The sequence below is a fragment of the Psittacula echo genome, assembly GCF_963264785.1.
Source record: "Psittacula echo genome assembly, chromosome: 7".
NCBI lineage: Eukaryota > Metazoa > Chordata > Aves > Psittaciformes > Psittacidae > Psittacula > Psittacula echo.
Genome location: NC_137740.1, coordinates 27,460,515 through 28,034,798, shown reverse-complemented (window position 1 = coordinate 28,034,798; position 574,284 = coordinate 27,460,515). Strand labels below are relative to the sequence as shown.

The following is a 574,284-nucleotide window of genomic DNA, read 5'->3' as shown; positions in this document are numbered from 1 at the left end:
AAAAAAAAATGCGGGTTGGATTTAAAAATGTCTGGTTTTATAAAACTTCCTTTGCAAAGCTTCTGGAGCATACGAAATTCGGACTACCCTAATGGTGTTCCTTTGGGCCATTTCAGAAAATAGGAACCATTTACAAAGCTGCTCTGTTTCAACATGTTCTGAAAAATTCATGAAAGCTGTTAGGGGTTTCTCCAAACCTTGCTGCCACTAAAGAGTTAATAGGCATGTCTGTAAAACAGACTTTGAGGTCATTTGGATGAAAAAACATTTCCTCTCAACTTACCTCTGAGAAAAATGTTGCTCCTAACCTTGGCTGGCTAATTGTATTAACCACTGTCATTTTCACTGGGATCTCAGAAAGACAGGGCTGGCCAAGGTCCACCCAGGCTGGGCTCTGTGACTGCTTGCCCTTGCGTCCTGGGAGGGTCAACCCTGGGTGCTGAGGCAGGGAAGTGGTTGCCATGTCTCTCATCAGGAGATGAATTTTATCAGGCAGCAAAGCCCAGAAGGGTGGGGTGGGGTTTTTTTTGCAGCTATACAGTCAAGGTGGGGACATCATTTTGGGTTTTTGGGAGTGATAGTTTGTCTCTGGATCCGTGATCTGGTTGAGACAAGCTGTTTCAGTGTGGTGTCAAGACTTGAGCTGGGTTTCTTTGCCTTCAGACTGGACATTTGCCTCATTTCCTCTGGCATTGTGGGGAGGAGAGTGGCCCACATAAACTCAGCTAGGAGTTCATGCGGGTCACTCTCTGTGATCACTCTCTGTGTGACACCACATCACAGGGACACCTTGCCAACTGTTAAAAAGGACAGAGCTGCCCACATACCGTATGCAAAACCTGGTCTGGGATGTATCCTCAGCAGTGAGATGTTGCATGTGTAAGTCCAGTTGAGTTAATTCACACAGTGGCTTGGAGATATCCTCAATTCCCAGGCTCAGAGCTGGGGATGGGTGAAATTCTTTCCCCTGAAACTTCCCCTGTGTGAAAAATGCAAATTTGGTGACAAATAGTTTTGAGCATTAGTGCTGGCTTTACTAAATTGTTTGTCCTGAGAAAAAAATTCCAAGAAAGTGCATTTGCAATGTTTATTTCAGTTTGAAATTCCCCTCCATTTTACTTGTAAATTGCTCCAAATCAAAGTGCAGCATTTTCTCCTCACCCTTCACGTTTGCTATAATTTAAATAAATAGTCTTAGTTGCATTCTGAACTAATTCTCTCCTTCCTGACTTTTCAGAACTACTCATGAAACAAAACAACTCCAAACTAATTTTTTCAGACAGCTCTCCTTAGAACCATTAGACTCATTAGCATCCACCACATAAATGAAACCACAGGCTATCAATGTTTTGAGACAGCTGTATTTCCCACCAGAAATTTGCATGGCATCACCTTTGTAGCACCCTGAACTACTCTACCAATATTTTTTTTGGGAAAATGCAAGTTACTGGTACCAGATCTAGACTTAAGAGTCTAAAATTCCCCAAGCAAAACCCCAGCCATGCTCTTTCTTATCCACCAGTCAGTCCCAGCTCACTTCTCCTGCCTGTGTGCTAACACCGCATGACCTTCATTCCTTATCCCATCTCTCCTCACTGTGTCTGTTCCTGTGAAAGTGGTGTCATCCTGTATCCCTAACCATGTCTTTCTTCTGTGGCAAAGCCAACCTGCTGAAAGACCTGGTCCAGATAAAGGTTTAAAAGCCTTTTCAGAAGCAAAGCATGACCTTTTAGAGGGTTCCAGCAGCTATCTCTGCAAAATTTCCATTTTTGCCACCACTTAAGGCTTTCATCAAACTCACATATAACTAAGTGTACTTCTCAGCAACTGTAAGTAGAAGCAATTCAGCCTCTGGGCAGTGATATTTGTCTGCATCAGGACAGTTCTCTTGATTAGACAGAAAATGGTTATTTTTTTCCCCTGTAATGTAAACTTCTAGTGGAATCCCCCTGCTCAATTCCCCTCCACCCTCTGAAAAATAATAAGAGCAGAAAGAGAAAATAATGAAAAATATATGCTTTTCCTGCAAAAAGCACCATTTCCTGGTGAGCTTTGCCACCAGCATGTTCCTGCTCTGTCTCTTATGAGGTGTGAGCTGAAGAGGTGCAGGAAGGCAGCACCTTGTCCTGGTAGTTGCATGTGGCTCTGGCATGCTCTCTGCCTCCCTTACCACCAGGTGATCAGCCTCGTGGAAACACAGGTTTTGTTTTCCCCATAGTGGGGAACATGAGAAGATGAGACTTATTTTAAGCGATTGGTTTTGCACAGTTAACTGTAGATGAGGACCATTGTAGGGCTGCTCTCCAGAAGAGCTCATTGTTCTCCGGTGAGCCGAGTCATCTCATCAGGGATGCTGATGGAAGTGGCTCAGGTCCCTCCATCTAATGTCATTCTGGGATGTGCAATGGAGGATTATGTCCCTGGGTGGAGGGGCTTGGATTGGACCCTGCAGGCGCTGTACCTCCAGTGGGATGGAGGAGGTTGGCTTTGCATGGCCCAGTGCCACCTGCACCTGAGTGGAAATTAGGCAATCTTTAAGGAGAAAATACGGGGGCGGGAAAAGGGAAATGAGAAAGAAAAAGAAACATGAAGGCGGTGATGATTGAAAGTCTGCCCTGCCTGGAAAACTGCCCTAGCAGGGCAGTGGCAATGCGAACAGCACTGACAAAACACTCTTTGACATTGCCCCAGAAACAGCCTGTGGAAAGATTAGTCAGTTAAGATGGGCTTATTCAGGAGGCCCATGCCCAGAGATGCCAGCTTTAGGAGCCCTGCTAGGAAAATGACAGGGCACTGTCATTATGCAGCTCTTGTGGAGAGGTGCTGCCAGGGCTGGAGGGGAGAAGGAGGAAGAGGGAAGGAAGGTTTGGGGAGTTTCTGTCACACCAATGCATTGGGTCCTGGAAGCCCAGTTCAACTCCCCTTGCCATGGGAAGTTTGAGTCTTGTCTTGCCGGGTTGTGCTGGAGTAACTTGACTGAGTGAAGAAGGTCCTGAGCAAGATTGCCCAGGCTGGACATCCTGCCCTGTTCCATCTCTTCCTCTTGCCTGTGAGTTTGGGGGCTATGGCTGTTCAGCATTTCAACAGTTAACCTCTGACCTACCTCCCTGGGCTTCCCTGCAGGGAATTTGTGCCTTTTTCAGCCTATACACTCTGAAGTGTTGCCCAGGAGAGCTTGGTCCTTGTGGAGCTCATTTACAAACCCTCATGACAGGTTACTTTGCAGAGTAATCCTCTGTAGTGCTCTTTCTTCTGGGAACAAAACTCTTCCTGAGGACAGGTCTCCTGAGAGGGCCCTTGGGCTGGTAACTGCTTGTCGTACTCAAGTAGGGACAATATTTTGCATGGAAAAACTTTGTCTGAGAGGACTCAGACTTTCTCTGTGACTGGAAGCATCTTCCAAAGATGTGCAAGCTCTGGTTTACTATATCTTCTGTGTCAGATGTTTGTAGAGTAGAAGGCTCAATCGAGTCCCCACGCAACACCATAGCAAATCCAGCAGAAATAGCTAGAGAGCGTGTTGGGAAATGTGTCTGTCTCTCTTACAGCAGGAGAGCCGGGAGCTGGAGATGGTTTGGCTGGCCCTGCCAGGCACTGCTTGCTCCCTTCACAGCTGGCAAGTGCTTTGGCACCTGTAGCTCCTCCCCAAGAGAAGCCCAGGAATGGAGGAGCTGTTGCAAAGCCTGGCACAGCAGATTTGTGAAACAAATCAGGTTGAAAGTGCTGCATATGAGTAACTGGGGGTTAGAGATGTCTACCCACCATTGGGTACTGCCTGTTATTGCTTTCCCCAGGCAGTTTGTTTGGCCCCAACATAGATGTGCTGGATACACAGAAACTCTCAAGTTTGGAAACTTTGTACTCATAAAAACCCAGCCCTAGTCATCAGGTTCTCAAATTTAATCACTCTTAAACATGTCAGCTTTAATCCCAGCCCCTGTAAATACTTTATGATATCATCTATGTGTTGACACTCGGAAGTTAGATATTTTTTTTAAGGAATTGTTCAGATCTTTTATAATTAAAAAGATTTAAAAATATAGAAATGCATTATTTTTTTTCTCCTTCTAGTTTTTGAGATAGAACAAGCCAATGAAGTCATAAAAATCAGGTGTAATGGAAAACAAATGCAGAAGTCTCCCTGCTGAGAAGTGCTGTCTAGCAATAGATTCTTTTTTTATTTCAGCAGGAGGAAATGGTGACATCAAAATGATATTGTAACATACTTGGCACTAAACAAGTATAAAGTGCCCTAGATGACAGCCCATCATCTCACTTGCCTTCTATGCTCTAGGTGTTGAAAATAAACCACTTGTCACATAGACCATAAATGTATTTCAGAGACTGAATGAGATCCAGGAACGTCAGATATTGCAGCTATCCTGGATGACTGGTTACACCAAACTTACTTCCCTCTCAGTGTGAGGCATTTCAGAAGCATCCTGGTGGCCCCAGTGGTCAAGAGCCACATCCCATCAAGCATAGTGCACAGCTCAAGATGGGGCAGCAGTCTTGTGTACAGTGTTCTTGGCTTTGTGTTGTCATCTAACCAGAGTTTTGCCTTGGCAATCATAATGCAGCTAGTCCCATGGCCATCTTCACCAGGAAGCAAAGGGTGAGCCTGTGGGCTTGGTGGGCATCCATCTCACTTGTTTGACATCCAGAAGTATCCCATCCATTTCTTAGTGCATCTCCACCTCCCTTTCAGCTACAGCCATGTGCCAGGGTCCCACTCCTGAGCTGTATCTTAAGTTCTGTTACTTGCCTTGGAAGAGATTTTATGAGGCTGTACCATCTCCATAGGACATGGGGAACAAGAGGGAAAATAGAAGCAAGACTTGGAATCTCCTTTGGAAAAGTTTTGGCCAAATGTCTTTGCACTTCTCAGAGCCTTCGTGTGGTACCAGCAGCCTAGTTCCCAGGACACAAAACAGCTGCCTCTGGCCACTGCCCCATGTCAACAGCTCACAGTGGCCACACCAACATCAACAGCACCATCCCACTACTCAGGTGCTGTATTTTGCTCCACCATATTCACTTTACCCAGCCATTCTCTGAGCCTTGCTGTAGTTATAAACTCTCCCTGTCAGAAAGTCTATTCAGCATGGCCAAATATTTGTCTGACTCCTCCAGAGCTTCCAGTGAGACTAGCAAAAGCCATTTCAGCCAGAGGTGGGCATACAGAGATGACAGCAGCATGGGGAGAAGATTCAATAGTAGGGGAGGCCAACTGAGGAATTCACCTTGCATCATGACTGGAACCTGCTTGAAATACCCAGGTCACCTGACATTACATCTGTCCATTCTTCCAACCCTGACCCTCACCTCATTCCTTCCTAGGTCAGAGTTACATTCCTCTTTTCAGCACTTGGCCCCCACTCCCACTTGCTGTTCTGCAGGTCTTCCTCACTGGGTCACCACTTGATTCCTCTGCTTTGCATGGCAAGGACATGGGCTAACCATACTTTCCTCTCCTCCTTCACTCTTGCCCTTAGCAGGTTGGAGGTAACCAGCTGAAAAGGAACAGGGCGAATCCTTCAGCTTAGCAGAGCTAGCTGATCTCCTGCAACGTCCCTCTTTTAGGAAGGGACAGAAGAATCACTTTGCTATGTTTTGCCATTTCCTAGGACAATGTACAGTGTGACAAAGATGTGACAGAGCGTGTTTCACCCATGACCATTTTGTCTGATCTCGAAAGTTAAGCAGAGTCGAGTTTGGGTCTTGTCTAGGGTTAGACGACGATATAGGAGGACCAAGAGATTTTCCCTGAGGCTGGACAGTCATGAGTGGCAGGGTGTGTGGGCTAGTATGGGCAAGTACCTAGGTCAGTGGGCCCCTCCAGTGCTTTGGAACTTCACCACTGAACAAGTGCAAAATCCAGAAAAATTAGTAAAACACTTAAATGAGGTCTGTTGTCATCCTGGTCATACCAGAGAGGGACAAATCATGGCCATGTGCTGGGGCTTGGCTTATGCTTACAGAGCCCTGTTCAACACTATCCAGCACCTTCAAAGGGAAAAAGATGTCTCTGGATCTGATGGCAAAGCAACTGACAATGCAGATACTCCAACTCTAGTGACAAGTACAGCAGCTACTCAAACTTTGACTACAACAGATAGAGGTTGGGAAACCCCAACCACTTATTTGAAGACTCCAGGACCTTCAGGGCTGACTCAATTTGGTCTCCATGTTCAAGTGGGGAATGATTGAGCAAGAATTTGATTTTATCAGAAGGAGGTTGTCCATTCTGTATTCCAGCAGAGATTTCTTTGGTTATTATCTATTCACGCATTTAATTTCTTTAGAAGCAGCATCTGCCCAAAAGCTCTGGGCAGTCTGCCATTCCTCCAATGTACAAAGTGTACTTGTTATTGAACCTGGGAATGCATTAGCTACTGATAAGGCCTTGGTCTTGCAAAGCCTTTTCCATATGCTTAATGCTATATGTACAGGAGATATACAAAGGAACAAAGCTAAGTTTGCCATTTCTCTTTGTGTTGCTGGAGTTATAGTGAGTCACATTCTGACCACTTTTAGATGCTGTATCATTTTTCCCCTTCCCTCAAAGACATAAGATCCCATCCCACTTGGACATGTGAAATGCAATGATCCTTTCCTACTTGTGAAATTATGTCAAGTAACCGGTGTTTTCAGCGTATGTTATTTGCTATTTCATCCTTGAGAAAGATCTCAAGTTGAGCAGTTTTTAGTTGTAGTCGTATGGTCTTCTTGTTGCTTTCAGGATGACTGGATGAGTCCACCAAGTGTCCCAGGCTTGCATCTGGGGACTGATTTCAAACCAGCAACTGCCTCTAACTGTCTATAGACTGCAGGCGAGGATAGGAACTCAAGTACTTTAGGCAGCTCCATTGAAGTGACATACAACCTCATCCTACCATTTCCCACACTAAAGCAAACATTACCCTTTGCACAAGGATTTCTGACAGCAAACGTATCCAGAGGAAAGATGAAACCAGAAGACTCCAAATCTAGAAAAGGACAAGTTCCCTAGAAAATAAGCACGAATTCCTCTCGAAAAATTTTCAGTTGTGGTAATTTACCAATAAAGCCTATTTTATGCCTTTGTGACCAACTGAACTTATGCAATCACTCTGCTTCTTACATAACGCTGGCAACATGCCACCCCCTCCCTGTTCTGGAAGAACCAAACTGACGTGTTAGAAGAACATGATTGGAAAGGCTGGCCTTGGCCATTACTTTGCTGGAGCACTTTAGGACATGTGGAATATACTCAAGATGCCATGAAATAATAGCCCATGTCAAACAAGTTCTAGGTCTCCTAATGCACCTTGATCTGGCCACTGAACACACCTGTTCCCAAACTGGGGTGACATGTTGCTCCTTCCTTGGGAGCTCATGGGTGGACCCAGAAGTGGCCTCTTCTGCCCCACCCAGCTCAAAGGGGTGGGAGAATCCAAAAAGCACCATGGCAGGAATTAAACATGTGGGGAAACTTGCGCTGTTCCCGTCCTCCGCTGCCCTCTCCAGTAGCTCATTTGCAATCAGTCCCTGCTGAGGAGGTAAGTGCAGGCCAATTCCCTGGGTAGTGCCAATTCCTCCTTCGAAGTAGAAAGGAGTTTCCCACTCCTAGTTAGTGATGGGCCAGATTTGTCTGCTTAATCCCACTGCTGCAAGGACACTGCTTGAAGTCACTGCTGCTGAGGATGTTCTTGCTCAGCCCGTATGATTGAACGGAAATCTGGTGGGAAGGGATAGCAGAACTTCTGGTAAAGCCTGAGTTTGACAGGTGTGAGGACTTGCTTTCCTGTGAGTAATGTTCCTTCTAGCTCTGTTGTGGAAGCATAAAGGAATCGTGGAAGTTGATAGGTAAATGAGAAAGTGCAAATGCTACTAAGCATTTTCAATGAATTTTGTAGACATTAAAAAACCCCCACCAACCCTAATCCAGCTTCTTTGGGCCCCAGAAGCAAAACGGAGGCACGAGGACATGCAACTGAAGACCTCCATTCTCTCCATCTGCACTGCAGCTCTTTGCCTTGTGATCACTTGGGTCCAGTGCTGAAGTGAGAAGGACTTTGCAATGTCCAGGGAGGAGTGGGAAGCACTGAGGGGTGCCAGGCCCTGCTGCTGCCCACACCACCAGGGAGCAGAGCATGACAGGGCCCCACTTGGTGCAGGAGCCAGGGGCACAGATTCGGCCTGCACCGAAGCAAGTGCTTCAGCGTAAACAGTGGGGTGGGGAAGGCGTCTGGGCCGGGGCAGGCTCAGACCTGCACAGCGCTGGCAGCCCAGCTCTTTTCGTGGGGTTTCAGATTTCAGGAGCAAAGGCATTCCAAGAAAGCGCCCGCACTGGGACATGGAGACATCACCAGATGCTGCTCAGAGTGTGGTCTTCTTCAGCCCCTTTCTATGCCTCTCTGCAGCAGCTCTTCCCTTGTACAGATGGAGTTATGGGCATGGGCTTTTAATAGAATAAATAGTTTGTGTAAAAAAAGAAAATTATTGTGTGGTTATTGCCCTCTTAAATCTGCTCATAAAAGGACTACAACAGGCGAGAGAGGAAATTACTGCCGACCTACAGCTGATCAGCTTCTGTGAGGGCTCCATCCAAGCTTGGCGTTTCACACTTAGCTTTTCAAGATGTCATCTCATGAAAGTTTACAAGCTTAGTGGGAGCAGGTCAGTGCCTTAATGGGAGAGGAGTGAGGTGACGCTGGGAGCACGTGCACTAGTTCAGCAGGCGGTGCTCTTGCCCATGCCCGCCATGCTGTGCCATGCCGTGCCCTGCTGGGGAAGCCACACTCTGGAGCAGGACTCTGATAATCTCAGTAGTTGCAGATCTTGTGGCATTGGTTTTCAGGAGCACTCAGGTGACAGTCTCAGCAGCCAGGCCACCAAACAGGTTTGAAGGGATGAGGAAACATTTAGGTCATTTTTATCCAGAGCTCGTCTGCTATCTCTAAATCTTGCCAAGTGGGCACGATACCAGGAACAGGAGGTAAAGTGCAGGAAAAAACAATGCCAAGTTTTTATGTTGGTTTTTTTTTTTTTTTTTACTTCTTCACCTCCTTCTCCTCTCCCATCAGTTTCAGTGAGATTACACCAAATGCAACACTTCTGAATGTACGTGGCATGACGGAGATGCAGGTGGTTTTAAGGGAAGAGAGCCAAACTGGTGACCTAGCTAGTCTGGTGGAAACTAAATGCCACTGCTTGGAGATCAGATTGTCTGCACAGAGTAAATGGGTCGTCTGCACTAGCTCCCCATGGGGGTCTGCCCAAGCTGCACTAACAGGGAAGACCACAGGGATGCAGGAAAGGTCTGAACTGGTCTTCACAGGGTAGATCAAGGGCTGCACACAGGTTTTGAAGCGAAAGAGATCCAATTAAACTCCTAGATTCTGTAGAACACTGTGTTTTCGAGGGCAAAGTAGGGCTATTTATTTTTACCCCTCTTCCTTTCTTCTTCTGGCTGTGGAGCAATGTGGGCTGTACACACAGTGTAGGATGTGAGCACATACTGTACGTCTGAGGTGAGATGAAACACAAATATGCCTTTTCATAATAGCATTTACACCTGGAAGAGAAGACTGGTTTATTACCTTGGTAAACAAAAGTTAGAATTCAAGCAAAGTACAAACTTTGCCCCAGGCTATTCTGACAGCACACCTTGTGTTTGTGAAGTGAGCTCGGCTGCTAACATGCAGCATGAAGCAACGGGGCCATTTCCAACCCTCCCCCATCCCCTCATCCATGGCCTAAAGTTTAAAAGTTAATGTTTTTTCTTTGAGGGGGTGCTTTGAGGTGCTGAGATGCACCCGGCCATGCCAGCTGAGGTGGCCGATGTTGGCAGGGGGGGCTGTGCGTGGCATATCTCTTCCGTGCATCATTTTTCTCTGCAGAGAGGGTGAGGATTACAAGGTGTGTAGATTTAGCAATACGTGCTGTGTCGAACTGAGACTTGTGCTGCAGGCATATGCTAATGGGGAAGAAATACCTAGAGTGCTTCTCTGCACATGGCAGCAAGGATAAGTTCCTGCCTAGTACCCAGAAGGACCGTGGACCTGGCTACACACCCCAGAGGGTGACATAGCAGTGACTCTCAGACCTCCAACAGTCCAGCGATGTAAGATCTGAGCTTGGCTCTGGACCACTTGGAAACTGTCTTCTTATGTGGAGATCACATGGCCCTAAACTCAAAAGCCTCCTGGGAACCAAATTGCACTCTGCAGCAATGTGATTAGCTCCCATATTGCACAAAAGAGCAAGCTCTGTCCTGCGCAGAGCAAGCTTCCCAGCTTGCTTTGTTGCAGTCCACACAATCTGCCAGCTGGGCAGGGAGGAGAGGGATCCAGATAGATTCGAAAGGAGCTGGAGCAGCAGGATGTGTCTGGCACCATGCTTCTAACCCATCAATCCTCAGCCATTTTCCTCTATGCCAGAAGATGGTTCCCGGGCCAAGCATAAGGCTGGCTCTGGGCTGGCCTGCTCTGTATCCTCATTAGGCAGTGACGTGCTAAGCACAGAAAACTGCCAGCTTTGCCTGAATAAAAGGATGAACTTGTTGGGGTAAAATTTATAACTGTCCCTAAACTTCTATTTCAAATATTTGACTGGCAAAATCCCCAATATTTTTGCAAGTTTGAGGAGTCCATATAATTTCATTCTGTTTTCACTGACGCTTTTATTTAATTCTCGTAACAACAGGGTAAATAATAGGAGCCAAACAGTGTCAGAAAGGCTTCCAGCTTCAGGATCTGCAGCTCACAGGGAAGACTGGATTTCTGGTGAGACTGTTCTCTTGCAAAGTGTCTGAAGAATTCTTACTCCTGGGTGTTATTTCCACAAATCTAAATTGCCCTCTCTCGATCTCCATGGAGCCGGTGTGCCCAGGGTTGTAGTGAGGATGAATGCATGCCGAGACAGCGAAGCTCTGCCTGCTGCCTGGCAGATGATGGCGTCCCCCTGCACTGGCATCTGCTGACCCAGCTCTGGAGGTCATTAGAAAGATGCTCATTTCTCACCAGGCCATGTATTTTACTGCAGGTCACTGCTTGCTTTTTCTGATGACTTCAACGCTTTCATCACTCTGTGCAGGAGCCGTACCACCAAGGGGACCTGAGCCTTTGAAAAATCTTGCACTTTCCTAGACTGCAGTGTTTTTGCTGGTTGTTTTATTTAGCTCTGTTGACCCCAGAAACCTCCAGGGTTACTTTAAGGAAACAAAACATGTTTGTTGGCTAGATCCAACCAAGCTATGAAACACACCGGGTGTTTGTTCTCAGAGCCCAATGTCTTCAGCAGTACGAACTGACTTCTTGTGACTTGCTTGAGCCCAGCTACTAGAGCATGGCATGCACATTGCAACTTATCTTTGCCGCCATCTCTTTGGGCTGCTCAGTGGGGACCTTGTTGCATTATGCTTTCAAGGGAAGAAAACCAGGACCCTGGATGTTGAAAAAATGATTTCTACAACCACATTTTTTCTGAGTCATTGACTGCTCTCTGTTTGCATGAGATGGAACATCACCCTTTTGAACGCAGTTACTGCTACAAAGGGGCAGGCCCATAAGTAGACCTTAGAAAACAACAGTGAATTAATTTATTAAACCCAGGAGAGACACACAGGAAAGCATCTGCAGGGATATCTTAGCAAGTGCTGTCTGCCAAGGTGAGGGGTTCCTGGATCAAGTGCCCTAAATCAAGGAAGTGGTGGAGATGACAGAGAAGAAATGATCACTCAGCTCTCTGATCATAACTTCTGTTGACCTGCTCCCTTTGCTGGATTCCAAGATAAAGTTACGAAGGTTAAATTTAATCTGAATATAGCAACCCCATTAATACAAGTGTGATTTCAATCTGTTGAATGATAGCTTTGGCTATGTTTATTGCAAAGTCTTAAAAATTCTTGGAAGATGAGTACTTACAGAAATTAAATGCATTTCTGCATAGGATTTGTTTAGCCACATCTAACATGCTGAAGTGCACATTGTACAACTGTGGGACTCATTTCTGATCAGAGATACAACATTCCCTAGTGCTGCTTCTGCAGCAGTATGACATAACTTTGTTGGCTGTTCTAGTCCCTTTGGTTGAGTGATTAAAACAAGACAAGGCAAAGCAATATAGCCCAGGGAAAAATTCTGCCTGGTCATGGGAGACTGCAAATGGACCTAATAGATCACTTCCATCTCTACCTTCTTTACATTCTGTCATGATTCTCTCAGGCATTTTGCAAAATGTGCGTGACTGAACACATGGATTTGCAATGGGTCCAGAGATGGAGAGAGCTGTATCTAAACTCATTTCAGAAAGGTTGTGTGAACAGTGGGATCTGGTCAGTGTTATATGGGGAAGGCTTGCTGCATCTCCAATTTATACATCTTTAAGCTAGACTAAAACAAGTCTTGTCAGTTATGAATGTCTGCTCCATCTCTTTGCATGTGATACCCACCATGCCCATGTGCTTTACAACTGTTTCCCAGGGGTCTGGGTCTGTTCTGGAAAAGTGCACATTTTCTCAGCGCTTGTGTTTGACCTAAAGTTTGTTCCCACAGCGTCCCTTCAGAAAATCTCCATCTGGAGACCGCACAGTGACTGGAAGACAACCTTGTCTTTGTACGCTGTGGGATATCACTGAATGGTGCAGTTACACCTAGGCTCCAGGCAGGATGGGGCATATTCTACTGGTTGTATTGGCCTATGCAACACTTGCACCAGCACTTCGCTTCAGCTGCAGCTACCTGCACATGGCAACGAGAGCAGCTCCATTCACTTGAATAAACACACCACACCTGTGAAACACTACCAAACAGCTGCCTTGTGCATGGCAGGAGTGTGACATAAATCATGGTGCAAAGCCGCTCTGTCCAGTGTTCCCTGTGATGGATCTCTTCTGACGTTACTCCTCCCTGATACTGATCAAAAAAGAAAAGCTATCCAGGCAGCTCAGAGATTGAACAGTGAGACCCATGGGGGATGTGTCCATGTTATGAGCAAGTCTGGGAACAGCTGCCTGTGCACCAGGCTTCCTCTACATGGGGCTGTCACAAGTTTAACTCTAGCAGCTCAAAACTGCAGCTTAGCCACATGAGAGGCGTCCTCTGCTTAGGAAAAGCTGGCTATGGGTTGCCCACCTGTGGATGGAGTCGTATCATGCTCCAGTATGCGTGGCCCTCCATGAACAAGAGCTTGGCTAACATTATGAACCCAAATAGGTTCAAGCTGTTAAAGAAATAGAGCTCCCAGACTCAAGTGGAGCCAGTATCCTGCTTGAGTCCTGCAACGATTTATGATACGAACTGTACAGGGAGCAGAGTCTGAGATTGTGTAATGGACAAGGCATACACATCTGGAGAGGCTATCTGGGGCAGCGCTCAATAAGAGACAGGGATCTTTGGTTTGCACCTGTAATTGCACCTGCGAACCCTCCGACACAGAGGTGTGAACTTGTAGAGTTGGACTATGGACATGGACTGAAATGGGGTTTATTTACCTGTACATGGATGTCACTCTCAGGTGTGTCTGCTGTGTGCTCCTATGAATGACTGAAACTCAAGGGGCAACCTCATGTGGACACATCCCCTCTGTGCACCGGAGGAAGGCAGGACAACTTTTGGCAATGGGAGGCGAAAGACCTTACTTAGTTCAAAGGCTTGAAATGCTCAGTTCAAAGACATCTTAATGATTCATAGTTACTTTTTCCATGCTGTGCTCTCTGCTCCTTAGCTTTCATACAATTGTCCCACTGCATCCATACTAAACCTATTGTATAGAATATAACTTTCTATTTGTTATGTACTGAATGTGTCAATAGTCAGCTTTGTCCTAAAGTGTAAGACATTCCCAGCAAATGCTTGCTTGCCTAAGCTAATACAGAATGTTGAGTAACTGTTCAGTTTGCAATTCACTAAGCATTCCTGAAATACTGAGGCAACAATAATAGTAAACTTTGTGCTTTCATTTCTTCTCTTATTGAAGATCTCAAAGTGTGTTACAGAAGGTAATCAATAAGGTTTCACAGCAAGAGGGCATTGGTTTGATAAAAGCATTATTTGTTTGAAAATAATTGGAAAACAGCTTTGGAAAAGCTTTGAAAACTTCCCTAGATATCTTAGCAGGCTCTGCTTCTTTACAGGGGCTGTCTCTCCACAAAACATTACTGTCCCCTTTCCCCAAAGTCCCATTAGGATTCTGAGAGATGTCCAGGGGCCTGGCTGCCGCTGTGCTGAACCAGCAGGCCTGGCTGTAACTGTTCCTGTGAGACACAGATAAGCCCTGTCCCACTCTACCCTGAGGTTTTGTTGGGCTTATCAGCCCTGCAGAATGCCCCTCTTTGCTTGCACTCAGCATTGAGGTCCATACCAGGAGAGAGAACAGATGATCTTCAGACAGACAGAAGGATGCTGCAGGGGAAAATGTGGGAGGCCTGTTCTCCACATTTGCTAAGACTCAGCTGCAAGCTATGAGCTTTCACTCTAGCAGGGCAGGAGCTAATTCAGAGACAAAGAAGCAGCAAGGTGAGAGGTGTCCTGGAAGTTGTTGCCTGGGAGAGGTAGCAAATCTGGGTCAGGAGGTACCCAAGGAAAAGTTAGACAGTGCCTTCTTCAGTGGGCTCAGGTAAGGTTCTTCTCAAGCTGGCCATGGGATGCTCTGATTTGGCAACCCCGGCCACTTGGCTGCCCAGCTTTGCATGCAGGAGCACTGCTCATCCAGCGTTATTTATGGTGAATGGCTGAGGGCCCAACCATCTGGAGCACAGCCCCAATAATCATGTCCTCTGCCAAAATAAATTGAAAGTAATTGGTTGGAAAAGGAGGAGGGGGAGAAGCAACAACAGCAGAATCAACAATAACAACAAATACCCAACTCACCCCAACCCAATATTGAAAACAAATCATTAAGTATCATTTAAAGTCAAAGTGTACCAACTGTCTGACTGACGCTTGTCCAAGTTTGGCCTTATCAGCATTCAGCACTGCTGCCCTGGGATGCACAAGAAAACACAGAACACCACTGAACGGTGAGCCAGCGAGAGAGGGCACATGTTCTTGTTCACTCGAAGGCCCTTTATGGCTATGGCACTTATCTTCTGAAAGATAGAAAAATATACATGTAACTGAGAAACAGGTCTATTGATTATCTTTGCTTATCTGGCTAGAATACATCTCTCTCATTTCTGCTTTTCGCAGGCAGTGCTGGAGCTAACACCTCCTGGCATTGGGATGGGTGTAGTGCTCAAGGCTGCCTGGCTGCAGGTTGGCTCTGGTGTTTGCTGCAGCTCTCTGTGAAAAAGCCACCCTGCAGCCCTCCTTCTGGCCATCCCCTTCCTCCATGGAGAAGGTCAGGGCTATCACTTAGAGTCCATCTTGATACCAGGAGATCCACAGGCACTTCCTGTGTGACATGGGTGGTGTCCCTCAGGGATTGGTGTTGGGACCGGTCTTGTTCAACATCTTTGTTGGTGACATGGACAGTGGGATTGAGTGCGCCCTCAGCAAGTCTGCCGATGACACCAAGCTGTGTGGTTCAGTTGATACGCTGCAGAGAACAAATGCCATCCAGAGGGACCTTGACACGCTTGTGAGGTGGGCTGATGCCAACCTTATGAAGTTTAACCATGGCAAGTGCAAGGTCCTACGCCTGGGTTGGAGCAATCCCAGGCACAGCTACAGGTTGGGCAGAGAAGAGATTCAGAGCAAAGAAGAGATTCAGCAGCCCTGTGGAGAAGGATTTGGGGGTGTTGGTCAATGAGAAAATGAACATGAGCCGGCTTCAGTGTGCGCTTGCAGCCCAGAAAGCCAACCGTATCCTGGGCTGCATCAAGGAGCGTGACCAGCAGGTCGAGGGAGGTGATCCTGCCCCTCTACTCTGCTCTCGTGAGACCTCACTTGGAGTATTGTGTGCAGTTCTGGTGTCCTCAACATAAAAAGGACATGGAACTGTTGGAACAAGTCCAGAGGAGGGCCACGAGGATGATCAGGGGACTGGAGCACCTCCCGTATGAAGATAGGCTGAGAAAGTTGGGTCTGTTCAGCCTGGAGAAGAGAAGGCTGCGTGGAGACCTCATAGCAGCCTTCCAGTATCTGAAGGGGGGCTATAGGAGTGCTGGGGAGGGACTCTTTATTAGGGACTGTAGTGATAGGACAAGTGGTAACGGTTTCAAACTTAAACAGGGGCAGTTTAGATTGGATACAAGGAAGAATTTCTTTACTGTAAGGGCGGTGAGCCACTGGAATGGGTTGCCCAGGGAGGCTGCAAATGCTCCATCCCTGGCAGTGTTCAAGGCCAGGCTGGACAAAGCCTTGGGTGGCATGGTTTAGTGTCAGGTGTCCCTGCCCGTGGCAGGGGTGTTGGAACTAGATGATCTTAAGGTCCTTTCCAACCCTAACTATTCTATTCTATGATTCCCCCACCTTGGGGTGATGCCAAGGTGAGATGTGCCTGCACTGTGGGGACCTCTCTGCCTTGGTGGTCTTCTTCTGTCTCAGAGATCTCCAGCTGCCTCTTGCTCTGGTGGGTTCTCACATAACCTTATCACCATAGGATCTGATCTTCCTCCAGCACTAGGCGTGGTGACATGGTTCGCATCTGCTGTTGTTTTTTCTTTCAGCCTTTCCCCAGGGGAGGATGGCGTGCAATGCACTGTTCTGTTTTGTTTTCTCTCTCTGTGTGTATACATATTTTTATATACGCATATGTGGAAACACAGATATAGTTAGAGGCATGGATATCCTGGCTTTTTCCTTCCCTCCCACCCATAGATTAATACCTCTAGTCAAGCTGCTCTCTCCCCAGAAATAAGAGGGAGGATGTTTAGCTGCATAGTCTCCCATCCCCAGTGTATCCTGGTCTATTTTTTAAAGAATGCAAGCATGGAAAAATATGTCAATGTGTCTTACACCTACTAGGTGGGTGACTCGGTCTGGGATAGCACACTGGAACTCTTTCCCTTCCTAGACAGAATATGGTTTCCAAAATGTTATGGTTTACCCTAGAAAATTTTTCCACCAGAGGACCTCTTCTAAGCCATGAAGGAGATGGTACCATTAGGCTAAAGAAGATATGCTGCCACCTATGACCGCTCTCCTTTATGTGGTGCATTTCCTGAAGCAAAACTTTTTATTTCCCATTTCTGAGCTTTGGCTCAGTTGTGATAATAAGGTTGGGTACTGAGAGGTGTGTGCCCACACTTGTCTGTCCCCCGCTGGAAAGCCTCTCTGTTCCCCCCTCTACAAGACTCTCCCTGATCCATGGGTTTATTCTCTGCTGAGAGTTTTATGCTTGTAACTGCGTGGGTACAGAGGGGAAATTCCCAGCTGAAAGCCATCAGACATTATTTTCCCCTAATCTTCCAGCAGTGTCTCAGAGGTATTAGAAATCCTCTAGACTCACCTAGGTGGAACATCTCTTGGGATCTATCTAGATGTTTCAAACAGCATAATGGGAAAACAGAAACATTTTGGATGTTGTGATTTTACTTTTTTCCTACCTACAAGCCAGCACTGCCTTCCTGGCAGGTGGTGCATGGGTAAAGACAGGCCACTTAACCAAACGAACAATTCCCCAGACATGGTTGACAAGGTGAGAGATGTTTCACACATGCTTTCAAACACTTTTGTCCTCTTTTCTCCCTTTTTATTGGGACTTTTCCATTTCCCACCTGGAAATGCTTTCTCCTCTGCTCTCTGTGAGCCTCCTCCACAGAGCTTAGTTCCAGTTTTGCTTTTCTATTTCCTCTGCCATTTCCCTTGTCCTTATTCCAACTATAAAGGACTTCCCTGTCCCCTGCTCATCCAATATTTTATACTCCTCCCCAAAAATGACTCAAGCTTCATCCTCAAACTGGTGCTGTCCCTTGGAGCCCTGGCTCCTTGCAGGTAGCTGATGCCATACTCCATACTCGTTATGAGCCTCCTTCTAATTTTTATCCCTAAGGTTTTCATAAGTAACTGATCCCATATTTGTTCTCATGCCAACAGGGTCTTTTAGCTTGGATAGCTCTTCTCCCACCCCAATGTTCATGCCTCTGGTGTATTTACAGATAACAAAGCTATGCCCTCTCCTCCTTAGTTTTGCTAGACTAAACAAGCCAAACTCTCTTGAATGTGGGTGAGAAAAACATTCCAGAGACCTGCTGAACCTGGGACACTGACAGGAACGGCTGCTGGGGGGGCCTTTTGGGGCCCTGCGGTGCTATTACTCTAAGTCGCTGGGAGCAGGGTGCCTGTCTGACTGCCAGAACAGTTTAAATTCCTCCATCCCCATCCCTGGACAATTTCTCTGCTGTCTCCTGCTGGACAGTTCCCCCACTCCTGCCATCCTCGTCCTCCTCCAGCCCCTAGCTTGCTCTCAGACCTCTCATCTGCTTAACCTCCTGCACTGAATTTTTGTACGGCAAAGCTGTTCATAGGCATAGAAGCTGCATTTCTGTCTAGTTCAATACCACATGGGCATGCAGGCTACAGAGCTGCCTCACCTTCTTTCCTCCTTTCCTTCCTTATTCTTCCCTCCTTCCGGTTGCTGTGGCCATGGTAAAGCCTGGCACAGTTTGTGTTTCATCCTTTCTGCTCTCTGAAGGAAAAGAGCTCTGTCATCAGTGGTGCTGGCCATTCCCTTGCACTTAGGAATTTATTTAACCAGCAGGCAGCAAATGCTTGTTGTCTGGGGAATGGTTGTGCTGCTCTCATGTTTGATAAGGGTATATTGAGCTGTGCCTAAGTTTATCTCAATGCAATCCCTTCCAGAGTGAAAGAGTTTTTATTTAACCATTTTGAAAGGATAAAGTCAAGGGCCAGGGAAGAAAACAGATGTACACTATAGGTGTCTTTCCCTGGTCTCAGAATAGCAGTGCAGATGAAAGGTCTAATTTTCTTTTTGCCCAGCCTGGTCAAGTCACTTGCCTAGCAGGTTTTGCTTTTCAAAAGGCACTTTCCAGCTCTCACAAAGGAGCATGGATCTGGCTGTCTGGGTTTGCAGCAGGGTGGGCGTATGGTAAACATTTCAGTGCATTGGGATTTTAACCAGTGAAAGGATTGCCATCAGATTTTGAGCTGAAATACACCTCACTTGGGGGACCACTGGACTCTGTGTAAAGACGAGGTTTTGGTCAGTTGCAGCTGCAATGGTGCGGGCTGGGGTGCAGGGACCTGCCCAGGTGATGGCTGTCAGGACCACAGAGGAGCGGCTGTGGTCAGCTTTCTCTTTTTGTGATTTCCCCTTTCTCGTTATGACTTCTTGGCCAGGCTGCATCCCAGACCTGCAAGGCTCCTGCAGCAGCCTGCAGGCAGCAGCACACAGAGCAACACATTCATATCATGAAACCATACGGAGTGCTGCAATGTAACAGCCTTCCTGAGGGCTCTGAGTGTATGTGTGTGTCTCTGTGCATATACTTATGCTGGTGTTTCAAAGAGTGATTTAAGAGCAGAATGAGAAGGGTTCAGTGACAAATAAAGAATGGGAAGATAACAGTACAAATATAATGAGTTTCAAATCTAGGACCACCTTACGTCATTTAAAGAAAGCCTTGTGATCAGTGTATTTCAGCTGCAGCTTAATATATATTTTCTGAAGAGTTATACTTCATTTCATACACCACATTGTTCCTACAGAGCACCAAAAGCACTTTACGGAAAGACAGCAGGCTACTGAATCAGATTTGAAGTCTGCAGCCGTATTCTTGAGACACTCTTTTTGGAGACAATCTTGGCCTAGGCTATTTCAAAGTGGCATGAAACTGGGATTGGTGATTTCTCTTCCCTAGCACAAAAGAGCACTCTATAATAAAAGTTGAGCTGTATCTGAGAGAGACAGAGCTCTGCCAGGCAGCTGATCAACAGCTGTAGAATCCCTCAGACTGTGATCCTTCCCCTGAAATCAAGAACTGGACAATGAGCCTAAGACCTCAAGAACCAACTAGAACCAAGCTAGTTCTTTCTCTCCCACAGCCCAGGAGTAATGAAGACAAAGCCATAAATGACTGATATTTGTTGCTCGAGTGAAAAGCACAGAAATAACATGATGAACAGGCTGGTGTGAAAGCCCAGGAGAGAATTAGACACCGTACACTGTTACACATGCTGGGGACTGGCATCCCTGTTGGTCATCCAGCAGCTGGAATCCAGGTTTCATTTGTGAATCAGGCAGCTTTTAGCAGTTTATGAAGAAGACTGTTTTGCTCACAAGGTCTCCAGAGCTGGAAGCCAGAGTCCTTTGCTGCAATGGATTCTTCAATGTAAACTCAATGGGTTTCTGACACTTGCATCTTGCAAAACATGGCAGTTTCAGTTCACAGTGGCTTGGGCAATCACTTTCCATTGCCTTGCCTTTATGCTTCTTTGAGTTTTACTTTCAGTTTAGGGTTAAGGCTCACCCAAATCTTTGAGGTGAAATGAGCTCAATAGAAAGTAGCATGAAAGAGGACACTACCCGGATTTCCTCCAGCCTGGGCCTAGGTTCTCTAGAAATGCACTTGAAACTTTGAAATTGGAGGTTGGTTCATGTTTTTAATAACATTGTTAACAAAAATATGAATCAAAATATTGGCTACCTTCCAACCCATGATACAGGAACTGATTGAATGACTCCCTGCAAATCTTTAAAGCATTTTTTCTCCTTCACTCTAAAGCTCCCTCTGAATACTCTGCATGGGCAGTATTACTGCTGTAACTTTTCTTCTTGAGCTGGAGTTGTTTCCCAATTTCTGCTTTCAGTTTTCAGTGTATCAGCAAATCATCTCTTCCAGTTGGAACCAGATATCACTCTGATAGCCTGAGGGGTGAAGTCTGAATTGAAGTCATAATTCAGCGTCTGTGTGATTTCCTTTTCTTCAGTATTAGTTTTGAGTGGTCCAGCAAACCTCAGGTTTTCTTGCAGGCTTTCCACCTCTTATCTGCTGCAGAAAACTGAAGATCTAGCTTGGTAAGTTTATATCCTTGCCCTTCACATTTTCTCCGCAGCTTCCCAGCTGCCTCTGACCTGCTGTTGCCTGTATGCTTCTTCATGGAGTCCAGGCTGGAGTTCCAAGCAGGAACTCATGTGATCCAACAATGTTGTGTACCCAGCTTTAGCAATACTGCTTCTTGACACGTTCTGCTTTCTAGAAGCATGTTCATACCCTGTGATTGTTACATATATCCTGTATCACAACAATGCGTGCCTAGAGTGATACAGTGGATGGGTGACCTGCTGTGCTGACTCTACAGTTTTAAATGGTCTTTAGTAACTTTCAAGATAATTAAAATCCCTTCTGTGCAACCTTTCCATGTTCTGGGTCATAGAGATTAAAACAGAAGCCCACACACACCCGGGGCAGATTTCTTGTTTTAATACCCTTTCAGCCCAGTGAGACAGTTCTTCTGTACTGACTCAGAAGGAAAAGCACACTCTATTGAATCAGCACCACCACTTCCTTCCTTTGCACTTCTACCATTCACACACTTACCCTGCTCTTCGTGAGAGAGGAAGAAAGGCTAAAGAAGAGGTGCAGCGAAAACGTAACAAGAGAGATAAAGGGTAAAACACACTGGAGGGGAAAGGCAACCTTAATCCTCTGCAGCTGGTATCTGATTACCATGCTCTTTATCAAACAATGTAGCTTGGCTGGAATGGGTGTTGCTGAGCTTAGCATCCTACCAGGAGCTGATGAAATGCACCATGTTACATTGCCAGGGCACGAACAGCGGCTGTGGGGGCTGCTGTGGAGAAAGGGTCTTTGACCCAAGCGAAGGGGAGCAGCTGCTCTTACTAGGCTATGCCATCTGATGACTCTTGCACCAAACACAGCCACTTCAGGATGTTTGTCATGGCCGGTCACAACACCACTATCATGAATAACTGATTTCCCTTCCCTATTGCAAAATCCCTGGGCAGCAAGACCCATCCATCAGATTAGGTCTGCTGGCAGGATAATTGAAAAGTTTCTTTTTTTTTTAAGGCCCACCGTATAGTGACAGTCATAGAATCATTCATGTTTGGCTTTGCTGGCTGAGGGAGAGGTACAATCCCACATGCCAAGGTAGCATACAGGGGTGACAGCAGGGCTGATCTCCCCACCACAGAATGATTGCGCATTTTGGTGATCGAGGGTCCAACTCTGTTGCCTCCCACTGCTTGCAGCTGGGACAAGTGCATGGCCTCAGCTGTGCTGGGAAATCGGGATCTGTAGTTCCAGATGTTCTTAGCCACAGTTGGTACAGGTCATGCCTCCATGTCCCTGGTGCAGTCATTCAATGCTGGATTTCATGCAGCCCAATGGAGAATGGACAAGAAATCATCAGACGTGTGCAAAGTTTCACAAGCCCTTGTTGGGATGTTGCACCTTTCCAGGAACTGTTACGGAAGAAGACGGATTTACAACTGTAGGAATGACTCGAGCAAATATCACCTGACTGTCTTCACTCAGACACAAACTGATGGTGCAGGCACACATGCAGAGTGTCTGCTATTAACATCACTGGCCAGGAAATATGTCAAAGGAGACATGGAAAGAAATCATCTACCCATTTCCCAGGCTAATAGCAGTGGCTGGGATTTACAATGGTGGGCACAGCTGGATTTCAAGCAGTCACTGTGGGCCAGTCCTCAAGCAAGGCAGCTCTCTGCTCACTGAAGAGTCATGCTGTTTTGAGTCCATGCATGACACGAATGCAAACGTAGACATGAGGAGGAATGTTTCCTTTCAAGCTAGAGACATGGTAACAGGATTTGATTTTTAGTTTTCCTAATTCTTTACTATTTTGGCACCATTATGATTTTGTTTTTACTTTATTTTCCCCTCTTTTTGACAAGACTTCACAGAATCGTGTGAACCAGGGAGCTCAAAAGCTGAGTGAAATTTTTGCCACGGGCTCTCAACATGTAAGATGTGTTCTTGTGTGTGAGTATACATGTCTTCATATGCACAAATGAGTCATTCTTACACTTGCTCGTGCTATTTCCGGGAGGGGGAAGTGAGGTGGTTTAATCCAAGGTAGGGGAATGCAACACACAGACCTCCTGGCATAGAGGAGTGGCATTCATGGAGAGGTTTCTGTCTCAGGGGAGGTGGCTGGAGGGGGAACCTGATGCTGTTTTCCTAGTGGAAGGGTGGGCAAAGCAGGCCTGTGCCCCCAGTGCCTCAGCTGGTCAGAAAGTGGCAGGCATGTCTCATCTCCGTTCCTTCACTTTCTGTGTGTCACTGTGGGCAGAGGCAAGACGCAGAGAGGAAACCACAAGTAGTCTGGGCTCCTGGGTCTTAGCAACAGCAGAATGGGCTCCAGGTGCAGCCTGTTTTCTTTCCAAAGAACCTGCTGCATTGCTGTCTGTCCCTCTCCTGGGAAAACATCTCCTCTTGCATGTTTGCTGGGACATGCTGCCTTCCTCCGCCCCATCTCCCCTTCTCCTTCCACCACATAATTGAGTAGAGACTGACCTTTTTATGTCTCCTTGTTGTCCCTTTGTATTAAACTTATTTGATGGCTGGCAGATTTAGGGCTGACAAAAAGGTGCATGCCCAATAAAAACTGACCCAGATTGTCACCCATGATTTGTACTGAACTCAAATGGGACCATTCCTGAGGCTCTCAGTTGTTTAATTCAGTGTAAGATGAATTATTTTTAATCATCTCACTCCTGGATCCTGGCTAGAGAGAGTACTGTCTATATTATCATTTATTAAAATGGGACTGGGGTTGAAAATACACATCAGCAAAGCAAACTGTTTGCAGGATAATTATGGCTTATCCTATAGCATAGAACTGTGAAAATCCTCCAGGAAGGTGTATCCTGCAGAGAAGGTGAGCCTGAGTCTGAAGGATCAGAGTGCAGATAGGATTTGGATAAACTTTTTCGGACAAGATCCATTGGTGCAAGCACTGTGGGAATCAGAGGAGGGAAATCAGACAAGGATCTGGCTCAGATCTTTAGTTGTCACCCATCTTCCATGGCTGGGAGGGAGAAGAGTGGTCCTGGTAGCAGAGCTGGAGGTGGTGTGCCCCACTTCCAGGCACCCACGTTGCACCCCTGGTTTTGTCATGCAAGCTCTCTCTGTGTGATGGGTGCCTCTGTGCCTTCTGCCTGCACTTAGGTTTTATGTCCCCATGTTACATGTTGCTGGTGGAGGCTGCCCTGGCTCCCCGGCTGCACTCCTCTTGCCCCAGAGCATCACCATCGTTACGACACAAGTTACATTTGGAAATGTTTGCTCAGTGTTCAGGGTAGATGTATGCCTTCTGTGGGATCTTTTGGGACTTCTGTCTTTTGTGATGCCTTCCCCAAGAAGACAACACACAGGTCCCCTTGTCTCTTCACTCTGCCCTCCTTGGTCCTATGGTTCAGGATTTTGCAAAAGCCACTGGCAGTTGAATTTTCCTGCATGTTGCTGGGTGTCTATTCAGAAATATCAGAAGCAGAGACATTTCCAAATAGCTTTCAGGCATCAGGAAGAAAGCAAAGTCAGTAAACAGCTCTACTGGACTCTGACTGATATTTAGTGCAACCCTCCTTCTTTCCTCTCCAGGAAGATGAGATTTTCTTTGTAGGCAGCTAGTGGTTGTTTCTGCCTGCTGGGAAGAGGGAGCAGGCTGAAGCTTCCTCTGGGCATCATTATAAGAAGCGTCAATCAGGTGAGTAGTACAAAACTCATTTGTTGAGGTTGCAGCAGGCACCTCAGTCTGAGGACAGACACCCCTGTTGCATCCCCCACTGCAGTAGGGGGGAGCCCTGGGAACCTAATGGTGACACCTAGGACTGCCCAGGGCTGCTCCAGTCAGTCAGGGACTCTGCAGGCCTATGACTAAGAGACCAAACCCTGTCTGGGACATCCCTCCTACATCCTTTCCCAGAGCCCATGTATCTCTGGAGCACTGTCTGGATGCCTTACTAGCAGCACTGGGAGCTGCAGCCTGGGGTAACTAGCTGTGGCGGGACTTGTAGAGATGTACCCAAAATGTAGGAAAGCCATTCGTGTGCCAGATTTGCTGCATGCTATAGGGTGCTTGCCAGAGAGAGTGATGTTTAACCTGAGTTGTAGAGGCTTGGCAGATCACAGTGGGAGGTGCAAAAGCTTTGGTGCAGGATGACCTGGGAAGGCACATAAGGTCAGAACTTCTAAGAAGTTCTGGATTTTTATTTTTTTTCCAGTGACACACTGAAGATTTTCTTTAGTGTGCATGTGGACATTAATGGTGTTGCAGTTTTTTCTGTCATTCTGGAAAGTGCAGTTTACTTTCCCTTAACTAGTGGAGCCTTTTCCAGGCACACAGCACTGATAGGACAAAGGAATTATTTTCACTGAGTTATTTCCACACAGCATTGGAATGTGCCTTCAGAAGATTAAGAGAGGAGATGAAGGACCTTGACGTGGTTGTCTGATGGTGATCGGAGATGTCTTGCTGATGTAGTAAGCCATGGCTGTGACTTTTCTGGTCTTTGTGAGGGTTAAAGGGAGGTTAATGCACGTGAATGTGATAAGGACACTTGTGGTAGATGTTCTGAACAGCCTGAGAGCTTGGGCTGATGCAACTGCACAAAAGCAGGTAGTTGTGGATGCATAGTGTTTCTGCTCTGAGCCTAGGGCCATGGTAAGAAATGCATATGCCTGTGTACAAGGCCTTTATTAAAATGACCCCACCCATATGTATACATTTTAATCATGTTAGTGAATGCCTACTGTGTTTATTTTTAATACAGCTCTCGTTTTAATGTTACAATTGTGATGATGTGGATCTAATAGTGATGACTCTTCATCTCAGGCCTCAAATCCAGAGCTGAAAGTGAAAAGACACTTTACATTACTTTAAAATACAAAAGAGAATGTCCCTGGGCAAATTGGTCCTTCATTTCCATTCTAGACTGTAGTCAGCTGTCTGCTGCCTGGAGTCCACAGTGCACAAGTTGCTCTGGAGGTCACCCGGGGTCCCTTCTCCTGCTGCCTCCTGCAGCCGACCAATAGGTGACGGAAAGGCAAACAGACCTTTAGGGGAAGGTTCACTTATACCCTGAACTTCAGTTTCACCTCGAGGTAAAACACAGTCTTTGCCAGCTCTGACTTTCATCTGAGGTACTATTAATTCTCCCTTTCTTGCATTAAATAGCTCCAAAAAATTCCCCAAGTGGAAGGCATATACCCTAATATCCTGGTACAGCAGGGTTTTCTATCAGAAGTTGGTGTTCTCTATTATGGTATCAGTACCCACCAGCTTTTCACGGAGGAAAGGTGTAAAGAAAAAAGGTGTAAAGTGAAACAAGATTAGCAGAGTTGTTGGCAGGCAGTCTGCGTGATGGAGTCTTAGGAAGACCAGGGATGTCCGACTTCAGCCTTGCCTTCTCTCCTTAAATTGCAGCGTTGTCGCTGGGGCTGCAGAGATCTCGCAGTTTTGTAATGCATGACATGTGCTGGTGGTAGACAGGCAAGCCAATGAGCAGAAGGCAAACTGCCAGCCTTCGCTTCACTTTGAACGCCCTTGGCCGTCCCCAGACTCGTTCCAAAACATTTAAATTGCTTAAGTGTGCAGTGATGTGTTTTAATTAATGCAGAAGAAGGGGCAGTAAAATACAGGTCCCTTCAGTGCTAATTTGGCCTTGTGGTTGAGGCACAGGTGCTAGAAAGCCAGGAGTGCCTGGATCTGCCTCTGCCTCATTGGAGCACGAGCAATGCCACAGTTTCCCCAGCCTCAGTGGAGCTGACAGTGCTGAGCTACCATCACCAGGTGCCTGGGACACAGGGTACCACAGGAAAGGTGAGTGTAGCACACAGGTATTCATGATATCTTGGTGCTCTGTCTAGGAAATGAGCTCCACAAAATAAACAGCAGGTTTATCATTAAACGGCAGGACCTGGAGACTGAAGCCCTCCTGTGGCATGCTTCGTAGAAAGTTTAATAAATGGCAGAGTTTCCTCCAAAGTTCTCTCTCCAATTCAGGGCAAGCGATAGCATCATACAAAGAGGCTGCTGCTCCCATTGTGCAGGTGGGGAGCACAACTGTCACACAGCTCTGTGACTTCCCCAGGAAATGTGGCATAGCATTAAGACTTCACACACACTGCCTGGAGGCTCACACTTGTGATTTACCCCAAGACCATCTTTCATCAAAAAACCTCCCCACAAAACAAACCTTGCTCCTATACCTAGTCCTGGAGAAGGGATATTTCTGGGTCATTTTTTTTCCCTATGAGCACAATTTGGAAAAGCAAAGTGAAAAACTTTATGGTTCATAATTAATATAAAAAGGATCAGATTTTTTTTTTTTTTTTAATTTTCAATGACACCTGGATTATTTGGGATTACACGTTCATTTAAGTGTTCCAGCTTCAAGATCTACATCCTAACCATGACTCTTTAACAGAGGGGGGATATCTTGTCTTGACCATGTGAATATATTGCCAACTGCAATGCCAGTGACTCTTCCTTCTGAGAGACACTGATATTTGAAACAATGGATGAGCCTGCAAACTGATCAGAAGATCTGGTATTAAGTGATCTGGCCAGATTGTGGTTGGAAATAGAAGGTCAAATTCTCAGACAGGCTCCAGTGGACTAGGACGTTTTTGTGAGAGATTTTCCTTTAGAAAGCCACTCTTAAGTTGATTTTCTAAGCTCCTCAGATACCCAGAATTTTAATTGCAGCTTATGAATGGCTTTGATTTTGTAGAAGTCTTCTTGGGGAAATTTAACCAGCACCTGCAATTAGTCAGCGTGAGTCTTACCAGAATGGTCAGTTCCTTAATTTAATGAGCATTAGAAAAGTGATTCATTTCAAAGTGGAACTTCGTTATATTGCTGTAGAAAGAAGAAATGACAGAGAGGAACAAAGAGAATGAGGAAATAGTTGTTTTAGGCTGAAAACAGAGCAATATGTTCCTGGAAGTACACTTTCAGCCCCTATGCAGGCTTCCGTCAGGCCGAGGGAGGAATCTCTGTAAACAGTTGGCTGGTCTTTTTTTAATGAAGTTGGCCTGGCCTCATCATTCCAGGCCAAAGCTCTGCAAGGCTGCAGGTACTGCCTAACACCCCATGCCAGGCTGCTCTGTACTCGAGAGCCATGTAAGGAGCACTTTCTATGCATTTCCTTGTTCCGTGAAAGCACTAACAGGTTAAATGCTTGCATAGAAATGTAATAATAATGATTAATGCATTCCTGCCTAGGTTCTGGACATTCTTCTGGCCTAATCTGTCTTTCTTCAAGACTATATGCACTTTGCTCATACTTATGGGTGTTCAGTCCTGCAATATGAATGAAGCCAGCAGGAGATTAAAGTATTGCACCTCTTGCAAGATGAAATTGCATTCTTGATCAAGAATATGCCTTCCAGAGTAATAAAAGCAATGTAACAACTAGGCCTGTACAAGGAGATGAAGCACAGAAATGAGAAAGCATTCATTGCCTGGGAAAAAGACCTGGCAAAGCTTATGGTGGTGAAACCAAATGGAAATGTTGCAAACTTTCACCTAGAATAAACAATCCGAATCAGCTGGAAGCGCTTTCCATTGCACTAGTTCCCAGGAAAGGCGTTGCATCATTTTCTTAACATAAGGCTGCCAAAATCTGTAGTGACATATTAGAATCCTGCTGATTAGCCAAGCTCTTGGCACACTTTTAGGGCCAGAGATTTTTATTTATTGTTGTTTTCTGGTAAGAACTGCTGGTAGATTAAAAATGGGAGGCAGGCAACACAAATACATATTTATTTGGGTGGAGGAGACTTTGGCTTTAGGGTAGAATAATGTGTTGTGTTACGTGGCAGCTTTCTGTCGGAGGACCTCAGACATGAAATACCATTATTAACCTCCCAGCATTGTCTGTGGCAAATGAGACATGCTCCATTTCTCAGATGGTCAAAAGCTGGCCAGAGATATTAGGCACCGAATGGTTTCAGATCCCCTTGAGTCAAGCATGACTTTCTTCTCCATGGTTCTGAGGACCCCACTCCATGTTTCAATATTAGCTTTTGAAAGCTACCTGTGGCATGTGAGATTAGTAGCGCTCTGGTCGAGGAATTAGTGCCACACTAGGGTCAGAGCTCAGGAGCTCTGGCTTCCTTGCTTTGCTACTTGTCAGGTTACGTTTGGAAGCAGGCACACCATCCTTTGGTGTTTGCACTTCAGAATTATCCTACTGTAAGAAAATCCTCTTTTTCTTTTCTTCACAAATGTCATCTTTCATTTCACGTCTGTTCTTCAAGCACTGCCTAACCCATCTGTTTTGATGTCTGTCTAGTTCTTGCTGCTTGCTGCTCTTAGTGCACACAAACCAGGAGCTGGTGCACCTCTTTCGCCCACCTCATCTTTACTGGTTCTCCCACAGTGCCTACTTCTTCTTTTCACCCTTCACAGCCTGAGCCAGCATCCTCCTCTTTTTCAAGGCAGCCTTTGTACACACTTCCTTTTTCTCTGAAACTCTAGCAACAAAAGAAGAATGAGCTTAGAAAAAAATTAAATAGCAATGGCAAGGTTTTTCTCTCTCTCAGCCCTTTCTTCAGTGCGGCTTCCTTTGGGAATCCTGTTCGTGATTTCTTGCCTTTGCAACAGTATCCCAGGAACCAAGCTGCAACATAGTACATCTGGGACTATGTTTGAACAGGAAGCCAGATGCAGAGAGACATACCGGAGTGGAGGGGAAGGAAACTGGGAAAGTTCAGACATAACTGGACATCCAGCAAGGCCTTGCAAGGCCAACTGGCAGCCCCATCTTCCAGTGGGCTGTCTGAAAGCAGAGATTTGTCTGAATCAGAAACTTCCATCCAAACACACATGAACTTTGAGAAGGGTCAGGTCCAGATTGGTTCCAGCTGGACTCCAGACCCTGATAAGAGACCCTCCCCTGGGCCTCGAGAGCATCTGTATACCCAGGCGGCCCATAGACTGACCTCTCCTTTCCAGGGTCTCCACGATTTTTTACCCAGTTACTAGGTCATGAGCTTGCAGAAGGAGACCAACCCACTTGGGACTGTTTGTTTCACTGTCCAGGGACATTTTTCTTTCTTCAGAGAGCTCTGCAAAACAATTTTTCAGGAGGGGAGGAGGTTCAGCATGACTCAATGGTGTTTAAGGAACAAGGGAGACAAATGAGGAGATCCTAGAGGTACTTCCCTTCTAAATAGCTCAGAGATTAGTAATGCTTTGCCATACCTGTAAATAGTTCATGCACAGACATGAATGCCAGCAAGTGCTCTGGAAAGCTGCACCTCACTACCCCGTGTTTTCAAAGTGCATTTGTGATTTTTCAGCAACCACCTACTGAAGCCAAGAGAAAATAAAAAGATCCCTGACCTTTCACTGCTCTGATTTCCTAATAATTTGAGCACCTTTAATCCTTGCCTCAATCTGCAGGGCATGGTTGTGTAACACAGCCACAGTCCAGGAAGGGCCTGGCATCAGAGAAATGCTGGACCTGGAACATCCTCCATGTGCAAAAAAAGCACGAGGGGTGCAAAGAGGAAAGTATGTTCTGGTGCTCACAACAGCATTCACTGTACTTCTATGGTGTTTGGGGAATCAGAATGCGTGGAGGGTTTTTGCTTGTCGCCAAAACGGCCATGCAGAGTGGTCAGACAAGTTGCACAGTGAACACATGCACATTAATATTTGCTGTCACTGAGGTTGCAAAACAAAAGCAGACAGATCATTTCAGGACTTGGCCTCCTTATCTCCACCTACCACAACCTATAAAGTTGCATAAAAAAACAGGACTTAATAGGAAGAAATCTGAGGTGGAAATCTGAAGAGAAATGAAGCAGATGCAACAACACTGAATGGCAAAGCTCCCCCAGAATGGGATTTTGTGGTAACAGCAAAATAGTTCTGAACTTGTCTCAAACCCTGACTGCAGTTTGAGACCCAACTTAGGCCAAAAGAAGTTAAAATTAAGGAAGCTTCTTTTGTGGTCTGTTGTATACTCTGTGATTATGAACATTCAAAAAGCTCATTCTACCAAAAGACTCGAGGATGTGCACCCTCCTGGAAAACTTCCTTGTTTAACACATGTAATTCAAATATGCAAAAACTTAATGACTGAGAAAAAGAGGAAGATGTTCCTGTTGTGGTTTAGTGGTGACAAAAGGGTTAATCATCTCCCAGTGCTCCTGACAGAGTCACACTAAAGGCCATTTAAGCCCCATCCTTCTTCTAGGGCTGCAAGAGCAGTGGGACAACCCCTGCAGAAACAGGATTGCTGCAGAAACCCAGTGTGCAGCAGAAGGGCCTAAGTGGCTCCAAAGTGGTTTTGACCTGTTTGAAACCCCGATATTATTAAAAAAAAAAAAAAAAAAAAAAAAAAAAAAAAGAGAGAGAGAAGAAAAAGAAAGGTTATTTTTTTTTGTTTGGGACACATGAACATCTGTTTAAGTGACTTCTTGGTGCAGGGGACAAGCAACTCACTGGTGTCTTGCCAGGTAAGCAGCAAACAACATTATGTCATGGCAAACAGTTCTCCTTGGGCTCCATCTGTCAGATAAGGACTGGATCATTGGCAAGATATTTGTAGTGACAAACTCTCGTTTAGTTAAGAAAAGCCAAATGTGAAGCTCGTTAAGGAGAAAACCTGAAATACCCTCCGTAGACCAGCAGCAGCTGATTTGCTGCCATCGGTTAATCTCTCATTAGCTCAGGTCAAAATGAGCTGCGTAAAGAAGTGATGTCTCTGTCACGACATGTCAGACCCATGGAGCCAACTGCGCCCCAAGTGCAGAATCTCCTAGGGGTCACAGGGGTGGTTCTGGCTCCGAATTAGCCACAGCTGATTATGTGTGAGTGACTGCATGCTGTCCAGGCGTGCTCTGCAGCCTTCTCTGGGCTCAGCCTTCAGGGGACAAGCATGTGTTACAGTCTCACCTTCACCGGCTTTGGAGCAGGCCTTACTTAGTGGCCATTCAAATACGGTGCTGTCAAGGAAGAAGTGCTGCACCTAATGGTGGTGTAGATTAAGATGAGATTAAAAGAAAAGCTGTGGTTCAGAGGAATGACGCCATGGAAAACGTCAAGGAAGATGAGATGGAATGCGCAGCCATTAGCAAATTGCTTTATGGCTATTGAACACTGTTGTTTTGCCAAATCTTGAATGTATTGGGTGCTGTGGATTTCTTCATTAAAATAATATTATTGAATTGTTATTTGTTGCACTTTTCAGTGCCTGTCCCCTTAGCTACTTTTACTTTAGCTCTGTGTATGATCCTGCAAAAACCAACCAGTCTGTGGGGAAAAAGCATGTTTTTACTCATGCTTTTCAAATAGCACAGCTGATTTTCTCTGAGTTCATTCCTCTTCTCCATTTTGCTTTCGTGCCTCACCTCGCAGGCTGCACAGCAGTGGCTATAAACCCTTTCCATCCCAGTTATTAATGTTAAGCTGACAAGCTTTAAGCAAGGATTTTCAGGTATCTTTACAAAGCTTGTGTTGGCTGCTAGGTGTTCCCAGGAGGCTGCAGATCCTGGAATCTTCCATCCTGGCAATGTGCCCAGCCCATTGCAACTGCGACCTTACCAAGATCTCAGTACTGGGATTTTGCAGCTGTTCAGAGGTCTCCAGACACCATAGCGAATGGTTTCTGCTCTTCAAGTCAGCCAGTTGCTGCTCTAGATGACATACACCCTAACTCATTCAAGCTTTCTCCACTGTTGCTTACCAGAACCACCTTCAGAGTTGGTATCCTTGAGATGGAGATGGAGCAATGAGTGGAAGTTGGCAACTGCGTTACTTTATAGTTTGCTAAATCTAAGGGTTTTGGCAGCTTGTCTTCAAGGAAGGCACATGGAGATGGCAGGATGGGGGAGAACTGAGATCTCCAGAGCTGGTGATCAGATCAGCAACAAGGTCTGCACATTGGCTGTATCACATCTGCCCTCTTCTCTCACAGTAATGTAACCAGTTATGGGATGCTGTGTGGATCCGAATCGTATTCAAGTAGTTTTATGCTTTACAGACTGCTGGATCACTGTGACAGCTGTGCAAAGCTGACAGCGGCTACCGAAGGACAGAAGCAGCTCACCCCTGAGCCCTGTTCCCTCAAACACTGCTCTCTGATGCATGTTTGTGTGCTGGAGCACTCTAGAACAATGTCTAGAACTCAAGCTCTGGCTTCTCCAGATGTATCAGGTCATCAAGATTTACAGGCTTTCTCTCTTTTCTCACCCGATATGGTCATAGTAAGTGCACCAGTCCTCCCTAAAGAAAGGTAGACATTGCCTTTCAGTGACATGTCCATCATCAATCCCTATAGGAAGATTTTTCAGCTTTGAAGCTTGAAAGTACATCACATAAGGTACAAGTCTGTGTTGCTGTTTTGCATAACACTTGCCAGCCTTTTTAAATGTAGCCCTGGGCTCTTTCAATTCTCCTTCAGGTCTCTTTGGCCTGGGGACAAATCTCTTCTGAGAACTGCAGTATCAGCCTCCTGTGTTGCTCAGTTAAAACAAGCAACAGCAGGCTGGTTACAGTGAGGTTCATTAGTGTGTTTCACATGTTGCATAAAGCAAGACCAAGAGGTTTTCATTTGCTTGCTTTTCTTTCCCCCCTGCACTGTCCTCCCCTGTGATTTAGAGCACTCAGGGAGTAATGTGGCTGCCAAAGCAAGCTGGAACAGGTAGCACTTGGGACAATCAGGGCAGGGGGGAGTGCTGCTAAACCTCAGCAGTTATGACACTGCCCTGACACCATCCCACACCCAACATTTGTAGTCCTTTCTTTTGCTCCAGGACCTCATGAAATGAAAAGCACAAGGGTAGAGAAGGCTTTGTGGTGAAACCTCCCTTGTGCTCACCTCTCCTGCAGGGTTTAGTGGCTGTGTGGGGCAGCAGACTGTGCGGAGGCACTGGATGAGCACTCACCGTGAGTGGCAACTCACAGCTGCTGGAGTCCAGGGTGGAGGATGTTGAAAGGCCTGTCCTTCGTATTTTGGTGCTCCCTTCCTTCATCTTTCTCTGAGCAAAGGACTCTTACCAGGAGCTGCTCCCCACAGTAGTGGAATCTAAATAATCCCTCTAATTATCTTTCTGACTAAATCAGGTTAGTGGCTTCCCTCCCAACACACACACACACCCTGAAGGGTTGGGTGCAGAGGTTTCAGGGGAAGATAAGATGCTGCTCTGTCAATCAGAAACACTGTGAATAGCTTTCACTCTGCTTTTGTGAGGCTGTTTTGTATTTTATGTCCCTTCCCGTGACTCTTCACCAGACCTTTCTGCGGATGGAAGGCACCTGGCTGGTGGCTCTCTAGACTGCCATCCACAGACCAGGAGAAGCACATGCACACACCTGCCTTCAGCCGGATGAAAATTAGATGCATCCTCTACTGCCAAGAAGGTTTCTTCAGTACCACAATAACTAATATTTCCTTAAGATATGCAGGAGTGCTTCCAGATTGCAAAATGAAAATTACTGCCTGGAATCACTGCATTCAAATTAGGGAAATATCCCTTTAAAAAAACCCACTGGCAATATAACTAAAGGCCCTAAGGCCAAGCTGATCTTCGACATAACTTTACTGAGTCAAGAGAAATACACCATGGATTAAGTTGGGCCTGACAGCAAAAACTACAGGCAAGTGAGAAAGATTCCCAGGATCAAGCTGACCTGAAAAATGTAGTAGGATTTTGCCCATAAAAGAATAATTTTCTTTATAATAACAGATACAATGAAATGCTTGTCCAAATTATTACAAGCATATGGATGAGATGATCAACATTGTATGAATTATTTCCTTCCGCAGCTGTATTTTTGTCTCCTCCTTTAGCTGTTCTTCTTTAATTCCAAAGCTCGTAACCTTCCCGTTAGCTTTTCTAGATTTATTACCCGTCCTTGGCTTGCTAGAGCCATGTTTTTGTGCTAATCATAGGCTTGCTACTGAGTTCCTTTGGGATTTTGGTGAGGCTTTTCAGCCCAGTATCCTCCAACTCCATCTCTGCCATCAATACATGAACTGGCCACCAGGCAATGTTAAGGGTAAAATACCTGTTGTTGTCTTCCTGGATTGGACCCTTGGTCTTCAGCTTAATGGCTTGCAAGCATTACCAAGCAAGGATGACAGTTAGCATGAAGAAAAATCTTCCTCAGAAGCAGTGCCTGCATATGGGACTTGCTTCCCGAGAGAGGAGAATGAATGACCACAGAATTAATCTCTTTAAAAAGCTCTGTCTAAAACTCATTTGTTGTGTTTAACTTGTTCTCAGCAAGTCCTAAACACGCTTGGAAACAAAGAGTGGAAAACTCAATTGTAGTTGTTCACAAAAAAAACCAAAGAAACCCAAAATAATATCAACTTGCCAGTGTGCTAAAAAGATCACTACCAACAAACGTCCATAAAATAATCAAGTAATTTCACTCAGAGTATTGAAAAGACAAAGAAGAGAAAGAATGGAAGCTTTTCTTTTTGGTTATTTATCAGTTTGGGAGTGGTTACCAAGAACTACCAGGGTTTTTCATTTGCTTTCTCACCCTCTTGCACCTTCCAAGAGACAACAGGCCTTTTAAATTATGTTTTTATTCCTCAGCTTTGCAGTTTGAGAATTCATGGCTGCAAGGGAGGGTTGGAGAATCCCTCCTGAACCCCAGCACTTCAGGGATCCCCGATTATCACTCCCTCACCTCTGTATTTAACTTGTGTTTGGCAAAGCACAACTTGATCTCAATCAGACCTCTTAGGAGCCAGGTTGGATTTGACAGCATCAGGAAACGTGGATCCAATCCTGTCCCTGGATTTCATCCCAAAGGCTAAGCATCTGCACTGATAAAATACATACTACTTTCTTACTTGAAATTGCCAGGCTGTAGTGTGCTTACTGTGGGCCTTTCCTGGGGTTAAAGACTTTTTTCCTACCACCATTTCTTCCTGAAGGTGCTTACACATTATAATGACACCATCCCTTGGTTAATTTCTGGACAAATTTAGCAGGTTAAATTCTTCAGGTCTCTCAACTCCTTTCTTAAAATGCGGAGACCAGCAAAGGGGAAAATATTTGTCTGGTTGAGACCATCTGTGGAATGAGAACTGGTCCATAATTCATTCTACAGCTTATCTCTTCATCCATCCAGAGCCCCTATGAGGCCCTTTAGCTGCAATATTACACTGCAATATTACACTGCTCGACACACTCAGGTCAGGCTGCTTGTCTGTTCTGACCTCAGCACCCATTCCTGACTCCCTGCTTTGCTTTCTAGGACAGGGTTTCTCCCTTCGTACCAGTATACTGCATCCCTGGCTCCTGAGCCTGCATGAGCCCAATGACCTGGATCTCTCCACACCGTTGCCCTCACCTCTTCATAGCCACTTTCCACCTGCCTGGTGTCATCTGCAGGTTTTGGCAGCAGTTGTGTGCATCACCTTCCAGCTGGTTGATAAAAGCATTGAAAAATAGTGGATGTCCTGTCTGTCCCTAAGGCTCTCCTCTGGCAACATGCCCTGAATGACACCTCAGAGACTGCTCATGAGGAAGAGCTTTAATCTCACTGTTCCCTAAGACACGTACAAAGCCTGCTATTGATATCATATATTCTTATTTATTTTTATTTGATAAGATAATGTGTTAGGTCAACCACCTCAGCAAAATCTATACCATCCACAGAGCCTTTCCAAACTTTCAACCTCTCCAAAGAACATAATAATTCATCTGAAAGGTCTGGTTTTCATTTGAAAAGACTGAGCTGATTGCTGCAAATAATAGTTGCAGCTTTTAACTCCACATAGTTCCCCAAGAGCCTTTCCATTATGTTGTCCACAACTGATTTCACCCTACTGTGTAGCACAGTTTTGCATTAAAACCTTGTCATACCTTTGTGATTTTGAACATGCTGTACCGTGCTGGGATGTCTAGCATGGGGTGCCCAGTGCCTTCAGGAGACAAGAGCCTCTTCAGAAGGTCTCATGGTAGAGTCTGCTCTCCCATCATCTGTAAGTGGGCCATGCATTGGTCTGAAGCTGGTAGAAGTGCTTTAGCGTAATGCAGCTACTGTTTACATACAGAGGTGGGGGAGTCTGTGCTAGGAATAGCATGGGAATTTTTCTTACCCTTCCTCAAGTGCTTTCAGACCTAGCCTCAAGCTTGATTTATTTTTTAAAGTCCATTTTTAGCCACTGTCCCTTAAAGGAACAAAAAACAAAAAAACAAAAAAAACCAACAAAACAAAAAACAACAAAACAAACGTCTATCGAGCTTATTTTTAAAGAAGAAACCACACACTTCAGCGCTCTGTCACAGTTTTTTGCTTCTTGATATTCCACAGGATCCTCCCCACATTGATACCTCTCACCTACAGTTGTATAACAGCACAAGGGTGATGGCTCTTCTGCTTTCTAGGCTGGAACACGAAGAGTAAAAATCTTACAAAATGACCAGAGTCAGGAGCAGACCACTCTGGAGTAACCCACCTGAACCTGCAAGTTGTTGCACTGTTTGGTTGGCTGGGTTTTGTGTTCACAGTGAGTGTGATGAAAGCTAGAGAAATGTATCTTAAGCAGGTATCTGCCAGTGTTCAAACAGCCAGAATTTCTCCCTGGCTCTGAATTGATTCTTGCTGCTAATTTTCTTTTCCAGCTGTCCTAATAATGAGATACTTGGAACTACCAGCCCCTCTTGAATTTCTAAGCATTTACTGAGCAGGGTTTAGTTAAGGGGCCATATAGATAGAAACATACATCAAAGAGGTTGGGATATGGTGAGTTTGTGGCTCTGAATCAGGAAATGATCAGAATCAGCTTTGTGAGATGGGTCCAACCCACAAAGCTTGATTCTGCATCTGGTCCTGCACTGAGCTCTAACTGCCCTGAAGTTAGGCTGAAGTCTGTAACTGCTGTGTGGTGATCACCTCGTCTTTCCTTGGATTTTCACAAAACAAGTGCATATCAGAAGCATTACCAAGTGTGCCAGATTGCAAAGTGGGTTCAACGTAAAATTAACCAACCAATAGCTTCCTGGCAATGAAGGAGTTTGGACCCCGCAGACATCACCTGGCTTGAAGGTGTGATGAGAACTTTCTCAGCTTGTCTCCTGAGAGGTGCTGTGCACACCCAGCCTTAGCTTTTCCGTGAGCTGGAGGGCAGTGGCCGCAGAGCCAATGGTATCCCTCTTCCCTGAACTACCCACGTGCATCAAGCCAGAACGATCTGTGAGGAACAATAACAAATTCCCTCCCCACTGAACAGCACCACAAAAGATGTGCAGTATCTGATTCCCAAGTGGCAATGTTAGAAACAGAAGGCAACACATCTGGGAAAGTACCTGAGGCATACCTGAACAATAGAAATAATAGAGATGTAAGAAGAAGATAGATCATTTCTTTTTATTTCTGACATATGCATGCCTTGTGATCACTCAAAAAACAAACAAACACCTTTTTTTTTGTCAAGCAGGAAACTGACTGAATAGAAACACAGTCAGAGTGCTAGAGTGAAGTAGCTGAAATAGGTGAAAGGTTGGTAGCACAAGCAATGTGCCAGGCTTGTCTGCTCCTGATGTCTGTGCTGTGCGTCACGTGAGCATGTAAATCCTTGGAATCCCTCAACGTTTATTCTGATGCTAGCAGACTGAGTGCATATCTACTTTGCCAGTTACTTGGAGGATTATACTTCAGGGCCAGGGTCCCTTACCTATTTTGCTTGCAGGTTCAGGAACACGAGGCTTGGGATAGGTTTTTATGCATACATTTTATTTTAGGCCCTCTTAGGACAAGGTTTAAAAGGCCAACATGAGGAAGAAGTAGTTGCTTTGTCTCACATGTTCCAGGAGCTAAACATCCTACAGAAACCACAGGCGGGGAATGTTTTCTGAGATACCTGTCTGAACATCAGTGAGATGGAGATACCACCCTGATGAGCAGCAGGCAGCTTCTTGCAAGCATACTGGCTTCTGTCTCTTTAGCCTTGCCCCACCTGCATTTGTTCCTTCTTTGCCTGATGGCACATCTCCCCCACACAATGGCACGTAAAATCTAATCTCTACTGAAAGCTCTGCAGGGCAGGAACTCACACATTCAGATCCAAATAGGCTACTCATGCCTTTTTAATTTCACTGGATCAGAATAACAACAGCAAGGAAATAAAGTAACTGCCAAAGAATCAAAACAGCACAGTGAAACAGGTCCCTTCCCTGTTTTACAAGTTATATCTACACCACCCTAATGGTAGGGAGAAGTCTTCTAGTCACAATTGGCAAATCTTTTCTAGTTAGTGCCTGGTGATGTCTGCTATTCCTACAGCCATGTGGACTAGACCATTCCTGTAAAGCATCCCAGGGCTCAGAGGTGGCCGGAGAGCCCCTCTGTGCCAGCTGAGGGTCTGGGAAGAGCAAGCACTTCCACATGCATCTGCAACCCAGGCTGGCACTGTGCTGATCTCTGCAGCCATCAATCTTGCTGCCATCTGGATGACAGCTCTTGCACAAGACCCATGCCATTACGTAAGGCTGAGGCTGTTTACAACTTCTCGACCAGCTCACACCCGCCGTGTGTTGATCAGGATGGTTCACAGTCAGTTCTGGAGTAAACAAATGCAACTTCACCAGAAAATATGGGAGCCACACCTCTTTACTCCAGGTGTGAATTTCGGCCCACTATCTGTTTCTCCATAGTGATTAGTGACAGGTATCTAAGACAATTTCTTAACAGGAGATGGGATCTGTGGTTTATCTCCTCATTAGCTTGGTAATATCATTAATTAAGGTTATGTCAACGGACATGATGCTACCGAAGATGGGTGTTATCAGTGGCAACAACCTTCCAGGGTCTGGGCTTACAGTCTACCTGCTGCGATGCACCAATTAGTGTCCTGCCCAAGGTGGGGACCTGCCTTTTCCCTGCTCTGCTGATGAGAGCCTGCCCCACAGCAAATGCATTTTGAGGCAGGCTCCAGAAATCCTCTCAAAAGTCCCTGTTCTCTCACAGATCCCTGTATCCCACCTGATGAACCAGTTCAGAGTGGGGAACGAGGAACAAACGTGAAGTTCTGTCAGGACAAAGCAGGAGCATGGGGGCTGTACCCTCTGTTATGCCCACCCTAAGAGCAGTGGTCACTATGGCGTATGTTAGCTCCCTACCTAACATGGCTCTCATTCAGCTGACTCTGTATTTTTATCTGAGAAGATAATCACGTTACAGAGAGATGTGGTGGATGCTGTGCCATGGCATTAACAGCAGGCCAGATAGTTGAGATCAAACAGGCTGGCAGGGTTAGAAGGAATTGAATGATCATGATGTTTTCTCTGAATTTAAACCATGCACATCACTGAGATCCGTGAGCCTGTGAATTTTGAGGCTTCAGAAGAGAAGAGTCCGTACGTTTAGCCTGTCTCGCTCACATGATGCGCTTTGATGTAGTAGGAAAGTGTGAAGACCTTTTAAAAACTTTCTTCTTTCTCCCCTTCTCCTCCAGGAGATGTATAGTTAAGTCAAACACACCCCTGAGTCAAGTCCTTCCCTGGTTCTCTGCAGAAGTCCCAATATATCCCAAAGACCCAGTACACTTGAAATATACATCAACAGTAGCATGTGTTGGCCAGAAAAGATTTTAAAAGCAGTCCTTGAAATGAATACAGTTTTAGTTGTTTTCCTCGGTTGTTTAAGGTCACTGTTCCCCCACCCTTGTTAATAAAGATGGGATTAATGACTTTTGGCAAAGCTGCTGCCTGAAAGAGCCAATGCTTTAGGAAAAGAAAAACCAGTTTTCAGGTATTTTCTTTAAGGTTCATCTCAGAAACACACAAATACATTTCAAAGCATTTACAAAACATACCGACACCCTCTTCGCCAGTCTCCACCCCTCTGCAGACACATCACCATTCATAGACTGCATAATTATATTCCATCTACCTGGAAGAAAGTTCTTGCTGTGCTTTCAGCTGGAAAGGTACCCCTTCTGCACCATATATGGCATGTGAAGCATGGGTGCAGTGAAAAGCACTTAGCACGGAGCTTCCCAGCATGGCTGTGTTGCAGTAATGGCTTCATGATTACCCTCCACAGACTGAGCAGTACCCAAAAGTGAGGCTCCTGAGACCCTCTTTAAATAAATTACAATGATAGGGGAAAAAATAAAAATGAAATATATTCATAAAAAACCATAAATTGTTTTCTCTGACAGTGCTGGGGTCATGTTCTGAAGCCTATTTCTGCAAGCAGGAAACTTGGAAATCCTGGTGGTTAAAAGCAAGGTGGCAGAAGCTGAGATTCTCACAGCCAGGCCCAGGGTGACACAGCAGGGCTTTGGGGGGAAGCATCAAAAATCAGGGTGTTTATGAGAGTGTAGAAGCAAATATATACTTAAGCAGCGCTGCCTCTGCTGAGAGCCCGCTTCTCCCAGACAGGCCCTGTTTTTCACTACAGCTTGATGTGGCTTAGCTTTCCAAATTAGATGGTTTAAGTCTTCATATTGTTGGGCTTAGCTCATATCATGGGGCTTGCACTCCTTTTGAGTGCACCAGGAATTATGTCTGACAGAGGCTAAATCTTGCCTGCTGATGGGGTAGGGATAGGAATAGACACGGAGATAGGGATGCTAATGCCTATACAGATGCTGATACTGAAGCAGATGCAGATGCAAGTGCACTGGGCCAGCAATACTGCATGAGGGCTCATATATGGGGTATCAAATCCACACTGAATTAGGACCAAAGCAGAGGTGTCCATGTCTCAGCCCAGTAGTCATTCATGCTGACTCTTGTCATGCTGGTGCTGAGCTCTTAGGGGTCAGGTCTTGCTCTCATCCTCCATGGCAGCTGGATGGAGAGCGGGGAATGGCTTTTAGGTGCCTCAGTCCGGGGACAGACACATTATGTGCCTCACACAGTGCTCCATGGGGCTGCTTTTGCAAGGGTACAGTTGTGAAGCCTTGCATGGTGGCTGCATTGTGAAATGTGCTGCTCCCCCGGCACACAGCACTTGGCAGATCTGGTGTTTTTCCAGCTGCAGGAAACTGTACTGGGGAGATCCAGCTTGGATGAACCTCTGACATTTTATAATCCAGTGGAAAGAAAGGAGTGAGGGCTCCAGTGTAAGCTTGTCTCCAAAGCTGAAACAAATCCCTTATATTAGGAAGGCTAAGAGCTCATAACAAAATTCCCACGACTGTGTGCTTTCCCTGCAGGCATCAAGGTGGCTTAAAGCACCACTAAAACTCCAGGCAAGCAAGACATGTTTTCTGTGTGTGCCTGCCACTGGGTTTCTAGGCTGGCCCACTCCAAGCAAACAGTGAATTAGCAGCACGTAAAATAAGATCCCAATCCAAGTCCTGAAGTTTCCCCAAAATTGCTGTGGGTGTCTAATTATAACCTGTGTCCTGCCTCCTCCCTGTTCTGCGAGTAAGAAGGAGCTGAGCTTTCTTGTTACTCTAGCTGCCTGCCCCGTTACCAGGTCAAGATTGCTGGTGGGATAAAGCCTTTCCATTTGTTTGTAGTACTGATGTCCTAGTTGGCAACACGTGCCTCATTCCTTTAACCCTACAAATGTAAGAGCCCCAAGCAAAGCAGGTTTGCAGCTGGCTTACCAACACGGCTGCTCTGCATTCCTGTAAATTTCCAGGTTCAAGTGCAGTTTGCTTTTCTTTGTTGCCAAGCCAAGTGGACATCTTGGCTCCCCCCATCCCACTGCTGAGCCTCTGGGAAGGCTGATGGGACCTGAGAGAAGCAGTAGCTCTGGAGGCAGGCATGAGATGGTTCAGTGATGCAGATGAAGGCAACCAAGAGCTGCACCATCCACCCACCTTCAGGTTTCCAAAGCAAAAGGAAAGCTTGTTCTTGAGGTCTGAGGTGAAGAGGTAAGTACAGGTATAGATCCAAGTCCCCAGGGCTAGTCTGATTTATTTGGCAGTCCAGCAGTCAATACTTTCAACCTTGGATGTGACAACTCCTTTCTTTTCAGCATGTGGCTCATTCTTGGGTTCCCTTTATTCCATGTGGGGTTGGTGTTTCTTCATTGTTTTCTCCTGTGCATGATTGACATGAGCAGGAAGGAAATGTCGAAACTATAGAAACTGTTCTCCGTGCTGAGGAAAGGTGCCTCATATTCTTCTGAACCTGACCCCATTGTTTGCTGCTGCGCCTGCAGGCACGTTCTCTGCTGCGTGCTGGAAGGACTAGGGCATCCTCACTCAGATTCAATAACAGTCACCAAGCTATAGTAAAGGGCTGGCCCCATTCCCACTTGAGTCTATAACAGTTTCACCTGTGATTTAGTTGGGGAAGGAATCAGGCCCCAAGTTATGTTATATAAGTAGAAGGATTTGATTTCAAGCAGGTGGATATCAAGTTGCTCTGAATTTTTTCCCAGATTTCATTAGTGAGGTGATTTGTGTTACAAGGAAAACTCGTTCTGAAGCTGTCATTATTTACCTGAAATGCATCTGCACTTTGAAGTAGGCTCTGGAAACACAAGCAGAATGAAATTGCCTGTAAAGCAGAGGTGGAGTGGCTTTTTCTGAGGTTTAAAACTGTTGGGTTCCCTCTACACTAGAATGCAAAATTAATGCCCTAAATTTAAACACTCACTAGGCTTTTTTTTTGCATTCATGACTTGAGAATGAATTCAGTCGTAAAAAGAAATGCAACTGACACATTTGGCATGCAAAACAACCATTGTTTTTGCCAGGGGGTTTCATGTGCACGTGTGTATGTGTTTATCTGTAAAACAGCTTAAGAGCCTTTATCAAAGACTCACATGGCGGAAATATTGGCTTTGGCTGCCCAGGAGAAGTTATCATCTACTTGTGGTCCTCAGTCCTGTTATGGATTATCATGCCCTAAAGATCCACCTGACTGTATCTGGTTACAAAGACTTAACAACATACAAGAAAATCGCAGTCCCAAAACACTAGAAGAAGTAAGTTAACAACTAAATAATTTTCAGTCTGGTAACGTGTGAGCTCAGACAGTGTGCAGCTTTGTGCACTCACCTTGTTTTGCTGCACTGCTTTCTTCCCAAATGAATGGTGTGATAAAAGTAGCAGCAGCAGCAGCTTAGTGCAGAGCGGCTGAAAAAAGGTGTTTGTTTCCATCACAGCTCTTAGCTCATTGTTCCTGCTACTCGTCCTGTTGACTGCCTGCTCAGGAAGGCCATGTTCCTGCCAGCCAGGAGCTCCTGCCTGCTCCCCGCTGCTCTGTCGCCAGGTTCCAAAATTCACACTTTTTATCTCCAGTTCACCCTTCTCCCGCTTTGTTAAAAGAGGTGGTATTTTACTTCTTTCACTGGGATGTCGTGGGGACTCTTAAAACCTTTGAAAGCTGCTGATAGTTCCTCAAATGGCAACAGAGAAATACACACTGGTATAACTGGCAGGAGAAACGGGGATGCTGACTTGTCAGCTCTCACAAATAGGCTTTCCTAAGCTATGCAACAAACCACACCACCCTAAATCTTCTGGCCACTGGAGGGTTAACTGAAATTCCCTTGTATGCTGTACTTGAATGAAAATGCCAGCAAGCTCTGGTATGATAATATTTATATCAGAATGGTTTGGGACAGTCTTGGGATGAATGGGATGTCGCAGAGATGGACATTTTCTTACCACTTCGCTATTTTTCCTTTGTGCTGCTCTTTTCCCCAGAGAAGCAACATATCGGAGGAAACCCCTCTGAGCCCTGGGTGCTGCAGGCTCTCCTGGCAGGGTCCCTCTATACCTCTTATGTCTGCTGTGGTCGAAGGGCAGGGGCTCATATCAAAGGGCAAGAGATGAGTCAGTCTTCATGCTTGGCTTCTGTTCTATGTGGCTTCCTGCAAGCAAGCATTGAATCGCACAGCCTAATTAATTTATTTTTTCATTTTTAGATTGCCCACCAGATCTGCAACTGAAACCATCAATTCCTTTCACTGAAGACCTCGTTCTCAACTCAAATCAGTAATAACTACCTTAGCACCAGGTTTCTACCCACTTAATCAGCTGTCCTGGCTCCTGTGGGAATGAAGGTACTTGTTTTGTGTTGTGGGAGAGCTTTTTTTTAATTCAGAAAACAAGGTGAGAAGCTTCCCTAGCCACTCACTACACGTCTTTATGACCCTTCTTGGAGACACATTAATTGCGCAATCATGTACTGAGGTGGAAAAGGGGAGGGCCAACAGTGGGAAACATGGGGAAATCCACTTGAACTTGAGACTTCCCATGCTGAGCCAGAACATCTGATCAGCAAATGACTCCCATAGTCTCCAACCATGTCAATTTGAGATCTGCTTCCCAGATCATGGTCCCATGTTACTCTCCATTTTTATAACCCCATGTCATGTTGATTGCATTAAGTGCATCAGAAAAAGATGGGGACCACAGGACAATGGCCATGGAAAGGAGCTCTGCTGCATGGCGGTCTTGCTGTGGTGTGTCAGACAGGGACGGTGCTTTCCCAAGCTCCAGAAACTCAAATTCTCAATATCTGTTCTCATATTTTTCAGGGCTGACCCAAAGTCCACTGAGATCAATGGAGTTTTCACACTGGTGACCATGAGTTTCACATTCAGTTTCTTGAGATGAAAGTGTTAGGAGCAAGTAGGAAATTATCCACTAGGAAATCTGTTTCAATCATCTCCTTTTATGGCAGATGCTTTGGAAATGATTATGTGCCGTGTAAAGAAATATGGCCTTCTGAATTTTTTCAAGCTAATTCTGAGTGAACCCAAAGCTCTTTTATACTGTTCAGGCTGTGCAAGGAGTCTTAATGCACACAGAAATTAATTTACAACCAATTTAATTTGCCTTTGTTCTGACTGAACCATAGAAAGCAGAAAAGCCTGGGTCTACATTGCTTTTCGTATTTGTGTGTTAGTTAAAAGTGTGTTTGTCTCTAACTACTGCAGTTAGAGTGATAGAGTGAGCATTAGAGTGATAGACAGACAGAGCAAATCTGTAGGGTGGGTGTAAGCAATGGCTTTATTCAAGTATAATCTATCGCCCTTCTCATAAAGGAATAATCCCCACACATATAAATACCTCTGTAGCATTACAATTCCAAGCACAGTCGTGAAGTTTCCTGCTTTCCCAGACACAGGCTTACAATAAATGTTGAGGCCCAAATCAGGAAGTATCTCCTTGCTCCATGCTGTGGGATGAGTTCAGAAGAAAGTAGTGGGGCAAATGATTCAACTTTGACAAAATTCTCATTCGTGATGGCCTTGTCAAGCTTTTCTGACCTCCTATTTGCTGCAATTTCATGTTATTTGCCACACACCTTGAAAGGTTTTCAACTGACATAGGTGGGCTTGAGGCTATGTTCAACTGCTTCAGAGGGTCATTTTACACAGTCTTCTCATCCCCACCACCAACTCAATCTCTGGAAGTGCCAAGAAAATCCTTAGGCAAAAATAAGTTGTTAAATATAGATTGATCCCAGCCACAGTAATTGCTCACTTGCTCACATACCTGCAAACCTCTTAAAAAGAGCAGTTTTGATGGATATTCCTTTTCTATCCACAAGGATGTTCCCTCTGATATTTTTTCGATTTTGGGCTGATTTTTTCTCTCCCTGATTTAAATTGCAACCCACTTGGAACAAGGAATCTTGACTCTTTTCCCTAAATGCACTAAATCTACCTGGGCTCTGTAAAAATCGTAGTATCAGACAGCCATGAATTTGCTTATTTTTCCTTGCAGGGGAGGTCTGAATGGTAGCTGTTGAAGTTTTCTTTGGTCACTCCATGCTGGACATCACCAAGGTTTTATTAAAAAGCCAGGGTTTCAGTCTGTCTGTACAGGAGGACAATCCAAAGTCCATCCACAAGTTCTCCATGCCAGCTGTAAGCAGCTACACGCTTGGTGCTGATCTCAGGCAATTTCCCATGCTTTTATGAGAAGTCCAAACTCTCCCTGCTGATGGAGCAGTGGAGGGTGACGGCTCACCCCTTTGCAGCCCAGTTTACCAGGAGGTCCAGGAGCTTTTCCAGGTGCTTTTAGCCACATTTAACTCCCAGTGGTGCGGATAGGATGTGGAGGCATGGAAGGAACCATAGGCTCCAGCCTCATCTCTGCCTGGCTTCGCAGGGGTACCTTGAGGGGCTGTGCTCAGGGGGAGGTTGTAAAAAGCCAAATACATCAGCTGGAACCAAGCAAAGCTAGATGCAAACGGAGACCACAGTTCGCTTTCTCCTAGCAGAAGGAGGGCTCTGTTTCACTTTCCCACAGGCCTCACAGTTTCACTGCCTACATGGCTGTTTCACAACAGCCTCCCAAACCTATCCGAGTCTCAGGAAAGGCAATTAAAATGAAGCTCTTGTTTCCCACTGCAGCAGCTCCAGGCTTAGGACAACACTGAGCTCATTACTGCCAAAAGGCTTCTCTATTACTAGATTCTCTATTAGCACGTAGACCGGTAAAATCAACCTCCCTGTGTTTCCTTAGCCTGAGCATGCAGTTATGGCTGGCTTCAGATACGAGGTATCTGGCACATGGTTAAAGTTAGGTGCATGCTCCAGTTCCCAATCAAGAAACAGATATTCACCATGTGAACCGTGGTGCTAATCAGCCGAAACAGCTCAAAATAAAACTGCTGTCTACTAACAGTGAGAGGGATTAGAATGGCATAAATTACTTGGCAAATAATCCCACACCTCAGGTACATTTTAGAAAATTGTGACCTATTTCTGGATGACTTATCACTCCCACATGTGGCAGGATTCCTCCAATAAATCAGTTGTGATGAATTATTTCAATGTTGCTATTATTATTATTATTATTATTATAACCTGCTTTTGCCACCTTAAGTGTTCTGAGACAAGATGAAAGTACTGAAACTTCTAATGCCTCTCTGCAGAGTTGCTATTGTAGGAATGAAAAAGAGAAGAATGGATCAGTTTTTAGTAAAACCCATGGTTTATGTAAAGTGTCTGATTCAAAACCTATTTTCTATGTAGCGTTTTCTTGTGGACTGAAATAGTAGGCTGCATTCAAACTAGACTTTGAGCTCAGTGCAAAAGAAACACTGATGAAAATCATGACTCAAACACCCTTGCATCATTTAATTCTATTTGTTTTATTGGTGAGATACAACCCCGGCCCCATTCCACCACTGTAGAGAGAAATTCGGTGGAGGGCAGAAGGCCAGCCTTAGGCTGAAACAGCCACCGGACCACAGTCCAACTCAATGGGTGGAATTTGGACCAGACCAAAGTCCATGAGGACTTTCCATTAGCATACACAGGGCCAGATTTTACCTTAATGTCCACTTCAAGTGCAGCCCTGCAGAAGGAAATTAATTTACGTTCCTAAAACAGGCATCTGTTGCAGAGTTCAAGTTGTCCCAGGGAGATCCCCTCTTTCCTCATTGCATCTACCCCAAGTGATGGAAAGCAGACATGCACTAGGTTTTGGGCAAAATCCATGCCCCACTTCTCTACACGTGAATGGTGGGGTTCCCCTCTCTTCGAACCACCCATGCAGAATTCATGACACCTTTCTTGGCTGCTCCAGGGGCTTGTGTTTCACTAACCTGATTTTTGGGTCTTGGTATCTCTGCAGCAACTGCACCTTCTGGAAAACATTTCAAACATTCCTGCCCAGGAGGCTTTTGTTTAACAGGCCATCATCCTTTGGGAGAAATGAGGCTACGAGGCAAACTTTATGTGCAGCAACTGTGTGCGTGTGCTTGTACTCACAGAGCTACAGTGGCACAAGCAGACATTACTTCAGAAATCACTGTCCTGCTCTCATTTCTACGATCTCTAAGTAGCTTCCCATTTTCTATATATGAAAAATTATTTATAGGTATTGGAGAAGTGGTGACACAAACTCAAACTAAAATACCTTGCAAAAGGAAAGAGACAAAGTTCCTTGTTGCAGCTGCTGGACAAACCCCATTATTTGATCTGGCTCTGTTCCTCACATGAGCAGTGTCGTGGTACTGGAGTCACCCAGTTCAAGGGAAGTCTGTCACCATGCTACACCATGGAGCAGTGACGTTGAGATGTTGCATCTTAGGAGAAAGGAGCCTGACACTAAGCAGTCACAGCAAAAAGTCTCTCTGAAAAAAACCTGAAGCCAACACATGAGAAGCTACACAGTAGTCATAAAAGATGCTCAGCCTGCAATGCCTGATGAAATATGGATCAGTGTAATTGTTTCTTTGCTGCTGAAGTATATAAAAAAAGCAACACAGAGACTCTAAGCATTGTATTACCACTGCACACTTCAGTGGCTACAGCTAACAGATTATCTTTATTTCCATTTTGACAGCACCAAGCAAGCTGATTTATTTTCTGTGCTGTCTTAAATATCAGAGAAGATATGCATAACCTACAGCCTGTGGCATGGGACACAGCAGATGAGATAAATGCACGCTTAACCAAAGCCTTCTATTGATTCACTTTGACTTACCTGAGTGTTTGCTAAGTGAAGCTCTTCAGAGCATTTGTGAGCCAGCATCCACCAAGGGTCTTTGCATGTGGTAGCAGTGATTTGTTGACGTGGCTCATATAAGCCACAATTGCACCGATCATTTCCTACTCCGCTTTCTTGAACTCTTTTGTCATACACTTAACAAATATTGCTCCCAATCAAGAAATGTGTGTGATTAGCAGATTTAGACAGAAGATTGGTTTCATATTATTTGCCTTTTGGTTCTGAAGCTCTGTGGAGGACATGTTTTCAAGCTTTCTCCTTAAACGCAAGATTTAAAAAACTCTTTTTTTTTTTTTTCAATTAAAGAAAAATAATAATGCAATCACCTGCTTCCAGCAGCTGGGGCTTAAAATACAGGGCCAAATATGGTGTGAAGTGGAAATAATGAATGATCAGCTTTTCTCACATGAGTAGTCCCTTTGAAGGCTAAATGCCTATACTCATGAGCAAAGCTACATGTATATTTGAGATTTTCAGAACCAGAACATGAAAAAAATATATAAAACTTGACTTACTCTTGAACTACAAACCCTGTATAAACTTCTTATTTCATAGTTGGGGGAAATACCCCTTTTTCCTAAACTAAACATATTTTGAAACCTTTTTTTACTTTCCTTTGTAAAAATGCCTACTTGGATACAGATGTCTTGTAAGCCCTACTATTTTAAGTCTTTCCTTAAATATTTCTGTAAATATTAAGAAAGCTTAAGGCAATAACAGAAGTTTATGACTTTTTAAAAGAGCTTGTTCCTTTTCCTCCCACATTATGTTGTTTTTTCTTCTTAAAAAAAATCACATAACCTACATCTTTATCTGCTCCAGTCTGAAGGTTTCTATTTATAGTTTTTGGTTATGAATGTTTTTTCCTATGAAAAGGTCAGACCTCGCACATATACAATGGCGGAAAGCCCTGCTTATTAAAAAGCAGGCAGATGGATTTGTTAAAGAGAAGTCATTTCATAGTGCAGCTGCTGTGAAAGGTGGCCGCTTTAGCAGAAACATCCTCATGCTGCTTTATGAGAAAAACAGGTAAAGGAGTTCTGTTTTGTGGCTAAGTAATTTTTCCTTTCCCAGCCTTCCTCCCCATATACAAGGCACGTTCTTTACCTCTATTTGTGTGCTTTGTCATACACCCACACAGACACACGCATATGCACCACCATACACATACACACTCGCACTCATTTACCCCAATTTTCCCACCCTGTTGCCCTGAAAGTGGCTGAAGGAGCTGATAGTACAATTTCAGCATCTCGTGCATGGACCAGACACCTCAAGACTGCTACCCAGGGCTCACCAGCCACCAGCCACTCTCAGCTTCTCTTGACCAAAGTGGATTGTGAGTGCCTTAGGTCACTGGAGATTTGGGGTAGCTTGGGATGTGGATCCTGGCCTTGGGGCTGGGATCTTCAGGCCAGGACCCCACTTGGCTGAGGCAGCTTCTGCTTAGGGTGACCTGGGAAGGAGTGGGTGTTGACTGACAGATGTCTTTCACAAGCACCCAGAGGAGCTCCATTGCCCAGCACAGGGTGCTGTTTTGAAGGATGGGATCAACCAGGGTTTCAGACCTTGACAACAGAATAACAGCCACCTGCAATCTCCTGCATGACAAATAACCAACAGAGACTTCTTTTATTTGATGATGGTAAAAGGATATCTTAGCTGCTTTCTTCTAGCCCTGAGTGAGGAGCTTTGATTAGCTGAACAAAAACCACTTCATCCCAAAAGCTTTTTTCTCCCTCCTTCCTTTCTGAAGCATCCTAAGCACTCTCCACACCTGCAGCACCCTGGGGTTCTGGAAACAGTGCACATAGACTCACATTTCCTAAACACCTGTGTTATGGAAGCCCTCTCCCGTGTTTTATGAAATCATATGCAAACTCCCCAACTCTTTAAAATTAAATTTTGAAAGTAGCCACTTATCTCTAATTTCTGGCTACTTTGTACAGAATAGACCGCATGCTCTGACCAGTCTCTTCTGCACTGAAGGAGCAGCCTGTGCAGGAGAGGATGGGGTCGCTTCTGAATGCATAGCGTGTTCTCGCCCAGCCGCCAAGGGCACATCCCACTCAGGCTTTAATTTCCAGGGGACCATTGCGGCATGTTCACTCTGAAGGGCTTTGTCTGCACCAGCACCTGCTCAGCAGCATCCCTAGGTAAGTTGTCCCTGGGGTTTTAAACTCAGGGGTCCACCTGTGCAAGAAATAATTTGCCCTGTTAGCATTTCCACCACTGCTACTGTCATGTCACTCCTGTGAGGAAAAAAGAAGATGGATTCACTGAAAAAGTTCTCTTTCTCTACAGTGGACTTGGTGCAGCACCTCTGGGTTTATTCATCAGTTGCTTCTGCTACCATGAAGTAACGCTCTGAGTGCCTCCTCCACAGTGCCCTCCCATGGGATGCCAGCCCTGCTCTCAGTCTTACTAGTTGCATGTGAACTGACAGTGTCAGGGTGTCCAGGACTTTCCTGAAAGGACCAGCCAGGTAGGCAATTGGTCTCATCAGCCCTGGTCAGCACCACTGACCTCCCTGGGGATGATCACAAGTGAAGGCAGCTCCATCCACCCTTCTCTTCACATCTGTTCCTGAATTAATCTCTGAGAGTGGCTCCATACTCAAGGTTTAGATGTTCCTCCATCCACTCATCCCAGATACCTTGGTGGGGGAAATGGGCCACAGCAGAGCTGAGCTCCAGGGGTCGCATACTAAGTGCAGCAAAGCTCTAATTGTTATATGCAAGCAGAACTAAGCAAACCTCCTGGTTGAATGCCATCTCACCTAAGCTTTCAGAAGCAGAACCCAGCAATCTTATCCAATGACAGTCAAGTTCTTGATGGAGAGATATGGCAGCTTCCACTTACCTGCAGCACAGTATTAATATCAGCAGATTATCACCTGTCAGTTTGCCACCTGCTTGCACCAACAGGGAGAAAACACATCTTCTGTAGCAACAAAACTCAAGGGATTCAGAGCTTAGGTGGTGTGTGGATGTTTTGCCCGAGGTTAATCTCACCCATTTTGAAATCTTATCCAACATCAGATGGGATCCGGTAACAATCATCAGTATAGCTGTAAGAATGTCACTGGAGATTGGCAGAATATGCACAAGGAAAGTTGATCTAGTCCAAGAGTCAAAGTGATCCTGGAATTTGGAAATATGGAATGAAACATGGGCCTCCATGACAGACCATGTAGGTGTTGCGTTCATTTCTTTATCTGCAGTGAAAGCAATAAAAAGGTTTAGTAAGACACAAGTGGAAAAACAAGAAGAAACAGTCTTTCCAGCTGACCTGCTGTGCCACTCTCTTGACAGTTGTTTCAGAGATGAGGTTCTGATAGCAAATTCAACCCACTGCAACTTGGCTTTATCTTACCTCACATGCCCTGTCCCACTCCCAACTCCCAGGCTACTGCGGAAGTATTAATTACTGTCTTTGCAAAAGAGAGCACCTAATTGCACCACAGGGCTTGATGCATATGAAAAAGGATACATTAAATTACAAGCCACTGTTCCGCTAAGCTGCAATGTCTGTATGTGCACTAGGCTGCAAGTTACTCTGGCAAGAAAAGGCGTGTTACAGATTTGTAAAGTACTGGGCACAGTAGTCAACACGGCGATTAAAACCAGTATTACAGTTGTGGAGGCAGACATTAAAATGTTCATATCTTTTACGGTAACCATATTAATCTGTGAGGAAATCAATTTATGATGAACCTGATGGTGGCCAGGACTGAGATTGTCAAACTCTCCCTCTCTGCAACACCAAATAAAGCAGTTTTGCAGCCCAGCTCTGCTGTGCCTGGCAAGAAGGGTTCCAAATCTTCCCTTGCTCTGAGCATCCCTGGGGACCTGATCCTCACCTGATGTCCTTCACCATCATTCACATTACCCTGGTGTGGTGTTCCTAGATCTCTCTGAGAATTAAGATGCTGTGACCCACTGAGATGCTGGGGAAAAGTGCCCAGGTCTGTTGGAGAAAGGGCGATGCACCAGGGAGGCTGGGAGATGCCAGAAGGTGTGCAGTCCGGCAGTGCCATACACCTGCCTGCCCAGCTGTGAGTGTGCGAGACAGGGGAAAGTGAAATAGCTGTGCCTACACTGCTGTGTTGCAGGGGGCTGGGGAGCGAGGAGGGCTTAGTAATACTGAGAACAAAGAAGTCTGCCTTAGTCAGATATTTTTAATGATCACTCCCCACACAGCGCAGGAAGTGAAACCAAGGTCCCAGTCAAGCTTCCCCCCCCACTTCACTTTGGCAGGTCCTACTGTGTCAGTGAGTGGCAGCAGGCAAGATGTGCTTTCAGTCAGCATGGTTGGGATGCTGCGAGCTGGGTTCTCACCCTGGCACCAGCCATCCTCCTTAGCCCCACATGGCCCCTTCTGCTCCCATCCACTTGCGCTGCCCACGATGGGGCTGTCTGGGTAAGGCCAGGTTATGGGGCAAGGACCAAGATTGTATTTTTTACCTGCCATCATATAATCCAAGATGATCCATTCCTAACCCTGTTTCCAGCCCAAATGAGTGAACCCCCCAGTGACCAAATGCCCAGATCCTTAGGGGACTGTGTGGCCAAGCTGGGCCTTGGCGATTGCAGTTCCTTGAGAATCTATGGTAGCACTGATTTTATTGTTGCCATACTGAGGTCTGTCCCTCCTTTGGTGTTCTAATCCTGAATAGCATGTGTAAGGCAGATTAGACGGGCATCATCCAATCCCTGTGTGAATACAACCCTTTCTGAAGCAGAGTACAGGTGCGGTGTGATGTTGCACTGCAAGGACACCAAGCAGCTCAGAGCAGATACTGAAAGCAAAGGAGGGTGGAAAGCAGGGAACATTTGCTGCCTGCCAAGGCTCTCAGGTGGCAAAGCAGTCCCAGTGCTCAAGCTTTTACCAGCAGAGTTGCAGATTTGCAGTTTCTTTGGGAAACAACTGTTGTTCTGCCCACTGGGACAGAGCACAGGCTTCATCCAGCCCTGTTCTGTGATTCAGCTTGCAGTTGCTCAGGGTCGGTATCCCAGAAGTTCCATAAAGAGGTTGTGGCTTTGTCACCGTGGGTGCTCTGGAGGGGAGGTTACTGCAAGAAACCTGTGAGTAGTGACATCCCCGTGTGGGAAAGCCCAACTTACATGACTGAGATGAGCCAAAAAGAAAGAATGTGAAAATACTGATGTTTTGAGTATCTGTGAGTGAAGACTATGGAACAGATCCTGACCTCGGATTCCCAGGAAGCCCCTGGAAAAGTGAAATCACTTGAGTGTGACTAGGGTAAGGAGGATGTTACATTGCAAGGGCTTCTTCAGCTGCTTCTTGTTCCTAAGGCAATTGTAGGCAGGAAATGTCTTCACCTCCCATCCCTGTGCTGGGCCCTCAAACAGATGTCCCTAGCCTCCCAGGTGAGGCTGTGCAAGATGCCACTGCCACATTGTTTTCAGGGAACCCTTGGCAAATGGTTCAGTGTTACTGGGTGGTTTTGGGTGGTCAGAGTACACTTCTACTGTGTACAAAGTGGCTGAGCAGAAGAGAGAGCTGGCAAGCAGATTGGGACCTTGGATACATTCCCTCTAACAAGGACAACTCCAGGGAAGTGACTGAACAGCAGCGCAGTCCTTCCTCCTGTTAGCCTGATCTGCATGGCTTGGTCAAAGGTATTTTCATTATTGTTCTCTACTCCAAAACATCCTACTGATTGTGCTTGGCAGACTCCCAACAGCATCCAGAACTAAAACCTGTTAACAGGATACAATTGGCTAGGTTTAGGGCTTGAAGTAAGCCAGAAAGGTAGGGAGCATTTGCCAGCTGCAGTGTGTTAAGTCAAGTCCTATGGTCTGCCCTTTTTAATTTTGGCTGTTAATTGTCTGCAGAAGCACCCACAGGTCCCAGATAAGAACCAGAAGCCAGTGGTCAAAAATGCACATGCCTGGAGCAATGGGAAGTCAAGCTTCAGAGAGCTGCATGGCCCACTTGCACTCGGAGTGTCCCAAGGACCAAGGAAGAGTGGCAGCAGCAGGGTGGTGGCCTGTGCCAGTGGACTTTTGTCAAGCCAGCACAGTGGGCTAAAGGACATAGTGCCCTCCTACCAGACAAACCTTGCTCAGTGTTAGCTAAAGCCCACTGGGCATTTCACACACTCTGGCAGGGTTGCTTGGGCTGACTGGGAATTCAGTCCTTGCAGGAGCTGTTTGTGATACGTCAGCTATTTTCCAAAGATCACCCCATCCCTTACCTGCCTCAGGGAGCAGTGCTTTGCAGAAGGAGTTTCACCAGCAGCAAAGCAACTGAGCAACGTTTCTCTGGAGTGCAAAGGAGGAATTAGAAATAAACAAAGGATACAGTTGCCTCATACACTAAGGAACAGCATCTGAAGTGATGGAAAGAGAGCTGTGCTCATGAATCCCTGAGTGACAATTCAAGCTCAATAATATTCAGAAAAGAGACGTTTCAGAGCCTCTATGGAAGGGGAGAGGGAAAGGGGTCACAGTCCAATTCCCACATTAATTCATTCATGGAGAAAGCATTAACCATAGGGTCCAAGGACCCTTTTGTCAGGTCTTGGGCAGGACCATGGTCCCTTTGCTAAGTGAAGTCTTGGCTGAGGAGATGGAGGTGAGCTGCAACATATTGCTGGAAATGTGAGCACTGTCGTGGGAGAGTAAGAGATAGGGTGAGCAAGGGGTGCTCTGCAAAACTCTGCTCCTGGTGGATCAGCACTGGCTTGCAGCAATGCAAGGGATGGAAAGCAAAAGAAACAAGCAGAATGAAATGACCAGTCTGATTTCCTCATGCAAGCTGAAAGAAATACAAAGAGTGAACCAGCCCATGACGAAAATGAAGAATGATTCACATCAGTCTGGAGGCTGTAGGATCCAGCAATTTTTATTTCCAGCTCAGCTGTAATAACAAGTGAGTTTGACTTTTACAACTCATTCACTTTTAATGACCTATGGCTGTCATTAACGATTGAGCTAAGGACACATCTTTTAGGTAGAAAATTTTTATGTTGACAGGGGGTCTTTGTAATTGCTTCCTGGTATGGTTTTTTTTTTTTTGGTTTAGTTTATTTCATTTCCAAACATACACTTTTTCCTTACTGTTTCTGACACCTGTCAGCAAAAAGCACAGCCTTTTGTGTCTCCTGCCATCCCTGACCAGCGCACAGGGAAACGGCCCTGCATGCCATGTGGGAACTGTGCCAGCAATTCCAAAGATCAAGCAGGGAAAACAGATAATGCAAATAAATCATAGGCACAATGGAGGACTCTCCCTGTAGAAACTGGTGGCCTTAACCTCATCCAGACCAACAAGAGTCAAAGGTTAACACAGGTGTCACTTGAAAGGTAATTTTCTATTGATCTGCAAGTAGGTCCCTGACCTACTGACCTTTGTACTACAGGAAATAGGAGTTCCCCTGGAGCAACATGTATGCAGGCAAATGTATTATTTACTTTGGTAGTCCCTCTAGAATTTATAGGCCCATGCAGGACCAATATAGATAACCTAAAGAATGTGGTAACCCTTGTAAAGATTTGCCTCACACTTAAATACTTGGGCAGCGAAATAGCAACCTTGATCATAATTCGACAGAAGAAAGCCACGAGGGCGCTGTCCAATTTCTACATCCTCTTACAGACAATAAAAACCACCTATAAATAATTTTCACACAGTGCCTCAGGAGCTCCTTGCAAAGGTCAGCTCAAGACTCACTGGACATGATTCATGTTGTGCAGGGGTGTAAATCCAGTCACTTTTGCAGAAGTGTTTTTGGTGTGCACAGTGGGAGTGGCTGGGTGAACTGGATTCAGGAGCATGAAGCAGCATGGTGCTGCTGGTGGGGGCCACATTTTAGGATAGCCTCATGAAGCACCTCCAGAAGCTCAGTTGTGAGGACCAGTCCCTGGCTAGACAAGTTCTTGAGTCTTGTGCCAGGAAGCAACAGCAAATCTTCTGTGGCTTGGCCATGGATAGGGAACTGTGTGTTTGGAAATTTTCCTCCTGTTTCTTCGGTAGGAAATTAGGGATTTTTTTGACGAACAACTGAAAACCTCGAAAGGCTGAGCACAGAGAGGTGGATGCAGTGCTCCCTGGGGACTGAAATAACATCTCACTCTCCCTCTGCTCGTGCATCATGTAGATGTCCATGGTTCGCAGCTGATCAGAGAGGAGATAGCATGCACATGGAACCCCACTCCCAGGAAGCATGAAAGGGTGTAGGGCTTTCAACCTATACAAAAAAAGAGCTGGCAGCAGATTTCTCAACTCAGACAGGTTTACAATTATAAAGTGAGCATTTTCAGTGGCTGGAAGGACAAGAAGGAAAGTGATGGAGAAACAAGGAATACACCATTCTTTTGGCCACATGCAGTGTCATCTGCACATCCTGAGCTCACCTCTCTTACCTTCAGCCAGGCAAGGCAATTAAGCATGTTAGGATCTACCACACTTCTCAGAGCTATGCTCAGCACCCCTTCCACTCTAATCTTTGCTGTACCCACACTGCCCTGGGTACTCCATGTGCTTATCTAGGCTGTTCCTTCCCCTAGTGCCCCATGCAGTGGAAGGGGCCACCATACAGGAACTAGATTTAGGGTTGTACATGGTGAATGGTAATAGAGGTGGGGCTTCTCCTCCACAGGGTTTCATAGCAGCCAAGAGGTGTCGAAGCTTGCAGAGCTATTGCTGTCATTCCCCAGCTCCTCTGGGTACTGCTGAGAACAAGGCTCAGGGGTGGGGATGCTGCAGAAGCCTCCACGGCCTGCCGGGATGCATCTGGATCAGGGCTCAATGGGTCTGCCAGCTCCAGAAGAATCCAAATCTCATCCTCCCACAGAAAGACTCTCAGACGTTTCGTTTCGGCTCTGCTTCCCACACCCCACCCCAGCCCAATTCTCATTCCTGGTTCTTCTCCTTTTCCTTCCCACTCCCAGGGCCTTGATCTCCCTGCCAACCAGGTCTTCTCCAGCAGGCTGCTAGTTGTCATCTTCTACCCAACACAGCCTCCTGCCAGTGATGCATCCAGGCCTGCCTGCCTCAAAATTTGGGGCACAGAACCTGGCAATTGCACCTTGACCCACCCAAGATGGGAGTCTATTGCAGCCTGGGGACACCTTGCCCAGGTATGACTCAAGCTATTCCTTACCTGCCAGGGCTGCCAGGCAGGCAGGGCATTATATACCTTGTGTTATGGGCTGGCTTCCCAGGAGACCCAATTTCACACAAGGATTTTGGGGACGGTCTTGGCACATCCTGGTGGTGGTTGCAGCTTCAATCCAGCCAGGCCTTTCCCTACCCACTGGGAAAGCCAAACATAGCAGCCTGGTGTTCCCATCTCCCTTTTGCAATGCACCGCTTTCCTCCCACCACCATGCACACCTCTGCTCTGCAGAGCAAGTCTTCTTGTGATCTTGCTTTTGATAGAAAGCAGGCCACAGCTGAAGGCACCTTCGTGCTCACTTGCATCGCAATGGTGTCATCCCAAGGATGTCAAACCATGTCGATGGTGCTAGAAGATGGATCTCCAGTGGAGCAGGAGAGACAGGCTTTCAGTGGCTGTGTGACCCAGCAAAACTGGTTTTGATGGGTTCACCCCTTTTGCCATCCATCCAGGGATGTGGGTTATGCGGCAGCCCACCTGCCAGCCGCTGCTGCTCACCTGGCACAAAACCCAGCTTTAAACGGCCTGTGAACCACAGGCAGCCCACAAGCCACAAATTGCGCAGCCTTGGAGGTGTTATCCCATCTGCAAGCCTGAAATCCTACAGCACTAGATTTGGGGAGCCAGGGAACCTGCAAGAAAGCTGTTGAGGGAATGCTGTGCTCCCTGACACCTTCCCCATTCCCATTCCAGCTGTTGCTGCCAGGATCTTTTCTCCCCTTGCTCAGCAGCTCCTATGACTTGCCTATTTCGCTAACCAGTAGGTCAGGAGGGAAACTGCTCACTATTCAGTCCTTGGTCATCCTGGTGTCCACAAGAATAGCAGAGCCAGTTGTTGGATTAAAAAAGGGACAATGAAACTCCTGTGTGGAGCTGAGACAGCCAGGACCAAGGACCAAGTCAAGGACCACAGCCAGGCTGCAATGTTGTCTGCAACCTTGTGGTAGGATTCCCCAACCTTCTGCCAAGAAGTACAGTATAGCACAAACCTGATTTTGCAGAGCAAGAGATGGGGGATTTAACCATACTCTGCTTTTCCAGAGCTGCCCAGCCCCTGCAGACAACCAAAGTGAATCCAGGTGTGAGCAGCTTTGGCCTCTGTTGAGCTTTTCTCCCCTAGATGTACAGCACCTGATCCATATGCTGCTGCTGTTCCTTGGTTGGAAATGCTATTTGCTTCCTGAAAGAAATCTCTGGTTAAAGCTATTTTTGGATTACAAGACAGGAAAAGAAAGCCTATAGAATAAGCAAGTTAAAACAAAGCTGTCGCCAAAGGTGACTCTTCTTTGACTCTGTCAGTCACAGTTGGTCAGTGCCACTGCAGAGAGAGCGGCACAGCTAAAGCCAATGATTGAAAGAAGTGCAAAAATGCATTGGGAAGGGAGTGATCATTACCATCAGCAGTCTTGCTGTTCTGCTACAGCTGGACCCTGCCTGACTCTGCAGCAGGGGAAGGTATTGACTGGTTTCAAAATGTGGTCTCCAGTTGTATTCATAGGGCCAGTCTTCCCAGACTTCCTTTTGCAATGCTGTCACCTTTCCACTGATACAGTGGGCACTTGTGTCTGCTTCTCTGCAAAGGGCAAATGAGGTTTCAAATGCGAAACCAGGGCATCTTTTAATAGGCTAGGTAAGCGGCAGCTGGGTAAGGTAGGAGAAAATTCACAGCATAGCACTGCCTGAGAGAAACCCTTTTAAAAATATTAGCTAGCAGCCTTTGACCCCTTTTCTATGCACAAACCCAGGATACGAAGGAGAGGGATGTTGCTGGGTGGTGTTTGAGGCTGGTGTCTACTCCTCCCTACGCAAACTCCCCAAGATGCTGCCGAGGAATGGAGAAGCAGTTGGTTATTATTTTTAGCCCCCCATTCACGTGGTCTCAGGATCAGATACACATTCCCAGATGCTCATTCCACAAATGCTGAGATCCCTCCAGCCCTCACTGCGTGGATGCGCAGAGCTGGCACAGCGCATTGTAGTGCTGGGGGTAACAGCAGGGGCTGGTGATGCAGCCCATCCTGCAGACCCACACGTAGACGTGCATGTACATGCCACTTGCTTCATTCAGGAAGCCTCCAGTGAAAAATGCTTTCTAGGAAACTCGAATAAATAGGCAGGAAGAAGTCAAACTGAATCAATCCATCAGGGCACATGGGCTGCTGAGCAGCCTGCATCCCCTGAGGACAGCAAGGCAAAGGGCTGTGTTTCCAGGGGAGAAGCCAGACAGAGACAGGGAGAGCAGGAGGCAGGGTCTGCCTGCAAGAGGAGCAGGGTGTTAGGATGGTGATGCAGGACAGAAGGAGCTCACCCTCACTGCCTGGCATCCAAAATGTCAAACGAAAGTCTGAAGCCCTCACCTTTCACTCAGGCAACATTTCTGGGTAGAGAAAAGAGATGACCAGGGTAACCCAGGCCTGGGGAAGTCCTGCTGGGAGGAGATGTTGTATGGGAGTTGAATAGCACAAGTCCTCCCAAGCTATGGGAGGTAAAACAAGATCCAGCGGCCACAGTCTGAAGCCAGAGAAATGCAGATCAGGCATAAGGTGTGTGAGGTGTATCAGAAGGCTTAATTAACCACTGGCACAGCCTTGGAGGGCTGTGGTGGATTCTCTGTTACTGGCAAGGCTCCTGTTTGCATTTGGATGTCTCTCTAAGCACACTGTTCTTGTTCAAGCGCAGATACCATTCTAGTGGCAAAACTCTTCAGGGAAGGGCCCAAGGCCTGGGCTCCCCAGGAAATCACCAGCAGTGGAGCATTTACCAAGACCAGGGTCAGTTTTGGCAGCGGTAAAGATTTGAGCTGGCACCAAAACCAAGAAGAGACACAGCCTTGTAGATAAGACCCAGGATACCAAAACACCTCTGGCCTCAGTGGTGGACGTCAAGTGAAAGTTGCGCTGAGGTGCAAGGCCCGTGGGGGTGTGATGAAGGAAGGTCGTTGTTCTGCTGCAGTGCTGTTCCTGTGAAGTCTCTGCTCATTTGCTCATGGTGGCACTGCAGACAGCAAGGGATGTCTTGGGTGCCCAAGGCCAGATGCAAGCATGCCTTCCCCTGCCCGAGAGCTGCAAGTAGTCTCCAGATCATCCCATTCACTTCTTCCTTTTTGCAGGAAGATTGCACAGCCATGCTCTCTGGGAGAGGCTTGGGGTGGATGTGGGCTCAGGAGGACTGAGCAAGCTACTGGGGTTGCCCCTGGCTTGGGTGCCAGAAGAAAGCTGGTTACCTTGCTTAGGGAAAACTGTTTTATTTCAAGGACTTTTTTTCCTGGCTTCTGTCCCTCAGACATGTTCCTGCCTGCTAGAGAGCTATGGAATGAGTCACTTTTCTTCATGCCTCAGTTTCCCTGACTGCAAACTAGCTGATAGGCTGAGTCTGTTCACATTCATTCAGTCATAGTGCCCCGAGGGAGGAGGAGAGGAGCTCTCAGAAGTAAACCCAGAGCTTTAATGCCCACAACTTCTGAGTGTCGAAGCCTCACCTTTCTTGATACCACACTTATTACCAGCACAGTCACCTTGAGAGAGTTGTGATATCCAGAGAGGCTTCTAGCCCATGGACATCCAGCAACTGTGACCACAGCATGCTACTTCACGCTGTGCATCCACCTCAAGCTCCGTTTCTTTCCAGGGTGCTCCGTGCATCCGATCCCCAGCACTCGCTGGAGCAATCACCCTTGGGGCAGAGTCCCAGGAGTGCTGAGCATACTTCAGCAGCTCTGCATATCCACGCTTGAAGGGAAAGGGGAAGAAAGGAAAAAGAGCTGACCTTCAAGTTTCTGGCATACCAGATCATCTCTGGGAAGCAGGCAAACCTCTCCAGATGCAGCGGGATCTCTGCATGTATAGGTGATCCTGTAATAACCCTCTTCAGGCATGGCAGTCTTCCAATATCAAAAATCGGACATACTCAGATCAGTAAGCAGAGGAAATGTTTGCTGCTTTTATTAATAATCTTAAGAGATTTGTGCCTTCTGTTCTTTAGCAGTAAACTGTCAGCCCCACATGGAGAAGGTTTGCTAATGATCCCTCCACTTTCCACAAGGCACGTTTAAAATATACAGAATCATTTGTATTCCCTTTTCCTTTCTGCTTAAGATCAGTGATTTGTGAATTACTGCAGCAATCCAGCCATGGGCTCTCCCCATCTGCAGGTCTGGAGCACTATCCTCTGCTAAAAAGGATGAAGAGGGGATCAGGCCTTTCTGACTAATCCTGCACAGTAAACAAATCCTACAAATATTGTGAAATAATCTCAGGAAAAAAATCTGGTTACTATTCCAGCCCTTACAAATCATTTTCCTGTGTTCACTGCTGCCCTTTAAACTCCAACCAGCTAAAGCAGGACCTGCTTTCATAGCTGACGATACAATTGATTTCTTCTTTGTTTGTTATTGTGTCTGGTATCCCTCTGTCTGTAAAACCTGTGTAATCACAGACAAATGCACAAACACACACTCATACATAGAGATCTGTCCATGGCAGATCCCTTCTTTCTCTTTAAGGGGAAGCGTGGTCAGGGACTGTTATGTTAGCCTGCGGACGGGACAGCCAGCTTTGAGCCTGGACTCTGTCCTAGAACTGTGGATTGCATCTCTTCAATGCTCTATGCGTCAGTTTCTCTGACTTGAACTGAGAAGGAGTGATTTGGATCTCCTTCACAAGGTGCTTTCAGATCTAGAGACAAGAGCTGCGTTGTGGCCGTGGTATCAGGGCCTCCCAGTCCCATCGTTATTTTGCATTACTTTGATGACCTTGAAATCAAAATATCACACAGTGATTTCATTAGTTTTCGGTGAGGATATCAGCAATCTTTCTCAAGTGTGTGCATGCGTCAGGTGAGGGGCTGAGGGTGGTGGAGGTTACCTGAGATGAGTATTAATGACTAACAGCTTCAAGCTCCAACACCAGAAGTGAGAACATCTAAATCTAGATTGGGGCGCTTAATGAAACCTTTGTTAAACTTCCTTCAACACATGGACAAAATTCTCCCTTGCTTTGTGAAGTCACGAATACAAAAGAAAAAAAGAAAAAGTTGCCCTTTCACACTTAGGAGCATGTTACTTCTACTTTACTTCAGCATTGGTTAATATTAAAGGAGCAAGAGTAGGCAGCGTCCAGCTCTCTCTGGCCCCATTTCGTTGCTCAGGGCAGCAAAATTTAAGCACACAAACAGTGGTGTTTTGGTGTATGAAAGGTCTGATACAATCAGTGTCTTTGCAGGACTAGTGTAGACTGGCCATTTTCAGCTAATTGTTTGAAGATCAGTTGGCTATGCATTAGTATCAGAACTCTTTCCAGCTCAGATCAAGAATGGCTGGACCTTGCTGCCAGCCAAGGTTGAACCCAGCCCAGCCAGGACTTATGTTCCCCAGCATTTTGTCTCTGTTACTTTCGTAATAGATATATAAACCTTCATTTGGCATGGCCCAGGCAGCTGGTCCCCTTGTCTTCCTGTTGCCGTGGCCCTGTTGCAGATAACTCACAGAAATAACGTTAAAAATCCCTAGCATCATTAAGCAGCTATAATGATTAATCCTTAGTACTTAGCCGTACCTTTTACACTTCCAAGTTACAAGATGACATTCCCTGACTGTGTTCACTCACCCTGCTTCTCCTTGGAGAAAACTGTACATCATATGTTCTGTTATAGAGGGAATGAAGGATAACACGTCCATGGGCATCCGTGCATTTCAGTGCACCAGATGGGAATATGGTATTATGGTTTAAACGGTTTGCTGTCCTTGAGTGACAGTCACAGCACTCCCTGTTTCACAGGGCTCTGGAAAGCCACTAGAACAGCAGCAAGACTGCAACCAGGTCTTGCAAGTTTGGGCAGATCAGCCCAAAGGACTCGGGAGATCTAACCACGCTTGGTGTGATTTCTCTGTTTATTTTTGTTTTTAATTGTGCTACGAGTGGAAGACTGGAAGATTCTGGACCTGTAGTAGGACAGTGCCCAAACTGTGATGTCTAGACGGTGCTTGGTGCTTCAGGACAGACCAGACCTCTTCAGAGGCAGGCAGCAAGGCTTGTTGCAATGCCATCAGTCTCACTGCTGGGCAGAAACAGCTGGGATAAACCCGCAGGACCTAGTCCTGCACCCTGGTGCTATGTTCACAGCAGTATGAAATACATGCCTAAACCAGCACAAGTAAGTCTTTAAGTGTGTGCTCAGCTCTAAGCACAGGAGCAACCTCCTGCAAAACAGTGGTGACTTCAAGACTCTTATCTTTGCTTAAAGGTCAGAACATGCTTAAATGCCTCAGTAGCTCAAGACTTAGCACTCTCACAGAGGCAAATTGAGAGCGGTTGTCCTTTTTAGCTAAGCAAACCCTGGAAAACTGGATTCTCCTTTCAGTTCTGGCCAGTCTCTTTTCTGATTTAAACTGGACGTGCTCTGAATTTACGCTGGGGCAAGTGGAACAGGACCCAAGTGCTTTTCTTCACACCAGAGGAATAGTTGGGCAAATGAGGCTGGGCCCAACTTGAATACTGCCTGCACCCTCAGCGGGGTCGCTATACCACCTTTGGCCAAGAGATGCTGGCAGCATCTAATGTGCTCTGATGTTGCGGGGAAGGCACAAAACAATTCTCATCTCCTAAGAGACCACAGCCCCTAGAGACCTGTAGCTCAGAAGCTGGGGAGCCAGGCGGCATGCAGAGGCAACCAGGGGATGGCCAACACTTGCCCACCACCGCCACCCGCAGTATGTCCCTTGGCTGCATCATGGTGTCCACCTCAGACACCCTGTCCTCCTCCCTCCCTGCCCCCAAGAGGTATTTTGAGAGCCTGTTTTGATCTCCTTTGCATGTCAGTTATGCTATTTCTGAGCATATTTATTTTTATTGTTTTCCGGTGGTGAGCTTGTCGCCTTGTACTCTCGCCTTGATCTTTTCCACTTCCTCTCACTTTCATGCCTCTTTCTTTCCCTGATGGGCTGACGGGTCGGGTGTTTTTGTCATAGCTGATGGATGGGCTGCTTCCCACCACGTTGGAAGATCAGGCCACCCCCAGCTGAGACTCCTCAGGGCAATGGGAATGCAGAGTCAGCCCATGGAACTGGAGGCGTCTGTGTGGGTGCCCTCCTCCCTAGCTGGACGCCTTACCTGTTTCCAACCACAGCCAGCCAGTCGCTGTCACATAGAGAAAGAAGTGTTGACTCATTAATTATCACGATGTAGGTTATGGTTAGGCAGATGAGTAAAACATCTTCCAAATTGTGTGACACCATGGAAACAAAGGGTTTGCCCTTTAATTACCCAGTTCCAGAAATGGTAAAACAATCTGGGCACTGCTGGAAGAGGCCTTTGGGTAACAATGTCTGCTCCCTGCTGAGGAAACCTAACTCCCACCTGGGAAGCTTAATTCTGTTTAGTTTTGGCTACTCAAAGCAGACATTCTTCATGCAAAAATGGGTGGGATATGGGGGAAACAACAATATTGGCAGCCGAGAGGAGAGAAAGAGAAGGATGTCTCTTGAACTTTTTTCAGAAAAACCTTCCGCTCTGCAGCATCATTTTTGTTTAATTCGAAGTATAATTTCTCTCCACAAATCATAGAATCACAGAATGGTTTGGTTTGGAAGGGACTTTAAAGATCATCCAGTTCCAACCCCCCTGCCATAGGCAGGGACACCTTCCACTAGATTGGGTTGCTTAAAGCCCTGTCCAACCTGGCCTTGAACTTTTCCAGGGATGGGACGTCCACAGCTTCTCTGGGCAACCTGTGCCAGTGACTTTCTGGGCTGTAAGTACACACTGCCAGGTCATTTTGAGCTTTTTATCAACACCTCCAAATCCTTCTTTTCAGGGCTGCTCCCTCAGTCCATTCTCCACCCATTTGTGTTTGCATTCCTCAGCCCCTCACCTGACCCAGACGCAGGACCTTGCACTTGGCCTTGTTGAACTTCATAAGGTTTACATGGGCCCACCTCTCCAGCCTGTCGAGGTCCCTCTGGATCGCATCCCTTCCCTCCAGCGTGTCAGCTGCACCACACAGCTCAGTGTTGTCACCAAACTTGCTGAGGGCGCACTCAATCCCACTGTCCATGTCACAGACAAATATACTAAACAGTGCCTGTCCCAGTAATTTCGTCAGGGACCTAGAGGAAACCACTCCTCCATTTGGACATTGAGCTGTTGACTGCAACTCTCTACGTGCAGCCATCCAGCCAATTCTTTATCCACCGAGTGGTCCATCCATCATATCTGTGCCTCTCCAGTTTAGAGACAAGGATATCATGCAGGACAGCATCGAATACTTTGCACAAGTCCCTGTGGATGATGTCAGTCACTTTTCACTTTTCTACCAATGTTGAGGCTCTGTCATAGACGGTCACCAAATCTGTCAGGCACGATTTGCCCTTAGTGAAGCCATGCTGGCTGTCACCAATGACTTCTTTATTTTTCATGTGCTTTAGCATAGTTTTCAGGAGGATCTGCTCCATAATCTTGTTGGACACCAAAGTGAGACTGATCTGCCTGTATTTTCCCAGGTCTTCCTTTTTCCCCTTATTAAAAGAGGGTTATGTTTCCCCTTTTCCAGTCAGTGGAAACTTCACTGGCCTTCCATGACTTTTCAAATCTGTTGGACAGTAGCTTAGCCACTTCATTCACCAGTTCCCTTGGGACCTGCAGAGGCACCTCATCAGGTCCCAAGGACTTGTGCACCTTCAGGTTCCTTAGATGTCTCAAACCTGATCTTCTCTTACAGCTTGCCTTCAACAAGACTTTTTTTTTTTTTTTTAATCTGATTTTTAAATACCAAAGACCCTGAATCTAAGCAGGTACTGATGCCAGATCTGTTGTAATCTGAGTCTATGTTCAACATTTGTAGAAGAAATAGACAGCTGTAAACCATCACAGCAAGTGGAGCTCTGCTGTAACAGGGTTTTATTGAAGCAATTCCTGTGGTGAGATATAGGAGAGAATCTGACACATGGACAGGATCAGCATTTGTATTTCTACAGAGATGGGGTAAAAAAACAAGTGAAAAAACCCAAGTGGCATGATTTCAGGGCAAAAAGCCTTGGCCAGCTGAAATTCAGCAAGCAAGCTGTGACCCAGGTGAATGCTGCACAACTCTGGCAGAGCCAGCTTAGATGTATGATAATAAAAGCCCTTGGATTCAGTGCAGCAGAGAGAGTTGCAGTAACAATGATTCATTTATCATTAATATTGTACTATCAGGTGGTTGGTGAGGATTTTCTCTCCAGATAGGCTCTTGCCTTCCCATGGAGCAGCTGGGATCAGCCATCTGGGGAGATGAACAAGTAGCATGCGTGCCTTGAGTATCTGAGTCAGCCTGTCCAGCCTTGGGCTCCTCTGAATAGCCGGCAGCTCCCCACAGAAGGACAGCATTAACAGCACCCTTGAATGCTCTTCCTTGCACTCTTGTTAGCTCAATGCTCTATCTTTCTTCTCTCCTTTTCCATCCTTCCTTCCCTCCCTTCCTCCTGTCCTGTATGCTCTTAGGGGGCTTGATCCCCAGCTGATCTAAGTCAGTGTATAACCAGCAAAATCCCCCTGGGCACATGCTGGGCTGGCAACTAGCCTTTGGCTCTAGCCCAAAGACAGGGCAGCTGGTCAGTGAATAGTCAGGTGGCAAGTCCCCAGTCACTTCAGTTAGGGCCAGTAGTCTAAAAGGTCAATTAGGGATCAGCTGTTTATCCTTCCCAAGGCTCAGTTTCTCATTTATAGATGCATGGAAAAGCAAAGACACCTGCAGCAGGGAAAAGCAATGATAAAAACACAAACGCATCCCATGGTGCTCAGACACAATGATAGTGGTAGTCTTTTGAATGCTGATGCTAGACAGCAGTAGGTAAGGGAGGTTTGGATTTACTCAGGAGTAGTTTGAACTGTCTGACCAGCAAAACTTTTACCTTCTTTAAAAAGAGTATCAGAGTATCAAGCTTTCTGGGGACCACTTTTCTCATGGTCTCCTGGGGCAGCCTTCTCCCCTACTATCCATGTGCTAATCACCCCCATTCCCTTACTCAGCCTGTGCTAGCTCTGCAGAGTTCATCAGGCTTGAAGCCATATGCCAGGAAGAGCCCATAAGAGGGTTTTTAAAAAAAGAAGATGACAATATCTGTTGCAAAGGCAAATCTTGCTGTTTCCCAGAGAGCCCGCTCCCCAGGGCTGGGTTTGGCTGTCAGTTTGCAAGTGTGATAAAACAGACAGGAAATTCAGGGTCTGGCTTCAGTGCACAGGCACTGCCCTTCAGAGATACCTAAGCTTGCTTCAGCACTGCTGACACACAGCCTGGGAGCAGGACAGCCCCACTCATCTCCTGCATGGCCTGAGTTAATAATGCTGTGGGGAAACAAAGTCTGTCGCCTAGCAGGGATTGTGCTGTTACAGATGCTCCACTGCAGGTACCTGAAAGCGTGTGCACAAGGTAGCTCTGGAGAGCATGGTGCAGACGTGCCCAGTGGTGGCAAAACAAAGCAATTCGCTTCTCCTCCTCTCGCCTGCCTGTGTCACCTTTGTTTTGCAGCTTGTTCTAGCTTTTCATGTCCAGTTTATGTCTGAAGTTTAGCGATTCATGCCTGGTACAGCCTTTCCGTGATTGCCTCAGACCTCACTACTGTATCAGATAGAAATATCTCCTGTCCCAGGCCCCTTGCTGCTTTTGCCTCCACTTCCCTGGCAGCCACTGGCCCAAGAAGAAAGTCCCAGGCCAGGTTTGTGCTCCCTTGCCCAAACCCATGCACTACCCAGCCCTGTGGTTTTGGTGCTGTGATTTCCGCTAAATGCAGAAATCCTTCCCACTCACAGCCTCTGTTTGTCCCTTGACCACCTCGTTCTTGATTTTGGTGCTAACATCCCCCATAATTTCGATAGTTTTACTCCTCTTCTGCTGATACAACTGCACAACCACAAATTCACTTTCCAGCCCTGACAGCCCTATTCTCACTATTTTTCCCTCTATGTGCACTGTCCAGTGTTGCCTCTTCTCCTGGACAGAGCCAGGTACAAATCCTAAACCATGTTCCACTCAGTGTGGTTCCCTGTAGCTTATCCCAACCATGGGCAGTGAAAGTGTAGAGAGCCCAGGAGTGGTGGGGAAGTGGGGACACACTCCAGAGGGGCTGAGCAGGGGAGCTCATCCAGTTCCCTCCACCCCACGCAAGCTAATCAGCCTCTTTCTTTTTCCAAGTGTGATATTCCCACACGGAGTGAGAGAGGTTTCAGGAAATTTCTGCTCCTCTCAAAATCACTTCTGATTTTTCTAGTAAAAGCGTCTGCCAGCCTCCTGCAGCCAAGTTCCTTTTTCTTTTTTTTAATACATATACGATTCAAGCTGCGTTGGCTCCACTCCTGAAGTCTGGCAGGTGCTCAGTGACATATGTTCTGTGATAAATGTTTATTACATAAGTTCATTCAAGCTAACAAGGATTTTGAGATATAGTCAGCTCTCATTATACAGCTTGTCTTCAAAGCTCAGTGTCCAGATTATGCTTTTTCTTGTAGGGATGTCTCCCAGGGTTTGTTTGCTCCTTCCTTGATTCAGCCAACTCTTGATTGGTTCATCAAGGTAGTTAACGAAGCGCTCAGACCAACTCAGGGGAGAGGAGGAAAAGGAGCAATTATAACTTCGTCTTGTTCCAGCTCATTATTTTAATCACTGTGTATCGTATTTTGTGAAAACATCTCTCTACAAACATTAAAACTTTGGAGCTGTCATTGCTCAGAAACAAAGGGTTTGATTCCACCAATCCCCAGGCATTGGTTTTGCCTTAGAGGTGAATTGCATCAGGTTGTTATCACTGTGTCTCACTGAGGAGTTGCTCCTGATGCCTGCAGTTTCAGGAGTACGCGTACAACTCACGCTGTCCAACATTTCCAAGTGTGCTCTTTTTCATCCAGGCTGCTCTAAAAACCTCTTATTAATGTTTAATCTTATTTTAATAAATTCCAGTCACTTTCTGGGCTTTTCTTTGATGGATGAAATACAAGTGCTGCAACATGAAATCCTGAGGGTCCTGTGCAAGTCCAGCAGAACACCACTATCAAATTTCACCTTTTAATGTCCATCAGATAGAAAAGCATCAGGATAAATGCTTCATTGTTTTGGACCAGGGGTTTGGGCATGACAGAAGCCACGGCTGCCTTTGGGCTGCCTCCCATGTTCCCAAGCCTGAGCCTCTCTCTGGGCTTCACAGAGTCCCAAGCTCATTTTGCTCACCAGGTTTTGGCAAGGTTCACAGGATACATGCATACACATGTCCAGGAGCAGTATGATGTGCCATTTTGGGGGGAAAACCTTAGCCCTGGCTGTAAAATATTTGTGTGGGGCACAGATCTCCATGTTTGCTCTTAGGGATTGAGCTGATCCTGCATGTTATCACTTTCGATGTGACAAATGCTTGTGCAAACTGAATGATTCGCATACATACATTTTGCAAAGGTCTCGTGACTCAGGGCTTTCTGGTGGGTCCAACCTTGCTGAGGCAGGGCTGGGTTTTGGAGGCTACAGCAGCAGTGAACATGACATTTTCTCATAGGATTCCCTTACTCCCATGAGTTGGGGTGCAAAAATTTTGAGACTGTCTATAGGTGGGTAAAAGAGCAGTGCAGTGCAGGATGGACCCTCTCCAGTGGGGCTTTCAGAGCTCAGAGAAAGGCAAAGCAGACTATGTGTTTTACACTTGATCAGTTAGGGCCAGCAGTAACAATAATCATTTCCTAGTCAACACATGTGTCTTTTCTGGCAAATTCTGAAGCAAACGCAGGGCAATCTGGCTGTTGCTAGTGCCGTCACCTCTTTGGGAATGCAATTCGTGTGTTAGCCTCCTATCTTACATTTGCTGTTTGAGCAATCTTAATCAGAAACAAACCAAACTCTGAAGATGCTGCAGATGGGAGGGTTTACAGTTAAGGGACAGCACTGTGTGTAAGATGTGGTTAGAGTTATAGTGTATGCCTGGGTTATTATGGTTGAAGTGACAGAGGTCTTTTAATACAGCTGCATAGATAGCACGTCAAGCCTTCACTGAATGCACCGGTTTTAGCAAGACGTGTGCACATTATTCAAAGAATCTAAGGTTAAACTTGTTGAGCTGTAAATCTCAGTGACTGGCGGTACTGCAATTCCAGGGTGCCCTGAAGCATGCCTGGTAAAAGGAAAAATGTGGAGGATGTCATCCTTAGAGTGCTTGGGATCAGAAATACAGACTGGCAGAAATCAGCTGTGTCTGCTCAAGCTTTGCCTTGGACTGGACTGATTGTAATCAGTCTCATGTTTTGGAGGTGTGGAAAGGGTAAAATCTGGTGGACAGAAGAAAGAGGATGCAAGAAAGAAAAAAAGGAGCACTTACGGGGAAAGCACTGTCACCAAAGACCCCACACTGGTCTTAGGTTTCTCTTATATCTTTGGGAATGAATTGGGTGTCCTTGCTGCTAAATAATGCATAGTGGAGAGCCCACAGGAAACATCTCCTGCACAAAGCGGAGGAACACAACCAGAACAGCAATCAACATGCTTTTTTAATAGGCATAGGTCAAAACCTCCTCTCCCTGTCTCTTGGAGAGAGCACGGTTGCAATGGCCAGTCATCTCAAATAGACATGGTCAAAGCAAGGGGACAAGAGCTGTGCCCTGCACCATCACTTTTAGAGAATTCCCTCTGGAAAGGTTGTGGAAAACAGAAGATTTATCTGGGTTAAGTCCTAGCTGGAGGAGACTGGCTGAGCTGGAGGGGCAACTTGGCACAGTCAGTCCCAGGGGCCCTGTGGGGCCAGGGTTTCTCTGCTTGGTCTGAGATATTCTGGAAGCAGGGATGGAAGCAGCAGGCAGTGGTGAAGTGAGAGAGGACCCTCTTTGGAGACTGGATGGCTTTGCATAATCTGGGATTGAATAAGAGCACTGAAAGTAATAAATCATCACCCCAGAAATGGCTGGGTGATTAACCTGTCTCTTCTATAAACTTCTTCTGTCAGGCTGCAGCCCTCTTTGTTGTAACTTGTGTCCAGCCCGTAGAGAAGTCAGGAAGCACCTGCAGTGGCATTTGCATGCACTACAAGGTTTCTGAGGCAGGGACCATCCTTTGGTTGCTTGTGCTGGCAATCTTCAGAGCCAGGGGTCCTGGCTGGGGCACACCTGCAAGGCAAACCTTAACAAATGGGTGCCCGTCTCAGCCACTCGGAGATGAAGCATCTTGTCTCTAGCTGCGCAGATGACTCAGACCCAGAGTAAATTAGACTTAGCTTGGGTGGATGTGTGATGTGAGTGTCTAGCCATCACTTGTGGGGTGGGTAAATCACATTGTTGTAACTCCATTAAGAATGACGCAGCCATTCTCCACTGCAGAGAATTTGGCCCAGACCTTTTTAGTCAGCTACTTTTAGTAATTTGATTTCCCTCTGCACTAAAGACATACATATTACAAGTACCTTAGATGCCCATATGACCCATATACAGGTGGAAGTTGTTGGTTTGCATGCTCTGATATCCAGTCCCTCTGAGCAACATCCCAATCACCAAGCTGCTTTTGCAGCATCCTTACCTCAGAAAGAGATGCCACTGTGCTTAAGTTAGAGCTAAGATCATTCTTTCAAGAATCAATTTGCCTGACAACCCTAATCCTCAGGGGAATGACATTAGCGTGGTGACTATCATCAGTCAGTCTGTTGCTGAGAACTTCCTGATCTGCAGGTGTTTGAGTACTCTCCACCCTGGGATGGGCCACTTAAATCATCTGGGATTCTGGGAAACCTAGTCTAAACTGTTTAGGAGGGACAGCGAAGAATAAGACTCAGAAAGATACCACTGGAGATGGATGTGTCTTCAGGGCTTGCAGAACCACTCACCTACAGAGTGCTTCAGTGCTTCGTGATCCTAGGTTAAGTCACAAACCTTCATGTACTGTAAATGAAAAGCATGAGGCTGATTTGATTGGTTTGGTTTTCCAGAGGAGCCAGGATTCAGGCTGTCTTGTTGAATGGACAGCTGTGTTCTCTTTCAGGCATGAAGCAACCCCTTCAACCTTTTTGTTGTCTGTCCCATAAACAAGTTTGGTAAATACCTGGTTGAGCTGCACAGCCTCAGGGTTAAGATTTCCAAAGGAGCCAATTCTTCATTGTACAGCCTCCATTTCTGGGATGCTTGGACAGACCTCACAGGAGCAGCCTCTGCTTTAAGGAGCACTGAGCACCAGATCTCTGACTGCTATATCCTTCAAAGATCCTTCCGGAAAGATGCCCCAGACACAGAGACTTTTAAAAGGCCTGGTCACTCCTGAAAACCATGGATCCCACCACTGCACTGCTGCTGCCTATAAAAACTGCTTGAGGCTTGACCAAAATAAAAACACCCGCCTTGGGAAGAGTTGATATGCAGGGAAGTGATTTTGTCAAGAGCTGTTGCTTAAGCACGTGGAGACAACTGCTCAGGGTCAGCCACGGATAATGAGCCTTGAGATGACAAACGGCAGTCCTTGGATGTACTATAAGGGGTGTATGTTCCCAGCATCCTCTCTGTGAATTATTGCAATGGCAGAACTCACTTCCCTTCTCTGGGAAAGAAACAAGAGCAAAGCAAGCAAGAACTAGCAGCAGATGGTCCCTCCTGTGCCCAGATTGTTCCAGCCAAAACAAATCTACATCCCCAGCTGAAGGGAAGGGTACAGGAATAGAACAGGAGTGTGACTCAGATCCAGTGACTCAGACAGCAAGGCGAGGGGAGAGAGGGAGGGGGAGAGGCAGAACCTGGCGCAAGAGCCCCTTATGGATGACAGTGATTATTGCTATTATTCCAGTGAGTGCTTGCAGGCACTGACAACTCTCACTCATGCTACTGTTCTCTTTTTTTGGATTGTTTTTTTCTTTTTTTGCCATGTCTCTCTTTCTCCCTCTTTCCTCTCTTGGGGAAGCTATGAGCAACCCCCTCTGCATCTTTATCTGTTCATGAGCTGGTAAATAGCAGGCCAAACACTTGTGTGCCAGATATCAGATAGGCTCAGCTGTTTGCATGCCAGCAGAAAATGCCACATGCCCGTCCTCCCTCTGTCAGGGCAGCAGTGTGTGAGATTTCAGACATGGCTCTCAGCTTGCCTCTCCCTTCCCATCCCCATCCCACAGGCCCGTGGCCCTTTTGCCTTGTGCTTCCCCACAGCACTTGTTATGTTGAATGAGGATGATGCTTACCCAACCTTAACAAGCCAGATTTTGACTAATGAGCTCAAGTGCTGAGCTGTTGGTGTTATTCTGTCAGAACTGCCAGGCAGGTCAGATTAGCTACTGCCACTTACTCATGCCTAAGATGTTTTTGTGGCCCTTTGGTTTGCCACAGGAGGATGGATTCACATCTTGATACCCCTTGGTTGCTATGAAAGGCTTTACAAAGCTCCTGAAAAGCACTATCACCAGAAAAACTAGGCCATTGGGTGAGATCATGCATTAAGCACTAGGGGCTGGCTGAACAATCTGTCCCAGAAACCAGATTAGTGCTGTGCTGTGCTCTGGCCCTTGGCACAAGCACAGGTGAGATGAAGGGCCCAAATCCTGCCTGACCATGTCAGAGGAAAATTCCCCTGTGGAGAAGAACATCCTGCCTTGCTGGGTGCCCTGGTCTTGGGCACGGGGTGTCTGGGCAGCAAGCAGAAGGTTGTATGAAAACCCAGGCTCTGTTGTGCACCAGCAGCATTTCTGTTTCTCAATCTCCATCCCAGGTCATATTCTTAATGTCTTCCCCATTCACCACCACCACCAGGCAGAACTTGGAGGCTTTTGATTTGTGTCAGATCCAAGACTGCTCCACACTAACCCCACCAAATGGCATCTATCCCATGGCAGTATGCTTCATAAGCACTGGCACTGTATGTTGATGACCCTTCAGCAAGGACACTAGTGAGGAAGTATGGTTCGTACATGCAGCTCATGTGGTGCAATCATATCAACTGGAACCTTTGGAAAAACCTGAGTGGCTGGGAAGCATTGGTCTCATTGAATTAGCCAAAGAGGTGTCCTAAACTGCATAGACTGTGACTGTAGCAAGTATCACATACACAGTTTGTGTTTCATGGGTGACAAACACCAGAATACCTCTATTTTTAGGATGCAGAAGTGTTTGAATATCCCAGTTGCTCTCCTGAAGTGGGTCCAATGACTAGCATAGTGCCTGTGGACCCACGAGAGCTAGCTGGGGACTTACAGCTTACTCATCATGAATGCAGACACTGGCACCAGAGAGCTAAAACTAAGGCTCCTAAGGGACAGAGCCAAAGAACAGACATGAGCATGTGGCGGTCCACGCACCGCTTACCAGTCAGTGAGAAGTTCAAGAAAGGCCAGTGGTCTCTGGCCCAACCAACACATCTGGGCTGGGGGGGACAAGACTCAAACTTGGAGGGCCCAGTGGGCTTGAAGGATTTTCCTTTTAGGGTAGCAGTGATGGAGGGCAAAGACTGTTAGAGCTTGGATTGTTTGCTGAGGGGCTTCAGACCAAGATATTTGAAGGGAAGAGATAGGTTGAATTTATTTATAAAAATATATAGATGTTTTTGTATAAATTATATAGATATTTTTAACTTTGATACCCACTTTGTGTTCCATTTAACTGAACAGGATACAGGAGGTAAAACATTCTTCATGGCTACATGAACAACTTCCCCCTCTTTTGCATATGTCAGTGCAGCCTTGACCATTATAGACTATAGCAGGGCTATATTTTCACATGTATAATATGTTGGTTTAAAAAAAAAAATTATGAAAAAGTGATTCAGCAGTAATGCAAACTGCACGCACGTGTGAGTAACTCAAGGGGAACTTTAACGTAAAGCCCCTTCTCCCTAGTTACTCCCCCAGCCCTTCTATGAGTATGAAAATATGGCATGTTTTCTTCCCTTTTCGTTCTTGACCACCCTGTGTAGTGCTGTGCAGAACAAACTACCTAAATGATGCAGGAGGAGGGACAGATCACAATTCTCAGGGTCAGCCTATCTAGCTGCTGCTGTCCATGTTGGGAGAGGAGTGAACCTTCCTTTCCCAGCCCAAGCCGATGCCTCGGAGGCATAACATTTACAAGTACATATACTAATGCATGATCTGATGCTGTATCTGCCACACTGTTGTTATACCTAGAGGCTGTTTCTGGGGGAAAGTCTGCATGACTTAGATACAATCTTGTGGTTCTAGCAGGGAAGATAGTGTCTGAAGTCAAGACATTCAGGTGGGAATCAGGAGTTACTCCTGATTAATCAGGAGTTACTGGCCATGCTTCCTGTATGCACTCACTAAACAGGGGTGCTAACTAGGGTAACATAGGACGCTGAGCAGATCAACAAGGCATTTCTACATGCAGAGTGGATTGGTACCAGAGACTGAGAGGATTTAGGTTAAGGGGAACCATGAGACAGTGTAATCTGACTCAGAGAGTGCAGATCGATTGCTTTTACCTTACTACCTCTTACCAGTGCTAGTGACTTGCACTCACCTAAAGCATCTCTTCCAGAAAGAGATGCTTTTTACCTTCCAGAAAGGTGTCTAGTCAGGATCTGAAGATATCAAGAGAAGGAGAAACTGCCCTTCCCTTTGGTCACTTGTTCCAGTGGTTAATCACCTCTTTGTTAACCACGTGTGCCTTGCAGCTTATTTGAATTTGTCTGGTTTCAGCTTCTAGCCAGCGGCGGTTTGTGTTTATGCTATTCTCTACTATATTAAAAAGCCTTGTCTCACTCACTGTTTTCCTCTGATGAAATTACTTACATGCTGAACTCAGGACATGCTTTAATTTTCCCCTCTTTCCTTCTTTGGGTGCATGAAACAGATCGAGCAATTTCAGTATCTTGCTGTAAGGCGTTTTCTCTACTCCTTAACTCATTTCTGGGGCTCTTCCTTGCCCTCACTTTAAGCACCTTTTGAATATTAAAATGTGAGCCCCAGGCCTGGTTGTGTTATCATAATCCACTTCAGTCTCAATGTTTTATATGGAGGAAAATCAACCTCCCTGATCCTTCTTATTACCTTTGCTGTGTGCTCATTCCCAGGCAGCCTTTGCCCCTTTTGTCAGCATGCCAGAGAGGTGTTCACACTGAGACACTCACACACAATAACCTCCAGCCCTTGTTCAGAGCAGTGCTATATGAGGCCATTCCTGCTCGTAAGGAACAACCCACACCCCCTCCTCCTTCCAAGTACCTCTGAGCATTGGCTTCAGGAATAGTCATCAGGTGAGCCCTGCTTACCCAGTGGTCACCATCCCTGGTGTGGCTGCCTCATTAACCACCTTGCCATCAAAGCTGAGTCATCCATGCCCTTCATCAGTGGCCATTTTACTTTATTTTCCAGATCACTGATGAAAAGCATAAGATAAAGCAGGGCTGAGTCCCAATCCTGCTTGGAATGTGTTATTCTGTGATGAATCCTCACTGACAACAACATTTTGAGATCTGTCAGTTATCCAGCTCTCAATCTGTCTCACGTATCCTATGGTTCATACTATTCTGTGCTATTTTTTAAGCAGGATGTCATGATTTTAGCTCAATCCCCTTGTAGAAAATCTATGTATAGTATATCTGCGTAGTTACCTTTATCAGGCAACGTTGTAATCTCCACAAAGAACTAAATCAGGTTTGTTAAGTGCTATTTTCTCTACAACAACACTGAATCACATTCTCAGAAGAGGTGAATGCTAAGATACTATTAAATACATTAGTTTATTTTTATTGCTATTTTTATGGCTGTTTTTGTGGTGGCTGTTACTATATATGTAGTCATCTTCTGTCCTCTCCTAATTGGGAAGATTGATCCTATATTGCTGTTCTCTTAGATGTACCTTACCTTCCAGTAGAGTAACCTAACAAGATCACAAAGTCCCCTAGCTTACCTGAAATGCATGGGATGGCAATGGTTTGGTGAATGCTGTGCACAGCAGTTCGTTATTGCATTGGAGAGAGTGGTTCAAAGAGTTAGGTTGTTATGTAGTACAGGCTAGACTGTGGCTGCTCTTGCAGGGCATCCTTTGGCCATGTACCACTAACCAGGCTTTCCTGAAATACCAGCTCCAACACAGAGGGGCAGGAAAGGGCTCTGTCCCTCTCTTCTCCTTTCAGCCTCCTCCAGTCTTACAGTACCTGATCAGGGGGATAACATGAGTCTGTTGTGACAAAGGTCTGGAGAAGCAAAGAAGGCATGTTCTCAGGTGTTGGACACTGTCTGTCCCGCAGACCTGCCTGAAGATAGCTACGCTCAGGTCCCTCGAGTCAGCTCAGTTTTGTCATGAAACTTTTGGGTCTATAGTCTCACTGATGAACCCAAGCATCCTGCAGGTTTCTAACGTTGCTCCAAGCTGACCTGCTTGGCCGGTTTTCCCCGGTAAGTGTTGCAAAAGTTTGTCTCTTTTCTGGCTAAAAGGGTACACTGCAGGGAGGCACTGGAAGATTGTGCAGCACCTGCATGGAGCTAGTCCACTTCTGTGTGGGATGTGGCCGTGTTAGCAGCTGAAGAGCTGAGCTCCTGCTTTCCTTTATGTGCTCTCCTGACTCAGCCAATCCACGTTAGAAGTGCAGCTGCACTCAAGAGAAGAATATTTTATAGAAGGAGTTCAAACTGGCTTTTCTGCTGTGTTAATGTTTCAGCTACCATCTCTGAAGCACATGGATCCTTCCTGATGGCTATGTCAAATGGTTTTTCAAAAGACTTTCGCAAAGTCTTTTAGACACGCTGTGGACAGGAGGCCCAAGTACACAGTGTTTGATAGCCACTTCTTCAGAAATACAGTCCTCATCACTTCCTCTATCTTTGCATGATTATTAACAATAAAACATGTCTGAGAAATAGACAGAATTAATCAATTAGAGGAGAAACACCCCAGCCCATGCTTTCTGAACACCCCAGTATGTTACTGGCCTTGGGGTCATGGGGGACTGGGAAGTCAGGTTCTGTTTTGCTTGACCTTTGAGTCTTGCCTCAGAAAGATGGGAGCTCTCATGATTTATGTCACAGTAATCAAGCTCTAAAAAATATGCCATGTTTCCACTGCAATTTTCTTTCTCAGATGTGCCAGCTGCTCTTTTTCACACTTTTTGCTGCACATTTACAAGAGTGAGAAGGAATGCACAGACATACATGCACATACACACAGCTGCAGCCATAAGACCAGCCTGGCCTTAGCCCACACAGTACTTTCAAGCCCAGGGATGTATTTAGTTAGAGCAGGAGAAAGGAAAAACAAAATTAAAAAAGAAAAATTGTTGCTGTAACTATGCCTGGGTTCCAAAACACCTGCACGAGGGCTTCCCAATGTTTCTGCAGACATTTTCATCAGAGATAAAACTGCCACAGCACTCACATAATACCTTAGCCTTCATTTGATCATGATTCTATTCTAATTTCATTTTCTCTAACTTAAAACAGAGTTAAAGTCTCATGTGCACCCAGAGCTGCAATGGTTGATGTCCATGCTTGTGAAAAGTATCCAAGGCTACTTATACCAGTTTAACATAATTTAGACAAAGGGCTGCAAAAGGCTGCATGTGTTCTGTCAGTTTAGTTTCATTAGAATATATGAAGAACAGGCTTAAACCACACTAGCTCTAATGGATTTTAAATTAGACTGAAAATTTGTGTGCAAAGAAAGCCTAATTTGATGATGTTGTAGTTTTTGGAAAGGCAGACCTTTCTTGCTATTTTAAGGGACGAGACAAGTTAATTTGTGATAGTTTTTATTCCCTCTGCAATATTTTTGTCTTGATGAGTACATTAATTTATCAGACGCTGGGTACTTAAGTAAGATAACCAGGGCCAAATTCCCACCTGATGAAAACAACAAAACAGGATTTTCTCTGGTGGGTATTCTGAAGCGTTCAATCTTCTTCTGCTGGCTTTCCTGGCGCATGATAATACACACTACTGTGAGTATTTCCCTTACTGAAAACTGCCCAGCTATATCACAGATGCCTTAGACAAGTAGTGACGGGAGTGAGAAATGCAAGTCAGGCAGCTAGCTCATTCATCTTTCTCAACTTAGAAAAAAGAGAATGGGGACTACCACTCAGTGTTTCTATGCAGTTTCACTCTCTGGTCCTCATGAGGTGGCAAATAGCTTCAGATTCTTTAGAGGAAGTCAAGCAAACAATTTCAAGCAGATTTCTTAAAAAAAAAAAAACAAAGAAAAAAATCCCACAACAAAACAAAACAGCAACATTGAAAGGTTTCTCTTTATCTTAGAGATTTTGTAAAAGTCCTTTGCTTAACTAAACCTCGATTTGGGACCTACACCAACCTGACCGTTTCCTTTAATTAAAACCTCATCCACAGCTCAACTTAGAAAAAAACCCACGATGACAACAAAATCAAACCTCAGAAAACAAATGAGATGACATCTGTTCTTCAGGCAAGGCTCCTTTGTCCTGAATTCTAGAGAGCTGGTTATTTAAGGAGAGACTCATGTGAACAAATAAGATTAAACAGAAGCAGCAAAACACCCTGATGTAAGCATGAGGGTGTTGAAATTGCTCTGCTCTTCTCCCCAAAGACATTTCAGATCCTATTTCTTGAACACTGTTTATGTCGAAAGCGCTCACATTCTGATTTCCTCTACAGCCAGTTCGCTGCTCTCTGCAGTCTCTAAAAGCATCATCAAGCATTTCCTCATTAGATAATATCATCACACACCCTAATGATTAGGCTCAATGAGTCACCTTCCTTTTTGGAGCACTGTATTCAATCCAAAATTGTGTATCCTCTCTCCCTTGAAGAGAACTCCCTCCACATACAGATGTCTCAGGAGACCAGCCCAGCTGCAGCAGCAAGTTAATTAGTCAGCCTATTGTGGCAGATACTAAAGCCCCTTTGTGTGATACAGGAGACAATAAGATTGGTGTTAGGGTTAGGGGTGTTGTATGCTGGGAGCAGTGAAGATACTTTAGAAAGGGGAGCCCTTGCCTCAGAGTTCTCTGCCCTCTAAAAAGCAAGAAGCCAGCTAAGCAGTTAGAGAAAGGCTTCGGGGATCAAAAAGATGATAAGCAATCAGTGTAACTGTGGGGGCTTGGGATGGGTAGGGAGGAGGGACCAAATGCAACAAGCATATGGGGAAGGAGAAGAAAGAAGAAACACTGAATGGAGACAATGAAAATTTTACAGGCAATAAAGCAGAGGCTACTAGAAGAGGAAAAGGGATGGGCCCCTCCTGTTTGATTAAAAAGGCCTTTTCCTGTCATCTTGCCTGCAGAACAGGTTTTTTTATTTATCTCCTTTTTTTCATTCAGGTGGTATTAGCAGTAATTATAACGATAATGTCATTTCTATTGCCATATGTGTTATTTGCATTCCCAGGGCCCTTCCCTGGAGGCTGTGGCTAGCAGAGGGGACCAACAGGGCAGGGCAGCATCCCGTGAACCTCTGCACAAGCAGCCAGCTTGGCCAGGACTATAGCCAGGCAGGGAAAGCCTGTTGCTCTCACAAAAGTTTTCATCAAAGGGCTTTCCTGCCCGTCCCCTCCAGCAGTGGTGCATGGTGGACTCTTCAAGACTTCTGCTGGTTTTGTTTATTTTTATAAACATTGCAAAAAGCAAATACTTCCCCTGGGAGATGGCTGTTTGCATCCCCTCGCTCATGGATATTTATAGGGCTTCCCTCCCTGCAACATCTGAATGCCTTGTGTTTTTAACTGGATTTATCTTCATATTTATCACTCCCATGCAGGGAGCTATGTACAGGCTTGCAAGGCTGAAAATGAGGCAACCAAGTCTAAAACTTAAATCTAGTAAGGTTAAATGGCCTATTCAGGTGCCATTTAACCTTAGCCATGCCTCAGTCCAAAGTTTTTTGATAACTTCCAACTCTCAAGGCACCCACATTTCTGCTTATGCCCCTGCACCAAACACAGCAACTCACACTTGGTAGCACAGCCTACACCTCCAACATCCAGAAACTAGGAGGAGAAATGCCTTAATGCCCAGCGGGACACTTTCTAGAAGATGTTTTCTGAGCACATGTAAGACTCACACCTAACAAGCTGCTCTACATTTAGGGATAAGGTTTCCATGTTCCTTCTCACTCCCCTAACCCACTTACAGGATGTGCCACCACATGGGAACACACCCCTACTGCCAAGCTATAGGTTGTCTGGGCTGACTCCCTGGCTCTCCTACTGAAATGATGACTCACTTCAGCCTCCTGGTTAACAAACTCATGTGCATCACCTTCCAGTATCAACTGGGGTATTTCTTGAATGCATAGATAAGGATGTAGAAGCATTTCCTAGCAGTGACAATAAACTGTGTCCACTCCTGCTTTCTCCTTCTGTTCAACCACCATTTGTTTATTCTTCAGGATGACACCTGTTTGGATCCCTTTTCTGAGGCTCCCACATGTTTCCTAGAAAGTCCCAGCTCCATCCCTGAGCTCCAGGGCCCACTGAACTAGGTATCTCCTCTCGGTTCTACACCTGGTACCCAGAAACCCTCCACCAACAGGGAGTTTTACAGCAAAGGATGGAGATGCTGGACCAGCGGCCCTGTATCACAACTACCTGTTCACAAACCAGCCCTCCTCTCTAGAAGGCTGGAGAACAAAGTGGGGTTGGAAAGGCCTCTAAATTGGAAGTCTGAGTGCTGGTCACAGAGAGAAGGACTCTATACCCTCAATATCTGCTTTACCAGCCATTCAAAGTGTGCTTTGAATGAAGGGTTACTACAACCATTTACTGCAAGCTTTTTCTGAGAACAGCAGTTTGCTTATACTCCTCCTCTGTCTTTCTGCCCCTGGGGAAAGGGGACCTTCTTGAGCTGCCTTCCTCATGCTGCTGAGGACTTGTAGTCCACCTGGCTCTTTGGACCCAAGATATTTCTCCCTAAGAAGGTGATTTCTCTTCCACTCCTCCCTTTCTTAAGCACGGCTTAGGTTTCACTGCTCTCATCATCAAAGAAGGACCTCTTCAATACTGTCCCAGTAAGTCCTGCTCAATAGAGGTGGTTTGGTGCCTCGCAAACTGGGGAGAAAGCACAGGTTCTCTGTTTTCCGTCTGTTCTGCCTTGATAATTTGTTGCTCCCAGTCATCCACCTCCTCCTTGGTCTTCTCTGGAGGAGGTACTCTTGTTTCCCTGTCATTGTTTCATAGACACACGCTTAGTGATTTCCCAATGGTAGTATGTGGCAACAATGAATCCCTAGTGCACGGAAATGCACATGAAATTGTATTAGTCACACACAATTAGGCAACACATAGTCACCATGCAATCAGGGGAAACCTAGCACAGATTATTGAGGCACAGAGGTTTTTGATGAACCATGTTGTCACCCCAAAATGCTAATAAATGAGAAATGAAGCATTTTCCCTGAATGGGGTTGTACTGGGCAAATTTTTCAATTTGAATTGTATTTTAAAGGTTGGAAATTGTCCTTTTATTATTTCTGAAATGAAAAATTAATTTGAAATTACCTTGTATTTCACAATTTAAGCTAATGAGGTTTCTTTTTTACATGGCTGAACACAAAACACTTGGAAGTTATCAAAATGAAGCTGTGTTGATTGCCCCCATGGAGCTTTTTTCCACACTTTGTAAAAATGCTCATCATCACCTATATTCGCATTTAAGGAAAACATTTAAACATCGAAAACATTTGCAGGACAGAACAATGATGAGTTTCTCAGCTTTAACGCAACAGCAATTTCACCACCCCCTAGTTACAGAGTTGTGATGCGCAGTCTTGTCTTCTTGACATCTTCCAGAGCACTATTTCTTTCCATAGGAGAGGTACCTGGTTATGCAAGTATTTATAAGCTGAAAATCCACACCTTACCTTTCAGAGCACTTGCTAGACCATGAAGGTCTGATGAGATGGAGGGAATTAATGTGGTTTGATTTGCCTGATTTAGATGTTGTCTCAGTGGGGCTCAAATGGTATTGACTATGGAAAGGGAGATCTTTGCACGGTTTACAGTCTCCAGCTGAGATTTCCAGCGTTGATCTGAGGTTGCCATCAGTATACTACCCATCGTTATAATTCCATTGTAATAACTGGAGACATGTTCAGTAGCGTAACATGTTTCCCATATGTGGAATGTTTGCACACACTGTAGATGCTGCTGGCCAGGATGCTCCCTGAGACATGGGACCTGCAGCCATACATGCCTGGGGGGAGCACCCAGATGAATGGCATCTTGCTAATCTCCATCAAGCCCTCTCTTTGGACAAATTATGGTCAAGGTGCACTCAAACAACTGATAATCACACAAACCAATGTCACCTCTGCGTTCTCTGGACTAGCCCCTTTATCTGCACACCTTGCCATTTGGACTATGGCTACAGTAAGCTCTGGGGCATGCAGTCTTTCTGTCCTGTGTTACAGCATCTCACATAGCAAAGACCCTGGCCCAGAAGAGGCATCCTCAGTACTACAGTAATATAAACACTTTAGTACAAGACATTTCTCTCAAAATACCTACAGCACTGAGAGTTCTACTGATCAAGAAACATCTGAAATTCTGACTGGTGCCTTATGAAGTGGACTTACAGCGTTCAGCAGCCAAGGAACCTCCTGCTGCTTGTGTGAAGCCTACAAGATTGAACAGGCTGTGTGTTACCCAACATGTCTGGCTACCGTAGCAAGGCCACCCTGCAGCAGAGCCTGTGACATCTCCCTGGGCACTGCTAGGGTGTCCAACACCATTGCTCTTTGCAGTCCATGGATGTGCTGTGCACTTTCAGGAGCTGTTTTAGTTAGAATCAGCAGCATTAATCAGAGAGCAGCAAAGGGTAGTAGCTGGGATCACCCTTGTAGGTCTTGCTTGCTTTTGAGCTTCAGCCAGTGAAGAGTACTTTAGCAGTCTCAAGGGCTTTGCTGATGGGATGTGCTGGAAACACTGCTGGGTAAACTTTGATAGAATGTGCCTTTCAGTTACCACAAGACAATGGGCTGTCGAGGGGTGTCTGACCTTCATGCAAGTGGTCAGTGTAAGGCATCAACACAGAGACTAACTTCCTCAGTCTGGGAACAGATGCCACAGATTCTGGATCCTGGCCTTTGTCCTATTTAAGCTGTCAGGTTTTCTCCTTCATTGTACAGAACAATTTATAATCTACCAAGAGACATTGCATATGATGCTAACCAGGAGTGTCTATTAAAAAAATCTTGCATACTACAGATGAAACCAAACCTACTGTGTTTACAAACCAAGGTAATCCCAAGTGCAGTGAAGGACTGAAAGACTGTGATTTCCTTAGTACAAATCTTATGTACCCAGGCTTCACAGGATGGGGGTGATGACCAGAAAAGGAGTCTGCAATGTCATAACAGCTATTGAGAATATGACAATTAAAAACTTGGTTTTAATTATCTCACATTCAGTATTTTACAGTAGGAACAACAGAGATCATGAAACAGGAAATGCAGAGTAAAAGCCCGCTAACCACAAGCTTTCCCCATCAAGAATAAAAAAAAATTAAAAACCCAACATCATCGAGCTCCAAAATATCCAGTACATGTTCTCTTTCAATATACTCTTGTTCTAAACTCGAGAGGCAGGGCTGCTCATATGCCCAGCTGGCAGCAGCTCTCCTCTGCTGAAGCAAGAGTAGTATCAGTCATCTGATTCCTACCTTAGATGATAAACAGCTTTGTGTGGCCATGCCATGACCAGACAGGAAAAAACTTTACCGGAGCTTTGCTGAACGCACTTGTCACAGTAATGCTTTAATGTTGGTTCACTGCCATGTTTCCAAAAGGTAAACTTAGGGAAGATACATACACACATGCAGAGATACTTGAGCATAGGTGCGTGTTTTGGAGAGACCACTCCCTGTACCTTGGCTCAGAGAGATCTCCAGAGGGGGCCCAGCCACTACTGGCATGAAGAACAACCCCCCTAGACAGTCTGGGCAGCTGTCATGCCCCAATATCCTTGATCCTCAGAGGCTGAAGGGCAGAGTCAAGATCCATTCTTGGTATAAATGGAAAGCACAAGAAATGTTTGTGGTTTTGGTGTTCCCCAGAGACCTGTACCCTTGCTCAGACAGTCTCCCACACCACTGCCAAGCCCACAGATTGGTTGGATTACAGTCTGGTTAACCATAATTCTCCAAGCATTATGGTTAACAAAGCTGACCTTATCAAGATGAAATGAAGGATGAAATGAATCTGGTCTTCTTTCTTCTCTTTTCTCTTTCCTTTCCTTTTCTTTTTCCTTTCCTTTCCTTTTTCCTTTCCTTTCTTCTCTCTTCTCTTCTCTTCTCTTCTCTTCTCTTCTCTTCTCTTCTCTTCTCTCTCTTTTCTCTTCTTTTCTTTTTTCTCTTTTCTTTTCTTTTCTTTTCTTGTCTTGTCTTGTCTTGTCTTTTCTTTGTTTTCTTTTCTTTTTTCTTTTTTTTTCTTTTCTTTTCTTTTTTCTCTTCTCTTCTCTTTTCTTCTCTTTTCCTTTCTTTTCCTTTCTTTTCTTTTCTTTGTTTTTTTTTTTTCTTTCTTTTTCTTTTGTGTAATCATGCATCTGTCTGTCTTGTTCTGCCATCACAGAGAAGATGTGGTTGCTGGGTCCTGTGGTTGCCTCCCACCATCCTCTGAAGCAGCTGTAGAGAAACGTGCTTAGATAGCATGGAGGAACATCAGGAATTAAAGCCCAGCCAACATGTGGTCTCACAGGCTTCAGATGCTGGTTCCTCAGCGGTCCTTAAGAACCCTTAAAGTAGGTGGAAGTTTGTGAACGCGCTCTGTTTCCATGTTTGTAAGAGTCCTTGTTTGTCTCTCTTTCGGTGGTTTGCAGTGCACAGCATGAGTGCTAAAGGGAAGAACCATAAGCACTTTCTAGTGATTTGAAGTTAACTTGTGAAAAAGAAGCAGCCTGCTATTTTGTAGACTCTGCATAGGAATATCCCACCTCACTCTAGAGATGGTTATTAAATAGGAAAACGTTCCTCAAGAGTAAAGAGAAACACCATTTTTCTCACTCCCATTAGCATCAAGAGTTCAAGAAAATCTTTCTCCCAAGAAAGGAGTAAGAGCTGGGTTTTTTTCCTAAAGCTACCTGTGATGTGCCATTTTTCTCTCACATATAGACATAAATGGCAGCATCTGTACCTGTTGATGTAACCTCAACAAACATATGAGACTCAGGCCAGCATACTTCCCTTTCTACCCTAATTCTCAGATACCTGTCCATATGACAGGAACTAAGCCCTTCCCAGGTCCATTAGCCCTGCACAGGCAGATGCTGCTTAACTTCTGGAGGTCTTCTCCTCTCCTTTTTCAAGTGGAGGAGTTTTTACTTAGGAAGGGTTTGTATATTGAAGGTTAGCAGACTGAAGGGTTTACATTTCAAGGTTTTTTCTCTCCCTGTGACCTCTCTTTAAATATGACAAGGAAGCTCTGTAAATTGTCATAATATGGATAAACCCACTCTCCTGAAAAACTTGTTTCTCCATTGACCTTTTCAATTCATTGAGCTTTTATGTGACTTGGATGCTTTCTTTAGCTAAATATTTATATAGTAAACATTCAGTGGATGGATTGTTGTTAAGACTGCAAGCTCTGCGGGACAGAGGGTGGTTCCCTAATGTGCGCCTTGCACAGCCATAGTTAACACAATGCACAGCTATAGCAGCAACATTCCTATGAGTTTTGAAGGCACAGACTGAGACTGATTTTCTCAGGCACAATGGAGCTGTTATCATCAGTTGCTCTGGAAAAGAAGTTTCTAAATTCACCTTTTCTGCAAAGTCTGAGGAGAATAGAGGGGGTGTTGAATTCTATCACGACAATATTAGAAAGAAGATGAGTCAAATGTGCCACAGGGGTGTCCATCAAAGAGCAGAGATAAAAATAATGAATTCCAGCAGCAAATTGTGCCTGGCAGACACGATGAAATAATGCCGCTTGAAAGGAGTGAGGGGACGTGTCACTGCACTCAGGGTGGTACAAGTGCTCCTGTGAGCACCACAAGAGTGAAGTTGTTTTCACCGCCACGCTGCAGACTTGCTGTCTGACGCTGGGTGAGTCACTGGCGTGTGGCTCATTGCAGAAGTGCGAGTGCCTGACTTCTGTAGAAATCAATGCAGGTCCAGTGCTCAGAAACATTTAAGGATCTGAGCATCTTCGTCCCTGTGACGTACAGATGATATTTCCTCTGTTCCTTTTTACAGTAAGGTCTTTGAGGAATGAAGTGGCTTGTGCTCGAGGCTGCAGCTCCAAGTACTGAGCTCTGGGGATATTTTTCACTGTTATTTTGTCACTACAATAACTGGGGAAGGCCAAAATTTATAACTGGGGAATTGCCAAATAACTGGGGAATTGCCAAAGTTTATAGGCAACGGACAGCCTTTTGACATTGCAGCCACAGCACAAACTCCTCTTGCTTGAGCAGAGCAGCAGGTAAAAGCCCTCACGGGTGTGGATGATGCACAGCAGAACACAACTTGGCACGCTGATGTAGCCCTACCTCTGCATTAGCACTGAGGGAAAGGGTCTGTGCTACACTTCACTGTGTTCAAACAGCATTGCCAGACTCTCAGTGGGGCAGCATTTGGGTTCCCCTGTTGCAAACTAACAGGCAGAACCACACCATCTGGGAGATCCTACCACTGGTGCATCGTCAGTGTCTGCCAGCATGCTATGTGGCCAAGGTCTCACACCTGCCACCCTGGAAGAAGCTGTCTATGCTGTGAAATGATTTCTTTAACTAAGACACAAAGCTTCCTTTCCTGTGGTCCCAGATTTACAAGTCAGCACTTCACACGTCAATGAGCTACAGTAAAATACAAGAAGATTTTGTGGGATGGAGGAAAAGCAAAGAGGAGACATTGCCCACAACACTAAGTTAAATGTGTTCCCTTTCTCTGCTTTCCAGGGCTCCAAGAATTTTTCTTTGTTTTGGTACAGTCTTTTGTGTGTAGCAACTCCAGGCCTAGAAATATATGTTTAGCCTCAAGGTCAATGCAAAGAAAACATATTTTAAAGCTAGGGATACTAGGCACAAATAGCTGAAATAACTTGGCTGTGTCTTTAATTCCCCATATCGGCTATATCATGATCCTACCCAAAAGCAGCGTGTATGCAGTCTCTCCTTAGGAGATGCAAGAATTCAAGTAAGGGTACAAATCCCATTTGTACAATAAGCTTAAAGGCTTTCATTTACGCACCCTTTGGTAATGCATGCTCAGCTCTAGACTGTAAATGAAAATTGCTTTGAGTCACAAGGAAAATCCATGCAACCCACAACCTCAGTGCCTAACAGTGCTAGTGAATACTGGCTGAAGTCATGGAGGCTAATGTGGCTTTTTCTAAGTGACAAAGTGATTGCTAGCTGCCTAATGTCTTTTCCAGCCTCATGGGCCATTTGGCTTCTGCAATGATGTTGTGAGGTGGTGACAAATGATGCAGGAAGTTCTTATAAGGAGGATACTGTGACGAGGAAGCAGACAAAACGAGCTGTTAATGAAAGACAAAAAAAAACCCACCGAAATCACTCAGAATACACGGGGAGTTTTCTGGTGAGTAATACCAACATTTTAGGAGCAGAAAAATGAGTCATTCCTACTCCACATAAACTCCTCTCATCCTGCTGTGATTTACAAACTAGCAAAGTCCTGTGGAGTCACTTACTGAGTGTTGGACTAAATGTCACTTTTCCTGTAGGGAAGACAAAGTTTCAGCATTTTCCCCAGGCACCTGTGTCCTAAGACCTCCCAAGGAAGGCTGTGCTGATGGGAAAAGTCATTAGGGTCCTAAGGGAGAATGTGGAATGCCTGCAGGTGATGCCCAGTGAGAAGACCAGCTATCCTGTGCTTTCACCACCCAGCTGGCATCAATCTGCATGCAAATACACTAGCAGCTAAAAACTATATGAGGGATTAGGTTGCAAGCCTCTTCTCTTTCCCTCCTCCAGCCATTAGTTGTATTGGCAGCATTGGGTGCTGTGGGGTAGACGGGAAACCTGCCTGCCTCATGTTGCTTGGAGTGATGTGGCCAGTTAAAGTAAGTAGGGCGGGTGAAAGTCTTTGTTATGATGAGCTGGCCAGTGGCTCTTGCACACGATACCTCACTGGAGGGATGTGAGTGATATCTGTAAACACATTTCATGCAAACATCGTTATCCTTGGCAGCCGCAGTAAAAAAGCTGCAGCTTAAGTGAGCGTCTGGTTCCTCAGTCTTTCCTGTACTATGATCTAATGTTACAATGTGAGCAAACTTCCTATCTGTGAAGAAGGGAAGCAGAGAAGTCTCTGGGAAGCTGAGGTGGATTTTCCCTTCTTCCCATCAGGTGCTACTTTTAGCGCAGGACTGTGATATATTGAGGAGCCTGAATTGAGGCTGACTGTGTGCTCCCTGCAGCCCTGCTGGTGAGATGCTTCACAGCTCTTGCTGCATTACCATTGTCTCTCTGGGGTCCTGCTGCCCAATGTGGGACCCTATCCTGCTCCAGCACGGCTGGATCCCCTTGGAGAGCAAGGCATGGGAAGATCCATGGAGCTCCAACCTGGTTTCCAAGAAGCAGGTGGTCATAAATAGCAGGGAGCTGGTGCTGCTATGGAGGGGTCATGTCAGGCAAACTGTTCTGGCAAGCTGCTTTGTTCTTGTTTTCTGCTCCAAGATCTGGGACTTCTATTGTGCTTAGCGACACCCTTACAGCAGTCCGGTTATTCAGGGAGAATAGGGGGATCTTGTGTACTTCCATACAGCAAGGATCCTGGGGTACCCATGGTTTGCCCAATTGGGCATGACAAATGTGTAAGTTTAATACCATCCCGGGTCCAGTGCCAGCCATCTATAACAAGAGCCACAGGAACTTGTGCAGATACCTTTGAGATCCAGGTGCTTGTTTTGATAGTGTGGCTATGTTTGGATTTGTGCTTGGATTTTAATTTTTTTAGAGGTATATTGGATTAGTCCTGGCTTGTGCAGTTGTTGCACCGTGTTCTGGTTTTCTTGTGTATGCTCGGCAATGGTGTCAGGAGATGTACTCTTATTAATCTTCATTGTACAAGTTGCACCAATGAAGTACCAGGCATTTCTAGAAATTACTATTGATTGGGCAACTGTGTTTACAAAGCTAATCAATAATATCCCCCCACTGTATATTTATTTGTGATACAACTGCTCTCTTTTTGTGCCTCCTGTGCTTTTCAGAGCTTGTAATTTGTCCAGTGTAAATAGCTGATTTCATTCTTTTCCTGGGGAAAAAATAGCCCTGCTATTATAACACCATGCCTTTTCTGGTTAGGGAGGTGTGTGTCTTCCTGCCTTTAGGGTGGGTAATCTCACCCTTCACAGGAAGAAGATGAAGGGATGGGAAAGAGCCTTGTTGTTTCCTGAACACCAGAGTTACTGAAGTCTCCTGTGGATTTTTGTCCTTTGGCCTTTTCATCCTACTTCTGTTTCTACCATAATAACCTCAGCTCTTTTCACACTGCTCTTCCTGTGACATTACAGCACAGAAGATAACATAATGCTGTAGCTGGGACAGAGCTGTGCAAGCACTAGTTGGCCAGCCAGGACACACGTGCTGTTTGGCTAGGCAGCTGTTTCCTAAGGGCGGTGTACGATGTGCCTTTCCACAGTGGGGAACTCGTCTGGGTCTCTATCTCCACTCCTCCATAGGTTCTCCTGAACCCTGTGGGTATTTCTTGCTGCTGAAATTTCTACTACTCTTTCAAATATGACCAAATTGAGCCAAAAGGTTCAAAAGTTCTTTGAGAAGGATGGCTGGCTGGAGGATCACCTGAGTGTCAGTCCAAAAATAATCATATCTGTGGATGGCTGAATTGCCAAAATATTTAGAGTTCTACTTAGGTTTCAAATTAAGATGACTTGGGATAGCTTCTTTTGTCCTCAAATGAACTTTTTTTTGTTTCTTTTTTTTTTTTTTTTTTTTTTAATTATTTATACGACCCCTGCAGTCCTGGTTTGCTAATGATGAGAATGAGAAAGTGCACAAAGCTCTTTTTCCAAAGGATTTCCCCACAGACTGGAAGCACCAGAATTTTGCAAGAGCTTCTTCTGTAGCATGGGACTATGACTAAAGAAATGTTGTCTTTTCTTGCTCCACTACAGCTGAGAGTGTCCTGTGTGAACTTCGATGTGTGAATGCCCCTACCTCTCTTCTCCTTTAAGGAGAAACAGACCCTCACTTGAGTTTCTAAACCAAATGGATCTGATGTTTCTCTCTGGAATTTCCCACTTCGGTCTGTACAGTCACCACAATTGGCCCTGTTTTGGGTATGTTTAACTTCTTCCTCACATTCAGATTGTCTACTAGATCCAAGATGGGTTTAAATCAACAAGGTTACATGTTGGCAATATTTTTCTGAGATTTTGAGAGACTTTCTTAGGAACTACTTCTCTGACCACAGTTTTAAACAAGGCCAAAAATGCAGTGGTGCAGAATGTGGTGTGTAAAAATGTTGATTGTTGCCAAAAGAGTAATACTGATATCTGTATTGTATTCCTTCAGAAATTTTAGAACCTGTTGACTACCTTCAGCCAATCTAAGCAGAAACCTGAATACTTTTGTTACCAAAAGCTTCTTGAAAAACAATGGTCAGGTAAGTGGGTAAAGTATACAAGACTCTGAATTTTCAAAATTTATAGGTACTATTTGACCAGCTGGATGACTGTCCAGTTGGAGCCTGAAACAAGCCACAGCAAATGCTGCTTTCTTCCCAGTCGATAGTTACTGGACATGGGAAGAAGCTGAGAGTATTGGAAATGGGGGTAGTTTTTTGGATGCCATTAGTATTGCACTGGGAAAGGTGTAGGTCATGGTGACTGTAGAGGGGACCTCAGAGCCTTATATGAAGGGAAATGTGGGGGGCACCAAGGCAGATGTGCTGGAGGAGTCAAAGGATAAAGGGTACAAATTCTGAGATCATGAAAAGAGGATTGGTGAGGACAGGAACAGCTTGGGGAACAGCTTGCATGATAAAATATAGATGTGTGATGGTTTCTCATTCTAAAAGAACTCCTATTGCCCATTTTCATCAAGTTTTTAAACAACATAAAGTGGCTTTCTGTGACATTAGGTTCAGTATAATGGTATGTCCTGAAAATGTCAAATTGACCTGCATATAATTAATGCTTCTGCTTAACATACATGAAGACTAAAGCCAGTGGACCTGAGCTCCTAAAACCTGAACCTCTGTCTTCTGACTTTGCTTGAGATTACTTTAATTCAAGGCTCTAAACAATTGCAATTAGCTCCTGTTCCTTCCTTCTGCTCCTCTGTACGCTCAGTTGCTTGCCCACACCCTCAAATTCTTGGATCATTGACTCAGATGTTTAATGGAAAAGTGCTCAGCACAAGTTTACTGCAGTGACCAGAAGCAAAGAGGGTCTCTGTAAATATCTTGGTTCTTTGTATGCAGCTAGGTTCCCCTTTGTTTACTTGACTTCCCCAGTTACTTTCAATCCACTAAGGTCATTGCTAGTTAATAGTTGGCTAGAAATCAATAGACAGAGAGATGGTTAAAGATAAGCTTTAATAATGGGTGCAATCAAATTCTAGCAACATTTATCTCTGCTGCTGCCAGTGGTGGGTGGGTTTTGTGCAGTGACTCCATTCATCTTCCAGCTGTGCAAACTCCAGGGAGGTTTTTTATCTTTGTAAAATAAAAAGTAAAAGCTATCATAGCTCACCCTGGTTCCTAATGGCTAGTGTCCTGCTGTTGAAGAGCTGAACCTGAATGTGCTCAATGCCTTCCATCAGTTTCAACAGGACTTTCATCCCATGTTCACCAGTGCCCTGAGAAAACAAAGCTCCAAGACATGGAGTCAGCCAGAGACGGAACACTGTCATTTCTTGACTGCTCTCTGAACAGGTGGAACATCTCAAAATCTCAAGGAGCATTGTTAGCAAGTTCAGTTAAGTGTCTTCTGCACCTTTAACTGAGTATTATGTTGAAGTATTATGTTGATCTAAGCTACATCATCTTAGAAAAGAAAACACTGTGTTATGATTTATGCCTTTAAGCTTTGGGTTTGCTTGATTTGAAGTGTATGCAGGGCACTCAAAAGCCTAATAGTTATCTCTTGCCAGCTGGACATTACCACATGCAAAAGAAGATCTCTTGCAAATACATCTTGTGTTGAGTGATCACTTGAACAAGTGTGTTCAAGATGTGCTGGAGACAACGGCTGCTGTTGGGCTTTGAACCAGGTGCTGCATGATACTGCTTGTGCTAGATGTTCCTTGGCTGCCCACAGTTTGCCTGGTGATCCCATGCCTGGCATCAGGTTCTCTTCCTGAGGGTTTTGCAGAATGTTATTGGGAGGTGATGCAATGGCATCCCGTCCTGCTGCAGGAGACTCACTCGAATAAGTATGGCTGGTGCTTCCACGTGTCCTCAAGCAAGTGAAAGTCTTAGACACTCTACCTAAAGCCCTACAATATGCTTTCACAAAGATAACTGGCTATTGGGATGGTCTGAGCTTGGAATTCCTGCCAGGAATTTGATGGATTCATGCTCAATTCTCTGTTCTGCCCCAGACTTCATCTTCTGCTTCAGGCAAGTTACATCAGTGCTGTGACTCAGTTTGCTAGCAGTACAATGGAAATAGAAGCACTTCCCTAACTTGTGGGATTATTGTGATGGTAAACACCTCTAAGACTGCAGGGTACTGTGCTCCTATAATCAGGACAGTCACATCAGCCACTACTGTATAAAAACTGACTTAAGGTCTTGTATCTGCTGAATGCTTCCAGGAATGGTTTGACTTGAGAAAAAGTCTTAAAGAGTGCTGAACCTGCCCCAAGGTGTGGGAAGGGACTATGCAACCATCTGAGTCCTCAGGACCTCCTCCTGTGAAAACATTGGCAAATCCTAAGGTCTTGCTGAACTGGCATGTCACTTGAAAACTTGGACCATAAGCACCAGATGCCTGAGTCTCCCCTGTTGTAAGAGCTCTGTCCAGGATATGAATCAGGGCTACGAATTCATTCTGTGAGTGAGTAAGAGCTGCAGGGCATAATTAACCGGCCAAAACTACCTTCTTAGGAATTACCTAGAGACTGCAAATGTTTGCAATTTCTTCAGGACACAGACACCTAAATAAAATTAGTGCAAGGGTTACTAGAACTTGAATAAGCTACCACTGGCCACACTGCCCTCTGAAAGCTTGCAATGCTTTTCTTAAATGCACCACATCTCTGGAGGAGCTTCCTCTTCTTCCTAATATCTTCAGCCTAGCCACCTTTCTGCAAGAGTTGGTCTGCTAGAAGTAAGAGCTGGCCCCTTGGCCAATGGCACCACTTTTCAATCCGCTACAGGCAAAGAATGGTTAGGCTACTTTAACCAACTGAAGGAACACCTGTTTGGGCAATTGAAGAACAGTAGGACATGTTTTCTAATGATTCAATGGTGGAAGACATGGGAACTCTTCATTAGAAATCCTGCCTGAGATGCATGTTCTGAATGATCCTAGTAGTAACCTCATGAGTTATTAGGTGAAAATGACACAGGAAAGAATGGTAGAAGGTCTTGGGAGTGGGGGGCAGGGAGGGTTGTTGAACATCCAGACAGCATATGGAGTCCATTTTCATTATGAGACATAAATGAAAGCAGTTCGGATGTAGAGTATTTTACATTTCTATGTAAATACAGTATATGGTTTCCAAATTAATAGGTGAAAGCTGAGCTACCAGGTTGCTTTAATACAGGTGTGCAGTAACAGAACACCTCAATGGATTCAAGGTGGCCATGTTTTTATGGGTAGCCTAGGATGCAGCTTGTCTCTGCAGTGGCATTATCTAGCACACCAGCCCATCATCCTGTCTAGGAACTATTTCCTTGTTGGTCCTTCCCTTGTAAATAATTTCCAACCCACTTCAGGAGGTAAAATCTCTGCATTAATGCTCTTGATAATGCAACAGAAGAAGCAAACATCTTGCCCCAGTTCTATCTACACCTTTTCTCTATGGATTTTGTCTATAGAGCAGTGAAATCAAAATACAGCTGATATTCTATTCCTACTTCAGTTGGAAAATCACATATCTTTCAATCAACCTGTTAAATATAAATTAATTCCTCCTGAGCCATCTTCTGGGGTTAGGGGCTGTTTGCTTGCCTGTGAGGATCAGCAGGTGAGAACATCGTTTCCTGGTGCTTGCGATAAAGAAAAGTCTGTAAGCCTATATGGGCTTTGTACCTCTGCCTCTGTGCTGTGTGAATGGTGAGTAGCCTGTCATATCTGGCACAGAGCCACACCTGAAACACAAACCTTTGCTGAGCTGATAAACCAAGCCATGTAATTAGAAAGGAACACTACTTTGCTTTTGAATTCGCTCAAGGACACACACAGTATCAGCTTGTCAAAAGACAGGAAGGATTTGTTTGAGAAAGGGGGTGGGAGTGGGGAATAAAAAAGAAAAACCCTTATTTTTTTAATACTGAGCAAACAAAATGAGGTTTTTGGATGTTTGGGGATTAGGACTTGGAACCTGTAAGCATTAGGTGCCCATTTGTTTTGAATAAGGCCAAGGTCACAAATGACCTGAAGTTGTAGTTGTGTTGCTTTGCGTGAAGACCTGGTTAGAGTTTGTGAATGAACAGCAAATTAGCCCTGTAACTGCTTCTGTAAGGCCCAGTCTATTTGCTCCTTAATGTCAAATGTGATTTGAGTTTTTGTCAAGGGATTAATAGTGATGTTGACATCAAATATTCTCATACAGCTTGCATACAGCATTTTGACTTCTGTTTCAAAAGGGTATTTTCTATGTGCAGAACTTCTGTTTGAAAGTGTGAACAGGAGGAGGGCAAAGTTAAATAACTCTGTCATCAGAATTTTGCTTGTTAAATTAAATGTTTTGGACAGACCCTAAAGTGTATTTCTCGATTATCTTTGTTTTTCTAAAATTGCATGTTTTCTGCCTGGTTGTCAAGGAGTGGAAGAAAGGAAAATCTTCCTTGTAGTCTCAGCTTAAATCAGAGTATCAGATAGGAGATCACATAAAGGTTCTGGGCTCATTACTTTGGGTGCAGCACAGGCAAGTAGCAAAAACAACCTTCTTGATGAATGCCTGAACAGGAATTAGACAGGATGCAACAAGTGGACAAAACGCAAATGGGAGTGTTTGAAGGAGGATAAAATGAGGAGGAAGCTGTGTCTTGCCATGGGAGAGTCTGCTGCAAGCTGGGTGTGAGGGGTAGGCTTGTGGCACAGAGGTGTTTTAAGGAGCTATGTGAAAGATGCTGCTCTGCTTGTTGATGTGAATTTTGAAGCCCACATAGGAAAAAAAAAAAAAAGTAAATCTGCTGGTTTTGGCATTAATGACTAGCAGTTTCATCAACAAGACCTGAATGTGAATGCTGTCATGGGAGTTTCTGCTTTCTTCACTGTCTCAGATAGGGCTGTAAGTCATGCTCAAAGCTTGTTGACATTGTCTGGGCCCACTGCCAAGGCCCATGCAGGAGCTGTCTGAGGGGCAGGGGGCTTTCTCTCCTGGGCAGTCAACCCAAAGGCTTTTCATCTTCAGGAAATGTCAGCTAACAGATCAAAGATGCTCAAAAATGATGTCAAAAAATGTCGACTGCTCCTGGTTCCTGTTGTCTGCAAATTGGAGCTGTGGGTGCTCAGGTCATGACTTAAATAAACATCAGAGTAGGATTCTTAGTAGCAGCCAAACGCTCAAGCACTTTGCAACTCGGCGACTCTCAGACACTCACAAAGATGTTCTTGTTGATCCTTCAGCAGGTCCTGAACTGGAGACATAGATCTGAAATTCTAACTGGAATTCTCAAAGCAGCTCCAGGGAGCTACATGCAAAGTTGACTCCTTTAGAAATGTTTACTCGTGTCTAGCTGAGGCAGAGAACAAGAATGAGACAGAAGGCAGTGCAGCTGCCCCTCTGGGACAACTCAGCTTGTGGTTGCTGGAGCAGTTAGCCCATGAGACCTGTGAAGCCCACTCTGTCTTGGCACTAAATCCTGTTCCTGTTCTGAACAGTAGTGGGACCCCTGTAACAAGTGATAGCCCCCCACCCATAGTCTACTATACGTAGGTTTTCCAGGTCACTGGGGCAAACTACAGCAGAAAGTGCTGCTCTGGGCAGCTGAAGATCAAGTAATGGTTCAGCACCTTTTAGGGTAGCCAACAGCTGATTGATAGGCGTCAACTAAAACAGTGTAGTCATGATGCAGCAGTTTTACATCTGCCTCTCAAGACTAGAACAAATATAATTTGCTTCTTGTTGCCACACAGATCTGGAACCTCTTGGAGGGTTACTCTTAAAGAGATGAGAACAGCTACTGCAGCTAGAAATGAATGCTATTTGCTAACCACAGAGTCTTGGACAGCTAATTAGGAGAAAGTTTCTGACCCTCAGATTTTGAAATTGATTCCCAGTGGGAGCAATGAACGCAAGAAACTCCTGCCTAAGGATGTGGCTTGACAAGCTTCAAAATTGTCACAAGAAGAGAAGGTTTGCAATAGCATGAGTTTAAATGTAATAATCTGTGTGTCTTTCCAAGCTCCTGTTCCAGTTGTGATCTTGCTGGGATACTAGGTTTTGTTTCAAAGCAAACTGGACTAAAACTTCAACTCCTTGGTATCATCTGTAGTCTATTCCCATCCCTAACTGAGCTATTAACTTGCAGAATCAGTTATTAGAGGCACCTGTGACCCCCTACAAACCTCTAGAGACAAATGACTTCCTACTTCTCCTTTCTGATCTGATTTGAGGTCAAGATCTGAATATGCTTCCTCACTCCAGTCCAATTAAAAAAATAATTTTGCGTTAAAAATTTGTTTGGGGGGTCTTCAATTCCCTGGTAGTAGATTCCTCCCCTCTTTGTGAAGTTGTAGGGAAAATCACGTTCAGTGTTATTGAATGACTTGCCAAAGTAGCCTGGTGGCTTAGGGGGCTTATGTGAAGCTTACTGTACGCAATAGAGCATGGTGGGACACCCAGCACTGTCTGCCAGGTCAGGAGTTGAACCAGTGTTGTCTGAGTGATATTATCCAGGATGCCTGGGGACAGAGGAAATTAAAAGTCACTAGCACTTACTGCCCTGAGCCAAGACTCAATTGCAGAAGCACCTGCAGGGTTGGCCTGCACACCTACTCCTTTTCTTTTTCTTCCCTTGGTTGACACTTTAAGTGCTTTTATCTTAAAGCCAGTGGACGGCATAAAGCTGGCTCTGGATGACCAGGGATGAGGTGGAACAGGATTCTACTGATTTGCAAAAAGGTCTTGGAGACACTGTTGGGAGTGAAGGAGAAAAGAGATAGAAAATTAATAGTTCTTTCCCTTTTGACTTGTGATCTCTAGGGCTATGAAATATAGATGTGGGTGATGGCCTTAACAGCATGACTGGAGGGGGGGAAGGAAGGGAGAAGGCAGGCTGAGGCTTTTCCAAAATTTTCATAAAAGGGCTTTGTCCAAGGAAAATCTGGGGTTTCAGCTGACCACAGTTTCCTCTTTATGGTGAGAAATATCTGCTACTGAATCACAGTAGCTGGAAGCTAAACTAATAGAAGTAATTCTGGATCAACTGAAGCATTCCTTTTTCTTGCAGTTTTTTAAAGAGAATGAAAAGTTTCTTTTAAAGAGATTGGAGCAGAAATGTGAAATATCAAGGTGAGCTGAAAGGTCTGAAAGAATTCTTCAGCTTGACTCAAAATAAAACCTTCAGATTATTCTGAACTGCCAGTGAACCGAAAAATCAGTCATTTGCACTGATGATAAGTAACTGGCAGGTTGTTTTGCCTGTCAAATTCTGTGTCTTGTGGAGTGAGCACATTGTTGTCTGCTGACATGATCTACTGAGCTGTTAAAAAATACAGCTCCTCTCTGCTGGTAATAAGGCTCGTTGACAGGTGCAAGGGACTTCTTTTCTCCTCCTGTCTGGACCATGTGGATGAGGAACCCCAAACCTGCTTTTTATTCTCAGAAACTACCATGGCTTAATAAATACTCACACTTTCCTCTGGGTAGTGATGTTCAGAGACAGTCACAGCTGAGTTTCTGAACATCCCTAAACTGATAATCACTGATTATGGCAGTGGCAACTTCAGGCAGCTACCCATGCCAGGGCAGGGCATTATACCATAGTATCACCCTTTCTAACAGGGTGGAAGATAAGATGTTGGGGGGGTAAGGTAGCAACTGTGCTTTCCTCAACCCTCTACTAAGGGTTGGTGTTACCCAACACCACAAAGAAGTGTCAATGACAGAAATCAGCTGGGCCCTTCGTTAAGGTAAAGAAAAATGAGGCAGAAAAAGAGTTACACCTGGGTGTCTCCCAACTGCTCCTCCTATTGGGAGATGGATGTGTGCATTTGGGAAGCAAACTATGTTCTTCTACAAAGGATATGTTATGTACCCCATATGTCTTGGCACTTGCTTCTTGATGCTTGCACTTACTTAGCCTTTGGTGCTTTTCTGAGAACACTGCCAAAACAGAGGGGAATGGGCTACCCAGCAGGTGGGGACCTCTCTTTACTGAGAGATGGGTTAAGAATGGTAAGAGAATAAGGACTGTTAGAGAATAAAATCCTACAAAGCCACAGTCACATTGTGGTAAAAGGGAGGACGGGGCTGAAGCAAATACTTGCAAATCCTTTGTTTAGAAGCTGTGTTGCACACAGCAGTCTTATTTTCTTTTTTTACCCTGAATTAAAAAAATGCCAAGTAACAAATGCCTCAGGCCCTTACTGCCTGTTTGCCCAGACCAGTGAGGTACAAAATCACAGTGCAAATAACACTACCAGTTAATGTCTGATTTTCTTTTTTACCATCCTGGAAAGAGGAATGAAGGCTGCAGGAGTGGTCCTGCTTCCTGCAAAACCCATATGAGGGGTCAGGAGCTAAATTCAACAGCAGTGCTGACTGCCAACTCCTGCCTTTGTGTGCTGGTTGCAAACAGCATTTCCTTATTGGGTGGTGGCTCTTGGTGCCAAGTCCTGCCTGCCTTCTCACACTCTTTCTGCTCTCCTGTAATTCTCAGCAGCCTTTGCCATGAATGTGACCCATGTCATGTGTTTCTTCTCAGTTCTGACCCTCATCATGGGGAGATAAGACAACAAAGAGTTAGCTCTTCATCTTCAGATGTGCTTGGTATTCAAACCCTGGGCGCTACGCCGTGCATGGTAGTTCCCCCCTGCCCTTTTTCCTCCTGTCCCAAGAGAGGCTGGTTGCTCTTTCTTCTGCTGTGCTTCTATTCCACTTGTCCCCATTCCATTTTCTGTTAGAAGGAGTAGTTTCTGGTTTCCGGGTCACACAGGTCATCACAGAACAAAAAAATGCATGTTCTATGCCTCTTTTCTGTTAGTCTCCTAACAGGATCTCATCTCCAAATAACTTTCTAGGCCTGAAGGATCTTACTTGTCTCTCCTGCCCCCTACCCTTGCCAAACACAGTCTTCCCTGCCAAAACTGGGACTGATGGGACTCTACTTTCTTGTTGGAGGATTAGAGCTACAGCCAAAGAGTTACAGTAGAAAGTGCCTGCTGTGCATTGTGGGTCTCTCGGAAATGAAGCTGGGGTAAATTTGTTTTATTTGTGGAAGGGCAATTTCTCTATTGTATTTCTATCTAAAATCAATGCAAAGATTCAGTGTTTAGATGAGGAGTGTATATTAGGTTGTGTAAATCCCTATCCCAAGTTGAGGTCAAAGCTGTCAAAGGTTTCAGTGAGTTTCCTTAGTTACATTGGACAGGATAAACACCCATAGAAAATGGGTGCTCCAGGACTGAAATCAGCTACCCCTGACCAGTGTCAGCTGTGGGTACTGTGTGCATCTGAGTGCTTAACACAGGCAGCTTGCACTATCTTAAGAAGCAGCATCTACTGACCATGCAGGACTTGGGCAGCAATATCCAGGAGGGAAAGGAATAAACTATCTGCAGCAGCTAATCAATTAATGACACCCAGGGCAATGTATGCGTTGGGTCAGAAAAACTTGTAACATCTGTTCTGTGTCCAGACTCTTCAAATAACAGGCTCTGCCTTGGAAGACAGATTATAGGATGTAATTCAGCATCACCAGGCGGAGGATAAAGCAGGATTACTGGGTCTTTTTCACTTCTCGTAACCTGTGCTCTATATCTCCAGAAAGAAGGTGAAGAGGTCAGTCTAGATGGGGTGATAGCTTTTTCCATAAACCTTACTGAACTTGGAAGAAATTGCCTACACAGCAATGGGAAGGAGTTAAACCCTAGCAGAAAGAGGCGCAACATCTCTACTGGACCAAAAAAGAACTCATACACTTTCATTTTTAGCTTTCCTTTATGGAAAGTCACAGGACTTTGTTTACACTGAAAAATACAAAGCCAAACCAGGATCAACATCTTGATTTTGCTTTGCGTGTTAAGCACTGCATATTTACGCCTTGCCACCTAATTTGTGAATTTGCCAGGAATAAAACCATCCATTTAAACTATCTAAGAAGACAGCAAAATATGAGTACAGCAAGATCATTATCTAATGCATGGTTATCGACGGGTGGCTTTGTGAAGTCTGATGAAGTATAAAAATGCAGCTAGACAGAGTAGGTTGAAAAAAAAAATCTACTCCAAACGCTGATTGTTGATAGCATTTAAACTGGAACATTTCAGATGAAAAATATTTTCCCTGTGGAAAAGCAGTAGAGGTTTTCAGGGGATCCAAGGCTGGGTGCTGCAGCCTCCTTTGAGGCAGGATCATGGGTGAATTCCAGTCTTTCTGAAACCCTCTGGCCTCTTCCTAAGGGAAGCAGGGTGCTGCAATGCAACCCTGGGCTGACTGCATTGTATAGTGGGAAACACAGTCCAGCTGGAAACTGGAGGAAAAAACACCCAAATTCTTCAAGGTCCATGCAAGCCAAAGGTTTTTCAGGGACAGAGGAGTGAGTGGTCAGCAGGAGTGAATCACAGTTGCAATGATTCATGAGCTATTGTGTGCGGGCTTCAAGGGCCACCAAAAAGGTGGATGTGGTTGGTCTGATTTGCTGGAGTTGTGTCAGAGGTAGCACAGCCATACATGAAAGAGGATAGTCTTTCTTGCTCAAGTTGTTCTTTGTTTCATTGTTTCACCCCTAGAAACAATTTAGTAACCCATAACAGTTTTTGAAGTTAAATGCAAGTCCTTACGAGAAATGCTGCAGAAAGTGGTTTTTATACAACTTTCAGTTTTAATGATCTATAGCAGGAAATCCATCATTCTCTCCATACTTGCACCTTACTGTTGCTAAAAGCATTATGTTCAACATGGGAAAAAAATGTAGAAGGTAGTCTCTTCACAGATCTCAGACTGTCAGAATTTTGTTCCATTTTTCCCATGTGTCAAGCAATGTGCCTACTGGTACATTAGAACACTAAACTCAGAAAAAAATTAGGATGCCCCTGGTGATTTGTGTGAGTACTGGGATGTCTCATGGACGTTTGATGCCTTGGTTTCCTCATTTGTAGAACAGAAATTGTTGTGGTTTTCTTGTCTTCCAAACATCTTTGAAAGCTGGAGAGTGATGCCCATATGATGTTTTAATAAGCAACCAATGAAAATGCGTATAAATGTAATAATACAAAAATGAAGTAAAGGATACTTTTACTTTCTACCTGGTTTTGCAACCTGTCCTCTGAAGGAAGAGGAAATCTTGCTACAGCTAAGGTTGCAAACTGAGCTTAGCTGCATTATTAGACATCAGAAAATCCAGCCTAGCAGGAGCAAGTGGAAGCCAGCCTTCCTACACATCACTGTCAGGGAGCTATTGTATTCACTCATGTGTAGTGTTAATGAATTAACTCTCGTGCTGTTGGGATTTTTATTTCTGTAGGTTCTCAGAAAAGGGAAGTGCACAGGATTTTCAGGGTTGTTAAGAAAGCAGTGAGTGATGTCAATCTGATTCTTGTATTGTTGTTTACTTAATGAAGAATGGAAGTCAATGAGGTTAACTAGAAATATTAATTGTCCTACACTGCTTGAAGTCTACGTTTGCTCTGGCTCTGGAAAATTCATGCATAGCAGCAGCTGAAATGAAAACTCAGCAAAAAGTGCTTTAACATAGGGAACAGATAACATTTGGCTGAGTAATATCATAATGCAGGTGGCTGAGAAATCACTCAATTATATGCATGAGGGGGACTCCATCTAACAGCAACATTTGGAGCTTTATGGGCAACATAAAAGGAGAGAGAATGAGGTTTTTATAACATTGCACTCAGTTGTAGAAGAAGAGGGATGTTATTTCCCACCCCTTTGCATATGCTTGGACTGCGCAGGGAAAATGTAAATGTCTGCTCAGATTTGGCATGACACCTAGGAAGAATGGGCTTGGACCTATTCCAGAGACCCCCCCTGCACACCCTCTGCTACATCCCCTATTATAGAGGTGATTTCACGTGTTCAGGACTGGGCAATGTCAAAAAAAAAAGCCATACTCTAAAAATAAACACTGTCTCCTTTAATAACAATGAACTCTCAAAGTAAAAAATAGTTTTCAAAAATATGATTATAATTAATTGTTGCTTTTCTTGTCCCTTGGCAGTTGCTAGAGCAAGCAAAGTAAGATTATCTCCTTGTACACACGGCTCCTGCCATTTTTATAATCTCTCTTCTGTCTCCTGTAGGGACCTTGCCCCTGAAATACAGGGAGTAAATCCTTTATTAAGGCTTCTTTCTAGTGCTTATGGTGGTTGAGGGAAACAACACAGTGAGATTACAACACCCTTGATGGGGCAAAGTGTTTGTCTTTTATTTTGAATTTTTGTAGTACCGTAACCCATTATTTTTGTGAGGCTAGTTCTGGCAGTGCTCTGTTTCTTTCACTGAAGTAGATATGTCTGTCCTTCCCTCCAGATGTGCCAGCACCTGAGCTCTCTTCATTCCTCCTTTCTACTACCAATTAGAAGAACCAAAACATTTCTTTTCAGCTGGTATGGATAGTCTTTTTAATCTGTTTAGAGAGGATCCATCTCTGCTCTCTTTGCATTTCTAACAGAAATGCCTATTTTTATTTTGGTATCAAACAAAATACAAACCTAGTACAAATACCTTAATTCTTTTTTTTTTTTTTTTTTTTTTTTTTTTCCTTGCTGTAAAGCTTGACATCTGGGCCTGTAACAGCTCATCAGTGGATCTGTGAGATGAAGCGAATGACATTTCTATGTAGAGCACTGGCTGCTGTAGAAATCAGATGGTGAAATGGGACTGCAAAGAATTTGGTATTGAGTGATGATCTCCATTCAAGGATCTTGGAGTACATCAGTCCCCACTTTGCTGACACAGATGACGAGTGACTTACTTCAGCCTGCACTGCAAAACTGGCCTCACAGCAGATTGCTTCTGGAGACCTGTATATAGAGCACAAACACTCTGGAGCAGGCATCACAGCTCTGAATTTTATAAAGCTCTTTGTTATAATAAGTCTTTGATCCTGGTATGAACAAAAGTGCTTCATGAACTAGCTATACACGAAATGTTCATCCCATCCTTGCTATGCACGCAACCCGCTCAGATGTTTTCTTGCTCCATTCCCTTGGCAGAAGACCTGTTGCTGATTTTCACCTTGCCTGCCTTCACACATGCAGTTGGAGCTGCGTTCTGTATAAACATTGTTTGTGTGTGTTGAAATACAGTGTGGGATCAAGTCAGAATTCCTGTTCTGTTCTGACCTCAGCAGCACTGCTCACAAAAAAGGGCTGGAGAGCGGTTCCTGGCAGAACTAGAGACTACAAAGTCAAACCAAACCCCAATAACTAGAGTAGTCCAAGAAGAACCTACTAAACTCCTAGCATGTGTTCACTTTCTGCAGCAAAAGACTGGCCTCAGGAGCCTGAGTTTCCAGTCCTCTATTTGTTCTGCTGAGAGATGATGGCTGGGTCTCTGCCCCTAGACATGCCTGGTGGAAATCAGGCTGCTTCCTTGCAGCCGCTTCCAGGCTGTGCTTTCCTCTTCCCACTGGTGCTGAATACCTGTCTCTCGCATGGCTTGACTGTTTTCCCAGGATAGCTCCTTGGCTGGATCAGACAGAATCATCCCTGTGTTAAAAGGGAGTTTTATCACTGATTGCAACGCCTTTTTCTGCAGGGGGACGGGAAGAAGCTAGGGACCACAGTTCACCTCCTTGTGCTTGTAAGCAAGCTAAGGTCTCAAAGTGTAGTGGCATGTTGCTGTGTTTTCAGCATTCCTCTGTTTAAATTGTTTAGTTCCTCCTCAAGTGCCCAGCAGTGACATTATGCTCTTGCTATTGCCTTTTCCAAAGGATTCACAATGGTAATTTATGGTGTGCCCTTAAGAGTCTGCACAAGCTGTTTTCCAGTGTACTACTGTGTGGATGTCAGGAAGGTTGGAGGGATGGGACACATAATAAAGCATACCTCTTTGTAATGCTAGTGATCATCATATTAAGACATGTGAAGATGTTCTGATTATCACCATTTCCAGCACCTGTGTGGTTCTATTGCTCCTGAATGATGCCTGAATCTCACCATTCTCCTTACAGTCTTTGGAGTAGCTGGGCACTGTCAGGCAAATTCTGTCCATGATGATGTGGCAGGTAATTACTGTGTTTCAGTGAAGGCTGGCAATCTAGTTGTGTGTTCCAGCTAGCATATTCAATAGCAAAGAAATTCAAACCCAGCTGCACCATCTCAAGCCACATCTGATCAAATTTCCCAAGTCAGCAGCAACAACTTGCTGATTCCTAGAAATCCCATGTCTTATAGAAAGGGGGAGTGGTGGTTGTCTGTTAGCCATCAGCACTGTGCTGTACACCCTAGCAGGACATGAGCATGACAAACTAGTGGCCTAATGGGAGCCCCAGATTCTTATGGCTGTCATGAGCTCTGTGATATACTCTTTGTTGGAGAAGAAGCATTTGTATCTTGTCTCCTGCTGCATTATGTTCTGGGGAGTTATACTGGCTTTTTGCACTTCCAGCTGAGCCTTTTGTTGGAAAGAACTGAAAAGCTATAAAAATCATATTGTTACTCCTTGAGATCTCAGTTTTGCTATTATAGAGGAAAAGGTTCTCCCAACATTCAGCTATCGTTATTTTTAATGAAACTTTTCAACTTTGATCGCAACAGCCTGACCTAAAAGCATATGTGTAAATACACATATGTACATATATATATGTTATATATACATATATATGCGAGTTATGTTTAGTAATTAAACATAGATGGTTGGAATTTTCTTTCTGGAGGATACCTAGATGTTATTCCTTTCTGATTGGTAATGATGTCAATCTGTAGCACTTAAAAAGTCTCCCATGGAAGTGAATGCCCCTCTTATACCTACCATAAAGCTCACCTGCGTGTTAAAGAGCTGGATGTGGCTGAAACAGGTTTCTGACTTGAAAAATTACTTTGGAAACTGTTAGTAGCTACGTGTTAATGGAAGCTACCTCAAAAGCTGTGAAGGTGTTTGCTCACTGTTGGACCCTACTCTGTTCTGTTGAACTGAAAGTATCTCAAGCAGAACACCTGGTGCAAACACAAAGTAGAGTCTGCTTCAGCACAGGCACTTGGAAGCAGAAAAATATCTCCGTTCCTGTTCTTGTTGTGTACTTTCCAGTGACTATTGCTTGCTATGTTCTTTCGTAAGAGAATCTGCAGGTAAAGACATGTCCCAAGTTTGGTGCTACAGGATCTTTGCAGCAATGAGAGTAAAACCATGATGAACCCAGAAGAAACTATTGAACATCCACAGGGAAGAGTACAATGAAGCTGCTCTGAAGTAAGACCTTGCGAAGAATAGGGAAAAGCATGTCAACTTTAGTCTATCTGGAGTGGAGCAGAATGATCTGTCAGTAAAAATCTATCTTTATAGAGCTTTCTGTTGAGAGATGTTGTGAGGTGCCCCTGCAATCTAACATCCAGGCACTCTGTGCCTGACAATGCTTCATCACTTCCCCAAGAACAAGGGAGATAAAGGAATAAAAGAATGCCAGAAATAGTTTTATCAATTGGCAACTCTATGCAGGTTTTCGTTAAAACAGTGGAGAGTGGGGCCAGCAGTCTGTAGCTTTGCTTGATAAAGAGATTTCTACACGTACCGAAAGAATTCTTACAAACCCATTACCTTTTATCTCTGTTGTACAATAGCACTAAGTGGATGGTGTTAGTCACTTCTGAAAGAGGGAAAGGAATTTTACAACATAGAACCACATCTTGTTTCTCTTTTTCTTTTTCCAAGATTTTGTCCATCTGTTCCCTTTTCCAAAAACAAACAAACAATTAATGCAGTGCTTTGATGGAGCCTTCTGTTCAAGGCTCTTCAAATGCTGTACAGATATTCATGATTTTATTTGCCAAGAGTCTTTAAGAGCTAAATATTAAATTCCTTGCTTCCTGCAGGGCAGATGCCAGAGGGGCTGTGTGTATTTGTGTGAGTGCATGTGTGTAGGGCTGATACCACAACTGGGGCCTGACTTTGGACGCTGGAGAACTTGCTTGATTCCTCATTCTATCTCAGCATTTCCATCAGATTGGCCACTAACTGCCTATTTTAGGTCTTAGTTCCCTTATTTGTAAACCACAGGTATTTGTTTTCTTTTGCTCTGCCTAGTCCATCTGTGTTCTGTGACCTGACTTCAGCTGATGCACAGGCACACCATGATCAGCCCTTGACTGGGGATTTCTGCCATGCACAGCATGGCATAACCAGAGCTTTTAGCAACAAAGTGCTTGATGCTGGGCGGTCTGGGTTGGGTATCAATATCAGTATAGCCCTGTAAGCAGGACTTAATTCCAGCTACCCTAATGCTTGCTTAGATTCCTAGGAAGGTTTTCCACCTGCACCAAGGCCTTTGCTGTTGCTATGGCAGTGCTGTTGGTCCTAAAGGTAGCTCATAATGGCCTACTAGAGCTGCTGTTGCTCCTCCATCTGCATCACCAGTGAAATCACATAATTCTAAATCCCCTTGGATGTGAGGTGGTGCAACAACATGGAGCAGCTTGTTGGTATAGCTTGTGAAATTAGGGCCTCTGATCCCAAATCTTACAAATTCTACAAAGGCGCTAGTGGCACCTGTAAAGCACTGGAGGAAGTGTGCATGTAGTGAGGACTATAGATTGAGGATCTCCCCTTGAAATTGCTTCCTGAAAATCATCTTATTGCCTGAAACATCAAAGCTAGGGACTGCCAGGCTGGGATAGCAACCCAGTCATGATGTTCTTTCAGTCTTTAGTTTTGGTTTTTTTTTTTGGTCCTTTTGTTGGTGGCTGAGACAAAAGGATAAATTGGATAAAATGCCCCACATGGAAAGCTTTTGTTATCAGGGAAGAAGCAAAGGTATCCAAGAAAGGAAGGAACTAAACGTATCCAGCACTGAAATCTATTCAGAAACATCCCAGTTGCCTCTTAGCAGAAGTCAGAACCTCAGAGCCACAAAAAACCATCTTAAATCCCTTAATAAGAGATCAGCTAATGTAAAATTTGGGCTTTTTAAAATGGAAGCCCTTCTCATTCTGTTTTGAAATAGAGCTCATGATGGTTTTCAAAACATACTCTGAAAGTTTGAGTTGTCTTGAGAGACGTTTCTCCTAAAAACCAGACTCATAAATTTGACTTGACCTGAATAAAAATGGCTTTCCGGCTTTTTCAGCCTGGAGAAGAGAAGGCTCCAGGGAGATCTTAGAGTAGCCTACTGGTACCTAAAGGGTGCCTACAAGAGATCTGGAAAGGGAGTTTTTACAAGGGCATTTAGCGACAGTACAAGGCTTTAAACTGGAAGAGGGGAGATTTAGATTAGATATTAGGAAGAAATTCTTCATTACAAGGGTAGTGAAATATTGGCACAGGTTGCTCAGAGAAGCTGTGGCTGCCTCATCTCTGGCAGTGTTCAAGGCCAGGTTGGATGGAGTTTAGAGCAACCAGGTCTAGTGGAAGGTGACTCTGCCCATGGAATTAGATGATCTTTAAGGTCCCTTCCAACCCAAACCATTCTATGATGCAGCAATGCCAGACAGTCTCTGGGTTCTTCCGCATTGCAATTATGTTACACCTGGGCATAGGTGACAGCTTTTGCTCAGGAGCTCAAAGTGAGATTAGTAACATGGGTAGGGTTTAGGAGCATGGTGGGATTGTAGGATGTGGTAAGTGCAACAGACAGGGCTTGGGTCATAAAGAAGAAATAGGCAGGCATTGCATGTAGGCATAAGTAAGAGGCTGCCTGGATGAGCTGAGGGAGAAAAGCTGGATAATCTAATAGAGGACTGATATCAAGATTTCCCCATCAAGGAGCACTACAAACAGTGGTGGAAGTACTCTACTGTGTGTTTAAATCAGGAGGTGCTCACAGGCAAAACCTCCTGGACAAAAGGACACTTGTCTGATAGGATCAACTCGCCCTTTCACTGTCACAGCAAGAAAATCCTTTGGTTAGTCTTGGGGGAAAGTGTGTTTTCATTGTGTGGTAAGTGAGGGCAGCCAAGGCTTCCTTCCTCCAGAGGAAATCTCAGCCTGCCACAGCTGAGTTGCCTGCATCAACATTCAGAAGGCTGGGATCTACCTTGGGCTTGGGGTTTTTGGCTCATGAATATGCCATGCATGTAGGCAAAGAGGACTGAGCTGCCTTAAAGAGGAATTATGGGTCTTTTTAAGAGTCCAATATAATTCCAGATCAAAAATATTCACTGTTGGAGAGTAATGTAAAGGAACTTCTTGGCAGTGTGTCCAAGCCTCTGGAAGGGTTGGAGGAAAGTGAGACCTCAGAGCTCAGCTGTGTTCTACCGATCTGTTCTCTTACCATCTCTCACCATAGAGCTGTGAAAGCCACTGAGCTTTTGGGTAGAGAAAGTCTCTAAGTTCTCAGGGCTACTTGGTGGCAAGTGACATGGCAAAACAAGATATTTCAGGAGCACAGGTGGGGAACAATAAGAGTTCAGCACAGTGTGTACTGGAGAAATTAGACTGGTTATTGTGCAATTTCTAGTCAGGACTTGGCGTGACCTCCATTATACCCACGAGATCACCTCCAGCGAGTATCAATAGCCTCTTCCCCTATGCCTTAATGTATTTTTAATACCATGTAACTGCCAGAAAATAATATTGTTTCTGGAAGCTGTCACTGCAACATTTAGTTATACATTTATTTTATTGTCTGTGAATTCAGGATCCTTAGTTACCCTGAGCCCAACACCTGCAAAAGGGAAAAGGAGGTTAGGAATATATATATACAATAGTTTTAAAATAACATTGAAAGCCATTGTTACCTCGCCCGATAGAGTCTGATACAAATTGTGAAAAGCAATTCCTAGCACCTGGAGTGGGATATTTTGAATTATTTGAACTTACTGATGAATTAGTCAATTAAAAAGCTATAAACTATGCATACAAACTTTCACACAGCTTTAGCTCCAGCTTTTTACTTTGTTTACCAAATATCACACCTTTTCACAGCACACAGATTCAGTAACATGTGAGTTATATGTTCTCCATCAGATGGAAGTTCTCTTAGTTAGCTTTGCTATCTTAGCTTAGAGAATAGCTTAGGACATAATGTTACCCATCTTGAATCAAAATTGGGTAGGATTTATGAGGCTGTATAAGGGTCTAAAATGTTCCAAGCAGTAAATATGGATTGGTGAGAAGAGTATACGTGAAATGAGTGATGATAAGGATTGTGTCATAAATATGACTAATCATACAACTATTGCCTCTACTTCAATCAACTATATGACAATAACACTTAATGGTCTTGATCAGAGGATCTCTGATCATTCCGTAAGGACTTCTTGTTCTCACTATCCTGGCAGTGAAAATTAGAATCTGGGAGATGCAGTGAACAGCTGAGACTCAAACAAGCCATTACATATGACAGAGGAGTACAAACCTCATTTTCGTATATTTCTAGTGTGATCTCCTACTCATTGGACCATGCTCCTTCCACATTTACATGGCTGGGTGTGGTTATACACACTTGTAAAGCTTCAAAGCAGCACAGAAAAAAAAAACCTCAAAGCTTCAAAGCAGCACAGAAGCACACCGGGTACCACGGCCAGTGCCAGACCTGCCTAGCTGTATGACATGTGAGAGGACTAATGGAGAGTAAAGTGGCCACTTTGAATGGCTTTTCTGGGAAGGGAATGATCTGGCAGATAAATTTGTTGACTCTCTCTGAGGCTAAAATCTCATGAACTTTGGTGTTCTGATCCTACCCTCTCTGCTGGGACAAGAGACAGCAATGTGATATTAGCAGTGGAGCTATGATCTGGGATCCACTTCTGCTTGGGCCTCCTGTGACCTTCCTCAGTCTTCCCCTGTCATAGCTCTCTGGGAAACGGCTGATTCCTGATCCCTCCATACAATTGCTGTGCAACCTGCACTTTGTAACTAGCTCAGCTCAGCAGTGAGCAGATGCTGAAGAGATGAAAAATTCACTGCACCAAGCCCTGAAGTGGTTGGCAAAAATAGGTCGATAGTCTGATTCAGCGGTAACAGCACTCCATCCTTCTTCTCTAGATGCCTCATATCTCCTCCTGCCAGTCATGACAGAAATACAGACATAGCTTTTCTTAGGAAGATCTAAATATTCTGGTTGCTATTTTGTAAGGGGGTTTTCTCCAATTAATTATTAAGTGGAACTCTGGCTGAAGGAAGGATCTGCAGAGACAGGGAGTGTTTTTACCTTTATGAAGGTCTCCCACCTTCAGCAGCAAGTTTGCATTGTGGGGTCCTGGCCAGTTATTGTTCTATAGTACATTGTCAAGTGTGGCCAGCAGAGAATGGCCTCACAGGGATTCTGTCAACTTCCATGGCTCATGGGCCTGTCTTTTCTCTCTCTTTGGCAGCAGAAATATGCTGTAAGAAAACTGGTGCCTATTACACATGGCTTTATCCTGCTCTTATTCTCTTGAGCTGGATGAAGGGTCCTGGCTTCATAGCTATAGGCACTGGGGAAAGCATACTTGGAAGAGCAGTTGCAGGGAAAGTAAGAAGATTAATCAGCTGAGAAGGATCAATGGTAGGAGTAGCATGGTCTACTGGATATAGCATTAGACTGGAACTCCAGAGACCTGGGCTTTCACTGTCCTAGATTACATGGGCAAAAGAGACTGTAGTGATCACCTCATCCCATGCGCTGCCCTCACTCCTTGGTGGCTCCATGACAAAGCTGTGGAGCCTCCAGCGAATCACTACATCAACTTATGCTTACTTCCTCCCATAACTCCTTGACCTGACAACACAGCTCTTCAACAACAACACACCTCCTGCAGAAGGGATAACTGTTAGCCCCAGCTTCGCAGAAAAGCGTCAGGCAGTCCCTGCAGCCTGGTACCTGTAGAGCTGCATCTACTGTCAGAAGGCCTGAAGTTCCTTTTCTGGGGCTGAAGTGGGAAAGGTTCATTGTGCTGTCTTTTCCAGGTAGAATCGCTGAGGGAGACCCTCCACTGATAATGAATCAGCACAGTCTGTAGAGTGCGAAATATTTACTATCAGGCTCAATGTACAGGAGAATCTTGCCTTGACCCTATGCTCTTCTCTTCAAGTGCCTTAATTGTTCTTGCAAAAAAATACAGAGCAAAATATGTGAAACATCTCATCTCCATTAATACCTAGATAACTTCTCAAGCTTGAGATGAGCTAACACTGTAGGTCACCACAGCGCTCACACAGCGCTGTCCACCACTGGGGACCCTCCTATAGTACAGGTGTGATAAACTTACAAGTTGTCTAATGTTGTGTGAAGCTGTGCTGTTCTACTCAATAACGCTGCAATCAATAGATATCTTGAAGCTTTTCTGATTTCTGTCTTACCAGCTGCAAAACAAGAATATACAATTACAGTGGTTTGGTTCTGATGTTCTCAGTGGCACTATGATGAAGATGGTGTGGGAGTTTTCTCACAAGCACAGGGCTAAACTCAACAATCACAAGTCTTAAGTAAAGGAACAAGTAAACCAGGAATAATCTCTAATGCTTCAGAAAAGAGCCTTTCCAAAGGTCCTCTTCAGCTTGCTTGACTGTTACTATTGCCAAGTAGAGCCTTTACAAGTGCTGCCAGCCCTAGCAGGTGCAGCACCTCTCCCTGCTGAGGTCAGTCATCTCACAGCTTAAGTGCATAGCCCAGGGGCCAACTTCATGTTACACTTTGGAAGAGCGCAGGACAAAAGGACAGTCCTTTCTCCACAAGACTTGCTTGGACTATAAGCGTGTGTCAGCCTCTGCTCCTGTTCTGCTCTCTCCCTCCTTTTTCATTTCCACATGCAATGCATGATTTCAGGTCCCAGACACTTTCTGCAGTCTGGATTCCTGGACTTTGTTCATGACCACAGTCATCCCACTGACCTGGCCTGCTCTGCTTTGGGAGATTACTCGAAACACATGAATCAAGCTGTGTCACCAGAGCACATTCATCAGCCTTCCTCTTGTCCTTAGGCATTTGCCTGCAGTCAGCTTAAAAGCCAGGGTCTTCAGGGCAAGACTAAGGCAGCACACTTCAGTGTTTGAGTGAGGAACAGGAGGCTCACGCCTAAATCAGGCCCTGCCACGCTGCCCATCCTGTCTAACTCATGTGACTCTGATTTATTTTTCCCTTTAGCCTGTCTCTCTGCTCTTTTCTCTGTGATTGCCACAAAAAGTCCTAGGACTGCTTCTGATCCTACACACCCTGGTTTCAGGGCTGCAGCCCCCTTTACATGGAAGGCTACCCCAGCACCATCAGGCTCAGTGTAGCTCTAAGTCCTATTCCTGGACTGTGTCACAGATTTTGGGGATGAGTCCTTTGTGTTTGTGTCCTTTGTTGCTCCATTCTGTGCAGGTTGATGACATCTCCAGTTTCTCAGCAGCATCAGCAGAGACATAGTTTGTTGGGGGTTTCAGAGGATGAAAATCAGCTTGGGGTAGGAAAACATCCAACCTGACTTTTACCTCTAAGCTGTCAGCAGGATGTGTTGAGGTGTTTAAATATTGATGCAAACATAGAAGAAATAGTTGCCTTCTTCCGGACCAGGCAAGGGATTTACAGTGTAAACCAACCCAGAGCTCTTTGCTAACACTGCAGAGGTCACAGCTGTTCCTCCCTGGTACTAGCACATGGGAACTGCGGTGGTGAAAAACCCCTCATCTTCTGCCCACCAAGACCCAGAAAGCTGAAAACAAAGTAAGGCAATACTTTGAGTAGCACAGAGAGATGGCTCACAGAGGAAAAGGCTTTCCTGTGCCTGAGGAGGAATCCTCAGCATGTAGGTAAAAATCCAGTGGAAATGTTGAGAGCTGGAAACAGAAACCCTCCTTTGGATCTGGATGTGAAGCGCTCTCCTGGGAGAGGGGACAGAAAGCTGCTGAGCCAGCACTTTGCTGTCCAGGAGATGAATTTTCGTTATTCTAGCATTCCCAACAAAATCAAATATTTGCAAAGGAAGGGAAACTTTACTCCTGGGGATGTTCGCAGTGGACTTCCTGCTGAGCTTTCTGACAGCAGCTTGTAAGTCTGAGCCAGAATCACATGGATGAATGTTTTGGTAATTTTGTACACCTAAATATTCAGTCTACCCCACCTGTGCCCAAGAGAGGTGCAGAGGAAGCTTTGACTTGCCTCTCACCATGTTTCCAGAGTTAAATCCAGGCATGGCTGAGCTCTTCCTCCTGCTGTTTCTCCTAAAACAGATGGGAAAGGGGAACACAGAGGCACTGAAGGGGCTTGAACATGGGGTGAAGGGTGGGTGTGAGCAGAGCCAGGAGGATTAAAACCCTTCACCATTTTCTGGGCACTTTGGACAAAACATCAAACTTCTTTGACAGGATGGAAATGGAAGTCAGGGATTTTTTGCAAACTCCTGATTAAACCTCTACAGCTCTTGGGGCCAGTGCCTGGTTTTGTTGCATGTGAGAATGAGTGCTAACAGCCCTGGCCTGTCTCAGGGACAGACCCCACAGAAGCCTCTCCCGCAGCCATCACCCACATCCAGCTCAAGGCTTTTCTTATACTCAGCTCCCAGCTGGCAGCACTGTGTCGCTCTCCAGCTGCAGCTGCTGCACCACATCTGCACAGATAGGGCTCACCACTGGCTTGTCTTTATTTTCCTAATGCCAATTTTTCTAATTATAGACCTGTGGCCATCAGCCAATCAGGTCCATTTCTGAGGCTCATTATTGGACTTCAGATGTCAGGCTGAATTTTTCCTAACTGTCCGTAATAACAGTAATAGCTTGACTTCCACCATGAGACAATTAACCTTCTTAAAGTTTAGTGCCTCGGGCTGTGCCTCAGAAAGATTCCCTCTACAAAACAGACAATTACCTTTACTTAATAACCTTTTCTTTTCTAATCTGGTAATAGTGCCAAAGTAAATGTAAAGGGCAGCGCTCTATGTCCCCTCTTAAGTACTTTAAATGCCTGTCCATGAGGGCTAATAAGCTGCCATTTTGCTTAATCTAGGTTTGCTGTGGATCTAATGATGCTCTGCAGCATCTTCCTTTTAAAAAAATCCTGAATCCAAGGATATAGCTCTCTTCTAATTTGTATCGATACTTTGTATGTGAAAAAATGAAAACTCATCATGCAAAAAGAAACAAAATGATATCCAAACTAAGAAAAAAGACAAATTGTATTCAGCATTGACCTGATGCTGGTTTACAGCTGGTTTCAGTGAGAAGCGGTGTCAGTATCTGTAGAGCAGGAATTTGTTGCTGGAGCTTTGTGGGTGTAGGGCCAGCCTCTCTTATTAACTCCTGAGCAGATATGGGATGGGGAGACAAGGCTGGGCAGTTTTATAGTTTCCTATGCATCTGTCTGTCCAGTGCATGCATGGTTTGTTGGTCCCTGCCAGCTGGGAGCCCTGACCGCTCCAGTAACGGCTGCAGCAGACCTACAGCATAAGCACAACTGCTCTGCAGATATACTTCCTTCATGGACTGCTGCTCACAGTAATTAATATGTACAACATTAGTAACTGTTGAGACATGAAATGCTTTCTCAGCAAAGAAGTTATTGCTCCGCTGACCCTGTAGTTTGTACTGAGAGTTCTCTAATAATATTGAATTTAACCTTTGGTAAAACCACACCAAAAATTCAGAGATAAATGTAAACCTGTAGGCACTTCTCTATCATGTGAGCAAACTGTGTTTCCAATAATGCCAGTTAAAAACAGCAACAAAAGCAGGCTTAAAACCCAGCAAAAGCAGGGCTATGGCTGCTCTTAGCAAATATGCCCAAGTTCTTTGTGATTCTCAAATCTACATCTTTGGATGCACAGTATTTCTGCACACTGCAGAATATCGGTTTCATTTGTTTTATTATAGTGCCTCTTCTAAGTCCATTGCCTGCTATTGAGCCAACATTTAGTCTCTTCTTGTAAGAGTGCTCTGGTTTCATCATCTCAATATAATGAAGTTCATATCATTTTTTTATTATAATAGAAGCAGCCTCAGGTCCCAATCAAGATATTGGGCTAATTGCTATGGAAACCTAATTAGGCAGACCATGTCTCAAACTCTGTAAATATTTATACATGTACTTAACCATCTGCACGCAAACCAACCCACCCCAACCATGGGAACGAAGCTAAGCACATGCTTAACTGTTGATAGGAATGAGAGTCACCTTTAAGGCAAAGTTTAGCTGTGCCACAAGAAGTAGAGAGGCGCATGTAGTGATAATCAGATTGGGATTGTATATGTTCTGATGAGGATCAGATCAGACAGGGGCTGGTTATGGGTCTGAGTTAAGAGCTGAACAGAACTTTTGATGCATTTTTTTAATTATCTTATAGAATAATAATTAAAAATATGTGAGTCACTGCGCTAGATGCTAACATGAATATAGAAATACAAGGACGTATGAAGTCTACCTGACCAGAATAAACTAACGGGTGTCCTGTGCCATTTCTTAGCATAGCATTTTAAACATTATTTAAAAAAAGTTTTGTAACTCAATTTTAGATCTTGCTTTGCATGCATGAATCAGTTCAGATTTACATGTTTATTGCAGCTGAGAGTAAATTCAGTGTTAGCTTTGGTATAAACACTTTAGACTGAAAAAGGTATTAACTTTAGACTTTAAATGTATTAACTTTAGAAGCTGAATATATGGAACTAGTCACAAGCCTTTCATAAACAGATTAATGAGGAGACAAAAATGCACAAGTCCAAGCTGCTAGGCTTTGAACAGTTGCATCTACAGCACCTTTATTTATTTATTTACTTTAACAAGTATTTTAATTGGTTTTGTTACATGTCAGTTGTGGGTACAGTGAGGTGGGGTGAATTTGTCACGAGCAAAATGCTGCTGGCAGATAGAAATATAAAAATGTAGCTGGAGCTCTCTGCATGAAACCCCCAGGTTCTGTTACTGATCTTTTATTTCTGTTTTTCTCTCTGTCCTCTGTTTGCTGCACCCTCTTGTCTGACCCCTGCTCCCTCATATGCAGCCCTACAATTTTCCATGCAATATTTAGCCTCCAAGTTGGGAACAGAGCTATAAAACAAGGACATTTAGTTTAGCATAACCAGTATGGCAGCATCCAGCCTAGAATAGTACATTCTGTGCCACAAAGGCTGAAGATTTTCTGCTTTCTGCCCAAGTCCATTTAATACCTTTGATTGCTAGTATATAACCTTGTACACAGAAAGCAGTGAAACACTCCAAGAAAAAGAATAAAAAAATAAAAATAAAAATAGGCAAAATTGAAATAAAATAAAATCCCATTACTTGTTTTTAAACCCCGTGCTTGAAGCAGAGGAGGACAGACAGGAGATGGGGCTGCTCAGAACAAACGTTTCCTGTGCTGTCTGAGTCACTGCAAAGTTCAGCAGCGCAGCCCTGACGGGGACGCCTGGCAGACCTTGCTCACCATTCAAAACTGTAAATTTCCTTCCTGAGTTTGTTAGCAGCAAACAATGTGTGTAAAAAAAAACAAAAAAAAAAAACCACCACCACCACCAAACCCCCCCCCCCCCAAAAAAAAAAAAAAAAAAACAACCAAAAAAACCCAACTCAAAATCCAAAACAAACCCAACAAGCCCACTATAGCTGCCAGTATAAGCATAAGCAATCTGCTACCTTTGGAGGAGCCACCACAGAAAGTGGAGCAGCAGCTTTTCCAAACCTGGAGATAAAGAGGGGATCTCAGTGGGCTAGTTGAAAATTTTCCATTAAACACTTTTAACCTGGCTCTTGAGTAACCTTTTTTTTTCCCCCACCAAAGTTACATCATTTCTGTACAAAACATCAACTTCTTACTAAACCAACCAAACGAGAATCTCCTCTCTCTTTGCTAATCTGAATAATTTTGACCCTGGGAAAATGTCACAGGATGTGCCTCAGCAAAATTTTAGCTCAAAGACGTCAAGTCCTCATCAGCCTCCAAGGAGCAGGTTTTCCACCCGCTGTCCTGACCCCAGGAAGTGCTCTCAAAAAAATGGGAATAACGGGCAGAAGTACCAGTGCTGCATGAGCAACCAAGCCTGAGCAGGGCTCTGGGAGAAAATGGGATCAAGCTCCCTGGTGCTCCCACTCCACAGACAGCAACCCTCAATTTCCATTTCCCATCTTTCAGTTTTTCACTGAGATGCCAGGTTTTTTCTTATAGGAAAATTACATTCTTATAGGAAAATTACATTCAGTCACTGCTGAAGTTAAGCCTTAACCTAAGAAAGTTCCAAGTTTTTTTCTAGCTGAAATGTCTCTCCTAAATTTTGCCCAATGCTTCAAGGAGGAAGAAAGAAGCCATGTGATTTAGAGAAACTTGATATTTCTGATGTTTAAAAGGTGAGTTTGTCTTTATAAAATGAGCTTCTTTTTATACGTCAGAAAGGAGAGTAGCAGACGTGACAACAAAGCATGCAGCTATTTTTTGATTTGCGGTTCACTGTGAAGAGTTGTTTTCACCCTCTCCCCCCTCTCCCCTTAGCAAGAAGTGTTAAATTAGCAATGAAAACAGAACATTAGCTGACAGGTTCTGCAAATAATCTAATCATGAGACAGCATTAAAAAAACCCAATTCAGCATGTTGTAGATGTTGGGTTTATTTTCTTAAGCAATTAGATCTTAAGAAAACTCTCCTTAGATACTTAATGGGTTGCATATAAAGAATTTTTAAAGCACATTTCAAAAGTTGCTGGTAATTGAAAAAGATCAAGTACTTCATACTCACCGTTAAGTTTTACAATTGATTATGGCACATCCCAAGTTAAGGTACTTCAGTAGGGAGCAGGCAGCGCCTAATACCAAATGCTGCAAAGGAGAGGTTGTCTAGGCATAAAAGGAGAAGAGATGTTGGAACTAGATGATCTCAAGGTCCTTTCCAACCCTAACTATTCTATGATTCTATGATGGAATGCAATGATGGGCATCTTGAGAGAAAAGCCTTATTCAACCAGGGTCCAAAAGTGACTTTTTTTAATGCTTATTTTTAACTAACTGTGAACTTCTGCAATAAGTACAGAGTGCTACTTGGCTCCTTAAATAGCTGCGATGACGAGCTGGTGCTCACTTCTGTTACTATGTGAATTTATGGAGCTGTTGTCATACGCTTTGTTAAAGGAAATATATGGTGGTTCTGTCATAGGGACTGGACACCTATAATTCTCATTTTCTTTGCCTGCTCATAAATCCCTGCTGCTCAGCTGCACCATTATTACACTTGAGTTGCTGCTATAATCCCATTGCTGGAGCAAGTCTATCACAGCGCCTTGTAAGGGAAATGCTGAGTCACCAGTATCGATCCAGTGGAGATGAAATGCTGCACAGGGCTGGTGACTGCCTGCGTTGCAAAGGAGATTCATGTGCCTACATCTGCTTCAGGGGCACGCTGACAACTAGCTCACTGGTGGATGCTGAGAGGCACTGGGTGCCTTGGAAAGGCTACTTGTTTGTGTGGGTTTTGTCATGATAGAAAATGTTTCATGGGTTTTGGTGCCTGACTGGCACTAAAGCAAAGGGACAAGCTTTGCCTTTTGAGTTCTCATCTGAGGCCCCGCTCTTTCTTCCCATCTCCCTGTTTTTTGCTCAGGTCAATGCACCAGCTAAACAGGACTTGGTTGTACTTCATTTGTGTGCATAAAGTCTTGCCTTACCCTGCAGGCCTCCAAAGGCCAGCACTTGAGAAGCATGAAGTCTTCTGTTGCCCAGATGTCTTCAGTGTAGCTGGGCTCAGGACTGGTTTGATTAAGTTGGCCGCTCTCCTGGACCCTGTGCTTTGCAGTAGTTCTGCTGTGTTTAGTGCTGAAGCTGCTTTGTGCACGGTGGCTGCTGCTGCTCTTGTTCACCAGCTTTGCTTTCATAGTCTGTCCCTTTTCTCCTCTCCTCCAGCCTCCAAACCCTTTTCATCTCACCCTGCCACATGCTGCAATTGGCCGCCTTCTCCTCTCCACTTGTGGAAATGCTCTTTGGAAACTTGCAGTCAGCCTCATCCCAGTCATGCTTTGAGGACTCCCTTTGCAGCAGGGCATGTTGTTGCTGCATCTCATGTGGCAGCGAGCACCTTCTCTCACCCCTTGCTGACCACTGCTCTGCTGCCTGACCTCCAGGAAATTACTGTTCTCCTTTCCTGTGCCACTGTTTCTCTTTCTGGCTTTAATCTGTCTTTTTTGCTCAGGCTGGAGGCTGCTGTGTGTGACAAGCTTGATGGTACAGTGACAGCCTGGTCTCAGCTGGGAACGCTGCTGTAATGCAGGTAATAACCACAGTGTTGTAAGCCATGTCCCTGCTCTGCTACTTGTCTGCACAAGCCACAGTCCGGCCTGTCTCTCATGTCCACTGTTTGGAGATAAACGAGCTCCCCTAGGGAGAAGGTTTGGTTGGTGTGGCCTCTCCCACACCTTTGCAAGAGCTAAAACGTGACTAAAATGTGGCTGTGTTTATTCTGACATTGGGTTGACTGCACTGGGGGCCTTGGCCCCACACTGGTGACAAGAGAGTAAGCTGTGGCTAGATCCACCCGTGACCCTGCTGGAGTAGCAACTGGGTGTTGGGACAGGACTGGGATGCTCCTGGGTGTCCTCCTGTTTCTCCAGGCACCCTCCAGGTACCCAAGGAACTACCCAGCATCTATGACAAACCCCAACACCTTGCGTGTGGCCTGCCTCAAGGGAAGGCGTAGCCAAGAGGAAGGGAAAGCCCTCAAGACAGAGGACCACCACAGTGATGGTCTCATGAAGCTCACAGCTTTCAGGAATGATGCTATATTCCCTTGAGTGGCTCCTGCAGGGACTTTATCCATGGCCTGCTCACCACTACAGTCTTCTAGGACCAAACCCCTGCAGCAGCTGTGTGCTGAGACACCACGCCACTTTGTCAGGCGTTGAGTAACCCCTCACCCCACTAAGGGACTCAGGGATGTCTCCCATCTGTGCTATAAGCAGACTGTTGTGAGAGGCGATGGAGACATGGAGTCTCTCTCCTCTTCCCCCACCGCTGTGTGTGAGCCAGCCTCGCTGGAAAGCAGTCTTTTGATCAGGATCCATTGTCAGCTATTTCCCAGAGAAGCAAAGGGTTGAAGCAAAGCTTGTGCCTCAGACACATACTTTCCTCCCTGGGGTGGTGCACTTATCAGCTGCTCCACCATCAGAACAAGAGGAAAGGGCATAAGCCAGCTCAAGGCAATCATTGTTTTCTAAAAGACAGAGTGACAGAGATGGCCAATGATGGGCACTGACTGGAGGATCTTAATCCCTGCTTGTCCCATTTTGACAATAAAATTTCATGTTTTGATAATGAAAGCTTTCACCTGAAGATCTCAATGAAAAGAACGCGGATGTATTGGTTCCGGGCAGGAATTTGTTATACAATTCTGCTCCTCTGGAGCTTTCCTAAGTAGGTTTCTTTGCTACCACAACAGAAAGAGCACCTCTTTCATAATGAATTGCCTTCAACTACCATGAGCCAAGATTAGGGGATTTTTTTGGTTTTGTTTTTTAAATGTGGGAACATAGAAAATTAAATCTGTTGGATTTTTTCAAGCAAGTATTTTAAGCACTGTGAATAAACAAGGAGTGCCTGACAAACACCTGTTATTTTTCCCATCATGAGTTTGGCTACTGCTGAACAGTCAGAAATGTTGCTCTTTATAGGCTCAAGTGTGTTTATCTGGCAGAGAAGAATAGGGTTTGTTTTCACTGTGGAATAATGCATTGGCTGCTGTATGAAGTGCAGCACCAACTCTTATTGAGTAAGAGGTATGTGTTCTCTGGCTTCCTCCTGTTTGCTGACAGATTGGTGAGACTCAGTTGCTTCCATACCAGAACAGGCACCTTAGACCTGGGCAGAAGGAACTGGGACCATTTCACAAGCCACTTCTCAAAACTTCTGGGTTTGCTGGGAATATGGACCTGCAGCACAAGAACTGATTCAGATCTGGCTCTGTGCCTTCTTTTGAAGAAATGAGGGGGTGCCAAGTCTGGGCTTCTGAACTTCAGTAGGAGTAACATCTATCCCAAAGTCCATATTCCCAACAAGCACTGAAAAGGGGAGGGTTAAAAACCGTTCTGCAAGGTTCTCATGATCAACTGCTTCCTCCTTGCCCCTTTTCTCCATTTCCTGGCTTGAATACTGCAGGCTGACAGGGTGCTCATACAGTAGCATCCAGTGCACAAGTAGAACAGTGCAAGGACCTGGGCCAGAGGGATTATGGAAGCAGTTGGCTAGCTGAACTGACCCGATTGAGCTGACACTTCCTTCTTTTCCAGCCTTAACCTTTGCTGAAGGTTGTCACCTGCCCTTGTCTGTCCTTTCTCTGGGTGTGGGGAGTACTACAGAGCAGCTGAGCAGGAGACCCATGAGCAGGGTACAACCTCAGAGAAGGGAAAGAAGAGGTCAGAGGTGGCTGGGTCTCAGTGGCAGATGAGACAAGGCACAGGGGCTGACAGCAATGGATTTGCAGCATGTACTTGGTATTCCAGGTCAGGCTTGAGGTGACCTGACCAGTGACTTTTCCACAGAGACAGCTTAGATCCTTTGTCCTCCTTCCCTCAGGTAGCAAGCAAACACCAGTGCTATTTTTCAAATGCATGTCTCAAGAGAGCAAGACTCACTCACGAGCTAAGACAAGCATCACATAACCCCTAGCAAGGATGATTTTAGCAGGGACACTTGCAAAGCTAGATTACAGCCAGCCAGCAAGTGCTCTGCCTCCTGGATTTTTCTAGTTGTTGGTATGGGAGGAAGTTTTTTTCTCTATTTGCTTGCTTCTCAAGAATTTCTGATAAACCAGAGCACATTTTGAAGTTCAGTTAAAGCCCAGGAAGAGTGCAGGAGAGAGGTGAATGGGCACTGGGATTAACTCACTTATGTTGGTGCTTGTGCTTTTGAGCAGTTCAGATATCCATGTGGCTGGCTTTTTCCCTTCTACTGTTCTGTTACTGGTTCTGCATGGGACCTGTCCTCTGCCAGTTGAGGTGCCCTGAGCAGGATGTGGTGTGGGGACAGGGGTGGAGGAGAAGGCCAAGTGCAAGGCAGAACAGAGGTTTGCACACCAGACTCGATGGTTTAGCAAAGCACTGCAAGTCAAGCAAAGTTGCCTGGGATCTGAAGAGCTGCGAAGGGAGTAATGAAACTGCACCAGTTTTACTCCTGCTGTTGCTCTTTAAAAGTCTCTAGCTGTTAGCACGTAGGCAGCCAGTCTGTATTGCTTCTTCCGAGCTCCTGCATGGTGAATGGGGATACACAAGAACCTTTGCCAACTGTTGCCTAGTGGCAGAAAGGATGTTTTTAGAGGTTAAGGCGTAAGACAGGTAGCAGAGACCGGGCTTCCATCCTGGGCGTTGTTACCAGTAAACTGTGTATGAACAAATCCCTCAGGCCAAAATTTTCATTGCCCTGCCCTTCTGAAAAACAGGCCATGAGTTGCGTAAAAATGGGTGTAGGTAGCTAGCAGTAGGCAGTCAGGTTGGAACATTTTGGCTTTAATCCCTGTGCCTAAGTTACCTCATTTATAAAATGGGGATAATTCTCTGCTACCTCGAGGGATGCTCTGAAGCACAACTCTATTGATGCTGGTAAGGCATGTCCCAGCTTGCTGGATAGCTATTATTCTACACGTGACAGAAATGGGATATGGCAGAACTGATTAAGAGCTCTTGGTGTAGTTTTCTCTGTTGCCACTGGGCAGCCTTTGAGCCACAATTCCCACCCCCCTTGCAGTGAGGCAGAGAGGACTAGGTACACTTTTAACATTGCCACAGCTCCATGTTGCAGCTTAAAAAAATCCGAGTGCCCCAATAGCTCTGCCCCTGCCTGTCACTGCTCCAGAGTACTCAGGCTGGCCAAAGGACATGCATCTTTTACCCTGGGAAGGGAAGAGTTGCCAGGACACTCTGTAGGGTTACATTGGAAGCTCCTCCTGTCAGAAACAAATTGTATTTATATCTTCTTAAGTTTATGTAGTTTGCTTTCTTATATCATAAACTCAGCATCTTTGCTGTGGGGCCAGCTGCACGTAGAAGCCAATTAAAAGAGCAAATTGATTCAGATTAGCTCTGGATTTGAACACTCCTCTTCCAGGATAAAAGGGTCTCTTCCTCTACTCAGCATGAGCTGTTGATAACAGAAAGCATTCCCATCTATTTCCCATGTAGACAAATCCTGAATTTATCCCATGATTTCCACATCATTTCTGTAGTCAGCAGCAAGACACTCTTTCCAACAGAACTGTGCTCCATCTTCCTTTACCCCAGCAACCTGCCTCAGATGCTCCTAGGAGAAACATGCATCATTTTATCCTAAGAAACATATGCTTATATTAAAAAAAAACCCCAAAACTTTAATGAAACAAGATTCTTATTTGCACAGTGCTGGCAGAACAAATACCTCAAAGTCTTGCGCTTAGAGTCACTTCCAATTTAAACCATCTGATGCAGACAATAAGACTTTTTAATTGAAAATGAACTGTCTGCTTGGTTTTTATCTTCTGTCCTGTTGGGAAACGAAAGCTTAGAGAAAATCTTGAGAGAATTAGGTTATCCCAGGATTCCTTCTTTGGCCTCATCCTCAGGGTGAGGTGATTTTAGTTTGGGTGCCTATCTTCAATTACAGCTGCTCTATCATCTTCTGAGTTTCAGCCCTCACCATAATGACAAATGAACCTCCATGCCCACCTTTGCACTCAACTGGTTTCATATCAGGTAGTTTCACTGCCCACACATCGGTTAGATAAAAGAGGAGTCTCCAGCTCTTTTGCAATCCTCTTACCTCCTCAGAAACCTTCTGCAATCTGCATTGTCTTGAACAAAGGGTGAGCTAAAAGATGAGTGGGATACTTCATTATAACCTCTGGCTGTGCAATGAGTCACACCTGTGATTTCGAAATGCAAAATAATAAATTAAGAGGGCAGTAGTGAGATTGAGCTGACAACCTGATAATAAAAATACTGGGCAACTTGTCAACTTCAGCTGAGTAACTAAAGAACGACACTTTCTGCCAAGCACAGGCAAATGAAAGGATCTCTTTGCTTCACTGTTGTCATGTTGTGGCCAGCAGCAATGTCTAGTGGTTCAATAAAATGTAAACACTGACTATAATTTCTAGAGCCAACTTCTCTTTTTGTCCTCACAGAGAAGGAAGGTTGGCATCTAGGAGTCTGAAGTAAGGAATGAGGGTTGGGACTCTTGCCTTTATCTTATGTTTATGCCAACAGAAATATCTTTTTCACTTACTTTGCCTAAAAGTAGATGACTTTACAAATGGGGTTTAGAAAAGTTAAATTACTGTTAGCCTGATTCTCAGAGGGAAGACACTTATAAATATTCTTGAAGTTTATTTATGTATCATCATATACAATCATTTCACTACAGCTGCCAAACTGTCAAACTCTTTTCTTAATTTACTTCATCCACCCAGTGGTGCAAGACTGTGCGGTATGGGGCAGGCTGGCTATACTGAGCCAACACAGTGTACTCAACGTCACAAAGCCAAGCACGATGTATTGCCAACAACTTAGGATGCAACTTCATGAACTATCTTTGCAGAAGAAGGAAAAGCAAATGCCATCCTCCCACCGTCGTCTGGGTTCAGTAGCAGTTTAATGCCTTTACATGGTGATGCCTTTTTCATAAAAGAAAAAACTAAAAAAAAAACACCCCACCCTAGAATCAGAATTCAGGTAGGAAACAATGCCCTTCCCAATGGAAAGAACAAAAAAACGGAAAAGTCTTGTCACCAACATGTCTTCTCCTTTGGGTGATTATATGAACAGGTATTTGCTACCAGCAAAGCCAAGCTCCTCTGTTGTTCTGGGCAAAGAGCTTGCTTTCTTTGTCTGTTAGGGGGAGGAATGCTTTCGGTGTTTCCTCAGAGAAAGGTGGGGCTGCAGCTGGGTAACTGAGATGTTCACATGGAGGTTTGGCATGACCCAAAATCATCATGAGGACAAAAACATCCCCAAACAAAACAGGAAACTTCTCAAGAAAAATCCCTACTGAAAGCATGTACAGAAAGCTACTCTAGGTAGTAAGGTGGGAAAGTTCCTACCACAATCACAAAATTTCTGGTGTTAAGAGTCAAAGATGAAGTTAAACAAGCAAACAAAAAAACAAACTAAATCCCAACCTCCAGATTTTTTTCTCTTTTCCTATCATTCCAATAAATATGGTGTTGGGGAACGGACATTCTGGCATGAGGCAGAGCCACTGTTGCTTTAACTGGACAAAATACAGGGTATTTACTTGTTGGATGCCCTATGCAGGAACTCTTGGCTTTTGAGCATTGCTGATACAAAACAAAGCACTGGAGTTTACGCCTATCATGACAATTGCACGTTTAGTTTCATGATGTGACGTTTTGGCTGAGCCTGTGTATACTATAATGCCTGAAATAATCACATCTCCAGCCGATGGGACAACAGTGATTGAACTGCCAAGGATATACCCATTCAGACCAGCTGTGAGCTGGAGGATGGCTCATGGGAGTGGATGGGTGATTTTCTTGCATGTAAAAGCACCTCTGACCCAATCAGCTCTATTCCACTGGTCATTTTCCTGCCTTCATTTTCAGAGTTTGTTAGTATTTGGCTTGCTGGGCAACCAATACTGCAATGACAGAGCCAGGTCAAGGCTGCATCTTGGTGGAAAGTGGAACATGCCATTTTTAGGAGGAAGTCTATCCTTTTATAATTGATGTATTACATTAGATCAACACTGACTTGAGGGATTTAGGGTCATGGGACAGGTTGCACTCCAGTGTCATTCACAACCTCATGTTCATATTACATTCTGCAACAGTACATGCTTTTGTCTGTATTCCACAAAACCAACTCCAGGTCAGGATGCCAAATTGTTCTTGAAGTGAATATATTCGGCACTCAGCAAAGAAAGAGCCTGGGCCATCTTCTTGGCCATACAGATGGAAAGGTGAACAGGAGAGATAGCAGTTGCTATATCAGAGACATTAAACCTTGACTCTGCTTGTCATTTTACCAGTGAAAATCTTAATAGTAGCTTTGAACCCTGCCTGGGTGATCAGCCCTGCTTCCCCAAGCATATACACAGATTTAACCTAGTGGGACCTAGAAAAGCCTTTCAGACACATATGCCTAGTGAACCCCTCAGGAGGTGTCATGACCACTTTTGCAACCTGTTACCTTTACCTTCTTGAACTGAATGACCACATACTTGTTTACAACAGGGGCATCCACCAGCATGCGATCAAGTCAGAGAAAGACTTGAATGCATATTCTTACCTATGCAGTGAGACATGTCTGTTTCTCCACTGCTTCCTATGCTGCGGAAGGCATAGACAAAGCAAGATGCTACCTTCTGTCACCAAGGACAATGTGCTCTTATTAGTCAATAGCTGCTGGCAAGCCCTGAAGGCTGGACATGCTTCTCATTTCAGCAATCTGGAGTGAACATGGAAAGCACCTGGCTACTGTGGCAACAAGGGCTGCAAACAAATAGAGACTTGATTGGGAGTTGCCGCTGCAATCCTGCACATAGCACTTCAGTTTAAATGAGATACAAAGTAAGGCACCTCCTATTACTAAGGAAAACTCAAGCCACTATTTCTCCCTACACAGTTCTGTTTCCAGTGCCAACACACCCAGTCAAAAGATAGTTTGGGACAGAGGATTCGCTGGGCCTGGTGCAATGTTCTCATCCTGGGATCAGATTAGTCCTAACCCAGGATCTTATGCAAATCCAAGGCTGAAGGAAGCTAGAGAATGAAATAGAAAATCCCCATGATCAAGGTTGCTGATAAAAGAAACCGCCTCCAGCCAGTGAGCAGCACCGCCCACAGCCTGGCTTCTGGCATGCCAGGCTGGGCAGAGGCTCAGGTGGCTAATGACAGTCCAGCACAGTGAGTGTGCCCATCAGGTACGAGCATAACAGGATGTTGTCCCATCCCACACACAGAGTAGCTCTATCTGAGCAAGCAGGAGGCCATGCCAAAAACGTGGTCAGATGCAAACACATCTTAAACACCACAGGCGGGGAGTCCTGGCACAGCCATGATAACCTCAGCTGTAATGGCTGTGTGTAGGTACCATGTAAAGCTCTGTTTTCATGGGCTTGCTAGATATCCCCTCTTCAGTGGGATTTGGGAGTTAAGATTTGGGAGTTAATAGCCATGTCTCCTACCTCCTTACAGACAGTGCTCACAGGGTGTTTGTTGTGGTGTTCTTGTAGCGAGAAGGGATCTACTCTAGATATCCCTATTATTAGGAATGGAATAAGGTCCCACAATTTATTCCACCTGAGCTGATAAAAGCCATCCAAATGGCAGCATCTTCTCTCCCCTGCACAGGCTACACACTGCAGAGGGTGCACATAAAAGCACCACAATTGCAGAAACAACTCCTACTAGACATTGTGATCCCTGATAATTACTCTTCCTAACCTTTCCCTGTGCCCTACAGATGCTTGATGGCTGCTCAGCAAAGCTGAGTCCTAGCTGCGCAGAACTCTCGGTATCTGGTATCAACGTGACTAAGATCAGCTTGTAGGTTCTGTCGCTTACCATTCCCAAGAAACTTTCTCCTGAAGGGTGTCAAGATACAGGGTTGCAATTGCAGGTATTTTGCCTAATTAAGCAAGTGAACAGTGCTATGTTGCTGGTTGACATTTAGAGCAGAGCAGAGCAAGACAGATTGGAGGAAGATGGTGCAACCTTGTTTATGTTGGCAGTGGATCGGGTTGCGAAAAAGCCCTAAGAGAAAGTAACAAACAAAGGGTGTGTCTTGAAAGGAGGCTGAGTTCAGAAACCTTTGCACAATGTGTACCAAACACGTGCAAGAGCCGGGTGATTCAGAGCTGCCTTTCCTACGCTCTTGTGACCTAAATCCCCTACAAAGGGACTAGTATGTGCAAATATGACAAGAGCCTCCTGGCCTCTGGACCTGGTTTTCCAGGAAGAGCTCTTCCTCCTGGCCCTGTTGTATGGAATTACCCACTTACGTGCAGCATGGTACATTTTCAGTGTTCTGTTTCAAGCCCCAGAGACCGTTTAAAGATCAGACTCAGGGGTAGTGGCCCAATATTTTAATTTTTGTGTGGCTGTGTTTCTTCTAACATAAAGCTGATCTTTACATTGCCTCTTGTAAGTTGACCCCTGTATGAATACTTTAGATTCTTTCTATTTGTTTTTTGCCAAAATAGTTAACAGCTTTTGTTTGCTTGAGCAGACGGTTAGTACTCCATGCTAAGTGTGACGCTTTAAGAAGTCTTCTCTTGGCTTCAGGCTGCTACAAGAGAACAGCAAGCAGACTCAGCAGTACCTGTTGTTTACAGGGAAAAGGTACTTTGCAGCTTTTTTTGGAGCTCCAGGAATTAAGTGCAGGTGTTCCTCAGTCCTTCATTTCAACCCACAATATTAGTTACTCTTCTGTCTGCTGTGGGAGCTCCTCCATAGCACAGTGCTGTCACTTTACGGAAAAATTTTCTGAGCTCATGATATTTTCTGGAGCAAGTGTTCATGAAATGGCCATGAGTGTTTTAATCCCTTTGGGGACCTCTGCAGAGGTCGGTCACAGCTTTCTACCATTATGGACAGCCTTTCTCCCCATCTTGCATGGCCAAGACAAGATCACACAGTGATATTGACTCAGCGCTGTGAAGAGGAGCTGTATCATGAGGCACGGATGAGGTGAGATGATGCAGTGATATCATGAGGGTGGAATCTTCATATCCTGCTGGGATAAACAAATGTCAAGTTGAGCTCCTCCATTGTCTCCTGCATTCTTAGATCTTTTCACTGTCTTGTTTGTGATTCAGCCTTTTGAGGCACCTGGTATTTGTCTGTTTTTCCTCACTGCTGAATCATGTTCTCATTTGCACATTATTCCTTGCCTGAATTTCCCCAATCAGTGTCTAGACAGGTGTCACTGCTTTGCAAGGAAGACAGGCGACACATTTTTACTCAGGAGGATCTCAGAAGCTTTTCTAAGAGGCAGAAAGTACGCTGTCTTCTTTGAAAAACATACAGATTATCTAAAATCAGACCATGGCATGGGCAGAGATAGGAACACAGTGTGTAGGAAATACAATATTCAGGTAGGGCAGCCAACACAGTGCTTGACTGTGTCTTAGTCTCTATAAATCAACCATCTTGCAGGCAGAACAGTACAAATAAGATCTCGAGAAAGCACTCAAATACAGTGAAAGAATAAATTTTATGAATCAGCTAAGTGTGCACTGAGGACAGTGAGGAGGAAGACAGAAGGACAATAACATACGAAGAGTAATTTATTAAAATTCAGCAGTCCTGAGAAAGAAGAATAGGATCTGTTGATTTTGGAGATCATGTGCAACAACTGCTAGACAGGGGACTTTCCTTCTTCTCTCCTGGAGTAGGACCTCCACTCCTACTTTAGCTGTTCTGTTTTATATCTATATATTGTAGCTCCCAAACCCTCAGAGCTGTGTTCTTCTGCAATATTTTTAAGTAATGCATTTATTTTAACAGCTTCCCTACACGGACTGTGTGCAGTTCTTTGGGGACAAGACCATTTTTCAAAGTTAGTACTTCAGAGACAATAAAAAAGAGTTAAAACAGATTAGAGTTTTGACTCTTACTATATATCAGGGAAATCATACTGGAAACCTCAGACAGATGCACAGTAAAAAGGCTAAGCATGCTGCTTCTGTGATGTATTTGCCTGAAATTGCTAGAAGACTCAAATAACTTTTCCCTGTTTGCACTTCAGAAACAGATTGCTTCACTTCTTGATCCAAAGTTTGAGCTGTTCATGCTTGAAAAACTGCAAACCAAGGGGCATTGGCTGATAAAAATGTAATTGTGCTTTTTGTGTGTGTGCTTCTTTTTTTTTTTTTTAATGTATTTTGACAGCACATAAATCATCATAGCTTTCCAGATAGTTATAGGGGTAGAGCTCTGCTCCCAAGATTTTAAGGCAAAGTCTTGCAATATGAGTACTGAACATCAACTGAGCCATGGTAACTATCACTGTCAGCTTAGCTGACAATAAAAGAAGGAACTAGATGATCTTAAGGTCCTTTCCAACCCTAACTGTTCTATGATTCTATAAGGTTAAACTTAATTACATAGACTGCAGGCCTATGCACCTCAAAGTCACACTGGTTTTGTTTATTTTGGGCTACGAGGGAACACATGGAGAATTACCACAGCTCAGCTGATATATGGTAAATTATTAAGCTTGTAAGTCTTGAGTCCCTATTTTCTGATTTCGATCTGACAAAGGAAATGGAAGACAATAATTAATGAGTGGAAGAGGAGATATGGCTTTACAATAGAGACAGATAGTGAGATAACCTTATTACATATTTCATTGGATCTTTTACCAGACAGATGATAGACTCATTATAAAGGGTGCACAGAACAAAAAGAACATTGACATTTAAAGAGATTCTGCTCCGGAAAGCAGCCACAGGATTGGCATGATGGGTTTCCGTGACTTTTGTGTTTGGTTTTGGGGTGAAGGAATAGCTTTGTGCCTATTAGGCCTGCAAACTGTTGCAATGTGGGAGTTACATTTTGAGTCTGAGGAGATTTTGATCTTGAAGTACATTTCAGTTTCTTTCCTCCCTTTCTTCCCCTCTCCCCCTTTTTATTTTAAACTTTTTAACCATGAAGGCGAGGTAGCAGCCAGCTTTTCCTCCATTGTTTTCTTTGTTTTGTTTTTCTCATTTGTTCACAGGGTAGGGCTGCTTTTCGTGCTATATTGTTGCTGCTTCAGAGCTGCCTACACACAAGCTTATATCAGCTTAGTTCATCCAGTGTGAACTTTTGTATTTGATACTCTTTATTAGCTATAGAATGTCTTATTCTTGTTCATTTAAAACACTTCTAACCAACCAGAACTAAAAAGACAGCTCTATTGATACTTAAGTAAAAGAGTAAGTCTTTTACTTAAGTAAAAGTAATCTGCATAGCCTTGTGCCCTGATTTAGTTAAAACTTCTTAAAGTTGCACTGTTTTATATTACTGTCATTTGATATGCACTCAGTGTGTTGGAAATACCATGCCAGGCTTCTACAACCTGTTATCACTATCCTTAGTGAGATATAGTAAGAGCCTTTGCTTTCAGTGAGGCTGGAAAATAAGCATTTAAATGCTTGCAAGCTTGAAATATGTAAGTGCACTGGTGAAATCAAAGGAGCAACAATAATAGAGTAAGTACCTTGGGCAAGACGACCACATCTTGGTCAGCATCACATCTCCAAACACGTTTCCTCACATCTCTCTGGTGGAACAACAGTGGGTGCTGCCTGGGTGCATTTGGGATCACTTAGAACTTGATGAATTTAAAGCTAGCTTAATTCTCCTATAAAAAGCTGTAGGTAACACCCAAACAAAAGGCTGCTCTTCCTGAAATTACGTTTCTCAGAATTTGGGTTCAAAGGAAATTGCAACTTTCCGGTTTGATTCAGGAAAACATGAAATGTCAGATCTTTCTGTGGAACAGAGATTTCAGCGCTCATTCAGCTCAGCCAGCAGGTGAAGAGAAGCTTAACAGTAGCACATGGAGTTAGTGACCACCGCAGTAATCCCTTGAGCAAAGACTGCATGAGGCTGGAAAGCTCTGAAAGGGAAGTCAGAATGACCCTAGCAGAAAACTTTTCCTAAAGGAAACCACATCTGTTCAATCTGGCATGCAGGACTGTTCTCAGGAGGAGCGAGATGCAAAGTTCAAGGGAACTGCCTGCAAAGACACACCGTGGCTGCACTGGGGTTATATAACGCGCCTTAGCACGAGGAAGCTCTTTGTTCTATTTACAAATCCCTGTATTACTGACAAGGAAACTTCGGTGGCTGCCTTCCAAAGGCAACAATGAAGAAAGAAGGAAAGGAGGAAGGAGGGAAAGGAAGAAAGGAAGAAAGGAAGAAAGGAAGAAAGGAAGAAAGGAAGAAAGAAAGAAAGAAAGAAAGAGAAAGAAAGAAAGGTTTTCCTTTGTCTTGCAGCTCCCATAAATCCCCTCCTATTCTGAAACCTGATTTTTTAAAATTTCCCCCCCTCCATGTGTAATCCCATTGCAGGTTTTACAAGTATAATTACAAAGCAATCAAATGTGTGAGCAATTGCCAAGAGCGCGCCAAGGAAGGCTGAGCCTCTTCGAAAACTCCACAAGTGCTGGTTACAACTTTGAAACACCAACGTTACTGTGTTTGAAGAACATTGTTTGCAGCCACCAAGAGGTCAAATACCAGAGAACATTCTTGGATATTACGTGAGATTTAAGACTTGTTCCTCAAAGGCAATGTTATGAACCAGTTTTTTCCAATACAAAGGCCCCAAACCCTAAGAAAGCTCAGGGTGAGATTGGAACACCAAGGGAGAGGATAGAGCAGAGGTCATAAAATCATTAATAATGCAGAGAAAATGAACAGGGAATGATTAATCATTGTTTGCTATGGCATGAGAACACTGATTTTAATTAAAAAAAAAAATCTCAATCATTTTTCTGAGCAGAAACAAGCTCTTACTAAAGAGATCTGAGTAAGCCAGTTTCTTGGGACTCTACCACTCAGTTTTTTCTGCTCCTCAGTAAATATTTAGAGTGAATGGTGTAGAGCTGTAATGTCCTCTGGGAATTAACCCTTGGTACCTGTTACTAAATCCATTCTGTATATTTACCGGTGAATGATTTGAATGTAGACTAAAGTCAAGCTGCAGTTCTTATGCTGTTCTTCCTACTTAATGAAAAATTTATTCTGTGAGATCCGCTTCTTCATCTTTAGCTATTAACAATTCCAATTTAATTTCCTAGGTATCTTGGGGGGAAAGGCATTCATTTGGTAAAAGGACATCACAAAGAACTACAAGGTAGGGATAGTCCATCTGAGTCTTGTTCAAACTCCATTTCAGCCATGAGGAGTCCTTTATCTCGGCTCTCTATCTAGGAAAATATTTACCCATGATAATGATCTAATCACAGGAAGGGGTCAGGGCCCTATTTTTCTTGTTTGCCTGCCTGTCTCATCATGGGGCGAGGCTTGATGCAGGGTGTGTACCAGTCCCAGATCCTTGTGCAGAGCTTGCAGTTGGTGTTCAACACCAATAGTGTCAACTGGTGCAACACTCTGAGTGGCCACAGCAGAGTTTTGGTACTCTCAAATGCTTCCTTTTGATATTCATTTCCTCTGTCAGTGGCTTGCTACCACGTATGCTGAGTGGCCACCTCATCTAAACATCTCTGACGCAGTACCGACATGGCTAAAGCAAGGCTGAGTAGCTTGCTGCTCCTACTTGAAGGCAAAGAATGCATAAAAGGTCTTACTTGGAAGGCACTAGAACCAGTCTGTTTAGGATAGAGGCAAAGCAGGAGAGTGCCTAGATAAGTTTTGGACATTCAGAGAGTTGAGCTGGCTGGTTCTGCTGTGTTCCCACAAGTGAAGGTGCAAGCTGATCTCTCTGATTGTAATAAGATAGGGTGGGAATGGTTATATTCTTAGGTTGCTTGTTGCCTTAAACCCTCCTTCTCTGTAATGCTAAATAAAACAAATTCTTCAAGGATATAGGTCATTATCTCTGGTCAGCTGCCCAAAGGGAGGGAACAGAGGGTGGCAAACAGCTGACACATGGGTGTAGTCAGCTTTTGATTTAATAGTGGAGAAAAGTGACATTTTTTCAGCCTATGCTTGGGAAGGGTAAGATGTTGAAGCTGTGAGATGGGCCTCCAGAAGTTCTGCGAATGCTGAAACTGTGTGGCTGAAACATAGGCAATATAATGCAAATAACAACTGAAATTATTTTCTTTTTAACCCTGTGGTAGGTGTGGGCCTGGAAAATACAGGTGACACCAAACTGTCAGCTTTCCTGAAGTTTGGAAGCCAGTAGACCCTTTCTAAAAGCTCTGTACAGAACAGGTATTTCTAAGTGTATTGCTTCATGCTCACAAGCTCAGTCCAGAGTGCCAGCCCTTGTTTGTCACTCCTGCAGCTGCAGTGGCTGAGGTGGGTGTACAGCATCAAATTGAAGTAGACATGACCTGCAAGAGGGGAAAGGATACGTGTAGATGACTCTGACATCTTATGCATTGCCAAGGCACCAATGAAATCCTAAGGATTTTCCAGTGCATCCATCTCATAACAGCTGTGCACAAACTCAATGTTCTTGGGTTATTATGCTGAAGAGAGGGGAAATGGTACTCCCAGTGCACGTTTACTCTCAGGTTGTCCGCTAGATTAGAAGCAAGCAATTTGGAAGAGATCTATGAGCAATCTGGTTTAGCTCTCTGCAGACATTCCTCTCCAGCCGCAAGCAGCTCATGAGCAGTTTGAGCCTAGCTCCAGTGCCAGAGTTCTGTCACCTCACTGGCAGCGGGGCTGGGCTGGCTCCTTGGTGATCCAAATTCTTGATGGTGTGAGGAAATGTACATGTGGGGATAGCTGAGCCCAGGGCTGCTGGGATGCCCCGTGTTGCCTCTGCGTTCCTCAGAGGAATGGAACAGATGGAGCAGCCCATGGACAGAGATTGTTCAGCCTGAGAAGAGAAGGCTCCAGTGACACCTTAGAACAGCCTTCCAATACCTTAAGGGGGCCTACAAGAAATCTGGAGAAGTTGTTTTTACAAGGGCACGTAGTGATAGGATTAGGGGACCTTAAGCTTAAGGTCTTTCAGCCTTAAGCTTAAAGACAGTAGATTTAGATTAGATATTAGGAAAAAAATCTTTACTACAATGGGGGTGAGACACTGGCACAGGTTGCCCAGAGAAGTTGTGGCTGTCCCATCCCTGGCAGTGCTCAAGGCTAGGCTGGATGGGGCTTGAAGCAACCTGGTCTAGTGGAAGGTGTCCCTGCCCGTGGCAGAAACGAGATGATCTTTAAGGTCCCTTCCAACCCAAACCATTCTATGATTCTATGATTATATGAAACACATGGGTTATAATGGGCCTATAAAAATTCTTGACTCAGTCTATACTTACATGCTATAAGATATACAGAGCTGTTAGGGTAACCTAATGGAGGTAGCTAGTGATCACTTTATCCAAGTGTTTTCTTCCAGAGGCTGGGAAGGGCTGTTGTCTCTTTTTATAAATGGTGCATGGAGGCACAAAGTTCCAGAGTCAGTAGGGAGGAACATGTTGGATAAATGTTTCTCATTAGAAAATGTTTATTTGTCAGACATGATTCCTTTCATGTTGTGTGTGTGGGAGTGTATCCACTTCAGCAAGACACTCTAGGAAACATTTTCTTGGAAACAACATGGAATTTCTGGCACAAATGGTTTGCCATCATGGCATAGTCATTCCTGGAGTGGCTGGGAGACTGCAGGTCAGGTCTTGAAGCTGAGGCTAGCGAGATGGGGAATTAAAGCAGGCAGAATGGTGCCCTGATCCTCAGTCGGTTCTGGTACTGCAATTAGTTTTTCATTGCGTGCTTTCTGTCCTTTATTACAAGGCAGAAAAATGCTCCAAAAATGTTGAGAAGTCCTGTTTTTGTCACAATAGAGATGGGAAAGATTCCAGACTCTCCAATGTATTGGCAAATGGTGGAAGCTGTTTCCAGCTTAGCTCAATCTGCAACTTTCCCAAGGTCCCACATCTGCTCTGTCGCAGAGCAGCAGACTTAACACCAGTTTCCTACAAAGAAAATGATGATACACAGACAACCTAATCACATGGTACAGAGTGGGCAAAGCTGGCAGCCAAGAACTGGACACCCAGCTGCCATGTCCTCTCCTTTTGTCTGCATTGTCCTCTCTTTACATGCTGGCCTGTCAGATTGGTCATAACCATCAATTATTACTCCTGTACCATCTTAAACTCTTGCTTCTTTAAGGCTTTAAAATATTTAGGACCTCTGTAGGAGGTGGCTAGCGATTTTGAAGCACTCCATGGAAGACACCTCCTGAGCCAGCAAATCCAGACCTTTGCTCTTGCATAGGGCATTATACCATGGGATTTTGATCTACCTAGCTTTCCTAGAAAATCCACCTCAAGTTACTTGTCTTCGGCATTAGCCAAACTGCACAGTTTTTGATTTCTTCGGCTCTTCCCTAAAGTCTGTTCTGTAGTCCTGTAGCTCTTTCCTCATTTGCTCAGATGAAAGCTATCAAGAGAAAGAGTGTACTACCTCTGAGCAGGGAGGCCAGGTCACTGGCTCATTTCGCAGTCTTGTCAAACAACTCCTCTCTGGTCTTTTTTTTCAAAACAGCTCAGATTGTTTTTCATCCAGAACAGCTCTCCAAATTTTAATTTTAGCTTCTTTTGCCCCCTCCCCTCCCCCCACATCCCGCTTTTATGGTTTTGGGTTTTTTTGTGGGTTTTTTGTGGGGGTTTGTTTGTTTGGTTTGGTTTGGTTTGTTTGGTTTTTTTTCTCTGGTGTGTGAATTATTTCTCTCATATTTTGCCAGGGGGAATCTAATTTTCTCTTCTTCTCCCTTCCTAATATTTTGGATCTCTGTAGGTGTCTCTGTACTACTCCCATCTTCCCTGATTGAAGGAGTTACGTGTGAAATTCACGGTTGGCATTTCTATCTTGCAGAGACTATATTTATGTGGCTTTACACATTTTTACGTGCTGTAACTCTATTTACTTGAGAAGAAGAGCCCACAAGATTGATGAGTGAAGCAACATATTTAAAATATACATCTTGTAAATGTGTTAATGACTATATAGGCTGTAGGTCCCTGTGGAAATAAGAAAAGGCATTCTTTTAATAAACAATGGAGCACATCCAGTTTTTCTTCCTACTTCAGTTATTTCCAGCACATTCACTAAAATGCTACCAGATTCAATAATATTTGTCTCTTTCTTGGCTTCTTACATACATAGCTTTCTTCCTTGACAACAAGTCCAAGATTTTTTTGGAGCCAAAGCAGGAACGATGATGTGTTTTTGTTGTTGTTGTTCTTCTAACCAGCTGTCTCTGCTCATCTTGCTGTCACCAGAAGACATCTGCTTAGTACATTCAATATTTTTGCTTTGATTCTTAACAGGGAGGTCAGAGCCTACGCAAAAATATCCCCCAAAATATTTGTTACCACAAACATTTCTTTTAATACTGGGGTACTTCTTCATTTATTCAGTGTAGACTCTGTGAAGAATTTGACCAAATCCCTTCCTGTAAAACAAGGCACTCATGATTTCAGTGCTAAAGTCTGGACAGGAGACATTCACTATTAGAGAGATACTGTACAAGATACCAGGTGGTGTAAAATACAAAGTCTGGTGACTTCTGCTTTCATTATATCACATCATTTTGATGAGATACCATAAACCCTACTTTTTTTCCCTACTAAGCTAAGACACAGAGAGTGAGGATTCTTAATGAAATGGTCAACTTCTTTACCAATTCTATGTGCTAATTTCATCAAAATTGACTAGAAAAACATAACTGCTAGTTATGGCTTGCCTGTGGCCACAGAGCTCTAGGCACTTTCTTCTTCTAGGCACTAGCAACCCTTCTTCCTCATTAACCAAAGGTCCAGTCTAGCAAAACACTTCAATCCTTAAATCCACCCCTGTTCAACAGAACACTTAAACCTAAGCTAAAATCTCTCTGGGCTCAAACTGGATTTAAGTATGTCCTTAAATTAAGTATGCTACACTGGCACGTTGCTCAACTGCACTTCTTAGCATTGGGATTTAGTAGTTTTACAAAGCTTTGCCATTCCTTCTAAGTGTAGCACAGGCAGCTACAGCCTGGATGGTGGACCAAGCAGAACAGGGAGCAGAGCCTGAAATGGGTGCAAGGAGGTTTATACTTCCCTGAGCTACCCAAAATATACCATGTTGAACAGTGAAATGATACAGAATTAGATAGGACTGATCACCAGGTAAAACTGAGCATCTGGTGAACCACATGCAACTTAAAGATTACAGAGAAGCAGGGTTTGATGGTAGTCACTATCTCTGATATACTTGTAGAAAGTTGGGGAGTTGTTGGAAATTGTATTTCTCAACAGTGAATATTCTCATGGGATTCTGGCCCAGACTCGATCACTGTCAGTGATGTGGATTTAGTAATGCCTGGCTGGTACGTGCCTTGCTTTCCTGTCTGGATGCAAACATACCTGCAAAATGGGGAATGACAAAGCTTGGCCCACTGCAGTTCCTAGATTCATTCCACCAGGCAGCAAGCACTTGTTTATCTCTAAATCAGAAACATGCACTCAGATTGGAAATGAATTCAGACTTGCAGGTTGAGTCTTTTCTCTCCTGTCTGCCTAGTATCCATGCTGCTGTTTCCTCATTCCTTCCCCAGTGTTACAGGAATGCTATTGCTCTGGGCTCAGATTTTGCTTGTGCTTCCAAGAATACTCTCTGGAGATTTAAGGGTCAAATGTGCCACTGCAGCATGTGTCTTGATGGAAATGTGTGTCTTTATGGTGAGGTGGGTGAAAAGTGCTGTGTTTTTGGGCAGAGGAGACTCCAGACGATCTAAGGCTAATTCCAGCCGATCTTTGTCTGAAAATTAGGTGGCAACTGTCCTAAGAACACGTGCTTAGTGTGTTTTCCAGCTTGTCTGGCTTTTACCCACAGAACGATTAGTTCACCAGGTGGGCGACCTTCCTGTTGTTCTGGAATTGAGGGAATACGTCAGATCCCCACAACTTCATCTGATTAAGACTTGAATTGCAGCAAAAATGACTTAGGTTTAGAGATAAAGAAAGTTTTTCTAACTGTAAAGCTCTGGAATGGATTCTCTAGATATCCTTATGAGAAGGGTAGGTTAAACTCTGTCAGATAAGGTTTAGGCAATGCTGTTCCTGCTTTACAACCTGAGGGATGGATTTCCATAGTTTACCAAGGCCTTTTCCCATTCTGGTTTTATTTTTGTGACTTCTGCATCTGAAATCTCACTGAAAAGCAAGAGACCCAAACTCCGAAAAGCAAGGTTTCATATGCTGACTTCTGGAAACTTTGTAAGAACCAGGTTGCATACAGTCTGATGGGAGGTCATGATGTGTCGCTCCCCATTCCAGACGTTGCACTGTGGGTTTACAGGGACTCCTCTGGATGCAGGGAGGTGAGCTGACCGGTCTAAAGTCGTACAACAGAGGAAAAGTAGGAAGAGAAGCCAGGTTTCCAGGGTTCTAGTCATGCACCTTAACCCCTAAAAAACTTAATTTCCTTGAATTAATATTGGCCCAGGCTGACTCTTGTGTTACTGCCTCCTGAGTGGCCTATGCAATGTCAAGCATTCCAGTCTTCTGCTGTTTAATTCATTTTGCTGCTATGGTGCAGGGTGCGGTAGGTATTATTGAAGGAATGATTGCATGTTGCCAGTATTTTTGATTCTTTCCAGGCAAAGAGCAGATTTTCACAGCCAGCCTCAACACTTTGAGTTTTCTACTTCCATTTCCAAAGTGTATGATATTGGTAATGATACGAAACTGAAAAAAGCCCCTAGAAAATTTACACTGGGTTTGAAAAGGCAGTGACCATTCTGGGCAGCATGTTACAAGGGTAATGGGCTGCAAATCAAACTTCTTCTGCTGTGCTGCAGAGGATTAGTCACAGTTCATCTACCTGTAAAATGGAGGTAGCAGTAGTTACTATCTCACACTCTGAAGGCTCAAAGCTTGAAACTTTTGGGATCATCTGAAGGAGGCTATTTTGGATGTCAGAGCACTCTCTCTTCTGCTAACATGACTGGAAAATTGCACAAGCTCGATGGATAAAGAAGCAATAATTGTTGGCCATGGGACAAGGAAAATATTTGACCACTGGTTTTCTCTGAAATTCTAAATGGAGAACACTCGTCCCTCATCTTGGGCCAAGGAGTTTCTTTCAGTTTTAGATTCTTCCCCTAGATACCAGTCGACAAACACAGGGGCAGTTGCAGATTTGAAAGAAAGACTGAACAGAGAAGAAGAAATCCCAAGCAACAATCCCTCTGTAAATCTGCTTCTCCAGAGCATTACACACCTGGGCTCTTTGGAGAGCCCCCCACACTGAAGATGACAGACATGAGTACCAGGAAGTCCCTCATGATGACCGCCTGCCTCCTGTGGCAGAAAATGCCATCCTGAGCTGTCCTCTAAGCAGATGAAGAAGGAACCCGACCTTGCAGCCTGGTGGTTGAAGTGCTCAGCTCCTCAGAGAGGAAATACGCGAACTGTAGGTTCTCCAGGGAGGGAACTGAACCCAGGTTTACAGGGCCTCAGGCAAAGGCTTTGGCTGCTCAGCTGGTGCTACAGTTTCATCCACCAATGCTTTAGAAAGCAGTCATGCCCGTGTCTTTCACAACAGGCCATGTTCACAGAACATTATTGGCACTCTAGGTACACCTACGGTATGGGGCCCCGGTGAGTCATGCACTATTCTGCTTCGGTTTTGGATCTCAGCAGGGTTTAAACACAGGGTAGGCGGCTATGACAAGGCAAGGGTATTTCTAGTCATAGTCATAATGCTTAGAAAACGTCTGTGGCTGTGACTGACAGGCTCATGCAGATTCAGCTGCGGTGCTTCTAAGATAGCATCTGGCCCCAGCAGCCCTCTCCATCCCTCAGGAGGGGGGAATTTAGCACCCCTGGTTCAGAGGGCCAATGCAGGACACCAAATCAACCACAAACGGGGGACTTGCACCTGGGGACTGAATTTGGGATATGTCACGCTTCCCCTGCTTGTGGGGCTTGCTGGGGAAGGAGTGGTATCTCCTAGGGTCTCCAATTAGCCAGGGTTCCTGGGACAATGTGGGAGTGCACTTGCTTGTTTTAGACACTTTGGCAGTCAGGGTAGGGAGCCTGAATCACAACTCCATACTCCAGCTTCTAAAGTCTTTTAGGCACTTAATGTCCTTTTTTGGGTCTTTATGGGCAAACTTTCCCTCCTGGGGCTGTCATGCAGTGACCAGGGACATTAAAGCTGGTAATGGGATCAGACTGTAAATATCTCCTGACAGTACACAGCAAAGTCCTTTATTGTCAAAATGAAATAGATTTGAAGTGCCTAAAATCTCATCCAAAAATCTCTTTCCAAATGAGTAAGGCTTGGCAGCTCTCCCCAGCGCCTGAACGCAACATAACCCTCCTGTCTTCCCCTTCTCTTCAGGGCAAATGCAGATACCCAACAGCTACTTGAAGGGTAATATTCCATTAGAAAAACAATCACACTCAAACCCCAAATTATTTTCATAGCAGTCCTTACAAATGGCCACAAAGCAATCAAACAGAAAGGGATCAGAAAAGAGTTCCCTTCCCCCTCTCTTCAGTATGCTAGACAGGTTTTGCTTTGAATTTCTGAGTAGGCAACTGCTTTGTAACTCCGAGCACCTTTTACCTCTCCTCACCTTTTAAGGCACCTCGGTTGGGGAAGGACAGAGAACAAAGTTGCTTGGAAGGGCACCCAAAACGCCATAGGGAGCCCTGGACGAATCTTGGGTGAAAAGCCCAATACTGCAAGGCATGGTGCGCCATTTCTGGGCCCAACACCCCCCCGAAGTCCCCGTGTTTCAGCGCACGAGGGTGATGCTTAGAGGGTCAGGGCTGCCTCCAGCACCGTCGCGTCCCCCGAGGTACCGATAGCTGCCGTACCGCGCTGTGCGCACACAGCAGCCCCCTCCCGTCTCGCGGCCGCCCCGGCCACGGCCCCAACCCTTACATGGACAAATCTGCCTGCAGGGAAAGACAGGAATTTGGGCCCTTGACGTCAGCCCCGGGCAGAGCGCGGCAGCCCGGCGGAGCGGGAGGCAGCGGCCGCCGCTTTCGCTTTTTGTTTCGCGGCCGTCTAGCCAAGCTCGGGGCTGTCGGCCCCCTCTTCCTCCGCCCGACGGGAGGTAGGCGCCGACCGGGGCGCGGAAGGGCAGGAAGGAGGGACGAAGGAGGCGTGAGCATCGCAGCCGGGGGGATGCGGAGGGGTACGGGAGGGGCTTCCTGGGGACCTGAGGGAGGGATGCGAGAAGGCGGAGCGAGGGGGACCCGCCCGGGGGGATGTCGGGTGTGCGGAAGGCCGCAGGATCGGGGGACACGCGCATGGAGCGCAGGAGGGCCTACTGAGGGAGGCAGCTGGGCAGCGGCACACGGCGCGGAAGAGGCCGACGAGCGGAAGGGGCCGGCGGCGGGGCCGAGGGGCGGGCGCGGCGGGGCAGTCCCAGGCTCGGCCGTGGCACCGCCCCCGGCCCCACCTCCCCCCACCGCCTCCTCCCGCCGCCGCCGCCGCGCTCGCCTCCGCTGCCTCCTCCCCCCGAGGTATTGTTGCAGATAATAACTTGCCCCCTTCCTCTTTCTCCCCGGTTCCCCCCCTCCGCCCGCTGAGGCAGCTGTGCAACAGCTGGAGCCCCCGGCCGGGGCGGGAAGCTCTGTCGGCCGCCCGGGGGGAGCCGCGCCTGGCTCCTCCCTCTGCCTGGAGCGCCGCGGCTGTAGGGGCCCGGCCCGGTGAGGTGCGAGCCCGGCCGCGGGGCAGGAGCAGCTCCCGCGTGCGGGGCAGAGGGAAACTTGCCCCGTACTTTAGCGGCTGCACTGCACGCCTTCCCGCTCCGCGCCGGGTTGGGGCTGCCTGCGGGCCGGGGTTCCGTAGGGCTCGGAGGGGCGATGCGGTGCTGCCAGCCGCAGGTGCACCTGGCCCGGGCTGGGGTTGCTTTCAACCATCTATCCATTCATCCTTCCCTCTCGCGGCGGCTGCAGCGCTGCCCCGCCGCACCTGGCGACCTCCGGCCCCTCGCCCGCGGCTCCGTAGTAAATAACAAGTTGAGTAAAGCCCTGGCAGCTTTTTATACGCCAGGGGAGGTCCACCCTCCCCCAGCAGGTAAGGACGTAAAAGTTCTCCGCACCCTTACGTCACCCAGGGCTTTTTTTTGTTTGTTTGTTTTAAATATATATATATTTTTCCCTCCCCCTTCTCTTGCCCTCCCCTTTTGAACAGGCAAATCCTATTCCTGCCATTGTTCGGGAGCACTCTCCACGCCCTGGGGCTGCACTGGGGAGAAGGCAGTGCTCCGGAGTAGGAGGTGTTGATGGAGAAACTCCTGCCGCAATTGCTCTGGCTACTGTACCTCTAGGTACAGTTTGGCCCCGCAGGTGAAACAAACGAACGTGGGATTCTCCTTCTTCGTTTTGATTATTTTTCTTGTTTGTTTCTCTGTTTGTTTTCTGTGCCTCTACCATTTGGTTCTGTGGCCCAGTTGTTTGTTATTTTGTGGTTGGTTTCCTGTGTGGTGGTTTCTTGTTTTGCTAGGTGACTGATACTTGAAAGCTTTAAGAGCTTGGCGGGAGCTACCAGGTTGGCTAGCGTGTCTTCCTGCATGTCCACGACACCTTGGCCCCATGTGTACAAAGTGGTTTTGACCCATCTAAAATGCAGGGTCTCATATAGAAGTGTTCAGTTTTTTGAAACACTCTGGATTTGTGAATTTCTTTATTTCCTCATTTACCTCTTGAGTTTGTTCTTACACATTCCAGGAGTGATTTTTTTCAGGCCAAGATGTGAGAGTGAGTGGGGAGTCCCTGGATATATGGGAGCTGGGTGATACAGCAGGTGCTGGCTCACCAAGTAATTACAGATATGGGATATTAGGAAGGCTGGTAACTACATGGAGCTGGGGAACAGGATGCAGCATGTCAGCTTTATATTAACAGTGCAGCTGTGTTCATGCAGGAAAATGATGATCACTGTCCTGTCTGTAAGCCAGGCTGCTGTGCAGCAGCACAGCTTGGGGGTGTGAGGGACTTTCTGGTTATCCCCATCCTTGCTGCAGCAGGACTGGTGCAGCGAGACTTAATAATGTTCTGGAATATGTGATTTCCTTTGGGAAATATTTCGGTCTACAGATAAAGATTACTGTTGAAAACTTCTTTCTGCCCATTGGCCTGTTCCATTTCCCCCATGCCCACTCCACGACCTTTCATAGTATCGCTCCTCAATTTTTTAGCTATGTTATTCCCCTCTTTCAGTTGTTTAGACTTTGTTGGAGGCCTTTTCCCTTAAGGAAAGACTGGCAGCAGGTGACAGTGAGTGGTGGCCATAGAGGCACGTGGCAGTGATCCTCTACCCTCAGTGTCTAATCCTGCCTGCAGCTGTATTTGAGATGCTGGTGTTGCTAATAAGGGCTTCAGTCCTGCTACCTTCTCATTGAGTTTCATATATGGTTTTTCTTTAATTGTTTTCTTCAGATTTTCTTTTTCTGTCTGAATCAGCTTATGTTGGTTATTTTTGGGAAAGGTTGCCAGGTCAGGGACATCTGACCTGGTGTCCAGGATAGTGGCAGCACTATGTCCCCATTAGTAATGGTGGCGGGGGCTTTCTTGCTGTCGAATGTCCTCTGGACCCTATGGGCTCTTTTCCTAGCCCTGCAGTTGGAGCATATTATAGGTTACTGAATGTTATAGGCTTTTGGGGAGTCTCTTGGCTGAAGAAAGGTGTCTTGTAGTGGATGGGCCCTTTTCCTAGAAGTAAGTCCCACCATGTGCATGCTATGTGGAGGCCATGAACATGTTGGTTGTGCATGTGTCCCATGTTGCCAGCAGTCCCAGTCAGAGTTGTGCAGCCCTTGTATGCCTCTGGATGAACTCTTGGGTGGAAATGAAGGACACATCCAAGAGAATGAAGCTAAACCTGTGTCTCATTGAAGCTCTTGTAGGTACAGCTCCAAACTGCTATGAAATGCTGTTATGCAGTCTCCATGGTGCCTGGGTCAGTGGGCATTACTGCTTTTGTCATTGTGCAGATGTCTCCTTCATGCCTTGATTGCCCACTGTGGTTGGTGCTGGCTGGGCAGAGAGGCTGGTACCAAGCTGGGAGAGAAGCTCCGATTCCTGTTGCACCAAGGTGAGATTTTTCACCTTTGAGAGCATGTTTGAAGATCAGCCTGGATGTTGGGCAGGATGCTGGTGAGCGTGCCTGTCTTGGTGCAGGCTCTAGCTCTGTGAGTCCAGTCCCCTTCTGCAGACACTGCACAAGCAGTTGCTGAGCTTTACGGGGTAAAAGTATTGAATGACATTTGTGATGTGCTGTAGTGAAACCAAGGCAAATCAGCAAAACCTATCTCTAGACTGGTGGGCCAGGAGTGGTTTTCAGATCCTGTATCTGAACAGTCATGGTTAGGATACAGAAGATCCCAGGTTCCCATGCAGTTTAGCTGCCCTGTCTCATGGAAACTTACAGAGCACATCAAATCTCAGAGTTGCATTGCTCTGATATTTTCTTCAGCTGTGCTGTGTTAGTGAGAGGTAGTGGGCTTTGTTTTACCAGATAAGAGACTGGTGCAGTGTGATTCATAGAATCATAGAATAGTTAGGGTTGGGAAGGACCTTAAGATCATCTAGTTCCAACCCCCCCGCCGTGGGCAGGGACACCTAACACTAAACCATGTCACCCAAGGCTTTGTCCAACCTGGCCTTGAACAGTGCCAGGGATGGGGAATTCACAACTTCCTTGGGCAACCCATTCCAGTGCCTCACCACCCTTACAGTAAAGAATTTCTTCCTTATATCCAATCTAAACTTCCCCTGTTTAAGTTTTAACCCGTTACCCCTTGTTCTATCACTACAGTTCCTAATGAAGAGTCCCTCCCCAGCATCCTTATAGGCCCCCTTCAGATACTGGAAGGCTGCTCTGAGGTCTCCACGCAGCCTTCTCTTCTCCAGGCTGAACAGCCCCTAACGTTCTCAGCGTGTCTTCATACGGGAGGTGCTCCAGTCCCCTGATCATCCTTGTGGCCCTCCTCTGGACTTGTTCCAACAGTTCCATGTCCTTTTTATGTTGAGGACACCAGAACTGCACACAATACTCCAAGTGAGGTCTCACGAGAGCAGAGTAGAGAGGCAGGATCACCTCCCTCGACCTGCTGGTCACGCTCCTTTCGATGCAGCCCAGGATACGGTTGGCTTTTTGGGCTGCGAGTGCACACCAAAGCTGACTCATGTTCATTTTCTCCTCGACCAACACCCCCAAGTCCTTCTCTGCAGGGCAGCTCTGAATCTCTTCTCTGCCCAACCTGTAGCTGTGCCTGGGATTGCTCCGACCCAGGTGTAGGACCTTGCACTTGTCATGGTCAAACTTCATAAGGTTGGCATCAGCCCACCTCATTCAAATTTTTCAATAACTCATTCAAGCTTTTAAATAACATAAGGGCAGATTCAGATATGTATCCCTTGCTGAAGCAGTTGTTTCTCTAGAATGTTCAGGGCTGAAGCTCTAGAGCTGGACTAGTGAGTTTTGCAAGGCACCCAGTGGTGTCAGCTAGAGTATCAATGGATCTGGAGAGCTTTTAAATACATATTATGATCATCAGTATGTATTTTTAATTATGACTTGTATAAATTATGGTGTGGGGATTCATGGTCAGAGTGGAGACACCACTCACTTAATTTCAAAGCCAGAATGTTGTTAAAATCCCTGCTCGTGTTCATAGGTATGATGTCTAACTATAAAACTTGAGTGGACTCCATAATGATCAACGAAGCTGGTGTATGCAGTTTTGGAGAAGGATAGTAAAAATGGTGGGAAGCTGAAAAACCTGAGTGAGTTTGACCAGTGGAATAGTTCCTACACAAAGGACACATGTTAGAAGAGTGTCACAGAAACAGCGAGTACTATGGAAAAGAGTTCTCTGTTCCTTTGTACCAATGCAAGCCAAGATGAAAGAGGCTGATTCAAAATTAACTAAATTAAGTGCTTTTTCATGTAACTAAATGGTGGCATTTATCATGCAGAATGTTTCTGAGGACAAGAATTTAGCCAAGTCTGCAAAGGAGATGGGATGGTTGTGTGAATGTCAGGTACATTCAGAGTTATATCAGCTAATGGTGGTGCCTCTTGTATTGTAAACATCTAATTGGAAAGAAGAGACTCTTTTTGTGCAGGTTTCTCTGAAACATCTCTTGCTGACTGTAGCTAAAGGAAAGCACTACCTTGGGTGGATGACAAATTATTTGCAAGAAGACAGTTTCCATGTGTCTGTGGAAACATAGACCCTCAGAGTGCCCACACTGGTTTCTCTATTCGTTTGCCCATCATGGTTGTGTGAGCAATGCATCCTCAGTGGCATTTTGTTGCTTGGCAAACTTCTGAAAGCCTGGCCCACATATCTCTGCCTTTCTCTGAATAAACTCTTCCAGCCCTGATGTGGCTCTGGGCAGCAGGCAGCAGCCCCATGCTCTGCTCCAGCTGGCCCTGGACCGTGCTGGGTTTTGCCTCTGGCTGGTTGTCCTTGGTCTTCCTGGTGCAGTCTGTGGCAGCCCTGGTAATTCCTTCAGGTGTAGGGAAGTCCATGTGGATGCATGGAAAGGCTTTAAAGATGACATTTGGATGATGAAGAAATGTTTGTTTCCTTTATGTACATCTGTACTTTTTTAGGTATGTTACTGTTTTGATGGAGAGAAGCCTTTAGGGAAGCAAGATGAATACCAAGTCTGTGTGGCCAGCCAGAAGTCAGAGATTCAGCATCTGTTTGCTATGTGCTCATGTGAGCAATAGAGAGATGCTTTTGCTTGCTTTCTGTCCTTTGCAGCCTGCTTTCCTACCCTGTTAGCTTCATCATCTGCCCTTGCTCTTGCTCTCGTAGCAGGGTAATTCTGCTAAAAGCTAGAGAGCTTACTGGAACTGTAGCCATGCTTCAAAAGGAGGCAAAAGTGGAGGAGTCGAAAACCATAGTTTATCTGAGGATGTGGGTTATCTGAGGGACAGTTTTGCAAGGAACAATACCTTTAAAGAGTGTGGGTTATAAGCAAGAAAATACAGGATTTCAAATAACTTTATGAACAACAGTGCCGGTGGAGGGATTGGAGGGAAGTTGTAGAGATTGGCTTTCACGTGTGCATTGGGATGCTGGAGGGAGAGCATTAGTAAAGCCTGAAGAGCTCTATGTTTTTTTCTCTTTAATTTAGGGAGCTTTTTGTTTTGTAAAATAGAAACAAGCAGAGAAAAGAAAACAACAAATCAAACTGAAAACCACAGACCAGAAAAACCCCACAAAGTTTAAAAGCTTTTTGAGAGCTTGTGCCTGCCTGAAAATTGGGGGTTAGGAGAGTGTAGGGCTTGGTCCTTTCCGTTCCTCCTGCTTCTGGGCAGGCCAGATAGGGCTCATGATGTTTCCAGTCTAAATGTGAAAAAAACCTCAGACCTGCTACCCACACTTAATTGTTGTGATTAAGGTTACCGGTAGAGATACCTCAGTGGAGATTCTGCTTTCATCTCAAAGAGCTGGTTTTGATCACGTTCTGAACAAGTGTAAGAACTGGTGTAAAAAATATAATTTTTAAGTTGCTGTCAGCAAGTCTTTGTCATTTTAGACTGTCAATATCTGTTGTTGGGATCTGTGGGTGACAGTGACACAGGTGTGAGTCACTCAGAAGCACTCCCAAACTATCGCAATATCCTCAGGAAAGGACAACAAACACTAGTGGAGTTGTGGGTTGCTGATAACTTTTTGTTGGAAAAAAGTTACAGATGTTTGAGTGTTGCAGGCTGTTAGGGAGCATGTTTTCTGTTGCCCTTCATCCTGTAAGGGAACACTGTAACACAGTGATTCTTCAGTAACCCCATAAATTGTTTCATTTAGTTTGGGGGTAGGGACGCTGACAGAAAAGCTGACTTCTACCAGCTTTGTTTCTGTGTGATAGCCTATCAACCCTCTTTGGGGTTTCCAGACCTGGCTGGGAGGGATTCTCTTTTGTGCCTAAGTGGGTTATGCACTTGAGCATCCTCTAAGTAGGTGCCATTCAGAACTTGGCTGCTTTCCTCTTCTTGCTACCACTGCCCAGTGATGCTCCAAAGCAGGCAAACTTCTGCCAAGTCTTAGATGATTGTGCCACCAGTGGAATAGTTAGTTGAGATTTAATATGGCCATTATCTTTAGGTAATAAAGTATCAACTAATGTGCCATAACTGTCTTGTTTAAAGTCTGTTAAAAACCCCACATACTTCATGCACTGGGTGAAATTTAATAAAAGTTCATCTAAGCATTTATTGCTTATGTAGTCTAAAAATAAGTTGATCTCCACAGTTGGTAACAGACACTGAAGATTTAATTAACATTTAGTAAACTACCCTGTTAGCTCTGAGTTACACAGCCAGGTTTTATTTATGCATGAATTTGTAACTTGCCCTCTGCTCCCCTTTTAGGCCAGTGGATATATGGTAGGGAGCTGCAGTCATCTCCTCTTCCCCCTCTGCTCATGCTCCTGATCTCCCCTCGAGCTGGAGAGCCTTTGCCAAGGCTGTGCAACTGTGTGCTGTAATGCTGCTGAGGAACCAGGACCCAGCTGTTTTATTGTGGGACCAGCCTGCCCAGCTGGGTGAAAGCAGGCAGGATGGAGGAGTCTGACAGATCATAATGCAGACCTTGAAGAGGGGGCTGTGGAACACACTGGGATGGTTAGGGATGCGCTGCATGATGGGATAAGAGAGGTCCAGCTCCAAATCTTAAGTATAACACAGCAAATTTAAAATATCTCCTCTAGGGTTTTTTTTATCAATGTGGCTGGCTGTGAGAAGCTCAGGCTGGGGAGGGTTTTCTGTGTGTTTTTGTTCTGTTTTGTTCATTGTTTATTTTTGTTTGGTTTTTTGGTGGTTTTTTTGTTTGTTTGTTTGTTTTTGTTTTTGTTTTTGTTTTTTTTTTTCAAGAGAAACTTGTGGTGATTTACAGGTGACATGCAGGCAGTCCCACAGCAGCTGCTGTGTTCATCCTACCCCAACTGTAGTGGCTGATGTCTCGGTAACATGCACGTGTGTGCATCTTTGCTGTGCTCTATGCATGTACCCTAAGGAGCTCTGTCTCTTTCAGCAGTTTATTACCTCACCCTAACAGACTTGAATTACTCCATTTAATGAGGCAAGCCTGAATGAAAGCGAGGAGTCTCCCAGACAGTGTGTGGCTTGCAGTGTCTGGGTTGGGAGGGTGATTGGATTAGCAGCTGATAAGTGGTTGTAACTCCAGCTGCTGCATCTCCCCTGCCTTGCCTGTGTGGATCTCGGTGGTGTTCCTTTTTCAGCTCAGCCTGAAGGAGATTGGCTGGCTTGAATTTAGCACACCTCATCTCTTGAAGTAGAGACTTGATTTGCTTTTCATGGGTTTGGGCAAATCTTGAGAGATACTTCAAGCTATTACTGTGTCCAAGACAAGCCTTTAATCTGGATTTCCCAAGAGAACCAGATAGTGATTGCAACTGCACACAATACTCCAAGTGAGGTCTCATGAGAGCAGAGTAGAGGGTCAGGATCACCTCCCTCGACCTGCTGGTCACGCTCCTTTCGATGCATCCCAGGATACGGTTGGCTTTCTGGGCTGCGAGCGCACACTGAAGCCGGCTCATGTTCATTTTCTCATCGACCAACACCCCCAAGTCCTTCTCCGCAGGGCTGCTCTGAATCTCTTCTCTGCCCAACCTGTAGCTGTGCCTGGGATTGCTCCGACCCAGGTGGAGGACCTTGCACTTGGCATGGTTAAACTTCATAAGGTTGGCATCAGCCCACCTCACAAGCGTGTCGAGGTCCCTCTGGATGGCATCCCTTCCCTCCTGCATATCAACTGAACCACACAGCTTGGTGTCATCAGCAAGCTTGCTGAGGGCACACTCAATCCCACTGTCTATGTCACCAACAAAGATGTTGAACAAGACTGGTCCCAACACCGATCCCTGAGGGACATCACTCACTTATATAATGTGTGGCCCCAAGCCTTATTTACTGTCTACTATTCAGACTTGGGACTGAAGGCAGAATTATTAATTTCCTTCTGTGCTGTTTTGGAGTGCAATCTGGGAGGGACTGTGCCTTCCCAAGGTGAAGGAAAATTATTCTTGCCTACTTACTGATGGGATTGGAGAGGGTGAGGCTGGGAGTCTTTTTTCATCATTGGCAGTGAAATCTAGGAGAAAAAGACTAGTTATGCAAAGGTTATTCTCTTTAATTTGCAGTCATAATCAGAGAAATTGTAGAACCATAGGAAGGTTAGAGATGAAAGGCACCTTAATGATCATCCAGTTCTGTCCCCCAGCCGTGGGCAGGGACACTTTCCACTAGATCAGGTTGCTCCAAGCTCAGTCCAGCCTGGCCTTGAACACTGCCAGGGATGGGGCAGCCACAGCTTCTCTGGGCAACCTGTGCCAGTGTCTCACCACCCTCATAGTAAAGAATCCAGTACATCCAGTACTTGGACTCAAGTGTTTGTTATCTTCCACTTACATATCCAACTCCCCCTATTATGTGTATATATATATTCCTCTCTTTTAATGAAAAAATGGAATCTTGGGCTACAAATACTAAGACAAACAATTTCAGCAGGAGATAGTCCTATGTTACTCCCTTTGATCTACAAAGATGAGATTTTTCTCAATTTCTTATGAGTGGAACTTGCTTTTCGTATCTTTCATTTAATTATAAATAATAATGTTTTTGGTTATTTTAAAAAACTTTCCAAGTTTTTCAGATTATGTGCACGCTTCTGCAAAGAAAAACAACAAAAAACATTTCGAGCACCTAAATTCTTAGCTGATGCACACAGTAACAAAAGCAACGTGTCAAAACAAGTTGAAATAAAACAAGGAGGCCAACAGAACACTGAAGTCTTCCTGCAAACCCAGCAGAAATCACAAGTTCAGTCTTCGAGACCTTTAAAGCCTTTAGCCTCTTACACAACTTTTAGCCAGATTATGACTTGTTCAAATGGCAATAATGGCATTGATTTCAACCAGTTTATAGCTGTTTATATGTAGCTATATAAACTGAGGATTTGAAGTCTTTAGAGTCTTGTTGGCCTCATTGTTCTTCCACATGAAGCCTCCAGAGCTTCACAATGTGCTTGCTTAACACTATGGCACATGCATGCTCAGTTCATTAACCTGGGAGTGTGCTTTATACCAGCTTGGTTTATACCAGAGATGCTTGAGAAGAATTGTTTGTAATTAGGCTGAATTTAGCATGTTTTCCACCCAACTCTGGCGATTGCTCTGAACTGTTTATTGTAGTTATACCAATCTTTCAGTCCATCTCCCCCGTCTTTTCTGCTTTTACCTGCTTCTTCAGCATTATCATCGTCATCCTTGACTGCGGGGCAAGGCCTGTACTTACCTTGCATGGTTATTGAATTTCCTAGCTTAGTATGGAAGCTGGTCTTTACCTCTGGCATTTAGAAACCAGGGCAGCTTAATGCTGTTGAAACTGGAAAGTGGTAGTGGGGAGGTCCAGGAATGAGCCAGAAAAAATTGAGATTAAGGTCCATGTGGTATTCATGTATAAAAACATATTTCAGTGAGTAGAATAAAGGGTAATGGGTATTTCATATTGTCAGCTGCATAATTCCTAAGTGGCTTGTTTTCCAGTGTACAATAAGACTGCCATTTTTAGGGTAGTTTAAGCGTCCTTTAAAGTTGTGGTGGTTTTCTATCATTTCTGATCCTGCAGGCTATTTTTTGGGAGAATGAGAATTATGCCTTCCTTAGCACAGTTCCACTTCGATGCTTTTTCAGATAATCCATTTCCTTCTTGGGTTCCTTGAGATGCACAGAACCGAGCTTGGAAAACACAGCATTGCGTCTTTGCCATTTAAGGAGGGTTTGGTGAACCTTCTGCATAAGTGTATGAGTAATCCAGCTGAACTCTCTGCAGCTGCTTGTGCCCTAAAGATAAGCAAGTATTTAAGTGCTGTCCTGTACCTAAATCCTGATTTGCTCCCAAGGTAGACAGATGGGGAAAATATTATAGGCAAAAGCGTTAAAGTTACCTGGGAAGATGTCTGGCCTTTTTTGTTCTGAAACAGTGCTGTAGCATGCAGAGTGACTGTGGCCCTGCTGAAATGAAAAGTCAGCCTCATACAGTGCAGAAGATCATACTGTGGGTGAAACAGACAAGTTGCAAGCCTTTAACAGCTCCGTTAGTTGATGAACTGTGGGGCAGAAGCATATTTTGGACATTAAGAATAATGCCTTGGACCTCTATGTTGCTGTGGGATGAGTGCAGCGTTCTTGGCACGTAATGCCTCTTTAAGTGTCTCCCTCTGCATATGAGATGAGGCTAGAGCAGCAGGTGAACTTAAAACAATATAAATGAGCATGGCTTTCCAAGGCACTCCGCCCACCTAGGTACTCAAAGAGTCTGGGTGAAAGGATGGCAGTTTACAGAGTGCCTGTGCTTCTCTTTCCGTGTCTTGGCATAGTGTGTTTTGCTCTGCTGTGTGGGAGAGCTGTGAACTCGGGGTGTGCGGAGGCTGGGGAAGTCAGTGGAGAAGTTTTTAAGGATTGCATCGTAGAGTGGGAGGAGAAAGAGCTACAAGAGCAGAGCTTGTTGCCTTACTACGCACAAGGATCCCTGTAGGTTCATTTGTAAGTTATTTTGCATGAAGTTAGCTCCCATCCCCTCACTGCATACGTGACCTAAGGGCAGTGTTTTGTGGTTACTGTTTTTACAGGTGGGTATTGGATCTTTCTGAGGATGCGGGGCAGATGGGTTGGCACATTTGCACCTCCTGGTGTATTGCCTTGCTGTGATGTACCATGGAGTGAAAAAGAGAGGATTCATACTATGTGAATGAATGATTATCTGTGCTGGTAGAGCAGCACTTTGTCTAGGGTCAGGGCCCTTGCTGGGCTGTCATCCACGCTACCCTGGTTCCCTGGATGCCATAGTCCAGGCCTCCATTCTGCATGCATTTGTGTGCATGAGGTGATGTTTTAGGTCTTTGGTCACGCATTCATTTGCAAGAAGTCCTGGTGAAAGCTCCAGTTTTGTTGTGTTCAGGGCAGCTGTCTGCCTGTGAAGGTGCAGTGAGGCACAAGCAACCTTATGGGTTTTTGCAGTGGCTCTTGATAAATTTCTCATGTCTCACATGATTTGATTCATACCTGATTAAGGGTGTGCCCAATTTCACAGGTGGAGCTGGATGTACAAAGATAACTGTGTGTTACCAGAAAGTCCCACATTGGTTCATCTGCTTTAGTTCCAGGTGTCTTGGTAGATGCACCTGCTTGGATGGGAATATTTTCCATGTGTTTTAGTTATGCACATTCTGCCTGATGTGTAATGGAATTGGTTTTTGGATGCTCTCGATCTCTAGAACAAGACGAGGCCTATCTATCTAAGGAAGTCTGGGTATGGTATTGGTATGCTCCTGGGCTTCTGTTTGTCCTTCTCTTTTTTTTTTTGCTTCCATATCCCATGGGCATTTTCTTGTGTTGTCCATATCTCTATATTTGACCTGTAGCATCGTGGGCTGAGCCTGCCAGTTGTTCCGCTACCCAAAGGGAAGCAGTGAGTCTGCCAAACCATATATGTTGAAGTCCTGTGAACCTGAGCAGAGAGTGGAGGCTGCACCTGTGAAGCAGCATCTGAGTCTGAGTTGCTCCTGCCTCAGGAGATGAAGATAAAGCAGAGAATGGCAACAGAAGAGCAGAGCAATTGACTTGGGGACATAAAGGCTGATTATAAGGGAAGGTGAAAAGGATATAAAAAGTGTGTGTTAGCAGAATGTGACTAAGATGGAGACCTGATAAGTATTGAAATGTGTCTGTAGAGGAAAGGGGAGCAGTAGCGTCTGGCAGAGCAAAACTGTATGTCTAGGACTTGCAACTTGGTGCAAAGCAATTCTGAGTCACGAGAACATACGGTTCCTGTGGCCCTGCCATCGCAAGCCATTGCCACCTATAATCCCTTTAGCAAAGGTGCTTGGTTCCATCTGAAACCTACTTGGGCTCTTCCCTGTCTTTTCTGGGGAGTTCATCTCCCACATGGCTGGTTATCACTGTTGTTTCTGAGCTGTGCATGCTCGCGGTCTCATTCCTCAGCCCTCACTCACAGGAGGCCTGTGTGGGAGGGAGGGACACCAAAGAGAAATGTGAAACTTGATGCAAAGTCCCTTGCCACAAAGGATTTGGGTGGCTGATCTGCTGCAGATTGGAGTCTGGAAGCCTGCCTGAGATCTGTGGGTTGAGAGTTTGTGACCTGCAGCCCTGGTGGGGCTCCAGGAAGTGGTATGGAGGCTTGAGAGACGGTGGGTTTCTCCCACAAAGATCAACCCATATGGCATTTGGGGGCTCCCAGCAGAGTCGCAGTAGCATAGCTTGTTAACAAGGCTCAGTTGTGCAATTGGATGGGGTAAAGTGAAGGAGGGGAGAGGTATGACTCAAATTAGCAGTGACCAGAAGTGGGCTGTAAGTTATAGGTGACACCTTGTTCTTCCGTCCTAGCTTTACACAGTAAAATCTGGCGGGGGAGATACAGCCATATGTGCAAATACAGTATGTGGGTTTGGGTCTCAGTCCAGCATTCACATCCATAAATAGGTCAGCCCCTTCCTTATGATAGCATTTATGTGGACTTCACAAACATGAACCAACTAATCCCAACAGATGTTTGGCAGCCTCCTGTGCCCACAAGGAAGTTAAATATCATTGCCCTTTGCTAGGGAGATGCCCAGGATTTGGATAACACCTGCTGGAAGAGCCCATCTGTGCTGGCAGGTGTACATGGCTGTGTGGGCCCAGTTCTGAGGAGCACTCGCTGCCACTACACTGGGCTGGTCTGACAACAGTGGCTCATGCTGCCTTCAGCTATGCAAGGGCCAGGCTGTGTTTTTATTGAAATCAAAGATACAATTTCCTTTAGTTTTTGAGGGGGAATGGAATTTAGCTGTGTTTGCATGCTCACACTTTATTAAAATACAATTGAAAGGAGGGAGCTGTGGATTTTGCTTGCTGCTTGCCTTTGTCCACATGCTGACGTGCTCACCTCTTTGTTGATGGAAGGCATGATGCTCCTCCCTGGCCTGAATCCTTTGCTTGTCTCCTTGATTCTCTTTCTCCAAAGTGAACGTTTAGTTGCAAGCTCCATGATACATCTGAGGTCAAGCAAGTTACTTGGATGTGTGTTGCTGAAGTAGCACTTTATTTTGGAGTCGTCTTTAGACTGCATTTTGCAGTTCCTGTCCTGGCTGTTCCTGCTCCATCCCACCTTGGAGTGTAGCCCCAGCCAGCTGCCAGAAAAAACACTGAGGACCAAGGAAATGGCAATAACTTTGCCTGTACAGAGTATTCAGAGATCTTTAGTAATGAGTATATTGCAGCCTTTTTTACTGGGAGAAGTTTTCTCAGTGCTGCATGGATCAAAGCTTTGCTGTTTGGCTAACTTTCCAAAGCGAAATTGAAGCTGATGCACATCACAGGAGAGTGAAGAGGAAGGAAGGCCTTTCTATGTCACTGTAGCCTTTATGTGTCCATATTCATCCTTTCAATGAAATTCAGCTGCGCAAGGGGGTGAAAAACCTGGGGACCAGTTCTATTCGTATGGATCGTTAGTGTCCAGACACCTGGTTTGCAAAGAGCAGCTGTGACCAAAACCAAGCTCCTGCTGCATCTATATATATTTTTTTTTTTTATTTCCTTTGGTGCTGTGAAAGATGATTGAGATGCTTTAGACACTTGGCTTTCTTGTTCCAGAAGGGCTGAGAATTGTACTTTGTTTCTCCTGGCATTGATTTTGTGCTCTGGCTTGATGGTTGTTCTGATTTTTCAGGTAGAGTTTATAAGGCTCCTGAGTGGAAGGAGAGGCAGCAGTAGATTAGTTCTGGATTACTGATGAATCAAGGACTTCTCTAGGTGTTTCCTCACTCAGGTCTTTCTCAGTCTCCATTAAATATGGATGACAGTTACAGGTACCGGGGTGTGCTTCTGCCTTCTCAGTTAAAGCTTCATGAAGTCTCCACAGGGCACAGATCCCACCAGTTTTTTGCCATTCAGCATCTCAAGGAGAAGCCTTGGTGTCTTCTGCAGTGATGGAGGCTGTGGACCACTTCTCCTCTCCCTCATCACTCTGAACCTGCTGTGGTTGCTCTGTGTGCACCTAGTGTGTGCATCTGACTTTGTCTGTGCTGCTGGCTGCTGCTGGCTGGCCTTTTTGTCTGCATTAGTTTAATTGACTGAGGAGCTTGCAGGAGAAGCTATTCATTCCCCTGGTAACGGTGCTTGACAATCAGAAGTTATTCTGGGGGTGAAGGACTGGTACAGATTTGTTTTCCTTGGCTGCAGATCTGTTGCCTGTAATAGTTTCTCACTCATACGAGCTGAGGTTGACTTGGTTTGCCACTAATTAAAAGGCAAAAGGATATGCAGTCCTCTCCAAAATAATTACCATCTTCAGTGAATGGAAGAAAACTCTGCTTGTTTCCCATTTGTTTCCAAACCCTTCCGTTTTGTTGCACTACCCTTGACCTGGCTACAGTGTATGGGAGGGCCTCAGCAGTGCCAGCAGCTCCATCCTGGTGCATGGGGAGTTTGTGCTGGAATCCCTTCTCTGCTTTTGGACCAAAAGGTAAATAGAGGAAAAGCATGGAGTAATGAAAAATTTTATGAACCTAATAGTTGCATTTGGGGAGAGGATGTGTTTTCTCAGTGGGAAGCCACTAAAGGTGACTGAAGTGAGTGTGTGCACCCCACATGTGGGAGCATGTTTTTATCTTGACTTTCTATGGGGTAAAAACCACCACCAACAAAAAAAGGTTTTGGCTACATTTGTGCTCGCTACTGGGAACACTGAATGCAGCAGCTGGAGTTCCTAGATAGCTTGGTTTCTATCAGTAATTGGTTTCAGGTGCACATTTACTTTGATTTGTGTGCTGTTCTGACAGTGGAAGGTGTCTTCTCTCCTCCCTGTTTGCTTGACCTCTGCGTTTGGCACATTTCTGTCACTATTGGGGCTGGGCAGGGAGCTAGAGGAGAACAAAGGGTCTCCTCCTTTCTACTGGTCCTAAGTGGCTCCTGTCTTGCTCCTTATCTCTAGCATGATGTAGTATGGTGGAGTTTTGGCCTCTGAGTACCAGCTAGTGTAGTGGCAGTGCTTACAGGCTGAACAAGACTCCTCTCCAAGTGAGAAGGATAGACAGATAGACAGAAGATTCCCAGGACCAGGTTCAGAGGCTGGGGCAGGATCAATTCCATCCAGGGACGTGCCTAGCCTGCAGTTGGAGAGAGGTCATGGCAGCTGTGCCTGCTCGCCTGTAATCTCCTTTGCTTTGCTATCCTGGGTGTGAAAGCAGGTTGAGTTTGCTTTGCACAGGGAGCATTCCTAGAGTTGCTGTGCTTTGCTGCAGGTCTTGCAAGGAGCAGCAAAAGGGCTGTATTTTCTTAATCTGCCTGTTTCATGAGCCAGTATCTGGCTATGCCCTTAGTAACAGGTTTTTCTAATGCAGATCAAGTCCTGTGTTTTAATTGATTAATAAGAAAGAACTTGAAGAGGGTATGAACCCATGACCTTGAGATAAACGGTTCCTTATTGAGTCCCTGAGCCCCTAAGCCACCCCCTCTTCTGAGAGTAGCATGGTTTAATCAGAAGTCAAGGTTTTGTCATCTTTGAGAGCCCCAGAAGAAGAGGGCAGTGGGAAAGAGCTCTCCTCTGTCCTCCACGACTGCAGTCATTCTTGGCCTGTCAAGTTCCCATTGAGCTCACTGTGCTTGTCCTCAGTTCCTGGGTGATGGCTCTCTTGACCTTTTCTGGTCTCTGTGAATGTTGATAAAGGCCTGGTGATCAAGTCAGCTGTGTAGTAACTAGATACCTGCGTGGCTACAGGCAAATAGCTTATGTGAGGCTGCTGTGAGCCTCTGTGTGCAGTGTGCAGATTTGCAGGCTTGATAAGACATAGTCTTCACTTGCCAGCTCTTCCCACGCAGCCTCCCATGCGAGTCTCCTGTTTCTAGACTGGAGGCCAAATGCGGTATCTCACGCAGCACTGCCTGGTCAGTCTTGGCCAGTGCTGACTTTCACCTGGCCACTGCTGTCTGAGATGTTGCGGTTGCTCACAGAGGTCCCTTCTCATTTTATTGTCTGTTTCCTTCTTGGGTGGTAACCAGGCACGTGGCTGTACCTCTTGTGATAGGTGCAGTACTAGTCTGGCTTCTCTCTCCGCTCCCTTCCATCTTCCTGACTGCAGTCACTAACGCTCCTTGAGCCTGGCTGATGGCTGGCTTCGGAGCTGGTCTTGCTTGCTTGTATGTTGGATGCTGGCTTCCTTGTTACTGTGCCAAATCAGTCTTTGAAAATATCAGCTGGCAAGTCCTGGAGAGATCTTTGTCTCTTAAAGCTTTTGCAGTTCCTTTCTGTTTTCCCCGTCACCAAGTGAAAAAATAAAAACACTTGACTTGGTAACATAAATGCTGGCTTCAGCGCTGGTGGCAAAATTCCTGCTGACAAGTTTAGTATGGTGGGGTAGGAGTAGGTGAGGACAGGTATGATGATGGTGTTACGCTGTTAGGTACGCGTGTGAATCACACCAGCAAGGTGGAAGAAGGTTGAAGAGGCCTTTCTTGGCCTCATGTGTTTTGTAGCCTTCGTGTGGTGTTGCACAAACATATTGTAGCTAAAGTTTCAAATAAATAGGTATGTACGGTTCCAAAATGCAGCACTTGGGTGCAGCAGGTTGGAGGATATCATGTGGCAAACTCTTGGAAGAACAGCCAAGTAAACCTTGTGCTGAGAAACCATCAGGTACATGGGAAGAAGCGTGATCTCTCCCTGTGAGTACTGATGAGATCCAGTGAGGGTGCCGAGAGATGTGTCATTGACAACTTTGCCATTCTGCAAACCAAAAGCCTCTTTCTTTCCACTGAGAAATGGGAGCGCAGTCAAAGTGAACCAAATCATATAGGTCCAGGAGTGCAATTTTAGAGTCATTGTTGGTGCTGCAGGCAAATAATAAAGGAAATATAGTGCAAGCCTAGCATACATATTTCTCCAGGTCAAGATAGAATGGCATGGAGGGGCTAAAGCCTTTTTATCCTTAATTTTTAAGGAGAGGTTTGCCTTTTCTTCCCATTGTCATGTACACTGGGGACCCTTGCTGTCCCCTTTTCTCTAGTTATTAGTGCCCGGTTGGGGCTTACACACCCCAGGGGTGGTGGTGATGATGTTAAGGTGTCCTCTGGGGGAGAAGAAGGGCCGTGGCTTTGTCTGAAGTGAAGGTCTAGTGGCTTTGTGTAATGGTGCAGCATGCGTGTGTTATCTCACAGCAGAGCAAGGGCACCACAGAGCACCCTCACTGTCATTCCTGCCCAGGATCAGGGGTTCCGTGGTGGTGAGCCAGTTTTTCCAGCATAGGGAGGAGAAGTGTAAAGTGTGGCCTGAAACACTGCCTCTGCTGGTTTTTTTTGTGTGGTGTTTTTTTTTTTTTTTTGTGTGTGTGTTTTTTTGTTTTGTTTTGGGTTTTTTTTTGTGTGTTTATTTTTCGTGTGTTTTGTTTGGTTGGTTTTTAATTATTCCCTTGGTGATAAGAGCCAGATTCAATGAGGAGCCTGGCTTCCAGCTGAAGTTGGGTAATTTAGGAACTAAATCGGCTTTTTAATGTATTTTCTGTATGTTTTGGTATCCATCTATGATGGCAGTAATGGTACTTTCTTGTTCCAAAGACAGACACATCCACAGGCATCCGTGGTTCTCCTAGTTTTGAAATGTAGCAAGAGCAGTTATTAAGGCTTGTTGTAATTGCTCCAAATTTTTTTTCTATATTTGGTACAAATGTGTGTGTGGGGGGGGTTGTTTGTTTGTTTTTTGTGTTTGGTTTTTTTTTTTTTTAATGGATATGTTTCCTCAGCCTCTGGATCCAGCTGTTTGGAAAGAGGAGCACTGAGAAACTTTTCCTTTTTTAATAAATGCTCGTCCCACTGAAGGTATTTGTTCTAAGGCTGAAACTGGGGCAGTTTGCTATTAATGAATAAAAATGAAAGAAGATGATTAATGCTTGGTCATCCTTGGAGGTGATGGGGAGGTAGGGGATGGACATTTTTAAACCAGAGAGATATACTGGTCCTGACCAGTTGTGCTGTTTTAAACATTATGATGGACTATAATGCTTTCAAAAATACCAAACTTGACAGAGTAGGCAGAGGAATGGGGAATCTGGTTGACTACCAGTTATTTGTTGCTATTTTCAAATGATCTGGCCAAACCTGGATAAAACAGAAGCCTTGAACACAGAGACTGTCTGGTTATGTAGGCTCTAAGTTCTAAAGGTTTCATTTACATCTGGTTTTAAGAAGAGTGGTAAAAGAGCCTGCCAGGGTGCCAAGTATTTCATTGTGGTGACACCCAAGCAAGCCTGGGGGAAGGCGACCTTTGCATTCAAGTTTTGGCTATTTAAGACCAAAATGGTTAAAAGAGCATCATCCTTTTATAATAGAACTTTATAAAACAACAGAAGCACACGAAAAAAATGCTTTCTCTGCCCTAGCATATTTCATGTGCTCCATTGTGCTCTTGGTCACTGTTGGTCTGTTTCTCTTGTCCAAGCACCTGAAGACATGGGAGGTGTGTTCGGGCAGCATTCTGCTGGTGCTGCCTGATGAGGATGGTTATTCCTTGGGAGGTGACAAGGAGCTGGGGTGATGTAGTGATGGTTTTGGATTACAAAACATTATCCTTGTTTGAAACCCAGGCTCTGATTCTGGGTGAGAACTTGATAATGAAATCAGTTATCCTTCTTTGACCAAGAAGCTGGGGTGCATTCGAGTGAGAAAGTGAAACTACCCCCTTCTTGCTCAAGGTCTGTCTCCAACCAGGCTTAGTGAAACACAGAGAGCAAACGGCGGAGGGAAGTTAAAAAAGAAAATCAGTGAGGCTGTTGTGAAAATCTTCTGTTTCCAGTAGACTGAGGGAATGTGAACAGTGTGAGGCTGGTAATCTGTGCTTGAAAATACAGGTTCCAATCCTGGTGTCGGTTTCAAGCACGTAAATCACAGTCAGTGCTGCTGGCAGCAATGGGGAGCTGCTGAAAAGTTGCTCCAGCAGGTGACCTGCGGGCTTTCTAGATGTGCTGAGTCTTCTCATTCCGTTAGCCACCCTTCTTATCTAGCTGGTTTTGTGCATTTAAAGTAACAGGGGTGCGACATGACTGGTCCTGCTTATGGGTTGGTCTTCAGCCATTGCCCAGTGGCTCTAGCTGGCAGTCAGTGGGGTGGCTGCTGGGATGCTGTACCTACCTACGACTGTGTCACAGCTTTCTCTGCCACTGCTTAATTCTGTCCTGCCCCAAATGATTTTTTCATTTGTTATAATATAGCGGTCTCCATCTGGGAAAGCTGGATCCCATCCCTTTGGTGCTCCTGTGCCACTGGAGTGGTCTCTCCTCCTTTCTTCCCCCTGCTGTCCTGCTGTGTTACCTTCCATCTTATTTTAGTCTCATTTTATGAACCCCAGGACAAACCTGAAAATCAAGTGTGACGGCAAAGATAAAAATTAGAGCCCTGGCCCTCACACCAGGTGTGCCAGTGCTGCAGGACCCTGGGGCTCATGTACGGCAATACTTTAATGCCAGGCTCTGCGTCCTGCAGTGTGCAGGGGCTGCCAGTGAGTTTGCTCGTTTATGGGAGCTGATTTTCCCTATTGGAGTTGACAGTCCATGCCACAGCCAGCATCAGTCTTCCTCCAATGTGAGCGCTGGACCAGGAGTTCGGAAACGATAAGTCCCAGCTAATTTTGACACATGGGGTTGTGGCAGATTTGGAAGCAGCTCCATGCTGAGTATGATACAGGAGGGGTGTGTGCTTCCTTGCAGATCAAAACTTGCCATTCGCATAGTTGCTGCTTTACACCAAAAGGCAGCAGACGTGCGTATTAGCTGTTACTGTTTGTATTGATGGCTTTCTGAGCAGGTGCTGCTGCTGGCAGCAAAGTGGAGGAAATGCGTCTCCAGCTCCAGCTTTTGTTATGTAGTGTGATCTTCTTATTGAATAACTTCAGCGGCATACTTTTGAATTGAGTAGTTTAATTTCAGTAAATAAAACCTGAGAGGCACAGAAGCAAACACAGGAAGCTGTTAGTCAGGGCCAGATCCTGCATGCTCTGGGATAGAAAGATGCATCCATGTCTCTGGGTGGCTGTGTTTTAAAGTGTAAAGCTATCCATGCGTATAAGCTGAACTCTAAGTTAAAATTGGACTCTGAACTGAGGTTTGCATGTAAGGAATCTGATTTTTCCCATGTGTAAGGATGTGGAAATCTCAGAAGCTCCCTCAGTTCTGGTGGTAGCCAGAAAGGCTGAGGATCAGGGCTCTTGAAGCAGAGGAGATAATGTGAAATTTCTGAGTTGGGGACTTTGGCCAGCAAAAACCAGATTTATTCATAGAATTACAGAATCAGCTAGGTTGGAAAAGACCTTTAAGATCATCAAGTCTAACCATTATCCCAGCCCTGCCAAGGCCATCACTACACCATGTCGTGAAGGGCCTCATCTCCGTGGGTTTTGGACAATACCAGGGATGGTGATTCCATCACTTCTCTAGGCAGCCTGTTTCAGTGCCTGACTATCCTTTTGATGAAGAAGTTTTCCCTAATATCCAATCTAAACTTCCCCTGGCGCAGCTTGGGGCCGTTTCCTCTTGTCCCATCACTTGTTGCTTGGGAAAAGAGATCAGCCACCTTCTTGCTCATTGGCACAGTGTGGGAAATGCACAAAAATGCATGTCAGAGCAGGGCAGACTTTTAAGTGTTTTTCATTTAAAATGAAAAGGTCAGATTGAATGGGATTGTCATCTGGGGACCTGTATGTGCACCTGCCAATCATATGGGGGGGGGACCTGTGTCAGTTCATGCTGATGGCTGACTTGCTGGGAGCTTGTCTGCGCTTAAAAATTGATGACTGGAACAGTTAAAATGACAAGTTTCCTTGTGGCAGTCAGGCTGGGCCATCTGCTCCACAAAGGAAAGGGCATGAAGGATCCCGGTGTGAGGCTGCTTTATCCCAGTTTAACTGGTGTTCACGCTTGGGTTTCTACAAGTAAAGCCATACTAATTAAAAAAAAAAAATAATTAAAAAAGTTAAGCTCTGAATACTGGTAACACTTTCGAGTGTAAAGGAGATTTCAAAGTGAATGCAACTTTTGAGTAGTCAGAAAAGCAGATGCCTTTCAGCCAGGCTGTTATGTGAGAAGTGTAATTAGCACTTGACAATATTATTTTCATGGGTAAGATTTTCTTTTAAAGGGACTGGGGAGTCTGGCTATTTCAGTTTCTAAGTGACCGCTGTAAAGTTATGCTAGGGCTGCCTGTTTTAATAAAAGTGCTGACTATGCTTCTTTGAAACTTGTAGTTCTTGCAGAGGTTTTAAACTGTCCATTTCTGAAAAATCTGAACAATATAAGAAAGCTTAAACCATAACAGAGAACTGATGTTTAAATTCAGGTGTGTTAAACTACTGTGTTTAGATTTAAATCTGTAAGGAGGAAACTTTGTTTTCCATACTGTAGTTGTTTGTTAAATACTGTTGATAATACAGCATCAGTATTATCAGCCAATGAATAAACGGATTGTTTCTGATTGCCGTGTCTTTAGAGTTTGTAGCCCTCAGTCTCTCGTCTTATGTACCTGTCAGCTTGGGAAGGCATTTTTAACTTCTGATCACTTTCTCAGCTTTTTATGATCTGTGTATTAAACTAGTTGGAGGAAATAAATGAAGAAAACAATCTTCTGTAAAAGATGTACTCTTTCAGTAAATTCTGGTTCTGGTACTTTGTTCCGAGAATTTACTTAATGCTTTGACTGTGATAGCTGATTCCTGCTGTTTGGGCACTTGCTTTAAATTACTTGTAAATGATAAATTGCCTATTGAAATGGTGCATTAAAATAAGCGGTCTGTATTGTGCTAGGCATAAAAATGAACATGCAGATGTCTACACATAGGTGTATACAGGCTCTGAAGTCTCGGCTGCCGTAGCTGGTGATCGGAAGGCACAAGAGTCATACTGAGTTATGCCAGACAGGAGCTTGGCAGTGTAAAGCTGTGTTACCAAAGAGACTTTTCTGCAATTCTCCTGCACGACTGTGAAGAAAGCTGGGATTTCTTGTTGCAAGATGAAGATCAGAATTAGCTGTGCACAGACTACTGAGCATCTGTTGCGGTGGCTCTAAACTAGGAGGACCTCAGTTTTGTAGAGCTAAAAACATGCCTGCTGTTACTATTTCTGTTGTAAAAGCACCTGGATATTCCCCATAAGGGTTCTTGGGAAATGTATGAAACCCAGAGGTGACTCCTTAGGGACAGTCTTCGCATGTATTTCTCTGGGGACTTCAGTGGGGGAACGACTTATGCTGGAATTGATGGCAGTGATTTGGGTATACCTGTACTGTGCACTCATGTATCTTTCCCTACCTAAGCCAAAGCAGGAATGAACATGACTCTGAGGGACAGACCCTTTTTTGGGACTTGCTGTTGTCTCTCAAGATCTGTATCTTTTGCCTGCTTGCTCAGCAGAGCTGGTGAGGTTAAAGTATCACTTTTCTAATCCTCTGTGTAGCCCTCTCTGGTGTGAGGCTCTCGGGTGCTCCTTGCTGAGGGATGTGTACAGGCAACTCAGAAGAGCGACTTTTGAGAGAGGAGCTTTGCTGATCTTGAGGTTTGGGGGGGTCTAAATCTCAAGAAATGCTCTCCAACTGGAAATGCTTGTTGAGATTATGTCTTGAAGAGGGTGGCATCATGGCTTGACAGGTTATAATGAGCAGCAGCTCTTCTGGTACCTTGAGTCTGTCCTCTACATGTGTCTTCTGGGTATTTCTGCTCTCGAAGACCCAGACTGACTTTTGCAGCCTTATGAAAAAGAAATGGGGTTGTAAATAGAGTGGTTTGATAGACTAGTTCAGGTGGCTATTGCTGTGACCAGACAGGCTGTCCCTGTCCTGCCCAGCTGTGAATGTGTGGCCAGGAAGGAGTGCATTGCTTGGGCATCAGGGGGTTGCTGCCCATCTGGGAACATGCTGAGCACCACTTACTGCTTGGGAGGGTGGTTTCACAGCAGGCTTAAGCTGAGTGCCTCAAGGAGGATGTGTGGGGTCCTGCTTGACTTAATGCAGAAACCCCAGTCACAAGATGATGGGGACAGAGATGTGGAAAGTAAAGCCAGGAAGATGCGGTTCAACTAGCCAAGTCTGCCAGGTCCTGTAACTGATCTTGTAAACATTCTGTGAGTTGAACCTGGTGAAAGACAAGCCTAAGCCAAGATCTTGTAAACACAGGTTGGGTCCCAAGAAATGCTGTCTTACCTGGAGGTCCTGGAGTTGATGTTGTGAGTTGAATTGAAATGGTGTTGGAACCAGAGGGGAATGTTTTTGTCTTCTGCCTTTGCAGATAAGACTGAAGGGCATTTTGCCAGGAGCCTGAAGGATCTAAATTGTATATAACTCTACATCATTTTAAAATGAAAAGTAAACATGCACAACCATAATATTTGCTTGTACTTGTCTCCTCTTTGACGAGTGGAGAGAAATTGTTCTTTGGCTGAGTTTACCAGCAATAAACCCCTGCAGTTACTCATCTTTATCCCAAGCTTGCAGTGAACAGGAGAGGCCATTGTAATCTCTGGTTGAATTTGTCCTCATCACACCTGAGGGAAACATTGATATGTGGGAACTTCTATGCCTGCCCAGGCCTGTGAGAAATCAGGGCTAGATGCTATCACAGGAACCATGGGACTGAGCTGGGAAAGTGCTGCCTGGGTCAGGGTGGACCTCATTGTGCTCATGCAGTGTTGGTGCAAAGGAGATCTACCACTGCTTGGGAGAGGTGAGAGCCCTCCTTCTGTCCTGGCTACTGTAGCACCAAGCATGGTGTGGGGGGCAAGGGGTGCTGGCCGGGGCAGGAAGCCACCATCTCAGGGTGTGACAAAGAGGAGGGGTCTGGACTGTGAGCTGAGCCACCAGCACTCTTCTGCCTTTTGCTGCATGTTGGTTATAAACCTGTGGGCTCACATGCGTGTTCATGAGCAGCCTAGGTGCAGTAAACACAAGTCTGAACTGACTCATTTCCATCATTACAGCAGCAAACAGCAGTGACTTTCTCTGCTTAGTGGTGATGACAAGGCAAGCCTATGCTTGTCATAAGCAAAGACAGGGCCATCAGAGCCACCAGGATGTGGCTAGGATGGGATGCTAGCCGTGGGCTGGCAGGGGCAGGAAGGAGTGTGCGATTCAGATGCTGCCTATCTTGGTAGCATGCCATGTGCAAGACAGCAGTCACGTGGCATGGCTGTCCCCTCTGCTCTACCTTCATCTTCTGCAGAGGGGAAAAACGACACCAAGTCAGTCACTTCAGGAAAGGGTCATGCCTGCTTTGCAGCTACGGGAGAGTGTATCAGTACCCAATGGAAATAGGGCAGAGTTCCTCAGAGAAAAGGCTGTGCTGAAGTGTAGTGCTGGTGAACTGGATTGTGGTGTAGTGGTAGTGGTAAACCCACAAAATGAATTAAGTGATGCCTCCTAGCTCCCTCTCTGTGCCCAAGGTCAGAGATGAGCAATGGATTCACCATGTTCTCTTGTTTTAAGCCTCATTTTACATCTCTTTTTACTTCTCCATTCTCAGGGGCTTTCAGATCAGTAAAGGAGGTATGGACTTGAGGAGATGCAAGTTGTTGGCTGGGCTGTGATATCTGGTGCTGGTTGTTGGCCCAGTTTGAGGTGGTGATGCTTGCTTTTGGGGAGTGCAAGGACTGCAGGAGTATGGAGGCTTCTGTATAAGAAAGTTGGGGAGGAAAATGGTGCAATTCGCAGAAGTTGTGTGGGTTAAACTGCAAGTTCTGGAGACAAGCCGTCAGGAGGCCCCTCCAGTGTGCATCACATGGATATCTCTCTCTCTTTGCAGGGCTGGGAAAGAAACCCGTCGTTGTGACTCCTGTGGAACCCTCTGTGTCTCCAAAAGCCCTGCTCTGAGTTTATCCCACCAGCAAGGCTGTGCAGCGTGAGAACTGGTACGTAAACGTGTTTCATGGGTGTGAGGAGCAAGTTCCCAGAAGGATCTGTGGCTTTGCTGGTGGTGGCACCTTGTTCATGGTTCTCTGCCAAAATGAAAGTCCTCTCCTAATGGAGTGTGGAGAGGGCTGGGTGGATTGGGATCACTGGAAAATGCAAGACAAACTGGTAGTTCTTGGGTGATGCTTGCACCTACAGGCTTTGTTGGGGAATAGCTGAGCAGCGAGAAGCTGCAAGTGTTCAGAAGTCATCCCAGGCTATGGTGCTGAGGCTTTAGACATGCTCTGTCAAGCGATGTGTGGTAGCACACATGGATAGGTGATCTGGGGAGTAATGACATGCACACATGAGAAATGCACACACATACATTATATATATATATACACACACACACGCTGTACAAATCTAGGCACATGGAAACAAAGATGTGCATATACGGTATATACTATATGGTGGCATATGAGAGCTTGGGGGTGTATATACCAAATGTCTGTATGTACTATATATGGCAATAAAAGAATGCATATGCATTCATGTTCTCTTTTTATTTTTTTTTTTTCCTTTTTCTGTCTCTTCTGTATTTCTGAGGAGCTGTTGCAAAACTACCAGATTCAACCTCCTGGGGAGCCTTTCTGGCCAAGGTTTTACAAGACAGCACCTGCTTTGCCTGCCTGACTTCTTTCTATATTTATTTCTCTGCACCCGGTTTTTGCCTTTGCCTGCAAATTGGAACTGTCACAAACATTTGTGCTAACTTTTGGCTGCATAAGACTTCAGCTTGCAAGTCCCAAGTGTGCTCTTGTGTGCACTGGGGGAGGAGGCATATGTGTGTGTAGTTGTGCATGTGTGCATATGAGCATCCCTTGTCTTCACTGTCTGCATTACATGGTCTGCGTTCCTGTGATACTGCAGCAGTCTCTCTATTCTGTATGCCATGCAAATAGTGCTCTCTGCCCCTTCAAGACATTTTTATGAATCAAATATTCTGTCACCCTGCTTATATAATGTCATTTAAGTGGGATTAGGCAAGCTTGACCTGGTGCCTGATTGATAACAATCTGTAGTGCTCTGCAGGAGGCTTGACTAGGATTCCTAGGCCCCCAAGTTTTTACATTCCCAGGTGAGGACTGTGGCAATGACAGGGACTTGTCGTGCCATGTAGCAGGGAGCTCCTGATTAGGCTGCATGTGGCTGGACATGGATGTGTCCATCCCTCTGATTTCTTTCCTCTGTGTCATTTGGGGTAGAAGGTGCTCTAAAGGAGAGGTGTTGAATGCCAGGTCATGCTTAGCCAACATTAATGTGAGCAAAGTAGCAAGGGAGAGGGTATAATGGCATTTCAGCTTGGAAACTGAGGGGAGATCTTAATGCTGTCTCGGGGAACATGAAGCTGGGGACATAGCTGTGTTAAGAGTCTCCCATCAGCAAATGCTGCTCAGAGGAGACACGTGCTTCCCTATCTGATGGGTACGACTTGCACTTATTCAAAAGCAGGGCTGGGCTGTCTGCCAGGAGCTGAGAAATGGCTTGTCCTCATGTGCTCAGGCCCCTGAGCTCCCAGCCCCTCTAGGAACTACATTAGTTTCTGGCACAGGAGTCCCTCTAAGGTCACAAAGACATTATTCCCAGGTTTCAACCCCAAGAGCTGTAAAACATATCCTGCCTGACCCCTGTGCAAAGGCAGAAGCAGCGAGATCAGCACACATTCCCCTGGGTTTAGTTTTCATGTCGCCACTGCGTATGCCACTGCAGCCTGTGTTCCTCTCCTGTTTGGTAAGCCCTTTGCCTCTCAAGCTGACACAGCTAATATTTCCCATGCTGGCAGGGCAGGCAAGGTAGTGTCATTTAACTGTTAAGGAGAAGCTTGATCTGTTCATACTGCAGAACCTCAGAGTAGTAAGGGCTGGTGCATGCCTAGGATTGGGTTTCTGCTGCTCCAGGTGTTTGTCATCCATGTTTTAGTTCCCTCTCTTGACTTACGTTATTCCCTATTTCATCCTGCTGTTTGTCCTTGCAAATTATCAAGCAATACCTTGGTAATTTTTTTCTGGAAGGGGCTGGAAAGCTGAGTTTGTAAAACCTGCACCTACCTGACCCTTCTTACCTTGGTTTTGGAGCATCTTCTGCCATGGTGACTACAGTGCTTAGAATATCTCCCATTTCTGACCACAGAGAATGCTCCTGGTGGTCCTGTTGGCAGTTTGGGGTAGATGGCTCTGAGGGAGGTTTTAGTGGGTTTTTAGAGAAATAACTGATTAACTGCCCACTGAGAGCTGGTCCCAGCCTCCATTGCATTGATGTTGTCCTGGTGTACCACTTAGTGCCACCTGGGCTGTTTGCTCTTTAAAGCTTTTATAATTACCAGTGCAGTGGGCATGTGCTGGTGCTGCCTGGCAAGGTTTATTTTTGTCCTGGGTTCAGCAGTAGCAGTCGTTTTTTCTCCTTAGTAGCTGGTGCAGTGCTGTGGTTTTGACTTTTGGCCTGGGAACAGCGCTGATAACACTGATTTCAGTTACTGATCAAATGTTTAGTCTGACCAAGGACTTTGTGAGTCTCATGCTCTGCCAGGGAGGAGGGGAAGCCGGGAGGAAGCAGAGGCAGGACACCTGACCCAAACTAGCCAAAGAGGTATTCCATACCACAGCACGTCATGCCTGGGGATGTAACTGCGAGTTACCTGGAAGGGCTAGGTCACTGCTGGGTGGGCGGGTTGTGAGCTGTTGTATTCTCTTCTCTTGTTCTTTCCCTTATCATTATTATTATTGGTGGTAGCAGTAGTGATTTGTGTTATACCTTAGTTATTAAACTGTTCTTATCTCAACCCGTGGGAGTTACATTCTTTTGATTCTCCTCCCCATTCCTCCGGGAGTGGGGGGAGGAAGGGGGGGAGTGAGTTAATGAGCTGCATGGCTGGGTTTAAACCATGACAGTTCTTTACAGTGGTAATGATGGATCACAAAGCTAAATGTGGTTCTTACTCTAAAAAGCATAAAAGTGTGGAGGTTTTGTTTGTTTATATTTGGTGGGTTTTTTCTTCTTCTAAAGCAAGCATTTACATGTTTTTCTATCACCTGTGTTACTGGGTGCTCATGCTGCAATGAGCCCCTGACCTCTGCCTATCACTGGATGTAATTGTACAGCCTCTATCACTGCAGGATTTTGGCTCCTCCCAAAGCCTGCGCTTCAGTACCAGCAAAAGCCAGATGTACTATAATGTTGTTTTTTTACAGTTTGTTTTGGCCATACATGGGCAGAGTCAGCTCTGGAATTCCTTCCCTATAAATTCAATAGCATCTTGTGGGTGGTGCTGGGGAATCACTCTGGTCTGGTTGGATCGCCTCAGCAGCCTGTTCCCCTTGAAAATGTCCTGATTTGCACATTCCTGAGAGGCTGCCTGCTTCTGGAGCCATGGCTTCAGCTACCAGGAGGCAGTCATCTCATGCTGTCAGTCATAGCAGTCAGCTTCCTGCTGCCTGCAGGTCGGGAGCGGTGGCATGGATATATTGCTGCTGTGTGCAGGGACAGTTGTGCCCTCTAAGCTTAACTGTTCTGCCTCGTAAATTTGCCATATGGGCTTAAGCATTGATCATCAAGCCCCTCTCCTAGGGATGGGGAGGCTGAGTGCTCTCCTGTTCCTGCCTGCCACGGGATGCTGTGTTGTGTGTCCCAGCAGGGATCGAGGACCTCTCCAGTGGCACTGGCGGCTGAGCCTTGCCTTCTCTGGTGCCAAGCTGGTATCATGATAAACACAGCCTGAATTTGGCTGTGTGCCTTCAAAGAATACTCCAAAAAATAGTTCTAGGAGGTTTTCTGTGGATGAGTGAGGGATGAAAGGATGGTTTGTGGTGAGCAAGGGGTGATGTCTCCTGGAGCTGCCCCTGTTGCATGTCACCAGGCATCCCATGGATGAGACAGAGATGCAGTGTCACCCATAGATCCAGGAGCCTCCAAAGCACAGGTGAAGAAGGTGACATGTAGCCCCCATGTCCAGGCTGTGTGTAGGCCAGTAACAGCAATGTGCTCAGCACAGGCTCCAGAGGGGCATGTCCTCCCTGTGCCAAACCCAGGGAGAGGATGATTTTTTTTTTGACATCCTTTGGAGTTTTGATCTCCATATTTGGAAATGTTTACCCATTGCTCTGATCTATTGCAAGGGAGGGGAGGTGACTCAGGGTCTGGTGGAAGCAGGATTTGAATTCCTGTAGTAAGGTTCTCCCCCCATACCCCCCCGCCCTTTCTTGTTTTGGAAGCTTGTTGTGGTCAGTTCTCAGTTCTCTCCTGCTCCTGGACCTTGTTCCAAATTTGATCTGCTCAGGAGGGAAGCGTGTTAGCGAAGGAGCTTGCCTGGATGCTGGTAAGTGCATCATTGCTGCTTTAGCAAGCAGCTGGGGATTTTTTGTTTTGTTTAGTCAGATGGATTGCATTGAAGTGTGTGCATTGAGGGTGGAGGTAGGCATGTGAATCTCCAGTCAACATCAAGGGACCCTATGAAACCTTCTGTAGCAGGGAAAGTTGGCGTAGCGGATTGGTCTCAAAGGCAAAATGTTTCTTCAGGCCTAGGTGTAAAGATAATTTAAGCCAGCTCTCATTCAGTCATGCTCTTTCTTTTATTTTCAGTGGTTTATGCAGCAAGGCAGCAGAGCAGTGTAGAGTTAAATGAGTATATATGCATTTGGTCAGCAAGTGAAATATAGCTTAAATATCACTTCTGTCTCTTAAGCCAGAGTGTGTGTTTAAAAGGCTGCATAATGTATAGATATATTTCTCTCAAATGTTAATATTTAACTGTTTTGTTAAGGACCTGAAGCAGTTTAGCTGCTGTAACTGGATGAAGGTTCAGTGTCTGTTTTTTCCTGTTATTCGTTATTTTTCCTTAATATGAAGTTTTTAATCTGTCTTGTATTGCAGCTGGCTGCTTCTCTTATTTCCCCCCCACTCCTTTCCTTTCTTTTTCCTGAAAGGAAACTGCAGCTTATCCAGGCAGTCAGGGGTGGCGGGGGAACCTGGAAGATGCTCTGCTTCCTGTTTTATTCCTGGCATCTAAAACCAGGCTGGGGAATCTGGAGTGGAGATCCACCATCCCACATTCCTCTTGTCATTTGGAGCATGTAACATGTACAGAGTGCTTTTAATGGTGCTCAAGGGGGTGCATAGCAGCCAGTTCTGTGCCTCGGATGGAAAGCACTGCACTTTGTCCTTTTACTTGGGAAGGGGTGTTGGTGAAAAACCCGTTAAGTTCCTATTGCTGGTTAGTGATACTTGTATCTTCTCAACTAACTTGTATTTTTAGTCTGATTCAAACCTGTCGTTATCATACTCTCCTTGTTTTAAATTTAAGACCTTTGTTAGTTAAATCTCTTGTTGTTTTTCTTTTGCCCTTTTAAATAGGGATTAATACTTGGTGTGAGGTTTGGTTTTCCAGAGATGTGAATTTGCAGCAGGTCCTTGAGGAGCAAAGCTGGCTTAATTGTTGTGGGCAGGGATAGATACTTGGCTTAGTTTGCACACGGATGGGATGTGAGCTGAAAAGCACTTGGCATCAAAAGATGATGAAGAGACTGCTGGAGCCTATTCCTGCAGGTGGGACATGTTGGGAGCTTGTAGGCTTTAGCTGTGTTTTAATCCTTGTCTTTTCAACAAGCTACTTGTATTACTGCAGCTTTTGGGATCACAGCCCCACTGGAATGGGCTTGGTACTGGCGCAAAGGAAAGAAGTGCTGTCCGAAAGAGTATATGGCCTGAACAGACAGTGAAGGTGATGGGCTGGAAAACAGGATGCTGGGGAGACATATGGAGATGTTGCAACTCCTGAAGCCTCAGCCCAGCAACTCTCAAGGGAGCTGCCCATTCTGTGTCATGTGTGGTGGTGCCAAGCTGTGACAGGCAGTGAGCTGGCAGTCTGTGTCGCTCCTTGTGTGCTAAGCTTTGCTTTTGTGTGTGCACACATGGCCCCACAGGACGGCGATACCTGCTCCTTGCGCAGCACTTCCCCTGCTTGGTTGTGCCCTGGATCAGCCCCTGCTTCTGGTGGTGCATGGATGTGGTGCATCCAGGCTTTGCCAGCTGCTTGTGGCCGAGCTTGGTGTTTCAGAGGCAGCGTGGTGGGACTGGAAATGGTGATGTTCTGTTCCCCTTGCAGTTTTCCCCCTTTCCTGCTTGCCAGGACAGGCTGTTGGAAGACAAGGACAAGCAGTGCCTGACTGCCGTAACACAGGGCTCTGGGCAGTGCTCATCTGGCATGCCTGGGGAAGCACACGGGGGCCATTAATCTTCATGTGCCGATCTTTCTCTGTGCAACGTCTCATTGCTGCAAGGACGTGACTTGAGAGCTGAATGGACTGTGAAGGATGAGCTCCCAAGTGCTGCCTGTGTGTCCCCCCATTGGGTGCAGGCAGGGCTGGGGGAGCTCTTGGAGGATTGAGGATGTCCACAGCTGGGACTGCAGGCTGCCAAGGCTCTCCATCTGGTATTTCTCCAGGACCTGGGGAGATCCAATGATCACTGATGCTAACCAGGATTCACAGTGTATTTTCTTCTGCTCCAGGAACACAGCCATTAAGGGCTGACCTGTAAATTAATACAGCTATCTAAAGATTTTTCCCTCCTGCAGCCTGGCACCTCGTAAATACTCAAGTCTGAGAACCCTTCCGTGGCACTGGACCTCAAGTGTGCTCCATGCCTTCCTTTTTTAAGCTTCTCTCAATCACTTCAAATGATGTAATAAATACAGAGGATTTGCTTTAGCTCTCATGTAAGGAGGATTGGTTCTCAGCCCGTCCTTCATCCCAGCTGTTGTACCAATTGGTCCAAGGCTGGCACTGTATGGGATGTGGCAAATTGGTGACACTGTCACTGTGTGTCTCTGGTGCTTTCAGGAATTTACTTGAGGGCTGGGTGTACATGCCCTGCAGCATGTAAGAGAAGCTGCTGCGGATATGTGCAGCACACATAGGCATGGAAGGGATGAAGGTGAGACAAGGTTGTGAGCTTAGATGGCTCTACACATCTGATACTTCCTATTTCTGCAGGCAAAGCTTTCAGAGCCTTTAAACGCTAAATCGTGCCCACAGGCTGGGGAAAGCTTTATTATCCTGGTGTGCAGGTGTGGAAACTGAGGCACCATGTGGCAAACTTGGGAAGAGTGCAAATCTTTTGATTCCACATGACTGTTCATGCTCAGCTCCCACAGACAAGTGCACACTTCACAGCCTCAAGCCAAGTGGTGCTGTTAAACCCATCTCTCTTACTCTAATAAAGTCATACTTTTCTGAACACAAAATATTTCTGAGTCTGTTGCTTAAAGGAAAACAGGGTCGTATTGGGTATTTCATAAAGTTGATAGATGTTGCTAGTGTGTGACATGATCCCAACACGTATCACCATCATTTCCAGATGGCACCTCACCTAATTGTACTGCTGCTTCTTCCTCAGATCTGAATAGAGTATAGGCTTTTAAGACAGGTCTGTTGTTATTAGCTTTATAATACACATTCTCCTGTACCAGCTGTTGCAAGCAGCAGGAGGTCTCGCTTGCAGCCTAATTCTTCAGTCAACTTAAGGGGGGAATTTGCCCCTGAGAACTAGGTATTTGCATTTGGGATGAGATCTCTCAAATGAGAGAAACTTCTTTGTCTCCAGTGAGTGCGTCTCAGTTCAAGGGCTAGCACGCCCAGGAGGAGGAAAGAAGTTGCTCTTGTTTCTTTACTGCTGTCTTCTAATAGTTAACTGTGCTTATTGCTTGACTTCGTTTTAAAGAAACATCAGCTTTTGAAAGCTGTGCTGCCTGTGGTGGGGAGGAAAAGAGTCCTTGTGCTGTGCTGTCTCACACCCCTGCTGTGAAAATATCACAAGGACAAGTTCGACTGAAGCTGCCCGATTTTGGCAGTCACTTCCCTTCTACATCCTTGTTCTTCAGGTAAATCCCTCTCCAACTCCATTAGTTGTTCCCCTTTCCTCTCCAAAAAAGTCATTACCATCCCTTGAAATTAAGGAAAAGACAGGAGGAGGGAATAAATGGATGTTAAGAAGTAGAAAACAACCAATTAAATAGTACATAGCATGTAATTTTCCTTGGAAACTTACCATGAAATTGAGGAGCACTTTAACAACTAGTAATTTAAATTGCATTTGAACACTGCTAATGGGTTGTTTGCATGGGAATTTCGGTCATTTCACAGCAGGTCGTTGTCTTTAGTACCCCTTCATTCAGTTAAAAAAAAATAAAAAAATAAAAAGACCTCATAGTGAGGAAGATGCTGTAGACAATTGGTCCAACTTTTGCTGGCAAAAGGTGGTACTGTGGAAAATTTGCAAGGTCCTGTTACAATCTGAGCCATTTACGTCCTTAGCATTATCTCTTCCGGTGTTAAATTCTTGGAGTTGGGTGCTCTTTACCTAAAAAAGCTTGTTATTGCTAAAAGGTAGGAAAATAACATTATCCCTGTCATACTCATGAACACGATGGAGGCAGGGTGGCTGAAGAGGCTCTGCCAGGCTCATGTGGTTGGGGTTTGTAGCAGTGGGACTGACCTGGAGCATAGCCTGTGGCTTGTGTCTCTTATCACCTCGAATGATCCATAACAATATTTTGGGATCTCTGTCTCACTCCAGCTGAAGAGGAACAATGGGGAGATGCTGATCAGCTGAAGCTGCAGGGTATTTTTGCTTGTTTTTCCAGTGTTTAATGCTCTCCTCCACCACTGTTTTTCTCAGAAACTGCCAATGATTTTCGGCAAAAGGCAGTATCAGCCCAGTTGTGTGCTATTTTGCTGCGATTATGCTGGGAACAGACTCCATAGGAAGGCAGACGCAAGTTACTTGTTGCCTGTTGCTGAATGAACATCCCGTTTTCAGAGCAGGGTTTTTGCAAATCCGTGGGCATGCTTAGCATATGGAAGGGGGTTCCAGTATCAAAACAAATCTGGCCGTCTGTTTCTGGATGTGTAGGTTGTTTCTTAGAAGATGGAACCTTTAAAATCTGTCCCTGCAAACATGGCTGTTACATCCTGCTATTTCTAGAGACATGAGGCAGCTGTCAGCACTGAGATAAGCTATAAAAAGGCACTATTTTCCAAAAATGGCTTTTTTAGCTATACCTGCCAGACAGCTTGGCCAACGGGAGTTCACCAGGAGTGTCACTGCTGCTGCCCTTTTATGCACAGGGTGCTAAGCAATGTAAAAACTTCTGGGCAAGTCTCCAGGGACAACGTTAAGCACCAGCTCTTCAATCTCTATCTTGTGAAATGCTGCTATGCAGAAAAGTGCATTCAGTGTGTAGGAGGGGATACTTGTTGGTTTGATTGTTCTTACCCGATTTCCTGTTGTTTTCTAGGCGATTGCTTTATCCTCAACTTTTGTTGTGGATTTTCATTGTGCCTGACTTGTTTCTGACTGGGTGACTGTCTCTAGTCACAGGATGGTTGGAATGTTCCCCCCCACCCCCAATCATTTACTTGAAGGTATTCCTGTTTGCTGTGTAGTCTGAGGAGAGCTGGTGAGTTCAAATGAAACCAATAACAAAAACTAATTTTTCCTAAGGGTCTGGATAAGGTTTCTCATAGCGTAACGGTGTTACCGCTTACACTTCCTGATGTATGCGCTACCCACAGTGCTTTGTTAGTTATCAGCTAATTCTCCGCTGAGATATATAAGTGTAAGAAAGCTACATCAGATAATCTCGTAGAGGTTGTTAAGACTTTAGGGACGGGGAAGGACGAGGCTTTTGAGCATGCTCCCAGTGAAGAATTCCTGAAAGCTGAGAGAGCACTGGAAATGGGTGTTTCCAAGTGACGGAGGAAATGTCCTCGTGTAGGTGAGGGGCTGGTGTGTAGGGGGAGGTGGGGGGTGAAGTTCACGTGGTGGAGGAATGCAGGGGGCCAGAGAGCAGCAACTTGAGCTGTTGGGAAACCCCAGACAATTCAGGTTCCTGAGATAACGAACCAGCTGATAGGGTCAACTCTGTGAACTGTCTAACGGGGACTCTTGCCCTCTTTTTTTGTTTGAGTGAGCATTTTTAATCACGTTGATCCCCGAGAAATGCTACTCCTGCTATGCAAATCCCCCCTTGCATACAGGCAACCAGCAGGTTTGATGTATTGGCTCAGCTCTGACATGGATGGTGGGGGGGTGGATTCACAGTTGGTTTTTTTTTTTGTCTTTGGAGCATGGGCTGCCTCTTAGTCACCTCTTGATGCTCTGTGTGTTGTGGGTGACTTCTTCTTACCCCAGTTTTCTATTTCAACAGCCCACTTGCCTCTTTTCCAACCTCCTTCCAACGGCAGATGCACACTCAGCTGGTGGAAGTTGATGTAGATGCTCCCCCAGCAAACAGCTGTGTGTGTTTCCTTGCTCAGAAACCCACTAAAAACTGAATAGAAATGAGGCATGCAGCATTGGAAAGAATCCCATTGAGTAATGTCTGTCCGTGTTCTCCCCTTGTGGTGTTCTCACAAATTCCTCTACATCTTGGGGTTTGAGCTTATGGAAGAGCAGGGCTGGTAAATGCCCTTGGTTTCCCCACTTCCTTTAACTGTTTTTGAACCAATGCTGATGATAACCTTGTAACTGAGAGATAAGGAAGAAAAAGTTTTATGGGTAGATTAGTTTGCAGCAGAGGGAAGGCAAACACCAAGGGAGCTTGGTGGAGGGAGCCCATGCTGGTAACACAGAGACAGCTTATTTATCATTTACTTGCCCTGTAAATGTATGTTGTGCTTTTCAAGTGGGGAAGAAGACAATCCTTGTCCTAAAGAGTTTGCAGTTCAAGGCAGACAAATATGCTCTTGAGGGCTGGGGGAGGAAGGGCATGGGTGATGGCTGGAGATTAAAATACAGATAGAGCAGATTCCTAGAAGAAAAGGACTTCTGAGATGGGAGTTGCTGGTTATGAGAAGGGTGTTTAAGGAACAGATAGACAGAGGAAGGTAAATGGGTATGGAAGGAGGTGAGAAGACCTGAAAGGAAAGGAGGTTGAAGGGGAGAGTAGAAATTGAGAAACGAAGTAGGAGGGAAAAAAAGAGCAGGAAGTCATCTGTGGGAGGGGATACTGTGGGATGCTGTAGATGAGAGTAGAGATGACCTTAACACTATGCTGTAACTCAGCTACTATGATGAGTCATCTCCCAGTGTATGAAGTACCAGTTTCTCCTCTGAATGGAGAGTATTGATCCTGGCTGAAGTCCAGCACTGGAAGAGCTTTTGGAGGGGCTCAAATGTTCCATGTAGCTGGTGGGGTACTAGGTGGTTACGCTTTATGCAATCCTGTGTATGCGCTATTGCTAAACTTTAATAGACAACTGCATAACTTGCCACCTTCTATTTAATGCCATCAAAGTTGGTCTTCTAGAGACTTACACAGTAAATCAGGGATTGACTTGTGTGTGTATACATAGATATATATTTAATATTGATATACATCTCATGGGTAGGTTTTTGAGCGCAGCAGGTTGCACTTCAGTGACATCTGATGGGATATGGGTGGAATCAGTGGTTTATGTTTTGCCATACCCATTCTCCAGTCAAAACATCTTTACACTAACTTCCATGGAACTGAGTTGGAAAACTCACTGGTCATCTGGTTCCTATATATGCATCTTTCAGTTTCCTAAAGAGACACTTGGACTTCCACAGCTTCCTGAGAGGCTTTGTTTCATCCTCAAGGACTGAAGGAGTGAAGGGAGAATTTATTGTTGCCAGCTATATTTCCCTTTCTCTGTATTGCTTTGTTTTGTTTTGTTTTGTTTTTCCCCTCATCTTGCTTATCCTTGATGTTTGGCATTTATATGCTAGCAGGTGCCTGTAGAGTCCACATGAGTTCTCCTGAAGCGGCAGTAGTAGCTTCACCTAGACCTTTTCTCTCCCCACTCTGATCCCCCTCCAGTTTGCTTATTTTTTCTGGGGGCTCATGTCTGATCCCTATCTGTTTTTCTGGGTCTACTTTCACTGCTGGTACTTTCCAGATCTTCCTTCTGATTACTCATTTACTCCTCAGAGTAGTCCCCCATCCTTCTAGTCCTTTCCTAATTGTCTGTTAGTTAGACGCAATTCTTTTGTAGCCGGTAAAAGGCATGTGAAAATGAAGGGCATTTCCTGAGCTCAGTCCATCTACTGTCGTGGCATACTGTTCCAACAGGAGAAAAACCTGAGTTTAGAACATCTGAAATTGCCCATTATCTCAGCTCATTTCTTGCAGTCCGTAATTTGAGGGTGGGGAAACAAGGGGAAGAGGAGGCGAGTCACTCTAAAAATGACTCATTCCACAATAGATCGATACAGAATGTTCCATTACATTTTCATTGCCAAAAATGACTCTCCTCTCCCACTCCCCCCTCCTTTGAGGTGCTGCAGATGCTTACTAGCCGTAGTGGTGGTGTCTCTTGGTGTGTGCAGGTTGGTGGCATAGCCAGCCCAGCAAAAAGGTGTCTGAGTTTTGGTTCAGACCTTACATTCTGGGTGGACTGACACTGAACTTGGTGGAGATGAGCTGTTTTCAGAGAGGGAAAAAGATTCCTGGCTGCTGTCAAATAACTCCATGTCACTGAAGAAGCAGACCTGTTTGATGAGAGGAGTCACTCGCAGTCTTCCTCTTTGGGAGGAAGGCCAATGGATGTGCAAGGCATAAGGCAGTATAAACGGATGTAACAGAAAGTATCGTGGGATATTTGCCAGCAGCCCCTTTGGGCTAGTGCCATTGATTTCTCCCTTGGGCTGACAAGACATTTCAGTGGTTTGTCCTTGATGAAGTTTTTGCTGTTTACAGTTATGGGTGGACTTGGAGAAACTGGGCTTTTTCTTACCTGAGATGTTTACACAGTCCTTAGGTTTTAAACTGTGGTTAGGTCAGTGATACTACCCTTCATTTACCAATCAGTAAGGAAGGGAGGCTAAGGGACTTGTCCAAAGCTACACGGATGGGTGCAGATGTATATGAGCATGTATGTATGCATGTGTGTGTATGGAATTAATCCAAGTTTCCTGACTTCTTTTATCCTGTCCTTCCTGCAATCTTCAGGGGCATCGTTATAGCAGCCCTATTGTAGCAGCTAGCCATAATTGTATCAGTGCACAGGAGAGTGCTCTCCTGGGGCTCTTTCCATCAGGTGGTACCCATCTGCTGCTCTTGCATGGCATGGCAAGTGACACGTGCCTGGGAATGGGATGGGAGATACCACTGGGGTCATATCACTGAGCTGACCTCAGTGACCTCTTCAAAAGGCTGTGAAGTATTTGTGGTTATAGCACATCTTCTGCCTGCTGCAGTTGAGACCTTGATCTGCTGGTAAACTTGCTATGCTGCTTTAATAAATAAACCCCACTACTAACGGATAGGGCTTTGGTGGGAGAAATTCAGCCTGCAAGGGACGTGGCTGAGTTCATGGGCATGCACTCCTGGTAATGTCATCTGCTAGAACAGATGGCACCAACTACATCTTCCACTTCATTCTGCACTGGGAGAAGGTCTTGGAAGGAGGTGGGCAATGTGGGGTTCTGCACTGTGGTGTGCCTTGATGGCAGGGGCAGGATCCAGGATGGTTTGCCATCCCCAGGGAAGCTGTCTAAGTAGCTGCTGCTCTGCTTCAAAGCTGCTATCACAAAACCTGAACATTATGGGATCCAGGGTGTACACAAATGTGTTTACAGAGCAAATAAAGGAGGGAGAGAAAAAAGGAAAAGCCTCAAAGTGGCTTTGGGTGTTTTGTAAGTGGTAAAACTGAGAAATTCCTGAGCATGTGCAATTAATCTCTGTTTAAACAGAAACTTCTTTAATAGCTGAAATATCAGCTTCTACAGAAGAGCTTTCCTGGAGAGTCTCTTTCATCTCTAACTGCCTGCCCCATTGCGGTGTGAAGGGGGATGTCTCCAAAGGTGTGGGGCTTAGTGTTTTCGGTTAGGTTCATTAGGTGTTTGCAAAGGGCGATGCCTGCCTTTGTTCCTGGCTTGCTTCCACCTCCCTGATTGTGTAGGGGTAAAAGTGATAAATTCATAGGAACATTTACCCATTTGGGTCATGAGGGTCCGATGCCTGATGTAATTTGTTTTGGTTGAGTATAATTTGGCATCACTGTGTATGTATATGGCTACATATGTTTACAAATATAAAGCAGTTGAAAGGGACAGGTATAGACACTGCTATTTCTCAGATCTTTGGACAAGATATCAAGATGTTATTTACTCTAATCCCAGAATAATAAGGTGCAGCATGGGCTGAAGTACTGCTCTTCTATTTGTGCTGTACCTGCTATGTCTGCAAGCAGGCTGCTGTCTCTGAGCAGCTATTCAGCTGAAAGCCAGTGAAGTTGTCACAGTAAAAACTGCTGGGAAATGGGGTACAGAGGTGGAGGCAGAACAGGTGGTGATAAAACCTTTGCTGGTATGACTTGCCTGTTAAACCTCACAGGGTCTTACTGGTGGTAGTGATGTTATACCAGCAGCCTGCTGTGGGCACAATGCTTTTTGTGTATAATTAATTTGATTTAAAAAAGAGAGGCATAAGAGTGTTTCAGAGCACTATGCTGAGCAATGATAGCAGGCACCCGTTCAGAAACAGCATTGCTTTGTTTAGAAGGGCACAGCAAACACCTCCATTGCCCTCCTAGTTAGCTACAACAGTGACCTGTGGCTTTCTGCTTATGCCGGAACATGCAAATGTACACTTTCCCCCTTTTCCCTTTAATCTTTTTTTTTAAAAAAAACACAACTTAAGTGCCTCTGCGGTACTTCTGCAGCAGTTTTTTCACCCTGTACTGATTCCCACATGCTTGTCAGAGGCTTCTATGTTATTTTGACAGCACTTTCACAAGAGGACTAGCTATAAAGAATGGCCTGCAGGACCTGCTTCAGTAGGGCTATGCCATGTGTAGCTCAGTGGTGCATGGGGACAGATCCGTAGCAGGTGTGAATGGCAAAGTGTGGTACGTCCAGCCTGCTCTGTCAAGGCTCTCCTCTGAATATAAAGGAACCATGTTGAACTCCTTGCAGTTTATAAGGCTTTGAAAGCTGACATGAGCTGTAGCTGCTGGATCACTCTGCACAGCTCTTTTGTTGTTTCTGTATACTGGAATAAATGCGGAGCAAACTCTGAACTGTTTGAACAAGCTGCACTCTCCTTGTAATATTTCTTTGTCCCTAGAAAAACAGGTGGAGATGTTCAGCCCTCCCTTTCTTTCCTTCCTCCCTCCAGCCTTGAGACTATCCCACTATTGTGGATTGCTTGTGTCGTGCACAAGTGTGTTCCGTTTGTCCCTCGAGAGCACACCAGTCACTGCTGATTTGTCTCCAAATCGTTGTCCTTGCAGTCTTGAATAATGCCCACATTAAGCAGGTGGAGCTGATACAATCATTTCCATTGCAGCTGACAGCAACTAGGTCGGATCCTTTCTCACTGTTTCCTGTCAGAGGACAAAATAAAGCACATGTGAAAGCAAAATACATGAGTTTTCCCCTTTATCTCCCCTCCCTGGCCCCTGAATCATGGTTTTCTCAACGACAAAAAAGAAGTCTCAGCTAGTGCCAGTCTGTTTCACAGAAAAGGCTGAATTTCTTAGAGTCAACATTTCCATTTCCATGTCTGAGAAGGTTTAAAAAAGTAAAAGAAAAAGAAAAAAAGGCAGAGAGGCTGCATGTGGTCTGGCAGACAGCCAGGCAAGGAGTGCTCTTTGGGGTTATTATTAGGCAGATAACTCTATCAAGAACTTTAGCATCAACCTGGTTCTGAAGACTGTGGCACTGTTTGAAATGCTGATGCATGTTTGATGCTAGTGAGAAAATGTATTGGACTATCTGAAGCCACTTTTTTTGCAAAACAATTTTATTCCTTCTTCCCCTACAGTAATTTGGGTGCCAGTAGAGTTCCTGGTAAGGAGTTACAGGTGCTCCACAGGGAGGTATTGCTAGTTTTGAGCTTGCAAGTCCTTTTCTGTACTTACGAGCACCTCTTTGTTCCTGCCTCCAGTGGGAATCATACCTGGAGTTTGCATGTGTCAGATGGAAGTGTCCCTGAGTAAATTAGACTGCCTTGAAGATCATCTCATCCTTTCTTAGGACCTGTGTCAGCAAAGAGGGAGGAAGTTTTGAGGCCCATGGTTCTGGTTCAGAAAGTGGGTACTCAGGGTGGAAGGAAACCCTATCACTGGCACTGCAGTGCCTTGTAACGGAGAGGATGCATGGGGCAGTGGAGGGGCAGAATTCGATGATCCTTGTGAATTTAGATGCAGCACTTTAAACACTTGAGGAGCAAGAGCTGATGGAGAGATGCATGGGGCTGCTGACTGGGAAATTTCTTCTCTCGAGTTCTTTAAGGCCAGCAGCAGAATGTCTGTTGGTAATGCTGCTAGATGCCATGTATCTGTCTGCGTTCCCATCTATAGACAGTATGTGCAAGGCTATATATAAATGCTATGGTGGCTGGTATTTTGGCTGATACACTCACAGTTTTGTGCCACATTGGGAGATTTAAAAATATCTCCCTGTTCCAGGAAGATCTATACCATAGCAGATGTCATCTGGCATGGGGAGTGGCTTCCGAAAAGGGAGCACAATATTATTACTGTGAGCCTTAGTAGTCTATTAGATTATTTATTGCTTCACTGCCACCATAAGACATGTGAGGTGCATTATTTCTGCCTGTCAGAGTTTTTCACACATGCAGGCAGGCAGCATCTGTCACTCCTCCCTGCGAGTCACTAGCTTTCATTCTCAATGAACTTTCTTTCCAGCTGGAAGGAAGGCAAAATACGGGCTTCAGGACTACATGGAGCTGATGAGCAAAATGTTCATTAGCAATTATTGACCTTGGAGTTGTATCTTTGAGGGCTGTCTTGAATTTGGGTGATTCTTGGCCAAAACACAGTCATCTCATGTGCTGGTGTTTTATTTCAAGGCAAGTCAACCTGTTGTATCATGCCCTGCGGAAACTTGTTATGAGTCAGACCAGTCTTGGTTGCACGAGACAGAGTAGGATAGGAAACAAATGAGAAATGACTTGCTCAGGACTTTCTTCTGGGAGTAGCTCTCAGGTTTCCTGGCCCTCAGTTAATCAGCTGAGGACCTGGCAGTGCTGCCTCATCACCAGGGCCTGTCGAAGTGTGGGCAGGTCCCATTTTTGCGCGTCCTTGCAGAACTGTGGGGGTTTTGTTGTGGTTGTGGAGTGCTGCCTGTGCCAGCCACATTATGATGGAAGGCTGCTCAAAGGGTGAACGCTGGCATCACCAGCAAGCTCTGCTTGTACACACAGGGCTAATTCTCCGTTGCTCATGCTTTGAACTAGGTTTGGGTGGAGTCTTTCAGAAGGGCTGTAAAACATGTTGGAGGTTTTACCTCAGTTGCAGAATGTTCCTGGGCTTATAAAGAAAGTAAGGCAGTGAAAAACAAAAAAGCAACAGAGATGGGAAAAGTCACACTGGAACCTTGACCTGGGTCTCTTGTTTCAGGTTATCCTGTGAGGTTATCAGTGCTATGTTCAAAACCTCTTCTGTGTGCTGGGGTGGGATGCTGCTTGTCCTGTAACCGAAAGCAGGGTAGTCGAAACTGGGTGAGGATGTAGGCTTTGGATGTGAATCCATCTCTCATTTCACTGGTGAGAAGGGAAAAAGATGATCACTGGAGCAGCAAAGATGTGGAAAGTGGGATTAGAAGAAGTCACTTCTTAGGAAGATTGACCAGGTAGGAAGAGTGTCTTTGGGGCTTGTTACTTGTCTGAGCCTGGCAGGTGTGCCATGTTCCCTGCCAGGTTTGCCTGTGGCTTGGTAGGGTGTTGTCAACACTGCCTAGGTATCCTTGTCTGCCAGCTCTTTGCAGAATTGTGATGGTATTGGGGGAAGTTTTGCTGTAGGGACTGGAGGCAGCCTGTGGCATCACGGAATTGGCGCAATGAGTGTCCATTGACATGACATTGGTGCCTGGGGAGGTGTTGAATGGCCAGAGGGTTTTTGCTTCCTGTTCAGGGGCAGTCCAGGAGCAGAAGAGTGTTGTGGGTTTATGCTCACAGAAGGTACAAGAAACTGTTGGATCTGTACCAAGGTAAAACCTCGAGTTTTTCTATCACTTTCAGTCCATTGTTAATGTCAGAAGCAGAAGGATGTTTGCAGGGTTTTCGTGTAGGTCTCCCATTTCTTGCATCCTACAGTTCTGGCCTGGACCCACTTACTGTTGCCAGGCAAGGGTATGCAAGTGATAATTCAAATGAGATTAAGCCTGTACTTTCCTCTAACCTGTAGATGGACCTTCAGTGTTTTCCTGACGAGACAAGTGGCAGGGACATGTGTTGGGGCTGTCTCCTCCCTGCTGTAGCTGGAAGTTGGGCTTACAGCAGGGACACCAGATCAGTTCAGACCACCTCCATCCAGCCCAGTGTCCACCTCTGCCTGTGGCTGGGCAGTTGATGCCCAGGGAAGGCTATCAGCTTTCCTGCATTGCTAGCAGAGAAGACATGGCTGCAGTGAGCCCTGACCTTGCACGACGCCCTTACTGCTATGACCGTGCAAAATCCCCGAGCATCCACGGCACAGCCCTGCCAGCAGATGAAAACCAAAATACATAGAAAGCTTTGGCAGTGTGGGTGTGTGTTGGGAGAACAGAGAGGAGGGGGGTGGAAAAACAGCTTCGGTGTCATGTCACCGGGTGCCAGGAAGCAGCCCAGCATCAGTGTGAAAGATGAGCAGGGTCCAGCTGTGGTGGGGTCGGAGGAGCTGGCAGCCCGGCGTGGTGGCACATTCTGTACATTCTGCAGCTCTGTAGCACGTGGGGCCGACCAGCAGCCTTGGGTTGTGCTGCCAGGAATCCAGTTTAGCTAGTATTTCACTATCCTGATACCCGCAGTCTCTCCTCCTGCTTCCCCCACCCTCCACCTCTACTTTTAACTGAGGTGCACTTGTTTATCCATTGGGGCTCTACAGCCTGTAAACAGGATGTCTCTCTGTTTCCTTTCAGCCCAGTAACACTAAACCGCTTTGAGTGCAGATAACGCTTTAGTAACCCTTCTTCTGGCTGAATAAGCCTTGTGTCGGTCATAGTTACCTCCAGCTGAGACAGCATGCGCCTATATGTGTACATATATATGCATATTTATCTAATACATGGATATGGTATGAGATGGCCATGGTGAACAAATTCACATTGCTGAAAAGGAAGTGAGTGCATGTTTTAGGGTGGCTGTAACAAGAAGCCAATTTAAACTGGATCCTGAATATACATTTTTTTTAAAACAAGCTATTATATAAAGCCTGCAAAACCATTTTTTTTTTTTTTTTTAGGGGGAAGTTTCTGCAGTTTATTTTGTTTAAATGTTGCTTCCTAAGATTTTCCCACGGTGCTGGAGACCTGGATACTGAGAGCCTGACAGGGAAACAGAGCATGCAGAAAGGCATTGCATTAACTAGTGATTGTACTGCTGAGTGAAATTTTGAAGGAGAGGAGAAAAGTACTAACGCTATATTTCAACAAATAGTCTCCCTTCAGGAAGGCAGTGTTCAGCCTGTGTGAAGGCAGTGAGAGTGAAGGTCATTCTTCTGAAGTCCTTCTGGATCTGGGACCTTGCAATCACAAGTAATAGTAACAAGCAAACCGGAGTTTTAATTTGAGATGTTCAATGTCTTACCTTCAGTGTTCAAGATGTTCAGTGATTTCTGTTGATTTTGATCTTGTTGTAAGGTCTGCCCTTTATCAAGTCTTTTGTAGACCCTACTCCCTTAAGTCTGTAATTTCTTTTAATATCTTATTTTTCATTTAAAATAAACTAAAGGTTCTAGGTCTCATGGTTGCATAGAAAAGCTTTGGGAAAAGGGCTTTCTATACAGAGTGCTAATAGAGGGAAAACTTTAAACACACTAATTTTTATTGTGTTAGTTTTTAAGCCAGACTTACCAACTTTGAGGCTGGACTGATGGTTTTTGAAGTTGGGAAGCAGGTCTCTAGAAGAAAAGTGAATGATGTCTCATTTTTCCTGGGTCAGCATGCCCTTAGTTCAAGGGAGTTGTCAGCGAGACCTTATACTTTTGTGAAGGCTTTAAGCTTCTACTCACCACTTTAACTGGGTTGTCAGATCAACATAGCATCTCATTTATGGAGACGTACTCTGGATTTGTTACTGAGCTGTGGTTCAGAATAACTGTTGAAGAACAAGTTGTTCTGCCACAGCTCTTATGAGAGCTGTTCGTATGCATGCTGTTTCATTCCAAAATGAACATGCCTTTTTTGACTTAGTTCAGGCTATTTTGGAAGGTAGAGTAAGTTAAAACATGGAGGGAAAAAGCCCTGTTCTTCCTGAAATAAGGTGATCTGCACTGGGCATCTTTTCTGTAAGCTTTTTGTGTTTTGAAGTCACTATGTAACTGGGTGGTAGTACCATGTGGCTGGCCCTAAATTTTTTTGCAATTAATTTTATGGTAACAGGGAGTCTTTAGGAGATCAGCTGTTTTCTATAAAAAGCTGGACGATGCTGATTTTAATAGAGGGGTCAGCATGCTTGCCTTCCATGCCCCGACTTGGCACATTGTCCTTTTGTATGAGCAGGCTGGGTGAGTGACAGGGCATACTTGCACTCGGTTGCATAAGGGGTTGACACAAATGAATTGGGTGATAAAGCTGATGTTCCACCTGCCATACAGATGCCATTTAAATAAAGATGTCCTCCTGATCGCACAAGCATTTACCCATCACAAGGGCTGGCAGCGCTGTGTAATATTTAAGCTGTTTCGCTTAGCTCATGGAAAACAGGAGTAAATTTCAGTGTTGCCTTTCTGGGTGGGCAGTGTGACATTGCGAGCGGTCATGGGCCTCTTGAGCAGTGAGGAAACCCTTGTGGAGCTGGTGGCCAGGGGAGCAGGTGATGCTGGAGTCCTGGCTGATGCTTTTCAGCAGAGCCTGGGCTTTTGAAATGGCCCATCCCTACAGGCTGCTGGGTCAGTGGGGGATGCTGAGATTGAGTTTTGCTTTCCCACGGTGCTGTGTAACCCCTCCAGCTTCACATTTAGTGTGATGTTACCCAACTGCCGTTTCTTCTTTTGCAACATGCTGCATCCTCCCCATCTCACATTTCCTAGGAGAAAACAGAGCCGCATGGCGTGAGATCCCCAACTGACAAAGCTTCCTCTTCCCTTCACCACACCTGGGTGCTGCAGCAGGGCTTGTCTCTCATCTTGCATAAGTGCTGTGGCACCTTCAATCCTTTAGTGTGCTCCACTCCCCCCTGCTTCTTTTTTTTTTTTTTTTTTTTTTTTTTTTTTTTTTGAGGACGGAGCAGGGCTGAAGGGGAAAGGCAAGGATGATTTTCCATGGTGCCCAATGTCAACTGCTTGTCCCCGTTTCCTGTCCCTGCAAGCCCAGTGACCATAATAGGGTACACTGATGGAGATCTGATGGCTTTCCTTGCCATCTCTCTCCTCCTTGTTCCTTTCCTTATGAAAAAGCATTTGCTGGAACAGAAGTGACAGCAAATCCTTGCTTTTGGGGACTGGACCTTGCTCTAGTAGGCAAGGTGCTGGTTAAATAGTAACAGAAACATGGAGGCTGGGTTTCCACTTAGATTGACCATCATGGCAAATTGCCATGAGGCTATATAAAACAGATAAAGTTTTACTTCTCACCTGCAAGCATGAGTCCTCTTTATGTAACTGACCTTGAATATTGTTCCCAGTTTTGGGCCTGTCACTACAAGACAGACATTGAGTGTGTCCACACATGAAGCTGTTGAGGGCACAAGCCTCATAAGGAGTGGCTAAGGGAACAGGGGTTCTTTAGCCTGGAGGAGGCTCAGAGGAGACCTAATCACTCCTTATAACTACCTGAAAGGAGGTTGTAGTGAGGTGGGGGTTTGTCTCTTCTCTCAAGTAACAAGCAATAGGACAAGAGGGAACAGCCTTGAGTTGTACCAGGGGAGATTTATATTGGATATTAGACAAAATTTCATCGCCAAAAGGATTGTCAAGCATTGGAGCAGGCTGCACAGGGGCATGATACAGTCACCATCCATGCAGGTATTTAAATTATGTGCAGATGTGGCACTGAGGGACATGGCAGTACTGGCTGGACTCTGGTCTTAAAGGTCTTTTCCAACCTAAATGATTCTATGATTCTATAGTCACCACAGGTCAGTATTTTGTAGATTTTGGACAGATTATATAGGGAGAAAATTTAGGCTGAATCCCAGCTTGATTTTTTGAGAGGGGGTGGAAGGGAGAGGAGGCAGCAGGAGGGGAGAGAATGAATGGAAAATTGTGTTGGGGAAAGATTTAGAGAAAAAGAAAGTTGGAGTGGAAACTGGTCAGGCTCTTGGTGACTTCTTGTGTTCTAATCCTACCATGTTCTTTTCCTATTCTAAGTAAGTCTCACATTTTAGACTTGAGCTAAATGTAATCACAAAGAACAGCTTTGAGACTGGGAGTGTGAGAGGATCTACCCTTGTTCTCCTGAGGTTGCTCTGACAGCCTCAGCCAATAATCTCCAAGTGCTGCTACCTTTGTGGCTTTGTAGCTGACTTTTGTTGGCAACAAGTGGGACTTTAGAAGTTAAAAACTTTAGTCCTAAACCTTGCACTCCTGATTCCTGTGTATTAGCCTGGAGTGGATTTAGAGGGTTTGTGTGGTGTGTGTTCCTGATGCCTGAGCTGCTCTGCACCTTGTGGCATTTAAAAGCAGGAGGGACATCGTATATGAACTGAAGGAGCTTGGTGAAAGACACAACAAAACAGCTATTTCTAATGCATTCATCAATGCTGATTGAAAAGTGGTAGGAAAGAGAGAATGTATAGGCCAATCATCTTAGCAGATAATTTCTCTGAAGCATTTAAACATTCTGGTGAAAGAAATATATTTGAAAAGTGCTGCTACTGCATGAGAGAGTAAGGCCAGTGTTGCATCAAACTAAAGGAGAAAGATGAACTGATTAGTTTCTTACCATTTTCCCCCCCTACACTCTCTTGTTGACATTTGAAGTGGAAAAAGTTATCTGGGTTGAAAAATGTCACTTGGTTAAAGAAAAAAACAAAACAAAATCAACCAACCAAAAAGTCTAAGCAAACAGTTAATACGTTGTCTAGTGGGTGGGTTTGTAGGACCTTCACAAAAACAGTGCTTGGGAACTGGAGGATGTGGAGGGGAGCATCCTGCTGGGCTGGATATGGCAAAGTCGGTGGTTCTGGTGTGAAAGCAAGGTGGTTTAAATGGTTGCTCCTCCCAAAATTGAGATGTGTTGATTCAGACTGCTAGCTGTAATATATAAAGAGGAGAAGCAATGGTTAATTTGATGGAGAAAAAAAAATTATTCACATGAACAGGGGATTTAATTTGAAGTTTGGAAGGAGCGCATTGCAGATGCTGGGGTAGTGCAAGCCTGTCAGGGTGCTCCCTCTATCAGTGGTGGAATCACAGGATAGTTAGGGTTGGAAAGGACCTTAAACATCATCCAGTTCCAACCCGCTGCTGTGGGCAGGGATACCTCACACTACACCATGTCACCCAAGGCTCTGTCCAACCTGGACACCGGCAGGGATGGAGCATTCACAGCAGCCCATTCCAGTGCCTCACCACCCTTACAGTAAAGAACTTCTTCCTTATATCCAATCTAAACTTCCCCTGTTTAAGTTTGAACCCATTACCCCTTGTCCTATAGCTACAGTCCCTGATGAAGAGTCCCTCCTCAGCATCCTTATAGGCCCCCTTCAGATACTGGAAGACTGCTGGAACAGAGATTGCTGCTGTGGAGGGTTCAAAACTAACGCTTGGGTGGAAAATGGGAAGTGTGTTTGCATGTGTGTCTGTGAAATTAGAAAGAAACAGGAAAAAGCGTGTCCTGTTTTTGACAAAAAATAACTCTTAAACACCTTCCTCCGATAAAACTCACAGACCTCTCCCAAATCTCTTTTTCAAGCTTTGTAGTTCCTCTTTGGTTTGAGAAAAATAGTATGACACAAAGCTCCCTCTCCTCCGAAACACTAAAATTGAGTGAAAATCATGCACAAGTGTTTTTACGTGATGGTGGGAGACAAGCAGAGTTCTCCTGGTGAATAAATTGATGGGAGACCTTTAGGTGCTGCTCAGAGCTCTGCTGCAACACGGCACTGTGTGGATTTGCTGGGAAAAGGTAGATTAAGCTTCTGATGATTTTTTTTTTTTTAATGCTGGTGGATGCTCTAAGTTTTTAGACCTGTATTTTAATGTAATGCCCTTGGTCCATTGTTCCTGTTGTCTGTGCTCTCTGTATTTTGGGAACCTAAGAGTGTTTAGCCTTCCTTAGGATATTCACCCTCCTCCTCCTCTCAGCTATGTAACTGGGGAATTCTATCTAGTTGATAATCCCTGGCCTCAAATTCCTAATTCTTTCCTGCTGATTTGAGGTATCTCCTCCACTTCTCCCTCCCTGATTTCCTCATTGCCTGCACCCTGTGGATGTGCTCTTGAGATGCTGGGTGTGGATTACAAGTTCCTGAGAAAACCTGTGGGTAAATAATAAATGTGTCATAACGCTGAGCTCCCTTATCCTCCCCTCTGCTCTCCTCTCCCCTCCCTGGGACTCACTGGTGACAGTGAATGTTCCCCTTTTAAGCTTGTCCCAAAGAGCAGATCTTCTTCATTGGGTTTTCTCTCTTTCTTTTTATTTTCTTTTGCCTCTTCTTTGTGAGAGTAAATAAAGCACAAACTGCAAACGAGAGGTGGAATTGTAGATGAGGAGCTGATTTAGAAGTTGATCTGGTTACGTCCCTGCTCAGCAGAGAAAACAGCTTCTTGCTTAAAAACAAAGGTATATCATGGACTGGATAAACAGCTCTGCCAATGCTCTGGTTTTAGGCATTCTGTCCGTCTGTGAAGTGATGTGCACGGGTCAGACTCTGTGTGCAGGGGCCCTGGGGAAGTGAGGAGATGTGATGCTGCTGCAGCAGCAGCATTGCTGGGGTCCTGTGTGATCCCAGGATGGGAGCTGGACATGGAGCATGGTCTGTCTATCCTGCCCAGGAGCTCTCCTACCCAGAGGCCTGCTGTTTTCCTACAAAGCTGGGCCCCTTTCTTGCTATCTTTCCTGCTCTTTTTCAAGGTTGAAGGATAGGAGAAGAGATGAAAATTTGTAAGTTTTAATAGGACCGAACTTTGTACCCTGTGCTGTCTCTCCTGGGGCACCAAACCATTAGTACCTGTACTTGGCTCCAGCCAAGGGCTTTTGTTTGTTTGTTTGTTTGACCTGGGTTCCACTTTCTAAAATCCTAGGAATCCTACAAAACAGATGCCTTTGAGAGATGGAGAAATATTTTATAGGTTGGGTTGTGAACCCACGAAATCCAATATTGCTTTTTTCAGCTCTGTCACAGATTCCTTCTGTAATTTTGAGCCCCTTCACTGATTCCCAGAAGGCCTGTTGTGTTTTGGTGAGGTCCATGTGGAAATTTGTAAGTTAAACAGGCCAGGCTCAAGGTTACTATGAGAATCAGTAGTCTCAAGTGAATTGATTCTTGAATTTTGGAACAGCGCCTCTCCTGCTTCTCCGTGCATCAGTTTCCCCTTTTGGTAAGTGGTGCTGTGGAAACCTTCTCCTGGGTGTTGTACAACACTAGCTCAGCCTCAGGCTGACATGTACTGTGGCAAAGATGGCTGTGGAAAGACCAGCTGCCTATGAGACCAAGAGGAAGAAAACTGGAAATACCCCATGTGTCTGCAAAGAAAAGGAACACAACGAGCCCTTTGATCTCAGGCTTTTGTGGGTTTCCTCTTTATTTTGCTTGCTCATAGATTTCTGGAGGAGTTCCAGAATTCAACCTTGGGGAAAGCCACCTTCAGACCTATGGGCCGCTTCCCCAGTGGGGCTGAGTGTTTGTGGGGAAAGCTCTGGCCATGGGGTAGGCAGTGCTGTTTATCTGACTGCCTGGACCAGTTCCCGAAGTGAAGTACTCAAATCACAGCCAGGCAGATTAAGTGTTTCCCCTACCCAGTGGTATTTGTTGTGATGTAAAGCTGGAACGGTTCCTAGAAAGCATTAAAACACAAATAATATTAACCAGAACCAAGAGAGAGCAGCCAGTCACTCGGAAATGAGAAATATGTTATGGTGAGAATGGGTCAGTAGGAACAAGGCCACCTGGTTTCCACTAGTAAATCCCTCAAGATCCTCAGTGAAGTCTGGTCCAGAAGGACAGGGCATGAGCAGGGCACTTGTCTGCGCTGGGGTGGGATTGTGAGGCTTTGATTGTGAGTGATATGAACTGGAGCGTACTGGGCAAGGCTGGTCCTGTCTGAGGACCCTGAGATGATGGGCTGGGGAGTTGGCCTCTTTGACTCAATAAAAAGTCTGTCAGCTGGGACTGATCCAGCCCACCCACCCAAGATGTAAGGCATTCTGGCATCCTGGGAGCTGTCATGATAATCACATGCAAAATGGTATTAACTGTATGCACCATTTGTTTATTGTTATATTTACCTGGATGGTAACATCTCCTCCCCTTCTCTCCAATATAAAACGTGCTTGATAACTCACGAGCCCTCATAAGGCCAAAGGGACAGTCAGCCCTTTTAATGTGTGGTGTCATGGAATAAATAACCCACAGGGCTAATTCCCTGCAGGCTTGTCCTAATCTCACCTCATCCTCATCTCTGTTCACACACACAAATGAATGCTGTCAGCAGTATGTAATGTGCTTCCCTCTCTTGCAGCTTAAACAAGTAAATCCTACAAGACCAAAGCTTTAGAGATGGAAATTGCATCATGTTGGTGGTCTTGGGCATGTGATTCAGGCAACTGAAGCACAGCTTGAAAGGATGGTGCTGTCTTCAAAGAAAATACCTTTCCTTCTATTGAAATTTCACACTATAATTTGGAGAAAACCATGTTTTTTGGTTTTGCTTTGTGTTTGCATCTCAAAGTAGCTTCTACCATGGTTTGTGCAAGACTTTCCCACAGCAACCAGGAAAGAAACAAACTATGGAAAACCACTTCTTTTTTAATTTTGTTTTGTTTTTTTTTTTTTAAATACCAAAAGGTGGGCAAGGGACTCTGCAGAAGCGTAGGTCCTGAAACTACCTGCATTTTCCTGAAGTCCTACCCTTTATTGGTACTCAATTAAACTTGGTAGTAGAAAGAGTTTGTTGCTTTGAAATGCAAAGTTGCAGCACCCTGCTACTCTCCTTCTCCTGCCATTTTGTCACTCCTGATCTTATTTGTTCTGTTGGCACCTTCGAAGGAAGATATGTTTCTGTGCAGGGGAAGAGGGAGGTAGGCAGGCGTCTTGTGTGTTTCTGTAGGGAAATCCATATTTAAATGACACAGGTAGTAAACTTTTATATTTTCTTTTCACTTTTGGATGGTGCTTGGTTTTATTCTTGTGCGAGGCATGTTGGGATGCTGCACTTCCCTGGGGCAGGCTTGCAGTAATGGCTATCCTTCCTCCTGCAGTCACTATGTGATCTCTAATAGCTTCTGTAATTTGTCTTATCAACAGATATTTTGGCATCTGTGTGTTTTGAAGGGAAGTCAGGCATTTAGCCTTCAGTTGGATCAAGGCTTCACATCACTGTACATTTCGTATTCAACACAAGACTTGCACAGGGACCCTGCAGTTCAAATTCACTTGCCTGTCTGTGTGGGAGTGCTGGTTGAGACTTCGCTCAGGCTCTACAAGCCCCATTGCTACAGGAGATGCAGGATCCCATTGCAGCGGATGAAGGACATCCCAGGGTGGGGATTTTCTCCTTTTCGGCCCTGAAATTTGTGTTGCAGCAGGGAACAATGTTGCTTGGTGCCCTTCACGCAGCAGCCCTGGCAACCAACACCTTTGGTCTTGCATTTGGGCACAGAGCTGATGGATCAGGCAGCTGCGTTGCTCCTGGAGCCTGTTTTGCCATGTGGGGACAAGTAGTTTTAAACAGCCAGTGTGGGTTTAAATCTGACACCAATCCCAGGCACAGTGAAGTTGTAGGTTCACTGGGAGTGTGTGCTTTGCTGTCCTGATGCTTTCCTGCTGCCTGGCAAAAGACTCGGTCTTAAGATCTTGAGATCTTGAATCCACAGAGATTTCTTATAATATTTTCACTGGGTGGCATCCAAAAGAAAGAGAGGGATTTCAAGAGATAAAGCGAAGTCATCTTGCACTGCTGAACAGAGTGTTGAAGTAGAGTTGTTTTTTTTTTTTTCGTCTGGGGCTTCCCGAAATGGAGGGTTATGGGGAGCCTTTGAGTCAGTGGAATCCAAAACCTTGATGAATCATTTGATGTCTTACTGTGAAGCGTTTCTTCTCCCATGCCAACTTCAGCTCTGAAGGATTTATCACCCTTATCCATGTGCTTTGGGAGTGATGATTAATGCAGGGGAAGGGCCAGGGCTTGGAAAGGATAGTGTGCATCACTCTTCTGGGTGAGTAACCCAAGGGGTGGGTGGATGTGGGAGCAACTATACTGTAATGTGGGTCATTGAGGAGTGGGGAAGGGTGAGGCCCTCTAACCTAGAGGGGTTTGGACTCTGCCCCCAGCTAGCAAAATTATCGAATTATCATCAATGTCAACATCTGGCCCATCAATTTTTCCATTAGAAACTCATTTCTTTGTGGGATTTTAGTAACTTGGCTATTTCGGATCACACTGAGAGACAGCATGCCCCTGCGCAGGCACTCAGCATGGGTGCTTTAGTTGTCTGCAAAGCTGACATATATAATAATAATTTATTGCACTGCCTTGAGAATGGGCAAAATGGGAAAAACCAAGCTCCTACTTAGTAGGACTTCTTTTCTATCAGAGAAGCTGTAGGAACAATGTGCTTGCAATTAACTGTAATAGCAAGAGTTTATCTGGTGAGGGGAGGGGTTGGGCAAAGGGTTTTTTTTTAGCTGAGGTTATATTTTGAAACACAAGAGCTCCTTGATGATAAGGCTGGTTCAGATGCCTTTTGATTAGTGCTGTAATCCATCAGCTCACCTTGCTGGGCAAGAGTAAAGAGTGCTTTCTGTCATTGTTGCATCCTTCCTTGCTCTTGGCTCTGTGGTTGCCCATGTGAGACAGTGCTGCCCTAGCAGCACTAGCAGATATGTTGGGTTGCATGGTGATGGCTGCAAATGTAATGTGGGCCAGTAACCGTGGTCCTTTGTGAGCAGTTGGCTGCAGCACCACACCATAACCCTTCTACTCTGTGGCTCAGTGAATTGGGAACATCTGGCCTGGGAATCCTAGAGCTTGCTGGGTTTGGCATGGAGCATCCTGGGAGGAAAGGGATACCAGTGGGGTCCTTGTATAGTGTTTTTTTGTGGTGGAAGACTGGGAGGAAATGGTTTCCTTCATCATGGATAGCATGGAGAGGTGTTGAAATGTGGTGACCCTTTTGAAGCTGTGGGTTTGTACAAAACCCTGTGGTGTTGTGAGCTATAGCCCATACCCCTCCAGTCAAAATGGTGGCTCAGAAGGGACCAGTGGAGGGTCCTTCTGGTACCTGCTGTGTGCACAGCCCAGGGCTGGTCCACAGTGTGTTCCAGAGCAGATGCAACTGGGGGGGCTGTTCTCTTCTTGGACAGATCTGCAACTCAGTTGTGTTGTAGTGTCTCTCATCAGCCTTTGCATCACTTACCCAGCCTAAAACCTAGAGCTGACTCTTCATAAAGTCTCTTTCCCAGTTTAAGCAATTCCAAAACTCAGGGTGGTTATTTAAAGCTGTGGATGAAACACAGTGCCCACCTATGGACCAAAAAATTAAGGCAGTCTAGTTTACAGCTAGGCTGGGGAGCCAGGGCTTTCCTGAGGGCATGAGCTGCATATGTGTGTATGCAGCTTTCCTACAAAACAGGATCTGGTTTAAGAGGGTATTTCTGTACAGGAAAGCACGTAAGCATAGGCTTAAGTCCTGCGGAAGTCAAAGCAACTTAAGGGCATATTAAAGTTAATCAGGTACTTAAGTGATTTTCTGAGTTGGCCTGGATCTGGAATGGAATGTAAGGCTCCCTTGAGTTGGGATTCACAGCCCTGTTTTGTAGTTCCTTCCCAAGGCAGAGGATGATTTATTCATTTTGAATTCTTTCCTTAAAGATGGCCTGTTTTGGCCTTGCTGCTTTGCAAGTTATTGGAAAAGATGATATGAAAAGTTAAAGTGCTATGAGCAACACAGTCCTTTTGAAATGACTATGAGAATTTGTACCATTCATTTCAAAAGGGCTCAGTGTAGAAAGAATAATGCTGTAAAAAGGATGTTTCACTGAAGGATACTGTTGGAGTCAAAATGCCATCTGGTGTGATCAGAATGACAATCTGCTTGAAATTGGTGTGGTGTAATGTGCTACTACTATAGATTACTTTCCTTCCATGTTTTTTGTTGTTCAGTTGGGTTGTTTTTTTTTCTCCCCTTCCTGAAGTCTTTTTGCAATGAGTGGGATGCTTACAACATGGACTTAAATGTGATATTGTGTAATAAGAATAATAAGCAGGTGCATTGTATAGTATTTAAGTGGAAAGCCTTGAAGGTAAAAGTAATGTGGCTGCTGCTCCATCTTTTCCCCATGTGAACATTTTTCCTCAAGCACTTATGGGTTTCCCGGTGTGTGAGGTTTATTTAAGGTAAATTTCTATTCAGGTGGATGGTACAGTGCTTCTGAATTGATATTTCGGTAGAACTTTTTACATTTATAACAATAGACGGTGTTAATATATAGGTTCTTCATGAGAACACTAACGTTTTGCCTGGAAATAGCGGGATCATTTGATGAATGCTTGAGTGTTGCTAATGAAAAGGGGTGGGAGAGGAAATTACCCTTAATAATGAGTTTAAGTGACATTTTTCTTATAGAATGCCACTGTATTTGATTTTCACAGAAACAAGAAACCAAAGGTATTCACGAGGCAGGTGCAGTGCAGCTGGGTGCCTGAAGACTTGCCTTGGCTACTTTTCTCTGTGCCTCAGTACTTTTCCTGTTCTTGCTCTACTGCAGGTTGGTGCCTCCTGGAGCCTGGCAGCCCTGGCCAGCAGCATCCCTTGCTGTCTGAGGACAGCCCAGCGGATGCAGCCCTCCTGGTGCTTCAGCCCATGTTTGCAAAGTGTGTCTGTTCTTGTGTTTCATGTCCCTGCTCTGCCTGGCCAGGAGTGAACCCTTGTCTTGACTTGCCACATCCTCTGGTAGGAAGGCTGTCAAGCAACTTCTAGCTAAAAACACAGTTTGTTAGGAAAGGGAATTAGTTACTTTTTGGCTTGCCTTTTGGACCTCTGGCCTCCAGACTAGGCAGAGCCTCTTTCCTAGTCCTTGCTGTAGTAAATCCAACCTTGTAAGACCAGCAGAGGTGTTGGGTGCTTTTCTGATCAGGTACTCTCTTCAGTGTTGGAGACATGCTAGAATGGGAACAAAACCCAAAGATTGAGGTGTTACTCCAGAAGGGTGGTTGATTCCTCAGTTAGTGAGGAAAGACTTGGGTTCTTGGGAGCATCTGTCTGTGATAGGCTGTAAAATGGGGCAAACCAGAGTTGTTTTTATTTGATTGTAGTATGTTGGCTCTCTGATAACTTTCTGCTGCTATACGTGCCTTGATTTCCTTCTCTGAAAATGCAATAATAATTTATTTTATATGTGTTGTGACATTTGCAGCGAACATATTCTTGCACTGTATAGGTACAAAGTTTCAGTCCTTGGTGGGTTGGATATATTACCATGTCTAACCCTATAAATTCCAGTAACACTAAGGGAAATTCTAGTGCTATTGTAGTTCATGAGAGCTACTGGTCCCGGTGTTGATTTCTACCCTGAACTGCAGCTGGTTATTTCACTGAGACTTTGAAGCTCTGGAAGGAGATACGCTCTGAGAGGAAAACACCCTTCTGCACAGGGTGTCAACAACACCTCAGCTATTAATGGAGAAATATGGACTTACGTCAGAGGAGATCAGGGAGGAGCAGGTTTGAACCAAATACATTTTTGGAGGATTATATGCAGGTGGTCCATCGTGATTTCCCTAAGATGTGTGTTGGTGGAGTCTCTAAGGAAGGCAGCACTCAGCACTTGCCTGATTTTTGCCATTTGGGGTGTCTGGGCTCATGGAAATTCTTCTACTAAAGTTGGAAACAGTTTTATAAGAGAAAGGTCAGTCCAGCTTGATACCAGCCATAGCATTCATCCCCATCTGCCTGTGCAGGGATGGACATTACTTGCACCCAAAAAACTGTGACATAGAGAGTCACAAATTCTGGGGCAAGAGGGGCAGTCTTTCTTGGTGCAGTTGTCCTGTGTAGGATAAAGACTGTAGTATCTCTTTGTAAGAACAGAATCTGAATTGTCCAATTTTTTGCTCTTTTTTTGCCTTATGGCCCCAGCATCTTCCTTGCTGGCTGGCATTTACTAAGCTCCTCTTGGTTTCGTGTGCTTTCTCCAAGCCCTAGCCCGTTTACCTCCTGCCAGGTTGTACCTGGTGCTGCCATCATCTCTCATCCTTCAAACATCCCGTTTTTCTACCCAGGAGTGTGATGTGGCAGCACAGCTGTGAACTTCCTCTCTTTGGCTGGGTGGTTTTGGTTTTTTGTGTGTGTGTGGTTTCTTCTTGAGCTTCCATTTGTCCTGTCTGCAAAATGGGGATAATGCTTCACTTCATGGGCTGTGAGGCTGCAGAGAGGTGGTTTCTCATCACAGCTGAATGTTGACCAAGTTGTGGTGACCGTGTGTGCTTCTTGTCTGCTGCAAATGTGAGGCAAAGCCCTTTGGCTGAAACCACTGAGAAGTCACTTCACCCAAATTTCTTAAGCTATGGTCACAGTCACCTTGGTATTTAGAAAGTGCTCTGGTGTCTGAGAAAGAAAGTGTATTGTGGGGTTTATTAGTTTTAATTTAAATGTTTTTGAAATACCAGAGGCTTGTGCTGGGAAAAAATAAGGAGGTTTTGGTTTTCTTATGCTATCAAGCCAGCCCTGGACATGGTGCAGACAGCTGTGTGGTTGCTGCGGATTTGCCACCTTAGCTGTGATATTTTTGCAGACACGGCTTCAAGTACAATTCTGTTGAAGCCCTTCATAGCCCTACAGTGAAGGGAATTATAAAGGGCTTGCACAGCCTGGCTTGGAGTTTCTGAGCTTACGAAAACGAGCAGTGTGAAATGTTTTTGGCAGGCTTTCGAGAGCAGCTGTCTAGACACATGCATTGTCATATAACGACGGATCTTCTTCATTTGGGTTGTGCATTATCATCCTTCATTACAGCAGCAAGAATTTACCTGAATCCACTGTTCTGTCTCCAGAAATGGCAAAGACTTTTTCTATCAACTAACAGTTACATCCCTATTAAGGGCACTTTGATCCCTTATGGAAAATGATTCTGCATCCCTCCAGATTCTTAATCCAGAACAAGAATGGGGCTAAGATATGTTGGATGATCCCAGCGTTGCTTTTGCTGCTGAGGAGCTGCAGCCATGAAGACCAAATTTGTCCTGTGTGTCCTCATGGGAAACACTGGAGCAATCTGGGTCTCTTTTCTTGGGGGCAGATGACCACTGTTGTGTCGGGAGGTTGTCTCATGAGCATTGCAGCGCTGGGATAGCTGCAGGAATGTGTTGCTCAGCCCTATTATCTCTACTGATGTGCTCTGGTCCTTGTGTTTATGTCCATATAGTGCAAAGAAGGTGGCTTTGGTTGATGGCCCGGGTTTGGGTTGATTTTGAAGGTCAAACCTTCTGCAGTGGTTGAAATGCTGTAGGTGTGGCTGTTTGGCTGAGAGGAAACTCCTGCCTTATGACAGTGCTGTGGCTGCTCTTGCTTTCTTTTGTTGTTTGAAGACAAAAGCAACTGAAATAAAAGAAATCCCAAACTCTGAAGTTTCTGGGCTACAAATCTTTGAGGGCAGAGAAGAAAAACACTGTTGAGAAAAAGCAAGTGCTAGCCTCGTGTGTTATATTTTTGGCCCTTTGGGGACTTGTGGTCCTCCGTGGCTTTGCAGTGAACAGAGGAGATTTCCCTGGAAACATCACCTTTAGTTGTTTTTCCCATCTAGATGGAGATGAAAGGTGCCAGGCTTAAAACCATGGCAATTTTCATGGCAGTCATGGTAAACAGAGTGAAAGATCGTCACTTCCTTGCTGAATATGGACTTCCTGCCTCTGTGGTCCCAAAACCAGAGGGGAGCAGTGAGTCCTGCTGTGTGTGCTGAGATGGTGGGAGGTCCTGTATGGACATCAGGGTGGGCTGCTCCTCGTGGTCCCAGCTGGGAGCTGCTTCCTCTCAGGAATATTGAGCTTGAAGAATCATTCATCCTTGAAGGCCTCGAAAATGAGCTTCAAGTGTCTATTTTGCCTGCTTATTCCGTTTCTTGACTCATGTGCATGCATAGAGGTGGTTCTCTCCTTTTAATTTCATTTTATTTTCTCTTCTGCTCATGCAGAAATTTTGCAAACTACTTCCCAGGGCTTTTGAGGTCCCTGCGTAGCCCCTGGTCCTTGTGTTCCCTGTGGTGGTCTGAGGGTCTCTCCCTTTGGGAAGGGCTGGGCTTACAGCCCAGCTGATTGCCAAACCTGACCCTAGTCAGTGATTCGGCTGCAGAGATTTGTCCCTGTTGGTGAGCTACCAGTGCTTCAAAGAAAAGAAAGAGGGACATGTTCTGTGTCAGGAAGGAGGGAAAGGAGAAGGGAGATAGTTTTCTCCTTTCTTATGAGTGTATTGCTTTTAATTCTTACGAGGAGGAGAAAGTGTTTTCAAATCTCAGTATTAGTGACCAAGCCCTCAAAAGGCAATGACTTTCGTATGGAGACAGTACAAACCAAGGCTTCCCATTAGCTCCTCATCTTGTCCTCATCTTGGCTGAGAGCACCTCTGGGCAGGTGCTGGGGCCAGGCAAGGTAGATTTGCTTTTCGGGAACTGATGGGCAACCAGCTCACTTCCAAGAAAGGCAGGCATGCTTTTGCTCTGTTCTTGTGAGCAGCCGTGTGGGCCTGCTGATCCTCCCACACCTCTCACCCCTCCACCTCCTCTGGCTGCTTGGCAAGGACTGGTGCCTCCTGAGAAGTTCCAGGCATATTAGTTATATACTGCAGGACTGTTTTCCTTTTTTTTTTTTTTTAACCTTAGTGCTGTAGCAGTCAGGCAGTGCGAGTGAGGAAAGTTTCCAAGCCATCTATTTGAAGCAGGGTAGTTGCAGAGCACCTACTCTGGGGCAGGAGGTGACATCCCATGGGGGACTGATGGTGGCTGGTGCTGAGCTGCAGGGCACAAGGTGGCTGCCTGCGGGTAGGGGACATTTGGCAGGGGGCATACATGGCCCTGTTGGCAGTGGGAAAGGAAACATTCACTCCTGCTCCTCATGTCACACAACTCTTTTTTTAATCACTCCAGCCCACAGGAATTTTTTATTTTACTGATTTTTGTTGCTATTGGTTCTTTCTTTTGCCCTTTCTTTTTTTTTTTTTCCCCCTTTTCTCTTTTAATTGTTGGAGCTGTTTTTAATCCCTGACCATAATAAAGCCACACTGTTAACACAAGCAGCGGGGTAGCTGGAGTTGCAGCTGCACTACAAGCTCTGCTTTTAATTTCAGGCTGTTATTAATGAGGCTAGAAATCTTCCCCTCCCCCAGCTGAGTTTCAACTGTGTGTCTCCATGTCACTTCACTGGGCGCTTCGGAATATCCCTGACTCCATTTGAATACAACAGGTGAAGGCTGAAGACTGTATTTGGATGTCATGAAGAGGTTTTTGACCACTGTCCTTCCTGTTCTCTGATGCAGAGAACTCTGCACAGGGAGCAGGCAGTGGCAGGAGGTGGAACTGGACCTCCAGGAAGAAAGCAGCATTGGGGAACTGCAGCCCAGAGGTGTTGGGAAGGGGATGGAACTTGACATTTTGGCAGAGGTGGGAGGACAGGGCAGTGTGGCTGCTCATGAGATGCTGCCTGCTGCTGTGGTCCTGGAGCTAAGCATGGGGGGTTCTGATGGCTGGTAATTCAGAGCATGGGGCTTCTTGCTAGAGGGGACTCTTGAGGCCAGTGACCTAAGATCCAAGGCAGACTGGATGCTTCTGTGTGTGTGAAGAATTATTTCAGTGCTAACAACTACTGGCAAAAGAACAAAGTAAAACTGGGAGCAAGACTAAACCTCCTGCTTCAGGATCAAGTAAATCTTTATATTTTAGACATGGGAATGAGATGGTATCTGGGGCAGAAGACTGCAAACCTGCCTGTTATGGAGGATTTCCATCATCCTTCAGGGTGTTGAGAACCAGCCTGGATCAAAGGCAACACCCTTGGGGAAGTGGGCCAAGTTTCTGCTTTCTTTAAGTTTCCCCATCTTCCTGACCAGCTCTGTCATGGCCTTGCTGGGGACTGTGATGCCTGGCTGAGGAAAGCAGACAAGCAGCACATTTCTCTAATGTAACTGAGGGTTAGGAACACCATAGATGTGCAGATCTTTTCATGTCTTCTGTATGGGAGGAAAAGCCAGGACTGAACTGGAGACAATCTGGACATTGGCAGTGTGTCTGTGGGCTTCCTTCTTTCCTGGAGCTGTTTGCGGTGCTCTGATGGTGATTGATCTCACCATCGTTGTTTCCCTGTCCCTGTAGCTGTTGTCCAGTTCTCCACCACTTTCCTGTGGGATATAATGAGAACTGCTTTACTGATGCCAAACAGGGCTGAAAAGGGGGGAATTGATGTAGAATCTTCCTGGGTATTGATGATCCAGAATTTCCAGCTTTTGGTGAAAGAGTGTGTCTTTCTCTTTTCCTTTTTGCTCCTGAAAAGTCCTGGGTACCTGCAGGAATAGTCTTTTGTTTACAGAAGTAGCAGCAATAGCAAAAAGGTTTAATTTTTTAGATTGTAATATTTTAATTGCATTGGGGGGTATGGAAATCCCAGTCTGCTGTTGAAATGGCTGCAGTACACTTGAACTTAGAGATTGTGAGGACTTCAGGAAAAATTTCCAATGACTGGCTTCCCTAAAGCACAGTCCCACACTGTTGTTTGTAACCTGTACGTGTTAAAGAGGATGTATTTCTCTGCGGCTGAGGGGACATAATCCTCCTGGCCCTAAGTGAATTCAGTGAAGGTCATGTTGCCTTTTATTTCCTGTGGAGGTATGACTTGAGTGCTGCTAACCTGGGAAACAACCCTTTGGGACTGTAGGTGCAATAGCCTCGAACTTTTAGGTTAGTACCCCCCTTTCCTCCAATGTGACTAAGAAAACTATTGCCTCTTCGCATGTGCTTGCATCTCATGTGCTTGCAGCTTTGCAGGAGCACTTGCTGGGCTGGTCTAGTTCAGCTTGCTCCTCTTTTTGTTCTGCATCTCAGGAGCATGATGTCTGAGCCTGATGCTGTGTGCTGCATGCACTAGCCTTTTTCCTAGGTGAATTGATTGGATTTCCAGTAAAGACAAACAAGTCTGACGGTGCTGAGCATGCAGCACTGTGCTCCGCAGCCTGGCCTGCTGTGCTCAGTTCCTTATATGGCCAAAAGAAGTAAGAGGAAAAGAGGGCACAGTGTGAATACCAGACATACGATGCATTCCTCCCAGCTGTGAGCTTGGAATCTGCTTTTTTTCCCTGGAAAGTGGACCCTCTGCACATCCATTAATTCAGGCTCTGTTTTAGAGAGGGAGGGAAGCCAGCATTGAGCTGGCTCTGGGCAACACTTAATTACCTTGTGTAAAGGAATTTCTTTTCTGTGAGGGTTTTTTTTCTTTCTTTGGTGGGGACAGAGGAGGGAAAGGGGCTGGGATGAGGAAGGGGAGGCAAGTCCAGGTTGTCCTCAACCTTGCTGTGACTTGGCAAGCTGCAAGCAGGTAGACTGCAATTACATCTATTTTCTTGTCTTAAAAATCAATCTGCTGCATCATTAGCCTCCGCCTTTAAATTCTATTTTCCCTGAATAGCATCTGCCAGTTAGTGGGAGGTGGAGGGTAGATAAGGGAATCGATCCTGGTTCTTCATTCATAATCTGGCTTCAGCCTTCCCTCTGTGTGCAGCCTTTGTTGTTTGAATAACTGTGGGCATGAATGGCTGGTCATGCTCAGAGCTGCTCTAACTGTAGGTACAAAGTATAGGACTTGTATTTGTTAGATATGGGCCCTGATATCTCCAGGCGTGCCGGGATTTCCAGGTCACTGACTCGTTAGCTTTGGTTTAGCATCTTTTATTAGAGGGTTTGAATGAGGAAAGTCAGACCAGTCCATCACATCTCCTGGTTTGCCACTGACTCATGGTGTGAAAAGGCACCTCCTTCAATGACATAGGAGCTGAACCACCATGGCAGGTGTTGTGGGTTCCTAGATTGTTTGGAAGCCAAATTGTGGACTGGAAGCCATGGTGCTGCTCACACATGGGCATCCTGCCTGCTAGCATGGCTGTGCTAGCAGGGACAACTCCCATTGTTTGCACTCACTCTTGAATTGAGAGCTTTAGACCACAGATGTGACCTGTGCTTCCTGGTGCATCTTTCCATGATGATCTCTCTGTTTTGTGGGGGCCAAACAGGTGGGAGATTTTGGACAATTGTCACTCAGCCAAAAGGCAAATAGGGAAAAAACCAACCTAACAACTTTGAGTCATGTTTTATTGCCCTGGGATCAGAGTGCCTGGAAAGCAGTTCTCTGTTGTCTGTTCACAGGCCTTATGGAGGTGATGATGCTACTTAATTTCACAAGCTCCTTTCATCTGCCTCCTGCACCATGCTTTCCCATCTCGAGGATAGGCTGTGACAGCACTTGACTAAGGCAATCTGTGTAGCTTTGTGAGGATCCCATCTGTTTCTCTACTTGACAGCTGGGTTGTTCCGTGTTACTTGCCTTCTTGCTTTCCTGTAAAACCAAGTACGTTATTAGGACCCGAAATAGTAGCTCCTCTGGGCCATGTTGTAATAGGAGGTTGTTTCATGATGACAAGTTCCAGCACTGCATGAAGGCAAAGCCTTTTTAAACATGTGAGGAAATAGCAACAATCTGCTTACAGGTCATGCGTGGCTCAGCTCTTTGAACTTCTGCATTATCAAGTGTGTGCTGTCTCTGTTCTTGGAGACTGTACTTTACGACAAGCGCTGTAAATTATCCAGCTAGGATAATAGAGGAGTTTGATGGTAGAAGAGAGGGAAATGAATGGCAAATCTATGCTAATGAAAACATCTGTTGAGTATTCTTGTTACTCTCTGTCATCCATCCCCACACACATCCAGAGGTTGTTTAAAGTAGGAGTAGACATTTTTCCCTGTGAGTGGACCTTATAATCTTTTGAATAGATAGGTATGGGTGCTAGGCGAAATATTTGGGTGAAACTGGCGGGTGTTGGGTTTTTTGGCATCAGTTTGTGTAAGTGCATTCTTTTAACACTTTGCAATAAATAAGACTTAATGGTTCTCCTTGCACATTAGCCAGAGCTCCCTGAGAAGTTGAACAGTGGGATTGGTAAGCACTGGATTTAGGGTGCCTTGATGTTTTGACTGACCTCTTTATGATGGCATTGGTGTGGGGGATGGCTACCAGTTGAGAGCAGGATACTGTTAAATGGGAGGATTATGTATGCTCATAGCATCCTGTGGAAGCTGAGGATAGTGAGTGCTTGGGGTACTGGACTTGCAGTTGTGTTACTGTAAGTGTCCCAACCACCCCAGCTCCATAGCCAGCGCTGGATGGAACGCTGGAGGGCAGCCATACTCGCCTGGCTACAAAGCCCTGGCTGCAGGTTGGGCATTGTGACTGCTTATCATTGGAAACCAGTGAGCCTTGTGGGAGAAATGACTCTCAGCACTCCACTCCTGTCTCCAGTGCCTGTATTACTTCCAGAGGGTTTTTGGATGCTGCATATACCTGATCTGTGTGCATGGTTAAGGGCCATCATGAGTTTTGTGGGTGGTGAAAGGTCACAGCCTTTCTCTCTTGCTTCCTTTTCTGCTAGGTTTAAATGGCAGTAAACCTCTCCTGATTCCAACAAAACACTCTTAACTGCTGGGCAAGGAGAAAGAGATAGGTGACTGGTAAATATTTTTGTAAATGTTGTGGTGTTTCTGTTTCCAGAATTATTGCTTGGGGTGGGGGGGGAAGATAATTCAATAAACACAAAGCAGGTGTCATGTTTGCACCCTCTTAAGTGCAGGGGAATGCTGTGCTTCTGTTGTTTTTTTCCTTATTTTCTTTTTTGTGGTACTGCCTTAAGGTGCCTTACCAGAAGTAGGGGCCATCATTAGTAGAGAATCCTGTAAAACAGCTGTAATAGTTGCACAATGTTCTCTATTGCTATCAGTTTTATAATTATTCATAGATTTTTTTAAAGCCATGAGGGACTCTCTCTGCGCACATCATTGGTTCTGCTAATAAAATCTTACATTTTAATGGTACATTTCATTGGAAAAACATCAACTGCTCCATAAAATTAAGACTTATATGATCGTGGGATGGTAATGTTTCCTGTTATCTTCGTGGAGAGATTGATCTAGATGGATTTATTTGATTGCTTAACAGCTATTGGAGAATGGTATAGAATCAGATGCTTCATCTCCTCTTCTCCAGAGGTTTGGAGTTCAGCATACAGCTCTTACCCTTTGTTTTCTCAGTGGGCTGCCATGATGGGCTGATGTCTGTCACTGGAGTCCACCCATGATGCAGAAGGATGCTGCATGGCTGGTGCTGAGCTAAATGTGATGATAGGAACATAACTAACTGTGCAGCTCCAGCCCAGTATCATGCCAGAGGCCATGCCACAGAGAGTGCTAGCACACATGGAGCACAGTCGTCCCTTGCCTGATTTCCGTATTTCGTGGGGGATCAGCTCCTCCCAGCCTTGATATCATTTTCTTATTTCCAACCTGTAAAAAGCTTGGTGCAGCTCCTGGCCAGTGGCTGTGATCTTTGCTAAATGGTAGTTCTGCTTTCTTACATATCTCTCCTAAAGTCCCAGTTCCCCTGGGTCCCAAGGACTACAGGAATTAACATGCCCAGCACAGAGAGGTGGTGAGGCTCCCAGGGCTGCCGTTGCTCCCTGCCCTTCCCACTCCGAGGAGTGTGAGGAGTGGGGGATTTCTGGTTTGCAGAGGGGATCTGTGCTCTAGGCTACTGATGAAGGGTGTGCTGGAGGAGAACATCCCACAGGTGTGGAAGTGATGCAGCCCTGTGCCCATACATCTTTACTTGCTGCAGGAAATGGAGATGGTGCTTAAAACCTGTTAGAAATTATTCCAGTGTGAGGTATGGGGAAAGGACAGCTGTCGAACCATGGCCACTGTGTTGTCCCCAGTGTCTATGTAAGGTTCCTACTTGACTGCTGTGACCACAGGTCAGCTGATCAGCTGGAGGATGTTGTTTCTATTCAGACTATTCAAGGACCAGACAGGTTACACTGCCTGCATCCATTATCATAGAATCACAGAATGGTTTGGGTTGGAAAGGACCTTAAAGATCATCCAGCCCCAACCCCCTGCCACAGGCAGGGACACCTTCCACTACACCAGGTTGCTCAAAGCCCCATTCAGCCTGGCTTTGAACACTGCCAGGGGCAGGGCAGCCATAGCTTCTCTGAGCAACCTGTGCCAGTGCCTCATCACCCTCACGGTGAAGGACTATCTACAACATGCTTGACAAAGCTGGGACAGGATGTGCTTGAAATCCCTAAGCCCTTGCTGGCTTTCTCCGGCCCTTGCTAGCTGAGCCTGGACCGGCAGAACAATTTTTAGATCCTTCAGCAAGCCTAGAGCACATGAAAGGGCCCAGAGCAAAGTGAATCTGGGCACTGCTCTGGTTCCTTTTGCCAAATGCTATCCTGCCATTAAATATCTTTTCCCTGTAAGGCAGTAGTCGGTGTTGAGCTGAAGAATGCCACTGCTGAGCCAAAACTCTAGTCCTGTATTTTGCAATAATTAGCAGGTTTGAGCACATCCTTAGTTCAGCAAAAAAGCTGGGAGATGACACAAGTCTGTATTTTATGGTGTTCATTTATTTGGAGAGTGTGTGTGTTGTATTTCAGGGAATGTTTAGCATTCAGGTTCATAGAACTGAATCCAATTTAGTTTACAGGAGACAGCCCAGTTGTCTGTAGCAACCTGAAATTGACTTTTTTCCCCCCCTGCCTACCAAAAGTTGTTCCCTCTTGAGTCATCCCTTTAGTTTAATACAGTGTTCAGGATGTCCCTGCATATGGAAACTTTCTTTTTTTCCTTTTTATCCTAACAAGTAGCCTAGGTGAAAAAACCTTCTTACTTAAGCAACAGCCCTGACTCCGTCTTATTATTGCTTGAAGTTAGTCCTTTCCATGCCATTTCCTTGTGCTCTGTTTCAAGCACTAGAGGCCATTATTAGTAACAGTTCATCACTGCTGCCACTGCAGGGAGACCTCCCGCTGTACAGTCTGGCTACCTTGGCTGCCTGTTTTCCTCAGCAGTGGGTCCCTCTTTGACATGAAACCCTTTAGGCTGCGCTGCTCTCCCCAGCCTCTGCTGGGTTGACCTGGTGTGGGTGGGCATGCTGAAAAATATATTCCTTGTGGTCTCTGTAGCATCAGTCCTGTACCTTTCTGCTTACTTGCAACAGTGCCCGCATGAGGTACAGTGATGGTGTGCATTGAGGAGCTGGGAGAGCACTTCTGGCCATGATGATGCACTGCACAGCTTTTCATCCTAATGCCACTGTTCAGGGCATTGACATTGCTGTTAAGTGCCCTCTCTACCTTTTGCTAATTAGGGTGCTTGGGGCTGGGGGCTGCTGGTGGCTTTGCTGGAGAGACCCAGCATGGGTGAGGTGGCTGCCTTTGGCATGATGCTGTTGATGAGTCATTTACAGGCCTGGAGATAAGTGTGTTGACCTTGCTGAATATTTTAAACTCAAAAAAACATTATAATACTGCTACTTATGGTGTTCTCTGACTTGTACAAGTTTGGCTCTGTTTTCCTGTGCTAGGTCTCTGCTTCCGTCAAAACCTCTTCTTGCAGGTCTTTCCAGTTAAAGCAGTGAAGCTGCTTCAGAGGAGGCTTGGTTAAAAGGTGTTTGAAAAGAATGGGAAGAACTGCAGTACCACTTTGCTTCTGTTCATAAAAGAAGTCTTTGTCCTTGCTGTCTCTGTGGTGCCTGAGGACTCCAAGGAAGTGACTTGCCATGTCAGAGGAGTGCCGGGGATGAAGGGTTTAGGGCGTTTGTGGTTTTGCTGTCTGGAAGAGCATTTGACTACATTTTGGAAGAGCAACCTTTTTCCATAGTTGCTTGCCCCTGGTTTTTGCACACCATTGAAAGACAGCACAGGCTTTCTCCTGTGCTCTTAGTTCTTGCCTGTTCATTACAAAGCCACTGAGGGAGACGTTGCTGGGCTGGGGCAAGGTGTGCCATGGTAGCAGTTGTCCCACCAGAACTTGTCCCCGTTGACTGTTCTACATGAAGAGAAGCAAGCTGCTGCTTGCATCTATGCTTAGGCCATTAGCACAAATTGCACCAATCTGTGCTGTGAAATGTCTGCCTTTCCCTGGCTTGTTTTCTGAAAAGGAAAAAAAAAATGCATGAAATCAATATGGCAGAGGCTTCAGTGTGTGCTCACCTGCTGTTGCCTTGAGAGGAAACCATGTCACGCAATGTGCCTCGTGGGTTTCTGTGTTGTTTTTTTTTTTTTTTTTTTTTTTTTTGTGGGTTTTTTTTTGTTTTTTTGTTTTGTTTTGTTTTTGTTTTTTTTTTTTTTTTTTTTTTTGTTGTTGTTGTTGGTTGGTTGTTTTTTTTGTTGTGGGTTTTTTTTTTCCCCCCACATCAGTCAAAAATTGGTTTGTTTAATGTGCATTAAATAAACCATCATCTGAACATCTGGCTGAAGAAGGTACCCAAAAAGGTTAATCTCCAATTCAGTATTGCTTTTATTGTTGTGTCCAACTGCTTCAAAGACAGTAATGAGTGCATCTCTAATGATGATTTTCAGATGCAGATGTAGCAAAGGCATCTACTACTTTCAGGTGCCAAAACTGAGACTTACAAGGCCTGTTTTTTCAGAACAGTTTGTGTTTTGTAGTGCTATACGTGGTTACAGTACAAGTTGCAATTAGAGATTGAACGGAGAATCTCAGTTCATTACAGCTAGTTCTTTTCTCCTCTGGACATGGTCTTTCTGTGGTTTTAGTTAGCCAGAAAAGGCACAGCAATAAATATATTGGAAAAATTTGATATATGTGACTTTCCTCTTATTACTCAGGAGGTTTATGGCAGAGGCATGAACAGGACCTAATCAGAGTGACACTCAGCTACCAGACCATGAATCATCCTTTCTGATTTCCTTACCATTGCCTGCCTTTCATGCTCCCCATGTTCTGAAAACTGTATGAAGCTGAGGAGGCCATGACCCATATGGTTGCAAGCTCCTTTTCAGCATGACCTGGCTTTTATAAACCAGTAGCAAGTAGAGTAGATACTGCTCTGGGTCTCAGTGAGCTTCCATCTGTCCTTGTTTGCATTCCTCCCTTTAGCAGGAGCTCTGCCTGCTTGAGAGCTGGGTTTTGAGCTAGGTACAACCTGGCTGGGAGATGTAGAAGTTCTTCAGCTATTGTCTGTAACTTCTGACAGTGGGATATTTGTAAATTTAAATGCTTCCTCCCAGAAGTATCAAAGGAACTAAGGCCATTTTTCAGCATGAACATGAAAGGCTTTCATGCACTAGTGCAGTGAGGATTGCCATGGAGAACAAAGGCTTTTGCTAATCGCTTCTAATGCCTTTCAAGTTTATGCTTCATTTTTTCCCGTTTTTCAGACAGCCTCCCAGAATGCTGAGACTTCAGTGACTGACTCACCAAATAATTAACAGGAGGAGGACTCCATCTCTGAAACTTTTGAACACCTCTTTTAATTTTCTTAAACCAACCAGTACCCTGGCCAGGTTCCAGTTTGTGTAATTACATTTGACCTAACTTAATCCCTTGGTAGTTTCAATTGCATGTGGTAGTCGTCTTGGCTCCCTGTTCTAAGCTGCCATTCAATGCTACTCCATAGTTTTCAACAGCTGTCTTAATTCAGATAGAAAAATGGGTGTGTTTTCTTGGTGGAAGCACTCCTTGTTTCTCTATCCCTTGCTAAACATCCTTATCTCTCTAGTATTTTAGGAGGTAGCTTGTCTGATGCTGCAGATAATCTTGCGGAAGTCCTTGGAGCTACTTTCACTCTTCAAGATGAGCATGCATTTGAACTTTCTTATTAGTTAGCTATCATACATTTTGAGATTACTTTAAGTTCTTCATCTTCAGTAACAGGCATTTATTGCTCAGTCTCCTCAGCTATTGTGTGCTGCTGTAGGGACATTATTGGTGCAGATATTCCTCGTTAGTCTTGAAACATCACTTCTGTTATCAAATCTGTTCTAAATAGGAGCATGTCACCTTCCTGTGCTGACAGCAGTTGGGCTGGCTGTGTTAGCATGGGTAGAAGTGGAAAAGACCAAGGAAAGCAAAAGCCCAGGGCAGCTGAGGATTACAAAGTTAAAAAAAAAGTAGCAAAAGAGGTAGTTGGCTGGTGCATACAAGAGAGAAGACCCTGAGCTGTTGCATTGGCATATCCTTAGATGCGCAACACGCATCTTGTTTTCATAGCAGGTGGCAAGTTGAGTGTTTCTTGGCTTCAGTCCTTGGAAAAGGCACATTTGTAACAAAGCCACTTGATGCTTTGGGGCTAGCAGCAGCCCCTGCCAAGGAGAGACAGGAATTGAGAGGATATGGTGATGCAAAAGGTGATCCACTGGTGAAAGATGCTGTTGTGACAAAATGCCTGTTACCATCTAGTTCTGTTTTTCTGAGAGCCTCCAAAAGTAGGATGGCAAATGTGTTATTGCTCTTCTCCCTTGTTGCTTGTTCTCTCTCATGAAATTTGGGTATGTTTGTTGTTCAGAGCTCTTCTCTGTGTTTCCAAACACTGTTCATGTAAATCCTTTCGTTATTCTTTCCCTATCACCAAACCCTTGGTGATACTCTCGGTTTTGGGAGAAAGATTTCTTTTTGATAGATAAAACATCTTGAAGATCAGGAAGTAAGGCCTATGTTGTGAACACAAAGGTTACTCAGTCTTTCATCAGACCTGACATTTCTCCTCTGGGTCTACCCCATAATTACACACACACAAATTCCACAGTAGACTAGAAGTCTTGCCTCTGTTGGTTTCAGTGACACTGTAAATAAAGTAATCAGTAGCAACATTAAGATTTGCCCTCTGTCTCAGTCAATAAGCTTTGGAGTCAGGGCCATCTGATTTTGATATGTGCTGGGTATTCCTGATACCTTGGCAGAACGTTCTTTGAAGTTAGTGAGCACTTTAATTCATAGAACACAGATTTATCAAACCCTTATGGTGGTTGTCAGAGAGATTGTGGCCAAGTTTGAGTGGTGGTGCACAATGTGTCTTAGAGTCATTGATGTTACTTTTGAAGATCTGTTTGAATGTTAAATAATGGTGTGGAAGAAATTGCATTTCAGTGTTGTTGGGTTTTCTTTACTACTGGATCCTCTGCTTACCATCCTAAAGACAAATCTTCTTCTTGTTTCAGAGTACTTTATTACTGGGTGTGCCTGAATGCATCAGCCTTTGGATGTGAACATCTTCTTTTGAAACAGCCTTGTGATATCCTAGCTGCCTGTTCTCTCAGGGTAAGAAAAGAAATACACATGCAGAGACACAAGATTAAGAACATGCTTTGAGCAGAAGCAGCATGGCAAAGAGAGAGGAAACCACACTGGTGCCTCAGCTTGTGAATTTTGAAAATAGTGAGCTTGTCATGGAGAGAGGGAATAAACTGTAAATCTGCCCACTCTAAATAAGACAAATTATGAGCTTAAGTTTGAGGAAGAGAAATTTAGAAGAGACATTAGTAAATTATATTCTGCATTAAAAATAGCTGAGCATTATTAAAAATAGTGGATTGCCTGAGGATCTTAGGCAGTTTCAGTTATTGGAAAGGTTTATGAACAAGATGGAAAAACTCTAGCAGACATGCTTTTAGGAGAACCAGTCCTTCAGTGTGGCGAAGAAATGGACTTGATGACTTCTGGAGAGTCGTCCTTAACTCATCAATGGTTAGAAATGGGAGCACGGGAAATTCTTATCTCAAACTTACTCAAAACTGATAAGGTAAAAGGTAAAGCTCAGTGTGTTTGTGCAGAGGGAGCTGCCTGGTCTGATGATGGCCTGATGCAACAGCAATTAACATTGGTGTTTAGTGTCTTTGTTACCTGAAAGGTGATGTTCTTTTGGAGGGCAGTGTAAGCTCATAGAAAAAGAGGTTAATTCACAGCTGCTGCAATGTAGCTGTATTGGGTTTATGTGGCAAGGTTTTGGTAGCAGGGATACTACAGGGCCTCTTCTCACAGCTTGTGTGAGAAGCTGCTAGAAGTTTCCCCTGTGTCTGATGGAGCCAATGTCAGCTGGCTCCAAGATGGCCCTGCTGCTGGCCAAGACTGGAGCCCATCAGTGATGGTGGTAGTGCCTCTGGGATAATATCTTTAAGAAGGGGGAAAAAGTTACAGTGTGGGAGTAATTACAGCTGGAGGGATGAGAGAAACCAAGGTGAGGGAAGAAGGAGGAAGGGATGTACTCCAGGTGCCAGAGCAGAGATTCCTCTGCAGCCCATGCTGAGGCAGGCTGTGCCCCTGCAGCCCATGAAGGTCCACAATGGAGCAGATATCCACCTGCAGATGATGGAGGACCCCAAGCTGGGGCAGGGGGATGCCTGAAGGAGGCTGTGACCCTGTGAGAAATCTGCACTGAACCAGGGTCCTGGGCAGGACCTGTGGCCCCATTGAGAGAGGAGCCCACACTGGAGCAGGTTGTAAAGAACTATAGCCCATGGGAAGGACTCACATTGGAGAATCATAGAATCATAGAATAGTTAGGGTTGGAAAGGACCTTAAGATCATCTAGTTCCAACCCCCCTGCCATGAGCAGGGACACCCCACACTAAACCATGCCACCCAAGGCCTCATCCAACCTGGCCTTGAACACTGCCAAGGATGGAGCATTCACAACCTCCCTGGGCAACCCATTCCAGTGCCTCGCCACCCTCACAGTAAAGAATTTCTTCCTTATATCCAATCTAAACTTCCCCTGTTTAAGTTTGAACCCGTTACCCCTTGTCCTGTCACTACAGTCCCTCATGAAGAGCCCCTCCCCAGCATCCTTATAGGCCCCCTTCAGATACTGGAAGGCTGCTATGAGGTCTCCACGCAGCCTTCTCTTCTCCAGGCTGAACAGCCCCAACTTTCTCAGCCTATCTTCATACAGGAGGTGCTCCAGTCCCCTGATCATCCCTGTGGCCCTCCTCTGGACTTGTTCCAACAGTTCCATGTCCTTTTTATGTTGAGAACACCAGAACTGCACACAATACTCAAGTGAGGTTTCATGAGAGCAGAGTAGAGGGGCAGGATCACCTCCTTCGACCTGCTGGTCACACTCCTTTTGATGCAGCCCAGGATATGGTTGGCTTTCTGGGCTGCGAGGGCACACTGCAGCTGCCTCATGTTCATTTTCTCATTGACCAACACCCCCAAGTCCTTCTCTGCAGGGCTGCTCTGAATCTCCTCTCTGCCCAACCTGTAGCTGTGCCTGGGATTGCTCCGACCCAGGTGTAGGACCTTGCACTTGGCATGGTTAAACTTCATCAGGTTGGCACCAGCCCACCTCACAAGCGTGTCGAGGTCCCTCTGGATGGCATCCCTTCCCTCCAGCGTATCAACCGAACCACACAGCTTGGTGTCATCGGCAAACTTGCTGAGAGTGCACTCAATCCCACTGTCCATGTCACCGACAAAGATGTTGAACAAGACCGGTCCCAACACCGATCCCTGAGGGACACCACTTGTTACCGGTCTCCAGCCGGACATCGAGCCATTGGCCCCAACTCTTTGCGTGCGGCCATGCAGCCAGTTCTTTATTCACTGACTGGTCCACCCATCAAATTGATGTCTCTCCAATTTAGAGACAAGGATGTCATGTGGGACAGTGTCGAATGCTTTGCACAAGTCCAGGTAGATGACGTCAACTGCTCTGCCCCTGTCCATCAGTTTCATAGCCCCATCATAGAAGGCCACCAAATTGGTCAGGCAGGATTTCCTCTTAGTGAAGCCATGCTGGCTGTCACCAACCACCTCCTTGTTTTTCATGTGCCTTAGCATGCCTTCCAGGAGAATCTGCTCCAAGAGTTTGTCAGGCACAGAGGTGAGACTGACTGGTCTGTAATTCCCCGGGTCATCCATTTTCCCCTTCTTGAAAATGGGGGTTCTATTTCCCTTCTTCCAGTCATTGGGAACTTCAGCTGACTGCTATGATTTTTCAAATATGATGGCCAGTGGCTTAGCAACTTCATTTGCCAGCTCCTTCAGGACCCACGGATGGATTTCATCGGGTCCCATGGACTTGTGTACGTTTAGGTTTTTAAGATGGTCTCTAACCAGATCCTCTCCTACAGTGGGCCTAGGGTCTTCATTCTCACAGTCCCTGCGTCCGCCTTGCAAGACTTGGATGGTGCCATCAGAGACTTTGCCAGTGAAGACCGAGGCAAAGAAGTCATTAAGAACCTCAGCCTTCTCCAAATCCTGGGTAGCCAGTTCTCCCGATATCTTCCGGAGGGGGCCTACGTTGTCCCTAGTCTGTCTTTTACTTGCTACATACCTATAGAATCCCTTCCTGTTATCCTTAACAATCCCTTAACAATCCCTTAACAATCCCTTCCTGTTAGCCTTCAATTCTAACTGGGTCTTAGCCTTCCTCACCTGGTCCCTAGCTTCCCGGACAACATCCCTGTATTCTTCCCAGGCCGCCTGTCCCTGCTTCCACCTTCTATAAGCCTCTTTTTTCCTTCGAATTTTCCTGAGCAGCTCCTTATCCATCCAAGGAGGTCTCCTGGCCCTCCTGCTGCACTTCCTTCTAGTTGGGATGCAACACTCCTGAGCTTGGAGCAGGTGATCCTTGAATAACAACCAAGAGTCTTGGGCCCCCCTGCCCTCTAGGGCTGTATCCCATGGAACTGCCTGTGAAGAGCTGTCTGCCATGGGAGGGACCCCCCTCCGAGCAGGGGAAGAGTGTGAGGAGTCCAGTCCTAAGGAGAAAGGAGTGGCAGTAACAATATGTGATGAACTGACTGCAATCATCATTCCCTGTCCTCCTGTGCTTCTGATGGGGAGGAGGTAGAGAAGATCAGGTGTAAAGTTGAGTCTTGGAAGAAGGGAGGGATGGATGGAAGGTGTTTTTCAGATTTGGGTTTATTTCTCATTATCCTACTCTGATTTGATTGGTAATAAACTAATTTGCCCAAGTTGAGTCTGTTTTGCCCATGACAGTAATTGCTGAGTGATCTCTCCCTGTCCTTATCTCAACCTATGAGCCTTTTGTTATATTTTCTCTTCCCTGTCTAGCTGAGGAGGGGAGTGATAGAGCAGCTTTGGTGAGCAACTGGCGTTTAACCAGGCTCAGCCCACCACCGTAATGTAAACTTGTGATAAAAGCAGGAGGTTGTATCAGTTCTGGATCCTTTGTAACAAGTTCCTGGGAGTTTTTGGGAGTTTTTCTGTGATTCATGTAAGGGCTTTTTACTCTTACTCTCGGGTGGGTAACCCCATCTACTTTATTATGACATGAGAACATAGTGCTACTGATACAGGTATCCTGACCAAAATACAGATAACATGGAACACAGAAAGTAAGCAATGATTATTTTTCCTCTCTGTTTCCAGGGGCCAGTAAAATGGAAGTTCTGTTTTTCTTTTCTTTTTTTTTTTTTTTGTTCTTCTGTTCCTGCTCTCCATTGTGTTTCTTTGTCCTGTCTTGACAGCAAACACAGCAGGCTTTTTCTGTGTTCAAAAATGCTGTCTCACCAGATGGGTCTTGAAATTATGTCCTGAAGATGTCTGCTCATTTATTTCCCTTGCTTCTGCCTCACTGTCCTGGGAGCTGCAGATGACAAACCTATCTTGGGCTCAGGCAGCCTCTGAGCCATCATCATGAGAGGAATGGGGTTCAGATGCTTCATCTTCTGTGGTCCAATTAAGAAGGATAGTGAACACCTGCAATTCAATGGGAAGTTATTCAACCTCCTGTTGGACTTTGAGATTCATTTGGTTTCCCTAATATTTACCTTTCATCCTTAATGTCAGCAAATATTGGTGTCTCCCCTGGAGTTATGCTAGTGTCTTATTGTTCATTATCATCTTCTATTTAGCAGAGATAAACTGTTGTGTCCCAGGGGTACAAGAACATGGAAGAAACTTTCAAACAGCTTTAGGAAATGCAGATGGTGTCAAGAGAGAAGTAAGGGGATGCCGTTTTGAAGTCACTTTTGTACATGTTTATGTGTGGTTTTCTTTCCTGCAAGTATCTGCTCAAATCTTGAAAGCAGAATATGTTCATGGAAAGATACAATTTACTGTGTGCCCCCGATCTTTTGATCTTAATCAATCAAATAAATCCAAAACCTTGCAGTTCACCTCATTGCAAGGACAGTTAATAAGTTGAGGTATAGTGCCAATGGCAGTGATGGTTTTCCAGCCTTGTGCTTTTTTTACTGTTGTTATTTTTTATGATTCTGACCTTTTGGACTGGTCAGGGTAAGATTATTTCCAAAGAATACCCATAAATATACTTGTCAGTATAAACATTCAAGCATTACTATTTAGCAAAAGAAGCCCGTATGCCAAAGGTCCATTTAGATTTCCCTGCGGGATTGAAAATAATGACAAGAATCACTTAACATGGCAGAGATGAGTCCTGCCACCTTCATGAGAGTGGTTACCTTGCTGGCTGCACCTGAAGATTTGGCATCTGACATCTTGTGCTGGAACTAACTTGGAGTCCCGGGTGCATCTGCTGGCTCTCTGAGGTGCAAGCTCAGCCAATTGGCAGTATTCTTTGTGTCCTGCAAAGCAGTCCTGTTTCCATCCTTGCACTCTGAGAGTAAGCCAGCATGCATAGGGACACATTGCTTAAGAAAGTCCTACTGCATCCTGGTTCATTGTGAGCAGTGCCCTGTGGGTTCCTTGTTGTGATCTTTAGGTGTTTTGGGAATCCCACATTTATGGCTCAGTTTTCCTTGCTGTGATTGTTCATCGGAACAGTTCCTAGATGTCTCCCACCTAATGTTTGCCACCAAGGAGGCTTGCAGCATCCAGTGGGAAAAATCTTCCTTGTCTGTCAAAGTGTAATGCTGGTTATCGATGTTTCTGCTATCCTGTCAGCAGAATTGACTTCTGTGAGTGAGGGCAGCATGAGGAGTGAAGCTGGGTGCCAGTAGCTGCTCTTTAAGCATTAATCTGCAATGTTTGAAAACCACATCAGTCTTGTGTAGTAATTATACAATTGGTAGAATTGTCGAATTTCTACAAATTGTTAGAAATGTGTAGAAAAACACATCTTGTGTAGAAATGGTCTTTCTGCAGTGCCTGGTCGTGGATGTAAATATAGTTTGTCACGAGCATGTGGCTCTTCTGAGTTTTGAGGGGTTTTTTTCCTGCTTTCATAAATGAGAAAGGTGTTGAAGACCACTTGCTTTACCCACAGGAAAGTGCATAGCAGTGAAGCCCTGTGGTTAGGTGTGAGACCCATAGGTTTGGCAAAAAAATCCCCAAAACCTAAATGTGATGAAAGGCAGCTTGTTTCCTGAAAAAAAAAAAAAAAAAAAAAAAGAAAGAAAAAATTATCAATTGAGACAGCAAACTGTGACTGGGTGGTGAAATAACAGTGCAAAATGCAATGCGACTTGTGGAAAGTCTTGCGGCACCTCAGTGACTGATCCACTGCAACAGTCCAGCGCTCCGAATCCAACCCTGCAGTGCTATAACTTGCAGTGAAACAGATGGGTCTGGTTATTTGTTAGCATCAGCCAAAAACTTAAAAAAAAAAAAAAAAAAAAAAAAAAATTAATGTTTGGTCCTATCTTAAAATCTAAAAGCATAAAATAACTTAAATAACTTATAAAATAACTTATAAAATAACTGTAAATAACTTAAGTCTTTGCTGGTTGTACCTGGCTTGCACATAAAAAAGAAAAAAGATGACTGACTGAGGGTGGCACATCAGTGCCTTCTCTGTGTGCTGCTGCACTCTGCCAAGCCTAGTGGCCCTGCCATGGGCTGGGGAGAGGTGTCGCCACCTCTATGGATAGCTGCCACCCTTGAGATGCCAAGGGGAAAAGCTCTCCAATATGCAGGAGTTTTTGCATGGCCCAGATGCTGATGTTCGTTTTTCTTATTCCAAAAGGGAATGGCAATTAGCAGCAGGGGTAATCGCCACCTTGAATTAAATTGTATGGAGGCATGAAAAATAGCAGGGTATATTTTGAAATATCTATTGCATATATATATTCCTCTTAAGAAACGTGTTGGAGATGCCATATCCATAAATACTAATAAGGCTGTTTGATTCCAATTTTCAGGTAAGATTAACATTTTATTGAGTATTATATCTGTCACATTCAATGCTTTAGTGTACCATCCTCTCAGGCTTATTAGCATAATTGCAGTGCTTAAGCAACAATAAAAAATTCAACAGTAAAATAGCAGTTAGCACAGGCAATTTGTTATCAAAAGCTTTTACTTAAGGACAGCTTTTGAGCATATTTATTATCAAGTTAGGACTATACATTATTTTTATTTAGAAAAACAAGTCGGTAATGTTGTAGCTTTTTTTTTTTTTTTTTTGGTCTTGTTTTAATGGCTAAAGCAGAAGGCCTGAAAATTGGTCACAGCCTTTTTCTGTTTCTTAAAATCACTCAGAAAATTCACTTGGAGTGGGAAGATGAGGTAATGAAACATCTCAGGTCTGGAGCAGGGTTGTGACTGTAATAACTCAGCAGAACAATTTTGATAAGTCCTGATGCTGTCTTGAGCACACTTTTAAAATCCCCTCATTGCATTACAGGCTCCGAAGACACTGTCCTCCTCCTAAGCAATGGCACTGTCATCCAACCAGTGCAAGGGTAGGAGTGGTCAAGCCTTGTGTCCCAGTGGTGGCTCCAGCCCAGCAGGTGATGCAGCTCTATGTGCCTTGGGTATGATGTGCCCACAGACAAGGAGAGGGGCTGGATGGGACCTGCAAGACTTTTGTGTTGTTGCTGGTTGTTTCTGAGGTTATAGCGGAAGAGCATGGCGTGACTGTGTGACAGTGCTGCACACTCTGTTTCTGCTCTTCCTTTGGGGACACTTAGGGGAACAGTCATTTTCCAGAAAAGTTGTAGCATAGATGTGAATGCAGGTGTGTTTGTGCACATGCACCTCCTTGTGCACATACATGCATGTGTGCACACACACAGAGAAAGTTCCTGTTGCCAGCATGGCAAGATTTCAGGTGTGTATATTACTTTTCAGCAAACTGCATTCTGAAGGCAATTTCTTAATGTGCATTTAAAATACAAAGTTGTACTTTGTAAATGAAGAAGTAAATGAGTTTTAAACACCGTAAGAAGTCCTCAGACTAAGAGGTCCATCAGGAAAAGCACCAGCCTTTGGTGAGAGGAAGACCTGTTGCTGTGACTGCTTGTGATTCCTTTGCTGGTGGAGGCTTTTTTCAGACCTTTCACCTCCACCTGAGTTTGCTCCTCCAACACCCTTCCACTTTTGCTTATGTTCTTCAGATTGTTACCTTCAGTTGTTCTTGTTGTTCCTCAGAGCTGTGCTCACCTCCAGCATCCCTATTCTTCTCCACATCACTGGAAATCTCTCCTCTTACATGTTTTCCTTGTCCTTCCTTGTTCTGGGAGACCTTCTCTGCCTTGTGCTGCTTTTTTAGACGTCATTCTCCCATCTTCTTGATGGATGACTCATGGTTGACCTGTCGCTCTGCCATTTTGGTGGTACCAAGTACTCATGATGAGGAGCTGCCACAGTCCTGAAAATACCTTGTTTGGGATCAAGCCTGAATGAGCAAGAGGGGTAAACTTCTGTGGTTGTTTTGCTCCTGTTTTGATTGTTATCTAAGCTCACCCCATGAGGAGAAGTGAAGCTTGTGTTCATAGTGAAACAGGATGTGCAAGCAGGTTGTAGGAATTGGGAAGGGAGGCATGGAAACAGGTGAAACTAAACTGGGCACGTATTAGAGAAGTGATGTGATTGTGGGGTCCTTCTCACAAACAAACTCTTCTGTGAATATATGAAATTTGAAATTAGCTGGTTGTTTCAGATCCCATTTTTTTGGGATAAAAACCCTATGTTATTCTTCAGAGATGAACTGTATGTTTCAGATTCTTGGGTAGTTGTGATTATTTCATTAATGCACAACTCACTCATGATACTGCCTAGTATTGCACGGTATTTAGACTTTGTCAACCAGAGAGCTTGGTGATACTCCTGGGAAGATGAATACACAGAAACTGACTGTGGAGAGCTAAACTTCCCAGTGGAAGTTCTCACAGCCAGTGGAAATATGGCTGTGATTTGAATTGCAGTTGACATATGTGCTCTCTGCCTCTGTGGTTACCTCCAGGAATGGGGACTGGTTGCTGCTGTCCCAAGAGCAAGCAGGTTCCTTCACAGTCCTGCAGGTCCCCACTGTTGGTCCTCATGGCGCTGCTTGTCTGGCTTTAGTAGCGTTCAATGCATTAGCTACCTGAGCATCTTCTGCTTACATCTGGCCTTATAGCTAGGTAGTCAGGAGCGTCTTCTCCTGCCAAGGAAGTACCATTCTAGGTCCTGTGCACAGGCAGATGGTTCCCAAATCCTTAGGAGGAGCTGGGAGACCAGAGAAGGTGCTTCATTGGGTGTTGATGTGATTGAGGGCATTTTCATGTGGCTCCCACCTGAGATCTATGATTCTCCAACAGTTTAGGTAGAAAGGACCTTGCAGATGTCTTATGCAATCCCCCACTCAAAGCAGGGTTGGGGGATGTTGCTCAGGGCTTGCCATGGCAGTGGTGGGTTGGTGTGATCTAGAGGGATGGTGATGGTTTGTGCCTTGGTCAAGAAGAAGAAACCTTATAGAGGGCTTTGGAGGCTGTAGTCTCGTGTCAAAGTAGGCATGAGCTATTAGAGCTAAAATGAGCTTTCTGGGAAAGGTTCTGTATGAACAGTCAGCTGAGAGCCAGAATCTACATGACACAGGAGGTCCTACACTGAATTCTTCTTGTGAAATGGGGAGCACCATGTCCAGCTCTGCAGGACCGGCAGGCTGGCCGCCACCACAGTTGCTGGGGAAACCACGCAGCTCTTGTTCATGGTGGATGGGGAGGCACGATGGGAAGAGAGGGTCAGTGGCTGGAGCTGAGGCCATGTGTGAACACATCTTCATCAAGGAGGAAAGTGCCTGCATGCCTCTTGCATGGAAAAAAAATTCATTGAAAGAATTTAGCAGTGATAAATGTCATAAAAATGCTTATGCTGGAATTTGTAAAGGCTGCAACATCTGTTCTCAACAGTGCTTTGATCATGTTGTGAGGCTTTTAAAATGATACTTCCATGAAATAAGTGTGATCCTTATGGCTGCAGGATTCCTTTCAGTGCCCTTTTTTTCATGGAGCAAAAAGGCAAATTTCACAGGGAACATTACATGAGTTGAAACACATATTTTAGTGGTTAGTATCAACCAAACAATGTTTTATTAGGTGCTAGAAAAATGTTCCAGTAACATACCCCAGGAAGCAAAGCGCTCCCATTTACTTTTAAGCTTATGGGAGCTGTACTTTAAAAAGAAAAAAAAACAACAAGAATTCATTGCTTGTGTATTACTGTGTTCAAAACCAAAACAAAAAAATGAGCTTTAGACATTTTGAGGTTGTCAGAAAAAGGCCCTTTTGGATTTTGTTTCCAGGCAGAGGTGCAGACTAGCCAGGATCTGTATGTTTTCTGAGGGGCATCCAGTGAACAATTGCAAGATGTGACAATTTGCTTTCCTTGGTGCGCAGCTTTGGATTGAATAACCTTTTAGTCATCCACTTTTCTCCAAGGACTTATCCTTTCCCCTTTCCTCGTCATTTTAGCAGGCTTCTACCTGTTGCCCTTCAATCAGCTGTGTGTTTGTGGCTAAGATGTTGTGATGCCAAGTATCTCTGGTGTTTCAACGAGCATGGTGAGCTCCGATCGCAGAGCTGGCTTCCTTGCAGTGTGATGCCTGACTGGAGGATTTCTGCTCCTCTGCCTTCTCTGCTACCTTTGTATGTTCATACTTAACAAATCCTTTCCTGCTACTGCAGGCAGGGAGTCCAGCAGCTCTCAGCAGGATTCTGGGACAAGGCTTTTCACTTCCATGGCCCTTCCCTCCACTGAGTGGATGAATGGGCCCCGTGCGTTGCCCCAGGGCTCTACCCGGCAAGCAGGAGTTTGGGGCGATTCATGGTGACTTCATTTAAAGACTGCTCAAGGTGTGCAAGGAGGAAAACTTATGGTCATAAGTAACAGAGAAGGAATACAGCTGTGCTTTCTAGTTATGTTCTGGGTGTCAGGGGTTAATTTAGGAAAACTAAATTGTTTAATTAATTTCTACAACACCCAACAGGTGAACAGGTGGCTTATTACTGTGACATATCCATTTATAGCAGTTTCCCTTTGCTAAGACCTGCGACTCTGTTCTGTTACATGCTTATGCTGTCTGTTAATTATTTACAAATGATTTACAAGTACAGACTACAAATAAAATGTGTTTATGCTGAAGACTGCATTGCACACCTCAGATGCCTGGGAATTCTGCCGCTGTGCTACCATGCTACCAGGTACTGTCCCATCATCATCCCTGGGCTTCTGATGGAGGACTCCACTGGAGCTCATAGGCAGAGGGGCTGTGATGTCAGTGAAGGGCTTCCTACACACAGAACTGTGGTCTGTGAGGGGATCTGTGTCCTTTCTTTCCTTACAGATTGATTTGAAGGAGGCCTACAAGGATGCTGGAGAGGGACTCTTCATCAGGGACTGTAGCAATAAAAGAAGGGCTAATGGGTTAAAAAGGGGAAGTTCATGTTAGCTATAAGGAAGAAGTTCTGCACTGCGAGGGTGATGAGGCACTGGAACAGGATGTCCAAGGAAGTGGTAAATGCTGGATCCCTCGCAGTATTCAAGGCCGGGTTGGACAGGGCTTTGAGCAACCTGGTCTAGTGGAAGGTATCCCTGCCCATGGCAGGGAGCTGGAACTAGGTAATCTTAAGGTCCTTTCCAACCCAAATGATTCTATGATTCTATGAATTTTGCCATTTTGAGTGACTTTTTTGCCCCCTGCAAAGGTTCATTTGTCTTCGTAAGTGATGACAGAAGCAAACCCAGTGTGATGTGTGGTTGACTTTTTTTTTTTTTTCTTGGTAAAGAGTAAAATTGTATAAAATTCATGTAGCAGATCGAGTTCTGACTCAACTGGTAACTTATGATCCTGTGCTATTTCTGTTACATTTTTAGCTTATGACCAAATTTTTCTAATATTAGGACACTGCCATAGAAAGTGTGTCAGAGCCCCAGGCTGTCAGAACATATCACTGTGCAGAATATATGCATTTCTGAGCAAGCGTGCAGGAGCAGTCCATTAAGTTCTTTGTTGTGGTTTTAAATTGCTGCAGTTTTTTAATTTCTTTTTTTGTTTGTTTGTTTCACTTAGCAAACAGTGCTGTGCAGACCAACATAGCTGCTTTTTGTTTCTCACGCAGCCATGCACCAAGCTCCTATTCCCAGCTGTGCTTCTTGCAGATTGGAGTTGCTCTACTGGTAGATTTTTCAGCCGGTGTAAACTGCTAGAAGTTGTTTCAAGCTGTTTCAAGCTAACTGTAGGGGTTTTATGGAAGCTGAGAATCCAGTCATACAGTTCCCGGTTGTACTAAGGAAGGAGTTCTGGAGATGGTTGTCCTGTTCTAGGCAGGCAAGAAAGTACATGCAAAGTTTCTCTAAGCTCAAGGAAAGTGTGTGTGAACAAATAAGCGTCTGTGCTGCAGTGCAAGAGAAGGCTATTACTGAGGAAATCCAAGTTTACAAGTGGGATTTTTTTTTTAACAGGTTCAAATCTGCTGTGGTTTCAGAGTACCTAAGGACACTTAAAATAACGAAACTCCAGACAGTCCAGCCCAAACATGCATGACACACAGCAGCAAAGCAGTGGTGTTTAGCGCTACCCATCAGCTAGCTAATGCAACAGCTGCCCTGGGATTTTGCATTTAATATTTGTCTGGATAATAATGAGGGAAGCAGGGTTAATGATCTGTGTCCGTTTTCCCTCCAGAGTGCTTTATTTGCACTTTGTGGCTGCTTTTCATGGTTCTTTGCAACAACCCCATAATGTCAACTGACCTGAAGAAATCGACGATGGATGTTTAAAAAATCCAAAAGAAAGCTAGAAAGGATGCTGCTTTCTAGCTTTTTATGTGAACACCTTGTACATGGATTCCATTTGATTAAGTAACCGGCAAAACCTATTCACATGTAGTCCAATTAAAGTTTAATGAAGCAAGAGGATGTATTCATAAATGCTGACTAATGCAGGAGTAATAGATTCCAGTAACTCAGCTCTGCAAGCTTTGCAATCAGGGCTTGGTTTACTAGAAAGCTCCTCAGTGGCTCTGGGCCTCCTCTGGCATGAGCAACCCTCACAAGTCTGGGCTCTTACAGTTATAGCAAGAGGTGGTGATGGCTTGTACGTGAAATAACGTGGTTCTTTTGTATGGCAGAGCCTTACTGATGGATCCTTGCTTGGCCAATTGTAAGAGGTGTGGCAGGACTTCTGCCCTAATGTGCTCCATTGGAAGAGGACAGGGAGTTGCTGGATGTGTGTGTTACATATTTTCTTGTACCAAAATTCTCATCAAGCAGCAGTTGGATGAGTGGAACAATGTGTAGGAAGATGGAAAGCCTTGTTACCTTTAATTTTTAAGTAGGGAAATTGATGCTTAAGTGAAGGTTGTGTGACAGCTAAACTGGTGTCAGAAAATAGCCAGGCTTTTAGTGCCTTTGCCTCAAGTTCACTGGGTGATTGTTTTGGTACTTGTGTTCCCAAAGGGATACAACCCTGCTTTGCAGAGCATTTTCCTTCTAAAATGTTGCTCCCACCAGCAGGGAACACAAGCACATGTGCATGGACAGTGAAATGATCTGCCAGGAGCGGTGCAGAGACTTGCTTACTGTCACTCTGTCTCTTCCTGAGCGTTTCCACCTCTTGGGCTGCTGCAGAGCTCTCACGTCATCTCATTCCTAAAATGGGGGAAAATGATGTAAAAACAGCTCATCTGCCCTGTTGCTAGAGCTCTGTGCGGGGATTGATATCCCACCTCTAGCGTGGAATGTGGCAGCGGGATGATGCTGCAGATTTATATTAAATGGCATTTTTGGATAAGCGGTGAAAGATCTTGCTGTATCCACTCTTGGCAATGGGTTGGGCGACAGAACGGAAATGCCGTGGTGGAATTTGCCTTTGCCGCTGACCCTTGCACGATACACAAGAGCTCCTCATCACCAGACCTTTGTTTTGCCCCATCCAGAATACAAAGCAGTGCTTTATCGACATGGCTGGCAGTTCTCCTTCTGGCTTGACTTGTGGCAGAACTGCAGCAAACTTTCCTGAGGTATACTGGGTTTTCCAGTTGTCTGCTTCAGTCCCCATTCTGTCTTGCAAAGCCTCTCAGTAGCTCTTTTGCAAGAAAGTGCTGAAGAAGCCTTCAAAGGGAGATGCGACTCTGAAGCTGAGGTCTTGTGCTTCATTTCTAGCCTGGAAAGCTGCTCCTGGAACAGTAAGCATGCAATTTCTCTTGAAACCTTCTTTGTGTGCCCTTCTGAAGAAATAGCTGGAAGGAGAAGACCTGTCAGTTGAGCTCTAGAAGAGAAACCTGTTGGCTCTGAATATACTGGGGACATTATTTAAGGTCAGTTGATCTGTGAGAAGGCATGGCTTATCTAACACAGCCTAAGGTTAGTTATGCAACAGACAGGCTGTTCTTTGTTGTGAAGAACAACTTCAGTGTGTGCCTGTGAAAATCAAAGTTCTTGCTGAAGGCGAGTTGTGTTCTGCCTGGAAGCTATTGGGTGTCCTTCTCTAGTGATTTTCCTTCTATAGTAGATTGTCATCACAGAAAGGTTTCCAGTGGAAAAGGTATTCGGCAGTTGCAGGCTGCAGAAGCTGAGCTGTTAGTAGATGTACACTTTGGTGGGTGGTGGTGCAGGACCATGTGCATATGGTGTTGTTTCAGACTGCACTTTACTCCTTCCTCTATTATATATCTCTCTGTCATATACCAGATTGTCTAGATGCCTACATAGGGCAGCATTTTTAAGTTAATCTCTGAAGAGGGGTGGTTCTTGGCTTCTAAAAAGAGAGATCTAACAATTTTCCATTCATATTGGTTTGAAATATGAGGTATGCATCATGCTGGCTGCATGGCACTGACATTTCCTTTCTTGGAGAGCCTTTCTTCCCTCTGTCATCTCATTAAAACGCTCTGCCAGGCCAAAGTGCCGTTATTCCTCCAGAGAGACTCAGGAAATCAAAGAAAGGGGATTTTTCATTAAAACTAAGATTGGTCTCATGTGCCTTGTGGGGTGGGTATGAGTGAGCAGTTCTGGATAGGCGTTTTTGGTCTGAGCCTTTGTGTACAGTGAAAAATGCTTTTTTGCTGTGCAAAGCTAAGGGTAATATTCAGCAAGAATGTTTGATGGTTTTTGTGGACTGTCGTCTTTCTGTGCCTTTTATTTGTGTGGTGTGTGTTGGGAGGTTTAGTGTGTGCAGGAAGAGTATATTTTAACTACCTTTGCACAAGTACTGGTCTTGCATGGTTTTTCAGCTGTGCACCCATGGGCAGAACTGTGGGATGATGACAATAATCAAATAACTTGAGCTGATTTTGGAGGGCTTTATGTAAGTTATGGAAACAATAAACCTTAAAAGGAAATAACCAATGAGTATAGTAACAAAATTGGGTTTTTTCCCAGAAGTTCAACTTTATATAAAGATGGCTTAATGAAATCCTAATTGTCTGTGGTGGAAGGGTGATGACTGTGATGGGGTATGACAGTGGCGGAGCCGGGGAGCAAGCCTGTCTGGCTACAGTGATCCCTGGCCTGGGTGCCTCAGCAATGCAGATGTTCTGAGCTCAGAGAAGGTGTTCACATCTCCCTCAGAGTAGCTTGGGATTGAAGCATTTTTCCCTAGTTGCCTCTTGCACTGGAAGTCTTCTGACTATCCAGCTCTGTGTTCCTGTAAGCTCCCTTTGAAGTACACTGAGGTGTTACGGTTAATAAGAAATTTCCTCTGCTTTCTAAAATCAGACTCCGCTTTCCCCTTTCTCAGCATCCAAACTGATTAGCAGTTTCTGTAAATCCAGGCCTATGGATTTTACGAAGACCCCTGACAGTCAGGAGTGACCGTGTTCTCTCCAAGTGTTGTTTCCTAAGTAGGAAGAAATCAATTGATCGGAGGGACTGTGCCTGTCATCTATTAATTACACTCTCCCCTTACATCTAGCATACCAGAAAAGGCTCTGAAAGGCAACCCTCTTTGCCCTGGCTAATTGATACAGGAGCAAATTGGCATGAATGAATATCAGCTTGTTCCTAAAAAAAAGAGCATTTTGTTTGGTAGTTGGAATTGGAAGGATCAGTTGCAAACTAGAATAAAACATATGGTAGTGTGAGATAGTTGGCTGCAACAGACCCCTTAAATGGTCCCACCAGCCTCACAGTGCCCCATGCTAAATGCTTGGAAATAAAACACATCCTGCTGTTAATGCTGCATCAAATGAAGGCATTGTGGTGCATGCCCGGGGCGATGGGCTGGGGGATAATTACTGTTTTCTTCCCATATACCATAGATGAGATGATTTTGAAGCTTTACCATCTAGACTTCTGCAATACACATTAAGCTGAATATGACATCAGTGTTAAGAGTTGTGGCACTTGTGGTTATGGCTTTAGATTCCTTATATTTACTTTCTAGGGAACTAAAATTTAAAGCAGCTTTTATGGCTGTCACGAGAATACTGTCAGTTTCGAAAGAGGTGGGTAAATATGTGTTGACCTTTAACTAATACGGCCATATCCTATTTTCTGTGTGTTTCCAATTAAAAGTATGTTAGATTATTTTTTTTTTCAATTGTTAAAATAAGAGAGTTATTTAACTTCAAAACTTCTGCTTTTTCCCAAAATATAGAGTTGTTGTCCAAGTGCAGAAGTTTTCATACAATTACTATTATAAGCTGAAAATCAAGATTTAATAATAGCATGCACCATCTGCCACCAGTGGTGGAAGAACAACACTGAACCCTGGTCTGATGTAAGCAGTTTAATTTGCAACTTGCAGCAATGCCGAAGGGCTTCGCATCCTTCTGTGGAGGAGAGGATGGGATTCTTGGTTGCCACTGCTGATCCTTAACCTGAGCTTTTGGGCTTTTAGCACTGTAAATCCCATATGCGACATTTTGTTATTGCTGATGTGGTGAGTTGTGCTTTTAGAGTAAAATAAAGGAGAGCATTGACTGTGCCAGGCTTGACGCAGGTCCATCTAAAGCCAGCTGCAAAGTCATGGTTATCACTGATGGGAGCTGGACCTGGTCTTTGGGAAGACCATGGCAATTTTTTTCACATGTTTTGGTGATGGTTGGAGGTGATAGGCGCATCTGCCTGAGATGGAGTGCCTCTCACTGTGCTGCTTCTTAAAGGGCACATTCCTCCTCCTTATTTTTCTTCATGTGCATTGCAAAATAATTTTATACCTTTGTTCCTCAGACTTGGGATCCTTTTCATGAGCTGTGGTGGATCTTTTGCTGCCTTAGAAGAAAGAAAACATATTTTTCCACTTTTTAAAATGTACTTTGCTAAGCAGTTATTTTTGTCAAATTGCAGTTTCCTCCAAAACATTTTTCTTTATATAGAAAATGGGATTCCACCTCTCCTAGACCTTTGCTAACAGCTGTTCTGCTACCTAAATGTCACTGAATTAAAAAGAAACAAAAATAAGAATATTAAGGTTTTGGATAAAGATTTTAGTTGACTATTTTGATTCCAGGTAGAAAAAATCCTCCTCTCTTCTGAATGTTGAGCTATTCTGGGGATTGCTACCCTGCTATTCTACCTTGCAGAACATTGTAATACTGCAACATTTCTGGAAAACTGTTATGATGTGTACAAACGTGCTCATGTATATAAGCATGTTCTGTGCTGGCTTTTGCCTTGCTCCCATGCAAAAGGAAGTGCTGGGCACCTCTATAGGACCCTTGGTAACTGAGTGTGCGGCTGGTTTTGGCAACTCAGCTTTTGGAACTGCCCTATAACAAAGCTGGTGCAATGGGATAGTTTCAGGTCAGGGTACGTAGGAAAAGGGGAGCAGTGCCAGCCCTTTGAAGGTTGCTTTGATTTGTTGCTGGGCACATTGAGGACTCCTGGGGTGTTATCTGAGGATTAAGTGCAGCATTAAACATTGGAGCTGGTTTGTCAAAGAAAGGGCAGTTTATCAAAATATAATTTATAACCAGCAGTTTACCACTAGCTACAGTAATTAATATGGAACTTGATGAGGCCCATCATTAATGTGCTTTGTTGTCTCAGCTTGTATTACTGCTGCTGGCAAGGCCAGCTTCTGAGGCTAATGAAGGACAGGGAAGAAAGAAATTTGTGCTCTTTTTAGCTGATGGTAATATTTCTCCGGGTCACGCACTGTACCTTGCATTGCATCTGGTCACAAATCTCAGCCAGACATACCTGTCCAGTAAAAGCTGGTTTTCCTAATTCTTGCTAGGAAAGAAGAGTTATTGTTCACTCCAAGGCCTCTTGGAGCTGATGACAAACTCTGTTAACATTGGGATGGGGAGAGGGTGTGCAAGGTCGTCTGGAGGATGGGGAGAAAAGTTTTCACCTCCTCTAGAGTGGTCTAAATCCTGCTTAGGTTACTGGGGAGGGAAGGCAGTTGGCATCCAGTGGTGGTGGTTAGTGAACTTGTCTGAGGGAGGAGCAAAAAGGAATAGGCTTTTGCAACATTTTCTAACGGCCAAGTGCCCAGATGAGTGCAACGGCTGGTGCTGTGTTGCTGCTGGGTATCTCTGAGGTCAAGGAGCTTGTGGTTGATTTCAGATGTGGCCCACTTCCTGATAGCCCATCTTGGGCTGCTTGAGAACCTTACAACTTCAGCTGAAGTTTTATTATCATGCTAGTTTCCAAAGAGATATTTGGAGCCATTCCCAACATTGGACTTATGCTGCTGCAGCAGCGTGAGCTCTTTTATGGTGTTTTGGTGAGGTATAAGCCAGCCAGTGGCTCTCCTAAGGTGTGAAAGAAGTTCATGTTAAAATAAACAAAACTGTTCCCATGGCCTGTTTGTTGTATCAAGTATGTTTTTGCCTCTGTTCCAAAGAAAGATCCCGCAGTGTCATCAAACTTTGAGAAGTAAATGGTCCTGGAGGAGCTTAGACACAGAGAGTGGTCAGGTCTTCTGCGTGGAGATAGAAGCAGGAAAATCAATTGCCATTGAAATTTGGCACACTTGAGCTCCATGGTCACTGTGATCTACTGTGACATTGATTTAGAAGAGTATTTTCAGTTTAGCACCCACCGTTAATTTAAACATTTTGTCAAACAGCACTTTCTGACCTACAGCTGCCCACAGTGGCAACACCTATCTCTGGTGCTTCTGTAGCGGAGTGTGTTATATGCCAGTTTCATTGAGCACTGCCCAAATGGTTGAGCGAATGTTTTAAAGTGCCTTGTGTTAGTCTAGATTTACCTACTACCATCTCTTGATAGCATAAGGGCTATCTGGAGGGAATCCAAAGGAATGAAACTAGAAAGTTTCAGCAGTTCTTCTCCAGCTAGAACCCAGGAAGCAATGTTCTCACAGTTCTCTCTGTGCATCTCTTCCAAACATGTCCTTTTTGGCATGTTCAATGCTAAAATCAGATAAATTCATTTCATGTTAAGATGACAAGGTAAATGGCACATTTGTCAATTTCATTTCTGTGGCCTTGGTTATAATGTTTTTTTGCTGTGTGCCCTTAGTCATCTTTGTTGTTGGCTGTAAAAGGTGGAGGTATGTGCCTTGTGGGGGATTATGTACACTCGTCATGTCCTTTTTATAGATCGCAGCACTTGACCTCCTTACTTATCCCATAAAGGATAATCCCACCAGGGTTTATGTAGAGTGACTAAAACCCACGTCCTCCCTGAGTGGGTGCAAGATACATCAAGGAGTTTGAAAATTTGTGCCCTGACTTGCCTGAGTTAATCTTAGTCAAAGCAGCTGAATGACTAGGTAATGCAGTGTTATGCCATAGCTGTTAAATTAATGTGAGATAGGGCATGGCAATTATATGCCCGTTAAGACTATTTGTGCTGGTCCAGAGATGCGCAGGACAGGGGAATCGCTGAGAGGTAAAGAGTCCTTAATGTGTGCACTGAGTAGGTTCAGATTCCAGAGCTAACCAGATGACTTGCCACAGAGTTGAAAACCTTGCTGTCGGTGATTTATTTGTCTTCTTCAGAAATATTTAGTATTCTGGTTGTTCTGAGATTTTTATTGTTGGATTGATGTTTGTGTTGTAGCAGCAGGTGAATTCTCTCTTTGGGGCCTTCAGTATATTTGACAAAGACGAATTTCTCTGAAAGTCACTGAGATAACATAGTCAGCATAGTCAAGAATTCTGGAGTAGGGCACATGGACACATTTCTGGCTAAAATGTCAGTGCTCTTGTTGGTTATGGAGAGGGTCACAGTGCTATAAATGCCATGGTTTGGTTTGATGCTCAGGATGCTGGAGCACCTCTCCTATGAGGACAGGCTGAGAGAGTTGGGTTTATTCAGCCTGGAGAAGAGAAGGCGCCAGAGAGATCTTAGAGCAGCTTCCGGTGCCTAAAGGGGGCCTACAAAAAACCAAAATTTGGAGAGGGACGTTTTACAAGGGCATGTAGTGATAGGACAAGGAGTAACAGCTTTAAACTGAAAAAAGGGTAGATTTAGATCGGATAGATATTAGGAAGAAGTTCTTCACTGTGAGGATGAGGAGACACTGGCACAGGTTGCCCAGGGAAGTTGTAGCTGCCCCATCCCTGGGAGTTCAAGGCCATGTTGGACAGGGCTTGGGGCAACCTCGTCTAGTGAAAGGTGTCCCTACCTGTGGCAGGAGGGTTGGAATGAGATGGTATTTAAGGTCCCTTCCAACCCAAACCGTTCTATGATTCTATGCTGGAGCCAGCAGATTACCCATACGCAGTAGTTTCACTGTGTGCTTCCTGTTTGGAGGGTTCTGAAGAAATTCTTGCAAGAATTAGATTCATGCTCTGCAGTAGGGAGGTGGGGGGAAGAGTTCTAAATATTTTGAATACTTTTGTAAATAATAGTAATCTAATCACAATGAATAGCACAATAGTGATGTGTAAACAGTGGTTCAAATGTCACTCAGTAATCTACCCACTGTGGGTAGTCCCTGGGGACCCTCAGATTGCCACTGAGTTCTAGTTGCTTTTCCAAACACAAAGCTGGTTCTTTTCCCCAAAGAAAAGCTTGTGTCTGCTGCTTCATATGTCTGTGTACACAGGCACATGTATAGGTAGATTTGGTAACACTAATACAGTCTTCTGTGATTTCATGTTGCATTAGTGAGGAGGATGTCATCAGCAAGCTTTCCAGTATTTGTAAAACACTGCGGGGGGGGGGGGGGGGGGGGAGGGAGGGAGGGCAGTGGGGGAGAAAAGGGGGTCATAAAATCTTGTTGTTGGGAAAATTGGTCTAATTTTGAGATTGAGAGGTGTGAGAATAAAAAAGTGCTTTACTGTAAATTGTAGGTAGGTAACAACAGAAACTCAAATATTAGAAGAAACCGGGTATCACACAAACCACACACTTTCACATCACTAAAACAAGAGCTGTGCTCACACAGAAACATGAACCTCTTTGCAAACCACAGAAAGTAAAAGGGAGCACTCCTGTTTCATTATTGATCTAATTGCTCTTTTCTTGATATGAGAATAGATATGAAATGCTTTTGAATATTCCAGCATGCACAAAAAAGAGACCATTACTTTTGGAAACTTTTAAAGGCACAGCACATACTGATAAATGGCAAGGCTATTTAATTCTGAGAGTTATGACTACCTATCTAATGTCACCTAATTGTTCTTCTGGAATGGAATGTATTACAGCTTTGATGAGAACTTTCCACTCGGGAGTGATATTGAATGCAGAGAGCCTAGCCCATATTTTCTTGTGACTAATCAGTTTTGGAAGATCAGTCAGTGCTATCTTTTAAGTAAGTCTTGTTTTAAGAGAAAGATCCTGAAGATTGGGTGTTTTGGTGAACCTGTGTGTTGGGTTCCTCCAAAGCGCACTTCCAATCCAGATTGCTCTGCAGTTCTTTGTGGCCATTGCCTTTATCTGTAATATCTTTCCTTTGGTTTACAATCCTGTTTAAGACCAAGTTTCCTGAGTAACCTATAAGTTTGGGCCTGTGGGACATGTACAAAATGTGTGCAGTTAAAACCTTGCCATGTTTGCGTGTGAGAACAAACATGCATACAGATGAGGTTCCTGGATTGAAGCAGCAAAGGCTGGATGTGTTTCAAAGACTCGAGAGTCTAGTGAGGCATGCTTTTCTGTGGGGGAACTGTGAAGGTGAGTGTAAGTCTGTGCTCACCTCCATGTTTTACAACACTCTCCCATTTATGATCTCCACAAGTTTTGCTGCTCTGCCTGCTTCTGCCAGCAATTGCACCTCCTACTCTTCTGCCAGGCTGAGCAGATTCTGGAGTTAGGCATGCTGTCTGTGCTGGCTGCAGGCAATGTCAGCTCCCTGCCTAAGCTCTCCCCAAGGCTGCAGGCAGAGCTGAGGGATGGGGCTCCTTAGTTTCTCCTTAGGTTTTGCTACTGGTTTGTTCTAGTGGCATCAAGCACCTTCTCTCTCCTTTGGTTTCAGTAAATTTTCTCTCTGTTGGCTTCTACAACTTCATAAGCACCTGTATCACCGAATTTGGGACTCTCAGGTAGAACTGCACAGTGGCTGTTTTCTTGTAGTAGGTAGTTCATCCTAAATACCTAAGGGTGAGAGAGAAGCAAGATGCAACCTTTAATAAAATGCTTTTGAAGCAGTTTAGTTCATTTTGAGAACTAATTTTCACTTCCTAAAGTCTCCAGCACTTTAAAATGGTCTCAGAGATTTGCAGAATAGGTCACTTCCAGCAGTAACTAATAAGAGACTGAGAGGAAGAGTGACTTCTCTTGATAGCTTCTTCTTTAGACATCTCAATTACTTGTTTGATGAATCAGCAATGAATTTTTGCCTGAATCCCCTGGCAACTCACTTTACCTGTAAATCATGTTCAGTTCTTTGTAACTTTCCTTTCTTGTTTATTGATTTGTTAATTACTCCCACAGGAAAACCAAATTAATTAGCTCTATTCAAACCAAGATGAGGGTGAGTCTCCAACTGGCAAGAGCATGGCTGCATGGTTGGAGAGAGGTCACTTCTACAGAGAAACGGCTTGGTAGTAGTTGTCCAAACCAATGTTTTACCCTCCATATTCCTTCTAAGGGCATTTTCCCTTGAACTGTCGCTCAGACCCAATGCACTGAAGACAAACTCACACAAACCCATCCAAGAGTCAGCCTCTCAGAAATACTAGGAACTTACTGGCTTTGGATCTCTGTTGCTGAGCCAAGAAGAGAGGAAGTTGGCTTTTGGTTTAGGCAGATCAGGCCAAACACTGATTTGTTTGCATTTGTACACTAAATTTTGTTTTACTTTGTCTCTGGAATTGCAGCTGTATATAGAATATAATGTGGGAAAAGATTAAGTAAGCTCCTTTCAGAAAGCTTTACCAGACAGTTGCCAAAACAAATAAGAAAAATGTGATGATTTTGCTCATTGTTTCCTCAGAGCTCAGAAAATGATTCGAGTCAAGGTGAATTGTTGATGTGTTTGGAGAATTAAATAGCTATTTCCAAGGTGCAAGTAAATGGTTTGCAAGCTTCCAGATGCTGCCAGGAAGAAGAGTAAACATTTAGTTCTGGAAATGTGCAGGTCACTTGCTCAGGGCCTCTTCCTTGAGGGGTTTCTGTATTTGCTGTTTGTTGGTATTTCAGTAGCATGTGAAAGGACTGAGTTTGTATGAAGTCTTCGTTGACCAACACTGTAACAAGAGGTGATGAGTATTTCCAGTGAAGTGACAGCAGGCACAGCAGATGAGTGGGAAGAGTGAAGGGGTAAAGAGAGAGGAGGAAAATGGTGCTTCTGTCAATGTTGCATGAAAGCTGGTGGTAGGCAAGACCTGCTTTCAGTAGCATTGTTGAGTAATAATGCTTTGCTTTCTTCCAGACTATTCCTAATAGTGTATTCCTACTAATATCACTGTGACTTCTGGATGGCAGCTGGGGGTAGGAGAAGTGATTTACCTTAAACTCCATGTGGAGATGGCAGCGGAACCAGAGGCAGGAAATCCTGATCCCTCAGTCCTGTGGATGATAAGAAATTCATTTGTAATCTCAGGCAGGTTCAGAAACTTTAATCGTTGCCACCATTTTCTGTAGCCTTTGGAACTAGAAGCCTTTGGAGAGCACCAGCAGATGTGAGTTTGATTTCCATCCTTTTTACAGCAGGTCACATTTAAGTACAACATCGTGTGCACCTGCTGTTCAGGTGCTCACCTCACATAATGATATTATGAATCATATGAGCCAAAATTAAACTTCCACTTTCTAGGAGAGTGACTGAGTTCCCACTAAAGGGATAATGCCTTCCTAAACTCTCACAGTTCCTGATGTTCTTCCTTCGTCATGAATTGTGCCATGGTGTTGAGCTGAGTACCCAGAGATTGACCATGTTTCAGTAGCAGATGAAATTATTTCTGCCTGTCTGAGTTTGTAAAGCACTTTGGGATCCTCTAGGATGGAAAGTATTGTTGTTTGTTTGTCTGAGCCAGTATTTTCACCATGCTTTACTTCCATTGCTCCTGTTAGATGTGTTGGTTTTCATTATATCTTCAGATAAGGCTCATAAGAAATTGGCTTCTGTTTTGTTTTCTCACCAGAGGAGTGATTCATATTCAGATTGAAATGCTGTATTGCTCTAAGCCAACTTTCTCCCTGTGTGCTAATGGGAGGAGAGGGAGATGCAGGCATGGACCGAGCAGGCTTATTTTTCTCCTACTGCATTTGGAAACTTTCCAAATGGCTTTTTAGGAAGGCACGTGGATTTAGCTGTCTGGCATGGGAAAATCCTGGTCTTGCATGTTTTAAGAACATGAGATGAGACTATATCCCATCACTTGTCTGTTTAGGCTGCAGACCCATACACTACCAGCAATGTTGTCCAAAAGAAGAAGAACTTACAGTTTACAATTCCTTTTAAGTTGTTGGGGATCTTTGTTGTTGATGTGTTTCTTTTTTGTTATTTCCTTTTTTTTATATCTTTGTTAATGTGGTCCTATATTTTCTTCTTATTCATAACGCTGTTTTTTAAGAAAGTTGCTTGCACTTGGCTCGAGGCAGTGACTCCGTAGGCACTTTCTACAGCACAGCCAAGACCATCAGCTCAGGTTCTCTGCTGCTGCCTGATACTTTATACAAAAGAGCTGGTTGTCATCTGCAGAAGAGGAGAGCTACTCAGTCTGAGCTTGTTGGAAATGGATGCTGGCTAGTCCAGCCCCAACTTGCTCAAGAAACTTTATCACAGGTACTCTAAACCAGAGAGAACAGATGCTGAGATGCCAGCTGGGGCTTTGTATTCAGAGCTGTGTTGCTCTGTCACCTGCAGCTCAAATTGATTGTCACTGTAGATCTTGTGGAGCCTACTGCCTGTCCCATAAACAGCCAGACTGAGATAATAGTGTATTTCATGGAAATCTATAAAATTTGTCTATCCCCACCTTAATTAAAGTGACCTTAACTGATTGAGCCTATTCAAGAGGAGATTTGCCATGTTGTAAACTTACAGCTCAGTCTGTTTGCTTCCTTGTTCCTTCTGAATTTGACTTGGCTATCTGAAATGATCTTTCACCACTTGCCCTTTTCATTCCCACACTTTCTGTGAAATTGATTGAATATTTTTAAGGTGCCTTGAGTCTTTTAGGTAAATGTGATGCATGAAGAGACACTTTCAAAGTAGCACCTGAGGAGCCACTAAGCCTTGGAGGATCTGTTGACTTTCATGGAATATCGGTGCCATGTCCTTTGTGTTGCTTTGACAGTTCAATTACACCAACAAGCTGAGGGCATTGCATGGATCAAAAAAGTTCTGTATTTTTGCTGGCATAAAATTAGAATTTATATGAAAGTTTTTTGAAGGAGGAATAAACAAAAGAAACATTGACGGGTCTTTATAGCTGATTGTAGGTTGCTTCACTACTAGAGAGCTGGTGAGACAAATGTGAGATCTTGGTTTCATGTCACCTAAATACTTTCTGACTTAAGAGCATTTGAGCTGGAATCACTTGTAATTAACATGGGCTTGGCAGAAACTGGCACTGCTGCTGTTTGCACAGAAACTATCTGCATAGTCCAGTTGTGCCATGGGGAAAACTGCTATTAGCAAGTAGCACAAGTGTAGTCTTGAGTGTGTCTGTGGAGTTACTGCTTTTACAGTAGCTGATGCACTGTAGCAACTCTGAAAGCAAGAACATAGCTGTCTGTCTCCTGTACCTTGTATCTCTCACCTAAATATTATGGTCTTTAACATATTTATCATTATAGTCACATATTTTTTAGGCAGATGTTGGTGTCTGGGAGCTTTTAATTGCATTGCTTATGAGAACCTAGCATGTACATGGTCCAGAGAGATGTAGCCATTGCTCTACTTTTCAGTTTTCTTGGATGAAGCTGTTTCCACTGCAGCTGACTGTGGTCAGGGTGATGCAGAGTGCAACCTGTCTTAGACTCAAATGATCCATCTGGGATCAATTGCCCAATTGACATAATCTAAGGACTTACTAAATTAAGTAAATAATGAGGACCAGAGAGCACCTGCTGTTGCCTGTAACCTCTGCTGCTCAGAGGTTGGGCAAGGTGTCTCCTGCCTGCTTGATGGAGCCTGAGAGCTTGTGAGTGGGTGGCGTGGGAACTGGGGACAGTTGAGGATTTGTACTGGGATGCAGAGTTGCTCCTTGGGGCAGAAACATAAATCTATGATTCTTGGCCCTATAATGAAGAAAACAAGACACTGTGGACTTGTTGCAGCCTGTGCAGTCTGTGAATGCTTTCTCCTTGTCAGATGCTACTGTCACATAAGTAATTTTATTGCCGAAGGGCAGGGAATGAACTAGTGAAGTGGTAGAGGGGACTGTGTGTTGTGAAAATCAGTGCATCAAGTGTACAACCCTTCACTTTTTGCTCCTGTAGTGTTTATTTATCTATATAATTTGCAGGGAGGAGAAGGGGATGGTAGTGTAGGAGGTACATCTGTCTTGTCCAGGAGAGACTGACTGTTCAGATGAGAAGGCATTGTGCATGCAGTGCTTGAAATTAGCCCTTAAAATAGCACACTCCACTTCTTAGTAATGTATTGAATATACCTGAATAAGAAACAGTCTGATTGAAGTATTAAGCTTGTTGTAGTGGGTCTGCTGTGACTCATCAGGAAATTGAAAGTCTTGAGATGAAACTCACCCTCCCTTCAGTCTTTTTGGAAGAGACGGGAATTAGTTGTAGACGGGAAGTAATTAATTGTTCTATGATTGTCATAAATAGGTACCAAACAACAAGCTCATGCTGAAGTATTTATATCCTAAGCCCTGTCTTGTGAGCCCAGCTATCAAGAGTCTCCATCAGACAGTGAAAAATAAAGTTCTCTGGAATGAGCAGCACTTCCACCTACATGCATTTAAGTGAGACAGGATGGAGGTGAGCTGGTAGGCTGCATGCTGTAATAAGCCATTTACTAGGATATAATGGCTGCAGGGTACAAATGCTGTTTCTACTTAGTCTGTATATTCAATGCAAATATTAAAAAAGAAAAAAAGCCCACCCCCCTCAATAAAGTCTATAATACTCTTAATCCCCAGTTTGCTTCATGAATATTAGCTCAGCCAATGTCGCAACACCCCACGGAGGCAGACATGTATGCACAGCCTTCTTCATCTGCCTGAGAAACTGAGGCAGTGGGAAGGACTTTTAATTTAGGTTTCTAGCTCTATACTAGAGCAAATTCCTGGGCAACAGCCTGGTTTGACAGTGGGCAGGATGGAGAAATCGTTTTGTTCTTTGCAGGAGCATGGGAATTGTGACTTTCAGGGACTAATCCCATAAATTTAGGGTTTCCTTTGGAGAGATTTGCTACCTTCTGTTGCAAGTAGAACTGCCCTGTGTATTGGAGTCACAGAGGGTGCGTTGGCATAGCTGGCAGAGGTAGATAATGAAGGGATGAATATGCACAGAAATATCTCTCTAATTTAGGGAGTAGCTATAGCCATTATGTATCTGTCTTACTGTGGGATAATGCTGGAAATGCAGATGCTGGGAAAAGAAGCAAGACAATCAAGATGATCAAATACCTGTTTAAAAAAAAGCAACAACCCCCAAGGAAAAGGAGCTTGATGGCTTTGTGTTTGTCTGCAGTGAAGTCATGGCAACAGAACATTCATTTAGCAAAATTAACTGTTTCTCTATCTTACAAAAAAAAAAAATCAAATGATAATGATGCAAGGGAGCATCCTTTTATCTCAACCAAATGAGTCCATTTGTGCCAAAGCAACGGAGTCATCCTGGGGAGTTTGCTCCAGAGAGCACGTGCTTTATTAGAACAGAATGTAATAGTTGTCCCACAGCCATAGCTGTAAGAGCCTGGTGCCCTAGGCGAGCACTTTCAGTAGCAGAAAAACCAAAGTTAGGTTCCTGTACCTGTATAATGTTGAAACACTTTGGAGCCTGATTTTAAGCTTTCACTTGCTTGGGATTTCAGCTCAGTTAAGTTCTGGATACAGCTTTCAGAAGGGCTATAATCTTTTTAAAGTTCCTCATAGGTAATGCTTAGTTTCAAAATTATTTAGGCATCTAGGGACAAAATGTTGATGGTGCTTCACTTTGGGTGTACCCAAATACTTGTAAAAAACCAGTTGCCTCTAAGTCCCTTTGACTTTGAGACGTAGGCTGCTTTGTGCCCAAGACTCTGTTTTAGCTCCTGAGCATAGCAGTATCTGGAATAATTGTCACACAAATACTGAAAATAACACTCGTGTGCTACTTCTGTTTTGGTGTTTGCTCCCCATCTCCGTGCACAGACTGCTCTGTGGCACAGTATGCAAGGGTGAACCACATGGTGAGTGTATTGGTAGGCACGAAAGCTCTTTTTACATCACCAAGAATCTCATATTTGGAATTCAGAAATTGTTCGTCTTGGTAATAAGTGGGGAAAAGCTCCAGGGAAAATATCACGAACTCAAACATGTTACTTGAGGTGCCTGGAAGGTGGTGTTTCTCTTAAGTAGTATTTTCCAACCAGATCGAATTTTACTTTGTGGCTCTCCTAGAGATGGTTTTAGGCAATGCCTTATGGTTTCCATGAAAGCGTATGACAGCAGAGAGAGAAAGCTTTTATCTTTATGAAGGAGTGAAACAGCTCCAGGGAGATTTCTAAGGGTGATTTGACTTTGATTTGGTTTCTGTCAGAAACATTGGGAAGCTTCAGACTAATTGGAAACTTGACCATTTATTGACATCAGTGCCCACCAGGTGAACATGAATTGTCTTCCACTGCTTTTTCATACCTGGAGGAAACTTGTGCCTTTCTCCTGCAACTTAAATTTTGGTTTAATGAAAGAGAAGTGAGAACTGAGCGTAGGTGGATGAGTTCTGGTTAGTGAAGGAGAGCCACAATTGTTTTATACATAGATGGGTACCTCAGATATTGTTGTGGATGTCTTCTATGTAAAAAGCCAATGTTTGGGGTTTTTTTTTGGAAATCATCTCTTTCAGGAGGGACCTCATGTGAATAGCAGAGCTCTTCATGTCACTTGTCAAACAAGGTGCAGTGCTGGGGGTGCACTTGTCAAACAAGGTGCAGCACTGGGGGTGCATGGTGTTTCCCATTTCAGCCTTAGGCTGGTAAATTCACAGAAGTAGCTGGCTGTTTCTTTCCACTTGTTTCTCTTCTCCAAGACTGGACATAGCCCTTGCTGTAGCTCTTAACAATGTGAGAGCAGAAGGGCCAGGCCGTAGCATCCTCCTGCTGAAGCAATGCCCATGGGCTGCCTGGAGGGAGGAGATGCAGTGAGCTAGAGTGGGAGTGCAAATCCAAGATGGTTACACATTAGATTGTATCAGAGGCTTTTAAGGAATAACAACTCACATCTCAGGCTATTTTGGGTGAGAGGTGAGATCCCCAGACAGGAACGCTTGCAAGTTAGGAAGCTCCAGCCCCATGGGTTGTCCCAGCACACATAGGGTGAATGAGCACTATGGAAAAGCCTGAGCGGCTGCTGCCAAATGACTGGGATGATGCAGCCCACGATGTCTGTTGTGTCTGAGATCTCTGTAAAGTCTCTCGCGTCCTTCCTCAAGTTTAGTTTTCCCGTGGAGGCTGTCGCAGTAATGAGAATGTCTCCCATCTGCTCCTCACATGGCTTGGCACATTTAGCTAGAATATATATATATTTTTATTATGGGGTTAGCCAGTGGTAACCATGACGATTAGACTTACCACGCGGCATTTTTTTCCCTCCTCGAGTCGGTTTGAAATGCTGACAATTAAATAGATACAGTACACTTTAGAGATCCATCAGTCTCTTTGTTGTCTTGACAACCAGAGTATATTTAGAAATGTAACAAGTACATGAAGTTCAATTGCACTTTTGCTAAAACATAGTTTTGTGGCTTGAGAATTTAATCTGGTTTTTTGTAGATCCAGGTGCTGATTTGAGCTGTGCCTGACTTTCGCTTTGGTCTCTCTGGGAAGCTCCTACATAGCAGTGGGGAGACTCAGCTGGTGGAAGGAGGGCCCTTGTCAGGTAGGGAGCAAACCTGCCCTCTGCTTATTGGAGATACTTTGCATGGCGGGGGCTTGGGTGAAGGCCTGGTAGCCCCTGCGTACCTGGGCACCAACAGGCCTGTACCCCTGGGTACTTATGGTGCCCTCTACACCTGGGTGCTTGTGGTTTGGCTATTGATTTACAGTGCAAGAGGAATGTGTGTGATCATTGTCTCACATCTGCTGTTCCTGCAGATCCAGCTCTGGTGCTGGGAAGCTGTAAGCAGTGTGTCTAAGCATCCTCTCCCAGATGAGCTGCTCTCACAGTTCCGTAGCACTTTGGTATGGGAGGATAGTACCATGGAGCATGACATTGGCAGACTGTGACAGCTTTCTTCCTGCACCTGAGTTACCTTTGGTTGCAACCAGGAATAGCTCTCTTCCACTGAAGCAGTAACAGAGACTTCTTCTCTGTATCCCTTCTCCTGTTTTGTCTTCGATTTCCTGGGGACATTTTTGTTTGATTTTAACAAAATACTACTACTATTACCACCACTACTACTTGTTTTTTTTGTCCCTTCCCATTTGACATGAAGAATTGAGCTCATCCTCTCCTCATTGAGCTGGGATAGCAACATGTGGGCTAGATGTCTGGATTTTTAAAGTTGCATCCAGGGCTGGAAAAGCAGAAGGGAAATAAAATAGAGTGCATCTTGTGGGAGCTGTAAATGTCCCTGTCCCCCATCACCCACACTGATGGTTGGTGTGTGTTGTGTGGCTGTGCTGCTCTCTGCCCTTTCCCTTTTGAGCCAGCAGAGAGCTGTGGTCAGTGCAGGCACCTTTGTGGTATCCCAACCTTACCTCTAAGTGTGGTGATGTGCCAGCCCTGAAGAGCAGCTGGGAGGTATGGCTTCCATCTACTGCTGTCCTACAGCCTGAAGGCTAAGAGACACAGGTTGGCGCCACAGTGTCTTCATTATGCTCCTAGCACAGGATCTGTCAGTGGTAGCCCCTTGCTTAATGCAATGGCTTGCAAAGCTGCTTCTGAAGCAAGAGACACCAAAGCACAAGGATCTTGGAGTATTTCCCTGGCTTGACTGACCAATGAATGAAATGGAAGTCAGGTGAGGAAGCAGAACAGTTCACTACCACTCCTCTGTCTGGCTGACCCAGGTTGTGATGCTGGTCAGGCAACCCCTTTGGAAGGCTCACAGGTCGAGGAGCTGCTAAAAAAGCCTTCTTTGTGGAGGGGTGTTAGTGGCCCTTCCTAATCAGCACCTGAACCCTGTGGCAGGCCCTGGGATGCTTGTGGATTTTCTGCAAAATGTCAAGCAAGACTCTTCCACCATTCCTTGTCCAAGATTTGACTTATAATTGATGCTTGGCAGTATGTTGGACAGCTGTGAAAAGAACAAATAAACCAAATAAACCAAGATTCTCTTTCATCAACAAAGCTGTGGCAACACAACAATCTGAACAGGAGCTTGGTTATAGCAAAAGGCCACCCCATCTGCTATTTGCCTAAGGGAACCAGTTCATTTGGTGAGATAGTTTAAACATGACAACCATGGGTCTGTGGTATGGATGTTGTGATGCTCAGTAGCATCCACCCCTGGATAGCAAGCTGTAAAACTAGTCAATAGCATTGCTCTGCTGCTGGGGAGCATAGTCAGCATAAGCTTGTCGCTGGGATGCCTCATTACAGGAGAGCGAGGAAGGCTCAAGGGAGAGGAGCCCTACCTGACATCAGCTGTTTTGGCAAGTGATGTCTGATGAAGTGTATTTCCTGAAGTCATCTTGTCTGTCTGCTATACCTGAAATATAATTTAGTAAGGCTCAAAAAGAGGGGAGGATTGGGTTTTTCTAGCATGATTTTGCTTCCCTTATCTCTGTATTTCTTTTTAATTCATTATCTGTCAAATAATGTGGGTGATTTTTCAGTGTGTGTGCAGAGCTCGGTTTCATTTTTCTGTTTTCTTTGCTCTTTCCATTTTACCAATTTCAAAATGAAAGTTGAAAACCGTAGTTATATCTCTACTTGAGCTTTGTTTGTAAATTGCTAACATGCCTTTTTCAAGTGTTTAATAGCTACTGGGGTTTATTCTTAAAATACAACCACCAAAACCCAATGATGCTAATGAGTCTTTCAAGAGTACTTTAAACAAGTTATCCCAATCAATCTGACAAAGATAATGGTCTTGTATTAGAAGATATTTAGCTGGAGGTTGGATGAGCTGTAATGTTTATGGGTCTGTAGATCCGTAACCAGAAAAAATCAGAATAACGCTTTTGATTTCAGTGGAGCTGTATCTGTTTATTATAACTGAGGCTTAGGCAGCACTTTAGATGCAAATTGCAACCTCTCTGAAGTTAAGTGGGGTTTTGACTTAATTTCTGGAAGCAGTAATGTCAGCAAAATAGTGAAGACCAGGGACCCACATACCCTGAAGTCTGTGACTTTGAGTTGCTCTCTTTCTCTTGCTGTCAAAATCAGATTCCCTGGATTTGGGCTAGTAATTAAAATGCAGCTTCTCTTAAGCATCTCCCAAAGGCAGGCAGAGAGGATGGAAGTGCAGCCTATGCAGATTATATATATATATACACACACTCATACTTTGCAGAAAATGCCAGTAGCTACATTGTCCTCTCTGACTGCCTGTGGCTGGGCTGTTGACCTGAAGTTTGTGCTTTCCAGAATTATCAGGCTGTGATGCAGAGAGAGCTGGAATCTCCTTTCCCCCAGTGTACTTGTGTTCACGCAGCAATTGAGAGACATGGACCACCGCTCATCACCCTCACTGTGTGTGGCATAAGTGATTCACCATGCATTCATTTCTGGTCACATAAGGGGCATTAGTTTAAAGCAGGCTTGAGGTTAGCATTAGCTATTTGAAGTCTTAAGTCTGAAAGCAACATCAAACAGGGAGCAGAAAATGTATCATGCACAAAAAAATCTCTGGGATTTGTTTCCCCCTTTAAAAATTAACAATAATAATAAATTCCAAACTGTTAACATATGCTGTCCCCTCTGGTCAGGACACCTGTCTGCCTCTTTGCTGTTATTTGATACTGGCTTCCAGTGCTTGCAAAAATGTTAACGTGACTTTTTTGTCACGGCGAATATGAAAGGAATATCCAGTGTGTGTGGGCAGGTCCTCAACAAATTTCTCTGTGCTTCCTGGGCTTTGGTGTGGATCTGAAGCAACTGCTGCAGTTCTCCCCTTGCTCCCCTTCCTCCACTGCGGACCGGGAGGGTGAAGATACTGCCCTGCCAGACCCGGTTCTCCGGAGCAAAGACTGTTGATGGATGGGCTAGTCGGTTTCAGCCTGGTTTCCTTAAAAAATAATGTATGTGACTGGCTAGATGTGTCTCTCCTCCTTCTCTTCAATGATGTTTAACTCCTTGGCTAATCTGAGCCATGGTTGTTAAGAGATAATTAGACTTTAGGAAAATATGGTTGAGGATGCAGTTAGGAGGAGCTTGTGGGCCTGGGGTAGCCAGAAACATGGTGGGCTGGAAGAACTGGAGCAGGTGGAGGTGAACTGGACTTTCCACTAATCATTGCTAGTATTTTTTGAGCTTGCTTGTTTCTTCTTCAGGACTGAGATGAAAGGAAACAGGTAACACCAGAGTAGGCTAGATATCAATAAGCTGGAAGTAAGAGAGGTTGCTGGTTGAAAGGAGCTTGTGGTAACAGAAAAACCTGTGGTTTTGTTTTTAGCTGGGCATCCTTGGAGGCACCCAAAAGGAAGCAAGGGCTGAAGCTGTCTCACCCTACCGCTTTTTCCACAGTTGCTGCGTGTTTAATGCATCCCTTCTCAGCTTCAGTTTTTCTTGGTGCTTGCGTGGCAAAGCCAGTGCTGTGGGCATGACTCACCATTGGCCTGAGCAGTGGAGGAGGCCTCTTCTTAGAGGCCATTTAAGCATGAGAAGCAGAAGGATGTTTGGTCAGGCTTTGAAAGAGACTTTGTTACCTGTAGCCCTTACATCAGTACCTTTCACAAGCTCTACAGTGATTTGAAACAAGTAACTTCTCTCCCAAATAAACCTCAGTTTCTCTGCTTGCTCTGATATAATCTGCAAATGAGTGAAAAACACTTATATGGATCAAAAAAGGGACAGACTGACACATAGGTTGTATCAGAGGGGAAAAAAAGCTATGGTCTGCTCCATACAGGAGGGTAACAGGCATTAAGGGCCATTTTGGAGCTGTTTTCTTGGTGAGGTGTTACAACCAGCTTGACTCACTTTCTGCTTTTACAATGAACAAAACATTGATTCTGATCTTTCTGTTTGCACCCACAGAGGTCCCTTGGAAAAGCTTGTCATACATCTGCCTGGGTGCCTGACAGGGCTGCCTTGCTTCCAGGTGAGGAATGGATCAGGTCATGGGGCTTTTGCCAACTGCTGAATGTAGAGGGAGTGGGAAGATCCTGAGACCATGTTCGGTCATTGAGCAAGTGATGGTCATTTCTCCAAAGCTCAGGGTGGCGGAAGGCCAGCCGAAATGGGAGGCTTGAGGTGATTTTACTATTTCTGGTCCAGGTCTGGAAGCAGCAAACATGCAGGCCCTCCTAGGAATGGGCGCGTTGCGTGGGAATGATTGCGTGGTCTTGTGAACCATATTCTTTTGATTTATTTTTGAATGAAACTTTCCTACTTGTGGACCTGAACTCACACTGCATCCATAGCATGCCTCTCTGCAGCCTCGATATACTCCCAGCTGGTGATGGAGAGCTGGCTGTATTACAAGCTTTAATCTAACCATGCTTCAGTGAACAAAAGCGGGAAAAGATATAAGCCTATTAAGAATAACTTGAATAGAAAATTATGTGAGGAGCAAACTAATTCATTCTTTCAGAACTGCCAGTTCCATCAAATTCACTTGGAGATATTTAACTGTGACTTAAGGATCACCCTGATAAACTACCCCAAACTCTTGTAGGAGTCCCTTGCCAGATTATGTTTATGACATGAATTGTGCTTTGTGCCTATCCCATGATACGATGATTCAGTTGCAGCAAGGGTAAGGCTGAAAAAAAAGAACAGTGTCAGAGCAGTAAGTTTGTTCTCAAGCATCTCTCAGATAGGCCATCCTAGGAGGCAAAAGAGGTGCTACAAAGTCAACTGGGGGAAGAAAGCAGTGAGCAGCCCGCTCTGTTGGGAAGTGGATAACGAATGAACAGGGATTGCTGGTAACTGGTTTAGAACAGCTCAACGGCCGTGATGAAGTTCTCTAGGAGATATGCTTTAGGAGGGTGTGGTGGATCTGGGAAGTCTTTGCTGTGGTGATGGCTCCTCGAGCCAAGTGGCAGCACCAGAAGGCCATGCATGGTACAAGTGCTGGGGGCCACATAAGTTTATGATTTTTTTCGTGGGGGTTTGGGGTTTTTTTGGGGGGTGGGTGGGTTTTGCCTTGGTTGTTGATGTGGGGTTTTTTGGGTTTTTTTCCTTTTTTTTTTTAATGTGTAATTTATGGCTAGATGAGGTTTCAGCCGACTGTTTACTGCAAACAGGTGGGAGCATTAATAAATGTTGAAAGACAAAGACAGACCAGGGATTAATGAATAGAAGACAGGAGATTAATAGCGAGATGGGACAATTTGGTTCAAGGCCTGGTCTTCCCAGTTGCTGGGTTATGAAAGATTAATAGCGGCTTTTCTGTGAGTCTCACTCTTTCTGCAGCGGCTTTCCTGGCTAAGTCTAATAAACTGTTCAGTGGGGTTGCTGTAAATATGAAATCTAGGAAGAAGCCCATCCTTACGGACTGTTAACTAGGTGGTACAGTGTTAGTTTTGCTTTCTATTTGAAACTTAAGCAATAACATCAATATATTTGTGAGTTGTGAAGTCAGATGTTCAGGTGCTTACAACTCTTCTCAGGACAAAAATGCATTGTAAAATGTGTCTTGTCAAGCAAGCTGTCTCCAACAAATTATTTCATACTTAGTGTCATAGAATCATAGAATAGTTAGGGCTGGAAAGGATCCCGAGATCATCTAGTTCCAACCCCCCTGCCGTGGGCAGGGACATCTCACACTAAACCATATCACCAAGGCCTCATCCAACCTGGCCTTGAACACCACCAAGGATGGAGCATTCACAACCTCCCTGGGCAACCCATTCCAGTGCCTCACCACCCTTTCAGTAAAGAATTTCTTCCTTGTATCCAATCTAAACTTCCCCTGTTTAAGTTTAAACCCGTTACCCCTTGTCCTGTCACTACAGTCCCTGATGAAGAGCCCCTCCCCAGCATCCTTGTAGGCCCCCTTCAGATACTGGAAGGCTGCTATGAGGTCTCCACGCAGCCTTCTCTTCTCCAGGCTGAACAGCCCCTGTACAAGAGATTGATTTCTCATCTCTTGACTGAGTTTTCAGCTTTGTTTCTGTGGAAAACTGGCCTCTTGACCTATTACATCTGGCCTCTCATTACACTTGTGTGAGATTAGATCACTGTAAGAGAACACTAACTTTACAAAATTTAAATTCCACATTAAATTTGTGGAAGAAGAGTAGAACACAGAAAATCTGTATTCTGGTAGTAGGGTGCATGCTGTTCTGGGTGTCTTACATAGGCAGTCAGCCTCAAACTCCTACCTTAAGGCTGTACCTGCCAATTCAAGCACTGCAGTAGTCCTTGACATATGCCCTTGGTATATTTTTCGTAGTCTTCACAAAGATGATCCCAAGCCCTTCACGCATAGGGTTATAGCAGTATGCAGGTATGTGTATGACCATTTGGGAAGGAAGCAACTGTGTTCCCGTAACAGTGAGCGTGATGAAGACAGGGCTAATATCAGAACTTCATGTAGCAGTAGCTGAATATCTTGAACCGGCAGTGTGCGCTTGCAGCCCAGAAAGCCAGCCATATCCTGGGCTGCATCAAAAGGAGTGTGACCAGCAGGTCGAAGGAGGTGATCCTGCCCCTCTACTCTGCTCTCGTGAGACCTCACTTGGAGTATTGTGTGCAGTTCTGGTGTCCTCAACATAAAAAGTCCTCATGTCCTCAACATGGAACTGTTGGAACAAATCCAGAGGAGGGTCACGAGGATGATCAGGGGACTGGAGCACCTCCCATATGAAGACAGGCTGAGAAAGTTGGGTCTGTTCAGCCTGGATAAGAGAAGGCTGCGTGGAGACCTCATAGCAGCCTTCCAGTATCTGAAGGGGGCCTACAAGGATGCTGGGGAGGGGCTCTTCATCAGGGACTGTAGTGACAGGACAAGGGGTAATGGGTTCAAACTTAAACAGGGGAAGTTTAGATTGGATATAAGGAAGAAATTCTTTACTGAGAGGGTGGTGAGGCACTGGAATGGGTTGCCCAGGGAGGTTGTGAATGCTCCATCCTTGGCAGTGTTCAAAGCCAGGTTGGACAGAGCTTTGGGTGACATGGTTTAGTGTGAGGTGTCCCTGCCCATGGCAGGGGGGTTGGAACTAGATGATCTTAAGGTCCTTTCCAACCCTAACTATTCTATGATTCTGTGATCTTTTCCAGGGAAGAAAGGCTACACACAGTTTCAAGTGTCCTGTAACAAAGCTCTGCCCCTCTCAACTGTTCTTGCATGCAGTGCCCTTGGCTTTTCAAAAGTTAATTGATTTATCTATATTATGAATCTTTCTTTAATTTTGTGTAAAGAAGAACATGCACTAATCTTTCTCCAGATAAATGTTTTACACTTCTCTTTGAATGTTGGCCTCGCATTTCTTGACGCGTCTCTAACTGAACAGCTATGGTTCCCACATGCTCCAGCCTTGACACATGCGTACTTGTACACCCACATGCCTGCTCTCCTCACATGCTCACTGCTTTGGGATTTGCATTAGCAAGGCAGCATCTTCCCGGGAAGCCCTACACATGAGCGGGGGCTTTATACCTGCAAGCATAGATAGATTTGGCATCAAATGAGCTGTCCTGTGAATTGGAAATGCTGTAACCTTTTTATTACACTGTCCCCCCCCTCCACAGGCTTGTTTAACATGCTTCTCCAGGAGCCTGGATTCCTGTGGGCTGCTCTACCCATGGTGAGGACCCAAGCTAATGCTGAGCACAGAGCTGAACACCCGACACTGAATTACTGTCTGGTATGCCAGTGGCTGCCAGATCTTTGATAGCCTGTTTTTAATGAAGATTCCTCCTGTAATTCCTAGAATATCTCGCAGTGCAAAAAATGAGCTGTGTGTGTATTTTGCTGTGGGCTGAATTTTTCCCTGCTTTTCACAGTTCCCTCCATGAACAGAGAGGAAAGGGAGGGGGAAGCAGCTGACTGCTTTTTTTGTTGTTGTTCTTCTACTTGACTTCTGTGAAATATGTGGCGATCAATTGCTCACAACTAACAAAATGTTTTTGTTTCTCTTTGCAAAAGCATATGGGAACTGCAGGAAAAGCATATGGGTGTTTTTAGGAAAACATATTGGTGAATGGACAAATTATAGTGGTGCCAATATGTTTTGGGTGTCTGGCTAGACCACTACTACTACCACACTTTCTGGCATGCAGACACATCCACAAGATTTCCAGCATGTGAGTGGTGTGTAGCTGCTTCTGGGGAACTGCTGGCTCTGCTGGATCAGACCCCTGTTAAAACAGTGTTGTGATCCATCTTTGGTGTGCTTGACTGCTTCACCATGTCCCGAACTAGGCTCCGGGCTTGTGTTTATGGCAGCATATCCATTCTTTCAGTAGACTGAGCCCAGAGCTCCACTTGCAGATGGCTGCAAGTAATGATAATGGTAACCATTCTTCTTTCTAAAGCCCTTGACTGCAGTCCTAATAACACCTGAGCATCTTGAAAACAGGCTAGGCAGCCTCTGTTTTTCCTCTGCTGCTCAGTCAAGGTTTTTTTGTGTCAGCTGGAGCTATTATTTTTAATTTCTCTGTTTTGCGGCTGCTTTTGAGAACATGCAAAACATTTTCATTACTACTTATGGACCCAGTGCCGTTTGCCTTGATGCTGGTGATCCAGGGAAAGGGATCCACAAGCTGGTAGGAACTTGGCAGGGAATGGTAAGGGGATTAAGTGGTCTTGGTTGGTGCATCTGTTCTGGTGGCTCACAGCATCCCTACAGTTTGAGTTGCACTGCTGTGGACCCCTGTGCAGGAAGTCTTTTGACAGCTCTGTCTAGACATCCCTTCCTGGTTGCCCTGGCAGTGAGGGAGTGCTGCCTGCACTATCTCTGCCTGCAATAGGCACGGCTGTGCTGGGTTGCAGGGGTTTGTAGCAGGTCTCTGCCCATGTTTAGGTTCAGAAGGTCTTAGGGGACTGGCTAAAGTCTCCTTGCACAGGCATGCACGTTACCTCCTGTCAGTAAGAACTCATGGTCTAAATAGACAAAACAAAGCTGTGCTGAGAAAGATGTTATGGTCTCCGAGTGTCAGGAAAGACAGGCAACAACTGAACTCAGGAATGGTTTCATGAGCAGGTTCAACCAGTCTGAGTTTGTACCATTGCTAGAAGAGGTGGTCCTGCTGCCCATGTGTCCCCAACCCTCATTTCAGCCCATAAAGTCACTTTTATCCTTTATAGACATAAGCATGAGTTGCAAGGCAGCGGAGGGGGGGAAACGTGGCTAAAGACTGAGGAGATAAGCAAGATGCTCATTTGAGCAGTCATTTGGATGTCACATTGTTTATCTTGGTTATGAACCTGGACTCTCAGATACTCTGAGTGGTAATTCAGCACCTTTTAGTGTTCTTCCTCTTATGCCAACTTCAGGATGATTTGGTAGTGAATAATTTTACATTATTTAATGTAGCCACTTTCCTTATAGCTCTTTTGTTCCGTGAGACATTTCCCTATTTTATTATGCAAACAGTACATTAAGATCCTTGTGGGCCTAAGTTCCCAGCAGTGCTTGAGATTATGGCAGGGAAGTAGGTTATTTCAGAAATAATGATTCTCTCCTCTAGAAGCTTTCTTGGAGTTATGCTTTAACTGCTTTTGATATTATACATGCTTTAAAAAAAATTAAAAAAACCCCAGTACTTCCTAAATGTTATAGAGCTCAAAAAATACACTGTATGCCTTGTCACAATATTTAATACAGAGTGCTATTTACAGTAATGAATCAAAATGTCAGTTTTTAAAATATGAACTGTCAGAGTGTTCCTACTTTGCAAAAAACTTTGATATGACAGTTTTTTAATCATATGACTATTACATCAAATGTGTCTCGGTACTTTTGCTCAACAAAGTCTTTTTTTATTCCTTCCCCCTCCCTTTTCACTGTAGAGTCTGGTAGGGTTGTTTGACTGAATGCACTTTGATTAGAGGTCGAAAGGATGCAGAGCTGAATGCTTTTGTAAATTGACAGATGGGATGTATCAGTGCCTGTGTTTGTGCTGACTGTGGTCACCTGGTCTTAGGTATAGCCTGGTTTGGATCACCTTTACCTTGTGTTCCCAGTATTTGCCCCAAGCCTGCTGTGTGCTGGGGCTCAGGCAGCCGCACTGGTGGATATGAGCCCTGACTAAGCAGCACTGATGCCTCTAGGTATGACTCCACATTTAGGGCAGCTGGGGTAAAACTGTCTCTTTAGTAATAAAAGCTGGCTTGTACAGTAACATTGCCATCCCCTGTAGCTTTAGCATGAAGGGACAAGTAAAATAAAGAACTCGAAGCAAGGGACGCTTGTGCATCCTTAGTGAGCTGAAGGGGTTGCTGTGCAGGGCAGGGTTGATGTTGCTCCTGGAGGAGGAAGCAGGGGGCTGGGGATGCCAAGTGGCTTCCCCAGTGGCTTGGGTTACCCTGGACCCAGGTCAAGGAGTGTGCTTGTTCTCTGAACCCTCTCTGTGAATTTAGACCAGAATATTTTCCCCCCCCCCTTTTTTTTTTTTTGTTCTTTTGTTTGCTTATCTGCATAGTGGGAGTAATTAATTGATATTAGTAAAACTCTCAAGTCTCTCTAAAGCCGATTACTCAAACAACTGCACTTCATGATGAAGACAAGGAAGAGCTTATGTAGGTTTAGAAAACAACTAGGCTTTAGAAAACACCCTCTGGAAGGAAAGGGTTTGGCGTGCTCACATGGAGACTTGGAGGCCAGAGAGGAGTTTAAGGTGTAGCAGAGCCATGTACCTCTGCCCATAACATCTTTGTGCCAGCTTGCCTGGGCCTTCAGGTGGGTTCCTAATGCTTATTAAAACTTGCAGAGTTACCGTTGTGTAGGTCTTACAAGTGCAGTATTTCTGATTTGGAGTTGGCCCAGCACAGCTATGGGAATGGGAGGAGTCAAAAAAGGCAAAAGGTGTGTATCAGCAGTCCAAAAAAGAGGAGTATGGGCAATGCAAGACACTAAATCTTAGAATCATAAAATCAGAAAATGGTTTCGGTTGGAAGGTACTTTAAAGACCATCTAGTCCAACCCCTCTGCCATAGGAAGGGACATCTTTCACTAGACCAGGTTGCTCAAAGTCCAGTCCAGCCTGGCTTTGAACACTTCCAATAATGGGGCATCCACAGCTTCTCTGGACAACCTGTTCTGTTGTGTCATCTTAAAAACTTTCTTCCTTAAGTCAAATCAGATGGTCTTCTTGATTGTGGGTGTTTCTTGGAGCCTGATTAACTTGTCATTTCAGATGGGCATGTCTATTAAATAATAGCCTCAACCTTTCTGCTAACATTATTGAAGAGATCAGAACTTGATTTCAGGGGTGTAATCACATATTTAAGTGCACTTTTGAGTAGCTGTTTAGTTAGAAACTCTTGTATGTGGAAGGCACAGACAAGGGAGCTGAATATGTCTGAAGTTTGGTACACTGAGGCCCACAGGGTCTCACCAGTGGTAAGAGATTTGGGAAGGCAGAATCATTGCTGTAGCATCTCTCACAAGTAATATCCTGATTATAGAGGAGGAGATGAAAAAATAAAGGGAAAGGGAAGGCTGGTGGGTGAGGCAATGGTGGCATGAGAGGCTCTGCTGATGGTGAGGCCTGGTGTGGACCACCAAGAAGCATGAGAGATGCCATCTGGTGAAGCCAGTCCCAAAAAGTCTCTTATACCAACAGGACTGATGACAGAGGGGCTGCCATCAGCAAGGGCCAGTGGCAAGACGGAGTGAAGTTGTCGCTTTTCAAACCATGTGGTTGTCACCTCCATCAAGAGAGTGTTGCTGCTTGCTGCATTCCCTCATGCTGCAGAGGACAATTGATTATTATTCAATTTTCATTTCAGACAAACCACATTGTTAGTGTGATGCTTTTTCTTTTGTTATTGTTACTGCAGTGGATAGAAAAGGAGCTCTAACAGATGTATGATTAGCAGGGCATGAAATTAGAAATGTTTGTGTACAAGGGAAAGGTTGTTTATTATCAAATTCCTCATTTGAAAATTAAGCGATACTAAGATTGGCCATGCGATTCTGCAGCAGGCATGCACCCCCCTTCCCTCCCTCTCTCCCAGCAGCATTGACTGAAAAGTAACAGTATTTTAAATGTTACCTTTATTAAAAAAAGGTCAGTACCTGCCTTTGGAGACAGATTGTCTAAAGAGCTTGTTCTCCCACTCTGGCACTGAAGGTTTCAGTTCAAGAAAATATTTTGACTGATGCTTAAGCCCCATTGATTAGGGCAAATGGAACATTTTCTATCAAAACTCTCTTGGATGGAAAACAAGGTTCTGATTGAATAATTCTGAGTGTGGGTGTCTACCTGGGTGAAAAGTATTTGTTGTCAAAATGCTGAAAAATTTCAATTTGGAGTCACTGCTTCCACATAAGTAGAGTGGTGGGGTTTGGTATGCAGTACCAAAGTATCATTTCCTCCTCTTGGGTCAGTCTTAACAGCCAAACCACATCTCTTCAGTCTGTGCAGCTTGGGAGTTCCCACTGCACTGGGACCGTGGTGCCTGCTAGGTGTGGTCTGCATGGGCGCTTCAGGAAGCAGAAACCAGCTTTTCAAACCTTGAATGCTGTCAGTGCTGGGGTGGTAATTTTGCATGGGAATGCTGTCAGGCTCTGGTAGAAAGCCATCGGCATTTAGATTTTTCTCTTAAAAATGGCGTGGTGGGTTTTTTTTCTCCTGTTGAAGGTATCTGTGCTTTTTTCCTATAGCACCCCTCCTCCCCAGTAATGGAATTTTTAGTTTGAGAAAATGATCTGTTGTTTTATGAGCTCTGCCTGTGATGCACAATTCTCAGGTACAGCTGCTGTTTCCTGATCTTGGAAAATCTGGAAATGAATTTTGAAAGAACCAGGTTAAGAAATGTGCATCAGAAACACTGTTTATCTGTGTTACGCTGTTGAGAGAAGCCTGGTCCTACCTAGGACTGAACATTTCCCAGGTACTTTGACTTTGTCACCTATTTTGTTCTGATCCGGTTTTGTCCTCTAAAACTTTGTGGCCAAGCGCAAGTCTGACTCTGTTTGAAGTTAGTAGGGCTACTCATGTGTGAAGTTTCACGTGGTTGTTTCCAGGATCCAGACCGAGGTGGTGTTGTGATGGATTCTGCCCATTGAGCCTGGATGGTATTGAGCAGAAAATACGAAGAGGGCTAAAAGATTGTTCCTGTGCTCTGGGAACAATTGAGACAGAAAATTGCTTCCAGGATTTCTTCATTTTTCCGCAGAGGGTAATCAGCCTGTGTAATTCTCTGCCACAGGAAATACTGCCTAAATCTGTTACCCAAAGGCAGCCAACAAAGTTTAAAGTAGCAGCCTGAATACCAAAGCAGGGGTTGTCCCTTACTTGGCTTATGTCTTTGTGTATTGACTGCTATGTATGTCACAGGATGCCACAGTGGTGCCACTACCATGACAGGTAATTGAATATTGTCTTAGATACTTGGTGTGTTCCTGGTACACAGTTAGACTTTCATGCCTTAAACGAGGACACAAGTTTTTACATTGAGATTGTAAATGGAGATTTGCTTAGCGTTGTGCTCAATTTGTAAGCCTCTCCATCTTACTGGAGAGCAGTTCCAGTAAGATGATGGGTGCCTGGTAACTTCAGCTGTATTCTTGACTCATCTTTAGTCTTTGCAAATCACTGTTTCTGCACCTTTATTTGCTCATCTGGAGGACAAGACAGCAGTTGGGCTACTTGCAGCGCTTTGCATTAAATTTCAAATAAGGCCTTTCAGCCACATGTTTTATTGCAACTTTTAGGGGAAATTATTTAGATTTTTTTACTTGAGTGAGAATAGTTGTGGCCAAATCACTGTGTGAGCATTATGCCTGCTGGGCATTGAAATTTGATTCCTTGATTTCCATTAGCAGGTCATCCTGGGCCAAAGGATCTTGAGCTGCTAGAATAGAAAAGAACACAACAGAATGAAGTTGGTGTTTGGTTATGGGCTCTGGATGTCATTGTTCCTGGCTGTTCATCTGGCTAATGTTTGCTTTTGTGTAGTATTTGTCTGTGTCTGTGCTTCTGTGCACATGGGGAAAAGGAGGACAAATATCACTGGGGTGGATTAGCATTAAAAAATAGTTAACTAATCAAAGCCATAAAGCTTGTCCAAGTGAATTCTTTAGAGAAATAGCTTTGAATTTCCCAAGCAGCCGCAGGCCATAAAAGCGAATCACTATCATTCAGAGATGCAAAAAATCCCCTTCTGTTGGAGTGTTGGACCTATTTGTTCCTTTTAGGAGGGCATTCAAAATATTTTCTTGATTTTCTACTGAACAGCTCACTGCTATCCATCATGAGCCTTTGCCAGCTGAGGCAGCTCCAACTACCCCTCAGTTTTAGCCCTCCACTGAAATCCGTATATCTGTACTTTGCATTTTGGATGTCTTTCAGCCCTATGCACTGTGCAGTGGGATAGCCCTTACAGAGCACTTTTCGTCCCTGAGCTCAAAAGTGTTGTAAAGAAGGGGCTGAATGTTGTCCCCAGAGCCTGGATGGAGGCAACATGGAAGGGAGGATGCAGATGGAGAGTGATACCTGGAAAGATTTCCTACATAACCCAAAGATATGGTGGGGGAGCCCTGTTCTTTGATCCTGTGTTCTGTCTAGTCCTGCCCCAGCAGATGCACGAACCCCACCAGGTTTGCAGAGCGCGTAGGATGAAGTGGGAGGGAATTTCATTTTACTTCTATGGAGGAAAGAAAGCACATTGTTTGACTGCTGGGAGAAAGTTATTGAAGGCTGACATCGAAGGTTAGCCTTTGGGAATTGGACACGTAAATTCGCTTTATGCTTATGAAAGTCTCTCTTTCACAGTGATTTGCTTTGCTGCTTCTTAAGAGGTACAAAAAAGTGAAGTGCTGGTGTATGGTCTATACACAGATATTCAGATAGCATGGTCATTAGTAGGAATTAAAATTACACTGTGGTAGCTCAGAGCTTACCAAGAAAAAAAGATAGAAAAACTCTTAGAAGACACGAGGTGCTTTGTAGCTGGAAGTGCCTGTCACCCTGCAAGAACTCATCTGTCCTTTTCAGTCCCACTTATTCTCTTTTATTCTATTAGGCAGTAAAAAAATACTGCCTAATACCTACTAACTTTTTAATGTTACTTAATTGTATGCGCACACAACCAAAAGAAAGCCACACATATTTTTTAGCTTTTCACCTTTAGAGCCCCAAGGGAGGGGTGTTAATGGCCTGGGGTGCCTTTTAGGCAGAGAATTCTACTTTTGCTTCCCTTCTGAAACTTGGAGTCTCATTCTCCAGATAGCCAAATTTTAATGTAACCACATTTGAAGTGTTTGTGTACATATGTAACTTTTCTTTTCCTGGTCAGTTAATGAAAGTCCTAAGTAGATTATCCTAAAAACTGAGGTCATTTTTATAACAGGTGGGCAATGCACAGAGGGCAAAGCTGTGACTGAGGGGCTACAGTTTTTCAAAAGGGATTAGATCCTTGCACAGGAGTGGGCATTACATTCATGTGCACCATGTACACATACCCTGTGCATGGTTTCTGTGGTAAAGCAGAGGTGATTTACCCACATAGCAGGGCCATTTGCTGGGATGAAGTCATCAGTGTTCAGTTATGAAAGCAATATAGAGGTACCTCCATATACAGGATAGTGCAAAGTAAGCGTGAAGCTTATCCTTCTTCTCACAGATTGTACTTTGGCCTCTTGGTAGAATAGGCCATATTCTACCCTCAGATGAGAGCAGTGCTCAGCTATTGATAATACAGGCAGAAATTGAATCTGAAGCCTAGGGCCTTTCTGCACAGGGAGAGTATTGTGAAACAAAGTCAGGGTGTGAATTTAAAGTGCAATAGTTGTTCTGAGCGTACTTCTCATGTGGGCAGTCTTATTCTGCTCTCAGAGGGCCTTTGTGCAGTTCTGCTTCATCCATTGCCAAAGGCACTCTCAGTGCAGAAAGAAGAATGCCCACACAGGGAGCAAATAGCTTTTCCAGGCTATTTCACCATGCTGAGGAGTCCCTGGAGATGCACATGGTTTCATGTCCCCATGAATGTTGCAGGAGCTTGCCCTTCTGCTTGCTCTTCCATAGTTCTTGTGTGAGGAGGCATGCTTTGTGATGGGCAGTTGGTGAGGTTGTGTCTTCTGTACCCTGCTAGGTGCAGCATGCATCTCTCATTTGCCTGAAGTTATGGATCTGGCCTCAGGAATCCTAGAGGTCTTGAGCTTCTTTCAGTGCTGCTGGTGTTGCAGTTTGGCATTCTCCATCAGTACAGTCGCTTCTCATGGTGTGTCCTAGCTGCTGAAGAGCTCCTGTGAGATCATGTCTACATTCATGTGTTGTTCTTTTTCATATGAAATCATCAGGCAAACCTGTGTGCTGAGTATGATTGTTACCTGAATATTGTTGAGCATGAAAACAAGAAAAACCCATCTGTTCTACAAAGAGACAGTGTAAAGAACAGGCTCTGTAACTAAATAAATTCACATCTGTTTAGCAGAACCATCAAATGGTGGGCAGAGGGGCCTAATATGAATCACATGTTGAAACCACAAGTATGAGTGAGATGAGCTGCAAAAGAGAGAGCCTGGAAGTGTTGATTCATGTGAGCAGCTGTTGGTTCCTCTCCTTATTCTTTCCCTCTACCAGTTTCCTGAGCAAATTATGTAGAATCAAAAAAGCAGGGATGTGCACATGTGTATGCATACATATGTTTGTATTCCTTGCATGATTAAATAGCCTTTCTGCATCATTATAAGCCATTAGATCATAGCTTCAGTTGGAAAGGCAATGGATTGTAGAGGGGGTTGCATAGCAGGGAGGGCAGAGCTGGCATGAAGAGAGCAGGTGAAGCTGTTCCCTTGTGGTGTTGCTTCACAAAAAATGGCCCTGATGTAGCTTGCATTAAAAAGGGACTTGCCTTGGAATTGATTCTCAGGATGACATCTCCAGCAGTGTCATCTCAAGGAACCTGATGGGAGCAACCTAGAAACTTCAAAGGGTAGGTTATACCTTCATGTGTGCAAGCTAGTTTCAAAACAGGTGTTTGCATACTAGTCCTAACAGACTCCATTTTTCCATGGATCAGTTTAATTTGTTGCTTAGGTTTTCCCCTTAGTCTTTTAAGTCCTGCAGAAACAAAGGGCAGCTCAAGTTTCTGTATTGGTTGCATTTGCAATTTATTTTTTTTTCTGTGCCAAGAACATAATACAATTTCAAAACATAGTATTTTTATGACTTAAGGCAGTAGTTTCTAACTTAAAAACAAGAAAGCTTTGGGGATATACACACAACTCAGGTGCCTCAGTTAATGTTATTTGGCTGGTCTCCATAGCCGCTTAGAGAGTCCATGCAGAGGAGCAAGCATCTTCTCTCCCATGGGATCTCATGAAAAGAAACATGCAATAATTTCAGTCTCAAAGGTGGTTTCTTGTTGCTGTCTTGCCTTTTGTCCTAGATACTTTGCAATAAATGAGGCCAAACTTGTGAGAATGAAGAGTTATGGTAGATAGACTGTTAGACCTGATTTGCGCAGCTTCTGATCTCCTGCAATTCAGTCTGCTTTCTTTAGCTGACAGAGAGCTGTGCCCACACAGCTTACCTGGGATGTAAGCTCTGCAATAGTGCACTGGAGGTAATGAAGCACTTAAGGGGCTGGGGGGCTGAAGGTCCTCATGGAATGATTAAGATGTTGGCAGCTGTGTTACTTTGGAAGAAAAATACGTGCATTGCACAGCAAAGGCATGCTGAAATGCCTAGCAGAGGCTTAGTTGTGTGTGGGGACATGCTTTGCCTTAGACTTGTGAAATAGTGGTAGCAACTATTAGAGGGCATTTGATAAACAGAGCTGCATGTGCAGTTACCAGCTCTGTGGCCCAGCTGCCCTAGTGTAGTTCAAAAACAGAATGCAAGTGTTTGCCAGCAGTGGCTAAAATGCATCAGTGTCACTGTCTCTAGATACATTAAAAATATGGTTCTTCCTTCACTCCAGAAATTCCCTCTGCTGATGATTCGTTTCCTCTCTTCCACCTCCCCACATATTCTTTTGAGAAGGCATAGTGAAGATAGATCAGCATTGTAATGTCTTCCTGGATACTGTCAGATTTGAGCCGTTTCACATCCAGGGAACCGATGTGGCCAGTCTAGTATGGAAACTTTTGTCACAACAAGACTTCATACTGATTTCTGGGAAGGGGAATAAAGGGTTAACTTGGGTAGCCAGAAACAGAAGACACCAGTGTGATAGTGGTGGAGCAACTGGAGTTAGCTTTTTAATGTAATGAGCAAAATTGCAAGACCTGTGTGAATGCCTGGCTGGGTTAATTTCATTGCTGGCATTGTGGTTTGTACCAGCTGAGGAATTTTCTCCCAGAGCTTTGAGTACCACTGTTCCTGAATGAATGGACACTGGTAGAAGGGAAGCACAACAGTTTCCTAGCTGGTGCTTGGTGGTTTTACGAGTTTCAAAGAAGAACTGAAAATTAAATCTCAAGCACTTGTCTTCAATCACACGTTTCTATTTGGAGCAGAACTAATGCCCAATGGTTACTAAAACAGAGCTTTATCTTCATGTGCTCCAGTGTCATGTCATGCTTGCCTTGCTGTTAATATTCTTCTTCACCCATTTCTCTGTGCTTCCAGAACCACCCGTCTTTTAACAGTTGTCTTCTCAATGAGCTAAAAGTTGTCTTGTTGTGTCCATGTGGCCATGGACATTCTGGAGCATTCCCAGCTTAGACACCATCTCAAAATATGTCGTCTTCTTTATTGCTTGAGGAAAGGACCTGGAGTAGGCAGTAAACACCAGGTCACATATGAATCCAATGTGTGCTATTGTTGCCAACAAAACAAGCTAGATATGGGGTTGCTTCAGGAGATGCCTGGACAGTAGACTGAGATTAGTTATTTTTCATATTTACTTCGTGCCGGAGAGGCTGTTATTCAATCCTGAGTTCTCCAGTTGAAGTAGGATGTGGAAGAGCTGAAGAGGGTCCAGAAGATGGGCAGTCAAGAACCTTAGAGCACATGGCCTACAAGAAGAGGCTGAAGGAGCTTTGCTTCCTGTGTCTAATGGAGAGGAGACAAAGGAGTGATAAAGTGGAAGCCTGTGACTACTGCCAGGAGCATTACAAAGATGACAGAGCCAAATGCTTCTGTACAGGTAGCAAAATAAAATGACATGGACATAGTGGATTGGGAGATTCAGCTGGAGTGCTGGAAAAATGTTTTCATTGGGAAATAGCGCAGCACTTGAACAAGTCACCAGATAGCAGGGAGTTCTCTATTTTGGATGTTTTCAAGGACAAAAGTACAGCAAGCCTTATCTAGTGTTGATGATAGTCCAGTCTCCTGCTAAAAGCAGGACTTGGTAATCTGCAGAGATCCTCTTCTCTTTCTTAACAGTACTGAAGGCTTTCAGCTTCTTTAAGGAAGAAGCACTCTAAAGATTTATTTTTGCTTTGTTTTGCAAAAAGGAAGCAAGAATACATTGGGGTGCTCATGTCTTGATGATGTCAAATCACCTGTTGTGAAACTCAGAAATGTGGTCTTTTTTCCTGACTGTTTATAGGTAGGGGTCTGTGTACCTCCTTTTGTACAGTTTTAATACACTCAAATATCTTGCTTCCATTAGCAATCTCTCTGCAGCATCAGTTCCCAGCCATCTGGCAGCAATATCACTCTTCTGTTTGTTAGGATATCGGTTTTATCATAGGAAAAAGGCTGGTTTCCCCAATTATTTGCAAGGTGCCATGGGCTGAGCTGCCACAAAAGGCACAGGTTGGTGCAGTGCTCAGGAAGGGGAAGAAATCATCTAGGGATTTGCCATACTTGAGAGACTGATTTCTAGGACGGCTTGGGAGAAAAAGTTAAGTAGATCAGGTTGGAGGAAAAGAATCAGGGATTAAAGATTTTGAGCCTGGACACAGTTCCTTCCCATTAATTGATTTAATTGCTTGCTTTTTAGTTATTGCAGTTTCAAAGTATGGTTCATACTGCTAGCCCTTTGAGGTGTCACAAGACCATGCTCGTGTCCTTGAGCAGGGCCCATGCTGTGCCTGCACTCTGGGCTGCAGCTTGCTTTCTATTCACAGAAACCCTCTCGGTAGCTTGGGGTTCAGACTGCCAGTAGCAGATATGTTTTCTTCCAGGGGTGGTGGTAGCTGACTCTTCCTGCAACCACAGCTATTTTAGAAGAGGAATGCAGGGAACTCATTGTAAATAAACCCACCTACACCCATGCTAGCCTCACTGGGTAGAACCTCAAGCTCTACACTGTTTCCTTGTTCATTCTCTATCAGTTTCCCACTGAGCTCAGATCCCTGCTGTTTCTCCCCAGGCTGAAACATATACGCACAGCACTCTGCAAAGCTAATACAATTATCTATGTGTCAATGTGCTGCCATGGTCCCATTTGGTCTCACTAGGGTCTTGTTGATATCTAACTGCTGAGCTGAATGTTAGTTCTGCATGGTTCCTTCTTGTTTACAGCCAGCATCAGCATCCAAACAGCCTGTTTTTGCTTTAACATCTGTACCCTTCTAATCTCTTGTTGTCTTGATTTCCTTTGTCGTATGTGGGACTCTCTTGATCAGCCTGATTCCATTATGTCTCCAGCAGCTGAGAAGTCCAGTCCCTTAACCATTTTATTTGATGGGTAAGCTCTATGTTGCTTGGCAGTGCCTTACTGAAGCAGGAAGCCAAGTACTGAGCTGTGTCACAGGCAAGACAATGAATATAGGCACAAAAGAAGAAAGGCAGCTTTTTTTTTTTTTTTTTTTTTTTTTTTTTTTTTTTTTTTTTTTTTTTTTGGCAGAGGGACCTTGAAAATAAATTGTGTGCAGGAAAACAGTGTTTGTGTAATGGAGCTTTAGGTCTGAGAATCCTAAAATAAGCTTTCTGCATCATTCCACCTGTTCTTTTGCTGTCCTTATTATTATATTTTCTCTCTCATTTTATACACAAAAATCTCAAACTTTTCTTTGTGGTGCAGCATCACCCTCAAAAACTGGTATGTCAAGTTATCAGGAGAAGAAGCTTTAAGAATTGGAAGAGCTTTGTTTGGCTCAGAGCTACCTCCTGGCTCAGCTGTCAAGGTTCAGCCACAGACTTTGCTGTATTTGAGTAAGCATTTTGGGCTGGCCACCAGGTCTGCCTTCTCTATTGCAATTGCCCTGGAGTTAGTTGTAACCACAAGTAGTTGAAGCGTTGGATTAATGTTTTATCCCATATGATCCCATGTGAGTGGCTGAGGATTGTCTCATATCACAGAAGTCAAGAATTGGGCTGCTCTCTGGTAAAATTGTAATGTGGTCATTAGAGTTTTATTAGATTAGATAGATCCATCAATCTCCAGGGAGCCAGTATTATGTCATTATTTCAACGCACATGGGCCAGTCAAGTTCAACTTATTGGGATTTTAAAGCCTAGTTTGTCATCCAACACCAGGATGTGACATGGCTGTAAAAGGAAGATTTTGTTTGCCAGCTTTTACACAGCAGCAGTCAAATTCAGATAGTCTGCATCTAATCCCAAAACTACTAATGCAGTTATACTGGGAAGGAAAAGAAGTTTTATGTTTAGTTTGCCCTTCTACCTTTTCACTGTTGAAGCTGATGCAAAAGAAGTGAGCTAAGAATGAAACTTAAGAAAGGGTAATTTTTTTGTTGATACCAGAGTTGTCCCAGCAGCAAAATTTTGGTATAAGAATGAATGCGATACAGGGTTGGTATCTGTTGAACAATATTCATGGTGACATTAACCTGTGAAGCATCTTTGTAGCGGAGAGAAGATGGTTCTTTATGATCATGTTGTTAGAATCTCCACTATGGACTTCATGTTTTCCTATTGTGTCTGAGTAGTACCATACTCAAGCAGTACATAAAAAAAATGTCCCATCCCAAACTGTTGTGGATCTGCTAGCAAAATAATAAAGGGTGCAGCCATGGTGAGGGTGGGGAGGGGATTATTTTCCAGCTATTGGTTATTTAGTTAAAAGAATGGGAACATGCTGTGTTCATTTCAGAAACATTACAACTAGAGAATAAGGAATATAATGTTGCATTGCCAGTAGGTGCCGGCATATCTTAGGTAGGATATAGCTGTATTGCTGCAAACCCTTTTGAGTGCAGATAAAGTCACAGCTGGAAGTCTGGGTTTAAGAGTCATGAAATAATTGATTTTTGGAAGGGGTGTCTAGAGGTCATCTGGCCAGCCCCATTTGCAGGGCAAACTTTGAATTTAAATCAGGTCTTCTGGAGGATCCCATGGAAATTTGAAACTGTTAAAGTCAGAGAGAGATGATACTAGATTATATGCTTTGAGGAATAATTCAGCACAAGCAGTACTCTAACTAGGTTTCTTTCTCCTTTAATTCCTGTGATTACTCTAGTGATGTCCCACAGCAGGAAACTGGTAAATGCTTTTGGCCCTGTTAAACTGAAGAAACTACTTAGATTTTATTTATTTATTTTATTTTGAGGGAATTGAGCTGAAGGTGCAAACTCTGCCTTATCCAGGCAATTGGAAGAAACCCTAGGGGAGAGGGAGAGTTAAACTTGCTCCAGCTGATATCTGCTGTGAAAGACTAAAGCAAAGCATCAAGAAATGTCCATAAACAGCGTAAAATGGGTGCAAGCAAATAAACCGGGTCTGAGGGAGAGATATGCCACAAGGAGTTGGAGACCATATGCAACATTTTGCATATGTTCATGAAAGCAGTCACTGGAGGGTGACAGCATGTTCTGTTCTTCTTCATCATGTCTGGGAGTCATGTGGTGGCTCAGTTGACCCTTGCTGGCTCTCCTCTGCTCTGGCGATGGTGGTCACACAGCCCCACACGCAGGATTCCTAGTGCTTGGAATTGTCCCTGCAGCTGTTTGGTTCTCCTGGCTGCTGATGTGAAGTTTGAAGAGCATGAAAAGCCAGAATCAATTTGCTGCTGGGAGGGTCTGTGGAAGGAGCTTCTTTGGACTGGTTAATATTACAGGACTTAAATTTGGTGAGATGTTGTGCAGATCAGCAACGATTAAGGGAGTTCAAAAGGAATCCCAATTACCCAAATCACATAATTTCACATATGATGTAAAACTGATGAGAATAAGTACTACCATATGGGAAAGACATCGCAGGAGAGCTTGGGCTAAGTTTGTAAGTACCTATGGCACTTCTTATGTTTGGTTAAAGACCTCTAATGAGACCAGAATTTTGGCATTATATCCTCTTTTGGAGGCCACAAGAAGTAGGAAAGCTTCATGGCTAAAGATCGTCAGCCATAAATGGAGAAATAAATTCATTTAACTTTCAAAGGGGAACAGTGCCAAGAGTAACAAGCAGCTTTGGGAGTTTGTAAAAAGCAGATTTCTCTGGTCAGCCTCAATTACTGCTTTTGGCTAATTAGTGGAGTGGAGATGATGCAAAGAACTGTATTTTAGCAGGGCATTTGGGTTTGTGCGTTTGGGAATTTCAAGCAAAAAAAGAAAACAACAAATAAGCTTAGAGTACAAACATCCAGTCTTTTGTATATTGCACCTCTAGCTGAAAGGGGCAGTGTGTGGCATGATTTTGCATCGTGAAGGGTGTCCCCTTTGTTCAGTGCTAGAGCTGATCTTTAAAACGCAGTTGGAAGGTGAAGTAATGTCAAAAGTTTTCTCTTTTGAGTTTTCCACATGGATGGAAGAGAAGGGAGAGTGGGGAGCATGCAGTCTGCCTTTCTGCATATGGCGCATGTAAGACTTTGGAGACAAACCTGTGTTATCCAGGAAGGGGGCGTCTTGATGATGTTCCTGAATAGCATCAGAGAAGCCACAAAAGGGCTTCCAATTGCATTACTGTGAGCAAAGAAGGTCCTGATTCACTGTATCTGGTCAGTCACTTGGACTTAGCAGTGATGGTTAACTGTGCATGGGTGGTACTAAGATAGAACATCATGGACCTACATCAAGCCAGTGGATTTAGGAAGGAGTGGGATGGAAGACAGAGCAGGCTGTCTGGAAGCACAGGCTGTTGTTGCTTGTTTTTTGTTAAACACTGTTGCTACCCTCTGTGAAGCATTAGCTTAATTAACTCAGGGACAAATTCTTCTGTCTTGGCAAAGTCCATCAACATCCAAGGAGTATTTGCTCCATGTTATAAATATGAAAATGAAATGAAGATTTATTTGGGTACAGTCTAATCACAGAAGAGCCAGCCTGTCTCAGAGATGAATGTACTAACAATTTCAAGAGTAGACAAATCGGTACTCTACTCTTCCATTGCTTATCGGATGTGAGGCTAAACTGGCTTGGAACCCTCCTTGTTTTACCTTTGCTTCTCAAAGGTGAATGACATCCTGTAATTAAAATCAAAACCAAACACTTATTGCCACACCCTTAAAAAAAAAAAAAAAAAAAAAAAAAAAAAAGGAAGAAAAAAAAAAAGGCAACTTTGTTTTCCTTATTTATGCAGTAGGATTTCAGTCTTTGCTCTTAATGTTATTTATCATGGTTAGTCTGGTCTTATCCTCTGCCTCCAAAAGCAGGTGATGACTAATGCATCCAAGGAAGGAAGGATAACAGAACCTTGGGCAGCCACAGCTGATTTCAGTCTGTTTTTTGGCTTTGATATTATTCATTATTTTACCCCTTCCATTTTAAGTTACTGTTCTTGAAAACAATGATCTTATGCTAGCTTAGCATCCACCATTTCATAAAAGGTAGCTGAAATATTGAATAGAGTTCAGAGTAAATATACATGAATGAATTGAGAGAACTCTGCTGTTCACAGTGAGTTTAATTGATACTTAATTTAAATGTTTTGATTTAATTTAACCAATGACCTGGCTTTGTTCTGAAAGGATCTGCATAAGGAAGAGAGGCAGGTCTATAATGCAGTGACAGAGCATAACAGAATCCAGTGGTTGGAAGGAGAGCTAGATAATTTAAAGCCAGACACAAAGGAGAAGCTGTAATTATGGTGCTTAATTGCTTGCTCAAACAATTTACCTAGTGCTGTGGTGGATTCTCCAATACTTGCATTCTTTCAGTTGAGGCTACATGTACTTCATAACAAATATTCTTTAGGTCAACATAAGCTTTGTGGTATAATAGTTGGGTAGATTTCTGTGCCTTGCACAGTCCAGAAGGGCTAGAGGCGATGGTCAATGAGAAAAGCTTTCAAAGCAATGACATAAGGAAGATTTATGATATTTTTGTTTGGGGTGGGGCAGTATATTTGGGAAAAGAGGTATTGCCAGAATGGTCAGTGAGTAAAGAGTCACAGGAAAAAGTTTAACAGCCAGATGAGGAATGGAGCTGTTGAGTTGCTGGTGATCAAGGAGGATGGCTGTGTAAGAGTAGCAGAAAGAAATGAAGGTGGCTTCAGCCAAGACACAGAGGGAGATGCGGCACTGATTGAGAGGCAAGAGGTTGCTGTCCCGCTGGGACACAGGTTCTGATGACAAAGGTTGTTCCAGTCTGGCTGTGTTAAATGTTGAGTGGCTAGATTTATTCAGGTTTGCTAGGAAGGGGCTCACTGAATGCACAGCGTGCCTGATGAATGATTTACTTGAAGCAGAAATGTGGGGGCCACTGGAGATTTCACCTACAGTTTAACTTCTCAGTGAGAACTCTGTGGTCTAGCCACTGGGTTGAGCAGCAGAGGGATCAGGCCCTTTGAATTTGGCATCCAAGGAGCTATGAGCTACTTCTGCTGGACAAGTGGCTTGTCCAGGAAAAAGTGAGTGAAATTCACTATTCTTCAATGGAGGGGGCTTGCTTTTGAAGACCAAAGTGATCAAATTGGGTTTGATGGTTTTCACTCCATCTGCTATTACCCTTGAAGGAGGAGCTTGCTATAGTCACCCTTAGAAATGGATAATGCAGCTATTCTAACAGCTCCATCCCTGACAGACAAGGTGAGCAGATGCACTTTACCATATTGCCCCCTGCCAGTGTTCATCCTCCTGGGGTGTTTTTTTCTAGTCCTGCTTCTTGTATTCCCCCAGCCCATCCATCTTGATCCTCCATTTGTTGTGTTTTACCCATTCCTTAGTTCTCTAAAGCCTGCATCATTCAATACAGTTTTTTCTTTTTCTCCTCTCAGTTTCCCAGTGACTTTATCCTTCTTGTGACCACTGACTTCTGCAATCTCGCACCCCACCTGTACGTAGAAACTTCTGAAAACATTACTGTTTGCTGTATAATCAGCAAAAAATAAGTTTTTTTGGAGGGAAACACCTCAAAGACAAAAGTGAAACATGCGTTTGCTGATCATGTTTCCTGGCTAGCCAGAAAAGGACAGCCTTTACCTATTGAAGGTTCTCATCTAAATGCAGGAACCACAATGATGCAGAGGCGGTGACATATGTAAGAATAATTTTAGAATAAGAGCCCAAGTTTCCTTGTGCTGTTTTGATTACTTGTTCGCATCACAAAATGTTCATCTGTTTTTCTCCAAAGAAGCTTCTTATTGAAAACCAGGCAATATTGCAAAGAGTGGTGAGGGAGCACCAGTGGCTTTGTCTGAATTAGCCAGAGTGCTCCACCATAGACAGGTTTGCAGAGAGTGGGACACTCTGCCCATCTACAAGCTACTCCCCTTTATATTTTGCCTTGCTCTTAGCCTTTTGCCAGGTTAAAAAAATGGGGGTGGGGAAGAAAGAGAGAAGGAAATAACAGCAAACCCAGAAGTTTAGCTTCAGCTGTTAAAAAGAGATTAATTTTCCTTTTTTTTTATGATCTCACAAAGTAGTTAGGCTAAATTTAATTGAGGCTAGAGAGCTAGGGCTGGAACAGACGAGGAAAAGGGACCTTGCTGAAAACATTGTCAAGGCACAGATAGCAAAAATGAGTGGCAGCAAATGCATAACAGAAAATGAGAGGAGGAGAAAGAGGAAGAGAAAAGGCTAATGGGGAAACAATTAGAAAATACTACCACCATGAAAACAAATGCATTAGAGGGTAGCTGAGAGGGACCTATGTGCCAGCTTATAGTGAGCAATTAAGCAATTGAGTTATGGCAGTGTGGTCTTCATGCTCCCAAACTGTCCATAAGAAATGTCTGTTTTTTAAACTTATTCCTTGAGATTCACACCATCTTCAGCTGTCACCAGCACTGGGCAACGTGACTACTGAAGCAAATATTCTTGGTTTGTGCATCACTCAGCCCATCCCTGCCATGAACCTGACAGACCATGAGAGCTCAGTGGGACCAAGGCATGTTGCCTGGGAGGTTAAGCAACAACTAGGGAGCTTCCAGAACAGGAATTATGATAATCTGGTCCATACCAGGAATTTTTTGCTTTGAATTGGTATGGAGGTGATGTCCAGGGTCTGATGGTGTTTCATGCAGCAGGATGCTCTTTCATATGAGGTGTCAAGCCAGGGGCTAAAAAACATGTCAGAATAAAGCTCCAAGATGCTTTTTGCAATGGGTAAGGTATAGTCATCTTGAATATAATAACTCTGCAGAGTGCAGAGTTGTCCTATTTAGCTCTTAAGGCTCAGTGCCCTCATTGCTTTCTGCTCTTAAAACCTAGATAGTTGCCTGAGTTTTATTGCCATGTTTTACATTTCTGAAGGATATGGGAGGAGGAGGCAGCAATGTAGGTGAATCTTACTGCTCGAGTGGCAGTGTTTTCTTGGTCCATCAGGGCTGGTGTGAGTGATGGGAAGCACAAGATGATGGGAGCATGGTTTGCTTTTTTGCCTTTTGCCCTCACCTGTTGTGGCTGGCTTCCTCTCCAGCCCTTTGGGGAAGACCTGCATTTCACTTCTTGCTTTCAGAATGATGCTCAGCAGTGTTAATGTAAGGTCAGGCATCAGGCATATAGGAGAAGAAAGTCGTGTCATTGCAGCTCAGTCCTGGATACTTGTCCATCTTCAGGGTACTCCTGCCATGCTCCCATTTACCTCATTAAAGCCAGTCATGATGGCTTCCACTGGTATCTGCTGTCTAGCGCAACAGGCTCACCTTCCAGTGGTAGGAATCACAAAAGTGCTGTGTGCACACTGGAGCGGTCAGACTGCACAGTGAGGAAGAGCCACAAGTGTTAGAACCAATGTTTGGCACTTGCTGGTTCCTCTCCCACACAAGAAGTGATGGAGGTATAAGGTGACCACAGATTGTCTATCTACTAGTGTTGGGTCAGACATTGAGACTTTAAGTAGAAATGACTCAAGTAGGAAATCTGTTACCTGGAGTAAATTTACTGGGCTGGAATAAGCACATACATATACATCAGTTTTAACAGTCATTGCTGTTAGCTGGAGGTACTGTCACCACGTTCCATGTGGAGAGCTTGCTCCTTTCCCCAAGACTGACTCAGCATTGCTAACAGCAAATAGCTAGGACAAGGTTATAAATGCAGGGACCCACAGGACTACTTTTTCTGGTTTATACTCAGGAGTTTTCATTTGCTTCTTTGATAAAGGACTCAACTGAATTTGCTCCACCACAAAGCATGTAAGATGCAGATGTTTTGCCAGTCAGGATGGGTTGGCAAAACAGCTCTGCTCCTAAGTCCCAACAGCTTACTCTTGTAAGCTTTTCTGGTGACCTGTGAGCCCAACTTAGGAGAAAAGGGAAATGAAGTGTGATTTCTGTTTTGTTTTCTCTAGACAGACAGTCTAGACTATCAGGTAGGTAGGCTATCAGATATGCTGCCTTCTTGCCTAAAATGTTCCATATAGTCCTGGGGTCTGATTGAAGAGCTCATTGTTGTTTGTTTCTCTGAGAAATATGTGTACACGGAATTCTTAGCTGTGAGGCACCAAGAATACGCCCAGGTATTGGAGTGGGCCTGTGGGCACCAAGAATACGCCTAGGAGTGGGCCTGTGGCTGCATTCCTACCTGGTATCAATGAGCTGTATGTGGCTTCACTTCTCAGCTTTGGAAGCAATTCAAATAGAAGGCTGTATGCGTGACCACAGAGCTGTGTCAGAATTATAGGATTGTGGACTTTGGCAATGATTTCACTCCAAGTTGGTCTTCACCTTTCTTCTGTCCCCTTTCCTCTTCCCCCTCTTCTGAGCTCAGCAAATTGTTCACACCAGGTAATACAGCCCTTAGGTGCTATGTTCAGCAGAGCTACAGCTCTCTCTTGCATCTCATCCCTGGCATATTGCACTTGCTGCAGTTACAGACAACCTCTTTGCAAATCCAGTTGCCTCTCTGCATTGTCCCGTTGTTCCCAGATGGAAGGGCTTTTCTGCAATGGCGCTCTGCTACTGGCTCCCATGGCCTGGTTCTGTTGCTTGCAGTGACCCTTTTCCACGATCAAAACAAATTTTTCCTGATTGGGTCATAGGTGCCTGCTGTTTTCAGTGGCCTTGAGGAGTCCTAACACCAAACCAGAGCATGGGCAGAAGTGACAGGACAAGGGGCAATGGCTTTAAGCTCAAAGAGGGGAGATTTGGATTAGATATTAGGAAGAAGTTCCTCACTGTGAGGGTGGTGAGACACTGGAACAGATTGTCTGGAGCAGTTGTGGCTGCCCCATCCCTGACAGTGTTCAAGGCTGGACAGGGCTTTGAGCAACCTGGTCTAGTAGAAGCTGTCCCTGCCCATGGCAGGGGTTTGGAATTAGATAAGCTTTAAGGTCCCTTCCAACACAAACCATTCTGGGACAAAGGGTTCAAAAGCTTCATAATTAGCATTGGCTTTTGTCTATGTGGGCTCTTCATCACATCTCAAATCCAGCTCTGTAGGACCATCTTGATAGTACTGTAGGACCATCATCACTGCTACCCAGCAAGTGTGGTTTGTGTGCAGAGAAAAGCACTTGTTTATTGCAATGAACAGGGTGGTTTGTTTTTTTATGAGTTGCATTTTCAGTAGCATCTGAGTCCAGTTCTCAAAAGTGATGTAGGCTTTTAAGAGACCCAAGCCAAGATTTTCATAAATAAGTAATGATTTGGGCTGCCTCCATTTTCTGTTACACAAGCTGAGATGTCTAAAAGGAGCCTGGTTGTCAGCAGTTGTGGGATTCTGGCATTTTTTCAGAATTGACATGCTTTTAAAATATCTTAAGCTGGGCATTCAGAAATGGAGGCATCAAGAACGATTAGCTGCTTTTGAAAACCTTTTTCTTAAAAGTTTGAATGAAAATCACTGTGATCTTCATTCTAAATTACATGTGAAAAAGTGCGAAAGGTGTATTTTGGAAGTGTGTCTGCCTATCTGTGACTACACTTGTCCCCAGAGCATCTGCACTAGTGTATATTAATGCACTCACAAAAGCTGAACAGTGAAAGGCAAATGTATCAGTACTGTGCTGAATGGATGGTGGGATTGATGGGCTTCTCCAAGGTATCAGCCTGTATCCATTTTGGTTTGAAGATGAAAATAGCAATGCTTTTTGCAGGTATCACAAATAACCTGATCAGGAATTCTCACCTACTGGGGAAAAAAAGACAAGTTTATATTTTAATTTCTATACATTAGGACCAATATATTTAAAGATAAGTATGTGCAAGTTAAATATGTTAAATGGTTTTGTAGATTTGATTTTATAAACCCGCAAAGTAAGAGGTTTGCAACTGTATTTCCCCATCCTAAATTTCTAATATACTTGTGACTCTCATCATCTCTCCTCTCAGATCTGAACCATGTCCCACCCGTCCTGGCTGCCACCCAAGAGTACCAATGAGCCTGTTGGTCATGTTACTGCAAGGATGGAGACCACACACACCTTTGGGACTCCCAGCATCTCGGTGTCTACCCAGCAGACACCAAAGAAGTTTGCGCCTGTTGTTGCCCCCAAGCCAAAGTACAACCCATACAAGCAACCAGGAGGTGATGGTATGTATTTATTATTTTTAGGAAGGAACCACAACAGTTTGATTCTGACTGCTAACACAGGCTGTTCTTGATGTGTTCTTTGTTGATCTGTTTGTGGGAGCCTGCTGGTTTGATTCAGTTTTTTTTTTTTATCTTTTCCCTCTACTATGGAACACTCTTAAACATGACCACTCTCCATCATCTTTGGTAAGTCGTGGGAAACAGGAGAGGTGCCTGAGGATTGGAGGATGGCAAATGTCACGCCAGTCTATAAGAAGGGCAAGAAGGAGGACCCGGGTAATTATAGACCGGTCAGCCTTACCTCCATCCCTGGAAACGTGGTGGAACAACTTATTCTTGACACCATCTCTAGACATATCAAGGATGAGGGGGTCATTTAAGAGTAGCCAACACGGTTTTACCAAGGGGAAGTCATGTTTGACCAACCTTATAGCCTTCTATGAGGAAGTAACTAGGTGGATGGATGATGGTAGAGCGGTAGATGTGGTTTTTCTTGATTTCAGTAAGGCATTTGATACTGTCTCCCACAGCATCCTCATAGATAAGCTAAGGAAGTGTGGGCTTGATGATCAGGTAGTGAGGTGGATCAAGAACTGGTTGAAAGGAAGAAGCCAGAGAGTTGTAGTCTATGGGGCGGAGTCCAGTTGGAGGCCTGTATCTAGTGGAGTGCCTCAAGGGTCAGTATTGGGACCAGTATTATTTAATATATTCATCAATGATTTAGATGAGGGAATTGAGTGTACTGTCAGCAAGTTTGCTGATGACACTAAACTGGGAGGAGTGGCTGACACGCCAGAAGGCTGTGTTGCCATTCAGCCAGACCTGGACAGGCTGGAGAGTTGGGCGGGGAGAAACTTGATGAAATTCAACAAGGGCAAGTGTAGAGTCTTGCATCTGGGGAGGAACAACCCCATGTACCAGTACAGGTTGGGGGTAGACCTGCTGGAAAGTAATGAAGGGGAAAGGGACCTGTGGGTCCTGGTGGATGGGAGGATGACCATGAGCCAGCAATGTGCCCTTGTGGCCAAGAAGGCCAATGGCATCCTAGGGTGCATTAGAAAGGGTGTGGTTAGTAGGTCAAGAGAGGTTCTCCTCCCCCTCTACTCTGCCTTGGTGAGGCCGCATCTGGAATATTGTGTCCAGTTCTGGGCCCCTCAGTTCAAGAAGGACAGGGAATTGCTTGAAAGAGTCCACCGCAGAGCCACAAAGATGATTAAGGAAGTGGAACCTTATGAGGAGAGGCTGAGGGAGCTGGGTCTCTTTAGCTTGGAGGAGACTGAGGGGTGACCTCATCAATGTTTACAAGTATGTAAAGGGTGAGCGTCAGGATGATGGAGCTAGGCTTTTCTCAGTGATGTCCAGTGATAGGACAAGGGGTAATGGGTGTAAAGTGGAGCATAAGAGGTTCCATGTGAACATCAGGAAAAACTTCTTTACTGTGAGAGTGACAGAGCACTGGAACAGGTTGCCCAGGGGGGTTGTGGAGTCTCCTACATTGGAGATATTCAAGGCCTGGCTGGACAAGTTCCTGTGTGATGTACTCTAGGTTACCCTGCTCTTGCAGGGGGGTTGGACTAGATGATCTTTTGAGGTCCCTTCCAACCCTTGGGATTCTGCGATTCTGTGAAATAATTCTGAGGATGTTTACATAGCCATCGCAAAAGCCTTTGGAGTGGTTATGTGAAGAGAACAACCACCATGTCTCAGCCTTCCTCGACCTCCTGCTATAGAAATCTTCCTGTCTTCACATAGTCAAGCAACAAGTGTGGGAGTTGGGTTCCTGGCTTGTGGACACATGGAGGGAGGGAGCACAGCTGGGAGTGCCTCTGGGGTTTGCAGCTGGAAACCTGCCAGTTGAATGCCCCTAGCTGAATGTGGAGAGTGTGTGATGGGACCTTCCTGCAGCAAAACGGTGAAAGCCAAGGATTTTAGGAAAATAGTAGCTATCTTAGCAGAGTGGTGACTTTCCTTTTCTTGGTGATTTACTGTGGTTAGAAATCGGTGGAAAACTTTTCTCCTTTCTCCTCTCCCTCTTCCCCCACAAATGAAATCTTGGTTGTATTCAAGAAAATAGCCAAACCTTTTGATTTTTGGTTTTGGATGCTCTACTTCATTCCATCACCACTTTTCCCTACTTAGTGTAGAGTATAGTAAGATAAATATCATCCGGTTTTTTGTTTGGTTTGTTTTTTTTTTTCCCTTTTAAAGCATATGCATTTTCAGGAAGATTGTAGAGTAATGGAAAGGAGAAAGAACAACAAAGCAGCTTATTAAATCTCACACTTAAGCAATCTTCTAAAGTTAAGGACATTTTGTAGGGAAGTTGGAAAAGTCTGACGAGTTCTCTCCTCTGCAGCTCTAACTTTGGAGAAGTCAGAACGAAAAAAGAAAATGTGTTGGAGGGAAAAGCGAAGTCGTATGCACCTGTTCTGTTGCCTTCAGTAACAAACTTAGCGAGTAAAAGGAAGAGAAAGACATTTGGAATTAAAAAGTAAAAAAAATCCATTTCTGAAGTGCAGTGAAAATGTCACTGTCAAGTTAATTGGAATTTCTTATTCTTCTAATTCTCCTAAAATTTAAAATAATAATGGAAAATGACATTAGGGTTGGTTTGTTGTCCTAGGAAAACTGTTGTTGATTAGCCACAATTTTTTTTGGTGAAAGATGTCAGTATGCCTTAGTTGTCGCTGCTTTGATGATTGTAGATCTGATTATATGTGACTTAGGAACATTATCACCGTCTAAAAAATTCTTAGTTTCTTGGCATTTGGGGAAGGAGGCTTTCCTTAAGAGCAGAGCAGGCACTGCAGGCTGAGAAGGGGAGATGCGGCACACATATATTTCTCATGCAGCCCTGACTACCTGGTCCTGCAAGCAGCAGAGCATTGCTAGGTCTTTTATAAACCACAAGACATCAGGAGCTCACAGGGAGACTTTTTCAGTGCTAATCCCTTGCCTTGTCTGATGCTGGGCTTCTGGAGATCTCATCGTTATCTGACAGGACTGGAAGAGCTAAGGGTTGGCCAAGACCTGGTCAGAGACTGGCTTAGTGATGCGACAGCCTGCCTGCAGCTTAAGTTAATCCACTTTCAGAAGGTGACACGCTGCTGGTAGGTGTCAGCAGCCGGTGCAAAGGCATTATCCCAGCCATATATAACCCTGAGAACATGAAGCTTCTGGGATCTGGCAGGCAAGAAGGGGACAGTAAGAAAATATTCAGTCCAGCATGCTTCATTCACTTTCTAAGGCTCCCTTCTCTCCTCCAGGCTCCCTAATTGTTTGGGTTTTTTGTCCATGACCTCCATTGTTTTTGCAGTAACAATTCAGCCTGGGAGACAGCTCCATGCCCCACTGGTTCCCTTCATAAAGGGGCACTGTGACTCATTTTGCCTAAATTTGTTCTCTGTTGGTCACAGGTCTTTCCCATCTGGTTATCTGTGAGTCTGTAGGTGGAAGACCTGCAGCATCCCTTTCTACCTCAGTGTGTTTTCATCCCTCCTGTCCCACCAGAGCTGCTTCACTGGAGGCATGTAGGCTTTCCGCCCAGCATGTGGGTAGCACACAGTGCAGCATCTTTCTGCCAGAGATGAGTGCAAGCAGCAGCACTGCTCCTGGGAAGTGCTATCCCAGGGCTGCAATGGGGCGGAAAGCGTCTGTGCACGTCAGAGCCTGGCGCAGCCTTGCCTGCCCCAGCCATGTCGCTGGAGTTGGTTCATTGCTACCAGAGGCTGCAGGAATGGTGTTGGGAATCTCTCTGGGAGGTCAGCAAGTTCCTTTCCCATTGATCTCTTCAGCTCATTGCTTTTAATGTTTGGGAAAATGCATCCTCTGGCCTTGCATTTCTGTTATTATTATTATTAATAATATTATTATTATTATTTTGTTGCTAGCACATAGCAGATCTGCCCAGCTGATCACATTTTGTGGTTTTATTTCTTGATCACGTTGAAAGCACACTGGAGTGACAGGCTGTGGAGCAGACTCTGTGCATAGGGGAGAATTGGCTGCACACCCCTCTCCTCCTGCCTTCCACCAAAGGCATCTCTTTGGTCTCACCTTGACTTTGATTTTATTTTTTTTTTTTTCCCCTGACATCTGCACAGAAATCAGCCAGAAGGTGCTGATTAAAAGGTACTCAATGGAACTTTAAAAGAAATGGTTAAATGAATGAAAAAAGGTGAAATTGAAACAACCAACAGTTTATAAACCAGCAGCATTTTAATATGACTGGAAGCACTCAAGGCATGCATGGTTTAGACCAGCTAAAAGCAATTTTCATAGTGCTGTGAGCCCCTCTCTTTGCTATTTGCCATGACTTGCTGCAACTTGTTTCAAACTAGATTTCTCAACTTATCAAAGCAGAGATTCCATCTTGCTGTTGCAAGGATCCATTTGGGGGGCCCCAGGTATGACTGCAGTAGTAGTAGTAATGATAATGATAATAATAATAATGATCAGTAAGACCACAGCTCTGATTAACATTCTGCACAGGTCTCTGCCATGCAGCTAGCTGAAGAGGCAGGCACAGCTGTGTTTTTATAGGTCCTACCAACACTGGACCAGACTTCCACGTGCTGTTGTCTGGGCTGGGTTTCTGGAGGATTTAGAGTTAGCATTCCCCACTGTGACAGTTTCTCGGGGATTAACCTTGCCTAATCCCAGGAGGTGTGAACACTGCAGTCCCCAGGACATGCAGGTTTCTGACATCTTACACAGTTCTGTATTCATCACACAGAGGGAGGAGAGCTGTTTGTGCTTGGGGAAGATGGTTTTCTACAAGATAGACAAGTGTGTATGGAGAGGAAGTGTAGTTGCTAGTGAGTTAGGCTGGAAATCAAAATTAGATGTCCAGACATTTGAGCAGTGGCTCTGAAAGTGTAGAACTGGGGCCAGGGATAGTCCTAGGTTGGAGCTGGATGTATTTGACATTTCAGAGCATCTTCTCTTTGTGCTGGGAGGAAAGGGGTCCTGATATATATGTTACATCATCCAGCCATGGGTACTGACAGCCTATTTCTTATAGTTGGCTTTTTTCTCTATGTTCACGCTTTTGGTGCTACCTGCCTCCTCCCTCTGTTCCTCAGCAGACTCTGTCTGACAGTGTGCTTAACAGGTCTTGTCCTCTGTACTCACTGAGCAAAAAATCTTTTAAGCAAATTAATGCCTTTTTCTGAGGAGACAGTATTAATTTTGTTTCCTTTAAAATCATTGGATGCCCCATCATTGGAAGTGCTCAAGGTCAGGTTAGACAGGCTTTGATCAACCTGATCTACTGACAGATGTCCCTGAAAATGGCGTGGGCATTGAATTAGATGATCTTTGAAGGTCCCTTCCAAATTTTTTGTGATTCTATGGTTGCCCTACCTCCTTTCCCTGCCACATATTCCTCTCTGGCTCTCTAGCTTTGACATTTAAATTGGTATTTCAACATCTTCAACAGAACTGGGGTCTTGGGGAAGTGCTGCCACACAGATGTTCCCATCTCTGGTGGCCTCAGGAAGATGGAGAGGATTTATGGCTTACAGATGAAGCAAATTTCCTTTTCTTCTTTTCCCCTAGTCCTGGAAAACAGGGTCTCACCCTTCAGGGCAGATTAAGGAGGCATCTGGTACAGAAAGAGGTTGGTGACGGTTGATCCATTGACTTTGTGCACGCTGCCATGGGTCTGGTGATGATGGGGCTGATGTGAGTTTGCAGGCTCTGTGTCACTGGGAGGACAACTGGCAGCTCTGAAACAAATGCTGCTGGGGCAGGGCAGCTGGGGTGGAGTGTGGGGTGTATGCGTTGGGATGGTGCCAGGAGTGAGGCCCTGAGGTGCTCAGAAAAGCCTTAGTTGGGGCTCCTTAGGCCATCAGACGGCTTGAGCATAGTGAGTGGCAAGCTTTGCAGGGGGATTTGCCTTCTGGTTTGGATACCTTTTTAATTTTGAGCTAGTTTTCAGAGCTTCAAAAACTCTTTTCCCCTTGCCTTTCCCCCTGTCCTCCAAATAGAACTCCTCAGATATGAAGCAGTGCAAGTCCAGTAGAAACCACACTGTGCTGATCCAAGTGGAGCCCAACTAGTGAGCCCTGTGAGGCTGCTGCCCAAGCCCTGCTCAGTTGCAGGGTTGGGCTTTCCAGTCCAGCATTCACGGGCTCTGCCACAGCTCCCTGCAGGCTGAATATGCCTCCTCTGCCATCATGTGTGATTATTTGAAGGGTGGCACGGTGGGGAGCACGTCTATCCTCGCTTACTGAGAAGTGCCAGACATTGCTTGGTGACCATAATACCTGCAGAAACAGTTAATATGGATTTAATAATGGAAACTAAATGAAAGGACAGGAATCAAAGCAAGTTCTTGCTTTCTCCTTTCTTTCCTTTGGTGTCTTTCAGATACGGTGAACAACAAGGCTCATGTGAAGGCCTTTGAGGTTTTCATAATGTTGGTTTTTTTGTTGGGTTTTTTTTTTTTTTTTTTTTTCTTTAAACCCATCTCTTTCCATTTACTTTGGTTGGAGGACAAAGCAAGTGACTCGCGAAACAAGGCACAACGGCAGGACCAGGGTGAGGCTACATGGTTGGCATCAGTGTGAATGCTTGAACCCAGCTGATCCAGGCTTCCCAGGGCTTGGCTATCCCTATGCTCCTCCTCTTCATGTGTGTGGAGGCTCTTAAGCTCTGATGAATTATATTCTGCTATGTCTGTAGGGGACTGGGAGTGTGAACGGTCAGGCTGTTTGTTGTTTTCTCTATAGGTAGATATACCGAGTGGGTTTTGTTTACAGCAGCTGCCATCAGTAGCTCAGTCTAATTTTCGAAACCTGGGTATGGATTTATTGTATTAGACACTCCATGTTTTAGCTCTGCTGTTTCCTGCTCTACAGTCTTTGACAGTTCAGAGAAGCTAACCAGGTCCAGAGTCTATTCATTACTTGGATGAGAGCCCTGAAAGAATAAATTCAGGCTGACTTGGGAGATTCTGCAGAGTTTGTGTTTTTCTGTTGGGTTTTTTTGATTGGTTGGTCGGTTTGGGGAGTTTTTTTGTCTTGTTTGTTTTGGTTTGGTTTTTTGGTTTGTTTGGTTGGTTGGTTTTGGTTTTTGTGGTTGTCTGTGTTGGATCTGCACCAAAGCAAAAGAAATCCTTGCTCGTGAGAGGTGTGTTGATTGAAAGGCAGAGAGTTGGCATACCTGCTCCTTGGGGCTTCTCGTGAACTTCTGCAGTGTTGTGCTCATTGTTGGAAGGTGGCTGCAGGAGCAGTGAGCTGTCTCAGCCACACTCCAGTGGTGGTTTGTGTGTATCTTGTCCAACATTAACATGAGATGATGCGTTTTAGTCTTTTATCGTGGCTCACTCTCTTGCATGTGCTGTGAGTTATACACGTGAACCGTTGCTGTAGCCTAGATGAGGCATGGGAATATCTTGTTACTCAGTCGTATTGATGCGGAATTGAATCCTGTGAGTACCGGAGTATTTCCAGTGGGATCTGCTGGTCTCTGCCTCCTGCCTTGCTCCACCAGCTGAAGAAACTCGTCGATGCTCTGCAGAAGAGGCATCAGTGTGTAAGTGATGGGACAAAAAAAAAAATAAGGCTGAGTGCTCTAAGACTTTTCTGGTCCCGTCATTGCCATAGATGCTCTGGTCACGTCCCTCTAAGGACTGAGCTGGTGGAGATCAAAAATGTAGTGGGAAGAAGGAGGTAACTTTACTGTTGTAAATAATCCTGAGTGTGCCTCAGCACAGTCTCCATCTTAGTGCTGTGTTTTAGAGAAAGCTTTTTTAAAGCATATATCAACTTTTAAAGTCCTTCTTAATCCTTGTTCCCATTTTTCATGCATTTCTTGCCCTAAATGAGGTGCAAGAGATTGAGCAGTTGAAGCAATACTTTATTCATTAATGTCAGAACTGCATCATCCACAGGCTCTTACAAACTACAGCCAGTGAAAATGAACTTGAAGCTCCAGGCCTCTTTGTGGTGGCTTTGCTACCTTCTACACAAGAGCATTTAAAGCACAAAGAAAGCCCTCAAATGCTGCAGAACAAGTGGGAAGGCAGGGGTCCCTCATTAAGGGGTAGCTGCAAACCAGTTTGGAGCAGCCTTTTGGAAGTCTCCATTGATTTCTCTCTAATGACATCCTCTTCCCTGTTGGTTAAGAACCAGATGAAACCAGTTGGAAATTAGTGGTGGTTCTCATTTGTCTAATAGCAGATTTAAACTGCCCTAAGCAAGCTGAGCTGTGTTGAAGAGGCATGAGACCAAACTGGTGCCTTTGTGCTTGGGCAGCATCCCTCTACTTGATAATCTATCAGTTATGTGGACAGAGTTTTACCCAGTTGTCCACAGACCAGTGGCCAGTATCAGGACTTGTAATTCTCACCAGTGTAAATAAGCTGGCTCTGGGTGGGTCCTTCTGTTTTGAATGCAGTCATCCCAAAAGGTCTTACTGCTTGTCCTGGATAATAGTGTCTGCATCTGCTTTTCTTGATAGAAACAAATATGTAGGACTCTGCTCTTGGCTTTGCTCTCAGAATGAACATTTTCTTTTTTGAAATACCACCTCAGATAATTGCACCAGGAAAAATGCACATGAAACAGGTGCTTAAAAATTATTATTGAACCAGTATGCTTATCTGTAGTTCGCAAAATGTCAAGTCAGGCCACTAAGTTTTATTAACAATTCTGACCATGTTTTGTTAGAATTACAAATATTAAACTTTCATAGGCTCTGGAACACATTGTCTCTTATTTGGGAACTACTTGAAGTAGTGCCTAGCCTTGTTTTTCATTCTGATGAGCGAGCTCCTATTTTCTCTGTTATTTGTTATGATAAAGCAAATGTTGCACTTCCCAGCAGGTAGGGGCTTTTGGTTTGGTTTTCTGCCATGCGTTTTTTTTTCTCATTTTCTTTTCCTCCCCTCTGCCTGCTCTTCCAAGATACTATATTTAATTTTTCCACTACATTATTTCAAACACTGAATAGTGATTCATCTTTGCATTGGCCTGTGCCGTGAACCCCAACAGTTTGGGTAGAATAAAGAAAAAGGGCAAAAAAAAAAAAAAAGGTGAAGCGCAAAAGAGAAAAAAGAAAAGAAGATGGTTCTGACATACAGTTGAATGGAAAGAATCCATCTTTTTATAATTCGAATTGCAAACGTCTGTCATCGACTATATCAAAACTACTTTAAAAAAGATATTGTTTGTCCTCTATATAGTTTTAAAAGGCTGTGGTGCCCAGTCAAAGCAAGAGAGCAATGTTCATGCAGAAATAGCTTGAATTCAAGCAGGCAGCACTTGTCCCTTTTATTTTAATCTGAAATGTTAACATCCTCCAGATGCTAGTCTGTTAAATAATAACAATTGTTATATGACAGTTAACAGTCGAGTAATATTTTTTTTTTGCCCATGTTCAAACAATGCAGCTCTTCTACACCCTGAAAACTAACTGTTATAATAAAGGATTATAAGTGTATTTTTTCTTTTCTCTGCCTAAAGCTTTTTCACTCTGCCAGAGTGTTGCTAAGTCAGAGAAACCAATAAATGTCTTTTGAATTCTATTACAGGTTGGTCTAATAAAAGGCTAGAAGAATGAATGAGCAATTCTTGAAGCCTCAGAAACTGTACTTGTGGCCAAAGAGAAGGCACTTCTGGCAATGAACACTACACAATTACAAATTGGACTAAACACACAAGGCCCAAAGTGCTTGTTGCTAAGCAAAGTGTGTTGGGATGGACTGGGTGCAAGAGCTGAGGGTCCGTGAGTAGGACTGACAGTCATGTGATTCTGGCTGTCCTGGGGAGGGTGCTTATGCAGAAGCGGATGAGCAGGGATCAGGTCTAGTTCCTAATAAGCAGACATCATTATCTAAAAATTCCCCATTCTGTCATCTTCTTTAACTAGCACACACACTGAAAAGTCATAGCTACGGAAGAACATGCAAGCATGCTCTAGGAGTTTCATTGGGGATTTACCCAAACTGTCTGAGGACCTATGAAGTGCAAAAGACTTAGAAGTCTCTTCCAACTCTGAATTCCTGTGATGACAATGACTAAGGAAGGGTTTTGGTTTAGTCTAGATATGACCAAACCATTAAGCTTGGCATGAAGTGCTGGCTGGTAGAAATCACACTGACATGAGAACTGGCATTTGTTTTGCCAAGCACTGAGTTTATGGGAAATGCCATGGAGGTGAGGAATAAATATAAGATGAAGGACTTGTGCACCTGGGTCACCTCTGTTACAAGATTAATTTGAAAATGTTTAGCAACTGGCTTTTCTAGATATTCTGCAGTGGCATTGGGCTTTGTATAGTCTGGACACCTGTCATGTGAGGGTCTGTCTGCGGGTCCTGCCATCGGAGATGCCCCTGAGCAAGCTGATGGGAGGAGAGGGAGCCCTCAAGAGTAGGAAAACAGTACTAAAACAGTATTAGTAAACACAATCTTTTAAAAGTAGGTTTAATATTAGAAATTACAGAAGTTTGAAATTTATGTTTTAAAAAGTGAATGTGTGATGAGGGTTCAATTCTTATGAAGTGGAAGCTGATGGTCTCTGTGACTGGTGATTCACCCCATCCTGAGCTATACCAGCTGGCAGCAGACCTGTTGATGGTAACAACATCAACAAAATAAACTTACGTTAACTTTTTTGCCCCGGGTACTCCTCAGTGCAAGCTTACAATCTGAGCTCCAAGTTTCCCATCTTCCCTACTGGCCCCATCACCTAGGGCTCTTCTGCCAAGGACACAATGCCAGACTGTGACTGTTTCTGCATGCCCTGGGAGTACATTGGGCATCCCAGTGGCTTCCTTGGGACCACCATGCTCTGCAGTTGAGTGTATTTTCATCTGCTTTCCTCATCCAGAGCAATCCAGCTCAGCACTTTGCAGGACCAGGTTACCTCTCAGCCCCTGAATTGTCAAGATCACCTTTACAATGTGTCACTGTACTCTTCAAGGGAATGTGCTAACCTGAAGCACGTTACATATTTGCAAAGTTTTTTGCAGGAGAGTGGAAAGGGATAATCGTAGTTCCTGGGCCACTTCTCGGGAAAGGTAAAGAAAAGAGAGTTTCTCGATGAGGATCCATTAACATTGCTCCGGCTGGCAGGCAATGAAACACAGGAGGTAAAAGTCCATTCTTCTCCTTTCCCAGTCCTACGATTTAAAATGTTTGAATGTGCACTTCAGAAGCTGGGGAAGTAAAAGCCCCTAGTTGTGCCAGGAGACACTGCAAAGGCCACAGCGAGTGAATGGGCTGCAGAGTGTTAATACAGTCCATCATTTTGTAACGAGCCCAATGTTCTTGTACGAGCTGTGTCAGGCTGTTGTCTGCACGCTGTCTTTGCTGATCACAGTAATCGGGTCATAAGAGAGGGAGAAGTAATAGCGCGTCTCTTAGCAACCAGCCCCAGGAGAAAGAGAGAATTACTCAAACAGACTATCCAGTCAGGGAAGTAGAAAGATGAAATTTTCTGAAAGTCTGCTGGAAAGTGCTCGGGGACATAATTCTTTTATGTGTGAGATCCTTATAGGCTGTATCCAGTGATATCAGACATGTTTTATTTTCTTTTTGTCTTCCTGGTAAACTTTTATTTTTTAATTGGCCTTAGAAAAATGGGGGAGGGGGGAAGGGGCAGAATCCTCTGAAACAGAGACATTTTAAAAAATAAGGGTCAGATTTTTGTATTATCTTTAACAATGCCAGCAAGAAGGGAGGGAGAGAAGGTCAGCATGTCTCAGGCAAGAGATGAAGAGAGCCTCTTATCTCTGCATGAGTGCTTTGAATGCTTCCCATGTCAGTACTAGCCAAAGCACGTTGCTGTATCAGCCGATGCTGCAGTGGCATGTACAAAACAAACTTGTTGGGTCTCCATTGCATTGCACGGGTTGTCACGTCCCATGAGTGTCATGGTACGTGTGCCCTGCTGATTGACAGCTTGACAGAGAGCTGGACCTGATGTGCCCTCCCAGCAGCCATGCCAAGCCAGCCCTGCTAAGAAGTCATATGGGGCAGGTACTGGTCGAGTTCGTGCCAGCAGCCTTTCTCTCATTGCCTTAGTTTTCTGTCCTCTTCCAAGTTACTGGTTTGTGTAAGACATGTAGGGGGACATCTCTGAGGCCTTCTCAAAGACTGTTTGGCCAACACTGGCCCCAGGGCTTCAGGCGGGGCGAGGGGGCAGTCTGGAAGCTGTTCTTTTGCACTTTACATGCGAGATGGGCACAAGCTTGTGTGGTCCTGTCTTGTGCTTCTTAAAGATTTTTATTTTTTTTTTATTCCAGTAAGATGCACTTCTGTGGTCAACCGGTCTATGTCCTTCCCAATGCTGCTTAGGGGAAGGGGGCCATGTCTGGAATAGTCTGCCCACCCTCCATAAGCAAGAAAGAAATGTGTGTTTAGTGGAAAGCACATGCTCCAGAATGCTTGAGCCACCCCCAGATTTGTCTTTGCATCCTTGTAACTATTGCAGGGACAAAATGTTTCTGAAAGCCTGGTTTAGTCCCTGGCTCTGAGGAGACAAAAGGAAACTGTGGAGGGGAGCAGATGCTTTTAATGGATGATCCAGCTAATTTGTGCCCTTCGTCTGGGTTTGTCTGCTCTGTGATGCCAGAGCATGTCCAGGTTGTGCAGAGGGACCAGGCTCACCTCTGTATGGGATAGCTTGACTTCCAGTAATAGACTTACCTGCAGATTCATGTTTAATGAAGGCTGCAACCATTCTCCCAAATCAGGTTACTGGACAGCTGGGTAAAGGGTTCAGACTGACCTCTGGGCTGCTGTGGTTGAGCTGTTGTTTGTACCTGGGTTCGCTTGCTTGTACCTGGAATCTCTGTGAGCATGAACTTGGGTTCAGCCTATGTTAAAACCTAAAGTTTTTGGAGATAAGGCTGACTTCAGCATCTTATCCTGGAAATAATCAGTAGAAGACAGTTGAGAGAAAAAACCCAAAACAACAAAAACCAAACCAAACCAAACCAACAACCTTGCAGCTGTACAGAATTAATAGCTTAGGAGCAACATCTACCACTGTCAGGGAAAAGTGAGATAAGAAACAGTATTAATTGTAACTACTTCCAAGCAAATCATAGAGGCTGCTGCTTTGTTGTCCTCTCAGAAAGAAGAAAGACTTTCTTCCTTAAAAGTTTAGTAATTAAAGAGTTTCCTTGTTATTTTTGTGAGTGCCAGTAAGTGATGTTTCCTGGAAATTTTCCCCCAACTCTATAAATATCACCCCAGGTCTTACAAAAGTGATTCAGTCTGGGAAGTCAACACCATGCACTTCCTCAACACAGTCAGGCAGCCCCCTGGGTGGAGCATGCAGCTTCTGCAAAACCATTAATTGGCTGTTAAATTACAGTACAATTAGGCTCCTTCTTGAAAACTCAATTCCTGTTGCTCAATCTTACCTTCCTGTCGTGTTAGAAATGAAGGCGCAGGGGCAGAGGAGACTGATGCATAGTTTGGGTCTGGAAAGTTGTAATCAGTGTTTCAAGGTGTTACCTTTCTTCTTGGCAGCATGCTCCTCGAATGACCCCAGCTGACAGATAGATGAGATGTTCCTTATTGCCAGCCTTCACTGTCCTGGGACCAAGATTATCTCACACATCTTGCTTTTGTAATTGGCTCCTTTCCTCCTTCCTGTTACGTTTTTGACATCACTTTTTGCATCAACTGGGTACAAACAGAGCCATTTGTAACCTCATGTGATAACCAAGCATAAATAGGACCTAGCTGACTGAATTCATTCTGCAAGTGTAGAAGGAAGATTGCACTGGGAGCTCAGGTCTGACACAGCTGTCTTAACTAAAAAAGAATTTATAAAGATGAGGCAACACATGAAAGAAGTGTTAGCAGGGTAAAATCACAGCTGGACTGCATCTCCTCTGGTATCAGCATGGACATGAGACCACACAGTCATAACCAGTAATGTATGAAGTGTTGCAGTATAATCCTCATCTTCTGCTTAGTCCATTCAATGCCTTAGATTTGGATTAAACTCCAAATGGAAGTTTTCTTATTAACCTGTCCCTGCCAACAGTGGTCCTTCAGAATTTAAGCCTGTAACCCTTTATCTACAGCAGAAAAGGCAGTTGGGTTTGTAACATGAGAATACTTGACCGACTTCTCTTGGTGCATCAAGTGTTCAGCCTGTGTGCGGAAAAAATGGGACATAGGCCCTCAGGAAGGAGAGGTGACCTTGTGACAGCCAGGGGGCGTTGGGCTGGTGGATCTCCAGCTGTCAGATCTCTGTATTTTGTTCAATCATTCACTTCCCTCAGCAGGGACAAGAGTCTTTGAGAGGGCTGCAGGAATGATTGGTTTGGCTGAGCCTGAAAACTCTTGATATTTAAACATTTCTCCATGCCAGTAAATTGCTCTTGTTGGCCAGACAGAGAATACTTTAAATTTAGCAAGTCAATTTAAATTTAGCAAGACAAGAGAGGTGATGCATCATCACAGCTGAGCTCCTTCTCTACAATCATACTTGGACTTCTTAAACAAATTATTGCTGAACCACCCTGTTTCCATTCTGAGTATATGGTGCTTTCCTGAGATATTACTGAGACAAGCTAACGGAGGATCCATTTGCCTTGTTATGCCTTCTCATGTGGGAAGACTATTAATCTTCATGTTTCTGGTGCACATTTAGCACTGCCTGTTTGTGTGTGTGTCCAAAAGTGCTTTTGCTAATGATCCCTTTTGCCCCAGCAAGAATGTGTTGTGTAACTGTGGTAGGGAAACAAATAAAAGAGAAATAAGGTAGCAGGGTAACTATTTTGAGAGATGAGCTTTTGCTTGGCATGTTAATTTTCCCAAGAGATATGGCACGTCCAGTACCTTGTGTAAGTTGACCATCAAGCATGGCGTGGGTCTCTGGAGGGGGAATATTCCATTTTAAGAATCTGTTGGGTAAGACACAGGCTCATGTTTGATGGATGTCCCCAAGTATTTAAAACTCAAAGCGCCATGAATTCCACCTGTGAAACTGGAGGCAGAGGTAACACAAGTTGGGAAATCTGGGCCTAAATGTCAGGGCCTAAAGGTCACTTTTCATCGGTGGAAAGTGCAGTTGTCACCACAAATGTGAGGCTGCAGGAAAGGAGTTGTGAGGCTCCCTATCTATCTGGTCTCCTAGTACCTGACCAAATACGCCCAGTTTATGTAAAGTCCAGAGTTTGGTTTTTTCTAACAAACCTATCCAGCAAATGTGGTTGTGATCTGAAGATTCAGACTCCACTTTTCTTGTTTATTATTTTTCCCTGTGATCTAAGAGTGTTAAAGAAGTTTCTAAGCATTTGGTCAGTGACTGGGATGGAGCTGAAATGGGAGCTTTCTCTTGTAGCTGTTCTGGCTCTGTCATGCCCAGAGTAATGAAAGCTGTATATGAGAGGAGCTGGAAAATTCATGAGGCATCAGAAGGAGCATGAAGACGCGACTTATTTCTATAAGCATTTAATTGAGAAATCTTTTTTTGCAATTAAAAAAATTATTAGAAAAATGATGAGTCAAGTCTGTTGGAAGGCAGCGAATATCTATTTGTGGGGACTAAGGAAGGTTTGATTGTCTCAAATATCTTACCTTCTTGTTTTTCCTTCTTTCTATTGCAAATGGTAAATTATTAAAATGAGGGTGTGTTTTGAAAAGAAGATTTCTAAAGAAGGCTTGGAAGATTCTGTGCTTGTTTGTTAATTATTTCATATGGAATAATTCATCATTTGCAAGTGGCCAAGAAACAAAAAAGCATTTGTTTGTTGATCCCAATGTTTTAGCATGCTGTTTCAGAGTGAAAACTTGATTTTGTCTGGTTGTCCCTCATTGAGCGGTATCGCAGGTCATGTTTCCCTCTGACACTTGTGCAACCCAGTTGCCACTAAGTTAAGCCAGCGATGGATCCTCTGAGCAGATTTACATAAATGCAGCTGTCTGGACCTTGCAAATATGTTTGTTATTTGTGCACAAGGAAGACCTGAAGCCAGATATTTCTTGTAAGGACTGGCCTAGTTGAGCTGAGAAAAGGCACAGCCTGCAAGGAGAAAACACTTTCAGCTTCAGCCAGTAGCTCCAGTTCTTATTGGGAATAGTCTGTAACTGGACACAGATGTGTTTACTGTGAAAATGCCAATTTTATATTGTCATATCTATGTTCCTTTTTTACATTTGTTGGAAAATAAGAGAATGGAGTTTTCTGTCTTTGATTAAATATTTTCCTGTTAGGGTTTGTAGGTTGTTTCCCATCAGGCTTATTCACTTACTGTACTTCAGATGTGGGCTTATCTTAAAGGGGAGGGGGCTTCCTGGCATGTGGAGACTAGGGGCTTGTGAAATCTCAGTTGAAGCTGTGTGTTTATAGCTCTTGTGAGTTAGCAAGTGGAGTAAAGCTATAAACACTGTGTTATCTTGGGGTACACTAATAACTGATGAAAATCACTGGTCACAATTTTGCTGCCTCCTAGTCATCATATGTGAGCTACTAGAGTTAAGAAGGCATATTTAGCCCTAGGGAGGTTCTTACTAAGTGAGCTTCTTAGATTTTATGACCAGTTGCATGGTAGTGCAAATAGGTTGGTGAATTTGTACTGATCAGCTGGCATGTGGTCTTCACTGGGAGTTTGGGACATTGCTTGGAACACAGTAGGGATGCCTGATGCATTTCTCATCAGCTTGACGTGTTCTTCATCGACATCAGTACCTGATAAGCGAAGCGTTGCTTCTCAGACTTCATTGACACATTGTCTGTTGCCTGTCGTCTCATAAATTTCCCTATAAAGCTCTAAGTAAACACCCCTGGGTGGAATCAACAGATCATTTTTGTGGCATTTCTTGTCATCTAAGCAATAATTCATTAAAAATGTAATGACTCTTTTGCTCTGGAGAGGAAGAAGAGAGCTGGCGCCTGCCTTTAAAGTTTTTGTCTTGTATTGTTGGTGATTTTTGTTTTGTTTTGGAGGGTTTTTTTTATTTTATTTTGGAGGAAATCAAGTTGATAAACTGAAAGAAAACCATCTTATTACAAAAAGCTTGAGTGCTTCTGGGAACATTTAAAACAAGCATGACTAGAAATGACCTTTCCATCCTGGAGCGAACTTTGAGTGTATTCTTCCTTTGGCATTTCTAATGATAGACTTTCCATCTGGTCTTTGCTTAAAAGCTAAGATGCAACTTGGGGGTTGGTGTTTGTTTTGGTTTTTTTTTTTTTCACATTAAAACTGTGCATAGTCTAAAATTAATCCTCTTGATCATATCACTTCAGGGATAGGAGTGCAGAAACACTAGGGATATTTACTTATTTTCAGTAACTCCATTCAGTCCTCCTAGCAGCAATTCTTTTTTTCCAAATCAAGTAGTTTCTGATTTAGGGGAGCCCTGGACTTCCCCTTGCTTGAATTTGGGGAGGTTATGCTCCTTAGAGGAGATTTTAAGAGATTGAAGAGATGCCAGTGGCTGTGGTGGGGTGTGTGATCTGGATCAGTAGGAGGGATCTGTGGTTACATTAGCTACCTCTGGTAATATTGTCATCTCTAGTGTTGCACATTCGCTGGTCCCAGTTTCCCATACTGATTCCCCAAAGCTGAATGTGCAAGAGTGAAATCCTAGTAAATGAATGCTTCGGGGAAGAATTGGGGATCTCCTGGGAGGTACCACTGCAACCATTAGCCTTATTTCAGCAAAGTATTGGGGGAAAGTACGTAAACTGATCCTTTTGCTTAGCAAAGCATTTCAACAAATGCCTGATTTGATACATGCTTTCCGAAGGCCCGTGGGATGTAGCATTTAAGCATGCACTTGAACTTAAGTGTGTAACTGAGTCCGGGCTACACGCAAGCATGTGTATGCACTTGGGGAATGTTTCTCAGGATCACGTGTAGGAACATCAGTCACCAGATTTTTTTTAAATACTTTTTTTCCTCCCTGTAGCACTGATCGCTACTGAATGTGTTTTCTCTTTCTTTTCGTCCTTCGTCCTTGTATTCAGTGAAGTTATACAAAAATATGTAGGTGGAAGATTACTGGTGAGCCATTCCTCAAATGTTATGGTGGGAACAGCAGAAAGTAAGTCTATTAGTAAAGTCATGTTTCTGTCAGAACTCCATATGGGGCATGCACAGAAAATACATTTTCCTGACATTGAGAAGGTTCTGCAGAAGAGCGGATGTTGTTCGGGGCTTTTGGCTGGTAGATGATCTGCTGAGGGTATCAGCATTTTTGCTGCAGGTTCTCCTGGTGACGCTCTATTAAAACAATGGGGGGGAGAAAGGATGTTGCCAATAATGGAAGAGAACAATTCTGGCACACGTAGCTTCCTATTCATAAAGCTGCTTTTCCCTTGAGGCAATATATCTTGCATCTTATGGGAAGGAAATCTTACAGCATAAAAGGAAGTCTGAACTGCTTAGCAATGAATTTAGAAGTCTAGAAATTAGATTCCTTTTATGAAGAGATAATATAGGTCCCATTCCAGTATATTAGGGAAGCTTTTCTAAGATGTGTCTCCAAAAATAGGAGAACTATGGGAATCACTTCTTTAGAATAATATTTGTGTGTGGATTATGTTAATGTTCCTGAAACCTTAGGGGATGTATGCTCAGCACAATGAAGGTGTTCAGAGAACAAAAGCAGCGAACAGTATCTTTAGCCTGAACTGCTTGGCAGGACAGAATGTGGGAAGATGGCTTCATGTTCCTGGGGATGCCTGTGACGTGGATTAAAGTGGTCTGAGGGCTGTCCTGGCTTCACTTTCCTGCTATAGCTCCTGAGGGGCTGTTCTGCCTCCAAGGATAGCTAGCACATTGTGGTGCTCTAATTATGCTTGTTTTCCGGTTGCATCTCCTGCACTGGGAACTGGCCTTCTGCAGGCTTTACTACCCAATGGCTGCCTGCCTGCTGGGTTTGCTCGATGGCAGCCCTGCTGCTGCAGATTTGCATCTCTCTATTGTGTATCAGGGTAAAAAGCAGGGTCTGTCCAAAAGTTTTCAACCTTTTAGCTCCTCCCCAGTGCTATTGTCTCTTCCCATTCTCCTCAATTAAAATAAAGGCATCGAGAGAAAGAGGGGAAAAAAGTGGAGCTGATTTTCTGTGAGTAGCCCAAGAGGTGAAGTCCAGACAACTTTGGTGGACATATCCAAGTAAGGGTATTTTATGGAGACCCTAGCAAACTGAAAAACAACAGACAAAAAAGGGGGAAAATGTGGCTGGAATCCTGACGAATTTCTGCATTTTCTGCAGAGTACATAATTAAAGGGGATTTTTTGGATAAAGGCTGAATTGTGTATGGGCATGAAAAATTCAGCAGGGAATTTAAGCCATTTCCAAACCACATGAAACATTAAACGTTTTGCTCAAGAATAGCTTGAGATGGTGTGCGTCATCCCAAGTTTTAAGCAGTCAACTGATTTTTCTCTTGCAAATGTTAAATATATAGTCAAGGAGAGCCAAAGTGGGTTTTATCTTCTTTCCCATGATGAGTGCAGAGCCATTGCCTTGAAAGATTTTGCTGGCTGACCTGACACACACCCTTGTTTACCTATTTTGGCTAGATAATTTAGCTGCAACATGCTGAAGAATGAGGGGAGCAGATATCAGTGCTGCAGCTGCACCATGCCATTCTGTGCTTGTGATCAGCTCTAGTCTTGGGCTCTTGTCTGAGTGGCTTTCAAGTTACCCTTTTAAATCTAGTGGAATTAAAGATTTCTATCAAGCAAGATGCTAATCACCATGACATGATACAATATGTACGCCCCATAAGGATATAGAATAAACTCCCAGTCTCTTGGAAGCAGAGAATCCCATTCTTTAAATGATGTTCAACATCCATACTGAGGTTTTGCCTAGATGTGGTACTGGATTTTAAAGCCAAGTTACATCTGTATTTTTAAATTTAAAATTCTCCCTTTGTGTAGAAGGATGAACAGTGGCTAATTTCAGATCATTTTCATGTGTCTTCTTGATTACTTCTTGTTTTGTTGCCAGCCCAGGTACTCAAACATGCCATGTTTTCTCTTTAAATAAGGTTGTTATTCAGTTGAGTGTCTTTCATCCAGGAAATCTGTGATTGTTTAAGTCCTCTAGGAATGAGCTTTGCTTTTGCATAAAGCAGTCCCCTTGCATGACTGCATGCAGCAAGTCATGCACTGCAAAATTGAAGTGAGTTTTCAAAATCTGCTGTTGTTTGTTTCATTTAGGCAAAGCTGGTCAGTAATCGCCAAAGAAAGATGATTCTCTTCTTCTCTAGGCAGACACTAGGTCCATGACTCTCAAGTTTGTCTCAATGTGCCAAAGATGGTTCTCTAAAAAAACTGCATCCTTAAATATCAACATGTACACACGTACCAGGGCAGATAGCTTTTTGTCAGCCAACACCCCCAAGTCTTTCTCCTCAGGGCTGCTCTCAAGCCGGTATCTGCCCAGCCTGCAGTTGTGCTTGAGATTACCCTAGCCCAGGTGCAGGACCTTGCACTTGGCCATGTTGAACTTCATGAGGTTCACATGGGACCACCTCTCCAGCCTGTTAGGATACCTCTGGATCCCATCCTTTCCCTACAGTGTGTCAACCTCACCACACAGCTTGGTGGTGTCACCAGCCTTGCTTAGGGTGCTCTATCCCACTCCCCATGTCACTGACAAAGATGTTGAACAGCACCAGTCCTGATACTGACCTCTTAGGAGCTCCACTTGTCACTGGTCTCTATTTACAACTTCTTTCCTTGCCATGGTTCATGAAGAAAGTTGAGACATTGGCTGCAAAATCTCAGGGAGACTGGGTCCATAAGCAACTCTGAATGATGTGGCTCCATGATTCATCATAAAGCCTCAGCACATCAGGCATCTCTGTGCATTAAAAATAGTTTCTGAGCAGAGAACCTGCCTGGGGTCTCTCTGCCTGTTTGCACTTGCTGGTAATGTCAAGCTAGAATTTGTTCTCCTTTGTGCAGGATCTTCTGTCTAGTTGATGAAAGGGTCCCCTCTCTCAGTCTCAGTGATGGAAGGATTTTTGTTCAAAAGTGAGATGGACTATCCACTCTCCCCCTGTGCTGCTAAGCACTATCTCCTTCCCATTCACTGCTCCAGTCATGTGCTTGTGCTAGCATGGGGAGATGCATATGTTATTGTGAATAGCCTTTGTATGTCACTGCAGGCATCAGCAGGTCTCAAAGTATGATAGAGGGTTTTTTTTTGTGCTCATAGAAGATTTATCCTCTTCTCTTTCTCCCTGAACACACACTCAAACAATATATCAATTTTAATTGTTTTCTGAGAGGTTATTAATATTGAAGTGGAGATTTAGAATGAAGATCAATCATTAATCTGAGAAGAATGGATTTGCAGTTTCCAGCAGCAAGGCTGGAAAAGAAGTGAAGGATGAAAGAAAATCAAGAGAGATTTCCCACCTAACCAGCTGGGGAATTTTTGGGTTTTTCTTTTCTTTGTTTTTTACCTAAAATTGTCCAAGTGACAGCTCTGAGGAAAAACCAAACCTCAGAGTGAAGATTTCAGAAGTCCAGCCTAGAAACTGTAGCAGTATGTTACTACAATTTGTTACCTTTTTTGTTTCCCCATGACATTTTATTTCAAGAATTAAGTCTCCTGCTTTTCAAACAAAACCACAGTCTTCACAGAAGATTTTTATTTTCTTCTGCATTTTTCCTTTTAACAATATCCACAAATATTTCAGTAATTAATTTTCTATTGGTTAAATAGAAAAGTTTTAATTCAGTCTATAAGAGATCACACCCAGGTTTCCCTACACCAAATAATTGACCTTGCTTTTGATGTGGTATGTTTTACTGCAGGGGCACCCTCTCAGTGACCCTGGGATGGTGCCAGACCCTTAGAGTTCTTTTCTAGAAGGGCAGCACCATATGCTGAGCGGGGTTACGGCAAAACTGTTGATTTGTTCGACTGCTTTCTCAGAATGTTCAAAAGCTGGAAATATGTGCTTGAATAACTACAATATCTTGCTCTTTCCTTTTGCGAATGCAAAATGAGAGCCACATGTCCCCTAAAACCAGCACAGGTACCACGCTGCCACCACTTATCCCTGTTTCTATGCTGAGAATAGGCAGTCTGCCTGTATTAGTTTAGGGGACAAATTCTCAGATCATCAGCGTCCTGAATGAGCATATTATTCCCATCCTTGGAAAGTCCTTTTCGTGCCTCTGTCATTTACCTCTTCTTCGCCCGTTTTAGGATGCTTCTGATGGGAAGTGCTCTCTCTCATTTTGTATTTCCCATCATGGTGCTCTGAGCTCTGACCAGCAAGGAGAAGGATGGGCAATTCTTGGTAGGGGATTTTGTGGAGTATGGAAAACATAAATACAGGTATTTATCTAAAAAAATCAGTTTAGCATGTTGTTTCCTGACCAGTTACATTGTTGAATTATGCAAAAGTGTAATTTTTAAAGCAATTCTGCTTAAAATATGACAATAACATGTAAGTGTGCCTAGTAACTTTGAGGTGTTGGGCAGTGATCCTTGGTACAGAAAGCATTGGTGGTTTAGGGTAAAATTAATTTCAGAAAAAGAAAGTTTGCATAATTTTTTTTTTTTTTTACTTCTCTGCTTTCTGCATTATCCAGAAGCACCTCCAGGTAGAATCTACCCAGGGAAGATATCCTTCCCTCCCTTTTTTTCTCCCTTTTCAATTTTAATCCTGTTTCTCTTCCATGGTCTAGCCAGATCATTTGTGACATTTCTAATAGGTACCAGTGTAAGCAACCAAACTGTATCCACAAAACCACCCACCACCACTCCATATTAATATGTATTTATATAAATTTATACATGGAGATAGAATCAGAATTATTTAAGTTGGAAAAGAACTTTAAGGTCACTGAGTCCAACTGTTAACCTAGCACTGCCAGGTCCACCACTAAACTAGTCCCTACAATAGGGATATAGATCATTAGTTATTTATTTTGAAAGAAGATAAATTCAATTTATCCAACATTTAATTTGATCTTAAATTATGTTCAGGGACTAAGGATGTAATTTATTATTAAACTGTTACACTAGTGAACAAGAAAGTGATTAATCTTATAGCATGAATAAAATGTAGCTGATTTCTGTGCTCCCCAGTAGCATTGACTATTGCAATAGAAGGAAGAAAGCCAGGGCTGTTTGTATTGGTGAAGACAGTGAACTAAGACACATCTGATAAAGACACACATTTTACTTTAATCTTTCCAAGTTTGAATATTCATAAGAGGTACATGGGGAGGTGTGAGGAAGAGGATGTGAGGGACAAAATGAGCCATTTTGACAATCATTTTATGGGGGTTTGCTTGATCAGTTAATGTGAGAGTGCTACGTCATAGAATAACAGAATGGTTTGGGTTGGAAGGGACCTTAAAGCTCATCCAATTCCAACCCCCCTGCCATAGGCAGGGACACCTCCCACTACATGACGTTGCTTAAAGCCCCGTCCAACCTGGTCTTGAACACTGCCAGGGATGGGGAAGCCACAGCTTGTCTGAGCAACCTGTTCCAGTGTCTTACCACCATCATAATGAAGACTTTTTTCCTAATACCTAATCTAAATCTACCCTCTTTGACCTTAAAGCCATCCTCTCTTGTTCCATCTCTGCTTGCCCTTGTAAATAGTACGTCTTCAGATTTCTTATAGGCCCCCTTAGGTACTGTAAGGTTGCTATTTCCTGTGCATTTCCCACTTAGTATTTTTGCTCCAGTCTCTCAAGCCAAAAGCAAAAGACATTGTGAAGAGGGCACCATGCAGGAAGGTTGAGCCCATCACGCGGGGAAGTGGTCTAATTATGGCAATTGTTTTTGTTGTCCATCTCCTTTGCATGCTGGGCAAACAGAATGGATCCAGTGCTTCCAGATGTTCTGCAGCACATCGTGTTTCCTCTGACTGCTCAGACTGCAATTCACCCCCAAAGTGAGAAAACAACACAAAACCAGTTATAGGCCAAGTTAAGTCCGAGATTGCTTAAAAACTATTGGCCGCAGCTTCCAAAACTTGAGGAAGTCCCTTGACAGTAAAGAGCTCTGGGAGATGTTTTTTTGTGATCTGTGCAGTGTTTTGTATTTCATCACTAGACACAAAGAGGGTTTGGTTGGAGATAAGAAAGGATGTATCCAAAGGACATGATCCCCATAATCCCTGGCTGCTTCCTCGGGGGAGAAAGCTGAAAAACCAGATTCATTTTGATTGTGCTACACAACAATAGCCACAGAGAATGAGGTCTTAATCCAGTGGCGTAGCTCATTTTTTTCAACTCCTTCACAACAGTCCTCTTTAGCAAATTAATGCGTGTGTCAACTCTTGTCAGGAGCTCTTAGCAATGAACAAATGAGTTGGACACCATAATCTAATAAACAGATAGATAACCTGTTTCTGTTTTGTTCCAAGTGAGGCAGTGTTTCCCTCAGTGAGTTGTTTCATGGACCTTTTGCTCTGCAGGGAAGAGGGATGGTGTGTGGGAATGCAGCCCACGTTTCCCCTTTGAGGATGAGGTTTGCTCTTCTGACTTAGATGTCCTGATTTCCAGCATATTTCCATATGGTTGCGTTGAAGTCTTTCCATCTCAGCAGGCTGTTTTCTGTTGTCTTTTTTTAATTTTTCAATCATCACTTGGAACTACTTTTGTCCTCATTACTGGACCTGAGCAACCATAACTGAAAGTGAGATTTCATCCAACTAATTGCTGCACAGACCAAGTAAGATGGGCTCTGTCTTACATCTACATCTTACATCTACATCTCTGCTTGCATCTACAAATGAACAAAGGAGAGAAGGCAAGGGAAGGCTTTGTGTGTCCATGGTCTGAGGCACAGTAGGTGACATCCCCAAAGCCCTAAAAGAAGTCTGTGACAAGGAATGGTACTTACAGCTTTTCTGTTAATCTGCTAATCTGTAAATCCTTACAGATTTTAATAGAAGTTTTACAGGGCTGTTTCTTACATTGGCTCAACTTTAGCTCTTCACTAAGTTTTAGTAAAGGACTGATTTATTTTCCATAGAGCTGAGTTCTTATACTAGCAGACCTGTCCTCTAAGCAAGTATCATGATTATGGAGATAACCGTTATGTGAGCAGGAGCAGAACTGTCTTATTTGCATCATGTTAACAAAACATGTTGAGGTGAGCGAAATAAGTCTTCGCTATTGCATAGAGACTGGTGTGGGACATTAGCTTTGCCATACAGTCATATGGAAAAGTAAGTTGAAGAGTCAAAAATGAAGCCTTGTATCGATTCCTTTGTACTTAGTGGCATGTATCATAAGCTGATGATGTGTAGGATGTGCAGCTGATGTGCATAGGGGGAAGCAAGCCAGAATGTGGTTGTACCTGCCTTCCCCTACCCTGCAACTATTGGGGCTGCAGGAACATTGGTTATGTTTTGCTGGGAAGGATGGCATGGCTAGGTGTCTACAGACACAAGCTGAATGAACCCACAGTCTCATTAAAAAAACAAAGCGTTGTTTGCACAATGAGGTGCATCCACTGTGATGAAGTGGCTGAGATTTTGCATAATTTAGGGAACTGAGCCCTTGTTTCCTACTCTTGTGCTAATTACTGCCTTGGGGTTGTTTTGAGAGGGAGGTCAGCAAGTTCTGACATGAACCAGAGGTGGGTGGGATTTTCCATCCTGGTGACCAGAGCTGGAGTGAAAGGTCTGTCTGTGGAACACTAAAGATAGCATCTCTGCTAAATCAAGTTGCTTAATAAAAGCTGCATCACTTGAAATGAGCCTTGGCATGGTGTGCCAATGCCGCTCCTTTTAACAGTCACAAACGTGTAGGCAATGCAAGGGGTCCAGCTCCAGTTCCAGTGAAGCACTTGGCTATGCCTACATGGTGGTAAAACTCAGTTACCTCATGAGACATGGAAAAAAAAAAGGCTTTTGAGCTGCTGCCTCAGCTCAGACCCAAATGTCAAAGCAGCTAGTTTTGGATCTCCTCATTGGCACTCCCCCACGCGGCTCCTCTGTCCCCATCAGAGTCTCATCTGCCACTTCTGAAAGTTTTAGTACCTTATTCTGGCTCTAGTAACACTGGAAGACATCCAGAATGATTCCAGCAGAGCTATTTTGGATTTGCGTTTGCAGGAGGAATTGTACCTAGACATTTTAAATTAATCGCACGGTCATTTTTCTTCTGTATATTTAACCACCAAAGTTAATTAACATTTGAAAGTTTCACAGCTAGCTGTGGTTAAAGGCGGTGTGGCAGGAGGGTGGTAGTCTGGCTGAAGTTGTACTGATAGGAGAAATGCTGGGAATTGTTTCCAACGAATCCCAGGGGTTTGGGTAGTTGGATGGTGGGATGAAGGTGGAGGTAAGGATGCATAAGCTGCTATGGTATGTGTTGGCTATTGACTTTCCATGTAGTAAACAAAATTACCGGATGATTGTTAGCGTGTGTTTTCTTCTGTTTGAAGAGAATATTTTACGCAGTACTGCGATTCATAGTCCTGAACTGTAGGGGACTAATGTTCCTGTTCTCCAGCTGGGAGAAACTAATTCAACAGCATGTGTTGTAAACACTCACTCATTTTAACTGATTACACCTCCAATGTTCCTCAAATCACTAAAATTACTAATTGCTATTCCTTACACATCAGAGAGTGAATCCTGAATAATTAACCCCAAATAAAATTAGATGAATTGGCCCTTTTAATTAGAATCCCTGCTGCTGTTTGTTCTGAGCTTCCTTTTCTTACTGTTAAGAGACTTTTAGAATGATTAAAACTATTTAAGACTTAAACAGCCAGTGACCTTTTAATACAATATAAATCCATAAAAGCAATATTTCAGCTAGCAGGTGGTGAAGTAAATTTTCAGTGCAACTACCTGACAAGACTCAGTATTCCTTTTTTAAATGCTGAGGATGAAATTAGCCAGTGTGGGTTTTTGTTTTGTTTTGGTGGTTTGTTTTTTTCTCCCTCCTGCTTATTAATACAGTAGCTGATTAGCAAAAGTAGTTCAAATGGCAGGATTAGTGATTGGTTAGAGAGTAGTAATTTAAACAGGGTTGGTGGAGCTGCTTCATTTTAGGAATCACAGGCCAATGCGGTATATTTAGGTAGATTGCGGAGCTGGTGTGTAATCGTGCGATGGTTTGCCCCACGCTGGCATGGTGCCAGTGACCCCTCATGACATGGTTTTGACCAGTAATACACTGATATAAAACATGATTTTAATCATGTGCTTTCATTGTCCAGTGATGTGTGTTAAATACAGGAAAATACTCACTTTGGGAAACTTAGTAGGATGTGTGTTCACACCTAAGAGTCACCAAGTCTTATCTAGCCGAAGGTTTCTATAAAAATTCTGTGGTGTTACTTTGGCAGTATGAAGTTTTCCAGACCACTTAGTAACACTGCAATATTTTGCGGGTTTTTGCAGTGGTTATTGTAGTATACAGGCTTATGGTAGCCTCAATGAAAAGGGTTTTAGCCTAGTGCTAAACAAATTAAGGTAAATCTTAGTTGTTTCAGTGTAGATCACCCTCAAATTGCAAACTTTGACTTTCTGCAGTAGAAGGTAAATACTTGACTGGGCAATAGAAAATGCTTATATTGGCTCAGTACTTTACCAAACGGAGTCTGTTTGGACCAGAACAGAAACACATCAGGTTCTGCATCACTGTCCTTAGTCCTGTATTTTTCGGTTGATTCAAACTGATTCTGACCCATCTTCAGAGCTAGAAATTATGAAGATGATGATGAGAAAGGGTTATTTTTGTTTGGAAGGAGAAAAATTAAAACCATCTGGGCATATAGTCTTCAGATGTCTGCCAGTAATTTGGAAAGACCAGTGTGAATCCTGTTTTGTTGGTTGTTAGATTTCATTAAGTTATTGTTTCAGGGAAAAATATGGTGGTTTGCTTTTTTGTGTTTCTGAGGGCTTTTCCCCCAAACAGTCTTTTCTTACTGAACATGTGAGATCTTCTTCGTGTCTAGAAGTTTCAAAGCTGCAAATCTTCATGTCTAAACAACTGTGTCAGTCAAGGGGGGAGGCAATTACTGTGCTGCAATTCATTTGTTGACTGGCAGATATATCTTCCTCAAAACAAAGGCTTGAGACACCAGCCTGATCCTGCGAAAAAGCTGAAGTGCACTTAAAAATTTAAAGATTAGACTGTGAGAAACGTGCTTGTTGCATGAGACAGGATGTTTTTCTCAGCTTGTGCTCCTACCCAGAAGGCATCACGCAGCCAATAGCAAAAATATCATGAGTTTCTATTCAGCCTGACAAGCTCATGCTGATGTAGATGTCTGCTAAGGCTCTGAAAAAAGTTTTATTTGTACATTTGTAAAGTGTAATAATGAAATGCCTAAATCTCCTTGGAAAGAGTAAGAGGGGGAAATTTTGGGGAGGAGAGGGGTAAAACCTTGCAAATGCATCTGCGTGGCACAGGTTTGATTGGAGCCAAAAGTTGGGCTGGGGCTTGGGAGGCACTGCTTCTGCTTATTGTTCTGCTATAGTTTTCCAACATTGCCATGATGAACTGGCTAAATTTCTATCTAATCACTTGTATGTAAATATCGGGGAGAATGTTACTGTGGCTAATGGTGTCATCTCTCATGGTTGCACTGACTGATGCTCCAGCACAGCAGTGGGCATGAGTGCTGAGAGAAGAGTTCAGGGCTATGGTTTCCCAGCAACTTGTGCCATCCTATCTAAAGTAACTCAGCTGGTGCATGTGTCACACTGCGCAGTCCCTTTGTAGGTTGAGTCATGGTCTTCACAGCTGTAAGAAGAAGAAATGACTAGCTAGTGCAATGAAGAGATATTTAGCTCCTTCAAACATATGGTTATGGGTAGTGATTTCTCATTGCAAGAGCTGAAGGCAGGCTATGCCACGGTATGAGAAGGGGCGTGATGCAGTTTCCTGCCTTTAATGTGCCTGCTTGAGGCTGCCTCTGTGAGGGTACTTGCTGTTGGAAGGTGATTTCACCTGCCTTGAAGTATAAATTGCCTTCTGGAGGTGCCTTGATGTCTTTCTGTTGGTGGAGCTCAGTGTAGTCACTCTCATAACTTAAGTACCTCCAAGTGTTCGCCCTAATGCCAGATGAATGTCAACCAAAATGTCAGTCTTGGTGCTGATCAGTGACCAATACTAATAGGCCTTTTGCTCATCTTATCACTTATTCACGGAAGAGCAGCAGAGTTAAATCAGTCAGGAGACTGTGAGTGCTCAGGGTGGGGTGTGTCTTCCACCAGCTCATGGTTAACTCTGGTAACCCCAGAGACCCATTTTCCTCATGGCCACTGGTGCATTCATGCAGACCAAAGGATGGTCCCTTCCCCAGGTGGTTCCCTATGTAGCTGGCTGGCACGGGAAATGCTCAGCAGTGGATGGTATTGATACGATCCACCTTCACAAGGACTTTCCTGCCTCCTCCCATGGCTTGCCCAGCTCTAAGCAAGTGAAATCTGTCTGGTTTGTAAAGCTTTGGGGGTGAGTGAAGGTCCCTGAGGTGCATTTTAGGGAGATCCTGCTTGCTTTCAGCTTTTTATCCTCCTTTGCTCTCTCAAATGTAGATCTAAACCTGTACACTGCTCAGGACACAGATTTTACAGTCTTTGCCTACTTTCCTCTCTGCTGGAAGAAGACTTCCAGCAATGCCAGTAATAATAAGAGTAACAGCTTTCCGTCCTGCATCCAAGGGAATAATCTCCCGTGAGTGCAGTGGGAACAGCATCTGGTCCTATGGCTGTGTGTGGGAAAGAGGAAAGTGCAGTGGCAGAATAAATAACAAAAGCTGTGAAGGAGGAAAGTCCATCTGTTCGCAGAGGACCAGGAAAAGGCCAAACATCTGCAAGGTCCCCCCAGTTCATCAGGCATCTGCTCTCTGCTTCCCGATCTAAAAACCTTCCCATTTGTGGGGAGAGAGGAGCCAGCAGCTTATCTGACACAGAGGACAGAGTTAGCAGAGCTGGGCTGGAATGTGGTAAAGCCAGCTGTCTCCTACTGCAAAGAAAAGTGTTTTCTTCCAAACACCAGAAAAGGGCTCTTCTCTTTTTCTGGCCTTTGCTTCTTTTCTGAAAAATCTTGCCAATGTTTTTTTTCTTTTGGGAGGAACAGATCTTCCAAAGGGGCAAAGCAGTGTTTGTTTTGTTTGTTCTAGCAATCCTTGTTTTCTCCTTCTGTTATAGCAATTGCAACTTTTCCCTTCTGTTTATGTGCAAGCCCTGTGCCTTTCCCTGTCTCATCCCCTTCAACACATTCTGTACCTTGATTTTACTAAGGTATTCTGAAGGGTTGTAATAAAGCAGGAGTGCCTGACTAATGTGGTGTGCAGGGAGATGCATCACCTGTGTAGTCTTTGGGAAGTATATGTCTACTGGAGTTGAATTCATTTGCAAAATTGTGTTGATTGGTTGGTTGGAGGGTCATTTTCACAGCAAAGGAGAAAAGTTTATGTCGCACTCAAACATCCCAGCATTAGAACTAAACACCAAAGTATTAATTTCAGAAAATTTATTTTCTTTGTACTCTGTATTTATTTCATCTGATTTGAATTCAAACAGGAAAGCTTTCCAGGGCTTCATACCCAACTGCTTCCCACAGCAAGTAGCATGAAGGTGCCTTGTTGGCAGTAGGCACCATGTAGGTGTGTAGCTGGCATCCGTGCCGGGGCTGGGCTGAGCCAGGAACTTTGAACCTGGGCACAGGTGGTCCAGAGCACTGTGGATCAGCACCTCTCTGAACATGGTGGTATTTGGGGACGGTGCTCAAGGCCTGTAGGTGGGAGGCAGTGTGGCACTGCAAGGAGATGTTCATAATGATGTGAGTTAAAACTGGTGAGTTAAAATTCTCTCATTCTCTCTCCTAGGGGACTTCCTTCCTCCACCCCCACCTCCTGTGGATGACCTCGGGAACATCACATCATCACAAGGTGCCTTCCCTCCCCCACCCCCTCTGGATGACGTTACTTTCAATGTGCAGGTAAAAGGACAAGAATTTTATTGTTCTTGCAGAACTGATCCAAAAATTGTGGAAATGAATGGATGATAATAAAATGAGATGGCAAAGCGCTGTGGTTAGAAATTATGTGTCAGGAACAACCAAGTCAGCTTTAGCAAGCTGTGTTTCCCAACTAAGGAATATTTCCATTCAAATCTTACTGAGCTATTAAAGGATTTTTCCCATCCGGCTTGAATTAGAAGACTAATTGCCTTATGTCCTTGTGATGGTGGATGGGAGTGAAACCTTCCCAGAATGAATTGTTTTCTGGAAGGGCGATCTCCTTCCATGGGCTGTGGAGAGACTTTAGGGCAGTAATCTGATCCTAGAAGTGCTTTGTTTAGCTGCCTAAAATTAAGTGAAGCAAATAAGCCCTGGCCCAGTCTCTAGTGATGTCACCAAGACCCTTTTCACTCCCTTTTTGCTGGCTTGGATCCTCTAGATTTGCCATCTGAATAAAAGCGCAACTTCTAAGATGCATCAGGTGAAGATGGCATGTTCTGTGTGGATAGGGACAGACCTTGAACACCTTTAAAAGGTATGAACATCTTTATGCAGACATCACCAGCTTGCCTGTAGTGCTGGGTACTGTTGTGTTAGCTCAGGCACATTCATGAGAGATGTATTCAGACTGCGGGGACAGGCTGTCAAGGTGATCAAGGAGTGAGGAGCTTATTTTGCCAGTGGAGACCAGAAGAGTTAGCTTGTTAGCTGAGCAAAAGGAAGGCTGAGAAGGGGGCATGGATGCAAATTTGAAATACATTTTGGGAGTAAGTAGCAGAGAAGAACAATTATTTCAGCTCTGGGTAAGTCTTGGTGGAGGAACAGGAAAGTCTAAGCTTGCCAGGAGTACCTTCGTACCGGTGTTTAGAAAGTTTCTAAGCACTGAGACTGCAAAGGTCTGTAAGAGCCTTCTGGGGGGAGTAGTGAGAGCAAAGCAAGCTTGATCTACAGTTGAGGCTGGTGAGAGTTGTGTAACCACATACCCACAGCCATGGGGCTGCCCTTGATGACCCTGCAAGGCTGTGGCAGTCCTGTGTCCCTGGATGGATTTGAACCTGAGAATAAGCTAGTGAACAGACATTAAACAGGATTCAAGAGACCTGGCTTAGTTCCTGGCCCCATCATAAGCTCTAGAGTCAATTCATCAACATTGTGCCTCTATAAAACGAAAACATTTCCCTCCCTCATGGGCTTCGTGTGATCTCTTGCCTGTGGCAAGATGTTCAGATGCTGTCACAAAGTCTCAGCTGTTCCTGCAGTCGGCTCAGTGTTATAAGCAGCCTTTGAGAGGGAAGGGGTTAATGAGGATTGTTCTCCCTTGCCAGGAAAGGCTGCAGCCGTCAGGGACATCAGCCAAGTGTGGAGCATGGCTTTTCCCAGCCTTGGGGAAATGAAGTAATTCTTCAGCAAGTGTTGTTCTGTCTTTTATCTCTCTGAGAAGAGTGGACCCTGTGGGAGCAAGGGAGCCTCCAGACTGCTCTGGAAAGCAGTGGAGCAGCAGGCTTCTGGCGAGGGCAGGGAGCAGTCTGCATGGCTCCCTGTGCAGAAGCCTGGGCAGCAGGAGGGGGTCACTTCACGTGCTTCTCCTGGGTCAGGCTTCCCCCTTGCTGGATTGCCCAAGGAAGGGACCTCACCGTGGTTATTGGAAGGGGCTCATGTCTTCAGCTCCTCATGCCTCCCTCCTGCAGTGGGTCCAAAGATATGCCTGAGCCACTCAGGGCTGTCACTGGGATGTGCCTCTTGGTAGAACCGCTCTATAGGATTGCTCTTCCCCGCTGAGCTCATGAAATTGCTTTTTGTCTCATCCTTTCTCTCTGGCTTTGGGAAGCTGGGACTGGAGCTGTGTTCACAGCATGGGGCTTTGGCAGGAGTTTGGTTAGAGCAAGGTTCCTTCACTTGGCAATCCTGTTCAGACGAAAGTGGCCCTGCCAGTTGTACCCCAGCACTCCTGCCTGTCACCACGCCCAGATGTACTCTCTGCAGCAAACACGTTTCCTTCTTTAATCTGTGCTCTCTTGTCACCTTTTCCCCTTTTCTTTTCCCTTCCATCCTCTGAAGGAGATCAGGAGTAGACAAAAGCCAGGGCTAAGTCAGGAGTCAGCTGGGTCTCATGTTGCAAAATCAGCTCCTTATCTTGCAGGAGCAACAAAAGTCACAAGATATAAGGCTCAAGACGTAAGGGGAAAAGGCAGGTGGTGGTGGAGAAAGCTGCTTGATGTCTTTGTGCATTGAACACAATCATTTTCACAACTCCAGACAGAGGTTTCCCATCCTTTCCCAGCCCTCAGGACACAGTTGCCTTGAAGGCAGAGATCTCATGAGCATGTGCTGGATCTGGCTCCAACAAACTAAAGCCTTGCCTGATTCTGCTTTCCAATGCTAGGCCATTTAATTTCTATGCCTCAGTTTCTCTGTTGCTAAATCTAAATGCTAGAGCAGATGACCCCTCTCCTTGGCACAGACCAGATCTGAGGCTGCTGCCTGGAGCAGTTCTGCCTCTGCAGACCTGGTGCAAGCCCTCCAGATTTACTCCAGAGTTTGAAATTCATCTGCTCCAGAAAATCAGCCCCTTTACAACAGAAATTTTTCTCTGGATGGCAGAGTCCTGATGATACCTTATGAAATACCTGTGCTGTGTTTCCAGGTAAAGCTTTTTATACTAGGTGTTAAGTTGGTAAGGGAAGCAGGATATATATGTTTAGTTTATTATAATTTTGTGCATTACTGTTAGCAGACAGCTAAACGCTGCACAGATTATTACAGTTTAAGTTATAGCTTAAGAGCAGCAGTTAAAATAATAATAACCAGTTTTTATAGACCTGTTTATCTCTTGAAATCTATTTGGACAGTGGAACTGGCCACTTAGGATCAGATCCAAAAAGGTGCTTTGGTATCTGACTTCCCTTGAGGTGTTTATGCTCTGGTGGAAATCAGAAGACTGGGTCGTGAAATACCTTTGCAGCAGATCTGACAGTTTCTTGTGATTTCTGTTTTCCCATCAAGATCCATCATATTCTGATTCACTGCAGGGCTTGGAAGGAAAACAGAAGGAAATTTAAGCTCTTTTCTTATCAACTGCTTTAAAAAGAAAGAGAAAAGGAAATGTTTATTTTAAAAAAGAGTGCACTGGCGTTGGGGTAGAGTTGTGTTGGGAAGTTCCTCTTTGGCTGAAGTCAGCAGGCAAAGGCAAGGGCTTGTTCCCAGAATGGTGGTGAGGGTGCGGTGATGGCGTGTTTGACAAATAAGGACATGAGCAAAGAGCCTTTTGCCACGTTGGCTTGGGCTCAGTTTAAAAGAGGAAAAAAAAAGTCCTGGACAGGAATAAAAAATGAAATCACTGTTTGTCAAAGGGAAATAGATAGATCTGGGAGGGAGGCAGGGTTTTATTATTTTTTTTTTTTACCTTCTGGTTTCAAAACAGGCATTCTGCCTGGGCCAGGAAAGGAAAAGTGAAAATCTCTTATAAACAACCTCTTGAGTGCCCTGTTTGCTCACAGAGAGGGACCCTTGCTCCTGGCACTGGCAGTTTCTTCCTTCCTTGCCAAGCAGGGTTGCTCAGAGATGAGGACTGTGCACAGTGGTGTGAGAAGCTGGTCCCCACCTCTCATCCCATCCCTGGGAAGGCTGGCTCCTATGGGAGCATCTCAGTAAGCCTTATCACCAAGGATTAGATCTCCACTGGCTTTGAAACAACCAGTTCTACTTCAAGGAGAGGTTCAGAGCCTAGGCTTTTATGTTGGTGCAGGACCTGGGTGACTTGGAGCAGATGTGGCCAGCAGATGTGACCCTCAACTGCAGACCTGCCAAGGGCCACCTGGCAAAAATATGCATTTACTAATCGCCTGTAATTATCTGCAGGTGCTGCATCAGCAGTATGGGTCTGATTTTCATTTGGGACCCTAGATACTACTGCAACACAGAAGGGAGAGGATTGTATTTAGCGGGTGATCACCTCTTTTCCAGCAACCCCTGGCTGTTAGCAGTGTTTTTTATTGACAGGCCACAAAACCCTTTACAAAAGAATTACCAGTCTCTCCCTGATAAGGAAGCTGAAGCAGAGAAAGCACTTTGCCTAGGTCACCAGGCTGACAAATGGTAGGTTAAAAATAGGACCTACATCTCCTGTGTCCCAGAGCAATTCTGTCTGCTACATTAATGTGAGAACTGTAAATGAATGAGAAAGAATTTGGGATATACCTAAGAGTATGTGCAGAAGTAGTTTAGGATGGGGGTTAGAGTGAAGAAACAATGAAGTTTTGAACATTTGCATGAAACGAAATATAAAATAGTTCAGGATAACAGTTCTTGTTAGAACCACCTATGCATAGAGGAGCTGCAGTACTGTGAGCAGGGAACTATTCCCATGTTCAGACCTACTGGATTCACTGGTTGTATTGTCCTGTTGCAATATCCAGCTGAAGGGCTCAAATTCCTATTGCAAAGGAATTTTGGAAGGAGAAATGCTGAAACATGGCCTGAAGAAGTTATGCACCTTTCTCTGCAAGGCTGTTCAAAGGAGACCTGTCTCACTTCTACCCAGTGCTCACGCCTGGGAGAAGGTGGGGACGTGTTGATGGATGCGAGCAGTGAGAGAGCCTCATCCTTGTTACGGAGGAGGTTGCCAGGCTCCCTCCTGGCGAGTGGTGTCGGTCGTGCCTCTCTGTGGGCTGTGACTCACTGCCTAAGGAAACAGCCAGAATGGAGGAATTTTATATCTTTTTATTTCTTTTTATTTAAATTTTGGGTGCGCATATTGACAAATAGTTGGGGAGGAAAGAGCTTGATTTTTGTCTACAGGGGTGCTGCCTTAAATAGCACACCTGCTTCTCAACAGTGGGGCAACTGGGGTCTGCCTTGGGTGCTGGGTTTGCTTTAAATTGCCTGCCCTTTCATGTTTGGAGAAGAAGAAAAGGCCGAAGAGAGCAGAACATGTGTTCAGCCTCCCTCTAGTGCTAGATTTTGTTAATCATCAGGATTATTGGCCTGGGTGTAGGTGCTTGCTGAGGAGGAACACTGGTAATGCAGCGCAGCTCTAGCTGCCAGCAGCGCTGCCTGGCTCCAGGCAAGCAGCAGTAGCTCCCAGTGACTCTGTAAGTAAAGCCATAGTCTGTGTGTATCCCTTGCGATTTGAAATCCAGCTTTTGCAGATTCCTGGGACTCCTAACCTAATTTATTAAAATCCATGTGATAAGCAACTGCCTTTTATCTAAATTGAAGCCGTGTCCAACAGTTTAAATAAATTACCTGGTAATGTTAACCCTTTTATTCAAACATTGACTTTGCAGGAATGCTTTTGATCTGTCTCCCTTCTTCTGCCTTCCTTATATATTTGAGAAACAGGAATGTGTTGCTTTCTGAATTAGACTTGAGCAATAACATGTATGCTCTCTGCATGTTTAGATGCTCACTGGGCGTCGACAGATCAATATCTGTTTATAATAGGGCTTTCTAGGTGCTAAGGTGAGCAAAATCAGTAATACAATGTCTGTATATGTTGATGAATATCTGGATGCATGATAGACTAAATGCATCTTTTTCTTGTGCGCACATATAAATGAACACTATATGTATGTATGAGAAATGCATAATGAGTGGGGATATAGAGCAGACCTCCTTCCTTCCTACTGCTTTTTTATCGCTTTCTGTGGATAGCATGACCAGTAGATCCAGGATCACAAGAGAAAAGGAACACTGAGCACTTCTTTCAGGCAGCTCTTGATGCAACCCATCTTATACGCGTGTTTGTTTTACAATGCCAAACCACATTCTATTTTAAATCTTTAATGAACCTCTGTTCCTATCTATGTAACTTTCCAATCCTTACTCTCTTCAGAATAGACAAAGATGCTTATTATAAACCACAAATTTTACTGAAAGGGTAAACTGGAAAAGTTTTAATTGTACAATGTAAGCCTGCCATTCATCTCTCTGCCTAGCTATTAATATCTTGGCAATGTTATAATGCAGTGCAGCCTTTAATAGCTAAACTCTCGGCAAGCACTACAAAGGAAGCAAGGATCCAAACAGTTAACTGTGCTCATTATTTTCATCATGCTTATTACTGTGTTATTTAATGTATTTGTTATGTTACTGTTTAATATAGTAACACAGCATACAGGATGTGCCAGGACCTGCACTGGTGCACACTTGTGCCTTCTTTGGGAGGAAGGTTGTGACTGAGGCTGGGATGTGCTTTCAGAGATGGAATAGCGTGGCTTTTGATAATCTACCATGCAGCTGGTGATGAGGTGAGGGAGCAGAAGAAAGCAAAAAGCCTAATACAGATCATATGTAAATAAGGGTGACTATCTAAAAAGTTATGAGAGGAAACAAAAAGGTCAGAGATGTTGCTGATTGTGATGTTAAGAGATCATGAAGCTAAAACTATCTCCGATTAAGATACAGGGAAGAACATGTCCGGGCTTGGGTCCTAACAGTGGGCTGTGGTCCCGCAGTGCTGTGCCTGAGGTTACAAGCCCTGGTGGGCACCTCCTGGCTCATGTGGATACATCTTTGTGGGACACTCACACTGCCACTGCTGGAGTTCGGTTCACTGCTGGCACCTGAAGAGAGGTTAATCTCTAACCTGGATTATCCATCTGTGGATAATAGAGACATGAATGTGGGAAGTAATAATGAATGGGAGTCATGGAAAGCAAGCAGAAGAAGCAGGCAATTTTATTCTATCAGAGCTAGTATCAGCCTGTGACAGACAGAAAGGATGCAAAACCATCATTGTATCTAAGATAGAATTATTTAAGCAGAGGGAAAATAAAAAGATAATGAAGATGTAGGAATTCTCCCATCAAAGCAGATGAGCTGAGTGATGGAAGAGTGAGATAACATGATCAGTATTGAAGAAATTCTACTCTTGTAATTTCTGAGTGCTATTGAAATCTTCTGTTGGATTAGCAGGTCCTAGAAAGGATCTCTTGCAGGATAAGTTGTTCTTGTGTCAAATCCTGGGTAGCCTGTGTTGCATTAAGGAACTGTAATGCAGTGATGAGACTAAGACAAACAGACTGTCAGTAGCAAGAAGGAATTCTAAAAATTGCAGCAGACAAATTATTATGCTTTTGCCATGAAGCTGGCTGGAATTGGTAGATGATGGTTTAGAAAGTCAAAGTCTTTCCATGCAGCTTGGGCATGGTGGTAGGCTGGAACATGACAGAGCAAATGAGACAGATTCCCACCTTGGTTTTGGTGCTTCAAATCCTATGATGCTGTGTGGTGCAGAAATAAGCTTTGGTCAAACAAGATGAAAGCAAATACAGCTACAGAGATGGGAGAATCCAGTTGTCTGGCTAAATTCAGTTTTACAGCCCTGGAGTAGTTCAAAGAATATGGCAAACTTCATCCTATTTTTGATGCAAATTTTGCCTGGTGGTAAGAGGACATGGATATGGAGAAGTTGTGAGAGCATCTTGATTTCCAAGAATGGAAGTGGCTGAAATGCAGGTTCCTGTATCTGTTTTTTAGTTTCTATGGCTGGTGAAAAACAGATTCAGCTGCCAGGGTGGTGGTTTTGTTGTCAGAAAATATTGTCTCTGTAAAAAGCATGCGGCACAGTGACCGAGCAAGCTGAAAGGTGGTAGAAATACCAATGAAAAATATTTTTATAGCCAGAAGAATTCTTTCCAGGACAGAAGAGCAGGAATGATTTTAAGTATCTGCTGCCATTGAACTCTCATCTTTGCAGAACCATTCCCAAAATTGTATTTTTTAGTTTTGATTTGCTGATGCAAATGCAGGACACACACAAAGATTAACACACAAAGAACAGGTAAGAAAAAGCATCTGGAAAACATCATACGACATTTTTAGTGTTGGTTTTAGTAGTGTGAGAAGTAAAATAGAAATGTTTGGGAAAGCTGTAGCAATTCCAACTGTTGGTGAAGCCAGTGACAGCTCTGCCTGAGATGCTGTACAAACTCCTCTCATTCAACAAGCTACAGCTCCTTTCCTCTCCGTCTCTTCATTTCCACATCTCTTTTGCCATGGAAACAGCCTCGTGTCTTGTCATGTCCCAGGTCTAGCCTTCCCCTTCAGCTCTGTTACTACACTCACTCCTCAGTCACTCTCCCTGTCCTCCCATTTTCTGCCTCTGTAAATTCCCATGGTTCTGCCCTGCAATGCCGCTTTATGTTTTCCCAAAAGATGCCACTGCTGAGGTCTGTGCAGGCATTTGGGCATCAGCACCTCCCACAGGGAGCAATAGGGCTACCCTCCGCAAGCGGTGTTTGGTCTGTATGAAGGTCAGGTGAACATTTTAAAGACATTTAGGTAAGGAATATACTTTCTGTGCAGAAGTAAATCCCATTTGGCTTTTGTGGCTATGCTGACCCCAAGCAAAAATACAATTAAAAGATATTTTCCTGAGGTCTGTTGTGTACTAGGACGCTACATTTTCTAATGTGTGAATTCTTACTGAAAAACAACTTACATTCATTTATCTGCTTTTTCATTCATTTATATTCATTTATATTCATTTATTTTTATACTCAGTATAAAAATAAACCTTGGAGCCCACCCAGGAGGGATCTGTATGCTGGGGATTCTCTCTGCAAGGTTTTGCAGCAGTCTCTGGCCAGCACAAGTTATTTGCTGTTCAGCTTTCTGTGTGATTCAGGTCCTTTTTCTTCAGCTGAGGTTCTCATTTAGGAAACATGTAGAAGGTAAGATATCCAAATGAGGAGGTGGTTGTTAAAAAAGGAAGAAAACCCATGGTCATCCAGCCGAATCAAATACCAGACACACATCTGGCAGCCTTGAAGGGAAGGTAAAAGTGGGCCTAATGGTTTGGAAAATGAGATTGCGAACTTCTTGAAGGCAAAGATCTTCCTCAGTGAATCAAAACTGCATGGTCTGCCCAGCTGTCTTGCAGCCTGTGGACTGCAGCCATCAACCACCCCAAAAATGTGTGGACTGAAGCAGAGTCCAGATTTTCATCTTCTCAGCTTTGAGAGACATATAGTAGATTTTTAACGTGACTCATTTCTACAGGAGCCAAACCCAAGCCATTGACTTTCATGTAGTTTTATACATTCATTTTTGCTGGCATTTTGCCAGGCTCCCTTGGAGATTCTTGAATCCTTGCAAATGTTGTGGCAGGCACCCCTTCCTGTTACAGCAAAACAAGCAAACAAATTCAGAAGTATGTTGTATGTTTAACTTCTGGACTTGGAGCTTATTCAGGCTGTGAAAATCAACTGGCCAATCTTAATTCTACTTTTTTTTTTTCCTGTGGTGGTTTCCTAATAGCTTCACGACCCATGTTCAGGAATGCTTTCTCAAATTCATAGAAGCTTGACTGTATGCTTAAACTTCATTAAAGTTGATAGAACTTAAGCGCACGTGTAAAATTAAGCATATGCTTATGTTTTATAGAGCCGTTTTGCAGGTGACACAAGCAGCTGCATATGAGTTTCCAACATGTGATTAAATTCCAAAAGGAGTTTTTAAAAACAGTTTTAGTCAACCTTAATTTTCTGAAATTGGTAGCTTTAACAAAACCTATCTTTTTTGATTAAAATTGCCTGAGACATGTCCCTTTTAAAAAGCTCTTCATTTAGCTGTCACAATATACAGTCTTGTGTGGGATAGAGTTTGTTCATGCAAATTTAATTTCCAGTTAAAGTGGTACAAACACGAAGTGATTTCAGTAGATCTTTTTGAATGCAGCAGTGCTGTTGCTTTCTCACCTCTGTCAATGTGGGGGCCAGGCAGTGCTATTAAGTTGTCAGCTGTGCCCTTCTGGGTATTGCAGATCATGAAGTTTTACCTGATCACCCAGGGAGACCAAATGCATCCCGCCTTGATCCACAGACATGAAGTGATGGAGAAATCTCGGAAGTTTGTTCTAGCATTTAATTACCTGCAGTATTACACATAACTGAATATCTCTGTTATTTTAAAATAGAATTTCCCTGCCTCTGGCTTCCCAGCTGCTGCATGCTTTTCTGTTTTGCTGGATTGGACAGTCTTGTGGTATTTGACGTTTTTATTCTGTGAAGCTGTTTAGTTATTGCTATCAAGCTACTCAGTCTCCTTCATAAGTGAAACCAAGTGGGCTCTCTATGTGTCTCCTTGTCAGCTGTTTCTGCTTTTCTGGGTCGTCTCTCAAGTTTTTAAAACTCTGCCTTCCATACTGGCCACGGTATTTCAGTGCCAGACTCATCAGAGTTGTTGAAAGGAGTAAAATCACCTTCAGCTCTATGCTTTCCATGCTCCAGGATGGCGCGGCACTGGGCAGGAGCTGGTGTTTGGTGTGGTTTTCCCGTATAGAATATAAATCCAGAGTTGGGGGTCTGGGTGTGACAGCTTACCCTCTGTGTAGGCATGTATAATTCATGTCTTGTCAGACACGTCCTGTGCCGTTGGAACCATCCTCCTCTTCCCTTTTCCCTTATGGCAGAAAAGGAAAGAGGAAGATCATAATTTAGCCAGAATGTGGGGATGAAGGGAGTCTTTGATCTTGGACATCACCATGAGACTTTTTAGAAGTGTAATGTCCACGTTGTGTGAGTCAGTGGGAAGGTCTTCCTTTAATGCAGTGGACACTTAATGAGCTATTTAGTTTCTACATTGATTAAACTTTGCAACTCTATTTGAGTAATTGGTTACTCTTCAGTTATGGTTCCCCTTGGAGGCAGATGATGAGATACCCAATATCTCCTCTTAGTTCTTGTTTTTTCTGCCAACAGCAATACTCTGTGGGGAACATCAGCTCTTCTTGATGGCTAATTAAACATCAATTTGTGACGATATTGGAGCAGATTTTAAGTTGGTGGGGAGTGGGCAAAAAAGGGGAAATTTTTAACAGTCACCATAATTATCAATAACAACTCCTAATGTAATTGCATTAATTAAAAGAAAAAGGATATATTCCCTGCTGCTGTAAAGTTAGTTAAAGTCAGTGAAAGTCATGCTGGGTCTAAAGGATTTAGTGGCCAGCTGTTCCTGCCCTGTGAACAGAGAGGTAGTGTTGTCCTGTAGAAGGCATAAAAAAGAAATTGATATAATCCACTTTATATTGTATATTCTGCTGATGAAAAGGAATGTTTCACTAATTCATTTTAATTCCCAAAGATCAGTGATTGTAACTCCACCTGGAGAATATTAAACTGCCTTAATGGAAAAATAAACTGGTTTTATTCTCCTCCTTCTTTCCCCATCTTCCCCATTCAGATTTCAAATAACTTTATGTGCCTCCTTAGTTTATTATTACACTTCTCATCTTGCTGCAGATTTTGCATCTGGTAGCACTTAACGCAGACAAGACTCCCAAAGCTTTTGATCAGACATGTTAAGTAAACTATTCAGGACCATCAGGTCTGCAGCTCTAGCAGATGTCAACTCATGGGACTCCTCCTCTTTCTTCATACTCTGACTGTTCCTTATCAAATCCATTCTTTTGCTTTCTGAGGATCATGATGCCTCTTCCCGTTGTACTAGCTGTTCCACACTGCGAAGATCCTCCAGTCAACTAAATGGCATTTGTCAGTTTGCTGGTTTTCAACAGTTTCAAAAGCTCCACTTAGCCAACCTGGACTTCCTTCCATGAGCAAAATGCAGCAGTCAGAAACATGAAAAAGATGCATGCAAGTTTGAATGTCCAAGGTAAATGTGTCAGTCTGTGATGTGGGTAGCAGGGACCTGGATAAAACACCATCCTGAAGTAGAGCAGATGGGAGTTAAGGGGACCAAACGGCACAGGACCTCTATGTTGGCATCTCCAATTTCAGGGCACCTACAAGCGCACCCCTGGGCTGAAAATTAATTAATGAGTGCATTAATTATTTGCTGCATCCTCTTTACTCCTGTAACATAATTGCCTTCTGTTGTCCTCAAGGGTGGCAATGGGACAGAGGTTGTTGCAAATTTCCTATTGTACATGTCCCATCACAGCCACGGAGGTCATCTGCTGCTGGCCTTGTACCCAGTGCTTCAGCATAGCATGCCCCAGGCCACGGAGCCTGTTGGCTAAACTTCTGTGTCGCAGCTTCATTCTTTTTTGTTTCTGCTCACTCAGCTAATATTCGGGGACAAACCCTCTTCTGTGGTCTTGAGAAGACTGAACAAACCATGAGTGTTTGTGGCAAAAGCTTCTCTCCAGTGTTAGGGGCAGGAGATGTTTGGAAGGGAACACAGTCCTAGGCTCTGCCCTGGCATTATCGCTGCCCATCTACAGTGGTGGCATTCAGCTCCCTAAACAGAGCCAAGGTGCTTGTTTTGGGATTGGGGCCCCTCTCTGGGTGTGCAGAGGGCAGTGGCTTATTAAACAGAGATGGTACAAGGGCCACTGTTCCACAGGCCGGTGGTCAGCATGGCCATGGCTTGGATCTAACCTTCTAATTATGTGAAATTGGGGCCATCCTGGAGTGAAATTGCAGCTGGAGCTTGGATAGCTTGGACAGCAGTTTGTTGTCTTCTGGCGTGTTTTGTCAGGGCTGTGACAGCAAATACAAAGAATGAAATGTCCGTTAGGGAGCTGGGTTGATCTAGTGGATTGCTGTCTTCATCTGGTGGCCAGAAGGAGCTTGGTTGTGTATGAGTTGCAGCGCTTCACTCTTACCCTTCTACCTGCTTTCTCTTCCTGGGGCTGGTATCCAATTGACAGTAAGCTCCTTAGGATGAGAATCTTTCCGAACCACTGTATGTGAGCAGTGCCTGTCACGCTGATCTCTAGGGAAATATAAATCCTTATTGTTATACAGATTCATAACTGCAACAAAGTCTTTGCTGTCTTTCATATGTGTCCCAGGAGGCTGAGTGCAATTCGATGTAATTTCTGTTGTCTCAGCTAGAAGGAGAGAAGAAGTGGGTTTCCACTGTTGGTCCAAGCTCTGGCACTAAGGCAAGTTGCAGTTATTAACCTGGAGAGACTGACATGTACCCACTGGCAGAAGTGACTCCTGACTGGTGCCAGCTGGCAGATAGAAAGCACAAGTGGAGGCTTCATGTAAATGTTTATGGAGAGCCAAATCAGATCACAAATGGTCAGTAGTGAACATCCAGAGGAAAATGTAAAAGGAGAAGCACAGAACATTTTTTATTTATTAAGTATCTTGATGGAGTTTTATTCCACATGTTTCTCCAGATGCTTTTGAAATCCATGTGAATTCATAGCAGCCACAGTGTCGTGTAGCAGAAGTAGCTCTGCAGCTTTAATAGCATGTTGTGTGATGAAAAACACACCCTTTTTTATTGTTCTGAGACTGATGCCTTCTAGTTGCATGCTTCCTTCTTGCTATGTGCTTTCTCTGTTGTTGGTTGTTTGGGTTCTTTTTTTGGGGGGAGTTAGTATTTTTATTATTTGCCCTTTTTATAAACCTCCTACACCACAGTGAGTTTATAAATTGGTTATTAAGGTTTTGCAAGACGTCTCCTAGCAGTGCTTAGCAAATAACTTTTCTTCATCTGCTTGTTATCTGCCCCAGCTGTAAGCCCATGCAGGTCTTTACAACATCAGTTGCTTCAGAGATAAGATCAATCAATCTTTAGGATACCCCGTGCTATTTTCATTTTCCATGAGTGGAGAAACTGAATATGAGGCTGTGGCTACCCCAGACCTATGCCATGGGTCTGTGACCAAGTTGAGCTTGGACCTCAGAAGCACAGCCCCCTTTACCCTGCTGTGTTTCATGTGGCTTAAAGTGGCACAGCTGCTGGTGTGAACTTTTCTGAGAGAACGTATTTGGCACATTTATTGGCCCTTTTGGGAGCAGTAAGGTAGGCTAGTGTTTAGTAGATGATTGCCTTCCACACAATTTAAGTCCTGTTCCAGGTAGGCTCACCTGCTTCCTTACTGGGAGATCTTCAAAAGTGGCCAGAGTTGTAGAAATGTTGCTCAGTTAAATGACAGTGGTGTTTCAGAGACACCAAATGATGTCTTTGAACAGCCCACTTAAAACTTTTGAAGTGTTTTCCTTTGGTTCTGTTAATATCAAGCAACACAAACCAGGTAAAACTGTTCCATGCCTGAAAACAGGAAAGGGCAGGGGAAAAAAATAAATCAAAACCTAACTGCCCTTTGGCTTTTATCCTTGATGTCATCAAAAGACTGAAAAGGATATTTCAGGCCTGGCTTCAGCCTGATGGAACAGCAGGGAAGTTCTTTTCTATTAGATCCTTGATACAATCACGTCTGGTGAAATCACTGTGGTTACATCTGCTGAAATCTTCCATCATTTCGGATTTGTTTCAAAAGACTCAATCTTTCTGTTTTTAAAGGGCACAGCTAGTTTTCCTGTCTCTCCTTGGTGCCTGGAACAGTGGTTAGGCATTAGTCAACCTTAGACCCCCCTTGCCCTGAATGCTTCAGCTAGCTCTTGCCTCCATGTGCATGCTTGGTGGGGCAGCCTCTTGGGACTGTTTTAATTTACATTAAGGAATTTGAAAGAAAATGTTTGTACTTGCCTTTTGGCTCAGGGGAGAATAGATAGAGCAGCTCATCTTCAGAGTGCCTCATTTTCCTGATAGAGGATGCATCTTTTTGCCACTGTAGTGCCTTTTGGGGCTTTAGACAGCTTTTGTGACCCTGGAAATAATTCATTGGGAAATCTACAGGAAGAGAGATGGGGTGGCAAAGGTGTGTGTCCAAGAAGGATCTTGCCTCTGGCAGTGGTATTGTTGGAAAAAGTGCGGGGGGTGGGAGGGGAAGGGGAATTAAACATAAACCCCAGCCTGAAGTATATCAAGACTGAATCACTTCTTTTCTTCTTCCTGGTTAACATTTCTCACAATCTCTTGTTGTATATACGGTGGATACCAAAAAAATCAAACATCTTTCCCTCCTCTCCCCAGCCCACCCCCAGCTAAAACAGAAAATAAGAGCCCCATCCTTCTTTGTTTGTGGCTCTGTCTAAGCCCAGCACCTGAGGCCATGCAGTAGAAAGAGATGCTAACTCCCTGTTTGGAGAGCTGTTTTATTTGCTCTTCCTACCTCCTCAGTGCCTACTCAAGGATTTCGACAGCCTGCAGAGCATGGCAGGTGGCTGCTGTGGGTACAACCTTGTCTGTAGTTCAGTCAAATTGACTGGAGGCAAAGACAATAAATTCTTTCAAGGCAAAAGTCTTTATTTACTATATACCTGCTCACAACCGCTGATTTGCCTAAATTTCCTCTTCCTTGCTTCTTTTACTTTCACCCTTCCTTTCCATGACTGCCTTTGCTGCAAAGGGCTTTTCTGCTTGTTGCTTTTCCTTGTTCTTGTATGTGTAAATGCAGACAGTGGTGACCTGTCACAGCCCATAGAGAGCTCCCCAAGCACCTCAGGCTCCTAGTACAATGTACCAGAAGCAGAAGGCACTGGAGGCCCCCAGCCCATTTGTTTTGAGTGATTAGCTATGACCTTTCTTAATATCCATGGTGTTCATCTCCATTCTTCCACTTGTGAGTTAGGAGGTTATCAGTGACTTGTGATAGCAGGATGCGCAGAGCAAGCTGATGCTACAGGGAAGGTTATGTGTCTAGCTGTAGCTCTGCTGTCTTGAACGTGTCTGTACATATATAACAGCACTGCATTTCCCAGTAACGACAGCTCACGTTCCTGGGAGCTGTCAGAGAATGAGCCGGCCACAATGCTAATGAAACGCGCTCAGCTCAACCTACTTTAGAGAAGACTTGAGCAAGGCTAAGGTGGATGGGGAGAAGGTGGATTTTGGTGCTGGAAAGTTGCACTGCAGTGAGAAAAGTCCTGATGCTCTAAAAGCATTCAGGAGTTTGATTGTTGTCTTATGTTAGCAGAAAATATATGCTGGGACTCTGGAGTTACTTTTACTCTGCCGTCCATGTAAGTCAGACAGTCGCTGCTAAAAAGCCACCCTTCATCTTTTTCTGGCACAGCAACACCATGGTATCAATGCGATTTCCTGTAGAGGCTCAGAGGCCAGCCTGGCAGCGCACCTCGCATCTCTCATCCCAGAGACTAATGACTGTCCCAGGCTGCAGCACTGTATGGCAGCAAACAGGGAATGGAGAGAGGGGAAAATGGAGAATAAAAGAGAGGCAGCTGGGTGTGGGTAGGGAAAGGAATTTGGAGCAGGAGCTAGGAAGGACATCTGGGAGCCAGATTCTTCTCTGAGCACATTGCAAGGAGCTGGCTTAGGCAGAAGAGAAGCATTCTTATTTCCTCGCTGTGACCTGCAAAATGTGATAAGACTAGGTGATCTAGGTTGTAGGAAAAGGTGACATCTAGGGAAATTATTGTGCTTTTCATGTCTTCTAGCTTGGTGAGTAATCTTATGTCCTTTCCTAGCCCATTGAGGCGAACTTTGAGGCCATGCATTGCCGTCTACACTGCATGCTCTGTAATGATGCCCCTTGAGGTTTTGTGGGGGAACCTGTGGCACTGACTAGTGTTGGGTGGCAGGATTAGCAAAATTAAAGCCAGTTTTCATTCAGAACAGAGTGGGTTGACAGGGCTCGGGAGTGGATTACCATCACAGCTGCTCTGACTGCAGACCAGGAATTCAGGAGTGGGCAAGCAAGCCAAGCAGTGAAGCTCTCTGCTGTTTTTCTCTCTTTTGCCTCACAGCAGGAACTGGGCCAAGGGATAGGAGTGTAGGCGTTGCAGAAGTTCACGTGAGTGGATAGTCTCTGGCATGAGTAATTTGTTGGACTGGGTTGGCTTATGTTTGCTTCTTGTTGAACTCGCGTTGGCCAGGCCAAGGATAGCGTCCTTTTTCTTTTTAAACCAATTTTTCCATATTCTGCTCACTGAAAGGGAGGGAGCACAAGCAACATGTCTACAACAATGCCATAAATCCAGGCAGAAATAGAATTTGGAGTTCTTTCTGGTTCTGATGTTTGTATCTGTGAGGTCATGAGCTTAACCAGCCTGGGTTCCTCGGAGCAGAGCTATGCCTGCACGAACCTGTTGTGCCTTGGGACCTGGTGCTTGGGGTTTGTTCCAGAGCAATATCATAAAACTTTTATAGCAATGTCATGATGAAGAGCATGAGAAGAGAAGTAGCTTAACCCTCTGTTGCTAAAGTTAGCGTTGCAAATTTTTCTCTTGTTTCTACGTACAGCAAATCCCTTAGTTGGATCTGGAGCACTGTGGGGAGAAATATTAAAGATTTGTGGAGATGAGGAAGAGAGCAAGCAGAAACCTATCTTTGTGAGGATTACCTTTTATTAAATGTACTTAAAAGTCCAGTCAAAAAGGCCCTTACACACATTAGTAGTGTTATTCATTGGACTGTCGTACTGCATTGTACTCCAGCATTGTAGAACTGGACTCTTAATCTATGTTGATTATGTTTTAATTGAATAACTAAATCTTCTACAGAATGCAGAAGCGATAGAGATGTTTCCATGCTATTTTATTTTATTTTTCCATGTTTCCAAAGGACATTTAACTTTTACAATCTTACAACTTCTTCTGCAGCATTTGCTAGTCAGCTGTTGAGTAATTGTTCTGGGGAATGAGAACCGGGGAATAATATGGCCCAGAAATTCTAAGAGGCAGAAATGAAATTGGCTGATCTTCTCATCTGCCACTATCCCTCCTCTCCAGGATCAGAGTACCGAACAGGCCATATGTGGACACTGGTTTTATCTGTGGGCCTGCCATTGACTTGATGTATCACCTCAAATGTTGGAGTCTTGGGTGCCCTTTGCATCTCCCACCCTTTTCCAGGCTGGCTTTTGGCTGCTTGTCTTAAAAATTCTCTGAAGTGGAGCAATCTTATGTTTTGTGTCTTGGAAGCCTGTGGCTGCTGTGTAATTATAGGCCAGCAACTGGAAGGTGAAGAAGAACCAAGCAAGAACTATGAACTGCACTAATAATGGAAAGGAAATTGTAATTTTGCAGATTAAAAAGTCCAGGTGACTACAGCTAGCCAGGAATAATGGTCTGGGATAATTCCTGTGAAAAGTATTTCTTTTTTTGAGCAACAGCTTGGATGGAAAAACTTTGGCCCTATAATAAAAATGGGCAAGAAGAGTTGAGTTTGTAACTAGTTTCTAACCTGACTCTCAGCCTTTTAAGTGACATGTTCTTGCATAAAGCACATTGGAGCGTCCACTTTCTTGTTAGTCAAGCCAAATTTATTGTAATCCAATAAGATTTAATAATCATTAGGAAATAATGAATGCCTCAGCACGTATAAGCTTGGCAGATCAGAGCCTGCTTCCTTTGCATAGTCTGTCTCTCTTTGACCAGCTTGCCATTTATGTGTTGGATTGATGACTGAGGAGTTCTGTAAAACAGGTAATGATCGAATGCTTCTGAAATGAAATTTAAATAAAAATTATGTGTGAGCTAGTGAGACAAAGGAGAAGGTAAATTTTTGGCTTGGAAAATTGAAGTAACTTGGTGAGAGTGAAGGCAAACAGAGCTGGATTGTCTGTGTGGAGGTGCTATTACGGTCTGAACAGGCTTTCCAGCTGAAGTTACGTGAGTTGTTAGGTAATTCTTTAGTGTTTTTATTAATGTAGTAGTCAAGCTGTGAATGAGATCTTCTGCACTAAACTCGTGGTTGCATGTACACCAGAGAGACTCTGTCTGGGGGATTTGCAGATAAGTCAGAAATGGAGGGACAAAAGAAAAATTACTCAGGATTAGAAAAAACTTTCAGTGTGTAGTATTTCACTTGTCTCAAGAACTTTGGTTTTCCCTTCCAAGAGAGCATGCGTATCTTGGGCACAAGTGGGGCTGTGCTGTTTTGAAAACAGAGAGAAAGCAAGATGTTTTGAATCAGAAAGGCTCCTGCCTGTATGTTCATACTTGTTCTGGGCATGGGCTTTCCTGTCTAATAGCCTTTTTCACAAGGACCTTATTTATGTTACTTTGTGATTGCTTATCACAAATCATGCCCTTCGCCTTGAATCTGCTAGAAATGAATCGAACTTTTTCAATCCTCCTTGGAGGAGCTCATTTTTTAGATGAAAATTGTGAAGAAGTTTTGAATCATAAAGGTACAGCTACCGCAAATTGATATGAAATAATAATAGGTGCAGTTGGCCAGTTGCTGGCCACTGTGGCTTGCAGCTGTGCTGTTTTTGCTTTGCCTGGGATGGGGACATGGCAGAAGAGATGCTCTCAGAATCCAGGTGCTTCAAGCCTGTCCCCAGCTTTGGCTGCCCAGCCAGGCATCTTTCTAAAATACATCTTCTCCATCTGTGGGAATGGAGACTGTCCTGCCTCTTCACCTTGGCAGCAGATTGCACACTGAGTTGCATAATCCTTCAAGTCAATTTAACACAATAGGACTGTTGTGGGAATAACATTAAGAAAAAACCCAAAGTAGCCCAAATCGTTAGATTGAGGCTAGCTGCTGGTTCTGGGGGACAGCTACAGCATTTCAGCATGTTTCTCCCTGCAACCCAAGAGTTATTTATTGCTGGGCTTGTAGAAACTCTATTAGGACAATATGAAACCAAGTGGCAGGCCAAGTGGTTTAAATAACTGGAACTCTTCTTTCTTCTTTCAGGTGAATCCTGGTGGCAAGACACTCGAGGAGAGGCGGTCCAGTTTAGATGCAGAAATTGACTCTCTAACGAGCATCCTGGCTGACCTAGAGAGCAGCTCTCCTTACAAACCTCGGACTCAACAGGTTAGTGGCACATTGCGTAAACAGAGAGTGGGAAAGTGTCCAGCATTGACTGCTGGAGTCAATTTGTTAACCACTTGGTATTTGTTGCGAGCAGGCATGCCAGTTCCTCGTGATAGCATCCAGATGTGGCTGTCAATGGAGAGAAGGGCGCAGTCACTCTGAAGGGGGCAGTGGCTCAAAAGCTGCCATACCTCTGAGCAAAGGGCCTCTGATCCTAATTGCTAGATTGCCATGGAGATTGTCAGGAAAATACTTGCAAAAAATGATATTTCATTTGCCTTGACTTTCCACCACCAATAGCTTGTGAATTAAAACCTGCTCAGTTCACAAGTACTGTTAGGCTTTTCTTTTTCTTTTTTGTTGTTTTTCTGTTTTGTTAACTTTTTATGTGTCATACTGCCAGAAAGACCCAGATATCCATGTCTCAAGTTGTTTTCTTTTGTTTTTGTCATCTAATCAGTGGCAATGAAGTGGCTTGGATCGTAGCTCAGCTGTCAGGGTGGCTGTAGCCCAGCAAGGCAGACTGGAATTCGCACTTACTCTGCTGTGTCTAGACAAGGACTGCAGGGGTGACAGCAGCTCAGCTAGTTTTTGTCACTCATCTAGGTAGTGCTTAAGTAGAGCTATTTAAGTTCTGGTGAGATGTGATCTATTTATCAAAGGAAGCATGACACCCCAGTGGCACTTTAAAAAGGGCAATTCTTGAGATCTTGTAAAATCATCCCTGATGTACTTGTGCCCAGTTGTACCCTGCCTTTGCTTCCTAATCTCAGGACTGGTCTCATTTCTTACTTGTATATGGGTCTGTAGGTATGTGTGCAGCTATATGTATGTCATGGTTTTCTTACCAATGTCAGCCCTGAATAAAACCTCAGAAGTAGAAAGTACCAAAGGGGTAGCTGAGTGATGTGGTCACACCCATTACCGAAACAGGCCTTCTCTTTGGTTAGTGGGTTTTTTGGTTCTTTTCATTGTTGCATTTCTTTTAAGCACTTGAGAAGCAGTACGCTTGGAGCAGAACTAAAGTGGCTTTTAGTTCATTTAGATTTGTTCTGTTTAAGCCTGTGAGCTTAGCAAAAGCAGAGTTAAATCGTATTTGTGCACTTTTGAAAGCATCCATCTACACAAAGAGGCTCTGGCATGGTGGCCTATGTGGTTTCCATCCCTTCTGCAGGGACCTCCTGATAAACTCTTCTTTTATCCCAGCAGCACCTGCACAGTTCTTGCATAAACTTACAGACTTGTCCTTGAAGAACAGTCTGATCTGAGTCAGCCAGTCAAAAAGAGCAACAACGTAAACCAGATACAATTTAGTCCTTTTCCCAGTGGGTTTTTGTTGTTGCGATAAATGGGACAGTTGTAACAGTGATAGTGCTCAGGCACAATGTCAAATAACCCATGTTCATTTTGTTTGCGTGGGCCAGACACATAAGAATGCATACTGTTACTGAGAAAGGCTTTATAGTGTCAAAACACTCCAAGAGATTTGTACTTGCCATTTTCCTTCGCAGTGCTGGAGGTCAGCTCCAGCATGTAATTCTGTAACCTTCTGTAACCACTTTGCTGAGCGTTTGCAGTTTGGGGACAGTATTGCTGTCTGTCTCCTGATGCTTCTTCCTTTGGGATCAGATATCCTGTGCATAGGTTGTTTTTTCGCTTTTATTTTGTACCTATAATATTAGAAAAAAATAAATCATAGTGTTAAAATAGAAAGTTCTGCAGGTGTGCTTCATATTCTGGAGGATTGGAAGGCATAGACCAAGTTTTGGACTTGATCTGACTGCTTAAGTTCATCAGCCTTCAAGATGATGTGTGCTGCTCAGTGCACGTACTTGTTCCCATGGCTTCTTGCCCACAGTTCAGGTGGGGGCACTGAAGACTTGTCCTCCTACCCAGGAGTGATGCTGCTGCTCCTTGGTGCATTACAATCACTGTGTGCGATCCAGTGGGCATAAGAAGCCGAATTTCATTTCCTAGATTTTCTACTAAAATCTTTACTTTCTTTGTTCAATTTATCAGACTTTTCAGGATTTATGGGTTAATATAATGACGTCCTGTGAAACATACAGCTACAGCAACTCCTAAGTATAGCTGTTAGAGAAAGAAAATGCTGGAGTTGAATGTATCATCTGCTGTAATTAAAGACTACTCAAGTCCTTGAAAGGTGGAACTAGAATGTGAAGCTTTGATATTTTCCTTTGTTTGATATGTACTAAGTATTAAAACTGGTGAGTCATTTGATGGTCTTATAGTAGGATAATAGATTAGGCTGCAAATTGTGAGGTACTTACTCAGAACATCAGCACGTTTATTGGATTACACCTTACATGACCTTCCCAAATTTATCAGGATAATGGCTGCAAATAGGAAAATAGAGTTACGACTTGTTTTCAGAGAAGATGTTTCCAGTTGTGCTTATGCGGTTAAAGCATTATAATAATTTTATAGGTATACCTTGCCCTTGGGGGTACTCCTGTTCTGCAATAAGAAAAATGTTATTGTTAGGTTTCTTTTTTGTATATTAGCTTCAAGATAGTTTTAAAGCAACATAAACTAACCTGTAACATAGTCCTCTTTCACTGGAGTAGGAGTGATAGCAGAGTAATGGCAAGCAGTTTATTTAACATACCCTACACACTGGCACAAATTCACAGAGAAGGAAGCTCTTTTGTTCCTTGGTTCAGGAGTTCAGAATTGCAATGAGACACACTGCATCAGGAGGTGCCTCTGAAGCAGAGAGATTTGTACCCTCTGCAGAAGATTTGAAAAGGATACTTCTCAGAATGGGTGTGCCAGTGTCAACCCCAGACAATTCCCCTTGGCCAGCAGACCTGCTGTTGAGGACATGGATGAGTATGAATCCCTGCACCATCCATGCATTGCTTACCTGGGCATCACTCTGGTAATATTTTTTTGTGTGCCAGGCAGGTGACAAGGACATTGTAATGAGGTAAAAATGACCACCATTAATAGAGGGCAGGGAGAGAGTTTTGACACCTGTAGTCAGCAGCACCCTCCTTGCACTCAGTGGTTCTGCCTAATTCAAGTCAGCCGAGCTGGAAAAAGAAGGTAGAGAAAGCATCAAAGTCCTGCTGGCTGCTTCCAATTTCATGGGCAGAGGTGGTAGGAAGCTGTCCTGCAGAGCTGTTTCCCTCTCCTCTGAAGTGATGAGTTTGAAAAGCATTTTTGCAACATAGATCCTTTATGGAGCAGAACAGATCTTTCCTCCTCATAGTGGCAGGTTTGGTGGGAGGAGGTCCTTCTGGGAGTGTGGTACCCTGATGTGAGTCAACCCCAGTGTTGCTGAACCTCAAAATGGAAATTCTCTCAGGCTTCATTCCTGGTTAGTTCTTGTCTCTGTCTTGGGGCTGTTGTTGAGAGTCCCCTGAGCAGACATTTTCTAGGCATTGGCAGTTTACTTCATATTCACTATCAGCAACATGTGGGTCAGAAGCAGCTTTTGATCACTATCACCTCAGCCCTGGGAGGAGCCCATAACTTGCAAGTGGAAGTCTCTTTGACTAAATCACAGAAGTCGTCACAAGTGATTAAGATGCTAAGTGGTTTTCGTTCAAAATTGCACCGATTAAAAAGAGCAGAAAATTACAAAATTAAATTATCTTCTTCTGCAACACAACAGCATCTAAGGATGCTTTCTGTCATGTGAGGTGATGTAGGGGAGACTGAGTTAAAGGAATTCAGCCTTAGCTGAACTTTTAGAAAGTACCAAATATCACTTGATCTTGAACTCATTGGAAAGTTCAGAGGCAGGGAACCCCCTATGCCTTTCACTAATAAAAGGAGATTGTATAGACAAGGCATTTAGGTGTATAATTCCCATGGATGGGAGCAGGATGAGCTCCGAATAGGGGAGCTGGTGAATGCTGTGGACATCTGGCTCCTCTATTAAAGGGTATTTTCCTAAATTTGTACCCATTCTGCTTAAATCCTTGCTTAAGAGATGAGTGCAGCAAGGCCTTAAGAAAAAAAAAGAAAAAAAAAAAAAAGGCAAAATTTCAGCCCATGAGATAAATGTTTGCACTTTTTTGAAAAACAAGAAAACTTTGTGACTCTGGAGAGGGGGCTTCCAGCAGAGGCTGTGAAAATGAAATACTGGAAATAGCAGCATACAAAAACTTAGGCTTTTTTTCACTGCGGATTGTCTGTTCGGTAAAATAGGACTTTGTGGGAGGTGTACCAGGTGTACCAGGACTTTGTGGGAGGTGTACAAGATATACCTGGTCCAAGGGTAATTGGTCTTTTTTTAAAAACAAATAGTGGGTGGCCCAAATTTATGGAGTATTTAAGAAGCAAAAAGCCCATAATTTGATGGTCAAGATCAAATCTGCTTGCGTACAGCTTTCAGAGGCAGCTTGATCCAGAGGGGACTGGGCTGGGCTGACACACGGGAGACCTCTGGCATTCCCAGCTACCACCACTGTGCTAAATGACCTTGAATGTGGCATTTCTACTCTGCTTCCTCTCAAAATCTCTTCTGTCCTTGTAGCTTGGCAACCTCTTCTGTGTGATTTGCCACTTACTACCTATGTATGGCATCTAGGAACTTGGAATCTTGGTCTGGATGGAAGGCCTTTAGGTAATGTGGTTGTACAAATAATGAAAAAGAGAAATAAATTTTTTCTTTTATCTAACAGGTGAGGAAAATGAAGGCAAAGTTAGGTGAGGTATCTAGGGATTCACCCCTATGTCCCTGCCTCTGTATCATTACCCCAAGTACTAGACATCTGCTACTATGCAAAACTCTCAGCCTAAGTCAGTAATATTTTCAAGGAAAAGAAGCTCATTCTCAATGTGAGCTGGAGAACAATAAAGGAGTAAAGAAAATTAAATTTTAAAAAGTGATACCTTTTCATTAAATTCCAAACATACTCGGAAATAATGTCTTCTAATGACTGGAATTCAAAAAGGTTTTAAATGTTTGACAGTGTTGGTTGTTATTCCATCACTTCTTTTGACAACCTGTTGGGGATAACAAAAGCAGTGAAAAAGCAACGGACAAATTTTCTTGCAGTGATGGGACAGGATTGAACAGTTTCAGCTGTGGGATGGCAAACAAGAAACAAGGCAAAATGTTGAGTACTGAAGACCCCTAGGGGTGCTCTTCCATGTGCATTTCTAATTATAGTGCCCCACTTACAGGTGCACCAGGAATGCATGGCTAAGAGTTCAGGTGTTTTATCTTTGTTTACACATAGCTGTATCTCCAACCATGAATAAGGCCTCTTGCTCAGCAAAGAGCAGTGCATTCCTCTAACATTGAAAAAGAGCTTTATGATTGCTTTTGGTCTGGGCTGTGGAACTGACATATGGGCTCTGCAAAAAGCAGAGTGCTGAATCTGTGTTCAAAACAATCCATGCAAATTTGCTAGTCCAGGCTCAGAGTATGATTTCCTTGTTCCTTTTATTCCTGAGCTTAAACCTAAGCTAACCTTTCTTAGGTTGGTATGCACCGAAAGGATTTTTCAAGCACAGTCCATGGAGTATTTGCTAACATCCTGTTTCTTTGTCAGGAATGTTTTTCTTTCTTTTGAGAAAGAATGTTTAGGGGTACAAGCAGATTAAGATCAGTGGGTTCTGAATTAATTCCTCACTCCTGTAGTGTTTTAAGAGTTTGTGGTTCCTCAGTTATGGGACTCAGTGGAATTTGGCTGTTTCAGGTGTTCAGAATGGTGCTGAGTCTTCTTTAATGAAATTTGGGCTGAAATTGATAGTTTAGCTTCTGCTGTCTTCAGAGATGATATTTGAAGTAAATAAAAATGCCCAGGCCTCTTTCTGATGGTCTGAGCACATTTAATCTGTGGACATCTGTGCAGCTTTGCCAAAGAGGCTTCTGAGTCCAGCAGCACAGTGTGGTAGCTGGGCAGCACTTTCCCAGTAGCAAGGGGCTCTCTGTATTTGTTCACTTGATGTCTTAGCATTTTGGGTTTTGTGGACGTTTTAATTTCTTTGGTTGTGGGGCAGAAAGGCCCATTGAGAGTAAGCCTATCTGCTGAAACCAGGAAGCATCCCCCATCTATCATAAAGTGGTGATGACCTTTTAGTAGGACTGTCCTGCTACTCCAGAGCTACATGCTCTACACAGTGCTTTTCATGCAGGCTGTAAGTTGCCACCATATCCTCACTGACTTGGATGGCTCTTGTGGACACAGAGGGTCAACAGTGTCTCAGAGGTGTGCCCGACCTGATGAGCTCCAACACTTGTAGCAGCACAGGAGGGCTCACGCAGGCTAACCACAAGGCTGGTGCTGAGGACTGTTCTCAGCAGGCTGTGACAGTTTTCCCATAGTCACAGATACCAGGAATTGCATGGGCTGTTTTAAAGTTTGGGTTACCTCTGAGAGCTGCGCTCCCACTTCTGGCTGCAGTACGCTGGCTTTGTGCTGTCTGGAAAATTCGGTTGGATTACTTGAAGTAGGAAAGGAAGCATCCCGTCTGGAGCAATTTCAGTAGGCTACTCCCAGCACTCGAGAAGCAAAGCCTCAATGTCCAGGAAACTCTTCCTCCTGCGGTTCCCCTCTCCAAAGGCAGAGTGACATTCCCACCCTGCGGGGGTGGTGTTTGAGATGGTTGCAAGGTTGAAGCTTTCTAGGAGTGCCACTGTGGGCATGCTGGCTGCAAGCAGCACACATCTGTCACACCATCCCTGGCATGCCTGCTGGCTGAGGAGCATGCACAGGGCAGAGATGTTCAGCCACATATGTGTGAATTGGGAGGCATAGCCAACATATGATTTCATGTATGTGTGGATTTCTCTACAAGGGGAAACTCTCTTGCGCTCATCAGCCCCAGCCAGTGTGTGTGGCAAACTAACACTGCTCTGATTAGCAGATGCTTGAATTGGTTGCATCTGCTGGTATGTATTAAATCTTAATCCTTTTGATAAGAGCATGTCCATTAAGATTTTTAAAGAAAGTTTTCTGAGATCCCAGATTATCAGCTTGTCACAGATGAACAGGATAAGAGTGACCTTTGCAGGGTATTATTTCTTCCTCTTGTATTATCATCAGAGTGAAAATAAAGCAGCACTACTCCTGCTGTCTCTTTTTTCTGATATATAATCAAGTTCACAGAAATCTCAGTAAGGTTTACTTTTCCCCATTCCCCTTTCTCATTTTTGCGTTCATTTGGGTTTTCTGCCTACATGCTTGGCTACAGTTTGAGATGATGACTACTGCAGGATATATTGGACTTTAAAATCTCTGTAGGCATCTCAAATTTGTGTATGGATAAAGATAAATATTTACTTTGGGAACAGTGATAAAAAGCAAATAGTACCTCACAATTTGGTCTTTTTTTCATTCTGCACTTGTAATTATTTTGTTGTGACTGGTTGAGAGTAGGACTCTTTCTCACTAAAGCTGTTCAAGGCCTTCTACCTATTGTTAGGTTTTGTTTTCCATCTTTTTCCCTGCAACAGGACCAAACTGCTTTATACATTATTTCACGCAGCCTGTCATCATTTCCCCATCCTTGTTTTTTGTCACTCTCTGTGGTTTGGCACTCATCTCAAAGGGACCCAGCGCACTTCACGAACTGTCCATGTGTCCAGCCAGCAAAGAACAGCCACCTCTAGGGCAGAGACTTGTGTTTCATTGAGACGCAGACTCTACTTTCATCCTTGCACGGGTCGATGCATCTGAGTGCTTCAGCAGCATTAGCTTTACCACTATGACAGCAGCCCTGTGAAATACGGAAGTATGCTTGCTGTTTCATGGGTGAGAGAAGAACTGAGCCACTGGGAGATTAGGTGACTTGAGATGTGCATGGGTCACCAGCAAAGCTAAGGCCAGAACATGGGAACCCTTTCGTGGATTTATCCTCCTCCAGTAGCACATGTGAATGGATGAGCAGAATGTACATGAGAACTTCCATTATCAAAAGGATTTGGAGAGGTCTCAGGTGTGGGGAGATGCATCCACTTCTATCTTGGAGTGTGTGATCCAAGAAGAGGAAATGAAAAAAACCTTACTTTTCTTCTGTGGGAAGGTGTTGCTTGATACTCAGCTACAGTTTGGAGATTTACAGCCAGCAGACTTCTTGATGCCTTGACAGTAAACCCTGGAGGATTGAAACCCTCAGGCCCAGAAAGTTGTGGTGTCCTGGACCTGTATCATTGCTCTGATCTACCCAGCATTCTGGAACTGGGAAGTTGTTTTACCACCTGCATATGGCTGGAAATTGAACTTAGTCCTCTGGCACAAAGTGATGATTTTCCCATGTTATGGCAGCCACTCCCCTGCACAGTGCTCACTGAGGAAATAGCTGGTGTATTTTGAAATGAGAGCTTAGTTGATTCATTCTTCTCACCCAGCACCCATTGGTGTCCAGCAGTTGGCTGCTCCCCACATATGGTTTTTCAGTGGCTGCTTTTAAGTGGTTCTAGGAGAGAGGTATATGCGTGCCAAACCCAGTGGCTGGGGAGGAGGGACCCAGACCCATGTCTCTCAGGGAGCTGCAGCGTGGTGCTGGCTGTTCACACCATGGTCCGTGGGCTGGCTCATCTGCACATGTGCACAGCAAGCTCCAAGCCTGTTGTGTGTCTTGCAGGCAACCTGAACTTTTGCTCTTCCAGACTGTGCTGTAACCAGGATCTCTGACCTGAAACATGGATTATTTGGCTGACATACACAGAAAAATGCCAAGGCTAATGGGGAGAAGGGAAGCAGGAGGGGCGGTCAGGAGGGGTAACGGCAGGAACAGGAAGGGTCAGGGTCTGCTCAAGATGCAAGATGTAAGTCCATAGGAAATCAGGCTTCCTTTACTCTGCTCTTTATGCTTTCTGTTCCTTTTGTGTTGAGCGTTTTTCTTCTGTACATGCTAGGAACCAGCTGTGTTTCCCTCCCTGTTAGAGAAAGGAAACAGTTCAGAGCCAAGGGAACAGTACAGCAGCTTAGAGAAACACCTGCATGGCAATGCATCACTTGGCACTGTTCCCACTGTGGCCTGTGCTGGACATCTTCCCCAGGCCTTTCCATCAAAGTGGGAATGATGACTTTGTTATTTGCATTACACTCACAGCAAGGAGAACATTGCCTTGATATGCTTTTGAATTGCCTCTAATCTATCCAGAGACCATTGAAGTGCAGGCATAGATCCTGCTGACATGAGCTGCTGTTGAGTTGTGCTCTTTAAAAGAGGAGGGCAACTAACTTCTTTGGTTGCAGTTTCTAAATACATTTGAAAGGTGAAGGCTAAAACATGCTAGGAAGCCCCATGATTTAAAAATTTCTTGTGGTTACTTACTTGATGACTGTTTGGTTGAACACTTGTAGTTTTTCATGTGTTTATCCTTGTAATGCCCTGAGGAAGGAGAAGTTTTATTCTTTTGTTTTGCAGATGGAGAGCTGAGACACAGAGAAACTGTGCAGCTTGCTCTAAAACAAGGCTTTGGGCCCACAGTGGGGGTGTTCTGGGATGGTGTTGTTATTCACTGGTGTGTCCTGTTTTTCATGGTCACTTTTTACAAGGATCTGTCCTACCAGGAAGAGGGGACCCCTCCCTAGAAGCCTTTGTGGACAGCTCAAAGGCAGAGCAGATCTGTTCCCAGCCCCATTTCAGGTAGAGTTGCCTGGAAGAAACTAGTGCCCTACAGAAAAATGAGAGCTGACCATGCAGTTTCTGCATTACACCCTGCTAGCACTGCATAAATAAACGTGATACATTTATAGCCTGAGCATATTTTGGGATTGTTGCAAGATGTTCCTAGTTCAAAACTGCTAACCATTAAAGTAAGATTAAATTGATTGCCTTTTGCCTTCCTGTCTGGAATCTTTTGAGAGATGACTGTGATGCTGAGATGCGTTGTCTCTTTCTGTGTGTTAAAGCTGCTTAGGCTAAAAAAAACCCCAACCCACACCCAACCCGTATCTGAAAGCTATGAATTGATAGATACTTGCTACAGCTCTTCAAATAACTGTAAATTACTCCAGTCTGTTCCAGTTTCATTGTAAGGAAGTTCCTTCCTTTATTCAGACTTCTTTGTATCACAGTGAAATGCAATTAGGTGACGTACATATTGTGGCTTGGAAGCACTTGCAATTCTCTCAGCCTTATGTTGTCAACTTTTGCTCAATAGCAGGCTTGTGGACTGTGTCACTGCGCCTGTGTTAGCATATATTATCGCCATATGGTGTTTCAATGATGAATAGGAAACTTCTATGAGTAAGTAAAAGAGGATGAAATGGAAAAAATATTACAGCAAGATAAACGTAACATGTTGCTTCACAGCTGAAAGTGAGCACTCTAATGAACTGCTGTTTCTCTGGGAAATCAATAATGCATCGGTCCAATTACTATTACTGTCTTCTCCTACAGATTTAAAAACAAACAATCAAACAAAAAGAAAAAACAGATAAAAAATGGACTTGGCCAGAAAAATGAAATTTTGGTGCCATTGTTATAGCTATTTCTGCCAATGTATGCAGCCTGAGACTGATTCCTCCCTGCCCAAGCAAAATATTCTAAGCCTTACAATGAATCCTTTGCCTCAAAAGAAGTATTTCCATGTGCGTAAGTATAGTGAGCAGAAGGGCAGGCTGTACAGTTTTTATGGCATTATGTTTAGAGACAGATAAAATTGTTGCAATCATTTCACCTGGTTATTAGCATAACCCAGGTCAGAGGCTTCGATATATCGTCATACTGTACTGTACTGCTGTTTATCTCACGGTTAATGAGAGGCCAAAGTGATTGGTAAGAAGCTGATGGGAGCCTATTGCTGTCCCAAGAAGCCATGAGGAATCACCAGCTTTCATACCAGAAATCATTCCAGTTGTCCTGGGGGCTCAGGCAATTTTGATTCCCTCTTTGAAAACCATTAACTCATGATGCAAGGAGAGTTCAAGAAAGATGGGAGGTGCAGTTCTGTTTCCATCCGGCACAAAGCCAAGGAGGCACATGCAGTTTCAAGCTGTGATTATCAAGAGGAAAGATAAGGTGTTGGGCTTGATTACTGTGCTGGTTTGCAGAAAGATCAGCTGTGCATTACATGAGAGATCTGTGCAGTTAGGACTGTTTTTGTAGTCTTAAAAAGTGATGGATAAGCCCCTGTTATTCAGCTGGGATTTTTTGAGCACTGTGAAGTTCAGGAGGGAGATAGTACAAATACTGTATTGAACTCTGTTTAATCTTTTTCTGGAAACATTTTGACTGGAGTCCACATCAGAGGCTAATGTCCAAAGTGCAAAGATGGGGTATCTGGCTGTTGAACAGGGTAGCCGTGAAGGTCACAGTGTTTTATGAGGCCCCAATGACAAAGAGCTGCTACTGTGCTCAAGAACACTCTGCGCATTGCAGCTGTGAAGATACCATGCAGAGGATGCAATCATTAAATGCTTCTTTAGGGTAAATGTTGATCACTGTTAGGTTTTGGAGGTATCTGCAAGAGCCAACACCCCAAAGCAGAACTGTATAATACTGGGAATCATCAGGCTTTTTAGCTTTTTTGGCAAGACTTGCCTTTGACAAGACTTGGCTTTGACACTGTTGAGTAATGCGGTCATTTCTAACTAATGGCAATAAAACTTTAGAGAACACCTGCTGTTTCTATATTGAACATATGTGTGTGTGCTTATGTAAAAATCACAAATGTATGCAGGTCTAAAGAATACAATTTATATTTGGCATCTTTCCTACAAGTTGTATTTTAGAAGACCTTAAATTCTTCCTGTAAATAAAATCATTTCAGTATTGAGCTCATTAATGAAGAGATGTGGTAAGGTACAAAAGCAAAGAAGGAAAAACAGGGTTGGGTTTTGGTTTTTTTTTCTTGTTTGTTTTGTTTTGTGGGCTTTTTAAAGGCAAAACAACCATTTGATGAATTCGATCATTTGCTGAGTGTACTCAGTGATTTCTCAGGAGAATATATGGACAGTCTCAGGAGACTGGCTGCATGATAGGAACTGTGTGGAGCCAAAGATGAAATGATGGGCTGATGGCTTAGAAAATATAAACGGAAGAAACATCTTAGGAACTCTGGCTCTTTAGCTTATGAGACAGTGCTGGATTATCCCCTATAATCAAGTGTTTTCACCAGTCCAGTTTCAAGTAAATTAAATGTAAATATCTCATTACTTTCTTTGGGTGATTATTCCAGACTGAAATGTATACAGCTGCTAAGAGCTATTTGACTTGAGCATTTCCTTGCTTAATTTAATCTCCTTGTTCTCAGTGACACTTCATATATGTGTCCCTGCGTGTGTGCTACTACCATGTGGATGCATACCATGTCTTCACATATAGAGTACAAAGCAGTTGAAGTTCCTCAGTACAAAGCTGTAATAGAAGGACTGACAGGCTGGGTCTGTAATATGCCTGACCTGACAATTAAGCAAACTTATTACTGTGTCAGCCTGCCAGATGGATATCTACTCATGGTATAATGTATATTGCTTTTGAATGTATTGGAGTGCAGTTTCCTATGTTTGTTGAGCTGAGAAAGGGAGAGGGAAGAGACAGTTTTATTTGAACTAAACCCACTTGTTTCGAGTGTGTTTAATGATAGCAATATGTGACAGATAAAATCCTAGGCCTTTGTCCATGTTTATTTTAATTTCAAGCAACTTGGAAAGATGGAAGAGATAAAAATATAGGCTAAAAATATCTTGTTGTAAAACAGCAGCTTGAACCCTGAAGGGGCTTTCCTTGCTGCACTCTATGGGACTCTCAGATATATCCATCAGAGCTTTGCCAGGTAGGAATTTGTGGCTTTGGCCTTGAGAAAGGTCAGGTTTGACTGTTTGGCATTAGCTTTTCTAATTGTGCCTCTAAGCTTACTAAAGATAGTACGGCTATACTGAAAGAGGGGGAAGGAAATACATACTCAGTCTGAAGTATCTGTAGTATCACTGATCTGATTTTTCTTTTAATGTAGTCCGACCCTGAACCTGAGGTGGGTTCTCATACCTGTGTTGTAAATGTGTGCCTGAGACTCCCAGACCTCTTGCCTGCTGTTTTGTAATCTTGGCTGAGCCATCTGGTTTCTCTGGGCTGCACCACTTCTGTTGAATCAGGATAAACCCATTTCTTTGCTCACATGCACAATGTAAGGTGTTTGGATGAGTATTCAGTACCTGGTGTAGTGAGGATGTGTAGGTCATGTTGTGCTATTTGTGACCTGTAGTATTTGCTACTGGACCTCTGGGGCTTTCTTCCACTCTTCTGTGGCTGCAGTCTGAGTGGGTTGGGGTAAATTGTCTCTCTTCAAGGCTTATGTTGAACACTACAAATTTGTTCAGCTGTTTCCCTCTTCTGTATGGCTAAGCTAGCACAGCCAACACCAAAGCAGGTGTCTGCTTGTCTTTGAATTACTTGCCAAGGTACTGTTTGCCATTTTCAAGTTGGTTTTTCGCTTGAGCAGCTAAAAAATGCCATATACATCCAAATCAGATCCCTCAATCAGCTAATGCACCTCCGAGGAGCTGTAAGCTCATGACTCAAGGAAACGTGAAGGAGATCCTCTTGTTCTGCAGAAATGCTTGAACTGGCTTTCCAAGTGGGATATTGTGCCCAATAACAGCTGAGAACTTTTCCTGCAGATAAATGCAGTATGGTATAAGGGAAGCAGTAAGACTTCATGCTCAGATTGCCATCTTCCTTGGATGCACACTGTGCCAGTGTATCCAGCACTAGCTCCATCACATGCTGTCTGTTGGCTGGTCCTCCAGTAATAGGTCTTCTCACATGCAGAAGAAGCAGCACTTTCACTCTGTTGGAAGACTATCCCTTGGGGAACTTTTAATATCTTATTTACCTGCCAAGTTTTCTTGAGTGTCTTAAATGATGGCTGTTGTAAAGCCAGCTCTAGCTTGGCTTGTTTGATGAAAGCATTGGTATCCTGCTTCCTAGACTCAGATAAATGCTTTTTTAACGTTATAGGACCTTGTAATCTTGCAGTTGATCTTGGAGGAAAGTCACGTCTTGTACTCAATCAAGTACCTTTTGTTCCAGCTCCTGTCATTATAGTGTTGGTCTACTCCTGTTTGTTTTTTCTTTATAGGCAGAAGTAGAATGAACCTGGTTTCTAGGAAGAACCCCTAAAACGACACAAAAAACCCAAACAAACCCCCCCAACAACAAAAAACCCCAAGCGAAACAAACAAACAAACAATAAAACAAACAAACCCCCCAAAAAAACCCTGAACAAAACCAAACCAAACCAAACCAAAAAACCAACCCAACAACAAAACCAAACAAAACAACAAAAACCTCCTTGGATCCAGAACTGCAATGTAAGCCTTGTCTTTTCAGTATCTTTCTAGCAAGTGTTGGTGAAGATAGGCCTGAAATTAAGAACCTAAGGTTGTCCGTCCTTCCTCAGATGTTCACTCCACCTCAGTGTTCTTCCCAGTAAATACCAAAGGAAGAAGACAAGAGTACTGCAAATTCATATAAATACTCCCCCAGAATATTTCCCTTTATCTAAGAATTTGGTGTTCACAGAGATTGGCTTGATAAAAATGATGTCTTCCATAATAGTCAGGGATTTTTCCACCATCAGATCATCCAATTGCTTTATGAACTCATATAAATCTCTGGAATGTAAAGCATCCCATGGCAAAGGAGTGCAGTACAGTGCAGTATCTATTTGTTTCTGATCAGGTATTTCTGTCTCATTGCAAACTGGTGAGTTTCAATGCCAAAAATTGGAAGTGGCTCCTGGGCCTGTCTTAGTTTCTTTGTTATTTGCTGTTGACTTACTCTGAAGTAATGGATTTTATTCATTAGAAGTGAAGCTTGTGATTCAGCTGTGGGACTTTCTTTTCAGAGTAACTTCCCTAGTGCCCTGTTTTTTCAGTTGTTGCAGAATTGAACAATTTAACTAGTTTTTGACCTCTTGGCCAAGATTTTTGTATGATAGTTTCCAAAGACAGAATCCATAGTCACTTTGATGCTTGCAAATACGAAGTGGTAGGAGATACACAAGATGACTGATTTGAAAGAGGTCTGATGCAGCCACAGTGCTTTGGAACCAAATGGGATCTCATGTTTTCCCTTTCCTCTCCCTGACATGTCCCTGTATTTTCAGTAACATTTTAAAGTGTTCTAGCATTAAGTTTCCTATCTGTAAAACAGAGATGGTAATAATAATCACATATCCCACCTGGCTGGCTGACTTCAGAAAGGATTTTCAGACCTTCAGCTGAAAATTCTTCTGCAAGCACAAAATATGGTTTTGCTGGCTTATGTAAAAAAATTGTTTCTTACAGTGAAAAATCAGTATATCAAATACTTTTCTGTAAGGAAATTCAACACATTTCCAAATGTGTTAGATAATGTTTCACATTATAGATTGTGTGCTGTTAATTTAATCCCAAATTCTATGCAGAGAAGAAACTGTAGAGTTTACTTTAGTGATTTATACTATGATTTGATCAGTGTGTTAGTAGTCTGTCTAATCTTAAACGTCTGAGAGTCCAATACATTATAGCTGAATAAGATATGTACATGTGTGCTTTTATTGCTAAAGCTAAATTAAAACTTGGGCCCTTTGGGGCTGAAATAACTAGCATTTCTCCAGCTTTTTGAGTCTTCCAAAACTCCTCTGCACAACCAGTTTGAATTTAATGTGCTCTGCATTATTTTGCTGCTTTAACATGGGGACCTGTAGAGACAGTGAAAGCTCTATATAGAAAGTATTGTAAAGTGAGGGAGGAGCCCAACAAAGCTAATTATACAGACACTCCCACTCTATTACCCTTTAGAGAAATTGAGCCTAACATTCTGCTATGAAGCTCGTTAAACTATTCTTTTTGGGTGCAAGGATCTTATTGAGGGAATGAAATAGCTGCACTGTGTAATCAGAATGGGAATTAGAGCAGATCACTATATTTACTCATTTGATTAGCCATAAAATAGCTACAGAAGTCCCCATTTTAAATCTGCTTAGCAATTGTGCAGCAGGGCAAACTGGGTGTTTTAATTAGGAAAGAAAAGAGATTGTGATTTTGTTTTGTAACTAATAAATATATAAACACACGCATATTGTGATCCTGTTTATGTAAATAACCTTTTCCCCATGGGTTTTCTTGCCTCCTAATTTTTCAGGGTCTGTCTGCCTCCAGCTGCAAAGAAAAGGGGAATGAATGGTTCTGCACATCTATTTTAGAAAGTGCAATGTCTGGGACTTAAAATCCAGCTGAAGAGATTTAGATTAGCCATTAGGGTAAAATTGCTATAGGAGGGATAGGTAACCCCAGAAAAAGATGTCACTGAGAAACGGTAGGTCTTTGATTACTGGAGGGCCTTTGGGCCATTTTGTGCAAACATCTGTCAAGAACAGTTTAGGCGGGGTCGGTCCTAGCTTAAGGAAGAGGACTGTACTGAAAAAACTCTTGAGGTCTTTGTCAACCTGTAAGATTTGCCTAAATAAAGTGAGGCCATACTATGTCATAGGGGGGTGCCTTTGACCAGCTCCCAGTCCCTGAGGGAGCTGAAGTCTCAGGTGTGCTCAGGCAGGGGCAGCGCGTGGTCTCCCCCAGCACGTCTGGGACCTGCAAGTCCCCAGCTGCCTTACAATCACTGACTTCCTTTGTGCACAGAGAACAGCTAAGGATACCCTGCTTTCTCTCCAAGAATAATTCTGTGTGCTGCCACTGATCTGTCGATAAAGGCTTGGAAATGAGCCATTACCAAAGGTTTCATTTTCTGACTTCCTTTGCAATCCAAGGGACTTGCAAATCAGAGCAGATGTTCCAAAGGGAGTGAGTTCTGTAGCCCCTGGTTTCTCTGTTCGGGATAGTCACTGTCTTAATGTTTCTTAAGCATGTAATATGTATTTAGGAAGCTCAACAGCGGTGAAAATATATTAGCTTTTTATTTATTTATTTGGTTTTGAGACAACCTGAAACATTGAAAAGTGTGGTTACAGAGAGCAGACTTGTTTTGTAAAGGCATTAGACTACATGTTGAGTGTGTATTCTGTTGCTCTACCTTTGTAGGTCACTGAAAAAGTCATGTTACTAATAACAACAACAAAATCATGCTTGTGATGTTGCCTGTGGATGACAAGGCATTTGGGCAGCAGGAAGAGGAACACAGTACTGCTTTAGCATTAGTTATAAGGGGTGAAATAAATATTTGGCTTGTTGACTCTTTTTTCATGGACAAATTCTCCAGTATTTCCTTTTTGGTTGTTGATTTAACTGGCACTCAGATTAGCACCCACTTGCAAATGGCCAGAAATCTTACTATGTTGAGAAAGAAGTCTTCTCCAGAGAGGCTCAGAGCACGCCCTCACAGATATGCTGCAGGGAACTAAACGGAGCCACCTTAGGGAAAGAAATGCCAGCACTGGCTGGTCTGCATCTGCTGAGGAAGACAATAGTGCCTGGGGTTGTTACTGTGGCATTGTTCCACAGCACTAAATTGTGGGAGCAGGATATTGGGCAGGCAAAAAAAAACTCCCCCAAAAGAGCCATTATTAGGCCCAGCATACCATTAGGTATAACTTCACGGCCAAGAGAACAAGCACCTAACTAGAAGGAGGTTAGAATTGCACTATAAATTTTAATAAACACCTAATTATCTTTTTAATGTGGCTGGTGCATGTGCAGTTGGATGGGGCTGTTCAGCACTGGCCTGCATTGCTGTTATGGACCTCAGGGCTCACCTGGCTGGCAGGAGGACCAAGTTCTAAAGGTGAAAAAGGAGGCGGCATGGTTCAGTTTTTGTTTGATTGTGGCAGTGAAGATATTTAAGGGCTTTCTCTGAAGCTGTGCGCCTGTAGCTCCCCTTGAAATTAATGGAACACTCAACATTGATGCCAATTCTTCTCCTTTTCTTTCCATCCATTGGTCTTTGCTCAGATCCTTACTGTGCCACAAGGATGGAGAGAGCTCCAGTCCAGTCTCACAAGCAGAGTATATGCAGAATAACCAGCTGAGTGGCCACCCTGGAGGAATATTTCTAATGTTACATCTCTCCTGCTATGTGGCTTTCCTAAGAAAGAAGCAGCTTTGCACCCAGAGAAGCAGGGTTTGTGTTTAAAGCCTGTCTGTGAATTGTGATTGTTGGACTGCATCAAGCTGTCACTGTGTCGCTTAAATGTTACAATCTCTCAAGCTGTCATGATGACTTTTAAATTGAAGCAAAGGTGATGGCTTCCTTTTCACATCAACAGTCGCGCCATTTCCAGAGCTGTATGTTCTGGCGCTCTGCCGTCTGCCTTTTGGTTTGAGGATTGATTTTTATCACCCCCACCTCCTTTCCTGAGGTTATTTGCGGCTCACCTGCCTGGCTGCCATGAGGACGTGGTTAGATCAGGACACACAACTCTGTACTTTCAGCCAGTTGGGTGTTTCCAACCAAGAGTGTAACTTTTCATAATTGGTGTCATTTGCATAGGATTCTCTCCCTTGCAGGCAAGAGTGTACTCCTGTAATCTGATCTAAAAGGGCTCCTAAAGGAACTATTCAACTATTTTTCTGGAAGTATGTAATAAATTTCCCAGGAGGACTGGTGCTTTTCTGTGTGGTGGAGGAGTGAGAAAGTATTTAGTGAGATTTCTCAAGAGATGAGCCTGAATGTGTCTAGTCTATAGACAAATCTGCTATTATTGCTCATTGCAGGGGCATGCAAAAGTGCATAGAAGCAGTTTTGCCTTTGCTGGTGTTCTCCCACTTCAGAAAGGATTTTCTTTTCTGGAAGAGCTGATCTCACTCATGCTTGTTTTGGGTCCAAACACTTGAGTACCTGTGCTCAGTGAAAAAGTGCTGGGTTACCTTGCTGAGATGGTCTCCCATAGGTGGAACAAGCTGTTCAGGCAATCCCACCAAAACCATACAAATGTTGTGAAAGGAAAGGTAGAGCTGTTTCTGTACATGTCCAGTTGTAAACATTGGGAAGTCTCTGTGGATTTTTTCCAAAGACTGTGTGAGCTGTGTTTTGGCATTTACAAAGCAACAAGATTGATGCCTGTGTTTATGTGACAGGCAATGCAGAATTCATTAGACTCCTGGTGAATCCATCAAAAGTTATTGGTCTCATGCTAATCCCTTACAATCAAGCAATACCCACCAGGAGCCTGATGAGCCTGAGGTTATGGTATGAACTCCTGATCCGGTTGTAGTGTTTGGTGTTTTCAGATGAAGCATTGGTAGGTGAGGAGATGGTGACTTGCAGTAAGGGCAGGTGAAATGCCTGAGCTGCTCTGGCAGCTGAGTGATTAGATGTTTGTGTTTGAGCTCATAATTGCTGAGATTTTGGGAAGGAGGAAAAGAAAATTAAATCTTAAAAGCTGAGTGAAATTTGGTCTTTGGCATCTGAGTAGGAAAACGTGTGGCATTCAGCGCCCATACGGAGCTCTGTTCTCAATTGGGTATAGTTAGAGGAGCTGAAGAGTATCATCTTGTGTCCATTTTAAGGCAGGGATATAGAATCATAGAATAGTTAAGGTTGGAAAGGACCTTAAGATCATCTAGTTCTAACCCCCCTGCCATCACTGTCTTTTAGCCCGTTGAGGCTATTGCTTTGCAGGCTATTTGCTTTCCCAGGCTAAGCTGGGAGGTGAGTAGGCTGCTGGTTTTGCAGTGCTGTCTGAATGCAGGAAAGCCCAGAGCCCCATTTCAGCCCTCCCTGCAAAGGACCAAGTCACCTCCACATCTGGTTTGCTGACCTTGCAGTTGAGTTGCTCCCTGGCCTTTGGGCTGCCCACTTTTGAGTCACCTCCAGTTTCAAATGAGCAGGAGATCGTGTGGAAATGCCCCCCTCCTGGCAGGGGTAGGCAGTGACTAAACTCACTGTTGCGCTCAGCCAGTAAATTATGCTGCATGGTGGTGAGCAACTACTTGTCTGAAGCCCTTTGCAGGCTCTTTGGAGTGTGCCCGTGTGCCATTTTTGTCTATGTGTCCCTCTCCCATTCAGGGTTGGTGGAATGACTAAGTAGTGCTGACGGCATTAGTTGTTGGCCTGTATTAATTATTTCCGCGGGTTCTATTTACTTGCGTGTTCCCTATGGGAATGCTGTGCATGCAGATCACAGCAGCACTTAATTTTATTGCAGTAAGCGGCTGAGGTTGGGAAAGGGAGGGGGAAGAGGAGAGAAAGGGTCGTGTATGCGTCAGCCCTGTCAGGCTTTTCCTTCTGTTTCATTTGTGCTGAGGTTTTTATTATCATTAAGCCGATTGTATCTGTGGCACAAAGGGCTGAGTTACCTCGGTAACCACACTAGCTGGGATGGTAATCCATTTATAGCATCACTGCTCAGGTCTGATTAAATTAGCATGCTGATGACGTAAATGCTTGGCTGGGTGATGCTGACGAGGCTGCTCCTAATAAGAACTCTCGCCCTTACATTTATTCTCATTTATTTCATGAGACCCCTGCAGGAAATGTACAGAAATAAGGCTACAGATGATTGACTCTTGTTTTCAGAACAACTTGTGCTGCTAGCAACAGACAGTGCTTTATCTGAATGCAGACAGCAGCCTGCACATTTTGCCTTGTTTCCTCCCGCAGCAGAATTCCCCACACAGCCCGGCCGAAGCAAAGCCCTAGTCTTGAGCTCTGCTTGCCATCTGCCACAGCAGCAGCAGGAGCAGCTCCTCTGTCTGATAGTTTATTTCCAGACACCGCTACAAAAGAAATAGAAAGGGGAATAATGAAAGAAAAGAAGCACCCTGGTTCTTTACTCCCTCTTGTGAGTTTCCTGCAAACACAGACATCCTTTTACTTATTCGAAACAAGCCAGTTATTTATGTCTGCATTTTCATCATTGAACAATAATGTTCAGTGGTAGCATTTAATACCATGTAGATCAAATGCTTTCAGCATCTTCTGTCCAGCTCCCTTGAGGGAGAACACTGACAACTGCATGATCACATAGCTGTGCCTGTTATTTGATGAAGTGGTGAGAACAAGAGGACTGAGAATTGCTGAAACTCCTGGCTTCCCTTCCCAGCCCTGCGTCTGATTTACTGGATAAGCAGTCTTTGGGGCAAACAGCTTCCTAGTGGGCTGTTCTGGGCTCCCAGGACTTAAGTTTTTCATCTGTGAAAAAAGAATTAAAAAGGATGCTTCTTTTTTGTTTGTTTTTGGAAGAGGTATGGGAGTAATTAAGTGCGTTTAAGTTCCAAAACTGTTTGGAGATCCTCAGGTGGAAACTCTGAGGTTCTGAACAGTTTACCATTTTAATTGTCAAATTTGATTTATCCACTCAGCATAGAAGGATTTAAAAGGAATTTTTGAACAAAAGCAGTTTTGGGATGGAGAACTAAAAATGCAATAAATTTTAAGTAGCAATAAATAGTTTGGCGTTTGCCCTGGAGTGTGAGTAGATGTAGCTGCACAGAAACCACTGGAGGTACACCTGCTTTTAGTCAGATTTAGGCATGGAAATCTGTTATTTGTGAAATAAAGAGCATGATTTTGAGACACAAATGCAAATGGGCCAGTAGTGTTGTTATCTGGGCTTGTAAATTCTTGTCTAGAGCTTGCAGGGCTTTTCCTTGGGAAAAAGGGTGGTGTCTGGGTGCATGGGAGCCCTTTCCCAGCTCTGGTCGCTCTCTTTTGGAAGTATCCAGCACACAGGGGTCCCTGCCCAAAATGTCAAGACATTGCTCTATAAAGGTGAGTGGTACTGAATTCACCTGGCAGCCAGCTGAGTTGGAGCATTTGGACACTGCTCTGTTTGCTCAGTACTCCCTATGCAGCGATGGGGAGCAACTGGGATGGGGATGCTCCTGCCCTCTCCTTGGTCTGTGCAGGATGCACATGTGCTCCAGCCGGGGCCCTGTCAGCACCATGCTGAGACATGGGCTCTGCTCACCAGCCTCCTGCCAGAGCACGTGCACTTTATTAATGAAGGCATTTTGAAGGGTTTGGTTCTTTCTCTGGCTCAGTTCAAAGCATCCCCCCATCAAGAAGTCCCTCACCCATGATCAGGGACGCATTACCCTGGGGCTTTCCTTTAAATTTAAAATGCAATGGCTAATTCCATTGATTTACAATTTCCAGTGTAAAAAAAATGTAAAAGCCGCCAGCAGCAGCCTATTCAGGAGTGACTATGGTACTCCTTGGCTGGACTCTGCTTCTTCCAGAGGTGACGTGCACAAGCAGCATTCTGCTGCTTTATTTACCTAGATTGTTTTCATCTTCTGGTAGAGTAAGCTGCCTCTGAGGGACACGGACTCTTGGTGACCCACACATATGCACATGAGGTGATGGAAGCTCTTAGCAGAAATGTCCATCACTTGGCAGGGGGGACTCTGGGGCTTGGGAAGTCACCTCTTTCCTCCTCAGGTCCATGGAATCTCTACTTAAGTAAATAATCAGCCATCTTTTAGTTACCATCCTTTGATTACTTTTACCTGTGTGCTGGGGCTCACAAGAGTGTATGGACAGGAGGTGGCTGTCTTCTGTTCCATCAGCATTTACAAGCTGACTGGCAATGTTTCTATATCAAGACCATGCCTGTTCATTTCAGGGCCATCATAAGAGCTTAGCTGAGGTCTGAGTCCCTCCTTTTCAGCTTTTGTTTTTTTGGTTTCTGGGTGTTGGGTTGTTTTTTTTTTTAGTATTTGTCAAAAATTAGAGTTAGATTCTGGTCTGAAGGGTCTGTCACTGACTTGGTTTGCTGATGGAGAAGTTAGCCTGCCTCTAATGAGCTCAAGTCAGATAACAACCACAGTGCAGGAGGGAAAGTCCCACTGAAATTCCCTTCCCTTCCTCACAGGTTTCTGTGATTTTTGCCCTGAGTGTGTTGCCTTAGAGTGCCTGGAAATTTTCATTATAGGTGAACGAAGTTTCAACTCATTTGTCTACCAAATTAGATCAAGGCAGGGGATGAACAGTAATAAAATCCCTGTTTGTTGAAACAGACCCATTCTTGCTCATTTGGAGAAAAAATAAAGCCTCTTGTGTTTGCATGTGTTTTGATTTTGATACTGCTTGTGCTTGGCCCCTCTCCTCTTTGAAGTCCTTGGGATATTTGTATCTTATTCCAGTGGGAGGGGGAATCCATTGGCGGAATTTGGTTTAGCAGCATAGGGATTTATTTTTATTTTTTTGTAGGGGAAGCATGGGTTGTTTTTTTAACCATTTTTATTACCATTTTTATTGTTCTAAAGGAAAGTTGCTTATTATCTCACAAACCTTTATCTGCTGCTGAGTCATAGAAGTGAGAGAATGTGTAGGTGTCTTAGCATAAGAGAGAGTAATTCTGTCATTTACATTTACAGACAGTTATGCTTTCCAGAAAATTTTTTTTTGTGGGTTGCAAAAGTGATTAATCTGCTGCTGAAACTGTCAAAGGAGGTTTTCTGTTTAAGAATTTTTGAAAGAGAGAAAAATCTGTTTCTACTTATAGGAAATAATAAGGTAGAAATTGAAATAAAAAAAAAAAGTGTACTGAAAGAACAGACAAGAAAATGTTCCCTTTCATAATGATATTTTTCATTTTTCTATGTATCTATCCATCTGTCTATCAGCCTATATATCTATCTGTATGTCTCATGGAAATGTCGTGTGGACTTTGATAAATACAAAACTAAATATAGTAGAATTATGGCTGAGTTCAGCATTATCAATTCCAGCTGTTAAAAATATCATGGGATCAGTTTAAAATAGTTCGGATTTTGTCTTTTAAAAAAACCTTATTTCAGTTTCTTCTTAGTTTTTCATCAGGCTGTTTAGCTTTTATCATGTTTTGTGCTTTTTGTACAATCTTCAAACCTACTCTTTTTAAAAAATGAGGTCCAAAATCCTTAATTAAATACTTCTCTGCAGTAGTAGTAGGATAAGTTATTTCTTTTTTCTTTATTTCTTCCCTTTTCCTTCTTTAGTTTTTTTTTTTTATCTTTTCTAAAAAAAAAAAAAAAAGCTGGTAGTTTTTTCTTTTATTATAAAAAAAACATCTATTACAGCTGAAGCAAAACCTTTACTACTTAGGTTTATATATTCAGTGGTGAAAACTGTAGCGCTGTTGGAAGGTTAAAGAAAGTTTGCCGGTTTCAACCGGTTCAACAACCGGTTTCAACAGGTTGTACCTGTTCCTAAAGTCAAACTGGACATGAAATATTTAGCCTGTAAATTTAGGGGTTTTTCCTAAGAAACTAGGCACTAGTGTGTTCGAATGATCTTCTGGCAGTGTATGGGTGGGAGTACAAAAACTCAAGCTACTTTCTGCATAGTGTATCCCTTTATGAAGATTATGAAGTTCTGTGTCTGCCCAGCAAAAGCTTTTTGGGGAGCTTCCAGTGTAGCTGATACAGTGTGGTTAGTTAGAGGCAAGGTAGCTAAAGCAGGATGCCGTGCTGCAAGCTGTAGTTGTTGAAAGTAGCCTTAGATTGAGAAAGTGAGTGCTCAGCATCTCGCCTTCCACCGAGGAGACCGTGCAGGGCAGAAGGGATGCCCTCTCAAGTGGAAGCCCTCAGCCCAACCCCAAATGCCATGTCTGCTTGCTTGCTTTGGTTAGAAGGGTTGTTTTGGCATCTCCGTTGGCTCTAGTTAAAATGTCTGCTCTCCTCATCTCCCATTTTTTGCAGGTGCCCTTTCCCCTCTCCCAACTATAGTAGCTTCAACTATGGTCCTTTGGCCTTCAGCAGAGAGTGATTTGTACCATGTAAGATGAATATTGATTTTTATATCACATGGCCCATGAGGCTTTGGAAACCACATTTTTTCCTGTTAGTGTGGTTTATCTCTAGCTTTTAGGAAAAAGTGAGCTTTGGGTCCCGTGAGATTTCCTGTTTGGGGTGAATGGGCTCTGCATTTACATCTTTTCGCTGGAAAGCCACGTGCTGCAGCTGGACTTCTAAATTAAAGAGGGAAAGGGAATTAACCTGGCTTAACCTAAGTTTAGATAATTCCGTTGAGAGGCCAGTGACTCATTTAGAGAATTCAGCAAGTCCACAAGGGCTAGAATGATACTTCTGAAAGCTTATAGAATGTCATTGCTTTGTGTTTTAACAATTGGGTCCTGCAGTGAATTCTTTTGGGTTGTTGTGGAAAAGAGATTTATTGATGACTTGTGATGCCAGAACGTTTGCTCCGTGCATGTTTGTTTTTTCTTAAAATACGAATACATCATGAACCACAAGGGGAAAAAAAAAAACAAACAACAAAAAAAACCCATGCATTGCGGGCTAAAATTGAAATATGATTTAATCCTGCTGTAAATTCAGATCCAGACCTGAATTCTCTCCACTCCCCTCAAGTTCAGGTCTGAAACTTAATTTGACCTGTGACAAACAAGAATGAAAGCCACGACACTCTGTTTTGGATCCAAAATTCCTTGCAGTTTTTTGGGCGTCCACTGCTGAGTTTTGGAGAGCATTGAGCTCTTGTTAGAATGTTGTTGAATCCAAGCTGCTCAGAAGGACTAAATTAATACTCCCTAGTCCAAGGGTTTTTAGCATTTAGCACTCCTGCCCCAGGGTTAGAAAGTCACTGTTTCAAATTCTGAAGTTAAAAATGTCAAAATCAGTTAGGCTATAAATCCCAGTAGCCATCAGTATGCATTTATACATCCACCACAAGGAAGGAAGTGAGGAGAGAGGGAGGATATGTCTGTTTGTTTTGAATTAGCATGCTTGTTTTTAATTCCTAATGCAAAAGTGTTTGTGGATAGGTGCACAGGTCAAGGTGCATGGCTGGTTTAAGAGCTAGACTGATCGATGCTGTTGCTGTTATGTGCCGAGCTGAGTGCCTCGAGGTGCTAAGGTTTAGTCTGATGCAGGTTATGTTTAGCCTCGATTGTAAATTTCATTTGCTTTTGTTCAAGTTGTAGCAGTATGAATTGCCAAGATCTTAGATGTTGAGATTTTTGCAAAGCGAGTGATTATTGCCTGGAGCAGGTTAGATCTGCAGGATTTGTTACAGTTTGCATAGAAACCCTCTGCTGTATTCCCAGTGGGGAGAAAAACCCTCAAAATTCAGAGACAGTCGTAGGCCAAATCCTGATCTGCAATAGCTAGAGTGTTTGGAGTAAATCTGCTGGAGTTAACAGATGTGCTGAAGCTGGCACCAGTATCACTGAGATCAGAATCTGGCTTGATACAAGCACTTTTAAAAAAATGTAATTCAGGCAGCAAGAAGTATTAAAGCATATTCTGTGACTGTGATAACCTTAACCTAATCAGATGGATGTTTGGTCTAAGAACAGCGTAAGCAAAGAGAATTATAAATCATAAGGTAATCAGACTCATTAGGTAATACTTGATGACCTATTCAGCAATATCAGTCGTTAAAAACACAGCTCTTGTGTTCTGGTTAAGAATGAAGAGAAGATATTTTTGTTCTTTGGGGGGGTTTTTTGTGTGCTTTTTATATTAAAACTTAAAATGGCTATTTGTGGTTTTGTTTCCTCAAGGCATATTTATGAAAACTGGATTAATTTATAATGCCATTTGCAACAGAACAAGCCTGGGGAGGCCGTGCATTTGACATTGCTTTACACAGACTTTTTAGAGCAATACTGTTATGATTATAAATTTTTATCAATGTGTCTTTTGAGTAAATATTTTATTAACCATACATTTAATATCATGATATGTTCTCTCTGAAGAGAGGAAAATAGTGAGGAAACTGATAATTCTGAATTAATACTTTAATTTAAAAATACTCTTTCTATATTGTTTTATACTTGAGTATTTCTGTGGTACAGATGGCATTTTTTCTTGTGCTATAAATTAATGTGCTTTCTTTCACTTTCATGACTTGTTACAGTACTGTCCTGGTGTTTTAACAAGACATGTTGCAGTAGGTATGTTATATGTATCTTTGTGTATGTGTTTATATACCTATATAATAATATTTAAAAGCTACAGCAGGTGAAAGAAAACTTTTCCAATCAGATTTCTCAACATCATACTTTGAGTCGTAATATTGTGGAAAGACTAAGGTATTTCAGTCAGCAGTGATAACGCAGGCAGACGGATAAATGAGGGAATGTTCCACTCCATTTCCCAGAAGGAGCCATCTGGGAAAACAGTTAAATTTGACCTGTTGTTGGAGCTTGTCAGCCTTTTGGAAAGGTGTACATTGGACCTAATGGGAAAATAACCTTTCTGTCACATCTGCCTGTCTTTTATGGTTTTTTTTTGGTTGAGCTGTAATTTTTTTGGTGAGGCTGTATAGTTTTTCTCTGCTGCTAACCACTCAAGTTACTAACTTGAATCATTTTGGAGCCCACTAAAAATATTGGCAGATGACGGTGGGTTCTGGACCTCAAGTGAACCATAAGAAAGCAGATGTTGTATGAACACGGAATTGTTCGCTGATGCTTCTGCTCTTCTGTATGACTATTTGCACAGGGTTTAAAACGTGGGGAAAAGAAGAATAAAAACACATGGCTTTCACAGGAAATAGAGACAATACTAACATTTGAAAATGTTTATGCCCTCTGGAAGAATAATTTTTTAAATCTGGTTAAATAGGGTTTTGGAATTTGGAAAAGATAAATAGGTTATAAATGCAAGCAATGCAGCAAATAATTGGAATCATAAACAAATTACGAGTAACACAAACCAAGTAGTGTCTGAGTGCATATGTATTTCATATTATTTTATTTGTGCATATGCACACTCTTTTTATGTTCTCTAGAATTAATAAAGGCAGAAAGCTTGCATACTCTATAAACACTCTAAAACTCCTTCGCGATTTGGTAGAAAATGAGAAGCTTTTATAGAGTTTTTGGACTGTTCTTTAAATCTGTTGTTCAAGACACAATGGAAAATGATACCTTTTCCTTGTAAGCAGCAAAAAACTTCTCCAGAAGACTACATGAATACATGTTCTTTGTCCTGTCACTCACAGGTGCACATCTCTTCCCCTCACACGTCTTACGTTATACCTTTTAAATCCATTTTTTTATAATCATGAGGCACATGCATGGATAGCAGCACAATCTACATAACCCTCTAACCTGCCCGTATTTATCATGCACGTGAGCTTCTTTTTCATTACAAATAGCAATTTATAAAAGGAAGAAAAAAATGTTTTTAAGTCTGTGGACAGTGTAATTATGATACTTCAAGCCTCACTAGCTTAGTAATAGCAAAAGTCATAAAAATATTTGGCTTACCCAACATTCTTATTTATAGGTGTAATGGGGGCTTCCCCATTGTCAAACAGGACAACATTTTGCCTAAATTAAGCAAGGAGACTTGTTCAGCCTGTTAGAAGGGCCCAGTTTGCTGAATGGAAATGCTTTGGACATTCCTGTGTTGCTCAGCCTTAGAGAAGGTGATCATTAAGGAACTTAGTTTCACTGCTCCATGCACATAATGACTTGTCTTCACATGGTTCCACTCTACCCTTTTTGTGGTCTCCTGTTCCAGGACTGTATTCAGTAGTTCTGCGTTTTGATGTAACCAAAGGGCTGTGGTGCACAGCTCCTCACGTAATTTATTGCTAGAGTTGATGTGCCACTGATTAAGCTAGTGCAAGGGGCTGCCATTGCATGCTCCTGAGGTCCAGACTGGTGCAAATTTGTTATTTTAGTGATGAGAGTGGGAAATTACAGAAATATCCCAAGATGAATTGGGATTAAATGTCAGAAAACATTTAACTTCTTATAACTGGCATCTTCTGGAATTTTTGACAGCTATTTCTTGTGCTGATATCAGATATTCTTGTAGATGAAGTTGCTATGGCATTTGAACTGGTCAAGTGGAATTGCTTAAATAGGAGAATTTTAATCATAGCTAGCCCTTTCAATGAATTAAGCTAAAATGGTGGCCTTCGACTGTCCAACAGAGCTAAAAGTATTCAGGTGAATTGTTTGCACGTCTTTTAAAACTGGTCTCTCACATAATCCTCCTCATAAATACGATGATCACTCAACAGAAAGGGAAAAACACATAAAAAAGTTCATAGCAGTCATCGCAGTGATAGTATTGGGGTAAACAAGTAAAAGATTAAATATGAAACTGAAAAGGAAAAGCAAAATTCTTCCTTGGCATAACGCTGTTGTGTTTTGGAGACCAAACTTTTCAGATGTGTTCAGGCTCTTTGGAATTAATGGAGTGTTTGAAAGTGGAAACCCAGATTGCCTAAAACACTTGACACCCATACTGAATGCTGAACCAAGGTGTATGTCTATAACTGCACACATCACTTCTGAAAGGAAAAGTTTTCCCTGAGAAAATATTGGAGGTCAAGTTTTTATCACTTTTTCTTTTGTGCACCACCTTCTCCCTTGTGTTTCAAGCTGGGCCATCACAAGGAGTACAGAAGAGGTTGTGAACAGAAACATTAACAACTCTGTTGACTCCTTTTCCACCTGCGGTAGCAGCTGAAAAACAGATCAAAGCTCAGAAGCAGTTGTGTTCTTGTAATGCTTTATGGCATCTGTAAGGTATTCTCTTCATCTGAGAACCAGAGATGAACACTTTATTAGATTTCTTCTCTTCTTTTGGTAAAACGCTTAGGAGCAATCCGTTTGAATACCTTGATAGCTTCTGGTGATCAAGCCAGCAAGCTAAATGCCATATAAACACGTCTGGGAAGTATGAGTATGACTGCTGACCTGTGCGTAGCCCATGCCTCTGTGACATACATTTGTCAGCTGTAAGCTAGAAAAGAGAGAATTATGAAACTATAAAGAAAAGCTTCATCTGATTATAAGCATGTTTTAGCTGAGGGTTTTAAGGCTTTGGAGCTGACTTCAAAATTTTGGACCAGCTTCTAAGGGCATTTTGACACCTAAAGAAATCTGTGTTTGTAACTGAGCTGTGTGCCCTGCTGCAAGTGCAAAGTGGACCGACGTGTCCTCAGTGTGTTTGGCCTACTATCTGGACGTTATAATAAAGGCCAGAAAATCCTGAATATTGAAAATGCATCAGGTATGCTGAACAGGAGAAGTGCATCTGTCCAGAATCTCTGGACATTCAGCAACCCAGCTGGAGCTCTACAAGGACTCCAGGCATCTGCAAGTCCCAAATGCAAGGCCAGATTTCTCTTTTTCACTTAGATGTTAATTCAGACTGAAGAAGAGGATATGTTCAGGGGAACCTGGCTGTACATTATCACTAGCAAGGCGGCTTGTTCAAATACAGAATTTGAAGTCAGCAGGAGTTAGCTGTGTCTGCGCATCAGGAAACTCCGTAAAATGCCTGTTTACATTTGCAGGTACCTAAAGGCCCAAGTTTCAAAGCACAGTATTTGATTCTTCTCTGAGGTTATCCTTCCCAGATTGAGGGGGAGCTGGGATCTCAGGCAGGAGGGAAGATCAGCCCAGCTGCTGCTCCTGGCAAGGCAGCAGCTCCAGTTCCAGCAGGAGTCACTGCACAGAGGCAGAAAAGGAGGTGGGGAAGGGCAGCCCACCCATGTCATACCTCTTCATACATGAGAAGTGCATTTGCAGCCTAGTTCCTGGGTCTTGCGTTGACTGCATGGTGTGGCAGGGTCCTGACTGATCATCTGAGCTACTGGCACTCAGGAATCTCCTTGGTGCACGTCACTAGGTGAGCTTGAGTGGCAGTGCACTTAATGCAGGGAAAAGATATCTGTGCTTCTTACAGTCACATCAAAATTACCTGCTTATTGTGGAATTTGTCTCTACTAACTTGTGCTGTCTAAATATTCAGTGACTTCTCTTGGCTGTTTTTATGCTTCTTTTACAGTCAGTGAAGTAGATTCCTCCAGTGGATGATTCATCTTCCCTATTTTAGATTTCAATATTAGAATGGGATAAATGACCCTGTAGAGAAGTATTTCACACAGAGAGCTTTAAGCACCTCCAGCTAGCCAAGGTGAATGCCAATCCACTGTGTTAGGAGAAGCCAAGTTAATTTTCCACCCTTCAAAGCCTTTCCCACCCAGGCTTCCAACCACCACCACCACTGAATGATACTTAAAAGTTTTCAGCTGGCACATGCCTGAGCTGTCCCTGTGTTTCAGTCAGGCTTGTGTCAGTGGACCATGAAGAAGAGTGGCCAAGGGAGATGCTGCACTGGCACTGTGAACTGGCAGCCCCCTAAGAATGCTGCACCCTGCGTTCTGCCTGCCGGTAGTTTCTAGCTTTCTGCCTTTCGAGGAAGAAGGGTTGTTTCACTCCTGTCTTGAGTGACTGAAATGCTTGAAAAAGGCGGCCATAGATAGAGCCATGGTTCTCAACCTGTGCTCTGCAAACCCTGACAGTCCATGATCACTCCTGAGGTAACAAAGAAGAATTCAGTGAAAGGTAACTTAAAAACCCGTGTTTATTGTCAGTAGATTAACACTCTCTGTAAAGGAGTTTGTCTCTCCTGAAAAACAGTTGGGGGCTGCCGAGCATAAAGGTTGAAAACCACTGAGTTGGAGTAATGCATCTTTTTATGTGGTAATTTGACAGCTAAAGGGCTAAAGCTATTCAGCTGTACCTTTATGAAAAATGCCTGGAGAATTGAATAGAATGTGATAAACTTTATGTTGGCATTTTTGATCCAGTCTGTGAAACTGAGTAACTGAAGGTATTCTATAGAAAATACAATTGCACAAAATAAAAGGAGAATGAAGTAATTTTCCAAAGAGTTCCACTTGATCTTATAGAATCATGCTCGTGCTGTAGATTATAGCTATTGTGCACTTTTTTTTTCTTAAGATTGAACCCTGACAAAAGGTATATAATTATAGGATAATTTCTGTAGAAGAACAGCTTTAATCCATAGTATGTACATGATGACTTTTTAGTTGTATACACTGAATTTCATAGAATCATAGAATACTTAGGGTTGGAAAGGACCTTAAGATCATCTAGTTCCAACCCCCCTGCCATGGGCAGGGACACCTCACACTAAACCATGTCACCCAAGGCTTTGTCCAACCTAGCCTTGAATTTGATTTAAGATCTTATAAATCATTTCTACAGAATGCAGAATCACACAGTCGGGATCTGGGGTTTTCCCACACAGGGTAACTTTGAATCCAGACACTCAGCTTTGACATTCAGATCCCTAGGATAGCACAGGTTTATCTCAAAACCCTGGACTTCTCATACAAGAAACTCATGCAAATGTTTATAATCTTCCAATGCAAGTAAGAAGGCAGGGCAGGAGTTACCAAGCAAAATGATTCCCCTCATGGTTACACATGGTAACTTTTTTTAGGAGAATTCTTTTAGGTTTTTTTAACTCCCACATTGATTGAATTTTACTTGATTTTGTCAGTATTAGTTCACCTTTATTTGAACTGCTGGGTAATTCATTTGTAGAAGAGGCAGTACGTTTAGATACTTCCATCGGTGTTTAAACAAGGCTCTTGTGCTTTCCCCATTAAAAAAAAAAAAAAAAAAGAAAAAGATTTTGTATTACAATGCTTGTGGTAGATCAGGTTCTGAATTTAACTCCTTCCTACTCTAGTTTCTCTTAACAACTCTGCGTTATCAGCACCTGGGGTTTCTAGTTTACTCTCTTTGCAAATATGAATTTGCAAGAAGGGTTGATGGTAAGTAGCGTGGTTCTAATTTACACTTGTGAAGTGTGTCAGACAGTTTCATGTAGTGCATGGTGAGCAGAGGAAAGCCTGTCTTCCTCTGAAAACAGCCCTTAGAGTGTGTCAGAGAGCGTGTTTGGCTGCAATGGTCACTTGCAAATGCAATACAGTTTTGAAATGAGCTGTCCAGGAGCTGCTGGAGTAAGGGATGCCTGTACTCCTGTGAATCCACTCTTTTTCTCTTTTTTCTTTCTCCTATTTCTACTTGTTTTCATACTTCTGGGTTATCACTTTGAAGTGCTTTTGGATGCATCTACTTCATTACGCTAGTACAAGTTCTGTGAACTCATTTGGATAAAACATCTGTGACAGTCATCTATTTTGCTAGGACTGCACCCAGTGATACAGGTAGCCCTTCCCAGCTTTCTCTTCATTACTCCCTCTCTATCTACCAGGTATCTTTATAGCCTCAACAGTCCCTCCTATCCTCCTAGTGCCTTCCAGACATCTGTTGAAATCACTCTTCCCTGTGGTATCTAAGTACCCTTTTCTCAACCTTCCGCACATGCTTGTCTTCAGAGGAAGAATCTTGTCCATAGCTCATGTGCATTTATAAAGTCTTTCCTTAATGCATTAATAATCTAGAGGTTTAAGCCTGGGGTGATACTTGAGTACATGGCTGGAGCTACAGAAGGCTGGACTGTGGCCATCCTTCTCTTTTGCAGGCAACAGGGCAGCGGATTTATGGTGATACCTCACCTGTGCCCTTGGTCAGGAGCTGCAGCCAGTTTGTGTCCCCATAAATCATAAGTGCTCCAGTAGTGTCAAATTCCCTCTAACCTGTCCCATTTCTCTGCTACACCACATTAACTAGCCTTGCACGCTCTTCCTCTCCCTAAAGCCCAGATTTCATCACACTCTTGCCCAGCACCCTCAGAGGAATTCAGAATGAGTCACAAAGGGTGCCTCTGGGGACTCCTACTGATGCAAACTTCCTCCTCCTCAAGGCAGCCTGTGGTTTGAATGCCACAATGCAGCCAGTACTTGTTAGCTTGAGCCTTTTCTGTAAAGCTGATGGCAAAGCTTGGTTTCTGTCCCAGGCACCCGCAGCTTGCTCTTCCTTCACTGGTGCAGGAGAGGAGACTTTCAGCTCATTCTCTTTGTAGCGTCAAACATGAGAGCTGCTCAGGGCCTTTCAGAGTGGCAGTCAATAGGCAGGCAGGTTTTTGAGACAGGAGTTATCATTCATTCTTAAGTTGTGTTCCAGTCCAGGGGATGCAGGGGACTGGCATCAACACATTAGGTGAAGTGACTTCCATTGCAAGAGCTTTACTAGCGATCTGTCACCTGCTTCCACTGTCTGTGTTCAGAAACATAATATATAAATAGGGCTCATTTATGTTGTTTTGGTTTGGACTTTCCTCCCTCATCCCTGATAGCCCATTGTCTTTAAAACATTATCTATTTTCTCCTTCTTCACATGGAAAAGAAAAATATTTTTCTGGTGGTAATTACACAGTGCCGCATTGTGGACCTTTCATCCCATTACAGTAAGTGGACAAACTACTGTCATTTACAGGAATGAAATAGGTGAGGAAATGGGGAAGTTTCTAGCACTCCCAGGCATAAATGCTAAGGTGACACGTGAGAATAATTCTGACAGAAAGCAAATTTTCTTGCTAGCAATGAGTGCTGCTGCAGTTGTGCACACACAGAGGAATGGACGATTTGCTGTTCCTTACCAGGTGTTTCAGAAATAGAAGAATCGGGCAATATTAATGGAGGGCTACAGACCTTTAACCTGTCTCTGTCTGTGCAGTTCAACTGAGACATACTTCAGCTCTTCCTTGCTCTCAGTTTCAAAATCTCTTCAGTCTGTCCATGTACTGCCTTGTACTACTGGATCTGTTGGCAAAGTCAGGGTTTTAACACATTGAGATGTTTTTCCTCCAGCAAAGGTTTGCTGCCTTATTGTTCCCCACCTCTGTGTACACACCTTTTTTGTCTCTCAAAACAAATTGATGCTCTTATTTGCCTGGGCTTTGTTTTGTTTTGTTTTCTCATTTATAGTGACTCTTTGTGGAAGGTTTACTCTCATGGAAGGTTTGTCCTGAAGGTGTAATTGCAGGGCTAAGGTCTGTAACAATGCATCAACAAAAATGTATTTGGACGCATTAGTGGGAAGAGCTACCAAACAGGTAACAGAGCTTCGTTATTCCTTTGCTAGACTTGCTTGTGGGCTGTGAATTAGAAGTTGAGTGACTTGCACTTACCTCCCTTTTCTTCATATGTGGTGATTGCCAAATGGTTGGGGGTGTCTGCCTTTATCTCACCTTCGGTGGAAGGTGAGTTTGGTACCCTTGGAGGCCCAGAGAAATGGGTGATTAAGTCCCTCCCCAGCCACTGGCCTGGGTTGGTTTGGCAGCAATTTATTGCCGCCACCTGCTGACCAGGCAAAGGATTTCTCTGGTCCTAGGAGAGCCTGTGCTTGAGGGTGTGTGCTTGAGTGAGCCTCTCTCTCTCTCTCCCCTGTCCAGCGATCCCAGCAAGAGGGCGATGGGGATGTAGGGAGAGGTCAGGGTACTTGTGTAAAGCAGGAACACTTGGGAACAAATGCAAGATCAGTCATTTAGGTAAAGGTGACAACCATTGGTGGAGGCTGAGCTGGTCTGACTTTGAGCTGCTTGTAGATTATCAAGCTATGGGTGCTATGGATTACCATGGGTGAGATCAAGCCCAGGAGTTTTCAATGATAGATAACCTCATATAGCTATGTCACTAAGTAAAACGTCAAAGAAATACTGCCAAACTGTCTTCACTTTAATGGATCTCTGGATAGGAAGGCAGGAAATTCAGGTACTTTTTCAGAATAAAGGAAAATAGAGAAGCAATAAATTTTATCTAATCCTGAACTTCAGAAATTCAAGTTTGCTCTTCTTTGATTTACTGAATAGACTTAAGGGTCATCTTCAGTGTTCTTCAGGAACTATTTCACATTGTTAGCTCTTTAACAAAGATGTCCTTTCATGCTGGTGTTTTTGGACGTGGATTTTAAGTAAGAGGCAAGACAGACAAAGAAGTACATTACACAGAAGTATGTACAATACCTATTAGGACAGTGTCACTGCACTAAATCTTTATTTGGTGGCCAAATCACAGGAAGTGGTGGCACTTGTTGTTAGCCTCTTCTCTGGCTGGTGTGCCTGGGGTGCTAGTACAGGGTTGCATAGCTGCTGTGGTGGGAGCTGACTTCTGAAGCTCTCAGGAATCCTGACCCACTTTTTGCCCTTTAATGAGCCATGCGAAACATTTGCCTTCTCTGGGGTCACTCCAGGCTTTCAACCAGCAGTGCTTAGAGCAGGGACAGGGACATCTCCATATTTTGCTTTGATCTATGTTAATTCTTAAGTCTTGGGATCTGGTTTTAGGCCATCCCAGTCTGCTGCCTCCTGCATTGTTAAAGAAGCTCTGGTATTGAGAGCAGTACCCTACAAGCGCTCTAGAGAGCCAAGGATTTTCATGTCTGCGTAGAGACTGTAATCTCATTTTCGCTCTTTTTCTAAATACTCTCATTTTCACAGGAATGAATGGGTTTTCCCCTAATTATTCTCCAGTGAGTCTCCGTTTTTCTTGCGTTTATTAGGGTTTAGTTTGTTTGAAGGTGGAGGGGAAAACTCCAACGAGAAACGAAACGCTGTGCACGACAGTTCTGCTCAGCTGCCACGGCGCCATCCCTGTTCTATCAGAGAAGGGAAAGGTTCCTATTACCATTTTATAACGTGTGGTCTCAGGCACATTCCTGCTTTCCTAAGCAGTTTGAGTCGCTGCACAGATGTTAGTGTAAAACCCCATTTCCACTTAACTCCTCACTGCTCGACCTGACGCCCCTCCTGCTGACGCTGCGGCTCTCTTTTCTTGCTCCCTAGGGCTCCGGCACCTTGAGCAGCTCCGCCGCCACCCCTCCATCTGTGTCCACCCCTGTCACTGGCCACAAGCGGATGATCATCCCCAACCAGCCTCCCCTCACGGCCACCAAGAAGTCCACTGCCAAGGGCCCGGGCCAGCCAGCACCCATCCCGGTCACTCCCGTTGGCACCCTGAAACCACAACCAGTGCCGGCCCCCTATGCCACAGCCTCTACTCCCAGCCGCCCAGCCTTCAATGTCCAGGTGAGGACAGCACAGCCCAGCCCGCACTACCAACCACCTGGCCCGCAGCCCGTGCACTATGGCAGCCTGGGGCCCAGCCAGTCCTACACTCCCCCGTCGACCCGCCTGCCCAGCACCCCACAGTATGGCACTCCACAGCCACACGGGCCTGATTATGGCTATGCCCCACCGCCTGCCCGGCCCTCGGAGCCTGTCTATGGCTATGCACCTCCACAGGGCCGCTACCAAGACCCCTACTATGGGGGATACGGGGGGAGGAACGGCTCCGAAGCACCCTACGTGCCACAGAGCTCCTGGAAGGCTGAGCCAGCGTATCCTGCTAGTAACACCGTGGGCCAGGCTCCTCCTGGGCTCTACCAGCCACCCGGCACGAAGAAGACCTACATCACCGACCCCGTGCTGGCCCCACAGCCACCTGCGCTGCAGCAAAAGGTAGGAGATGCGAGTGTTCACCAGACTTCTTGGAGGAGTGGAGAGCCACAGGGCTGAACATGCCCTTGGGCTGTTCCTGAAAGGCAGCCTGGCGGGGTTCAGTGGCACTTGCAAGGGCTTGGGCAGGTCTCCCTCTGCATGGCTTCTTAAAAGCTGGAAATAGGGAACTCTTGTCTGCTTTGAAATGAGGCTTTTGTGGGAACATAGAAACACTGTCAGCCTTGAAGGATGAGATGGCATCACATGTGGGGGTGTGGCATCACCTGGTGGGCAGAAGCGAGGTTTCATCCCTCTGACATGCTGCTACCATCGGAGTTCACTGGCCATACCTCTGTATGCCATTGTTACACTTGGGTCCTTCCTTCTGGGCATACCCAAGATCAAATGAGAGGCTGGGAACTCCATGTGCTTGTGGATAGCTCTGTTCACCAGACAAATCCTTCCTCTCCTTAGGCAGATAGGAGGTACACAGGAGGCTGGTTTTGATTGTGGTTCACAGCGATTGCAGAGGTTGACCTCTAGTGTGTTGCTGTTCAAAAATCACTTATCGCTGAAACCACATGGAAATGAGTTCCCACAGAGCTCAGCTCTGATTTTCCTCTCAAGTGATGATACGCCGAGGTGGCCTCTATCCACTTGAACCGGTGCCTGATCCTTATAAAGAGAAGCCAACTGAAATAGAAAGCTAAACTGGTCTGCCTGGTTTCTCCACCCAAACTGACACTGGCTGGCTTTTGTCACTTCTGTTGGTGGCTGTCCCTATCACGGCTCTGGGGATACACAGTGCTTTAGCTTTGTGGGATCCTCATAGTGTATGATGAGCTTGGACTCCACCAAAGGGTGAGAACAGCCAAGCCCAGGCAGGAAGGCAGTGAACCCGTCACTGCTCAGGCCCACCCTGTCTCATCTCAGCTGCTCATCAGATTGTGGGTGCTCACAGGGAAGAGGGGAAAAGCTTCTGACACATAGCAAAAAGTCTGTCCTTTTCACATTTCCTTCACTAGCAGCACACAGACTGTTTTGCCTGAATTTGAGATTTCCTGACACTGGGAACTTTTGAAGGCAAAGATGTTTCTTCAGGCAGTTTAGAGAGGGCAGTACGTTACAGAAGTCCTTGAAATATTATCTACTAGCAGCTAAGAAACTGCTTTTTATCTTTTCTTCCCCTTCCTTACCAAGGAGCTAGGAGTGGGAAGAGAAGTAATAGACTCTCGGCTGTGCAGGTACTTGGTATAGAGCTTAGATCGGAAAGTAGTGAAAGGTAAGAAATCTGCACATAGCCTTAACTGGTGTAATTGCTGTGGTTCCAGTGGACTCACTGAGGAAATGCTGAGGTACAGCAGATCCATATTTAGACTTTTATAGATAAAAGTAGGCTTATATATATAAAAAATTGAAAAACTTTAGTTCACTCAGCATCTGTATGGAAATACAAATCATCTCGAACCACAAACAGCACAAGCCTGTTAGTCTCATTTGCATTACAAAGTTATAAGGACAGTTTAATTTAGTTTAAGTTTGGGGTTTCATGTGTATATATATTTTTTTATATATATATATATATATCTGTTTGTATGTATGCACGTGGCATTTCAAATACCATGCAGCATGCAGAAGTGTTTCTTATATATCTCTATAAAAATAATTTCAGTTTTTCTGCAAACCAGGCTCCCTTTCTTTCCCTTTCAGCTTGCTAAATATCTGCATTATTACCTATTTCACTTTTGAACTTACAACTCTTCTCTAACATACTGGTGGCAAACTCTGCTTAATCTCTGCTTCGTAACATACGCAGTGTAATTGGTGAAGAATCAAAGGTGATCTTAACAGGAGATGCTCAATAATAAAACGCTGTATACTTTGCTAGTGATGCAGTGTTGTCCATTTTTCCCACATGCTCTTTTTTTTGCAGAGGAGCTCATTCATAAAATCAACTTTTGGAAATAGTTTATTTAAAGGAGAATAAGAAGGAAGTTTATATTAGAACAGATACCTGATGGGGAGAATTGTCAGTGTAATTTGACTTGTTGGCTACAGTGTGAACTTTGACATATTTCCTACATACTGGCTTCTGCATTTCATTGTGTTTTGCCTTTTCAAGGTTGGTTTGAGGCCTTTCAGTTAAGGAAATTGACTTGAGAGCCAGCGTAAGAAGTGTGCATTAATGCATATCACGTAAAATGCAAGAAGACCTTTAGGAATCTTTCTTCTTGCAAGGGAATCGTCTCAAAATATAAAACAATTTCTAAGTGTATTCAGAAAAGGGCATTCTTACTCTTGAATGCATTCTGTGTTCAAAATACTAAGGATGTTGTAACAAATCCATCTCAGATTAGAAGTTCGTGGTCCTTAATTCTAATGCATACAATGATCTCAATGATCCATCACTGTGAGAGGTAAAATTTTTCATTAAATTTGTTTAGGGCTTTTAAAGGGTAAAATAAAAAAATAAAATAAAAAAGAAAAAGTTTATATTTTGCATTTTGGCTAGGAACTGGTTTGTGGTACCGTGGCTCTGTGTTTTTTGCTGCTTACTAATCATGCTGAAGTTGCTGCTGATCCAAAATCTGGATTGGTATGGGAACAGCAAATAATCTGCACTGGTTCTTAACGCTCACTGAGAACAATGAGTTTTACTCATACATAGTGCAATGTTGTATTCTGGTCTTTGGGCCAGTTATGGAAGTGAGAGTCACGTATGTGAAATCTCTGTGTATTTTAGCCTTTTGTATCACCCTGTCTAGCATTAATGCCCAAGTCCCACTTAGGAAATTAACTGGTGGAGTGCATGTCCTTATTTAAACCTTCATGTGCCTCAAGGGCATTCCTGACCAAAAACCTCAGGAGCTGTCTCCTCAGGGTGGTAGGTGGTGGGGATTTCTGTAGGAACAGCAGCAGAGTTGTCATGAGACCATCACAGAAACATGTGACACGACTGGGTGCTCTCATACTTTTTGCCAGCGATGCTGTGCCAGTTCAGACCAAGTCAAAATCTGAAGCCCCTCCCAAAGGCCAGAGAGCATAAGACCATGGTGACTCATTAGGTACACTGATTTCTGGCACCAAGATGTCCACAGCAGGAAAAACAAAATGGCAAAGCCAGTTTCTGACATAGAGAATTCCTGCAAGTTTGCCCTGTGGCTAAAATAGAGTTGATGAAATTCCCACCACTGACCAGCTCAGCTGTCATCAAATGTTTCTGTGCTGAACTGCTTAGGATACCAAACATCCTTGTCAAGGTCTCATATCTCCAAATAGGTCTAGGTACTTTCACTGTTCTTGGTCATGTTTGAGTGTTTTTGAGACACTATTGTGTGTACCCCAGGTGGCTTTGTGGACCTTTCAGGGACCTCATGTGTCTCCTGGTATATTTGAGGGGTGGCCACTGTCGACAGCTGGGAGGTCTCTTCTTCCTAGATCTGAGATCCTCTGTATTCTCCTTCCTCTTTCTGAATGTACTCAAAGGCCTGGGGAACCACATTCCTTTGTAAAGGGACCTGCACACTTTCAGCATCCAGACTGGATGCCATTGAAATCACTTGAGATAGCTTGCGGGTTTGGTCCAGAATGGTGGAAATCTTAACAAAACCACTCATCTCTTGAGAGCTATCTGCCGATTTGGGGAGGGCAAAAATTTCTTGTAGCTCTGATTTACTGCAACATCCAAATCCATGCTCCTTTGCTGTGGATTTGTTGGAAGGAACAAGGGAGCAGTGTCCCTTTGGTAGCTGTGTCTGTTCTTACTGACATGGTACAAGTCATGTTCCCTGACTCTGGGTGGTAGGTGGTGGGGATTTCTGTAGGAACAGCAGCAGAGTTGTCACCAGAGTTCACACCAGCCATGGGTCACATTGTCCCCATTTACACATATACAAGTATTGGTGCATATATGGAGCATGACCTTCTCTTCAGACAGCCGTTCAGTGTTGTGTACTGTTCTAGGTAAGTGCTGTGGCAATAAAGTAGGAAGACAGCTGGAAATTAGGAGGTAAAATTAACAAGGCAGCTTATGCGTTTGGCATGATTTAGGTGGTGGTGGCCACTCATGATTAGCAGACCTCAACCACTGCATTGTTTCAGAACTGCTGGAGGTGGTGTTTCTTTGCAGCCTGCTGCCACCAGCATTGACATGGCATTGACATGGTCTCATGAAACTTGCAGTGCCCAAGAGGGGACTGTGACAGCTTACTTTTTTCTCATTTTACGCAGCTTTTGTCAGCTTTTCCACTGATTTAATACCTGTGATGGAGGCATTCACTTGGAAGTTTCATTTTTGCCTCAGCAACATCTGCTCACCAGTGTCCTTTGCTATGACTGATGCACTTCTCTTGTACTGGTTTAATAATTTTTACAGCCTACCATCACTCACATAAAGTAGATACCTTCGGCACTTGCGTTTGAACTGAGACTAATGCTCTTGCTGTTTGCTGTTAATCTAGCGACTGTTCTCTGCAGATGAATAAATGCAATATGCCAGATTCCCTCCTGCTGTCACAGGGATATATTCTTTCTTAGCATTGCTTTTTGCTTGTGGGGAAAGGCAGGCAACTTGCTGTGCACTGTCTGTCTCCCTTTGTGTGTATTCTCCCCAAAAATCTCATCTCTCCACGCAAGTGTCCTCTTCCCAAAAGTCACTTATTGAAAATTTCCACTGTATGGGGTTCAGAGACTTTGTAAAATGATGGTTGAAGTTGGTTTTCTATCAGTGTGAGACAGTAGCTTCCCATACTTTTAAAATACTAAAATAAAGCAAACCCAAGTAAAATGAAAAAAGCTTACTTGAAATATTCTACTTTGGCATTTAATGAATAAAAAAACCCATAAAGCTAATGTAAAATGAAATAAAAGGTGAAATTCCAAGATTCAGAGTTGAATTTGCGATTTCAACATGACATTTCAAAATTTCCAGATGAATATGCAGTTCCTTTCTACCCTTAGAATAGCAACAAATGTCAAAATGTTGACATTCTTCACAAAACAGTAATTCCAAGTTCTAACCAGCACTAGCTGTATATCAGCTGCTGACTCCGTCGTTGCTTCTGGGTGGATTAAATTAAATACCATTGCTTCTGTTAAAACAAGGAGAAGGGAAGAAGACAAGTAGTAGTGTCTAACAATGAGATGAGAAGCTCAGAGTTAGGACTTGGTAACACTCTGTGGCATTGAGAATCATGTTTTCCTTGTCAAGGTCTATAAAACTTTGCATCAAAATCTTTAGATTTCTTTCAGTATTTTCAGGTGAAAAGTTGCTGCCAAGAGGTGAAAAGAGGTGTTTTCAGAACAGCGTGCTTATCCTGGCAGCAGGAATCTGAGACAATCTGGTTTATACCCTAAACTTTTTAAAAGGCCCATTTTTTGGCTTCTAGTGTGTTTAATATTTTCATTTCAAAACTTTACTGTTTGTTCTTTGTATTATATTTTTAGTATTTCAGTACTCCATATACTAGCAGGAACCAGCTGAAGACAGAACAATTTATCAGATTTGTCTCTTAGGAATCACACATTTGAGTTGCTTTCCTGAAACAGAGAAACAGCAAGTAGCCAAAAAATTACCTTGAAGTTAAAGATAATAGGGAGCCTGCAGTTGCAGGAGTAAGTCAAGTCAGCATATACCAAGAAACCAACTTAAATACATGGCTTCAGGCTGCAGCTTTTGGAGCTTTAGCCTTTAGTCAGTCACAATGGGTTAGTAATATAACAGGAATAATTGAGAAAGAGGCTTTTGGCATAATACCTGGATGTTCTTTCTTGCTCCTTCTTAAAATAAGCTGAGGACAATGCCTGCATACATGGTAAGGCATGGGGCAGCCTTGAAGTTAATTAAGGTGCTGTTAACTCTTGATAACAAAGTGTCTACCTTGGCAGATACTTCCAGATCATGTTACAAATGAGGATTTTGTATCTGAGGCCATAAAATGTAGTCAGCATATATTTACCTATAGGTGGGAAGGAACATCTAATGGGGAGGCTGTCTGGATTTTGAGCAGTGGTGCTTGCCTGAGCCCTGGGGCCAGCTAAGCTCAGGTCTCTAATGGACAGCCTCATCTGTATGTAGCACAGTGAGGCAAGGATGGTTGGCCTTACTACTGGTTTACAGCTTTCAGTTCAAAAAGCAGCACCCATTAAAGTCAGTGACACTTAATTCACAGGCATACTCTGGCTGTTGTGTGTGATGGTGCTGCTGATTACTAGAGGAACTGTTTCCTTCCCTTTTAAAATACAGCAGAGTCCAACCACATCTTAATTCTTCCAAAGCCAAGGCACCAGAGCATGTGGTGAAGCTGTTCTTTTACCAGATAACCTCTGTGTTATTGTCAAGTTTATTGCAATGAGGGTAGGACACAAATGGGTAGGGAAACTTGCCCAAGCTTAGGCAAGTTTGATTAGGAGAGCTGGGAAGAATGAGGAAACGTGGAGCATCTTGGTGTCACTGGATGGCTTCTCTGTTTAAGGTGAGAAAGGCTCTGGCTGCCCAGTTGGTGTGAAACTCTTTGGGCTTATGACCCAGTGGTAGTGCCAGTGTTAAGATAAGGAACTCCTCACATCATAGTGATGCTTTGGGTGATGTGATATTTTGGTCATGTAATTTGGAGTGGATCATCCTGTGTTTGGGGAATTTTCCCACTGACCTCTGTGAAACATATTTGTGGTCTTAATCCGGTTCTTAATGGCACATGTACACATATTATAGTAATAGTTCGTTACTAAAGCACCACTTTGTGTAGGGAGCTGTGCACAGTTTACAAGATGACTCATTTCTCCATTGGTAGGTATGGTTGTCTACAACTAGACTCTTGAGCCTAGTACTTCATTGAGCAGGCAAGTTAGAAAATTATCATGGTGCATAGTGAGCAGTGCAAGCCATATAGGATCCCACCTAAAATGAATATTCAGTTATAAAGAGTCAAAAGTAGTCTATAATGGCTGCTGATATAATACTTTCTTCCTGCAAGAGTAATGCTAAGAAATAGTTAGCAATATATGGTTACATTTACTGATCATAAGTGTTCTGGTACTAAACTAACTTAGGCTACCACATAAGGGTCTTCCTGATAAGATTTACTTCTGAATAACTATAAAGAAACACAATATAGGAAATTAAATAGTAGCCTTTGAGATGGGGAGGAAAAAAAGTTTAAAAACAAGGAGCTTTCCTATCACAAGCTGAAAGAACTCCTGCAAGGCAAACAGAATCTGCAACTGTACTGACAGTTTTGTTCTTAAATGAAAATAATAGTGAATTATAAAGCTATAAAATTGTTTTCACAACAATATTTTGTTTTTACAACTCATACTATTTCACTTAGTAGCTGCCTGGCTCCAGAGCAAGTTACATAATGTGGTATTATGAATATGGTGCCTCAACTTATTGTCTAGGGAATTAATTTAAGGGCTCTAAACTTTCCAATCACATTTTCTTCGTTGTCCCAGATGCAGTGTATTCTCTCTGCTGGAAAATATATCAGATGAATTGTGTGTTTCTTGCAGCAGAGTAGTATTCGTATGCGTCTTTATCCACACTAAAAGGGCAGTGACTTAGTTTTATACGTATCCTCAAAATAGTCCAGGTTGAAATGTGCTGTCTAAAGTCAGCTACATAAAACAAATTAGAATAGCAGAGCTGGTATGTGTTAGCTGATCAATCTAGCATTAGCAAGGATTTTCCATGGTGTAGTTTAGCACCAGGACAGACAGATGCATTATTATTGCTGACAGATTCACTCATCCCCCCCAGTTAAATCTTTTTCTAAACAAACAAACGAAATTTCCTCAAATGAATTAGCAGTAACTTAAACTGACATGTTAGGATTACTTTAGTCATCAGTAAAATGGAGCCACACCTGAGCAACAGATTAGCTATAATAATTTTCACGTAGTTATTGCCTAGTTAGACTCTATTTTACCAATACCTGAAGGATATTTTTTCCAGGAGGTTCCTCCAGCTTTGTGAGAGCTGATCACTCATTAAATCAATCACCTTCTTTTCTGTTGTTGCTGTAAGAGAGCTTGAAGTGAAAACTCATTACTTTTCTGGGAAAATAAAAAAAATGGCAAAGTGGCCAAGGAAGCTCCTGCTGTGTATATGCCCCTGTTGGATTCCTTCTAGGCTGTCACCAGGAAGCCCAGTGGATTTTATTTTTCAGTCTAAGTTGGAGGACAGAAGAAATCTATGTGAAGTGTCCTGCAACATTTGTAAACCTCAGTTTCATGAGTATCTTGCAGACTTAACGTTCCAAGTGACTGTCATGTTCCCCTGGTCTGATGACCAGCATCGGAGAGGTGCCCTGCGCTGCCTTCCACAGCTTGTGTTAAAAGAGGGCTCTTCTTTTATCTTTTCCCCATCGAAGTCTTTTCTCCCTCCTGTTAAAGAACGCTTAATTTGTGACCTCTCTTCCCACAGCCTGCATCCCAAGAACCTGCTTTAGAAACACATCAACTCTTCCACAGCCTCACTTGAATATTTCAGTTAAAACTTTCTCCTGAACCCATGTCATTAACTGCATTTCCCATAATCCACATTTTTCACAATTTCTACGTGTTTCCACATCATTTTCCTTGAGGGTGCTTGTCCCGGCTTAAGCATAAAATTGGGGTTTTTGCTGGTGTTGAATCTCCAAGTGGTTGAATTTCCAAGCAAGTGGTGGATGTGTCTTTCTAATAGATTTTAAGTACAAAGAAGTATCACAGCTGTATTGCAGGCAAATTTGGCCCTGTAGATAACAGAGCATGCTGGAAATGCATGTGCTTGTGTTTGTTTCTTTGTGAGATTGCGCACTAATAATTATGTCCAAATATAATTTTTAAATCTGAATTGAGCTTCCCACCCACCTTTCTTTACCCTTTCACCATCAGGTCACCTTTGTGTGAATAAATACAGTACAGCAATTAAAACCATATGTGTAATTAAAAGAAATTCAGTATAAATTTAAACAGCATGAAGATAAGAAAGGTAAAAGGATAAAGAAAACTAGAAGCTCATTTCTGTGTGACCTGCTTTTGAATAAACAGCATTATATTCCACAGTCAGTTATCCAAAAAGTACAGTGTGTTCTGTTGCCAAAAAAAGGTTGTCAGATAGAAGTGGTTAGTCAAAAGGACACAGGCACTGGAGTGAACATTAGTCTATTGTACTCAGTATAATATTGTACAAACAGGGCTGGTTTGTTGCTGGCTTTTCATTTTTCACTTTTTTTTTTTTTTTATTTTTGACCACAGATGAGATTATGCAGCATTTTATTATTATTTCATGAACATCTAATTGCAGGCTTCAGCAAGAGGTGCAGGCATTGCTTTGCTAGGGAAATCAAATAAGATATGCTCTGTGCAGCCCAATAATAAGGCTTCCAATACAAAAGTGGAAAAACAAGTCATTAGTTACTACCATCGAACAGAAGAGGTCTAATGGGAGCCACAGGATAAACATTCCATTTTATTATGTCTTCGTTATATGTTTTGCAAGACTCCGTGGTTATAAATTAAAATTGCTTTTTGCACAGTGGCTGTAAAAAGTTCCAAATCTGTGAATGTACCTATTATTTTTATTTATATCACAGCAGGCTGCTAGCAAAAATAACTTTTTTTCCTCCTGTGTGTTAGTTAAAAGATGAAAAATGCATACAAACGCATATCTGCAGGCAGCGCTCAAAAATCCCTCCCTCCCCTTTTTTTCAAAAATCAAGATGACTTCAGTTTAAAGCGGGAGAGGACACAAACATCTCAGATAAAATTAACTTCTTCACCATTACGCAAATTGTTAGGGTCTGGTGTTTGTTTAGAAATACAAATTAATGCTAGCTAAAGCATTTAGACTGTGTACTTTGACAGATGAGACAGAGTTTATACTTGAGACCATGTTGCAGAAAAAAATGTCTTCTGCAGACTTTCCAGGGCTCTTCTCCAGTTGAACTGGCAGTCTTGAAGACCCTGCTTTCTAGCAGAAAATGTAGAACAGGATTTTCCCATGCTGTCTCTTGCTATCTGAGCCGGCAGGAGACATGCTGCTGTCTGAAGGAATGTGTTCAACCTCTGACTCTTTTCTGAACCTTCCAGCAGAACAATTAATTTGTTCATTTTTTCATTCAGCTTTCGGAAATCACTGCCCCAAGGTAACAGCCAGAGCAAGAGATTTGTGGAAATGGAGATTTGTGGTGGTTGGAAACATCTGTTTCTCCTTTTAAAAAGAATACGAAGGACATGCAGTCATAAACCCTCGTCAACCCTTCTGCTTCCATTTAAGAGTTAATCATTAACTGGGACTGTAAGCAGATGCTTCTCTTGAGGACAGGCTATCTTGTACGGTAGATTGGTGGTTTTCACCTTGCAAATCCCAAGCGTCAGCAAATTACTACTGAGCTGTACTTCCCCCTGATCTGTGAAAGCCTGATGTTAAAAGCTTAAATTCATTATGTGGGGGCCTCCAGGTCCAAGGGAGGGAAAGAAAAAAAAAAAGGTATGCAAATCAAAGAGGCAGGAAACCACTGTCCTAGGGACTTTCCTACTCTTTCGCATTAGTATTCCCCATGGGCCACTGAGAAGATAAGCCAAGGTGGTCTCACAGGGGCTGGGAATTCCTGCTGTAGGTGGGGACAAGGTTCATGAGCATCTTTCTCCTGGGACTGGGCAGAAAGAGCCTCCAGGCAGGGAGTCATGGCACATTGCTGGGATCGAACAGATCAAAGCAAAAAATGACACATGCTTCTGAGTCTGCACAATGCTGCTGCTGCTCTCTGGTTATCACTGTTATAATTTTGCTAGTGCTACTTAATAATTGTTCTAAATACAAGATAATGCAAAGAAATCAATACCTTGGGACCTAATTGTTTTTCTGTCATTGGGAATTAGAAAAAAAAGAAAATGTATTTAGTGCTGAGGGACCTGTTTCGGAGTAGGAACCTGAATTTTTCTACACAAGCTGATTTCCTTTAGACTTTGCCTCCCATTGTGCTGACAGTTGCTGAGAAATTATTTTATTTCCCATTTTAGATGTTGGACAGTGACTCAGTATGCCCTGGAAATGCTATCATTCTAGCAATTTTCTCATGTGGTAGCTCAGCTTAATGTCAAAGAAATGGGTAGTTATGAGTCCAGACACCGTAACGTCGGACTTATGTTCTAAAAATAAATGTTTGGTTAACTTTTAGTTGTCAACAACTTTTCTATTGCCCCACATGCTAGAAAATGGAATAAGTGGCCTCATGAAATTCCAGACACTGTCTGTGGTCAACAGAAACATCTACAGAAGATTAAATATGCTGGTAATACAGATAAAAGCTATGGCCACACTTACCAGGTAGTATGTACAACCTGCTGTATAGAAGTTTGGGAGCAGAAGAGCTAATTGTTTACTAAGAAGAGCAAGTGAGCAAGTGTGGGTCTAGATAGGCCTTGCTAGCATGCCTGATTTCTCAAATGTCTCCTTCCTGGCTCTAGGCTAGGTAGTTTAACCTTTTTCCCTCTTAGTTTCCTCTGTAAAACGGGTATAATGTTTGCCTCCTGTATCACAGTGGGGGTTTTGAGACTTGATTGTCTGCAAAGTAGTTTTAAAGTCTATAAATGCAAAGTATTATTCCTATTTTCTATGTGAAAGGCAATTGAAATCATGTGCAGAGCCTCTCACAGCAGGCACAGTGGTTATTTGCAATGAAGGATATTTCTGCACCTTTGTATGGAAATGAAGAAAAGGCCTCTTAAATCTGTGGCTATTAAAAACAGTTAACTTTTAGCATTTACATAGTGTTTTATATTTTCAGAGGCCTCTGATGAATCTTAGCTGAATTCTTCACAAAGCCTCCTGAAGGTGTATGGCAATATCCTGCTTCTATGGTCATTTCCCCATATTCACAAATGACGAAAGTAACTGAGCTGGAATCACATGGATAGCAGCCACATGGCTTTCTCCTCCATCAGTCTGTGTCTTGATGCAGTGACAAAGGGATAGCTAGGTATCTGTGCTGAAGAGATATAAAGGTTGCCTCAGAGGTGAAGAATGAATTAATTAACTAAGTCATATGGTTTTAAGGATGAGTTAGCTTTAGGATAGTGAGGTATGTACCTGCTAGCATGAGGAACAAAGCAGCATTCTGACCTTGTCTGCATCTGAGGACTTTGGTGGGATTTAGGATGAACGGGGCCCACTCTCTCATCTGCAGAGTGTGCGCTTAGAGCAAGAATACACAGTGTCTTGCCATGGTGTAAGTAACTGTTTTATTTTGTTGCCAAGGATGGGGAAAGGCCAGTGAGATCAGGCATGACTACTAGCATCCTGGGTTTTTCTGTTACTGAAGCATCTGCATGTTTTATGGTGAACCAGATCCAAAGAATGTGGGAAATGAGGAAGAGGATAAATGTTGTTGCTCCGTGTTCAGGATTGTTCAACCAGTTGCCTTTGGTGTTCAGTCTGGGATGGCTCATCAGACATTTGGTGGCCATGTTATGCTCAATTTGGCCTTAGAAGGCTGTAAAACAAATTTATGAAAGGGAGCTGTTTTGCAGCTGGAGTCAGGCTATCTCTGTACAGTAATTCCAGCTGTTGCAAGTTTATGAGACAAGAAGCAGGAATGGAAACACGCAAACATCCCAAAAAGCTGCAACAGATATGACACCACATACATGAAAGCCATATACAGAATAGGTATAGAATAATATTTTAGCAGTGTTTGATCTCAGCTATGAAGGCACTTAAATTGTAGCATACATGTCACCATTTTGTGCTATGTATATTGGACCAAAGTGATGTTGGTATACTGTATTAACTTTGGAGCAACTATGTTGACTTAGTAACAGCTTGGAGTATAGATCAGAGACTAACAGTGTTTGTCATCTGGGGTTCTCAAACTACAGCTAGGAGGCTGAGTAAATTACAGAGTAGCCTCTTCTGTTCTGTTACTCCCTGCCTGCCTAAAACAATTACATATTGAACCTAATTCCAGTGTTACAGTGACTTTATGGTTAGCTCTATGGGAATGAACACGTTGTACTTGCTGGTGTAGGTGAACTTGGGCTAGTGGATACTAGCCTTAACATTTTTTTATACTTTCTTTCATGAGACATTGATTCTGAGCAAACAGAGAATTTACTTCCCATATGACAAGGTATCCATATGTGGGTTCTTGTAAAGAAGCAGGAAGAGCAATGCAGTAATAGAACAACTCAAGTAAATGACACCCAGCAGTGGATACCTATCCATTTGTGGGAAGGTTTGCTGTAGCTTTTAGAGTGGAATGTGGCTGATTTGGGTTGTTTGTGCGCAGACACCACCAGTGATGTGGGTCTGGTGAGAAGGGACTGTTGGCAACATAGGTAGAGAGCAAAGATAAGTGTCAGGATGGGTTGGTTGTGAATGTGCACCTCACAAGGTGCAAAGCAGAAATAATATTGAAAACTTGGGCCATTTTTACAGATACGTGTTTCTTCCTAAGCTTTCTTTCTAAGCTCCCCACTCCTGATTTTTCCCAGAAGGTTTTCTTTGTATCTCACTTCCTATTTTTCTTGAAAAGAAGTTTTTTCCTGCTTCTCTTAACAGTCTGCACAGGAGGCAGCTGTTTACTGCTCCTCAGTGATGAATGTATACAAAGTCTGCATGCAAAGTTCAATATACAAGGTCCAGAGCACTATGATGACAGTAAGCAAGGCAGCTACACTGAGCTTTTGCTGATGAGTTTATTGCTGATGGTTTCATACCAGCTCATATCTGCCTCAGCTGTTCTGCAGATGCCTTTCTTCCCCAGCACTGATTTTTCACTTGAATTACAGGAGACTGATTCCTCAGCAAAGGTGTGCAGCTTTCTTCAGACCTGTGTGATCACCACTGGATAGATTTAGATTGGCAGGAGCCCAAGAGATTTGAGTGCTGCGAAAACCATGAGGATTCATCAATTAGGAAACTACAAGAATTAATATAAAAGCCTACCTGACAAAAGGAAGCAATCTGGCAAATGCCTGACATATGTTGAGTCTGGGGTTTGCTATGGAATGTTAACGCCCACATGCATGCGCGTGCATGCAGGCAAATATTAGCAGGGTAACTGCACTTGCAGAGCTCTTCCCATGTTCTTGGTTTTGGCTGCCTTTCTGCTGTTCTCATGCCTTCTATCCAGCAAGTTCAAAGTATTAATCCTGAGGACTGCAACTTACAGCCTTCAGCTGAACATGGACAATGACATGCTGTCAACCAAAATGTAGTTTAGTTTAAATGGCCTAATGTCAGCCCTTAGCACACTCTGATCAAAGAATTTGCAAACTTGGTTTGATGGCTTGGACTCTGTATTATCTTCCTTTCCCCTGCGGATTACAGTGGATGAGCTGTTCCACACTGGTTTCCTGCATAACCCTGCTTGCCCAAGGCATCTGCTGTTTAGGTGGCCCATTCTTTTTACTGGTGGGATCTCTAAATCTGCCTGCAAGGGAAAAAGCATGGGAGTTGTGTATGCAACCAGTGAAGTACCATAAGAATGCCTCTGAAGACCTGGCACTCATCATGCAGGTGGGGAAAGCAAACCTTGCTTGGGTTAATTAACTTGCCCAAGGCCAAGTTGGTGCCGAAGTGGGGAAGTGAACCCAGAGGTTTTGACATGCAGTGATCTGTGCTTCCTCCTAAAATGAGAAGTTGTTATGGCACCTGCCAGATCTGAGGGTTTGTTGTCTGAGGCCATTCAAACTGCCAAATCCAAGTTTCAGTGAGTCTTTCAGGTTTTCCTTTGTTCCTGCTGCAGTGGGTTGTCAGAGAAGTACCAAGGGAAATGGTCATGTTTGGATGTCCTCCTGGGAGCTGCTGGGCACCACCAGTGAGGCTAGGCCAGGAGCTGGAGTTGGGATGTTTTTCAAGTGATGCTAAAGAACGACATTGCTTCACTGGCTGGGGTGCATAAACATGGGGCAGCAAGAAGAGCAAACACGGATGGGTTTGTGTGTGTGTGTTTGCACATCAGAGTGCAGCTGTCTTGTCTGCTTGTTTCAGAGCATGAGGGAAAGGTCACAGGCAGCAATCACCAGCTGCCTTTAGTAAAACTTCAATTGATAGTTTGCTAATGTTGTTTATTAGGGGATAGCACAGCATGTAAATCTATCAGTTACCTTGTCTTAGTCCAAAGAGTAGGGCAGCGTGACGATGGAGCAAGCCCAGAATTCCTCCTGTGGATGGCACTGAAAGAATAAACCTCAAGAAAGCCTTTGATTGTAGCTTAAGGCATAGTCAGCCATGCTTGTTTGATCTCTCCCTGTTCTCACTCTTTTGCCACCACAACACGCATTAGTACTTCCTGATTCATGAAAGTACGTATTCCCTTCTCCTCATTCTCGCTGTCTCTAGACTCTTCTAACATATAAGAAGGAATTTGTGCAGCTGGCTGACTTCTGTTGAAAGCATTGGGCACCTTGCTGTTCTTGTTTTACTGTGAACATTTTAACCTAGAGGCGACAGGTCAAGACCATGGCCAGATTTCCATAGTGTTTGATGCTCTGTTGACCCAGCAGTGTTTGCCCTGCTTATTTCTTGGAGCAGTGAGTTCCAGCAGTTCATTGCTATGTCTTTTCCTGTTTCCTCAGCAGCATGATCTGTAATACCAGTAGTCCATTCTTTTTTTTATAGTTTTTTCCCTAACCCAAGAAGTTTTTAGACTCCTCATTTTCTGCAGTCCTATGTTGTGGAAGGCCATTGTGTGCATCCATTGCTGTCTTTATCTGGGTCATTTGCGGATCTGCTGGTGCCACATATACACATGTATAGTTAGCACCTTGGGAGACCTGTTAATTTTCCCATCAGTGCATGAGCTGTTTTGATCCTACTCTTTGCTTAGGAGAGTTTCCCCACTGTCATTTAGTGTCTAGGGAGCTGCTGGCTTTTCTTGAGAACCTTTGTTCTGCTGGGACACTGGCACTTGCACAGCTAGGGCTGTTGATCTGTGCATATTTGCCATATTGTTTGCTCTTGTCATGCTGCATGTCCTCTAATTACACTGTCCTGGATGGGTGCCAGCAGGAGGAGGAAAAGATATACAGTACAATGTGAGATGGCATGGAGAGGTTTTACTCATGCAAGGGAAGACTTCATCCTGCCCTTTGAGCAAATGTTTAATATTCACAGGAATGGCCAAAGTGCTCTTGTTCTCAGTGAGCTAGGGCCTGGCTCTGAGCAGTTGCAAATAGACACTCACAGCCTTGCACATGAGGCTCTGTGTGATGTGAACGTATGCCTATTTTCACGTAGGTCTCCCTCCACACAAGTGGTGTCCTTGATGCCGAAATACCTTTAAGCCATGAGGTGCTTATGATCCCACCAACAGCTCTCTGACCAACTGAGACAAATCCACCTTTGAAAATTGAACTAATGCAAAATGATGACTCAGAAACATCAAGGATTTTTTTTGTTTGTTTGGTTTGAACCACAAATGGTTCTGTTTAAAGTTTGCCTAGGTTCAAGCTACAAGCTATAGAGCCAAATTGTGACTGTGCTGATATTTGGGGCTTAGCTCATTATAAGGAGGCCAGTCTTTAACTGATTTAAGTTTCAACTCAAAGCCAAGAACTGATCTGTAACATCTACAGTTGTGCATTTTGTGTAAAGTGTATATTTAGAGTCAATGTAACACTCATGACTGGTAAACAAGAAAGTCTCAAAAGTAAACACTAGAAATAGGAAAGCGTTGGACAGAATTGTCGTGGTTTAAGCCCTATCAGCAAGTCAGCCACGCAGTTTCTACTCCCTCCCCCCCTCTCCCAGAGGGATGGGAAGGAGAATTGAAAGAATGTAAATCCCCCGGGTTGAGATAAGAACAGTCCAGTAACTAAGGTATATCACAAATCACTACTGCTGCCACCAATAATAATAACGATAAGAGAAATAACAAGGGAAGAGAATACTCTACCACCCGCTGAAAACAAGCCTGGCCGAGCAGAGAGTGCTCTTCCAGGTAACTCCCAGCTACATCCCAGGCATGACCTGCTGTGGTATGGAATACCTCTTTGGCTAGTTCGGGTCAGGTGTCCTGTCTCTGCTTCCTCCCGGCTTCCCGTCCTCCCTGGCAGGGCATGAGACTCACAAAGTCCTTGGTCAGACTAAACATTCTGACCAGCAACTGAAAACATCGGCTTTATCAGTACTGTCCCCAGGCCAAAAGTCAAAACCACAACACTGCACCAGCTACTAAGAAGGAGAAAAAGTGACTGCTACTGCTGAACCCAGGACAAGAATTTACATCATCAAAGTTTCTCTACATATTTTCAATTATTATCTTTTGTCTAATGTTATCATCCTGTTTGTTCATTGATTCGTTTATTGTTTTTCTTAATTAACTACAGATTTCTTTTAATGTGAGCTGCACACCATGTTTTACTGGTATTATGTATCAGGGAGAAATGTGCCTATGATTTGGAAGGAAATCTTGTTCAGGCATGAAAATAAAACAAGGTTTGTGTAGTAGGTGCAAATTAGGTTTGGTTTCATCCTTTGTCTTAGTATGAGTATGTGGGGATAGGTGATGGTGGTTTCTAGTGCAAAACCAGTTGTTGATCCTCCTTAACTGAGTGCTAGTAGCTGAAAATCCCAGGGAAAAGTAAAGAAGGATTTCTGGGGGGCATGTACCACCTCAAGCTAGGGAATATAACTTTGCTTTTTTTATCTTCACATGTGATCTTGCCAAAGTTTCTAGCATGCTCATAGCTCTCTCTCTTCATTGCTGTTTTGCTTTTTTTGACTTGTGATCATCTCAGCTTCATTAATAACAGCTAACCCCTTTCATCACTCTGTCTCTGTTTATTTAGAGATTGACCTTTTGAGTGTTTGTACTAACAGTTTCTCTTTTGTGTTCAACCACCCAAAATAAGTTCCCAAGAAAGGGAATGTTATTTTTCTCTTGCATACTTGCAGCACTCAGAAGACGTGCCTGTGCACCTGCTTTTCAGAAGAAGAGCACCCAGCTGCTCTTGCTGGTTTTGGGATGCCCAGTGCTTAGGAGATAGTGCCTTGTAATTGAATGCTAACAATTGCGATTTGGCGCAGAGGGTAACATTAGGATGTATTGGCGGCAGTGATCATAAGGGGATCAAATACTTTGTTTTGCATCTTCTGTGAAAAATCCACTCTCAGAGATGCATTGCTAAACACAGTTTCTCCAGAGCTAGCTACATGTATGAACAGCATTTTCTGCCATCTGTGGGGCTGGCTATGAGACAGATCTTGCAAAACCTGCAGCATTTAGAAGAACAAAAGAAATACTGTCTTCTTTATTTCCTTGCAGTGCCTAAAATGCAAATAAAAGGCAGAGGGATCTTGCATATAGAAGAGTCTTGCACGTTTCCAATTTTCTGTTAGCCTGAAACAGAGTCAGAAATGTAGATATGTTAACAGGGCAGTAAGATCTTGGTTCAGCAGTCATTCTAGAGGTGAATATGTTGCCCTCTGAACCATTGATAACATTTCCTATATAAAGAAGAGAAGGCAGAAATTTTTAGCAGGAAAAAGCAGAAACTCTGATCTAAGTGGAGGAACAAGCACTGAAAAAGCATAGAAGCCCTGTTCCCCCCAAAGGAAACCAAAACTGAGGAATAGAAGACCCAGAGAAAGCAGGACAGTAAGGATTCACGTCTACCACAAACAAAAGAAGCTTTGAAATGGCTGTTGCATAGGGTAACACTTAGATAGGTGCCCCAGTGCTTGGAATTAGGCTAGACTGACTCTGAAGGGTTTTGACAGAGCTCTAGCTTGTAACTCCTCTGCTAAGTGTGAGAGACCCAAGAAACCCCAGAGAAATGACTGCAAACCCCCTTGTCAAAAGCTTTGAAAAATCTTCCCATCTTTGTCTTTTCCAAGTTTATCATGTCAACCTGAGCCATTGCTATTCCTGAATCTGTTACACTATGAAACACAGCACAATGTGCAAGGTGCTGAGTTGCTGTTTAATGAAGCATAATTTCTTACTGCCTGTGAGACAGTTTTTACAGACTTGAGGTTTGCACTTCAGTTTGGTTACTAGAGCCCAGCCCTGAGCCCAAGAGACTGCGGCATTTTCAAGTAAGGGACTATCCTTCTGTTATTTCTGCACCTCATTTAGCAACCCTGTTGAATTTACTAAGACTGATCAGATGAAAGCCATGGTCAGATTCCGTCTCTTCAGCCCCATAAAGAGCTATGAGAAATTAGTCTTTGTGGTATGTGGTGTCACTGTTGAGCTGCACTGTCACCTGTGCTGTTGTAACCACACAGTCCAGGAAACACTAATGCATTAAATAGAGAAAACATGCTACTCCCATCACAGTCATTTCAGGCTCAAAGCCTCATCTGGCCATGTCCTGGTCTGGCCGTGTCCTCTGGTGCATAACAGCTTTCGCTGGCTGTGGGTTCTGGCACTCGCCTCACACTCAGGTTTCTCAATATTCAATCTGTTAATTAAGAGCCATGTTTTGTCCTGCAGGATTTGCAGCTGGCCAGGTTGCTCATGCTGAAAAATGTGAGTGCTGTGGAGAATCATTTCCTACATGCCACATCATGCAGCAATGGGGAACATGGAACAAATGTGTGACCAACAGTTATAAGGGAAGTAGGGAGCACCTAGTGACTGTGTGGAAAGAGACAGGGAGAAGGAGTAGGGAAACACCCCAGTGACAGTGGAATGTAACTAATAGGTCCCTGTAGCTCTCTTCCCATTCTGGCTACACTTTTTCTCTTGATTTGCAGCATGAAGAGCAGCAGGGAATGCCAAAAGTCTTTCCTGCTGATGGAGAGGAACAATTTGGACATCTCTCTGTCAAAAATGTACATTCTTGAGGAAAGAGCTGGATGCTTTGGTGTCACCCAAGATGCCTCATTTCATTGACTCTCAGAAATGTAAAAGCTGGAGGGATGGAGACTGTGTCATCTCATACCCATCAGCAAAACAAGATTAAGTATATCCCAGGGAGTAACTTCCAGGCGCTTCTCTTGGCAAAGGCTACATCTGGTTGGGAATTCCACTGTTTTTACCAAATATACAGTGGGTTCCTGACCTGAGTTCCTAGGTGTGAGTGTGAGTGGCCTAGGCTGGTGTGAGTGCCACCCAGGCTCTCCTAGAATACATTTGTCAAGCCTGCCCTGTCAAGATATTTCCTCCGTGCAAGACTGATATCAGTAGAGATGTGGGCCTGCCATGGGGGTGGTGAGCTGTGGTGCTTTTAGGACTAGATTTGGGAGGGTTTGAAACCAGTGCTGCCCTGCCTCTGTTCTTAAAAAGAAGGAAATCTGCAGTTCTGTTTCCAAATGTTTTTTTTTTCCTATAATGTAAAATCAAGGCCTAGTTTTGCAAACACAAGTTAGAAGCTGATCTTTTTCATTACAAATAACTGTGCAAGGAGGGAGTGATACTGCAGCTGTAACACATTACAATCTCTCCTCTTTTTCTTTAAGGCCAGTTTTTTCTCTCTGGCACCCAGCATTAAATGTATACATCTATATTTGGCTACTAAAGAAGCAGCCCGAGGTATGATTTTTCATAGCACAATGCATTTGACTTCTGTAGGGGCTGCAGGGACGCAGCAGTTCAGAAAAGCTGACCTCTGTTTGGTATTTACAGATGCATTTCAAAGCTTGACTTAAGGCATGTGAATTTGAAAATGTTTGACCTAAAATCAGTTTCCCTTTGCAGTTTATTGCCAGCTCTTATCTGGCCGTTACTGTAGCAGGTCACCACATTACCCCTTAGCAGCCATCAGTGTCAATTCCCAGCAAATGAATTCAGCAACTTGCCAATTTTTTATTTTTTTTTTAAATGGCTATTTAAAGATTACAAACATCATAAATCTTCCAGGCTTGTCATTGAGAGTTTATACGGAGTTTGTTGATGAAACAACTTTACAGATCAGCTGAAGAGGAACTGCAGGGTTTGAAGAAGCAAAAGGCTTTTGATAGTGTGCAGTAGTCCAAGAAATTGAAGATAAAAAACAACTTGCTGGCATTTTATCCATATTCCTCCTTTCTACTCAGAGTGAGATATTCTCTTCAAACCACTGAGAGAGTCTGAGCATTTCCCAGCCCTATAGAGGCCAATGAGCACATACAGCAAGGGGATGTTTGTAACCCTGGGGGTTAGAGAAGGGGAATTAAGGCCCAGAGGGTGGCAGTGGAGGTGAGCATGACCTCCCTGAGCACAGCAGTGTTTCTCTCCCTCTTCACATCCTGCAGTGGAAAGTTCCATTGCAATGTTGTTGTTTTACAATTGCAAATTTTATTTGCTGAGGAAAGCTTGAATCTTGTGGACATTTTGATAACGGCCAATAAACTCTCTTCCATAAATCTGTTTGGTGAATCCCTTGGTTGCCATTTGCATTCTCATTCTCTGTGTAGGCCAATGGCTCTCATTGACACTTACTTATTTTGCAGTCAATGAACTGACTAGCAAGTTTATGGAGTAATTGCAGCATTATGCAACAAGTGGGAAAGTTTATGGCTTTGGAAGGAAGATATAATTGTAACAACTAGTGTAACTGCTCTAGCAACCACCATAACACCAGGCTGGTCCGTAAAACTCCAAATTAGATTGCAAATAAAGTGTCTAAAAACTGCATTTCAGGAATAAACCTCTATTTAACGGAGACAAATGGATTTTAGCTGTTAAAGTTAATTTAGGTGTCATTCCTTTTTTCTTGAAAAGCAAGGACTTGCTCATCCTCCAAGCTTCATCTGACTGCTGTTTCTGAAAAGTGTGGCACAGTGGTTCTGTGATAGTATATTTAAACAATAGTTATGTATCTTGCATATTCATGCAGTGGAATGGTCACTTTTGTGTTTCTCCCAGAAAAAGCCCCATTCTCCAGAGATAAAATCAGCCTGTGAGAATAAATGCAATACTAGATTGTGCTAACCTCTGAAGAGAAATTACAGTTTAAAACCTGGCCTTTGGCTAAACTGCCTGAGCCAAACTTTCACCTATGATATAGTAAGCACCAATTTTTTTCCCTTAAGTGAAATTGAGTCACATCAAAGACCCTTTAAGTGTCCTTGTATTTTTCAATCTTACTGCCAATTGCATTCTCATACTCGACCAGAGCTGCTATAAAACATGTATGCAGTACATCAAGAAAATAGCAGCACAGGGATGTCTTATGTCTTGGTATAGAGTGCAGAGCCATGCTTTCCTTTTTGCCTTGCTGTATCAGAGGATCACAGCTCCAGTGGTTGGATGCTGTTGTCTTCTGAGATGAGTTTAGAAACACAGACCCAAGGTGAAATTTCCTGCATCTGTATCAGGAACAAAGACAAATGACTCGATGTTCTAAATGCTATTCTGGTAGCACTTCCAGCTTGCTTCACTGAGCTGCGCATATTCATTATTTAGATGTTTTATAGATGACTGTGTGTTTATATAACTATACTGTCAGCTATATGTATATATTGTATGTATTATACACATTTATACTGTATACTTGGGATTATATTCTTGAAAAATCTTGCTCTTGTTTTCCCAGCAACTCTTTTCTGCTGGTACCCGAAACAGAGCATGGAAAGGGTATGTTAAAAAGACTGAGGCTGAGGGAGTGGAAATGTAATGAACCCCTGAACTGACTTGGAGAACATGGCATGCTGACAAGGTGTCATCAACTATGAAGCGAGGCAGGCCCCTTCACCTCTGAAGCCCAGCGATAGGTATCAGAAAGCTATTGTTATCTGAACCATTATCTGTGAAGCCAGCCGTGCGTGGTTGCCCCATTAACATTTCATGTGCTAAGAAATGAGACTGTGAATGCTTAGAAGTCTCCCAGTGGCTAAACTGCAAAGCTTTTATATTTTCTTTAATTGAAGACTTAGCACAAAGGCGTGTGTGTGCACATAATCTTCAGCCTGGAGATTTCAAGCTGTTAGGTAAATGAAATATTTCAAGGAGAACTTTTTGGATTTGTCACTGGATACTGTTAGCCTTAAGTAAATTAGGAATAAATACTTGCAAAGAGAGGTTCATTTTTCTTTAGCACTATTTTCTGATGTCAGCTGGGCAGATAATGCAGCCATGAAGTAGAATTCCTTTATAAAGAAGTACAAGTGCAAGCTCTTCTGAGGCTTGCAGGCAAACCCCTGCAGCTTCACAGAAGTAGCAGTATTTCAAACAGTGAGAAGATAATGGTCACTCTGAAAGGTAAGAAATGGATTTGGATGGTGGGATTTCAAAACCAAGCACTGATCCGACAGCTGTGACCACATCTGGCTGCATCAGTCATGCTGAAGGGAGGCCTGATTCACAGTCGCACTTGAAGGTGTTGTGCATCCCTCTGATTGTTAAAAAAATTGGTTTAGTTGGGGGTTAACTAATCTCTATCTGCCCACTGCAGGAGTTGCTAAAAAGGTGTAGGGCAGATGTGAACCCGGAATCTTGCAGACAGAAGAATCTTTCTATTTATGAGCACTTACAGAACTTTTCCCTTTTGCAATTAAGTGAATGTGGTTGTGTCCAGTATTCTACTGCCTGCCTTGAAAACAGAGTGCTGCTCTGGTTGTCAAAAGGTGTTCGGTAGTTTTTAAAAAAGCACAGTTCTTTTGAGATGTCAGGCAGCCAGATGTGTCAGTGTCTTCGGCAAATGTTGGTTTAGGTTTTTGTATGTGATTTAAGGTACTGTGAGCTGTTAATTAACTTATTTTTTAGTCTGTCCTGCCCTCTTGTGAACCTTGATGTTCTGTGTAAACCCTGAGGAGGTGAAAGTGAACCCAACCAGTGTGTCTGTAGGCAAGAGACTTGCAAAAACAATAGTGCAAACTGCAAAAATAGAGAAGTGCCTGCTGTGTCTTTGGTCTTTCTCATGCATTATTTCAACATGGACAAGTCTTTAAATGCATGTCCTTTCTCAAATGCCCCATTTCCCTTTCCCCCTCTGTAATGATTCTTGCTAGCCACCTCTATCCATTCAGCCCCTGAGTTGAGCTCCAGCTGTTTAGATCCTTTCTACTTTGTGAGTTAATAACAGGGACAAAACCTGTTGAAGGAAGAAAGACGAGGGGATGCAGTCCAAGGAGCTCTGTGGCTCTCACACCACCACCGCTGTGGCTGTTTCAGCATTGGACAGAGCTCTGTGGCGTGGCAAGGGAGAGCAAACATGCCAGACTGCTGTAGGCAGAGGCAGGACTTCCAGAGGCCTGCAGTGTTGGGCTATCCTTGCTGAAGTCTGAGAGGGTTTTGCTACAAGTGCTAGTAGGACCAGCGAAAGGCCATAAGAAGAAATCTCAGTAGCTTTCTTGGGTAAAAGCTTCCATGGAGCTTGGTTTTGGCTGGATGGCAACTACAGGAGCATACTCGTTTGATGGTAATTCAGATAACCTAGTGGAAACTTAAATATTCACTTATAAACCAGTATAAAAATAATACTCCCCATCTGTTTAACTAGTCTTGGTCATCTTGTAACAGTTCACTGACCATCTGTTATCATGGCATAGAGATAGACATTACGAATCTACTTGACTGTATGCATTTCAGACTTCAGTTTATTTTTGGTTGCTAGTACATATGGACTATGTCTGTTGCTCTCCATGTGTTTGTTCACAAGGACTTCTCAGCACAAATTTCCCTGGGAGGGGTGTTTCAGAATGGGGGAAGAAGGGAAGAAAAGCAATTAATTTTCTTCTTCAACAGTCATAAATAGTTTCTAATTTGGATCCTATCTCTCTCTCTTTCCTCCCCAAGCTGTGTGGATGGGGAGGAACCAGGGGAGGGTTGCTACCCAGATGTGAACTATCTGATTAATAAGTCACTGCCAGGCATGCATAGTAAAACTCAGACAAAATGAATCATTTTCAGAGTTCTCGTATCGGTATTTCTCCTCTCTACCCTCTTTCACATGCTGAAAGGTTGGGCAGGGTGTTCAGGCACACAGCCACTACCTCAGTGCTGGTTAGTCTCCATATCCAACTGGTGCTCTAAATTAGAATTGTACTTAGCTAGTTGGATGCATTTGCAGGGACCTGCTTGTGAGACATACTCTTGGGTTTAGCAGCAGAGCTCTTAGTAGCCCAACTTAGAGTAGTACCTGCACCAGACAAAGATCAGGGGAAGTGGCTCTTTTTCAGGAGCAAGCAATGTTATAAAAAAGAAGTTGATATTTGGCTGGGCTTCTTCATGCTGCAGGTTACCATTTGTTGTTGCATCAGTGGTGTGTGGCTGTTTTATTGACTCTAAGTTCAGTCTTGGTGAAGTGCATTGGAAACAAATTTTTCCTAAGACCATGATGTTGTTGCTTGTGGACAGCTTCCAGGAGGGGGTTTGTAGTCCAGCAGAGCTGGAAGGGGTGCTGTATGCCACAGGGTAGCTTTTCTTTCTGCTTCTGTTTTGCAACAGGGTAACTTAAGTCTGTAGTACTCCTGCCTTTGGGTGGCATGAAATAGAAGTAAAACTTATACAGCCTGACTAGGTGTGAGCTAGGCAGCCATGCAGCTGGTAGGTGATTAAGCTAAATGTTGACACGCTTCATTCCTTTGATGGAAGTGTTTTAGAAAGGCTGTGCAGGTGATGCAGGAATGTTATAGGAGTTAGTCTATACTTGTTCATGTTGCTTATAAAATGTTTTGTGCTTCTTTCTAAGTTAGTTTATTTAGATAAGCAACAGCATCCATTCAGGCATCACCTAGCACTCTAAAGGAATTAGCTATAAGCCATCAGCTATCAGCTATAAACCATCATGACTCCTGTCAGGAAACCCTTCTAGCACACACAAATGCTAGGGAGAAAAATACAGACACAGTAAGTGTTGCACTGGGAGGAGTGACATAAATATCTATCTCGAACAGCGCCTCAGTGAACTGCTGTTTCCAGACTGGGGAAGCGTTTCAGGATCCTACCAGGACCCACAGTATTACTGACTGTTGGGCAAAAGGAATGGGTTCCTATGCAGTATGAACCAACTGAATACCTCTCATTGGGAACTGAGAGCACTTTTGTATGTATAACTATACCAGGCATGTAGACCAAACAGGATTATGGTTCTGCATTAATTATCAGCTAATTAGTCCTTTGTTTTTAGACAAGGCCTACTTCATAAAAATCAGGTGAAAGGATTTCTTGCATATATTACTTACTAAAGCTTTGTTAACACCTCATCACCTTTAATCTCTCACCATTCTTATTTGTATTTAGTAATCCCTCTGAATTAGCAGTGGTGTGACCCATTCTCTGCTGAAGGCCAGACTGCCAGTTTATTGAAATTACTGAAACGAGGCGCCAAAGTAACGTAAGGACAAATGCCTCTCTGTACAGATTGGCATGAACACTGGAGGCAGCATTTGAGCGTAATATTGACTAATTATTTAACCATGAGTGGCAGCTTTGAACATTGTGTTCTTTTTGCTTCACTTCCTGCATTTACTCTGAATCTAATTATGAAGGGAACAAGTATTTCTTCTCAGGTCGCTGAAAATGCAGCAGCTAGCTTTGGGAAGTGCATGGGATGCAAAGTGAAGGCAGCCTTGAACTGTGCATCAGCTAGTTCTTATACTAAAGTTAGTACTAGCATGCTAGCACTAGTACTAACTGAGCAGAGAGAGCAGGTGTTGACAGGGATCTAGTCTGAAAACCCAAAGGCTGCTGATAAGAGAAAAGTAGATCTTGGTCTGAAAATACATAGTTTGAAATGAGGTGCTTGGATTTTTAGCAATATGATTTCTCTTCCCCCTCCCCTTTCCTCCCCTCTTTTTTTCCCCCCTTCTGGAAAGCTTGGCTTTTTAATGACAATTCTTTCTGTGGTGTTACCAAGAAGTGTCCCCAGTTTGATGCTTTTCAGTAGGGGTGGTGTATCGAGAGACATGACCCCTGAAAGAGGAACGTAAGCATCTGGCATTTACTTTGGGTGCAAAATCTCTCTGCTATAGACAGAAACTTTTCTGGATTTAAAAGAATATATTTGTACAGTAAACAGCTGGATCCCATGAATGCTAAATCCCTGGCAGTGTTCAAGGCCAGGTTGGACAGAGTCATGGGTGACATGATCCTAGTGTGTGGTGTCCCTTCCCATGGCAGGGGGATTAGAACTAAATGATCTTAAGGTCCTTTGCAACTCTAACTGTTCTATGATTCTGTGAATGATAGGAGACAATTTTCAGTTGTTTGAGAAGGTGAATGTCCATCTTATTCTTTCCCTTGCCCCTTTTGGTATCTTTACCCATGAGGTGAAAAATAATAGACTCCTAAAGAGCTGAACTAATAAACATGGGAGTAAGGTGGGAGTTCCTGTTTAGGTGCTACACTGAACGTTGTGACACCTTGAACAATTAGACATGTATCTAATATGAAATTTGAGTCTCATCCTATTTATTCTGCACTCCTTAGAGAAAAGGACTGTCTCTTCAAGTGGGTTTGTATACAGTCAAGTTAGACACATGACATGGCCCTCACTGGAGACTTGCAATCCCAGAGTTACCCTAGACTAAGCTCTCTCTTAATGCAGAGTGTAGTCTTGACATCTCAGCTTTTACTTGAAAAGTGTGTCCTTGAGATGGCCTTGTGCCTCATCTCAGACCGTTGAAGTAAGCCTTTCTTTACTGTTGGACTTGTCAAAATCAGAGAACATGGGTTTAGCTCAGCTTGGGGATAAGCTGTGAAACTTGAGTCTGTGCATTGTCTCTGGCCATGTGCATATTGCTGGAATCTCCAAGGGCAACTATCTGCCACAGCTCATTGTGCAGCTGCCAGCTCAGCCTTTCTATGGCTTGTTGGGTTTCTCTTCCATAAGCAAAAAGCCACCTTGAAGATTTTGCTTGGCCCTCAGGCTCATTCAGACTTGTGGAGGGCAGCTGAAAGATAAGTGAGCGCCTCAGTGGAACAAAGCTTCCTGGATTGCTAACCGTACTCCAACCTCCCCTCAGCAAGCCTGGCTGCACACACCTATGCTTTTGTGGCAGATCAGCACAGTAGTTGTGGCAGGCTAAGGACACCGCATAAAGACCACGTTGCTACTGCCTTGAGGTGCAGTCCTGGAGGCTAGAGTCATGTGCAGTATAAATATATCCTCTTACTTTTTCACTGGAGTCAGATGATGCCAGGCTATTATATTAAACACGATGTTGCAGTACGTACTCTATGGATGACTTTGTGAATGATACTTTTTTCCATAATAAGTTAGGTGGAAATCCCCTAGCTCTAGACCAGGGTGTTAATGCCAGCCATAGCCCTTGCTTCCTTTCCATGAAGCTTTCTTGAATTATCTAGGTTGCTACTTGATGATTTTCCTCTGTGAGAAATCTACTGGTTGTCTTTCCTGGAAGTGCCCAGTGCGTGATTTTAACTACAAAGGTTATTGAGACATGCCAAGACCAAGATGTCAAGGTTGGCCCTGAGCATTTGTCTCCATACTACAGGAAGATTTATCTGAAGTAAAATGATTGCCAAAAACCCATTAGATAATTTGATGTCCTCTGTTCCTGGTTATGTCCAAAGTCTGCTACAGGGCTCTGATTCCAAAATGCACTTTCAGTAAATTTTCAAGTGCTTTGTTTGTTTTAATTTAAGGTACCATTTCTGTAAACACATAGTTGTACTGCTTTCTCTTTGCCCTTGATGCTGAGTTGGTTGTGCATATTAATTAAGGGCCATTTGCAGAGGAAATACAGAGTGGTGCAAAATGTGACTGAGCACATGTGCTGTGCTGCAGTCTGCAGTGTTCTATGTTGCACCACTTTTTGATGGGACTTGAAAAATTGCAGGTGAAAACATACTCTTCCTTTATTAGTCACTATTATTAGAACCATATGGCTTGAACTGAGGAATAAAGTGGGCCTGGCCTGTATCAACCCAGCATGTCTCTGTAGATGAATATAATCTCTAAAATGGAGATTAAAGGGGAAATGAAGGTGGGATAGTGCTGTCCACACAATTGCTCTAGGAGATGCTGCCACTATTTCTCAGTTTTCAGGTCATGCCACAGGGTTACTGGAGGATGACACAGTGGTGGAGGGCAAGTTCTCTATAGGAATACTGATGTACTGGTGTACACTTGCATTCAACATTCCGTATTCCGTTCTAAAATGAGAATCACCCTTTTTTGTGTAGAGGTTAATATATGATACATAACACGAATCCATGGAAGGTATTTGCATATTGGTGTGCTACTGCTGAGCAAAGTTCCAGATGAGACCTTGACCACCCTTGCCTGGCTTGTCATGAGATAAGAATGCATGTTGTCATACTGTATAAGAGTCTCTGAGAAGAAATTGTCTTATCTCAAAGCAGTCTAATTATGAATTACTTGGAGCTAAGGAGAGATTAGTCTTTTGGCATACTATTTAGCATTTAATTGGTTAGTGCTTCTTGTATGCTTTACCACTTAATCTTCAGGTAATGGTCTTTCTTGAAGACAGAACCCTGCAGTGGGTAGAAACTGCAGATCTGGTCTGCCCTGGAGATTGCATGAGTTTCCCCTTGTCTAGAGACCATTGTGACTACAGGCACTGTGGACACCCCAGATTTGTGTTGTGCTATGACTAAGAAAATGAAATGCTCTCCTGAATTATTGCATCTAATAGGTCCTCAAGCACATACTTTATTTTCCTCCTTCTTGAGATAAGGATGTTTATTAAGTTATCTCTGAAAATTGCTTCCAAATCTGTTTTCTCTTGTTATTTGTTAGAGTTATGCAGGCCTGTTAGGTGTCTCCTTTCTACCATTTTTAGAGTTTAATTAAGTCCTTGTTGGTTCTGAAGGACATTTGACCAGGCCCAAAGCCTCAGTGTGTGATTACAAATCTGGAGAATCAGCCACTACTCCACTCTCACACTGTCTCACTGAGCGGCCAGGGGCTCCAGCAATAGGCAGCATTCTGTGGTATATGAGATACCGCTTCTGATTGCCGTGTCTCACTCAGCTGCCATCATGGGAGAGTCTTATCCATCTGACAGCAGCCACCACCAGCCTAGCATCAACTGGTAGCTAAAAATAACAGAGGGTGGAAAAAAATACTCAACATCTAAATATAAGTTTCTGATACCTCAGTAGGGAGCATTGCATTTCCTAATCATTCAGTCATATGGTTTAGAGATTGATTAATACTGGAAAGCCTCTTGTTTTTGCCTTGGTCACTGGTCTCTCCTTACCCTGGCTCTTTCTTGAGAAGGCAGAAGTTTCCTTTTCCTTCCCTTGCAGTACTCCAGCATCCCTTCGCTTGCTTGTGTGCCCTTTCTCATAAGCCCTGCTGCCCACTGGAGTGGTGGGAGCACCATGCAGTGCCCAGGATGTTTGCAGAGCTGTGCTGGCTCATGCAACAACCTCCCAAAGAAAAGCATGTTAGGGCAAGAGGAGGGTTCCAGAGGGCACAGCGTGACATTCAGGGCACTGTATCTTGCCATCTTCAAGCCAGCACAGCACCCACAAAGTGAACCTGTTGAGCTGCATCACCTGGGCTTGCCACCCACCCTGAATTGTAGCACAGGTTGAATGAAATAACACACAGATGTGGGGAAAATGGCAGAAGTGGGTTTTTTTTTCCCCAACCCATCAGCTGGCTGCCTTTGAAAATCAAAGGCTAGAGAGATTTCTTTCCTTGGGAACACATGCCAAGCAATTGTGCTCCATTGTTGCTGGCAGATTTGTTTTTGCACACTTCAAACAGGAAGAACGGCACTCTCAGGGCAAAGAAGCTGGTATAGCATGAGTGAGGTGGGAAGAGAGGAAAGAGCCAGCAAGGAGCAGCAAAATCTGCAGTGGCTTCGCCACGTTCCCTAGCAACCTGCACCCTGGAGAACCGCTTGCAATGTCTTCTCTTTATCAGCACAGCTGCATGTGATGTACTAGCCTTGCCGTGGTCTGGCTCACACTATTTTAGGTTTAAAAACCAAACCGTGTGATTGCAGTACTGTCACGGGCATAAGGACTTTGGATTGCTTTCTTGCACAGATGGGAGCAATTTACAAGGAGGGTTGGGAAAGTAACTTTCTGTTCTTGCTTGAATGTTGTCTGGTACCAGCTAGTAAATACTGTCTTGTGGCTCAAAGACTTTGTGATGAGTAGATTAGATAGCTCCCCTACCATTTGTTTTCCCCATAAGGTGGTATTGCATGAAGGACTTGCGTCAGTGTTTCTGGAGTAACTTCTTTCCTTCCATCCACTGCAAACACACGTGGATCTTTGTACAGCAGACATGTGAAGCATTTTGCTGTCTGGAGCACCTATGCTGATTGTCTGAATGCTTCCTTGCCTGCCATTTACCTGCTCTGGCCAGACTCACTGCATCCTGTCTCCCTTCTGGGAGGTTTTAGTGAGTGTCAGATGGACATTCATGTAGACCAGGACAAGAGAAGCCCTCTATTTGTCTAACACAAATATTTACAGCCCATACAGTGGGTCTTCTGAATGTGAGCTGCCTCATGCACTTGAAGCCTAAGCTGGAGATACAGCATCTTGGATACAGTCACTGTGCCTGGTTTAGGGCCTGGCTTCTTTGTCATACCATTTCTGAACAAAGTTTCTTTGATTTAGCATTTGGAACAAAACCGTAAAGTAACTTAGTACTGTACAGGAGCTTCCTTTTCCACAGTTGATCCATACGGCCTTCAGCTGGCTTTGCTCAACTCTGTTGCAGAATATGTTACAACTGCTGCAACAATCACAGAAGCATAAACAACAAGTCTGGAACAGACTTGAGGATCTGTCTGCTGCTCAGAGACAGGATCAACTCTGCCTAAGCCATTCTTCACAAATATTTGTTTGTTCCTACTCTGAAAAGCCTCAGTGATGGAAATCACAGTCACTTCCCCAGGCAATCTCTTCCAGCACTTTGCTGGCCTCCTCCATGTAGCAAACCCTCTAAAGTGTGCGAGTGATTGAGATGTATGCCCTACACATGGAGGGGGCCTGAGCCCCCTATTTTATAGTGTAAAACTAATGCAGAGGGGCAGAAAGGAAGCATGGAGAGCAGAAGTCTTCAGGAAAAGAAGAGGAAGGAGTCTGTAAGGTGTTTGATGTTTGATGAAGGAGTCTGTAAAGGTGCCTGATCTGTAAAAAGTTTGATGTAAACTTTTTCTAGGTGTGCGTTTGAAATCTGCTTGGCTCTTAGGAGCAAGGGTAGATAAGAAGGGTCTTGGAGGAGGCATGTTTACTCTGAGTTCCTCTCCAAAAGGAAGTCAGCTCCACAAAAGGAACGAGGAGAAAGGAGGCCCTGGAAAACAAGTTAGTCTGAGCTGAGAGGTGGTAGCAGGAGTCCATGAAAGCCAGACTGAGAGAGGCCCCATAGTTAGGGACAGTGATTTTAATCAAATAAGCTATCTAGGGCTTACTTAAAGTGTCACCTGCAAGGAAGCAGGTTGCAATCACCCATATCCCCAGAGAGTGGGGTCTCTGTCTGCAGTGTTCACTCTTGGTCTGGCAGCCTGGTAGTTGGTTTTCTCCCTGTGTCATATGTTCCTGTGAAAGACAAATGCAGCTGAGGGCTCAAGGGGCTGCAGTTAGTCTGGCCAGGCTTGAACAGCCTTGTTGACTCAACTAGTGCCTCTCAACCAGCCGATGTACACCTGAGTACATTGCTCACTTTGGGACACTGAGCTAGATCCTCTGCTGCTGTGTAAATCAGCGAGTTCCCTGGAGCGACTCTGATTTGCACCATCTGAATGTCTAGCCCCTCCTTTTCAAGTAAATTCTGCAAGCAGAATTATATATATATATATACACACACATATATATATAATTTTTTATATATATATCTCTATATATATATAGAGATATATATATATAGAGATATATATATATATATATCTGTTTTTCCCCTTCAGCCTTTGCTCAGTCAACCTGTGAGATGCTTAATCATTAAAAAACAGAGGGGAGCTGCTGCTGTTGTGATTGAAGAGGACACAAAAATGTTTCATGGACAAAGCAATCTTTTTAATACATCAAATTGGTCCAGGTGCATTGTTATGTCCTGCCATAGCCCTCAACCTCCTCAGTAATAATTGCACATGCCACTGCCTCTTTCAGTTTGCTCCATTCTCCACAAAGTACCGCTTGACCAATTAGCGAGATAAATTCATCTCTAGCCCAGGCGGTATGTGGACAGCCTTCTTTGCTGTGTCTCTGTACATAGAGGAGTGTCTTGACAGCTAAACATGGATCTTGTTGAGCTGTCAGTTCTGCTAACTCTCCCAAGTGTCTCTTATTTATTGAGCCATCAGGCTTTTCCTGACCTCCCCAAAGTCAGTCCTAGCCTCATACAAAAGACAATGCAGAAATACAGCTTGAATGTGGCCTTCTGAGCAGAGTGAGTTTCTTCAAGCATTTGATTCCTTGAACAGCACAAATCATTAGGTCTGTATGTCAGTGCAGTGCCTTTGCCCCCATGCTGGTGGCAGGAGGCTGCAGCTGGGGAAATTCAAATTCACTTCCTTAGTGCACAGTGTGGTTTGGTTGCCAAGATCTTGGGGCTTTTTAAGAGGCTGGTGGCAAAACAGAGGACAAGGGAAAGCAGTAGAATGGCTCTGAATCCAGGCAGCCCTTCATCCCTCTCTGGCTCCAGCGCCAAGCAGGGAATTTCTTCTTGCTCTTTATTCCTAACCTGATCTGGCTTGGAGACCATAGGAACTTCTGCAATACACAGCACAATCTCCACAGAACAAGCACCTATGTGCTTACCATCTGGAGCATCATGATGACAAAGTTGTTTTCTGTTTGGCTGGAAAGCATCCCAGACAGATGTGGGATCACACCCTAAATGCAGCAGGGGAAGCAGAGAGGAGGAGCATGTGATGTTTGAGCCCTATATAATGCTTCCATGTGGGAATCAAGTGAGACTGAGGGTGTTAGTGCTGTGATCTGGATGCCCACCTTCCCTGATGCCCCAGTAAAAACACAGATGCACATGTGTCTGGAAGCATCTGACTAATCTCATAGTCTGAAATTGGTGGGGCTTGGATAACATTGGATAGTTCTTGTACAAGGGAACTGATTCAGTAAAATCAGCTGATACTGATACCTCTCATTTGCTTTTGCTTTCCTGCTTGCTTCCTGCTCTGAGGATGCTGTTAGTCCATCCTTCCATTTCATCCAACTCCTTTGCACATTAGTCTCTCCTAAGCTCGCACTTCTCCCTTGCCTTTGTAGTTCTGCCTTTTTTGTTATATTTGTGTTGCAAAAGGCTAATTTGCTCTTTCCTTTGGTTCTTTCCCTGTGTTGCCAGAGCCCTCATTCCAGATCTGACCTTGACCTGTCTTCTCCTGTGGCTCTTCTCCTCCGAGGGCTATCTCCTGCCCTCTCCACAAGCATGATGAGTAGCATCTGTAACAGCCATGATTAACACAGCAAACTTAGATCTTCACTCCTGTTCCAGCAGATTGCAAGAATAAGGTTGAGGCCCTTTGAATATTGAATAGCCACGGTGAAACTTCCTATAGCAGTTTTCAGTAGCCCATAGTCCCTGCTTCTTTGCTTCCCTGCCATGACGTCGCCACCAGGTGGGACCTTCTGGGTCCTCAGCCTGTAGTTTTCTCTGAGGGAAAATTGTTCCTCATCTCTTCCTGCCCTTTTCTCATTTCTCACCTCCCTGATTGTGGGAAATTCCTGAGCAAAGACAGTGTTTCAAGGGAGACTTGAAGCTTTTATCTGGCTAATACTTAACTGCCCTGGACTGTATTACAGAAGAATTATGACTTTGTTGAGAAATTTCTATTGCTGTAAGCCAAATGAGAGATCATTTTCGTAAGTACATTGGGTGAAATAAATGATAATCTAGATGACAAGCGTTTACCCTGGCGTTTTTCCCCCAAGTGCAGTATAGAATTCGGCAGTGCTTTGTTCTAAAAATATTATTTCTCATTTTCCGGAGGTAATGGATAGTGAAACGTGCGAGTTTCTTCTAAAGCCGCAGTGCATAGGCTATCAAGATCACGTTCACTCGTGGCTGCAGCCCTTCACTCTCTCCTCCTTCTTCTCTTGTGTATTATTCCCTCTGGTCCTGATGGCACTGTTTAATTTCACCACCTTTTTCCTTACTGCCAGTCTGTCGAATACTCTGCCTGATAGTGCCTGGCATCACAGAAGCACCAAGTGCAGGTAATGCCTTGTGGGTGCTGGCTGCACTGTGAGCTTGCTGCCAAACATTTTCCCAGACTCTAATATGGGCAAATAGAATTAGGTCTGCAAGCAAACTGCCCACTTTTGGTGGACAGTTTCACTTGACAAAAGGTGAGAGGGATCTTTCTGTTTTTAATCACGAGTCATTACAATCAACTCCAGTCCAGTAACTTTGTGAGGAGGCAATGTTCTAGCTTGGGCTGGAGAGAGTAGAGATGCAGGGTTTGGTGGTAGAAGTGGTGTATGTGATCTGCTGTGAGCCTCAACACTGATGGTCTGGAAGATTGCTCCTCAGGAATGAAATAACACGTTTTTGCAAATGGTGCTTGACATGATGTTAGATGGCTGAGCTGAAATTCAGGTGACCTAGGGATACCTGCAGAGGGCTCTTCGTGAGGAGAATTAACTGTTTTAAATGCAGTAAAGCTTCAGTCTCTTAAAGGTAATAAAGCAATTTGGCAACAAAACCACCCACATAGATAGAATCATAGAATAGTTAGGGTTGGAAGGGACCTTAAGATCATCTAGTTCCAACCCCCCTGCCATGAGCAGGGACACCCCACACTAAACCATGCCACCCAAGGCTCTGTCCAGCCTGGCCTTGAACGCTGCCAGGGATGGAGCATTCACAACTTCCCTGGGCAACCCATTCCAGTGCCTCACCACCCTCACAGTAAAGAACTTCCTCCTTAATATCCAATCTAAACTTCTCGTGTTTAAGTTTGAACCCATTACCCCTTGTCCTGTCACTACAGTCCCTGATGAACAGTCTCTCCCCAGCATCCTTGTAGGCCCCCTTCAGATACTGGAAGGCTGCTATGAGGTTTCCACACAGCCTTCTCTTTTCCAGGCTGAACAGCCCCAACTTTCTCAGCCTATCTTCATACAGGAGGTGCTCCAGTCCCCTGATCATCCTCGTGGCCTCCTCTGGACTTGTTCCAACAGTTCCATGTCCTTTTTATGTTGAGGACACCAGAACTGCACACAATACTCCAAGTGAGGTCTCATGAGAGCAGAGTAGAGGGGCAGGATCACCTCCTTCGACCTGCTGGTTACACTCCTCTTGATGCAGCCCAGGATATGGTTGGCTTTCTGGGCTGCAAGCACACACTGCAGCTGCCTCATGTTCATTTTTTCATCGACCAACACCCCCAAGTCCTTCTCTGCAGGGCAGCTCTGAATCTCTTCTCTGCCCAACCTGTAGCTGTGCCTGGGATTGGTCCGACCCAGGTGTAGGACCTTGCCCTTGTCATGGTTAAACTTCATCAGGTTGGCACCTGCCCACCTCAGAAGCGTGTCAAGGTCCCTCTGGATGGCATCCCTTCCCTCCAGCGTATCAACGGAACCACACAGTTTGGTGTCATCAGCAAACTTGCTGAGGGCGCACTCAATCCCACTGTCCATGTCACCGACAAAGATGTTGAACAAGACTGGTCCCAACACCGATCCCTGAGGGACACCACTTGTTACTGGTCTCCAGCTGGACATTGAGCCACTGACCATAACTTTGGGTGCGGCCATTCAGTCAGTTCTTTATCCACCGAATGGTCCACCTATCAAACTGATGTCTCTCCAATTGAGAGACAAGGATGTCATGTGGGACAGTGTCGAACGCTTTGCACAAGTCCAGGTACATGACTTCAACTGCTTTACAATCTGCATCTATATAGATGGTATAAAATGTAGAGATGCTCTAACTGAGGCAGAAATTAGAGGATGAACTTTGATCTTCACTGCTTATGTGTTGTCTTGAGCTGTGTAAGTACCCTTTTAATAGTTTTCCCTACAATCTTTCACAAGTCCTTCATGTGCAAGTAAATAAGCTCTCCCTCTGAAGAGTAGCAATCTTCTGATTATTATTTGCAAATTCTCTTTTCTTTTGCATCACTAGAGAAAGTGTCATTTTTAATAGTTTCTGTCAACCTTGAAGCATACCTTGGCTAAGGGGTGAGCACAGTAGATGGCCTGGGCAGAATACAGGTATCTGGATTGTTTGTTAAGTTTCTGCCTCCTTTCCCCTGACTCAGTCACCTGAGACACTGAAAGTCAAGTGAAGTAGCGTACTCAGCATTTATACTCTCTGATGTGTTCGGAGGTGCCCATCCACTTTCCAAAGGAACTTGTACTCATTATGTTAAAAGGGGTTGGGACCCTCCAGTAACCACTTCAAGAAACATGGCTTGTGCAAAGCAAAAAGAAAAACAGCAAAGCTCTTACAGTGAAAGCAGCTACACATGAAGACTAGAGAACAGGTGATTCTGGGTTCAGAACATAAGTAAAATGGAAAAATCTTCCAGTCCTGAGATAAGGAAAAAAATTCTGAGTCCAGCAGGAATATAATTTCCTTTTGCTGCACTACTGTTCTTGCAAATATTATTCTTAATCACTTTTAGTTATACAACAAGACCTTAAAGGGACATATGTTTGTTTTGAAGATTTTATAATCTTAGAAGACAAAACGTAGGCACGAGTGGAAGGAGGCAGAATTCTGGCTACTAAATATGATTAATAATAGTCATAATTTGTACTCATTCAGCATCTTTCATACAAGGATATCAAAGCATTTTGTAATCAAGAGTTCATTGAGACTCTCAAACTCTCTTGAGACAGCCAAGCATTATGAACACCATTTATAACAGCAGGGTGCAGGATCAGACTGGTTAAGAATACTGCTTCGGATAAAACTCAGGAATCCTGCCCTCCAATGCTATGGATGTTAAAGCAAGCACCCACTCCAGTCTAAGAAGCTTTTTCTTTTTCTTCTGTAATTTATTTATATAATCTTTTAATGCTAAGCAAAATATGTAGTCTTCATTTAAGTCAGTGGTGTCCTGGGAAGTGTAATGGCCCATGTCACAGCTGACTAAAAGTGAAACTATAGATAGTGGGTTAAACACATTTGGTTAACCATTTGTTTGCTGTTACGGTTTTCACATGAAAAAAGAATAGATTGAAACCTGTATTGGTGATGGAAAGTGATGTGATTTTAAGTTTCTTTGTGTATTAAAACAGAAACCAAATTTGCATGTTCTAAGTATCTTTTTTAGCATATTCAGGCATCTGGCAAGAAAGCTATATTTAAACTGTTAATACAGTATGAATGCAAGTTTCACGTGCAAAATTAGTGCCATTAAAATTGTGAGGTTTATTTTGCTTTTAAAACAAGTGGTGCCCTGGCACTTCTGTTTTTGTTACCTGACAAGGGACTGCAGCTGGGACAGCCTGTTTTTTCAACAGGCGATGAACCTGAACCACAGGGCAGGTGGTACACATTGCACAAACACCCAGTTCAACCCCCAGCACCACATGGTGAATGGTGGTGAGCTCCCTCGTCGCTGTGGTCCACAGGGAAAGCACTGCACCAGAGGGGTGTGTAAGCCCATTGTGTGGTGTCATTTTTCATTGTCTGAAAAGAACAGTTGCGTTCTGCCTTTATGAAGTGCTTTGCAAATGAAGAACTTAAGAAAGGACAAAGCTCAATTATTTGCTGTGGTTTAGGGCTACTTCTGGAAGGGTAGGTTTTGGAAGTAGGGTACATTTTTTAGATCATTTCATTGTGGCAAAGAATCTTCTGGGCTAGTTGTGTACTGTGTCAGCAAAACCACCTCTTTTCATCAGTATGAATGTTGGAGCATTCCCATTTTTATTAGGTGTGCCCGTGTGCTTGTCCTATAAGATGGGGATATGGCTTGGTCGGTGGGGAAACTGAGTCCCTCTTTGGAATGCCACTTAACTGTGACGAGTCCCCTATGGCTCAATGTCTTTCAGGAGTGCTACCTTGGATTTACACAAGGGAGCTCTGTACAGGTCTTGAGGCTTATCATCTCCCCAGGCAAGAAACCCTAGATGGCACCACGTACCCCAGCATGTAGAGCCAAGGTGACGAGAAGCAAATTCAAACCCTTCCGCAGCATTTCCCTGTGAAGCTTGGGACTAAGCTTTGAGACTGTCATGTCCTATAGATGCTTATGGCTCCTACTCTGAAATGCAGATTTTGACCTGCTGATAGCAGTAAATATAATTCTTAATTAATTAACGCTTTGAAGGGAGTCCTGGAAGCCTGCTGTATTATGACATAAAGAAGAGGGGTGTTGATAAGGGTTTATAGGGCTTTTACTGCTGGTGATGATACATGGAAGTAAGAGAGTGCTTGACTCTGAGCCCAGAAAGATGTGGCAAGGCAAGCAGCTTTAAAGAGAATAATGCCTTCAATCTTGAAATAAACAGACAAATAAGCGTAGGACCTCCTGATGTAATTTTATGAAGCAGACCAAGCTCTTACAGCCAAAATCACAGCTCTAAAATGATCCAGTCTCTTCATCCGTATATTGGTATAATGGCGATACCATTCATTCTCCCTCTCAGTAGTACCATCCAGCCTGTGCCTTACACTCCTGGCTTTTTTAAGTAGTGCCTAAAATATCTGTTACCAAAGTAAGTGGGGTTAATAGGAAAATATAAAACAAAACAGACTGGTCCCCTTTTCATATGAGATAACCCTAAACAAGTAAAGCATTTTTGTGTAATGATAGGGCCAAGAGGCCCCAGGCAGGATCAGACACTGCTGCAGTTGTTTCTGTGTATACATTTAAGCACTGATGGGACATTAAAATGTAGTATTTTATAGGTGTTCTTATCTGAAATACAGTTTGAATCTACTGCTTCCTGAGATAACATGTAAGCGATTTATTACTTGGAGATCTGTTTAGTTTGCTTTTTCTAATGAGAAATGGCCAGTGTTGCTCCATAAAAGTCTAGCTCATCTCCTCTTAACTCTGAATATATAAACAAATCACAGTCTGCAGCAGAAACGTCAACTCTCCATAATAGAAGTGGAAGCTGTCATTTAACACAGCTGGGTTCAATGCAGAAGCAAGCAGCAGATAGCAATGTTTACAGATTATCCAACTTCTGTAATACCTAGCAAAAATAACCAGCCCTTCCAGATTCGAAACATTAGTGAGAATGTGAAGAATAGCAAGAAAAGCTGCTTAGTCTGTTTGCATATAATAGCATACAAACAATCCAAGGACAAAACAGTCCTGCTTGTTTATTACTGTGCTTGATGATTAATAAAACAGTCTCTGTAGTCACTTGCATTGCAGAAGCTTGGGTAGATTTGCAGGTACAATAAAGAGAGAAATATTATTAAACCCATTTTACAGAGTAATTAAGAGTGCATATATGGTGATCATATTGAATTTGCTGTCAATACACAGAGACTAAGATTTTGGTTTCATGACTATGAGCTAAAAGCTGTGGTCTGGAGAGTCAAAATAAACATCTCTATGAGATGGAAGTTCCCAGCTATTTAATGATCTTGCATTTTGGCTCTATTGTCTTGTTTTTTAAACTATCAGCAAAATGCCTCCCCTTCCACCTGTCTGCATCTGAGTTTCACAGTGTAAGAAAAAGAGATGTTTGGGCAAAGTTGCAGGCTGTGAAGTTAAAACAAAGAAAAATAATTTTATTGTTACTATTATTCAGATTCCATGTAACTTAATGACACAAGAGATTGTTGAAACTAAGAGCTTAGCAGGATTAGAATAGGACAGAGAATGTGCATGGATAGCTAAGTAAGGATACGGTTGCAATAATGAAGTCTAAAAATAAAGAAAAATATCCTCTAGAGCTTTGAAGTCTTTACAGAGCTGTCCTATTTCAAAGCAAGCCAGTGTTTAACAAATGAGGGCTCTGCTGCCAGAACTGCCTATTCTGGATTGCTGGTTTGCTGCAGGAAGTGGTGGGAGGGCAGGTAGGTAGCAAGGGAACTGCTGTCTTGTCCCCCTCTGGCATGTCCCAGAGGAGACCTCACTCCTGTCTGCCCAAAGTTTTGTGATTGTGAACTGCTGGTACGGGCAAGAGGTCACTGGCTGTCAGTGAGTATCTCCTCACGCAGGGCAGCTTTTTCAAAGGATCTCAATAAATTATTCTGTGACCAGGAGTAAACCCAGGAATGTGTGTGTCACATGGAATCCAAGCAGAATCGTCTTTTCAGGAATCTGTATGTACTCTGGCAGCTGTAGTTTTTCGCTGGGGGAAATAAATCAAGAAATAAAATATTTTGTTCCAGTGCCTCTCCTCTGAAAGAGAGATCAGTTGGCCTTAATTATAAACTGAATTACAACCACAGGCAATCTTGATATTTCTTGGGAGCGTGACTTATGAGAGATGTCTGGACTTGATGATCTTAAAGGTCTTTTCCAACCTAGTTGATGCTACGATCCTATGTGGCACCACACTGGATATTTTGATCTGAACGTTTGTGATGTTTTTGGACAGTCAATAACTTGAATGAAAAAGTGCAGTCTTTGTGAGGCTTTTGAATAAGAAATGTGCTGTGCTGCTATTTAACTGTTTATTTAACTGATGATCAGTTTTGGTGAGTGAAATGAAAGGAATGTGCTACCTTTCTGGAGATGAACAAGAAATAAAAAATGAAAGGGAAGGTAAGTATCCGTAAAGGATGTTTCTGGCTGCCTTTCAATTCCAAATTGGGCTAATTCTACCTTCTGAAAAGAAGATAATTTCCACATTTCTGTAATGGGGAACATGTAATTGAAGTTATTTTTTCTCAGAGAGAAGCAGCTTCTTCCATGATATTTGCAAATGGACAAGAAAAATGACCACATGCAATGCACTCTGAATCACGATGCATTCGTCACAGGATTTTGGATGACTGTAGATTTTGGGCTGAGGTTTTTACCCATTCGGGTAAATATTTATATGTGGATGGGGAAGATTCATGTTGGTGAATGCATCGCATCAACTGCAGAGCTCCCTTTTTGGGGCAGCCATTACATCTGAGACAGCTGACTACCAGTGAGGTCCAGAGGAGAAAACATGTGCCATAGAAGCCCTGAAACAAGTATCAACTTCATGTACCAAAATAGTTATGCAGTGATTCCACAAGACTGCTTCTTTTGACCTGGCTTTTTAGGAACTGAACTTTAATGAGGAAGACAGCCAGATGTTGCAGTGCTTTGAGATTGGCACAAGCAATTAACATACTTCATTTCATTTGTAGCATGAAGATATTTTCTATCACAGGGTTTAACCCTGGGAATACCTGTATTTTCTTAAACATCCTATTAATTAAGCATGCAAGGACAATGTTTTTTCATGAATGCATTTGCATCTGCATATGTGAGCGCAGTCGTGCTCTTGCCTCGGTTTTTGCTCAGTTTTTGTTGACAGTAGCGAAGATTGGACTCATGTGCTCATGCTCCCAAAGCATGGTCCTTCCTGCTGGGTTTTTGGTGACCAAGGCTTTTTTCTATTTTCATGGGTTAGTTTATCATCCCTGATGTTGTTGTGGTTAGCCAGACAGAGTGGTGCTCAGGGAATTTGGGAGGCCATGTTGCAGTTCGGCACAGACCCAGCTTTTGAGCTGCATCTAGCTAAGGAAGTATATGTTTGTGTGCATTGAGGCATCATGGAGAAAAGAGAATGCATGAAGATAACTGTGATAGATTAGACAGCAAATTGGATTTCTAGACAGCCTTGGTCATTGTACAGATCAGGAAAAAATAGAGGAAGTTTAATAAAAGATAACAACACAACTCTATTTTGTGAGGAAAGCCAGAGTTATATTTTTACCCTGACCTAACAAAGGAGGAGGAAGGAAACTGGTTTGCTGAAACAAGCACTTTAGATTGAACTAAGGATATGCTTTTCTTTCTGTTTGTGTGCGTGTGTGTCCCAGCAAACTCAACAGCATGTTCATATGCATGAAATGCATTTTCCTGGAGGCACATAGTCATCATGTGTCATGTGAAGAGGAAAAAGATGTGCCTAGCACTGCTTAAATGCTGGTCAAAAAGGAACAGCATTTTAGTCAAAAAGTTAAAGTGTCTCATATTGTTGTGGTTGGCATTTGTTATTTTTGCTAACTTTGAGTACTGGATAAGAAATCTCCCTGGTTTGGAAAAGTGCAACGTAGATAAAATATGAAAGCTGACTATTTATTGTGTGTATGAGGCAATGTGGCCTCCAAAACAAATGAGAGTCAGACAGAACTTAAAACCTGCAGATTTTGGTCTTTCATTTTAAGTGTCACAGCCCAAGCCCTTACTGAAGCAGACATGAGCAGGCCTCCCAATCAGGAGGTGTGGGAAGCTGACATGAAAGAAAGGGAGAGGCTTCCCACACCATCTCCCCAGGGTGTCCTGCCAAAGCCTGGCTGGTGGTAGTCTGCAGGTGTGATGGCTTTGGGTCAGAATAGGTCTGCAATGCTAAGTCCAGACCTAGTGGACGGTATGCCAGGCTGAGGACGTGGGTTAGGGTTAGCAGCCTGCATGCAGGTTTTGTTTTTGCCTTAGAGCCCATGTGTGATGATGGGCAAATTGCTTCAGTTCCATGTATCTTGCTTCCATTTTCTGTGAACATACAACAGCTCATGCCTTCAGTTTTGGTTCATTTATAAGGCCCAAGAGTAAAAGCAGTGTTTCAGATTATGTGTTGAGAGAGCCTCACAGAAGAGGCTAGATCGTGACATATCTGTGCACTTGTACCACACTGGTGATTGCTAATGGGGGGGAAATATGGGCATGGAGACCATCAGCAGCTTTGCACCGTACTGTCTTCTCAGTGCAAAATCTAGGGAAGTCGATGAGGTGACAGTGGTCATTCCTTTCTGCATGGAAACTGAAATAAGTACAATAGATGGAATAATATTTTAAGAGGCTCAGTTGCCATATTGATTTTTCAAGCTAGTAAATCCTTGACTGCACTTGCTGCATTAAAATATACATTCAGGCAAGATTCATGATCAGCTCTTAGCAACAACAGAGCAAAGGGAAAAACAGGTTGTTCCAAGAGTAAATGCTTTACATTTGGCACCTTTAATTAGCTTATTAATAAACCTTTTTTCAGGGTTATGCTATTTATTATTTCTAATGAAATAGTTGTCAACTAGCCTTCTAAAAACAGCCACAAAGCGCTTACCAAGGGTGTCTGGGTGTGCTGGGTCAAGTACCTGGCTCTGAAGCTCCTAGTCGTATGAATGGCCTTATCCTCACTAAAATGAGATGTCCCACACAGATGACACTTACATGACACAGAAAGCAAATGCAAGTCCTGTGCACCATGCAGGCTTGTTTTCCCACATGAAAAACGAAGTTGTGATAACCCAAACACATCAATGTGGTTGCATTTGCACGGTAGATTTCCAGATGTTCAACAGCTTCCTCAGAACAACTACTAGGCATTTAGAAATCCTGGACAAATGCACAAAATCTTTGAACATTGCTCAGGAAAAAAAAAAAACAACTGAGCAGAAAAAGAAAAAGAAAACAGCTCTGGGGAAACCTGAATGTGCGGTAGGTCCAATCTATATTCTCAGTCAGGAAGGTTGAGTGTATGGCAAATAGACCTTGCACAGCCCTCCACAGAAATTCATCCAGCCCACAGCTTATTTCAGGTGCCCTTTCTTCCAGGGACTGTGCCATCCATCTCCCTTGTGCACTGCTGCTACTCTTAGAGAGCAGCTGGTGGGCAGACAGCAGGTGAAACTGCTGTGTTGTGTGTACATGGCAAATCCAGCACTTCCAAGGAATATAGTAATCTGCTGCACTCACGGGTGCAGCGCCTGTGAGATAGAGCAGGTCAACAAGTGCAGAGAGGATGGTGTATAGCTTAGCATAGGCCCATGACAAGGTCAGGAATATCCAAGTGTTTGGTTTCTGGGAGTAGATGATTGAAGTATTATTGCTAAGCACCATTCTGAGACCTTCTCTACATTGATTGATGTCTTACTTGAAATCTCCTTGCCTGAAAGAAGAAAGCATAAAAGCATTTAGCTTATTCTCTTTCAGTGCTTTAAAACTGCCGTTCTCTGTTGAACATAACTGTCTCAATAAAGATTCATCATGTCCGATGTAGTCCCTGTAAGCCAGATAGAAGTGGCCAGTGTATTGTTTCCTCAGGAACTTTACATTTTCTTCCCATTTAAGTAGGTATAGAGCATGGGAAAATGTTTCCTTGTAGACTAAGGCTTGTAAGTTTCATACCTAAGGTCCAGTCTTTGATGAAAGCAGCAATTAATTAAATCACTTGCTTTACTGAAATGTTGCATTTCATAAGTTAATTTTCAGGAAAGCAGTGCACACATGGAAAGCTGATGTCAGCATTTTTTGATCTCTAGATGACTGACTTTCTCATTCTGGACACCAAACTTAGCTTCATTTAAGAAACTTCTAGGCATGAGTCTATTTATGTGCTTCTCAAAATATGCCCATACTTCTGCTGTTTTCCAGGGAGGAGACTTACTGTGACAGACTGTAAATACTGTATGCCAGCTGTTAGCATATGAAGGCCAAGAGGTCTCAGTTTCTAAGCACATATTAAAACCTTTGTATCCCTAGTACTAAAAATCTGTGGACTAGCTCCCACTCTCACTAATGTTAACAGCAGGATTTGTGTCAAAACAAACAAGAAGAGACCAGAACTAGCAGATCGGGATTATCTGTCTTTGTCCATATACTCCCAACACTGTAGGGATGGTTGTTCTATCATTTTTTATATTACGTTGTTAAGTGATGGAAGCTTTTGCCAAATCCAAACTGAAATGCTTCCAAGGCCTTTTTTAGTGTTGGAAAATGTTTGTGTCAGGTTATCCTTGGAATAATTGTCTCCTTTGTTTATTATTATGTGCTACCCAGTAGACACCCAATTATGAGGCACAGAATACTTCTCATTCTAGGAGGACATATAGCCCTTCACTGGATGTTTTTAGAAGTCAATTGTCATTACATTAAACAAGATGTTTACTTGCGTGAATCCCTTGGGTTTAAAAAAAAGCCAAAACAAGACAAAGAATGAAGTTCAACACTGAACAGCCAATTGACCCTGGTACCATACTTTTATACCACAACACAGACTGCGCTTTTTTTTTTTCAGAGTGCATATCCAAGCTCTGGACCTGCATCAAGCACTCCTGTCTTCAGGCCTGAAGATGAGCTAGAACATCTGACCAAGAAAATGCTGTATGACATGGAGAATCCTCCCTCTGATGAGTACTTTGGTGAGCAGTGCCATAGCCCCTTTCTGTACTTACCAGGTTTGGTAGCAAGGAGGCCTGACAGCTGCACTGTTCATGCAGTGGTATTCATATTGATGGATTTGCTTTCCATGCCTGGGCTGGAAGTGTAATCATCTATGGGAATTCCTCTGTAATTTCAGCATAAATCTCATGCTCACTTGCTGTATGTTTATAGTTTTTCTGGTTATGAAGTTGAATTTTTCAGTGTCTGGTTCAGTTTCACACCATCTGTCCCCAGGTTACCAGGCTAAATTCAGGTGTGGTATCCTGTCTTGCCCACCTGCCCTATCCCTTCTCATTGCAGCTGCGAAAAATCTGGCAGTATAAATATGTTCTGCTACTAAGGCATCAATTTTAATTTTCTGTATGCTGGCATAGATTAAAAGGAAATCCATTTTGAGTCAACCAGGCTGGTTTTACATGAGGACCCGTTAGCCCAGAACTGGATCTAACAAGTACGAGGAAGACAAATCTGAAATGATTGGCTCATAATCATGTTATCTTATTTGCCTGGAAAAAAGATAAGCAAATTTCCTTCTTAAGTGGTATGCACCAGAATTAGGCATCTATAAGTGTAAAGTATGTATTTTTCCTTTATATAAAACACAAGTGATATGGCCTGTGAACTCTACATTAAAGTCAAGGGCCCTGGGCACATTTGATGCATCTTGTGTGTATGCTTATTTTCCTACAGGCTTGAGTGACAGTGTGGTTGGGAAACAAAGGAAACAAACTGCTATAGGTTGCAGAGTTAAAGACTGGGATAGGCAATTCATTTGTGGTCTTTATCTTCCTTTATATCATAATTTCCAGGGGGAAAAAAAAACATTTATATTGCCCCCTAGGTCTGTTTGCAATAGATTTTGGTTATACCAAAACATTTCTGACTTAAAGAAACTTTTGTGGTTTGGTTTAATTGGAAAGTGGGTGGGACCAAGATTTCATTAATAAACACGCCTCTGATTACATGAGAAGTTCAAGATATTCTCATCAAACAAACATTGCCCTTGTAGATGGGGTTGATATCAGTCCTCATTCTCCATCAGTACCTTACCTTCTACCATCTCCACCCTAACAGATGAAATGTCTTGTCTATAAATGTTGATAGTCTTCAGAGTTGATGACTAGCACAGATCTGAGGTGTGAGCGAGAATGACTGAAGAGAAGCTAACCAGAGAGCATTTTCTTGCATTTGACTTCATCTCTGCCTGCGTCCATTTGCGTTAACTCTTCAATGTTTTAAAAACAGAGCAATAACCAGACACACGTGACAGGTATTTAGTCATTAGTGTGGGCAGAGAAGAGGAAGGAACTTTTTCCCCACTCCTTTCAGACAAATGGCTGAAGCCCTGAAGCACGGGGTTTGTTTACAGTCATTTTCTTAATGCAGAGCTGTGAGTGGCAGGAGCTAGTTGATGAACCAAACCCCACCCAGTTCTCCTCATAGCCTGAGAAAGTAGGCAGGTGAAAAAAGAACTTGGAGATTCACAGGCTCAAAGGTCAGAAAGGACTTTGCCATTATACTGCCTAATGTCCTACTCTCAGTTTCTGCTAGAAACATGATTGAATCATGACTCCAAAAAAAAAAAAAACTAATCTCATCTTAAAGACTTCAAGCAATGGTGAGTCAACCACCTACCCTGATAAGATGTTCTAGTGATTAATTTTCCTCACAGCTCAGAAATTGCTTCCTGCAGTGAAGCTTTAGTTCTGTTTAGCACTCGTATTTATGGAGCTGAAATGTTCAGGTTTTGCAGGCTAATACTGTATCACTAAGATGGTTCTGCTCTGTTTTAGAGTGTGGTTGATGAAAGTTTTTCATCCAAAGGGATGCATAGCTCAAAGGGTTGGGACATAAAGTCTATCAGTGTTAGGTCATCAATGTGGCTATCAGATGGAAAGTCAGACCAGTGCCATGCTAGTCATTCTTAATTTAGCAGAAGACAAGAAAATGGGAAGGAGGCTCCAGAGCATTCAGAAATTTTGCCGGTTTTGTTCATATAAGTGGTACCGTGATCAAAGATAGAATAATCATGCATGATGGAAGCTGGAAAATGGAAACCAAACAACAAGCCTAGTCCTACCTTGGGCAGGTAATATTTAATTACAAGCTGCACGTGACTGATCTTCTAATTGCATTGAGTTTATGTCACTGCAGGTCATCTCTGAAGAGGTGTTCAGCCTTGGCGTTCTTGATATGCCAAAGAAATGTGTTGGGCTGAACTCCTTCTCAACAATCTAAGCATGCTGTGCCCCATGCCACCATTTGGGAGACATGGCCACAATGAATTATATACCTACTAAAGAAAACATAAACCCAGAAGTTCTGGAGCACAACTGCTTTTTATGGTTGGATAAAATCAAAGAGGTGAGCTGCCCTCATCCTCCTAGGTCTGCTCTAGCCCAAGCTACTTCCAAGGGAAGATGGTCTCTGGAGTGACAATGGATGCAGTTTTTTGATATGGCAGTGCAGGCCAGGAATTCTGTACTAATTCTGCCTATGTCAGAGCTAAATACCCATCTAGTTGAGCTGTCGGCTAGTGCCTTTCAGTAACTTCATGCTCATGTGGAAAGAACAAATAAAGTGTGGAAGGAAAAAAAGTGTCTTTCAACTTTGGTTAACTGTCTCAATCAATACCTCTGCCTTTGTTCTTTATTCGTTTAGCATGGTAGCATGAATTGTACAAGATTCACATGGCACATTGATCAAAAATCAGAAAAAGGACAAATGGGCAGAGACATTGACTCAGATTTGCTTTAAGTATCTTCTGCCTCAGGTCTAAATGCCATTGTAATTGTACCATACCAGATAGCTGTCAGCTAATCATTTTTATTAGTTTGAATTCAGAAAACTGGATTTCAGCATATTAAAAATTGGTTAAGAGCAGATAGGTTTTGAATTGAGGAATCTAATTAACCTTGCTAGAAAGATGCAAGTGCTGTAGTAAGTCATGAAAATAATTTGTTTGAATAATTACATCAAACCATCTTGATTCTGGAGTCAGTGTGGGCACAGCTGAGGTTCCAGGGGAAGGAAGAGGAGTAGGAGCCACTGAAGTTGTCTCTTTGCCCTGTAAATGCCAGCTGGTACTTCTGGCAGACCAACTGTACTGGGGTTAAACCATGACACCAAGTGAACTGAGTTCAGGAGCAGGTCAGCCAGCACTTCCATCAAGTCTGTGTTCACTGCACCTCACTCCAGCTTCCCCGGGTGGAAATTACTGATGGTGGTTTCAGAGTCCGGGAACTCTTCTAGCCAGTGATAGTCCATGCAAGCAGACAGAGCTGGCAGCATGGCATGGTTCATACTGTGTTCCCAGGGAACCTGGATGCATGGTAAAAGCCAGGAGCAGCATCCTGAAGACACACTTTGTAGCAGCAAGATCACAGTTTGCAGATGTTTGTTGCTTGGGCTTACCACAGCAGCATGACCCAGTCACTGGGAAATCCTCTAGGGGACATTGGCAAGACAGTGCTTAAGCATGGAAATATCAGTAAATATAATAATAGTAATAACAATAATAATAGTAATAATAATGATGATGACAACAAAAAACAAAGAAAAACCAAAAAACCCACTGTGAATGTTTAGGAGTTAAACATACCTGTTGTGGGTATTCTGCCTAACTAGAGTTTTGTGGTAAGGCCACATTACCAAACTAAGTCTGCGCACCCTCATTTTTGGTGCATGTCCCTTCCTACCCTCCTGTAGGGAATGGAGTGACTTATGAAGTGGCTTCTCCTGAAAAGTGCTTGGTAGGTCAGCAAATAGAAGTCTCTTAAGTCTAAGCTACTCTTCCTTCTTTACTGCTGATTCAGTTGATCTGTGGTACTTGGCTGGTCTTAATCAAATCCCCTTTTATTAGAAAGTATTACCAAATGTGTTATGCACTGTGCAGTAGGGATGGTTTCTCTCTGTCATGGCCCTCCCTGTTGATAAATGTGCCATTGTAGATAGGCATAGAATCATAAAATAGTTAGGGTTGGAAAGGATCTCAAGATCATCCAGTTCCAACCCCCTGCCATGGGCAGGGACACCTCACACTAAACCAAGTCACCCAAGGCTTTGTCCAGCCTGGCCTTGAGCACCCCCAGGGATGGAGAATTCACAACTTCCCTGGGCAACCCATTTCCAGTGCCTCACCACCCTCACAGTAAAGAACTTCCTCCTTATATCCAAACTTCCCCTGTTTAAGTTTGAATCCGTTACCCCTTGTCCTATCACTACAGTCCCTAATGAAGAGTCCCTCCCCAGCATCCTAGTAGGCCCCCTTCAGATACTGGAAGGCTGCTATGAGGTTTCCACACAGCCTTCTCTTTTCCAGGCTGAACAGGCCCAACTTTCTCAGCCTATCTTCATACAGGAGGTGCTCCAGTCCCCTGATCATCCTCGTGGCCCTCCTCTGGACTTGTTCCAACAGTTCCATGTCCTTTTTATGTTGAGGACACCAGAACTGCACACAATACTCCAAGTGAGGTCTCATGAGAGCAGAGTAGAGGGGCAGGATCACCTCCTTTCGACCTGCTGGTCACACTCCTTTTGATGCAGCCCAGGATGCGGTTGGCTTTCTGGGCTGCAAGCACACACTGCAGCTGCCTCATGTTCATTTTCTCATTGACCAACACCCCCAAGTCCTTCTCTGCAGGGCAGCTCTGAATCTCTTCTCTGCCCAACCTGTAGATGTGCCTGGGATTGCTCCAACCCAAGTGTAGGACCTTGCCCTTGTCATGGTTAAACTTCATCAGGTTGGCATCAGCCCACCTCAGAAGCGTGTTGAGGTCCCTCTGGATGGCATCCCTTCCCTCCAGTGTATCAACCAAACCACACAGCTTGGTGTCATCGGCAAACTTGCTGAGGGCACACTCAATCCCACTGTCCATGTCACCGACAAAGATGTTGAACAAGACTGGTCCCAACACCGATCCCTGAGGGACACCACTTGTTACTGGTCTCCAGCTGGACATTGAGCCACTGACCATAACTTTGGGTGCGGCCATTCAGCCAGTTCTTTATCCACCGAGTGGTCCACCCATCAAATTGATGTCTCTCCAATTGAGAGACAAGGATGTCATGTGGGACAGTGTCGAATGCTTTGCACAAGTCCAGATAGATGACGTCAACTGCTCTGCCCCTGTCCATCAGTTTCGTAGCCCCATTGTAGAAAGCCACAAATTTGGTCAGGCAGGATTTCCCCTTAGTGAAGCCATGCTGGCTGTCACTAAGCACCTTGTTGTTTTTCATGTCTCTTAGCATGCCTTCCAGGAGAATCTGCTCCAAGATTTTGCCAGGCAGAGGTGAGGCTGACTGGTCTGTAATTCCCTGGGTCATCCATTTTCCCCTTCTTGAAAATGGGGGTTATATTTCCCTTTTTCCAGTCGTCGGGAACTTCACCTGACTGCCATGATTTTTCAAATATGATGGCCAGTGGCTTAGCAACTTCATTCGTCAGCTCCTTCAGGACCCGCAGATGGATTTCATCAGGTCCTATTGACTTGTGCATGCTCAAGTTCTTAAGATGGTCTTGAACCAGATCCTCCCCTATAGTGGGCCTAAGGTCTTCATTCTCAGAGTCCCTGCACTTGCCTTCCAAGACTTGGGTGGTGTGGTCAGAGCCTTTGCCAGTGAAGACTGAGGCAAAGAAGTCATTAAGAACCTCAGCCTTCTCCAAATCCCGGGTAGCCAGTTCTGATAGCTTCCGGAGAGGGCCAACATTATCCCTAGTCTGTCTTTTATGCGCAATGTACCTGCAGAATCCCTTCCTGTTATCTTTCACATCGCTAGTGAAGTTTAATTCTAACTGGGCCTTAGCATGTCTGATTTGTTGGAAAAAAAAGCCTCAAGAAAGGAATACTTTGTGGAGTGGAAATTGGATGGGAGAGGAGAAATGAGTATTTACAGGAGATTAGGATGAAACTATAAAAATTGTTTGTTGGCCACAATGGGAAATTAAAGCCCTTGATTTTTCACTAAAAAAAAAAAAAAATCCAAGAAAAAAACCCACACCAAAAATCCCCAGCAAAATACACACACACAAAGATCACAACAGTTCTTTGTGGACCACTGTTTCAAGTCTCATAGAAAGAAATTACTTCTGACAGCTTATCAGTCTCTATCACCATGCAGACAGGGCTGATTAAGATTGGAAAAGTGCCTTCAGGGCCTCTCATCTCCTGTTGCCTTCTGGACTGTGTCCCAGCTGTGTCACTCCCCACAGCACAGGAGTTTCCCTGACTGGTGGGGAGAAACTTTTGCTGCTATTTTACCATAAGTACTGAAAGCTACCAAAGGAATCACCAGTTTCTTTCACAGCTATTTGCTAGCTTAGAGGTCTCCTTTTGTAATTCCAGTATGCTGTAGCGGGATGCACATGGGGAGAAGAGAGGTACTAAAATGATCCTGTTGAAAATACTCTGCTTGTGTGATAAAAAGACCTTGATTTGTCTCAGAGCTGATAATTCAGGAAATACAGTTTTCTTATGTGTATTTGCTGTATGCCCTGACTTGGGCAGTGGGAAAAGCAGTGCAGAATTATGCTGAGGAGCAAGGCTGACAAGCAGGATGCTTGACTTCCTTTTCTGCTTCTCATCCTGACCTCTTGTGAGATCTGTGGCAGATAATTTTACCTTTCCAAACTTCCTTTTTCCTCTTTTCACCCTATTTGTAGGCTACTTAATCTGTATAGTCCTTCAGACAGGAGCTGATTAACAACAAGAGTTGCATGAGTGCTCCCCACAGAGAAACCTTCTGCAATAGTTCTTTGAGATGCTGTCTCATAGTTGAAACTAAAGAATGATAAGTGGCACCAGTATTGAATCTGTCAAGGCTCTGTCAACCTTTCCACTCACTGGTTTTGTGTCTGCGTTAGGCTTCCATTCGTAAGCTAAAGATCCTTCACTAGGTGCAGAGACCTGGTGTCCAAACACTGTCGAAGGTGTTCCCTAATTTTACTTCTTGAGAGGCAGGACACAGGTTAGCAGATAGCAGTCCACATAAAATATGGGAGACAGTGTGGTAGAGTCATAGAAGCTTCAGATAAGGAGGCACACTAGATTGTCCAGATACAGCTTCCTTCAGCTCATGTTGCCTTTGTTTCCTTTGACTTGGGTCTGTGCACTGAACAGTTCTACTGTCTCTAAACGGAACACGGTCTGCATTGCGTTTCAGTCTTCATCAGGCATTTTTGCAGCCTCTAAGAAGCTCAGGTAGTCTTTTAGTTTCATCTGAATTATCACCAGAAAAAGGAAGTTGTCATATCTTGCCTTTATTCCTAGGTCTCTTCTGAAAAGGTTATCATTAAAAGATGCATGTTATTATTATTATTATTGCAAAAGCATAATTGCATCGTAATTTTGCCATATGATTTGTCATCGTGCCTTTTGTTTAAAAGCAAGTTTTCTGGTGCAAGATAGTGTACATCCTCATCTGAACAACATCTAGGTCAGAAAATAGTAGGTTAGATTTTCAGTGACGGATGTGCCGACCATCATTTTTTGTTATGTAATCGCTCACAAAAGCAGGAAGAACAGACATATAATAGGGACCCTTTTCTCCGTTGTACTTCAAGTTATTATTTTTTATGTTCAAGCTATAGTCCAGCATTCGCGCACAGGCTACAAAGGCTGGGAGCAGCCTGCATTGAGAGAGGTCATAGTGCAGTACCATCAACATCCATCTGCCCTCTTGTGGCCTGCCGCAAGGGGAGTCATCCTCCCTCTACTCCCCAGGGGCTTCAATTACCCTGGTAAATGGCTTTCAGAGCCTATTTCTTCAGTCTCACTTCTGTCAGTGCTTGCCACCCCCTTCTAGCTTTCTTTCATGAAGTCTGTGACTGCCATCATCCTTGTGCAGCAAGTGCAGGTAGAGCTTGCAGAGCAGATTTATAAAGATAGTCCCAATGCAACCTGTGGGGTAAATTTTGGCCTACAGTTCCAAAGTGGGAAAAGAAAATGAAGAGGCCAGTGAGTGGTTGGAGAGCAAAATATACCATGTGTACATGCATTTATCTCCAGCCATCAGAAAGGCAAGAGAAAACAGGGATGCAGAGTCTGTGAGCTGGTTTAAGCTGCTTTTCAACATTTCAAAGACTGTAAAGGGATGCAAAAATTCAATTCTTCCTGCTATTGATGTGACCCACATTCTATTCTGCAATAATTGTGGGAAAGATGTTTTGTGAAGTTAAGCACCTATATCTTATTATGACAGGGGTCTTAGTCTTATAAAGTCTTGAGTGTACATGTCTTAATGAAGATCAAGCAGACGTAGCAGTCAGGATTGAGGGGCGTTTGCACTCCTATAAGCCTGAGTACCTGGTACCCACATGTGCCAGGAAGCAGGAGACTCACATTCCCTTTTGCCTCTTCTTATCCACACAAAAGTGGAGGAGATGTTGGGTCATGAGTGTTTGTGAAGCACAATCTCTTGAGAGACCTATACTGCTTCACAGATATGATCTAACTCTTGCAGCAAACCTAAAATTACCCTTTGTTTTTGTAGATGATAAAATGCCAGCTGGAACAGATAGCAAGCAACACGACTTCCTTGGTGGTTTTAAGTCCCTGGTTTAACTTGAATTGCTGGCAGTCAACCTAGACATCTTTTTACTTTTAGACAGAACTGATTTGATGCAGAAGTCATTTAACAGAGAATAAGTGCAGAATACCAAGGTAGCATTTTAGCAAAGGGATTTCTATGATCCCCTCTGTGCTGTGAAAGAAAGGTGGGTTTCAGGGCATTAGTGGAATTAGGTTTGTCCAACAACCGGTAAATGAAAGCTGACAATTTCCTGCTGTCTTCTAAGGGAAGTTAAATGTGATAATGAAGTATCTAGGATGTGTCTTTCTAAAGTACAGCTGTATTCTACAGGATTCTTCAGCATGTTTAAAAATTAACGTATCCACAGAAAAAAAAAAATGCATAAATGTGGACAATGATGAGGCTACTATCCAACCCCCACCCCCCCAAATTAATAGTCCTACATGAAAACAAAGTAAGTATTTCTACCTTTATTTCAGAAGCAGTTCAAAGAGAATCCAGCTTGCTTAGGTGCCCAAAGTAAACTGTGGACTGAAATGGCAAAAGAATTGATAATGAGCCATCAAGCCTTCGGCTGCCGGTCATTAGGAAGCGAAAGTGTGACCTACCTTTTGGCTGGTTCCTGCCCTGCATGAAATGAGTTGGCTGGTCTCAGGGGGGTTCTCTGTGGTACATCATCACCTCGTTAAAAAACATCAGTTGTGGTACCAGCAGGACCCGTGGTTGGGAATCAACTCGAGGAGGCCAGGAGCTCAAAACAGACTGTTAGTCTAGGGGCATGTGGGATGGGGAAGGTTTGTTTTCCATCTCCCCCATTTGATCTTCTTTATGGAGACAAGTGAAACCAGGCATTTCCATCCAGGATTTCATAAGCACTAGGTTATCACGCACAGGTATTTTAAGATGGGATATATGTATGTGTGTCTATGAATGAGTGAGACTCTTTTTCTGGATTATGGTTTTAAAGAAATAATTTTCACTTCAGATACAGCTTTGGAATATTTTAAGCCTCAAGACATTCTTTCTTGGTCATAACTTATAGCTAAGCTGTGGAGAGAGATGCAGGCAGTCAGTTTTGGAGCTGGAGTTAGAAACCACACTTCCAGCTGTGCAGTCTTGGACAGATCTTTGTCTCAGTGACATGAAAACAGATTAATTTCTCTTTGTTTTGAGTTAGTTATGCACATGACCTGGCTATAAATGAACCCTTTTTTTGCTTTTTAAAACTGAGAACAGTTAACCTATTGTTTGAAGCTAGTTGCATTAAATTTGCCATAGCTTCCATGTTACATTATGGCTTATTTGTACTGCAGTAACATCTAAGGCCTGCTAGCAAGACTGTAGTCATGCTGCACTATGTGCAAATTAAACATGAAGTAGGAAACAGTATGCATCCCTCAGAGCTCCCAAGCTGAAAATACGGAATAATAGAATCAGCTAGGTTCTATATGGCAAGGACCAGGAAAATATTATTGTCCTTAATTTACAATCAAGGGGCTGACTGGCAGAGTTTAGATGACTCACCCAGAGTCATGCAGAGGAACCGTAGCAAGTGGGAATTGAGCCTAGAATTCCTTCAAGTCCCATGCCTTACCCATAGCCGTGGCCATACTCTATTTTATGTGAAAGTCAACAAAATGGACTTGTGAGCCTTGTCTGATGGGAAGCCACAAGCAGTTTGAAGGCTCTTCCCAGCATTTAGATCACAAGTCCTATTTTCCAGGGTTAATAACATGGCTGTGAAACTAAGAAAGGAGGAAAAAAGCACTCCAGGATCACACTTAGTAATTTTAACTGCTGTTAATATAATGTACCCACTAATGCTACAACACTTTGGCATTTAGATAGTTCAAGTCTATTAAGAAAATTGATAATTCATGATAGTAATCTGTTACTTTCCAGTCTATCAATCTCAGTTCCATGGGGGTGGGGGCATGGTGTGGCGTTTGTTATTTCTTCTTCTAGTGTCATTTGTCTGTCTCATGCTGTCTTTTTTGATAAAGTGATTTGTCTCTTGCCAGTAAGTTTTGGGGGTATTTTGAGTGTTATTTGAAGTTTAGTTGGGGGAAAGGCCATATTTTATCTGAGAGTGAAATATGGTAAGAAAAGAGTTAAATGGGGCTGTCTCATTTGCTGAGTGTTCTCCAGCCTGTTCTCTTCTGATGGAAACACATCAAAACTGTTTGGTTTTTTCTTTTCTTTTTCTTTTTTTTTTTTTTCTCTTTTTCTTTAAAGGGATCACTTTGACTCAGAATGTGTGAGATGAATCATAACCCACTTTCTCATCTGAGATGTGAAAAAAAAATAAAATTCCAGCTCTGCTGTCAGTGTCAGCATAATCAATACAGAGTGTTTCTCGGCAGTGCAGAGAGGTAGGGGAAGATTGAAAGAATGAAAAGAATCAAAAGTAGCCAAACTTTCCTGCTGCTTTTAGTGAGCTGCACTGTTTTCATGTCTGCAAATCCACCTTGCTGTTCATCATGTCCTCTTGGACATGTACACAGTGTTCACGTCTCTGGCTTCAACCCGAGGTCACAACTGATGCTCAAAAGTCAGGAGACTGTCATCCCAAACTAGCAGGGAGATCACGAGAAGCCAGCCCTGCCAGACATTTGGGATGCTACCAGCAGTTGAGACTAAACCTGTTTTAACTTGTGAAACTTGCTGTTAAGGTGTCACCTGCCTGGACTGTGCCAGCACAGATTTTGTCAGCTGATTAGGAGAGAGTGACAAAAGCACCATGCCTGTCCTGTGGCCCTGCCTGAGCCAGCCCCATTGAGGGAAATGGTAAACTTCAAGAGCAATAGGATCGATGTGGGTACAAACCAGAGACAAGAGACCACATCTGATACCTCGTCACCAGCTTTCATTTATGAACTTCTCATTTTCTGTTTTTTTTTCTTTCATTTTTCTTGTGTGTCTGCCAAAGCACACACAGAGATGTAGAAATACTTACCTCTGGTACTGTGAACCGACAGTGAGGGCTTAAAAACTATGTTCATAGCACCAGGGTCTAAAGGGGACAGCACAAGTAGGTGTGTAGGTTTTAGCAGTTGACAAAATTAATCTCCTCATTGAGCACAGTGGTTCACTAAAACACCCTAGCAATATCAGGCCCCTTTGTAGACAGCTTAGAGTGTGAGTGCCTGTCCACAGGTAAAGACAGGCAGCTGGACTTGAGATGTGAATTATTTTCTCTTACAGTACCTTCAAATTACTGCCCCAGTCACACTGAACTATTTCTTAAAAGCTGCAAATCAGGCTGTTTTCAGCTAGCAGAAGCGTTCACCTTTAATATACAAATTCCTCAACAAATTCTGGTTCCAGACAATATCTTGAGAGGTTAATAACTACTAAGTGCATGCTTTGATTCTGTCTGTGCTGTCAGGGGCAGACCAGGCAGATGTGCATCATTTTGTGTGAGGGCAGGTTTGAAGAAGGGGAAGTTTCTGGAGGGGGTGTTTAGTGAGTTTTGTTGTCACTTGAAATTACACTCTCAAAAAACCCTAAGCTTTTAAAATCTGTTAGCACTGAAAGGCAAGTGAGCTTCCAAAAAACCTGCAGAAAGCCTGAGGTCTTTTACCTTGACTTTTCTCATGAATGGATGATTGGCTGAGACATGACAATACTGACTTTACACTTCTTTTTAATGCAAGGATTGTTTGTGATCACATGAACTAAAGAACTGTGTCTGACTGAGCTTTTCTGGAGGGAGACATTTGGAAGGGACTCTAATGTGGGTCACTTACACTCTGCAGAAGACTGTCATGTGCAGTCAGCTCTTTAGGACAGGAAAGTCCTAGTGATCATCATTGCCAATGTGGAGTTATTTCTGGTCATGTGTACTTGTTGTCATCTCCACAAGCTGGGCAGCTGCTTCTCATTTCTGTCCCATAGCTAAAATTAATATGTATACGTATGCGTATGTGTCAGTGTGCAAATATATATACAGTGCAGGATGTTACATGGGTCCTGGATTCTGAAGTGTTCCGTTCTTTCCTATTCTCCATCTAAACATCTTGCGTGAGCTGATCCAGCTCACAATGCCTACATGGTCTTGTGAAGTGTGACTGTCTCCAGCACTGGCAAATCTGATGTGTGTGTTTAGAGCAGGGAGGAAGGTGTGGAGGGAGGACAGGACTGTTGGAGGTATGGCTACAGTAAAAGGGGATGTTTGAGTATGAGATTTTTAAATCTATCATCATCTATCTTTATATATATAAAAACACTGGCTTCTCTAAAGATAAAATGTCAAAGCACAGGCTTCAGTGTGTTCCATTAGATGAATACTCATGCTGAAACAACCATAACCTCTTATTTTATGTATACTCAATGTCTATGCAAGGCAACAAAAAGAGGAGGGAAGAAGGAAGGTTGCTTATGGTCAAAAGTATTTCCACTGTTTTTTCACAGGTATAATTCAAAAGGTGAAGAAAGTGGAGCATGTGCGATGCAGATGTGAACAGCTGGTCCATTGCCATCTCTATGGCATCCATCCTTCAGAAGGGTGGCTGAGGAGAGTCAGAAGGGCCAGCTCCAAGTGAAAGCTTGTCATTTAATCTCTTTCAGTCTCTTTCTGCACCTCTGTGTCTATATGGAGTGAAGAATGGAAACTGCTCTGTTTGCTCACACAAGGGAGAGACAGATACTTTTGAGTTCAGAGGGCTTAGGTGAAAAACTGTGCAGGTAACACAAGTTTCAGGAGCCTCAGCAGAAGGGTCAGAGACAGGCATCTAAAAAGAGGCCACCTCCAAGCTTAGGGCAGATGGACATTGCCATTCTGGGGTTACAGATCTGTGCCCTGAGCTAGTCCTGGTCGTGCTATGTTCATGAGTAAAGGGCTTTGTTCGTAAGGCCCATTGATCTAAGTGTGACTTGGTCATTTAAACAAAACCAATGCTTCATAAAGAGCCAATTAGTCTTGGGATCTTGGTGGGATTTCTGTTATTTCTTTGCTCTGATTATAGCAGAGCATTGGGTGAGGACTCATAACTAAGCTGTTTCAGGTCTGCCAGACTCTGTTTCCTTCTGCTTTGCTCAATTGCAAGGTGTTCACACACAATCTCACTGCCTATTGCCCTTTTCAGAGCAACTTCCTTTCATCTAGGAGGGAAGATGGCTGACCTGTGGGCTTGAGTCTCATATAAATTAACAAAGTCCTGAGACTATGAGTAACAGCTGTTAAGCAGCAAGTAGGAATGGTATGCATCCAGCAAATGTCTGATTACCAGAGCTTTTCTGGCCTAGGAAAATTGAAGCTGTTTGGAAGAATAAGTAGCATTTTACAGGGTTGAGTTTTAGAGCATGGTCTAATCGTGATGCGTCGTGGGTCCCATCTCAGTAGGTGTGTGTTGCAAGACATCAGCTTGCTAGGTGGTCTGGCTGACTAAATATAGACTAACTTCTCAGGAGATCAGTGTGTGCAGTGGCTTCATGCTTGTGCTCTGGGGACAGGGGAGAACAAAACAATATGTAGCAGAAATAACACCATGAAATGAGATATTTATATTATTTCCCGCAAGATTTTTTTTTAATTATTAAACTAAATTTATTAAACTAAATAATTAGTTTTACTGATTTTATGTCCCTCTTAGCTAGGAGGTGACCAGTCATATCTCATACGGAGATAATCTGCAGAGAAAAAAGTTCTTAGGTCTTTAGTCTGTGGTTTCCAAAATGCCAGTCTATCTCTTACTTGTTACAGAGGGGTTGCTTTGACTTTCTTGTGAAGCAGTACTGCAATTCAGACTTTTTACAGGTATTCTAATGTTTGGACATGGATCAGAAGCTTAACTCAGGGATGCTAGGGAGGAACTATTCATTAGAGACTGTAGTGACAGGACAAGGGGTAACGGGTTAAAACTTAAACAGGGGAAGTTTAAGTTGGGTATAAGGAAGAAATTCCTTACTATTAGAGTGGTGAGGCACTGGAATGGGTTGCCCAGGGAGGTTGCGAATGCTTCATCCCTGGCGGTGTTCAAGGCCAGGTTGGATGAGGCCTTGGGTGGCATGGTTTAGTGTGAGGTGTCCCTGCCCATGGCAGGGGGGTTGGAACTAGATGATCTTATGGTCCTTTCCAACCCTAACTGTTCTATGATTCTATTCTATGATTCTATGATTTCTGGAGCCATCTGGTCTAGAACATGGCCTGGAGACTTCCCAGGAGCTGCATACTTGCGTGTTACTTCACAAGTCCTCATCTGTGCAGAGGCTGCAAAGAAGATGCTTAGAGAACTTCAAAACAATGAGAGATATTTCCAAAATTTTCATTGAAAACAATGAAAGGTATTTCCAAAATTTTTGAAGACTCAAACATCTGCATTGGGACTCACGTTGCCGGACTTCTCTGTTTTGGATGCTTACTTTTGCAAGCTGTAGCCTTTCACTGGGACAAAAATCTTCCACACGGTTTCCTATGCTACAGTGTGAATAATAGCTTCCCCGTTCTATCCATCATATCTGACTTTGTCAGCGTAACAAAGTTGCATCATTTTAGGTGCAAATGAAAACCAACTGCCTTAAACTAGCATTGGCTTTCTGGGAGTGGTCATATAAATTCAAAAGCTCCTGAAGCTGACTAAGGTTACGTCAATTAAATCAGGCTTGGGATAAACTGAAATGAGTGTCTCTACACATACCTTGGGTCTAAATTTGGAGGTCTAGTGGTTTTCAAGTGATTCTGTCATTGCATATAAACAAGTCCATCAGTTTTCCCTGCTGTCATACCAAAGTGCTTAATGAGGATTAAATATATTTACCGTCTTCACAGTGAAATCCCATGCATGTAGAAAACCAGTTAAGAGCACTCTGAAAATTCAGAGCACAACGATTTGCCAACTTTGTTCATACCGAGGTTGCCGTCACAGGTTCGGGATGTTCTAGATGTTTTTCAACACTGAGTTTTTGGCAAACACTTATAGTCCTTGCTGATGATAGCCTTTGCTAATGACTGCTCAAGGACATTGGACTGGCAGGACTCATCATGACCTCCGGATATCAAATCAGTCTTTTCTAATTGGTTCAGCCCTGTCACGAAGGTGGAAAGTTTTTGGGGTTTCAGTTTCCATCAGTGCAAAATTCTCAGGTCAAGAATTGTGTGAATAATTAAGGAGACAGGGGTTGGTGCCCTTCGTATGGAAGCCAATTTAGAAAGAACCTTCCACCTTAGAAATGTAATACTTTGAAAGCGCCTTTGTAGATGCTGATCAACATCAGAGCCTCCTCATGGAGGGCTTCAGGTTAAATGTCAGGACAATCTATCATGATAAATATGGATCAGAACCCGCATTTCCTATGTCTCCTACTGTCAGTCGGCAGGGCCTAGAGTCCTTAACCACATTAAACAGAGCTATCTGAGGGCCACTGGAGAGCTTGGCTCTATGGTGTTAATGGGTTTTTTAACTTATTATTTTCTAAACCTTGCTAATTATGAATCAAAAGCTGTAGGATGTGTGAGAGTGACACATGCAATTGTGCAGATGGGTTTTCCACATACTTTAAATAAAATAATAATTTTTATAAATAGTCTTGTATTTTACACTAATTTGCTTCTAATGGAGGTGAAGTAAGAAAACTTCTGTCTCCTTTTCCATCAAGCTCTGAGAATGTGACAGGTGGGAATAATGATCTATGTATACTTGATATCATCCTGCTCCATCATGGACTCCAGATAGGCAGTACAGGGAGTTAATTTTGAAAATAGTTTAGAAAAGTTGCCAGTAAAAGCAGGTCCCATCACCCAGAGGATTAGCAGAATTGTAATTATTACATAATTACATTAATATAATTAATATGGTGTCACCGACATCAAATGTAATTTTAAAAGGACTTTTGTTCTCAATACCCACGTCACATTTTAAGGTTATGATATGTGTGGTCATCCTGAGTAGAAACAAATGTTTCACATCCCCTCAGAATGGGAGTGCCTCTCCATTCTAGGTTGTAAAGCTCTTCTTATTTGTCTAAGAGAGTAAACAAATATTGGACCTTACACCTGGTTGGAAAGGTCCCAGATTTTGAGGCAAAGAAGGAAACTTCTGTCCAATAGGTTGCTTTAATGAATAAAAATGGTTAGTTGATTCCAGCTGCTGAGAAATTTGGAGTGCTGGAATTCAGTGCAAGGGATGGTGGATGGTCAGCATTCAGGCCAGGCAGTTTCCAGCGCCTGATGGAGGTGATTTATGGGAGGGTTGCTGTAAACACACAGCGCATGTTTCAGAACAGCAAGGAAGCTTTGGGCTTGTGCTCGATTGTGAAAGGCACAGTTTTCAAAGACCTGAAATAAATGAGGTGCTGTTTGAAATTTGGTGGGACATCTTCTAATGCAGTCAGACACCTTTGAAAACCCCAAACCTCAAAGCTGTTGGGGATATGAGAGCTGCCATTTTTTCAGGACTCTACTCTTTGTGGGATCTAGCCTTTCTCCACCTTTTTTTTTTTTCTTGTTTTCATTTTTAACAGGAGGAGGACAGGTTCTGTCCTTGTTTCTTGTTTTTTGTCAGACATTTTTCACCAGGCAGGCACGCAGGAGGCAAGCCAGGTTGGTAGGCTAGAGCCACTGGCGCAGGAAACATCTCTGACTCAAAACTTCACCATTACTCAGGTGTTTTCAACTTCTCCACTGAACAGAGCCTTTGGTAAAAATCATGTTATGCCACTACCCTCCCAGTGATGCAGCGAGGCAGACAAGCTGCCGAATACCGACTGGACTACAGCCAGGCTATGGAAGAGTGAATTGAGTCATTCATGCCCAACAGCGGATGTGATTTTTGGCTGGTGCCTGTCCTGGGCTTACGAAATGGGTTGGCTGGGCTAGGGGACAGAAGTGGTTTGAAGTGCCCTTGCCCAACATGGAAGCAGTTGGAGGTGAAAGTCATTGGGAAAGGGGGCATTGTTTGCTCTTTGTTCAGCACCTAACACCGAAGCGCCTTGACCCATTGCTTGGGTTCCTTGGGAATGCTTTCATGCTGAAAGTGGCAAGCCTAACTGTAGTACTTTGGGAATGCATAAAGAGACAACTAATTTTCTGACCTGCTGTCTATCAGTATGAATCTTAGCTGGTACCTTCTGACTGTATCCTCAGTTCAGCTCTTCAGAAAGCAAGAGCTAGGGAGAGTTTGATTCTTGCACTGAGCATCAGCATGAGCCTGTGGGCAGCTGGTTGCTGGTCTTCCCCACCTGGAGGAGTGGGTGGGAGGAGATGCACAAACCGTGGTATAATGAACACCAAGCTTCTGAAGAGACCAGCTCGTCTGGCCTCCAGATCTGCTTTGTTTTGCAGCCACTGCTTATGTACAGGGTCGGGTGCAGCAGCCCCTGAAACTACCCTCCACTGCTCTACCAGCAAGTCTAATCTCCTGGGTCAGGGGGAGCAGGCTGGAACAGCATACTCAGAGAGGCAGCTGTGAGGTGATCCAAAGAGGCCCAGGAAAGGTGTCCCCACATAGTTGCTCACTGGGGCTTCTGCCACTGGCTCTCAAAGTAATTGCAAGTTCTTTTTTTTGTGGCTTTCCAAAAGAGGATCCTGAAATCTGGTGCAGCATTACAGAGCAAGCCCAGCGGGCCATGGGATGGCCCAGGAAATCCCCCTCCACCTATCACCCTGATGAGGGTGGGAGGAGTGATTTCTGCCTCTTACTTTGCCTTCCTTTCCTTGCGAGAGATTCTGACAAGGATGATTGCTCACCTGGCACTTCCACTGTCCAGGGGTTATCATGCAACCTGTCTTTGCAAGTCTAAACACAAAGAGGCCTGGCTTAGTGGTTGTTGCTGTTGGGATGACCAGAACTGCAAAAATTTGCCTGATGCACAGCTCTGCTAGCAACAGTTTCCCTCACTAAAGTCTTTCTCAGGAGGGGCAAAACACCTCAGTATAAGCTTTGGGATAACTTGCAAAGAGAAGTTTCCTCCCTGCTCCACTAGGACTTAGCTGATAACCTTACTTTCATTGGGGTTTTAGTGAAGAGCTGCTGAGGTTGTTCCATGGGTGCCATGTAATGGTTAGGTGTCACTAAAAAGTAAGATTTCAATATTAGTGATTTTTTCCAAGGAGAAGAGTCATCTTTGTTTTAAAAACTCTCATGTTCCTGTGAAAGAAAGGAAGACATTTCTCAGCTTTTGAAAGCATGGGAAAGCCTCGCTTTCTCACAGCTTTTATAAATTTTTCCCCATATTTATTTTGGAAAAAAAAAAAAAAGAAAAAAAGAGGTTTTAATGTGTTGTGCTTTTTTAACTTCCTATATGTGATCATTTTCCCCTGAAGGAGAGGAGTGATGGCACAGGAAGGTAGGGGACTTTTGTGAAAGCAGGAATTTTTTTAAACATTATTTTTTTTTCTACCAAATGAAATTATTGCATTCCTTATTTAGTTAAATGTTTGTTGGCTGGGATTTTTAGTGCACATCAGTACTTTGAAAGTCTTGCCCCCAAGCACAAATATATTTTTAATTAGGAAAAAGAAAAAAAAGTTACTTCTTTCCATCCAACTGTATACTTGCAACTTAAAACTACTTTATCATATCCATGCCTAGCATTAAGCGCAGGCTAGGAGCAATAGTGAAGAGAAGCAGGTAGCAAGGAGTGCCCAGGTGGCAGCAGAGGACATGACACTCTGCCTGCAGTGTTGGAGAGCCAGGGGGAGGCAGGGGCTGGAGGAGGAATTGCTGTTGCTTCTAGAGACAAGATCCCGTGCCACGGCTGAGAGTGCCTGGCAAAGCCATGCAAACAACTCATTTCTGTTTCTCGAGCTGGGGCTCTTCAGTGGATATACAACTGTGGTCTCTGTCATCTGGCAACTTTCATCAGCATTAAAGGAAACATTTATAAAGGAAATACAGTGCATAGGAAACATTTATAAAGGAAATACAGTGCATTTTACTCTCTCTCCCTTGCATTTTCTTGATCGATCAGCAAATGGAGGAATGTTTCCTCTCTCACACTCTTTTTTTTCACCCCCTTTCTTTTGTCTCCAGATGTTACTGAGGCTGTATTTAACTGCTTTGCACATGGTAAAACATGTGCCAAAAGTTGACACAGTGCAATGACAATAACAACAACAACAACAAAAAAAAAAAAAAAAAAAAAAAACCAACAAAAAACAAAAACCAAAACAAACCAAACCCCAGCTTGCTGCAAAAAAGTATCTGGGACCTTGAATATTGTAGAGCATCACTGACCCCCACCGGGCTGGGACACTCACTGCAGATCACTCAAGTTGGGGACTGGCACCTCATCGATGTGTTGGACACATGGTCAGATCATCATCTGCCTACCTTGCAAGGTGCCTTGCCTGAGGAAGGAGGGGGGACAACTTTGCCTTAGGTGCCATACAAGTGGTATAGATCAAACCAAGCTTAAATGTGTTCTTTATGCCCATCATAAGCAGAGTAAAAAGATTTAGATTACTGTGCAGGACATTTTGGTTGGATGGAAACAAAGGCTTACTAGTGGTAAGGTTAGGTACTCACTGAAATTTTTTGCCTAAATTGTTGGTGAAACCTCCATTGCTGGAGGTTCTTAGGAACAAGTTAAACAAGTATATGTCAAGAATATTGTAGAGATAGTTGATCCTGCCTTCAAGGCAGTAAGATAGTTTCCATGACCTCTCAGGATCCTGTTCAACTTGAATTTTTATAGCTTTGTGGGAAAATAGGAATGCCCCTCTCTGAACTTTATTTTGTGGCAGTGATGCATTATGGTTGCAATATTTTAGGAAGGTATCTCTACCATTTTGGTAAGCACTCACCATAATCTGCTTTATATCAGAAACAAGCTAAACTGTCTCTTGTGTTCCAGGGGGTTGAGGGAAGGGTGATGTAGATGTGATCATCACCACATGGATGTTGAAAGAAACATAGGCCTTTCTTCCTCTCTTGTTAAACAGAGGATAGTAGCAAAGGCACAAAACTCTTCATATTCAGTGGCTACATAGCTCAGCCAGGCTGCCAGAGAGTGATGGCATGGCCTGCACAGGGAGCCTGTTCCTTCTGCTGGGGAGGGGATTACAGCAGAGCCTGTCTCACCATCAGGCCTTTTCAGAGATGGTCTTGTGGTTAAGGAGACTAGACTGGGATTGAGAAGATGCGTTTTCAGTTCCTGGATCTGTCACAAACTCCTTGTGTGACCCTTGGAAAGTTATTTAATATGTGTGGGTCTCACCTGCATGTTGGGTGTCCTAGGAGTCCTCTACCTTGCTGGGGTGTTGGAAAGATTCACTATGAGGGCTAGTAACTGGCTGGGATAGTAGTCTTGTGGTGAGCAACACAGAGAAGTGTTTGAAAAGGTACAGTAAAGTGTTAGCAGCGTGAGCCTGCACAGTTGCAGTGCATTTGCTGTCTGGAGTGGAATGGGACCTCTGGGGCATACTGAGAATGTGTCAGGTTTGCAGCCAAGAGAAGTGCAAATATGAAGTTGTATTGTGGTCGGAGGAAAGGTATGCAACAACACGAGACTGCAGCTACTGCTGGACAAGCACAGTACAAATGACAAGGAGGTCACTGCAGGGACATGTACATCTGGAGTACAAGTGCAACACAGCTAAAGCAGAATATCCAGGACACAGTAATTAAATCACGGCCTTGGATTTAATTTATGAAGTGTTACAGGCACACATTGCAGCATGAAGCTCTGTTTGCTGTGAAAGACGCTGTTTTCTGAAGGCTGTTGAAGAAGGAGGAATTAAGATTCATCTGTCTCATGTCCAAAGGCAGTGTAAGACAACTGATGCATATAGCCTGCTACTGTCAAATGGTGGAACTTCAAGCTTGGCTCCTGGCACAGTAAGTCACTGACAAGATCTTCCCACTCAGTGAGAAGTCTGAGTTCAAAAACAACAAAAGGCTAGGTAAGGAAGGCAAGGATAAGATGAGAAAAATAACAGTTTCCTACAAAATGCACAAACTACCTTTGGGCTTCCCTTTGTACCATTATTGCAGTGCCCTGAGTGGCCAGACTGTTGGAATAACTCCAACACAAGTGTGATTAATGCATCTTTTGCTAACATAATCACAGTCAGACACATACCCTCCCATGCTTCACAGAAAGGGAATAAACCCTCTCTTTGAATCAGAGATCCTATTTTATTCTTTTTTCAGACAAATCAAGGAACCCAGGACCTGTTGGGTTCTTGTGAGTTGCAGGATCTTTACCGTTGAAACTTAACTCCATTAAAGTATACTAGCAGTTAAGGTCTGCTGTTACGCTGTTAACTTCCTAATGCGTTAACTTCTGTTTCTGTATCCCTTCAAAATGGAATAGTTGTGCCTGTCTGATATAGGTACCCTGAGGAATCCCATGTGGTTGGGAAATGTTTGAAAACTGTTGGATAAAAGTCACTAGGAAAGAAGAGGGAGAGAGGGAAAAATCTTGTTACATTGTTGACTTATGGTCAACGTTGTCCTCGAAATGCTGTTTTGTCATCAATATTTCTTCATTAAGAATAATGATTTTTCCACATTTACTGCCAGCTGATTCAAAGCCATCCAAAAGCAGAGTGTGTCATGAATCTCTAAAATGCATTCACTGGCGAACTCTAAACAGAGATGATTAGAAAAATAACGCAGCGGAAATACTGTGTGTCTTGAGTCTGCCAGGAGAACTTTTAGTGAGATACCATGTTCAATGTATTTATGTATTTTAAAAATGTTCTTTGTACAGTTTTGTAAAGGCAGTTTGCTGTGTTTCTTCACTTCTTTCTTTCATAGTGTATCAGGGCTGCAGTAAGAACCAGGGAATACACTGAGCTGATCCAGGGAAATTGTGTAATTGATAGGCACTGAGCATATGACCTTGTGGTATATTCCCACAGTAGTTAGGTGGAAAACAGTTTTTTCCATCCTGCAGAAGTTTTTGAGATATCAGTGTGGGCTTTTTCCCCACATTTCAGCAAATGCAGAACCTTCCTACTGTGATGCTTTTATCAGAAAATTATCCCCTATCTCCTCTTTACATAGAATGCATGCTTTGAATTAATGAATTTAAACCTTTTGTAGAGAGGTTTGCACATTTTCTCTCTGCTTAATTTGCTTTTAGTATCTCTAGTTGTTGCCTGAATTGTGTGTTAGGCGCTATAGGTCACGTAGCAAAGATGGTTGGTGCCCCAGTGGCTTAGTGTCCAAGTAGGTATGACAGACAAATAATGTTGTAGCCTAAAAAGGGCTAATGCAGTCCTTGGATGTACAAACAGGAGCATCTCAAGCCAGCTGGATGGAGTTACAGTATGTCTGTATTGGACTCCACTGTGATTGCTATCGGAATATTATGCCATAAGCATTAGTATGGATGTTTGTCTGCTTGGCTCACTTTCTTAATCTGACATTTAAAAGTGACTCATGTCCCAGATAAATTTGGACACCCCGTATCTAATTCCTCATCTCCAGATCACGCCCAGACTCTGGCTAAGTCCTAAGAATCTTGCTGTGTAACAGCTCAGATTATGGCCTTTCCTATTCATCTTCACAGATAAAACCTGCATCCAAGCTCCAGTAACCTTGAACCTCTGCAACATCCTTTTGTAAAAATGCAGTTTCTCCCTGTTCATGCTCAGCTAGAATGCAGCTGCAGAAATCACTCTCTAGCTTGTAACTAAGGTCAGATCATTCCTGTCTCTTAATCTCTCTTCTGGTTTCATTTCTGCATCATACCAAACAGAAGCATCTTCCTTTACTTGCATGGCCGGTAATGACCTATTCCCACCCTTTTTTCCTCTAGTATTCTCTAATGACATAGCAACTCATTCTTCCCTTCTGCAGGTGTCTATGTTCAATCTTCAGGCACTTGCATTCCCATTTGTACTGTCTTTGTGCTTTCCTGAGAAGCATCCCATTAAACTTCCCTCAAACTCCCTCTGGATCCTCTTTCAAATTCTTCCTTAACTGTTTCCTTTGCTGGGCTGTCTACAGCCTCGTTGTCAATAATAAAACATTTAGAGTGCTGAGACCACAATTTTCCTTGTTGGCTGGTTTTGTTTGATTCCTTCTTTGTATTTCCTATCTATACCCGGTTATTGCTTGTATTAGATTGTGAGCTCCTGCAGTCAGGCCCTTCTTTGAATTCTGTGTGAATTCCAATACCCAGCACAACATGGCTGTTGTGCAATCTGAGCAGCCAGGATCTGTGGTGGTATAGGCAAATACCATGTAATAATAATAATAAAATAATGAAAAGTTAGAATGTGACATCATGTGCAATATGAGCTCCTCTCCTTCCTTCCCCCTCTTTCTTCAGATTTGCAATGTTTCAATTTTTTATACAACAGAAGACAGTAAATGAGGTTTCAGAATAAAGTATAGTAGCTGATGTTTCCTTCCGGCTGCTGAAGTGTTTCCTTGTGATCCACTCAGTAATGATGACATTTCCAGCAGTTTTAGCAGGGAAGCCTCTGTGGGCACCCCTGTACGTCCCCCCAAGGTAAGACCAACATGTGGCAGACAGGCTAGGCTGAAGGAAGGTCACGGCCAAGGTTAGGAACCTCTTCTGTGCAAAAATAGATGACTCAATCTCCCAGGCTTGCTGCCAGTGTATCACCTTCTAGTTTTGCTGAAGTGATCTTGAAAAAGGACCTAAAAACGGCTGAAGGGGCAAAAGAAGAATGTTGAAATGACATAGTTTCATCTTCTTGCATTTTAGTACTAATTTGTCTTTTGTCTTTAAGCTGCCTTTTAAGTGCTAGCTACTTGTCTCTGTGGGAAGCAAATGGGTCACGTTGTTCTATGTTTCTACTGTAATACGCTGCCTATTTTTCTCTTCGATTATTTGTGTAATCTTTTTTGTGCAATCTGTTTGTTCTTGAATCTTGCAAGCTTTGCCTTTGCTACTTCTTTCCCAATAAGCAGTGCAACTTGTTCTGTATTCACTCATGGGTATTCTGCACACAACAAACCAGGTTATTTCAACTAGTGTGAAAATATTAAAATGGAGAACATGTGTGGGCACTTAATTGTGATGAGACCAGCCACAAATACCTTCGCCATTGGTAACTGGCACGCAGGAAAAGCAAACCTTTGTTTTGTTTTTATCAGACATTATGATAGATACATTGTTTTTAGTGGGTTTTTTTTCTGGTTTTCGAAGGAAATGAGGCTTGTGCAATTGCACTGCTTGTGTGCATGTGCCTGTCTGCTTGTCAATTCCTTCCTCACCAACAACTCTTGAAACTAATTGCCTATTTCAACCAAATTTGAGTGACGTGTTGGGAGAAGTGACCAGCTTTCATGGAAGTTGTGTGAGTTCACAGATTGCACCAAGGTCTGCAGAAGGTGGAGCCTTTAAGGGCTGCATCGTTGTAAGTCATATTGGTTGTGTATTTGCCCACATGCCTTTGCATGGATCCAGCCATCTACAGTGGCTTACAGTTCTAAGCTCCCAAATTTTCATATTTTGGCTTACTTGCTTTTACCCTTCAGGCGAGTGAGTCAGTTGGGGGTGTTGCTAAGCAGAGAGTTTGTTTTGATCCTTACTGGAATGGCCATGTCTCATGAAAAACATGGTTTGCTCAAGGCCACAGTGTTATAATTTGCATATAAATATACAAAAAGGAAACTTTCTTTACTCTTTCCTGTGCAAGAGTTTATAGGAGCATTTTTGTCAGTGTACATAATAGCAAAATTTGGACTTCTCATAAATATACAGAGGTTAAGTCTGTTGCTGCCTAAATGGGAGCCTTCTGTGGAAAAACCCAGAACGAGGAAGTGAAGCCTAAGGAAATACCACCTTCAAGGGGAGAAGTTGGCCAGGACTTCTGTTGTGCTGCTTTTTGGTTTGCACCTGGCCACCAGCAGTGTAGTTGGCCTCAAGGCCATGCAGGAATGTAGTCTAAGGGCATCTTTGGAAGGCAGAGAAGTCTTTGCTCAAAGGGAGCGTGGAGGTACAAAGGTCCCAAGTGATTTGCCAGAGATTACAAGAGTATGTATTTGAGTTCAGAACCAGACCCAGGTCTTCTGACACAAGTACAGCCAGAAATACAGTCTACATATAGATAGCTTCTCCAGAAAAAATGAGAGATGCCTTGGTCAAAGAGGAGGATAAATGCTGAAGTATACAAAAGCTGGCTAAATTATGAATGTGAGAAGAGGAGGAGGGGAAGAAAAGATTCCCACATGTTCTTCTCACATGTTAACAAAGAAAGCTGAGAAGTGTTTGCATAGACACTACATTATTCTGTGTCCAAATGCCTCATAAAAATAATACCGGATGATCACAGAATAGCACACCAGGGAAAATAAATTCTTCAGTGGAATATTCCCTCTGGAAAAACACTGTGTAAAGTAATACACTAATGGCTTTCAATTTCATGTTTTATATATAGAGATATTAACTGCTCCCCAGACATCTCTTCATATTACAGCCCAGCTACACGAGCAGTTTGGAGAAGGGCCTGGAGCACGCTCAGTCTTGTCCACACACAGGGCTGATCAGTACTTTCCTGTTGTACACGCAATGTACAGTCTACAGTAGGTTTCTTCTGACTCCTTCCCAAAGCCTGGAGAAGAGAAGGCTGCATGGAGACCTCATAGCAGCCTTCCAGTATCTGAAGGGGGCCTACAAGGATGCTGGGGATGGACTATTCATCAGGGACTGTAGTGACAGGACAAGGGGTAACGGGTTCAAACTTAAACAGGGGAAGTTTAGATTGGATCTAAGGAAGAAATTCTTTACTGTGAGGGTGGTGAGGCACTGGAATGAGTTGCCCGGGGAGGCTGTGAATGCTCCATCCTTGGCGGTGTTCAAGGCCAGGTTGGATGAGGCCTTGGGTGGCATGGTTTAGTGTGAGGTGTCCCTGCCGATGGCAGGGGGGTTGGAACTGGATGATCTTAAGGTCCTTTCCAACCCTAACTATTCTATGATTCTGTGATTCTCTCCAGCGGGTTGGTTGTTTTCTTCCTAATCCTCATGTTTTTTTCCATTCTCACCACCATGCTGGGAACCCTGCATTCCTTCTCTTCTCGTAAAAGAGTCCTCACAAGAAGCATTTCAGTTGAGTTATTAAAGAGCAGCATTGTCAATCACAATGCTAATAACAAATGCTAAAGAAAGTTGAGTTTAAATACAACATTATTCATTCCTTTTGGGGGGTTTCCAGGCTCGTGTGGATTTATCTGGTGATTTCTTTCTTCACATTGCTCAGACTGGGAACTGTTTGAATCAGGAACTGTCTGTCCTGTATAATGCCAATTACGGTTATGCCGTTCTAGCAAATCATAATGATCTGGGTTCTTTTCCAAGCTTTCCTAATATATCTCAAATGTGTATATATATCATCCTGCCACATCCTGAGGGATCCAAAAGTAGCTTATATGCTTTGTTCCCTGGATGTAGCCTATTGGAGTCTGGGACAGGCAGGGAAGAAGTCGTGAGTGGAGGGACTTCAATGGTACACTGCTCAAGGACAGCAGTCCCGCTGTTGAGATGACGAGACATATCCAGGTCCTTTTAGGAAGTTTTGCAGTATTTGACAAGACCAATAAACACAGACCATGATATTGAGAGAGCATCATATTGTTGCTGGATTATTTAATTATTATATGTATATCCATTTATAAGTAATTCTTACTTTGAACTCGGTCTGCCTTCCTGCTTGCAGGAGGGAAGCTCTCACTTCCCTTCCCCTTCTTCCCACCCTTAGTGACCACACCACACCACCCAAAGAACCTGGAAAAAGAAGTGCCAGGTCCCAAGACTTTGGGCAGCACAATTATTCTCAAACTGCAGAATACCATTTTAAGTGTGACAAAGACCCAGACTGTGGTTGCTCTGTTGCCTTCGGTAGGGCTCTCCTGTGTAGAGTGACTGAGGTTGTCTTAAATACCTCCCAAGACTCTGTGCCTTCCACCCACCCTCTTCCATCATGTCTGCGCCAGTCTTCCCTGAGAAAATGTCTTTTCCATGATCTAAGAAACCATCTTTCTCTGAAATCCTGTCTTCACTTTAGATCTATCTGCCATATAACATCTTCAACAACAATCTGAACAAGGCAGCAAGCCTTTTATATGTCTTGTCTGCATGCAGATTTTTTTGTGTCTTAAATATTTGTGTGCGGCATTAAGGACCTTTTTCAAAAACAGGCAGAGATCTTGTGGCTTGTCTTAGAGTCCTTACTAGTATCTTCTGATACACCTTTCTTGAAGGATGATAAGAATAAAGTAGCCACAAATTAGTTTCTTGAGAAATAGCTTCCGTGCTTTAAATAGGCAAAATATCTTAATCCATATTAATCTTCAAACAGAAAAAAAAGTAATTAGCTCCATTGAGAGAATTGGTTTAAGCTGTACAAGCAAAAGCTCCTATTTAAATAGTAACAATTGCACTGCCACCAGGCAGCTTTATGAGGCATCGTACCACAAAATCTTTTCATGTGGGGGAAGGCTTTAGGCACAGGTTTATCTCATCTGAGGAGCTGAGGATGACTAGATAGCTTGGTTAGATGATAGCTGAATGGTTTGCATTTGGGGCTCAGACTTCATATGATGATCACTGGCTAGCAGCAGAACTGGTATCAATGCAAGTTTGGGAGCCAGTTTCAAGCCTCTCTAGATCTTTCCATGTGGTCCAGCACCAGAGTGACCTTCAGTAGCACTGGATCTTTGCCAGCAGTGGTACAAATTGCTCTTCTGTTGACTGAGCTTCTGTGTCCCACTTACCAATTGAGTGGCACAGGCATGTGTGAGTACCTTCTCTGCGGCTGAGACTGAGAGCTTGTTATGACTTATGTCCTTTCCCTTTGGTGACAGGCCGCTGTGCCCGCTGTGGGGAGAATGTTGTTGGGGAAGGGACTGGCTGCACAGCCATGGACCAGGTCTTCCACGTGGAGTGCTTCACCTGCATGATGTGCAACAGCAAGCTGAGGGGTCAGCCTTTCTATGCAGTGGAGAAGAAAGCCTACTGTGAACCCTGCTATATTGTAAGTATCCATTCTTGTTTGCACCATGATTTTAACACACAGACATTGGAAACATTGATTTCTTTTACTGCCATACTGTTGCCTTACCATTAAAACCTGACAATCCCATGGCAATACCGTTGGCATCAGGTTTTCCATGCTCTTCAGAAGAACGCTGATCTTTTCAGTTCCCTGGGTGAATTTTGTTTCCTTGTCTAGCCTATTTCAGAAATGAAGTGTCCAAAGCAGGGGAAAAAGGTGCATTCTGTAATTGTTTGAGCTCTGTAATAAGGAACAGACTACATAGTGATCTTAAGCATAAGTGTTGCTTTCAGAAGCTTTCTGTATTGAGAAACCTGAAACCAAAATGCTTACAGACTGTGGTGCCCACTAATATTAAGGAGGTGAGATGCAAGATAGCATTGAAACTTCTAAAAATCAAAACTTTTGTGTTGTTTGATGGAAGTCTTTCTACTGAACTAAGGGTCTTCTGATTGGATATATTTTCACGCCTACCTTACCCTCAAATTTCATTTCATGCCTCTGACAAGCTTTTAAAGTGAACAATTAACAGTTTCTCTGAGGAGCTGCACCTTTTAAGAGGCTCCCATAAGAGCTAGTTGGAACCAGTTGCAGAGTTGCAAATTAAAGAAACATCACATAACATGCCTGAGGCCTTACCTTTATGTGACCTTAGCATACGGTATATAGGGATAATAATTGTAATTTAGAATAAGAAAAGCACTGAAACATTCTTAAAGTGTTGATATCTCTTTCTCTAAATCTCCAATTCTCAGTTCTTTTTATAAACACTGGGCCTGAGACAGTTCCAGAATTGGATTTGCACTTCTGAAAGTAAAAATTGCTGCCTTTCTTGACTTTTCTGTCATTCTGATAGTAGCTAAAGCAATAATAGGTATGTCTGAAAATGCCACCAATATCCCATTATTCCTTCTGTTTCTGCAGAGCCTTTGATGAAATATGTACGGTGGCAGTGATACATGGGCTTTGTTAATTGGCTTTTAAAAACTAAATGATCTTTTGATGGAATATGTACCTTTTAAACCAGTTCCATTTTTGTTTGCACTAAAATGATTGCACTATAAAAAATTTAAGGTTAATTTCATAGCAAGTTTGACCATGTGCAAAGCACTGCAGACTTCAGGAAGGTACATTCATAGTATGATTGGAGCAACTTTATATAACTGGAATTAAACATTTCACTGACTTGAGGTTGAAATTGAGTTCGTCTGCTTGCAGATTGATAGTGTCTTTTCCTCTTTTTCTAAATCAGGCACACATTCTTCACCACTCATCTGCTTTAGTTTTGGAAAACATCTGCATTAGCCACTATACTAATGGTTTAAGATTATTTAATCCCATTACTTATACACTTCATTAGCCTGAGTGAATTGTTGGCAAGGGTTCAGTAAACTTCCTACACTGAAAGATAAAAGGATACAAAAAGGAAAGGGAGAAGGATTCTGTTCCTTGTTTTCTTTCAAATTTATCTTCTACCTATTTAAGGGATAAGGAATGGTAATTGCCTGGTTGCATACACGTTTGTACATTCTGTGATACAGCTTTGCAGCTCTAAGTACAGAGGAAAGAGTAAATGTTTAATAGCTTTCTTTTTACATAACCAGAAGGGGCCTTTAAATGTTTATCCATGCAGTCCACAAAAAAACTTACGGTTATGGACTTAACCCAAAACACATCTGGATCCATCTGCTGCTGCACATGCAGGGGAAAGGATGGCAATGCTGGTGGGGCTACACATGTGTAGCTGGACAGCTGATACTGTGAAGGGGATATGGAGAGCAGGAATCTGGCAGTCTCATGCAGCAAAGGGAGGAAAAAAATCCCAACAAAAAACCAAAACCACCACCCAAGCACACATTAAACTCTTAAATGTGGAAGAAACAAGCACTGGGATCCTAAGTCTCAATACCCTTCAGAAAGCTCAGGATCTCTGCTGTGCCGAAAGCCAGATCTACAAGGGATCTAGGCATCTGCCATGCTATTGACTTTAGGCCTGAGGAATTTGTGTCATAGAGCATGTCTCATTGATTTTTTCGATGAAATGAGGTCTGCATTAGCTTCAGTAGGATGATAAGAGCCTAAGTATGCTGAGGGCCTGAACTAGGCTTGCAAGTTTTTCTTGCAAATGGATTGGGGGCCCTTAAATTGCTGAGGCACAATATGAATGCTTTTGCCTTTAGATGTGTGATGCTGTCATACTGAAGTCAATGAGAGTTAATGACCTGCTTAAAATCAAGCCTGTGCTTAAGGATTTTGCTGAATTGCGGCCTCTGAATTTTTAATATTTTTTTTTGAGCTTCCTCAAATCCCATTATCAGAAAGTGACTTGGATGCTTGAAGTCCTAGTTCTGTAGGAAATCAATGAGACTGAAGAACCCAGACGTAGATTCCTGTGGACCTGAATTCCCATGACAGGTGGAGCCTGTGTTGCTAGACCAAGATTGCACAGCTAATCCATGGCTGTGGCCAGCTGAGAAAACAGAATTGTCAGCTGGTATAAGTCTGAATAATTTAATGAAGCTTGTTCACTGGTCTACCTAATTCACACTGATTTCTAGCACACATCCCCATTTCCCCAGGTCCCAAACTCTTGACCTATTATGCAAGCCATTAGGCCAAGCTGCTTCCTTTATATAAGGAAAATGAACTATAATATTTGCCTGGTCATGACATAAATTCATACATAAATTCATGAATACTTTGATGTTGGGTTTTTTTTTTTTTTTTTATGATTCCTTTGTCTGACTTGTGGCCTTATGCACAGAAAAACTATGCACAAAAATAAAAACACACATTTTTCAGCAGTTAGAATTGGCTAATCTTCTCGGTTTATTATGTGGCTCTTCTTAGTTGTGGTGGAGTGAAGCCATAATTAAGATTACTGCAAAGAGCTGTATTTAATTACTGGTTAGTCAATACCAAGTCTAAATAGCCTGCAGAAGGGTTGTTTGCTTTTTCTTTTTTTTTTTTTTTTTTTTTTTTTTGTTTCTGGTTTTATTTATCAGTAACCCAGCTAAGATGAAATTCTCCAAAAGTCTGAATTAACATTTAAGGAGATCAATCACTGGTTAAATATACATATATATTTCATATATATTTTCATATATATATATATGTACATATTTCCTAATGGGAATTTGAGTACCAGCGTTAATTTCTTTCACACAAAATTTCCCCCACCCAAAAGCTAGTCACTATCATTTCCTGTTACATCTTATGAATGTAGTGAGTTCTGTTGCCAGTGTGTTTGCTGGTTTTGCTCTGCATCCAAGGATTCTTTCATTATTGATGTTTTTTCTAAAACAGTACCAGTCTTCTCCATTAAGACACTTCTGCTGAACTAAAAGCAACTGTAAAAAATAAAGTGTTAATAGGATACAGATGTCTCTTAGTCATTACGACAGTCAAGTAACATCTGAAATAAATATGATAGGGTTTCCAGTGTAACCAGTGTACTGCTGTACACGTGATGAATGCTGTGTCTGCAGTATGTTAGCAGTATATTTTTCCCCTCCCTTACAGGGCAAATTACTGACAAAAAAACGTTCGATTTGCTTCCTCTAAGTAGCCAAAGAGATTTTAGTGCTGGACTCGGTGCAGAGAAAAGGTTAAGAGTAATATCTGTAGAACCGTTGTTATGAAAGATTGAAGAGCAAGATGTTAAAGCAGTGCCAGCTGTCTGCTTTCCAAATACTGTATTATCATAAGGACTGAACACAAGGCTAACCAGACACACCAGTCTGGCAAGAGTGATGCTGCTGTTTTGTGAATGGGATGTTCTTTGATGTCCAGATGACTTTCTCTGGGACGTGGAAGTTTTCCTCCCTTCTTTATCCCTTTTCCTGGCAGTCTGGTGGTTGGCAGTTGGAGATAAACTCCCTGAGCTGAGGGCTGATAGGTGCTGACTATCAGCAGTTAGTGCAGAGAGCAGCAAGATCCTGGCCTCTGAGGGTTTCTTCTGTCATGTCCAAATTGATGTGACCCACCTCTGGGCCCTGAGGGTAGGACCATGGTGTGATGGGGAGGGGGATGAGAAAGCAGAAATAACTAACCAAGCAAAGCAGAAATAGCCAGGGATAGATGAAAGATGGTTGGGAGAAGTGGTGGGCTAGATATGATGAGCAATTGAAGGAAAGAAACACTCTGTCTGTCTAGCTAGAGTGGGGGAAGATAGTGGGTATGCTCTGCAGTGCCCTATGGAGACCCAGGGATCGAGGTTTCCTTTTTCTGCTGCACACTGCAAGATACAGAGAACATAACCCCAAAGATTACTCACAAAGATTTTGCAGGATAAGGTCCATCTTTCCATAGTAATAAAGCTGTGGAAGTGCTTGAAGGGGGAAGAATTGTGCTGTTCCCCAGATTTAAATTTCGGGTCATAGTGCTCCATATTTTTCCCTCTGATGATTTGTTTTGTGAGAAAAAAAAAAAAAAATTACCTTCAAGGTTTCTTTCTTTGACTAGCTTCTAACTTTCTGGCCTATCAGAGGCTGTAGTTCTGTAGGAGAAGATAGATCAGACCAGAACACAAGAGGAAGGCTGGTGTTTTAGGAGATGGTACAGCTACAGCCGTTGGTACCATGGTGCACCCTCAGAAAGCTTAAATTTGCTAATAATTCTGAAATGTTGGTGTTAACTCAATTTGTTCTCATTGAAATCTCTGATAAAACTGCTATCAGCTTCATTGCAACTGGTACTGTAAACCTCACCCCGTGTGCGCATGTGAGTATGGTTGTTTGAAAGCTGTGCAAGAGCAGCTACCTCCAGCACATATGGTTTAAAGTGTAAGGTTGATCCCTGCAGTAAAATTACTTCTATTTTTAAAAATAATTCTGCAATTTGTAAGCAGAGATTACAGCACTAATATAGCAACCGTGTAACAACTTAAATTGGACCAGAAAAGAGAAACTATAATTTAAAGATTTTTTTTTTATGATACAAGTTTTCTTCTTTTTAAAGTAAAAAGCCCTTTATTCTTGTTTTTGTCAAGCAATGTATTGAATTTGAGAATAATTTATGGAAAGTGCTGCCAGCATGGTATTGTGAGTGTTCCACAATTTGAATTTAAACTGCTCAATGGGATCATTAAGACTATTATGCCTCCTTTCCAAAGAGTTTGAATTCAAAATGACAACTGGAACAAAAACGTAAAATAAACTAAAGAGAAGTCACGCACTCTTTACGTGGTGGAATTTTTCTGCCCTCGAAATATTTCATTGAGATCAATGCTCTTCCTCAGTGCTCTCCTAGAAAAAAGCTGGTGTTGCTAGTTTTAGTTTGGTGCTCCTGCATGAGTCATCAGCAGCAGGGAGCTGAACCTGTGTGACCCATGGATCTAAAAGCACTAAGTCTCCACTGCCGTAGTGGAGAGATGCAGCAGCAGGCTCCTACCCTGGGTATTTCTTACCTACAACAAAAGGTGTTTGTGTGCATAGCAGACACAAAACAGGTCCAGAATTTTGGTTTGATAAAGGCATGTTTTAATCCTATTCATTACTAGCTGTGGTAATTTTGCTAGTCTAGGAAACTTTGGGGCAAAAAAATCATGGCAAAAAGCCTGTCATTCCTGGTAGAACTTAGAAAAAAATTAATAAATCCCTTAAGAGTGTAACAGCCCTTTCTATTAATAACACCCAGCAACCGTTGATACAAAAAATACAGATGCAAGCTGGAGGAGGAGTGGTAGCCATAAGCTCAGCATTACTGCTTTGAGTGATAAATGGTCTTGTGCAATCAGGGGATAGAACAGAGGAAAATGGGATGCTATTGCATAAGCTGCACCTGGAGCTTCCAGGAGTCCAAGTCTAGGAGGTACAAAAACATGTGTGTGTGAGAGAATATGTCAATGAAGCAGCTTCTGTCAGAACTGGGATGAGCTGAACTCAGCTGACCCTCTTGAAGCCTGCATCTTTTTTCTTCAGTGGCCTACCAGCTGTTACAGGGGGTGGATCATGCCTCCGATTTTGTCACTAGACAGAAGGAAAAGGTTCCTTTGCAGGGGGACTGGGGTCAATAACCTCCTTTCTATATACCGGAATTATAAGGAAAGGGGAGAAAGCATACCATGAGATGATCAACTATGCTATATTGGAACTCCTCTGTGGCAACTCAGAGACTTGTATCAAAAGAGGACAAGGCCAATTCATCTTGCTGTCCAGCGAGAACAGGTCAAGAAGTCTACAAACCAAAGAGCTGGAATTTCTAATCTTGCAGCTTTGAAGACATGAAAGCGTGAGCCCTGCCAAGAGTTGCACTGGAGTCACCTTGACGGAGAATTCTTTGAGACCACACACACATCTGCTGAGGGGGACTTAAGAGGATGAAATTAAGCTTTTCTCAGCGCAGCAGCATGTGCTTGGTTAACTGGCACAAGTCACTTGATGGGATTAAAAGTGTAGGGCACCCTATTTTCAATCTACAGTAGCTATTGGCCTTCATGGTGTTGACTGCTGTGAATGCAGGTGATTGATGTTGAAGTAGGTAGGCAGAGCATCAAGCCACAGTGTAACTGACTTTCTGGAAAGCTGAGCAGGGTGTTGCTTCACAGGAAGACCAGCTATGAACTGTGGAAGTAAAGCATCTTGATGCTGCAATTATAGCAGTGTTATGAGGGAGATGTTTTTGCAAAGGTCGCTGTAGTGTTGGGCAGCATCTTAACAGGTATTTCTGTGTTGGAAAATTGGGCGTGAAGTGCTGATTAACTATTTCAGGGATGTCTTGGCAGCATGGAAGTTTTGCTTGGGATGAATGGATGGATCATTTCCCACTTCTCTCTACTGTCCATCTTTAAGAATGTGTCCTTATTAAATGAAGACTCCTCCCCCACACCTGCACATGCACAAGGCTTTTGTGTTGCTTGCTAGAATCCAGATTTTTCATCCTGCATGTGTTGGCAGCCATAACAAGTTGAATTGTCTTATCTCTGCCTTGCACTTTTATAATTAGATGTGTTTTTCGTATTTGATTATATGCAGTATTGATTTGACATGTATAATCTAGAAAAACTGTACAATGGGAAACTTTGTGGGGGGAATTCTTTGTGTAACTCAACTAAGATGATATTGTGAAGGACCAGCTGAATTTCTTGCCTCAGATGGTAAATTCCACTGACCAACTGTATATTCTTGGTAGAAAATAATCTGCCTTTCTGCAGGACCAGTGGGATTTTAGCTAGGATTTTTTGGGTCCTGGCTATACATCTGCTTATGCATCACACCACAATAGAGGGGATGATGAAGTCATTTAGTGACGACATCAATCTGTGCACTGAGGTTTTCCCTTACAAGATAGCCCAACTCTTGTCTGCCTTTTAAAAACTAGCAAAATCAGCTTGCAAGGAAAGAATGAAGTCTTATGCACCAGCATCTTTGTAGCAGTTGGAAAATCTTCATCACTTGTGGTCAAGTATAGATGGGTATTAGATGTTAAGCCACATCTAGTGTTCGTAGCCATTCATCTTTGCTCTTCTTTCAATTGTACTTCACCACCTTCTCAGCAAACGATTTGCTGCTTTCACCCTTTGCTAACTGATTAGCATACCTGAGAGATCCTACTGTAATAAACTCTTATTGTGGTGTGCCAGTGAATGACAAGCAATAGCTTCTGCCTCTAAAACCTTCCTGGTAAATGGCAGCAAGTAGGAGGAGAAAGGCAGTGGCATTGCCTCCATATTTTGCAGATAGAGAACTGACCCCAAGATGATTAAATGCAGTTTTAGGGCATGGATTTCCATTGCTGGAAGCCTTCAAAGACAGGTGGAGCAAACAACTGTGAAGAACAGTAAAGATCTAGTCAAGCCTTCTGTAAGCAAGGGCAGAGCATTTATAGGGATCTTTTCCAGTCCTGCTTCCTCCTCTTCTGAGCTCAAATGACCTGCCCAGGACCACAAACATAGCCTGCAGTGTACAGCTGAGGTTTTCTACATCCCAATATTCTGCCTAGTTGGAGTTTAGCCTCCAAAGATCTTCAGTAAAGGGGCTACCTTACTTTTCTTTCCCTCCTTGAACCACTGCTGTTTAGGGACTGGGTGTGAATATGAAGAGCACCTGAAACCTAAGGACTTTTGGATATCCTGGAAAGGTGGGAGGTACCATGACTGTTCCCTTCCATGAAGTCCTATTGCTTGCTTGTTAACCCTGCATAGTTATTGGTCAATTCAAACTGCTGAAGACAATTATTTTAGAAAGGCTGTGATTTATTTGAAACAGGGCCTGTAATTTAGGTGTGTGTTTCTGCCAGATCCATGTATATTGGGTTTTCTCTGTCCTATGTAATGCAGTGATGTTAAAGTGCTGCGCAGTGTCCAGAGGTGCAAAAATCAGATCTCACTGAAGTAAATATGGGGTTAATACTCTTAGCAAATCCTTTTGATTACTTTGCACCACTGATCCTATGCTAGCAGAACTGCTGGTAAAGCATAGGCCTTGCAGCCAGGCTATGATACAGGCCAGTAACAAAGTTGAATCTGTTCTGGAAGGGGTGTGTTTGGATTTACCAGGTATCACTTGCCCTTAGCAGCCTTTCAGAGAACAGAAAATCTTGTCTCATTCGCCCTGTGATTCCAGATGCCCTCTTACTTTCGTCCAGAGAGTGATTTGCAAGCCCAAGTGCCAGGGGGCTTTTGCAGCATGCCGCTTCAGCTGTCTCCTTGGTGAAGCCATACTCCAAGGAATTTGAGCTGGCAAAAGCTCAGTCTGTGAGTCGATCCTCCCTCTAGCGTCCTGTCTCTGTTTCTTCGTTTCAGAACAGCCATTTGCGTGCAACGCTTGCTTGCAGTAGAGGAAACTGTTTAACTTGCCACCACACACACGCACAAACCCCACTGGGCTTGGTAGATTTCTGGTCAGAAAAAAAACCAAAATCATGCCAGTTTAGGGAAAGTGGAACAAGCATGAATGATGACAGGAGAAAACATTTATTGATTCTAAGAGTATGGCGAGTGTTTGGTGCTCATGGAGGGTCAAAGCAAATTGCAAGTATGTTGTTTTTTCTCAGCTGTGTTGATAATAAAGCTGTGGGCCAAGTAAAATATTGACAGAAAATGTAAATCATCCACTGGGGTTTTCTGGGCAGAAGGAAAACCAGATTATAGCTCAACTCTGGTACTGTAGCATTTGCTGGGAACAAGAAATTATTGTGCTCCGGTAGCTAGCAGCTTTCACAGGAGCAGAGAGCGTGTTAGTTAATGTTGCCAGCAAGACCTGTGGTCCCTGTGTTTGCTCCCATCCCTGGGGACCATCCATATCATCTGAGGCAGCGATGGCACCATGCACATCAGCGAGCTTAGAGCTGGAGGAATATCTGAGTGGTTTAAAATAAGTGATGAGATTCACACAGCATTGCCCCGGCTTTTCCCTGGCTGCTGTTTCCTGACAATTGTTTGACGTAGAAGCACCATGTGGGTTTTTCACAGCAACCTGATGCTGTAACTCGCAAAGCAGATTTACCATGCAACTCTCTGACGCAGTGCACTAAGTGTAGGGATCAGAAACTGCTGGCAATCTTTGTGCTGCATGCCTATATTTCCAAAGGCTTTTGTTGTTGTAAAAAATGGAGCTTTAGGGGGAGGAAGGGTTGGGGAACAAACCCAGAACCTTCTTGACATCTTTGATTTCAGGTATAAAGCAGGAATTCAGTAGGTTTCTTCAGGCACTGTAGGAATCTGCTTCTGCAGATGCTGAGGACTGGAAAAGATCTTTATATTGTTTTGATTTTTATTGTCTTGCTGAAGTTAATCTGCTAACGTGACAGCTTAATGCTGTGGCTCATTGTATTTACATCCTTGCTTTTGAGTCTAGCACTAAGTGGCCTTCTGTTGTTTTCAGATTCTCATGTTACCTAATGCTCTTCATTTAGGTATTTTTTCAGACTACTCTGAAAATTTAAACAAATAATGGTTATGGTGCCCAAAACCTAAAAGTTGCTACTGTCCAAACCTGGATATTTTCCCTTGCTTGTGAAGGGTAATGTAGATAGGGGGAGGGAAACAGTGTTGAAATGTAAATTAACTTCCAGATATTTATCAGGGATTGGGATTTTAAGTATGAATATTCCATTAGCTCCTGACATGTAGTTTTTTGTTTAAGGACGTGTTTGAACCAATACACCATCTTGGCGTTCCACCAAGAGAGGTATCTGTGTAAATGCAGTCTGTGTTAAAGCCAGACAACACTTTTAGAAATTTATTTAATATTTCCTACAGCAAGCCATCTGTGACTGGTCATATTTTAGGAAGCAAATGAACATTATAGCAATGTTCTCCACTCTATTTGAGTAACTTCTAGACTTTTTAAATTAAATGTGCTGCCAAATATTTATGTTCTGTTGTGAAAAGAAAAATATTTGTTTGACATGCTAATCTCCCTGGCAATTCGCAGTTGGTTGCTCCTCTTAGGAGCTGTGCTTTTCTCATGGGTTGCCTAAGGCAAAAGAAGGATATGGGCATCCCTGCAGCTGCCTTTTGGGCTCACTTCTTAGCAGCAAGTAGTGGCAGCTGTAATACATGATGGGACTTTGTGGGGACGGAGAGAGGCTGAGCCCTGGGTCCTTGCATGAAGGATGTAGTGTGTGGTGGGGGAAGCTTGGGGGCCAGGTTGTCCCTGCTGTTGGCATTGGTGGGTTGGAGCGTCATGGAGTAGCTACTGTGGCAACTGCAACACTCCTGCCAACGCACAAAAGGCTCAAGAGTTCCCAGAAAAGCCAAACCACTTTGCAAGGTGTCTTCCAGTGCATCTGCCGCAGGCACTGCAGCCATCACCAAGGCAACCAAGTTGCCAGCATTTAGCAGCAGCAAGGCAGAAGGAAAAATTAGTGATGGCCTAAGTCATGGTTGGCAAATGCTACTGAGTCTAAACTGCCCTGATGGAGCTGAGCTCTGCTCTAAGTAATATATGCTCTGCTTTTAACAATAGTTTTCACAGTATTTTATCCTCTTCCACAGGTTTATGGCTGTCTTAATCACTCTAAGGTAGTGAAATGCATTTGTTCAAGGGCTCAGAAATGGTTGTGATTCTCTTATTACAGAAAGGTATTAATAAACAACTAAAATATCTGAAATGGTCCTGAAATAGTTAATTCCATTTTGGAAAGGTTGAAATGTTCTCGAGTCCCTGGTGGCATAGCACCAATTGTTGCTCAGTACTCATTTGGTATAGTCCATGTAACTTGCCTGTATTTACAACCTTGGTGTTATCACATTCAACGGAAGTCCAGGTGAATCACCAGCACATAACCTGTACGCATGTGTCTGTTATCTATAGTATCAAAACCATACACAGAATGTACATATTCTCAGTTCTATGCTGGAAAGAGCCTCTCGTGACATAGAAAGAAGAGAAAGCAGTCCTGATTTCCTCTAGTGCTTCTGACAGGTTTACTTTCACTTTGGCACAGCAATAAGATTAAAGTTTTATAGCAATATCACCTCCATCCAGACAATAAAATAAAATTAAAAATCATAAAACCTCTTCTTTGTGCTACTTAGATTTCAAACTCTTTTATAGAGCTTCTGCATCTCTTAATAAAATCCTTAATTCATTTTGAACATTTTATTGTCACTTTGGATAAAAGTTTAATCAGATAGAATTATTGCCCTTCTAATATTCCCTTAACCTTTGCATTTTAGACTTAGGCCATATCAGTTAAATTTTAAAATCACTTTTTTATAGACTTGAATGCCCCCATCTCTGGTTTAGAGGATAGTTTTGTACAGAAATGCTGTAGTCCGTCTTGAGGTCATATGAAAACTTAAAAGGCTCTAAAGTGAGCACTGCTCACTTTCCACTGAAGTCTTGCATGCCCTATTAATTACTTTAATGGTGACATGCTGCTTTAAGGGAGTTCTTTATTAATACCACTAAATCTTTTTTTATTGTTGTTTAAACACTTTTTCTTTCCTTTATGTAGATGTATTTAATCCCTTCTGTCTTTAAAATAAATGAGGGCATAACTCCACATGAGGTGTTTGACATTTCCAGTTTGCCTTCTCAGGAGGGCTACAGGAGTATTTTACTCCCTTGCCTGTAATATCCACATCCCAGCTAAGAAGTGCACATCTGTACTCGGTGTCTGTAATCATGTGTTAAACTACTGGGAGGGAAGCCTGGTATCTATCTTTCCAGGAGTAATATGCAGTGAACTTGCTTTTACTCTTTTAGAGTGTTGAGATTTTAGAGGTCAGTTTAGCTTTCTTACTGGAAAGTGAAGCCCTCCCAGTTCAAGAGAGGACTTACTTATGTTTGAGCTTTTTCCTAGCAAGTAGAACACATTGATTTTCTCTCCTCAATCTGAACTCTTTAAGTAGTAGTATTCTGATATATAGCATTCACTATACCAGTTTATTTACAGAATAGCCCTTTTACTGCACTAGCTACCTGGTAAAGTATTGACATCAGTGCCTGCAGTTGGATTTTAGCCTAGCAAATTTTGGGTTGTGTTTGGTTTTGGGTTTGGGTTTTTTTTTGTGATTTTACAAAATATGTATCTTTCATCCATATTAATTGCAGATTTTCTTGGTCTGGGGAGGGGAAACAAGGTATATATTATATACTTTGTTTATATAACATATTGGATATATTCAGGATCTGAATAAACATCTTCAAAAGCGCATGACTGAGAAACTTGATGATTTTTGGGTTGCTAACCCACTCTTGACAATGAGACTTGAACTCCTATTACTAAGTAATCTTATTCTTTAGTCACTCTTGAAAGTTGCCTCTTCAGTAGCCATTGATGGTGCTTTCTCCATGGGACTCTCACATGTTTGATATCTATAAATGAATTTCACCTTTTTTTAAAGAAAATCAGCATGGATTGTTGAAAAGCTAACTGGGAAGAGGTTTCACCAATAACGACTAGTCTTTTCTTTGGTAAAGGGACAATGGTTTTGGGCTGAGGTTTTTTTCTTTTGTATGGGAGAAGTATGAAAATGCGTGTTATGCTGTGGGATCTGTCTCTCAACTTCTCCTCTCCCAAATGGCTTCTGGCTCCTAAAAGCATCTGGACCCTATTGGCTAAAGGTAGTGGTTTCTGTGCAGCCTTCCATGCCCAATGTGTATCTGTACATACACACAGACTTGCACTGGAAGAATTTGGAAGCCTGAGTTTGGTCTGAAATGATTTGGCATTTGCCTGGGAAAGGTATTTCTTCCTTTCATGGACCTTTCTTCTGGTTTATCCAAATTGCTCTGGAGTTACCAGTACCACACTTCGCACTTAAGTGGGCAAAGCCTTTTGCTCGCAATTACTATTTTGGTTTCGGGAGCAGGCAGTATACTCATGCACTTACATGGTACTGAATGCTGTGTTTTTCATTTTCAATTTTTGCTAAATGGCGCCCTTTGTGTTTTAGAATAAGTAGCTAATTAAATGGCAAGGCTAAGTGCTATTTGGTGGGCCACGGGTGTAGAGTCCCTCTAGATTAGACAAGGAATCTGATCATGTAAATCAAATTAGTCTAACATATGGGGCTGCTCTCACTGATCCTGATTTGAATGTTTTCTGTGGTATTAATGGGAGCTCAATCAGACTTCTGGTACCCAAGACAATGTGGCTAATGAAAGTGTAAGAAGCATAGACTCCATCTCATAAAGTGATCCTCTTGATTATGTGAGGAATCCAGGCTGGCTTCATTAAAAGACTTTTCATGTATTTTAAAGATAAGTAAGGAGGATTCAAATGAATTTGAGTGGAAATTCCGTAAGATAAACTGAAAAGCTAAACCCATGCTTTTTTTCCACCCTTTAAGCTTGTGTTTCCTTCACTTTTCCCTTGTGGATACCTTGTTTATTTTTTAAATAAATAATCATATTCTAAAGCAGTGTAAATAAATTGCGAAGTCTGCTCCAATGGGGTGGATAAATATATTCCATCTGCTGGGGAGTGATTATTGAATAATTCACCAGTGGCAATCCTGGGAGTGGTTATCCATTTTCCCCTCATTCATGGGGAATTTTTTCTACTTCCCGTAGGAGCTCATTATGTTTTCTCTGTACATAATGTTTAATAATTTTTGAAATCTGGCACTAACCCTTCCACCTACGGATTCTTCAATTTTTCCAAAATATTTGTGCATGTGGATGCTTGTATGTGGTGGCAGAGGAAGATATTTGTTTCCTTTCTTCCTTCTTTCTTTTTTTTTTTTCCTTTTTGCTGAGGGAAGGTGAGCATTGGTGTATGAAGTGAGGCAGGGAGTTGGGAAACAAATATCCTTGTGTGCAAGGGAATTTGTTCCTGCGCAAATGGTGAATGGGTCATATTCCTGCTCTCACCCTTGTACTGGAATCAGCATGACTTCAGGGCTGTGACAGCAGTTAAGGTTTAGCTCATACTTCAACATTTATAAACAAAGGAGTAAGAAGCAAGGAGGAGGAGTAGGGCATGCATTTGAAGAGCCCTGTCTTCCTTTCCTCAATGTTAGGAACAATTTCTTATCTTCTAAGGGACCAAGAGTAAGCCCAATGAGCCTGGCTTGTGGAGAAGCAGCAAGCAGTTACCTGATAAAAGGTAGAGCCATATCCCATCACTGGAAGAACTGCCACGGATATGTGGATTGGTGGGTTTTGAGTCTGACTGTAAGGGAAAAATCTCAGTTTCTCCTGGTAGCTAGCAGACCCAAAGCCCTCCCGTGTGGGCTTTAAGCAGGCAGGGAGAATGGCTGGGAGGAGGACTGGATGGGGCTGGCACACAACAGGCAGCTGCACATTCAGCAGCTGGCACCTCCTGATGAATCTCATTTCAGCGATGTTCACGTTCCTTGACTGCATCTGCATCACAAGATAGCAGGTGAGGGACCACCATCGTGTCCGATCACCACTGCCTGATGCCAGTGCCTGAGGTCCTCTGGTCAGAGCTGGGCTCTATCCCAAGGCTGGAGGCAAATGTTTGCAGTTAAAGGACAATCTCTACATTGGTGTTAAAATGTGTAATTAGCCACAGGAAATTCTTTCTTCTGCCGATGAAGATGGGAAGGTAAAAGTGTCCCTTAATGCTTTCACTGTTTTTCTGGAGAGTTGAGCAAATCTGGCTACCCTCACAACAGGGAACAGCATTTCTATTCCCGATCAGGTAATGCTCTCTGCTGTTCTCTTGCACATTGGTGACCTTATTAGTGTATGGTGACCTTATTAGTGTATATAAATATATAAAGGTGGAGTGTCACGAGGATGGAGCCAGGCTCTTCTCAGTGGCAAACAATGATAGGACAAGGGGTAATGGGCACAAACTGGAACACAAGAGGTTCCACTTAAACTTGAGAAGAAACTTCTCAGTGAGGGTGACGGAACACTGGAACAAGCTGCCCAGGGGGGTTGTGGAGTCTTCTTCTCTGGAGACATTCAAAACCCGCCTGGACATGTTCCTGTGTAACCTTATCTAGGTATTCCTGCTCCGGCAGGGGGATTGGACTAGATGATCTTTTGAGGTCCCTTCCAATCTCTAACATACTGTGATACTGTGATACATGTCCAAAGGGCCATGCTGTTAGCCAGAAAGAAACAAAACTCTGTCACTGAGAGGCAGGGAGCTGTTTTTCTTCTCTCTCCCTCTTTTTCACATTCCCTGTAGGCATATGCAGACTGGATTTCTGCATAACAAGAGGCTCTGTACTAAGCAGCCGCAAGCAGCATTTCCCTGGGATAAAGAGCAGCCCCTAACAGTTTGGTTTTGGCTGTAATTTCTCAATGATTCTTGACTGGGAAACTCTTCCTTTTTTGACTCAGTTTTGTCGGGTTTTTTGGGTTTGTTTTTTTTTTGAGGGGAGTGGGGGAATAATAATTAGATGTGAATTAGCAGAACCTTGAACATGTTGCTTGTTTGTGAAGAAAGGCTCTTCTTTCCTTTGCAAGACACTCCCAAGCTCATATGCTGCATGGCTCCATCATAGTCAAAACTATGGTCAGAAAAACGCTTCTTCTGGCTGGTTCCTGTGCAAAAATGAGTTTTGCTGCTCTCAGTGTAGAATTGAAGACTTACAACACTGAGGCTGGTACTGACTCTGGGCTCCCTTCTCCGTTTCATTTCCTGCTCCCGACGGTTGGTAATTTTCACTCCTAGTAATGATTCTCCAGGATGGAAGAGCACAGGGAACCTAATATTTGGATGAAAAAACTATGGCAAGTGACCAGATTGAATATGAAGTCCTAGAGCAAATGAACAGTGTGTTCAGCACTACAGATGTACAAAACAGGAGGTTATACCTTGCAGAGCAAGGGCTGTGAAGGTAAGGTGAGGTGTGCTGGACAGCACACCAGTTGCAGGAAAGATTGTGTGAGCTCAGGATTTGCTGGCCTGCTCTAACTTAAATTTCAAGAAACTGGAAAAAAAAATGGCTGAGGACTGGAAGGGTGTTTGAAGGATATTGGCTGGAGCTGGGGAGTACAAAATTACTGCCATGCTGACTCTTCCATGCCCAAGGTTCATCCCTACATTAGTAGTTCTCCAGCCATACATGATGGGGGTTACCTATGTTCTGCTTGCAGACCTCAGCTGCTGGCAGTTGGGGATGCCATTTAATTCTGTGCTTGTTGATGTCCTTGGGCAGTCCTCAGTCCAGGACTGAATACTGTTGCTTGAAAGTAGCAGGGACAGCAAGCTTAGTTCTCTAGAAACCTGAGCTCAGGATGTAGATAGAGATATTTCCATCACATTCTTTTTTCTTCTTACCCATATGTGTTGCCTCTCCCCCTGGACCTTGCTGTCTTCGGGTCTCTGGGTCCTTCTTTTTGTATGCATTTCCTATTACTGTGATCCAATTGCTGTGTTTGCGATCTCTGTCAAGCACATTCAGAGTAAGAGGAGAAGTGGCTGGGTCAAATGACAGTTTAAGTCCAAGGGCAGAGCTGGGAAGATGGCTAGGCTTCCCTGCACCCTATACCACACAACCTAAGAACCATTTAATGCTGCTTTTTCTGTAGCAGCAATGCTGGCAGCATCTCTGCCTAAATGCACAGTGAAAGCCTCACACAGAAGACTCCCACCGCAGGACACATGCTCTCAGTACCGACACAGAGCCTGTCTGCTGAGCTGTAATGCAGTGTAGCATGTATTACAATGTGCATTTAAGGAACTGTAGTTGCCAAATGTTTCTGTTTTTACATAAAGCTATTCCGCAGAGATTGTTATCTGATTTTTCTCTGGTACTAAGAAGAGTGGTTGAATCAGACAAGAGACCTTGTGGGTGGAATACATTATGTCCAAAAATCAATCACAAGGTAAGGTAGGAATAGAATTGAGTTTATTTACAGTCCGTTGGCTTTTATAGTTAGCACCATTTATTTAGAGAAGATGAAGAAGAAGAAGAAAATTAAGCAGAGGGCAGGGAAATGTTTCTTTGTGATATTTTTGTGCCTGGCAATGAAAAGAGATGTGTGTACGAGCTGACAATTTATCTTCTGCCCTGAAGAGAAATTACTTGTTCTCAAATGGGCATGAAATGAAATAGTGCAGAACACGATAGGAACTTTTCTGAGTAAATGGGTCAATTTTCTGTCATTCTCTCAATAATTGTATGTAGAGCACACTACACTGCAAACGCTGGCAAATGTGTTGTGGGTTTCTTTTTTTTTTTTTTTTCCTCCTGTTATTTTACTCCTCTTGTAAATGGGTGGAAAACATATTCCAGTGCTGGCACTATTATAATCAGCTTTTGCCGGTGGCTAATAGCAGTCCATTTTCAGTGAATGCTTATTACCTCCAAGCAGTCCAAGACAGTACATAATAACCCAGCACTGTGTAGACTGGTACCGATAGGAACAAGATGTAGTTATAGGGACTCTATTGCAAATGCCCCATCACAGCAGGAAATTCACTTGTCCCTTATCTTCTCTTTCCTAATTGCAAAAGAAGCCCCCGTGCTGTAGCTGGAGGAGTCTTGTTTGCCTTCTGAAACTTTCTGGTATAGTTTGGGGCTTTCTGACTTGCTATCTCTTAGCAGACTGATGCATTTTCCTCTGCTTACAGTAGACCTCGCTGTTACTGAGGGGCATGGATTCAAGTCAGACTCACTGAGGACTGAGCTGGTAATTTTACTTTGGCTGTTAATTAAAAAGAAAAGCAGTGCTGTAACAGGGGTTCAGTGGGTGATGATTCGGGCCTCTGTGGCAGACCAGGTAAATCTCATTGCTACAAGTTAATAGTTAGGGAGCTTCATGGGTGCCTTTGAACCTCAGTCTTAGGAAAAGAGGGAAAATGTTACAGGGTTGGCTCCAAGGAGCTGGATTGTGGCTGTGGGAACATCTGTATAAATCCCAAACACTTGATTTTAGTAAGTGTTGTCCCTCACAACCCCAAGCTGAGCAAGACCTAGACTTGTCCAGCCCACCACATCATACATAGTGTTATGCTTTTACTTGGATGTTGTAGGAAAGATAAAAACACAATCACAGCCTGATGAAGACTGCAGATACCTGAGATGTGATGCATTGTCTGATGTTACAACACAGCCCTGTGAGAGCTAAAACCCATCACTACCTCTCCAGTGACTTAGAGACATGTACTCAGTTGTACAAGAAATGCATTTCAGCTGAAGAGGGTTGGAAATTTCTGGTTTCATCCCAGTTATCCCCAAAAGGAAAATCTTAATCGCATTTTGAACGATGGAAACTAAAAGCCTTGAAAGGAAACCCCAAGAACAGATTTTTCTTTTTTTTCCTCACTAATAGAAAGCTGCTTCTCAAAAGTGTGTGAGGATCAGACATTTCCCATGGAAACTTTGCCTTAGGAAGGGAAGTCAGGGGCATTTCTGAAATTTTAAACAAAATATTTTTTTACCAGCCCTAACTACAGCTTTTCAGAGAATACCCCCCAGAGTCAGTGTCGCCTTCATTCCGTGTATGTTGGACAGGTTTCACTCCAATGCAGGTTGGATTGAGTCACAGCTTTAAAAAGCCTATTGAAAGTCCCCTCCCCCCAACACTAGAGTAGGAAAATGGCAGCTTCTAGTAGGTGTCTAGGAACAGAAAGATCTATTTGTCTTTTATGTATACTCTTGATGCAAATGAACTGGAAATAAGGATACCCACAGGACAGATCTTCAATAACTTCTTCTATGAGGAGAAGAGGGGAATTCATGTAGCAAGCCCACTCCATGAATCAGCAGTTGCTAAAGTATGTTTGCAACTGCAGGATGGCATTGGCCCTGCTTGGCTAATGTGGAAGGCTTCAGACTCCACAAGTCATGAGGAGCTGGAAGTAACTGATCTCTGACCTCTGTCAGCAAGGAGCATGGAGGAATGTGTGTTGTTTATTCCACCTGTCTTTAGAAATGTGCAGATCTGAAGGACTGATTCAGAAGACAGTTATGCTCAGTAAGTCTGGAGTAACTCAGCTGCAGGGGATAGGGTCAGCCCACTGTAAAAGCCACTGGGAGAATCAGGTCAGAATTCAGCCGTGCTGCTGTTTCGACCAGAGAATAAGATCTAGTGACTCTTTCTTGGAGCAAAATATGAAAAGATCAAGGGCAGAATTAGTCATTTTCCCAATGTTACATAACAATATTTTAGCAAACATTCTCTCCCTGAATGTTTAAATGCATTGCTTGAATAATCACAGAAGACAATGTGGTAATAATATGTTCCTTATGTGTTGGAAGCAAAGCACTTATTCTGGTTTTACTTTTGCAAAATGTATTAAACTACTTAGTTTTTGTTGATGTTTACACACAGGGTATTGGGGGGGGGTGTGGTTTGTTTTTCACTGCTATTTCTTTAAGGGAGCACTGGGCGGGGGGTTGTCTGATTTGGAGACAACTGAATTTCTGTTAAGTGTGTCTGATGCTTGTGGTGGAATTCATCCCAGATAACTTCATCTAGCTACATGCCGTGTTCTTGGTCTGACGTGCATGTCTCTTGGGAGTGATGGTGGAGACTTGTTGGTACCTTTCAGGGAAGAATATTTTAACCAGCCCTACCTACCACTCTCTTGCAATCACCTTAGTGTCGGTGTCACTTTTGCTCAATGTATTTAAGGCAAGCCACATCTGAGTACCTAGAAAGTAGGTTTTCCTCCACCTATGGCTCCCGCATGGCTTGGTTGTTTAGTCATGCTCTAATTCACTCTTGTTCAGGGCTGGCTCCACCAGAAAAGGCAGTTCTGACTATTTACTTTGACGCAGCCAGGAAAAGAAAGTGGAGGTGCAGTATGCCCAGACTGTTTTATGAAATGTATGTGGTTAGGAAATAGGCCCTGGGGACAAGTGACCCAGGCTCTGAAACCTCTTCAACTGGAGGTCAAAACTGCCCTTTTCTTGAGATGTAGGGGAGACGTGAGTGGAGAGGCTGCTTTGCATGAGGTCTTGTTGCACCTCCAATTAAGACCAGCATGCAGAAAATACCCTGGGATGTGCAAGGCCAGAGAAGGGCATGAAGTGCTCATTAGGAAAGTGTGGGTCAGGACTGTGCCTGTCCTCCCATCCTGGACTCCCAACCTGTTCCAACTGCCCACATGGAAAAGCACAGGGTTAATACTGCTGACTGCAAAAAGGGGGTGGAAAAGGGTCTTGCTCCATGGGAGATGTGTGATGAGCACCACAATGAGTATGGCAATACTGTAAGGGTGCAGCTGTATGGGCTGCAGTACTACCTGAGGGGAGAAAGTGGGTTGAGGTGTGTCATGATTTATTTGGCTGGCCAGCCAGGAGGGGCTCTTATTGTCAGAAATGGATTTTATTGGGCTTGAAACTTGGATTAAAAAAATAAGAGTCTATGTTAGCTCCAGACAGAGATGCATCCTGGAATCTTGGCAACTGTTTCACTGCTGGCTTTGGGAGGAAATCTTGGCTTTCTAAATTACAACATGACTGATAGGTTCTATTTGTTTTTTGAGAATTTTTTTTTTTTTTTATACTCCCATGACTCAAATCCATGTGAATTTTCCCTTTGAACCATGTGTTTGTAAGCTCTGGCTTGCATAGCATTGCATTTGATATTCTGGGATTGGGCAGTGGAGGACAGAGGAGTGTTTTTCCACTGCTACCACAGCAGTCTTTAGATCAGTAGTTGCAAAGCACAACTTTTAGCACAATTCACCACACTCAGGCTCTGACACTTCCCAGGAGGAGCAGGCACAGGAGTTTTGATCCACCAAGACCAGCATTACTGAATAGAAACACTACAAATTGAGGTATAGGCCTTGCCTCTTGTACTGTGGCATCTGTTTCTGGCCTAAAAAGTACCACCTGCATGAGTTTTGCTCGTCTTCTGTGCTTAACCAGGGTCTGTACTTTAATAACACACAGAGGGGAGTCTTCTTGACCCACCTTCAGACCCTTCACACAGTCCCACTGATCAGAGCACTGGCCTGAGATGTAGGATATTTAGGGCTGATTTTGAAGTGAGAGTTGGAAGGCAGCTCCTAGTCTTCCCCCCCTGCACTGCAGGGTGCAGATATTTGGTGTAGGCATCCCTTGCTTTCTCCTAGGCAAGCATTTCTTCTTTGCATAGGTAAATATTTGCTGGGCAAGAGGGAAACAGGTGAAGGAATTGATGCTATCACTGTAAGGTCAAGCTGTTTGCTGGAGGGAGGACACCAACCCCAGGCACGCTCTAAAACACACTGCAGATCCAGCTCTGCAAACAAGATGTACAAGGGCATGTCTCATTTGTGACTTGCCACCATCCCTAATTTTCCAGCCAGCATTGAACATTGACTGCATAAATGGCTGTGTGAATGCCTGGTGATGAAAAATGGAGGCGCCTCAGGGACTGTATTTGAAAACCTGCGTGTTTTCCCTTCCTGCCATCTGCACCAGCTCCCCACAAGCTCCAAGAGCTGAGTCTGCAAGATTATTTCCACCCTTACATGCTGTTAGGGCAATTGGGCAGGCCTAGTGAGGCTCCCCGGGACATCGTCCTAACATGAGGAGCATCCCCACCAGGGTGCTGCCATGGTGCTGGTGCCTGATGAGAACACAGCCAACATATCTCCTAATGCCCCAGAAAGAATTGGAGTCCACTTTGTTTTCTGGGAGCTGGGTTGTTGAAGGGCTAAAAGGGGTAAAAAATTATTTTTGGTTGCTGCTGTCAGCTGACCTGGCTCTGCTGCACTCATATAAGTGGGCAGCATTTTCTCATCCATGCTGTTTCCTTAACATATCAAACAGCTGATATTTTTGCAAGGTTTCCCTAGCTCTTCCCTCCCTCCCCTTTTCTTCTGTCTCCATAAAATAATACTGCTATAATCCAGTTTGACTCAGCAGGATCCCTTTTATGCTGGCTAATCCCCATATATAGGCATCAGTCCAGGGAGGTGCACCAGAATGCTGCAATATTTTCCCTAACATTTTGTTTAACCAGGATGACATTATTCAGACATATTAATTCCTCCAAGACGTAAACTTGTTCTGACTGAGTGCTGCAGCAGGCTCCCTGAGAGCAACAAACCATGATCTGACATCTTAACAGCTCTCCACACAGTCAGAGGGAGTCTTACATAAAAGATCTTCAGCTATGGTTATCTTCAAGGTGTAAATGCCCCTTTCTGTTGATAGATTTCTTTTCCAGCAGGCTTTGGTAAAAAATACCAGAGTTTTTTTTAAGAATTGAATAGGATCTAAAGCACAAGCCCTTTTGGAAAATATACTGGCATATGAAAACAAAGGGTAGAGACTGTCTTATCCTCTGGAACCCTTGCCAAAAATTTAGAAAATGGGGGTCTACGTGTGTCACTGTTCTTCAGTTATTCAGTGGGTTCATCTTGCATGTCTGAGCTAGCATGTACCTACACAGGGTTTACAAAGTTCAGATGTACATGTAGCTGATATGTCAGCTGTATGTGCCAAATGGCAGTGCCTGTCAGAAGGGGAGAGGAAAATCTAACCAACTATTCACATATCTGCCGGAAAGAGGGAACTCCTGTTGTTTCACGGGGAGGAGGTCTCATCATGGGGAAGTGGCCCTTGTGCTGCTTTTACCCCATATAGCGTATGTACGGGCACCTATGCCCCTCTGTGACACCGTCTGTTTGGGGTGGCATGGTTAGGCTGCTAGAGCTGCATTCAACCCTAAGGTTTTCTGTCTACATGCTCCCAAGATGTTTTCCTGGTGCTTGAGTTACTTGTATTCTATAATATAAAATATAAAATATAAATATATTTTATAATTCTTTTCTTATAATACTTTTTCCTCCTCTTACCCAGAGCATTGTTATGTCTGTGTGGGTGCCTTCCTTCCCCTTGGTGCTTTCCTTATCTCCTAGATCCATAATCCAGTAGGTCTGTGTGCTGGCCTCAAATGTGTCAAAACTGCTGAGAATGCCTTAAAGCAGGAGGAAGGAAATGAGAAATCTGGTTCACTTAAAGTAGCTGGGGCTAAGCTATCTGAGCACTGTCGTGGGTCCACTTCTCACAGCCCTTCCTCCTATTCTGAATTCTTCTGCTGCCTTATGTCTATTTTTGTTTTGCTCAGCCTGAGTTGCTTCACTATGCCTCTGTGCCCTCAGAAGTGGGTTGATAATTGTTCATTGAGACTTCCGTGGAGTGACTTCAGAGGGCTTAGCTGACTGGATGGCCACAGTCCTGGGGTGCTGGGAGCTTATCCTAGCTGGATTTCTCTTATACACCTTACCGTCCCCTAGACTAGCCAGAGCAGCTTGGGGAAAACGCGTTTTCTTCTCTACAGAGGTGTACTGTTGCCAGAGGGAATCATTAGAGGCTCTTGGTATTCCACTTTACCGTAACGTAGTACCTTCACCATTGATTGAAACTGAATTAATGTTACAACAAGGAAGTGTAACATTCAAAAGGCACTGAATAATTAAGAAGGTTTATAAAGTCACAGCATACAGAAATTGAGTTAGATGCGTAAAACTCCCTTAAATTAATTTCAGAGGTTCCCCTCACTCTGTATCAGCTATTCCAGTTGCTTCCCAGTTTCTTCTCACATCTTTCTCCTGGTTCTGTTTGTGAAAGGTCTGGCATTGGGAATGTACTTTCTTATATATTGCAGTTTTCTCTTCTGCGGGTTTGTCAGTCTCCAAGCTTAGGATCATCTCTGGTGATTTTTGTGCCCTTTCCTTGTTGCAGAAATTGGCTTGACCAGTAGCTTTGAAAATGTTGTCAGTCAGATGTGCCTAAATGCAACTATTGCCTACACAATAATAACTGGAGTCAGGTTGTTGCTTTCCAGGGGCTTGTCAGAGTGATTGGCATTTTTTTTTTTCCTGCATGTAGAAAGGTAAAATACTTTTTCCTCCTGTTGAAGCAATTTTTAAGTCTTTCTGGAAAACCTTTTATACACTGAAGTGTTTATTTCATATAGATATATGGAGTAACAACCACATATTATACAAACCTGAAATACCATTAAATCAAACAGCTTGTTAATGGCTTTTTCTTAAGACTCTCTGTGATGGTAACCAGGCAGCCTGGGATAGGCCATCTGTCCCTCAGCCACATCTTTGGGACTAGTGAAACTGTCCCTCCAAGAGAAACCATGTCAAACAGCATGGCTGGAATACATTTCTAGTGTGGTACTGCAGAGCTGTTATGTGCAAGAGTATTTGATGCTTATCTGTAATACGTTATTAGCAACAAAGAAAAAAATAACTGTTGATAAAATTAGTGGATTAGTAACGTGAACATGCTGGACTCATTTGAACAAAAATGGCTTAATACACCCAACTGTGAGGCCATCTATCTGTCCAGGAACAAGGCCATCATCTTCTGGAACACCAGCTCTACAGCTGGAGGCTCACCCTGCAAAGTGGCATCCTTAGGAAGGAGCAGAGCTTTCAGCCAGCTAAGGAAGCCTTCCATTGTTGTGGTAAAAAGGGTTGATACGAGCCCTTGCAAAAGATCTCCTTGTAAAGACTGGGGAAGACTAAAGTTGAAGACTGGTTGAAGACTTACCAGTCCAGTGTTGGTGAGAGAGTAGAATCCCCTGTCTAGTATGCTAGTCTCCATCTATTCTCCATTCCTACAAGGACACTGAAAGACTGAAGAAGTTGGAGGAAAGAGCCAAAGGTAAGAGAAAAATACTTTAAAATGAGTTTGGACAGTTTGGTTTCTCGAAGATGGTGTGATGTGATGTATAAGGTGATATACTGGCTAATAACAAACTTATATTGTGGTGAAAGGCAGAACAATGGTGGAAACAGTAGCCAAACACTCACAATAGAAATGAGACAAACAGTTTGACAGTATGACTGGTTACTACAGAAACAAAAGACTAGTAAGCATAAAGTCTGCATCTCTTGATGTCTTCAGATGATGCCTGGACACTGTCATGGAAGTCTTGATTTAGTCAAACCTGTAAAGCACTAAAAATTGTAAGTGAATCAGTTGCCAGGGATTCTGCACAGAAACAATGCTGTGATAGTGCCAAGGACCTCACAAACTGGATTTGGGGTAGGAGTGTTGCCTTGTTTTGGTTTTTGTCACGTTCCTAAAAGAGAGTGGGAGTCCAGGCATGGGAGGGAAGATGGGAAGCATGCATATCATATGCTGGCAAGATCCCTGTGTCCCATGCATGGCACTGGCTAACTTGTTCCTCCTGTTAGGCCCCTGCCATGGTAGGTCCAGATGTCAGTAAATCTAGTTGATACCACTGAAGAATGATGATTTAGGGCCGCTAGAGATTTGTCTGCCTTTGTTCAAGGAGCACAAGAAAAACATTTAGAAGTGGTGCTTCGGATGGTCAGCCATCTAAGTCAGAAGAGGTAAGGGCTAGTGTTTTCAAAACTTGGCCTCCTTTCTAGCCATCCTGTGGTTTGTCCTCTCTGTGAGAGACTGTGGGCTGCTTTGGTTTTGTTTTTCCAAGATGCTGAACATACCCTAACTCAAGCTGCAGGCATGGAGTGTCTTTGAGAAAAGGCGGTTTGAATTAACCACCCTAAAATATAGAACTCCCCATCCCTGAGGATGCTTTGCACTGTGTCTGTAAGCAACTCGTATTTTAAAGGAGGGTTGTACCCAAAGTGAATTAATTCACACATGAGGCCCTCAGAAGATCAGCTCTACATGCAGCTCTAGTCTGAGGAATGCCAGACAAACAGTGGAGTTTAAAGTGCATGGAAGCAGGACAATTAAATTGGAAAGACAGGTCTTTGGTATCCAGGCAGTATTTTCTCACCAGCAGATCTCAAAGCGTTTTCCAAAGCCTGGTAAGAGCAAGAATATGTGGGGTCAGATGAACCCTGTGGTGAGTGCCTGGTTTTCAGTCACGCATTCCAGATCTCAGCTCTAATATTTTTGTGTTGGGTTTCTTTCAGAAAAGTACAGAAAGACCCTGAAGCCAGAAATACTGTATAAAACACACAGGATAATTAGTAAGCTCCTGGAAACATGTGCAACTTTAATAAAATTTAAACTCAAGTTCCTTCCCACAGGTGCAGTCCAGCAGTACTGTAGGCAATATACACAATTAAGCTATTTTTATGCCTCTTCATCTAAAAATGTGAGTGTTAAAACATATGTAGGTAAAGCAAATGGAGCACTTAAACTTGCCTGCGTGCTATGGTCATTTGAGCTTGCTGCATTAGCTCTGCAAAAAGCCTGAATTACTGCTGAACAGTGTACTCCAGCAAAGACTTTGCGAAGTAAAATGTGTTCACCTACAAACCTGGGTTCTTAAAAAGCTCCATGACTTTGCAGCTCCAGAAGATATTGACTTTCCCTGCCAACCACAAAGGGGAATAAATGAGTCGGGAAGGGCTCAAGTAATTATACAAAGTGCCTGGATCAACTTTTCCATGGGGATCCTGTAGCTACTGGTCTGATGGCTTAATAATGTGCTTCTGAAATGGCTGCTTTCCACTGCTTTTTCTCTCTGGGGCCAGATTTCCAGCAAGACTCCTTAGCTGCCCTTGCAGAACTGGCAGGAGGATGCTCGCTGGACTTGCACTGCATGTGAAAGAGCCAACATTAACTTTTCCGTAGGAAAACTTACAGGTAGGGCAGAGTCGGGCTGTGCTGCCCCAGCGACAAACCTGGAAAAAAAGACTCAGACTCAGAAAGTCCTAGATTTTTTCCGCATTTCCCACCCTTCATTGCCCCTCCCTGTCCCTCTGTCCTTCTCCCTTGTCTCTTTGGAGCTGGTGTAGCAGTGTGTGTGGGGAGGGACCACTTTGCACAGTGAGGTAGTATGGTGCCAGCAATAAAATCTGTTTCTTTCATTAAGAGACCACCAGCATTTGCCCATATTGCCTCCATTAGCTTGATCATCAGGTACATGAGCCATGTGTTACTACCATACTCTCTTGTCCTTTTGCACCTGTATCTAGTCCATAGAGCCTGATGAAGAATGGTCCTTCCTTCTGTTGTTCCTAGTAGGTCTGTTAAGTCAGCTTGGAAAGATGTGGCTCATACCAGTTACTTTGTGTGAGCTGCTTAGCAAAAGGTGGGGGTCAGATTACTTTGGATGTTCAGGTGTTCTTGCTGGGGAAATGGCAATTTCTGGCCTTCAGAAAGGAAAGTTGGAAGTAACTTGTATTAGGATGGAGATGAGCAATTCAGCAGTTACGTTAATGAGAAAAAAGCATTGGTACAGGTGATCTCAGACCTTTTAAAATACTGTATGAAGCACCAGAGCGTGGTCTTTTCCACTGTTACAGAAAGAAAATCCCCATAACAGAATGGAACAGTTACAGAACAGAATGGTCCTGGAATAATGTTATTTTTTCCTCTGTATTCCATAACCACTATGATGTCAATCTGAGAGTCCATACACTTACAGGATGTTATTCTGCAGCGGAGAATGGACGTTATATAATACCTATTATACATTCAGTGTGTTTGTATAAATGCACATTTTATATGTATCTTTGTTACCAAGAAAACAAGTTAAACAAGTGAGGTTAGACGAGCTGGTTTCTCTTTCTGTTGCTACTCCAATTTGCTTGTTGAATCTCAAGTGCTGTCACAAGACTGGAGTTTGTGTTACTGCTGTGTGTGCCCAAGTGAATCTCTTCTTTTCAATAGCTCCATTCACATTTGGGTTTTGCTGGTTTTTCTCAACTGTTTTTTCTTTTTTAAAATGTAATATTTGGCTAAAAGCCTTTGGTGTTTCTTTCACAAACTCTGGAGTAATCTGGTTACTATATGTTAGGGACTGACAGTTGACTAGCAGAGTGTTCAGTGCCTGTGCTTTTCATCTTTTAATAACATCTAGGGCAGCCTCCTCAAGTGATGTAAAAGACCTGGTAAAGAAATGCCAACTGTCAGCTTGATTTTCAGTCTGCTCTGCTCTGACATAAACCTTCCCAACAGCTCAGTCCAGTGTCCTTCATATTCCAAATTAATCCAAAATTTCTTGTGGTGATGCAAGGGAAAAAAAAATGACTTTAGAGTGCAAGTTTACTGCTCTGAACATCCTTGACTAACCCTGCTGACACCAGAGAATTACCACCTACTCGGACATGCCCATTTTCATTTGCATTCCAATGGTTTTGCCACCAAGATCTCTGTATCCAAGTCTCCATGTTGTCTGTCCAAAATAAGAAAACTTTTTTTTTTTTTTTACAAGGACCCTTAATTTTTTTCTGTTTTGGGAGCAAAAGAACAGTGCCAAGAGGTTTAGATTGACTAGGTAGGCAATTGTGTTACAAGGAGCCTCCAGCCCAACAGTCCCACCACAGTGTCTTCAACAGAAGAGCAGGCCAAAGCTTCTGATTTACCTTTCACACATCATTCCAGGACAGATCTGATCTATTTTGTGCGTATCAGTTTGTAAGGTTAGAAGGAAGTCTGTGTCATCCTTTTTTTCCCAGCTCTGTTGAGCTGAGTTGTAGCAGAAGCACCTTCAGAGATGGGCTGGAGGTGCAGAGGGGCTGATTTAAATCATCTCTGTCTTCTCTGAGGATGAGATCATCTCACTGTGAAGAAAGGAAGGCAATGGATTGGTTTGCAGGCTGGAACATTAGTCTTCAGCTAAAAAGCAGGTGGATTTTCACTTTTCTTATATCTCACTTGACTTCCCAAAGAAGTTCCCTATCTGTGCCATGCCTTTTCTGGATTCTACTTCTATAGCTGTCTCCATTTTCCCTTTTTGTATTGCTTCCTTCTTTGTCACTCTTATCTCAGCAGGTGGCAGACCAGGGACTGAAGCAAACATGCAGGTCATCTGAATGAAAAGAACAGGGATGTCATTACATCTAAAAATAATCCCAATACCTGCTAGGTATGATATAGCTGGCCTGGACTTACTCACCAGTCTGCATTTATTTCCAATTAGAGTCTGACTCTAGATAGGAATATGGATGTTGCTCCAGGGGATAAATCAGTTCAAGTTTCTGAAGAAATCCTGGCTCCAAAAATATAAAATTCCAGGTCTTAGTGCAAGGGGAAAGAGTATAGAAACGCAGTTCTTGCCTTATGCTGATGCGATAAATCCTGCTTTCTGTTATTATTGACAGTTGCCAGTGCTGGTTGCCTGTGGTGCCTGCCCAGTACTCTTCCAAAGTCTTTAAAAATATGCATTTCACTCATGAGGGTTTCTTTGGGAAATAAGAAACTACCTTTTCCCTTCCCTTGAGAAGGACCTTAGAGTGTCCATGAAGTGTTGATCCCTTGTATTCCAGGCACAGATAAGTCTCCCATTGCCCTAAAGGCTCCAACATACTCTGAATCAGGGACTTACATACATTTGGCAACTCTTTAACAAACACATCAGGGATTTGGGAGAATCTTATTTTCACTGTGAGTTCGGGTAGCAGCAGAATCCAAGTACTATGAGAGTTTTGGGGTTTTTTTCCAAAGCATTCTACTGGATTATGTTATCTATTAAAAGCAGCTATTTTTATGATGAACTGTTGCCATGACGTGTATTTCACAACCTGCACGTATACATTGGAAAATTATTATCTTGCACTGAAAAGGTGTTTCAATGAAAGCTCTATGAAATTCTGTGCGAAATCTCATTAGCTTCTTGGTTTTTGCTTTGGTTTGATTTGGGGAGTTGCCTATTTCTTGGTAGTAGTACATGCCAACTTTGGTGTTCATAATAGGGACATGACTTCTCTCAGAGCATCATAGGCCTCCCAGTAGTTTACTAAACTGACTCCACGGATAATCTGAAGTGGAAAATAATGAAATGAGACTCTCAGAGACACTGGTGAACCCAAGGACAGAAGTCAAGCACCCTTAGTTTCCAGTGCTGTGTCCCTGGCACTAGAAAACACAACTTTCTCTTGTAACTTGTATGAGAGATTCAGGAGAAGCTTTGCATTCTCTTTGCTTGAGCAATTTACGTGGAAAGGAGAGCTGTTAAACTGATATTTATCTGAAATATTTAACCTTTGGTAGCTATTAGAAGCAACCTAGAGGTGCCCTTAACTGTGACTTGAAATAACCAGGGGAAAATGGATAGTGCGCTCTTCCTTGTGACTTAGAAAGATGGGTGGTTTTATTCTGAAGGAGCGAAGGGGAAAGATTCTGCTTTTGTTGTTGTACAGACTTCAGAAGTACCTGGGCTCTCAACTAGTAGCCCTGTCTTTTCCCTTAGTTTCTCCAGAATAACTCTCTTGGAGAGCACAGGAAGCATAAAATGCCAGCTTTAAACAGATGGTTGTTAAAAGGCTGGTGGTGTTCAATCTGTAACCAAAAAAGAAGCTCAGCTTTGCTGGATGCTAGTTTATTGACAAAGTTCACAACTAAAACTTGGTTTCCATGTTAATAACAAGATTCAGTTTTCTTGATGGTTTTTGTCACAAGTTATTGCACTGCTCAGAGAGTCCTTCAGGAAAAAGTGAGAATTCATTTCTAACTTAAAAATACCAAGAAAGGGGAGGGTGAGGAGAACTATAAATAACCACCAAGATGTCACAGAGTCAGTCATTTTTTCCTCCACAAGTCAGCTTTAGCAGTTAAGGTCAAGATAACATTTCCATGTCAATAGTCAGTTGCATCAAAATTCTAAAACAGGAAGATTGAATGGAATTTTGGATTTTTTTAATTTTTTTTTTCTTGTATTGTGCCCAGATTTCACCAGTTTATAGTCTCTTTGGTCTGTCAGCTATGAGTTCCAGTGTTATTTTGGTTAAGCTCTTTGCCAGAGTGGCAAGCTTGGATTGGAGCATCAGGTTTATTAAAGGCTGTGAAATTAAATTCTCTACCAAAGAAAAGAAAGAAAGCCCACTTCTTGCCGATAGTCACTTCTTTGTATTTCCTTTGATGCGGTTCAGTTTGACTTGAATTGTAGCCCAGTGATTTGCTACACAATTTTGTTTTGTTTTCACAAAGTTCTAATCAGTTTAGACTGCAAGCAGTTTGAAATGTCTCTCCAACAGCTTCCTCGGAGTTGCTAATTAAGCTTGAAATCTCTGTGTTGTCCACAATTGTATCTAAACAAGGAGCAGGGTGTATCTGCTCCCTGTTTGCCACATCTCCCAGCTGCATGTAATTCTGCTGCCTGCGCAGAAAGTAATTGCAACAGGACAAATCCTTCGGTCTTTATTTAGGCAAAACTCCCAAGGTGGCATAGAAGGTCAGGCACATCATGTTTTAAGGGAAGAGATGGATTTGATGAAGAGAACATATAAGGCAAGCAGTGCTACATCTGTAGCATAAAGACTGGAAGTGCTTGGGCATAGGAAACAGCTTTGTTTTATCCTGCAAAGCACTTTGTATCACAGAACCGTGAGTTATGATGATGGTTTGTAGGTGCTCTCACCTGATGTGTGGGTGTTAATAATAGGTAAAAGCACAGGCTATCAAAACCTGCAATGTATTCCCCCTGCCCCTCAGGAGCAAAGCTAATAGAATATCAGAGATTTTAAGGCTACCAAAGTTCACTCCAGTAGAAAAAAGAGTCCTAACAAATCCTTGAACCCATTGGCAAAGCCAGCATGTTATTCCTCTCTAGGTAATGACCCCGGTGGTATGAAGCAATGCTAATATCAGGAGGTATGGCTGCTGTTGTGTGACAGGGTCCAAGGATTTCAGTGGCAGCTGTGTGCCAGTTCGCCTGAGCTGCAGAAGCCTTGAACAAACTGTTTACCTCTGGCATTCTAGGAGGGATTTTGAGGGATTTCCGTCAAATTACAAATCTTTGAAAATCAGCATCTTGCGCCAGGCACTGTATTATGCAACAGTTTGCAATGAGGGCCAAAGGTCTGGTTGTGAGCTCAGGATCAACTTGGATTGAAGAAATCAGAGATGGAAACTGCCTTATCAGATCATCCCTCCCTGCCAAGGCAGGCTTGTCTCCTGTGCTCTGCTAGGGCTGCTGTGCTTTATGGATGCTCATCTCTCCAGTGCTCCAAAATCCTGCCCCAGCTTAGTGGTTGAATGTTTTTTGGTCCATATGTAGTCCTGGTATAATGACTAACTTCGTGTCATTACACTGGGTTTCATACCTAACCCTAGTCAGCGGTGCTAGCAGCAAGCATGAGCTGCGCTCACCAACATGCACAATTCCCTGTTTCAGTTTTGTGAGGAATGTGCAGCTTCTCTGGTGGCAGTAGACAAGATGGGAGAAGGTTTGGAAATGCACCTTCACTCAACTGAAAATTGCTGAAGGAACAGGAGCTCATTACCAAGATATGTAACAATGTTCTTTTGCATTATAGTTGCTAAGGATGCTTTCAGTTGCTTGTCTTACTATATTGCTTGCAACTGTAATTATTGTTGTTGAAAAAATTTCATAAGCGCTGGCTTTTTATTCTCCATGGTTTTTTTTTTTAGGTCAACTGTGAGTTAAAAACATGTCCTCAGAATTAAAATACTTTACTCTCACAAATTGTTGTAGTCACATTGGAGTACTCTAAGTAACATTTCAGATGCTGTTCCCCAGTACTATGCCTCCCCAAGTCGGCCCTGGTTGACTTTTGAGGTATGTGCAATCATTACAGTTTAAAAAAAAAAAAAAAAAAAAAGGTTTTGCTGTTAAGAATACTTTGTTTCCATCAAGTAACCATTTTGGCACACAAACTGCTTGACAAGTATTTGTAAAACATAGCAGCATCCAGTTTCTCACCAGAATATGCGATGTCTACAGCCATTTTATTTACAGGCCAACTGAGGCACAGAACTTGGGAGTGCTTTGCCTTTGACAGTTGAAAAGTCAGAAGCAAAATACAGGCATTTTATCTTCCAGCCCACCAGTTTAGAGAACTATTCCCTGATTTGTTACATTCGTAAGCATTGCTGTTCTAAAGTGACAAAGATCTCTGTGTTGTCAGAGCAAGGAATGTACAGAAGATGGGTAGCTTTGAGTGCCAGAAAGTAGTTAAGTAATTTCCAACATCAGGTTTCTTGTGGATTTTTAGCTGGAAGGAGTCAGTGTGATTGTGGTTGGGTGTTGAGCCTAATGCAGAGCAGATCATTTAACCCTTATGTTCCTTCATCACTCTCAACTAGGTGGTACTACTAAGGACATATATGTGTCTAAACTGGCACTGAGCAACAGAGAAGTTACCCTGCCACTGCCTGTGCTGTTCCAAACATTACTTATGTTAAGTATTGAAAATATGTGCCTTTCTCCAGGTAGTATGGCCAGCTTGTCTGCCTGCCAGATCCAGCAGCCTTCTCCAGATTTCCTCTCAGGCTCTGATATGCTCAGACAATGGCAAAGCCATTCCTTTTATTGATAAGATAACTATCTTGAGGAGGAAATGGAGCTCCTTCCTCCTCTCACCATGGAGCATATTTTGACATCTGCACATCATTTGAGAAGCATTTCTCAAGCCCTGATCCGTTTTCATCGTGACCCTTATGTTACTGCACACTTGTGGACTCAATTGTGTGTCATTGTCATTTTTGCTACTAACATAAGCAAAAAAATACCTCTAGTTTTTCTCTTAATAGTTACAGGGCAAGGGGAAGGGATTCCTTCACCCTGTATGCTGAGAGGACTTTCTGCCAGATTCACCTCCAGCTGCTCTGAGTCCAGAAATACAAAGCTGAATTCAGTTTTCCTGACAAGAAGTGCAAATTCCAGCAGAGGGGAAGCGTGCCAGCTGTGGTATTGCTACTGTGCTGGGAAAGCCACTAAAAGCTGAGCCTAATGGAAGAACTATTTGAAGGCCGCTGAATACAGCAACCTCTAGGGCCTACACTATGCAGCTGGTAGCTGTATGTGTAACTCAGACCCATATCATGCTGGTAAGGTTGCAGGGTTGCCAATGTAATTTATTCCAGTATCTGCCTTCTTCTTTCCCAGCAAAACAAGCTATACTAGCTAGAGAGCATCCTCACTGTTTACCACTGTGTCTGAATTAGGAGATTTTGCCAGGGCATTTTGGGCTGTCAGGGGTCACATCTCTTGCCCCCAGCATACTGGTGCAACTATGGCAATGTGGTCTAAACAACAGAGAATCAGCCAAGATGTTACGCAGGACTCTCCCTTGCTGGACCTAGCTCTCTGGAAGCAGCAGGAAGGGAAGGAGAGTGTCACCCACTGTTAATAATGTGTCCAGCTGGTCAAGCTAAGTGAGAAAGATTAACTCACACATGCCCAAATTCTCTTTTCAAATATGGAGGAAGGAATTTCATGCTGGCCATTAGTGAATTAAATGTTGTGTTTTCCAAGATTTACCCATCTATGGAGATAGAAGTTGGGGATGGCTGGAGATTTTGGGGGGAAATCAGGTCTTGGATTTTCTTTTGCTAGAAATAATGCCAAAAAAAAAAAAAAAAAAAAAAAAAAAAAAGGTTTTGAAAGCGTTGAAATTACATCTTGACACTTAAACCCTCCACCATTGTCTGCTTTATATTTAATTTATAATCCAACTATATTTGCGACCCAAAACCTAAATGAAACCATTTGAAATTATTTGAAGTGCAGTGTTTCAGTTGACCTGATCAAATTTGGGATTTATAAATTCACCAGTCTTCTTGAGATTAAAGTGTTCTGTTTTAAATATGGAAACATTTTCAAGCCTCAAAAATTATCCCACAATGGGGAAAATGTCTACTGCACTGCTCTCCTCAGTTTGAGGAAATGAACGATGGAGTCACAAGATTTAAAGCAATTCACTTACCACACTTTACTAAGTTACAGTTCAGCTACAGAAGTTGACCATGTGCCTGGTTTTAGCAGAACGGTCACTTTTGATTCCGCAGCTAACACCATCTCCTCTGTGCAGTTACTCCAAAAAATTTCTTCTGTGGTGCTCACAGAAAGTAAGTTCATGTCCCTATGCATGAGTTGCCAGTGTAATTTATTCCAGCAGCTTCCCTCCCCTCTCCCAGCAAAATAGGCAGTGCCATGCTCATGTCCCCATGCATGAGCTTGGTCTGTTCAGAGTGCAGGGGAGGTTATACATATTCATTAGAGCTCTTGATGAATTGCCAGGACAGAAGAAACAAGGACTAATCTCTGTGTGGCTTTTCTTCTGCAGTAATCATAGAATCATAGAATCAGCTTGGTTGGAAAAGACCTTTAAGATCATCATGTCCCACCGTTACTCCAGGACTGCCAAGTCTACCACTTTAGTTGTTTATCATCGCATAAACTGCATATCAGATGCCACCATTTTTCTTTTACCCATTTTGCACAGTGCAGAGACTATTGCTAGGTCATTGTGGGAGGGTCCTTGTGCTACACTGTATTGTGAGTTACTGCTGTCACCTAAAATTTGGTTGTGAGAAGTTATGATCCCCAGCATTAGGGAGGCAGGATGAGATGCAGCCTGCAGGCTGTCACTGCAGCTTTACTCCTCAAAGCCATTTGACAGCTTTCCGTCTGGGTTGTGAAGTTACAGGAGGGGATTCAGAGACTTCCCACTTCCAGTCTTCAATGGCTCTTGCATCCCAGAAGTCTTTCCCAGCAGTTTGGATTTTCACTTTGTGGCCCGTGTTTAAACCTAACATCTGCAGAGCTTTGGCTTTCTGTGGTTTCTGAAGGGCCAAGTATTGCTGTAGGGAGGTCCTCAAACAATTCCCACCACCAAATTGGTGCCAGATACTTGTTCTCAAGCAGCTTGTTCCCACTTTGCTGCTGATAGTGCTGTACACATTTGTGTTTCTTAGTTTTTACTTGCAAGCTGATGCTTGATGTCCTAGTCATTTCAGTTATTTGCTTGTGTTTTAGTGTGTCTTTGCTTGAGGTTATTTTTCTTCCTGGTATTAGGGTGTATTATTCTGCTTAGGCAAGATTCTTTTTCTTTGCCATGGATAGTCAGTTCTGCCCTCAAGAGAAAGGGGCTCAGACAATGGTTTCTTCCCCATTCTTTTCAAACCTCAAAAACTAGTTGGATTTGGAGACACAAGTGTGTCCAGAAGAGAAGGGAGCATTCCCTGCCTCTTAGCCAAAAATAAGAGAAAAGGATGGTGAACTTTCTCCTGTGCCCATGCTGGATTTGTGGTCCATATTCTTATGACATGAATTTGACCATAGCCGCTTGGTCTGATGTTTTCTAACTGGTTCTTATCTTTCTTCTCTGTGTCTTGCTTTGGTCCTCTAAGTAACTCATCAGATGCACTCAGCTCTACCTGTTGATTACAGAGAGGACTGGCAGTGGCACTTAGGAGAAAAGAAGGAAAATAGGGCTGTTAAGGGTTTTTTCCTTCATCTTGTTCAGCTTTGTGAAGGTCTGCAAGATCAAGGAGGTGCTAGGAGAGTTAGCTAAACGTGAAAGCAAAATCAAGAAGCCAAACTTACAAACCTACAGGGATGCTATTCCCATAATGTATAGAAATACCTTTGTGCAGGTTGTTAGCTGCTGGGGCAGCACTTAGGCATGTGGGATAACCTGATTAGAGTATCAAAGAAAACCCTGTTAGCTCCGCAGGCCAAATCCTGCCTTAGAGCAACCTGATGTCAAATGGGTGTGAATCAAGGAAGCTTTCCCTTTGGCATCTTCTGGTAACACCTTGAAGGGACTGAGCCAGGGCTCTAGCAGGGAAAGAGACTTAAGTAAATATGCTCCCAGACAGGGAGTGAACTGGAGTCTGAAGCTAATGACTTTGTTTTTCTTCACTGGTAAAGTCTTAGAAGCATGAAAAGAATAAATTTCTTAGGTCTGATTTTCTGGTTGTATGGAAGGCTTAATCAGTAGTTGGTTAATTTAAAATGCTTGTCTCAGCTGCAGGAATGTCAAACAGTACAGCTGAGCTGAGATTTGGGAGCAGAAGACATATGTTTTCTGAAGGCATAATCCAGAAGCATGATTACCTGCTCTCCTCGTCACTGCAAAACTCCCACCAAAGTCAACATTAACACAAGATATCAGACAAGATGATTGTCATGATTCCTTGTGGTCCTAAACTGCATGTCTGAAATGTGTGAGTAGGAGTTGTATCAAATCCTTTGCAGGGTAGATTACAGCTGCAGGTCTCTGCTGTGTTCATGGCACTAGGTAGGCTGTGCTCAGCATTGCTGTCTGCAGCGCTGTTACATGGGCTGCAGTAGCAGGGGGTACCTGCTTAGCAAATCAGCCCCAGCATGCAGGTAAGCCATGAAACTCATGGCCATGTTGAAGGTGCTCAGTGTTTATCAGAATTCAAAAAGCAATTGAGAAAGTTCATGGGAGAAACATTTACTTGAGGCTAAGTATGGAGAAGCCAAGCTCTGGCTCAGGAAGTCCCTAAGCCAGAAATTGTTGGAGGCTGGAAGCATATTCTCAGGAATTGCTGTGTTTTGCTTACCCTGTTCTCATACTTTGGCCTCTGTTGTTGGCAACTGTTGGAAATGAAGCAAGCAGTGACTTGGTGAGGCAAATGCTCCATACCTACACATATTCAGAAGATGTCAATAGCAAATGCCTTACACCATCTTCTATCAGTATCTGCCAGATGCTGCATTTCTTCCTTGGCAATATAGAAAATGGCATGAATGCAGACTGAGATGATGTGATCTGCTTATGCAAAGCAAAATGGTAGATTTGCTAGGTTATTTCTCCAAGGAGAAAATTACTGACCTTGCTTTTCCTGGCATACCAGCTACTGTTATAATGATGATGATGGTGACAGCAACCAGACAGAAAGGCCAGCAATAATTCTTTCCTGCCCATTATTACAAGGCATAAAGCAAAATCCAGTCTGAAACCAGTGCTAGTCTATCTGTGCTCTCTTTCCAAATCTGTGAGGCAGTTCTTAAATGGGTTGATTTTAGGACTTTTCATGCTGACCTTTCCAAAAACAATCCTTTTGATCTTCTGAGATGAACCTATGTATTTTATGTTTGTATCTTACTAGTGATTTGCAGCCTAGAGATAATGTCCGATAGCAAATATGTGAGTGTCGAAGTAACCTCTCTGAGCTCCTGGTGACTCATCTCCTGACAATACATTCTGGCTGCACATGTAAGTTCTGGATCTTGCCCCTGAGAATATTGGCTCAAACAAGCAATAACAATGCGGTCAGTCAAAGCACTACTTTCCCTGGGAATTTTGTTGCATGAGGAAGCAGAAGAACTTTAGCCTTCCTGTGTTTGTCAACATGAGCTGCCTTCCAGCAGCTTTTTATATTTCTGTCCCATTAGATTTTTTTCCTTTCCTTCCCTCCCCCCTCCTTATTTCTGTCTATCTTAATCATAATCAATATTATAATCATGGACTTTCTACCTCATCCAAGATTCAAGCACTGGTTGATAACATTATTTGATAACTCCAGATGCATCAAGCAGGAGTAGCAGGTGAAGTTTGCTTTCCTGAAGTCCAGTGAAATGACTGAAATCATGGCCACAGATTTATTGTTTGCACCTATGTAGGTTGCACCCTCCATTCATTTAATGTGTCTTTAAGGTGCTTTGTTTGAAAGGGTAGATTGCACAGTTGGTGTCAGAAGGGCTGGTGTGGCTCACAGACAACCGTCTGAAGCAGAATTATCTTGGAGTTTCTGTAATTAACTGCAAGGGTGAGTGAGGCTTGAAATTGTATGAATAGTTCAATGGATCCCACTTGAAAGGTGTGGGGATTTTTGGCTTCAGTACTTCAGGAGCAGGCCAGTGTGTAAAACCTGTGCAGCCAGGATCTTGGCCTTAGAGCTGAGATTTCACAGCCATTATCTGTAACATAGTGGCCCAGAGATAAATGATCAGTTTAAGTCATCCTGAACTCCTGTCCTTGTGATGCTTTCATCGCAGACACTGCTTTATTCTCTCTTCAGACTCAACAGTAGTCTCTGTGGTGGGAGAGGAAGATCAAGATTTTCTTACAAGGCAGATAAGGATCCTTTATGGGAGCTGTATTGGCAGAGCAGTTAGGGGGTCTCTGCATAGCTCCAGGAGTTTGGCAGCTTTGCACTGTGGAGGTTGGCTCTAATCAACTTGGCTGCAAAAGGTCATTCAGACTGGGCAGTCCTGAGGCAAAAACCCAGGAGTACCTGCTACATAACTCCTTCAGGTTCTCTTGGCTACAAAAGCTGCAATGGCTTACATACACATACCTGATGGGCCATCTCTGATCAGTTATTGGAGCTGCTGAGAGAAGGCTCTGGTTTCTGTTCTTACACTGTTCTTAAGGTTTGACCCAGTGTCGTGGTTTAAGCCCAGGCCGTAAATCAGAACCACGAAATCCACTTCCCCCCCCCCCCCCCCCCCCCTTTCTTCCCTCCGCTTCTGGAGGGACGGGGAGGAGAATCAAAAGAATGCAGCTCCCACGGGTTGAGATAAGAACAGTTTAATAACTAAGGTATAACACAAATCACTGCTGCTACCACTAATAGTAATAATGATAAAGGAAATAACAAGGGAAGAGAATACAACCGCTCACCAACCGGTACCTCACCCCCACCCCGCAGCGTTCTAGCCCCTCCGGGCCACTCTCAGTTCTACCTCCTGGGCATGACATGCTGTGGTATGGAATACCTCTTTGGCTAGTTTGGGTCAGGTGTCCTGTCCCTGCTTCCTCCCGGCTTCTCCTCCTCCCTGGCAGAGCATGAGACTCACAAAGTCCTTGGTCAGGGTAAACACTCTGACCCACAACTGAAAACATCAGCTTTATCAATATTATTCCCAGGTTGAAAGTCAAAACACAGCACTGCACCAGTAGAAAAAATGACTGCTACTGCTAAACCAGGACACCCAGGCACCATGGTGTTACCATACTCCTTGTTGACTATACTGCACTTATTTAAAAATGAAAAGAAAGTACCTAAAGCTTCCAGGTAGACCAGCAGCAACCTCCAGCTGACCTTTGTAAATGTCGTGCTTAGATGGTGTTCATGTCTGCTGTGTACATTTTGTTTGCAGAACACCCTGGAGCAATGCAGCGTCTGTGCAAAGCCCATCATGGAAAGGATCCTCCGAGCCACTGGGAAGGCCTACCATCCCCACTGCTTCACCTGCGTGATGTGCCATCGCAGCCTGGATGGGATTCCCTTCACCGTGGATGCTGGGGGGAACATCCACTGCATCGAGGATTTCCATAAGTATGGCTTATTGTCTTTCTCTCCCTAAAAATCCTTTTTTTAGTCTGAGTGTCCAAAAAGATCTAAACCCTCTGCCACTTCATCCCAAGGCTCTTAAGTAGTAGGCAGAGCTTTGTTCCAAGCAGGCACACAATGGCATACAAGATTAATTGGTTGGGGTTAGGAATGCTGCTTGATCTCTGTTTTGCTAAGGTCTAAATTTATGGATAACTTCTGTGTTCCTCCATTTCAACTGCTCTACATTCCCCCTGCCATCTCATGCCCTTAGCATGTGCACATTTCTCCTCACGTACCTGCATTTCCACATCGGTGTCTTCTTGCTTCTTCCACCAAGCAATTAAGAGAGGTCCTGTGCTGTTGCACTCTGCAGATGTTTGCTTACTAGCTAGAGGGGTCTAGGTGGCCACAGGATGCTCACAGCTCCTTTTCTTTCCAGTTGCTAATTAGCTTTTTAAAGCTGCTAAAAATACAGCCCTGGTAATAGTTTATAGTGAAACTGTTGTTTAAAGTAAGTTGAAAGGTATAGTTGCAGATAGTTTCTGTCACTGCCATGCTACCACCCCCATCATCACGACTAATCTAGGGAAGACAGGTAGATATAATCAGCACAAATGTTTCCCCTTTATGGAAAAGGCAGACACATTACACCCCTCAATTAAAAAAGGAAATCAATACTGACAAATGTGAGTTTACATCTCAACCATTTATCTCTTAATTTCTAAGGGGGTAGATTTAATTAGAGCCTTATGACATCAATGTGTGGGCCTGAAAGCTCAGAGAAGCAAGCTGACTTGACAGAAAGGGAAGCAGCCACAATCAACTGGCATGTTAAAATCCAACATGAGGATGTTCCCTGTAGCTCACATAGGCTGGGTTAATTGGCAGTTGCTGTGTTGCCTTCTTTTATGTGCCAGCAGTTGTGTGTAAGGTAAAGTTTGGTCCTGAGCACACGCCCAACAGAAGGTTTACACGCCACTCAGGCTCCTGAAAGATTTCCCTCACACCTCTTGAAACTGGGAGACTGCTTCTTCCACAAGTCCCACAGGCCAAGGGCTTACATGCAGGTTGGAAGCAGTTGAATTTGCAGTCTTCTGGCAGTGACTGGATGTGGACCTCAGACCTCTGAGAGTGGGAAGTAGGAGGCTGTCAGTCGAAGGAAAGAACACAAAATTGTTGAGTGAAAGACTGAGGGAAGATACGGGAATAGCACAAGACCTAATGTGACACTCAGAATGTCTTTGGCCAGCCACGTGTTTAGCGGCACTTCATCCAGCCCAGTTTCAATTAATTAGGAATGACACATCCTCCTGATCTGGAGGTTGGGTGCTGTACATCTTGTACATCCTCTTGATAACAAAACTATAGCTGATGCTTACACTGTCACTTAGCTGAGCTAAGGCCCCGCAGTAGCACATCCACATCTCCTGATATCTGCAGGAGTCATCTCTGGGTCCTGGGAATTAATATTTGGCTCATCATTACCCACAGTGGCCTGGACAAAGAAATGTTGAAGCATTTTTAAGCACCATATTTGAGCTAAATGGCAGAAGGAAGCGCCTGCATGAAGCAGCATATAATTAACTGCGATTACAGCTCCAGTCATATATCCATTTAAGTTATTTTTCAGAGTGCTCACTATAGCCACTGTTTAATTCATTTTTTCGTTAGATCGCAGCTACCCAGACATCTTTCATCTGCTGCCAGGGAAATTAATATTTTTCTTTATTCCTAGTACAGATAGATTTTTTTTTCTTTTTCTTTTCTAAGCAGTTAATTCTGAGGTGGTTCATGTGACAGGCTGGGTGGCAGAGTCAATCTTGCCTAGGCATTTCAAAAGAGAAGGGGCTTTGATCTCCTTGTGTTCTGATGTTTGCCATAAGCACTGCCCTCTGTTGCTCCATAGCCCATGACCCCAGCACTCATTACACGGCAGCAGATTCTGTAGGTATGCAGTTCTTCTTTTGTGAGCAGAATTTGCAGCCAGGAGTCGGTACCCTTAGGTCTTGAGCAAGATAATAATTCGCCACAGGCTAAATGTTCCCAAGCATCCCCACCTGCCTAGGAGCAGAGATGACCACTTCTCATGGGCAACCGGGGGGAGAGCGAAACCACAGCTAATATAGAGCATATGTGAATTGCACAGGTCAAATGGTGGGCAGTATAAGGGGGAAAAGTCTGTGATCCCATTGATCTCTGAGTTGACCTCAATTCAAGGTAGTGGATGAGTGTCATTATACAACTCAGGCTGACTGTGGAGGAGAGAGTGTTGGTGTCTGTGTACCCAGACCTGTGCCCTTTAAGGTCTGAGCAACGCACTAATGGATATCTGAGAGCTGGTTTTATCTAGAAAATGCACCTGGTCAGAATTGCCCTAGTGTTTCTTGTTTGAGGGTGAGCACAGCCAGGAGTGTGCTGCTGGGTGCATAAGTGGGTAAAAAGAGCCCTTCCTGTCTTCTTTGCAAATAGGCAGCTGTGCAAAGCTACAAACTGTGACGTATGCTTACACACGTGTGTGTGTTTCTACAAATGTACATGTTTCTGGCTTGCTGGTGCAGTGAAGAAAAACTTCTGCTCTGAGTTTGGGGACGACTGTGACTCATCTTCTTCCTTCAGGAAATTTGCACCGAGATGTTCGGTGTGTAAGGAGCCCATCATGCCAGCCCCAGGACAAGAGGAGACTGTACGCATTGTTGCCTTGGATCGTGACTTCCATGTCCAGTGCTACCGATGTGAGGTTAGTATTCTAATCACATGAAGGACAGAAAGCAAAGGTTGGCTTAATTTCATCACTGCCTCATATTATACACACAACAGGCATTCCCTATTGTAACACTGGCTCTACAATCAAATTACTTCATTGACTTCAGCATGCAAAGAATTTTTCCTCATTTATATCAGCATAAATGAGAAGAAAATCAGGTCCCTTGTTTATAGCAGGTTCATTAGGAGAGCAAGAGAATGTGACTCAGGTAATTAGGGCTTAATATTGGAGAACTTCATAAATTATAGCTTGGACACAAACGTTGCTCTTGTTTAAGTTCTTAAAATGAATGCTAATGCATGTTAGAATTGGAGCAAGATTGTACAGGAAACTCAACATATGGCTCTGGCTTGAAGAATTTTAATGGACACATAAACATGATCATTCTTGTTTTGTGCAATGCTTTTTGTGCTACTTTTCTGTTCAGTTTCATTACGCACTTCATGTAATTTTGATGGTAAGAATCTGAAGACTGAGAATAAGAATCACCTTCAAGCAATTAACATGTGGGAACAGCTGTGTTAGGGAACCTTCAAGAATTCTTCAATGCAAGTATTATTTGTTGGATAATACATCAGCCAGATGGCAGGCTGAGAAAATAAGACCAAATGTATTTCTTATGACAGTTGCAGGTTTTAATAACTAACTAGAAAGAATGATGGACCAAGGCTTAAAAGTCGAGGCTGAAACTTAAGGCACCTGGTTCACTTCTTAGTCTGACCTTGGCTACATGACAGCCCATTACTTAGGCCCAGTTTTTTAATGGCGCTGGGGCATTCCTACGCTGAATTTTATAGAGCCTAACTCATGATACACTGTGTGCCTATGCTTCATGCAAATGAATGTCAGAAGTAAATGCACTGGAGAGCACAGGATACACTCACTTGGTCTTGATCTCCACGTGCCTCAGCTATCTCAAAAGGAATAATAACGCTGTTCCTCTTTCCACCACTTGCTTGCCAGATAGATTTACAAACACAGGTTTATGACGAAAAGTATGGCCTCTAAGCAAGCCATAATCCTGTCACCACAGCTCTGTCAGCAGTCTTGGGTCAAGTGGTTGCCTGATCACACAGTGAGGGATAATTCCCAGCTTTTCTTGTAGCTATACTTAGCCTTATGTACTTAGGGGCTGAGGTCTCTGGAGCAGGTTTTGGATCTTTTAGTGGGGTTTCCATGGCCCAGTGACATCTTTCTTTCAGCCACAACCTTCTGGGACAATTGCAGTACAAACACAGGTGACACTTCTGGTAGGGGAGACAGGCAGGGAGCTTGCTTAGGTGTCACACCTGGAATAGAGGCTATAGGTTTGTGGCATTAACTCTTCCAGGGGAGATTACCTGCAGTCAGGTGTTAGTACCGAACTTCCTTCCCAGTGATGCTTCTTTTTATCCTTTTTTGCATTAATAAACATGTGTTTAAGTTTTGTTTTCTCCAATGCTAAAGACTTTTCCTCCCTCAGCAATGTGAAGGCAATAATCTCCTTTTATTTTCAATGGGATTAAATTCAGAAGAGACCTCAGGAACCCATCTTCTCTGCAGCATTATCTCTTATCATGAAATGGTTTAATCATGAAAGATGTCACGTACCTCAGCTTCGTGCTTTACGCTGACCTCTTACAAGGTGGAGAGTGAGGAGAAACTTTCTTTGAATAATAGATTCCTTGCTTAATGTTGTTCTTCTTACTTATTTACTTCGCTTATTTTACTTTGTTTGCTTATGTCCTAGGACTGTGGTGGCCTTCTGTCTGAAGGGGACAATCAGGGCTGTTATCCTCTGGATGGGCACATCCTTTGCAAGACCTGCAACTCTGCTAGGATCCAAGCTCTGACGGCCAAGGCCAGCACTGATCTCTGAGTATCAACTGTGACCCTCCCCCAGGATGCCTGTTAGGGGATATTGCACAAACTTTGCATGATTTCTTTTCAGCCTAGGGTCTGAATCTCTGTTTAAAAAAAAAAAAAAAATAAAAAAAAAAAAAAAATAAAAAAAGAGTAAAACTGGAAGGCCTTGGAACAAGAGGGCAGTTTGTGAGGCCATGTTCAGACTGCCCATGACAGGCACGTAACTTAGATGTGACTTTTCAGGAGTGAGTCAGAGCACCTGCTGTCTCTGCAGCTGATGGAGATGGGTGGTAACAGCACCTAAGTTATCTGCCTGTAGGAGGACTGAACATGGTCCTAACTTTATTTCTGTATTTGATTCCTGTCTCCTAAGTACGTGAAAGTAGAAGGTGAAAAATGGCTGAGCTAGTTCTTTCTTCCAAGTTATTTGAAAACCTGACCAGCTGTCGTTGAAGTCACGGGTTGACTTTAATAGATCTGGGTCACCTGTGGAAGTAGCTCCTGTGCTCTAGAAGATGTGAGAGCAGACGCGGCAGTCCTCTCATCACAACACAATGTAACTTTAACTGTAATGCACCTAAGAGTGTAGGTGTGACCTTGTATCCTTTGGACACAGATTTGTTACCTGTGTCTGTTTTCTTAGGCCCTTACTTGTCTCCATTCCCTTCCAGTTTGATAGGATTTTTTCTTTTTCTAATGAAATTATATTTTACTATTGCATAAATTTACCCAGTAATGATGCTTCAAATTCATTATGTATGAGCAATCACAGAAAGAAGTGAGCTTGCACACACTACACACCACACACTACACACCACATACACACACCACACACCACGTGCACACACCACACAAACACTTTTAATTTACCAGAGGTGGAAGCCAATCGTGTCTGTTCAGAAAGTATTTTAAGGATGTGGAGCTGGAAACACATTTTTAAATTCCCAGTGGTTTAAAAAAAAAAAACCCAGCACAAAACCTGAAAAAGACTACATAGAACTGCAGTGCAAAGCCTTGCTCAAAAAAATCTCTAAGCCACTCTCACACCCCATTCTAGTGGGGCCACTGGCGGTGTTGGTTTCTAGATAGACATTTAAGCAACAGAGTCTTGTTCCATCTCTTGTTTATTGCAATGAGAAGATTTTCCTTCAACTGTAACAGGTTGGGACATACATTTCTCTAATATTAACACATGATCTAGAGATCTTATTAAAGAAAAAAAAAAATCTTATTTCAACAACAACAAAAAGATTCTCCTAAATACATGCTGTTGTTTAGTTTTTATGTTACAAAAGCTAAAGACAGTATTAAACCCTTCTCTACGCCATTCCAAAAAGCAAGCTTTTTTTTTTATCCTCTTTCATTTTCATCCCAGCCACTTGTAACTTCTCTCTGGTGAAATGTCATTGCATTAGCGTGCTGGGCCAGCAGCAGCATTTTCATCTTCAGAATTAATACATAAGGTAAAGCTGGGCACACATAATCTTTTTTTCTGATATTGGGTTGGTGGTGGTTTTGAGGTGGTTGGTTTTTTTGGGTTGTTTTTTTTTTTAATTAAAAAAAAAATTAGAAATCCACAGCACTCTGAGCAGCTATAATATTCTTGTTCATGAAACCCATAATAACTAAGGTGCAAATTACATAGTGAGGGAGTAATTTTCATATCACTGAATTGACATTAATATCTTATTTGCAGATGTAATCAAAGAAAATACCTTTCTTTGCACTTAACAAATCAAGAAGCAGAACTGAAACAGTTTCAGGCTGATTGACCATATAGGTGACAAACTGGCACTTTTCAAGAGTAAGTTAAAAGTTTTTTCATGCATCTGCTGAAAAACAATAAGAATGTGGTGCTTTTATCTTTATTGTCTATAACAGAAGCCTTATGCAATTATACCCACTAACACTGTAAAGAAAAGTTAGATGAGCCAGACAGATTGGAAACAAAGGGAAAAATTCAGGTACTCACTGCAGCTCATGCAAATGGTGCATTTCCTTTCAGTTTAGTACTAACCTTTATGGAAGAACACTGTGGAATTTAATAGCTTTAGCTGTATACAGTAAATTCAAATACAGAAATGCCAGTCTGAATCCTCTGCTCCTTACATGGTTTATATGTTGGCAAACTCCACCAGTGTCAGAGAAGTTTCCCAAAATTCCCAGCTCAGAATGAATCCTTCTTTGTAGAAGGGTGGCATCGTTAAGAAAAAGAAATTGTTCTCCAACACAGTGGCTGTGCTGAAGCAGTTTTGCCTTTTTATACTACATTTCTGCGTGGCCTTCAACAATTTTACTGCCTCAGACGTAAACAAATTTTTTGGCACCATGACTCCTGCCAGGTTCCATCTGGGCTCCTGCTCCCTGAACCATGGCATGTAAGGTACTTCTGATCTCACTTCTTTCTTTACGTGCAGTCTGCACCACCACCCATCAAAAAAACCTCACAACTATTGAGAAAACCCAGTGTTAACTAACCATACAAAACCACAGGAGGTCAGAGATGGGATTGCTAACACCATTATATATCCTTTGATGATTTTACATCTCTGCAAGCACAGGGGATGACGTGGTGCTCTTTGGTGCAGTATAAGTCATTCATCAGGCAGCAAATGTAGATCTGATCTTCCTTACTCTTGTTAGTGTTAAATCAAGTGGCTGATGAGACTCTCCTGGATAACACTGGGGTAGTTGATGGAAACAAGCTATTGTGCCTTCCTGCAGAATGTGGTTAAGACTAAGGAAGACCAAAGTCCAGAGCCTCAGGGCTTTTTATGGCCCTGCCTTAGGAGGAGCAAGTCATATGGCTTCTTGTCTTCTGCCCTCTGCATGAGAGGGCTTCTTTCCAACTTCCCAGGGATGTTATCGGAATTAATCACAGATTGGCCCAAACTACTGATTTTTTGGAGTTCTGTCTTCTCTTTCCAGAAAAGTTTGCTGGTATGTAGGTTTCGGATTCCAGTCCATTTCAAAGCTAAGAGCTAGCCAGGAGATCCAGATCTGAATCCTCTGTGTTATTAGGGTGCTGAGGTCAGTTGGGCTGGCATGCAGGGAGGTGAGAGCCAGATTTTTCAAGCATTAAATACTTCGTGGATGGAAGGTGCTTGACAAAGATTGAGCAGTGTTGATATTTGAGGTACTGCGGCTAATTTCTAGACCTGACGGATCTGGGCAAAGGTATAATCGTGCTTTTGTTTTCACCCCTGAAACACCAAAGCCTGTTGGATGGAGGGAGTGTCCAAAACACTCCTCTTTATTTTCTGTAATGCATGTGGTTTTGGCTTCTAAAATTGCTATAGATATATTTGGAAGATATTGCATAAATGTATATACATCACAGAGGCTCTCATCACCCACATGTGTATGGAAAACTCCCCTCTGATGCTTCAGGATTTAATTAGGAAATGTTGGTGGACTTATCTCAATTGCACTGCAATTAAGAACCACTGGGATATTGCTTCATCACAATATTTATCACATATTTATAATATGTCCTGTTTTATCTTTTCCAAAGGAGTCTTTTTGCCAAAAAGACCTTACTTCACTGAGGTGAACTTCTTAGCCATGATAAAATTTCTCATCATCTGTGGCTGTAGTAATGTCTGAAGTGTTCCTTTCAGAAAGAATTGGAAGATCACACAGACATTTCTGTTCAAGTCTGCAGTTTTTGCTCATGCTGCTTTGACTTTGTCTAGCATTTACTGGCAAGTAGAGCCTGATCCCATGATTTGTGTGGCCAAACGGGGCCCAGGAGTGTCCAGGATCAGATTCTAATTTAGCAAAATATTTAAGTCCCTGGCGTTTGTTTAAGCACAGGGTTAAAGCCATTGCATGGTGCGACATAAGCCATGGGTCTACAGCCGTTAATACCAGACTGATTCTGTATCACCCAGTCAGACATATTTGACCTGGGTAGGGTGTGGGCACAGTAAAATTTCTGTCAAATTACCCATAATGCATGAAATGGCTTCTGTGTCACTCTTACGCTAACTTCAGGAGGGCACATGGTAGCTGATCCAGCATAACATCTGGACAACAGGAATTATTACAAGATCAATGCTTTGTGTTTGGTGGCTGTGGCACTTTCCATATGTCACAAATAGCCCTACAGCCAGATTTACTGGATCTTTGAACCATGGCTTTAAAACTGTCTACTTAAACTTTCTCCTGAAGATTAGGTTGCCTTGGTTACAGCCCAATCCTTAAGCACATCCCCAAGGCTAATACTAATATTTTGTGAATATGGTGGTTTTATTGTCACTTAGTTTAATCATAGCCTGAACGTTGCTTTTAAAAACAGAAAGCCACACTCATTGCCTTAGTCTATCAGATAATGCACCTTTAATTTTGTTTTGGTGGGGGTTTTCTAAGTATTTTAATTCTTAGATTTTTATCATGGCTGCAAAACACTTGGATAATGACTTAATCATAGGGGTGTGGGAGTACTGAAGTGTTTATCATAGTGAACTCTACATAATACAGTTCATCCTGACAGCAGGAGCGAGACTTTCATGAAACACAGGCCTTAAGTTGACTTTCTGCCTATCAGTAAAATGTGCCTGATGAGAATGAGAAAAAAAGTGTCTTTTAGAGAAATGGTGATTGTTGAAGAGAGTATGCAACAAGTCATACTGAAAGCTCTTTGGGCCTGTTGCAGTTGCTGCCTGGCCATGGTCAGCCAAGCCTACTAGAGGTTTGATAAATGCTAGTTCCTTTTGATTTTGAGAAGGTCCAGCAAACGAGTGATAACAGGACCCAAGAGAAGGTCCTTGAGAGAAATCCTGTCTTTGCTTTCCTTCAGCATCAGAGATAAATGCTAGACACCTTGTGCTTTAACTGAATGTCTCAGAAAGGATTTGAGTTTATAACTGTTTCCTTTTGATATCTAGTTCCTGCAGTTGATTCATCATGTTGATTTGCTATTTGTTCACTGAGTTAGTTTGACTACGCCTTGTATAAACTTCAGTACTGTAAGTCAGGGCTGTCAGAGAGAGATGTGCTGAAGAAACTCACTGTGCTGAAGTTCCCATGAGAAAACACTAGTGATGGTAATTGAGGGCTTGTTGTCAAAAGATAGCAGGAATACTTAGTACTGTCTACAGGTTAGTACAGTGTAAACTAAGAGTGAGCTGTGAGAACACTATTTCCAGATAGAGCTGGTTACAATTTTTACACTAAATTTTGTGATGTCAGAAGGGCCATTTTTTTTTAATAAGAAATTCTCTCATTTTGTAATGTTATTCAAAACAAGTTTTGGTTTGGTTTGGAGGAAGGAAGGGGTTACTATTACAATTAAAACCATATTGAATTTTTATCTAAATAAGTTTCAGAATTGTTAACAAACATTTTCATTTCTCAAAAAACCCATGTCTCCTTTCTCAGCTTTATTTTGTAGTTCTTGGGTTTCTTCTGCTGGTAAATTAAAGTTCCTATGACAATTTTGAAAACTTCTTTGGATAAAAATTCTATTTAAAAACAACCACATGTATTCTTGGGAAATGGTTCAATATTGGACATAGCGAAATAAAAAACCCCAACACAACAGCCTTGAAGCTTTTAACAAAATATTTTTCCCTATTTTTAATGAGTTTTACTAATTTGAAGGCACTGGTTGTTTGTTTTTTGGTTTTTTTTTTTTTTTTTTTTTAGAAAAATCTGAATAATATGACTCTTCTGAAAATAACACTGTTATTTCTATTGGGTTCAGTTTTCTTTCCCACCTTAAAGCCTTAGACTGGCTGGCTATGGGGAGTGCCAGGGTCTTTTTCTGTGGCAATTGCGATTTCTGCTTTGGGTTTCTCCCCTCTGAAATTACTGAAGAATATAAGCACATTATGGCAACTGCCGTGAAGATCAAGAGATACTGATTGACCTTCCTCTCCACATACCTTTCTGGACTTGTCACATTTCTAGAAATACTACCTGGCTTCCTCAGCATTTCACGTTTGAATTTGCAACAGTCAATTGCCCAGCTGGCATTTGAGGAATGAGAGAATGCAGATTTGTGAAATTACAACATTCACCCAGCATCTAAAAATCTAAGAGAAAACCCATAACTTCAGTAGGTTTCCTGGTGAATATTGTGGAACAGCTGTCATTTCAGCCTGAAATTCTCTGATCTGAAAAAAAGCTCAAACACTTGCAGACCACTCTGGCACATACACTCACATGCACACACAAGGTGCTTGTGAGGCTACAACTGAGTGGAAATACAGGCTGTGATATTGAGCACTGCTGTGTATACCCCACTGGGCTTCATTCCTGCTCCCTTTGGCTTCATGATACATGTGGAAGCAACGGGGTTGATCACTGGTATCAAGAGTATTCAGTTCACGCTTGTTTTTTAATTTTGCTGTTTGTCCACATTTCTCATCACATTGAGATAGTTTAGAAAATGAGGAAGGAAACAGAAGCCCCAGGTGGTGGCATTACCTTTACTTTTCCAGGGGTTAGAGTCCCCCATGAGGAACATGGCACTTGGGGTGTCTCTACTTTTTTGCCTCTGCCTCTTTGTCTGCAACCAGCTCTTGTTCCCCCTTTTTCCATTTGCTCAACATGAAGTTAGTCATCTTTGCACTGAAGATGGTACGTTCCTTACTTAACAGAGGTATTGTGAATCTTAGCCAGGAGTTGGAAAATCTTTTCCAGATCTTTAATCAAGCAGTTTTGTGCATCCATAGTATCAGTGGCCTGCCACATGGATAGCAAAGAAAATGATTATAATTGTTGCTTTTAAAACGATTATGAAATTGTGCCTTTTTCAGTCATATTTAACCGTGTAATTTAGAACCACATGATTGCAGGGATTTATCATGAAGAAATGGCTTTGAAGGATAGTTTGGTTTTTAATATTTTTTTTTCTCCAAAACCGAATTTATTAGTTTTACCCCTTTTATTTTTTCCTCCGGTTTTATTCCTTTAATATGTTTGTGTAAAAGGGCAGCCAGAATTTGCATTCGTGAGAGACAGAAGATCTTATTTGGTCTTGTATGTGAAGCTTTCATTTTCTTTTATGTTCCTTCAGGAAAATTCCTCTCTGCTCAGTTGCTCATACTTAGATGTCTTTAAATGCAGGCTGACCAGTAAGAGTTTTTTGTTGTTTAATTTAATGTGTTGCTTGCTTTAGTGGTTGTTGTTTTGTTGGGTTTTTTAATTAACCAGATATTGGGTACTGTGGCGGCATTTCACATTAATGCAGAATGTTAATGCTAATTTTTATAGAAAAGACAAAATTAGAGTCTTTCCCTGTCTCCAGTGCAGTTTTGTTACTGTTCTGTGTGCAACACTAATATTAAGCCAGACTGAAAAGGCAAAATACTCAGTGACCTACTTCCATTCACCAGCAAGAACCCTTTGTCAGCTGACTCCTGTTTGTTTGTTCATTTTTAAATGTCGGATTAGAGAACAAGCATCTCCTAAAGATGAAAGAAAACAGTGTTTTCATGTGCAGGAAATTTGGGGTTGCAGTAACAGAATATTTTCTTTGTGAATTTGGATGTCATGGTGTTTTAAGCTCCTGCCTGGAGCCTAAATCAATTTGGCCTCTCAGCCAGTTCATCTCGCTGGTGCTCCTAAAAGGCTGCAGCCCTGCAAAAGCTCATGCAGCATTTTTGGCTGCTTTCCCTTGCTCCCATTTGGTACATATTTGCACAATTTAACTGAGCTTTTATTTCTGCTGAAGGTCAGATGCAAGCGATACGAAACACTAAACTTTATAAACAAGCAAAGCCATTTCAACCACAGCATTTTGGACTAGAATGGATTTTTAGGTGGCGCACTGTCTGCTGGCCTTTGGAAAGGGGATCCTGAGACTACATTGGACTGGAACAGGATGCAAAGCCACAAGCCTTGGGTTTTTTTAATAAACTACTTACTGTAATCCAGCTACACAGTTTCAGCCTCACACTTCAGAAGCTTCCAGCAGCAATGCATGTACAGGCACTTTCTCTCTTACAGAAAGTGAAACTTTCCCAACCAGTGTAAATTTAACCTATTGCATAAGATGCTGGAAGTTTTTTTTTTCCCTTGGGATTCTCACTATAACCTCTATGTGCACAGGATGAATAGGTTTTCTTCCCTCTCCTCCTCCCCTCTTTTTATTTTTTTTGGACAAGATTAGATGTTGCATATTGATGAGCTAGCATTTCAAAGGTCCATGGGGCTTTGGAACGTATTAAGAATCTCTGAAGTTTAATATTCACCATGTTTTAAATATTCAGAAGGAAAAATCTTCATAAAATGGCTTTTGATAAATACATTCTAAGGATTCTTTCTTCATATCTTACGCAACCATTTTGTGGGGATTGTGGCTGTGCCAGTTTTGTTCCGAAGTGTCCTTTGTTTCTGCGTTGCAGGACCATTTTGATCCCATTTGTATACCCAGTGCTTGTCCTGAAGTCTTTTATAGCTTCTACTGGAACTGTATAGCAAGCAGATGGATGTGACCAAGGCAGAGGCAAAGCTGAGCATCATTAACTCCTGAATGTCTGCTTGATTGCTCCCCCTTTTATGACACCTGGGTATGTCCAGCCTCTCTCTGTGATGCAGTTTGGTATCACCCCAGTGGTCAGGCCTGGCTGAGAACTTTCTGCAAAGGTTCTCCACCACCAGTGGGGATGTGAGAATGGAGAGGACAAGATCCTGGGTGCAGGAGCAAAGCAACGCGACCTTCAGTGCATCTCAGATCTCACACTGCAGTTTTCCCTTCCTTGGATGTCCCTTTTCGGTCTCAGCAGTAAGAGAAGTGTTATTAGGAGAGCCCTTGCTTGGGTATGTCCTGTTACCCGTGCTGTTGAAAATCTGAGAGAGGCTTTAGATAAAGAGGATCAGTTATGGGCTGCAAACACATAGCTATTTTACTGTAACATTAGCTCTCTCGTTTGCCTTACCCTTGATGTCCCATGGTACACACCATGGTGTGCAGGACAGCTTCTTTGTTCCTGTGTACACACAGCCTTGACTTTGTCATGCCAGTCCCTGCTGAATCAGCACCTGGTGCTTGTTCTCAGGACTCCTCTGGCTTGGGCCAAGGGCATCGTATGCTCTTATGCAAAAGGTGGTGCTTTCAGGTTTTGGCTTACAAATAATGCAGCCCTTTCAAACCCACCTTTCCCCTCTCATGGATTCCTGACAGAAGTAGGATTTTAAATATTTCATAGCATTCTTCTTTCTTCTTCCTTTTTGCCAGATGCCTTGAAAACATTGTCAGGTTACGATCTGAGGGAGAGTTTTCAGGATCTATTTCCTCTCCTTCTTGATTGCATGGTGTAGGTTTGCAATGAGGGTTTTATCCTTTTTTTCTTCTTTTTTTCTTTCTTTTTTTTTTTGAGTCTTACAGAACAGATGCCTTCAGTTTATGCAGAGAAAGATTGTCTGTGATTAGCGCTAATCCAGGATGGCAGGATTGGACCCCCACAGTGAAAGCTAGAAAAGTGATTGCAAAAGTATTCTGTTTCTCCTTTATTAATTACACAGGAAGTTTCCACTGAAGGCTCATGTAGCCCAACTAGCCTATGTAATAAGTAGCAGGGCCTGTAATTACAGTCTATCTTCTGATCCTATCTGTGCTCTGACTTTCTAGGCACCACAGTTCTGTTTACATCTGTGTCTTTGTCACCTTTTAAATTTTTGATCGGTCACTAAGGGAAGTAGAGCACAAGGCATGAGCCCTGCGGAGGTACAGCGAGTCTAAACAAGGGAGTCCTTCTCCTTCTCAGGTATCCACCTGATTTGGGACATGGAACAGAGCACAAGGAACATCGGGGGTTTTACCAGCTGTGCAGTGGAGGGAGGAGGCTGCATGCCAGCTGGGTATCTTTCAAGATCTTGGAGTCTTTGTAGGACTGGAAATTTGAACCTTTTACAGGTCTTAACTGATGTGAGGGAGTTTATGTATCAGCATTTCTTTGTTCAGAGCAGTTTCTACAGGATTTGATTTTTATTTTCTGTAAGATTCAGCAGTTTATGATTTATGATTTATGATCAAAGAGATCCTTCCACATATGGCATGAGGAGGGAGATGGCTTTTGGCATCATGCAGAGAAGCTGGGCTAGAAATCCTAGTACTGGTGTGTAAAGAAAGGGTAACTTGAATGGAAAGGAGAAGGCAGTGATTTACATGTGGTTCAGTACCAGGTTTACCAGCTCTGCACACCAGCAAGCACAGCCTTAAGCAGATCGTCTCACCAGGATGCCAATCTTGAGACCTGGTAATAAGTAAATGGCACCTTGTGAAAGTGTTTGGTGCTGGTCACCTTGACAGTAATCTCTTGTCTCTTTGGAAACCTCCACTAAAGTTAGGGTGAAAGTACAGAATGGTGCCCCCTGGTCTTTTTCTTCAAGGCATACTCCCAGTGCTATATTTGATCAAGAGAAACAAAAGCCATTGTGCAAATACTATATGCAATGAAATACTAACAATCCATTATGTATACTTCTAATATCCGTTAAACTGTTATGCTAATTGTCCCTTTTCTGCATCTTGCACTGTTACTTAATTATTTTTGGTCTGACTTCTCAAAAACAAAAACAACCCTCAATCATTTTTGAATTTTTTTTCTAACTATACTTCTAAGAAAGTTGATTCTTTAAAGGAAGAAAACCCTTTAGTTTCAAGCATGTTTTTTTCAGGCTTCAAAATTAATAATTTCTACACCTGACCCAGTTCCTGCAGCTGCCAAAAAAGAAAAGAGAAAGCTATTTAAATTTCTCATAGAACCATTTATCTCTTAAAATATGCCAAGGCAATTTGAGGTGGGGGTGGAGACTCAGCTATTTATCTCAGCAGCTTGATTTTTCTCTTTATGTTTCTAACTGTCAGGGGGGAAAAAAACGGTAGGAAGCTATTCTTGGGCTATTATTGATGTATTGTGTACCATTTTGCAGGATGTCTGCTTTGCTATATACGGAAGGACATTAATAATAGCCATCTCCCCTGCCCCCACCCTCAGTTCCTCTTTGGGAAGATACGGCTTAAACTGGAGCATTTGCCATGTTCAAATTGCTCCTTCCTCCTCCCCTTCCCCCAATTCATTCCCAAACTAGTTTTGGGAACAGGGCTAGGGGAATAAGGAGACAGGTTGTATTTGCCTGCTACCATGGTTGCTCCAGGCAAGTCATTTCCATGCCGTGTACATGTCTACCCTCTTCCTTCCCATGTATTGCCCCTCCTTTTGTTTTAAGTTAATCAGTGCAAAAAAACCCCAGCAACCCCTTTCTCACTTTTTCTCACAGGGGCTGGCTGGCAGAATGGGCTCAGCAACAGACCTCTCATTTGTTATTACCCAGCATTTCATATCCAGAAACATGGGTTTCATTATTTACCATAAGTAGGAAAATGTATTCGTGTTCCCATCCCTCCTACCCCAGGTTTAAAACATTGTTATGAAACTTTAAAGGGTCTGTCCGCTTGTTTAAAGACTCAGATGCTTGGTTTTATTTTTGGAAGCATAGTGTACAGTGAACAGGAATAGTTTGATGTTTAAAAAATAGCCCCACTTCAGCATTCCCCTGAAGTGCGGGAAGTCCTGCATCCACAGGTCTGTGCCAGGAGTGTGACAGCTCAGAGAGCAAAGCCTACTTGAGCAGGAAAAAGAACTGGCCTGCCCCACTTCACCTGTGAGAAGAGAGAGGTGAAAATAGTAAAGGGCAAAAAATAAAGGACATAATTGCTCTGATTTTGTTTTGTTTTTTTTTTTTTTTTTTTAATTACTGTTCCTACATCTCATGCTAATTTAGTTCCATAGAACCTTTGCTTATTCAGGATTTCCGGTAGTCAGGACCATGTGCTTTTTATGGTGTCATTATTTTTACTCGTCTTTTGTTGTGTCCTAGTCTTGTTTTGGTCCCTATGTGGTATGGAGCCATTTAGGTCTGAGCACTGAATTAAAACAATATTAGGAGCTCTGTCTAGGAAAGATCGCCTAGAGTTTAGAACCAGCAAATGCAATCAGAATATTTTCCAGTTCTGGTATAGAGAGGTTTTCCAAATACAAATTCTAGATGGGAGGAATGCCTTTGTTTGGGAAAGTGCTCAGATTTCAAAACAAATTCTGAAATCTTTGAATTTGAGATTTGAATTTTTGAATGGCCATTCAGTATAGTTTCTTGTTGCTTTTATTGTCTTCCTTGGTGGTGGCCAAGGAGAAAAAATGCCACCCTCTGAAGTGTTGCCTTAACTAGAGCCAGAGCCCAGCATGTCCTCTGCAAACATTTGCTCCATCTGCAGCTTGCCACTCTGCTGTGGCATGGGAGCAGGGAAGGCCTGCTAATGAAGCAAGGTCCAATTCACTCTCTCTGTAGTGAGAGCTGTTCCCCATGGTGAGTTTGTGTCCAGACTAGGGTTTGATCCTGTCTTCCTAGTTCAAGTATTTTGCCAGAAACAAATGTTTTCTATTCTGCCATTAGCTATGGGATTGTGTGCAATGATTAGGATTTGCAGGGAGGGAGGAGAAGATCCAATTAAGCTACCTTTGTGCTAATGTTTCATTCAGGGCTGTATGATATAAGAGCAGTTCGCACTGAAATGCACAGCTGGAGATTGTGGTTTTCGTTTCAACTATGTTGAGATGGTACCCATTGAAAATACAGAACTGGGGCACTTTTCTTACATCTGCCAGTGCTTTACTGACAGTTCTGTATGGGTTGGAAACCCATTTTGGTTTGGCAAATGGACATTTTCTGCCTTGTTACCTGAACCTGATTTGTTCTTTGCTTTTTGCCACCTAAAAAGTAGTATTTCTAATGTGCCCAATGCCTAAGTAGCTAAGCACCCTGACAAGCATCTCAGCAGAACAGCCAGCAAGGTGAAGAGTAGGCTATTAACAGAACTGCCTTTATGGAAGTTGTATTCCACTTTCTTCACTATGTGCCTTTTCAGAGACATGCGGTGCTCCTTTATGGGGAGCAAAGAAATAGTGTTAGTGCCAAGCAGTGGTGGGAACTATGAGAATGATGTAGAAGAGAAGCAAGAGGTTAATTTTAAGCATCTGTTCTCCACTGGGATAAGCAAAGCAATGGATTATCCCATCAGCACTGCTTGTCATCTTGCTTAACCCACTTCATTGTCTGGTAGGCAACTGTTCAGTAGTGGAGGTGCTTGGGTATATCTCCTCAAATGTCTGTCTTACCAGAACTACAAAGTCATTCATATATGAAGATTTTATTCACTTACTATTATTTCTTATGAGTTCTGTTACTCATTTTTTATATAAAGTTAGAAGAGAAAATTTGAAGGTGAACCAAAGCCTGGGTGTTTCATTGGTGCTACTGTATTAAAAAGGCTGATGTTCTCTCACTTTCAGTCCCCAAAATCATGTTTTAGGAAACTTTTTCCTGCTGTGGTCAGAGAGGAAACACAAGATTTATTGCAAATGCAGCAAAGGTAGAGGTTTGATGTTTTGATGCTCAGTACTGTACCACTGTGACCTCTGCTGTTACCTCTGGAGAGTAAGGACTGAGTATTGGCAGAGGTATGGGCAGAGCAAAGGTATGCTCGGACTTTCTCACAATCTTGCTAGACAGGATCTGCCTTGGTGAGACTTCAACTTCCTTCAGGGTCCTAGTTTCCTATGCCATGGCTTGTGTTTTGAACTGTCAGAGAGACTGGAGGGCTTCCTCCAGTGCCTTCCCTCCAGTTAGTCAAACAATAGACTAGTAGTTCTTATTCTGCAGTTTCAGTAAGGGCACTTTCCCGCTCAGAGCAAAAAGCAGAAGTTTGCTGTACTTTAGAGCTTAATCTCTAACACTAATTTTACTTGTGGGCTGATGTAATGGGGTCTGAATCACACATGGGTTATTCTATAACAATTCTTATTGGCTAAATGCCCATGGTGAACACCCCTAGGGCTGGGAGATTGGCTTATCTCTTTGAAACTGCAAGGAGGGAGTGCCCTCAAGAATGTATTTGTCCTATGTAGCTGCTATGCTTTGGCCTATCCCTGCCAACTGTGGATCTGTCTGCTCTGGGTTCACCGGTGATGATGTTTATTGGATGTGCAGTAATTCATAGTGGATGACTAGGCCAGGTTTGAGGTGGTATTTCAGTTTTATGGTAGCTGTTGGTTTAGCCCTTGAGATAAGAGAAGGTTTCCATTGTTGCCTTTGTTGCAGTTGGGAGGGAGCATGACTATCCACGGTTCTCCTTGCCCTGCACCAGCAGACAGAGGCTCTCAGTGACGTGGGAAGCCTCTTCCTTTTGAATGTGAATCACTAGCCTAGGTATCTGGGCAAGAAAGGGGCACAAGGACGCATTCCTTACATGAGGCATGCCTTCTGCTGCACAATCCATGCCCTCAGATCCTAATGAAGTAACATTACTTGAGCTTTTAGTACTGATCTCCTATCTGTCAGAGCTTGGGGATACCAGAGTTTTACCCCTTGCTGAGCACAAGAACTACCCAAGTCTGTGAGGGGCCCAATCCTGCTGCCAATGGAGTTTTCCACATCCTGAGAGTTGCTGAATGCGCCTCTGGTGAGCTGCTGAATAGCCTGGCTTGTCACTGAGCCCATCAGGCCACTTGTCTCCGTACTGACTACTTCTGTCGGTCTTTGAGGGCACTCAGGAAATGCAATCAGCACCTTACAGGATCGGTCCGCTGGGTAAAATATGAAGTTTTTTTTCCCTGGTAACTTGTATGCATGAATTGAAAACCATTTATTCCAGTTTATTCTGAGGACAGATGCAGCATATACACATTTTCTATATTTATAAATATATATAGATATACATATTTTGTTCTCAGCTAGTTACCTCTTCTAAACCAAAATTTGCAGAGCAACCAGCATATATTTTTTATTCAACACATAAAATGACTTTTTACAGTAAGAGAATGAAAGCTGTTTTAAGCATGTGTTTTCTGTATTTTTATTACGCATTATCCAATTATATTGAGATGTATTTTCCTCTTTGCTCTACTCTTTCAGCTGTTATCCTTTTTCAGTTATGCTTTTCTAATGTTTTGTAAGGGAAAATAAATATGCAAAATCGCCAGATGCCTTTTTTTTCTTTGCAGAAGAAGTATCACAAATGCTTTTTTATTACATTTTACCAATCCAATAAACTCCATATAAATTTCATTTTTGTTTGCTAGCGTGTGAAATTATTTTTTTTTAGTCGAATGGTATTTACTTTCTCCCAACCTCCACCTGCAATTGTACTTCATATCCTCCATCTCTCTCTCCCAGGTTCAAAATTTCACTATGTGGCTCCTCAACATACTTAATTCGAGAACCTCTTTCACTGTTGGGTGAGCAAGGATGGTAGAAATATGGCACAGGAGAGAGGATATCCCTGCTTGTACTGGACATCTCTTCATGAATCTTGTGCTGTTCTCTAAAAATGTGCGCCTTTGCAGTAGAGAGAGCTCCATCCTTAAACCGTGAGGTAATGTGCAGAGGTGGGTTATACCTGGAGGTTGCCCACAAATATTCTCAAATTTGAGTTGTGACCAGATGACAGCACAGCCAAGCACCTTGCTTTGCAGCTGAAAGGAGGAGCATTATTCAGACTATTATGGGGAGAGAACAGAAAAGTGTGGTTTGCAAAGCCCATCTCTTCTAGGAAGTTGTTTTTAGGCTGTCATTGCAGTAAATAATCAGGATTGTTCCTGGTCAGTCCAATCTGCTTTAAAAATACTACTGACCACCACACAGCCTGACCTTCACCTCTCCAGTCAGAGAAGCTGGCACAGCACCAAACCCTCACCAAATGCCTTCCCTGACTGAAAAGCTTCAAGTGGTGGGGAATCCTGGTATATCCTGGTAATCTTTTACAGTTACCATTTCTTACCTGCTAAATATCTGACCCTGCTTAATAGCCTCTGTTTTTCTACCCTCTCTATCCTTCGACCTTTTTATTAAAAGTCCTTTGCTATCAGAAATATGTGCAGAGCTGCACAGGTTGTCTTCAAGATGGGATTCAATGAACTGAACAGCCTGGAAGACAGCTTTGTTGTCCAAGGTGGCCCTCTAGTTCTGTCATATTTAGGTGAGACAGGCTTGTTTTGTTTGATTTGCCGAGGTAAGTAGCTCCAGAGAGGACGCGTTCAACACCAGAGCATTAATCCAGGAAGCTGGGAGCTAGTAACAAAAAAAAAAAAAAAAAAACCCAACAAAAAAAAAGGAGGAAGAGGACAATTAAAAGCAAGGGACTTCTTCCAAAATCTGACATCCCCACCCAGAACCGCTTCGTAGCTTTGCAGGGGGCTAACGAGGAAACACAAACCTTGCCAAATGAACATCCTGCTGATGCACCAGTAAAGAGGATCACTACTAGTGCTCCAGGAGAAAGCAGCAGGTCATAGTAGTAGGTGGCTCTACTTTGAAAGGCACAGAGGCACCATCTGTCGGCCTGACCCAGTCTCAAGGGAGGTGTGTTGCCTACCAGAGGCTCAGATCAGGTATGTTGCTGAGAGACTGCCTGGTCTAATAAGTCCCACTAACTATTACGCACTTCTTGTGGTCCATGTGGGTGCTAACAATATTCCCTGGCAGTGTCCAAGGGCAGGTTGGACAGAGCCTTGGGTGACATGGTGTAGTGGAAGTTGTCCCTGCCTGTGGCAGGGGGGTTGGAACTAGATGATCTTAAGGTCCTTTCCAATCCTAACTGTTCTATGATTCTATGTTAAGGGTTAAATGAGATGAACACTGTCCTCCATATCAGCAAAAGTAGTTTTCTTAAAACTGTTTTTTACAGAGTTGTAGAAAGATTCCAAGGCATGCAGTACAGCTAAATCCATCCCCTATTTGTCACTACCAACAGAATTTTATATAATGTCCCCATGAAGACATCCTCAGAAGGAGATCCCACAACCTCCCTGGGCAGCACTGTCTTTACCCTTGGACAGTCTTTCCTACTGTCCAGACTAAATATTCTTGGCTGCAAACTGAACCTCGTACTTCTTTTCCCACCTCCAGTAAACATGAAGGACTTCTTTAGTAGGTTATGTATTGTCAGGGGATGCTTTGATAGCCATGGAAAGAAGCATAAGCAGCAGCTTCAGTCCCAGCTCCTCCCCCCTTTTCCCAGGGAATTTTAGGAAGGGCCTGTGTTCTCCCTCAGGAAAGAATGAACTCTGCAGCTTTTTCCTACAGGACACAGGAGTCTGACAGGTTTTGTCTTGGCAGTAAAGGGAGTGTGATGATGTAGGCTTTCAAGTCCATTCAAGCTGCTATATCGTTTTCCAAACTCGATATTACTTCCTTTATAGCACAAGGTATTTTTTCCTAAACTTGTTACAGTGGAAAAGTTCCAAGGATATGTTGTCCACCTGCACATCAAAATGCATTAGCAGGCCAGAGGCCAGAGGCAAGGGCCAAGGGTGGGGGAGCTATTAATTTGATAGTTTGGCGCTGCTTTTCTTGCAATTAAAGGCAACGAGAATCCTTTGAAGACAATGAAAGCTTTGGGAGTGAAGTGTATCTAAACCCCAGGTGCCAAGGCTCTCTGTACTGGTGGTTTAGGGCAGGATGGAGGCTGTGGAGGCTATTTGGCAGCTCCTCAGGTTGCTCTGTTGGTGGCATTCTGGTCAAATGAAGAAGCAGTTGTATAGCTGTGTTCTGATGCAATGGCTATCTCCAATGGTGGCTACTGTAGATTTAACCACATGGTTTTAAACAAAGCTGGGGCTTATGTGTTTATCTTGAGCGTACCTAGGCTAAGTTGCTGTATGACTATCATCTCTGCATCACAAGTGGAGTTCTATTACACAGCAAGGATGACTTGCTTTCAAGTCAATTTTGAGAAGATTTTGGGGGCTTTGTAAGTTTCCTCTGGGGTTTTCAAAGCTGGAAAGAATGTTGGAAAGCTGGAGAATCTGTCCCCAGTGCCTGTCTTAGCAGGCAGCATTGGTTTTCTGGGCAGGGTTCATCCCTTCTGTTTCTAATAGTTTGGGAGAGTATAGTCTGATGTAAGCAAGCTGCAGGGCTTCCTCTGTGAAAGATGGATACGTCCAAAGGGTCATTCCTCCAATGTCTTTTAGACAACTTTTTATGTCAGGATGAACTGTTTTCTGGAAATGCCTCTCTATCTCCATTATCTGGCAAGGGGCTCTTAAAGACCAGCACAGACCAGACCTCTTGCTTTCAGATGGCTGAAATTGGAGAAGATAAATGACCACAATGAGTGGGCTCTTTCACAGCTCTATTCCCCAAAAAATGGCAAGTGGCTGCATAACACAGCACCACCTCTGCTTCAAAAACAAGCAGGGAAAGGGACAAAGAGGAGTTTGAATGGGGCTGTCAGGAGAATTACTTCTGAAGTCAGTGTCACCTGTCACAACCTACCATGGTCGTGGAAGACAAAGTATGATTCCTCCAGTGACATAGAAGAGCTCTTCCCCACGGTACTTTTGGGATGAAGGCTGGGACCTCTCTAGTCTGCTGCACCAGATCCAGGCACTTGTGGTAAAAGTGAGTCACAGTGAGGGAAGCCTACATCTACCTTACTGCTGAGGGGTTTTGGGGGCAGTGTCTTATTGATACCGAATACACTGAAAATACAGGTCAGTCCTGAAGAGGAGCAGAGACAAAGCAACCGCTTTCAAAGTGCTAACTGCACCTCCAGTGAGGTGTCACTGGGAGATGACACTGTTTTCCACAAGGTAAGGAAAAATAAGTATGTCCAAATCACTGCATAGCAGAATGGGCTGCTTTTTTATCTTGCAATATTGTTGATGTTGGACTGAATCTGCTGCCTTAAAGTATAAATATAAAGACGCCGCTAAATCATCACTATTTCAGCAACTAATTAAGGGGTAATGCTCATGGTGCAGCAGCATATGAGGCAATAAATGGCTTTGGCAGCTGATTAAACGCTGGCACTGAGGCATTTAATTACAGCAAAAGCCAATTACCACGCACATATTCTGACACCATGGACATTACTCCTGTTCTATGACAGAACAAGGAAAGGCAATAAACCATGCTATAGAGGCGTATAGTACAAGACTCTCTAGCTTTGCCAGAGCCAGAACCCTTCCTCTCTACTGGCTCTGAGATGGGGGCTCAATTTCCACATGGAAGGCTCAAAACACAGTCCCAGCATAAGAATTGTTTGTAATTTATAGGACTTATTTTAGATCTAGAAACAGAGCCAAATACTGCAGATCCTCCCTGTCCTAAGGTGCTTTTAACCATTTGTAGAAAGTAATATTCCCACACTCCGGTTACACGTGCATTTAAAGCCTCACCTTAACACATTTAGCATCAATGGGCAAGTCAGTGGCACTGATGGAAGAGGTTATGCATAGCCTTTTTTTTTCCTTTAGTTATTGCATTGCAGAAAGCATAATCAGTTGCAAAACACCACATGCCATTCTTCAGCTAATTGATTTAAAAGCTGAAGTCTGATTTTCACAGGCTTTCAGCTCTTGCACCATCCATTTGACTTAACCAGCTCCACACCTCTTCAAATTAAGCCCTCACTCTCTTTAACCAGAAGTGAATTCTTCCTTTTGAAGGAGTTTCCTAGAGAAATTCTCTCTTAGAAAATCCTTGGCAAGAAACCTTAGCCAGCCTTGGCATGCAAACCTGCCTCACGCTGGCATTAACAAGCCTCTTATTTAAATGTTGATGAGCTCTTTGCTGCCAGTTAGCAACGGGAAATGCAGTCTGTGTGTTAAACGAGAGCTGGGAATGACTTCCAAATACCAAAATGTTTGTTAAACTCTCGGCCCACCTCTTCCCTCCGTGGGGGTGGGAAGCTTCCCAGCAAATTGGCCCCATTTTGCACAGAAATTGCCAGGCAGGATCAGACCAAGGATCCCTCTCATTCCATGGCCTGCCTGGAACTGATGCCAGAAGTACCCACCGTACTGCTGGTGTGGCAGTCTGCCCCAGGGGACCTCACCCCGACCCCCATTCATTGGAGATGGTCTCACAATTCAAAGGCAGGCTTCCCCCACCATAGTGCGTTTTTGGATATACTTGTTTGATTTTAACCTTTACTGTTATACAGTGGGTATGGTGGCTGATACCTGTACTGAGAGCTGATGAATCACACCCCTAAACTTTTTTGGAGTCACTTGGTTCTCTACAGTGCTCTATAGAAATGTATTCCACACACTGATTTTGATGACACCCACTAAAATTCCACCTGAGGCTATGGGAACAGCTCCTACTTGCTTGCCATCCCATGGAGACCAAATGCCTTGTTACCTCTAAACCAGAAATATCATATACAGGAGAGTTCTTCTGTCCTTCTGGGACTGCTCTCTTTCACAGTGAGTCTGAGGTGAGTAAAATGGGAGATTCAAATACTAAATACCACGCAAGGGAGTCTCCCCGTATCCTTGTGTTACCTTTGCTGCTTTCTGAAATCAACACATTCCTCAGCCAAGAAACGTGTACATTCTTTTGGCTATCACTCACTTTTGGATGAATCCCAGCTGTGCATATACACAATAGTTGGTTTCCTCAGTGTTTGAATGAACCAGAAAGGCTTTGTCTGCTAAAGATGGGATCTTTCAATCCCATTTATGGTACATTATATCAGTCTGAAATAGCATCTGTGAGGTCCTTAAATTGAACCACCACCAGATTTACAGCCACTGCAGAGGAGTTAGCAGGCTGGGTCCAAACAGCTATAAGCAGTAACCATATTCTCTTGAAATAAATGCTTTCCCAGCAAAGTTGACCTGAGGAAGAATGTGTTGCTCATCTGAAAATCTCAGCTTGTTCATTTATTCAGAGAATGTCTTCACTTCAGAACTTAAAGAGATGAGCTTCAGAGCTGAGAGCCAAAGACATGCTTCTTGTCATTGCAGAGCTGGTGACAGCTTACTCAGACAGGGAGTTTCCCATGTTATGTCCACACATCCACAAGGTAAAATACGGGGGATTTGAGTTGTTTAGCATAGAATGGGCAAGGCAGTTCACTCAAACCTCTGCCCAGATGATGATCGAGACCTCAATGGAAACTCAGCAGAGAGAACAGCAAAAACATGCATGTTCTCAGTTTTTAACCTCTCTGCTGCCTTGAAGAGCACTTGAAACATCTTGGCAAAGCTGCAACTGCAGGGCCAAAATAGGATGCACAAAAAGTCTTTCCCAGAAGCCTATTCTTGGATCACTTCCAGTCTGTTGGTCACCTGTGCTTTCTAATGCTGGCCAGACTCAGGGGAGTTATCACACTTACCATCCTCATTGGAAACAGCTGGGGGAATGGCTGTTTGTTGTCAGTTGTCCTGGGGAAGTGCAGGAAGCCAACTGAGATGGGGAAGGTTTTGCTTGATGCTGTGCAGACATGGCCAGTGACAGCCCAGTCTAAGTAGGCAGGACACATGAAGAGCGGGCAGCGCTGCCAACTCAAGCTGCCAGAGCCCTGTGTTTATGTGAAATCCTTAGCTTTCATTTAAAATAATAATAATCATAATAAAAAAAATCTGACCCACTCAATTGGAAATATGATCCCTGAAGAGTCAGAAACCACAAGGCCATTCAAAAAGGCCCATAATTCATATGTGTATGCTTATAGCTCTTGATTTTTAAGCCAAAATCATGGTGCTTGGAGGCCTAGCTCAAGACTTATGAATTCACAGAGGCTGACAGTACCAAGTGGGGAAAGGGCAAAATTAGCACATGGGAAAAAGGAGAGTTGCCAAAGGTATGACAGCAGGTCAGTGGGAGAGCCAGGCCTCCTGCTTCCTCGCCCCATGTACTAGCCACATTGCCTGGCCTCCTTCCCCAAAGGAAATTAAGAGTCCTTAAAGCACTCCTGGCTATTTTAGTCTTGCGTTTCCATTTTTCTTTTGATGCTTTTTATTTTCAGCAACACAGATATTGCAGCATCCTGCTGCTCCCTATGGGGTATCATTCCATCTATGGGGCTCATGGCCATGGTACTGTGTGCTGATGACAGCTGTGGGAGTTTGCAAGTAACTTAACATTTGCATACCATGAATATGCAGCTGTGAGCATGGCCCAGTTCTCTATGCAGCCAGCCTGTGCATGTATGCCAGGGACAGCAGCATCCTGCATGAGCCTAGATCCCAGGAGACAGCAGTTCCTGGTGCCTTGGGTGACGTTTTTGTGTATGACTGGCTGTTTATAATCACAAACACCTGGATAACCAGCTTTCTGTTCATCACCCTGGGAAAATTGGGCTTACTTTTAATCACAGCAAAAATCAGGGTCTTCCTGGTTGAGTAGCAATCATCTCTACCTGAGCCATTTCCAGGATCTGGTATCTGCCCACAAGCAGAGCATGGAAAACTCCTGGCACAGTGTGCAGTACTGGCCAAGGGCAGAGCCTGCCAGCAGCTCCTCTCCCTGTCATACTGACTTCTAATTTCTGTTTACACCAGCACAATGTCAAACATTGCAGCAGCAGCTCTGGTGGAAGGTGAGTCTCTTAGAATGGAGATGTTGCTTCCTCTGCTGAGGCCTCTCTAATAATGCCAAGATGCTTTTCTAACTAATTAATTACAGGGCTTTGGCTGAGTCTCTTTAATGATTCCCATCTTCCTGCTGCTGCTGTGCAATCAGCACTACTTGCAGCGCTGTTCAGAGCAACACTGATGCCATCAAAGCAGACAGATGAACTATATGGGTCGGGGGGGGATTGTTTTTTATTTTAAGCCAGTTGTACAGTGAGCTTCTTGACTTCTGTTCTCTGGTGTACTTTCCTAGAGAAAGAGGATAAAGGTATGGGAGGCAGGTAGCTCTAGCAGTTCTTTAGCCCTGACCAGGATTACTGTCTCAAGGGAAAAGCTTATGCAAAGTGTAAATAGTTCTCATCTTCCCATTAAAAAGCCATGAGGTCCTCAAGGTCCAGCTTGTGTGTGCATCCAGCTGACTTGGCAGATCAGAAAAAATGTTGAGGCTGCAGTCTGGAAACTTTGTTCCTGTATCCTCATTATTGAGACTGGGTCTAGGTAGAAGGGTCTGGTCAGAGTCAGTGCTCCAGAGCCCAACTCATTTATGCTGTGATAGCACATAGAATCACAGAATCACAGAATCCCAAGGGTTGGAAGGGACCTCAAAAGATCATCTAGTCCAACCCCCCTGCAAGAGCAGGGTAACCTAGTGTACATCACACAGGAACATGTCCAGGTGGGCATAGTTGTAGTGCATAGTCTCTTATGCTTGTACAAAGAAAAAATACGTGTCCAAATACTTGTAGACTCAGTAGACAAAGACTACTGCATGACTTGACTAGGCTAGACCAGATTACATCTATTCTATTTATTATATTATAGCATAATGGTGTGAAAGGGTGATTTTCAGCTGTCAAGCCATAGTAGTTGCTATTGCTACTTACTGACCACTTCATTAACTATCTTTTCATGTTGCAGTATAAGCCACCTGCCCCAGTCTTGCCTAATGCTTTACTGCAATAGCAACCACAATTCTTCACCTAAAAAATATTATAAGCAGAGTAGAAAATGAAAGGCAGCAACAGCAGGCAGCTGGGAGAGCAGCAAGTAAGCACAAAGGCAGCAGCCTCAGGAAACCAGATCTTGAAGGGCTGTGGGCTATTGTAGAGCAAGATATCAGGAAGAAATCAAAGGCAGATGCGGGTGTCCTGTTAGGCCCGTTCCAGGAGATGCACAAAGAAATATTATGGTATTTTTCTAAGATAGATACATGGGACGGAATAGGTACATTAAAATAAACTTTTAGATGTTTTTCTGTAAGTTTCTGGGTTTGAGTTTGTTTTTTTTTACTTTTCAGTACTTCTGAACATCTGTATAGGTACTTCCATTTCAGCTCCTGTGGCATGTTTTTTGACCTCTACAATTAACAACTGGTCCCCTGAGCAGCAGAAGTGATTGAGCTGCTTTTCTGCGGAACTGTGCCATATGTGGGTTCTTTGCTAAGAAGGAGCAAATTCAGTCTCCAATACTTTACTTACAAAAGGCCTTACTGAGGTATTTCTCTCTGACAAAACCGGGATGGAATCTAGTATCTTTAAGACCTATCCACCCCATTCGTTTCCCTCTAGTTCAAGGAAGTGAAATTGGTGAGGGAATTCTGAAGTTATCAGAGGGTATGAAAGATGGCTGGTAGGGAAAAGCTGGCAAACAGATGAAAGCAGATAACGCCATTATGTATAATAAGAAACTCTTTGGAGTGGGGTGTATGTGTAAAAGGACACAAATTAAGGTCAGAGCTCCATTTTCCACTATTCCTTCCTGAGGTGCCTGTAACACCAAATAAATGTCACAGTGGCCTCCAGCACACCAACTCACCAGCTGAAACTCTGCTCCTGGTACGGCTCTTCCAAATACATTCCTGCTGCCAAGCATCCCAAAAGCCACCTCATTGCTATAGCCTCTATCCTAAGAACATCCAGAATGAAGCAAAAGTTCAATCACAAAGTGCTGTGACCTCCCTTCAGTGTAATTGAAAAATATTAGCAGCGCCTTTGTACTCGAAGATGTGTTGAATTTACATCTAATAAGAAGAGGCCTTTTAAGAAGCAAATAAATAAATAAATAAATAAATGGAGGAAACCTTCTCTTTGAGCTAATTTTAGCCACATCCATGCTGACAGCTGCTCTTCCCTGATATATCTCAGCCACATCCTGGAGGGGCCAGGGGGACTAAGCTCCGTTCATGCCACTGCAGCTGAGAAAAGGCCTCTGTTTGTTTTGCTTTTAAGGGACTGATGGCAGCTGGCTCTCCAGAGCCTCCGTTTGTCCTGGTTTCCATTACAATGCAGGTGGGATCAGGGAAAAGGAGTCATGGTATTCTACTGGTGTCCAAGACGTACATAGGCCAGCAAGGGGTTGAAATTACGCATCATAGGGTTATCAGGCTGAGATTTGCACTCAGTGGCCTCTTCCCATGTTTCTAGCTGGAGAAGAAATCCTGGAGTGCTCAGATGTGAACCCTGGAGATATCCCAAACATTCAGTAAACAAGTCTGGCACGCAGGGTCACCTTGGGGGAGAGAAGCCCTGATGGACTACAGATGTGCAAGAAACAACTCGAAGGAGGGGAGCGAGGCAGGACTTGCTTGTGTGAACCTCATGTTCAGCTGTCAGTGACTTGACGGATCTGGCTATACTTCTGGTGAGGTGGAAAGCTGTAGGGAAGGCTTCTTCCTCCTCCAAGCACGAAGTAAGTCAAAACCTGCTCCCAGCATTGCTTTAGTCCCTGGACTAACCCTTTCATCTCTCCACACTCAATCTCACACGGCACTGTGTAGATGCATAAAGCCAAGATAGGAAGAGTTGCAGCCCATATCTGCTTGGAGAGTGAGAGACAACATGGCATAGATATTGCTCTCTGGTCTTCATATGTAGGGTTGGTTTTCTTCCCCTGCTCAAATTAGAAACCCAGGACTTGTCTATCCTGGATGATTGTTTCATTTCCTCGTTGAAAAGGTGATTACTCCTTTAGTTCTCATAATTACCTAATCAGCAAAAATCAAATCAATCAATGTTAATTTCAACCCTAATAAATATTCTCTGGTATTCTATACATTTATGTATATCTCAAAACTCATACAAATTTAAACGAAAATATGATTTCACAAGTCAGACCAATTTGCTCAGCATCAGGTTCAGCAGAGTGCCATGCACCCTGTGAGCACATAGGCAGAGGACTGCATGTAACACAGGGAAGTTGAACAAACACACCTTAAAACCAGGATGGGAATGGCAGATGCATAGCAAGAGGTCACCTGGTCCATACCCTGCCACACGATGGGACCAGCTGGACCCAAACTAGCCTGGACAGATGTTTGCCTCTGTCCTGTTGTTGAAAGCATTTGAGGATACAGACATCCCAGTCTCTCTAGGCAACCTTTTCAGTGGTTAACAGTGCTTTTTAGTTGAGACATTTAGAAATTCTGACAAAGTTAAACCTTCCTTGATGCATTTTAAGCTTATTTTTCCTGCCCTGCCCACACTGGACAAATAAACAGTACTTGACCTGCATGACTTCTTCCTCTGGAGGATGGATCTGGGAATGATGTTGAACAGTGAGAAACTGAGCCTGGACCAGCTGTAGTCATTGCACAAAAACTGCCTGACAGTCTCTGTGAGTTGATACATTCAGGAGCCAGCTGTAATGTGAGCGAGGCTTTCATTAGCCCCCTAAAACCACAAAAACTCTCAGCTTTTGGGATGAGGTTCCCCACTAGGGACAAGTCACACAAGGGAGCCAGCTGGTGCTTGCCTGGCTCGACCTGCTCTATAAATAGGGCTGGAATATTTCTCTGTCTTTATACGTGTTGGCCTTGATGCTTGTTCACTGCTGTGGTTTCTACTCCAGCACAGATCTATGGGGAAAGAGAAGACAGCAGGAACTTAGTAGTCACCCATCCGCTATTATTTATCCCCGTAAGTGCTCAAATGCTTGTACCGGCATGGGTAATAGCAGCAATACTTAAATTGTAATTGTCCCAACTTAAGTATTCCAGATGCTGAGATGCCTCTGGCGATTTCTTCCCCATTTGCACACCATCGTCATCTGTGCCTTCCCTGCTGACTGAAAGTTGCTCCACTTGCAAACAGCTCTGCTGGGCAGCAAAATGGCAGGTGTGTTGGACCAGGGCTCCCGTTTCATGCTGGGTCGTGCAACATCTAACATAGTGCACTGTGACGTGCGTTCATCTCCATAGCAAGGCATCTGCTGTGGAAGGATCTGAGCCAGACAAAGAGGGTAAGGCTAACTGCTGGAAAACTGAGATTTCATGTATGCCTCCACACAGCTTCTCTTGTAAGGGTACTCCTGTGGAGGAGCTGCTCCTTCCTTCCTGCAACCTGTGCCCTCCTCCCAGCTGTCCTATATTGCAGGACTGTGTCTGAACCATCTTATCCTTTGGAGGAGGCTGATGTTTGGCTTAGACACAGGTAGGGCTGCACGTTTGTGTTTTGCCTAGGCTTATGTTTTAGAGGATGATTTGGCCCGATGACTCTCTCTGTAGGGCTGGCCTTGAGGACAGATGCCTAGGAGTGAAGTAGCACAGTGCCAGATTTTTAGATGCCGGCATTTACTGTGGTTTTTGAGGAAGTTCCTCTCCACAGAAACACACTTGGGTTTTTTTCAGGACTTCCCTGAGCAACTCCTGGTGCAGGTAAACCTGACTCTTCTCTTTCTCAGGCTGCAGCTGGTAACAGATCCTCCTAATGCCATGTCTGGCAAACACAGTGAGCAATCGTGGCCTCCCGGCACCCAGCCCCTGCATGGCAGATGGAGCTGAGCAAGAGGCAGTTTTGTGCTGTTTCATGTCTTTCAAGGAAATAATTCCTGAAGAGGAGGGAGGGCTCTGCTCCCAAGAGATAAGCAATCCCATTGACCAGCCGCAAGTGTGCTGGCAGCAAGAGAAGAGACCTCCCTACCTTGGTGCCCTACAACAGCAGGCTGTGCCCTGGAGAAGCCAGGCTGGAGCAGTGAAGGCAACATGGGAGCAGGCAGATATGGCACAAGTAAGACAAGAAAGGGAATGAGTTGAGATTGGGAACATGATGCAGAAGCATGGCTATATCTGAGACAAGCAGCAGAGGAGGAATGGCACTGAATGAGCTGCTACAGCAGTGTGGGGCTGGGGGAGAAGAGTCCAAGGCTGGGATGTCTGCGAGGAATATACTGGGACCAAGTGGAGCTGACAGATTTAGGAGGGTGGGAAGGAAGGAAGCCCAGGCCTTGCAAGGATTGAGGCTGATAAATGGCATGACCATGTGCCAAAGATTGTGCCCCAAGCGGAGAAAGGCTGTGGCAGATCTTCAGGGCAGCGCAAGCAACCCAGGGAGCTGCAGGTCTGGCTTGAAGCAGAGCAGCTGTGAGCAAGGTCCACAGATGAACTAGCAGGAGATACTGCACATAGGTAGGATTGAAAAGCTGTAATGGAGATGCCAGCCTGGGAGAGGAGGGGTTGCAAAGGTTCCTCTCAGGTCAGGACTCCAAACTTCCAACATGTGAGGGTCTCTGGTTCAATGAGCCACCTAGAAAGCAAAGTGGTTTTTATCAGAAACATGGCACAGAATGCCTGGGAGGGAAGGTTTGCAACGGCCAAGGGCATCTCAGTTCGTGTAATGGACAAAGGATCTCATCAGAGCTGCTGAGGAAGACCCCCATGGCTCAGGAGAGGACACCAAACTGTTCAGTGGGCAAAGGCTTTTGGGCACATGTGGAGTGTATGATCCTGTTGGCCTCTAGCAATGGCAGTCACCTGCCATTAGCTTTGGTAGCCCAGCCACTCTGTGAGCTGCATGTTAACCCCTGCTGACAGAGTCTTTCCTGTGGTCTGACATTCCTCCCTTTACTGTGCAAGTGATCAGATCTGGAGTAGTCAAGCTTGCCAAGCACAGTGCATCTAAGCAGCATCTTTTGCCCTGTGTGCAAAAAGATAAATAAAAGACTAGTCAGGAACTTCATACTCTTCTCTCCCCTCACTCCTATTTTCCTGGCTTAGCCCCTGTTCTTCTTGGGGTATTGGACTCTCATCCAGAAAAGCTGCCCCAGTTCCCTAGCAGTATTTGTCCTAGGCACAAGGGCACCAGAAGCAGGAGCTTGACTGTTAGTGGATCCGGGAAGCGCAGGCCTGCACAATCCCTAGGGGGGAATTATTTGCTGATTGCGTCTGTTTCCCAGAAGCATCACTCCAATTTATCCTGGGATTCACTTTTTTATCCAGCAAATAAGCACCTTGGGAGCTTCATTTCCATCTCTAGTGTTAAATTTAGAAATGGTGCTTCCCCTTCTCCCATCCTCTCCCTGCCCCCTTCCAAAGGCTTCTGTATCTCCCCTCCAGTCCCCTCCCTCACCTCCAGCTCTCCCTCTTTGTCGCATTACATAGTAATCTGAGATGCATTGGCTGAGCTCCAGGGAACAGAATGTACTTGGCAGGGAGAAGGGTCTTGATGTCTGCAAAATGTCGGGAAATGCAGCCAAGAGCTGCTAACTGGGTCATTAACCTCTAGAAGAAGAGCAAGTTGTGGAGCTGTGCTCTGTCTCCCTTCATCTCACCAATAAAAACGTCCCAGCAATGAGCAAGGGAAGAAGAGGTTTACAGCTTGATGTCCTGAGCAGTCAATGCAACCACCCCGTCCTGACCCCCCTTCTCTTTACCCTCTCCCACAGCACAGTATTAAAGCTTATAAGTGGCCTTTTAAAAACCCAGGTCCCTGAGCAGCTGTCCCTTGGTGCTTGTAAAGAGGCTACTGGAGCAAACCAGTCACTTCCAGCACTATGCTGCTCCTGTCATTCGTGTTTAGAGGGGCTCAAAGGAAGCTCCTTTTTGCAGCGTTGCAGCCCCTGCAACCTTTGCACAAGCTGGAACTAGGTGCTGCTATTGCCCCAAGGAACTATGTACCCCCCTTTGCCACCTCCAGCATAGCTGTAAATGATGTTCCTGGCTATCCCATCTCCCATGAGTAGTTGTCTTCCTGTGTTTGAAGCACTGGAAACAGGCAGAGCTGGCTAGTTCTCCTCCATGGGAAGGGATGCAGTGCTGCAAAACAGCAACTGAGAGGCCAAGGAGGGTCCTGAGCTAAATGGCGCAGCCCATGTAACTTGGTGCAACTTGAAATAAAGCAAATCTGTTTGCCAGTGGCCGTCAAGGCTCTGCAAGCTGAGAGGGGCTGGGTCCTCCCAAAATAGGGGTCCTGGCCAAAGGCAGTCAAGAGGCAGGGGGAGTGCGCTGCATCTCCAAAAATCCCTGTCTCCCACAACCCTTGGTGACTGTTCAGTGAGCAAATCACAAAGTGGAGGCTAGTGGAGGTAATGGGAAAGGGGAAGAAAGGTGTCACATTGTCAGAGGTACTTTGTTTCCATCCCTCACCTCCTCTGGAGGAGATCCATCCTTAGAAGCCATATAGTTTGGCTGGCCAAGGACCCCACTGCTTACTTCTGTGCCTGGTGCCTTTATGTTGGGACCCCCATGAGATTTTTTACCAAACACACATTTCCTTTGCTCTTAATCCATTCCCCATTTTAAAAGAAGCAGGAGAACTTCTGGGATAGGGAGAAATAGGGGAGAGTGCTGCTTTCAGAAGCTGAGTCTCTCCAGGTGAGCCTGGTTGGCCAAAGTAGAAACGAGCTGCATCCCAGGAGCATACTGGTCAAAGGACAGTACCCTGCCCTGGTGTTTAGGACGTCTGGTGCAATTCCCTCCTCTATCACGGCCAATCCATGTGACACCAAGTACTGGTAGCAATGCCCTGGGAAGGGGAAACTGGAGAAAGAGTGGGATGGTTCCAGGATGCGAGGCTCCGGCAGCCTAGCTCTGGTTGATGGCAGCACCCTGCGCCTTACCTGCACGGCAGAAGCAGCAACCTTCCCCCCTCACAGACAGAGTACCTCGGCTGCCTGCACCACTGCTGGCCCCGGGGCGCACGGCCCGGTCTCTGCAGGACGGCTCCTCGCCGCCACGCCCGCACCGCCGGGCCCGGGCCCTGGCAGGCCGCCTTCCCACGGCAATCCTTCTCCCCGAGTGCCCTCTGCTGACCAGCCGGGGCTGGCGCAGGCGGGCGGAGGGAAGCGGGCCGGGCCTGGAGCGGCGTCGACCTGCTTGGGAGGGACGGGTCTGGGGAACCGGAAACGTGGTGGGGAGCCATGGAGCCTGCACGGAGTGGGGGGTACGCTAGGCTGGGGTCGGGCGTGAAGGGGTGGCGGCAGCGTTCTGGGAGATCGCCACTCTCCCAGGACATGATGGAGTGCTGCTGCACGGGTCTGTTTGGGGAGGTGTAAGCCACTGAGGAACCCCACCTCTAGGAAATCTGTATGTGGTTCAGTTTGGTTTGTTTTAACTTAAAAGTGCTTTTAAGGACAGGGAATATTAATTTCTTCCCTAGCAAGTGCGCAGATTAGCACCTTCTCCTTTACCCAGCAAGGATAACTTTGTTGCCTGCCAAAAATCTTCTAAATTAACGCAACCTCCCCTTCTCCAACACAGAAAGCTCCCCTAGCCCCTCAGTGTCAAAGGCAGCAGCAGTAAAGCTATACTGTACGTCAAGCTACATTCATTCCATCCTCCCTTTCCCACCCTATGCCATAATTGCCAAAGCAAGAACTACTTCAGTTCCTCCCCACTTCCTCAAACGCTTCCTTAGGTTTGCTAGGTGCCTCAAAAACTGCAGAACAAATGCCAAAAATCAAGAAGCTCTTGCTAGGCTCTGTCTTGCCCGCACTATCTCTGGGATGTCCAGCACCTTTACTGGGATTTGCTTAAGAGTAAGGCCAGGCAAAGCCAGGTACTTCTAAGTTAAAGTGATCTCAGGCCTCTACTGATTGCCTGGGTAAGCCTCTTTAGAAGAAATACCACCTTGAAGAGAGGACCTGTGTGAAGGCCCCTTTGAAATCACTGACCCAGCTGTAAGAAGCAGCTAGTGACATCCAAGCCCCCATGCCTATGCAGCAGCCACAGCGACACTGTTCCTCCTTTCAGCAGCATTTCACTCAGAGGAAATGAAAGCATTGGAAAAGGAAACAGGGCTGAAAAGGCTTAGATCCCCAGCGAGAGGGCCTTTGTTTTCCCATTGTGCTAGCCCAGCTGAGCCTGTGTTGGAGCAGAGCCCTCCTGCAGCTGGGCCCAAAAGCAGCAGCCAAAGAGAAACCCCGGCAACCATCTGTGGCAGGAGGAGGAGGGATGTGCAGAGGCTGGAGCACTCATCTGTGCTGGGGAGAAGAGGTGAAGGGCTGGTGGTACCCAGAGCCCACCTTTGCAGTCCTGGCAGCGCAAGGCAGCTGCCCACCCTGGGGCAATGGGACAATCTTGCCCACTCTGAGCAGAAATCACAGAGAAGGAGCCTGTGGGGATAGGAGGGGTCTTGGAGAGAAGGACAGTGGCTTTTAGTTGGCCTTGGAACATAGCAGCATTGGCCAAGGATCCTAAGAGGGCCCCCACTGCGAGCTGATCTCCCAGACCACATCACGGCTGTTTGCCATGACCAACAACTCCATCATCAGCCAGCCCAGAAACATCCCAGGCCATACTCATGTTTTTTGGTACACAGAGAGAGCCTGCTTCTAGACATCCCAAGGGGTGCTGGGACCAAGAGGGGTTTTTGAAAAGCACCGCAACACATTGATGATGCATGTGCTGAGTTCTACATGTGGAGCTGGTGGTAAATCTGACATGTCTGGCAAAATGCTTTCTCTAATGACATGCCCAAAACAACAGGGCATGAGCAAGTATCCTGCAGAGCACAGCCCTGCCAGTGACTTCGGCTGGCTTGGTGTCAGCACGGGAGAGAGCACTGCCTTCTCTTTCAGTAAGCAAGGGGTTAAACCCGGCTCTGTTTCCCCTCTTTGCCCTGTTGAGGAAATAGTCTGTGAATCAGCCATGGTCTCACCTCCACAACAAGCTGAAAAGCTGTGCAAGCTTTCCAGCCTCAACTAATCTCTCTCTGAGGAGACATCAGTGCAGACGTTGGTCTTACCATGATTTGCCCCAAAATGACCAGGTACCTCCTGAAGGGAGGTCATTGCTCAGTGGATGAAACATCAGTGCTGTGCCTGGCGGAGTTGAGCAAGGAGGACAAGACCTGGGAGCACCTGGGTTTAAACACATGATCCTTTCCCTCCCTCTGTGCCACTGATAAACACATACCAAGCCATTCTTTGGAGGTGGCAAGGATTCCTTGTGGCCTTTCAGGCCTTTCTCAGGTAGAAGAGATCTGCAGGAACAATTCAGCAGCTCTGCTCAAGCTGAGGGTGGGGCTGTCCTCAGCAGCCACCAGAGCCTCCTCAGCTGTCCAAGCTGCCCCCAGCTCAGCCAGCAAACCAGAGCTGGCAAAAACCTTTTCCTCTTGTTTAGGTGAAACTGGAGAATGATAACTTGAGAACTGTGCCTTGCAGCAACCCTGTTCAGTCTTTCTTGACCTAGCTCTGAAGAACATGGTATGACCTAAATAAAGCAGCTAGAGACACAGATTTCATGGTGACTTCTTCCTTCCCAGATTATGACTTTTGTCTCTCCTGCATTTGTACTTTAAGGAAGCTGTAATGGAAGGACTCTGCTACTTAACACTGCTGCAGCTGCTAGTGACTCTAAGAGCAGAATGATGTTACTGGTGTCATTGCACTGTCATGCAAACGCTTGGCTGAGTAAGGGTCCCTGAGGTTGCCACTTAACTTTTTCACTCTCATAACATTTGGTGGCTTTTTAAAGCCCTTGTTCCTGGATATGTGCTATTGCATGAATGTTTTTATTTATTTTTGGAGAAAGGGCTTTTAGGCTACATAATTACTGAGAGAAAAAAAAATGCTTGATCCTTAAAGGCTCCCCAAAGTAAATAAATTAAAAGAACCAGCACTTGAAAATTTCTCTTCAAGCTAATGATAGGAGGGTCTGATGACCTGGGGCCTCCGAACTCCTGGAGTCAAAAAAACATTGCTTCTGCTTCCTGAAATATCATTTTTTAAAGGACCTGCATGCTTTTACTTCAGCTGATTAAGGATCTACAATGTTTTATTCATGCACAACCCAGGATTATCAGCAGTGTTTTACATTTCAAACCAACTATTGCCAAGACTTCTCCAGCTCGAGGAAGCTGCACTTCCTGCAGCCTGAGGCTTTTCTTAGAGAAGGTGTCACAGCTATTAATATTTGTTACCCTTATTTGTTAACCTCTGGGACAAACTGTTAATGCTTTTTCTCTGGTGCTGCCTTTGCTGGCTCATTTGCCTTTTTTCCTTTTTTTTATGCACCCAAAACACTATGGCAAGTGATCATCTTTGTATGAGTCAGTGCTGAACCAGTTGTTGCAGTGAAGTGTCAGATTTTATCCAAATAAGGAGCTACACTTCGGCACAGGGTAAAGCGTTTCTTGGACATACATGAATATCTAGACAGCAATATTCAGACATCCACGGCTAGCCAGGATGTCTAGCAGGTATCTCTGCCTGTCCAGGGACCACTTGGAGCTTCACAGTGACCACTTTCTTTTCCAAACCATTACCCCTTTTGTTGGAAATAAAATTCCCTTTTTGTTGTTAATCCTGCAGGGGCTGAAACACACAACGATTTTTGATCACCAGAGAGGAAGTGGTTTTTTTGCATTTTTGCATTTCCATTATTTGTAAATAATAAAGGCCTAACTGCTGAATCTTACTGAAGACAAAGTGGTTGCAACAGCAAATAATTCAGCCATCTGAATACATAGAGAAAACCCCGTGTCTCCTGCTGTATGGTTACTGCACACCAAAGAGGGTTATATATTAAAATTGTGAGACTGTTTAAGCACTCTGTAATTAACTGCTGTCTATTTAACCAGACAGCGAAAGCAAGTTAATTCAGTGTCAGTTAGGAGACTTATTAAGTGTCTGTATTTTTTTAACAATTTACTGGTCCATCATTAACTACCCCTAGATTATCTTGTCAAATTGATAATTAAATGCCTCAAAAATTCATTACAGACTCAATATATTAATAGGAATATAATTAAGTAATGTTTGCTTATGTGATCTGCAGTTTATTACCTGCATGCTTATTTATCTCCAAGGCATTTACTAAACCTTAGCTGTAGCCTATTCAGAATCAATACAGGCCCAGGAGTCAATAAACATCGTATTAGATCCAAATGAGCTGTTTAATTAGGAGAATGCATTGAAGTTGTCTTCTGATCTCCAGTAAGTTTGATGAGGGGAGTGCGATCTTCCAAATACTGAGTGAAGTACCTGCTATTATTGTTTTATGCCTGGGTGAGAGCCCCTCCACCTGAAGCAAAGTTTTTTGGTCTAATTCTGTTGAGTATTTGGTTTGAGTTTTGTAGTCCTTTAGAAACTCCCTAAATTGGTCTTACTGTGCTAGTTGGTGCAGTGATGAATCAGAGGCTCTATTTTGTGTAAAAAGCCAGAGTTAACTCCTCCTGTCCTGCATAAGGAAGATAGATAGTCTAACGATTTCCTTAAATTTGTAACCTTTGGACTTTGTGTGTGATATGGATTTTCCAGAAAATTTGCAAGTTGCTTCAGTAAGTTTGAATAATGAAAGACTTTCAATTTTTTAATTATGAGGGAAAATAAAAGCTTCTTCTGCTCTTAATAACTATAAAGATGGAACAAAACAGCACCTGAGATTTGCTGTACTGCTGAAATTCAGAAAGGCCCTGTGCATAGCTGTGTTTAAAGACATCAGCTTGCTGTTAAGGTATGTTATCACTGTTTACTGTCTTTTAGGATTAACCAGCCTGCAGATAGGCTATTGATTTAGATATATCTGTGGAGGGGCTACGACCATTCTTCCTCTTACATCTGTGTGTGTGAAGTGATGTTATGGTGTTGGTGACTTGATGGGAGGAGGTGGGCTGAGAACGTGCCTGGACCATGGGATGGGCTGTGGCTATAGGTGCCACAGCTGAGTCTAGCTGCAAAGCCTGTGTACTTGCTGGGTTTGTAGGCTAGAGCTCCATGTATGGTTGTGTAGCTTTCTTGGTAATTTTGAAGACTAGGTTATTCTCATTAAGGTGGATTTTATTTTGTGCACGTACATGTATATGAAATGCATGGTTTAAAAATAAATAGTAGGATGGCAGAATTATTCCAAATCACTGCGTCACAAACCCCATGAAGTAGACAGTTATATTTAAAAGAAAATTTAAAAGGTTAAAGTTAAAATAATATCATTGTAGCAGTACTCTCACGGGCTTGAGCTTCCCTCTGCTGTTCAGCAAAGTTATGAAAAGCCTGTGTTGTCATGAAGAAGATATTCAGTGTTGTTTGGCCCAGATTAAGTTAAATTATTTTTTTACATTGCATATCAAAATTTTTGTCATACTATTTTCCATTGTGGCATTATCACAAGCTTGGGGGGGGTGACTGTGTTGTTGCTTTGCTCTTCTACTTTGAGCTATGGTACTTTCTCTGGGTACTTCCTGGGGCAGCAGGAGGGAAGAAACTGATGATGTATCTGATGGTTCCCTTTCCCCAGTGTCAAACTGATGTTAATCACAAACAACCTACAAAGGAGTGAGTGAATACAGAGCCAAGATAGGCTTTGTCATAGAGGTATTTTGCTATCACGTCTGTGGTTTAACTTTTTTTTCTGACTTTAGGCAAATTTAGCTTTGTTTTTCACACTTAAGTATATTTGGAGTATTTTGTTTTCAGAACTGGTATTCTGCTGTTTGATTTATATGAAAAGCTGGCTGGATCCAAGCTGAGCATTCCTGGGGGAGAGTTCCCAGCAAGCATGCTTGTGTGCGTGCAGTGTTTGGTGTCTGCCAGACTCTTCCATGAAGTGATTATATTCCTTCAAAAACAACAACAAAAAAAGGCTAAATTTTGCTCTGAAATACTTATGCAATTCCAGGGAAGTCTGTTGGCTGTGGGAATACTGCTGAGGGCAAAACCTGAGCTGGTATCTACAGGGTGTTTTTCCATGTGTTCTGCATGTGCATTGACCTTCCCATCGTCCATACGTGGAACCTCACAGGTCCTGGCCAGGAATGCAAAACTGTTGTGTAATTTACACTTGCTTGTCTGCTAAGATCCTTTGCATGGGGAATTTGGTTAGGAAATATTTTTCTTCTTCATCCTTCCCTGAGCTTTACTGGAATTAAAGCTGAACCAAATTTCTCTGAAAACTCTGAAATGCTTCAGTAACTTCTGTTTGTTTTCCTCATGCCTCTCTACTTGGCTTCTGGCAAGGACTGAAAGCAGCACTGAGCCACTCAATAAAGAAGTCTATTTTGACAGCAAACCTCTGGCCTAAGCAGGAAGTTCTCAAAGTCTGAAGACTTTGAGAGTTCTGGATCTCACATGGTTAAAGCCAAGATGTGCCAACCCTAAGGGCTTTGGGGAGGTGTTGAAGCTTCTGGAGCTGCTTAGATCATGCAAAACTGGCAGTATGAAGAACATCATCTGTCACTAGACGTTAGCTGAAAAAGTGGCTGCAGCAGAAATCCTTAATCATATAGTAATTTTGAGAAATAGTATAATTCTTTGAAGTTTTGCTACTCTCTGATTATTTTTATTTAAAAAAAAAAAAAAAAAAAGAAAATAAAAGGAAAAAAAAAAAAAGGGAGTGTGTGGGGAGAAAAACATCCATCTTACCAGATCTGCAGCTTGTCTGTATTCTGAGTCATAGCTGCTTGCTGCATTGACAATGGCAAGGGTTTTTAATTTGCTTTCTATCCTCACTAGTAGAGTAAGAGGGGGCACAGCAAAGACAGGGACAGAGCAAGGGATTGTGCAAGCATCAACAAGATGATATATTGGCCCATGGATTTCCTTGCTGGGGATAATACTCAGTGAGGAAGAGCCCAGCTTTAGTCTCAGGCCCCAGTAGGAACTTTGCAAGGTAGAAATTGGGAATAGGAAGTAAGGCTGAGGGGAAGAGGAGGCCAGTAGCCCTTCAGTAAAAGAGATATCCATTTATGAATGTTTGATGTATCGACTAAAAGAAAGCTGTGTTCCTCTGCATGACATCATGTTAGCATTGTGTCTGAACCCAGGACACATTGCTTTGCATAAAAGAGGCACTGAAACAGATTTCTTCTAACGCCAGACTTTAGATTTGGCAAGTGGATGTTTTCCAGCAGTGCAGGTATTTGTCACCTTGCAAAGGAAGTCACTGAGGAGGTCACCCCATGTGAATTCAGCTACCTTCTTTCATCTTTTGGGATACAGAAGGAGAAGATAAAGATGTGAAACGCAAAGAGTTAGGTCTCTTGATATTTGCTAGCTATATGCCTGCCATGAAAAAATGAGTGTTTGTTAACACTTCCTACATGGTGGGATGTGGCACACTACATTCCTCACCCCATACACAGAAGAGGAAATCACTGATAACTGTGACAGTTTGCTGTTGGGGCTACCTCCCTCTAGTTATCTAAACAGTTATAAAATATATCAAGGTGAAGATAGGCCCCTTTTCATTTCAGTTGCATGCTAAATACTGCTCTGCTTCCTGTACCCAAACTATCTGTTGGTACTCTGCACTAGTAAGCTGCCTCTGAGTTCTCATCCTGAAGTAGCTGTATTTTAGTACTGAGTACAGCACTTCGTAACTTGTGAACGGCCACATGCCCTATACTCCAACAGCCAAAAAGCTCCGATAAAGTTTATTTTAAAGCAGTTCCTATCTTTGTGTTTGTAGATGACTCTCAGTACCATCTGGGAAAAATTGTTCTTTTTAAATTCCCCTTTATTCCCCTTGGGATATGTATTTAAGGCAGGAGATGCTGAAAGATGTACTGAGGACTGTAAAAGCAGCTTGAAGTAAAGATGTAGGAGGAAAAGTACTCAAGCTGTTTTTCTGCTTTTGCAATTGAAAGGAAACTCATGATATAGCAAATTTTAAATGGCACAAGAAATTCTGCTATGTACTTCAACATGGCACTATTAGGCCAGCAACAGGGGGAGCAGCTGCTCAGCCATTGTATAATTACGTTGCTGATAATGACCTTGGATTCATAATTAGGGTTCATGAGGATCAGGGGGGGACAAAAAAGTCCTTAAAAAAGGTCACAAAAAACTGTATGAGTGAGCACATTGGAACGTAATGAAGGCGGAAGAAACTCTGCCTGTCTCAGGGCCCTGCAGGGAGGAGATGTGGGTGCTTGAGCTGGGAGAGGTTCCAGCTCTCTCTTGTTGATACTGAGCAGTTGACCAGAAGTGCTGACATTTTAGGAGGAGGCCGGGGAAGTTTAGATTAGAGCACACTGCTGTAAAATATATATTTTTTTCCCTGGGAGTGAATGAGCGGGTTCATGCTGGTAACACCAAATCTGCAGCAAGGCACATGTACCCTGCTGCCTTCAGGTATAATCAGTGATTAAAAAGCCATGATGGCACACATTGTGTGTGGATACCTTCTTTATCATACATATTTGAGAGCTCAGATTTTGCCACCTGCAACTGGGCACTGTGGTTTTCCTTCCCCACTCAGTGGCTCATTTGGTTATGATCTTGTATGTTTTCATGGGGCTCTTCAGGGTCCTGTGTAACCTTTATCCATCTCTCTTTCTAGCAAAAGTATATTTCAGGAAGTTCCATAATTGCACATGTCTATATGGTGAGGTTTGGCATACAAAACCTGATATGAGGTTGACTTCTTTTTCTTCCCTTTAACTTACAATGTTGAAATTGGGTTCCTCCACAGATTCAAAAAACACATTCTGCTGGGTCATGCTGGAGCTTTGAATCAAATAGGAAAGAAAAACACATTGAGCTTTCTGCCGCAAGCTGCCTTTACAGAAAACCCCATGGTATTCTTGCATGTAGGGAACTGGCCATTCAGTTTGCACTGAACTTGTCTTGAGCTGCAAATAGCTACAAACCTGCAGGTGGATGTGGTAGTGCTTGGAGTCCACAGAACTTCCAGGCTCTGGATTTCACTTGGGTTGTGCTCTATTTATACCGAGGACCCACGGGCTGTTCAGGGAGGGGACTCCAATTTCCTTTAATAAATAATGTTTGTGTGTTGGGAAATGCCAGTCATGTTTTGGCAGCTACTGAAACCTAATGCGTAAGAAATGTAAAGCTGGATGAGCACAGTTTTCTTCCAGAACAGTTTGTGTTGTGTTGTGTTCCTGGAGACTTTTTTACTGTGGGGTAGGAGGTCTGAACCTATTCCTGTCAGAGCTGTCTTGAAATCCCATTAAATGGTTGCTTTCATGAGGCTGGTTCTTTATGAGAAGGCCTCTGGTACCTTGTGGAGGATGGATTCTATCGAGCTAAACTTGGGATTATTTGTGATGAAATTAAAAATAAGGCCAATAAAGATACTTGTGGTTTGAGACTCATGAAAAGTAATTGTCTTGGTGCTCATAACACTTAAACTAAAATGATTCAAAATCAATGTGGCAGAGTAAAAGGATTAAACACTGACTTGGAAGCACATCCCAAAACGTCATTGTAAACAGGAAATCAAAACTGAGGGGGAGTATTTCTCATGGGGTCTCCAAGATTGCTTTAGGGCCTAGAATAACCAACTGTTAAAACAGTTGGAGGCCAAACAGAAAACAGCAAGTCAGTGGTTGGCGCGGCACATGGCACAAAGTCTTGCTGGCAACATACAGCGACCTGAGCCATGCTGCGAGCTGGGCAGGTGAAAGGCTGTGCTCTCCAGAGTCACCCAGCACCCAGACAGGAAAGGTTTGGCTACAGCCAACTGCCTTCTGCTGCAGCCATTTGCACATAGCTGCCAGTGCTGTCCAAGAGCACATACTCCTCCAGGGGAAGGAGGAGAAACAGCAGTAAAATATTTGAACTGCAGCTGTCCCTTATGAGAAGCATATTAATTAAACAGAAACCACTGTCAGGGTGCCAGTGTTCCTGTCTGGCTTTCCAGTCTCTATTAGAAGGGCCACTGGTACAAGGATGGGCCTTACCAGTTTTGGGTGAAACTGTACACAGAGAGAAGAAGTTGAAATGCAGAAGAGAAGTTACTCATGACATGAAAAATCAGGCTGCTGTGGGCAGGATGCCTTTAAGTCCCTGACCTCTTAGTTAATGGAGAAAGGTCCCTTCCTTGGCTCCAGTGTATATCTGGGTTCAGACAAAACTTCTAACACCAACCAAACTTCCAGCCATTCTCCCTGCAACCTTTTCCCCGTGCCTTTTGAACTCAGGAAGGAGACTGCTGCTCTTAGAACGCTGCATTTCCCTGCTGCTGAGTTTTCCTGTTTATCTTCTCTGCACAGAGTGTACTGGTGGAGCTGAGACTGAGGCTTGGACAGAGGAGCAGAAGCTGAATGAGGCATCTGAAAGAATAAACAATCAGGATAAAATACTGCACAGGCTGTGGGGCTGAATTAATATCATTCATTGCAAGAAAGTGGTATGCATTTCCAGATCTGGATATAAGTGTAGCTGGAAGAAAAGATAGGGCAGCAAGATCTCCTGCTCTAGATAAGATATAATATTTTATTATCCAGAGCTCCCTGAAATACTCTTCCATCAAAATAAATAAATAGATGAACCTTGCAATCATTCTCTCTCCTGCCAATGCAGAGGACCGGTTTAGCACTAGGGTAGGTAATGCCATCAGTTAAAGCCTGGTCCAACTCTGTTGGAAGGTACACAGGGAGTCACAGCAGAGGGACAGCTTGGGTTTGCTCAGTTTGAGACCTGGAGCAAGACCAAACAGGGTTACTTTGGGGGAGATAATATGCTACATGATCATGTGTATCCAGATGTTGCTCATAAAACCACTGATTAGGCCATCTTGACTATGACAGTGACATCCTGATCATGCCCTCTACCCACTGATGGAGCCTTCTCCTGCCTCACCTCCTGGCACTGGCTGGCTGGAGAGGAGCTGTTGTAGGATCTGCAGGCAGCACCACCCTTTGCCTGTGAATGATGGGGATATTTCAGGAGCAAGGAGGCCAGGCTGGGCTTCTGGGCCCTGTGAGGCTTGTCTTTTTTGTTTTGTTTGTTTTTGGTTTGGTTTTTAAGGGCTTAGTTCTGTTTAGTTTTGCTTTAAAAGGGTGAAGGGGGGAAAAAACAGCTTCCAGAAAAAAACAACAACTCAAGCTCCAGGAGCCAGATCTTACCATGAGAACCCGACCCAGCGTGGGGGAGGGCTGTGTCAGATCACTGCACGCCCGAGGAGCAAGAATTTGCTGTCTGCTGAAAAGCCGCAGAGCTCAGACCCTGTTTGAAAGAGTAACATCTTTGATATAAAAAAAATAAAAACCAAGAAAAAAACCCCAACAACCCAAAACCACCCGGCCAATAAAAAGCCTCAGACATACAGGATCCCATTCATGGTGGGAGGGATTTAGTGGAAGTATTTTCCTTCTTTAAGGTTTGGCAAAGCCTTAAAGGAGTCTCGCTAAAAGCTTCCAGAGCCGATTATATTTTGGATTGTGTTTCAAATCACCCTTCCCCCACCATGTTAGGTGAGTCCTCAAACAAGTTCCCAGAATAAATTAGACATAACGGTAGCAGGATTTCCCCCCCCCCCCCCTTTTCTTGAGGAGGAAGCAGGAATAAATGACACCAAAATCTGTAATGGAAAGAAAAAAGAAAAAAAATAATTGTGTATCGGAAACTGCTGCTGAGTGACTCATGCTGCTGGACAAACGGAACCTCACTCATCACTCCATCTTCATCCTCCTCCTCTGGTGAGAGAAAAAGTCTTGGAAAAATATCAGCTCCCCCCACACCCCGCTTCTTCTCCCGTGGCATCCGTACACAGGGAAGGAGTCCAAGCCACAGCGATGGCTTCATGCACTTCTTGAGGAAGGCGGGGTTTTTTTTTTGTTTTAATAGCCAACTAGGAAAAGCCTCTGAGGTGACCTTGGAAAAATGTATGCACCAAAGGAAAAAGTTGTGGAAGGGGACGGGTGGCAGCATTGGAGTCCTTGTGTGCTTTATGTTTGGAGGCTTTTTTTTTTTTACTTTTTTCCTCATAATGTTTTTGCAAATTTCCACTGAAATAAATTTTAAATTTATTATTTATTTTTTTTTATGAGTGGGAAGAGAAGGGAGGATGTGCTGTGTGAAAGGCAGAATGAGCTGGGCACAATTCTGGCTTAAATAAATGCCGCGTCATAAAAGTATAAAGGGTAGTGCAGGGGGAAGGGTAGGATGAAAAAATTACTCTGATTCTGCTTTGGGAGAGTAATTAGCATTTTTATGAAGCATATAAACTCTATACAAATCAAATATGGTTTTATTACCATAAAAATGGGGGGGGGAGAGTCTTTGTTTTTTTCTTCTCAAAACATCTTCTGCAAATGTTTGGCACTGCCTGCCAGAAAGCCACTTAAAATGCAGCTTTAAGCTGCCAGCTACAGCCAGCCCTGCTGTGGGCATAAGGGCTATTAGACAGCAGCAGCCCCTTCCCGGCAAATGCCTTTTCAGCTGTAGGGCAGTGGGGTTGAGTGGGTAGATACAATGGCTGTGCTCCATCTCACAAAGAATCTTGTCTAAGGAGATGCCATGTTTTTCCAGGCTGTTGGTTCGTGTTTTTCATCAACAGGTTATTTCTGCCTCCACTCTGGCTTTTGAGTTGGACTGTGCATAGTGTGAAAATGGACATGAAGAGCTGTAATATTCTGTTCGCACTTTTTGTGACTGTGGTCAGTCTCTTGTGGTGCAGCCCCTTTTAAAGCTCCCACTTTCCCCTCATATCTTCCCACTGTAACTCTTCCCTTCTTCCGCTGCCATTCACTGTCTCCAGCCCATGTTTGCACATCACACTGTCTGCAGAGCTGAGGATCTCCCAGGATTCTGGATAAGAGCAGTGCCAAGAACAGAGGGTGGCCTGTGGCAGCAGTTTAGAGTGGCCAGAAGCCCTCTGAGGATGCAAGACAACAGCGTTGGGTCACTTTCCCTAAGCAACTCGTATTTGGGACATACAGACATCATAAAAGATGTTGCTGGTGGTAGCATCTGCAAGTCCCTGACCTGTGTCGATCCTATGGCACCCATTCTTTGTGCTCCTTCCCTCACCCTCAGCCCTTCCTTAGGCTTTACAGCCTGTAGCACAGCATTTGAGAGCTGGCCGCTCACCCCATCCCCATGCTGCTCTGCACAGGAAGCCAGGCCTGCTCCTACTTCAAAATAGCTATGGGCAGACTGGGGAGAAGCACCCGGCTGTGTTTCCCAGCTGAGGCTTGTGAGCAATTGCTGGATGAGAAATGACTTTCATCTGGACTGCATTAGCCATGGGTGGTGCTGCCCGGGGAGATGGCTGCAGGGAGCAGCAGCTCTATTTAAGGCAGTCCCTGTCAGCTGCCTCTGGGTTATCAGTAGTGGGAGTCACCGTGTTAAGTTGGGATGTTGAGTGCTCTCCTGGGGGCTTAGGTTTCCTGGGAGAGCTGTGGCTGTGCTGGAAAAGCCTTCCTGACTGTGAGTGCAAGGGTTCACCCACCTTCCCTTCCCCCATGTCTTCCCTTTTCTTCATTCCACAGGAAAGCGATCATAGTATCAAGTGTTTCCTAATAACTTTTTAGGTTGATGACTAAGTTTTCAGCCATGCTGAATGCATGGTAATAGTCAGATATTAAGACCTGCTATGAAATAGGTATCCAAGCGAGAAAAGCATCAGAAAAGCTGTGCAGGAGAGGGAGACTTCTGAAATGTCCCAGTTTCAGGAAAGCCTCCATTCAGAGCTTCTGTGCCTGAGAGGCTAAAACCAAACCATTGCCAGGTAGAAACCTGTAAGAAAATGAGCTTTGGTGGAGTTAATGTCTGTGGCCTTGCGTTGCTGGCTATGGGAAAGAGACCTAAGCGGTTTTCTCTTAAAGCCCTCATCCTACCCTGGGGAATGATATTAGATTTCAATCTAGGCTTTGCAGATGGGCCCCAAATAAACTGGAGGGCTTGTGAAAAAAGCGAAGAAGTCAGATGTGGGTTTGGATCTCAAAGTTCTTGTTCCTAGCAAGGAGCCATCTGAGTGCCGCTTCAGAGGCTTTCAGCCCTGAATTGCTAGATGCTCCCTGCAGCGTCCCTATTTGCGGTGCAGTGCGGGCTCCCAGGCTCTTTATCGGGTGTGACAAGCTCTCTGCTTTGTGCTTATGGTCCTGTTTGGAGATTGTAAACTGCAGGCCTTCCTGTGCTGTGCCTTCCCTGCTCTCCAGCTGTAGTCACCCATGAAGATTTAGGATTGTGGTGGAGGGAGTGAGCACAAACAGGATGAAATCAGCTTTTTGTGTAAATCAGCTGATATGCTCTATAAAATGCAGGTCTAGTTTTCAAACCTAGAATTTTCTTTAATAACAAACCAGGGTCAATGAATGCTATGCCCCATGTGGAGCCTTTCACTGTGTTAGTCATAGCTTGAATCCTTTATGTTCCCTCTTCTAATGGCAAGTATTATCAAGCATGTCTTGTTACAGTGTGGTCTTTGGAGGGTGTGGAAGTTAGTAATGATGGTGCCTGAATGCTGTTCCAGAAATCGCTGCTACAATTCACAGCAGATAATAGGAGCCACAGCCAGACAGATAATAGAACTGACTGAGATCCATTTATTGCTAAGAGACTGTCTGAATATTTGTACATAGCCCTAGTCACTCCACCCTCCTTCATCACATTTCCCAGGAAAGAGGGGGGAAAAGACAAAACAAAACACAAGCCTAGGGCAGAATGAGGAGGGAGAGATTTGCAGAGTCTGATACCTTTTTCTAAATGGCTCTTGACATAACTGAGCCACAACAGTGTAGATTGCTATGTATTTACTGCCTGCGTATACAAGTGGAGGTGTGGGATGACCATGGGAAGCAAGCGGTGGACTGGGATGGGAGCTGAGCCCAGTCTGTCTGAAATCTAAGCTAGCATCTGATCACAAAGACATCTTCCTTCTCAGGCAAAGGAACCGCATGATGGAAAGTTCCAGTGATAGGCTGCAGGCAAAGCCAAAGTCAGGGATAATGGAGATAACAAGGCTAGAAAAGCTTGACCTATTCAGAGCAGCATAGTTAATTGCCACTTGAAATTTTCTTGGCCTTCCTAAGATTTGTAAGCTGCTTAGTCTTTGCAGAAGCTGTGTGGAGAGGCAACCTGTGTGCCAGAATGTTTATCTGTTATTCAAGTTACTAGGAGGGTTTTCGTGTTTTACTGATCCTCCACTCTCCGTAACTGGGAAATGTTGGCCGTTCTTATGGAGCACAAAAAGCTGAGGACTTCTTTTCTCTTTCCAGAGAAATTTCTAGCATGGTGGTTTTGCATGTGGAAAGTAAAATACCTATAGTTTCTATTCCTGATGGTTACACACTGCCTTTCAAGAGGGTCCATGGCTGTGCTAGGCCCTCTCTTATGCAGGTCCTGGCTCTGTTCAGTCATCTGTTTCTAGGACATTCTTGGTGAAGAGCAAGGAATAGGCAACAGCGAAGTTCAACTTTGCAGCAAAGGCAATACTGATGATGACACGTCTCCCTACTTCTATCTGGTTGTCCTCTCTAGCTGTCTTGGATCCCTGGTCCCCTCTGTCAGCATGTCTTTTGATGCTGCCAAAAAGTAAATCCAGCCTTGCCCCACCTTGCCTTTTTCATTGTGCTTTGTTCATGGTGTTGAGTGCATGTCTGGGAGCCCTCGATCAGAGGCACTCATGGCTCCCAGATGTGAGAACTGCTCAACTGGCATAGAGTTCTTGCCAAGATGGTCTTCTGTGACCATTTATTTTTATGCTCCACACCTTTTTTCTCATGTTTTCTTCATCCCAGAGGTGCTAAGGCCTTTTCATTACTGAAAAGACAGCCCATTAGCAGGACTTCTCTTTGCCATGGTTCTTGGGGAGGTCATGGGTTTGTTCTGTTCAGTAGGGATCTAAGTAAGAATTGTGCTAAGGAGGAAAAAGTTAACTCTGTTTTGATGTGCAAACATGTTCAGGTGCAAGTCCATTTTCATCCCCAGTTGGTGATAGCAAGTGTGAAGGGGATGAGGTCTTTGGTTGCAAACTAGGGATCCTGGGCTCTGTTTTTGGCTTTGAACTGGTGTGGGACACTGGGCAACTTGAGTTACCTTTGTCTGTCATTGGGACTGTGAGCTGCTTTGGGCAAGGCCCACCTCTGTGTGCTTGAGAATGACTAATTAGGGCTGGCAGATGCTGCCTGTGATGAATAGTGAGAAAGTAACAAGAACTTTTACCTGCACCACTCTGAATAGAGGACATGTGTATGGACAGTGACAAACCAAGCAGCTGGATTCTCACTCATCCGTGGAGACAGTAGTTCTATAATGCTGGGGAGTCCCAAGCTCCCCTGTGCTACTCTAATTAACGGAGCCAAATGCAAGACCAGCAATTAGAAGTCTCCATTGCAGGCTTCTTCTCCCACCTATCTCTTCTTTCACATTTTCTCTGGAGACCAGTGATCTGTAATATGAGGTATTGCACAAACCTGTAGCATAGCTCAGCAAAATTCCCAGTATTTTGAGTAGATTAATGAAGTTATGTTGTTTTCAAGCTGGTTGGAAGAAATCTTTGTCCTGGACAACCTTTTCTCTTGTAAGACCTCCCCTGGGAGGTTATGTGGAGTAAGGCTTCTGCTAGCAGCAAATACTGGTCTTGAAGAATTTCCCAAAGTTTTTGTGGAAGGTGGAGGGATGGGACTTCTTTCCTACACTGAAATTAAATGCCAGCATTTTACAACCCCTCTTGGCCCTTTCAGCTGAAAGATCCCACCAATGATCTGGGAAGAAAGTGTTTGTTTTTTTCTTTTTGGCAGATGGTGTAGGAAGGGCCCCTTCAGGACAACAGGGTACATGCTAAGAAAACGACTCACTCCAATATTAATATGTTCATCATAAAAGACAGGTAAATTCTTAGGTAGTGGACATTCCCTGACTTCAAGATGAATTTATTATGTTCTTTCACATACAGTTCAGCTCATTTATCAAAAGTCCATCAGAGTTCTCACAGATCTTAACTTTAGGTTGAGCAGGCATACACGTTAAGGGAGAAGGAATGTCTTGAACAGTGCTCAGAAACAATGACTATGTGATTTAAATATCACTTTGGGGAAAATAATTTATATCCCAGAGGAATGAGTTCTAGGAACTCCAGCATTGATGCTGTGCATGACAAAGTATTACTAAGATGTTTTTCAAAGGCCGTACTGAGGCTCTCTGGAGATTTGACCTTTCCTTACCATCTTTCAGAATGATGGTGGACAAAATTTTTCCATACTAGGAGTTGGTCAGTGGTCAGCCTTCACCACAGCATCTGCATGAAATTACTGTGACTTGTGCTCCCAAATCACTGAGGCATTTTGGAAATGTTAGAATTAGGCACTGAAATCTAGGCTCAAGAGGAGTTTTAGGGGAATTAAAAAAGAAAAACCCTATTTTCTTTAAAGTTTAGGAGCTGGCAGAGATTGAGGTTGCCTAACCCTCAAACAGATGGTTAGAGCTCTGACTGTGCTTTCCTAGTGGCCAGGAAGACCTGAATTCTAACTGCAGTTGTGGCTATAAATAAGTTGTGGACCACAGGCAAATTCTTGTTCCTTGCTTCCTCCCTTGCAGAATGGGTGAATTGGTTTAGAAATGCAGCTGGTCCATCCTGCATGGCAGGGATTGTCAGGATGTGTGTATCCTACTGGCTCCTCCTGTGGCAGTCTTTTTCTATCAGTTTCTGATTTCCTCAAAGAAACAGGGAAGAAGGGTGCTGGGGTAATTGAAAGGCATCTTCTTATATTGTTTTTCAGTTCAACCCTGAAGTAGCATGAAACAACCACAAGTTTTGATGCAGATTAAGTTTCCTGGCAAAATAGGCTTTTTTCTTTTTTTTTTTTTTTTTTTTTAACACTGAAGACATGTTTAAATCCTTCTTCATGTACAAGATCCTTTCTTGAACCAAAACCTCAGTTCACTCTTCATAGTCAGTGCATGCTGCTTGAGCGAAGTGAGAGCGTATTGGTATCACCATCACAAAATCCTGTTTGAAATCCAAGACCATGAACTTGCCTGAAGAGATGATCCAAAATGTTGTGTAAAATATGGCTGCCTGGAGAGTTCCATGTGACCACCAGAAACTCCCTGGGGTTTTATGCCCAAGTTCCTAACTACAAAGCTTTTCACTTGCATTGTCTACCAAATGCATGTGTAGCTCAAAACTGAAGTATCTGAGAATCATCTCCACTAATTTTGTTGGCCTGAAAGTAGGGATCTGTATTCCTTTTGTTCTAGATCTGATATGTCTCAAACATGAAGATTAAGCAGAAAGTTATAAGGTATATATGATGAATTCTAAACATCGCTGTGTTCTGCCTTCTGTAATAGCCGTAACTATGGCAAATTAATTTGAATTTGTACTTTCATGTGTCCATAATGACAGAGTCAGTGCATGAGGAATCAAGGCATATAGCCACTGCTTTACCCTCATGTTACAGGTTTAGTGGACAGCTGAGCAACACTTTAGGTCTTTTATCTCTTCTGGCTGTCCATTGAGATCAAGCCGAAGAGAGCAGACTGAAAGTTGTCATGTCCAGTGAGCTGGAGAATGTGATAACTGAAGAGTAAACAGCAAGAAATATTGTCTCTGATCAAAGCCTAACTGAATGGTTCCATGGTGAAGCTCTCTTGTATACCAGTGCTCTGAGATCATGCAAGTTGTCTGTGCAACAAGGTCTAGGGTGACCCACTGAGTTCCTTGTCTCAGCCTCTGGTATTGTTCAGGTTTGCTCCTCATTATGGTCTCTGGTTTTCAGCTCTGACTAGTCTGGGCACTGATGCGCTTTGCTGCTCAAATCCTATTGAACGTCTCTATACTGGAAGAGGCAACTATAATTCCTCTGAACCTACAGCACAGTGAAGATGTAACACCTACCTCTAAAGGACAGATAACTTACTGTATCCTGACTTTGGCCTCTGCTTGAAATCTGGGCTAGGTGTTTTGGTTTGCTATAGTATTGGATAGATCTCTCAGAGGTCTTAAGATGAATCTTACTGATTACTGTGTACAGCTATGAGTAATGAGAACTATTGCCTGAACGGATTAAAATGAAAGATCACAGCCTTGTGCCTAAAAAGCCAATCTACGGGAAGAGGCTTCATGACCCTGCGCAGGAGGTCTAAAACTTACTTTTCCTCTCCTCTGCTGCTTCTAGGGAGGGACACGTTTAAAAGATCATTGCTGTGACCTACTTGGCACTTCTGACTTCTTATGTCTCCGCAGAGAGAGAATTTCAGGTTTGGTTCTCAGCTGAAAAACTAGTGAGGGTCTCTTTTTACAAACTTTAAGATTGGTCAGCTACTAAATATAAAGAAAGTCGAGGCCAAGGAAAATTAGAAGGCTGCTGGCCAGGAAACATCCCTGGATAGGAAAGGAACTTTCCAGAGCATAGTTTCAGATCCTCAACTTGTATTAATGGACCTGATTCCATGTTTTGGAGAACTGTACACTTGAAAATAAGCTCAAGTATAAAGGAGAGAAAGAATTTAGTCATGGTAGCTTAAATTCTCTTCTTTTGAACCATGTGAAAGTCAGAAGAACAGGAAGCTTTCCTGGGGGTAATCCCATCTGAGACTCAAGCTGCCTCTAAATTAACAAAGTCCCCAAGTTGTCTAATACCACAGGATGCAGATGTTCTAGTTCTGGCAAGTAACATGAAACTGCAGGCCAAGATTATGCTAAAATTTTCTTTCTTTTTTTTTTTTTTTCATATGTGTTGCTCTTTAAAAAAAAAAAAAAAAGAGTTAAATGCTCACCCAGACTATAAGCCCTGTTTAGAATTGTTAATGGGTGTATGTTCTCCTGCTGGCTTGGTAATTTGGTAGATGTTAACACAATTTAAATACAGTACAAATACAGTTTGGCATGGTGTTCATAAGGACATATGGGAACTATCATTTTTATGCAACCTAGTATTGGGTTTAGTGCTTCTGAAGGGCTTCCGCTTTGATTGTGCATGTGAGCTAGGCTGTAGTGGGAATTAATTATGAAAAGGAATGAAATGGGCATGTCTTGAACATGGCAATGTTGGAAGACCCAGATAGATGGGTAAATGTAGTTCAAAGCTGATAAAAATAGAGCAAATCTAAGGTCAAATAGTAGGACTGAGTGTTTCTCCTCCTGTTCAAAGGAGGCTTGAGAGTATTGGCCTGTCATGCCATAGGGAGAATAATTATTGATACTGCTTATTAGCCTAGACCTGTTCTGGCCCAGAAGAGAGGCGGGTTTCCAGCTACAGGTCCTACAAAGAGCTTTCATGTTAACTGCTAGCGATTTGCTTGTGCAGCAGAAAGGTTGGACATCTATTGCCAGACACAAAAAAACAAACTAGAAATGTGAGTATGAGATGCACTGCCTGAATCAATGAATCAAAGTTGCTGTAATCTTAATTCACTGCATATGGGATATTTAGACCAGCAGGGTCTTCCTGGCTTTTGCTAATATAAAATGCTGCAGAGCATCTCTCTGTATCCCATGACAAAAGATGAGTGTATATATGCAGGGCAGAATGCCAACAAAGGCTTCCCAGTGCTGCTGTGAGGGTATTTGCCAGGAGAGAATGGTTGGATGACACTGAGGATGTACCAGACCCCAGACTGCAGGGGGTAAGAGAAAAAAAAAGACAAGTTATTTACATAATGGTTGCTGCAGTCTGAGTTGGAGGAGATTCCTTCCTCCCCCGAATCTGGCAATTGGTCTAACTTTGCATGGGTGAGGAAAAACAAACCAACTGAGCATGTGGAGGCTTCTCAGCTCTGGGAGGAATTCTGCCTTTCCTCCTGCCCCTGCTGGCTCATCTGCACTGGAGGTTGAACTCACCTCCTTCTGTCCAAGGTGAAACGCTTTGGCTGCCCAAGCTCATAGGTCAGAAGGAGAAAAACATCTTTCTTCATGGCTCATCCCACAACTGGAGCAAGTCAGGGGGAAGTCCATTATTCCATCTTTTGCCTGCAAGGGACAAGAGAGCCTCATTAAGAAGGGTGACAACACAGGGTTTTCATTAGGCAAAAGGAAGGTTTCATGCAAGGCCAAGTTACTTTCATTGCTATGGAGGCTTCATGGCACTCTACTTCTCGGGTGTGAGCTCAGTTCCCCCCATTGAGACTTGTTTATTCCGTGGCTCAGTAGGTTTCTGGGAAGTGCTGTAATAGCTGGGAGGGGATGCCATAAAGAGGGTGAATTCTCTCGGACACATGCTGTTTAACAATGCCACTGTCTGCAAAGGAACAGAAGATAAACAATGCAAAATCACTGTTGTAAACCATGTAGTGTGCACAAACACCAGAATATGAATAGCCCCTCAGAAGGTGGCTAGTGTCAAACAGCTTTGCTGCTATTGTGGCAGAGGAACTAGAACCACCTCTTCAAAATAGGCCAATATTGCCCATTCATAATGGGTTAATGGTTTGTACAACTGAGACTGGAGTATAATGGTTCCTGGTGAAATGGGGGAAACATCTGTAGCAAGCAAGTTTGGAAGCAGTAAAAACTGCAATGAATTAATTTAATTTTATTCAGACATTTCAAGCAGAGAGAGGTAAGGGCCCTATTTGAATAGGTGCTGCAACTGCATGCAATAAAAGCTGAGGGATTGTCTCTGAGGATGATCATCTAAGCACCAGGCAAAAGAAACAGGTGAAAGCTGTCAGATGGGTGGAAGCAAAGTGTAGCTGGAGTAGCACTGAGGGTGTCACTGAGCTCTGAACTGGAGGCGCTCTGTGGAATAGGTCAGATGGGGGTGAGAATATAACATCAGTGCTATCTGCATTTCCAGCGGGTTTCACTTTAGATTAGCTCTGCTTTGGAGGACCAGCCCTTAGGATTGGATGTTGATGGTTGGAGTGCATTTGATGTGCTCTGCCTCTTCCAGTCTAGCTGATCTTCAAGATCACTCTGCGATGTGAAACAAAATGTAGCAAATGGGAGATCTACTTCTAAAGCACTCTGTTTATCTGAATTCAGATACTTATGTCGATATGCTCTAGGCATGTTAACATATGTCTGAAGATGCAAGGAGCTCCTGGGGCATGCTGGCTGCATATCTTTAAAGCCTAAGAGCATGTGTTTGGGCTGAGAGGGTGCAGAGTGCCTTGATCCTGCCAAATGTCTCTTGAGTATTTATTCTTTGCATGTAGGCCAGTTGAGAGAAGATTGTTTTACACTTCCATCCACAAGTTTTGGGCAACCTCTGGGGAATCTGTGGCTTTTTTTGAAAGCATCTCCTTGAGCCTTTGACATGGCCACTGAGACTTATATGTGGAATCTGGGGGAGGATTCCAGCTCTTTAGTGGTAAGCCTGTGCATACTCAGTGCCTAGGTGGTAGTGATTCTCATTTACCCTGGACTCATCCATCCCAACCATGTTCAAGGTCACTTCATGCCAAGAGCAGAGAAGCAACTGCTGTGTCTTTCTGAGTGAATTGGAGACAAAGGCTTTTCCCAGAGGAGCCAGGTCACTCTAAAATAATATAAATAATGCCTATGCTAATTGCAGTGGAAAACTGAGAGCAGCTTGTGCTGGGTTGCTGTGCCATGTCCCTGACTAGGGATTCAGCAGAGCAGCTGGGTTCCAGGAGGAGTCTGAAAGAAAAGATGTGCAGAAGAGAACAATGTCTTCTGTACTCGGGCAGTTTCAGGTGGGGTTTTTTTTGATACGCATTTTTAGAAGCTGCTGGGAGCAGCAGTGACATTGTGCCCTGAAGCCTGTTTTCTATTCACAAATGCATCCTGTAGTGACTTTCTAATTATTTTTTTCTCCTACATGATAGCCATTCAGGGTCATGTATGAAAAAGACATGGATGTTATGTGATAAAGAGGGGCTACAGTTTGCAGCTGGGTCTCCAGGAGAGTCTGGGTACTCTAACACTCTCAGCTGCAGCATCTTCTGCTCCAGCCCTGTGTGTCAGTGCAGCTGAACACAGCACGGAGTAAGTGGTGTGTCTGGGACACAGATGGATGAAGTCTTGGTGCTGTGTTGTACTGAAGAGGTGGGACATGTTGGATATTCAGCACCTCTTGCCCCAGCTACTGGCATGTTCAGCAAGAATAGTCACTAGGGGATACTTGGCTCTGAATAAAACAAGATGCTTTTTGCTGAATGGCAGTGATGTAGCTCAGCCCTTCTGCAGCAGTGGAAAGCAAATACAGTGGCAGTGACTTTCAGAATATACCCAGCTGGGCCAGGTCCTAAACTTTGGCTATAAGAAGAGCTTAAACCTAGAGCCTTGGAGCTCTTCTGCTTCTTCCTACCAGCAGGCACTGTAGTGACTAAGGTGCTGAGAGTGAAGATATTAAAGCCTGTAGCTGCTGCAGGTGGTGGGAGTTACTCCGTAGGTCAGACATTCACAACCTGGTGCAGGGTTGCACTTCTGCTACTGAGTCCCAGTGAGCATTGTCCCAATGCACACGAATGCTACCCAGTTGCTGCCAGGATTCATGCCATTCCTGCCAAACTATTGGTTCAATTACAAACCAGATCCTGAAATGAAAGAGCAAAAATAGTGAGGACCCTTTTGGACCTGACCTGCGAGCAAGGGAATACACTCTGTCCTGCAAGCTCTCCAGCAATGAAGAAAATAAGTATCAGCCTAGAAATAGCTTGTCTTGACTTCAGTCTTGCTAGAGTACTGACAAATACTGCTTGCCTTGCTGCAGTTGTGCTCTGAGCTTGCTACCAAGGATAGCCATCTGTGTATTTCAAGAAAGGCATGTTAAGTCAGAGTAATACCCCTTTGAAACCATGTTAGACAAGCTTTTGAAAGCTCAAGAACTAAAAAAGTCTGGATGTCTGAGAGAATCAAAAATCCTTGAAGGATTATTTGGCCTCATAGAGCAGACCTCATAGAACATAGACATTTCCAATTTACTCTTTTAGGTACCCGTTTGCTGAGTTATTAGGCATGTCTAACAGTCTGCTGCACAGAGTACCTTGCAGAATTAGGGAAATTTTATCTCTTCTCAAACACCAGGGAGGTTAGACATATAAAGACTAAAACCCACATCCTCAAGGAAAGTAGGTTTGTAATTGGCACTGGAAGCTGGTGAAGATAGCAGGATTTCCCTAAGGTTAGGGTTAAGCTGATTGACTTTTCTGGTATATAGGCATGTAATTGATTGTCTTGGAGGCTCTGAGTCTAAACATTTTCCTTAGATCATGTCTGTAGGGAAGGATGGAAATGAGCTGGTGTCTCCTGAGCTACAGTCTTCCCTTGTCTGAATCACTGCCACTACCCATGATGGTGTTTCTTACCCTTGTCCTAAATCAGCTGATTTAAGCTTTATGGGAGCCAGGTGGGAAAATGCTTCAGTTTTGGTAGAGTTATTACAGACACTCAATACACAGGACCCTTCTCTTAGTTTTCCTGTTATCGTCTCCTTTTCAGCTGTGGAGTCTGGGGAGCCTGAGCTGGTCTTGCCTTTCTTGGCCTGACATCTCACAAACAGCCATGAATTTTTGAAAAGGTCTCTGGCTGGCTCTGCCAGCACTCCTTAATTTTGCTTTTCCTCCTTGCAAGCCACACTGAAGCAATGATTTGCTATTCTCTAGGAGAAGGGGAAAAAGAAAAAAGTAGGTCATGGTGTCACCTAAGGCAGCCGGGTGTTAATATGGAGCCAGGAGAGCAGAGCAAAAAAAGCCCTGTCTGAGTGAAGATGAATGACCAGCTGTGTGGGATAAACAGGGGCGAAGGAACTGATGAGGGGGTGCCCTGGGAAGCGCAGGTGGAGGCGCCCAGGGTCCCCTGCCCTTCCCGCTCCTAGCAGATGGGGGCTCGCAGGGCTGGGGGCTCCTACTGCCGCTGCGAATTGTCAATGCGCCCTCTCCTGGCGCAGGTGAGTCTCATTCCTTCCCGTCCTGAGCAGCATTCCTTGCTTTTGAAAGCAATGGTGTTTTGTTGTCGTTTTTTCATGTTTTTTCCCCATCTCTCCCTCTCCCAAGCGCAGCCCATACAGCCAATGCAGAAAGTATGAGACATGCATGGAAAATCACTCCCAGCAGTCCAAAAATCCTTGGTTACAAGTAATTTCTTTTTTACCCCCTGAATTTTATAGATTTACGAGTCCCATGGTTTATTTCATTTGTGTTTTATTTTTTGCAGGATTAATATGAAAAAGGAGGGGATATTATGCCCTCCAGCTCTTTTGACTGTCACCCAGTGTTACTCACTGGGCCTGGAATAGAGCTGTTTGGAAGAGGGACCCAAGCCTGGCCTTATCTCTTGAGGCAGGATCACAAGCCATACATGTTTAAGGACAGATTCAGGTCTGGAAATATGGCTTATCCCTGTTAGCACACCTTTAATTTGGGGGATTGTGTACAATTTGGTGTGGATGGTGATCTCTGCTGTTGCCTAATTTAGAATTAAAAACACATTAAAAAAAAATGGTGGGGGGCAACCTCAAAAGACAAAAGCATTTCAAAGTGATGCCTGCTGAGAGAGCTTTGCGTGCTAATCTTCTTGCTGTATTCCTGTAGGCACAGTGATTGTTTTGTTTTCACCAGCCTGTTTATGGCATTTCTATTGTCACTCGAGACAAATTCACTTTGAGTTTGTACTTGATCAACATGTGTTGCATGGCTCTCAGTCCCTCAAAACTCATGCAGCAAGGGTATAAGCACTTGCCTCTTCACCAGGTCAAAACTCCCAAACACAGAACTGGACTGGGAGCACCCTGGGAGAAAGTGACCCTGGCTTAAGGAAGGCTGAAACTGTTAAAGCCTAGGTCCTTCTTGAATTTGGAGGGCTTGATGGTTTTTGTAGTCCAGTTCACAGGAACCCAAAGTTTTTTCTGGAGATTTGTCATCTAAATCCTGCTCATAGCTTCCATTCTCTGACTAAAAAAGACTCTTCAGCAACTTGGAGCCACCCTTCCCTTGTGCCTAGGGGCTGGGGGAGCTAGATGGTCAGTTTAGCAAGCTTGGGTTTTCACTCTTTCCAGGTAGCAATCAGGAACAGAATTGTTCTGGTGGAACAGAATTGGGCAGCCTCCTAGTGTCAACATCTGCTTCCTGAGCTGCATGGAAACTAGTGCTAAAGTCATGTGTCTAAAAGATTCTTTAAATCTCCATCTTTTCCTGTTTCTCTGCCAACTTACTTCTGTGAATGCTTGGAAATGCTGGTGAGTGGGGGAAGCAGCAGTCTCCAGCCTAACTGGGGTTTTCTCCTGCTGCTGGCTCTGTGGAAGAGATTTTAAGGTTAGTTTGAAAGTAGCTCTGCCTAGAAAGAGCAGGGTTCAGGAGGATGGCGTTAACTAATGTGCACAGGCCAGATTTGCAGCCAGTTGCCCCTGCAGGCAGCTTGTATCTGGTGGTTGAGCTGAACCATGGCATGTAGAAAGCTCTCCTGTTTGGAGTGAGAGTCTCAGCAGTGCCAAAGAGCAGTTACCCTTTCTCTGTTAAAACTAAGTGTCCTGTTTACTGTTTGAACTGGCTGACTTGAAATTCTAGCTTTAGTCTGTGCTTTTAAAAGGTCTTGAATACTGTGCAGGCATTAACAAGTCTTGATGATGACCCTAGAATGCTGCTTGGTAAATAGGATTACTCTTGTTTCTGCAAAGAGGGCACAAGAGGTGAGGGGATGTGGCTGTTCATCTCCATCCCTGTGTTGGTGTTCCTTGCTTCTGCTGCCATGCTTGAAGAATGCGAGAACTTTGTGCCTCTCCTCACAATGGCACTGCTCGTCTTTGAGTTACCAGTCTGATTTATTAAAGGAAACTGCATCAGCACATGGTGCTCACCTATGTAGGCTACTGCTGCTTCTCCTACACAGTAGGTGTGAGCTTGGAAAATAGTTTGGAGGAGAAGCATAAAGTGGACTTTGTTGAAATACACCAACTCACCTGGAGTTTCCAGAACCTGTGCGTGTATTTGGCAAGCAAAATATCCCAACTTTCAACTTGTAGTATTTGGAAGCACAGCATGGTTATATGAGCATGCCCTCATGAGGCTGGGAGATGGAAATGGCATTTGGGGTAGTGTGTGGAGTGAGGGGAGTCTTTGGAACCAGCAATAGATGAAATTATATCAAAGCATAAGTGGTGGTCATACTGCTTGTCCAAAGGTCTTTAGGTCTTGTATTAGGCTCTCTCTAATTATTTCCAAGGTTATAAATCCAATCAGGATACTGAAAGGGGTTCACCCAAGACCAAGAATTGTGATTTAGTGTTCCTCCTAGTACCTTCAATTATTAACCAAACATGTTTAAAATATCGGCTGATGCCACTTTTTATTTCTAATCTTCTGTTCCCGGTGATCAGAAGGTATCTTGATATGCAGGGTTTCAGCATTTCAGAGAGTTCTTATGCTAAATCAGCTCTTTACTCATTTATTTCTTCCCTTACTCTTTAAATGTTAGCAGTTCTGACAAAGTCTGCTGTTGACTGTTGAATTGGATTCTAAATACTGAGTCACATCCAAATTTTGCAATTGATTCCATTTGTTACAATGGGTGGAACTAATTCTCTGGATCCAAGTGCAATTAGATGAATCTAGATCATAATTCTGGGCATTGCAACCAAAAAGGTGAAGTTTATTTTGCTCTATCTTCTTGTTCTATTGAATAACAGTAGTCCAGTACTAGCCTTTCCTGTTCAAAATCTATTGTGAGCCACCTCAAAGGTGAATGAAGCCTATAAAGAGCGAGCATGACAACCTATGAGGCAACAACATGTCTTCACAAGTTTGCAGAACCAAAGTGGTGGAAGAAGGTGGAAATAAATGCCTTGGAGAACTGGCAAACAATCCTCTTTTATTTTTTTGCCTAATATTCTGGCTTTTGTATTTTAACCCACATCAGATTGTTTTGATTAACTGTTTTGGTTCTCACTGTTGTGAAGTGCACAGCAATGGTCTAGAGGAAAAATGCACAAAACAGTTTCACCATTGCTTTGTTCTGCTAGTGTGATACAGGACCTGTATCAGCATTGGGAATACTCTGGGACTAATAATTCTATGCTGGTGTGGAGAGAACAAATGGCTTCTTATTCTCTGATGACTACTGAGAGATGCTCCTCTGTCAACAACCCCAGCACAAAGTAGAGAACAATGCTGCTGCCTCTGTAGTATGGAAGAGAACTTAACTCTGTTTCAGTAGCATCACTCTGTTCCAGCATGAAGCTGAAATTTTGAGTATCTTAGAACTTTTAGGTTTGTTACTGTTCTGCTAAAATAAAAACCTGAGCTCAATGAGTGACCCTGTGGTGAGAGTGTTGAATGCCTTGTTTGATTTTTTGGACTGATTCATAAAATAGGCCCAGAGGAAATAGCCAGGAACACATGCTAGTCATAATAACGCCTCCAGAGAATAGCTCATTTCTTTTTCTCTTCCAATAGTATTGTCAGGCTTCAGTGTACTTAAAAACAGACCTGACACAGAGTACAGGTAAGTTAATGAAAAGATGAAGAGTGGTTAGTTGGTTGTTTTGGGGGTTTTGTGGTTTTTTAGCCTTTTTTTTTTTTCTCTTAAAGGATAATCATGACTTCTAATTAAGCCCTTGTTTAAATTGGGATTCTTTTTGACATCCCTTACTATAGTTTTGAAGAGCTTCGTCTGCTTGCTCCAGATCTTGAAGAACAGAAGATAGTGTCTGGAGTTTCTAGGTAGCTGCAGGAGAATAAACAAATGTTAGATCTATGAGCCAGGAGTACTCATGTAGTGTCAGGAGAGTCAGCTGTAACTCCTTTACTCTACAAAGTCCTGGGGAAACAGCTGGAGCACTGTGTACAATTTGCAACTGGGTACATTTCAGGGAAGGTGTGGACAAGGAGGAGATGCCAAAGGAGAGCAGGGAGAACAATTATAGATCTTGAAATCATAACCCCAAAACAAGGAGCGGAAAAAAGCTGACTACACTGGAATTAAAGCAAGTACAACAAAATTTTAAAAGTATATAAGCAAGACTTATGCAGAAAGGGGGAAAAGATACTTTTCTCCATAACAATGGTGATAGGATGGGAAATAAAGCACTTAAATTAAGAAGAAAGAGCCATGCTAGGCACTTACGAAAACCTTCTAGTGGTAAAGATACTGATGTGGTAGTATCTGGGAATGTCATGGGGTTCCTGGTCGCTAGAGTCTTTTAAGACTATTTTTAACAAGTTTGGCTAATCTAATATATTTCATGCTCGGCTACCAAAAGTGACCAAAATCTGCCTAGGACATTTTCTAATAGCTGTCTAATGCATCCTTCAAATTTCCGAGTCATGGCAAACTTATCCATGCTACCTTCGCAAATCTAAAACCTTAGAATAGAGAAAAATATTTATTTTAAGCTAAACTACCTCTTCTGTTGACTTCAGTAACTTTTGGATTGTATTTGCAGATACAGCAGAGAGACAGTAAGCCAGGTAAAGATGCTTGAGGAGTTGATGCCTAAGACCTCAGCTGAGATGGGTGCTTTGAAATCATGTAAGAGGAAACTGAATTACTCAGTCAAAATTAATTCTCATGGTGTTTAGTCCAGATTAACCCCAGAGGGAAATATTAACTGGTTTTCTCAACACTAATGCTCAATAGACCACAAAATATTTTTCCCTCTGGGAGATATTTGGAAGTGAATTGGACAAATTGCTGGAAAATGTAGGGTTCCGTACACTTAGAAGACAACAAGTTCCATACAAGTCAGGGCATCTGAACTGGGTTTAGTTTCTATTTTGTCACTGATTTATCATGTACTTGTGTTTGATTTTAAGATTTACTGTTGGGAAGAGAAGTGCTGAGACACTCTGACTGGAGGGTCTGAAGTGATATAGGACCTAGTTCTGCTTCTGCTTTCTGGTTTCAAGCCAGTGTTTCAGATGTATTGTGTATGCAATTTAGTGACAGTGATACTGAAGTAATAGACTTAAGCACATAAATACCTATGTTTGGAAGTTTAGTGGTTAAAGTCTATAACAAAACTGAGCTAGCAATTAGTCTCAGGTGCTCTGGCTATGTGCTTATAGCTCAGCTGACTCCCTGCTCTTTTGCTTTTAGAAGGCAGTATGACATGTCTAACACCTGCATATAGGGAGTTACTTCCATCACTCTGCCATATAAGAGGCAACAGTGTAATAATGGTGCTTTTTCTTACACATTGGCTTATAGGTCTTCAAATCCTCTTTGCTTGAGAAGGTAGCAATGTCTATTCTTTTGCATTTCTTCAGGAGCTTGCACAGAGCCTTGCTCCAAGAGTGTTTTTTTTTCAAGTGATGAAGTAGGCATGCAGTGTGGTATGATCTGGCTCCATTTTTAATATTTTTCTTTTTTTCCAGAGAATAGCTTAAAATTGGCTGTAGTGTTTGGGTTTTGGTTGGTTTGGGGATTTTTGTTTTGTCCACCCATTCCCCCAACCTTTTTGTCCTGTAGAACACTACACTTGGAAGTACACTCTTTGGATTATTGGTATGGCGAGATAAGCAATACCACTGCGCTGTCAGTATGTCTTTTCCAGATTGCAACTAAGGAGCAGGACTGCAGGAGTGCCTTGACTTCTGAGTGTGCACCCAAACATACTCAAACTCTAAAGAAGTTTAAACAAGGATCTAGACACATGTATCAAAAAGATTGCTGTAACACTCAAATACTCCTGAATCAGTCACTCAAAATCAGAGATCAGAATTTAGGCTGATGGTGGCATTTTTTTGTGCATATGGCTGGGGATAAAATGTAAATGAATCTGAAGGGACACAACAGCAGGAAAAAAGTGTAGCCTCGTTTGTTCTGATGTTCCCATTTGGGAAGAGCAAACCTGAAAGAAATTTTTCTATTGTTTCCTAGGCTTGCAGATCCAGTACTTCCAGGTACTTAATTTCTTTACCTGATTTTGACTATCTTGTTTTTACATCCTAGCTTCTCACAGCTTCATTAGACTCTGGTTTGGATTCTAAGCTGTACATACAGTCCTTCAACTTTTGTCTGTCTTTCTTACATATCTGTGTAACACAGAGACAGAAGACTCTCCAGGAGGTTTTCTAGCTCAGCAATACCCTATACAAATATTAACATCTGAATGTGTGACCTTGTTAGCTCAGTATACACAGGGTAGATGTTTTTCTTCTGTCCAGTGCATTACTTATTATTAATGAGATGTGCTGTATAAAACAGTACCATTAAATTTCTCCCAGCTGGAAGCCTTACTGTGATGTTAACTTACCTCATAGGATGTGGGGAGAGCTTCAGCCAAGGCTCAAATGATCCTGTAGCTTGATGCTGATGTTGTGTGACACCCCATAGCCATTGTATGAACAGCTCATGAACAAAATTCTGTATCTGTGTAGTAAGTACAAGAATCCTTCTTACTGTCATGGTTTGTTTCTTGTGGAACGTGATAGAAGCCAAGCTAAGCCTGCTATTTTCAAAACCATCAGGCAAAAAACCTGAATGAATCAACAGAGTAAATAACCCACTGCTTATTTCCTGAAACAAAGAGCACCTGTAATGTGGAAGGGGTAGCTGCCTGGCAGGAGACTGGTGGTGCTTCTAGGTATATAGGAATGTTGGGATTGGGTAAAGAGCTAGGAACAAGTAGATACACAGAGCCAAGTGTAAGTGTGGTTTGGGCTATGAGAGTTTTTTTGTTAGGTGTTGGTGCCTCTTCAATACCTCTTTCAGTTCCTTCATAATAAGCCCATGTTCATGTGGGATCTGACCTCAGGGGAGGTTACACCTCTTTTACTGAAGAAAGCCAAGTCACACTCCTTTCAATCCTGGATGTTTGCTGTTGCTTGCAAGGCTGTTTCTATTTGTGTTGTCCTTTGGGTGTGATGCCTGCAAGGTGGGAATTGCCTTAAGCTTGGTTTGTTTGGATGAGAGAAGGGAAGCCTGTTTGTCAGGTATGTACTCTTCTGAACTTATTCAGCTCTTGCCAACATGGTCCCAACCCTCAGGCTGAAATGGCAGGTGTGAAATGAGGTGAGCTACTAAAAAACCCAACCAAAACCAAGCCACCACCAAACAACTGACCAACTCTCCTCAAGATCCCCCCCAAAACAACACACAACCCCCATCCTTCCCCTCTTTCCCCCAAATAAACAAAAACCCCCACCAAACCAAAACACATGGCATAGGTTTATGAATGGGGGAACAGGAAGTTCATTGCTAAGCTCGAATGGTGGGGAAGGGAACGAGGGTCTGCACCTGTGTTCCTACAACCCAGGGTATTGTTGAGGCCCTGCATGTGCCTCCTGGCAATTCTGTGGCAGGTGGCTGGAGGTCCAGGTGTCTCATGTAGAAGCCCTCTGACTATGCTTGGGGTGGGAGAAACTGATTTTCTACTTGTCTTAAGGGATTTAGTATGCCTAGAGTGGAAGAAATATGTGGGAGCTGCATAAACGGCTGCCACACAGGAGTCCTTCCTCTCTGAGCAGGCTGCCAAATTGGAGCTTTCTTGTTAAATGGACAGTAAGGTCAACTTTAACGTCCATCTCATGCTTGAACTGCGGCCCTTACATTTCCAAGACATTGCTGCTTTGCAGTATCTCAAGGAGCATCCATGAACACAGGCATCTTTAATGTTGACATTACACAGGGTTGGCATAAGAGAAGTGCTTTCCCTTCTTGATAGTAATACCAGGGCTGAGCCTATGTCAACTTCATGTGTTTGAGTGGATTTGAGAGGAAGGTTCTCTAAATGACAGTTCCTCTTTTGGGAAAGTGGAAGTTCCTTAAACAACTGATGACTCAGTTTCTCTGGCTGTATGATGCGAGTGAGAGGTGTTGGCTTTCCAGAAAATGAATGGGATTTTTCAGTTTGGGACATACTTAGAAAAACATAGGGCGTTTAAAATCAGTGGTATAAAGGTCAATGGGCAAACTCATATCCAGTCTTTGACCCTTCATAAGATAGCATAGCCATGCAGTTGTGGTCAGTCTGATGATATAGAAGGTGGCAACAAGTTTTAGCAGGAAGGATGAGCACAGAATTGCTTATTCCACAGAAGTTTTTCATACAACTTGTTATAAAGAGAAGCTCTGGGAGATTAAGAATACAGATAAGTTGCTCATAAATTTTCCAATGATGCCTTGGGAGTCACTGTAGCATGGCACAGGTATGTTTGCGTGGTGAGAGCTGAATTACAGAGTGGAGAAGAGGCTTTTAATTTCTAGCAGAATATAGATTCTCTGCAGCAAGGTCTCTGCTCTACTGTTGTGTAATACTGACTCTTTCCTTTTTAACAATTTGCATCTGATGGCAGTCTTTGACAAAAGCCAAAGCAGAGGTAGCTCTCTGAACAGAAATTTGGTAAGATTGCAGAGGAATGAGCAGAGTTGGTTCTAGTGAGTCCCTTCTCAATGCTGTGGCATGTAGTTGGGTTCACTGGTGAATTCTCACAACAAATCAAGAAATACTCTGCAAGATGCCATACAGAGATGTTCCTTAAGTGACCTAGCTATGCTAGGTCACTGCTACCCACTGCTGCCAAACCATGAGTGGGGTTTAGTGGATGGGAGAGGGAGGTAATGTGGAAAAGGGATGTTTGCCCATTGGATCACTTTTGGCTGTGGAATGCTGCTGATGGGTGGCTGCCAAAGTTACTTTCGTATTTTATTTATCATTTAAGTAGATAAATTATTGCTATGTCTTCCAAAAATGGTGCTTAATTTTCACACTTTTTTCCTGAATAAAGCTGTCCTTGTTTCCTTCCAGGCTCTGCACTGGCATGCAGAGGAACAGTGCCTGGCTAATGATGCTGGAGAAGCTATCAGCTATCCCTGAACAGCAGGTAGGTACATGGGGAAGGTCATCATAGTACTCTGTAAGAGGGAACTTGTGCGTATCCATACATATACATGCTAGCATCTCTTGACAAAAGGCTTATAAACCCTAGCAGTCATCTTGATGGCAAGAATTCATGTTAGTTGGTCTGCTGGCAGCACGGGCTGCCTTCAAAATTATGCATGTTTTCCCTTGTAAATATTTTCAGTGGGCTGTTTTGCCAGGACCATTTTGCTTACCATCACCTTCCATCTTTCCTGTCTACATAGTTCTTCTTTAGACTGCGAGAGGATGTTGTTTGTAGCAATCAGTGTTATAAACATGCCTTGTACATTTATTTTGGAAGATTAACATTTCTCCCCATCGCTCTGTAGAGTAACTAGCTCCCCAGTTGTCTTCCTGATTTGTTCCCTGAAGCAGGACAGTCTTGTCTTTCACTCAGCTACTCTGCACAGCTGAAGAGAGAGAAAACAGAAGTTGGAGCAAGGATTCACTGTGAATCATGACTCCTTGCTTCCCAAATCTAGTTCATCCTAGAGCTGTCTAGAGGCTGCTCTGGCTTAACACTGCCAGCAAAATTACTCCTGCCACTTTTCTTCCTTTCCCTGGCTTGCCCTCTCTGTTAGGGAAGCCGCCAGGAATCCCCTGCTATGTATGCAACTGTGGGGTGATAAAATCACAGCTTTGTGTTAGACATGTAATTTAGAAGCTGTTTTCCCATTGCTGATGATAAGAGCAACATCTGCCTCCTTGTTTACAAGGATGCAATTGTAAGATGATCAGAAAAACTGGGTTTCTGTGGCTGCCATTTATAACTACTGAAATGCATTCCTGCACCCACAGGAAGAATCTTATAATATATAGATAGACCTTCTAATCTGTTCTGCATTAACAAATGATGGAGACAGTCCAAACAGCATTAATGAAAGCTAGACTAATAGAAATCTGTCGAGATTCTTTTAGCTAGAGCTTGGTGACTTAAGTTGGGCTGAATGCTGTCCTGCTTAGCTCTTAGGCACTGAGGTTTGACCTGGGTGTGGACTGCAGATCCCTGCATGAACTAGTCCTCTCTGGGCTGGTTGACAGGTGTGCTTGGCTGGGCTGTTCCAGCACTGCTTCTTTCAGTGTGACGCCAATCATAAAAGGTGGTATCATCAGCCTTTGTCCCAAATGTTGTACCTAGTACTGGTGTGAGATCTACTAGCTTTTAACTTGATTTGAGCACATGCATGTTCAGGGACATGCTGAACCATGTTCATATAGCTGTCATGCATGAGAATTGCTTGTCTCGAGGAGCCAGTTGTGATTGAGTCTCTGGGGCCACCTAGGTTTGGTGTATCTCTGAGGTCACTTTCATGTCCTGTTGTTTGTCTGTGTCTGGACACAATCCATGATTTCCATAGTTCTTTCTCAAAGAGGCACCTATTTTTTCTCACTTGTTCCCTGTGGGGATCCTTGTCCTGGTACTGACTGCCCAGTTTCTGTTCTCCTCTTTTCAGGTCCTTAGCATTATGGACTCTCCCTTGTACAGACAGATAAGCGTTACACTAGTGGGCTCCCTTGAGGAGCAGAGATAAAGGGGAAAATTTATCAGGCTTCTTGTCTATTACTGTGACTGGACACAGTTCAGTGGTGTGGCATCTGTAGGTCCACTTTCCATGGCTGTTTCTGTGGGCTTAGAACTCTTTACGTTACTTTTTCAGCAGTATGTTCTGCACCCTTCTTATTGTTTGTGTTTTTATCTGTTGCTATCTGGTGTGTGAGAGCAGTGCCCAGCTCTTCAAGAACTCTACCCCACACCTAGCAGATAAAAAGGAGATATTCTGGGATGATGTCTCCAGGACTAGAGCAGTCAATACATAGCTGTTTTTCACCTGAGGAAGCAGATAAGCATGTCTAGGTAACCCTACAATATCTACAGAAAAAATTATCTGTAAAACAAGAAATAAATAAAGCCTTTTCCTGCAGAAAGGTAACTTTCTGCTATAATGATGGGGGGCAGCAAGCAGAGTTGGATTGTCCAGATGTTTTGCTATCTTTCAAAGTATATGTGTATATGCTTAGGGTGTTGATTAAAGAAAGCTCTGTTCTCTTGTCAGTGGAATAACTTACATATCTGTGTCAGCTTTTCAGGAAGTATCCTGTCAGTAGGAGTATAGGGTCTCCTCATCTCTTTTTAACTCTTTGACCTTACTTAAATTCTCTGAGTTCTTAGCAAACTAAGATTAATTGAATGGCTTTAGACACTCAATAGGAGCTTATGGTGCAGTGACCTTACTGATTGCAATGGACAAAAGCAGGAAGAATAGTAATTTTGAGCTTCTACAGAAGTAGCTTTTCATCATTGTGTTGGAGACAGATCTTCTCCCATGTGTAAGGAACATTTTGGTATGCAGAAGGAGGTGCTGTTATTTTCAGCACTTTCAGGGGTTTGACTTGCAGATAGAGATATTCAGAATAAAACCAGCAAATTGGTTAGCTGACAATAGATGGGGAAACATGGCTTCTTTAATGGTGCTCACTTTCAGTGCAAAGGCTGTACTGTAGCTCAAAGTGTCTTCTCTGTAGCCTGCTTTAAGAGAAGAATGTATTGGCTAAACGAGGTGGGGTGTTTGGACAGATTGCTAGACTGGAGCTTGGGATATCACCTAGATTTTTGAGGAGGCTACCAATGACACACATGACCACAGGCAAGCTGTTAAACATGTCTCTGACCTTGTATTTATCTTTACTTGAATCTCAAGCTCTTTGGATCAGAGTCTGTCCTTGCTGAATGTTTGCAGGGTGTAGTGCAGTGGAACTGTTTTCTGGGCCAAACCTTTGGACATGGCTGTTATACAAGCACTAGATAATGCTCACCTGTTTCACCTGTATCATTAGTCTGCAGAAATCTGTAACCTCTGCTGGAGCTTCCTTTGCACTGGTTTCACCAGCTGCATGTTTGAAAGGACTGTGGGCCTAGACATTGGCAGATGAGCTGACAGTTCGCATCCTGTTATCTAAGTATTTGCTCACTTTCTTTTATGTGCATGACTAGTGCTGGCTTCCTTTTGCCACTGTCATAAGTAAAGCAGTTGTTGCTCATCTAGGTAATGTGTTGTGTCCTGACAAAGTCACTGGCACAGATTCCCTGGCACTGCATTTTACCTTGGTGCCAGATCCCTCTGTCAGCTTGATGAGTTGTGGTGATGCCCAGTAGTATTCCTCTCCACAATGCTGATTCTCTCCTGGTGCTGATTCCTCTGGGGTATGTCCTTATAGGTCTTTACTGCTTGTCCCTAGCAGCTTACATTATCAGCACACTTACACTACATTTCTTTAAAACTCTTCCTCCAGAGTACCTTCTTCTGCCAATCTGTCTTTATTTCAGCGTCTCTTGCCTATCTAGACTGTAAGCCCTTCGAGAAAGAGGTTAGCTGTGTTACTCCTACTATACTCAGTCAAAGTTTATCACTTGGTGGGGAATAGCTCCTAAACTTTCACCCACAGGACAGGTTTGATTGTATCAGACAAGTCTAATTATAGAGCAACTAAGATCTCAGGTGCAGCTTCTAAGCACAATAGTGATATACATAATAATTTGAGTAGCTGCATATGTTCTGAGACCTCATAATTACCAGAGGTGGTGCACATCATATTTTGGCTTTCCCCGAGTGTACATTTTCGTAGATGCAATAGGGATGCCTGTAGTGTGCTTGCCCTATTAAAATTGCTTCTATTATGAGATTTCCCATTTTGAGAAGTGATTGTAGGTGAAATCCCATTTAGTGCCAGTTTACACTCTTGTGTTCCTACAGCAGATATCCTGTTATGGGCCCAAGAGAGCTAAGACTTATTTCCACAGGTTTTTGCTTTCCAGGCTCCTAAGTATAAAAGCAACACAAATACCTGCTACTCTGATGTTTTACTCTGTGCAGTACAAAGCCAACATTAGCCCACTGGCTACTGTATTTACCTACACTGATTCTGGAGTGGCATATAGTCTGGCAAAATCCGAACTCACAGCATAAAAGTGGGATAAAGCAGGACAGCCTCTCTGTCCTCTCAGCTGAGAGTTGAATTTAGGTGCACAGACTGACCCAAACTAGAAGTTGGCTTAAGACACTAAGTTTAACAGTCCTGCTTTTGGGTAAAGTGATATAATACTTTTAATGACCAGAGGAACTTAGCTTTGTTTCTCTTAAACTGTTAGTAACATGAGGCTCTGTTCTTAGGTTTGCAAGGAGAGGCAAAGGGAGAGGACAGTCTCACGAAGTAGGAACTGCTGGGGAGTAGAAAGGAAGCGCTAGTGTGGCATAGTCCCGTTTTCCTCCACCCATTTCATGCTGGCAATATAGATGTTCCCTGCTGGGGTTTCCCTTTCCTTCATTGTCAGTTGACCCTATGAAGTCTCATTTCAGACCTGTAGTTGCACTTTTTCTGCATCTTCCCTCAGGCTTAATACTTAATCACTCTCTGCTACAGCCTGGCTGCGGAGAGGGTCCCTTCAGCACTGGGAGAGCTCCAGCAGAAGGTCAGCAGCTCTGTGCGCTCGCACTAGGTCTGTGGAGATCTCAGCTTCAGGCGGTGTTGATCCGATGAGAGAGGTTGGCTAATTACTTAAACAGATTTTAAATAATTCTGTTCAGGTTAGGGTTTAAGCTCTGCCTACCTCCATACTGAGTTTCTGAGTCAGGCTGGAGTATTGGACTTCAACTGGTGACAGTGGTGGCTTTTCTTGACAGGGCACGCTTCTGTGATCAAATGCATCCTTCCCAGCTGCTCTCTGAGCAAGCAGGGCCTATGCCTGATCCAAGCAAGCTTCCTGCTACTTTGCTCAAGGACTTTCTGAATGGGGATTGGGTTTTGCCTTGGATTTCTGTTTCATTGCATTGACTGCAGCATGGACCTGTCCTAAATGGAAGCAAATCCTCCCCTTCTAAGAAGAATCCTTTAACAAAGTGATTTAGCAAAAACAAGAACAGGGATAGGATTTGCAGGATAGAGAAACATTTATCCCAGAAGCTAAAGGCAAGATTATAGAAAACATGAAGTGATGACTAAAAGCAGGCAACAAGAACTTCAGATACTATGCATAGGTAAAGCACATTTATTTTTGACCCTTGTCTTGTTTAAAGAAAAACTGCCTCTCTGTCCATGCAAAACAGAATGCATTGAGATTTTAAGTTTCCCATGTGACCAGCTGGGGTTTGCCGCAACAATATGGTTTCTGCTTAGTTTTGGGAAGGGCAGCAGTTTTGCTGGCATTACACAAGGCTATGTGTGATAAAATAAGGAACCTTCTTTCTCCAACTCTTGATTTACGAAACTGCTGGAAGTCAAGACTCCATTGCCATTTGTGTAATTTTTTTATTCCTTAAACTGTACTGGATGTTCTTAACATATTAATTTGTGGATTACAGAATGTTCTAGGCAAAACATCAGTGGGACAGTAAAATGTTAATGCAAGATTTCAGCTAACATAAAATAAAACCACAGTGTTCTTCTATCCCACTTAATAATAACTAGAGTGAAATGGGGACAGTTGTGTGGTCTAGTGGCTACTGATGGGTGTAGTCCTCTGGATTCCTGGAGCTGCTTCCCAGCTCTTCTTTCCCATGCTGGGTGACCTTAAACTAGTTTACCCCTTATAAATTGGAGCCTGATGTCTGGCTAGGAAGCTTATGAGGAAACTTAATTTTTGAGAGAGCCTTTTGGGAACTTGAAAAGACAGGTGCTAAATAAAGACATTCTCTCTATTAAGTAGCTCTAAGAAAACACACTGAGATTCTGATTTTTTGACACTGGTACTTAGAGAACTCATCTTTTGGCTTTTTATGAATTGAGCTCTCTTGATCTGGAGTTGTCAAGAGATGACAAACATGGATGCTCCTGACCGTTTTGCTGGAATGACTGTTTCAATTGTCAGCTCTTTGGTTTATTGGCATCAGAAGAGCAATGTTTTAATTTCCATGTCAGCAAATTACTCTGGATTTGCAGAACTGTGTGACAGTGGTCTTGAGCACAGCAAAAAGTGCCCCAGAGCCAGGAAATTAAATTGATTATAAATGGGAGTAAAGCAGGTTGGCTGAGCTTTGCTCTTAAAGTTGAGTGTAAGGCATCAGTAGAGAAAAGCAAACAGAAGGAAAAAGTGTGTTGCAGCAAATGAAGACTGGACATGCAAGAGGAAAGGGTTATCCTACAGAATACCACTGTTAGGACACTTAGGTTAATTCTGCAGAGATGTATCTGTCAAAAGCGCGCTGCAAACATCTTCCTGTCTCAAAGAATACTTAGAAGGTGAGGTTGTAAAATCCTGACATGTTGTGATAGTGGTGATCATACAGGTAAAAAGAACAAATAGTGGACTGGATTCCTGACTCAAGAATCTTCATGAAAGTTTCATCGTAATTAATTTGTTTCTTTACCTTAAATATTCTTTAAACAAAGAAAACTTTTTACACATCAGCCTATCTTTCCCCTCCTAATCCTCACCCCAAGAGAGCTCAGGTCTGAATGCCTAAGAAGAACTTGCCCTAGTAAGGTGACAGAGAGAGTCTGTTCACTTCTATGCAGTGAAGTGTGAGCTGAAGTCTTCAAGAAGAAAGTCTGGCACTTTCAGTATTGTGCACCAGAGTCTTGTGATTGGATTTTGCTGGAACTGGATCAAGCTGTTACTTTGAATGCACCCACGATCAATTAATTTCAAGCTGCGTCCTCATCTATGGCCAGAACAAATCAAGATTTTTCTCTTCCTCCCACATATGCATAAGTGACATCATATTGTTGGGTAAATGTTGCTTTCTTGTCCAGCCAGCAATTTGTTCTGGCTTGAATTTTGGTAGCAGTTTTCTGCACAGTGTGTACTGTACAGGACACCTGGAGAATATGCTTTGCATTTGTAAGTAGTTGCTATATATTTAGGTAAAAGAGAAACAAGGATTGCTGATCTGTGTGTGTTAGGCAGGCAAAGGCAGGCTCATGGCTAACAAAGTGCTTGAGCCTTCGCAGCGTTGATGACTGCCACTTTTTCAGATACTTGTTCTCAACATTAACATTTAGGCACTACGTAATTCCAAGGAATACTTTTCAAACAAGTGTTGCACTCAACCAGGTTCAGTTTGGTCTTAAGCTGTTGCATACCAGTCCAGTCATCCTGTACAAACTTCTTGGCTGCAAAAAGCTGGTGTGGATAAGAAGTCCCACTAGAATGCTGGGTGAAGGAGTGCTGCGATGTTAACGCAGTGTGCCTGTTAATAAAGTCCTCATGCCTAATATGACAGTACAGATCCTCCAGAAGTGAGGGTCTCATTTGCATTCAAGTTTCTTTCAACTGTTCTAGAACCTGTGTTGAAAATAGGGACCCACTGTCTTGCCATACCAGTGAAAATGGAATTTATTTCTTTTAAAAGACTTTTTTGAGTTCTTTCCCCTGGAAGAGAGCATCCAGATTCCATGACCGCCCCGAGAAGGGAGAAGAGTGAAATAATTTACCTAAGGTCTTATTATTAGAAATGACCATGACTTCCTACATGACAATCCCGTTTATCTCATGGAGCAACTGATACAGGTCCAATTATGTGATATTCACTGAGCCCACTGTGCCTCAAGCTGGTCTTTCTTCCTCTCGTCCTGTCCTTCATCACTGAGCTAAGAGATGAGATCTTTTCTTCTGATTGTCTGTGGGAAGCAGAGGTACACCTAATAAACACAACTCTTCATGATGCTCCCTGTCTTTAGTGCCTATTCAGTGGTGAGGCAATGACTTGGGTCCTGTAGCACTTTCACTAGGACAAAACAACAGAGTCCCCTAACCATCCAAATCTGGCCAAGGTTTTATGAAGCCCACAGGAGTTCCACCATGCAGACAGAGTTTGACTAGTTCACATGAATGCATCAGTTCATAACATCTCTCAGAAATTCCCAGTAGCCTGAGACTCTGCCACAGAGGGATGTGTTACCATTTTGCAAATGTGGAGTTAACGATATCATGGAATTATTTAGAGAAGTGGTGATAGGATTATGACTTCAGAATGTCTGACTCTCTAATCTATGCTTTCCTGTATCTATCCTCCCCAGATATTATTTAGAATAATTTCTTCTTCCAAACAAAAAATAATTCTGGGAAAGGCAGGTTCTCAATTCAGCTATGAAATTTCATCTCTGTGATGATGATGATTATGAGATGCAGCAAATGCATACACAATTATTCTCACTGCTCAGAGAGCAGCAGATAGGCCCATTTGCTGCCTTCTGAAATGTATAACCAAACACTTTTCCTCATGCATCTGCTCTGTGCATTTTCATGAACTTATTCCCTAGGGCTCATTGTGAAATTATTCTAATTTTTTGAAGTAGGGAGAAATAAATTGAATAATTCTGTTGTAAATGGCATTGATTTGTATGTGAAGGCATTACAGCTGTTTCTTGAAGGCACAAGAAAAGGAATTCCTTTTTTTTGTTTTGTTGGTTTTTTTTTAACATGGGGATGTAGGGAGCAGTCTGACAGTAAGAATACAGTGAATTTTATATTTCATGTTATGTATGTGAGAATGCAGATAAACAATAATAACAAAGTTAAGAATATTTTCTGACTTTCAGATGTGTAGCTTGGTCTGTAGCAATAGTTATAACTAGATCTTTGTGTAAGGTAATTTATTTGATGCAAAGGGTTTTGTTTGACAGCCTGAGCTTTCAGCCTTGAGTTACATAAGGAAAGACCCAATGGAATATACAATGCAAATATTCAAATAATATAACGAAAAATACCCTTCTGAACTCTTTTCCATTAAATGTGAAAATTAAAATGACTTAACAAAACACTTTTCTGTCCCTGTCTTTTAACAACAAACAAAAGCTCCAATGTGGAGTCTGAAATTGCCCATCAAGGGAAGAGACCAGGCTAGGATTTACTAAATAGCTTCTTTTGAATAAAGCAATTAGTTCTAAAGAGAACATGTCATCTTCTGTACATTGCTAAGGCAGAACAGTCATTGTGCTTTCTGGCACTCCATCAGTCTGCTCCTTCTGCATAGTTATTGCAGAAAGTGCATTTACACGTACTGTCGACGTCCGATGCTGGGAAGAGGTTTCTTAAATAACAAGACACAGGCTATTATGTGCATTAGCTTTATTATTTTTTTTTAAGTGTCTTAGCCTCTGGGGACTGAAGGTACTTAATAATATGTTGCAATTACACTGTGCCAATGTGTTGTCGTCATATCTCAGGTGCTTGACAATCAAACAAGTGCAGATTAACTCTTTGCTGTACAACGAATTTCCTACTAGTTGCTTTTGTGTCTAGAGCTTGCAATAAATCCAACCTGCAGTGAAAGCCATAAACATCTATTGTCTTTGTGTATTGTCAGAGACTGTCCCAGGAAGAATGTCCTCTGCCACTCCCAGGTGAGCTTAGAGCTTTTATCTCCTATGTGGGCTATGCTTTTTGCTAGGATGGCATGTGACTCTCTGTACAGGGTGCTCTGGAGATGGAGCATTATCAGACAGTTTGCACCTTGGAAAACATATGTTTGTGGGATTCACCTGCCTTTCATATGAAGGGTTGGAAGGATGGAGAGCATTCCCAGTCCCATATTGCACATCTCTTAAACCTTAAACCAAGGTATTATATTTCTGCAAGTTTTCAAAGAAAGGGGTTGCCAGAGATAAAAGAAACAGTGAAAGGCTCCAAAGACGGGAAAAGACTGAAACATTTGCTTGCTCATTATTAGACATCAGAGAAGTAACAGGGGAGAACCTTCATTAGGAAATCACTCACAGAGCAACAGGAAATCTGTTTTCTGCAGGAAAATGGTTCCTGGTGCTCCTCAAAAGACAAAGTGGTACCTGGTAGCCTGCTCAGCCAGCAGTAAGCTAAGACCAAAGCCCCAGGTCACAAACTCACCAAGGGGAGGCTGAACAGCGTGTGGCCTACTAGTCGCGTAGATAGCACCTAAACTAAAAATCCTCTTAGACTGAGCTTTTCAGTCTTTAAATCAGGATAAGATAGAATGAGTTCTGCATTGTGGGGTTTTGTTTGTTTTCCCCCCACAGCATCCTTGATACTGGAAAAATCTCCAAGAAGGATGTCAAGTAGCTGTCCCGTTGAAGCATGGCAGGCATATCACCCTTAAGTCATGGAAAAGATCCGGTCTGAATTGATCTCTGCTAGCTATCCAGGTACTATTTGTCCTTCATCATTTGTGCTCTGCTTTTTGTAACTATGACCCACCAGTATGTCTGGGTGTAGAGGGCAGGAGGCCAAAGGAGAATCAGCTGCTGGTACCACTCAGCAAGAGAAGCAGACAGGGTTTGTTTTTCGGATGACAGAAGAGCTTTGCAGGTGGTGCCTAGTGTTTGGGTTTGGTTGTTCTGTTGGTTTTGGGTTTTTTCCTTTTGAGTTTGAGTACAGCTCAGAGGGAAAGTTTTGGTATTCACGAATTTCAAAGACCAGGTGAAGAGGCCAAGCAAATGCTCAGGAGTAGTTGAGTAGTTGAGCTCTTGCGTGCTGTCCAGTCAGTAATGGGGTTACAGGGAGGTTATTTCTATGGTGGCAGCAACTACAGCATTTAAAGAAAAAAAGAATTTAAGCTGTCTCTTGCCAAAGAAGTTTGTCTGGCATTCAGACCTTTCACACTGTAATCTTTCAGGTGACTTTCTCCTGTGCAATGTGAAATCGGTGATGTGCCAGTGCAGTAGACCAGATGTAGTCCATACCCTGTCCAGGGCAGAAGCTGAATTGCTCTCATCTGAGTCAAATCTTGCATCTGCAGCCAACTGTGGGCCCAGGACTTGTCCTTTATGCAGCAGGAGTATGTAATTCTCCCCTGTTGTGCAGATCATTCAGCAGAGAGCAGTGCCAGTCTTTACAGCACACACATTACAGGTAGAGATGGTAGGATCACCAATGAAGTTAGTGCTTTTTCTTCAGAAGCCACTGTTCTCAGGAGCTCACAGGCTACACAGTTTAACTGCTTCAGCTTATGCCTACTGTGCAAAAGGTCGTTCTTCTCTCTGATTTTGGTCTTGGTTTTGTTTTTTTTCTTTGTGTTTTGGAAAGTTCCAGTTAAAGTGGTTCAGCTGTTCTGGAGAACAAGACTGGAAATTGTTTGCTAATAACAAAATAAGCTGAATTGTTTTCTTTGAGTTCCATATTTTGGAGCAGGATCTGGGGCTTTAGAGGACAAAGGGTTCATGGTGTACCCATGGTGTCAAGGCGGTGCCTTGCATAACATGTCTATGGGAAGCCATGTATGCTAAATTTTTTTTATTGCCATCTTTTCTCTATCAAAAAATGGAAAAGGGTGGTGGGGAACCCCAAGCATTTCAGTGTGCTCAGTTCTGCCAACAAATCCTCCTGATGTTTCCTCTGCTGGCGTGGGAATATGGGTGAGGCTGAGCAGGTTTGTTTTTGGTGGTGTTTCTCTCAGCTGAAGAGGTTTTTTGCAGGGCCAGATTGTAGGAAATGGGAAGCGTCAATCAGATGGACATTGTTTGGACCAGGCAGACATTCTCAAGCACAGTGCTTGAGATAGATTTTGGAGCCTTGTTCCAAGGTGTGGAAAATCCATATTTTAACATCTTCCTTGGAAAAACTGAATGTGGGCTACACAGTTCTTATCTTTCTATTACATGCGTTACCAAAAAATCACATATGAACATCTTAGATGCATCTTCCTTAAATCTAAGGAAAACCTTTCCATAGGCTCCTATTCTGACAGAACAAGAGTTATGCTGCTGGTATTGGTACAACCAGGAAAGTCTTCAGGGTCGTTGGCTCCTCTTTCTTTTTGGCTGCTCAGATCAAACCTGTAAAAACTACAGGAAAAATTGAAGGTCTTAAGGAAAGTCTTGTGCAGGAGAAGGCTGAGGAAGACTGATAAAAATGTAAGAGTGATAAATAGGGCATGGAAGAGAAAGCATGGCTCAGTGCAGGAAGTCATTATGGATCCCATCACTAGGAGTGTCTCCACGATGGAGGTTAGGATTAGACTTCTTAGGTTTTTTATTCACTGATTATGTATGAGTTAAAGGAGGTTTCCAGACTGCAGACAATACTAGTAGAGTCCTGCTTTTCTCTGCTTAAGTCATAAGAGAACTGTTACCTTGCACTTTTTCTGACAGTTCATTGCAGATTCACAACTGTGCTTGGAGCAACAATTCTTTTATGAATTTCAGGAATCCACTTACCTTCTCCTCATGCCTCTGGAATCTGGGACAAGGGCTTGCTCTTGGAAATGCTGGTATTCCTCAGAGGTGCCTTGCTGGATCTCTGATAGCTGTGATTAAGATTGAGCTTTGATTTGTGACTGAGAGCAAAGTTGCTGATGCGAGTTGACCACTAAACTTAGTTTTGTGTGCTCTTAGCATTTGTATCATTCTAGTCCTTGGCTTGCTCAGCACAAAATATGGTGCTGCAACAGCACAACACAGCCATCATGTTGGAGTGCAAAAAGGAGTCAGTGCCTCACAAAGAACTCCAAGCAGTGGAAGAAAACCCTAAGTGGAAAATGAAAGCAAAGAACTGCAGAAAAGCACATGGATTTTCTTGTCTTTGTGAAATGCGGCACAGATGCCTGGAGCCACAGAATAAGTTTCATGGGAGCATCCAGCTCCAGCTGGGAAGCAGATCCCATTTACATGTCTACTTGCAGCTCTAAATTGATTTGCCCAGCTGCATGGACACCCAAGAGGCAGCCATGACTTACTACTAGCCAACTCAGCAGCTACCTGCTCGAATGTGATTGCCTCTTTTGTAAAGCTTTTTTCTGACTATTCAAACAACTTGGGGCACTTGACTGTCTTCTCCCAGCAATTTTTATTGCTGTATTTTGGTCTGGGATTGAGAGCTGAGCTCTTACTGGGAGCTTTATCATGGTCTCTTGAACATCCCTAGGCAAGCAACTAATGCAGTTTAGATGTCTTGGGGGCAGGAAAAGAGACCTTCCTTGGAGAAGCTTGATGTTTGGTAGCCCTATGTAGACCATACTTGCTCCTCCTGAAAACCTCCTAGCTTCCTAGACACAGAGTCCTCTGCCAGCATGTCTGTAGTGGCAGAATGGCCTGCAAGCAGAACTGGAAAGTGTTTCTCTTTCTTACTGTCTGAAATCCCAAGCTCCTTTGTGATCTTTTGTTTTAGATTTACTACGAGACCTTCTGGGAAACTAGCTCTTCCCTTTCTTCATTTGGATGCTCATTCCTGAGAATTCTTTAAAGAGAGAGTCTGAAAAAATTACCTTTTGCCTAGCAGTGAAGCTGTTGCCCGGAAATGTAAAGCCAATGCCACAAGGGACTGTTGAGACTTAGCACATTCCTGGAACTGCATGAGGCAGCTCACAGCACGTCAGAGCTATTGCCACCTTGCTGATATGGGGCTTTAGGAGATTATGCAAATGCTTTTATGTCTGAGCAACCTGGAACCGTGGATTTTCTGTCAGGTGGTCACTCATCTGTGAAACTACAGAAGTGTGGTACACAGCACGCTCCTGTCTGCCCCTGTGGTTTCTGGTAACACATGATAGAGAGAGGGGAGAAATGAACCCCCTTATGTAGATGGTGGACAGTGCAATCCCTTATGTGATATGTGTATGTGTGAACAATTCCTTCCTGACCCTGGGGAAGATTGGCTCATGTCCTAAAGAGCAGGATTTAGATCACTTTTATGATTGTTTTCTGAGCTACAGGGATTATTAATGGCTATAAAACGACCCAGCTGCAGTGTTTGACTTGGTGACCTTCAGTAACAGTGAATTGTGCAGGCTGGTGGTACAGTGCGGGTGGGGAAAGGTTTTCCTTATTCTTCAGGAATGTGAGAATACTTCATAGAGATGTCAGGTTGGAAAAGGGGCCTTGAGAGATTGCTTCATTTACTAACACTGACCTGAGCAGCTGAACTGTGTGGTGCTTTCCAATGAGTAGAGCAGAGGAGGGAGGAAGAAATCTCACCCAACTGATGTGAAGTGGAGCATTTATCCTGCAGCATAGGGGCTGTGTTTACACGCAGTACTACTGCACCCATGGTTCCATTTCATATTTCAAAGTGCTCAAGTTATCTGTGCACTGGTGCTGGCCTTGGAGCTTTGGATAATGAAACCCTCTGCACCACCCCCATCAAAACACTGCCAAGCATCTTTACATTCTCCTCGATATGTGTTTGAATGGGTTAGGCAGGGAGTGAAAAGTCCTTGGAGTCCCTCTTCAGCCTGCTCATCAAAAGGCCCATTAGGATGAGCTGAGCTGAGAATTTTTGTGTCATCGGCTCTGGACAGGGGCCACTGAGTTGATTTGGTTGATCATGCACAAGAAAGCAGAGAAGAGTTCTTGTTCTCTGTCAGCTCCGAGTAGTTTCATGCACTGAGAGAAAAACCTGCCTGAGTAGTTTAGTCTCATTGAACCTTCAGTTGGGTGAAGTCTGTTGTAAGATCAAAGAGATGCACTTTGCAGCTAACCCAGGGAGACACAGCATACTGACTGGAAACCCATATCTCATGCTGACCTATTTTGAAAGAGTAAGCTCTTCTTCTCTGACTTGATTTACATGATGGCTGTCAAGTTATAAGAGCATCATTTGACAGTGAAGATACTGCTGTTTGTATCGGCAATCACCAGCCTAGCAAGAGTTTGTAATTTGACTAACAGCTCATGACATTATTCTTATTATTTATTTTTGGCAGAACAAATGCAGCAACAACTTTCTTCTATGGCATCAGCTCCAAATGTCTGTGGCATCTGATCAGCCAAGGCTCTTTTTAAAAAATTCAGCCATACTCCTCATCTTGCTAACTTTATAGTCCCCCATGGCATCTGTGTGCAATGAACTGAGCTGTTGAGACTAAATGCAATTTGCAATCAGGCTTCTGTTAATGTGGAAATGTACCGGCTGCTCTCCTGCAGTATGGATTCTCATTCTGTCTAACATATGGTAGCATTAAATCCAGTCTGGAGTGCCTCTCATTACCACACTGTCAGTCTTTACAGAGTGAAGAACCCTGAAAAACAAGTGTGAGAGAAATACATTTCAGGAACTGGCTCTCCTCTAGCAGATCTTGTTGGAGCTATCAAAGGGAGACCGTACATCAAAAACTATCCCTGACAGCCATTGAAGCAAGTACAGAAAACTGATGTGAACACTGATGCAAAAGCCATGTACTTCCCAAGGCAGGTATTGCATAGGGAGAAGGGGACAAGGAGAATCAGACAACAGCAAGTTCATTATTAACACATTAAAAAGCTAGAATAGTCTGTTCTTCTGCTATCAGTATGGGAGAGATTTTGATTCGGGAAGACAGCCTTGGGTATGAAGCCGACAGTTATGTAAAGACTTGATACAAATGTAGGCAAAATAAGATATATATCCATATACAGAGAAAGCAAACAGACAAGCCTTTAGCCATGAAGTATTTCATTGCAGCTTTAGCTCATTGTACAGCACATAAGCCCTGGAATTTCTTCAGTGTTAGCATATCTCCCATTGTCATGCAAGGTAATTTTAATTTTGCTATTTGAGTGTTATGAATAATTCAGGGTGTTTTCTCACTGTCAGCTCTGATGGATGTCCTCAGATTGTCTTCCCTGAGGCGCTCAGAGCTCTGGCCTTAGTGAAAAGGATACAAGCTGGATCTGAAGAGAATTAAGAATTGCTGTGGCCCAACAGGGGCATGGGCATCTGAGTCATGAGTTTGCAGTGCTGGCTTATTCTTAGCTTTCTTTGGTCAATCCCACCCTGAGGACCACAAGCATCTGCTCTACTCATGCACACTCACGTTATTTGTTACTCGCAAACCCAACAATTTGTGTTCAGTGCCCTGAGCCTTTGAAGTATGAAGAATCCCAGAGTTAAGATTGTGAGCTAATGTCAGAAGTAAAAGTTACTGAGCGTAAATGATCTTAACACCTGCTTTTTCTTCTAGATGCTTCTCTGAGAATTTCTTATGAGTGGAAGTTCTTTTAATATAGGCCTGTATCTGGCTGTTGAAGAGCTGGAGACAAAGGTAGTGTCAGTTGCTCAGAAGTGTGATTACAAAAACCTTGAGTACTGAGATATAAGAGGAAAAGGTGGCAGCAGATCTAAGACTACTTTTCCACCCTGGAAGATTCAACCGTGTATGGTTGAAGATATGACTGACACTAGCATCCCAAAGTGCTTCCTGCCTCAACGCAACCTCATTTTTGTTGTCTTTACTTAAATTAAAAATGTGAGGATTGACCTAGCAGGGTCTCATTTTTGAGCTTTAGGCTACTGCAGTTGTGGCTAGTGAAAACAAGGATAATCTCCATTGTGAGAACTGAGTCGATCAAGAGACATCTCATCTCCCCCAGGAGGTGACTAATCCAAACTTAATCCAGAAAGATAAAATTGAAGGTCAAGAATGAATTTTAGTACTGGTTTAAATTCTGAAAAATAGGATGGAATTTAAGAATAAAAATGTATGTTTATGTATTTATATGAATATGGGTAGAAAAGGGGGTATTTCCAAGTTACTTGCTTTGTCAGATTCTTAAACCTCTTCCCGAGAAAACGTGGATGTCAGTTTTATCCTGACTGTGAGTGATTAGTTTGTCCTCAGTAGCAGGAGGGCAACAAGCAGCTCTTGTCATGTTTATCCTAAATGTGACAACAGACAGTTCCTAACTGTGTAACTCTCTCTCCTCCTCCTCCACAAGGGATACTCACTTAGTTGTCTCAGCGATATCCAACTGGGCTCCATCCCAATTATTTGTTTTTCTGGTAATCGTCCATATTTCCATGTAAAAAAAATTAAAAAATAGCATTGAAATAACTGTGGTTGTGCAAAGTAAATAACTGAGCAGAAGCTCTCAGCATCTGGAAAGGGAAGAGGGGAAGATACTTTTTTGAGAAAGTGTTTTCTTTGCTTTTAACCTATATCCTCAGGTTCCATCATCAGAGACCTTAAGCTAAGCTGCACTGCACTGCTCCTGTGCTTTGGAGCCCCATGACAAGGAGAGAGAAGGTGTGTGAGGTTCTGCACAAGGTTTTCTTGGTGCCAATACCGCTGTATGCGGGGGAAGTACCTACAGCTCTCAGCCCTCAAATGCTTGTGGATTCAGCCTGGCAGAGTTCGTTTCAGATTACTTTGATCCTTGCCCTAAATGCTATCCCTGCCTTGAAAAGCGAGAGGTCTGGTTTGCAGAGGCGTAGTGTCCTCATGGTGCCTGACAGAGACCTCGTTTGTCCTGACACTGCTGTTCATCTCGGTGATTTTAGCATTTCTGATGAGCAAAAGTGCTTGGGCTTTGTGTGCCTTTGATGTGAGCAACTTCTGGTTATGTGGAAGCACTATTTGTGGCCATCTCTCCAAAAGGAAGTTGTCTAACACGGATGCTGCATATGTGGCTTGTGACTCAGATTTTGGTTGACTCAAGAGTTTCCTGCCAAGAGCCACCTTCATGATGGGTTATGTTTTCCGCTTCTACTTAGGCCTAGCTCATCTTTTGCTACCTGTTTCTCACTTAGTTTGTATTTTGACCCATTACTGCAGCTTTGACTGTCTTATCTCTAGTTCTGATTTCTGGGCAAGCTTTACAGGAAGAAAAGTGCAGTGCAGGCAATAGAAATAGATGAAAATGTTTGTAGTTTCTGCAGACTGTAATGAAGTGTCAAAAAGTTGGTACAGAGGAAGCAGTATTAAGCACCAAGATTAACAGGTGCTGCACCTTGGGCTTTTGGAAAGTGCTGGTGAAATAAAAAGGGGAAAGTTGAAGGCATATTTTAGAGATCCATAGATCAAAGATAATGGTGTTGTCATGGTGTTTATTACAGCTTCCTTGCAATGATCTAAAGGAAAAAATGTAGTAGTCATGACCTGAAAGCCGCTGGGAATCAATGGATATTGCTATTGATACCGAATGTTTAATATTCTTCATTCTCCTACTCTGACACTATGCAAATTCACAGTAATTCTTTAGAAACATGCTTGAGGACAAGGGGACATGATTATTCATGCTTGATGGGATTTGCCTGGTTATTCTGGGAAAAGATATCAAAGTTCTTGTGAATTTAGCAACAATTGAAGCCACTGGCTCTCTAATGGGACTTCAAAAGAAGAATTGTGAGGCTGGAAAATGTGTATCTTTGCTCATCATCTCTTGGTCAGTTGAGTTTCCTGTTGCCTTCGCGTAGGCGTAGCGACCTGGTTCAGGAACGTCACGGTGACCAACCCCAGGCCGCTCGGACCATCAGCTCACTGACACCAATGTGGTGGACGGCAAATGGCGTTTTATTGCTTAATGGCACGGTGTTATATAGCTTTGGTTTACAACGTCACTTCCGTCTGTTTACATCATAAACTAGGTGTTATTGGCTATTAGGAGAGGGGCCCTAACTTTCCGTACAACGCGATATCTTCCGACCGTCAGACCCTGGCTACCCACAGTTTCCCTTGGCCAAACTTGCAATAAAACAAACCAATTAACCAGAGATGTTCACTATTTCATAGTATGTGAAATGCTTCAATCACAGGCAGTTTTTGAATGGCCAATAGTAGGAACTTCTCACTTCTGTGTAACAAGATCTGTTTACAGAATAATGAAGGTAAGCATGTCTCCATAGTAACCTGTCAAGCAAGCAAGTCTGCATCTTCCACTCTGACACAGTCTTGGTAAACAGGTTGTACATCTGCTTTAAAAAAAGAATATGAAAAAACAACAACAACAAAAAAAACCCCTCCAAACCCCAACCAAACCAAAATAAAGCAATCTTTTGGATTATGTAACTTCCATTACTACTAAAGAGCTGCTGGTTTCAAGATCTGTTCCTCTGCTTCCCCTTATTTGTTATATTTGAAATTTTCTAAGAAATTCAATAAATTCGAACAGATATGAGTTGCTGTTACATCAGGAGGTCTGTACCTGAAGGGCTCTTCTGCAGGTAAAGAGACAGGGAATCGCGAATAGTCTTCAAACACATAAACAGACACTGTGAAGAAGAAATGTTCACATTGCCTGTGGACAGGGCCAAAAGTCTTGGACTTACCTTGAAACAGAAAATGTGGTCAAGCCTAGACATGAAACAGCATTTTTAAGGGTATGAGGAGTTAATCTTTAATGAATTCCTGAACAATGTTATACAATTTTCTTTGCTGGAGATCTAAAAAAACCAAACCAAACATAACCTCTTCATTCACCCACCCCAAACAAACAAACAAAACCCCAGCAACCCCCAAAAACCCAGATCAGGAATTGTTTAAGTGGAGATTATTGTGTCTTAAGACACTGGGATAGTGTTGGTGATGTTTTGAGTTCCTGTTCAGTATTGCATCCTATGATCCATTATATTTCCTATGGGTTTCTCCTAGGAAGCAGGTCTGGGTTTTTTCTGGGAAAAGGATACGAAAACTGCTTGCTGGTTTCTGTCTGATGTCACTTCTGTGAACTGCCAATTGTGTGTAAACCTCTCCTGTTGGAAGGACAGATAGTATGTGAGAGAGGTGAGGTCCAGCACATTAAAATAGAAAAGGATGATGCTTGAATGTGCAACTTCAATCATCATGGCTGCTTTCCCTGAAAGATCAAGTCTCACCCAGGGCTACAGGAGCAAGCTAAGCCAGTGGTGCACTGCCTGGAGGATGACTATGTGAAACAGCACCAGACAACAGAGACGGGATGAAAGGTAGGGGTTGGCCAATGGGGTGTCCCAGTCCATTCCTTGTACTGGTGTCCACGCCCACTTGTGTCATTGTTTCAGTACACAATTACCAAACCCTCAAATTTCCTTTGCAACTCTGGGGAAATGTCTTGTAGGAGCTCTAAAATTCAGGGTTTTTTTCAGGCTTTAGAGATCTGAGGAAGGTAGCCATTGGGATCTGGAGGGAGCAGATTTCTGGGACTCCCTGTTTCAGCTGGGCTGGTCTGATTGCAAATTGGTATTTCCTAAGCTGGCAGATGGAAGTGGAAATTTCAAAATGTTGGAAAACAATTTCAGTTACTATTTAAAAAAACAAAAAAAAACCCTTCAGGAAAAAAATGTATTCTGGTGAACACTGGTGAAGGGACAAACATTCGTAGATCATGATGTTATCTGAGCATGATTCCTGATATTTGAGAACATGCTGAGAAATGGGAAGCATGCATCTCTCCTTCCTTATGATTTTTCTTCACGTTGTTTTTTTTCCTTCTTTCTACTGGTAACGTCTACATTAATTCCTGCTGCCACCCAATATCTCCTATTGTCAATTTAATTCTGCATTAATCAATAATAATCAGAGTTTCCTATTTGCTGCAAGAAAACAGATTTTCTTGATAGGGGCTGTTTTTAAGAATCTCAGTTTGTGGCAAAGCTCTTCCATGGGTGTGGCAAGTGTGGAATTGGATGGGAGCTACAGAGCCAGCGGAGCAGGGATGGGAGAGGGCGCACCCCGAGGAGGATGCATGCTCTCAGGGAGCACCTCCCGCTATCTTTCCCCCGTCCCCGGGGGCCCGGCGAGGGGTTCTCCACCGGGTACCAAGGTGCCTGCGGGAGATGCTCCGGGCCTGACTGGCAGTTATGGGCGGCCATCTGCTGCCACCTCCTGTCCGAGCAGGCGATGGCACCGCGGAAGGACCACAGGGGTCCGGAGCTGCCCGCTGCCCGCGGGAAGCCGGGGGAGGCAACGTGAGCCGATGGAAAACCATTTCCAGCCTTCAGGGAGGAAACTGCCATCTCCTTGAGGCTTTGACAGTGGTGCCTATGTGAACAAGGGCAGCGAGGGTGTCAGGTGTCTTGGGTGATATTGCTGGGCACTGACCTGTCTCATATTTTTATTGTCTCTACCAAGCAATGGTCTTGTTTCCTTTTGCAGTTTGCTCTTTCTGGGTACCTTTGGCCGCTCAGAACCTCCAGCCAAGGAATGACCAACACCCCAACCTGTTGGAGGCACCTGGCCAGCAGCAGTTGCAGGAGGAGACACACTGGCCGCTCCTCTCCATCCCCTGCTGCAGGGCTGCAGCAGTGAGCAGGGGCAGGACTGCCTCCTTCCCCTCACTGCATTTCGCAGCCGCTCCCCGTCGGCCTTAGTCTCCTCAGCTGGGGCTTGAACGCCTGCGGAGGGTGTGCCATGGTTGTTGTGCCAAAGCTGCTTGCTGGCAGACAGTCTCTGGCTGAGGCGGCTGCCCTGCTGCTGGCCAGTCCACAGTGACTTGCTAGTGCTGGTGACTAGTACTTGCTTTTAATTTGCATCCTGGAGCCTCATTTCTGTTTTCAGGGGAGGGCAAGGGCTACTCTTTGTCCTTGCTTGCTTTTACTTCTTTGGCTTGTTCTCTAATAGCTATTGCAGCTTCCCTGCTGCCTGCGGTGACTACAAATTTGAGCTGAATTAATCCCAGGCAGAGGCTCAGCCCGAGGCAAACTTTCCTTCCCAAACGTTCAGTCTGAAAAGACATGAAAGCAAGACAGGTTACCACCTACCTTCCCCGTGCCTGCCTCATCCTGGGCAAAAGTTTGTTCTCAACCTTCAAGCAGGACTGAGAGGCTCTTGGTGCTATGCTGGGCACTGACCAGGCAGACATCGAAGGGCGAGTCTGTCTGCCAGACCTCAGCAAGCAAACAGAAAGCAGCAGCGTGGCTGGCACTGACAGGTTTTGCTTGCCACCCTGGAAGCAGCCCTTGGTTGCAGCAGAGGTGTTGCTGCTCCTTCCCCAGCTGGCCCAGGCTGCTGGCCCTGCTCAGACCCTCAGCCTGTCCTTGTGCAACCCTGTGCTGGCCATGTTTCATCCTTTTCAGTTATGCCTCTCCACATCTCCTAGAAGCATCAAGATTTGAGCTTTGGTTTCTCCCTGTTTTCTTTCCCAAGGACTCTTATTTCATGGCGTCCTGCCCTTTTGTACTGAGGTTTGTTTTCGTCCTGCCTGGTTGAGGTCAGCATCTGTTCCCGCAATCCGTGCCCAAAGGGACTTTCTGATACTGAATAACACAGTTGCAGGCCCCAGACCCTCTCTGATAAGAGCTAGGTGTTAGATCCCAAAGCAGCCACTCCTAAATCAAACATAAGGAAACAGACTGCCTTCCTCTTTATCTCTGGGTCTATGCATGCAGGTATTCCCCATAAAGAAAGTGGTACAGCTACCATGTGGTGGGGACCACAGTAGGAGCCCACCTACCCTAAGAAGCCTCATAGTTGGTGTTCCTGGCAAGAGCTTTTATCTGAATTTGGATGCTGCTTCATACTTGACCTGAGACTAACAGCATGGTCCGTCCAACCCCATGCCTGTGACAGGTAAAAATCCTTCTGAGCTGTTTTTCTGTGGGTGTTGTTGTTTTTTTTTTGTTTGCCTGTTTTTTTGCTGTAGAGCTCCCTGTGCTGCCATATTTCAGGCTGAAAAGCTACAGCACAAACCACAGAAAGCCTCTGCATCACCAGACACGGTGCTGTGCCATGCAACAAGCTGCTGCTTTGGAGCTCATAGATAATTGTTAGTCCTGTCAGGGGCCGGTTGGTCATTTTAGTAGTGTAAAAATCACTATGGCTTTATTTCAGGCTTGTTAGACTGGGCAAATTTTACCAAGCCAGTATATGGAGGCTGTGGGCACAGCTGGAGTTAAACAGAAAAAGCCCAATTCCACAAATACTAGATTTTCTCTTGCTTGGTTAGAAACAGGGAAACAAAGTAAACAAGAGAAGGAAGGGCTGGGGAAGTGGGGAGAAGGGAAGGGGAGAAAACTTCCTCCTTTCTGACAAAACTGCTTTCACCCCCTCCTTCTGAAGGGAGGTTTTATGCCATATGGAGTTTCAAATGTTTGTTTGCCTACTTGGTTATTTACTGCTCTGAGAGTCTGTGCTGCCTTTGCTGGCATGCTCAGTCTTTCAGAGAGTATGACAGAGTGCAAGGCTGTTTACCTATTTCTGCTAACACTTATTTAGCAGTGAAGTTGGTTTCTGATGCAGGTTTTGCCATGAATTCTTGTGCTTGGAAACTGTAGCAGGAGCATGGTGGTAGTGGGGATCTTAAGGGAGAATTTCTTTATCTTCTTCTAGGCAGTAGTAACTCCTGTTATATGCTTCACTCTCACTGTTGTATTTAACTCATGAAAGAGGAGAAAGTTCTTTTATTCCTGAGTTTTGCCAGGTAAAGAAACAAAGGATTTTACAGAGGAGAGTATGGAGAAAGAAGGGAAGGTAGATGTTGTTTAGCAAAAGGCTATTCAGAGCATCTATGGGAGAACCAAAGTCAGCCAGAAATTTTCTGGATCCCCTGTGCATGCTCAGTGAATATCCACCATCCTTGAATGTCAACTTCACCAGCTTTTCTTCTCCAACCTGGCTCAATAATCCTGATCTTCACCATCAGCTATGGGCTAGCCAGACTGGAAACTTGCATTCCTAGACAAGCTGCTTACTGTTCTTCTCCATGTTCATTACCCTTATTAAGTTTCATGCTCCTTTTACCATGTTTCTGTAGGGCTGCAATCATCTCTCAAGGTGAATGCATCTTTTGCTTCAACCTCTTAAATTCAGTGTGGGGAAGGACCACCTTTGCTGCTGAAGCCTAATGTTGTATACCTGTAGACTAAACAGCATTCTCTGGACCAGCTTCGGAGTACCAGCTTGCTACACTGACCCAATATTAGCAAGTATCTGCAAGAGACCCCAAGTGCCCTGAGGGACCTGAGCTTGAAAGCTGCATAGTCCTGCTTCATAGTGTGGGTCTACTTAACTACTTTTTGGAATTTCAGCAGCACTTTGATATTTATTGTTTAATTCTGGATCCTGCCCTTCTTTCAGAATGACCTGTCACCCATAGGTGATGTTTTGGTTTTGTTTTGTTTTTCCTCTGTTTTTTCCAGGATAGGGAGAATGAAAGCTACTTCCTTTTATTAAAACCAGAAAGGATGCTGTTGGCTGTTTTGCCCAACATCTTGAACAGTACTGCCCATGGGGCTCACTGCTTGTTCTCTGAACTGGGTCAATAATGTCTCTGACCCAGGACTTTTCCAGGCAGTAATCTGAGTGTTACTGATGCTTACTAAGCAATAGTATCCTGCAATTATTCTTAAAAAAAACCAAACAAACAAACAAAAAAAATCAATTAAAAAAAAAACCAAACCAACCAAACTATGTATTTCTGTCTTGTCATTTAAGGATCCTAAAACCCAGCTCTTTCTTAACTGTCTTTCAAGGAGACAGTAACTGCTTGCTATGTTCTGGAAAGTGTCCTTTATATTTGATATTAACTAATGGGGATGAAATTGCTCTTGGCTTTTGATATTCCTAAGTGTTCCCCTTTGGGGGCTGGATTCCTTCCCAGCAAGTGGCAGCAGCCACCAGCAAAGGTGAGTTTGACATTGCTGCAAACTCCCCCTGCAGCAACCCGTGCTACTGTGCCAGCATTGACTCACTTTGTTCAGATTATTTATTGAAGGTGAACTCCTTGAGCACACAGAGTACAGCATGTTTTCCTGAGCACAAGCAAGGATCATAGATATGCTGGAGGAAAAGGTCTCACCATAAAACCAAGTCAAACACTGCATAGGTTTCAGGCTGCTGCCTCCAGCTAATGTCGGATGCTTGGTTCCACGAAAGGGGCAGCTTCCCTTTTCCAGTGGAGCCTTTGGCACAAGTAACCTGGGGAATGATTATTGTTGTTTATAGTTCAGAACAAAAGGAGGGAGAACTGGGATACTTGGCTCTCTGTACCTCCCTTTTCCTGTCTGTGAAGTGTGGGCTACAATACTTTACTTCTTCAGAGGGACATTTGCAAGCTAATGGACAGAAAGTGCTCAGAAACTCCCCACCTCAGCAGTTGGGACACATTGGCAATCCACCCAATAGCTTTTAGATGTCCCTCACCTAAGCAACAGTGGGCGATAAATGATATAAACATGTTGTCTTTAATGTGCTGGCTGCTCTCTAGGTGCTGTGTGGTCTGTGTATCTGCAGGGAGTGCTGCTATTTTCCTATGTGTTGGGAGCCTTCTCCTCCCTGTGTTCTGGGTTCCACAGAATCTGCCTGCAACTTTGCTGGTAGAACTGCCTTTTTAGCCAAGCGACAGTTCCTGCATTCCAGCATTGCCATCAGCTCAAATGAAGTTTGGCTAATGGGCCACAGCGCCTGCAGGCTCTTGAAGGCCAGCATGCTTCTGCAAGCACCAGACTGGGACAGGGTCTGCTACCTCCAGCCTCTTGCTTAAATTACAAATGTTGACATTTTTTATGGCACTGTAATTATGTCTCTGCTGGCTCTGGACTAATCCTCTGTCATGACAGCAAGGCATTTCTCTGGATACTTATGCTGTGAGACTGGGAGCAGAATGCAACCCTGAAGGCTTTCAGTGGTAGTAACTTTCTTTCATTGCTAGTATATAAAAAACCTGCCATGCTGTCTCTTCTTTGATATCTTTCCTGGATTTGTGCTGCTGCAAGGCTTCTCTGATCTCTGTCACTAAATGACACAACATAGAAGGGCAATGCAGAAGTGAAATTAGCAGAAAGGGATCTCTCTGCTTTAAAACCAGAGTGATCTTTGGGAAAGGAATTACTTAGATCTTTGATGCTGCAAAAGGCCAGGCAAGTGGGGCATGCAGGAGAAATCCAATTGTTCAAATAGTGGGAACACAGAGAAAAATGTTAGTGTCAATCTCAGGTTAATTGAAAAATATTCAAAGGACTTCGCTTTGCTCAACTCTGAGGTTAGAAGTTCCCTAGGGTTCTATGGAAACAACGCAATGCTGGCAGCAACTTTGAAATAAGCAGGAGTAAGCTGCAAAGCAAAGAAGTTGTTA

At 43.8% G+C, this 574,284-nt stretch overlaps 1 protein-coding gene across 5 annotated transcripts; it reads left to right on the top strand.

Annotated features, from left to right (window-relative positions):
• Window positions 1-144,680: 144,680 nt before the first annotated feature.
• LPP (LIM domain containing preferred translocation partner in lipoma) lies at window positions 144,681-487,176 on the top strand. 5 transcript variants are annotated; one of them, XM_080623385.1, is made up of 14 exons: window positions 144,681-144,733; window positions 170,082-170,187; window positions 216,560-216,659; window positions 251,117-251,180; window positions 277,706-277,907; window positions 308,683-308,795; window positions 328,257-328,379; window positions 364,676-364,918; window positions 365,135-365,350; window positions 411,235-411,358; window positions 439,634-439,803; window positions 479,883-480,061; window positions 482,675-482,795; window positions 484,552-487,176. In XM_080623385.1, exons 5-14 carry the CDS (start codon window positions 277,715-277,717, stop codon window positions 484,678-484,680), a joined length of 1,611 nt encoding a protein of 536 aa, XP_080479511.1. In that variant the 5' UTR covers window positions 144,681-144,733; window positions 170,082-170,187; window positions 216,560-216,659; window positions 251,117-251,180; window positions 277,706-277,714; the 3' UTR covers window positions 484,681-487,176. The 5 variants fall into 5 exon arrangements, with proteins under 5 accessions (XP_080479511.1, XP_080479507.1, XP_080479508.1 ...); XM_080623381.1 differs by having other exon boundaries at window positions 364,676-365,350; XM_080623382.1 differs by lacking the exons at window positions 144,681-144,733; window positions 170,082-170,187 and adding an exon at window positions 174,434-174,542 and having other exon boundaries at window positions 364,676-365,350.
• The last annotated feature ends 87,108 nt before the right edge of the window (window positions 487,177-574,284 follow it).

Excerpts from the sequence above, each read along its gene's own strand:
- LPP (XM_080623381.1), top strand. The coding sequence starts at position 277,715 with ATGTCCCACCCGTCCTGGCTGCCACCCAAGAGTACCAATGAGCCTGTT. Across the intron at positions 328,380-364,675 it reads ACAAACCTCGGACTCAACAG|GGCTCCGGCACCTTGAGCAG; the intron begins GTTAGTGGCACA and ends CTTGCTCCCTAG. Across the intron at positions 439,804-479,882 it reads ACTGTGAACCCTGCTATATT|AACACCCTGGAGCAATGCAG; the intron begins GTAAGTATCCAT and ends TTTTGTTTGCAG.